The sequence below is a fragment of the Ischnura elegans genome, chromosome 6, assembly GCF_921293095.1.
Source record: "Ischnura elegans chromosome 6, ioIscEleg1.1, whole genome shotgun sequence".
NCBI lineage: Eukaryota > Metazoa > Arthropoda > Insecta > Odonata > Coenagrionidae > Ischnura > Ischnura elegans.
Window position 1 is genome coordinate 62,435,339 of NC_060251.1, and position 576,716 is coordinate 63,012,054.

The window sequence follows — 576,716 nt, forward strand, 5'->3', positions numbered from 1 at the left end:
TCACGGGGTGGCCACCTTACCAACACGAATCCCTCATGATGACTGGGAGAAAAATACCTATGGGAGCAAGATTGATGTTACATCGTTTAGTGTGTTTAATGTTTCCAATATTCGAATTTATCTCGTCTTCCTAGGTTTTCTGTCAGGTAGGAAAGGGGTTGTTCCCTGGGCCACCTCGCGCTTGAGGATTTTGTTTGTTGGTGTCCGAATGCTCCACCCGGGATTTGAACCTGGGACCCATCGATCAACATATCTGCTCGCCACAATTTGTTGAGTCTTCAGAATATATTGATAGTTGACTAGAAGCAAATATTGAAGATGAGTTTCGATCACACTTCACATTTTTAGACTTTTTAGTTCTCCAGTCAGTTTTTACAAATGCAATAAATCCAATGTAAAAGTACCATATTACTTGAGTTCTCAATGTTGCTCGGTGATTCGTAATTTTTCCTGTACTTTTCTATCCACATTATGAACTCTACCATCCTTTGTTTGCTATTTGATAGTACTGTTGAATATTGCTTTGATCATCGCTGTCCACATTTTTCTTTTTTTTCCTATTTTTTAATTATTTTCTTTACAATTCTCACATCTTTGTAATTGGCATCTTGCGGTTTTTGGACAGCAATATATAAATTAATAAACAAATTCGTAAATAAATAAACACATAAACAAATAAAAATACGTGAATGAATGATTCGTTGTAAATTAATAATTTCAAACGGAATTTGCAAGTGTCGGCAACTAACAATTTTAACAGTTTGCAATATACGATGTAGCATAAAAAAAACGGGGCAGTCGTGGGACTGGCCGACAGAAGTGAAAACTGAAATAATTATTATCCATTTAGTTTTTATATAGATTTAATATTGTTAAAGAGCTAATTTTTCCAGTAATACTAATTTTTCAACAAAAAATTGAAATTATTTTTTTCAGCAAACTGTTCATTATTAAATATATATTAAAAATACGATGTGTATGAATAGAAAGTAACATCATTTATATATTAAAATATAATATGCTTTTATTTCTTTTATTTAATATGCTTTAAACCTACAATTGTTCACTATGCACATATAAGAAACTGCCTTAAATTGTACTGAACTGTATTTTTATAGCGTGTACACTCTTCTGCACGTTCATGCACGAGCTCTTTATATTAAATGAACTTATACAATATACACTATAGATTTTTATTTTCAATTTTAATATTTTTAAAACAAAAAGACTTTAACAGTCTATATATTAACAAAGTTTATTTACTATACCTAGTCAGCCTGCGTAGTTGAAATATTCACTGTAAAATTTTTTAAATTGCATGAGATTGAGAAAAAAAACCTCCCCGGCGGGGAATCGAACCCCGGTCTCCCGCGTGACGGACAAAGAGACGAATTTTGAGACGGAAATGTATATCTCGCTGTAGCGATCGCGGTGTCGGGTCGGTGACGCTCACGCGAATTCTATGCTTTTTCCCCATCCCGCAAAAGTGCTTAACGCCGCTAAAGAAGTTTTCACTTCAAAAATACCTTCGCCTAGACATGTCTTTAAGGACCATAAGTCCTCAAGCTCCAGTGGCGCAATTGGTTAGCGCACGGCACTTATAAGACAGTGTCCGAGCTATGCCGGGGTTGTGAGTTCGAGCCTCACCTGGAGCACTTTTTAATTTTTTTGACGGCTGGAAGGAATTTCATGGGACTAAAACCTGGAAAAGTGGGTTGTAGAATTCTTTCTCATGGTCTTAACGCAATTAAAGGTAACGTGACGAAAATACATGAAGCTCAGGAGGCTGGAGCCGTGCTAAAATACGTTCGGTATTATTAGCGCTTATTGTAATGTAGAAATTCGTATTGGTTGAGCCTAGCAGGGGTGCAGCCAAGAATTTAGGTTAGGGGGGGTTTTAGGCGCAACTAATACTTTGGAGTGTGGGGTATGGCATACCTTCCAGGGTAAGAGTGAGTTGCGTGGGCCCTCCTCCAGAAAATTTTAAGATTAATGGTTCAAAATGACTAGTTTTACCTATTTATGAGAGATATTTGATTAATCATATGGTTTGGTAATTGGAGGAGGCGACCGACAGCTGAGGTCATTTGCGCCATGAGGGAAGGGTAGATAAGGAAGGGTGGAGGGAAACCTGGCGTCGGCATTAGCCTGTTCTTAACGAAAGGCGCCAAGGGGACCACGGCTTAACGTCCCATCCGACGGACGGAGTGTTGCGCTTGAAATGTCCTCCACACAACACTCAAGCAGGGATCGGGCAGTCTCTGAATGTTCTCTGCCGCTGCCGGGATTTGAACCCGGGCCCACCGGGTGGGAAGCCAACACTCTAGCAACCACACCAACCCGATCCCTATTAATCATATCACTATTCTATAAGTAATACCAATATATTAAGTATAATGGATTAAAATTAGAAATTTCTCTGAGCTCTGGGGGGGGGGGAGGGTTCATCCCCCTAAACCCCCCTCGCTGCGCCACTGGAACCTAGTACTGCCGATCTATAGAGGATATTTAATGTTTTTTAAGTTAAACATCCAGAACTCATTAAATTTGCTCCTTAAAAAGGAAGGATCAGATAAGAGAGGAATTTCGAACGGGTAGCGCTTGTGAAGTTTTGTTTTTATATGAAGAAACTATTGGCATACATGCATGACGGGCTAGAATAGTTCCTTGCCACTGTGGAAAAAAGAATTCTTCTCAATTGAATTGATGCTTAATTTATACCAATTACCTGATTCCTTTTTTGTCCCTAGATCTGATTATAATTTTGAACGCTCGAGAAAGCAGTTTGAAGTCTCGTGTGTAATTGCCTCTTTTTGTGCTACGTGAATGGCATAGCTGTACTTTTTCTACACGTTTCAGTTTACTGTGGGCGTTTCGCTATGGACTGGTCTTTTAAGAAAGCGACGAAAGAAACTGGCATTCATGTACTTGTATAATGATTCCGCCGCCGGCAAAAAAGGTGTGACAATTATAGTGAAAGCGCGTAAATCGTCGCACCTATTGGTTTCGCTTGTTTATGGTGGTTATGTCCACTAGAGTCTCATTGAAATGATTATGTTTTCAAAGTTTAATCCGTTGCTATTGATCAACATCTAATCGCGCTATCACTACCGAGCAAGCATCCCCTTATTCTCGAGTACTTTACATCACTGTTGATGTAAAATACTCGAGAATTAATGTAGACGGATAATACGAATAGATATACTATTCCTTGGAACTTTTGTTATTTATTTTCTAATTTTACTCTTGATTCTTGAAATGCAACATTAAATTCATCTTTCTATATTTCGTAACAAGCTGAGATTTTCTTGAATTTTATCTATTGAGTTGTATTACGACTTTTTTTTCGCAAAGTTTAAATAAACACAACCATGAAAAGTTTTGAAAAATTAAATATGCGTTGCAGTCTTCAAAACGTAAAACCGATTAGCACAAATATTCTCTTGAGTTACCCGTCCGTCGGAATTGAAATCCTGCTGTTGCACGCAAGGTCAAAATATATGGTGAGTCCTTGTTAGGAAAATAATTGTGATTTTCGTTAATTAATATTGCATCTGTTGAAAATTTGTATTAATTTTAGGAAAAATTGAGTTTCACTTTACAAATAAAAAAATAAACTTTCAGTGATATTTTCCCCCGTTGAGATGTGGTACAGTAATATAGGCTGAAATTTTACTGCGTCCCAACTAAAACATAAAACGCTGAAATATAAATTCCGCTAACTGGAAGTGAGTAATTCATTTTAACTGACGAAATCGATGGTGGTTTGTAGGAATTCTTCAAAAAATTATGTAATTATTCAAAGTATTTCCCAAGGAGTTTTGTGTGAGAAAATAAATTAACCAAGTAAATTGCTAATATTTTAGCACCACCAAGAGTTTATCCATTATCGTATTATTAGACGCCAGATCCAACATTTCATTTGAAATATTTTTTACAGCAAATGATAACATAAATGGGTAAGAAATCATGTCGTTGAAACCTACAAATTTTTTTCTAACCACTTATATTACGCTGTGAAGGGTGCATTTCAGTATGATTCAGATTCCTTCGGATAATTTGGAAGGGTACCGAAATGATGAGTCCTGCAGCTCGATTCTGTAAATGTCATACCTGTGCTTCGCGTGGTTCGAACCACAGTGGAGTTCTCACGCCTCTCACCGTGAAAGACGTTCAAGCGATCCTGTAAGCCTGTGTCGTGAGATGTTTGACGGATTGCGAACGATCACTTCAGTTTCTTATGTTGGTAGCTGTGCGGACGCGAGGAACGAATCAGAATCTCCGACACAAACTTACTTCAGCGGCCAACTGCAACTTCAGTTACCATAGTCAAACATATACAATGCCGTGGAATATTCACTCCCAAAGTAAATAATACTTCTTTACTCAATTTTGAGTGAGGTCTTTTCTTTTAAAAGTGCCTATTAATGATAAGTTACGGTTGCTTAATTAGTTAATAGCTATAAACTGTATATTACCTCTTTTATATGTTGTCAAGTGCTGCGTATCAAAGTCAGTTATCACTTAGCGGGCTCGTAATTGCACAATTAGCTCTAATTTCCTCATGATATGGAGCTAATGCTTACGCGGAATGAGAACAAGTGTTATTTTATTATTTAATAATGGTTCACTCTCGTATGTGTTTGAGCTGTTCTCATCATTTCAGTACATAATTTTAAATGCGCTGTGGTGCGTATACATATATGTCTGATTGTGCAAGCACATGCCACTATTCACGATTTATACTGATGAAAATGTTTCTGGCGCGAATACGAGTAGATTATTAACAGTTTCTGCTAGAGGACGAGATGTTTACATGTCTTAGTATTTCTATTATGTCAACAGAAAAACGAATCATGTTGGTCGTGTTACTGAACGGCAGCAATAATGCATGGAAGAGATGGGATAGATGATCAATGTTTATCTTAACGTACTAAAGTATGCCCCGGCAAGCCATCTAAACGTCTACGAATTAATCGTGGTGTGAACTCAGTGATCCATCGCCAATCTCGCGTCTCGAAGGGAATGTTGATATCGCGTATCTGCCGTCGAAGTATGTGCATCTATTGCCTCCGTCGACATTGATGCTCATGCAAAAGTAGCGGAGGTATGTAAAGAGCCTCCATTCTCGTTAATAAAAACAAATCGAAGGCTTGAACTTACGAAATAAATATTAAATAAATCTGTTAACATTCAATACCGCACAATACTTTTACCGTTGGTTCTACTCCAAATTATTATGAAAATTAAGTTGTCAGTATTTTAATTGTACATTCTAGAAGATGCACAAATATAAGATAATTGTCAAACCCTCAGCGCAAGGTTTAACTTCCCACCAACTTCAATCGCAATGAACGCCAATCAATTTAAATAGGACGCGAATGTAAATTTAACTTTATGCATTTCTTTTATTTGTTTTTAATACATATTACTTATGCGAAGTGACAATATGAAATAGCCACCATCGTAATTAATGAATAATGTGCTATTAATTATCAATCACAGCGTAAATTCATAATGAAAAATTAGAGCGCATTGCCGCGACGAAGCTACCACTGCTACCACGGGCCCTCTTGGGCGTGAATACTTTCACGGACGCGGCTGTGAGAGTGACGTCACTAAAAAGTTTCAGAATCGCTCCAGCGTCAAAGCCGTGAATACATTGACGAAATCCGCTTGTGACGGCCATATCACATTTACAGAATCGAGCTGCTGATTAATTCAAAATAAATTAAAATTTATACGCATTCGCGCCGCGGAAAAGAGGAATATAAAAATGAGGGCAGATTTCTCCGGCGTCCTCACTTCATACGCCTCAATCACTATCGGTTTTCAATTCCACCTTCATCCACATCGCTGCGAGGTAATAGTACCTATCCTCTCAGCTTAAGGGCTTGAAAAAAAAAGATTCACCCCTGCCGGTTCAAAAGCCTTCAATAATCATTCTCGCCATCGTCGCCCGAGATAGAAGCATTTCAATTGCCGGCTCTTTTCAATGGTTTTTACCACGTTCCCTCAAAAATTATCTCCGCCGTGTAATGCCTTACAAGTAATGACTGCCGATCTGGGGCCGTATTCTGTAACTCCAAACCGATCGGTGCGGCACCGATTCGTCGGGTGCGACGTCACACCGACTCCCGGTAAGAAGTCGTGCGATTCTGTACGAACCCGGTCGGTGCGGCACCGACGAGAGGACGGGAGATCGTCGGTAGCCGTACCGACAGCAAAGAGGTGTCGGTACGGCCACCGACTAGTGGGTTTCATGAATTCCCCGGTGCGCATTGTACGTTTTATTTTGTTTTTACCTCATCACCGAGTAAATAATGAGGTTTTCTCCAATGTTATCTTTTTCTGCCCCTTCGAATACGCCTCTATAATTCACTGTGTCATCATCTATATTAATTACCTTGACAGAAATATAAGATAATGGTTAATAAAAATGAGGTTTGCTAACATATAATGACTTTCTCTCATTTATGTTACCGCACTTTCACTCGCTTGTAATAGGCTTTATTTCTCTCTATCATCATTTTTTTGCTCCTTTGACATAAAAAAGATATTTTTGATTAAATATGAGTTTTGCCGCAATGTTATCACTTTATATCACTCTGAATAGGCGACTGTTATTTCACTCAATCATCAATTTGGCGTTTCTCTCGGCATAGAAATAAGATCTTTTTATTTAAGTATGAAGTTTGCCACAACGGTATCAGTTTCTTTCATTTGTAACGGGCAACTATATTTCATTTCATCGTCAGCCATTGATTCCCTTGACGATAAAAGAAGATATTTGTTAATAAGTATGAGGTTTACCGCAATATTATCATTTTCTCTCACTTGGAATGCGCAACTTATACATATGTATTTCACCCAATCACAATTTATTTACTTCCTCGTCATTACACTTCTTTTAATTGCACCCAGCTCCATATTTTTATAACAATTTCCTAACTTGTTCCTCTAATATTACATTTGCATTTGAATCCTACGTTCACGTTCCATGGTATGCTATTTTCGTCTGCTACGGTGCCAATGGCATAACCTTCCGTTGATAACATTTATACGGAACTTACTTAATGACAACTATATTACCAAATCGTGAATAAATAGCATTATACGGAACCAATATTTAAAAAAAGAAACTACGATCTCAAGGATAGTTTCAATAATTCATTCCAGCAACAACAATCTCCATCACATACAAACTTTATTGTGATGTTGTAATATTGTTTCCTTCGATTCTGTAGGTACAGCATTACTACCACACATTATATAAGCATTGTCAACAACTTATCCAATATCGTTTATCTTAATCTAGCAATAAGTCGTAATTTCCGCAAATAAAAAGATTGAGAATGACGACAACAAACTGTGCCAATGAGTCTTCACTTGTTTTTACCCTTCTTTCATTGGTGGAGACACGTCAAACTTCGGATATATTCGGATTTTCCCTGTTTGGGAAGGAAGGGGAACCGTACCGACTGGTTTGAAACCGACGACCTTACAGAATCGCTGAAAGTGTCGTCGTCGGTGCGGAATCCGTTGTCGGTACGGTTTGATGTCCAGTCGGTGGGCTTGAAAGGGAAACCGACCGGTGCGGCACCGACGAAATACAGAATACGGCCCCTGTACTGGTAGGAGAAGCGAGCATGGTATATAGTTCATTGGATCTTACGTATTACTATCAAGCTCCAGTGGCGCAATTGGTTAGCGCACGGTACTTATAAGACAGTGTCCGAGCTATGCCGGGGTTGTGAGTTCGAGCCTCACCTGGAGCATATTTTTATTATTTGAAGGAATGAAAGGAATTTAATAAAAGGAAGGAACAAAAGGAATTTAATGAGGCCAAACCCAATTGGGGCATTTCCTAGAGGGTTAAAGGGCATGGGCGGGGTCCCTCCTATTTTTAAGGATATTATATTTAGGTAATATAATGTATACAATTATTTTAATCGCATGTTCATTTGAACCTATATGATAGACTGTTTACACGATACATTAACACGTGCAAGTGAATGCCTGTTTGCATGAATGATTTTTGTGGACTGGAACGGAACATGTACGAATGCATGAACCACATTAGAACAGGTTCTATTTTCTGTGTATGCATTCGCGCAAGTTAGGTGGTTACACGGTGCATTTTTGTTTTAATTCACGCGTTCATGTATTTAGACATTAAGTCGTACCGTTTAATGTATCGTGTAACATGGCCTTTTATGGCTCGGTTTCCAAAGAATAAGAAAACCCCACTTCTCTGGACACGGTTTCGCCAAATTTGCATAAGCCTTTTTGTCTTTCTACCGGTTCGCCTATAGATAGATCATAGATAAAAATCCTTATCTCGTAGAATCACGTAATCAAAGTTATTTCCAAGCTATCGAATCTGCTGACTTCTTAGACAAGAATTTTGCGCTTAATTTCCCACCTAAAAAACAAAAACACTGAACCATTACAATATTTTTGTCGGGTTAAATTTATAGAATTGTATTCTGCACTAAGATCTTTAAGTATACTCGTTTATTTAAGAATATAATAAAAATAGCTTTAATTCTATTGCAAAAACTTTTGTTTGACGCACTATGTCTTCGCAAAAGTTACTGTGTCCATGCCACTCGATAAATAGTTTTCTTTGTCTGATATATAGTCAAATATATAGCTTTAATGGTATAGCATTGGAATCCATGGAATCATCTGTACCTTTTTCAACGTGAGTGTTGAATGAATTATTATTACTGTAATAATATTGTAATAAGTTGGCCATTAGCGTAGTGGTAGCATGAATATGCAATTAAAATAATTGAATGCATTATAATAATTTAATATAATACCCTTGAAACCTTACTTCTTTAACCGATTAATAAAAATACAACTTTTTCGGGAACGACTCAAATATTTTCGCAGGTAATTCGTTCCAGTTCCATATGGTACCATTCAAGAAGGAGAACTGATTTACATTTGTCGAATGTGATCAACACTTTATCTTGAACTGATGATTATTTTTTCCCACAAATCTTGGCTCTGTAATGTCCTTTTCAAATCCAGCCCATGCTTTTTCGTCAATCACTATTTTGTACCACCTACCTAGCCTGCTTCTTTTCCTTCACTACTGTAAATGGCGCTAGACTGCATGGAAAGAGCGTAATATACGCGAAATTAAACTAAACGTTGGTGATCTGATCGATACCAGGGGATATATTTTAATAGTATGCGTACATTTACGAAATTACTCCACTGAGTGATGGCTTCAATGTGATCTGACAGCGTGATGCCTACCAGCCCACTTTATGAACTTAAAGATTTTTATTTTATAAATGGACGCGAAAGGAAGGTGATGGGGAGGGTGGGGTTTGTCAGTAAGGAAGCAGGAACATTGATTTAAAATATTTATTTTATTACAAAAGGCAACTTAAACGTTACAATTAAAATATAACAGCAGTATAAATAGTAACATTTGCATGAAAATATCCCATGCATATATGTTTGTAACAAAACTCCCGCAGAATTTGACCATTCACTCGAGATTATTGGAGAACTTGGATTGAATTATTCTTTGATTCATGACGAATGTGCGGATTTTACATGGAAAAAATCGATGTTTTCACATCCTGATTCACGGCGTGAATTTTGTTATGTGAGCACAGGGAAACCACAAATTTTCTTAAGTATCTTATTTGCGTTTACAAATTTTGAGCCAGTATTTTCAACCCACGGAAGAAGTTACATGTGCAAATGTTGGATTATATTCCACTCCACTGGGTGCACGAACCTCTCTCTGTGCGCATGATAACTGTGATCCTTGAAGCTTAGAGTATGTTTTGAACTAATAGAAATTTTGTTTGCTTTGTAGCATGTGGTATTGGACAGCCCAATAAATAAAAAATTAAAGATCGTCTTCCGTTGTAAAAAACGGGACAACCTTGTGTTCTGAAGTGAAAAATTGTGAGTCCTGAAGAGAAAAAAGGTACTGATAAAGTGAGCCATTCGTAGAATTATTTTACTCGTGGGATTTGAGTTATAAGCTGGTGGAAGTATAAAAAAGCCATGTAATATTCTTTGTTAATTTTATATACCATTCATTATTAAATGCATGTATTATTTTTTCCGATTTGATCGACATGTTTTTCAGTCGTATGCAGTTTTCATTAATCGATGTCATTCATATGCATTCCTCTTCGCCTAAATTACTTCATATAGATTATCTTATGCCGTGGAATATTGCGGGGATGAGATAGAATTAGATAACAATGGTTGGCGCATGTTAAAACTTGGAAAATAAATACGAATCGATAGCATGCTACATACACAGATAATGTTAAGAAATAGATTAGAACAAATATTAGCATAAAATGTGGAACTACTTTTGAGAAAGTGACGCAAAGATGTTAGGTATATATCAGGCATAATGATGACATCCTTTAAAACTTCGGTAATATTCTTGAAAAATTTCCAAAATTTTTATGTCTGCAAAGAAGACTAAACTGTGTTCCGACATCCGTATGCCCGTAAACTTTCATCGGTGTGCCATCCATCCTACCTTTGAACCATGGGGATAAGGATCCCTCTCAGGAGATACTTTGTGTATTTTAGGTATAATTTTATCCCTACGTGGCAGATTGTTCTAATGTAAATCTCTTAAATAAAAATAATAGTATTCATATGTAGTATCTTGTCATTTGAATGCACTTAGATTTTATCTACACAGTTATCGCTCCCTGAGTTATTTTAGTTTGTGCATGCCATCAATTGAATCAATTGTTTCTTTATCTTTTCTCAATTGCCATTGAATTTACTTAAACTACCGGTGGGAGAGTAGATTTTCCTCCATTTGAGCAGTTTTTTCAGACGGTGCATACGCTTACACTTCACACTATTTAACATTTTGAGATGAAGAGATGTCAAACATTTAACAAAAGTCTAGAAGTAGTTAGCTCCTTTGATGGAATTGTGTTTTCGTTAGAAATTCTTCAATTAAAATGTTTGATATTATTAATTATTGGCCTTTTCATGTTATAACATCACTTTAAAAAATGATGTGGCCTAAAAGTATAATATCATATTACGATATATAACATTTTGAACCAATGGTAATTTTTCAGAGCCAATGCGTAAATAATTCGAAGAAAGGTGGTGGTTAATATGCTGAGTCTCATATCCTCAAGAAGGAAATTCTGTGACCTTCTTCTTTAATAGAGGGACACCTTCTTATTCATTTGTTGTTTTTAATTACAAGCCCTTGCCGTGTGGGGAGGGTCTGATGGTTCAAATACCCCTGGAATATACAGGAGATACGTTCTTAAGTGCTTATAGGCTCCCCATAAATAAACATCCTCTACTTTAACCCCGACACAATGGTTTCTAGCTTCTTATATTCCCTTAAACATGGTCATAATGACTCTTAAAAAATTGAAAATGTAAGCATTTTAATGATAAGGAAGTAAAAACTCATTTCATCGGTAGAATTTGACGTGATGACTCAGGGCACACATGTGCTATAGTGAATTGTGAAAGAAATTATAAATAGTTGAATCAGTTATGGCAAGTATTCATAAGAATATGACGTACGTTTTGCATTTGCCATCACAAATTGTGCTAATGACTAGACCTTATTCCTAATACCTAGACAGGAATACTAGTTGTAGCAGGATAGTCTAACTTTCCACGTGTAATTGTATATCTATCTATTATAATTGGTGTAAAATATCATATGTCGTAATATGATACCCCCTCCGAAATTTTTTCTGGTTGTAGCCTTGTCTATATTATTAGAAATGGATTCAGTTTTTCTTAAATTTAGCTATCTCAGCCAATAAGCTAATTTGTTTCCGCGGCAACTCTAGCCAGCACTGCTTCTCTCCACAGTTTTGTACGAATTATCCGTGCCGGATTGGCACTCTATGTTGCACCTGCACTGGAAAGCGACAATGACCTCGAGGATACATATACTAAAGGTATTCGTGTAGTTAATAGATTTCTCCACGTGACCTCTTTTTAATATCGTGCACTCGTCCGCACTTCTCATATCACGCAAATAGTGCCAAGTGCCTCGCTTTCTAGCGGTGAACGTATTTTGACCCGTCATATTTTTTGCCTGCTCTCTATCCGTCATTCTGCCATGTCATTCATTCTCCTTTGCACAGGTTCTCCGTCGTTTCTTCATCTAATTGTTCCAATCATTCTTCGCGGAAGTATTCAAATATTAATTCTCAATGTTTTTCCTTGAGATTTTCATGGAGTCTTCACATCCGTTTAAAAAAATCGCACGAATCATCATATTTTTTTTTTACTGACGACCCGTTTTAAAATATGTATCACTGTTTTTCTTGGTGAAAAGGTATGGGGCATTGATTGTGGGGCACTTCATGTCTTTGTGAGTCATTTTTTCCATCTTTATAGTCTTTTTTCCCACTGGCTCCAGCATATTGTTCCAAAGCAGTATGGAAGCTGAAATAGAATAGAAAATAAATTACTAATATTGTTTGCCATTAATTGATGAGCATGCGAATGTAAATTACGTGCAAGTTTTATTACTCTCTGGGTGATTATATTTAATGCAGACTAGAGTAATAGAAATAATTGCATGATACTTTATTTAAATTTTTATCAGCACTGACCGGTAGGTCAGCCTTAAACAAAAATACGCAAATTTTGATTTTTAATCTATCCAACTTGCATAATTTTTGCTGTACGAATAGGATTTAATCATTAATTTTCTATAATATATACCAAAAGTTATTACCAGTCGATTAAAAGGGATTATTGTACACTATTTGAGAAGACAAGCATTTACGCATTGCCTTAAATTTTTTTCAAAGCTCATTTGTTTTAATTGTTTACGAACATTTCATCTCGCACGTAGTCTGTAAGGTATAAATATTTAAACATATCCTTATATCATAAACTAAAGAGTGTAGGGTACACAGTCCCTTCTTTCAGAATTGGAGGAAGGTGAACCAACGGATACGTATGGGGGGCGCAGGGTGCGGGTCCCCCCTTCCGGAGCCGCCTTCATTGCCGAGCAATGCAGAACCACAATTGCACTTTTTCATATCATAAGATGGAATTGTCTTGCATACTAGTATAATCAGTTTAAATATAACTTTCTTAAAATTTGCATGTAACTCGATTATTTTTCATCACGATAAAAGTGTAGGTAGCTAAAGATATCTTTTGCGCCCCCCCTTGAGTATTTTCTGTATCTGCTACTGCAACGTACATAAGACCAATCTTTGTTTTGGATGTGACAAAATAGATGTGTAGCATATTCATGGACCACACTTTGTTGCATAAAGCCTGAATCACACATTCATTTTTTTAAATCCCTTCCGAGGGACAGCTCGAGCGATCGCTCCAATGATGGCAGAAAAAAAGTCATTTAACGCGTTCCTTTCCCGCGATGGTTCCAGGGATGAAAGTCTCGTCCCTTTTTCCATGCCTTGGTAGCAGTGGCGTAACTAGAAATATGCCTGGGGGGATGGAATGGCCTGTGGTTGGGCCGGGGGGGAGGGGTGGAGGGGAGGATTAACTGTAAATTTTTGCATTATGACATGCCTGGAAATACATTTGACATCATTTTGGCTCTCATAAAGATTTATATTTAAGCCAGTAACTGATACAGAAAAAAGTCAAGTGGGGAGGGGGCGCAAAAGATATTTAGAGCTACCTATACTTTTATCGTAATGAAAAATAATTAAGTTATATGCCAAATATAACATTGTTTTATTTAAACTGATTATACGCATGCACAAGAAAATGCTATCTTTTGATATAAAAATATTACAAAATAAATATAAAATTGCGGGCAGCCCCGCAAGGGGGGGGGGGCGTCCCCTTTCCCCCCACATGCATCCGCCACTGCTTTAAGCAGATGTAGGTATTAAATGTCAAAACTAGACAATATCTTTAAATATTTTGTAAAATTTCTCTGAGGTTTTGGAGGGGGGGATATATCGCCTCATCCCTACTATTATTACGCCACTACTTGGTAGGCCCCTTCTTCCATTGCCGGCACTGTCCTTTAGCCAATCAGAACGCAAGGCCGCTAACAGCGATTGCACGCCACGATTGGTTCTTAATTGAATGATATATACTATAGTTGTAAATGCGGAAAGTGGCGGAAGAAGGATGCGAGCGAATAAGCGATGGAGAAAGGGAAGGTTGGAATGACCGCCTGATACAGAAAATGATAGGTCGAGCGATCATTCATTTGGTCCCTGAAAACCTATCGCACAAGCTATCATTCAGAGAGACGGAAAAAAAGGATCGTGCGATTCAGGCTTGAGCAATTTGGAATGAACATAATAGGACGGACATCTAGAATAAAATAGGGAAAAATACACTTGTGGAGGTGAAAAAAAAATATATATATACCATAATTAGAAAAATAGCATTCAATGTTATTCAACGAGAGTTGATGTATTCGTGTTATGACGGTGTTCTCAGTCTCATCGACAAGGTCTGTGGCCTCATCCACGTGTGAGTTTGCAGCTGCGTGTTTGAAGGTCACAGCTTCAACTGTCACGTGACATTGAATTACGAGCTTATTTTATTTTCATTGGTTGAAAATTCCTGGCGACCTCACGTATCCGTTTCACTTTCATTTCCGAATTCATTCAGATGGCCGCTAGTGGGATCATTCATACACGGTGTGTCCACACCTTCCGCGGTCGTTTACACTCGCAACTCAAATAGGTAGCTGTATCTATATTCCCTCAAGTGTCAACCTGCTGACCGGAAAACCGAGGTGAGGTTCGTCGTTGGCTAATCATCGCAGCCGGTGTTGTACCGGCCAATTGGGAACGTGTTTGGAATTCGTTTGCCATGTACGTGATATTCGATTGATAGAGGATGTTTTGAGAATTCCAATATAGAAGTAAGGATTAGTAACAATTTATCAGGTGCGACGTATGGTACCTGTTTCTCTATGTAAACGAGGCTGGGACGTTGACAGCAAGTGAGAAATCAGTAGTGGAAGCATTCGAAGTGTGGTGCTTCCGTAGAATTATGAAGATAAAATGAATCGACCGAGTAAGTAATTAAAGAAAGCTAAGAAGACAGGAAGATAGGACCAGTCTTCTATAAATCTTAAGGAGACGACGGAACAACTTAGTAGGCCGCACCGTGATACATGATGGCCCAGTGGCGTAACTAGGAATCTACATCTACATCTACATAATACCCTGCGAGCCACCTCTAGGGTGTTTGGCAGGGGGGAATATGCCTTGGGAGGGGATGAAGGGGCCTGAGTTGGGGACTAGGGTGCCTCTTTTTTCCACTTTTCTTTAGGAGCGAATCGTAATACCCGGCAAAAGTTGCGTACCCGGGTGAGTATTACAGATATGATTTTTTTCAAAATCATTTAATATCTTCTGTTCGCCATTTTGTCCTGAAATTTCGAAATTTTTAACGAAAAATGTTAAAAATGTAAATAAGTTAAATTTGGTTTTAGCAAGCACTCATTTTTTCCAATTGAGTAGAACATTGGTCTTTCCTTGATATTTTAGACCAAATACGTCAGCTCTATTGCTTTTAATTATCGAGAAAAATGACCTTTTATCGTGGTCCCGAAAGCAGTTTTTTGGGGAATGGCAACTGGGGACCCCCCATCCCCTCAGACAAAGGTGGTTCCTGGTGAATTATTGAAAAATGGCACGCCTGGAAATAGTTTTTACATCATTTCGGCACTTAAAATTTAACTTTAAGCAGATGCTTTTATTATGTGTCAAAACTAGACAGCATTTTTAAATATTTCTTTTTGTTTCTCAGAGGCTTCGGGGGGGTGGGGGGGGCTGGGTCTATCCCCTCATCCCCCCATATTTACGCCACTGTGATGGCCTATGATGAAAACAATCGTAGAAGGACAGGTGGAAGGGAAGAAGGGCAAGGGACGGCCCCGAATAAATTACATAGGTCAGGTTATAAAAGATGTAAAAGAAATACATCACTGTGAAAAGACTAACGGATTGGAGAGCTGCGTCAAACCAATCTTACGATTGTTGACTTAAGATGATGAGAGGATTTTATCACGGTTTCAATCATGTAAGCTAAACTTATGCGTTCCAACCATAAAGAGTATTAAATTAATAACACTACTTTTACTATTACTATTACTTTTAAAAATAGCGTCTCCAGTCACAGGTCACAAGTGCTAATGACATGTGTTGCGGTACGAAATATATGCGTTTTGTGTACTTTTCAAAATATATTTCCCTCCGAGAGGATCCATATGTTCCGCATATATTCCATATGGACAAGTATTTTTTCATGCTTTGTTGATTGTTTTAAAATTACGCTTTCAACTTTAAATTTATCAAGGAATTTTGCGAAATTTAGACACTTGTTGATATTAGCCTCAAGCCTAAATGAGAAGCGGAGGACAACACAGTAGGAGCGCGTGACGTCATCAGCTTATCCGCAGAAGGATTAAGGTCATCAATTTTTCGCCGCAATAGCTCAAGATGAATGAGGCGGGCTGAAACTCGGAAAATACTGGTTTATTCATACTTCAAACCAAGGGTACTCTATTAAAGGAGGACCAAGAACATGGCGGTTAAGCGTTATATCTGCTTTCATTGAGCGTTCATTTTATTCGGCGGCGCCTCTAGGCATCGGTATCACGGTCAGTGTGACTTTCGCCATTAACCGTGGTGGCAGTGGTCTTTTTTAGTTAAAAATCTTCTCGCATGTGTTAAATTTGTGGTTTATGTGATGTATTGGTTCAGGTCGAATTATTGCCGTGTATTTCCTCGTGAAAAGTGGATATCGATGACTGCGTGCGCCGCGATTGGCGATTTTTGAAATCTGATTTTAATGCATGCGGAGCGACAGCAATTCTAGCGGCGAAATTGAGAATCCTCTAATGTAATATTCGTGCCTCAAAATCTACTATAGTCTAAAATAAAAAGAAATTGGCGATAGAACAAGGCATTTCAAGCGAAATTTATTGGGAAGAAAAATAAATGGAAAAATTCCTCCGAGGATGACCAGGAGAGTAGCACTTACTTGCGGCAAGTCAAGAGGGTATCGAAGTGGCTCGCAAAGCTGAGTGTGGATGCTTGTGAAAGGCCTTAGACCTTGACAACTTTAGTGGCTGTATGCCAATTATGGGACGCTGCGTCGCCTCTGTCTTTTTCTTACTTCCGTAAGAAACGCCTGGAATTCTGGAGGGAAGCTGCTGTTTTATTTTTGGCGCAAACTCTCCTCAAATTTTGTTTGATTTAAGGAAGCAAGGCCATCCCCGGTCATTATGCGTGAACCACCTTTTGAGATCTAACAAGCAAAAAGCTTCACCTATCGGAAAGGAATTTTTGTCAAGGCCAAGGACTTGATTTAGCCATCAAGAAACCGCAATTTACACTGTCCTGCCTGAACGTGAAGTCCACATTTCTGTTCACTCCCCTATAGTAAGGCAATTTGTCTTGTAGTAAGAGTATTTGGACGTTGAATGATAAATTTAAAGAGATGATTATCTGAGTGGAAGAGCACAATAGTTACTCTCAAAGTGATAAAGCTATTTATTAATGGTGTTTAAACGGCCTTCCTTAATTGAGGAAAGCTCAGAAAATAGCGCCATAGACGTTCATGCTGTCCCCCTTACTAATACCGATGCATCATTTCAAGTGATTGCTTAGCACTACAAGCAAGGGGGCTGCATAGAGGAGGCCCAATTCCATCCTACAGAAGACTGGTTTCTGTTGCCACTTTGGTTGCATTTTAATCGGATTTCAAAAATGTCGGCGACGCGGTGATGAGTGCAATGCGATCCACTTTTCTTCCCAATATATTGCATTATAATATTTGTCATGGCTAGGAATAGCATTGATATGTTATGAATTTGATAGATCACATCATCATGTATATATATATGTCGGTTAACACTCCTAATCGGAAAGTAATGGATTTGATAGATCACCCCATAATGAGTATAAATTTCATGAATACCCCTAATTATACTGTATTTCCCCATGAAACTGGGATGAATTTGTCAGTCAGTGACAAGAGTTACGACTTTTATAAAACCATTTTATCCTTTAAGGTCCAAGGGATATATCGATGGCTAAGTTCTAACAACACGTATCTCAAAAATAGAAATTATTCGGGAGAGCAAAAAAACGATTAATAGGTATTTTTGATTGTACATTGAAATTTAAAACCAAACATTTGCATGAATCAGTCAATGGTCGGAAGTGGATTTTATAGATTATAGATACATGCACACACCATTAGAGATGGTGGACACATTGCAAATGAAGACTACTGTGGGCGGCAAGATACTGTGAAAGAGGCCTTTGCATCGGCGTACCCAGAATCAAAAATGGGGGTTGGGGGGATAGCCGTGGTCATTCAAGTTGTAACTTTTTTTGCAGAGAAAAGGTTAATGAAACCAAAATTTTAAGGAAATTATGACAGCAATTTATCAGTTTTAATTATTATTTGCTTGAAAAAATAATTTTTATTTTAGTTCCATGCCTTATACTAGTATCATTTTTCTTCAAAAGCAAAATTTGTCCATAACTTTTGTTTTGAACTAAATTTATTTTCGCTTCAAGGGGGGGGGGCGTTGTCCCCCTTGCCCCTCGCTGGGTGGGCCCATGGGCTTCTGTGAAATCGTTTATTATCATTGCTTCTGCGTTTTCTGTTTTTTTTCTTTCTGTCGAAGGTGACCACAGATTTTGGCGCTATTAAGAGACCGTATGTCCTGGAATTCCAAGAAAAAACTGTTTCTATGTTTAGGCTGTGGTGATGTTGGAAAGGGAGGCCCAAATACGATGAGTATTGGGATTTCTGGATGGCAAGATTTCACCAGATTTCGGTGGTGAATCCTTGGGGAAAAGGAAAATTCCTCGCCTCTCCACAAAATTGCTTTTTTTTGCCGAGACTAATGGTGTAGCACTGTGAAACCTAACGTGATCTTTAGGTGACTCAACGGATTTCATTCTAGTAGTGTTCCCCTATTGGAAGACAAGCTGCATTTTTGGTGTGTAAAAGTTGTCACCTTGAGCGTCTTAAAACCGTGTTACTGAGAATTTGCTCTATATTCTCGGCTGTCTCCGAAAATCTCCACCAAAATTCGTCATAATCCGTCTTTGATTAGGAAAATTATTTCTTCCCTTACGCCTTCAGCGGAGAAAGTTTTTTATGATATTTCCGGGGGTGGCAATAGTGCCCCGAGAGTAGTATCTTCTGATTATATTCATGTTCATCATTCTCCTCATATCCTTCTCGAGTTATGCAATAAATTTTCAATTTAAGTTGTAACTTCATTGATTTCAATCATAGTGCAAAGGAAGAACAAGCGAAGAAAATATATTTTTTTGCCTATGTATTGGGAATTCAAAACAGGTCATGTATTTTTTAAGATCTGGTTAACAAATATGTACTCTTATATAAGTTAGCCTATTTCATTTCTCACGATGTAGGCTTTTAATTATTGTTTGCCATAAGTTTTTATAGCTGCAATATGATTTCAACTGTAGTTTTTAATCATGAAATGTCATTGGTATGCCGCCTTTAATTTTATTTCATGTTCTCTTCGCTCAAGGCTGTCATGCGCACTTACGTCAGCCTCAAACAATCAACTATTCCTTTTACAAGGAAGATAGTTCAAAAATGACTAAGAACCTGAGATTAAGAAAGTAAAATTATTCCGTAATTATAAGAGTCCGTACTCAGATCTCATATTACTTTGAAATAAATACTTAACCTGAAAAGTATTCGTGACGTCAGACTTAGCCAAAGATTTGTTCTGTTTTGAAGATATTTAGAGCAATTCCATGAGTAACCTGAAATATACCGTTAAAAGCGTAATACTAAAAGATCTCGATGACCTATAAAGATTACATCTATCAAGCACCTCCGCAAGAAATTATAGAAAGCATCTAAAGCGCTGCCCTAATACCACCAAAAAATATTGAGGTATCGAGTATATTCTGTATTCTGTAGCACCAATTATATTCTGGGAGATATATATCTTATTTTCCGCTGAGTCGGAAGTGCCGCCGCACCGCTGCGGCGACTCGTTTTCCGCGTCGGCCGCGCAGCGGCGTCCACATATAGTCGGTACTATATTAATCTAAAAGTTTTTTTTCTGAGCCCAGTAACGTGGTGTCCAAAGATATCTCTAATTTAGTTCATTTTTCCGAGAATAGAGACGTGGTTGATAAAAAAACGACCGAACTATGACCAACATCTATTTACGAGCTATTTTATTTTTTCTAAGTACCTGATGCTAGGCCTCTTTGGTTGAAGTGGAAACATTCCGGAGTCCAAGGCTTTTCTTTGTTTCCGTATTCGATGACATTGACTTTTTCTGGTTCGCCGATGGTTGTGGGTCCCAATGTAGAACGAAGGAAAGGCTGTAGTTCCACCGTGAAATCATCCCTTCCCGAATAAATTCGGCTGTTAACCTGTTGGTAGGAAAATAGACATTATCACATTCATGTCAATAAGCACAAAAATTTACTGCCTATAATACGCTATCTGGAGAGCGGTAGGGTGAAAAACGAATCTCTTGTCTCTTATATTATACCTTTAGAAAGTATTTTGATTGGCTTAGTGAATCCTGCGAGATTCGAATGGCATTCGAGTGACTAAATTTTTAAGGCTGCAATCTTACCCATCTGCCAGAGTCTCAGACGGCTCGTCAACGAGACTCCAATGTGGTTATAAGAAAAAATTCAAACAAGTGAGAACAGCTATTTTTGACGTTTGGAAAAAACACTTTCTCATAATGCCAGAGATATTGAGAGACCGAAATAATAGCAAAAAACTGAAATTTTCGTAGATTTTTTGTTATGAAGGCTATCTTACGAAATATTAACCGATATTAGCATGAATTCCTCATAGAAACAGCCTTTTTATCTCGATTTTTGCAATTCATATCACTCAAAGTTAAAAATCTGTAGTGATCCAAAGCTTAAAAAATTTATCACTTATTACTACGCGGTTGAACAAAACGAGTCTCACAGTTTTAAAAATTTCAAGCTTCCAAGTTTCATTCAAGAAAAAGATTCTCAGTTACCAATTCCTTCTCAGCTTCGTGGTACTCGCTGACCAACTTGCTCATGTTCACCAAACTTTGGGCGTAGTCATTTCCCCGATACAAGCAGGAGCAGGCGATTCTCCTCAGCATACTGCATAAAGGACCCATGCTTACTCTTGCGGTCAGGGTGGGATCTGTAAAACGAAGCAGAAATCCATTCACATTCACATTGACGGCAAAGTAGAATTTCCTTATGAAATTAAGGAGTTTTATGGAATCCTGTTGAACGCTCAGGGAATTCTGACGAAGACCCGATTTTCGCCGCCGTGCATCATCCTGGAGGAACCCAGGTCTTCTTAATTTGGATAATTTTCGAATGGAATTTCCGTGCCTTCTTTTCCTATTTGGGGTCAACCCTTGGACCCCCTCTGTTTTCTATTCATGCCAATGTAGATCTGATGTTATTGCCGATGATCTTTAGATCTACATTGACTGTTACCCTTCTGATGTGACTGAAGCCATTACTAAGGTGAATGATGATATTCGAAATATATATAAATAGTCCAGGAAATGAAGCATTTTGGCTTGCAATTTTTTCAAACTGAATCGATTTTCTTGAAATTTTCATAATAAGTAGGGAATATACCAAGAATCAAAATCTATATCATGCCGACGGGCGCTTTTACCCTGGGGATGGTTTCCACCCCATCTCGGGGGTGGAAATTTTTAATTATATTTTGACCACTGGAATCGATAGAAAAATAAATTCTAAGAATAAAATGTTCTTTTCATTTTTTGCGTAAAATTAATATTTTTCGAGTTATTCACGATTGAAAGTAACAGTTTTTTGACGAAAAAATCAACGATTTTAATCGCTTGTAGGCAAATAACATGAAAAGTATTAATTTTATTAGGAAATTGTGAATTACAAAACTGTAGCTTGTAAAAAATTAAATAAAAATCTTATTTTATATTTCCTTTATGACCAATTCGGACCGAGCTACAACTTGTTGATGGTTATCTATTGTTTGTCATACGCTAAATTTGAAAGATTCAATACCAAATAGCGGGAAAAATGTAATTTTCGAGGAAAAATTATGTAATCTGTTTAAAGTGTTTTTTAAAAACTTTCTAATCATGAGAAAAAATATTTTTATCATGAAATTTGAGCGAGTTATGATTAAAAATAAGATCAGTCCCTACTTTTTTGTACGATAAAATCAGTGAAAACAACTCCTTATTACCACAATAGACAAAATTGATCAATGCCCTTCTGTATTTCTCTTTATTTAAGTATTTTTAATTGATCCTAGAGGTTTTTTTAATTTACAACTCTTAATTTTGAAAAAAATTGGAGAAAAAAGTGAAAAGTCATTTTCTACAATTTTGTTAAAAATGCTCTTTTTTTCAAAATAACTCCAAAAAAACTGGAGATATGAAAAAAATGCAAGAGTAATAAATTCTAGCTTCTTTATTTTTAAATATTTTTGTGTGTTTTTATTTTCTATACAATAAATTTTTGGTGAGATATTGATAACTAAAACCTCTATTTCCAAGGGTGCTCCACCTTATTTAGACCCTTAAATCCCTCCCCTTTCAAAATTAATGACTCGAAAAAAATTTAATGCACATGACCTTGTAGTCAGTAAAAATCCTACAAAATACAATTTAAATGAACTTTCTATCATAAAAAATAAAGGAGCAATGTTTGAAATACCAATCAAATTTATTTTCGAAAAATTCGAAATCCACAATTCAGAGCATAATATTCCTCATAATCAGCATATACATTGCGTACTTTACGTTAGAAGCTAACGATACACTCAAATTTGCTACAAAATAAACACAAATACCCATAAGATGTATATATACATACACATATGTGAGTATGTGTGCTCTCGCTCACAGTGACCTGTGAGCATGCATGTGGTGGGAAGACTGGAAGCCATACAGTCTCCGTTTGATTGTGTTTCAAGTAATGTCTACATAAATGTACATTTATTTGTTTATGTTACCATGACGAAGTTTGTTCTGTTTATCCTGTTGTTATATCTTTTCTGTGCTGTGATTAAAATCATGAGAGAAAAAAGTGAATACATAATAAAAGGAGTAAGAAAGTGTATAAGAAGATACAATGTGATAAATAATTTTTATTTTTAGGGTAAATAATTTTTTTACATTAACCCCCAATAAGGGTTGATTATTATGGGTTGAAACACCTTAAAATCATTTTCCAAACAAAAAAATAATTATACAAATAATTTAAACTAAATTTTACCCGTATTTAGCTTTAAAAAATAATTTTTTAAGTTCCAGCTTTTAAGGGTAGTTTTCACCCCTAAAAAATAAAAGGCGCCCATCAGCATAATATAGATTTTGAAGTAGGGGGCATAATTAGTCTAATCCCAAATATTTATGCAAACCGATTCGGCTTGAAAAAAATTTTTAAAGGAGGTATGATTAGTATAAACACAAATTTTTATGCAAATCGATTCAGTTTGAAAATTCTTTTTTACATTAAACCCCAATAAGGGTTGATTATTATGGGTTGAAACACCATAAAATTATTTTCCAAACATAAACAAATAATTATACAAATAATTTAAACTAAATTTTACTCGTATTTAGCTTTAAAAAATAATTTTTTAAGTTTCAGCTTTTAGGGGTAGTTTTCACCCCTAAAAAATAAAAAGCGCCCTTCGGCATATTATAGATTTTGAAGTATATTAGAAATTTTGAAGCTGTGTGGTATATTCTGGGGGTATAATTAGTCTAATCCCAAATTTTGGTGCAAATCGATTCAGTTTGAAAAAATTGCAAGGTTTTTCACTTTTATGAGCTTCATTACCTGGAATAAAAGTGGTCACATGAAAACTGCCTGCAACTAAATCCAAGTAAGACCAAATGTATCATCATTGGTAGTAATAATTATGTTAATAGACTTGTACTTCATGCCATGCCAAAGATAAATGTAAAAGGTGTCCAAATTGATTATTCTGATAGTGTAACTAACTTAGGATTTACACTAAATAAAACCTTATCATGGAATGAACACATAAAATCTATTACGCATAGGGTCTTTAAGACTCCATATCAATTAAACAATTTAGACACCTTATCCCCGTCCCTCTGCGCCAAGAACTAGTTGACACTCTTGTTTTACCTCATATAGATTATTGCTGTGTGGTATATTCTGACCTTACAAATGAACTAAATCTAAAACTGCAGAGGATTCAGAACTCCTGTTTAAGGCATATTTTTGACATCACATATTATGAACATGAAACACCATATTTTGAAAAACTACGATGGTTAGAAATACAAAATAGGCGCTGACTTTATAAGGCAACATTGATGTACAAGTTAATAACGACAGAACTTCCTACGTATTTACACCGAAATGTACAATATAACGCAAGAAAATATAAACGTCCAACACGATGTAAAAAGTCTAAAAATGTAAGTCAATTAAAAAAGAAATACAATTAAATAAATATTAATACGCTATGAAATAAATAAATAGACGGCTATTGCCCAGAAAGAGAGTTTATCTGTTAAAAAGAGTACGTTAAGGACACGATGCTAGTCCATTCTCCGTAGTTATATACGGAATGCTCTCAACGAAAAAAAAAACCTTTCAGTGTACCTCTGGCAGTGCCCAGTAGGCCGGCCCTTATTTTTCAGTATTGCGAAAAGTTATGTTTTCCTGGTCTCAAAATGATCCAAATGAGGTCTGTATTCACGTGTTAAAATTTGGTTACTTTAAAATAACGGCAACCCGTGCCCCAATGGGCCTAAGTACTAAGGACCCTCAATTGAGTTTTTTGGGGTCAAAAAGTGCCATTCCTATGTAAAACACAAAAGTAAAGTTCTTATGGAACCAATTTTCTGTTTGTTTTGATCTATCTCTAAGCGTTTAGGAGATATCGTCCATCGTAATGTAATCCCCCCCAGGGCGCCTCCCCGCACCGCGGCACCGCTGAGGTATGTCCCGCACCACTTACTGGAGACTTCCCCTCAACCCCCTCCCCTCCCTCGGAAAAGACTTTGCTCCTGATGACAAGATTTACATGCTAGTGGTGCAGTATTGAATAGGTTGTTCCTCTGGTGTCATGATTAATGTTGTTATAGCCTATAATGTCAATTTTAACCCTTCAACGCCGTCCTATGTACTAGGTACCGACCCCTTAAACCTTGATTTATTGCCGCCTTACGGCCGCGAACCATTCCAGCAGGCTTTGTTCCAAAGTGCTCTGTTATGCACAAAATATTATAAGCATGTGATACAATTGTGTCTATGAATTATAAAGAAATGAAGGGAATGAGCAGGGCTTCCAGGGCTCCAATAGTAGATAGAAATATTCAAGGAAGACGAAACGAGATAGTCAGTTCACGGATGCAGATCACTGTAGAGAGATAGTTCTTGTGTATAGTGTGCAAGGGATAGAAGGTGCTAAGTTTTTTAGGATGTAAGGAGAAAAGCGGTGAAATAAATACTTTATCATGAACGTGATGTTCATTTTAAGAATAGGCCAGCAAGGAAAGAGTGTAATCAAGACTAAATACAGGCATTGAACTAGTAGGAAAAGAAAGTGAAGAAATACTCGGCTCAAATTTACCTACAGTGAGAGAAGTACTGTGTGTTTTCTCTATCACCTAATGGGTTCGAAATTTGTAAGACTTAGTGCGAGAAAAACCGTGAGAAATGCGTCTCATCCATGGTACAAAACTAGAATTCCTGTTATTACGGTAAATAAGGCGATTTAAAAGTTAGAAAAATGACGCAAAGAATGGATGAACGTGCAACGACATAAAGAGACCGCGAACTACAGTAGAGATGAAGAGAATCTTTCGTAAGAAAACTTGATGACTTGTTTGAAATTATAAGGAGCAGTACCATTGAATTTTTGACGCACGACGGGGAAAGTGCAGTTAATCTCTCGGATAAATGTACTTGGGCTGATGAAATAAGTTCTTACGCAAATAAAGAGAGGAGAACGAAATGCAGTTAGTGGTGGAATAGATTTCAATATATTCAAGAAGAAAGTAAAAGGTGTGGTTCTCCGCTCCTAACAGTGACAGAAGAATAAGAAATACAATGGAAATGTATTTTATTTTGGTTAATGTACCGAAATTCATGGATAGAGTGAAAATAAATTGATCTCTTGGATTGGAAGTATTGTTATTGCAATTAAATTCTTTCTAAGGTAAGCAAATTTCTTCAGAGGCTAGATCTTGCCAGTGTGAGCAAAGTCTTTGCCGAGGGAGGGGAGGGGGTTGAGGGGAAGTCTATAGTAAGTGGTGCGGGCCGTACCTCAGTGGTTCCGCGGTGCGGGGAGGCGCCCTGGGGGGGATTACATTACGACGGACGATATCTCCTAAACGCTTAGAGATAGATCAAAACAAACAGAAAATTGGCCCCAAAGATCTTTACTTTTACGTTTTACATAGGATTAGCACTTTTTGACCCCAAAAAACTCAATTGAGGGTCCTTAGTACTTAGGCCCCTTGGGGCACGGGTTGCCGTTATTTTAAAGTAACCAAATTTTAATACGTGAATGTAGACCTCATTTGGATCATTTTGAGACCAGGAAAACATAACTTTTCGCAATTCTGAAAAATAAGGGCCGGCCTAGTGCCCAGCGATTGCATAATAAGAGTCATTTGTAGCAATATTTATCAATTTTACTCTCTGGTGATTATTTTCTATCACTATTGTATCTGTTATCCAGCTATTAAAGTGAATGTGGCCGTATCGGATTCACACGCTTGCCTTGTCACCGTACTCTCCGCCGCCGCCGACCAGAACGACCGCACGCTCGAAAAAACGATGTACAATTCGGGGTTGCAAGTTTGTGCAGGATTTTACTTTTGATTCACAATGTAGAATATTCATAGAACGACGTGATACAAGTCACTTGGTGGAAGTCGGTGAAAGTATCTACTTTTTCTCACGATGAAACAAAATCTTAAAAAAACCCTCCAAATGGAAGAAAACTAAGTGTCAATTAAGATGGTACGACATTTTTGTCAATAATGCTATTCATGAAACCACTGACGAGAATAAAGTTGGCTATTTTCATAAAAAATCGAGGGTGGTTGTTTTTCGCTAAATTTGTTCAACGTTGACCTCAAATATATTGTTAAAGTGAAGACTCAGGAAAAAAAGTAATCTGGAAAATTATGCAAAATTTATTTGAGAATATGTATGCGAAGTTTCAGCTTCCTAGCTCAAAAAAATCGCATTTGAGGTTTTGGCCAGCTTTTTTTCGATTCTAGCCCACTGTGCGTAGTGCGACTAGTTCTCCCAATTCCTTGGAATTGATTTGGTACACACGCGTAGTTTTTTTTCCTTCCGAACGCCTCGGATTTGATTACGACAATTTGATGCTTCAGGTGCTCACCTATTAACGAGACGACGTTGACAAATATCCTGGGGACATCCCTGTACAAGTAATTCAGTGCCTTTTGTAGCTGTTCCTGGTGTGCTTTGGCTGAATGTTTCACGCTGTCGAGACAGTGCATGCTGCAAATGTCGTTATGGCCGATGAATATTGATAACACCTGAAATAAGGAAAAAGAAGTCTAGTTTTAAGAAAAATATCCAAAAGATTCTCTTGGGCTTGCAGTAGTACTTTTTTAGTTTATTTACGAGCTTAAAAACCTGATGCTACAGATTTATTGCTGGAAATGATATTCAGTAAACTTTATTCTAGGTGGACTTATCTTTGCATACCCAAATTACATAATTTAAAAAAATCGAGATTCACAGGTCCACTGATTCAAGTAGGTAATCCATGCTCAAGGGTCAAAATCTAAGTAACACTACCAAGTTGGACTATGATTTATTACGATAATGTGAAGCAGATTTGTTAGTGTTTTTGATTGGCCCCCATCTATTGGAAATGTTTTCACTCCTTGGAAGTTGGGGAACTTATTGGGAGCTGGTGTATAGCTCACAGGTCACCATTTATGATATATATAATACATGTAATTTTTCCCTCCTCCAAGTGAATGCATAAGGTATATAATGCTGTAGATACGTTAACAGTGGAATATACGCAACCTCCATTTCTTCCTATGAAAGTGTTTGCTGTTCTCATGAAACATTTTTCTTTACTGACTCAGTTATTTTTTATATCTGGTGTTCTAAAGCAAAAATTCTTCCCAGTTAACGTTTCGGAAAGTTTAATTTCATCTTCAAGGATGTGAATAGTACAATAGTACATTTTTACAATTGTGAAAACTACCGTTTGTTGTCGGCATCATTTATTTGGACTATTCACGACCCTGAAGATGGAAATTAAATAATTTGTTCACTATTACCTACGGGGCACGTGCCCCCACCCCCAGATGCTTCAAAAATGGATAAGATTTTTAATACGGTTGACATTACGTTCATTTTATTTTGTGTATTACGGAGGCTCAATCTTAGTCTCAATATTAATAAATTTCACACCAAAATAAAGATAATATTTTCTACAGTAATTGCTGTATTTTGTTTTTAATATCAAATATGAGAAGACCTATCACACCCTTGGGCCCCCTAGAAAAACATCTTAGATCCGCCCCTTCTGTGAGATTCAAACTTTTTTATGATACACTATTAAAGAGTTTTATGAAATCATTAAGGACTATATGTAATTAAGGAATGTGTAATGGGATGGTGGGTGGATTTGTAACTATTTTTAAACGAAGACAATAGAAAACTTTGTTATCCTAGGTATAAGTTATTTTTGGTCAATTTCGACTTGCTTACCCTACTTACCTGTGCCTGAGGATAACATAAAAAGCAGAAACCTATCGCAAATAAATTCGAAGTCGGGGTGCTAATTTTTCGCTTTCCTTTAGTTAAAAGTCTTATGGACTACGCCCAGAAAACTCTTAACGGAATTGAGCTGCCGCGAAATTCCATGAAGATTAAACAGAACTCACACCTAATCTCACTATTACTATTTCTCTCTCATCAATATTACCTTCCAATCGTTTTTAAAGTCGATTCGTGGGTCCTGTTTCATTTTCCTCACGAATAGTTTGACTTGGTTGAATGCGTCGTCGTCGATTGACGATGTGATGGCCACGTTGAGCTGCGCGTTGTACGACAGGAAGTCTCCTCTCCCGACTGCGTAGCCCACCAACTTCGGGTTGAACACCTTCAGGATGTTTGGCATTGTTGTGATGGTCCTCCAAGTCCCTAATCCACCTAATTGGAGAGACATGACAAACAATATAACATAAAGGTTGACAATTTGTTCGTAGATTACCGTTCATCAAAAAATCTTCTTCCAATATATTTCTTTATTGATGACAACTAATATCAATCAGAGCCTATATTTTGTTGCATTGTATTGTTTACACTCGATGTTGCAATTTTCTTGGCTGTAAGATTTTTTTTAAAAATTGATAGATGATATAAGGTGATAACGGTAGTGTTAATCAGGTAAATTGACGCGAAAAATATTGAAATACGGTCAGTTGAAAGGGCGTTATATGTCCCCTTTAGCTGTTGTTGCTAAAATAGTATTCTGCCGGTTACAGGTAGGTTCACATGGAGCAATCAGCACATTACTCCGGCCTAACACCACTAATAAATTGGACTTTCTTCTCCAATTCACCATTACGCTGCACCCTTTCTCTCTATCTACATTAATCTATTCTCATCCTCTCCCATTCTCGCAAAATCTGCCTTAAATATGAAGAAAGCCATAGGAGGCGAAATTTCCGTCAAAAATCAGCCAAGAATTTAATCATACCTGTGATATCGAGGTAAGGAAAGAATTAATCAGATGCTACATATGAAGCATGGTTCTTTATGGGAGCGAGTGTTGGACGTTGAAAGCAGCGGAGATCTCAAGAGTGGAAGCATTCGAAATGTGGTGCAACCGAAGAATGATGAAGATAAAATGGATCGACCGTGTAAGCAACGGGGAAGTGCTAAGAAGAGTGGGAGAAAAGAGAAGTCTTCTAAAAACCTTGAACAAAAGACGAGAGTACTTAATTGGCCACATTATGAGACATGATGGCCTGATGAAAACAATCGTAGGACAGGTGGAAAGGAAGAAGGGCAAGGGACGGCCCTGATTGAGTTACTTAGGACAGTTTATAGAAATTTTATAGGAGAATAAATGCGTATTGCTATGAAAAGGCTGGCGGATAGGAGAGCGGAATGGAGATCTGCGTCAAACCAATCTTAGGACTTGTGATGATGATTATGACTATGATATCGATGCTAGTTCAGAGGTTATGATGGGTATTGCAATTAAATTCGTGGAAAATTTACTATTAAGCAATTACCTCCGGTGAAGGACACTCCTCTGTCCTGTGTTAGTGAGATGAGGAACTCTCTAGCGGCAGTTGCCACGGTGATGGAGTCCCCAATGGCGCCCACTACATCCACGTCCCCGGGCCTCAGCCGATGCACGCTCGACGGTCGCTTCTCAGACCTCCACCTCAAAGGCCCTTTGCCCTGCTCGCACGGGAACGGAACCGACTCCGGGATCTTATCCTGGAAGTTCCGCCAGTAGTTGTCGATCGGGAACGTCAGCCTCTCCGCCTCCTGTTGTAAAGTCAAAAGAGAGAGATCATTAATCTACAGAATTCTATGGTGAATGGACATTTGAGTGTAACGAAATTATAAATTATTATATTTTAAAGCTTGACAGACTTGCTAGGTTTAGTGACTGTTATCTTATCTTTCGAATTTTAATGACATAAAGATCCCTTACTTGATCCGAAAACCATAGCAAATATAACCTCCCGTAATTATTTCTAATCGCTAATTCGTCTTTTCTCCTAATTTCATGGCCACTTAAGTGTGCTGTTTCGTAATTTTATGGCTTCTGAACAGGAAAATAAGTGAACGTCGTATTTGTACGACATCAATTAGAAGAGGCGTGTAGACTTTCACTTCATCTTTTGGAATAAATGTAACGTTTTTTAAGCTCACCTTTAAAACCGATGGAAGGTATGAGCCGTGTTTAAGAGTAAATTTCGCTAATTGATGTGGTGCCTGCCACATCGATACCTCATAGGCGCGTTTTGTGCGTTTTTTCGTGCTTTCAGCACAGTTACTTCGTTAAATTCGTGTGAGTATTTGTTAAAAAAATTTCAAGAACCTCGAAGAAATGTTGCATGGAAACATGTAAGTGGTTGTACCACAATAGGAACGTTGCCGGGGAGTCGTTAAAATCCTGTGACATTGCTATAATCCTGTGGCATTGCTCTGTTATTGCTTAGTAATTGCATTTTGCATGATGTCATTAAATCGTACTCTTGAAAAAAAAAACTGAATGGAAAAATTTCTGGCATTATAATGCCAGTTTGGTGGCCACTTAGCAATTTTATTATATTATGGGCACTTACCTCTGATTACATTTTAGAAAAGCATGATAATATGCCTTCACCCGGATTCGAACCATCATCTCACGAAAATGGCGATTAGTGCACCAATCAATCAAGCTCCCGCGACACCTTCCCCAGCGATAATTTGCAGAGGTAAATATGGACCGCATAAATTGTGCCATTGATCATCCAGCTCACCAAATAACGGATAATTGTACTAATTATTCTTCATTATTTGCTCATTTTTTTCTGGCACATCTTTATCAAATTCTTGCTTTCTTCCCACTTGTTAGTATGCCCTTTGCCGCAATCTTTTGCTACAAAACCACGTATCCACCACTTCAACGCATCACTACTTGCCCAATGCAGTCCCATGAAATTTTCGAGGTACTGACGTGAAAATTAGGTCTTTTTTATGGCTTGAAAAGTGTAAATTCGTTCAGACTAGGACCCCTTGTATACTTTCTGACTGTCTTCAGAAATTTATTTTTCGGAAAATATTTCTTGGTCTTAAATTATGAAACATTGTTGCCTGAAAAGTTCATAACGAAGTTAGACGTAAAAGAAATTGCTTTCAGTGAACTACACGGAGACGTGGGTTTATGAGGATAGATGTGAGAACATCTAAAGTCTTGCCATATTTTCTTTTAATTTTGCGAGCTGTTTTTTTAAGAAAAGTGGTAAGTATTTGCGAAAAATTCCCAAGATTTTGGGATTCGTCCGATGGTTAATTGCTAATGGTAATCCAGCCCGTTAATGATATGTGTTACCATTTACTATCAAGTTCAAGACGTGTAAAAAATGGATGTAATGCAGGGGTTTGCTCTCAAAATCAGTTGAAAACGGTTCTTTTCTGTAGGCAAGCTAAGTATGAAGAAAATATCATATTGTTCATTGAACGGGGGAGCCTGCTATACTCACATAGGCTAGTGACTGATAGGGATAACAGGTCCGCTCTTTTATCTGCCGAGATTGGTTACCAATGAACGGGCTTTCCGGTTGACCTTCGCTCTTAAGACTTCCTTCCAGCGGTGTCAATGGGCGAGAGTGCTCTGCCTCTTGTTATGGTGATGAAGTGAGGGTCCTTTACACAAAAATCCACTTGCTGGATCATCGAGGGGAATTCGGCCTTTACTTCATACCCACTACCTGAGGAGGTAGATTCGCGACTGCGCGATCCAATACGAATAATTTTCGCCTATGTTAAGTGCAAAAGAGTATCGCCATACTAGGCTATATCCGTCGAGGTTAAAAAGCAAAATTTGGGCGCACAAAATTTTGATTATATATTTCTTAATCATTCAATATTAAACCTACTATTTCCAGCTATTTTAGCCGAAAGTAGCATTACATATAACTACGTGGTCTGTCTTCAGTTGCGGTATTCATTCTCTAATAACTCGAGTAGCACGGTATCAAGCCATAACTTTATTTTTATCATGGTTTTTATGGTATAGCGAACTTGAACGTTTTTCATTGAAATAACATGCATATTATATACGTAATCGACATTTTTTATGCTTAAACAAGCACTTTTTCTTTTCTCGTGACGCATTTGTAGTTTAAAACTTAAAACCTCACTCATTCATCTTCAATTTGACATGATATGTAGTGTATACCTTATTAAAATTTTACCTTTCCATTAACTATGAAAATATCGCCAAGAAGAATCTACGAGGGTAAAATTTTCATGCATGACATTTAGTGTCTTAGAGTAAAATCTTGGGTGAAACCTTTTGACACACTCAAACGAAAACATCAAAATACAGGGAGACCCAGTGAAATGAAATGGCCACCCAACGCAGAATGTGTGTCATCCGTACTCCCGTAGATTTATTCAGCGCGAGCTCCACCCTCACCTACCTAAACTAACTTCGAGTTGAATCAATGAATGAATTAGGGTTTTAACTTCGAGTTTTCTTTTACTTATGCATGTTGCATACTGTCACATACCCACGGCAGCCTTAAATATCACATCGAAATGCAGGGAGGCCCAGGGAAAAGAACTGGCAACACTACAATGTATGTGTGAAATTTACAAGCCCGTGACTTTGTCTGGGGTGAGCTCTACCCTCACCTATCTAATCGGCCGGTATCCAAGGGAAATAGTTGAAGAATCAGCTCCAAGTTCCAGCTTACCAAGTTCGTGGCTTGAATTATAAGAATCAGCAAATAGCTCTTTCTCTTTGTTTTAAGTGGTAGATATTTTTCCTTTCTTATCGATTCTGCTAATCACAGAAACGATAAAATAAAAGAGATATTATTACGAACGAATAGGTATAGAAATTCGTTTTTCCCTCGGAAATTAATGGGCTTTCAAATGTGGTCGAACGCAGGAAGTCTAATCTCTCGCACGACGTACAGCAAAATATTAGCGTCGTTTTACTTCACAGATTAACGATTGATGCCCTAACACCTCCCGCCACACGCCTATTGAAGGGGATTGCGGGTTAGCATGTTCATTTTCAGCACTAGCAAGAAAGATAAAAATAGAGCCTTCGCCTGGAATCTTTCTCAGTACCATAACCCAACCACTTTATTTACCCTAATGCTAATTTTTTCCCTTCATACCGAGTAATAACTTTGCATCCACTCACTATTACTAACTCAATTCTTCAACCTTAAGATTGGTGAGAAAGAAGATCAACCCACCCAAGCCTATAGGTTTGCGAATATCACACACTGTTCCTCCCCTGAGGCCAACTGCAATTACTCCGTTATCCCATCCACGTACCCTTAGATATATTTGGCATTTTTCAGTCCCCGATATTCCGAAATTTAAGGTTGACAGTTTGATACTTCCCTTAATACTTCCTTTAATACTTCCTTTAATAATTCCTTTAATACTTCCTTTAATACCTTCCTTTAATACCTGACCACCTTAACCCATTATAACCCAGAACTGATTCTGGGAGAAATCAAATTTCAAGATTTTTCATTTCGAAAACTTGAAAATTTTACACTCAATGATAATTATCGTGGCAGCTAAGTATTTCATCATTAAAATTTACGCAACAAAATAATGGATATTTTAGATATTTCCTGAATAGAGCTGAAAGTTGAAACATTTTTGATGTTGCTTAGAAGCAACATTGGGTTATAAAGGGTTAATACTTAAACCTATTCAGAGTAATAACGAATATGAATACAATCTACTCGAAGATGTAGAGCGACTTTTGTACAATCTCATTTCAGTTGAATTGAAACGTTGCAAACACGATTAGTTCCATCGAAAATGTGGCCTGAATATGTCAAACACTCCATGAAACCGGTATTCGTTATTTTAAATTTTGAATAAATATCGCAAAATCATCCCCAATTTTTCAATCACAATGCTCAATGCTCATAAGTGCCCTAGAAAAGTTAACCCACGGATTACATCAATAACTCCCAATTATCACATAGTTTATCTGAGTTGGTCGAGGCGTCGTATTTGCGGTAGGTACACACTATACTATTAAGATTTTCTCACAGTCTATCAAGCAACAATGCGTTTATTATGAGCAAATTATCAGCCTTTAACGTATCTATTAATCCGTATGCTATGCTCTCAGTAGTGGAACGAAGGGGGACTGTGATGCCATAGCATCAGTCGCGGTGACTTATTAGTTTCCCTAAATAATGCCCTGAAAGGTAAAACATTTAGCCAAGGTTGTACGCCATTAGTGCCTTCCGGCGATGGCATTGCAATGCTTTGAGATTTCCTTGCTCCCCACAAGTGGATTGCCGTAGAGAAAGTTCCCACACACCTGGCCTTACGCTTCCTCCCTTCCCTTCGCTTAGGTAACCATTAAAGGATGATTGTCGTCACCACAGGAACTGCCTTAAATATTACAGTATGTTCCACTCCCTTCAAAAAATTGAAGGAGGACTTTTTGGCGTGCGGTAAAATTTGTCAGCTGTATTTGCTATATAAAAGGATGTATTTTCCAGGTACGAATTACCATCACATTATCATCACAATCCTTTTTGAAGCAAAATCTTTCGGTTTATAAAATTAAAAAAAATTGTTGGGCAACTCTAATCCATAATTCGTAATGCATAATGTATCTCATCTGGTTATAAGGTTGCCGACCTCGGTGGCGCCGGGTAATGCTCACGCCTGCCAACCTAAAGGTCGTGGGTTCGAGTCCCACCTGGAAGGATTGCCCACATTCGCCCACACACCACACACACCATCCAGTGTGTGGGCGTATGTGATTATCTTCTTCTTCTTCCTTCCAGGATTAGGCGAATAAGCCTGTTCCGGCTCCACATTACTATATTTTTCTTGGCCTTCCAACACTGCTCTTGCCAATTGGTTGATATTCCATTGCTTGTTTTGGAATTCTTTCATTTGGCATTCGAAGTATATGTTCCTTCCATCTGTGTTTATTTTTTGTAATTTATCATTAATTGCCTAGACACCCACTTCATCTCGTATTTGAGTATTTCTTAATTTATCCAATCTTGTGCAGCCTTTCACTGATCTTAAAGATTTCATTTCCGACGACTCTATCTGCCTTAATTCTTTCTTTTATGGTACCCAACATTCCGATCCGCAGAGTACAGTAGGGATTGCCATCACTTTCTAAAATTTTATTTGTGTTTCTATTCTCGTTCTATTTTTTAGAGCTCTCCTACTTAATTGTCCCATATATACACTGGAAATTTGGTTATTAAACAAGTAAATTGAAAGAAAGGAGTGTCCAGTCCTAAAATTCGTGGACGGCATTATTATTATTAAATATAGTGCTGTTAAAAGGTTATGTTCTCCGTTACGCTTTGAAAGATATCTGTTTTTTGACAAAGAAATCAAAGTCTATCAAGTAGCCTCCAAGTTTCTAATACGCTTTACAAGTACCTACGTTGAAAGTATGAGTTAAAGTGTCATTAGATTGAAAGTTCATCGGCCAGTGTGTTTATCATCATGATGCGTATTAAAATAAATCGCTATAAAGTAGCGAATGAAGGAAGGGAGGTAAAAAAGTATTTTCTAACAAATTCCACTTCTATTTCATTTTTATGTGCAAACCCTGTGGAAACCTGGTGAAATTTCTGTGCAATTGCCTGTAACATTTTTATTCATCATCTTCTTAGTTATATTTTATGACGTGTTGCAACAGTAGTCGGCCTTAGAGTTACATTATCTTTTAAAGACGCGATAAAAGCCTCGCTAGTGGTTTCGTCTTCAAAAAACTTTTTAAAATAACATTCGTTCCCTTCGGTGATGCATTTTCGAATATCTGTCATGACCGCGCGATTTTTGTGGCATTTCCATTTAAAGTTTTAACGTGATTAAGTGATAATGTTCCCTCAATTGCACCTTTAATCGTTTTCCACACTTATTTTGTCGATGCTTGCTAATTGTAGTTATTATTGAAGGCGGCAGGTGTAGAAAATTGCGGTCCAGACAGCGTCATGCGTCTCTTCGTGGCCTCTTCATGGCTAAATTCGTCGCGCCTGTTCCTATGCCATCCGTTGAATGAAACTTCACCCTGAGCACAAGTGCGTACATACAGAATTGGGATGGAAATGATGAAGGCATTGGAGATTGAAGGACTCTTCCTGAACTCAAGTGCTAGTTTTTCAGATAGGAATTTCTGATTATCCCCCATACCGCGGGAATCCATCACAGTCCCACTGTGGGCGAAAATCGTAGAAACAGCGGCGGCCCAGAGGTGGGCCAGGGTGGGCACCGGCCCACCCTATTTTTTTCGGCCCACCCAAATAAGACGGACAAATTTCGGAATCGAAGTCCAAAGCTAAAATTTATTTTATAAAATTGAAATAAATTGTACACAGCTGCAGGTACATGGAAAAACTCTATTAATTTGCTAAACAAATATGTATTGTCCATATTAACTCCGAGGCATAAAACAAATTCACTCGAAGTGGAGTTCGTGACGTGTTTATCCACGACAACTCGAGGTTAGGCCCACCTATGTGATATATGCTGGTGCCCATGGTACGTAGAAAGCCATCTCTGCATCATATATCTGTTAGTTGTTAACATGTATCCATGCATTTTCTAACTCCATTTTATTTTTATCTTCTGAATCCAGAAACAATGTATGTTTCAAACGGGACAATTAGAGACCTCTTTCGGTGGAGAGATGGATGTACCAACAAAATGGCGGATATTGTAAAACCCTAATTTTCTTATGCTAAAATATCATTCAACCATAATTGATATCATGATTTAAAAAAACAATATTAAATATTCTTGAAAGAACTTCAATTGAGTATTTAACAAACAGGTTTAATGCATAACGAAAGCCTTCTAAAAAAATTAGGGGACGACGTTATTAGTATGGCAGTTTTGTAAAGCGATGAGCATCCATGCCCCGAAAACACCACGTTGAAAAGTCAGAGCTTTTAATTTTGAATTCCATTAGCTTGATATCATCAGCGTTGCCCGATTACCTTGCTGTAGTTCAGAAAATGAATTTACTTGAATGAATTTTAAAATTAATTGAAAATGAACTCGCGATTATTCCTGCCAAAAAGTTAACGAAGGCCCCCTCCCCCAAGCGTAAAGAGTGTTTTTCGGTAGCGTTTCAATCCGAATTGGGATGGAACGATTTTGAAAGACAATTGCCGATTTATGAATCGGAGTATTATAAATATTGCAACCAATTACTTCCCCTCAAGCCACACCGGTAATTGTGTGACGGGGGAGGGGGGGGGGGGGGACACCGACCGTTGACAAAACGAAATAAAAAAAAGATAAAAGAATTTTGGGCGTATCACCTAGAATTTATTCTTCGGGGAAAAAAAAACGTATTCATTCATATTCCTCATTATTCAATTCCATCATATTAAACCCTATGTATAATATCTCTCTAAATGTATCATTTCTGTTTGTTTCTTACAACGCTAACTTTTTATTTTCTATTTCCAACTAATAGTTTTATTTGCAAGGTAGCGTCTTCGTGTCCTTAGCACTCTTCCAGTTTCTGGTCTGACCGCATCTCGCTGTACGTTGTGCCTGGACTGCGTCCGTCAAACGAGCGCGTGTCTGATTATGGCTATCAGTGGCGTAACTATGGGGGGGATATAAGGGGACAGATCCCCCCCCCCCAAAGCCTCAGAGAAATTTAAAAATTATTTAAAACTATTATATAGTTTGGTCATGTAATAACGACATCTGCTTGAAGTTAAATCTAAAGTGCCAAAATTATGTAAAATGTATTTCCAGGCATGTCATTTTTCCCGGATCCCGTTGCCTTGGGGGGGGGGGGGGGAGTGGTCGCCACCCCAGACCACCCCATCCCCCCCAGAGCCTATCCCTAAGTTACGCTACTAATGGCTATGATAAGTGCTGCATGCCTGGTGTGGAATCACCCCATATCACACACCTTGGAGATGGTTTGCACTGTACCTCGTAGATGTAGATCCATTGCTTCGGCAAAAAATCTCTCTTAATTCATCGTTTCTGTAATGAATTAAAATATTGCCCGATTGGCCGATTACCGTGTTGTAATTTTTAAAATGTCTGTACGCAATAACTCGCGGTTATTACTGACGAAAAGTTAGCCAAGACCCACCTCCCAATTCTTGCATAATGTGTTTTCTTCGGTAGTATTTCATCCTAAATCGGGATGAAACGATTTTGAAAGAAACAAGCCTTTTTATGACCCGAAGTCATCGGCCTCGATTTTTTGTCCTGCTCCGTATCTTTTTTTTTTAAGAAAAAAGTTTTTATTGGGATGGTTGATCGTCAGTGGTCCGAGGAAGGGTTCTATTGTTCTGGGATTCGGGAGCGGTCGTAACCGAAAAGGTTGGCGAATTCCTCCGCGGCGATTACGAGTGTTTGCCAACATTGCTTGTTGGGGTCTCGGAATCGACCATGCGGCCAGACCTTGGCACAGATTCAAACCCGGCTTAGCCGTCTTTGAGTGTAGGTACCTGCTCTTTGCGGTGCGTAAAATATTTGCGTAATGCGTGTTTTTTTTTATTCTGGTGGAATGAAGTTATTCAAGCTAGACCTAGGAATGGTGAAGTTATTTTATTTGAGGTTTTCATCGGTTTATATCACTATATATCCGCAACGTTTCTACGGACGATTCGTCCATCGGAATCACGGTCAATTCATTAGTTAGAGTTAATTACTGTAAGTTTCTCAACGTGAACTTATATTCCCGTTGGAAGACACTGGATAAAGCATAAATGAATAAAATAACACTTCGAATAAGATCGTTCGACACCTTATTAAAGATCAAAAGACAAGAATCACATTAGAAGGCATTGTTGCTGAGTACATAAAATTGTTTGGTCGCAAACCTACGAGGACAAAACATCAACGATAAAGAGTTGAACATAGAACACAACTGAAAAACATAAAATAACAACAATTGAAAACCTTTAAGATGTTTTCATAGACAGTCATTCAACGGTTATAAATTAACTCAAAATAATTATTTGACCCTGATGACGATGGAGGAGTTTTTTTATAGAAACGTTGCTGACAAAGTATAATTTACAAGGGTGGAAATATAGAGAATACATAGCCTAAATAATTCGCCGGGAAAGAATAACATTATATTTTAGACTTAGGTATGACAAAAGCCAGGAAGTTAGCGCGTCTGAATTTTTGAGAATATTAAGTTAGGGAAGTTAAAAATAATTTTCATATACACCCATTTCTCGAAATGAAATTTCCCAAAGTAAATTCCCTTCGCTAAAATTTTTTATCAAACTCTTTAGGCAGGTCTGCGGCTAATTTTGCTGGTCGAGCGTCAATAAAAATATTATGAAAATTCTAAAACTTCTTAGTTGTCATGAAGTATCCAGCAGAAAGATCACGATGATCGTTGAAAGATGTGTAGAAGCCAATCACATGGAAATAATGTATGGAAGCCTCAGAAGCCACATAAGAAAAATTAGAAAACCCGGTATCGGTATTTATAACTGCTTGACGATCGGTTACGGAGTGAGAAGTGCAGGGGTAAGTGTTTATGCACACTTTACTCCTAAAATGCCACCTTGTTGACGCCTTTGCAATATTTGGTGATTTCTTGGCGTTTTTATGGCCTCGTTTAGAATAGCTTAACTTGACTTAATTTGTTGTAACTTAATGTTATTAAACTTGAGAAGGGCGTCTTTTGGTTTGAAAGAAACTACAGGGGTGTAAGTCGACTGGGAGTAGCAGTCGTTAGTTGAGAAAAGCTATAGTTTATTTTAAAATTCGCCAGTATAAAAGAATGCTGTAAGCATATGAACTATTGAAACTTCTATTAAACCAATTTAATGGTCGATCTCGGTCTGAGCTATGATTGGCAAAATAGTTATAGATAGGTCTGGGTAAAGTTGAGAAATTTACGCCTTGAGAAGTTCTGTGAACAGTTCAGAGAGTTTTTTTTTCCATCGGGAAGAAATCGAAGAAAATTTGGGGAACACCAAAGTTGTTATTCAACACTCTCCCCCATCTTAACTGGACTTCTGTTGGAGACCTTTGAGGAGGTAAACTGTGGACCCATTGGCACCCTTCTCAAAGATAAAGGCAATGATGACGACTCGTTTTCCACCACCCATCACCTCAGCTCCAAACAATAATGCTTAGCCAGTAACCTTTTCACATTTCCGTAATGACGCGAAGGACCTTGTGCTGTATGTGGCCTCATTGAAAGACCATCACCCAATTGACAACAAAGGACGCCTTAAGATTAAACTTTTAAGCATTGCGTCAACTCAGTGCCCCTTCAGTGATTATCCGACGATTACACGGCCGTTTTAGTACATGTTCATTCGATGCGCTTACAGATCGAAAGATATTATTTTATACCCAAAGGCCTCATTTAACTATATTCCAGAAATATTATCTGTAATTAGCTCCAAAAATATTTAACTTAATAAAAAGGAAGAAAAAGGTTTTTTAAAAACACGTTAAAAAATGGCTGTTTGAATGTGAGGATATTTAAACTTTATTTCAAAATGTAGGTATATGAAATTGTTTCGCAACATGTATGTGTGAAGAAAACTTGTAAAATAAATCTACAAAATATTATGTAAATTTTGTTAGTACAATACCCCCACACAGATTTCGATCTTAGGGGTAACCTGCAGCTTCCCTGCTCATGGATTTTAATCTAATAATTATATATGTTTGGGAGCATTAAATTATTATTACTAGAATTATATTATATTATTTTTATATTTAGCCATCAAAGAAAATGATTTCCATTGCATTGCCAGCCTGGTGGAATTTGGTAATAAGCTAATATAGATTATCCTGAATAGAATATTCTTCCGAATCATATGTTTTCAAATAAACGTTCTTACTTTGTCGAAATTTCCTAAAATGGTGGTCAAATTAAAATAATCATTGCAAGAAAGAAATTTATAATACCAAATTGAACTAACGTATGATTACATTACTAGTATGTACATATCAATGGGGATAGATTATTTTAAGAGGATTTTATTAATCGATTCATTGATTATATGCACTCGAAAATATCTAATTAGGAAAGTGAGGATGTTATGAATAAGCGTTCATGCTTGTGTGATTATTTTGTACATACTAACCTGTCAGAATTTGATATATTTATATTAATTAAAGGAGAATCCTGCAATTAAAGTCTATCGAAGGATTTAAAAGAGGCATGAAAATAATCTTCTATTCATCGTCATCATGAAATTTTGACTGATGAAAAATATAGAATCTATAGGGGAAGTTAAGAGGAGGACAAAGGAATGGTTACTGGAAAAAAAATAATGAACAATGTTGCTAGAGATATGAAATAACTCTACTGATAAATGATAAAAGTCACCTGCTGACAAGCCACGACCATAGCTTAGCAGGACCATAATGTCATAAATTAATTAAATAGTGTGCATTTAATGTTAAACAGCCACATTATGAAAAATGTTGTAAGTCTGTGCAATTCATTTCAATTTAGCATACTTTCTCAAAGTCACTGATTTTCTATGTTACATAAATCAGTAAATAAATAAATAACTTACCTTATTATTAAATAAGAGAACATTTCAAAGTGTTGATCATCATCTTGAAATACCAACATATCACTGTTGGTACCTCACGAGCTGTAAATTATTTAGACTAGTTTTCTCGCTTTGGTGTGCAATTTAGGAAAAGTCCCCCAGGGAAGGACTATCGGGATTTCAAAAGGATGAAATTGAGCCCAATTGACGGGCAAATCGAGCATTTGATGACTTTCAACTGGGTTAGAATTGACGAGCCCCCCCTAGAAGCAAAAATCCCAAAATTCTTAAAGCAAAATCAGTACTGAATTGAAACGAAAGTATTCAACAAAATTCTATCGAAGAAACAAACGAAGAAAGTTAAGACAATGTGTGTAAAAATGAGGCCGCGTTAGCAACGAAACAATTGTTAAAAGTTTATGCTACAATCTTGACAATTTTCAGCCATATGAAGTAGGCCAATTCTAACATTTGCCTGTGACACGAATTCGAAAATATTGCCTTAGTATTTTCTCGGATGCACCATGGGCGTACCCAGCGAGGGCAGCTGCCCACCCCCCTGCAGCAAAAAATCGCGAAAGTCTTGAAGCAAAATCAGTACTGAATTGAAATGAAAGTAATCAACAAATTTTATTTAAACCCACGAAAAACGATATGCATCAGTATAAGATAAGTAACTAAAATAAAACTATTTTTTCAAGGAAATAATCTCATAAACTAATAGAACGCTGTTATAATTTTCTTAAAATGTTGGTTTCATTAACCTTTTCCATGCTAAAATGCCACAACTTGGCTTCCCACCCCCCTAAACCATGGCTTGCCCACCTTAGACCATAGCTTCCCCCCCCCCCCCAGTTATTATCCTGGGTACGCCCTTGCATGTGTTGTTTACCTATGTAAAGTGGACGTCATATATTGTTGAATCTTCTTCCACCATGAATACCTGTTTATAGTTGGTGGTGCACTTGGCCACTGATGTTAAGGTCCCGAGCTCACATCCCGGTTAAGCCTTCGGACAACCCAAACTAAAAAATTCTCGAAATGTGAAGTGAACAAGGAAATGAACTCGCTCTCTAAAACAAAGAAATAAACTCCCTTTTGACTCCCATGTATCTTTTTTTTCATACAGTTAGCCACCAGTGTCTTCGTTAATGCTAAGGTTACACAAAAGACTGAAGGTCGATCACAACTCATGATAAATTAAAGTCACTTATGCGGGGCGAAATCTAGATTACTCCGAGTTAGAGAGCGGCTCTCATCTGTCTCTAAATTAACCACTGCAAGGTTTTCGTGAAAGCGCTAACAGTCGCGCTTGCTCTTTTAATATCGCGTTTATAGGGTGGTTTCCTAATATTTTTTATTGTCTAAATCGAAAGATTATTACTCCTGGAGTACGCATTTCACGTCCTTAGATTTTCGAATGACGATATCTATTTTTCGCGATTAAACGAAAAGTGAAAATTTTCAAGCGCGCGAAAACGCGACGGCTAATGAGGAATGTTGGGAAAAGTCCGTGTGACGTATTTCTGGTTCCAGCTGTCACCGTGTGAGATGACTTTGGGGCGAGGCTTTGAGCGCTGATACGACGCAGGCTGGTACCCTGCTAGCAGATAGGGCTTGGCTTAAATAATTATTACCCGATCAAACGAAGGAAAATTTCCGGACTTAAGTAATTTTAATGGGTGATTATGTTTCCCTGAGCTATGTGCCTCATGCATACATTGGTAATCTCAGAAAATGTAAAACTCCTACCTACTCGTATAGAAACTAGGTCCCTTTGACGTCACGTGGAATGGCATCGCATGAGCGCCAATGTGGCCTTTTTCAAACGAGGTTAAAATTGACCATTGTCATCGTCTGAACTGGGATTTCTAAAACCAAATAATTTGTATATTATGAATACACTAATGGTGGGCAAGGAATCGCAATCAATGCATTTCGTTTTCTTTGATGATGGAAACTACCCTATTGGTGCTTTCGGGGAGAATTCGACGATCGAAATTTTCTTTTAGTCGGTTAACCGGAAGTAAAAATAGCATTATGTGTGCAAAAATTCAGCAGAGAAAATATTATTCGCCTTGACCGGTATGCATTGCGGGTGACTCCGTAAAGTTATCACCGTGGATTGTCCCGCTACACTTTTAATTAATAGTATTAGATACTTAAAGCGGCAATCGTTCATCTTAAAGAGCCGATATTTAAGCCCACCTCTCTAAATATTTTCCAGTTGTTGTTAAACTTAAATCAGATAGTTATTTGGAGGAAGCAACTACAGCTTAATTCATTGCCGGCTTCGGTGAGGGCGGGGTAAAGTCCTCGCCTGTCAAACAAGAGGTCGCGTGTTCGAGTCCCGCCTGGGTAAGTTTCCCTTACCCAGGGCATGGTTGTTCGTGCAGGTGCAATTGTTGAAATGTTCATCACACCCCGATGTAAAAAGCCAATGTGTGCTGTTTTCGGTGGAATGGAAATAAAGAAATAAAATAAATAAATATGAGCCATTGGGAAAGTTTGGGAAGGAAAACAGAAGCTCGGCGTCGAAGTTACCATTGCATACCCCTGAAGAATAATCCACTTAGGTAATAACACCTTGTTCGGTGGTGTCCACAAATATCAACAGGGAGGGATGACGTCTCGGTAGCCTAATTGGCCCAAGCACTCGACCGGAAATAGAGGATCCGGGTTCGAATCCTGGTCAAGGCGAATGATTTTTTTCGCATAATTTGTGCATTCCGGGTGACTCCCGTAAACGTTATCACCGTGGATAGTCCCGGTATACTTAATACTAATCCATTTACTATAGGGCGAGGTAGACCAAGGGAATGAATTAGCCCCCCTTAACGTGTATGGCTGATATCACACACCTGCTGCTTAGTGCGAAGCAGGCTTTATCCAACCAAACTCATTCAACCAAAACGATGGTTTGGATATGTATTAAGATGATTCAAGATAAGAGAAAATAATGAAGATTGATGTATGAGAAGATTGAGGCTAAGGAAGAGGTATTAGGAAAAATGAACGAAAAGCGGAGGAAAATGTTTATGCGAATACCGGACACCTGTATTGGCCATATACTATGCCGGGCCTCTTGGCCTTTTGAACCTTGATGGCCGGATGCGATAATTCTTGAAGGGATGTTCGAGGTGGAGAGATAATGAGAAAGACCGATATTGGAGTATTTTTAATTTTTTTCCTATATCACTGAAAACAGCACCATTTACATCGGGAGTTTTAATGTAACAATTAAACGTACTCCAACATCCATGTTATGGATAGGGGCAACCTACATAGGCGGGAATCGAACCCGCGACCTCTTGTCTGGCAGGCAAGAAATTTACCCCATCGCCATTGAGGCCGGTACAGACAAAGAAGGATTTGGGTTGCCGAAGATGTTCCGAAATGAAGAAGTTGTCGAGGGTAGAGATGGAGGAGAGCCGTCGCCAACCAAGCCTGAGGGGTTAAAAATGTCAGAAAGAGAACCAAACCGATATTTGGGTTGGATCGTAATGTGGGTGTTAACGAAAGGCGCTGGTGGAACCATGGCTTAACGTCTCATCCCACGGACGGAGTACTGAACTTACGATCCTGTCAGTGCACTCACTCAGGGATCAGGAAGTCGCTGAAAATTTCTCCTATCCCACTGGCCAACATTCTAGCCACCACACCAACCTGATCCTCCGTATGATCCTCAATGACCGATAAATATAAGTTTAGAGTAACTCAACTCATTACCTAGTTAGATAAAAACTTTTGGGCTATTTGCCGCGCTAATTTTTGGGTGGCCCCAACGTTTCCCCACCGATGCTGATAGTTTTTTCAAGGGAATCTCTCATGCGAATATTGAAGCATTTGGGTACGTTGCTCCTTCGGTCGTCTTTAGTAAACCAGTGAAATATTTTGGTGATGCATCAACTTGTTACTTGAGAAGGATCCGTAGCCATATAGCTAAATTGGGTGGTAACAAGGCACGAATAAAATTTTGTTCAATTTCTACGAGTGACTTTGATGGAAAGGATGATTCTTCAGGAAAAGTTTATTTTGGATGACGGAAAGTTAAAGTAATCTAAACAATCCCGTTTCCTGTTTACTTTTATGATACTTGCATGTAATTAACAGGCAGTAGGCGTTCATATGGAATTTCCGTTTCGCAGCCGTCTCTTTCCGTCATAGGGCGTATTTCGACCGGCTTCAGAAATAAACTAGTAAGAGTATTACGTCATTGCAAGCCTCAACAGCATATTTGTGATAATTAGGCAGCAAGAGGGAGATCGGGCTTTCTTAACAAGCCTCATATGATCAGAACGATAGGGTGTAGCCATATGGCTACGTTTGACGGAGGCGGGTTAACCTGCAGCAATGGGAACCGCAGGATGAATCTCATACTTTTTGCTGTCTATGAAGCATGGTTTGACTCACTGTTAGATGTCAGAAAAATAACTTGCATTTAAAATTTCGCATGAACTTACATTTTTTCTTTAAATCTCTAATTTTCGTTTACTTTTCCGGGGAATTTTGTCTAATCTTATTATACATGTTAAATCTTACTTATTAGTCATTAGAAATATTTATCATCGAATGACGCAGTAGTTTATATCGTGTTCCTCAATTATACGCGTTCAACTTGCGTTGAATAAATTTGAACTACCCGATTTTTTCACTTTTATTTCACGATACTGCAAAATAGAACGAGTATCTAAGTTTTCCGCATATCTTCATATTAAAAGGAAACCAAACAGCCTTCGGAATTGGGGTTGTCTTTGAACAAGTTTTTCACTTGCCTAATGCAAAACAAGAATAAGCAATTAGTTTAATTTGCATTGATTATCTCAGTCAGTGCTTGCAGCAGAACGCTTATGTAATGGTTTTACGCAAATCTTTTGAGCATTGTTGTCTGATGAACATTTTCCAATGATAGCTTTCTATTAATTGGCACATTATGCGTGCAACGAATTGGGGCTTCTCCCCAAAAGAGAATTATCAGTTGAGATGGGAATCTTAGAAATTTTCAGTTGTGATTCAGACAAGTAGTTCGGATGTGGTTTGATATAATTGTAAGACAACCTTGAAAGAGAATACGGCCTTGGTTTGATTGGTTTGGTATTACTCAAGATGTAAAACAAGAATATATAATATCACTGTTGACCGGCAAGTTTTTTCAGAGCAAACAAGTGAGAGATGTGAGGATTCCAAGGATTTCTAGCAGGGTGAAGGTGCTGATGGGCCTCGAAAGAGTATTCTACCGCGTTCCAGACTGAAAAGAGATTCATTTCAGTGGTTGCATCACTCCTGTTTGGCATTTATCGCTAGAATCTCGAAATTTTTGAGGTTCATAGAATAATTTATAGAATTTTATTGTGGAGATATATTTTATAGAAAGAGGGGGAACAACTTAGCGGGTTAAGAGAGGCAGCTTCTAGATGAGACACGACCGGAAGAATGCTTTAAATCTTGTCACCATTTGTCCGTATCTCAAATTCGAAAATTTCACTTCGTATTTATAAAATCTTTAAATCAAAGTTCATAGAAAAATTTTATAGAATTTTCCTATGGAATTACAGTTAATAGAACTAGAGGAAACGGAAGAGCGGTTAAGCAGATTCAGCTTCTAAATGAGACACGTAGGAGACAAAAGATTAGGATGAAGCGAGTCTTGAGGGGATGTTGAAAACAGTGTTAGAGGGTAGAATGTTGGGTGAATGAGGGAGAGTTGAATGTTTTTATATGCACATGTAGTTGAATTTTGGAAGGATAATATATTTTTATTTAAATATATGGGTCACAACTCGGAATTTCGAATACTTACTTGGCTAACAAAAGAAAAACCTTATCGGTAGCGGTATCTTGTTGGACAAATCGTCTGTGCTCAGATTATTCAACAGCGGGTTTCTATGGTTGGCTGTTTGCCAACGCAATCCCAGTGGCTCGCCGCTATCTCGAAGACTCTCTCGCCTGCGGCTTGGTCCTTGGGATTCAGTGACTGTTCAGTTGGTCGTCAACTCCCGTCCCCAAGGAACGCTATTGTTGCGTTAAGTGTGCCGCAAACTTTGAAAGGAGTGAAGGCGTGGCTCCTACGTGCTGGCGCCTTCCCTTGTTATTTTTTAAATATTTTTCAACGAGGGCATTTATCTGGGGAAGTTTTGCGTTTGGAGAAAAGGGGTGGTAGACACGTAAGCCTGAAAAAATTGCGAAGCGGCGAACGTCATCCTATGCTGGTACCTCGGTTTGACAAGGTACTGACCGCGGCAAGGTCGGACTTGAGAAAAAAAAATGAAAAACAGCTTTTTCCAAAAAAATATAAAATGCACTAAAAAGTAAAAAAATGACATATGATATACTTTAAATGCATAAACTTTATAAAGTTTTTCATGACTCAGAGATTAAAGCGTAGGGGCTAATTGCAGTTATTAGAAATGATTGTAGAACCTAGTCATCACCCACGCTGTGTTATCCGAGAGATAGAATTTTAAAAATATTTTTTATTATTATTGGATTCAATACTATTTCCGGAAAAGCGTGTTTATTAATTTCTTTTAAAATTCATGCTTATTTTCTAATTTTAGTGGCGAATACTGTATTCGATTAAACCAGAGCTGTTGAATTAATTTCTGCCAAAATATTTTAACAAAAGTCATCCATTGAGAAAATTTAAACTATTAATCGATATGGAAATGTAGTTAATTAATTAAAGCACAATTGAGAAAACATTCAAATTTCTGATTATTCGATATCGTATTTTCATCAGAAGGAAGCAAGTGTGCATAATTCCAAGCCGATCCGATGATGGGAAGTGGATTATGAAACACATACAAAATTCTATCGAAGAAACAAACGAAGAAAGTCAAGACAATGTGTGTAAAAATGAGGTCGCGTTAGCAACGCAATAATTGTTAAAAGTTTATGCTACCAACTTGAAAATTTTCAGCCATATGAAGTAGGCCAATTCCAACATTTGCCTGTGACACGAATTCGAAAATATCGCCTTAATATTTTCTCGGATGCACCATGGGCGTACCCAGCGAGGGAAAAGGGGGGGAGGGCAGCTGCCCACCCATCAGCAGCAAAAAATCGCAAAAGTCTTTAAGCAAAATCAGCACTGAATTGAAATGAAGGTATTCAACAAATTTTCTTTAAACCAACGAAAAATGATATGTATTAGTATAAGATATGTAACTAAAATTAAGCTATTTTTTCAAGGAAATAATCTTATAAACTAAAAAAGCGCTGTGATAATTTTCTTAAAACGTTGGTTTCATTCACCTTTTCCATGATAAAATGTCACAACTTGGCTTCCCCCCACTAGACCACGGCATGCCCTTCCCCTAGACCATTGCTTCCCCCCTAGTTATGATCTTGGGTACGCCCTTGGGATGCACATATTTTATACTTGTGATATAGGAAAACAGAACTTTTTTTCCAGCTCCCTTAAAACGATATAAGTAGAGAAATATTTTCTCTAACGGATTTCTAGAAGAATTTGCCGTAGAATAGAGAGAATACAACCGGTCGACTGGGTGTGTTGCGTCTCTCGACCGGTTTCAGTAATTCCATCTCAATCAGGTGTTCGCTATCTAGTTCGCAATCTAGCTCTTCATCGTTTTCAATGCTTCCCATGCATTTTTTTCGGCTTATAGCTTCCATCATGCTTCAAATCTTATACCGTCCAATTTCATTTTGATCGCAGAGGGTTCTGCGAGGAAATCCCCCTCTATCGGGAATCGAACCATGGATCTTTCATTTTTCAGGCCACTGCACAGACGACTACGCTATCCCGGTCTCCGCAGTGGCGTTGCAATGTGAAATACATTCCCCCGGACTGGGAATCTAACCTTGGACCTTTGATTTTCCAGGCCACTGCACAGAAAACTACGCTATTTAGGTCCACGCAGTGGCCCAGAAAGATCTATGGTTCGATTCCCGGTTCAGGGTATTTTTTTCTGGTGCCAATTCATGTATTAAATCGACGTTCACGCGGCAGACTCGAAATATTACGCGACATTCCATTGTTTTCTGTTTAGTGGTTTAAAGCGATCATTGATGATGGCTTTGATTCTTCATCTACATCTAGATCTTACCATGCAAACCACCTACGGAGGTGTTTGGCAGGGGGTTAACCATCTCCAGTATGCACTAGAGGAATGAAATTTACTTTCACTAATATGCACAACGCGTCATGTATGTACGCTATACATGACACATTATCTACTATATCCTACTTAAGAAGGCAATCTGCCAGTGAAACTAGAACGTGCAAAACACGCTGTTAGAAATACTAAGAAAATTTCTTCGATCTATCGAATAAGCCGACTCGCTAGTGACATCAATTTCGCTCGCACGCGACAGTCGCTCGAGTTGAGTGAGTCAGCCGAGTGCGTGCGAAAGAGGCGCGCCTCATGCGTGATCTCTCCCTCGGCCACGGCACGCCAGAAGTGGAGGAATGTGAGATTGTTCTCCATCACCGGCCTTTCTCCTTCGTTCAATGGGGACTTCCATTGGCTTCATTACGTGGGCCATTTTGAATCATCACGACCTCGGGCTGCGATATCAGCCGCTCATAAAATAGAAATTAGCACGTCATAAAAGCGTAATAACTTTGTCCGGAACTGCTCTACATGCTATCTCCTCATTACGGGCCGTCTAAATAGTCGTAAGCCAGTCATTATACCATTTTCAGGGTTAGGAATTCATCTCATACTCCATACCCACCTGTTAAAATGCTATTTATACTATCGAGTCCACATATTGCGCTTTATTTTTTAGATTTTAGTACGCTACGGTCTGTTAAAAATGCTAATATGATGCTTTTAGCATTTTATTTTGGCTCTACTCACTGGGTTATTCCTTTATTATCATAATTAGGAAAAGTTGACTTTATTTAGCAAAACTTTGCAAGAATCAAGTCCGATCCAAAAAGTTTGATGCAGTTCACGAGCAATTGATTAGTAACAGGGACAAAAACAAGAGCATAAATCAGAAAATCAAAGTATAGAAAATAGTTAACTTACAAAAGAAGTATCAAGTGCTATGGAAATATCTTACGAAAATATTGCTACACATCAAAGAATGTATTACTGCTTCCTTTTATGATATTGGTAAATTAAAAGTCACTGGGAAATTTCCATTAATACTTTAATTTTTCTGGCACGACCAGCTCCAATCATTTTGTATTACCGCTTTTTCATTGAAACCAGTCGTGAAAGGGAAATTGCCAGTAAGTTTTAGTCTACTGATATGTAAATTACGATCGGGTCAAGGCTGAAACAGCTCTCTACATTTTACGATGGTTAAAACTTAATTCCCTAAAAAGGCTAAATAGCTGAAGATGAGCAGTTTGTTTGGTATGATACCGATTCATTCTTGCCTAAATGAAATGAAAAGATATGACTTCATTTTCACCAGAAAATTTATAAGTTTCTCATTAAACGAAACTTACGCATAAATGTATTATCACCTGCGACTTAAAATTTGATCCTTCGGGTTGTTTGCCGGTAGTTTTTACTGTATTTTTGTCGTGTGATTCGTGTAAAGAACATCGGTGGAGTATTGAAAAATTCCCCCACTTGCATTGTTCTCTGCATTCGCTCCCGAGACGAGCTCTGGTACGGAAATTCATCGCACCAAATCATAGTCACATCAGCTGAAATTATCTTCATTGGTCATCTGAGACAGCTATAAAAAGGAAAATTAAAAAAATCAAAAGTATATAACGAAAAACGTGATGAATTTCCACTGCGAGACCTAATTTTAAGGGCTCTGAACTGAAAATAAACGCAATGTTGCTATTGCAGTTTGAGAGAAACTAGTTATGGAGATAAGCTTCCGATGGTGTGAGGCGGATAAAAAATCCCTCCCTTTGAAATATTTAGGGCACATTCCATTATGCACTTGAAGTATCGTAATGAAAGAAAACTAAACCTCGAATTATAGAAACGTTAGAAAGTCACTAGATCTTATTCTCTAGTGCTGGAAGCCATTTGTCAACAGATGGGACTCTCGGACCGGCGCATTCACCTTACTCCACGTAATTACTAGGGGCGGTCTGGCCTGGTCGGCTGGTCGGCAATCGCCGAGGGCCCCGAGCTTAGTGGGCCCCCACAACGCTCGCGTCTATCGTGAAGCCTATACGAAAAGTGTAATTGAAAAACACAGATTGAACCAAAGTTTTTTTGCAATAAAAAATTCTACGTTTTTCTTAGTTACTTTACACTGTGCGCATATTCAGTGTAAAAAGATTATATGAAAAAATAATAGAGAAAGCATTGCTAAAACCAACTGATTTGGGCGTTACTTGGTGGAACGATGAAATATTCATGGTGAAACAAAAACACAGTACTATTTCACAAAATTTATTGAAGCTGTCTACTAGTTTCGACGTTTACACCGTCATTATCAAGGCAAGAGTCAGACAAGTCTTGATAATGACGGTGTAAACGTCGAAACTAGTAGACAGCTCCAATAAATTTTGTGAAATAGTACTGTGTTTTTGTTTCACCATGAACATTGCTAAAACTATGGAATCTAATTGCGTTATCTATATCATATATCATCAAATGCTACAATGTTCAAAAATCTATACGATGAACACATTATATTCTCTCACTCGGTATTTCCTTCAGAAATTTTTGTCGTTGGCTTGGGAGGGTAGATTCCGCTTCGCATTAATTGTTAGTCGTTGCCGTGTGAGCATGACATTACCAAGGTGATAGAGTGGTTGATTCCGCAGTTAATTTCGGAATATCGTAGAAAGTCAAGAGTTTCCTTAGTTTTATTATAGAAGGTATTCAGCCAGTAAAGATATATTTATATAGGGCATTTTGCGAATCGTCTTGGCTTTCCCCATCCCCATATTGAACTTTTCTCTTCGATAACTAGTCGGGCCCATTCCCTTTCGTTTTATCTATAAAGGCTTTTTAATTGGTTTACCAATATTATTAGCGTATTCTACCCATTAAGGTAGGTTTCCACGGAGAACTTCGTTATTCCGTGATTCGTATTATTCTCCCGTCTCTTCATGGACTTCCCTCTTCAATTCACAATAAGGCTTACTCCCTTTCATCCTATCTAAAAATTCTATTCTCTTCCTTCCCCTCCCTCGTTTACCTAACATTCTACCCCCTAATGCCCTCTATCTAAGTATTCCATCCATCCCTACCTTCTGTCTCCTCCGTATCTCATCTAACGTAACATCCCTTTTCGTTTCTTTCTGAGTAATAGTGGGGACAATGCAGCCAGCAAAACGACCCTGTTGAGTTCTTCAACCCCTCGACGAGGAAAAATCTGCGTTGCTTCCTCATTGGCTCCATGGCCATTCCTCATGCCTATTCTTTCCCGTTACTGCATGCTGGTATCCTACTATGTGATCGGAGGAAGTTCGCATTCACCAGCCTTCCGGCGAAAATTTTACTGACGTAAAAAAGCACACTGACGTCATGAGTGTGACGTATTTTCTCCGCGTCTTTCCCACCATATTTCAAATTCGAATGCTAATCTTCATTGATGGCCATATTCCTAATCGCGATTCCGCTTTGGTTGCTATTTTCTCAGTCTTTTGGTGAACTCGTAAATTGACAAAAGGGAGATGCCGCGTGAAATAAAACTTATATTTTAGTAATTGACATATTAAGAAGAGTGAGAGAGCAAGGACGAAAGAAAGAATTTCGGCTGAAATTTGAGGAGGTAACATGATTTTTTAATGCTGTACGGAATTCTATTTCTGATTGAATTTTCAATAAAAAAAGTCGTCTTTGGATAACGCTGTAGGGAACATCTACGGTACATTTTCAAAAGCGTACTAACCGCCATACGTTCCCATGTAACTTGTCAACGTGACCAAATTGTCCTGTTTTTTCCTTTTTACATTTGTTTATTTGATCTCCTACTGCTCTGCGTCGTTTAAATGCTGTACACTTGGCCTTTCTAATCATTTCTACCACATTGTTTGTATTTATTACAATCTTTGAGAGCGACACGTGGATCATCATATTAGCGCCTTGCTACATTTCCAGGTCCGACAGAAACGATAAATTAAGAGAGATATCCCAGACGGATAGGTATGGGAATTCGTTCTTTCCCGGATGGTTAAGGACTTAAATAAATGCTAGGCTTAATTTCGTTGGAGTATTTTTATTTTATGTGAAAACGGCTGGCGTCCTTACATCCCCCCACCCAGCACATGTGAAGGCGGGTTGCGGGGTAGTGTGTAAAAGTAGATTATTTCTGGTACAGTATTCCCGATCCCTTCTTAAATAAATTGCGGAGATTACTTCAAGTATAGCACTTCGCCAGTTAGATGGTATGTAAAGCCCTGATCCTAATTGCGCCTTCCGTTAAGTGTAGGGTAATGCTGACGCCGGGTTTCTCTCCACCCTTCCTTCCCTACACTTCAACATTATGACGCTAATGACCCAAGCTGCGATCATCTCCTCCAAATACCAACCATACCATTTCAGTCTTCGAAACTGTTCGAGTATCATACTTGGTTTGCGAAATGAATGTATGCTAGTGCCGGGCGATTGCCAAAATCATGGCTAGCCGCGCAATAATTAATACTGTTCTATATGACCGGAATGAATATCTCACTTATGGAATGATTTTTATCATTTAATAAAAATTCCACACTAATTATTTTCAGGATACAAAAATATTTTCAATAGCTTAAAATAATTTGAAATATATAAATATACAATTTATTATTTATGGATGTTTTACAATGTGCCATTTATTATTTATGGGTGAAGTAATGTCCATATCAATTAACACCTACCATAACAGTACAGTTTTCTAAAAGATTCGAGTGCCATACGTGTTTTGCGAAATGAGTTTGCGCTGGTGCCGGTCGATTGCCGAAATCGTAAAGGCCCTGCTTGAGGAAATTCAGGGAATCGCGATCGTCAGCGGATCACCGTTAGGGAAGTTCGCGGCATGAATATAGGTGGCGATTAGTCGCTCGAAAGATCCGCGTCTACTTCCTCTGTCGTCATCTGCCTTCCTTTCACGTATGACAGATCCATCATCCTCGGTATCCGTAACATCCTTGAAGGTTAATACCCCTGTCAAATCCCTGTCGCTGGTTACATATCCTTTTTATTTACCTTGCCATAGAATGCACGAAGCCACCCCATCATGACTTGGTTGATCATAAATAAACACTCAATATAAAAAAACTTGTACACAGCCACTCGTTTCTTCGGGATCAGAAAAAGAAACATGCCATTCACTTTCAACTATTATCCACTTGCCTGATATACGCATGTACAAATAAGATGCATGAGCTCTTCCAATATTACAATAAATACGATGAAGTTGTGACGTTAGTACGGGTTGTGGTCCAGATCCAAGGCTAATCAATTAAGAGACCAATTTACCTCATGTTTGTAAATTACATGAGAGATAATAAAATCTATCATTTCTGTGATACATATCAAATCTGTCTAGTGAAACATGTTGTAATTGGCACTAGACATAGCAATGGCGTAGCAATCAGCGAACCTATGAACTGTACTTTGGTGAAATCTAGGATACCCAAACAAACAGACGCAATGATCCAAATGAGTTGATCTTGATCAATACATTTTTATGTGTGTTTATTAGTCATATGCAGTGGTGCCACGGTGCCGGAACGCGCCGGAATGCCGTTCCGGCACTGGCGAAAGATATGATAGTCAAATAACGCTTTTATCAATTTGGTTTCCTCAAAATTTCTAATTTATATTACATTCTTAATCAAAAGAAAAAATTTGAAATAAAATGTAAATAAAAACTTGTGATAAAAAAACACACAGAGTAATATTGCACATCTAAAAAAAAGTTAAGTAAAGTGCGTTCCGGCAATGCTAATGTTACCATGACGTCACTTAGAGTGCGTAGAATTTCTTCTTCTTTCCGTCTCAGCGTTTTAGTGTTCACGGTTTTTTGAAAAGTGCAATTTTAATTTTGCAAATAATTTGAATCTAGGCACCTCTTGATCTTGAGGACCTAGGCTGAAGCCTAATTAGTCTATCGGAGAATCCGGCCCGGCTACTCCATAATCCCTTGTCTTACGTCACACGAATTTTATTGCCTCTTGGGAGTACCCCGTAACCATTTGTTTCATCTCTCAATTCTTTCTTTTCCATGTGCCCGGATATATCCTTGTCTGAATTGTCTCGTACCCTTTTACTTTCTCCGTCCCAATCGCCGACGCTACGTGCTTAGAGGTCTTCTTCGCTCAACAGTAGTTAATTTTGTTATTGGCCTCAATTCTTCCACGTGACGCACGGCTTAATATCATTCACAATTAATTTTTCGGCTACTCTTGATTCATGCTCGCTTCCTGGATAACTCTACGCTGAATAATAACTCTCCCTTTTATTTTTATTGTTCTCGAATCATATTGTTGTATAGTCGAGGAAAGATACGCAAAAATAAAGAAATTTTTGCGTCCTGGACGGATCGGAATGCGGTTTTTTGCATTCGCTTGCAACAATTATTTGTAAAAAAGTTACCATATTTTCATTTGGGAGAAACCTTTAGTTGCATTGTTGCAGGCCAAAATGCACTCGGAAAATGCAATTTCTGAGACGCCCTTTGGAAAACGTAATAACTTTGTAGAAAAGAGTCAGAACTGGCCCGGAACGGGTACTCGGGGGTTTTTGAGGTCGCTGATCACGATTATCATGTTCAAATCGACACCCGGACCACCTGGGGCTCAGGAACACTTTCGAACGTCATCTCCGTGGAACTGTCCCAGAGTTCATGCGGGAAAGGAAAAACAAGCGGCATCCGGGGGTTTTTTGGGTCGCTGAATTCAAATATGGCATCGGCGAACCTCCCCCGGACACCTGGTGCACCAGAACCTGGACCTGGACGTCATCCCCAAGAACTTTCTTGACAATATCGACAAAAACAACCCGAAAATTATAATTCACTGATTGTGTGATTGATACAAATTAGTAGCCTAACTGGTGATAGGTGTGGATATTTGGCTTATTGGACGTAAAAGTAAAAAAAAATTCATCGGGAGGAAAAATCTGAAATCTTGAAAAAGTCGATAACTTTTCGAGATATATCGACTTGAATTAACATGGGAGCCTTATGGGACTAAAACTTTTAAGGTTTTTTTCGGTATTTATAAATGCGTCAGGAATATGAGATTCCCTCGACGAAAACTATATTTTTTGGTTGATTTGTTCATGTGGTTTTCATTGCGATAACATGATATTTAGTATTTTTTATGATTTTTTGAAAGTGCCCCATGCTTTTCTTATGGCACTACGTAAAGAATTTTTTTGACCAACTTGCTATCATTGCAGGACAAATTCCTTGAAACGCAAGATACTAGATTTTTTGGTTGATTTTTTGGCTATCTCGGAATTTTCATATGTCAAAACAATTCCGAGGAATAAACGATTTCGACTTTCCATTGTAGAGGTGGTCGAATTTTCAATCTTGGATTTCGGCGTTGAGACATGTGCCATACGAAAATTTGGAATCTTCTGGAAAAACCGTAGAGGGTACTTTGTACCCTCACGTTCTAACTGCTTTTCCCATAACCCTCTTGGTTAATTCATAATTAAATTCCGAAAAATATCCTGCACGCGAAAAAACATTGTCGCTATTTTTTTGTGGAGCATACATTCTTTGATATCTTAGCAACCATTTCAGCTAGATGAATGAAATTTTCAGGGTAATAGCATCATTAAAATGGTCAACTTTTGCAATGGTGTTAATTACGCTCGATCGATTCATGTGCGAGTTATATCGATACCAATCTCCTTGGATACGCTTTAATCGCTAATAACTTTTTTGTTAATCAAGTTTTGAACATGAAAGTCATACACAATACAACTGATAATGTCATTCAAAGAAAGTTCTTGGGGATGACGTCCAGGTCCAGGTTCTGGTGCACTAGGTGTCCGGGGGAGGTTCGCCGATGCCATATTTGAATTCAGCGACCCAAAAAACCCCCGGATGCCGCTTGTTTTTCCTTTCCCGCATGAACTCTGGGACAGTTCCACGGAGATGACGTTCGAAAGTGTTCCTGAGCCCCAGGTGGTCCGGGTGTCAATTTGAACATGATAATCGTGATCAGCGACCTCAAAAACCCCCGAGTACCCGTTCCGGGCCAGTTCTGACTCTTTTCTACAAAGTTATTACGTTTTCCAAAGGGCGTTTCAGAAATTGCATTTTCCGAGTGCATTTTGGCCTGCAACAATGCAACTAAAGGTTTCTCCCAAATGAAAATATGGTAACTTTTTTACAAATAATTGTTGCAAGCGAATGCAAAAAACCGCATTCCGATCCGTCCAGGACGCAAAAATTTCTTTATTATGGCCTTTTTTCGCGTATCTTTCCTCGACTAGTATTGTTTACCCTGCTAAACGGACATGCCTAAAATTATTTTTTAGCCTATGGCCTTGAGCTCGTTCTACAACTTTATTATGGTGTAAATCGTTCAATTACGTATTCTTCTACTTGAAAAATAAAATTCCGTGGTACATGGTAACAATATCTTATTGTTATAGCTAAATGGTCATTACTGTATAGGAAAAGTAATATTCTAAAATTTTGATGGGTCTGATTTGCTGACCAAGGCGATAGCGTATTTTTCGTCTTGTTTACTACGGCTAAATTTCTATTGCATTTAATACTCATAAATAAGGAAAAGTTATAGGAGTTCTATTTATAAGTAATTAATAAGCAAAATATATCAATTTCCCGTAATAATACAAACTTTTGGGATGCAGTTTTGGCCTCAGCTTTCGATTATTTCGCAGACTTCATTCACACTCTCGTTTGTATTTCCACCAAGAATACATTAGGTCAAAAGCTGAACTCACCCTGCTGCATAGGAAGGAACGATAACAAATTAAAAATTAATTTCAAGAAGCAGAAGATGGAGATTCTGAAATAATCACTCCAGCGTGGAATAATAAAGAAGTGCAATGACCTACATGATGGATTTTCTTTTAGATTTTCCCCGCAAATATTGAAATTTTTAAGAGCAAATAGTTACATTTAAAGTTTAAAAGTAATTCTTCCTTGATTCTCGGATGATATTATTGTGATTTATTAAGGAACGTAGGATATTGAACTATTCGTTTCAAATTTCATTTTTTAGTAGAATGGCGTTCGAATCAAAATGTATTGTTTATCCCATAGATGTACTTCACGTTCATTTACTTTGCTCTCTGGTGGGTAGGCTTTTGATTGGTTTATTTTAAATCTCATGCCACCACGAGGCGATAGCCTACTTGTTACAATATTTAATAAATAAATAAAGTAATTAAAACCATCAACAGGAGTGTTATACAATGAACACACTGTCCCTCAAAATATTCATACGAAGAACACGTTTCATCTGAACAAGAAAGACAAAAAGCAGGATGACGATTTACGGCTATTTCTGAAATTGCCGATAGTTTTATCTTTACTACATAATCAAATAGTGTTGTGTAAACATCACATCATCAACAAAAATTTCAAGCATTGCTGTTGATACACAAAAATTTAATCAGAAACCCCTAAATATCTGAAAAGTAATATAATATATAAAATTTCATGCCTCTATTGTAACACTTGCTATATAGGACAAATCCCACAATGTTAAAAAAAAGGATTTCGCAACACAAGTCATCAGTGAAAGATGGTAGAACACTGTCCATAGTATAAGCAATGGCCATGTTTTTGATTTTGACAACGCCGAAATTTTAGATCATGAGGTTAATTTGAGAAAAAGACTTTTCAAAGAAATGGTTCACATATCTAAATCAATTAACAGTTGTAATAAAAAACAGACATTGAAAGCCTTAGCAAAATTTATTTAATTAATCAAAATTAATGGTAACTAGGTGTGGTAATAGCTTAGTAACTTAATATCAATAAATATGTGCAAAGCTAAGGCATTTCAAATTTTTTTGTGTATTCTCATCTTAAAAAAAATTTTAAAATTATGGCGTGAATTCGTGTTACATTGTTTCTATATACGTAGAAAAGATAACATTACTGGCACTTTCAGAAACATCTAATTGCAAACTAAAGCTGATACGTGAAACATTGGAAAGTTTTCTGGATTAAATCCGCCTTCCCCGACACTTTCGATGTGCTATCGACTCGACAGACGCTTCTTCCTACGTGTTTGAGTTCTCGATCGGTTGGACAGATTGGAGCCGAGGGTAGGTACCCACAGTCCCGTCCAACAGTGAGTGCGATGTCTCGCGGTGACGTCAAGCAATTGGGTGACATTCTGCATTCCTGTCCTTTTAACCTGATTTATCGAAAGAAGGGCGGAGACCTCGATCCGGAAATTCTACGCTTACTTTGCGTGCTGAGATAGCGTTTTCCCGTCTCAAAGGGTAGGGGCGTGCATGATGAGGATGCAAAGCCCCCCTCCGAAATGAGGAAAAAAAATATCATTTTAGCTGTCTACCCCTATGAAAAAATTGTATAAACCTGTTTCAAATTTTTATACAATCTTATACATCGCCATGGCAATGTATAAAATTTTGAAACAGGTTTATACAATTTTTTCATAGGGGTACCAGCTACCACATAGAGTTATAGTAGTATTAATAACAATGATTTCTCTAATGCTAACATGTTCTTCCAATCACTTGCATTAAATGGTAGACGCGAGGCACATTTAAAACCTCCCATGCTTTGGTTACCCAGGCGGGACTTAAACACGCGACCTTCGGTCTGGTAGGAGGGGACTTTGCTACCACTGAGTAAAAGTAAATACGCATCCACGGGTACGATATTTTTTCCTTAATTTTTAAACTTTCATATTTACTTTAAATTAAAATTATAACAGGCTGGGGCATGATGAAATAATATGCAGACACCTAAGCAGTCTACCATTTTCGAAATTTGGTGATGAATACTCTCTGTTAGTCGAAATGCGCTAGTTTAACAAAATGGCGGTGTTGTAGCTATAAACAGGGGGAATATGTTGATTTAAAAATAAGTTAAATTTTTTAAGATGCTTATTTTATACCATAGTTTTTCTTTTCAATTTGTAATGATCCCATTTGGGAGAATATAATATTTTTATACATGCATACGAAATGTTAGGCTGAAGTTTTTATTTAATGTCGAGCAATTTTAGTGCAGCTTCAAACCTAGACTATGAGATGGTGTTTTCACGAAGATCTTTCATGCATTCGGGCTGAAGCATTCAAGTGGGAATACATCGAGTATTGAGTATCACTTTACTTATCTTAAAGCGCCAGGATACGAACCCTTTGGGTCTCTTGCGGGAAGAAGAAATCACATCGAGGTGTGCCGCATACATCCGATCTATGACATTGCGGTCGACAACGGCTGTCCATGATGAATTGACGGGTTGATTATAGTGTGCTTGGTACATCAGATAATTCAAGTTCATTATGTTGCATATTTTGAACATTGTTGACCTAGTTAAAGTAGATTAGGTATTATAGAATTTTATTCGTTATTATGTCCTGGTAACACTTTTTTTCACTCGGATATAACGATCTAGCGCCACGAAAAGATGAAAGCCAATACAATTGACGACGGAAAAGGTTGGAGACCTTTATAATGTATTGATTAACATATTGTTTCACATGTTGTTTGTCGAAATTATTTATTAATTTGAAATTCTAATAAATGAAGTACTGACAAAATGAAAATTCTTCTAAATAATAAACTTGGTATTAAAAAAATAAACTTGGTATATTTCACACTTATACATTATTCCTGACCAGGTTTTCGATAATTCTAAGTCACTGTCAAGATCTTACTGTTTCCATAACCTTCTCACATAATAGTCGCGAAATATGGTCAAGAATAAACTAGTAGTGTGGATAAGTTTTTGCAGTCCTATAAAATTAAGCCGCAAACGTTAAACTAATTTAGGAACCCTTTTCAAATCTTAAATGGTATAGGTAAAAAATTTCAGTAATTAGAGGTCTCGCATGATTTTTGATTGCATAATATAATTTGATTGGCTTCAATCTTCTTTGTGAAAATGGAATATCATGTAATAAAGCCTTTAAATTAAAAGAAATTTAAGGCACCACTTCACTGTTGCTAAAAGGGTTTATTTCCACAGGATTTATGAACTCTGACATAAACTCGATAGATATGTATACTTTTTACTCTTTATGTTGACTTACTTCCACTTTGCTGGTGTTCTTCTTGATCAATAGTATCACAGATGAAGAGATACAGATATATACTTACTCTATGGTAGTATGAAGCGACTGTATTCGAATCTTGTGTTCTTCCGCCGATGAACCTCGTGAAAGCCGGAATTTGTAGTGAAAATGCTACAAAAATCGTCAATTGACCCCCATTTATGACCTTTATGAGAAAACAACTAACTGTGCAAGCCATTTCCGGCGAGTTACTCGTGGGGAAATGAAAAGCTTCCGGTTAGAATTCAAGCATATGGGCCCAGGGAAGGAATTTTATTAATGGGCCAAGAACCTTGCGAGTCGAGGTCATACGATCTGTCCTATCGTCTTCGGAGAAAGGTCAAGGGTTGGCGTGGACATTGGGGAATGAGAGTGCGTCGGACTCTGACGCCAAATTCTTGTATCGTAGAGCTCGATGAAATCCTCAATCTACAAATCCTACACCATGGATATTGTCAGTTTCATACATACCTGTGAAATATTGCAATTTTATTTAGGCATTTTACCGATGTATTTAGGTTTGCATGGTGCTTCAAAAATCATTCTCGCAGCCCCCCATCCCTTCATGAATTTCTCTCTTCCATTCAAAATAAAGCCTACCCCCTTTTATTCCATCTTAAAATCCTGTTTTCTTCCTTCCTTTCCCTCATTACCCAATATTCTACCTCCTAACACTGTTTTCAACATTCCCCCGCTCAGTACTCGCTCCATCCATACCTTCTGTCTCCTTCGTATCTCATTTAAAAGCTGCTTCTCCTCACCCACCATATCCAGCACTTCGTCGCCCCACCTCCTCTCCGTCCACTTCACCTCCATTCTTCTCCGCACCCATATCTCGAACGCCTCCAGTCTACTCACTGTTAAGTGGGGAAATAATTTCACTGAGGAAAATTAATTTTCTTGGTTTTTGCTCGAACTTGATACTCCAAATGAATGTATATTCCTTGCACCAATTAAGCTGCCTTAAAAACCCTGTGAAGATGCAAGTGTTGCGGGCTTAAGAGGCCGAGTGCAACTGCAGTGAAACTGTCGTCCGAAAAAAGTTTTAGAGCCGAGTAGGGATACTCTGTGATTTTCTACATTAAAGATGCTCATGCCCCAGTGAGATTTGTGACACAAAGAGAGCTAAAAAATACATATAAAGTTGTATATTTTACCCTTAGCCGTTGGTACTGCAGATATTAACATATTGAGAAGCTTAACTCATATCCATTTAGGTCGGAGGAATGATAGAATTCTTCCACATCTGGACCGTAGTCACCGACGGTTGAAGAACTAATGAAATAATAATAACCAGAATTGAATGGACCAAACTTTAAAATTTTCAACAATTTATTTTCATTTTCATGCACGAGGGAGGGGCTTGGAAGCCTAGTCGGTAGAGAATTTGCCTGCTGATCGCAAGAGTCTGGGTTCAAACTCTGGGTGAAGTTTTCTGACACCCTCAAAAAATTCCACGAAATTCGAGGTGGCCCGAGGAAAGGAAGTGGCCTCTCAACCGTAAGTGTGTGAAATTCACAAGCCTTTAGCTTATTTTTTTGGTAAGCTATACTCTCACGTATCTAAAACAACCAACGCATCGGTTTGAATCACTGAATGAGTGAGTGAGTTCCTTAATTATACAGAGTGTTTCGGGAGGAATGTGTAATACTTTAGGAGTTGGTAAGGGGACAATTTTAAGCATTTTTTCCCATAAACGTGGGTTCGTAACTCCGTAGTTACTGAGCCAAGGCAACGCAAACATTTTACATTTTCCAGTGACCATGAAAGTGCTGGATAATGTAATGTGCAGTGATAGAAAATATCTGAAATTTGTGCTGATTATGCTAGAGATATGTTTTGTTCATTTTATACTACTAACAAAGAGAATGGTAGTTTATTTTTATAATGGACTGCACATAATAGTAGATGTTTCATTTATCAAAGGCGTATTTTTTTCGATAAAAGCTTCATTTTCAGAGATGACATAAACATTTTCGTAACTAAGGAAAATTTATTTTGTTTCAACAAGCATTATTTCTCTATCATTATTTCCACGGCTGATATGGAAAATTAATTGGTGTCATGGCCATTATGCAGAATTCCTCGGTTGGGGGAGAGTTGTAATTTTCCCCAGTTACCGAAGCGATTATCCACAACAATAAAAGCTTGGCACAGAAATGAAGATGAATGAATTCACCGTAACGTTCGGATTCATTCAATAAATGCGTGACACAGTATGGAAACGTGAGATTTGAGCGAGTATTGGCTCCCCTACCACCTCCTGGCGTATTGCATATTTTTCCTGAAACACCTTTTGTAAGATTAAGGTAGCACTTAGGTAAGATTTGTGATAAGGTACGAACTCTGGCGCTTTTTGAAGTATTAATAGCCACTATAAAATGAGCAGTATAAAAATTGCCGGTCGTCTTGAATGGATGGAGTCATAATTCTCCATGCTTTCAACTTCGCTTCCAGATCTCGAGCTTGAGAGAATTTCAACGGGAGTAAAAAAAGAGACGAGTTTTTTTTTTCGTTGTGACGCGAATCCACCGTCCAAAATTGAATTGAGCAAGTCATTGGCCTGAGGGGACAGAAAATTCAGTCTGCTGAAATCGACAAGGAAAACTATTTGAGATTTTTTTTTATTTTTAACTATTACGATATTTTTTCTCAATCTGACGTCAAATGGATGCGTCATATTATTCACTGCCAAGGTCGACCTACAGAAGAGGTGAATGAATTTTAACCGAAACCTTTGGTTGGAGTAGAAACTCAACCGTATCTCTCTGACTTCACCCGTCGAAATGATTGAGATATGTCATTCTCGGTAAGCAAAATTGGTTTTAAAACAGTTTATGATGCAGCAGTGCTTATATTTACATATTTCGCAGAATGATATTTTCATTTTGTTGACGCCTAATTTGGGTCAATGTTATGAATGGAATCATTTGAAAATTTCAAGCTTGTCTTTTGAATATTACGTGACACCCGATGGTAAACAATTTTGATGGCTTCCTGAACTAGGAATCATGAGGGTTTTTTGGTACCATTAACTTGTAGTTGCACCTATTTTCGTTATTGCGATACGGTTATCTGTTATGCATCGCATTTACAGCTTTTTAAAAACAAATCGGATTGATAAGATCACTCGCATTTATTTTAACTAGGGGATTTTGCATATTCAATTAAAATTTCCCGTTATTACACTCATTACTACTTCAGTTATCGATACCAGTGTAAAACTTCACTATTTTTGAATCGCGCACCCGACAGACTGTTTGGTTTGTCTTGTTACTCTTGATTCAATCATTATAAATCCTGAATTGACATCTTTAACGAGACTTACACTAAGTATGTAATCATTTTTTCATCTTCATTCATTTTGTGAGTGAATGCGCTAATTTTTATAATACGCAATGAAGTCGTAAAACGGGAATGCCTAAATAAAGGAGTCTGATCCAATACAGTTCGATAGGATAGAGAAAAATAGATGCATCATGGTATTAATACAATTAATGATGGAAAAATTCGCTTGTAATACTTTTACGCTTACAGTACGTCGTGTTGCTTTACCTTCCGATCCCTTATAAACAGTGGTGTCTTAGTGCCGGAACGCCGCCGACATAATAGCCAAATAGCACTTGTGTCAATTTTGTTGCTTCAAAATTTGTAATATAATCAAACATTCTAATATATACATCTAATCATTTCTAATGGATACATTCGCAAAGAGAAATATTTCACTTCTAATTAAAGTTAAGGAAAGTGCGTTTCGGCACTGCTAATTTTGCCATGACGTCACTGCTAATAAATCTGTTAGTGTATACGTTTATTTTTCTTTTCAGTTCTGTTTCTTGCTAAGTGTTTTGTTTCCAATACTGAAAGTTAACTAGTAATGCACTCAAATGATTACAAATGTAGCTATTTTTAGTTGAACACTGTACAGCCCCAAGTAATGTCCTAGTCTTATATGGTGCGTCGATGACTGTCCATTTTTCTACTCTACGAGTAAAAAATTCCATGGTACTTGTATTTTTTCAGTGCAATGCCGTAATTAAATTCCGTTAGCTGCACCTGAGTTAGCTTAATTTCGCGCTACAAAATGGCGAGCACTTCTTTTTTATGTAACGGAAAAGTGCTGATTCACTTAATCTCCTTGCCGAGAGTTTAACCCCCGCCATATGATTCCTGGGACAGAAAAATGCCGGTAGAGATTTTTTCAAATCCTTTTCTTAAAATTTTCATCGTCACTGTAAAAAATCACTCTCTCAGGGAGTTTGTATGGAAAATATAAAAGCTCAACGGACAGTTGTGAGTTTTCATCACTGTGGTGTTTTTAATAGCCTTATCGTATTATGTCGCCTAAAATTGTCATTGGTCATAAGCAACCCTGTGAAAAAGCCCTGAGGATGGTTTGAAATAAACCGACATGTAGGCAAATCACTTTTTGGCATTTGGCATAAACTCCAAGACTTAATATCATTATTGGTCATACAGAGAACTTTTTGATAAAAATTAAAATATATAGGATAGGAGTTGATCGAGAAAAACTATTTTATTATTTTATTAATGGCTAAATAAATACATATAGAGACTGTCAGTATTTCATACTTGATTTAAGTGATTGAAAACTGATGGGAAATTTACTAACTAATCAATCTCCTATCATTCTGCGTGAGTTGACCGGAAGGAACTGTATTAGGATAAGATTGGAAAGTGATATTGGTGGAGGTAGAGAGAAAGCTGAACACAGAAAAAAAGTTCAGTTGCTGAAATTTCACTGGAGGCAAATAATTTTCCCCTGTCACATTGACCTGGGTGTGAACTCAGATCTCTCGTTGCGTGCGTCGTTTACTTTCACCTCGAGTAAGAGTCGTCCTCCAACACCTCCGATTTTTTCGATCGATTTCGACCCTTAGGACAGATCGAGGGTAGGATTTTACTCGCAAGGAACTCTTTCTATTTCGCGCCCCTGCGATTGACCCCGTAAAGTTGTTGAAGGAAAGGTGAACTAATTTTCCCCCTGCGTGAAATTCTCACGCAGTCGTTTCGAGCGTCTGGGTTATGAGAGTTATGGTGGACTTTTGAGTAAATTAAAATAATTGCGCTCAAGATGGTTGCGCATTCACCATTGGCAAGGCACATCGTTTTTATCTAATAAGAAAAAAAGGCGTTTTAAAACGTGTTTATCTTATTAGACGCGTCGGTGAATGTTCATTTTTCTCTACTGTGAGTTAAAACTTCTGTGCTTCTGGAATTTTCTCTGTGCAATACCTTAATTAAATTCCGTTAACTTTTTTAATAAAAATTTCCATTAAAAATAAAAAGTAAGCTGTATTTCGCCTTTGCACAAAGTTTTTATTAACTCGTTTTCTTGTTTGCCGTCTTGTCCGGGTCTAAATTAGCAACTCAATTTGAAACCTTTTTCCGATTATCTATCAAGCTTAAATTTTCAGGATAACGCAGAATCAGATGACGATACAATATTGTGACACCTATATTATGGTAGGAACTTTATCTCGATTTTAATGTAGAATTCAAAATTAATTATGAGATTAGATCGAAAAATGGCCTCCAAAATCCAATCATTAGCGCTACTATCATTTAAAGGAAGAAGAATGATAGAAAATCATGCCAATAAATTCGTTAACATCAAAGTTTATAGACAAACAGTAGCAAGAAAAACATTTTTTCATAAAAAAATATTTTTACTTAGTAATAATCTTTCAGAAAAAATGGAATACGTAACAAGGACCCGACAATATTATTCTAGGAAACAGCTTTTTTTCTTAGTATCATAGAGAATATCCTGACTGATAATATTAGAGGAATATTAAACATTCTGTATCCAATGAAAGGCAAGTGTTTGAATAAGTGATTGAAAAAATTTAATTGACAGTATATTAATTGCTTATTCCATCGGTGAACTAAAAAAAGTTTCAGTAATATGGGAGCTTCCGTAATATACGGGATGGTAGGCATTCCGTAGACTAACCATAAACTTGATCATCATTGGAACCCCCAACTTCATATGTATTATTATGTCAAAATGGAAAATTAGGTGAGTGAATACTGATAAATAGATCACCCTAGACTCTGAGTGCCGTTCATTCAGGCAAACGCCTCACCTTAATAGGGTTGGCGAGTGGCAGGCCAACTAGAGTAGACACATGAAAGAGAGCCTGCGAGAGGTGGCTGCGTAGTTACTAAAATACGAGGCAAAAACAAAAACCCCAAACTTCAATTTCACTACCGGAAGGGTACAAACTGATCACATGTAGTATCTCATTCATATTTTAAATTAAAATCACGATACTAAATCCTTCGTGAGGGCTAAAGTCAATGGAATCAAAATTTCCAATCAAAATAAGCAACATGCAAACAAATTGCATTGGATTGAAAACCACGCGACTCTTTGTTTCGCGCTAAAGGGTTAATATCACTTGAAGGTAAATACAACTGGACAATTCGTGGGCTAAGGAAATAATGCTTGCTTTTCGTGTTTTGTAGACATTCTGATTATAGAATCTTTTTCGATAAATAGAATTAGCACCTACACCTTGCACTGTCATTACCTGCCGCATCGGAGCTTTCGCGGAAATCTGTTGCATATATAGCCTGTCCTTCCTCTCCAATTAGAAGTTTATCCCTTTGCGACCTTGCTGCTAAATTATATCCCAGCGGAATGTTCTTTTTTTCCATTTCCGCGCTGTGATGTATCACGTCGTCGGGTAACTTTGCAGAACGTCACCTCGCCGTGAATTAAATTTTGTGGGTTTACTTTTATTCCATTCATATTCTTACTACTCGCGGCAAACGCTCCATGTGAGATGTTGAAAGTGAGCATATCTATATACCGTGAGGAGTTTTTAAGTAGTCCACCTTCATAGTGTGGTTACGTTTTATATACATAAATCAGCGAACCCGAAAATTAGCTTCTAATAATCATGTTAAGATATCGGCTCTTAATGTATATTTAATTTAGTGACAGTACGAGTAATTATTCTTTCCAAGCTGAGTGTGGAGGTAACCATAAGTAATCGATATATGAATGGAATCAGCAATGAGAATGGCATAAGACTTAGAAATGACTTAAACCGCTAGGAAATCATGTAAAAATAGTGAATTACAAAAGGATATTAAGTTATTCTAATGGATTTATTCACGATTATTCCGTCAATTGTAACTTGCCATAATTTCTCGCATTATAGGGATCGCATTTTTCATTGATATTCAAAATTGAATTTACGTGTTCTTTTTTATGGTAGAATTTTGACCAGAATATTTTTTATCCGTGATAATTATCACAGTTGATTTTTATGTGTCATATGCTATCGTAAACATTTATACGGTCCGGCAGCATCTGGAGTTTGCTAGCGTAGCGAATGGGCCCTCATTTATGCAATGCTAAAAACTCATTTCATTGGGTAAGTCTGGCACTAATAGTATATTGGCTTCACGCACCGTGGCGCCAGCTGTGACATATACAGTAGATTCCGTTTAATGGGTCCACCGATTACTTGGGGCAGCCGCTTAATTGGGGCATAACTTGAAGAGCAGAACCCAATAGAGGAATATCCCAGAGTATTCTCTGCTTAATTGCGCCAGCATGCAGCTTTATTGGGCCATGAGTCGGCGACATAGACTCCATACTCGCAACAAAATTAAATTTTTTTGTTTTCAGAATACTATTTATTTATATTTTCCTCCTTTGATTTACTCTTATTTTTCACAAATGGTTCTATTCTTGCCATATTTTGAAAGTTCTTATTGTTATACTATACGCAAGAGGATAGGACTTTTCTTTAATAGGACTTAATAAAAGACATTCATTCAGCGTCGCCCGAGACTGTGAAAAATATTTTTAACAAAAATGTTATAATTCTTAAAAATGATAATAAATTAACAAAACTCGCTGATTTATTAATCAAATTAATAATTTAATAAACTTATGTTGCATTATAAACGTTCTTTAGTCTTCTTTCTACAATTTAAAAGTTTTTTATGCCCATATATAGGATAGTTCGCCTAATTGGGATAGCCGCTTAATTGGGGCAAAGTGCACAAGTCCCATAAGTCCCAATTAACCGGAATCTACTGTATTATCAAAGGATTCCCATTCCCTACGTGGTTGATTAGTAGTGCGCCGTTCTTCACGTGTAGCACCCTGCCCGTAGAACGCTACGCGGATTTTTCCCAAAATACAATATTTTTCTACTCCACTTTTATAGTTATAATGGATATTATAGGTGATGCACTTTGTTTCTTCATCCAAGCCATTGCATTATTTGGAAATTTTTATTGTTATTTTTAAATTTCCCTACGTTCTTTATTGCATGTGTAACATTTTTACAGCTTCATATTTGCACTCCTGACGACGATTATAAAACTATACCAACTGTTGGCTTGAGAATGAAAGGAAAATGCCATTGGTCAAAAATCAATAGTGTATCATTAAAAAAGAGGAAATTAGATTGTCAAAAAATCACTTACGTGGTTGTTCTACCCGAAGGTAAGTTTGGAAAGGTTAGGCTTAGAGCTTTGGCGTATGCAGAGGGTAATAAGTGATGAGAGACGGTGGCGTCTGTCAGGGCACTTCAGGAAATGAGTCATCCGATTTCGGTCCTTCACATTGCATCTCTCCATCTCTGCCGCGAGCGGAACACAGCATTAACTTCGGATCATGGATAAATCACAGCGAAGAGGATTGATCAATGTTAAGGCTAGATTAAATAGTTTTTATTAAGGATTTTATTTAGAATTTGTCTACCCCACCATCATCATAAGGCTATAATTCTAATATTGGTTTGACTTAGCCCTCCATTCCACTGTCGAAATGGTCTGTCCCTCACTGAAAATCGCGATCTAATTTTTAAAGAAGCAAATTTGATTATACCGGGACTATCCACGGTGATGACTTTACGGAGTCAGCCGCTAAGCACAAATTGTGCGAAAAATCCACTGAGAAAAAAATCCTTCAACGCCTTGACCGGAATAGTCCTCAAATTTACGTAATCACCCACAAATTCGTAAAAAAATGCGACATGATCTTCATGGAGTAGAATATTTTTTAGAATTTTATAGTAAATATGACGATAAGGTGGACGCATCCCTCATGTTACCTCAAATAATGATGTATAATGTAAGGACTGACCCTTAACAAATTTCTAGGATTTTAAGTGAGTGGGTGTCCGAAGGCCTCACCATGGGTCAGAGGATAAAAAATAATGTGATTTATGAGGATTAATGAATAAAATATTTGGCGATTTCCATTTAGACTCCAAATTGAGTACGAGCGTAAAACCAGTGTACTCGCTGATGACTGAGTACCATTGAAACGCGTCGTACTCAATTAAAAGTCTAAGTGGACATAGAAAAATCTTTTCTTTTATTGATCCTCGTAACATGTTCCTCAATATCTTGATACCGTTGAATCTAGTATGTCTTCAAGGAAGAAGTTCGCCATGAAAATACATTTGACATAGCCGGAATTCGAATCCGGATCTCCCAATGGACGGTCAGGCGTGTTAGCAAGTTACACCACTAAGCCATTTTCTTAGAGCGAATTCGGGATAGGTTTTACCGATCAAGGTGTTGACCTCACAAGTCCACACTGTGGCACGTGTATTGCTTTAACGTGTCTTACCTTAACGATCGACTCCACGTCCATCATCTTGGTAAATCGGTCCAGAAGGCTCCCTCCGGGTGCCCGCATGGCTTCTGCAGACCGGCACCCGGACGCGAGGAGAAGCAGAGCCGCCGCCATCCGCAGGAGACTCGCCACCGCCTTTGGCGGGCGAGGGACCCTCAACCGCCGGCCTCCGTCCATCGCCACCTCCCCGTCTCTCTCTCCGTTTCTGTCACTACCACAAACACTGCCACCTCCTTCGCGACTCCCTCGCCACCGGCAAGTGCCCAGTCGTCTAGAAAGCGGGAAAGGACTTCGGATTGCCTCGCGCTGCCCCCACTGCGCAAGTCTCCTTTGAGGTTCTTTCTGAAGAGACCGTCTTGTCTGCACGCGTCGTCTCGGTGAGGTCGGGGGCTCCTTCAAGCCGGGGTACGTCCCGATTCTCCTTAAATACATCTCTTCTCCCCCTCTTCCCCCACGAGACTTCAATGCTGGTCATTCACTGGCCACACGCGAATGGGATCCTCAGCTGCTTCCGCGTGGGGATGGGGTAATCGGAACGACTGCGTACCTGTGCATTCGTTTGGTATCCCGCCGATTGATTGGTCGATGGGTTAAAGGGATTGTCTTCGATGGTACCCTATATAAATGCTTGATGCGTGAAAGCAGGCCTACCTTGCATTGTCATTGGGAGAGGTGTATGGTTATTGCTCATGCCAGTAAGGGTTTAATTTCGGTTGTTAATAGAAAAAAATGTGGTAATCCTCCGTAAAGATACAATGAGAGTGTTTCTTTGAACCGTAATTCTGTATTAAATTCGTTCATTTTTTTAATTTTTAAGAATACATATTATAAACGATTTTAATTTCTTCTGGTGAATTATATTGATAAATTCTTCTCGGGTTTTCAACTTTGAGTTATTGAGTAACACGCCTCACGCAGTGAAATTGGACTTTCATTGAGTAACACGCCTTGAAAATGGAAGACAAGTCGTCTTCTGAAACGTTGGCCTATACGACTGAGTTAACCTGGTTGAATACCCGAGAAGAATTCATCAATACATATTATATTACATTGTAAATTTACTGATTTTATAAATTGAGTTTATTTCTTGCTCTTGACCTCAATTTTTAATCCTTTAAGGTCCAAGGGACATGTGTGTCCCAAATTTTTGAAACTCTCTCAGAATTAAATGAGAGGGTGTATGTTTGTAAGAATTGGTAGGTACTATTGAAGAATAGGCTATTGGCTTCTAGTTTTAACTTCTTTTAGTGATATCCTTTAGATATTGTTGTTTCCACATTGCTAAGAACTTTCACTTGAAATGCTGTTTACGAAGAGGAAATTTTAATAGTTTATAACAAATCAATGAAATGGTCAATAATAACAGGACTTTCGGTTCATCCTTTACGTGTACCTAACCTGTGGAGTTAGCACGAAAACTCCGCATTTGTGCTTTAATTTTCACAGAATTAGTGTTTTTATGTCATGGGGCACATATGTTCCTACATGTTCCTATATGTTCATTAGGCAGCGAGAATTGGTATTATTTCACGTCCCAGACTGTATTTTAGAAACCATACGATATATCGCTGTCATATAATTTTTTTGGAATGTACGAATTAATATTAGCCTAAAAACGTATTTTGTTAGGCCATCTAATGGCTGCATTCTTTATGGACCTTAAAGGGTTAATGTTGATTACTCTATTAGAGTGTTGGTCCTTAAGAGTTAAATACAAAATTTTTGGCCAACGGTATATTTTTATACCTTCTTCGGGGCAATGAATGAATATTATTACATTAATTCGATACATTAAGAAATGATATTCATTGACAAAAGGTACGTCAAAATTCTTGTCTCTTCTTTTTGATTAATTCAACATTGAATTCTTTTTCTGTTTTATTTGATTAATGTAAAAGCATTGCAATAACTCCTAATGCCTTTGTATTTCATTCATCCAAATTTTAATTATATTCATTCATAGCTTCGAAGAAGGTGTAAAAATACACAGAATTTTTCGCCAAAAATTTTGCAGTAAAATTTTAAAGACCTACACTTCAATAAACTAATTAATGTTTACTGATTTTATGCTAAAATTTTGTTAAACTGGGCAGTAAAAATAAGGGTATAAGTTTGAGGGCCAAGTTATTGAGAAGAAGACAGGGGGTTTGTATGGAACGAGTACTGGACAGCGAGGGAATGTTAAAATAAATTTTAGAGGGAACAATGTACGAAAATTTTATTTATGGAAAGAACGGATGGAAGTTCTCTTTATTGTGAATTGTAGAAATCCAATTGGGCATGGGAGACAGAGTGGGATAATTAGGAAAGTACTGTATCCATGTATTTGTATTATTAACAGGTAGATGATACATAAAGATATCACACTGTCTACTTGATTTTAATTTCACCAACTCTACTAACTAAGTACACGTTTTAGACTGGCTTGCAGTCATAGTCAGGTACTAACATATTTCAATTCCAGACGTTTAAATAAAGAATAAAGGAAAAATGTACCCCTAATTATATTTTAAGTATACCTCTCTACGGAATTGAGGCATGAACGATACAGCAGCAAAGAAAGCAAGGGTAGAGGTCTTCGAAATGTATTGCTGCAGAAGAATGATGAGGATCGAAATGGATCGACCGAAGTCTCAAGAAGAATAGGAAAGGAGAGAAGCCTCATGAAAACCTTGAGAAGCGGACAGAACAGCCTTACAGGTCATATAGAGACATTGCTAGCAAGCGTCACAAAGGTTCACTCCGCGATCCAACGATTTCCTTAAAGTTTGTGGCATTTAAGTCTTTCTGCATTTTGCGCAGTCACAATTTAAGGTCTCTATCAAGTGCAACAGAGATGGAGTATGATGCGTTCGACGCGAAATCTCTGCAGGCACATTTTAGACTTTTTCCCAGCGCTGAAGCTCGACATTGCGTAATGTTGCGGGCAAAAAACTCGCGAAAACGAACAAAAAACAGCCTGCCCACAAAAAATGGAGGCAAACAGTGGCAAGCCACAATTAATTCTCTCTCTTCACTGAAGTGGTTCTTCTTTGCAAAGCTCTAGCAACCAGCAACATGTGCAGCACCTTGACCGGCAACAACGCCACACGGTAGGCGACAAGGCAACGACCGGTAGCGCTGCAGAGTCAACCTGGCTGTTTAACAGGCAGGTTGGCACTACTATTCCAAGTCGAATTAATAATAATAATTATTGAAACAGGCAAGGTGAATATTTTCGTAGCCTCTAATTTAAATTTGAAGCATAAATATGTAACCGGTCCACACTTTTTTGTATGTGTTCACTTCCAGTGACCCAAGAAGATATTAGAATCGAAAATTCCATCCTCGGATCTTTTGCTTCCCCGGCTGCGTCATATGTCGTCGTCAAAAAATGCATTCTATCCCAACTTAATGGAAATTCTCGGAAATATGTATTCGTGACAAGCGGAGTACTCATGGGCCATTCTCCCACAGTCGTACAAAATTATGTCCATAGACTGTCATAAAAAAACCAAAATTGGTAAATCAACAAGCAGTCCCACAGAGATTTTCGAAGAGGTGTTTATTGTATTAACAACCTTTACTAAATAATTTATGATTAAATATGTGATTAAACAAGTTAAAACAAAATAAAAATTCCAAAATAATCTTTTAAGGTTGCTTTATTTTATAAAATTTATTATAAAATAACATAAAAACATTTGTTCAACCGAAAAAAGCAATGTCCGTGGACACACAGGAAAAAAGGGGAATTATTCATGGGATATGGTGGCAGACCTGAACAACCAGTGAGTAGAGAAAGATATTGTCAGCTTTATTGGGTTTTTTGAGTTTATATTTGCTTAGTGAATATAGTGAATATTTTAACGCTGGAAGAAAAAATTTGGTTCAGTTTTTTGAAAGAGTAAAGATCATCAGTCATGTCCGTGGACGAGTTAAAATTAGTAGAAGTAAAATATTTTACTAATTACAATTGAGATATCTTTTGCAGCTATAAAATTCAAGTTAAATGTTGTAAGGACAGTGCTCAAACTTATATTAAGTCCTAACTATAACTTAATTTAGAGGAAATCGTCATGTCCGTGGACACCATGTCCGTGGACGTCATGTCCGTGGACATCATGTTCGTGAAATCTGCAGTCCATGGACATGGCAAATGGTAACGGACATGATGATACCTACACTATCACTAGTTACAGAATGTCTAATGACAAATTAAAAAAGTTTTTCTCGAGAGTAAACACAATATTCCTCTTCTGCTATGTCCGTAGACAGCACATAAGTGAAAATAAAAAAAGTATAAATATTAATAACAATCTCTGCCACTTACGTCATTATTTTTATGATTGACAAACGGTAATTACACAATTTTGTTACTCATTAAACAAAAAATAATTTTTTTAAATTTTGCCTGTAGAAAATGCACATGTTTTGGGAGATTGACCGTCATAGAGCGTCACTCTTTGGAAACGAAATATTAAATAGTAACATAAAATACTAGACAGATAATAACTCGAAATTTCATTGAACATTTTTACGCAAAAAATACATTTTTAGGTGCGTTTCGGACGCCCTGGAGATATATGGCATATAATTGAATTTTGAACTAATAGGATTAGGCAGCATTTAGGTATTTTTATGTATTCACATTCCAACTGCCATGCGGAGGGCTTTTTTCTGTGACGGGTGTCGTCAGAGTCTCTCGCCTTGTGAATTTTATGGTCTGTGTACCTTTTTTAGAGCCCTGTCTGCGTCTGCATGCCATCAAATCAAAGTCGAAAGTCCTTGGCCGCGGAGAGTTTGAGAGTTATCATTCTTTCATGACGCTATCCCTCTCTTGTGGAGAAGAAACTCGACTGAAGGTGGAGGAAATGTATGTTCATGAAATTCTGAGGGACTACTGGGAGCTTAATTCTTGTGGGAGCTGAGCAGCCACGCTGATGATCTGGTGACTTCACCCGGAGTGCCCTTCCGCAGTTCGACATCTTTAATCCAATCATTTTACCAAAATTTACAAGGTTGAGATTTTTTTAAATCACCAATGATGTTGAAAACAGTGTTATAGGGTAGAATGTTAGGTTATTGAGGGAGAGGGAAAAGAGAATAGGATTTTTAGATAGAATGAAAGGGAGTAGGCTTTACAGTGAATTGAAGAGGGAAGTACATGAAGGAAGGGGAGGCTGCCAGAACGACTCTTAAGTACTCCATGGAAACCTACCATAATCGGTAGAATAATTTAATAATGATTCATCATCAGTGCTTCAAGAAGCTTGGTCCAAGTAACGACGTATACGTAAATTGTATAAAAATTTCCAAATATGCTCTTGTAATTGTGCCTCATAGACTGACGGCCACAAAAAATAGGCTTTACGTATTGCATCATAAAACGGCATTTTTATACAGGTTCTTGCGACAATACTTGTCTCATAATGGGGAATTATTAAATAATGAAAGAAAAAAGTTATTTTGACGAAAAAACAGATTCAATATTCATTAAAACCATAATGATCATGGTAAAAATAAAACGTAGGCTCGTAATCGGAGTAAAATTTGAATTGCTAGCTAATGAATACCACAATTCAACTCAAATAACGTTAGTTATATGGTATTGGCGGTATTCTCGGAATAAACAGCTGATTTAGGTATAAGAAAAACTTTTATAAATAAAATATGCTAAGGCAATTAGGTTTGATAAGCCCTGTCACGATCGTAATTCCTAAAAGCAACTGCGCATATCCCAGACTTAAGACTGAACCATATGGAAATCGGTAGGAATAGTGGCAACGACACATAGAAATAAGGATTCAGGATGTAATAAATTTTAACTGAAATAACCGCTACTGGCTAACGTCGATTTCTCAACGGGTTCCTGATGGCCCTAAATGCGTGACTCCGATTAAAAAAAACACCATTCTTACAAATGGTAGGGTAGAAAATAAAAAGTATGATACGTTGGTTACCTTAAAAGCCTTAAGCCCACAAACCACCGTCACAGTAAATTATGAATTTTAGCAATGAATGGCAACTAAAGGGCAGTTTGTGTAAATTAAAATGCATGAAATATATTACTTACGACGTTATGATGGCTTAATGAAAACTAAACAACGAGATAATTCAGAAACAACCCAAAAATGCCAATTATTTTTCAACGTGGCTTCCTAAGTTAATGGCCAGGTACCCTCGGAGCAGTACTTCAGAATTCAGTGTTTCAATTACCTGTATTCTCGATTATTCGGTCAAGGTTCCCGCAGCTGATCCTTGTTCGTGATTTTATCCCTGAAAACCTCGATTAGTGAAGATTTCTCTAGGTGAGAGTCCGTCTCCCGTTCTTGGCCTTCCTCCCGCACACCTGCGGTCGCTGGTGGCGGCTTCTGTGGCGGCCACCATTGGAGTTCAATTGCCTCACTTGCTCTTCCGTAAGGCGTTCGCACACACCGGGACGGCCTCGTAGCCCTGACCGAGAACTTCGCCGCTCTCAGCCGCTCTGCTGTCCAGCTCGACCTATCTACTACGGCTCAGGGCTACTGCGTTCTAGACATGCAGTAGTCACAGAGAATCTACCGGTTAAGCTAGGCCAGCATGGAACCATATTTTAATCATGCGACCTGATCCCCTTCTGATACTGAATATCCCACTTTTGGAGGACCAATCACTCCCGTTGGAACTCTCTTTCTTCGTGGAGTATCTCAATTTTAAAACGCTTACTATTAATTACAGGGAAGATTAATTAGACCTTTGTGAATATTTGCCTGTTATTAACTGGAATGTGAAAATCACTGTGATTTCTCAGGTGTAAAATTTGCCCCCGAATTTCACATTACTGAACAATAGTCCAAGCAATCAGGACTTAAAAAAAGATCTAGTTGTAGCATTGTGTTGTAGAGATGGTTTTTGACAATTACATGTGATTTTGGCTGCTGCACACGAATCCGAGGTTTTCCAACAATATTTACGACTAGGAAACGATTTTTAAAATCAAAATATCGATGTTTTTTCAATTTTTGGTCACGAATTTTTTTGGTTGAACTTACGGAAATATTGAGAATTGAATACTATCATGGAGTTGCCATTAAAGACTTTATTTTTTATTTGAGTTTCATAAAATGTTGGCAAAATGTTATCCTTTAAAGCATATTAATTTCAAGATGATAATGTAAGTTAAAAACGAATTATGAATTTATATAATACGAAATGCACCGATGGAGGGCGTTTGAAGCGTCCTTTCGATTCGACGGAGGGTCTATTACCCTTCGATCAATTATCATCCATCATCCCCGCTACATCATCTTCTTACTCGCCAATAGGGTTGTTTCCTATTATTTTTTTATTGCCTAAATCGAAAGATTATTACTCCTGGAGTACGTATTTCACGCATTTAGATTTTTAAATGACGATATCTATTTTTCGCGATTAAATGAAAAGTGAAAATTTTCAAGCGCGCGAAAACGCGACGGGTAAGTATGAATGCCGGGAAATATCTCCGTGTGACGTATTTCTCGCTCCCGCTGCCGCCCTGTGAGGTGACCTTGAGGGAGACTTGAGCGCTGATACGACGCAGGCTGCTAGCGGGTAGCTGAGTACCCTGCTAGCTGGTAGCGCTTGGCTATTGATTATTAATACCTTATCAAACGAAGAAAACTTTCCGACCTTAGCCAGTTTTAATAAGTGAGTATTTAGACATGTTTCCCTGAGCTCTGCGCCTCTTACATGCATGGTAATCTCAGACGATGTATAACTCTTATCTACTCGTATAGAAACTAGGTCCCTGCGACTTCACGTGGAGTGGCATCGCGTGGGCGCCAATCTGGCCGTTTTCTAATGAGGATAAAAATGGACCATTGCCATTCGTCTAAACCGGTATTTCTAAAACGAAATAATTTGTATATTATGAATACACTAATGGTGGGTAACGAATCGCAATCAATGCCTTTCGTTTTATTTGATGAAGGAAACTACCCTATTATTGTAACTGTAGACGGATGGATATTTTAACAGGGGCGATCGGTGGTGATTGGGGCCCTCGTTTGAAGCTCATAATGAGGCTCTCGTCTCCGGAGGGATTCGAGGACCTTCGCCCGGAAAATTATAGGACATTTTTCTATACCTGGAAATGGATTTTGACGCTATTCTGACTCTAAAAAACCAGGTAAAACTTAATTAAAAAATAGCAATTTCGTAAGAAAAACTACTATGAAAAGTGAGAATTTCATAGCTTATGCATATTAATAACGAATTATGGTTTTGCTATCCATTATTTAGTGAATTATTTCCTTGAAATTTCGCTGATATATTAAAAAAATCTAAAATAACCTTTTCGAATAAGCCTTTCGAAAAAGCAGCAGCTTCCCTTTTATTTTATGGCATTTTCATTTTATCTATTTTTATTTAACATTTTTACATTGAGTATGTTGTAAATAAAGCAAGTGATGAAAACGCAGAATTTATAATTGCAAAATACTTTGGTTGAAGTATTTTGAATCTTTTTTATAACAATTTTCATATGCGCTTAATAAAACGTTTCGTTAAACACATGATCTCAAACGCAAGGATTAATTATCTCCAGTTTCCATACTCCGCAAAATTTTAACCAGACATTATACAACCGGCCCTGAGTGTGCTGTAAATAAAGTCACAAATGAAAAAGTCGAATTTTATAGTTTGCAAAAAAACTTTGGTTCAAGTAAGCTGAGTCTTTTTTATTTCGGCTTTCATATACGCTTCACGATAGATGCGAGTGCTGTGGGGGCCCCTTAAGCTCGGGACCGTCGGCGATTGCCGACCAGCCGACCTGACCAGACTGCCCCTGGATGTTAGTACTGAGCATCAGCGGCGCAGCGATGGGATAAACCCCCTACCCCCCAGAGCTCAGAGAAATTTTTAAGTTTAATCCATTTTACTTAATTGGATTGATATTACTAACAGAATAGTGTTAGGATTAATCAAATATCCCTCAGAAGGCCGTAAAACTCGCCATTTTGAACCATTATTTTTAAAAATTTTCTCGAGGAGGGCTCCCCGCAACTCCTGCTTACCCTGACGGGTATGCAATACCCCCACACTCCTAAGTATTACTTGCGCCTAAAACCCCCCCTAGCCTTAATTCTTAGCTGTGTCCTTGCTGAGCATGATCAATACATTACACACAATTTATTCTCCATGGTACTGAGATAGCTCTATGCGGGCGGGGGACGGCAGACAGCTTAAATACCAAAACTTTCCTCATTTCGGGGTAAAGCAGGCTCTTTGGACTCACCCCTTCCAAACGCACTTGCTATTTAGTTATCATCATGTCAAAAACTGCTGAGGTTTGGCTCCCACAGGTCGCCAAGGCTATATTATCTTCGCTTTGACTAGTTGAATCTGATGGACAATGTTTGGTGATAAAGTAGTTCATATGGTCAACAGCGCCACATTGGCTCTAACTTTAGCGCCACTTTCCACTTCGCGGTGGATGTGCGTACGAAAGGGAGTCTCGTTTCTCTTGGCTCTGCGCGGGCTTTCTGAATTACATTTTCAGATGGACAAGCCTATCATCATCTTTTGCGAACCTTTTCTCTGGTTTAGAATGAATTATATTTCATTTAAGAGTTCACATCACTTTTCTTCCTCGTACACATAATAATAAAATAAATACCTGTGGTTACGTTTTGAACTACGGGAAATAATAAGATACTTTTTATTTAGTGGTATTTTCACCATTGATCATGTTTTTTGAGGTAATTGTCGCAGTTACGGTGATATACGGAAGGGATTTTGGGGTTATTTAGTTTTTGGTTGAATAAAAAGCTTGTTTAATGTCCGTAATAATTTTAGCTACGGTGGGCATATTTTCAGGAATAGAATTGAACATTGGAAATGAACATTTTCGATTTTACTATGATATACGAGTTCAGAGAGTAGCCATTGTAGACATAAATTATCTCGTACCTAACGTCCCTCCTAGACATGATAGGCGAGGAGAGGAAAGTTCTGGATGAGATGCGGAGGAAGCAGAGGGCTTGGACGGAGGAAGAACTAGGAGGATTTAAAAGTCTGTGTTCGAAGGAAGTATGATAGGTAATGAGGATGGGGAAGAAAGAGAATAGGATTTATGGAGTGAAAATGTAGGCATTTATGAGAATTCGCAAAACACTCCTTGTTAATACATTACTAAAAGCTAAACGTTACATTATTACGTAGCATAATGTCATTGGTCGGAGGATTAGGAATGTTAGCTATTGACGGATGGATGGTTAGAACTTAGCCATCGATATGTCCCTATGGACCATGAGGGAGCGAGAATTGATATTATTTCACAGACTATATCTCAGAAACCATTATAGACATCGCTGTCATATAAATTTTTTTTGGAATCTACGCATTAATTTTAGCTTAAAAACGTATTTTTATGCAATCTAATGGCTGCAATCTTTATGGACCTTAAAGGGTTAACGTTGATTAGTTTCCTTGAGAGTAAAATGCAAAATTTTTGGCCAACGTTTGGGTATTTTTTATGCCATCTTCAGGTCAATGAACGAATATTATCATAAATTTGATACATTAAGAAATGATATTCATTGAAAAAAAGTACGTCAAAATTCTTGTCTCTTCTTTTTAATTAATTTAAAGTTGAATACCTTTTTCTGTTTTATTTATTTTTTGTAAAAACATTTTAATAACCTTTAATGCCTTCATATCTCAAATTAATGTAATCATATTCATTCATAGCCCAGAAGAAGGTATAAAAATACACCGAATATTTGGCCCAAAATTTTGCACTAAATTTTAAATATATACACTTCAATTAACTTATAAACGTTTACTGATTTTATTCTAAGATGTTATTAAACGGGGATGGTAAGCAATGAGATAGTCCTAAGCAACTATGGAACTATTTAGCTAACTAACAATCTGCAGGAATGCAACTGTGGAAAAAAATTTTCACAGGTGTATGTGTTCATTTCTTATTTCGGCCTCCTGAATTCTAAAATGGTACTCAAAACATCGCATCACCCATAGTTTTTCTGAGAATCGTATATTTTGTAAATAATGATATGTAATCTGTGGCAAATTGTTACCTACATGGCAAATGAATTATTTTGAAGGAAAATATATGTTTAAAATAATACCATGTTGAATTACGCACCCATCAAACAGATGCATAGAGGGATTGAGGTACCAAACATGCTATAATACCTTGCAATCCGTAGTGTCGTAGTCATCATGACATATGGTGCATTTCCGCGAGCCCATTCCGCAGTAGTGGCCCATCATCTGTAAATACCGAATTTCCTGATATCATAGATCCATTTCCTTGATCTTGATCGAATCTTTGACCCTATTCCTCACTCACAGTACCTATCCATGTCTAGAGGTACACAGTCTAGTTGTGAATTTTAAAAAAATCATGTAACTTCCAACTCATTGGGTATCCCAGTATTACCAAATTCTTCAGAATTGTCTCAAATATACCGTCATTCCTACTAGGGGGGCAAAATTGATATTTCTGCCTCCTGGACCAATTTCAGCCTTTAGGTTCACTGATTTGGCTCCTAATGTTAATTACAAACCCGAATCTCCCATTCACAGATAAAACACGCTAAGATACACTGACTGCTCTCATAAAAGCATATACAATGCTATGAAATCATAAAATTACCATCCAATTGCTATCCACATCCGGAAGGAGCACCTTCACGCTGTCATTTTTCTTTTCGGTGTCCATTATCACCAACAGGTCTTGAGCCACACATGTCCTCATTATGCAGCAGAATCACCTCCCGGATACTTTTAGAAGAAACAATGAGCAGTCTCCAATTGCTGGGCACGTGCAAAATAATCATCTGACCATTCAAATCTTGTACACACTGCTGTGCACTAAAAGCTCTTTGGAGAGACTTATTATGTGAATGCCAAGCAGGCGCGCAGCCAGAAATTAAGGCTAGGGGGATTTTTAGGAGCAGCTAATACTACGGGGTATGGAATACGGGAGGTGCGGGTGCCTTCCCCCTGAACATTTTTAAGATAAATGGTTCAAAATGGTGAGTTTTAAGGCTTTCTGAGGGATATTTTATGAATCCTTAAACTATTCTATAATTAATATCTATCCAATAATGATAAATGGATTAAATGTTAAAATTCATCTGAGTTCTGGGGGGACTTTCTCCCCCAAAACCCCCCCCCCCCGGCTGCGCCACTGATGCCAAGCTACTTCTCCAGTCACTTGTAAAAGACTTACTGGGAGCAAAATCATGTCATTCAAATAGTCTTAATCTTCGAAAAGCTTTGCTTCATGCATTATATCTGTCTGTATGAACAGAAGAAGTCTCTAGCAGGTGCCTTCTTTAAGCTCAGTATCATCTGTCTCCTATATGGTATCTCTGTCACCATTATCATTCATATTTCATGTACGAGAGTATGACCGGGCTATGCGGAACAAGATGAATCACTCACTGATCGAATGTTGTCGGATACTCGATATTAGGTATTCTCGCTTTTCTTGTTGAAACCAGTTACCTTAGAAAGTCATAAGTGGCGTTCATAGGTATGTTTCTACTGCTTCCACCTGACCATAATGATGCCAAATGAATTTTCATTTCCTTGTACCTACCGTCTGTAATCTTCTGCATACACAAAACATATGACCTGTTGAAGATATTGTTTATTTATTTTTTCCCTTCAAATTTGACATGGTAATTTTTTCATGGAAGCAGTAGTGTTTTGGAAGAATTGTTGTTCACCAAGTGACCACCAAGAATATAACAAAACATTTAGGAATGTTTTAAGGGTATATTATGGTTTTAATAATATGCTATTTCATTTATTTAAATTGTGTGCGATTTTTGCCAAAACTGTGGAATGATACGATGTTTTGAGTATCATTTTCATATTCAAAAGATCGAAAATTGTTGAGAAAACCTACTTCTTCGATTTTTTTGAGAATTTGTAACTTGTTGCATCCATCGTCTAATCTAATGTGCTTCGAACAATAAGTAGAACAATCACTGTTGTCAGTTTTTTTTTCGATTAGTTCGGCAAAAGTACTTGGTGGTCGACAAAGTTTATATTTCCATTGTTTTGGCAATTCGAGAGGAATAATGTTTCGGATAAAAATGATGAGAGAATGAAGTTGAGTAAATAATTAATGAGAATAAATCAAGGCATAGAATAACTTTATTTATTGCACATGAACTTCAACGAAGTTTCCTAAAATGGACAGTATGTAATAAAGCTCACTCATGAGTTTTAGGATCTTGGTTCCATCCGGCTGACGGTATGAAACTGCACCAATCCAAGCACTCTTCAGGAAACCCTTCTCAGGAAAATTTGTTAACATTTGGTGAATACTCATCCCATTCGGAGAACGACATGGAGATGGAAATAAAAATCAATGATGCTGTGATTGACCAGCGTCACACGTGATCATAGGCTATTATAGTTTTACAGTGCTGGAGTCCAATTTTCCTCAGCCGTATTTCTTAAAAGTATTCATTTCTTGGAATATGATGCGTTGAATATGCCAAGGACAGATCCGTCATTTTTGGTTTGCTAGCGCATGAAAAACCCGTTTTCACTTTAATACTCTTTATAAAATCTCTCTCTCTACATTATTGGCAACAAAATACTGTGATTATTGTGCGAGGGTTGAGTTCTTATATTATCTCGATCGGACATCTTGCTTCCAATATTATTTTAATGAGATCATTGCTCCTACTTCGTAACTCTGAATAGGTCTAATGAATATTGTTTTTGAGGGCTGTAGATTTTTTCTGCACACTCTATGGTGATGAATTGATCCAGGGACGGATTCAGCATCAAATTTTAGGGGGAGGGTCACAACTTGGATCTGGGAAGCAATACCCTTTGGGAGAGGTTAGAGACACAGCTTATTTTCTCTTTGAGCCTGTTTTATACAGTAGGGAGTCCTACGCTCTACGATATATATCAGTCAAACTTCTCTCACGTTTGGGACTTGTAAGTTTTTATAACTTGTAAGCATTTCCATATACACTCGCTTTACTCCTTAATAATGATACAACAACTATTAAACAAATAAAAGTAAAACAAATGATAAAATTTGGGGGGGAGCATTACTCCCCACCCCAAATCCGCCTCTGAATTGATTTCGACTTTAGAACCTTTTGGAGGTGCAAATGGCCAACGACGATGAGAAGGTTTTATCTATCCATTAATCTATCGAAAAGGTTATTTAATGGGACCCATGGGCGTACCCAGCGAGGGGCAGGAGGGGGCAGCTGCCCCCCTAGAAGAAAAAATCGCAAATGTCTTTACGGAAAATAGTACCTTTTCAAGCAAATAATTTGAAAAGCTAATAAAGAGCTGTTACATTTTCCTTAAAATGTTGATTTCATTTACCTTTTCCATGCTTAAATCTTACCTACAACTTGAACAACCATGGCTTGCCCCCCCCCCTAGTTTTGATCCTGGGTACGCCCTTCATGGGGTCATATTGCGCAAGGCCTCTTTTCCTTCTTCTGTACTCATTCTTAATTATTCGTAATGCGCAGAGCTGTCATGAGGATCATAATTGTACAGAGAATACAGCGCAGGAAGTAGACGCCTCAGGAGTGATAGCTCTTTCAATTTCGTTGAGGGCAATGATCCGCTGTGTATCCAGGAGGGAATATGAAAATCACTCCTCTTCTCCAACAAATTAAATAGAAAAATTTAATTTTTTTGCTGGGAATAATAGTTAAAACTTAGGAGTAATTGGGTAAAATCGCCTGACAATACGAGGCTCTTTATCAGAAAAATATAATTCAGAATAACTTTAAAAATTCAAAATTTTCAATCCTAAAAAGATACTTTTAAGATATTTGTTAAAGTTCGGAAGAAAAATATCTTATAATTCCCTATTCCCTAGAATTCGATCTCAAATCTCTCGGGTTCGCGCGTTGACCTGTATTTGCGAGTCATTCCGTATAAACATACGTTGCTGCACACTCCGCGGTTGTAACATATAATAATATTCACTCAATACCTAATGCTAGACCTATATTGTATTGAATTTACGTAAGCAGAAAGTATATATCCCTCTATGTATGTGTTTATCCGTCACTGCTTATCACTAATTGTTAATTAGGCTTTGGCACTGAGAAAGCTCACAGTCTTAATATGTAGACAGAATGAAATATATTCGTCTCCCCCTGGAATAATCTTTGGAAATGGTACGGAGCAATAATTCCATCCTGATAACAGTCTATAGCATAAAAGCTCATCGTTTTGGTATCATTGATGGCCAGATTCTAAGTATCGCTTACTGTTTTCCTTTGTAAATAAATAGGGTGCTTTCTCTGTTGGACACACGAAGTCTTTGTATGACGTCTGTTGGAATCGCCTGGTTTTATTGCCCACTGGTTCAAGCATGTTCCTCCAAAGAAGAGTGCTCACTGAAACGAAAAAGAACATCATCTACTAAACTTGAACGTTAATTTACTATGGCCAAAGAACATATTTAAATCGAGTGACAAATTTATCCAAGGATCGTAACTTTTGTGTGCGTGGGTGTGTGGAAAATGAACTAAACACGACAATGGCAACTGTCCAATCCTGTGGAAATGTAACCAAGATGTTTGAAAGCTGAAAAACTTATTTCAAACTAAATTGGAGTGCCAAAATTATGCTATGCATAGAACTAAAAATATCATCATTACTCAGGACAAACAATTCCGTTAAGAGATTTATTATCAGTGACCAGTGTCACTAGCGCCATTACCAATGTAGAAATTTGCTATTTCCTTACGTAAGCGGAATTTCTATAAAACCGGCAATAAAAAGCTACGATGAAGAGAAAAATACCAATTAAAATGATGAAAAATTTATTCGTGTTGTACAGCTTAAGGAAATATTGGACTAGGATTGCTTTATTATACTCTTTGAATTTGCTCGGTATATTCCATCGATGTCAAACGAAACTTATCCTGAGAGTTCAATTATTAATTGCCTCATCGTTTATCTAATAATTATCGGTAAAGTAGAGATATTTACTTCCTCTGCTCATGTCCTTATCATTATTTCTATTTATGTGCGTAAAATATCACCTAATCCCAATTACTTCGACAGAGGTAAAATATCCTTTTTTGTTAAATGACCGATCCTCTGTGAAAAGTCGTTAACGAATGAATATGCATTTCTTGAGGTAGGAAGCACAAAAACTGGACATTGATTCTTACCTATAATACGGGCATATATAAATAATTAATTTTTGAAATAATATAATATAATATTATTTCAAAAATTTCAACCTCAATTCTGCATCCTTTTTGCTTTACTTCTTTTTCAATAGCCTGTTGCTCTTTGACGCAATTAATGAAATGAATTGCTCTTTCTTATTTTTTTCTTTGCTTTGAGCGCTGATACGACGCAGGATGCTAGCAGGTAGCAGAGTGCCCAGCTAGCTGGTAGCGCTTGGCTTAAATAAGGATTATTAATGCCTTATCAAACGAAGAAAACTTTCCGACCTTAGCTGTATAACTCCTATCTACTCGTATAGAAACTAGGTCCCTGTGACGTCACGTGGAGTGGCATCGCATGGGCGCCAATCTTGCCTTTTTCAAATGAGGATAAAAAAAGCATTCGTCTAAATTGGGAATTCTAAAACCAAATAATTTGTATATTATGAATACACTAATGGTGGGTAACGAATCGCAATCAATGCCTTTCGTTTTCTTTGATGGAGGAAACTACCCTATTGTTAGAAGAAATTCACAAAAACTTGATTGCCTCGGGATACGTGTGAGTCTCTGTACTGTGCTGACATCGAGTGGAAAATCAAATGCACTACTAAATATCTAATTGATCTCGTTTGTTTTCTATACCTAATTTCTATACCAAACTTAGTGAAGAAAAAAGAAATCACTTGTACCCCATGTCTTTTTACCCCCTCGTATGCTAAATGTATTCATGTCACTTCTTAAAAGTGGGCACCTCCCCGTAATGAAGAATTGTTACTAATAGTAATAACAATATTATAATAATAGTAATATAATATAATAATAATTATAATTATAATTATAATTATTATTATCATTATTAACAGAGAAAATAAATTACTAATACTTACTTATCGCCATGCCTCTTTGATTGAAATGCACGCAGTCTGGAGTATTCACTGGGTTCCTTGTCATCGCTTTGAACAAGTTTGTGCCGTCTTCAATTTCGCCCGAGTCCTTGAGATAATTTGTGAAGTGAAAAAATGGCTGCCACTCCACTGTAAAGTCCTCCCGTCCTGTGTACCGCTGATTTGATGCCTAAATGAAGAGAAATCGCTTAAATCAAGTAACTATTCGGGTAGTGTCGTAGCCCAGAGGATAGAGCGCTGGGATAGTGATTGGGTGATCGTAGGGTTTGCGATAACCCTCAATCCATTTATTATACACTTTTTAAAACTTGATTCGCCTTTTTGTCTTTCTCATCGATTGTAATTGATTTTCAACTCACTTCCCATTGTCGGATCGGCTTGGAATTTTGCACACTCATTTGTTGTTTATGACAATTCAATATTCAATACTCAGATATTTGAAATTCTTTTCCATAGTGCTCTAATTAATTAACTGAATTTCCATGTTGAAAAATAGTTTTAACTTTTCTCAATAGATGCCGTTAGTTATACTTTTTTGTCAAAAATTCCTTTACCAGCTCAGGTTCAATATATCAGTACTACACGATTCACAATTAAAATCAGAAAATAAAAATTAATAAAAATATTAAAAACACGCTTTCCAGCATGAAATACTCTAATAAGTAAAAGTAATAAGTTTTTTCACCACTCGGAAAATAAACCGCAGGTGCTGATTAGGTTTAAATATTAATGTTGCGTGTCAATAGGTATCACCAATCAGGCTGTTTACGCCAATTTCTAATAAACTAAGTCAGCGCCATTATTCTCCGAGTGACAGGAATCTTCACTTTTCAAAAATTTTCTCTATTTTAAATTGCATCTCCAATTTCTTACATTTTTCCTTTTTGTAAATTTAATATTGTTTTTGGAAAATACGTGTTTTGTTTCTTATTTGACTTATTATTTATATTCACTTTTCATAACACAGTAATACCATGAATATCAAATGATATATTCACACATTTAATTTTCATTCTGCTTATATTGCACCAGTTTTGTTTTTTGTGTAAATATGTTCGTATAAGTATGTTTTCACGGTACATTGACCCGTACCCGTATAAATGTACGGACGCGTGAATGAACGCGAAAATGCACCGTGCAACCACCAAACTTGAGCGAATGCATGAATGGAAAAAAGAACCTGCTCTAATTTGGTTCATGCATTCGTACATGTTCCGTTCCGGCCCACAAAAATAATTTACGCAAACAGAAATTTACTCGTACGTGTTAATGTATCGTGTAAACAGGCCTTATGACTGCTTACCAGTTCTTGTTCCTTTTGCTGATATTTCCTTACTAGTTGGGCCATTTCCATGAGACTCTTCTTCATGGTGACCTCTTGAAATAGGCAGGGACAGGCCACTCGATTGAAAAATCGACAAAAGTTATTTCGCGGCATCCTTACCGTCATCGTAGTATCTGAAATAAAGACAAGAGTCCTATGGGATTTTTCTTTAAATAAAGACACTCTTAGACAATGCGTTTTGGATTAATATTTTTTTCGGATTTGTGATTAATTATTTTGTGCAATGAGCTAGAATATTCTGTCTCATCGGCTGGGGTCCCACCCGATTTTATATGTGATTATCGACCGATTATTTATATTTTTGGGGATATCTGTTGGGTTTTTATACCTACCTCACAGAGCAACCTTAGAATGTCTATGCGATATCTTTTTTCTTTGAATTTTAAAATAAATTCAGTATATTTTCCGATACACTCTGAATGCCGTGAAATATTAAACAAATCCCTGCAGTTTATATGTGTAAAGTTTTTATTATAATGTTTTCTAACTTTTAGACCTGGTACCAATCAGGTTAAAAAAACTTGAAAATCAGTAAGAATCTATCGCAAACGATGAGGATCGCAGTGTGTACTGAAATCAGATCTACTAGGAAGTTCTAGGAAGAAGAAGAACAAGGAATCTAGAGGAAGTTCAAATGGTATTGAGTGCAATTTGCGTTTTTCGCTGCGACAGAAAAAAAGTATGGATATAAGATATCCTGCGTATGAAACTGTGTCTGATTGCCCTGGTATCAGCTTGATATCAGTGGAAAGAGTCTCCGCTAAACAGAAGGATTGTGAAAAGGGGAACACAAGTGATGACCTTCCTACGGCACAGAAGTTGGAAAGGCCGAAGATCTTCGTCAACGAATTCACGAATGGAGTAATAAGGAGGACAGTGCACAGTTTCAATTTGAGGAATATGTTTCCTACGTTTCCAAAGCCCACATGAGAAATGCTGATGGGAATTGATTGAAATATTTTTTTACCATCCGAGAAAATTTACGCTATTATGGCTTAGAATTTACGTCGTAGAAAAGCATTTTGATGAAAGCTCAGCCCAACCTGAAATTCAGTTTACCTGAAGGGTGCAACAACGATACTTAATCGTGCGAGTCGGTCAATTAAAGGAAGCTCGCCGTCTGCCTAGTGGGTGGCAACCACGCGCCTCTTTTCGCCTCCCCCTCCCACGACGGAGCTGTCGGTACGCGCATGGAAACATCTAGTTAAATAATAAGTGATATTGACGTTATCATTGATATTTTATATACCTTTTATACGTACTTGCATTACTAACATTCTACGAAAGACAACAGTACCAATCAATTTTCACTTGACCCACTGGTTTCGAAGTTAGCAGAGGTTTGCGTTGTTTCCAACAACTCCATTAATTTTAGTGATATAAACAATTTGTTTTCGGCAAACTGCTAATAATAGATGTGCCTTCTTTAAATAAAAAGTTATAAAAACGAAAATTACGGGAATTCCAAGCGCTCAAATTTGGGCAACTTGATTTTACGCGCAAAAAAAGGGTACTTTTTTGAGAAAAAATTAAGTACAGGAAATACTATTGAGCCGAAGATTTTTTTAAGTGCACGATACAACGTAGAAATAAATTCTATTTCGTATACTTTTTGTTGCATTGAAATTGATTGCTTCGTTTAGACGCTAGAGCTCCTCAAACTCGAGTATCTTGCTTTTTTTACAGACAGTAAATTACTCCAGGATATAATGCTATATGAAATTTACTGTACATTTGCTTCGGGATGTATCCCTATAAAAGCTATGCATCTTTGCGCAGGCCTCTTGCCGGGATCGATCAATGCTTATAGAATGTAGTTGGAGAAGGTCTTATCAGGATAGAGTGACTCAGAGAAGTATCTCATTTGTATGGAGGAGTAATTTTAATGTTTATTATTGAATTTCCCGTAGAAATATAAAAACGCATACCCACAGTAAAATGGTGCCTTTGCTGTTTGTAGTCAAATTTAAAATAGAAATATAAGCTTAACCTACCGTCTAAAATTTAAGAAGCTCTTAATTTATATTACCAAGAATTGATATCAAGTTCACAAACAGCCGTGGCACTTTGGTGTACAAGTAATCAAGAGCTTTCTGGAGTTGCATTTTGTGCTCTTCAGGCGTGTTCTGCTTCTTATAGAAACACTGGTAGGAGCACAAATCATTATGCCCGAGGGAGATGGACAAAATCTGAAAAAAGGACAGAGACACAAATTAATCAATTTTGTACTGTACAATTTTTTATATTTTTTTAATCTCCAAAAGTGTTATTTTATCGCCATTTTCAGATGTTTTTATGTATTTAGTGGCAAATGATAACATTCAAGGAAAACTTTTAAAGCTTGAACAAAACACACGGACTGCTGCCAGAATAGCTCGAGTGACTAAACCCTCTTGAAGTTATATAATGAGCTTAAGTCAGTAAGTGACTCATTCACATTCGGAAAACTAAGATGTGAGGAGTGGCATAACTATAGCTAACTAATAGATCCCCTACCAAAGCCTTAAACAAATAAAAAAATATTTTAAAACTTTTGTCTAGTTTTGACGTATAATAACAGCATTTGCTTAAAGTTCAATTTTTAGTGATAAAATGATGTAAAATGTATTTCCAGGCGTGTCAATTTTCAAAAATTTTGCTGGCCTCGGTGGCGGCGGGGTAACGTTCTCGCCTGCCAAACTAGAGGTCGCAGGTCCGAGTCCCGCCTGGGAAGGTTTCCCCGGTCCAGGGCATGGTCGTTTTTGTACGTTTACTTGTTACAATTGTTGAACACCCCGGTGTAAAATGGCCAATAAGAGCTGTATCCGGTGGTTTGAGAATAAAATTTTTTAAAATAAAAAAAATAAAAAATTTTCCCGGAACCCCCGTCGCCTGGGGTCCTCTGTCATGTCCCTTCATCCCCCCAAAGCATATTCCTAGTTATGCCACTGGTGGTGAGAAATATACGCGAAAATTGAGTTTTTCGGTTCATACAACCCTCGGAAAATAGGAAACAAGGGCGAGAATAACATTACGCAGCAACTTTTATGTATACCGATAAAAATGCTGTGCCAATCGACTACCAGTGAAAGTCTACCAGTCAGGAGACGAAACTGATGCCAATATGCGATCATTTCATCTATCATCATCGATTCTGTTGCCAATCAGACAATCTTTGCGTCGGGATAGACGGATGATGGACTCGGAGATTAACTGTATTATCTTTCACAAGCTTCGTTTGTCCCTGCTGAGATTTGCGCGGCCGTTTCCCATTCGAAAGGCGAGACCCCGCTGCCGTCCTGTTTACAGAATGTACTTGACCTGGTGTGAAGATTTCGCATCTCATTTATGCATCCCATGTAGTTTAGTGCCCGGGATAACTGCCTTTCACCCAGACGGTTCGATTCCCGGCATAAGAAGTTTCTTCTTGCCGGCCTCGGTGTCAGCGGGGTAAATTCCTCGCCTAACAAACAGAAGGTCGCGTGCTCGAGTCCTGCCTGAATAGGTTTCTTGTCAACCCCTCTCGATATAAAGGCCTAGTTATTCTGCTTTCGGGGAAATGATAATAGGTAAAATAATATTTTTTTTTAATCAGACCTATTCACGGTATTTACCTTCCAGTCGTGCGTGAAGTTGACGGCGGGATTACTTAGCATTTTGCGTACGAAGAGCTTGGCCTGGTCGATGGCGTCGTCGTCTAATGCGGCCGGGATGGCCACGTTGAGCTGCGCGTTGTATGAGAGGAAGTCACCGCGGCCCTTCGAGAAGCCCACCAGCCGCGGGTTGAACTCCTTCAGGATGTTCGGCAAAGTGACCACGTGCCTCCAGTCCGAAAGGCCACCTGCAGAAGGAGATTTTTAGAATGTAATATAATTTAAAGTCACTCAAATCAAGGGGAGGTTGAATCGAGGATAACCCTTTGCACCTATCCTGGATCCACCAATGATGGCTATAGAAAAAAATATCTAAGTTGATACAAGCAAGATACCCAGCGAGGGGCAGGAGGGGGCAGCTGCCCTCCCCTAGAAGCAAATACCGCAAATATCTTCAAGGAAAATAATATTTTTTCATGCAAATAATTTTAAAAACTAATAAAGAGCAGTTACAGCTTCCTTAAAATGTTGGTTTCATTCACCATTTCCATGCTAAACTTTTATCTATAACTTGAACAACCTTGCCTTGTTCCCCCCTGGTTTTGATCCTGGGTACACCCTTGGATACAAGTTTGTAATTTTCCTACTATTGTGAAATTTATATTACGCTTCCTGTTCAACCTGATACTTATTAATATTAATTAGTCAACATACATCAATTAGTGAATAAGGTATCTACTTGAAATGAAGAAATTGTCGACATTCTAGTCTTGTGGCCAATGTGTATTGATTCTTATGTCTCGACAACATATTTTTCAGAGAAATATCCACGACCGTGTCGGTTGCACCAAACGGGCTAAATGTCAAGGAGGCCTACGAAATCATTAATGAAATATCACGTGAGAGAGGGGGGATATTAGAGCAAGTCAACTTAAGATAGAGTAGATTATTCCCCTCATAAAGTCATTTCGATTTCGGAGATGTTAGCGCTTTCGTTACGCACGATGGCCTACCTATTTCGGGAGAACCCGAAGTAGGTACGTGTTGTTATTATTACGGAATTAAGATTATAATCAACGCATACAAGGTTATTATCCTGCTTGGTGGTTCTACTGACAAATAGGACTTTTTTCCTTGCGTGATCATCAATACCTCTCAACTAGTGGGCGTGTCTGCTAATCTACGGTTAGTTAAGAGACTCTTAGCCTTAATAAGCGCATTTGGTTAGTTCCATGGTGTTCCTGAGATTGCTTTGTTTAGAAAGGTCAAGGGCAGTAGCTACGTTGAGACATTTTATTGCATTTAATAAGACTGAAAAATATTATCTTCTGTAATGAAACTCGAAAAGTGGATGTCCATATTTTAAGCTAGTAGGTACAGAACAAATGTTTTCAGAGTAAAACGTAGAGGATATTTTCAGTTTTGGATATATTAGCGGTTCTCTCTGACTATTGAAGATCAATTTACATTGATAGCTTTAAATTATCTTAAAATTCATGATAATATCTCCATTTTATTTAATCTTTTGTTATACAGCTCTTTGCCAACTTTTTACCATTTCGAAATTATAATAAGAATAATTTTGTTTTGTCCAAATTTATCTGTAAAAAAACTTCACTGCGACCTAATTTTCAAAGAGGATCTTTATCATTAGGAACATTAGAAATAGCTTATCATTTTAGTTAGATAACAGTTTAAACATTTAGTTCGAATTCAGTCACTCAAATCTAGGGAAGGTGGAATCGAGAATGAAGAAGGTGAAGTTTAGACGTAATTCTTCTTCTTCATAATTAATAAAAATCGCATATAAATGCTAAATCGCAGTTAAATTTTTAAAAATAAATTTATATTTACTATATAAATAAAAAAATTATTTTTACTATTTCCTAACGATAAATAAATTCCACGAGGTCGCGATAATTTTGACACTGCTCTTCATTCCGTTCTTTTTTCAGCTGAGCTTTCCATAGTGACATTTTTCTTTCCTTTTACATCCTTCATAATCTGTCTATGTCTGAAATGTCTTATGTAACTCATGCGGTTTCGTCCCTAGCCCTTCTTTCCATCCAACTATCCTTCGACGACAGTTTTCATCAGGCTACCATGCCTCATAATGTTGCCAACAATGTTGTCGAACACTTATACCATCGTCTAAAAATTATCAGACCATATAAAGCTGACCATTGCCAGAATTTGCTGGTATCTAATATTTGATAATTTTACCTTTTCTTTGTTCTTCCACACGTAATTTTTAATATTTGAAATTCAAGGCAAAAATACTTTTAATACTTAAACAAACTAAAATAAATATCTGGTCTATTGAAAAATATTTTTTAAAGCACGCCCATCCGATTAATGAAGTGTCCACAGGATTGACTTGGATTAAAATTGGTATTGGAGAAGGCGAATGGTGGATTAGTTTACTTGCATGTTGAGGGAAGGGTAGAACATGAAAAGAGGAGATAAACCTGGAAAAGGCATTAACCTGCCTTTAACATGAAAGGCGTTAAGGGGGCCTCGGCCTACCGTCCAATTCGAGGGAATTAGTCAATTAGTCTAGTCAAGAATAGTCAAGGAATTCCAGGTTGATATCTTGATTGCCACCCCTATCTTATAATTAAGCAATGAGGGTATCTTTGCTATGTGGTGCAGAATTACCACCCGTGTAGGAGACCCCCCTGTCCTGCACGGGCATTCCGAGGGGACTGAATTCGCGGGCGCCGTTTCCGCAGATGAGAGAGTCCCCCATGGCGCCCACCACGTCGATGTCCCCGGGTCGAAGTCGGTGAACGCTGTCCGGACGATCAGCGGAGCGCCACGGCACGGACTCGACGCACGGGAATGGCTCCGAGTCGGGGATGGTCGCCTGCACGGTGTTCCAGTAACTGTCCGGAGGATACGTGATCGATTGTACTTCCTGCGGAGAGAGGTAAAGGTAAGGGATACTTTTATCGTTCAAACAACATATAATATAGGGTGTTTATAAATGAATATTGGGGTTTTAGCACTATAATATTTATTGCATTATACTTACAGTTATAAATTATGTGTCAAATGAAAGAGCAACTCAAACAATTTTGTTTTTTTAGCAAATATGACAAAGTTTTTGACGTATAATTTATAATGGCAAGTATAATGTAATAAATATTACAAAGCGTTAAAACTCCGATATTCATTTATAAACACCCGGTATAAGGTACTACAGAAGAATGATGCTATGAATGAAGGTGGTGCTACAGAAGAATGATGAAAATCAAATGGATCGACCGAGTTAGTAGCGAGGAAGTCCTAAGAAGAGTGGGAGAGAAGAGAAGCCTCATGAAAACCTTAACAAGAAGACGGAACAACCTTATAGGCCACATCTTGAGACATGATGGCCTGATGAAGACAATCGTCGAAGGACAAGTGGAAGGCAAGAATGGAAAAGGAAGACCCCGAACAAAATATCTGGAACAAGTAAAGAGAGATGTGAAAGAGAAGAAATACGTAGGTGTGAAAAGATTAGCTGATAGGAGAACTGAGTGGAGAGCTGCGTCAAACCAATCCTAGGTTTGTTGACCAGTGATGATGATAACGTACTAGCAGGCCAACCCGCGTTGCTCGCGAAGTATGGCACTCAGAGAAGTGGAAAACTTGGAACTTGGATTTCATGACCATATCGGATTTTTGTGTTCTCTTTGATCTTGTCAAGAGGTGTACCTACCCGGCAGGATGTCCAACCACAAAAGTTGTATGACGTGACGTAAGAAACAGTAATGAGGCAAAACGCAAAGGACGCAACGCAAACGTTGGACAAGACCAGAAGTAGCACTACGGGGTTTGGTAGTAAGAGATGCACCTACTTACTAACATTGGTTGCAATCCGTGCAGCAGTGTGGAAATGCATAGCAGACAGAAAAACAGACATTCTCTTTAATGTATAGATACAGATATATTGTGATATCATTTCCCTTGGGCTGCAACCTTGCCGTGGTGGAAAAGCTTGCACAATCAAATGACCCCTAGAACTGCACTGGCGGGATTAATTCTCCATTACTCCCAGTAAGGCCACTCATGTCAAATAGGTCGAAGGGTAAGAGCCAGAGGAAAGGTAGTCCACGTTTTGTATTGAGTTTTTACATGGGAGACCCGAGGAAAGTTCATGCAACAGTGTGGTTTCCTTCATCAAAGAAAACGAAAGGCATTGATTGCGATTCGTTACCCACCATTAGTGTATTCATAATATAAAAATTAATTAATAAATATTTTATAAATCCCAGTTTAGACGAACGTTAATGGCCAATTTTAACCTCATTTGAAAAAGGCCAGATTGGTGCCCATGCGATGCCACCCCCAGTGACGTCACAGGGACCTAGATTCTATACGAGTAGATAGGAGTTTTACATCGTCTGAGATTACCAATGCATGCATGGGGCACAGAACTCAGGGAAACATCTCTTAATAATCGCCTATTATAATTGCCTACGGTCGGAAAGTTTCCTTCGTCTTATAGGGCATTAAAAAATCCTTATTTAAGCCAAGCGCTACCTGCTTGCAGGATACTGTACGCTGCCCCTGTGCTCTGCAGCAAGCAGCCTGCATCGTAGCGGCTTTCATAGCCTTGCACTCAGGTGACCTCACAAAGCAGCAGCCAGACGTCACACTGGCTTTTCCCAGCATTCATACTTACCCGTCGCGTTTTCGCAAGCTTTAAATTTTTCACTTTTCATTAAATCGCGAAAAATAGATAATGTCATTTAAAAATCTAAAAGTGTGAAATACGTACTCCAGGAGTAATAATCTTTCGATTTGGGCAAAAAATAGGAAACCACCCAATTGATTCGCCGTGAAAGCAATTGATCTTTCTTTTATCACAACTGGCAGTTTTTGGATTAATTGGGTGCCCTTTATGTGGACAACTCCAATAATTACTATATACAAGTATGAGAATAGGGATAGCGAAAAAAAAGGAAATAGGATGATTGCGTCCTTTCAGCAGAAAATAAGTCGGAGAGATGGATAGCGTTGAGGAAACAGAATTCCTTACCAAGAATGGACAGAAAAGTCTATGCCTCTAAGTTGAGGCATACTAATCGGACATATCCTGTAGCCACAACATCTCATGAGGACAGTCATTGAGGAACCTATTTATCCTTTGAATTAACTGTGTGAGGAGGTCAATGGTAAATTCGACTCTACTTAGCTTGTCGTTGAAGGATGCCACCTCCGGAGAATACGATGGAATAAATGGGTGTGATCTCGGTAGCAATTTATCTTGGAGAGCTCATGGACTTGTGCGCATGGACTCTTGTTAAAAATAGCAAAATCTGTAGCCACGTGATGAATCAAATTGCCTTGGTTGAGACGAAATCATTTGTTTTCATGTAGGTCATTTCGATTGGAAAAATGTCAAATTTTTGGGCAGAGATGTCGTAGAACAACATATCAAATAAACAACCACGATATCGTAGGTATTGCCCACAAATTTAAACATAATTAGTTGGTAACTGATGATGATTGTGTAACAATCGGAACACGCGGAGTAAATTGTTAAAAAAAATTTTGGTCAATACGATATCTAAGTTGATCATTCGATTGGAAATATTATTTCTATTAAATTCATGATCGCGAAGAAGAAGAAACATCATATTTTTTTACAAAATCCATATATCTTTTCGTGCCAATCGTCGGCTACACCTGACGGAGATTTTCTTCCACAAAGGAACGATTGTCGGCTACAGCCGGCGAGGTTTCTCCTATGTAAATAAAAAAAACAAATGCCGAAAATAATGAGGAACCCTATCTCCGATGGAGGGGATGGGAAGTGGCTACGTGCCAAGCAATAAAACAAGGAATGCCGCTATCCCTCGCGATACAGCTTAACGAGGTATTTAATCCCGCTCTTTGGGACTTCTTTTCGATTCTTAAACTCATTTTTGACTCTAGCACAATAAATATGCGGTTATTATGAAAATATTATCTTCGCTGTTTCCATTTCCCTTTAAAATACAGGAGTTGGGATTTCAGTATTGGCTCTTACATATCCCCTAAGAGTACGATAAGAAATGGGATACCTCGAATCTTTGCCGCCAAATGCATGGTTGTTGCCACAATGAATTGAAATTTTGGTGTCTTTTTATAGACGAGTCACTCGGAACAATTATAACTACTCAATTATAATTATAATAAAAATGATAGTTGTCAGAGTATCCACTAGTAAATTTACCTTCTCCCGGATATATTTTTCTGAAATATTTTGAAAGACATTCATTTATTTTTTTCTCTTTAGTCAAAATATATCCCAAAGGGTGAAATTTAGGTTTTTATACTACCGTTTTAAGGTAATCATTTTCTTTAAGGCTGAATATAACGTAGTTTAATTCAGAGGATATATGAACTGCGATTATCAGTTTTCTTTAACATTTAAAACATTCTCAGGCGTTTTGCTTCACTTAATGATAATATAGTCGTCAATATTTGAGTGTTTTTCTGTGAATACCTAAGTGGTTTACATTTTCTCAAATGATGTTTTTCCATTTCGCATCCTAATCGTTATGCATAGGATTGATTTCTTTCTTGTGGTATGCAAATTAAGGTATGCCAATTTTCGTGTGGTAGAAATGGAATTTTTATTTTTTATCTCTATAAATTTGAATATAATAATTTGGTTAAATATAATTATTTTTTAGAGATCATAAGGGGCTAAAATTTGATATATACGGAATAAAAATAAGGTGACCTATTTGCGTTGGCTTTTCCCCACTTTTTTGAATGGCTTTGACCCACTTTTCAAAATTATTATCAAATGTATGGTTTCATGATGCGTAGTTTTCCGCGGCGTTGTCTAGATGATGCCTCCATGTTCCTGGGTTTCACCGCGTGGATTTTCTTTGTGACGACAGTTTCGACAGACGTGAGCGAAACTGTCGTCACAAAGAAAATCCACGCGGTGAAACCCAGGAACATGGAGACATCATGTATGGTTTCATGTAATTTTACTCAATTTCAAAGCTTGCGCCTGACCTTCGTGACTTTTGTTTCAAGTTTACTTTCCCGATGTGTGTTTGCTGAGGGAACTTATGGCAACTTCAAGCTGAAAAAAGGAGTTAGACAGATATATATGTTTGCAGAACTTGACTCATGCCATTGTTTCTGTCCTGCTTAGAACCTATTTTTGAGGCAAAATTTCGATCGTTTTGTTCTTCGTTTAGGTTTTTTAATAGCTTGTTGTGTTTTTGATGTTATGTTCTTTTCACGAGTTGAGAAAGGTCCCACTTTATTGAAATAGATAAAGTGTCAATTGTTTACTACGTAATACTCGGTTGGATATTGAGGTTTCTTAACGCTCAAGTCGAATTTTATTTTATAACAAATTTATTGAGTTGAATGTATAAACTAGAACATGCTGAATTCAAGCACGCTAAATGCTTTGTCCTGCTCAATGATTTGTCTTGAGGCAAATCGACGACATACTTCCACAGTGTCGTCAAGAGCATGAAATGCATGCATCGTTAAGAACAGTATTGTTCCTTTTGAGAATCGCCCTTGACACTTACAAAGAAAGTTTTTCCCTCACGCGAAATTATTAGTCTCGTCGCTGAACACGTCAGGTTTAGATGGAAGAGGCGTCATTGCTCAATCCACCAGCCTGACCTCGCCTCATCCAATAACTCCATGGAAATTCACGCGTAACATCAGACGGTCCCGAGTCTGCATTTGGTCTGGGGGAGAAAGTGGAGCCTTGATAGCAAGACCGACTTTTGCTGATGACGTGCTCCAGCTCCAAAATTCGAGTTTCTTCTCTAGGTCAAGGTGAGGAAGAATTTAACCGTGTCTCGTGAATCAGAAGCAGATTTTGAATGCAGAACGCTAGCGGAAAATTAATAACGTTCGCTGTTTTGGGAAGTTCCAGCCCACGGAGTAAACATGAACAGATCGCTCAAGGTGGCTGAGCCGTAACCAAAAACAGAATACTGAATTTATAAAAAAATTTAATTGACTTCTAAATACGCCAATTACTCATTATTATTTTCAGCTGTTGATGATGTTATTTCGAGTGTGCACTGTGCCCGCGTACTTATTCGGTTTGTTACCCAGTAATTCGTGGCCGTGGCCGGTAACTTTTTCTCAGCTATTAATGATAGTTTTTCCGTGGAGGTTATTATAAATGTTGATGGAGGGAAGGGGATTGAAATGGGAGGTGGTAAAGGAGTTGTAATTTTATTTTTGTATAACTTCAGAGTGGGATCCCACGTGTGGCTAATTTTATGTTATAGACCCTATTGAAGCTCTTGCTTCTAATTTTCCTAATTCCAACGCCTCGCGGATTACCCGGGGTTTGAAGTTTTCCACCTTGGCGATTGCTATCATTAAGTATAACTAACGACGAATTACAATAAAATACCTCCAATACAAGAAATTCAAAACATCTGTAAAAATATCCTGAGGAAACATTTGTTTTATGATGTAGGTAAATATATGAAGAGTCGCTTTTGAGGTTACATTGTTTGCTGCGCTCAATGTAGATACACTTATCCTAATACATATTTTTTGTGTATGTAATTGACATGACCAAGTTGTATATTTTGTATTTTTGTAATGTAATTGACTTGACTAAGTTTATGTATTGTATGTGCTTTTGACGACTCCATGCCAATGTATTTGCGCACGGAAAATAAACTTTATTATCATTATAATTACTATTTTCATTTTTTTGTCGCAAAAGTGGTCTCATTCGGTGTGGTTCCAATTTTTTCTAACCAGTATTAAAGAACATCTTGGATGCAAGAAGAGTTTTCCGGATTGCCACCGGGTCAGGAACTGAATTTCTGCCGACGTTTCGATGTCCGACTCAGTATTCGTTCTCAAGGCTGTAAAGACGATTCTTCGCAGTGACTTCACATAGCCCTGAGGTCGATGACCGAGTAGGACGTCGAAACGTCGGCAGTGGTGCAGTTCCTGACCCGGTGGCAGTCCCGAGAACTCTTCACGCAGTCTGTTTTCCGGGAAATCATCAAATATTTTTGCATCTTCGATGCAGTATTTGAAATATTTTGAAATTAATTGCTGGACCATTTTTCTTTGGTAATATTATCATCGCTGGATATTGAATGGTGCATAAAAACCGGTTGTCGTAAATACATTTTAGATTATGAAAAATCAAGAAAGGCATTTATGTCACTGTTTATGTTATTTATGTCATCTGTTTACTTTCATTTGTAAATTGTACTACTTACCGGCCGGGAGATATTTTTTTCTATTCAGGAAAGGAATATAGATGTAACACAGACTCCTGCACATTAATTATTAATTATTACCACCCTTATTCTCTAGTGATAATCATCATCTATACTTTAAGAGTATGCCAAACATCAGAAGTGGTTGTCATAAATAGTTTTTAAATCGCGAAAAAACGTTACAGAGTCCCAAGTTTTACGCCAAAGGTCGCCTAGAAAGTCACAATTTAACACTATCAAACATTTTATCAGAATAAATTTCACTTCGAATACATTGAACATAGTACGAGTATTTTTCTTCTTAGATGTCTTATAAAAATACCTTCTAAGCCATGAACTTGGAGTTAGGTGCTTCATTTTTTAATTATATTAAGACTTAATTTTTACAGCAGAAGCTGAAATAAGTTTTGACGCACTTAAAAAAACACTCGCGGCGTTAAAGTTAATTTTTACGGAAAATTAAGGAATATTTTTCAGCGATTCCCTAATAAATACAAAAAGATTGGGCCATGTGACAAAAATTCAGATGCTTTCACGTAGCCCTCTTAATAAATTTTTTTGCAATTAAAAAACCATTTTCGAACATGTTTCTACCGGATGGGTAATTCTGATGGACAGGAGTATGCTTGATTCGGGGGAATTCCGGAAAAGTACCTTGATAAGTTTACAAGTTGTTTCAGCCTAAAGTAGATCCTCCGCCCAAAGAATACATTATCGCCGGAATTACGGCCAGCAAAAATGTTGTAACATTGAACCGACGCGGCTGTAACCGGAAGATGAAGAAATTCAAATAATTTGACCCAAAGAAGTGGAAAATGTTGTACTTGGAATTCATGGCCACATGGTAGGATTTTTAGGCACGCCGAACAGCAAACAATGAATAAGACGATTTCCTTAAAACGCACACGGGAAAAAAACACACAAATGGTAATGACAAAACGACGCGAAAGACGCGTTGAACGCATCTGAAAGTAGCGCTACGGAGTTCAAGAGCACCCACGTACTAACTTTTGTTGCAATCCGTGCATTCGTAAGGAAATGAATAGCGGACAGACAAACAGACATCAATATAGATAACGGTTATTATATATTAGTCACTAAGTAACAGTGGCAAAGTTAGCGGTGCCGGAAAGCACTTTCCTTAACTTTCTTTAGAAGTAAATAAATACCCTGTGTTTTTCTTTATTACAAGTCAATATTTAGATTTTGATTCTAATTTTTTTGTTTTGGTGCGAATGTATAAATTAGAAATTTTGGGGCAGCAAAATTTATAAAAGTGCTATTTGACTATTATATCTTTTGGGTTAACCTGTGCTAGAACGGTGCACCGGCGTGCTCTGGCACCATGACACCTCGGCTAAGTAAGTAATATAGTAAGCGCCTCATGTAACATATAGAAAGTTCTACGCCATCGAATGTACTCCTCGTCACAGACTAAAGGGGTATTGTTTAGAATCAATAATTTGTTGGGCAGCGTGGGACCCTAGTGGGTAGAGCGATGGGCTAAGACCGAAAGGTATCGCTTCAAAATTTTAAAGTTTTAAAATTTTAAAGGTCTTGCTTTATCTGGTGATGCCATCGAACATCCCCAAGCAATTATCCTCGTGTTGCGAGGTAGCCCAAGGAATGGAACTGGACTCTTACCTCCAATATATATCAAATTCTCCCTTTGCGTTAGTTTGGTTTGAGCTCTCCCCTCACCCACTAAAACCAACCTTTAAAAACTGAGTTATTGTAGCTTGACTTCCTCATATGCTGGTCGCAACAAGTCATACCATAAAAGTATCTAATTATCTATTTTATTTGTTTGCTGTCTGCATATTCTTTCGTATACGCACACTTCTATTTCGATATTAGCTTTTGTTATTCGCTGGACTCTGATCGAAAGACTCACAACATATCGACCCTTTATCATATTCCAGATTAATCCATCATCCCATTGTATCGACCTTATTATTTCCTCTAATTTTACCAAGTTACGAAGAAGTTCTGACGCACAAAAAACTAAATATGGTACTTTTACGGTAATGTGTTCTGTGGTCATTGTGACCCGTAATGCTTAAGTGTTCCTCAATTCAGAGATATACGAATGTCTTAATTCGAACAGAGCTCTACTCCTTCCCATCTGAATAACCCATTCGGTTGAGGCATGGTCGTAAATGGTTTTTTGACTGCAAAAATATTTAATTAAGAGTACTACGACGACGCATCAAAATTTTATGTCACATGGCCCACTTTTTTTAATTATTAAAAAATTTATGGTTCCATGTAATTATTAAAAAATTGATATGGTTCCATATTTACTCAATTTCAAAGCTTGCGCCTGACCTTCGCGACTTTTGTTTCAAGTTTCCTTCCCCGATCTGTATTTGCTGAGGGAACCTATGGCAACGTCAAGCTAAAATAAGGAGATACACAGATATGCATGTTTGCAGAACTTGACTCATGCCATTGTTTGTCTCCTGCCGAGAACCTATTTTTGAGGCAAATTTTCGATCGTTTTGTTCTTTGTTTACGGTTTTTTAATAGCTTGTTCTGTATATTTTTATGCTATGCCATTTTCACGAGTTAAGAAAGGTCCCACTATATTGAATTAGATAAAGTGACAATCGTTTCGGCCTTGAAACATGACCTAAATCTACTTCCTACATTTTATGCTTGTTTACAATTTTATGTTATCGAGTGTTTTCACCGTGGTTTCCTCTCGGACCAATTGCATAGCCAGAAATATAAAAACACAATTATTTTCCTTCATAAAAGAAAATATTTATTGAAAAATCATGAATTTACAAAATATTTCTTCAACGGATGAAATTTTTTCTATTATGAAAAGTGTTAAAGTGTGAAAAATTAGTTTAAAACCCTCTACTTACAATTAGTACCCAGTTTTTTAAAAATTTCCCCCCCCCCCCAGGTTTTTGACCCCCCCAGAACGAAATTCCTCGCTACGTCTCTGACGATATCCACCGTGAAAAACCCTGACGGAATGATACTTTGTCAATATCAACCCCTAGTATTATATAGTATACCCCCTAGTATTATATAGTATAACCCCTAGTATTATATAGTAACCCCTAGTATAATCGACATTAAGAACGGAATGCAACGTAATGAGAGCCATCGTAAAATGTTTCTAATTATCCCTAATGGTGAGGAAGTAGTGGAGTAATTTCCTATTTCCATAAAGAACATCATATCTCAATAAATATTTCACATTAATAGCGGTTAAAATATGGAATTCCGTATTACCTTAAATCATAAAACTAAGCTCCTTTGTGAATGCTCCTGCTGTAATTATTGAGACAGATTTGCAACTATGTAGTTTGTGCATTCTCTATGAATTTTTCATTGAATTTCTAAAACGTTGACATTTTCAACCAAATTGTTCCTCTTTTTTTCTCTCGCCATTACGTGGGCTTGTTTTCTTCTCCATTCGAAGTGTTTGTATGGTCACCATTTTATTTTCGTATTTTTATTTACTTATTTTTTTATTTTATCACATAATTTAATATTATCGCCACTTTTGATTGTAATTCTGTTTACATTTATTTTAATTGCCACTTTAAACTATAATATTATGCTTATGATGCCTCAAAGACTAGACAGGCCCACGGTAAAAAAGTGAAGTTTTCCAACTGAAACTAGAGAATGAATTTCCGTGGAAACCTGTAGCATAAAATGGTGCTATTCTAAGATTGTCCGTGTCACTCTTGAAGATGCCTTTTCTCAATTTGCTTAACCAATTGAAGGCTAGCACGTAGCCTCGATATATAAGGGAATCGAGTTACTAGTAATTATTGTTATAATATCCCCATAAAATATTCCTGTAGTAGTTCAAAATTGGTGCCTGAATAAATTGAATGAAAAATACATTTTTTATGCTGGCCAATAGACAAGAGTTTATCCCGCATTCGTTCAATCTGAGATCTCAATTACACAATATACGAGCTTCTTGGTCGGGATATGATCCCCTGAGCTTTTAGGGTAAATTTAGGAGTAGTTTAGTTAGGGATAAGTTGGTTGCATTATTTTCTCTCCTCGTGACTTGAATTGGTATGGTATTTGGAGGAGGCGACCGACAGCTGTGGTCATTTGCGCCATGAGGGAAGGGTAGGTAAGGAAGGGTGGAGAGAAACCTGGCGTCGGCATTAGCCTGCTCTTTACGAAAGGCGCCAAGGGGACCGCGGCTTAACGTCCCATCCGACGGACGGAGTGTTGCGCATGAAATATCCTCTACACAACATTCAAGCAGGGATCGGGTAGTCTCTGAAAATTCTCTGCCGCTGCCGGGATTTGAACCCGGGCCCTCCGGGTGGGAAGCCAACACTCTAGCAACCACACCAACCCGATCCCCGTGACTTGAATTGTAATAATTATGCTTCAGTAGAGTTTGTATGATTTTAATCATGCTGGTTTTTTAAATCGTAAGCATTGTCAGCACCCATATACCCAGTGTTGTTTCACCTCTTCGGCTGCCGAATTATGGCCAAAAGTTTTTTGGAGGAAGACTTTCTCGGGTTTCCAGCCGGGTCCAAGGGTTTTTCTGCACCTGGAGGAAACCCGAGAACTCTTCCTCCAGTCTATTCGCCGGGAAAGTCTTAGATACTTCAAAAGTTTTTGTTTAGCATCAGTTGCGAAAAACATTTTTTGAAGCTTGATTACGATCCTACTTCGTTAATACGAAGATCATTCGATCCGTCGCATTGGAGTTCATTACCTCAACGGAAAACGTCCTTACAAGTCATATCGCAATGTTGCCTTTAAGTTACATCAAAAATGTATACATTCTCACCTCTATTAAGGAAAGATTTAAACTACGTAGTCTTTTGTGTCGTTAAGTTTAATGGCGAAACATGTAGCTGCCACAGTAATCATGGTTGGGTAGAAAATTTACGCATATAAAAAATGAGAAGTCTTGCAATTTAGTCTCTCGTTTTCAATTAGGATAGTAATTTATTTGCAGATTTAGTACTAAGTATATTACACGGAAAGGAAGGATGTGTGCAGCCATTATGAGATGAAGGAAAATAGAATTCCCATTGTCGCATTTTTCACCGTTTTCCAATAGGTCCGAATGTCCTTCATCTTAATATCAAAATAGAACATAATATTGCATGAATGATTATGAAGCCACGTCACGGTGTACAGGGACGAATGTCCTGTGTTTTTTTTAAACTATACGTTGACGGCTTACGAGGAAAAAACTCAAAATGTGCAAAAGTCTTTTCCGCCTCTTAGTTTAGCTCCCTTTATTTCTATAGATTCGCGTATTTTGAGTTTTATAAGGAGGTTATCCGAGAACTATTTCGAAGAACATTGAACTGAAGAAGCCTCCAACAACACTGGGGAAAGCATAGTTTCCTAAACATGGATATACCCGGAGAAAAACCCAAGAGAATGGTATCGTTAACCTTCACAAGGGTTTTAATGGCCTAGCACTCGATCAAGTTAGCTCATTTGCCCGTTTGCCCATGTATTTGACCGGAAGCACTCCGTACAGGAAAGTCTTTTTCCCTTATCGGAAACAAGGGCCACTGGTTTGTTCCCCTTTCTTGTCCTTTCTCTTTACTTCCTCGTGGAAGATATTCATGTTTCTAAAATTTCTTCGGAATAAGATATCCAAGTCCATTTTATTCCTTGAAAATTTATCTTATTTTGAGTACAATAATATGGTCCACTAGCTCACACCAACGCTACTCGATCCGACGAATTGGAGCTCATCACCTCATCGGATACCGTCCTTACAACTAATTAAAATATCCTTGTTCAACAAGGGCACCAGAGCACATCTATTTTCAGTGTATTATTCTAAAACATACAAGTGTAATAGCATCTTGCACTTAACTTTTTGAAATATTTATTCCTTTGGTGTTTAAGGATAGAATTGAATTGAATTGTCATTCGGGAGAGCGTTGTTCATCTCCTTGCCAGCAAGATTGGTATTGCTTTGGAATGTTAATATAGAAGGAAATTCTTTCAGTAAATGATCGCGTAAGCCATCGTATATTCCGGAAATATTGTATATTCACAAGTGGCGCCGACTCCATGGGGCCTCCCGAGCCCCCTCAAAAATTCGTTATAGGTGTGAGGATAAAATGTGTCAGGCTTGTCGATTTTCCCCGCAGTGTCCAGATATCGAGATTCGAGTTATTAGGGTTTTAATGTTGATCATATGACTCTTCTAAAATGCTTAAAAAAACTTAAAACTCACTACTTATAAAATTTCCCGGCGCGAGATCCCCGGTTTGTTCCCCCCAATATTTTTTGTAAGTCGGCATCCCTGATAGTCACCCGGAAATATATCAGGAGAATAATCTTTGAAAATCAACTGAAAAACCTGTCTCGGCGCTAGGTTAGTGGTAATCAGAGGCGGTCTGGCCAGGTCGCCTAGTTGGCATTCGCCGAGGGCCCCCACAATCCTCGTGCCTATGATGCAGCGTATATGAAATGTGTACCAAATAGACTCAGATTACTTGAACTAAAGTATTTCTAATTACACGTTTACATTAGTTGCTTTGCAATATATGCATAGAGTACTCAAAGACTGTATAAAATATAAATAAAATAAAGTTATCAGGATATAAAAGTGAACCAGATGGGAAGAAAAAGAAAGTTATTCCGAAAGGTTGTTTCAGAGGTTTTTCTAGATTTAAGTGAAGTTTCAAGGAGAAAATTCCCTAAAAAATAGATGATAGAACAATAATACATTATTATATTTTATTATCTGTGAAATTCTTACTTTCTACGGTATTTATATAACAAAAATTTCTATTTTCTTGTTTTCAAGAGTCAAAATAGCGTCGAAATCCATTTCCGGACAATTTCCTAACATTTTCCTGGGGAGGACCTCCGAATCTCCCTTCGAGGGAGGCCCCATCATGACATGCATGCATGTGGAGGGGAAAAATTTATTCAAGACTAAATTTCAGAGGCCAATTTCAATCGGAAAAAGCTCTAGAAAAAAATGAAATGCAAATGTCGCATTATAATCTGAGCAGGTGAGATCAGGTGGGTCACGTTAGGCCGTGGGGTGTTTACAGTGATCCGAAATGAACGACCTTCAAATTGATACGGTAAAAAATCAGCGTGATGGAGGGCCGAGATCACAATCAGCAGTATTTAATTTATTTCAGTGTCTCTCGGCATAAAATGAGAACGCGAAATATGATGGAGTAAAGGTCAATTCACCGATGCGGGATATAAACCCGTACAAGTTAATGTTTAAATGCATAAACGTGTGAATGAACACGAAAATGCATCGTTTAACCAAACAACTTGTGCGAACGCATGTACAGAAAGGAGGACCAGTTCTAATTTGGTTCATGCATTCGCACATGTTCCGTTCCGGTCCACAAAAATCATTCATGCACATAAACATTAACACGTACGTACGTGTTATATTCATGCACATAAACATTAACACGTACGTGTTAATACATCGGTTAAACAGCCCTTTAGATGTGATGCGAAAATATTGCCGAAATCGAGAAAAAAAGTATTGCCACCCAACGAAAAACCATTGGCAAATCCAAAAAAGTTGGCGGAAGTTAACAAGCGAGACAAGATGGCGAATGGCTTATTTTTACCATGCAGTTTCGCCATACTCCTTTGCTAACTCACCACTATGCTACACAGAAAAAACTCACTCGTTGAAGGTGTCGCTGCCGTTTTAGGGTCATAAGAGTTGATGGTTTTTATTTAGCCTGTTGTAATTTTCGTGACCCTATAAACAGTTCCTTAATGACTAAATATTCATGACTAATCTAGACAATAGGCTGCTCATTTCCACTGCCCATATTTATCTTACTCCCACATATTGTCATATGAATCTAAGGCATCATATGAATCACTGCATCCAATGAATGATACTGATCAGGACCTGGGGCAGGTTGACGGAGGCAAGATGACGAATACTTTATAGTCCCCAAGAGATTTTGTATTGCTGTATTTTCAGTGCATAGCGTATACTCTACAGTGCATGGCGTATACTCTCAGAAGGGTGAAATATAAGTTCTGTTCTGCACGTTGTGCTGTTGAACTCTTGTAGTAGGTACCGAAATTTTTCAGGGTAAATAGTGTAGATCCTTGCCAAAATTTAATGAATCTCAAAAATGGAAATTTAAAATCTGAGAAAATACTGAGGCATAATTTTAAAAGAGCAAACTCTGGTCGAGGTCCTCTAAGATATGATAAGTTTAAAATGGATAATGGTAAAAAAATTACCGTTGGAGCTTTCGTCACGGTTCCACTCTTTGTGTTTTGTCTTTTTTTATGGCAGGTATTAATTGTCAAAAATACAAGCTATCATGTGGTTTATTTCAAGCCTGCCGTGCGAACGGCGGTGTAATTCACATCAATTGCCACGAGAAATAATTCCTCTGGTTCGGGAGTCAATTAAACCTTTGGCTTTTCAGGCCGCTGAGCGGTTTGCTACCCTATCCAGGTCTTTCAATTGCCATGAAAATTTTACCGAGATTCAACGGTGCTGGATGTTAGGCCCTTGCGGTCAATTAAAAATGACAACGTAAACGCAGATCTTCAACCAAGAAGCCACTTCCGGAAAACCAAAGGTTCGTGATACAATTCCTGGTCCAGAGAAATTTTTTCTCATGGCAATGAATGTGATTAAGCTACCATTTTGAAATCTTCAGGATATATTGAGCAGTGGCGCAGCGAGGGGGAGATTTGGGGGTTCAAACCCCCCCAGAGCTCAGAGAATTTTTAAATTTTAATCCGTTTTACCTAATTTGTTACTTATAAAATAGTGAAAGGACTAATAAAACATCCCTCAGAGAGCTGCAGAACTCACAATTTTGAACGATTTATCTTAATATTTTCAAGGGAAGGGCCCCCACACCACCCGCTTACCATGTTGGGTAATCCAACCCCCCAGGCTCCCCACTATTAGTTGCGCCTAAAACCCCCCCTAGCTTTAATTCTTAGCTGCGCCCCTGATATTGAGTAGATCCTTTGTAATATTTACCAGCGTCTCAACCATAGAAATTTCACATCGGTCTAAATATTGGGATTAATGTTGAACAAGTAAAACATAGCGAAAACCAAAGGTCGAGCAGAAGCTCTTCGATTCACTTATATTGACTTTTACGTCGCGAACATTGGGTTGGTGGGGTTGATAGAATTCTGGTCATTCAACTGGTGTGTCAGGGTTCAAATCTAGCGGTGTTTGAGATATTTCAGAGACCTCCCGGACCCGAAATTTGACGCGGCGACATAGCCCAAAAAGTTTTTAAAAACTAATGTGACGAGTACCCGCGAGTAAGTTTTAACGGAGAAACATAAAAATGCATTGGTTAAGAACAACGCGTTTGGGTCAAAGGAACTCATCAGTGGAATGACCTAGGGCTTCTTTTAATCGAAATTCGGCCTCTTCGACTCTTAAGCGCCTTTCGCTAAAGGCCGTTTTACACGGGGCACGTAAGTACTTTCACAATCTGACGTGTGTACTTAAGCGCAGTCAAAATTTCGTCGTGTAAAGCGGTGCATTGCTAGAACGCATGCGTGAATGCGTGGACGTGAGATGGCAAAATAGCCCTTGTTCTAATTTCGTTCATGCATTCGCGCAATCCCACGCCATTTTAGAAATTAATGCAGTTTTAGCCTGCGCAATTCCTTGACCCGTGTAAAATGGCCTTAGGGCAGGCTAGTGCCGATAACCGGCTTCTCTCCACCCTTCCCGTACAGCGCAAATAACCTCTGCTATCGGTAGCCTACACCATAATATCATACCCCCTGTACCTCAGGAGCTCTCCCTAGTAAGTACCTCAAGCGTAATGGCGTTTAAATATGGAATTTCAGAATAATTTTCACAGCATGACCTATTTTTCTCCACATTGTCCTTTCCGACTGTCAGACCAAAAGTCTGAGCACTCCATGTTATGAATTCCAGCCTAGGGCCTCAAGATCAAGAGGGGCCTATATTCAAATCGTTAGCCAAATTCAAATTACACCATTCTAAAAACAGTGAACACTAATACACTGAACCGAAAACAGGGAGAAATTCTACGAATATCTATATGTATAAAAGAGGATTTTTGTTTGTTTGCCCGCAATGCATTTCCATACAGCTCCACGGATTGCGACCAAAGTTAGTACATAGGTGAATCTCATACTCTTAACCTCCGTAGTGCTACTTTTGGCCGAGTCCGATGCGTGCCGTTTTCTCTTTATCGTTTGATACGCTACGTCCTACAGCTTCTGCAGTTGGAGATCCTTTAAGGTATGCAAACCTCTTGGCACTATCGAAGAGAAAGGATAAAAATTCTAAGTACTACAGGAGCAAGTGACTTTGTACGCAGTCACGGGCACTGGTGCAAAGTTATATACACCAACGGGTGAAGTTCGCCATGAAAAAATATTTGACTTAGCCGGAATTCGAACCCGGATCTCCCGATTGCCGGTCACATGTGTTAGCCAGTTACACCACCAAGCCATCTTCTCAGAGCGAATCGATGAAAATCCCATATGATCATGTAATTTTCCCACTTCATCTTTACCGAGCAACGTCGGGTGGCCTGCTAGCGACTAGTAAACTCTGTCTCTCCACCATTCCCTTGCAGCGCAAATGACCTCAGCTATAAGTCGCGTCCTATAAAATATCGTACCACACCTTAACGTCTTCTCAAGAGTCCGATCTTGCCTACCTTCATTATTTGATCCATCCCGGCGACTTCTCCAATGACGCCAAACACTCCTCCATTGCGGGCGGCATATCCCGGGTGGACGCAAGTGAAGAATAGGGTGAAGAACAATGGAATCCTCGCTACTCTCCATCGGCGCAGCGTGGACGACCTGGCGTCAGGCATCGCGGTTGATATCTTCGGCGCGACCGCGCGAGCGGCTGGGCTTTTATGAAATCTCCCGAGGCAGCCGCTCCGTGTGCTCGGGTTATACGTTCGGTGGTGTGGGAATGAGAGGCGGTGGTGGGGGTTACTGTGTGCGGCTCTGGAAGGTTACTTACTTGGAAGGAAGATCTGGAATGGGGAATACCCATAAGCCCCACCCCAAACCTACCGGTCGCTTTCTGGGCGTACGTTTTTTTCCCGTATCTTTGTTTTTTTACGGCAGGTTAGTTGTTGGCCCGCGGGGTCACGTAGAAATGAGAAGGAATGCTGTGCCCATGAACTCAAACAAAATTGGATGTTGATCTCGGAACCATAGGCGGATTTAGGGGGGGGGGGCACGTGCCCTCTCCCAGAAGCTTAAAAAATAGACAAGATTTTTAATACGGTTATCATTGTTGATCTCGGAACCATAGGCGGATTTAGGGGGGGGGGCACGTGCCCTCTCCCAGAAGCTTAAAAAATAGACAAGATTTTTAATACGGTTATCATTACATTTGTTTTGTTTTGAGTATTACAGAGCCTAAATAATTTAATTTTATATTAATAACTTTCATCGTCATCCGTCCTACGTGAAAGACTTATTTCTTAGCCTGTAAAATTTTTAAGGGACGCCGTCGATCCTGAAGAAAGCATCTCAATCAGTTAATCCTGACTAAAAATGTTAGTGAAGCCGAATAGTTGCAAGCGGTGATCCCAAAACTTAGAATGTGCGTGCATTTGTGAATTTTTACTACCAATAATTCAATCAGATGTTCTCAGTAGAATTTTTGAGATTTATTTCTAGATACTAAGTACTCAATTTGTAGTTCGAGTGTTTTTAGGATGAATAATTGACATTTTTTGTACTATCTGTATTTTTTCAAAAGAGAACCATAGATTTTTCGATTAATCGATCTTTCAACATGAGTTTCCTCTAACTTATGATTTATTAGAACACTTTAATTAATGATAAGGGTACATTCCATTTCGATTAAAAATCGATTTGACCGGAATTTTCCCATCAGTAATTAGGTCGACTGGGAGCAAGCACTTAAGGCCGGATTACAGAAAAAAATTATAAATAAATTATCCACAACTAGCACTCGGTGTGAGATCTCATTAGCCATGCGTCAATGGCAGCGTTTATGGAAAACATTACCGCGAAACATGGTGTAATCAACGCGAAAATTAGGAATATTGCGGGGATTTGACCGTATTTGAATTGATGGAAAAATTAACGACAAAATTTTGGGGAACTCGCAGTTTCGTAATCATTTCTACACCCAAATACTACCCCGCAAGTCGCCTAAAAAGGCGTGTTAGGACACCATCCGTAAACAAATAAAAAGTAAATGCTCCTTCAAAGTTCAAGTTAAATACGATAGAAATACCTTTTAAGATAGCGGAATTTATGGTAAAAGCTTGGCCTTAAAGAGTCAAGTATACGACTTATCACATGATTATCCTCTTACTCTTCGTGCACAATAAATTCCAGAACCAGTAATCAACGTTACCTTGATCAGACCCCTTCACCTGTGCATCCATTTTATTTTTCGTTGCACAAGCACTGCCCTCGTTGAGAACATTGAAAGACGATTGCAGGTTTTTCTCGCTGCGTGCTTAATGCAAATTAGCGTTAAGCTTGAGATTAACAAAAAATATCTTAAACTAATCGCAATTTCATAATAAAGTGAGTGCGTAGTGGAAACATATTTCCTGATTCTTCGAATTTCCAACGATTGATCACAATCTATACCTGTATAGATAGATGTCAATTACATTTGGGCTTTTAGCAATGGGGCGAACAGCCGGCAATAATTATCAGAAATATGTGATGCAACAAACCCATAACATACCACGAGGAAGACCCTAATTGGAAGACCTTTCAGCATAAGTTTTTTTCCTGAACAAATAAAACGGAAATACTCCAACTAAGTTCAAAAGAACAAACTTCAAAGAGGAAACTTATGCTGAAAGGCCTCGAATAGGAAACTTATCGCCTACCTCATGACTCGTATGCTTACCTGATGAGTGCGTGAGCTTCCAAAATGTTATCACTAGGCATGGGATGCTTTGATTGAATTTCATGCGTTTGTTGATGTTCACGCCCTGCTCATCATTTAAAATAGCGGTCCAAAATAGTGTGTTCCAGGGACACCGACTTACAAAAAATATTGGGGGGGCCCAAATCGGGGATCTTGCCCCGGGAAATTTTATAAGTGGTGAATTTTAAGTTTTTTAAGCATTTAAAAAGAATCAAATGATCAGCATTGGAACCCTGATAACTCAAATCTCGATATCTGGACAATCCGGGGAAAATCGACAAGCCTGACAATTTTTTTCACGCACCCATGACGAATTTTTGAGGGGGCTCGGGCCCCCTCAGGCCCCATGGAGTCGGCACCACTGGAATGTGTTCCAACGTGTGGCGGGGGGTGTTAGCAGTCGCGCAGCGAGGGGTATGTTTTGGGGGATAAACCCCTCCCCCCGAGAGCTCGGAGAATTTTATTCATTTTAATCCATTTTACTTAATCGGATTGATATTATTAATAGAATACTGTACGGAATAATAAAATAACCCTAAAAAGCCGTAAAACTCACCATTTTGGACCATTTATCTTAAAGTTCCGCAATTTATTAATCTCGCACCTACCGCTTATCCTGGTGGGTATTCAATACCCCCACACACCCCGGTATTAGTTGCACCGTTGCACCTAAACCTCCCTCAGCCTTAATTCCTAGCTGCGCCCCTCGGTGTTAGGACACCAGCCGATTAGAAACGAAAAGGAGATGCTCTAACGAAATAGCGTCCAGGATTTATTAAAGTCCTTTATGGTGCGGGGGAAAAACCGTTTCACCATGCCTATACGTTCGGCAAAATATCCCTCTTAATTTATCGTTTCTGTCGGACCTTGAAATAATTTGAGGTTCCAATATGATGTTCTCCGTGTCGCTCTTAAATATATCTATTCTCATTGCCTTAAGTAATCTAAGCCTAGCGCGCAGCCTCCGACTCTGTAGCAGTTCCCAGTAAGTATAATTCGTTTAAAACCTGTACGCTCATTTGTTTAAGTGCGTCATCCGTATTAGGCTAAATATGGTGGAACAACAAAAGAATTGAAGTAAATAATACTCTTTGTGCTATCGCTCTATTTCAGGGCGAAAATGGGATAAATTTATTTTTTTGGGCAAATACAGCGATTTTTTTTTCAATTTTTATCGACGTTTCCCCACTCCTGTTGGAGGCCTCTTCAGAGTGTGGCGTTTATACAATTGCTGTGGTTACGGGGACGGCTCAGTGGGGATTTAAATTTGAAAATATGCGTATCAATGTTTCGCTGTGCATAGCACTCCCGTTCTCGGTTAATCAATTCTAACCCAGAGATGCTTCTGGGAGATACTAAATTGCAAGACTTCTCATTTTAAAAAAGTGAAAAATTTCTACTCAATCATAATTATTGCGGCTGCTACATGTTTCGGCATTAAGCTTTACAACTAAAAATAATAAGTAGTATAAATCTTTCTTCAATAGAGCTGAAAATGTATACATTTTTTATGTTACTTAGAAGCAACATGGGGCTGTAATGGGTTAAAATTATCTCGTTTTTTTTCGGATTTCAATTGCGTCTACCTCAACAAGAACTTAATGTTCAGCTACTCATGGAGACCCCTAAAGAACCGTTAATAAGGAAACCTTAGTTTAAAAAACCTTAAATATTAGTAAATAAATACCTTCTTTAACTGTTAATTTATAGAGGTCATAGACCTCAATCGCCATTTGCCCCTAACACGAACACCGATTTTGGACGGCCGGTAAAAAGCGGGCTAATATTTGATCGGTGGAGCGCTGCTTGCACATACGCCAGATTTTAAGCGGTCAAACGATCACTTTCTTGGTTTTCGTGATCAACTGACATTTTATCGTTACCGTGACGTAGTCGGCCAATGTGCAAGCTCCCATTCCCTCCACTGATTCACAATTGGAAAGTGGACGGCCGATTTTTTTACCGGCCGTCCAAAATGGGGGTGTGTAGTAGGAGCCAAATTAAACACTCGGAATTTACCCAAATAAGAAGTTTATTTTCGATCAATGCTCCACAAAAGCTTTGATCGTTTATTGAAAATTACATAGTTGAAAGGCGTTACACACATATAAATTAATACACAATACAGTAGAAACTCGTTTAACCGGATATAATCGGACCGTACATGACCCGTATAAAGAAAAAACCGGATAAACCGAATACAATAAGAATGTAAAAAAAACAATCATTACTGCACTGCTATAGAAAAACTTACCATTTATTTATCATGATATTGACTATAAGCACAACACATTGCAAAATAAACTGCATACTGCAGTGAAATGTATTCATTTATTGTTTACAAATAAATCGTCGTTATTTCTTTTGCTTTAATTTTGTGTGACTGTTCGATGAATTTTGCCCAAGAATTTTGATGCGGATAATTAAGAGTGCCGAATCATTGAGGTCCGGATAAACGAGGCTCTACTGTGCTTTGGTAAGACGAAGACGATTCTTGTCGAAACGCGTTTTGAATAACTAATTTTCACTTTTTAACTTACTTAACTGAACAAATATGCTTTATTTTTGGCGATAAGCCAAGAGAAAAACAGACGCTAGCTTCGGTCGCGAGTTATCGATTATCGATTTCAATTGCGATTGACGACGACCGACTTCGATCGCAATTGATCGACAAAATCGAATTGTCCGTAATAGTGATTCCATTCATTAATAGGGAGGTTTCCTATTATTTTTTATTGCCTAAATCGAAAGATTATTACTCCTGGAGTGCGCATTTTACGCTCTTATATTTTCGAATGACGATATCTATTTTTCGCGTTTAAACGAAAAGTGAAAAATTTCAAGAGCGCGAAAACGTGACGGCTAAGTAGAAATGATGGGAAAAGTCCGTGTGACGTATTTCTGGTTCCAGCTGCCGGCGTGTGAGGTGACCTTGGGGCGAGGCTTGAGCGCTGATACGAGGCAGGCTGCTAGCAGGTAGCTGAGTACCCCGCTAGCAGGTAGCACTTTGCTTATATAATGATTATTAATATCTTATCAAGCGAAGGAAAATTTCCCACCGTAGGCAGTTTTAATAGGTGATTATTAAGAGATGTTTCCCTGAGCTCTGTGCCTCATGCATACACTAGCAATCTCAGGAGATGTAAAAATCCTATCTACTCGTATAGAAACTAGGTCCCTGTGACGTCACGTGGAGTGGAATCGCATGGGCGCCAATCTGGATCTTTTTCAAATGAGGTTAAAATTGACCGTGACCATTCGTCTAAACTGGGATTTCTAAAACAAAATAATTTGTATATTATGAAAACACTAATGGCGGGTAAGGAATCGCAATCAATGCATTTCGTTTTCTTTGATGAAGGAAACTACCCTATTGATCTGACAAAAGATCTCAATCGCGCATTTCGGTCGGTATCGACCAACCCATCGCTGTTTTATTTATAACATAAGTATTTACTGATATTCCTTCAGGTACGCCAAGTAAAATTGTTGTGAACGAGGCTTTAGGCTCGCATTCTAATGGCACGAGGTTTGTCCTATCTCGTATCGTTCATGGCTGCGTTTTACCCACTCTCAAAGTGCGCCTCATCCCTTTCGTCCTTCCGAGGATTGTTTTAAGGTGTTCTCCGAAAGCTCTTATCTCTAACGACCGTGGTCACATCCTTCCATTTAAAGGAAAAAATAAGAGTTAAATAAAAGGAAGACGTTCTAATTTCCAAACCAAACGCGAGGACGCCCTCCTGCCATGTTGGAGGGGAGTCGTTGATCGCGAGTCGAGCGGGAGAGTGAAATTTGGAGGGAGGTTTTAGGTGTGGGACGTGATGACGGAACCGCCCATTGGCTAATGCATCGGCCCACGTGACGGCATAGCGCGGGAGAAAGATTATGCTTTACCGAATTTATTATTTCTCTCGAATCGGATTCATTCATGGTACAGGTTCGTCTACATATAAATCCACATACTACTGCGCAAGCCGACTCAACAGGTATGTGGCAGGGGGTGTTAGCACATCAGCCGCTAAAAAAAATAAGACGGAAATACTCCAACGAAATTACGCCTAGAGTAAATTTAAGTTCTTCTTTGTTCTGAGTAAAAACTAATGCCCATACTTATATCTATCGTTCTATCGTCTTTATCCCCTGAGGAAGCGGTCGACTACCTCTACAGTGTTATTGAAAGTGTCATTAAGGACTGTGTGCCCAAGGTAAAACGCAGGACCAGAAAATTTCCTTCCTGGTTCAAGCCCGAGACCTTGCGTATTCTTGGAAATAAGAACCGCGCATGGTACCTCTACAAATCCTGCCCAAACGAGTATACCCTTCGCTCATTCAAAGACCTGCGTCGCTACTCAAAGGTCCTCATTCAACATGACTATGCTGAGTTCACCCAGAATGTCACTTCATCCATTACCACCAACCCAAGAAAATTTTGGTCATTTGTAAATCGCCGCCGCAGTAAACCTAGAATCCCTGAAATAGTTTCTTACGGTAATGCTAATGCCGTTGGAGAAAACAGGACGACCCTCTTTCTCAAATTCTTCTCTGAATGCATGACGCCCCTCTCTTCCCCACCTCTCACCCATGATCACTTCCCTGCACCCATTTCCAGTAATTGCCTCTCTGAAATCCGAACCGACCCGCTTGAAGTTCTTAAATATTTACGCAAAATTCCCCTTCAACGCTCATCAGGCCCTGATGGCCTGAGTCCGATATTTGTTCACCATTGTGCTGAATCACTCTCCATTCCTTTAACTTTGCTTTTAAACCGATGCTTTTCCCTTGGCATTTTTCCACCACAATGGAAAACTGCTAATGTTATCCCCATTCATAAAACCGGGCCAAAAAATGTTGCATCAAACTATAGACCCATCTCCTTACTTCCAGTTCTCTCTTCTGTTTGTGAAAGAATAATCTTAAATCGACTATACTACTTCACCTCCCCTCATCTCTCTGATAATCAACATGGTTTTCTTCCGGGCCGCTCATGCATGACCAACCTATCCGTCTTTCAGCATAATGCCATTAACTCCATTAATAATAAATCACAGTTAGACACCATTTTCCTGGATTTTTCCAAAGCTTTTGACTCTATCAATCATAGCCTCCTCCTCCACAAATTAGGTGAACGATTTAATATTTCTGGTAATTTCAAAAGTCTCCTAACTAGCTTCCTCAACAATCGAACTCAAAGGGTTATTCTTTCTGGCTCATCTTCTCCTTGGTCTCCTCTGACATCTGGGATTCCTCAGGGGAGTGTCCTTGGTCCTTATCTGTTTAACTTGTATATTGATGATCTTGCCTCTTTGCTACCTTCTTCCCAAGCTCAAACTCTCCTTTATGCTGACGATTGTAAATTGTTCAAGGAAATTCAAAAACCATCTGATTGCCAAGACCTACAAGATGCCTTACGTCAGACATCGAATTGGTGTAATGTCTGGAATCTTGCATTAAACCCAGATAAATGTAGTGTGATGTCCATTTCCCTAAAGAAGATAACTCATCAATTTGACTACAGTATTTTTAATCACTCGCTGAAACGTGTATCAACATCTAAGGACCTAGGCATTATCACTGATGATAAATTAAATTTTTCTCCGCACATACAATCCATCAAGTCTAAAGCAATGTCCCTCTTAGGACTCCTGTTCCGTTTCACTGAAATTAAAGACCCCCAGGCACTTCGAACTTTTTTTTCATCTATCATTCTTCCAATTCTTACCTACTCTTGTCCCATTTGGTCTATCTCTTCACAAACCAACCTCTCATCCCTGGACTGTGTCTGCAATTTCTTAGCCAATATAGTAAAAAATAGAATACCGCATTTACGCAACATGTCCACTAATGCTATTCTCTCCTCCCTCTCCATCCCTAATCTCACTACCCATAGGCTCACAGCTGATTTAAAACTTATTTATAAGATTCTCAATTCCACCATCGACTGCCCAGCATTGCTCTCTTTTATCAATTTTAAAGTTCCACCCCGCCCTACCCGTTCTCATCCCCTAATCCACATGCCCATTCCTAGACTTTCACTCACTAAACGTTCGTTTTTCTACCGCATTACTTCTGTGTTGAACTCACTCCCTCCACACATCGACCCCTTTGCACTTCCATTGAAATCCTTCATAAGCCTTTCCCTATCCTATCTGTCACCGAAGTAGTCTGTCACTGCAGTTTCTTGTTGTCCTTTTGTTTTTGTAAATGAAATTATTGTTTTCTACATGTTATATTGCGTCTTCGTCCTCTAATTTATGCATTGTTACCTGGCCACTATAAAATGGCATATGCTGTATGTGGTTATATTTCTTTAAAAAAAAAAAATATATATACGTTTGGCGAAATAATAATAATATAAATTTATTCCATTTACATTCAAATATATTACATTAGAAAACACTTAAATAATTATGGAATATATAGGTACCCCTTATTCAATTGTTATCGGGCTACCATCTTACACTTTTTGCACAGGTCTGGTGCTAATACACATGAGAAGTAAATTTATTTCTTTGCATTCAGTTATTTGTTATCTTACCGATTGCATTCATTATTATAATGTGATATTTCAAATATTTACACAAGGATAACTATCATTCTTATATAAACGCATAATTACATACATAGAATATACAATATACCATTTATTGTAAACTTTTTATGCCACCTTTCTTAGTAGAAACTCAACTTCATTATACCTCATAACCCATTTTTTTTACAGCGGATGCAAATCCTCATCTTTTTTCCGAGTTTGCCACATTACTTGGCAACATACTAAATAATTTAGGCCCTAAGTATTTGTATGACTGTCGATAACTTTCAGTCGTCGGCCTAGGTATATCAAAGTTTCACCAAGATCTGATGTCATAAGTTTGTGGTCTGGCCTTTTCACCACTACGGTTATAGAAAACTCTAAGGACTTTATAAATGAATAGATGCCTTAGTGGATGGATATCTAATTTTTTGAAAAGAGGAAATGAGTGGCTTTTCCTATACGATCGTGTTATAACCCTGATAACCCTTTTTTGCGCCACTATCAATGGTTTAATGTTGATAAAATATGCTCCACCCCAGAAGGCTATACCGTATTGCAATCTTGAATTAACGAGAGCATGATATACCATTTTTAACACTGATTCAGGGCATATGTATCTGAGGAAGTAGAATTTTCTTACAATGGAAATCATTTCTGATTTTAATCTATTTATGTGAGACTTCCATTTACAATTTTGGTCGAAGTATATGCCTAAATATTTTATGTGACTAACCTGTTCGATCAAAATACATTTATTACAGGAAGTAACATTATCTTTTATACAATTTGCACATTGATAGTATACTTTATTTTAGTTTGAGATAGATCTACTCATGCTAAACATGATATATTTCGTTTTTTCACTTAACAACATACAATTAGCCGAAAACCACATATTGAGTGTTAAAAGATCACTTTGTATGTTTTCACATAGATCATCAACACTATTAACAGAATAACTTAGTGCAGTGTCATCTGCAAACGACGTTAATTGACCTTTAAACCTGTCAGCACATAAATTGTTTTCATATATTAAAAATAGTATTGGTCCCAACACAGAACCCAGTGGCACACAACAGGTGAGTCGGATATTTTCACTGTAGCAATTTTTGAGACGCACACATTGATCTCGATCACAAAGATAACTTTGAAACCAATCATATGCTGTTCCACGTATACCCGCTTCCCATAATCGATTCATTAGTATTTTATGATTAATGGAGTCGATGGCTTTGGTAATGTCTACATACAAACCAGCAACTCTACAGTTCTTATTCAGTCCGTCGTTCAGCTCTGAACAGAATTTTAATACTTAATACATCTTCTGTACTCCAACCACTCATAAATCCAAATTGGTTTTTATTGAAAAAATTATGCTGATTTAGAAATTTAAGAAGTCTGACTTTAACAACTTTTTCTATTATTTTAGCAAATACAGATAATAAGGATATTGGTCTGTAATTATTTACGTTCATTTTATCACCTTTTTTAAAAATTGGTATCACTAATGCAGTTTTTAATTGTTTAGGAAATATTCCAGTACACATACTTAGATTAACGATATGGACAAGGACCTCCGAAATATTTGCATTTACTGCTTTAGTAACTTGTGCAGAAATATTATCAACACCTTTAGATTTTTTAGACTTTAAATCCTTAATAATGCTGCTTATTTCTTTCGCACCAGTAAGAACAAAAAAACAGTGAGTCAATTGAATTGGAGGTTGGGAACATTTATTTGTATTTATTCGCATTACTTTCAAAATAATTGTTCTGGGTCAATGCTTGAATTACTTTACCATAATGTGAACTAAATTAGTTTACAATGTCCTGGCACTCAGTGACAACGATACCATTACTAGTTCTAATTTTTACGTAATTCTCATTTCCTTGCTTTCCTCCCGTGAGTGAATCTAAAATACGCCATTGCGCAGCTGTATTATTGACATTACTATCAAAAAGGTCACTGTAATATTTTTCTTTGTGCTTTTTAATATCATATTCTAATCTTTGTTTGTACGATTCATAGTACCTATTAGGCTTTTCATTTTCGGGGTGTTTCCTCATTTTTTTATACAGAAAATTTCGCTTAGAAATTCTCCCGCACAAAGCGTAAGTCATCCATGGCTTTTTCATCCCTCCCGATCTGTTACTGTCTGAGACATATTCAGCTTTTTCAATGCAGCATTTTAATTTATTAATAAATATTTCATAGGCTTCATTAACATTTTTTTTGTGAATAAACATCATTCCGGTCACATCTTTGCAAACTGTTATTTAGATAGTTAAAGTTTATCCGGCGATAGCTTCGATGAACTCTTTCGTATATGTTATTGGGTACATTAATATTTAGATTACATGATACAACAAGATGGTCAGTTAAACCCCAATCGTCCGCTCTTCCCTCATACTTATACTTATCTCTCTTTCTGCAAAAAATATGATCTATACATGTTTTACCCGTTTTGCTAATTCTAGTTGGAACTCGAACAAGCTGGTCCAGACCATGACTAGCCATAAGGGTTTGATATTCAAAGGAAATATCGTTGGATTGTAATATGCATAAATTTATATCACCAGTTACAATTAAATTCCTCTCTCGAGAGATGGTTAGTACATTCTCCAATTCTCTCAAAAAATGTTCAACAGGGTTCAAATTAAGTCTATATACACCAATAATGCTTATCGAAGAAGAATCATTTATCCCTACTGATATTTTAACCATATCAGCAGTTTTTAATTCACCCAAATCAATAGAAAAACACTCATAAGTATCTGCTACATATGCAATAACTCCTCCAGCTCTATAGTTGTTATTACACATATCAAAACTCCGATAGCCAGCTATTTGATACAAAGATACTTCAGTGTCATTAACCCATATTTCTGTCAAAACTATTACAGCGGGTATTATATCGAGATTAACTAGTTGAAATACAAATTTATCAAAATTCGCTCTTAGACTTCTTATATTTTGGTGCAAGACAAAGAACCTGCCACCATTAACTCCACGATAATTAAAAGTACTCAGCATTTTGTTAGTAAAGATAGGTTGAAGACTTACATAACTCACTCACAGAATGCTTACAGTTTCTCCAGGTCATCAGAGGATTTCAGAGTGATTACTTGATCATCCTCCTTCTTCCTCATGAGCATTGTCCCATGCCTTAGCCATAAATATTTGTACCCCTTTCCTTTCTTCGCAAGACGCGCGGCAGCGAAGAGTGTCCTCTGACCTGGACTCAGGCTCTCGTTTATGTACACGGGAGTATCGGACGCCAAGCCCAGGTACCGTGTGGAGAAGGTCCTTTTCACTCTCCTCTTATGAAGAATTTCTTCTTTTGTATGTCTACGGACGAATTTGACTATGATACCTCTCGTTCCGCTTTCGTGTCCCTTATTTCCCAATCGGTGGCATGTGTTCACCATATCGTCGGTTATTTTAACACCAAGGGCGTCCCCCACACTTTTCACGATTTCTAAGGTGTTTTCATTTGGTTGCTGGGGAATGCCGTGTATTTCAAGGTCATTAACGTGAGAGTATTGCTCTTGGTCGTCTAACCTCTTTTCTAATTCACTCACTCGAGATTTTAAGCCAACATTTTCTTGCCTAAGCAATTCTATCGTCGCTAAATATTCAGCAATCTGAGTTGAGTTTTCTTGAAGCACTTTAGTATTTTCATCTAATCTATTGCGCACAAACTCAATAGCCTTGTTCAAGTCCAATTCCATGCGTTTCCTGTCCTCTTTAGCTTCTTCTAGGTTAATAATATGAGAGATACTAGCAGTGTCCGTATCCGCCAGTGGAACTTCTGTCATGCTCTTACGTTTTTCCGCAGCACAGGTAGGACAACGCCAACTTTGCTCCTCAGCACTAATATACTCAATGTCCTCTTTGGACAAGTGAACACAACTTGCGTGACACTGGGTTTGGCATTTACTGCAGGTAATCCTTAGCTGGCGTTTAAGCACACTCGCATTACATACACTGCAATTAGCCATTTTAAACTGCGGTTTCAACTCAATATTAGTGACTGGAGCTTCTAAATTGAGTAGGAAGTTATCCTCGTAATTGAATGCACTTATACTCTGGACGCAACTGAACACATCACTGAGGCACCTGCCTGTCTCGAGCGAAGCACCAGCCCACGTCTGTCTCGCGTGGAAGCTCAACCATGACTGAGTATTTTCTTGTAAATAACTCTCTTAATTTATCGTTTCTGTCCGACTTGGACAGTGGAGTTTTAATACGTGGTTCTATACGTGCCACTTTAAAATATATTTATTCCGAATAAATTCAACTGATTCATGTGTGATAAAATGGAAGTTCTACATATTGAAATGAATGGCAGTTGCCTTTTTTCAAAATTATTATAATTCTTTGAATGTATAACGATTTCTGGGCTAATTCCTGTATGATTTTCAGGGGCACATTTTGAAATTTTCCTGAATTGGTGCCATTGAAATAAGGTGCGACTTTCGATAAATATTTCAGATTACTTGAGTCTCTTTTAAACTTAATTTTTATGGAGCGTATATATTTATTACCGAATGACTTAACCATAAATTAATATATCCTCAATCCAAATGTAATTAATAAAAAACTAAAGGTTATCAATTCTCAAAGAAAAATACTCAAAGTTAATTGATACTTAAAGTTCAATAAATGAAATCTCAGGCTTAAGTGTGAAAATTACTTGTAGCTCATTTCTCGAGCCAGCCTCCTTAAGATCCCTCCAAACAGCAATCAACTTCACCGATCAGGATATCTCCTAAATAAATTCCATGATTTGAAATCCAACGCTGCAACTAATGCATCAACTAGATCTCCGTCAAGATCCATCGTCAATGAAAACGGAAAATGTTATATTCCGAAATCCAATCCAATAAACCTTGGACCTCGGATTAATTATAAATCTCACATCTATTTCCTTTTCTTAAGCGCTACTTTGAGTTTCACATTCGGATGAATAACACAATGTTAGGACTCTTGATACAGCACCGACCGATTTCCACAACAAATTTCTTTTATTTTTTCCATCTGCGAAGTATGATGACTCACCGCTGTTCCGTGACTCCAGCAAAAAATACGAATTTAACACATTTTTCAGTCGCAAAAATCTCCAAATTTCATTTTTATTTATTATTTTTCTTGGAAACAGTTCATATCCTACTAATTATGTTTTATTTAGATGAAATTTTTATCGATAATAGAATTCTACATTAATTTGTATCATATTGCATTCAAATTTATGTTAAATAACATTGAATGTCTATAAAATCAGTCCATAAATTATAATTATTTGCATTTCCATCTCGGTATCCTGGAATAAGTCATAGTGAAATAAACGTAGGATGACTTTCACGTGAATTGGTGCGTTAGAAAATCTCCAGGCAGCCTAAGCTAAATTTCAGTGAATATATTAAATGTAACAGACGAATGGAGGCGAGGGCAAACGAGTAATTGGGCGAAGATCAATTTGATTTCAGAAAGGGGAAGTCAACTCGTGATGCACTAGCAATAATGAGGTCCCTCGTGGAGAGGAACCTAGAATACGACCAGGACGTATATGCGTGTTTCGTGGATTTTGAAAAAGCGTTTGATAGGGTGAACTGGGTAAAGTTAATGGATGTTCTCAAGAGAATAGGTGTAGATTGGAGGGATAGACGACTGATTCGTAATCTGTATATGGCCCAGACTGCGCAAGTGAGGGTAGCGTACGGAGAATCCGGGTGGGCAAGCATTGGCCGAGGTGTGAGGCAAGGCTGTCCTCTATCGCAGCTGCTCTTTAACGTGTACGCTGAAGAGATGGTAAGGGAAGCATAGGATGAGTTAGAAGCTGGAATAAAAGTGGGAGGAATGATGTTCAAATCAGTGAGATTCGCGGATGATCAGGCGCTGATTAGCCAGTCAGCAAGGGGGCTTCAGGCTCTAGTGGATGCGTTATACGAGCGTTGCGAGGAATATGGGATGAGGATTAATCACAAGAAAACTAAGGTAATGCGGTTTTGTAAAGCATCACGAGCGAGGAATGTGAGACTTAAGATAAAGGTGGGTGGTGAAAAACTTGAGCAGGTTGAGCAATTCAACTATTTAGGCATTACGTTAGAGGAAAATGGATGCAGTAGTAAGGACATCAGGAAGAGAATTGCATTAGCGAAGGAGGCGTTCATGAACAGGAAGGAGCTTCTAAGAGGATCGTTATGTAAGAGCTTAAAGAAAAGGTTAGTGAAGAGTTTGATCTGGAGTGAGTGATCTGGAGATCTCTACGGTACGGAAACGTGGACACTGAGGAAAGAAGACGAGAGAAGATTGGAGGCATTCGAGATGTGGGTATGGAGAAGAATGGAGAGGGTGAAATGGACGGAGAGGAAAAGGAACGACGAAGTGCTGGATATGGTTGGCGAGGAGAGGCAGCTTTTAGATAAGATACGGAGGAGACAGAAGGTATGGATGGAGTTAGTGCTTAGTGGTGAGGGGATGTTGAAAATGGTGCTAGAGGGTAGAATGTTAGGGAAACGAGGGAGGGGAAGGAGAAGAATAGGATTTTTAGATAGATTGAAAGATAGTAGGCCTTACTGTGAGTTAAAGAAGGCAGTGCTGGAAGGAAAGGGAGGCTCCCAGATCACTTCTTGCGTACTTCATGGAAACCTACCTTAATCGGTAGAATACTATAATAATAATAATATTAAATGTGACTCCAAATGCCATACGGATAGCCTGCTATTGTTCCTATAGAAACCTCAGACCTAAAATTTTGTGTCCCAAAATTTAAGCCGTTCCTATCTCTTAATCTAAGGTGTCATGGTCTTATGAAGGACCCACCCAACATAGTTAGGCCATTCAGATTTTTTGGTGTCAGATTCTCCTATCACCGTTTTATTCGTGCTGCGCGCAAGGAATGACACTGGGCAAGGGAGGGCATGGTTCCCGTCGCGGGCGGCGGAGGTGTGAAGATGAAATGATGCCGTATGGAACCAAAACCTTGGTACATGCTGTGATTTTAGGAAACTTCGCCTAAGTTTAATTTTTATTGATAAAGTTATTAAAAAACCATGCTTGAATCTCATTCATTAATTACTCAATCCCATTACCTCTTCATTTTTGTCCCAGAAATAATCTCTTCGTTCGCCAAAACAATGGAAATATATCGTTTGCCAAACTAATCGAAAAAAATTACCCCTAGATAATTTCCCTCTGCCAAACACGTCCGTAAATGGCCTGCAGGATAATATATACAGATGCAGATGATAGTTGTATATGATAGTAGATGTATCGATAGTTGAATCCTACCTTGCATTTGAACAACGCTTGCTATCATCAATTTCGGAAGTCGACGACCGAAAAGTCCAATTTGCTCCTGTTTTAATGAGCTCTTCTCCATTCTATTAAATAAAAATCCCAAATGTTGTGCCCTTTCTGGAATGATCCTACATAATTCGTCGGTCGGGGAAGTGACTGTGTTTCTAAGGTATTTCAAAATTTTAATTCTAATTCACCCTTTAATGTCTTCACACCTATTTTGTAAAGGACTTTGCCTCGCGATTTCAATGTAATGATGAGTTTGAGGTATTTTTCTTTGAAAAAGTTTTTAAATAAGTGTATACAACTATTATTTTCTCCATTTAATCTATACGGAGAGAAAAAGCAACGATGAAGTGCTGGACTTGGTAGATGAGGAAAGGCAGCTTCTAGATGAGATACGTAGGAGACATAAGTTATGGATGGAACGAGTAGTTAGCGGTGAGAGGATGTTGAAAACAGTGTTAGAGGGTAGAATGCTAGGTAAACGAGGGAGAGGAAGGATGAGGTTGGGATTTTCGTATATAATGAAAGGGAAAAGGCCTTATTGCGAATTGTAGTGGGAAGTACATTGAAGAAGGGGAGGCTGCCAGAATACTTCTTTAGTATTCCATGGAAAATACTTTAATAAATAGCCAATCTGTTCTCGCACTTAATAACAAGTTATCTCAAATTTATTCTTAATTGAAAAATTGTTAAAGAAAATAGAGAGATTTTAAGTGTCATGCTCAATTCCGGGTAATCGGGCTACATTAAACAACACGGCGCACAGTGGTTCAAAATCGGTCGAAAGTCATTTTTTCAAAATTTTGGAGGAATTTTTGAAAGTACTATTCGTATTCCACACTATATGATCTATAATATAGGTTAGTACTACGACTATTTCGTGGCTCATTGTAGTTTGTAGAGCTGGACAAACATGAGTCCTCCGGAATAAAAACGCCTGACGCGTAAAATCACTCATTTTTAGAGAAGTTCACCCTCATAAAAAAAAAAGGTTTCAGATAATTTATGATCATTAAAAAAATACAGAGCATAAATTGGTACCTTTGCGTAGAAATACTGGTGATTTGTTTTTAATTTCCATAGTTTTCTAGTCGGAAATGAAAATGTTTAAACTTAATGCTATTTTACTTGAATTTTATACAAAAATATATACTCCGCGGCATGTTTACAAAGAAAAGAAAAAAGAAAATAACATTTATTTCGTATTGCTGAGGATCATTACAAAGCTCAAAAAAGATACTTAAGATTTAGAGTGTTGCATCAAAGGAGTTAATGTGTGAAGCGGATCGCTAATTGCTAAGAGCAAAAAAACCTCCCATTATAGAGCTCAATGAAAAATTGCAAGGTTACCAAACACCCATTGACTTCCAATCAGGGTCTTCCTCGTGGTATGTTATGAGTTTTTTGCATCACATTTTGCTGCCAATTATTGCAGGCTGTATTGGTAAAAGCGCAAATGTATTTGATATCTCCCTATAGAGGTATAGATTGTGATCAATCGTTGGAAATTCGAAGAATCGATATTCCGAGAATTCCGATTCCAAGAAATTCCGATATCTTATAAGCGTATTTTTCTTATGTTTCTTCTCTAATATTCCGCCAACTTAAGCTAATGGCATGTTTCTCCTCTGTAAAAAAATTGGACGTCTCATAAATTGCCTCGAGAAAAATTTTATCGGGATCGGGACCCGGGATCTTTGACGTGAATTTTTAGTTAGTTGTAAATTAAGCTAATGCAAATGACTTTTTCTGATGCTAGGACACTTCGAGCATACGATTCACGCTCTCATGTCAGTTATGGTGTGTTGGTGGTGGTTTTTGGGCCTTCACGATTCGCATTATTTCCTTGCTTTAAATAGATATAAATAGATGGCAGCGAGGTAAGATCGCCTGCCAAAACAGAGGTCACAACTGGGCAGGTTGCTCCTACCATTGTAGAGCATGGTAGTTGGTACACGTACTGTTGTTACCTTGTTGAAAACCCCGATGTAAAAGATCAAATTTGAGCTGTTTTCGGTGCTATGGTAATAAATTAAAAATATATAAAGATAAAATAAATAGGCATTCGGAAATGTAATTTTCCCCCATATTATAGCATCATTATAGCTCTTGGGAAAATTTTCGGTCCTTCGTTTTAACCTCCAAAATTTTGTGATAATTTGAGAAACAAAACGATTTTTTCCCAAAATGATTCGAAATGTGTTGGGTATTTCGATAGTAATTTTTAAGTATATGTTTATGTATCATACATATATTTTCCTGAAATTAGCTGAGTAAACTATTTTGAAATAGCAAATGATATTCATTCTAACAAGTTAATTTCTTTCTAAATAGCTATTACATTTGCCTACGTTCCAGCACTGTTGTACGTTATAATAGTATTTTGTAGATATTGCATTCGAGACATGTATAAGTTCGTAAGTATTATGAAAATGGCTTAACGAGATAAATATACGTATATGAGTCTATAATACAGATCTCATTGATGATAATTTTATTTTCATGTTAATTATCAAAAGTGTCTATCGGAAGCTCTTTTATATAGTCGCTTTTTTTACTCATAAAGTTAATTGAAAAATAGCAACATGACCAACGCAACTAATTAGTTATTTTAGTGGCGACTTCTACTGGACTAAATTAAATGAATACAAGAGTTTATCGCTATATTTTTTTATGCAGAATGCGTTGAAAGCGTACTCCTCGTGTAACGAAAAACCTAAAAGTGAATAATCTTGAAAATTCCGAGCTTACCGAACTAAATACAAAGGAGCGGGAATTCACGTGCGTAAATAGTGTACGAAATTGATTTTAGTTGAACATTTATCGGGTTCCATTCCATCCTAGATAGATTCAGGGTAGGATTTGAAGGGGGGTGACCACTGACCAGGGTCATGATCCACCCCCTACATTTCATCAAATTTTTAAAATTTGTATTACTTTAATAGTTTTTGTATCATTGTAGAGAGTAAAGTGATAATGGGTAAAGTTTGGCTACAAGTCCCAAACGTGAAGTTTGAGTTGTATTTATCACAGAGAGTAGCACTCCCTACGGTAAAAAAAAACTAAATTATATTGTAGAATAAAATGTCTAAAATTGTTCTTAAGAAAAAAATGAAATTTTACGCTCCAAAATGCATTAAAAATGGGTATTTAATAAACTTTTTCACGGGAGAACGGGTTGGAAAAGTATTCTATACTACCCGGACCCAGGACATGACTCCCTCCAAATTTGATGCTGATCCCTCCCCTAGTTAGGTTCATAGTGATTTGGGTTAGATAAGTCCATACGTTTCAAATGCTGACTCTTATGTCACCTCTAGCTGATGACTAATGAAATTGACCGACGTACTGTCCTGTAAGACATTTAAGTCGAACAATTATTCCGTCGGTTGGCACTAATTAGTGGAGTCAACTGTAAAACTTCAGCATGGAACCAATTCCATCCAGTAATGGACTCGCAGGAAGCATTCATCAGCTCCATTCATACATTTTCCTCAAGTTATCGATTACGGAAGCGGTTGTTTGGAATAACAATAAGTTAAATAAAGAGTTGAATTAAAAAAAATACAAAAAACTCAATGATTTCAAACGATGGCTAACATATGTTCGGCAAAATGCGACTACTAATTATGATGAAGCTTTGATGACGCGCATAGTTAAAAGTTCCGAATAGCTGAATAGTTTCGAATGACTCCACCACTTTAATAAATCCCGCTCTAACGGTGCCTTTTCGCGACGAATTAAACATTTGAAATTTAAGCCATCATTTTTAAATTTTCAGGACACGGAGAATAGGCCATTCAAAATTTGCTTGTTTATGTTTTGTTTATTACCTCATATTTTCTCAAAGGTATAATTTTAATGTTTGGGATATATGCAGTTGTTGAATAATTTTGCCATATGTGCCCTGAAATTTTCAAAGTGATAAAGTACTTTTTAAACGAGTAATTTGTAGAGAATAAAGGCAAAAAATAATCGCTTTAACGTTGAGTTTGGGGAAAATTAGACTCATAACTTATATTTTCCTCCACTTTTTCAATACAATGTCACAATTTCATGAAGTTTCGACTCCAAAAATAAACATATATATACTAAAATCTGCAAATTTTGGTTCTTTATAGTTGAATTTTTCGTTGCCATTACTTACTTTATGAATTAAAAACTGCATAATTGTGGCGTGATGAGACACAAAAGATACACCTTGACTAAAAAAACACCTTAAAATATATCGACACAACTACTGGAACGGTTTCTGCGATTGCTTGCCAAAGTATTTCAGAATCTAATTATCATCTCCCTCATGGAGAACCTGTTTATGTGCTGTAATGAGCTTTTCCTCATTAACTTACTTGTATATTTGAATTTAAAACGTAGCAGTGACGTAATTAGGAATATGATTTGGGGGGGATGAGGAGGGTTAGTGGGGCTTTATGAAAATTTTTGAATAATAACATGCCTGAAAATATATTTAAAATCATTTTTGTTCTTAAAATTTAACTTTAATCAGATATTTATTATATATGAAATCCAGAGAAGATTTTTAAATATTTTTTTTTATTTCTCTAAGGCTTTGGGGGGGATACATCCCCTTATCCTCCCCCCCATAGTTACTCCACTGATATGCAGTATTGCATAGCGTTTTCATTAAAAAATAGAGGTCCAATCGCCGCTATTACTCCTCGAGCATTACGGTTAAGGAGACTCATGTTTACACCTTATCCCGAGATAATATGCCCCCTCAGTTGAGCAAATGACTGTTTAAACCGTTGTCATTCCATTCACGAGTGCATTTTTTGTCGTCCCTCACGGTTCATGATCGTTTGCTCCCGTAGAAAAAACTCCGCTGTCATTTCGTCGCTTGCTTTTTTTACTGCGCGCATGTCAACTGTTAATCGGTCGCTGCATCGCTCCAGCGGTTGACCCGAAAGGTTGCAACACAGGGAGAGGGTCAAGGTCTCCTCCACTCGAGACAGCGGATCAACACGCGTGCGCGGCCTTGTTATATTCTCCCGGCATCCCGCTCCGTATCTTGACTTAAGTGGGCGGTGGCCTTCGGAGACTTGAACGCCCGTTACAAGACGCGCAGCATCATAGATAGCCCACGGTGCAATATGGAAATGATGATGTGGGTGAACTCTACCATCAACAGAGTAACGTATACGCCCATACGCCTACCTTGGGCCTCTGGTCCCAGCATATCGTAGCAACTCAGACGACGCGCAGTTTTTTTTGGTGTAGGTTGCTAAGTTGTAGAGTGAATGTTATTTACGCGTAAATTTCAAAATATAACCTTCTCATATAACATCTAGTACCACGATCCTAGGCACTATTGCCATGGGAAATCTGGAACCCGGATAACGTAGTGATTTGCGCAGTAGCCCCAGGCCCGTGCTGGACCCCTTCTAAGGGCGGTGGACGGCCATAGCCAGAGGGCGCCAGCACTATGCTGGGGGAGGATTACCGGGTTGGGGGCATGGAATATAACAAATAAATTTTGAAATTTTAAACTTTTCCCTCTTGAAATCGAATTGAATCTTACCAGATTGAATCATATCAATGTTAATTATTGTTTTCTTTACTCAAGACGGTGTCAATTATGTTGTTAAATGAGACATCATTGAAATTAAGTTAACTTCTCAGTGTTGGTATTCCGACTGTAAATTTGTTAGTTTCGGAACAGGAAAAAAAGAGAACAGGAGAACAGCGCCAAATATTTCCATGCTGGAGGGCGCACCGGGATACGTCCCGGCGGCCCAGCACGGGCCTGGGTAGCCCGGAAAGCCAAAGGTCTGTGATTCGACTCCCGATCAAGGGGAATTTTTGCTCATTCCAATTCATGTATCACCTTCTCACTTTAGTGACGGCTTTCGGGCGTTCCTCCAAGTAGTTTGTCCGAAGCAGGGATGGCAAGTGAAACAAAACTAAAATGTTTCTTTCGACCTGAAGGGAAACGAAAATACGAGCCTGAGGTTTAATTTTGACCCGGGTCGAACCTTTACTCCCGGGAACGAAACAAAATTAATCGAAACCCTGCTACTCACAGTTAGGTTTTGATCCCAAAAGTTGAATGGAGGGAAAAAAGAGGAAATAGTTTAGACCCATTTCAGGACAGAATGTGGAAAGATCGTAAAATTGATAAATAGTGATAAAATTATGAAAATCTGATAACGAGCTAACCTCGCCATTACGCGATTTGGCATCATTCAGTTTGGAAAGTTCATGACGAACTATACTCGTTTCAGCGCAAGGAGATAATGTTTTTATATTGCTTTGGCACATTACTGACATGCATACTTACGGAATGTTTTGAATAAATGGGACAGCCGTTTAATTGGGGCAAAATGTTCCAGTGCCGAAGACCTTCGCCTCCAACGGAAGCGTTTCCCTCTTCATGCGATGCATCCTTTGTCCTCGTCCGCTTGATTTCCTTCCGTCCGACTTCAGCGACGTTCGAAAGGAACTAAATACTTCGCGCAGTTGGCTGAAATCGATAAAAGCAGGACAAAAACCTCAAAAATGTTTTTTTTAGTACGAAATTCAAAAATTTGCACAGCTGTGGTCATTAGATTAGTGCATTTTAATTTTTGTTGCCATTAAATTACTACAAAAGGTGTGGCAGTAGTTGTAACATGCTGAAGTTTTTGGGAACATGGTGGAATATTTTCGAAATTTTTGCAAATTTGAGGCCAAAAAATTTGTTTAAAAAAAGCCTATGAAAAACTTATGGCGTCAATACATGAACTAATTTATTGGCAACAACTGTGCAAAGTGTCGAACTCCGTTCTCAAAAAATTCAGTTTTGAATTTTTGTCCAGCTTGTCAGCCCACTGTGGGTCGGTTAGACTGCAGGCTGAAAAATAGCTGACTGAAGTTGTCAGTTTGTGTAATAGTGGTGCAATTATGGCGGTAAGTAAAAATTCAGGGCATGAATTAATTAAACCGTCCACATGATGGCTTCCACGTAGTCTGTAAGTTTTGGAGCATGGGGACAACATAGAGGAGGCCCAATTACATATACAAGAGAAGACTCATTTCTATTGCCACTTTGGTCGCAATTGAATCGGTTTTCAAAAATGTCCGCAGCGCGGTGATAAGCGCGATGCGATCCACTTTTTTCCAATACTTTGCGTTACAATCTTTGTAATTGCGAGGAATAGAATTGAATAGTTATGAATTTGATAAATCACGTCATCATGAATGTAAATTTCGGTTGACACCCCTAATTATACATTATTTCCCCGAATATTTCTGAAAGCCGATTAAAATGCCACCGAAGTGGCAATGGAAATCAACCTTCAATGGTTTGGAAATGGGCCTACTCTACGCATACCTATGGTACATGGAGGTCTGAAATGGACTAAATTTCCCTGTGGCTAGGCTCCGCGATTCGCATTTTGCTTGGTCTTCAGAAGGTCGTGTGTCCTCCTTCCAAAAAAACTTGGGCCCTCCTATCAGTCACAAAGATATTTGAGATGAACTCTAGTGGAAAATAGGGTAAATATAGTTTAACTTATTATTACTTGAGTAAAATATAAAAGTGGTAGACAAAGCTCGGGGACACAATCTCTCTATTTTCTGCCTCGTTTGATGAGTGGATTACCGACGAGCGAGGCAAAATAGAAGGATTTTTATGGATGTCGATAATGCCCTCTCCTTTTTCGAACCTTACCACTCCATTACAAGAAAAAGATTGCCGTGCACATCTTTCGTAAGTGTTATCCTTACGTGTTCATTATTCCATTCTCATTCATCTTGATTCACACTTCCCGTCTAGTTTTTTTTCCAGAATATCATTTACCCGCCCTCGCCATGCGATATCATTTTAAGTAACCTTGAGATATTTCTCAATATTTTTTCACCCCGTTCCTCCATCCCTTCGTCACAGTCACCTTTTAACAACGAAGCATTATCAGTTCCTTCATCTTTACTGTTATATTTCCCTACAGTATTCTTATCAATTTTAGCCCGAAATCTTTTATGTCCAGAATATCAGTAGGTTTTCGCAGGTTTTTCATGCCCCCTTCTTGTCTGGGCGTTTTTCCAACACGGACGAAAGTCAATATCCATTGGTCTTTCCCAAGTTTGCGCACGTCTTTTTACACTTGGTAAATGCAATTTGTTCACTTCGAATTTTGATTCTTAAAACCGTGCTTCTATGTCTCTTTCGTCACAATTGACTGCATTTAATTTCATGTGCAACTTGACAATGCGTTAACCTGCAAATATTAAATGTATGACGAGGGTTTCGATGGAAGATGGGACTTTCTAGTCTCGATCTCGCCCAATAAAGTCGAATTACTATTATTAATATTGCGCGCCTCCTCTTTTCTCTATTCTACTGAACCCATCCAATTTTAAGATTTAATTGCTTATGATTTTTCTTTCTCCCGTACTGTAGTGTACGCATTTGAGAGAGAAATAAAAATAGTATCAACAAAATGACGTTCATAATGAATCGGTTTGACGAATAAATTGATTTAAATTAGTGTACAAATATTTCATGACAATAATATTAATCAACTTATTTGTACAGCAAATTCCTTAAGAACGTAATAAATGGGGTTTGTAACTAATTCAGTCCTTAATTTCTAAAATTTTAAGCGCAGGAACGCAAACCAACACATTTAATCCACACAATTTACATATAAGTGTATTGGAAGCAAAGGGGTACAAGTAATTTCTTTTTTCTACACAAAGTTAGGCATAGAAATTAGATAAAGAAAACAAACTACTTAGATCAATTAAATGTTTAGAAGTGCATTTGATTCTCCACTCGATGATAGCACGGAACAGAGAGTCAAGAGACTCAATCGTATCCCTTATCAACCAATTTTTGTATATTTCTTCGAAGAATTAACTTCATCTTACTCTGTTTCGAAAGAAAATACCCCTCTTGCATAAGCTTCTCCCTAAAACTTCCGATTTTTTTTACATTTCGATATAAAATTTACATTGAGGAATCATGTTGTACCAAATATTAAAAAATTTGACACGACCCAATTTTCCCTGAGAGATACGGGAACCCCACCCAAGCGTAAATTAATCACTGACGTAATTTATGTAGTTATACGATAGATAGACTGACACAGCTCTTTCCCACACTTTCAAGGACTGGTTATTGTAACAGACCATAAGGTTTTATCACTACCTTGATTAATCACCACACTTCTGTGTATGAACGAATGGAAGACGTTAATAAACGTTAAGATACATTTCCTCTTTGTCGGTGCTCTCTCCTCAGAGAGGTCGTAAGAATCTGTCACCTAAATCACGCTTGATTACAAGATCACTTTATAGGGTGAAGAGATAAAAGGCATTAAAAAAAGAAATAATGTGGACATTATTTTCATTCGGAAATAGAAGTCTGATGTGACATCTCACATCGTAGCTATTTGCAATGCGGAAAACAGCTATGTTTCTAGTGTTTGCGTGGTGAATCAATATTTTAGAGATGCACGTTGATTTTTTCTTCAAATTATTACCCACATTTAATGGCGAGTGTCACTTTAGAGTTCCTAAGACAATACTCCATCAAGTGACCTCTAAATTCAGAGTGCCTTACCCTCAGGCGTAAGCAGGCGTAAGCCATATAAGTCGGAGCGATCCAATGCCATTACGTCAATGGTAAGCAGGACTGAACTTGTATTATCATAATTTAGTTCAAGGTACTTACTTTCACATACCCCTATGAGAATCCATCATTCAATAATAGATATTCAGATTTTTTCTCTCGGCATCGAAGAGCATTGGCGAAGGATGCGTTAATGAATAGGAAAGACCTGATGAGAGTATCGTTGAGTGAGGTCATAAAGGTTAGCATACAGTAGGATTTGGAGCGTGGTGCTCCGTGGCAAGGAAGCATCGATGCTGATGGATGAGGACGAGAAAAGACTAGAGGCCTACGAGATATGGTTTGGTACGAAGAGAATTGCCTACGCAAAGGATCACCTCGCGTGAGAAATGGAGGCACTACTATACTACTTGAATTTTCAATATTTTGTTTTCTTTAATGGAGCAAAGTAACTGTGTTTTTATATTTCGGGGGGGGGGGGGGGGGTCCGGAAATATCCCCTCGCTACGTTACTGCAAAGGAGAAATTCATTATTAGGACAAAGCTAATAAGAGTAAGAATAAGCTAACACATAACAATATCAAACAATGTCAAATAACACTTTTATCGATTTTTTTCTCTCAAAATTTCTAAGATATACATTCTTAACCAAAACAAAAAATAATAAAATGTAAATAATAACTTGTAATAAAAAAACACACAGAGTAATATTTCACTTCCAAAAAAAAGTTGTGGAAAGTGCGTTCCGGCACTACTAATTTTGCCATGACGTCACTGCAGAAGACTAATCTGGGTGAATAAAATAACTTCGGCCATTAGCTATCCAATAGAAGCTACGGATTTTTTTCAGGCGTTTCATCAAATTTACTTACGGATTTTGAGTGATAAATTTCAAGGTCCTTGATTAAGAAACACGCCAAAAGTACGCCGATACGCTATTGGTTGAGATATTTCGAGGTCTATTTGGTCGGTGCCCATAGAAGTATTGCATTCTATTACAGCTAAATTATAAATACATACTTGTCTTTGTTAATGATGTGACCGTCGAGTATGCTTTTCTCTCGCATCAGTTTAATAGGGTGGTTTCCTATTATTTTTTTATTGCCTAAATCGAAAGATTATTACTCCTGGAGAACGCATTTCACGCTTTTAGAATTTTAAATGACGATATCTATTTTTCGCGATAAAATTAAAAGTGAAAATTTTCAAGCGCGCGAAAACGCGACGGGTAAGTATGAATGCAGGGAAAACTCCCTGTGACGTCGTTCTGGTTCCCGCTGCCGCAAGTGGTGCGAGGCTATGAGCGCTGATACGACGTTGGATGCTAGCAGGTAGCAGAGTACCATGCTAGCTGGTAGCGCTTGGCTTAAATAAGGATTATTCAAACGAAGAAAACTTTCCGACCTTAGGCAGTTTTAATAGGTGATTAATAAGATATGTTTCCCTGAGCTCTGTGCCTCATGCATGCATTGGTAACCTCAGATGATGTAAAACTCCTATCTACTCGTACAGAAACTAGGTCCCTGTGTCGTCACGTGGAGTGGCATCGCATGGGCGCCACTCTGGCCTTTTTCAAATGCAGTTAAAATTGACCATTACCATTCGTCTAAACTGGATTAATAAAACCAAGTAATTTGTACATTATGAATACACTAATGGTGGGTAACGAATCACAATCAATGCCTTTCGTTTTTTTTTTGATGAAGGAAACTACCCTATTGCTTATTTAGAGCACATGAAACCCATCACATTAGTGCCGAAGCAAAATTTAACCATCTTACACTCCTTCCTCTGCACTCAAAGAGGGAAAATGAGCGAGAATTACCAAGTGTAAAGTACTCTTAGGACAAGTAACCCCAGTGGCGGATACAGATGGGGGGCGCGCGCCCCTCCCTTGCGGCCCCGCCCGTATTGCCAAACATTGCTGAATCACAATTATAACTTTTTTATATCGTTAGATGGGATTGTCTTGCATATGTGTGTAATAAATTTAACTTAAATTTTATTAAACTCTGCATGTGACTAGATTATTTTTATCAGAATAAAAGTAAAGGTAACTCAAGAAATCTTTTGCGACCCCCCTCTCCCTCGAGTTTTTTCTGTATCCACTACTGAGTAGCTCACAGACTCAATGATTCAAGGAAAATAGAGAATTGAAAGAAATGAGCAAGAAACATTCCCATTCCCCATGGCCGTGCTCTTTACTGGGCGAAGAAAGGAAGGCTGCCCAGATAACACATAACATGTAATACACCTGTAATACAGCTGTATTACATGCATTATACATGATGTATAGCTGATGTATACATCTGTAATACAGCTGTATTACACGTGTAAAAGTAGCTCAAAAGTCCTGCCATACAGCTGTAATACATGTGTATTACAGCTGTATTTTTCTGGGAAATACAGCTGTAATACACGTGTATTACAGCTGTATATGTACATATACAGCTAATATACATGTGTATTACAGCTGTATATCCTATGTATGGATACATCTAAATTATGTTTCTTGCTCAATAGTATTCATTAGCTGACCTCATTATCTTAAATATGCTGATTCCTCTAATATTAGCTGCTCTGGGAATTAATAAAGAATTTTCTCTTACTTATAAAGGCAGTCAATGGAAAAATTACTAATCTGACTAAACCTTACTTACGCTCTGTATTTCTAATTTCACTTGATCACACATCATCTTACCATAGCTACTCTAAGTAGCAGCTGTACTAGTTCAAATGCAGAGGCCCTCAATCTTCCTTGATAAAACGTGATGGCCATGGATGGGGAAAGATGGGGCTTTGGGACGTTAGTAAGCACCAAAATGGAGTGAATCACAACAAATTTAATCGAAAAACACAAAACACACACATGTGTGCAAGCTCGCTCATTCACCTAGCAGATTTTCCATGGAGACAGATTTCCGCGTAGGTCTCAAGCACGTACACACTGAGGTTGACGAAGTTTACACTTATGCCAGTGACCCTCTCACACAAATAAAATAGGCAAAAGCCAAAAAAATAAAAAAACGCTCGCCCTCCAGTCACGTTCCTTGCGGATTTGTTTCAAGGAACATATTTTCGCGAGGCAACCACGCACACCAACAAAATCGGTTAAAAAAAATCAAATTAAAAAAATGAAAACGGGAAAACCCTCACTCACGCTCTCCGCCGATATTCTCTAGGATACAAATTTTCTCGCGGGATTTTTTATTTTTCCATTTATAGTTTTTAATTTCATTGTTTTTTGCCTTTTTTTTATTTGCGTGAGAGAGTCATTGGCGTAAGCGAAAGCTTCGTTAACCCGAGTGGAAATTCGCTCCTTAGACCAAATCCGCGAAGGGCGAGCCTGTTTTTTTTTTTTAATTTTGTTTGATTTTCACCCACTTCATTAGTGTGAGTTGGTAAATGCCGTACGCAAAAGCTTCGTAAACCTGAGTTGCTGCGTGCTTGAGACCTGTGCGGAAATTTGCTCTCTAGGTCAATCTGCTGAGTGAGCTTGCACGTATGAATGTGCTCTTGTGTTTTTAGTTAAACTTTGTTGCATTATACCCCATTGACGTCCTTACTGACTTCCCAACGCCCAATCATAACCTTACTGTCCCTTCGATTGTGCCCCGTATGGCATTGGGAAATTCATTTTCTTTCTACTGTTTAACGGGCGTTGACCGTGAATTCATTTTTATGAGAATGGAGGAGGTTAAGTCAGATATCTAGAGAAGAGTATAACGTCATACAATGTAATAACATACCTTCTAAAATCATCACGAAACAGTCACTCCGCTCGATCACTTGTATTTCATATCACTTACGCAAATAAAGTTGGCGGGGGATTAATTGATCCCAAAGGAATTCGCTTGATGATGGCCAAAGAAACTTTTTTCAATACTGAGGCAAGAGTGCGATTGACTTTTTGTAAAGAAGAGCGAATGACAGTGGTTACAATTCGAAAACAAATTGACGTATCATTGAGGGAAATATTGCTGAATCAAATTTTAATTTCCTGTCCAGTGGACCGCAGAAGTTAATGCGCATTATCCGACGTTCAAACACTCAGAGCTACTGAATTTCCAGGAGGCAAGCCTCCGCCTATCGCATTTTGGTTGATTTTTCAGGAAGCCACGTGCTCTTCGCTCTCATCCCCCAAAATACCTCAGCCTCTCAGTCGCAAAGATATATGAAATGAACTCTATACATATAAAATCGTGGAATAATGCTATATCCATGATTAACACACAAATGGTAATTTCAATAGCCGCAAAAAAATAAAAACAATAGCCGCAGTCTGGTTGACCGCATGCACTATAATGAGTCATGAATCGCACTCCATTCTGAAAAAATTTCACTTAAAAGCGCGATTTGCAATTTTTTTACAACATTCTTGATTTTTACGTGTTATTTCATGAGAAAATTGTCTAAACATGATGGAATAACTTCAATTAGCTATGTAACACTTAGCGTGACACTTGAAAAAAAGTAAAATACAATTAATACATTTCTTGAAACAACAGCAGTGAGGGAGGAAACCCCAAAGATGGAGTCAGCATTCACACCCCCTGAAAGACTTCACTCTTACTTCATTCGGCTGTTTTTGAGGGTAGAAATGCATTGAGGAAGAAGTTCAAGTTTGATGTGGCACGTTAAATTGCATACCATACTAATGCATTAAGGAAAAAAATTACTAAAAGAGAGTATCCCACTTTAATTTTGAAACTATTTTAAAGCATCAACTGAGTGTGAACAAAGATAAATGCATGAAATTCTACTAAATCATATCTCTAGCATAAAATTTTGAAAGCTCATGCACACATCAGGTATACACATAAGCAGGGACAGTCAGGAGTTATTGGGGGCCCTCCTTACCAGGGGATTTGGGGATCCACCCCCAGAAAATTTTAGGAAATCGCATGCCCAGAAATATATTTTGACGCTATTCTGGCTCTTAAAAACTAGATAAAAGTTAATATAGAATAGCAGCAATTTCATTAGAAAAACTAGGGTGAAAAGTGAGAATTTCATAGGTTATAAAATTTAAAAATTAATTATGGTTCGATTATCTATTTAGAGCATTTTTCTTCCTTGAAATGCAATGAAATCTAAAAAAAACCTAAAATATCATTTTCAAATAATCCTTTCAAAAAGCATCAGGTCTTCTTCCTCTATCATCTGACATCTTTATTTTCTTACCTTATCTTTTCACTGAGTATGCTGTAAAGGAAGCAACTAGTACATAGTTTTCTTTTTCGTTTGCTAACTGCAACATTCTTCAATTGAATAATAAATATATATTAGTAAACATTAATGGGATAAATAAAATGGAGTTGGTATTGAAAATTAATGCATGGAGGCCGAACTTTCACATATAACACCCAAGTGTTTTTTTGGAAAGAAGATGTGTCTCGTGGAAGGAGTTGGGGTTTAGATGCTGAAAAGAAGGGGTAGGAAGCAGACTACGTATTATCCCTTCCCACATTGTCTATACCCCAACTCTTTCCTTCCCAATTAAAACTTTCCTAAGTAATAGAGTTCTATAAATTCAATCTCTTCTATTGCTGATGAGTAGGGACAAACAAAACTCGCAAATGCAATAGAACGAATTTTAATGCGAATTCTGGGGTTTTCCCGCAAATACGCAAATTTCGTGATATTCGCAATTTTCATAATTCTTTCTCATGACCATGCTCCTCCCACGAAAGTTTTTCCAAGGCTCATGTTAATGCCACATTTTTCTGATGTATTGAAGACTTGAATATGTTTCTTAACTGATTTTCAAAATTATGCGTTAAAAAAACAGGACTACACTATGGGAATCAACGATTGTGAATGAGTCTTCAGCGAGAAATAACTGCAGGATATTTTCACCAATAGTATAAAAATGTTATGCTGCTCTAATTCATTGCTTAAATTATCCCTAGTCGATAGCATGAAAAAGTCAGGGCAACAGGCAACAGGACCCACTTTTAGGGTGACATCTTTATTTTTTTAAGGCTTGGTTACACGGTACATTAACACGTACAAGTTAATGCATGTTTGCGTGAATGATTTTGGTGGACCGGAACAGAACATGTATGAATATAGGAACCGAATTAGAACAGGTTTCACTTTCTGAGCATGCATATGCAGAAGTTGGGTGTTTACACGGTGCATTTTGGTGTTCATTCTCGTGTTCATACATTTAGATATTAACCTGTACATGTTAATGTATCATGTAACCACGCCTTTATATACAGTAAAACTTCGATTTTACGCACTTTGATTTTACATCAAGTCTCGTTTTTACGCAGCAAAACTCAAGTCCGGCCGGAAAGCATAGGGAATTGCAATGGTGAAACTTCGATTTTACATCTTTTCTTGATTTTACGCAGTTTTTCGATTTTGCGCAGCATAACCCCAGCCCCAAAGAGGCCGCTAATCTTGATTTTACGCAGTTGTCTTTCGGCTTTTTTTGAAAATCCGAATGGAGCAATATGAAAGTTAGGTTATTATTTCGTCTCAATGAATTGCAAAAATGAATACAGGAACGGTTGAAATGACGTCGCGCTGTTGAGCGTGAAACTAAAAACATCGCGAATGTAATTACTGCTTCCCCGTGCGCCCTCTCGGTAATATTTCAGGCTCCTTTACGAACGCGAATGTCGCTCTTAGTTCAAATTCGCCGTAGAAGGATATCGAAACCTAAAACACACGGTAATCGCCGTGTATGCATAACTACTTTTGATTAAGACGAATGATCGCCGGAGATATTAACAACATCACCTTTCGTTTATTATTCGACTATTTGATCGACGCTGTCTATAACATATTTATGGTAACTACAGTAGATGGTCGTTAATTCGGAATTAGAACTACGGAATAGCTATCCCAAGGCCCTTATATAAGGGCCATGAGCTATCCCTAACGGAAGGTTTTCTAGAATTTTGCCAACGCTATGTTTTCCGTCGCCACAGCGAAATATAACGGCGAAATGAGTCGTTAAAAATCCTCCCGTGCCAAACTTTTGGCTTCCGAGGTGATCCAAAAAAGATTGTCGTACTTCTAATATGGACTTAAGTCGATGGTGATTCAACACGATGGTAAAAGCAGCATGCATTGTCTCATTCCGCGGGCTAACCTCACATCTGTGGGACGAATGGAGGCGAGGGAAAGTTGCTTGCGAGGCGTGCTTATCAGAACCAACTCAACCTGTATCTCATTGTCAGTGGGTTTAAATTAAACATGGTTGGAACTTGAATAGCTATTAGCTTAACTCCGTAAGATGGCAAGCGTTTTTTTTTAACGGAACGGGAGTTTATGCCCTCGGAGAATAACTCGCGTCGTCAATCGTCATGTAATCATTGAAGTCAAATTCAAGATGTGAGTGATAAGGCAGTCCCTTTAAACTCAAGAATGGCTTAGTACCATTAAATCGAAATACAAAAAGTGTCCGGTGTTGTTATCAGATATGGGGAAGCAAAATATTACGTGAAGATGAGTCACACGGCTCGTGAGTCAAAGGTCCCGGCGCTGAATTTGCGGAAGAATGCCGACAGAGAAGCTATTCCCGGTAGATTCAATCTACTAATGCCAAAATTTCATGGGAAAATACTTTTTTAATGCGTAAAAATTATAAAGTGGGAAAATTGTTCCGGACTATTAATCATTTTTTACTCATCACTGGCGGCATGACGGTAGTTGCGCAGTTATTTAAATAGCTCACTTAAAAAAAGTGATCTCAACACCGGAAAAATCTGAATATCCGAATATCCCGGGTCCTGTGTGCTCCGTATTATCTATGGTATGCTATTAGGAAGGAGGTAACCGACAGCTGGGGTCATTAGCGCCATGAAGTAGGGGTTTGGGGGATAGGTACCCTATGTTGGCATTAGCCACGTTGTAATGATAAGCTCAAAAGGGACCAGGACTTAACTTCCCATCTGATGGACAGAGTGGTGCACTTGAAGTGCCCTCCACATTACACTCAAGTAGGGATAGGGCCATCTCTGATAAGTTTCTGCTACTGCCAGGACTTGAACCCAGGCCCACAGGGTGTAAAGCCTTTGTGATATATTAGCAAAATTTTATGGTATGGAAATAGTTATGACTAAGCCTTCTAATAATAACATTAACTCATTTGAGCAAGTGTTATCCAGAAAACTATACTCCTCCTCAATACCAACTCTTGATTTTAGTATTTTTCACACTTTGATTTTACACAGTGCCCATATTTCAGTCCCTCCAACTGCGTAAAATCAAAGTTTTACTGTAATCTTTTTTCACTGAGTATGCTGTAAAGGAAGCAACCAATGAAAACATAGAATTTTAAAATTTCAAAAAAACTTTGGTTCAAGTAATCTGAGTCTCTTTTTATATTAAACCTTCATAACCAATTCACGATCGGTGGGTTGCGTTATGTGGGGGCCCTTGGCGATTGCCAGCCTAGCCAGACCTCACGTGCATGTGAGTCATAAATATAAATTTTCTATACAAGGCTTTTAAACATAAGTGCATAGGGCTTAAAAGCCATTTTCAACCAAAAAGTGTCGCAAAGTTTAATAAAATAATCGTAAGAACAAATAATATGTTTGGCATGCGTCCGCCATATTTCTTAAGTAAGGCTGGTACAGCTTCACAGCACATCTTCAGCTGTACCAGCAATACATCTTGTTTTGTTCATGAAGTTAGCCCTAAGTCAAAAAATGTGATGTCACTTCCAGGAACTGGGGAAATTTAAGTTGTCAATTAAGAAATTTAAATTATGCCTAGCATACCCCTAAGTGGATTGGAATTCTCAATAGTTCTATCTAATAATGAGCATTAAAATGTGTCTAACCAACATCATGTAGTGACCTACTGTACCGTGTTTGTACTTGACCTTGATAAGGAATTTCAAAATTGTTCCCCACAAAACGAAGGAAAAACTCTTATCCTGAGGATTCTATAAAAATACATGCACAGTATTTTATACTCAGAAATTTTGCTGGCAAAATGTCATTCGTGAACATATGCATATCCATTAACATAAACCATGGAATAGTGTGTTTGACTGGTAGGAAAATAAAACCTTGTTTGAAACCATTTAAATGAGTGTATGATCAATTTATTCATTTGTACTCACACTTTCACAGTGTACAATAATCTTCCAGAATAATGTTACCGATTTAATGAGACATGATTGAAGCTACATACATCAAAAGTTAATTCCAAGGCATGAAAAATGTCCATCATGAATATTTGAGGCTGTTGATCGTGGAAAAAATTACTTTTCTTTCCTCAAACCACAACAAAAAATGCAGTGTGATTTTTTTCCCCTATATGATTCAAAACCTGAAATGCCATCCTTGATCATCACCAAAAATAGTGCTTACATAAAAAAGAACCTCATTTCTCAGAGAACATACAAACATTGAAGACAAAAGAACTGAATTCATAAGTCTTCATGTTATCAAAAGTTCTGATGATTAATTAATGATGATTACACTGGAGCCAGGGTGTATGTGCCAAAGAGTATATGCCACTATTATTCAAGGAAATAACAGCAGACTAGCTAGCGGCATACCTTTACCAATTCACCCACAAGTGCACATAAAAGTGCGAAAAATCCACAGAAGAAAAATGTTTCGCCTTTACCCGGATTCAAATTGCTTTGGTAGCTTGAATAGAAGAATACTTGGTTCAAAACAGGGATGCCCAGATTCATATCTTGGTAAAGGCAAACGATAGTTCCTCAATGGAATTTTCCCGTATTAAAGTACATACTACTGTGAACAGAGTTGTATTCTTAATCAATATCTAATTACTTAGAACTGAATCCTCATCAAACAATTTGCACAAAGTAAACAATCTATAAGGACAGCTACATAAATGAGAGTTCCTCTCCATTAAAACTTGTATGATGAGACATTCATGATATTTGACACTAGAAAAAAATATAAAAATACCAGCTTGCACACTTCAGGAGTCTAGAAATGAGAACAATATTGCTTCATAATTATCCCATACTTCACACAATGCCGAGATATTCCTTACTAAGCCTAAATGAGATAATCATGGGAAAGGGTAAGGACACTTGGAAAAAGATAAAAAAGAAAGATATCACAAAGCATGCAAGAGCAATTACAAAAAATCAATCAAGATAGCAAGCCTGCATAAGCAGAGTTTCACCTCATGAGTTATTTCTAAGATGGTAGAAGTTTCCCATAAAAAAAGACAAGCAGATCTTTGACCAAACCAGCCAAAATGAGCCAAACACGTATGCTAAGGTATACAACTTCATCTCACTTATAAGTTAATTGCAATGATGAAACAATTACAATGTAGTTTCATACTAAAAAGTCAAGTTCCAAGATGCAACACAAATTATCAATTCTAACTTCTATTACATAATGACCATAATTTCTTAATTTGCAAGTAATCCTTGCAATCATTAGAGCTTCTTGATAGGCCTCACTAATAGGTAATAGCCTTGAGTAATCAATTTTTCATAGAGGTGCCCAACCTGTTTTAGCTTTCGGCTTCATTTCCCATTGAAATAAATCTCAGAGACCAGAAGGTAAATACTACCAATGCGTCAGTATGGATATGAGAATAGGATGAAATCGACCAACATCAGAGTTTTTTAACCCCACATTTAGCCCGTGGGCTGTAGGTTGAGCACATCAGTACTAAAGCATATTTTTTTTTTTAATGACACAGGCAACTAAAAACCATTTGATGCGCTCACAAATAGTAGAATAAATAACATATATTGATAAAATATACGCAACTGCATCAGTACCTTCAGCTTAAGAAGTACCCTTCCCTTTCTTCATACACATTACATGATGTATGCTCATATTTTTCAAAATTTGTACAACACTAAGAGCTAAGAATTAACTTAAATACAGACTATATACATACCCTCCTTGATTTCCTCCAGGGAACATCAAGGCTCATCAACACCCTATGAACTAAATCAGCTCTTGTGCAGGCTTCATCTTGCATATCTTTCACAAAGTAACTGAGGAGATTTAAGTTTTACTTGCAACAGCTTTTAGTTCACTCTCTTGCGATGAATTTTTCGTTTCACTGGTATCAACATTTGTTTCTTCATCACTAATTCGGACTGCATACGCCATCCCTTCACCAACCACAAAACAGAAACATCACTCAACTTCAACAAATATAATGAAATGGCTACTTGAAGGCGCTAATCACCAAAATGCTGATGCAGCTATAATACACAACGTTTGTACACAACTATTGCATGCCAATAATTCATAGCATGCACGGATTTTTGTATCCTACACAACTTATCAACAAGACCAACATTACATAGAATATCAACAATTTCAGTCACATTAACATGATTTTTCACATTCATCCCAAAATGCCCACCACAGTTTTAAACACAATTAAGTCTTGTTCTCCCAAAAATTTTATTTCAAAGTTTATCTGCTCTTTAAAGGGAAATTTTATCTGAAAGTAAGGACAACATTCACCTTGAGAAAAAAACAGAGATTGTCAACATGAAGTCACAATGCATATTCAACATTGAAGAAGTGATGTTTCAGCCTTACTCGGCATCCACATTCACAATTAGCTAACAAATTCACATTCAGGTTTAAATAAGCATGCACACTGAAAAAGAAAACACATCACTACCATACCTTGTAGTAAAAGATCCCAATCAACAGATGCTTGAAACACCTCTTGTTGGAGCCAAACTTCGTAGTGCTGCTTGAATTCCTCAGTGAGCTCAACAGGACGACCAAGGACACTTGTGATGCAGTTATCAACAGGCTCAAATTCTGGATCCTTTAGAGAAAGTTTAGGGATAAGAGATACTAACCCACTAAGATGTCATTGTTCCAATTGTGAATGATTCATTAAATTGGCCATATATTTCCACAAACAATATCTGTTACAATTCTTAAAATTATTATCATTATTAGTCAATGAAGAAGAAGAATGATCTCTCCTTCAGAAATACGAAAGTCTTACAGGGTGGCGAGTGCTTGAAGGTAATCCGAATTATTCCAATTGGTTTTCATTCCAAAATGCTGATTCTGATTGGTTAACAACGAGATTGGAATTTGTTGTGTTTGAAAATTTTCACTCTGATGACCACATGAGCCTTCTTTGTGAGTAGGTGGAATGAAAATTTTCAAACACAGGAGATTCTCAACTCATTGCAAGTGATTGGAATCAAAAGCTTTGAATGATCATTGACTGGAATAATTATTTGTATGACAACAATGATTTGAACATATTGATTTATTATATTACTGGTGACTTCAGGCTTTATTTTGTGAAACCTCTCCATATTGGAAATAAAGGAATAAAATTTTGTAAGGTTCACTATTACAGTAATAGTGAACCTTACAAAATTTTATTCCTTTATTTCCAATATTGATTTATTCATAAAAGTATACAAAGCAACTGAACATGGAAGAAAATGAAGTACAGAAATGTGGGAAAATATTCCCATTATGAAATACAACTTAAGTAGCTTTCAAAGCCACAAAACCCTTTGTTATATGTATGAGTTGTGTTAACCAACGACATTAAGATGCATTGCAAGTGCCATTCTTGTATCATATCTCGCTCCCAACTCCTTTGATATTGCAGAAGAGAACAAAACGATAATAATATGTAATTTAATATGCCATAAACGATAAAATAACATCACATTATTGTGATGAGCCTAATACTAACAAGAACAACTACAACACTCTTCAATTGAATAATAAATATATATTAGTAAACATTAATGGGATAAATATAATGGAGTTGGTATTGAACATCAATCCATGGAGGCCGAACTTTCACATATAACACCCAAGTGATTTTTTTGGAAAGAAGATGTGTCTTGTGGAAGGAGTTGGGATTTAGATGCTGAAAAGAAGGGGTAGGAAGCAGACTACGTATTATCCCTTCCCACATTGTCTACACCCCAACTCTTTTCTTCCCAATTAAAACTCCTGAGTATGAGAGTTCTATAAATTCAATCTCTTCTACTGCTAATGGGTAGGGACGTACAAAAGTCTCAAATGCAATAGAACGAATTTTAATGCGAATTCTGGGGTTTTCCCGCAAATATGCAAGTATCGTGATAATCCCGATTTTCTTAATTTTTTCTCCTGACTATGCTTCTCCCACGAAAGTTTTTCCGAGGCTCATGTTAATGCCACATTTTTCTGATAAATTGAAGATTTGGATATCTTTCTTAACTGACTTTCAAAACTAAGTGGTAAAATAACACGACTACAGCAAGAAATCACTGCGTGATATTTTCACCAATGGTATAAAAATTTTACGTGGCTCCAAATTCATTGCTTAAATTATCCCTATTCAATAGCATTACAAAGTCTGGGCAACAGGTGGACCCACTAAAAGTGTGGCACTCGATCAACATGAATCATTTTGTCATGTACATAACTCCTGTATGAAATATTTTATTTAATATGAAATTAAATGGTCGAGGTTCCACATACAAGGGATCGAAGATACACAAAACAAAACGAAGATGATGATAGTTGTATTAAAAGTCTTCTTCTTCTTCCTTCCAGGATTAGGCTACTAAGCCTGTTCCGGCTCCACATCACCATCTTTTCCTTGGTCTTCCTATACTTCTCTTGCCAAATGGTTGATATTCCATTGCTTGCTTTGGAATTCTTTCATTTGGCATTCGAAGTAAATGTTCTTTCCATCTATGTTTGTATTCTTTTAATTTGTAAGTGACTGCTTGGACACCCAGTTCATCTCTTATTTGAGTGTTTCTTATTTTATCCAATATTGTGCAACCTTTAACTGATCTTAAAAATTTCATTTCAGACGATTCTATCTGCCTTAATTCCTTCTTTTTTGTTACCCAACATTCTGATCCGTAGAGTACAGTAGGGACTGCCATCACTTTGTAAAATTTTATTTGTGTTTCTTTTCTTGTTTTGTTCTTTAGAGTTCTTCTGATAGTGCCACATATTCTCTGGAAAGTGTTCACCTTATTTATAATATCTTTTTCCTCGTCATATGTTATGTCGCATCCTAAGTACTGGAAGTGCGACACTTGCTCCAGGACTTGATCCTCAATAACAATTTTTGTTCTTATCGGGTTGCTTCCTAAAAATGCCATAGTCTTTGTTTTGTTTTTTGAAATTCTCAGGTTGTATAGCTTGCTCAACTCGTGTAGTCTGTGTACTGCCATCTGGAGTTTGTCCTCTTTATCTTGTATTATAACCTGATCGTCAGCAAACAGCATCGTATTTAAGTATTGAGATGGTCCTATTTCTATGCCTGGTGATACATTATTCTCTTTCCACATTCTTAGAACGTCATCTATGTATAGATTAAACAAGGTTGGGGATAGGCTGCAACCCTGTCTAACTCCTCGGTTAATGATAATGTCTTGGGTGATCTGTTTCCCTGTGTCAATTACAATTCTGGTGTCTCTGTATAGACTCTGGGAAGCTTTTATCAGATGTCTAGGAAACCCTCTTTTCTGCATAACTGACCATAACATTTCTCTATTTACATGATCGAATGCTTTTTCAAAATCTATGAATGCCAGATGCGTTTTCAGATTGAACTCTCTTCGTTTTTGAATTATTTGTTTTAAAGTAAAAACATCGTCGATGCAAGATCTTCCCTTCCTAAATCCAGCCTGTTCTTCTAATAAAATGGTATCAGAGATAGCTTGTAGTCTAGTATTTATTATTCTACTGTAAATTTTGTATGCAGTATTTAGTAGGCTTATACCTCTGTAATTCTCTGGATTATTTCTTTTTCCTTTTTTAAACAATGAAACAACCTTCGCCACATTCCAATCCTTTGGGATTTCAAGCTTTTTCCAACACATGTTGTATAGATGGAGGATTCTTATTTGTAGGGATGTACCTCCATATTTTATCAGCTCTGATTCAATTCCATCTATGCCAGCAGCTTTCCTATTTTTTGTCTTATTCAGAGCATACTCTAGTTCTTTCAAGTCAATAGGGTCTACTCCTATTGTTTCCTCTGGAGTGTTGATCATATCATCTAATGTTGGATCATACCATAATCTCCTATTATTAAAAGTCTTGTCTATTTTTTAAGCGTCTTGGGGGATGAGGGAGGGGCCCTTCCCTAGATCCGCCTATGAGGCTGATCATTCAGTATTGAATTCCTTTCTACGGGACTTCTCCGGAGAGCTTTTAAAATTGGGGAGAAATGCATATTCAGTAATGCAGTATTCGATATTCGAATGAGGTATTCGGAAAAAAATTAGGTATTCGTATTCGATATTTGAATTAGAGAAAAATGCTATTCAACCCATCTCTGAAAATAACCCATGATGATGAAATTCCACGTTGAGAGATTAAAGACAAAAAAAAAATGTTTAGCACAATGCAAAGGGATTACACATCCTTATCTTCAAGTTACCTTTGAATCAACATTGTATCTCCTGTTATTGAACCTGTCCACACACGCTCTTAAAGCACATTCTTCTGCTTGAAAGTCCCACGGGCGTGCATCCAAGTCTGCAGGAGGGAAAACAAATGAGTTAAGCAGCTCGCCAATACTTCTGCAACACACTAAAGGAAGTGAAACAAAAAGAAACTAACCATTTCCAAATGCCCAATCATCATTCAGTCTGTGGCGTACTTTCTGGTAGATAGCACTCATTGTTTTCATGTTGGATTTCCTCCATTGCCTACCCAGATATTTAGTCTGCATTTTAAGCAATTTCAATACGTAAAGCTGCATCATCGCATGCCTCACTTTTAAGGTCCTCTTCAGGATTGGAGCTGACTTGAATACAACAAGCATCTGTAAAGGAAATGATTATGGAATAAAATAATTACCAGAGTGAACAGCTATAGCCATGAATGACACCCAGCACAAAGCATTTCAACTAAAATGTAAATACAATGATTCCAGCACCACTTAAGTACATATACAGATGAGAATGAAATGGCATGCTATGTTTTCAAGTCCATGAAGTCCATCTAGGATGGAACGTTTTGAGGACCATGGGGCTATTACAATGTTAATATTATTGAGGTTATTATGATAGCATGATTAAGATTTAGGGATGCATGACAAGTAGAGGTTTTACTGTATGAATACCTACATACAGTGGAACCTCATTAAAGCGAGTACGGGCTATAGCGACACCCCCGCTATTACGAGAGATAGCCGATGCACCGTCAATTGACCCTATAATAAGCGTGTTAAAAAATTCGTTTTTACGAGACCCTTTCGGTGTTGGCTCTCGCCATAGCGAGGGTTTCACCGCCGGAAAAACTTACACCAAGACTCCTTAATCTCTGTAATTGCTAGCGATCTGTTAGAAATGAAATTAATGGAGTGCTCAGTCTCAAATTTACGTGGTAAACTGTCGTTCGATAAATATAATGATTGACGAAACAATGCTTTGCATGATTTTTATTCATTGCGGCGCTTATAAATTGTTTGGATAGTTAGTCGTTATTTGAGTAAGGAAATTTAGTGATGCAAAAAAACATCGCCTTTCGTCTGGATTTATGCTTACGTTTATCGGATAGATGTTTATCTGTCGCCCTGTTCCTGTGTATCTGTTCAAAACAGGTGTATAGGCTGTTATTTGCTCCACCTCCGGTAAAGCGACAATTCGCTATAGCGAGTGTTTATTAGTGCACCGTGGGGTGTCGTTATATCGAGGTTGCACTGTATTTAATTTAGCATGAAAAGCTTATTACACAAACAATTGAGTGTAATGAACTCTAACACTACATGAGAGAAGTATATAGTCACGCGCAAGTAACATAATGAGTCCAACCAATCAAAGCAAAAAAATTCATGCATAATTTCAACTTTGGTTTTCCAGGGAAATTTTATAAAATTTCAAGGTTAATCTACGTGATTACTGCAATGGATAAGAATAAAACACCCAAAATTAATTCAATACTTTTAAATAATATTATATTAATGTACCTATTTACAAGGACAAGCAATAGGTTAGTTAACACACATTGCATTTTAAATTTTAATTTATTCACTGCAAGCCAAGAAGCTGCTTCAGCCTCGTAAGTTGATATCTCCTGTAATTCGATTCTTCATGTTTTTAAATCTTACACGAGTCAAGAGCACTAGAAATTTTCATACTGTTGTCTTGTCTGACTTTCCACATTTCGTGTCGGTTTTAATATAATAGTTTAAATATTCTTCTTAGCTATTGCACTTAAAAATTATGACAAACACATTTAAGGGCAAAAAATGGGAATTGAACAGGCAAAATTTTATGCGAAGTGAATTTGAAATGAAAGATTTTGAAATTCCAGGTTGGAGCAAAAATTCATGAATAATCCATGCATAATTCCACGGACTAAAAATTCACAATTCCAGGTTTTCCAGGCCCCTGGACACCCTGATAGAGGTAACCCAGAGCTTCCCTTGGATGAAAAATGCGAAATGAAATTATTCGCAAAGATTGTTTTTCTGTTTTGGGAAGTAGTAAAAATATTTATTAATTTATACATCAAGAATGAAATTTGCCATGAAGAAATCATTTTGCTCAGCTGGTATCCCAGCAAAGCCAACATGATTTTTTTCTTAGCAAATTTCATATTTCAGTATGTACTAAATTATTGTAACCCACCATGATGCGAGAATGTTTCCACTTTGTTAACTTGTTCAAGATACGAAGTAAATTGATGCAAGAGAACATATTCCGCCAGCAGAAACGTTGATAATCACCAATTTCAAGACTATCAGTCGTCAACTCAGGTTGGTCGCCAATGATGCATGATGGGAAATCTAATATTGGTATTCTGTAAATGTCAATGAATAAATTGAAGTAGCAGTAAACACATACAGGAAAAAGTATGAATAAAAACAGATAATAAGAGACAAATTCTATCGTAGTCATTACAAAATATTTAAATGTAAATAAATTTTAAATATGAATACCAAAATTTCCTAAGACATGAACAAATTAAGAATAATGCCGAAAAATTATAGAAGATCATCTCAGGGGGAAATTTTGAATTTAATTCCTTCATAATGTAGAGTATTCCTGAAAAAATAGGCAAGAGTGAAAAAATTTAAAGGCACTTAAATCCAATGAACATTTTTTCCATACAATGGTCTTAGGGTATTCAATTTTAGGCAAAATACTCTATACCCATAATCAAATTATGACCAATATCTGAGACCATAATGGCTAATTTTTGGTAGAACTGAGCTGAATGATACATATCATTGACAAGCTGACCACAACCAAGCTACCATTGGATAAAGTATACAATTAAGAATACTTACACGTTCTTTGCACCAACATATGCTGTAATGTTCTGGTTGAAGAATTTTAGGACCAGTGGAATACAATTGGCGAACACCAAGTGCTGGGACATGAATTCAAACTGATACACATGATTCAATTTAAAATGCTTCAAAAGTAAAAGTAAAATTCCCGATACCGCTTTTACTATTATTTCCTTGTGCCGATTTACATCAATGCCCAGCTCCATACTCTGAAGGACAGTCATCCTGCAATGAAACATTTCCGTATTCACAAGAAAAAGGGATAAAAAAAAGACAATTTCACAAAATAAACCTGATATTATTTAGCATATCATTATAAGCCAAATTCACTAACGGCATTTCTTCTGGGAGAACATCAGCCATTATGTTGATGGAATCAGTTTTGGCCTTTGAAGTAGGAGCAGCAGCAAGTAAGATTTTGAGCAATGCAATCATATATTGAGGCAGGTTAGGGAGCATGGCCTGAAATGGATACATAGTTACCGTTACAGATATTGAAAACAAGAGATCCAATTCCACCCATCTGCAAAAATTAACAATGCAGCAACAAACCTGATAAAGAACCTCAACTGGTGTCAAAGGAACATCAACTTCTGGATTAGAAACTGGATTTCTGGCTAGCTCTTCTTCCCTTTGCACTTGGACTTCAGCTAGTGATGTATACATGTGCTGCAAATAAAATTAATAAGCAGTTTGAAATAAGATGTCAGGTTTCACAGATTCGTAGATTCACAACCTCAAAAACGCAATGGGTTCACTCCCTCTTTTAAAAAACAGATCAGTACCTATAACTTATACATCCAATATTTAAGTACTATACATGCGGTGATGACAGAGCTTTTAAATTTTCTAGAAGTCTTTAAATAAAAAAATTGCAGAGCTTTCATCACAAAAATTTTCAGCGATAATACAATCATTATAATTTTTTCCTCTAGGGTTTGCACATATAAAAGTCAGTTGATTACAGTGAAGACCATCATGTGAATAGATGGAGAATTCAAAAAAGAATAGGTTTCTAAGTTGGGCTACAATTTCCTGAGTGTCAAAATCTGTATCTCTTTCCATTCAAAGAAGGATAAAAATTATGCTAATGTAAGGATGAGTTACTGACAATACAGAGGAAACATAATTTCCATGGCTTTTGCAGCATGATTCATTGGTGTTGATGGCTTTCATGAGCAACTGCGTATTGCGCTTTGTCACGCGAGCTTTTGCTGCCATTGCAGGTCGCATTTCATTCATCGCCTGATGATGGAACCTGCAACGGCCGCGGAAGCTCACTTGACAAAGCTAAAAACACAGCTGCTTCAGAAAGTCGTTGACACCAAATAAATTTCCAGTTGATTTCATTACAACCAATGGAGTAGTTATCAAGACAAAACACTTCAAATTCTGGTACCACAGCTTTTTGTAAGGGATGATATGTACGACATTCCTGCATTAATAACAGAGCAAATAATGTTCACCAGATTAAAATTTCCATTTTACAACTATTGGGACTTGGTGCTTGATTTTACTATCAGGCATCGGTATGCACTTGATTGCTTGCAAATTATTTGATCTTTAGCAAAAACTATGCAGGGAGAGTCTGGTAGCCTAGTGGATAGAGATCAAGACTGCTGATTTAAGTGTCCCAGGATAAAATCCCAGTAGAACCCTTCTGAAAATCCAAAATAAAATCCTAGATGTGTGAGGTGACTGAGGGAAAGAAACAAGACCCCTTATAGAGAATGTGAGATAATCAATGCCAACAGCTTAAGGTAAGGAAAATAAGAAAATAAACATTTATTGTTGGATTTTTATGATGAGGAAACATTAATAGAAATCTTAAACACTAAATCAAATGAACTTCACAACAACAGTAGATCAGTGGCGGATACTAATGGGGCATGTGCCCCTTGCGGGACTGCCTGCATTGCCGAAAATTGCAGAGCCACAATGGTAACTTTTTTATACCATAATTTATCATTGTCTTGTATATGCGTACAATCAGTTGAAATAAAACTATCTTAAATTTTGCATGTAACTTAATTATTTTTCATTACCATAAAAGTACAGGTAGCTCAAGATATCTTTTGCACTCCCCCCCCTTAAGCCTGAATCACACAATCATTTTTTTTCGTCGCGAAAGTAATCACTATCGAGATCACTTTTCCCGTCGCGAAAAGCAATCGCTCTTGTGATCATTTTTCTGAATCACACGGTCACTCCCGCCGTCGCTTTTCGCATCATTTCCAATATCACAGCTCGTTGTCATAGTACCCACATCACGAAATTATATAGCGTGTTTGTTTATTTATGCCGTTCCCACATTTGTCAAACGTGGCGCTGCAATCACACCATACGGTCATGCGTTCCGATTGGCTGATATGGGGTTTTAGTGACGGTTTTAGCGACGGAAAAAGCGACCGGACGAGTGATGAAAAATAGCGATGGGAATCCACATCACGATCGCCAATGCGAAAAACAATTGCCGCCGACGATCATTTTGCGCAGTGCTCGCGATAGTGATCACTTTCGCGACAAAAAAAAATGATTGTGTGATTCAGGCTTTAGTGTTTTTTCTGTATCCGCTACTGAAGTAGACTAAAAACATTGGCAAAAGCCCTATAATTACTGCTCAGAGACAAAATACCATAACTAAAATACAGACATAATTCAAGCAAAGTTTGCAAGACCCAACAGAAATTTCCATATAGGCTGCATTATATCATTTGATGAGGAAAATGGTGACCTGTAAGGTTTGAAATACACAGAATTTTTAACTTAGAAAAGGGTTTCTATTATTGCTGTTGTGATGAATCTGAGTGTGACCAATGTTCATGTAGCAGATTTGAGACTATTCACAATGAAATCAACATTTTCTTGTCTGCTTACCTGTTTAAGGACTTTGACTCCTTCATGAATGGGTTGAGGAAGGCCTGCAAGCGAGTCACGATCACCAAGGAGAGGAAATCCAACAAATTTCTGCCTGGTGCTCTCTAGGAATTGATCAAGATCTTTTTGCCTGACTTTGGGAGCCCAAGGGAGACCTAAAGGGTAAAACACAAGACATAAACAATTTTTATTGATTGGATATCCTATATCACTATGTTCATGACAGCAGAGAATCTCAAATATATGAAGCTAGATGCAAATAACATTATAATGACATTAGATAAAGAAAAACTAATTTTGCCATGTGTTCCACAGGTACTTGTATAAACACGGCACCTCCCACCCAGTAGGTATCTATGGCAGAATGACGATGAAAAAGTCTTCGATTAAAATGTTGGCAGTGAAGAACTAAATTTCATCATTAATTACTTTTTCCTTTCCCCTTTCCGCACTATTATTTATTTCCGTTTAGGGCATGACTTATTTCTGTAGCTAAAAACTAAGAAAATCTTTACTCTCTATCAAAGTTACTTCATCATCAAAGTTACTACATCATTTTCAACACGGTGAAGAATGAAACCCAAAAACTAAATTAGGCCAACGTTTAGAGGTGCAACTTTTCAGAGTTCATGACAGCGAACCAACATTGCAAAATTGGAAATCTACACATCGTATAGAAAAGAATGAGCCCAAACATGACGTATTTATGGCATCATTTAAGTTTGTTTAGCATGTTTATCATAGTTTAATGAAACAAGTTTATAATGTCTGATTGAAGTTTATAATGTCTGATTGTCATGTTTGGACTTCATTAAAATATCAAGCAGATTGCCGATTTTCAAATCCCATAGAGATGAAATAATTAACTTAAAAAAGAAGGTGTTTTGCTTAGTTTAGCCCAATAGGTCACTCGTGCTTCCTGACCAAGCTACATTGATTTGGGTTTAGCAAGGCAGGTAGCCCAGCAGTATTTTAGGCTGATCACAGGGGAAGGGGATGCTAATCTGACAGCTATCATGGGAGCTTGAACAGACAAAAATATATGTCGAGAAATGAATAAACCCATGTCATAGCCAATAAAATGAATGGGGATAACTATGTTTTCCAATTGATTTCACCGATAACAGAAAATACTTCTTCAGCCTCTCTCCAGTAGGAAACTTGACCATGTTGCCGGGAGAGATGAGCCATGCCCTTCTCCACAGCTGAAAAATGTTCCAAGTAGGTAGGGTAAGTAAGAGCGGGATGGGGATTGCCTGTTTGAGGATGTGGGGTCAGGATAGTGAGAGGTGCAGAGTGCAGGAGGAAGAGGGATGGGTAAAGGTGGATAACTTGGAAAAGATACGCAAGGTCAAAGGTTATTTCTCGTCCCCGTTAAGTCCAGGGTATAAAATTTGTGAACCTTCTACAGTAGGTTGATAAGTTTACCAGACTGAAATAAATCCATTGTGATAGGAAAACTTATACTGAATGACCCCTCTCCCCCCCAAATTTAAACCAAAATTCACCAAAGTCTTCCATAAATTAATGGTCAAATATTAACAGTTATTTTATTTGTAAGGACTGACTGCTTTTAAAAAGTAAACTGATTTTAAATACCAAGATCAGCAGCAATGGACGATCTTTTTTATGTTTACATTTGACACCAAGTCTTAAAACATGTCACTACCTTTCATTCTAGAAATAACAGGTGTCAATGGCCGAGGACTTGGTGGCTGTGGAAGTTCACCAGCTTCTTCGAGTGCTCTTCGCTCCTCAATTTCCCTCATTTCATCATCCGATTGATCGTTTGGCTCCAAATCAACTCCCATTGGTTCATCTAGAGAACTCTGCTTCATCAGACTCTGAATGAAAATACAAATTTCAAAATTACTTCTCAAAGAAAATATGCAAATGCCAATTAAAATTAAGAAAATAAAATGTGTGTGTTTTTATCTGGCATTTATATAAATGACACTGGGGATGGTAGAAGCCGGGTAAAACACTAGAAGAATACCTTCAAAGGCAGACAAGTGATATACAACATTGGAGAGGAACTGTCCACCTACACTTCACTCATGAGAACAAATGGTCAAATCAAAGAATTCGCTGAATTATTTCTAATACTATTGCAATTACAAAATCAAAATTAATACAAACCCTTCGAAAAATTCTGTTGTTCCTCTTTTGATTCTGAGCTTCAAGAAGATCAGCTGCACTTGCAGGAGGCGAAGAAGCTCTCATTGTTCTAGCTACTTCCATTGTGTCTTCTTTCATTTGACTGAGTCCTGCTTTTTCCCTGTATGCACCTGAAATGAGAGTTTGGTCATCTTAATAAAAACAATCCGATAAAGAACTCTTTAGATCAGTAGGCTGGTCAACTGCTAAAACAACAAAGGCCAGGCATGTAGGCATGCGGGACAAAGGGGACATCAGCTCCGCCAAAATTTTTTCCCTTGAGGAGACTATCCGTGACACAGGAGGCGATGAGGAGATTACTAGCGTAGGGGCACATATCCTCTGACACATTTTTCAACAAAGTAACACTTCAGTACTTCAGACAATATCTAACAATGAATTCAACTTTCAGAATTATTTGCATGAAATGTAGCAGATTTAAGGAACTTTATGGTCTTCCCATGTTAGCGAATTGACGGAAAAAAAATCACTATAGGAAACCAGTATATAACCCAAGCATCCCTTGATGCATATTTCTAGCTTAATGCCTGACCAAAGCCATAGGATATCATATGAATGTGGTTGGTCACTCAGACACAAAGCTAAAATTTATCAACAGAATTTGGTGAATGAAAGTGAGAGATAAGTTGCAATGAAAAAGCTCTACCCCATCCAGCCATTGGATCGTAAATTTTAAAAATGAGAAAAATTCATGAGTTAGTGATGAAAATACAGTTTTGGTACATTAAATCTTACAGGGAGAATGTTTTATTGAGGGAAAGAATTGCTTACAACTGTATGAACAACAATGAACCACATACAGCACATGAGCAAGGGCGACCACTATACTATCCTGGTTTCTGAATTCTGATTGCAATAGCATCAAGGCTATTGGTACTAGGTAAGATGCTAGGAACATGGTACTAGAGCCTCGGTACAATTGCCATGGCTATTCAGGAGCCTGGATAGCGTGGTGGTCTGCTAAGTGGCCCGGAAAGGCAAAGGTCCATGGTTCGATTCCCAGTCAAGGGGAGTTTTTTATCATCGCAATTCACATAAATGAAAGATTATGGTTCTCTTAAATTTTCAATTTTTCACACAATAGATAATAAATTAAAATTGGTGAATGAGCCAATTCCATTGTTTTTAGTATACATTGAAGAAATCCATCATGAGTATTAAAATATGAATATCTTTTTCAGGCAACAGAATTTTTGAAACTCGATTTTCATTTGGAAAAATACTGTATTCAGCCCGTTAGAGGTATCTCGGTGCAACGTAATTGCACCACTCGATGCACGTACAAAATTACATTTAAAAGTTTATAGTGTAAACTGCCCCTGTTAAACAGCAATTTAGTATGAATGGAAATAGTATTTTTCCAAATCAATGAAACATAAAGGTGTCATCATACCTGATTATGATACCTTTCTGTTCACTCTAGTGGTAGCATTAAAATTTGGTAAACTGAAACTTAAAATAAGAGTAATGGCAGAAACGATTTAAGCTAACCTCATAAGTGTTTGAATAGGGTGAGCATGGAAACAAGATACACCTGGGCTAAAATTCATCCATGAAAGGTTCTTGTTCAACCGTGAATATTCAAACTTCATTCCCTTCATACCATTAAAAACCAATCATATGCACCGTAAAATGATAATGGGCAAAAGACCCATGAATTTGTCTTCCACAATCTCTCTCACAACTCACGATGGCTTTCACTGCTTTCAGGATTACAGCCATCATTGAAATTTTCATTGAAAATAACAGAGAAGTTCCTAGCTATTATCAGATTAAGGATAAGCAAGGATACCACACAAGGGTGGTATCCTGTATGGTGGTAATTTTTCAGGACTTCCACTAATCCTAAGACTTGTACTTGACACCCAACAATAGGGTGGTTTCCTATTATTTTTTTATTGCCTAAATCGAAAGATTATTACTCCTGGAGTACGTATTTCACGCTTTTAGATTTTTACATGACGATATCTATTTTTCGCCATTAAATGAAAAGTGAAAATTTTCAAGCGCGCGAAAACACGACGCGTAAGTATGAATGCTGGGGAATCTCTCCGTGTGGCGTATTTCTGGTTCCCGCTGCCACCCTGTGAGGTGACCTTGAGGCGAGTTGAGCGCTGATACGACGCAGGCTGCTAGCGGGTAGCTGAGTACCCTGCTGGCTGGTAGCGCTTGGCTTAAATAAGGATTATTAATACCTTATCAAATGAAGAAAACTTTCCGACCTTAGCCAGTTTTAATAAGTGATTATTAAGACATGTTTCCCTGAGCTCTGCGCCTCATGCATGCATTGGTAACCTCAGACGATGTATAACTCCTATCTTCTCGTATAGAAACTAGGTCCCTGTGATGTGTCACGTGGAGTGGCATCGCATGGGTGCCAATCTGGCCCTTTTCAAATGAGGATAAAAATGGACCATTGCCATTCGCCTAAACCGGTATTTCTAAAACGAAATAATTTGTATTTTATGAATACAGTAATGGTGGGTAATGAATCGCAATCAATGCCTTTCGTTTTATTTGATGAAGGAAACTACCCTATTGTAAGGATGCTAGCCAGTATGCATGCTGGCTCAGGGTTCACTCCCAATTTCCATTTTTAATTTCCCTGGCTCTTTCATGATTTCCAGTCCAGGATTTTATTAAAACAGCTTAGCGGCTTGAATGCAGTAACAATCAACATTGTCAATTACAACTTTCATATTTTCGCTATGAAACCAGAGTTTCCCAGATCACTTCCTAATTACCCTGACTTGTATGAACCAATTGGCTAGTAAGCTACCCTAGAAGGTATAATCGGAAAGGTCACGCAACTTGGGATTCATGCTTCACCCACTGGCAATTACTAACTCCTGTTTAACTATGTGGTATTCCATTTTAAGGTTTCTTAGATAGTTATCAGTGTACAAAAAGAAGTGGTATAAGTAATAAATATTCACCAAAGAAACCTTACAATACACATTTACAAATACATATCTACCTAAGTACATATGTCTGCTTCCCAAAGATGATATTGAATTCTATCAATACATAATACGTATTAAAAGTGGGTATTTTATAGAATTTCTCCCAAAAATTAGCAGAAATTAAATACAGTGAAACCTCTATTTTACACTTTTGAATGGACCACTTACATAATGTGCAAAATTGAGGAAATTGTAAAATAGAGTATCATTTATTATAGGTGGTATTGTTTGGGACCTGATAAAAAGTGTGCAAAATCAGGGAAAACGTAAAATGGGGGAATGTAAAATCGAGGTTTCACTGTAATGTGTGTTACCTATTATACAAAAAAAAAGTTAACGAACTTACTTTTAACATTCCGTAGCACATCCATTCCTCCCAAAGAGACAAGAATGACTTTCCAGAGCAGCAGCAGCACCTTTTTCATGGGAAAATGGGGGGCTGATCCACTGCAAAAACGAGTGACCATGCCCAAGAGCTTCACTGCTAACACCTCATCCCCATTTTGACAGCCTGTAATGACAAAAAACATGATATTTAAGCAAACAAAAAAAATTTAATGACGAAAAACATCAATTTAAATATCAATTTTTTAGTGAACAAAAAAACAAAACATCAATGTTTTCAGCAAAAATAATAAAAAATTACAGTAACACACGCAATCACCTAGTTCAGCTCTGAAATTTTCCTTGAGGGCTTTGATTTTTCCGGACTCATCCTCAGGCATAACTCTTATAACTTCGACGATGACATACAGAACACTTAGAATCACCCGCAAATCGGTGGAATCAGCCAAACTTACAGCCAATTTACGGAGGGCTGTGGTTGCAGCGGTGTTATTCCTGAAATGATCAAGCATATGCATTCAACATCAACCATCTAAATACATGCCTACCTAAGTACCTTATTTCTCTGACTATAGCCCCCCTTTATTTTGAGGCTTCAGTTTTGGGAAAAAAATTTACAAATGAATAGGAATTTAGTCCCCCTTTACTTTTACCCAGAGCATTTTTGAAAAAAAAAGGAGGGACTGTATTCAGATTAATAAGTTTTGTCTGCCTCCCAAAAATGATGCTGCATTTTATCTATGATACATAATATGAAAAGTAGGTATTTAATTGAATTTCTCCCAAATTTTCCCACAATATGTTGCCTCAATCATGCAAATGCACCATATATCCCCTGTGAGTTAGTGACCCCGTATCAATCTTTCTGTAAGTGAGATAATTATAATTGTAAAGTTAGCTTATAGCATCCATCCAATTGTGACATTAATGAAAAATAATTTGTTCACCATCAACTCACAGGTACAAGAGCACACATCAGCTTCAGAGCATGGAATCGAGATTTGAATGAAAAATCCAAGATCACTGATGGATATATAATTTGCTGGCTTGATAACAGCGTTCGTTTTCATGTTGTGTATTTTGATTAAAATGTTTATTCCCATTGCGTTTAATACACACAAATAAAGGAAAGCATAAGGACTTTAATAAAACCTATTTTTGAGCATGCACATAACTAACTATTTCCTCTTTCCATAACTTTGCTGAAGTTGAAGTTTCATTATTGACCCTGGCTTTTGATTAATGAACATCCATCATACACGTTCTCGCATATATTTCCTAAGGTTTTTTGTTAAATCAGTGGTGCTTAGCAGCCAAAAGCATTCGTGTACATTTTTAGAGTTAAAAAAATTTATATACACAAGTGTATTAAGAGAGTTCGGTAAGATGGTTTCACTGGTAACTATTGGCATTAGTAGTGCACCAAACAATTTTAATCTTTGCAACCTGTTTATTATGCCAAAAACTGTTGCATATTATGAGTTATCAACTTCTATTAAAGGACGCAAATGAAGAAATGAGAAGACCAGTTCCCACAGATTGAACTTGCACACTTCTAATTCTATTGTTTAGATCTCATTGTAATACTCCCTAACTTAATGCAGAGGGATGACACATAAAGGTTCATATTTGTAAGTGAAAACATGAAAATGATGTTCCAAAGTGAAATGCAAGCACAATATCTCATATCACACTTACTCAGTTTCGATATTTAGAAGCTCAACAAAGGATGAAAAAACTCCACACTTGTAAAGTAAAAGTACATTTTCATATGCCCACTGCTGTTGCTCCTCATCGCTCTGTACTTCAGCCCAGCAACCCTGAAGCGAAAAGAGACCTTAGGGTTAGCATTCAGCCGGCAATTAGTCATTATTGGAACACAATGTGGAAGAGGAACATGATTATAGCGACACGTTACTCAAGTACCAAAACTCAAATCACTTTTAGTAGCATACCCACATAGAGGGGCAAGCTGGAATCAAGTCTGCCACTTTGGCTAGATGCGTCCAGTCAAAATTCAGGATAGAATCCAGCGTGGCTGCTATGTGGGTAACTATTACACTTTTAGGCGCAGAAAAGTTGGATAACTGACCGCGTCAATAAATGAGCGAGTCACTTCGAGATCATGAATGAGCAATCACTGACTGCGCCGCACGTACTTACTCCAAGAACACAAATAAACCTTCTAATTCGTTCATATTTACCCTCTCTGAATAAGATATTAAGAGCCCTCAAAATAAAAATAGGACATAATACAAATCAAAACCCAAAGATAAAAGTACAGTTGACATAAATTTTTCATGAACCATTCAGCATTTCTATCTCGATTTATTACTCTTTGCACTTACCTGCGCCAAATATAGCAGGCATCTTGCAGCTTTCATTCTCATGCTTTTGTCTAAAAATTCCAGGTGATCCAATAGCTTCATGACAACAGACTTTCGGTCTGATTCACTCAATGACTGCCAACTCGGTTTGAGTTTGTAGTCTTGCATTAAATCTTCGAACGCCTATGAGAGAGACATGATTAGAAGGGCGTGACAACAATCACCACTGAGGCGATTGAGTTTATTATTTCGCATACCTTAACATTAAGTTGGAATTCAGGCTGTTCGGTGTAGCTGTATAATTCCGCTATCTCATTGGCATGACAGTCCGCGTCATCGTAAATGAAATCGAGGTCCTGGCTGTCAGCACCTCCCTACATCAAGAAAATCAAAGTAATGAATCTATCAGCAATATCAAACTCTCGCAACTTTGAATGGCATAAATTAATGACGAAGTCGTCTCATCACTAACAAAACTTCCAAGGAAGCCAATAATTTTCACATATAAAGAATAATGGTCATAATTGCTCAGGAGCAGATTCATAATGGCAACTCACATCTGAGTCCTGCATTTGTCCTAGAATATCTTTCAGCTTAGGAATACCACGCCTTCCGTTGCCATTAGCATCCATCACTAGCAAAGACTTTCATTGGAAAGGAATTCTTTTACCATTACAGGAAACATAGTAAGTTGACAACAAATAATTCTTTTACCAACACGCGTAAACTCTTCCGAAGCAAGTTTTTCGACTGTCTTCTATCTCTCGCAAACCTCCGAAACTTAAAAAAATAAGTGAAATTATACTGGTACCGATGGCAGCGCTTTTCACGGTGGTAATATGAAACATAATGTATTGCTTAATTGAGGAGGTGAGGTGTATTATTTGATCACTAGATGCCTCTGCCTTCGAAAACCCAACACTGAAATACTTTCTTATATATATAGTATTTGAAATTGTAACTTTCTGGCGCGAATTATAAATTACTGGAAAGAGTGAATCTATAATATATACAACCCGATGTGTGACAGATAGCTCACTGACTCATTCACGTATACAAATTCCCGACCACTTCCGGACGTGCTGGGAAGACGAAATTTTCACCGTTGGTGGAGAAAAAATATTCATCGGCGGGAAAAATCCGAAAACTCGAAAAAGTCGATCGGTTTTCGAGATATATCGATCCGAATTAACATTGGAGCCTTATGGGACTAAAACTTTTTCCTTTCATCGCCTACTTTTACACGTCACTGGAACGTGAAATTTCGCTGACGGAAACTAGATTTTTTGGCCGATTTTTTGATGTGAAACATTTTGCCATATTTTGATTAAAAGTATTTTTTATAATTTTTTTAAATTTCCAATGCTTTTCTTATGGGCCTATCTTTGGATTTTTTTAAAACCAATTTATAATCGTTGTAGGAATAAGTCCTTAACGTATGAGATACTAGATTTTTTGGTTGATTTTTTTGTGTCGTTTCCTTTGCAATATTTTGATTTAAAGTATTTTTTTTAACTTTTTCAAATTTTCAATGCTTTTCTTATGGGCCGAATTTCGGAATTTTTTTCACCAATTTGCAATAATCGTAGGACAAATTCACTTAAATGCAAGATACTAGATTTTTTATTCAATTTTTCGGCTATCTTCATGTATCCAAACGACGAAAGAATTTCGAGTTATTAACGATTATGTATTTCCATTGAAATTGCGACTCCTACAACGTTTGGTAACTTACAACACATCCGCCGTGAAGTTTGCATTCCCTCAACACACGATTTTAAATTTTTCCGAATTTTTTTTTACCACTTCCCGACGTGGTACGGACATCAAATTCAGGTGATTGACGTCTTTCTCGTGCCCCTACGCGCCGCTACCAGGAGAACGCAGAATATTTAATTTTAACGGGTGACACCGTCGAAAAAGCATGCTTACACTACAGCTACAGAGCCGAAATTTTTATCCAAGGTAAACGATGCCGCGTTATACAGAACAAGCACTTTAGGTCCCCCGAAAACCCCCTGTGACCCCCCCAAAAAAATAAAAATTACTTAATAAGTCGTATATTTCGTGTACCATTCATCCCAGTTGTATCGTTTTTATGGATTCCGAATGGGAATTTTGTCGGCTATATTTACGCGTCATGTTCAATAATCCTGCCCCAATTACACACCCGCAATAAAACTTCAAATTTTTAAATGTACATTTCTTAACAAAATAGTAGAGTAATAAAAGGGGTTCCAGGACATGGACACCTAAAAGCGATTTCTTTAAACCACTTCCACATAAGGTACGGCTACGAAATTCAGATTAGTTATGCCTTATTACAGCGCCTATGCACCGCTATGTGGAGAATACAGAATTGGTAATCTAAATGTGAGTAATACGAAAAAATTCATTGTTCCCCTACAGTTAGATCGCTGGAATTTTTACTGTAGGTAGACAAAGACGTTTTATGCAAGAAAACCCCTCGATATTTTACGTGGCTTCCAAGAAGACCAGGGAAAAAAGGTTTTTTTCTGTGAATAGCATGTTCTTCGGTGTTTTCGCATATTTTAGCAGTAATTCCCTTCTCCTATGACTCATCGCTAAGGAATTTATTTGGATGATTGCGACCGTTGTCAGTATATTCATAAAAAAACCCTGGAAACCCCCCGGACCCCCTTCAAAACATCGTCATAAGCTTAAATGCAACAATCACGGCTAGCATGCGTCTACATCCAGCCACATTATCCCACGGCAGCCTTTGTAAACGATAGGGGAAAGCTGGTAGTACGCATTGCTCTGTGAGGAGTGACAACCCTGGCGGCAAAGCTGACCCCGCCCCAGGAACGACGGAGACATTCCAAGGAGTCAGATGCGCGGAAAACCTCCGAGAACCCTCGAGCGGCAAATCCGCTCCAACACGTGGAGCAGCCGAATGCGTGTCTTACGAGGGGGGAGGGCGCTTTGGGCGGCGAAGCCGCACAAAGACAAGGAACGGCGAAGCCGTTCCGAGGAGTCGACGGTTCGGGTGGACACAGTAAACCTTGGGCGGCGAAGCCGCCCCATCACGCGGAAGGGCAATGCCGTTCCCAGGATTCGACGCCTCAAGGGGACACGGGTAAACCTTGGGCGGCGAAGGCGCCCCATCACCAGGAAGGTTTCGAGGGGAGGGCGCCGATAACCCTTGGGCAGCGAAGCCGCCCACAGACGAGGAACGGCGATGCCGTTCCGAGGAGTCGACGGCTCGGGGGGACACAGTAAACCTTGGGCGGCGAAGCCGCCCTATCACGTGGAAGGGCGACGCCGTTCCCAGGATTTGACGCCTCGGGGGAACAGGGGTAAACCCCGGGCGGCGAACCCGCCCCATTACGAGGAAGCTTACGAGGGAGGGCGCCGATAACCCCTGGGCGGCGAAGCCGCCCTCACGCGAGGAACAGCGCAGCCGTTCCGAGGAGGAGATGGCTCGGGGAAATAGGTAAACCTCGGGAGGCGAAGCCGCCCCACTACGAGGAGATAACCCTTTGGCGGTGAAACCGCCCACAGGCGAGGAACGGCGCAGCCGTTCCGAGAAGTCGATGGCGCGGGGGGACCCAGGTAAACCTTGGGCGGCGAAGCCGCCCCATCACGAGGAAGGGCGATGGCGTTCCCAGGAGCCGACGCCTCGGGGGGACTCGGGTAACACGTGTGCGGCGAAGCCGCCCTCCCACGATGAACGGCGAAGCCGTTCCGAGGAAAAAGCCGACCCCCGACGAGGAACGGCGAAGCCGTTCCGAGACGTCGGGGGTGGGACGGCGAAGCCGTCCGGTGGGGGCAGCCGGCGAAGCCGGATGCGGGTCGCCGATAACCCTCGGGCGGCCGCCCGCCCAAAGGCGAGGAACGGCGAAGCCGTTCCGAGGAGGCTACGGCTCGGGGGGACACAGGTAAATTTTGGGCGGCGAAGCCGACCACGGACGAGGATCGGCGAAGCCGTTCCGAGAAGTCGCTGGCTTGGGGGGACCCAGGTAAACCCTGGGCGGCGAAGCCGCCCCACCACGAAGAAGGGCGATGCCGTTCCCAGGAGTCGACACCTCGGGGGGACTCGGGAAACCCTTGGGCGGCGAAGCCGCCCTTGCACGATGAACGGCGAAGCCGTTCCGAGGAACTAGCGGGTCTCCGTCACAGGGCTACCTCGATATCTGGGCGGCGAAGCCGACCCCTGACGAGGAACGGCGAAGCCGTTCCGAGACGCCGCGGGTGGGACGGCGAAGCCGTCCGGTTGGGGCAGCCGGCGAAGCCGGATGCGGGGGGGTTTTAGGGGGCGTAGCCCCCTAACGACTCATCCCCCCGAAATTTATGTGAATGGATGGTGATCGCCAGGAGTACACACATTTAAACCCCCGGTATCCCCGTGAAATCCCCCCCAAATGTAAAATGTGTCATTTAGTCTCCTATTTGGGAACTTCTCGCAAACATTACGCCGCACTACCCGTCCCCTCTGAACTCTAGATCCGGAATATTTGGTGAGGGCGAGCCACCGTAAACCATACGGGAAAAAATACCAGAACACCCCCGATTACCTCCTGGAACATCGCCGAAAAAAAAATAAAACAAATTTAAACTCGCCTTTCCGAATAGTTTTCGACACAATTTAACCGGTGCCCCTACCACTTATTAAAACCCCCGATAACCCCGTGAAACCTCCCAAAAAATTTCTAATAAATAGCCTCTCCAGGGAAAAGAATCGTAAGACCACTCTTCCGGTCCCCTAGGACTTATCGGCACGGAATTTATGAGAACTTTTAGTGACCACTGGTTTAACACAAGTATAAAACCCCCGGTATTCCGTAGGAACCCCCCGAAAAAAAATGAAAAACTTGCCATTAAGTCTTCTTTTATGGGTACTTGTCGCCACTATTAATCCGCATTGCACTACCTTTTACAATCATCGCTACATGATCACTGTGGACTTTTGGTGACCGCATGCATAACACATTAAAATCCCCGAATCCCCCTGGGCACCCCTCTCGGTGGGGAAGACCATTTATAAGGACTAGGCGGAGCAGCCGCGGGGGGGGGCTCCTCAACCCGAAGGCGGCGAAGCCGCCCCACAACGAGGAACTGGCGTAGGCGAGGGGGAGCTTCAGCAACCCCCGGATGGCGTAGCCGCCCCGATGTTCAAGCGGCGCAACCGCTGTGGACTCCCCCCACCTCTGGGCGGCGAAGCCGCCCATTAAACGAATGACGGTGAAACAGTTCCGAAATGCCCTCGCCCTCTGGCACACTAAACCCCCAGGCGGCGAAGCCGCCCTTCAGCGAGGAACGGCGAAGCCGTTCCGGGGAATGAGTGGGGCACCTCCCTACCCCCTGGCCGGCGAAGCCGGCCCCTAGCCGTGTTGAGATTATTCGAACTTCAAAAGTCTTCGAACGACCACAAATGTAGACGGCGAAGCCGGAACCGGGGTTTTAAGGGGCGGAGCCCCTTAACGAGCGCGCGGAGCGTGCGAGTCTATAATATATACAACCCGATGTGTGACAGATAGCTCACTGACTCATTCACGTATACAAATTCCCGACCACTTCCGGACGTGCTGGGAAGACGAAATTTTCACCGTTGGTGGAGAAAAAATATTCATCGGCGGGAAAAATCCGAAAACTCGAAAAAGTCGATCGGTTTTCGAGATATATCGATCCGAATTAACATTGGAGCCTTATGGGACTAAAACTTTTTCCTTTCATCGCCTACTTTTACACGTCACTGGAACGTGAAATTTCGCTGACGGAAACTAGATTTTTTGGCCGATTTTTTGATGTGAAACATTTTGCCATATTTTGATTAAAAGTATTTTTTATAATTTTTTTAAATTTCCAATGCTTTTCTTATGGGCCTATCTTTGGATTTTTTTAAAACCAATTTATAATCGTTGTAGGAATAAGTCCTTAACGTATGAGATACTAGATTTTTTGGTTGATTTTTTTGTGTCGTTTCCTTTGCAATATTTTGATTTAAAGTATTTTTTTTAACTTTTTCAAATTTTCAATGCTTTTCTTATGGGCCGAATTTCGGAATTTTTTTCACCAATTTGCAATAATCGTAGGACAAATTCACTTAAATGCAAGATACTAGATTTTTTATTCAATTTTTCGGCTATCTTCATGTATCCAAACGACGAAAGAATTTCGAGTTATTAACGATTATGTATTTCCATTGAAATTGCGACTCCTACAACGTTTGGTAACTTACAACACATCCGCCGTGAAGTTTGCATTCCCTCAACACACGATTTTAAATTTTTCCGAATTTTTTTTTACCACTTCCCGACGTGGTACGGACATCAAATTCAGGTGATTGACGTCTTTCTCGTGCCCCTACGCGCCGCTACCAGGAGAACGCAGAATATTTAATTTTAACGGGTGACACCGTCGAAAAAGCATGCTTACACTACAGCTACAGAGCCGAAATTTTTATCCAAGGTAAACGATGCCGCGTTATACAGAACAAGCACTTTAGGTCCCCCGAAAACCCCCTGTGACCCCCCCAAAAAAATAAAAATTACTTAATAAGTCGTATATTTCGTGTACCATTCATCCCAGTTGTATCGTTTTTATGGATTCCGAATGGGAATTTTGTCGGCTATATTTACGCGTCATGTTCAATAATCCTGCCCCAATTACACACCCGCAATAAAACTTCAAATTTTTAAATGTACATTTCTTAACAAAATAGTAGAGTAATAAAAGGGGTTCCAGGACATGGACACCTAAAAGCGATTTCTTTAAACCACTTCCACATAAGGTACGGCTACGAAATTCAGATTAGTTATGCCTTATTACAGCGCCTATGCACCGCTATGTGGAGAATACAGAATTGGTAATCTAAATGTGAGTAATACGAAAAAATTCATTGTTCCCCTACAGTTAGATCGCTGGAATTTTTACTGTAGGTAGACAAAGACGTTTTATGCAAGAAAACCCCTCGATATTTTACGTGGCTTCCAAGAAGACCAGGGAAAAAAGGTTTTTTTCTGTGAATAGCATGTTCTTCGGTGTTTTCGCATATTTTAGCAGTAATTCCCTTCTCCTATGACTCATCGCTAAGGAATTTATTTGGATGATTGCGACCGTTGTCAGTATATTCATAAAAAAACCCTGGAAACCCCCCGGACCCCCTTCAAAACATCGTCATAAGCTTAAATGCAACAATCACGGCTAGCATGCGTCTACATCCAGCCACATTATCCCACGGCAGCCTTTGTAAACGATAGGGGAAAGCTGGTAGTACGCATTGCTCTGTGAGGAGTGACAACCCTGGCGGCAAAGCTGACCCCGCCCCAGGAACGACGGAGACATTCCAAGGAGTCAGATGCGCGGAAAACCTCCGAGAACCCTCGAGCGGCAAATCCGCTCCAACACGTGGAGCAGCCGAATGCGTGTCTTACGAGGGGGGAGGGCGCTTTGGGCGGCGAAGCCGCACAAAGACAAGGAACGGCGAAGCCGTTCCGAGGAGTCGACGGTTCGGGTGGACACAGTAAACCTTGGGCGGCGAAGCCGCCCCATCACGCGGAAGGGCAATGCCGTTCCCAGGATTCGACGCCTCAAGGGGACACGGGTAAACCTTGGGCGGCGAAGGCGCCCCATCACCAGGAAGGTTTCGAGGGGAGGGCGCCGATAACCCTTGGGCAGCGAAGCCGCCCACAGACGAGGAACGGCGATGCCGTTCCGAGGAGTCGACGGCTCGGGGGGACACAGTAAACCTTGGGCGGCGAAGCCGCCCTATCACGTGGAAGGGCGACGCCGTTCCCAGGATTTGACGCCTCGGGGGAACAGGGGTAAACCCCGGGCGGCGAACCCGCCCCATTACGAGGAAGCTTACGAGGGAGGGCGCCGATAACCCCTGGGCGGCGAAGCCGCCCTCACGCGAGGAACAGCGCAGCCGTTCCGAGGAGGAGATGGCTCGGGGAAATAGGTAAACCTCGGGAGGCGAAGCCGCCCCACTACGAGGAGATAACCCTTTGGCGGTGAAACCGCCCACAGGCGAGGAACGGCGCAGCCGTTCCGAGAAGTCGATGGCGCGGGGGGACCCAGGTAAACCTTGGGCGGCGAAGCCGCCCCATCACGAGGAAGGGCGATGGCGTTCCCAGGAGCCGACGCCTCGGGGGGACTCGGGTAACACGTGTGCGGCGAAGCCGCCCTCCCACGATGAACGGCGAAGCCGTTCCGAGGAAAAAGCCGACCCCCGACGAGGAACGGCGAAGCCGTTCCGAGACGTCGGGGGTGGGACGGCGAAGCCGTCCGGTGGGGGCAGCCGGCGAAGCCGGATGCGGGTCGCCGATAACCCTCGGGCGGCCGCCCGCCCAAAGGCGAGGAACGGCGAAGCCGTTCCGAGGAGGCTACGGCTCGGGGGGACACAGGTAAATTTTGGGCGGCGAAGCCGACCACGGACGAGGATCGGCGAAGCCGTTCCGAGAAGTCGCTGGCTTGGGGGGACCCAGGTAAACCCTGGGCGGCGAAGCCGCCCCACCACGAAGAAGGGCGATGCCGTTCCCAGGAGTCGACACCTCGGGGGGACTCGGGAAACCCTTGGGCGGCGAAGCCGCCCTTGCACGATGAACGGCGAAGCCGTTCCGAGGAACTAGCGGGTCTCCGTCACAGGGCTACCTCGATATCTGGGCGGCGAAGCCGACCCCTGACGAGGAACGGCGAAGCCGTTCCGAGACGCCGCGGGTGGGACGGCGAAGCCGTCCGGTTGGGGCAGCCGGCGAAGCCGGATGCGGGGGGGTTTTAGGGGGCGTAGCCCCCTAACGACTCATCCCCCCGAAATTTATGTGAATGGATGGTGATCGCCAGGAGTACACACATTTAAACCCCCGGTATCCCCGTGAAATCCCCCCCAAATGTAAAATGTGTCATTTAGTCTCCTATTTGGGAACTTCTCGCAAACATTACGCCGCACTACCCGTCCCCTCTGAACTCTAGATCCGGAATATTTGGTGAGGGCGAGCCACCGTAAACCATACGGGAAAAAATACCAGAACACCCCCGATTACCTCCTGGAACATCGCCGAAAAAAAAATAAAACAAATTTAAACTCGCCTTTCCGAATAGTTTTCGACACAATTTAACCGGTGCCCCTACCACTTATTAAAACCCCCGATAACCCCGTGAAACCTCCCAAAAAATTTCTAATAAATAGCCTCTCCAGGGAAAAGAATCGTAAGACCACTCTTCCGGTCCCCTAGGACTTATCGGCACGGAATTTATGAGAACTTTTAGTGACCACTGGTTTAACACAAGTATAAAACCCCCGGTATTCCGTAGGAACCCCCCGAAAAAAAATGAAAAACTTGCCATTAAGTCTTCTTTTATGGGTACTTGTCGCCACTATTAATCCGCATTGCACTACCTTTTACAATCATCGCTACATGATCACTGTGGACTTTTGGTGACCGCATGCATAACACATTAAAATCCCCGAATCCCCCTGGGCACCCCTCTCGGTGGGGAAGACCATTTATAAGGACTAGGCGGAGCAGCCGCGGGGGGGGGCTCCTCAACCCGAAGGCGGCGAAGCCGCCCCACAACGAGGAACTGGCGTAGGCGAGGGGGAGCTTCAGCAACCCCCGGATGGCGTAGCCGCCCCGATGTTCAAGCGGCGCAACCGCTGTGGACTCCCCCCACCTCTGGGCGGCGAAGCCGCCCATTAAACGAATGACGGTGAAACAGTTCCGAAATGCCCTCGCCCTCTGGCACACTAAACCCCCAGGCGGCGAAGCCGCCCTTCAGCGAGGAACGGCGAAGCCGTTCCGGGGAATGAGTGGGGCACCTCCCTACCCCCTGGCCGGCGAAGCCGGCCCCTAGCCGTGTTGAGATTATTCGAACTTCAAAAGTCTTCGAACGACCACAAATGTAGACGGCGAAGCCGGAACCGGGGTTTTAAGGGGCGGAGCCCCTTAACGAGCGCGCGGAGCGTGCGAGTTTCGTTTTATATAAGCGGATGAACAAATATAAATTGATGGAGTAATAGGTCTATCATAGATCCACAATTCTTAAATCGTCTGAATCGTTTATCTATTTTAGGCACAAAATCCGTGTAGTTCTCTTTCATGCTCTTAGGCAAATGTTATGTGTTTTCCCTTGCCTTCAACTCCGAGCACGTTTAAGAATATCATTGCCCTACCAATGAATTAGAAGAGTTTCAAATAAAATTATAGTATAATAAACCTCAAAATTTAAACATTAATAAGTAGCTTTTGTTGAATTATTTAAGCATACTTTTCCCATCATTCCAGCAATGAATCTAGCCATGAGGCACAGTGTGTCCCCCTTATCTTATTGTTAGTCATCCACGTAATGCTGAACACAATGAATATCCCCATCTTCAAAACTTCTGGCTTATCCTACGACACTGTCCTGCCTTTAGAGCATGGAATGAACCCTCAAGACCCTGAAAAAAGTCATAAACCCTCATAAATTCTGTTTTCGTATTTGAGTGAATGACTCCATAGTGATTTCAGATCTCACCGAATGGCTCTATAACCACTGCCTAAGCAAAGGCCTATGGAACAGGTTTCTTTCTACATACTACATGTTTCTCAAACTAGTAGTCATGTAGCCAGGGGAGGGGTATTAAGGCTTGAGCCCTCTGCACGCCCCCCAAAATTTCTCCCTCCATAACCACTGCCTGCAATACATTCCCCTTAAAAGATATCTAGCCTTCTCTCAGTGGAGGTAGCCAGGAATTTTGTTCAGGGGAGGGACAAAAACCAGGGGAGGGAAATTTTTTAAAAACAGTGTACTAAGTAGAGGGTTTTAAACTAATTTTAACACCTTTCATAATCGAAAAACTTCATTTGTCAAAGAAATATTTTGTGGAATCACGACTTTTCTATATATTTTTTTCTTTTATGAAGGAAAGTTATTGTGTTTTTGTTTTTCCTGGGGTCCCCCCGTAACCCCATAATAAATTTGCTCAAAATGAGATAATTTATTTACACGTTAAAGACTAATTTTTTTAAACTTACCCCTGTGGCCAGCAGAGCTTCTGATAAATGGGGCCATACAAAATTAAATACCAATTTAATTAAAATATTTTAATTTATTATTAAATTGTTTGTAAATTAAAATTAGGGGTCATGCAAAACTTGTGTGTGTGGCCATATCTACGTCCCCGTTTATCAGAATATAGCAGGTATATTTCCCAGCAAGATTGTTTTTTTTTGCAGACAAATTCAATTAATTTAATTACTCAATATTAAATTACTAATGAAAATACAAAGGAAATAGATTTTAATACTTCGTCTTCTGATGTAATCATTACCCACTTAGACAATGTAGTTACCATGTACCACCATGGATGGCATACACAGAGCGGAATGAAGAAAACAGGAGTTAGGTACCTCGTGACCCATCTATAGTAACAGATGGCGCATAAAACATGAGCAAACTAGTCACTCATCTGTACTACTGTTGTCAGCGGCATAGGCGGATCTAGGGGGGGGGAGGGGCACGGGGGCACGTGCCCCCCCCAGACCCTTAGAAAAGGTGCAAGATTTTTAATACGGTCCCATTATCATTGCATTCGATTTGTATTACGAGGTATATCCTTGTGCCCCCCCCAAGAACAAAATCCTGGATACGACCTTGCTTGAGCCCCCCCCCAGAAAGAAATCCTGGATCTGCCCCTGGTTATCAGAACCCTGGCATTCAAAATGTTTTGAAAATTCATTTGGATCTCTGAAGCCTTTGGAGACCAAGCCATAATAACTACGGCCATTTCAGTGAAGACCAATGAGGATTTTAAATTTCAGCATATTGTAAGCAAAATTTATAGCTATAATTTAATGAAATTTATGGCCATATGATTTGTGGGAATTGAAAATAAATTATCAGTATAGACAACCCGCATATCACCAAAGCCATCCTCGAAACTATTTTATGGCACCATGCCAGCTAGGTAATATACCTACTCAGGTTTCCTACTACCTCAGTTTATACTCAGGTAGTACTCAGGTATACCTACTATCTCAGTTTTGGATCCTCACCATTCTCTTTCTCCTACCCTTTCAATGTGCCCATAATGGGGCCACAATTCTAGCTCATAAAATTTCCTTCTAGAAGACATTTCATAGAAAAGGCATTGCTAGAAAAAAAAATTGGGGGCTTTGGGGAGCAATTTTAAGACCACATCTCTTCAGCATTTAAGGATGGGACATTTTGACCCCCTTGAGTCCACTGCTGGCAAAGATCTTGTTCCATATTACATAGAATTGCTGATTTAAACTACGCTTAGTAGAGCATTCTATTACTAAAATATGTAACTAATAACTTCAGGATTTACTTTGTGAAACCTCTCCATATTGGAAGTAAGGAAATAAAACTTTGTAAGGTTCATTGTTATTTAATTATGGGCACGACCCGGGTTTCATCGTCTGGTGACTGAACCTGCATGCATCATACATTTATACACAAAGTACACAAGTGACTGTGAGGACATCTATCGGAAAGGAAAAGGACTGGTTGAAAGAGCGGGGGTGAGGGTTAAACTAGGACTGAAATAGGGAGAGGGGGTGGGGGAAAGGGGCCGCCGTGATTTGGGACAAGAGTTTTTCCTTTGAGGATAGGTATCTGACCAGCCAGGGGAGGGCGGGGTTAAAGTGGGTGAGGAGACGAGAGCTAAAGAAGGTGGTGGTGTTGGGGAAGAAAGAGAGGATTAGCGGGGTTCATTTTCTAAATCACAATAGTCTATGGAAGGTCGTTGAGTCTGGCTGTGGAAGGTCCTGGTATGGGTTAATGATTTCCCCGAAGGACATGGGTCACTGGGGGAATTTTGGTAAAGGCACTGCTTAGTATTCGTTCTTGGAAAGTTTAATGGCACACAGGTGGATGGGCACTTAAAAATTTAAAGGTTGTCACTGTAGGAGTTCATTGATGGGGATGAAAAAGAGAGGGGAGTGGGAGGGGAGCACTTGCTCGTTGGCAAGGGGGGTGTTGTTCTTTAAATGTTGTATAATCTCCAACGTTTCCAGGGCATCGAGTCTCCTCCTGTTTCCTTCTGAGTGTAGGATATCCGGCTTAAAATCACTATTGTGTTTGCCATCTATTAAATGATTGGTGAAGTTGGATTGATCTTTCTTCTTTTTGAAGCAGTTGCCATGCTCACTCACTCTGATATTAACACTTTTCTCCGTTCTGCCGACGTATTTCATGCCACAATCGTCACACTTAAGGCAGTAAATTCCACTTCTTCTTTCTGGTGGGAAACGATTTTTGCAGTTGGGCAGCAATGTTTTGAGAGTTGAGGGGGTGTAATAGGCGATTCTGTATTTTTCTTTCGGGAAGCAAGAGGTAACGGAATGAGAAATTTTCCCTAGGAAGGGAATCCTGCACCAATTTTTTGGGGTGTTGATGGGGAGAGAAAGGACACCATTGATAAGGCCTGTTTCTTCCGCACTCTTCAGTCACTTGATGATGTAACCAAGTTACGAAACCCGGGTCGTGCCCATAATTAAATAACAGTGAACCTTACAAAGTTTTATTTCCTTACTTCCACTAAAATATGTGATGCTTTTGTACAGACATTTTCAGCATACAATGTTCAATGCTTCACTTAACACCTTCAGCCTTCAATTGACGTGGTCCCGTCCAAGCCGAAATACGGAGCATGTCAATTGACGTGCTCTGCCGGTCAGACATGGGGCCTTTCTCCACCTCCGTACACGACTAATATCCACTCCCGAGTCTTCCGCTCGTGTGCATGGCCTTCAGCAAGCTTCCCTCTTTCGACCCGTGTGCACCTTTGTAAATAGCAGTATTTGAACGGAAGTTATGGCGAGAAAACCTCTCTCTAGTTTTCTTTCTTATTTTATCGGCCGATTCTGACGATGTTCGTGAAAATTGGACCCACATTGAATGTGTTACCCTTGGATTCTCAAGGTGCCATTATATCCACTTTCACCTTAAAACGATACATATGGAGGGCACGCGCCCCTCCTTGCTGTGCCACCCGCATTGCTAAACCACAATTTTAGCTTTTATGATATGACATGGCCTTGAATATGATGCATACCTCTTTATCAGTTTAAGTAAAACTTTCTTCAACTTTGCATGTGACTTAATTATTTTTCATTACGACAAAAGTAAAGTTAGCTCGAGATGTCATTTGGCACCCCCCCTTTGAGTTTTTTCTTTATCCACTACTGATGCTAAGAGCAATGAAACAGAGATAGAGATGGATAGAGGGCGAAGTGCGGTAATGTCCTCCGCAAATCATGCAAGAAAAGATTTTTCTGAGACTCATGATTAACCCTTGGATTCTCAAGGTGCCATTATATCCACTTTCACCTTAAAACGATCCAGATGTTGATACATCGGCCCATGAAAAAATGATCGAAAAAGCTATTTTGAGTTAGTTTCACTTTTATTCTGAATTTTAAGGATCTTTATTGATTCCTGATGAAATGGTATTTCTTCTGCAGTATTTAGTGTTTCATAAAAACAAAAGAATTTGTTTACATAGATAATTTTTTATAGAATGCCTGATGCCTTCTTGAATCGGAGGTAAGTTTTCTGGGAGATAAAACTGAAATTGCCATGAGAGAGAATGGGCTGAACACATTATAAACATACTCTACTAAAAGTCTGTCAAATTTCATCCAGAACCACTATCTCCTATTGAAGAGGGAGGTGCTTAAGAGGAGGCGCCATACCAGGAGCCATAGAGAAGACTTTTGCTGTGGATAGACATAGATATATTTTTTTAATCTTGGGTTTTGTATTCTAAGGCTACTTTTCTACCTGTGAGTGCTGGGGAGAAGTTCAGTGGCATAGTCAGGAATTTCTTTCGGGGTGGGGGTTGAAGGGTAGGGGGTCCAAAACGAAGGTGGGAATTTTTTTAAAAACAGGTACTAGGCGGAGGGCTTAAAACTAATTTAAACACTTTCCATAATCGAAAAAATTTCATTTGTGAAAGAAATATTTTGTAAATTGGTAATTTTACAATATTTTGTTTTCTCTTATGAAGGGAAGATTCTCTTAAGTTTTCTCTTGTATTTTCATATTTTGGGGGGTTCTTGACCCCCCAGACCTCCTCCCTTGCTACGCCACTGGAGTACTTCCCTCAAAATATGTGACTAGATCATTTAGAGGGAAGGAATAGTTCATCAGCAATGAAGTAAAATGGCCAATTACAAGTGATAAAATAATTATTATAACATTAAAAACATTTTGAACATATTGCATACAGTTTTATAAGTTACTTGTTCTAATGTAAAAGAGATTCTTATAACTTATCGTCCGACCCAATATTCATGGTGGACATGATGTCACATGAATGTTGAAAGTACATCATATGATGAAGGGTCTTCTAAGCTAACATATATCACATGTGGAAAACATTCAATTCTTGTAAAATTATTGTTGAGACATGGTAAATTAGATTGAGTTATTCATGTTATCATTGATAATTTCAAAGATAGACAAAATTGCACGTTAAAATCTCAGCTACTACCTCACCTGCTTATATTTAAGCTTGAGATAAGCTTGACAGAATTAATTACTCCCAATGTGGGTAGGAATACTTGAATAAAATAGTGAGATTGAAACAAATAATGATACCCAATTTTTTAAAGTGACTTATAATACTCTATTTATTATGATCCAGCTATGACTTGTCACTCATTTTTAAAGTGCAAGAGGTGCTATTGCTCATTCTGAGTTATGCCCAGTATCTTTTCTCTTTTGTTGTTACTTCAATCAATTCAATTTCTAGAGGGATTTACATCCTTAAATACACCAGGAACATTTAATTTGATGCTAGGAAAACTAACTTTCAAAATTTTGAATCTGCAATGATTATAAAATGAAGTGGAAAACTACTCCACCATAATTGTGAAAATATACGTCCAGTCTCATTTAAAGCAGGAATGAGTAATGCCTGCATGGTATAAAATACTAATATTGTTAGCACTAAAAACTTAAGTAGTAGCTCAATCTTTTGATCATTTCAAATGTTTGTCTTTTTAGTTGCATTATCAAATTGAATTTGGGGTGGAATACATGTATGATATGCAATGATGTTTTGCAATCAACATACACCAAGAATGTTTGTATCATTTTCATGTCCACTTGCTGTTGTCCGTAGCATGAAAATTATAATTCAACACACTTAGGATACAATATCATCTTTCTTTCACACTTGGGGACTAAATTCACTGATTTACCCCCTGGGTGAGCGGTAGGCACCAGCAAATAGAATGCTCTGGGCAACTCTATCATAGATGAAGAAGGCAAATGGGTGGTTCGCTACAAAAACTGTTGGTTCAAGGGGGCGTGAAGAGCGGAAAGAGAAGATGGCAGTGGCTGCAGCAGCCTCAGTTCCCTTCTCATCAATGTCGACCCTTGCCCTGTGGATGGCTGCATCCAGAGCGATGGGCCTGCGGCCTGTGGGTTTGCTCATGTTCTTCTTGTTTAAGTCATCTTCTCCAACAAAGTCTGTGAAATCTGCCTCAGCATCAAAGATGGGTCCAAGACCCAAGTGGGTTAAGGTCTGAAAAGAGCAGAGAAAAAGGAATCAATAATGGATGATAACATTGTTCTTATGCACATATTTAAAAAAAAAAGAAAAAAAAAGATCCCAATCAGCTTAAGGTTGGAAGGCGATATTTGGTGGAACTTGTTGACAGGAAACATAATGAAGATGTGAAGATACACTTTTGTATGTTCCACAAGAGTTTTTAATACCAACCCAGGTTTCAGCAGTACACACTGTCATTATCAAGGTGAATATACATTTTTGTATATTCACCTTGATAATGACAGTGTGTACTGCCGAAACCTGGGTCGGTATTAAAAACTCTTGTGGAACATACAAAAGATCCCAACATTCAGACTGAAAGTTTAAAAAGATTCAGACTCCCACTGTAATTCAAGGAAATTTTTTTAAGGATAGAGCATGGATTAAAAAATTGATCAAATCCTATCGAACAATTCTTTTTCAATAAATTCAACAGATTCAGGCTTCAATTGGTGGAAGTTAAACATATGTATTTCAATAAAAGATCGTAACACTTTTCCACAAAATTTTTTTAATGCGTACAAGGCATTTCGGCTCTCTGAGCCATCATCTGGTACAAGAGCTTGATCTTTTATTTAAATTCTTTTTCAGTTGAATCATAGAATTTGAAATTTGCCTTGTCTTCAGAAAATTTCATTACACAGTGGCACTTCATCTTAAAATCCTTCCCTCATGGAGCTATAAGGGACATGAGGTGACCTCAGGATCATCCACCCTAAGGTAGGTATAGAGGACACTCCTACTTCAGGTTTTTCCACCACAATTGAAAAAAATTAACTTTCCAAAACTAAAATTAATCATAATTTTTGGTGACATTTTCTTTTGATACTGAAAGATTATTACAGCGCTGTGTTAAGCACAGCTACCACAACTTTGATTTTTCAATTTTCACTGGTGGTCATGGTCCATCTGGAGGGGCCTGCCCCCTGGTAAAATCCTCAGAAATATCCCATAATACTAAATTAGGAGACAAATGTTTCAATGGTGCATTTTGCCATCTTCCTTAGAGTTAACGTTGACCTTCTTGAAACTGGTAGTACCTATTAGGACTACTTCACCCTTTTTGCTATCAAACCTTTCCACCAGATTAAAATGCCCAATAGTAGCCCTTCACTGATGGATTTAATTTGAACACCTTTTAATTACCGAGCCCATAAAGGCCGTTTTACACGGTACACGGAATTGCACAGGTTAGAGCTGCATTAATTTCTAAAATGGCGTGGAATTGCGCGAATGCATGAACGAAATTAGAACAGGGGCTATTTTGCCGTCTCGCATCCACGCATTCTCGCATGTGTTCTAGCAATTCACCGCTTTACACGACGCAATTTTGATTGCGCCTTCGCACGTACGTCAGACTGCTCAATTCCGTGTACCGTGTAAAACGGCCTTAACAGTAGACCAGGCACCAAGTGGAGCTATGCATTTTCTCATGCCCATACGGGTATAAAGTACAGAGCTGTTTCATTTGATATGTTTAACATACAAAATTTCCACGAAGTGTGTATCGCATCCATCCCTTTATTTAAGAAGAATTCAAACTTGTAGCCTCTAGGTTAGCAAGCTAAGACTTTACCCCATTGCCACCAAGCCTGGCAATGAGACATGGATCTTCATATTTCAGGCCCTTCTTTACTTTTTCAATCAATGAGGACACCCTCACTAATTTTTGGCCGTTTTCCAATCCACGCAGTATGCACTCATTCCCTTTTTCCCTTTCTCCCTTGCACCGTGCTCCCTCTACTGGTGCCATGAAGTGTGAACGGAAATAATGCGAACTATTGATAGTAACGAAATGTGAAGCGCAGGGTGGTGTTAGGACATCTGGGTGGTGATTTAAGGATCAATTTCACCTTTATACTTATATTTTTGCAGGTGAAGAGCAAGAATTCACAATACCGATATAATATTACGTAAAAGAGCTCACGTAATAAACACCAAATTACTTAAAACTCCAGTTCAAGATTTCTGAATTTTCCATTGCCGCCATTTTCACGTCCACTTCCTACGAGGGGAAGGTAGCGAGGGAGCATCCGCGTTCCCTTGCTCACTTACCCTTCGTTCCCCTGCGCCCTCGCCGATTGGATCCACCCTTGCTGTCGTCACATCCGTAAGTTGATGATCCAAAAGTGCACGAAGGGTGAATAATTGCGAATTGGAAAACGGCCTTTGTATCAGCGTGCACTTATTACTCACCGGTTTAAGGTCAATGCTCTGCTCTATGGAGAACTTGGGGATAGCAACTTCTAGTGGTCTTGCAAGTGCTGATCCAGGAGCCAAAGCTTCTCGGAGAGCATCAACATTGAGTTGTGCAATTGTTCTCTCCAAACCATCAGGAAGAGCAAATGGAGGCAGAAGAATCACTAAGCTGGCAGTCTCTCCCATGTACGGAAGTTCAAGAACCTGACATCCAAGGCGCTCGGACACAACTGCAGAGAAACAAAAGTTAGAAATGAGTCAGCAGGAATAAAACTGCCTGTCAATTTTATTGCTCCAGAGATCAGTGAAAAGGGACTTTATTTTAATCATGTTCAAAAAGATATTTTTTTTAAGTAAATCATAAATGGGATGAGTACACTTAAAAAATACAAATGCAAATACAAATTCAAGGCGAATGATTTTTTCTCTGTGGATTTTTCGCACAATTGTGCATTGCGGGTGACTCCCGTAAAAAGTTATCACCGCGGCTAGTCCCGGTATACTTAAATTCGTCAAAGAGAGAACACCTATATGTGTTCAAAGTTAGGACTTTACTCTCCGGCTGTGGCGCCGTGCGCACGATTTGGACTGCTCGTCGCATAATATGCTCGGCAGTCCATACCACCTTGTCCGGTATAGTCCAGAAATTTCCACAGGGATGAATGACGCCTCGGTAGCTTAACTGGCTAAAGCACTCGGCCGGAAATCGAGGGATCCGGGTTCGAATCCCGGTCAAGGCGAATGATTTTTTCTCTGGATTTTTCGCACAATGCAAATACTGACTAATGTTGAAATAATTAAATTACGTCACCATGAAAGCACTAGATTCAGTGAAGGAATCAGATGGGGACATTCACGAGTTGTGTAAGATAAAAAGGAAAACCACAAATCCACTTCCATTGCTGGATATGTTAAGAATTAGTGATATCTATTATTTCTACATTCTACAATTCACGAGTTTGATAAAATGTCACTTTATGGGTACTCACGATGGTTGAAATTTCCCTTCTGGTGCATCATCTCCACAAGTGTTTGCTTGGATCTAGATTCATAGAAGACCTCCTTCACAGTGCGCTCTTCAGAGAACTGGGATGCCCACAGGCCCTTAAAGTATGCTGCATTTACCTTTTTTTGGATGAGGAGTGAAAAATAAAAGATTATGAGAATCCTGAGTCATTGCAAAATAAAAAATAAACTTAACTTGGAATGAGATCTTAGCAGGGGCGGATCCAGGTTTTTTTTCTGGGAGGGGCACAAGCAAGGCCGTATCCAGGATTTTGTTCTGGGTGGGGCACTAGGATACCTCGTAATACAAAACGAACGCAATGATAATGTATTAAAAATCTTGCATATTTTTGAGGGTCTGGGGGGGGCACGTGCCCCCGTGCCCCCCCCTGGATCCGCCTATGGATCTTAGAGCATGCAACAAATCCATTCTGAATCAAACGGCCTAAAAATGCTGAATGATAATTTTGATTCACAACATATAGAAAGGCTGACCATTCCTACATGTGAAATGGTAAGCATAATAGAAATATCAAATTGGTTTTCACACTCTAGAATTTGTGCAGGCAAATTTATAGTGATTGAAAATATTTATATTATTTATAAAAGAATATTTTTTCAAATTCATATTATCCTATAAATCCCCCATGATTAATTTTCTTGATTAATGACATGTTTACAATGATCCTTAACACTATATATCCATTCTGTGGCAAATTTCACAAGTATTTAACAGAGGAAAATCTTCTCAAAAGTTGGGGGCCATCATATATGACAAAACTGGTCTCATGGCACTGTTTTTCAAATGTTCCTGCCATCTTCCAAATTCTAAGATAACCACATTTGGTGGGACAAACTCAAGAACCACTGCACCTTTATCTCCCCCGTAGCTACTGCAGTGCTGTCCAAGTATTAATTATTGAAAAGCAGTATGGGGAGCATTACCTAAAATCTACATTTTAACTGGAAAAATTGGGGATCATCTTATATACCCAGTTTTCTCATACTCCAAAATACATGGCATTCATAACCAAAATTCCCAAGTTTGAGGACTTACCACGACAAGGTTGGTGTTGTGGGTGATTCCACCCTGAGGAATGAGATCCTTGATGTGGCCTTTGGTTTCCATCTCTACCCAAGAGTTGATTTCATTCCTGGCCGGTTCAGGTGCATTTTCAAAGTCCAGCTTCTTTATCTCTGCTTCCAAAAGTTTCTGCAGGCATGGACGGACCTCTTCTTTGTTGTCAAAATACAAGCGGTTGGAGACTGAGAGCTCGTATCCAAGCCCTTGGCTCTTTTTCTGTTCATCTGTAGCATTTTCTGTTGAGGAAACAGGTGGAAAACAAGGTGTAATGAATGTTTAGCTATCCCAATATCAGCAGCATTCCAGAGTGCACTTGGGTCAGGGTCTGAAAAATGCTGGAAAACCTGAAAAAAAAAATTATCCCGGACAAAAATACATTTAAGTACAAAGAATTCTTGAGTAGGACTTGTACTTAAAATCAGGAAATAAGCAGGTGAATCTGGTAATAAAAATAGCATATCATTTTCACACACAGCTATTATTTTATACACATCCTAATCAAGTACATACGCAAAAAAATTTTAGGGGAAAATGGGCTGGTAAAGTCGCTAACATTCGTTTTGCTTTGTTTATGGTCAATACTGAAAATGTTAAGAACACAGTGAGATTCAATGATACTGATAAGAAATCACTGCAGATTGAAATGAAAATAACCATTCCCTCAAATTGTTGCAGGTATTTACAGCTTTATTTCTTCTGCACAAAAATGCAATGTAACTGAGATATACGCAATACCTTTAGAAAATCAGGTCGCAATTTCTACATTTAAATGGTTCGATTTAGAAAAAATGTCTTTTATAAGGCAATGAAAGGAGAAACAAATCCATGAAACATAATTTTAATTACATGAATGGATGAATATATTCTTTGTTCAGTGCTGGATAGTGAAAATTCTGGTATGTGTGCAAAGAGGAAGCATACTTGTGTTATTTTCGATGGAGGATTAGGTGATAGAATGCACCAATTTCTTCATTTCCCCTGGCAGTTTGCCCATTTCAGGAAATAATTGAGTCTCTTAACGAATTGAATGCACAATGACCATTTTTATGGCCTCATAAAAATGACAGAAATTTCTATGATTCACAATCAATGTACATAATGTACATACTGAATTTCCAATGGTGTTTACCATCAAGAATTCTGTTGAAGTTACACTTCCTTGAGTACCAGGAACTTATATTCTTGCTTTCACAATTTTTATAATTACTTGAAATCCTTTAAAAATCATTCCAATACACAACCTATCTATACTAATACACATTTTTTAAGCTCTTTATGTAAACCATGTTCTTTATAGTTACTGGGATGGAAAATATTTACTCACCAGGTGGTGGTGTCATAGTGGAGTATGCCTTGACAGTTGTTCGGAACATTTTCTCCAAGTGGTACGCTTGCATAGCTGTAAGTTTGTCACCCTTCACATCTCCATCATCCATATGGAGTGCCTTACGCAAAGCATTGGCAGTAGTTGATCCTTCTGCTGCCCCAAAGTATGTCATGAGTAGAGCATAGTACGTGCTGCAATAGACAACGAGATGCAATTTATGAATAATACATAATCAGGCTTCCAAACAAATGTACGTTTGAATGGGCGAGGATAGAGATCTACCATCAGACTTAAGCGATGTGCATGTGACACTCATGCTAGTGAAAGGGGGCCAGTTTTTTTCCCTAGACAACTTCTCATTTATAGGATAATGTCAGGTGTTTAACCCACGATGTTAACCTGTAACTATTCATTTGGCTAACAAAAACTACTAAATGAGTCTGAATGCCCCCCATGAAAAGTGAAAGGGATTCGTAAACTTCCAAATGAAAATAAGACTATCGCAATAGATTCTTTTGTATTGGAAAGGCCCTCATAATAACTTCATTAAATTGTCTGGGGGATATATCTCTCATATCAAATGTGGGGAGACGCATCCCCCACAGGATCGACACTAGTGCATCTAGCCAGAACTTTGCTTCAGGGAGGGCTAGGGTGGTTTGTGGGTTGCGTATGCGGATAGTTTGTTGTCATCACAGTTGCATTTGCTTACCTGTATGGGGAGAAGAAGACGTTTTGTGCAGGCGCATCCCCATCACTCCTCTTGAACCACACCTTCTTGGCATATTGCGGGTAGGGTCCGGGTGGTGGTGGAGGGGCCATGGTGCTGCCACCTGGACCTAGCACTAGAGTCCGCAGCATGTCCAAGCTGAACTCCTGCTGCCCCTTGAGCAGGGCCTCCCGGGCACTGTCTCCCGCGCTTGAGTCAGAGTCGTTCTTGGTCAGGCACTGCCCGGAAGAAGGGGAGGCGAACATCCACACAGCCAGCAAGGCTGCCGTCCACAGCAACGTCTTCGTCATCTTTTAAGTGACTGTACTCCTATCGGTTAGTTTAAACCTGAGAAGAATGAGGAGATAGAAGTAGAATTAGTCTAGGAGCACACATCGAAGCAGATGCATCTGGCATGTGGGAGACCCATACAGGACAAGACTGATTGCAGAAAACATCAGGGTACAGCTAGGGCTGGGCAAAATACAGGCCGAGGAGTATTTTAAATTCAAAATACTGGCTCCAAATATATTTGAAATGCAAAATACAAAATATCTTTGACTTGAGTATTTGAAAAACAAATTACAAAATAGTATTTTAAATACCTATCTCTTAAAATAAAAATACATTTGTATGGAAACTAAGTGATCTTAAAAAAATAACAACTGCCTTGTCACGTGATGTATATTTGCAAACTTGAAGAAAACGATTATATCAAAAACGAAGTAATCTGTAAAGGATAATGTTACAGAGGTGTTATAAGAGCTCAGTGGTGTAGCCAGGGGAGGTCTGAACTCCCCCCCCTCCCCCCGAAATATAAAAACACAAATATTTTCTTTCATACAAGAAAACAAAATGTTGAAAAATCATGAATTTACAGAATATTTCTTTAACAAATGGAGTTTTTTTGATTATCAAAAGTGTTAAAATTAGTTTAAAACCCATTACTTAGTATCCCATTTTTTTTTATTTCCCCCTCGTTTTGGACCCCCCGAAAGAAATTCCTGGCTACGCCACTGTAAGTGCGACTTCAAAAGTTTTTTTACAAATATATTTTTTATTTTAGAATGGGAAAATAACAAAAATCGGTATTTTAAATACAAAATACAAATTACAAATGTATTTCAAATAAGTATTTTTAAATACTTTTATTTGAAATACTGCCCAACGGTGGGTGAAGCGCAGGGCAGCCATATCTGTGATGGGTTGCTACAGAGCTGTGGGAAAATTATCCTGGTGGGTATACCATACCCCCACGCACCCCGGTATTAGTTGCACCTAAACCCCCTCCCCCCAGCCTTAATTCCTAGCTGCGCCCCTGTCAGAGAGGACGTGTTCGCAGTTGACATGAAAAGTATACTTCATTCACCATATACTCGCATGTATTATGGTCGATTTACACGGTGAATTTTTATTCGAATGATCATGGTAATGATCTTGTGCATGACCATCATTCACCGTGTAAAATTAAAACAACGGAAATATCGTTAGAATCGAAATACATTATCGATAGTTGCACCAGTGGGCATCGTTTCTTCGCAGAAAATTCGCCGAAATCATTCACCGTGTAAAGCGGTCACGGCGAATGAATTTAATTCGAAGGATAATTCACCGTGTAAAACGGCCTTTATAGTAGAAGAGATCACGTGATGAAGATAAAAGAAATAGACTGAAGAATAGAGAGATATAATATGTCGTACTTTCCTGGGGCTATTGGGCATGGGCATACCCAGAATCAAAACTGGGGAGGAGGAGGTAAAACTAGCCGTGGTATTTCAAGTTGTAACTTTTTTTGCACAGAAAAGGTTAATTAAAAACAAAATTTTAAGGAAATTATAGCAGAAATTTATTAGTTTTTAATAATTATTTGATTGAAAAAATAGTGATTTTTATTTTAGTTCCATGTCTTATACTAATATCATTTTTCTTCAAAAGGAAAATTTGTTCATAACTTTTTTTTAACTAAATTTATTTTTGCTTCGAGGGGGGGCTGGTCCCCCCTCTACCCTCCCGCTGGGTACGCCCATGCCATCGAGGATTGTAACAGATGAAAAATTGAATGAGGTGAATAGCTAGCACATTTTATATGGCCGACCATCGAATGCGCGGAGGTGTTGGCAGAGGATTATCATCTGTGGATAGTAATCGGAAGAGAGAATACGGGGAGAGAAATCTTGGTTTCACACTTATGTATTCCAAAGGAATTAAGGGTACACATTCCCCCAAAACAAGTAATTCCGACCCCCCTTCTAATACTAAAAGTATCACCGCATGCTCTACAGGATACCCAGTTTATTATACTGCGCTGGGCGCAAAGGATTCAATTTTAATTGCTTCATCCCGGTACTTCTATGAATAATAACATCAAATAATAAATTCGTGAAATTTAAGTTTTAGTAAGGAGTCATCTCTTAATTTAAAGATTCCCGCAACAATCATTGTCGCATTTGTATGATACATTCCCCGTTTGCGGCCGTGGTTCTCTATCACATTAAGTCGAAAACACAGCTGTTTAATTTACTTACCTGACTGATTATTGTAGTCAGGATTTTATTCACAAAATGATGAGATGCTATGCAGCGGGATGGATATGTCTCTTTGGCTTATAATTCAGTGGTATGATATTGGGAAATGGGTCGAAGAGAATAAAAACTCTCGGTTAACTGCTTTCATTATCAACAGCTTTTTCTACCATTGTAAATAGCTTTTTTATCGAGCAAGGCCAATCACGCAAATAACAATATCTCCAATGATCGCAGGTGCATCCGATAACGATAATAGGGCAGTTTCCTTCATCAAGGAAAACGAAAGACATTGATTGCGATTCGTTACCCACCATTACTGTATTCATAAAATACAAATTATTTCGTTTTAGAAATACCGGTTTAGACGAATGGCAATGGTCCATTTTTATCCTCATTTGAAAAGGGCCAGATTGGCGCCCATGCGATGCCACTCCACGTGACGTCACAGGACCTAGTTTCTATACGAGAAGATAGGAGTTATACATCGTCTGAGGTTACCAATGCATGCATGAGGCGCAGAGCTCAGGGAAACATGTCTTAATAATCACTTATTAAAACTGGCTAAGGTCGGAAAGTTTTCTTCATTTGATAAGGTATTAATAATCCTTATTTAAGCCAAGCGCAACCAGCCAGCAGGGTACTCAGCTACCCGCTAGCAGCCTGCGTTGTATCAGCGCTCAACTCGCCTCAAGGTCACCTCACAAGGTGGCCGCGGGAACCAGAAATACGTCACACGGAGAGATTTCCCGGCATTCATACTTACGCGTCGCGTTTTCGTGCGCTTGAAAATTTTCACTTTTCATTTAATCGCGAAAAATAGATATCGTCATGTAAAAATCTAAAAGCGTGAAATACGTACTCCAGGAGTAATGATCTTTCGATTTAGGCAATAAAAAAATAATAGGAAACCACCCAATTGCCATAGGTCGTTGTATCGCCTTTTGCTCCACGAGTGAAAAAAAGCCACGGGCAGATATATCGCCTCAAGCGCAGACCGCATTTAAAATCATGATAAGGTGATCATTAAAATCATGATAAGGATCATTTTGCTTTATCCCTCATCCAATGAATTACAACGTTATAACCAACAAATAATTCCTTTTTAGTAAAATTAAAAAAAAACATTACAAATATCTAACATAGTAACTTAATATTGCGTTTTTTCATAAAGTGCTACATGTTCTTAAATTTAAACGAGCACTTTTTGCTATTACGACCAAATTTAGGCGGCACTAATAGTGAGAGGGTTAAAAACGCGCATACCGAAGGGGGACTCGAAGGCAGGCGAGACCTTAACCCCACCGAGGCCGGCAAAATAATGAATTAGTCCACCTCGATATGCGCCTCCCACACAAATTTCGCTACCATAAAAAAATCTCTCGCTAATCCCTTGTAATTCCAACGTTTGAGGAAGACTTGGGCGTGACTGCGTACAAAGTTGCTCATTTACAGGAGTGGCTTATTAAGCACCCTCTCCTATGGCACAGAGTGGACTTCTTCGGTTAACCCAGTCTAATATTTACTTTGGCAGGAGATGTATTAGTGGCATAACTAAGTAGTAGACCTGACTGGCGTTCGGGAGACCCGGGTTCGAATCCCGGCCAAGCCAAATAATTTCTAAATGGCGAATTTTATCGATCGTTTTATATAACATTGCACCCGCGAGCCTGACTGCGCACGAAGTCACTTGTTCTATGCAAAGCATTGGAAAAGACTTAATTTTATAATTGGCTATCTCAATGAAATCGGCATTATTAACCTTTGAGGCTTAACTTTGCCTTCTGAACGAGTGTTATCGGTGGCAAAGTAAATAATTTTTTTCCTTATCTTGACCTCGTTTAATACACGTTTAAACATTTCTTGGAGTGTAGGTCAACGTATGTTATGCAAAAAAGTTATAGCCAACGTTTCTGTTTATTTAAAACCATCATCAGGGCTTAACTTTGTACATATTTATAGATTGTACATATTTTTTGCATAACATACGTTGATCTACACTCCAAAAAATATTTTAACATAAAGTAAATGAAAAAAAACCTCGATAGTAATGCATAAATACCAGAGCGCTTGCCGTCCTTCAGGAGAAGAGTTAATCCTGTTGATATCTGGCCGTGGGGGGAGTTATTGGGGACACACCGTGTGACATCGAACAGCTCTCTCTCTCTTCCCCCCACCCCCTTCCGTCGATCCACTGAAATACTTTCACTCAAAAGTTGGCTCACTCGCGCGTGAATGGACCGGGGAATACCGAGCGCAACGAAATAGACAGACTGGGAAAATATCCTCCCCTCAAATATTCAATGAGAGTAGGCAAGGCCCAAGAAGAGGCCCAATTCCATCCCATAGAAGGCTGATTTCCGTTGCTACTTCGGTCGCATTTTGATCGGCTTTCAAAAATGCTTACGGCGCTGTGATGAGTGCTATGCGATCCACTTTTTTTTACAATATTTTGCAGTTAAGTGTTTGCAATTGTTAGGAATGGATTTAAAAGCTATGAATTTGGTAGATACCATCATCGTGTATATAAATTTCGGTTAACTCCCCTAATTACACCTTATTTTCTCGCGTAACTTGGGTCAACTTGTGCGTCAGCGACGCGAGTGGCGACTTCAGTAAACACATTTAATGCGCGGTGGGCGATAACACATTTAGAGGCCAACTTAAAGATCCTCTTGTGAGTGTAGGAGTAACGACAATGACGAAAAACTCGATTCAAGCATAACAAGCCTCATGGGCGGAGTTGAGAGTTTTACGTTGGGGCAATCCTACCGGGGGGGGTTTACAGAATACCACCTAGTCAGTAGCGAATACAGAATAAACTCAAGGGGGGGGGGTCGCAAAATATATCTTGATCTACCTTTAATTTTGTCGTAATAACAAATAATTATGTCACATGAAAAGTTTAATGGAAAATTTGTTTAAATTAGCATCTGAAGACAACATTTTAAGTACAATTTTAAGAATGAACACGAAAATGCACCCTGTAGCCACCCAACTTGTGCGAACGCATGAACGGAAAATAGAACCTGTTCTAATTTGGTACATGCAGTCGTACATGTTCCGGTCCACAAAAATCATCAACGCAAACAGACATTAACTCGCACATGTTAATGCATCGTGTAAACAGGCCTTAAGACTAAAATGTATTTAAACTTTTAATGTTTTTGTTTTCAATAAATTTTAATGCACGGGTTTCGTTCTTTTTTCGGAAAAATTGCCGATTTAGTTAGGGGGGCCAGGGTCCCAGCCTCCACCAAAACTCCACCCATGACCAGCTAATTGATCTTATTACTCACTTTCGCTCGCTAGTGAGGTTTTGCCCTCCATTACTCCCTCAGCCTGCAGCCTTTTCTGGTCACCCTGCCAGTTCTTTCAATTTTTGTCTGACGTTTGTTCTTTAAGAATCTTTTTTTTTCGCTGATATCTTACCTACTTATATTGAATCATAGGAATACCAAACAGTTTTTGGAGTCCAGACTTTCTGACTGTTATAATGTGTAGACTAATGACTACTTCAATGACTTTGGTGCCATTAGCTAGCGTCTTCGCTATGTCATTAGATAGCGTCTTCCTCAATTTTCTCATTACCATCGGTTTTTTATCCCAAATTCCCCCAAAAAGTAGAGGTATAGGGGCAGTCGGCAGCACTATAATATATATAGAAAATTTAGTGTTTCCACAACTTTTCCTGAGGTTTCAGACGATTTTAGAGAGGGTCGATTCTATGACTTTTTGTCTCGTTCATCTCGTCTCGTTTACCCCAAAATCTTGTATGAATCAATCAGTCAGTAGTCTGAAGCGAGTTTTATAATATCCTGATACGTAAATCTTATAATAGGTGCAAATATAAATGTTGAACTGAGAGCCGTCTTTAGAGCCAATTTTGGGCAATTTTGCTATTTCTATAATTTTAATACTGGGTTTCGCCTTCTAAGTATAGTTAGCCGAGAACTTGCCACCTAACTCTCTGTGTAGTCAAATAATAAAAAAAATATTGGATGTTGGACAGGGCTGAGTTTATCCGATCCCGAACTACATCATTAACTAAACAGCGGTTGAAACATAGGTCGGTAGCTAAAAAGTTTTTTTAGAAAGAATCTAACTAGGTTTGCTTATCCTGCTTTAACTTTTCACGGCTTCAAATGTTACGACAAAGTGAAAATTCTGGCCAGGTTAAGCTTGACGCAATGCCTTAGTTCGACAAAGTCCGCATGTGGTGACATTTCGCGAAAACGTTTTTGCATTGATGGCATTATTCTCGGCATCACAGGACAAAACGAATAATTTTATCTCTTCACTCACCTATCACGTAATATTTTTCATTCAATTCATTCACAGCAAAATGGAATTTTCTAAAGAACATTGTGCACAGCATACTTCCAGGTATACACCTGTCGTGCATTTCCTAGGTTGAAGTATTTTTCAAAGCGGCGCATGATTGGCAGAAAAACATTACCCCACGAGACCCTTTTCATTCGTAGCACTTGTGGAAAATCTCATACATCACTTCATCGTCGACGCATGGAAATATTCTTTTATATCCAATGAGATTCTAGAAAGGAAGGCTGAAGTATTTTCTCAGAAGTAGAAGACGTTATATTCGCACATCCCGGCAAATTCTCTCCGGCACAATGGGATTTGATTCTTCGTAACTCCCGAAGGCCTTGGGTCAAGATGCAGACCTTCAGCTGGTATTATTGATTCTACAGAATTGCTGATGAAACTTGATTCTCCATAGCGCTTTCATCAGTCACGATTCCTTGGAATGTTTGCGGTGACACCGAATAATCAACGAATCCTGATTTTGCGAATTCATAATTAAGTGGAAAATTTCGATTTTCATGACGATTCCATTTCATTCGATGCAGGCAATGGGAAAATGTCAAACGCACGCACAGAGAACATGTTGTGCAATAAAATTATCAATAACTCATCAGTAGATCTCTATTCGGTCCAAATGGATATCTTTCAGTATGCAGTATAACAATAAGTTGAGGAAATGACCATTTTACAGCACCTATAAAGATATCTTTCAATAGAATATGCACGTAGGTTTAAAAATGAGGATGGTCTAAAGTGAATCGCTTCGAATAGAAATTTTAAGGGAAAAAATTACTTATATAGTCTGAGGTTTCAGGCGAGATGGAGTGGAAACGTGACATAATGAAAATGAAAAAGCAGGAGCAATTTCCACAATTTTACATTTATTGATACGACCGGTTTCGCTTTTAATGTAAAGCGGTATAAAGTGTACCGTATCAATAAATGTAAAATTGTGGAAATTGCTCCTGCTTTTTCATTTTCATTAAAAAATTACTTATTCTGTTCGAAGACAAAATTAGTCATAGATAAAATTATGTCAGTGTATTTCAGCACTATATAATTGTAAAAAGCGGTAGCCCCTATTTTCAATAAAAAGCTAACCCAAACTGATATACAATGTCACTATATAATGAGTGAATTAGTTGAATTGCATTAGTTCAATCATCCTAGCGAGTGCAGCTATTCCTGTGATGACTGTCGTTAAGTCTGACTGAATCTCTTATCTATCTCTCACCCCACTCGGAAGTGAGTAATGACATTGGGAGGCTTCCTCTCTTGTGTGTATTACATTCTGGGATGATGGGGGATTTTTTTCGATTCGATTTCGTTAGAAGTACCCTGTGCATTACGCCGCATACCTTCTTTTAATCTTTAAGGATTTTGAATAGTGGAATGAGGTTCTACCCTTTATGATTTTAACTATCAAAATTTAACCTTGTTTAATCTCAGCTTTCATGGAATTCTGTAATCAGCTTCTAAATATTCCCATATCACCTTATCTAGATTGTATAATACCGAGCATCTGACATCTGCTGAAAATATATCATGTCTTGTGGAATTTTCAAGTACTTCCGCTTTACGTGTTCGCTCTGGTTGAGGTAGATCACCATGGTGTTTATCCTTGTCTCACCTTGAATTTCGACGTCAAAAAAAACCGGGAATTTCCCCAAGGGGAAAGCGACCTTGCTAATTTCTCAATGATGAGGCGTAAAAAATGACATTTCCCACACCAGGAAATGGGACATTTTCTAAGTCGCACCATATGTCGTGAGAGAGGAAATCTTAACCATTAAGAAAATGCATCCATTCCTTTATATCGGGTGTATTTGACCAATCTATGCGCCCAATAAATTCTTCAAAAATTCAATTATTACCTTAAAATTGTTTGTACACTTGAGTAATTTCTGTAAATAATTGCCAACATCGCTTTTGTTTAAAATGTCATATCTCATAAAATACAATTTGTAAAGCGGTCAAATTTAAGGTACAGGCAAATGTTTTTTAGGATCTATTTGATGTACAAATTCCAGAAGAAAAACGAATATCTTATGCCTATAGCGTCAGATTTGTGAGCGGGAGTCATGAGTCAGCTTGAAAGTCAAGGATCAACGTATGCATTGGCATACAATCTGAACGGACGAATTAATTAAAAATTCGTACCAGTTTTAGGTCCCATTTAGCACGCTATCCAAATGAAAATCATACCACTAGCAAATACTTCCGAATCTTCACGTATAAATACAAACCAAATTTCAGAAAGGACTACAAAAAAGTTTATTCAATTTTTGTAGAGAACCGACATACCATAGTTCTAGCGGCTGTATTTCAATGCTTCTGATATTGTATTATTTTCTTTTATTTAATCCCGTCAGTGAACAACAACCAAATTATTGGCTCTAAACGGTGAAACAGCGATAGCTAGCCGGAAAGGTAGGGGAAACAAAAAGCAAAACGGAAGGAACGTGATAAAAATATACATAGAGCGATAGAGCCATGACAACAAAAGAAAGGTGTGAAAATACGAGTTAATAATGCCATTGATTTTTAATAGTTTGGTTAATGTCCTCATCAAAACTAAAAATCCGTCATGAGCATGAATACGGTGGATGATTTGTTGCAGTCTCCAAACTTACAATTCCAAGTCAACAAAAGGATTGAATTCATGAGTAAGTGGGTGGATGTTAATTGAAATAAAATAACAGTTCATATGTTTGAATTATTTTGATGGACACATTTTAGAGTGTATTGAGCATTTTCAAGTAACTATTAGCAAAAATATTTTTGATATTCTCGCAGAGTAGTTCAATAGCCGCATAAACAGATAATGCCTCATTTTCAGCCCATTAAGACATAGCTAGACGGTGATTTAGCACGAACGAGTATGTGTACGAATGCAAGTCCCTTCCCATGCTTGGATTCGGATTCATTCACGCGAATGAAGTACATCAGAGTGTGATTACGCGGCGAGTGAGTACGCTCAAGGTCTCCCATATTTCTAGAGAGCATTTATTAAGCGGCTGTTTCGTTTCCACTCAACTTGATCCCGTAAGCGTGGAACCTCGACGATCAATATAAAAACGATTAAAATGCGCCCGTAGTAGCAACAGAAATCAGCCTTAGAAATCCTCTACGCAGTCCCTTTGCCCTAAACCATCTTCTGAGTCCGTATCTCTGCAGTGTACATGACTCCGCGCGACATGAGGCTCCTAGCTAGCCTTTTCTTCACATCCGCAAACTATGCTTCTCTATACTCTCACTTGTTCATCAATGCCTTAAGCAACCCCAACTATATATAACCCTATACCCATCACTCCAATAGTCCCCCCATCCCTCCACCTCACCTCGCATAATCCTAAGATATCTATCCTCACTTTATCCATTTCCCTTTTGATATTTTCTAACTTCCCCGCCCTCATCATAGTCCTTACATTCCACGTCCCTAAATTTATAGCCGACTTATTCTTCTCCATCTTCTTGGTCTTATTTTCTTCTCTCTTCATTGATGTTGCCGCTGATGATGATAAGTCTCTGCAATGATTTCGCATGTTGACGACCGCGAGGACCTTGCCGACCTCGCTGCCGTGCCCGACACCCGCCCTTTGCGGACGGGTCCCGGGCGATGAGATTCCGAGGCTCATTTGGTTGTACTCCATGTTTTCGGGGAAGAGATAGTTGGTAGGGTTTCCTACTTCAATTCCAACAGTGTTTTTCACGTGGCACCATCACGTGGACTACCTTTCGTCTGGCTCCTACCCTTCGACCTAGCTGGCAAGAATAAGAATGCCTGAAAATGAATTTTTATAAATTCCTCGAATATCAGTTGGTGCTCATCGTGATAATACTCATTAACTACTTAAAGACTTTATCGATTCTATCCTGTACGATTTTTGGCAAGATGCGGTGGATATTCTAAATGCTCAAAAAAATGAGATATTGAGAAAAATTTCCGCACTACATGTTTCGTAGTCACTTCAACATTCTCCGAAAAACGCGACGAGCGGAAAAACTTTTGTTGAAGTACCGTGTTCACTTTTTAAATCACTTGTTAACAATCATTGGAATTTAGGACTTAAATACGGTTTAAAAAATAGTTGGTCGGGTGCACTGTCGGTGAATCGTTCGAGTTTGAATCAAGAGAGAGAGCAGGACTGATAAAGATAAACTTTTCTTTTTTTAAGGACCGTTACAGGGAGTGAATAGATGATGCTTTTCATTAGCTCCTGACTGCGTTTCACGGTCTGCTTTCTCTCTCTCCAGTCGCATCCTGCCTGTCCTAATTCCGGGCGGTCCTTCATTATGCAGATGACCCGCTATCCACTCTCCCATCCCCCCCAACCCCTCTGCTTCTCGCCGGTGTCAAACTGACGGGATTGAAAAAACATTGTCACTCCCACCGTTTCAAATTTGAGTGCCTTCATTTCCTCTTCCGACGGTCTCCGAAAGTGAAATCCCCCTGAAGGTAGGTCGTGTATGCCCGTAGCTTGTGGTGCAGACAGCGGCGTTGCTGTATGATACTTTATATTCCGGTTGTTCGGGACTCCTTGGAACCGGTATAATTTGCCCCATTTTAGCTGCTAACCCGTTCAACTGAAGCTCTCCGTAACTATACGTGCATGGAAGTTGAAATGTAACGAAGAAGAGTATTCGTCTGAGATATTAAGTTTCACATTCCCGCCTTCTATCTTCATGGATTTCTTAAATTAAAAAATATAGATTAAATTGATATAAAATAGAATTAGATTCAAAATATGCATTTATCATTGATATTAATTTATTCTTATTACGATTCTCTGACATCCTTGTCCTACCGCTGCAATCCCATGTTTATTTTGAAGAATGACCGCAGGCTTTCCCTGCGTACATCGAAACGTCTACCGAGATGGAGTTGGAGGACCTGACCCGGTGGAATTCCCGAGAAAGCTTCCACGATTATGATTATTTTGATTGTGTTAGTAATTAAATTTTGGGACTGAAAAACGCTCTTTTTTGTTAACTATTATTTAGTTAAAACATAATCAGGTAAAAATATTTTAAACATATATTTTTCCTGAAATACTGAGAGTAGATTACCAAAACTATAATATTTTTATAAGACTTGAATATCTTTAAGTATACTTAGCAGATTCTTGACAATGATACAGCGTACCACAAACACTAAAATTGACCATAGCACATAAATAGATTGAGAAAATGGCATGAAGTTCGATGTCGAGAAAGGTCGCAGCGCAGTCGAGCGGTATTTTCATGGGAGCACGATTAGTAACAGGCTTGTGCTGGACCCCTTCTTAGGGCGGCGGACGGCCATGGCCAGAGGGCGCCAGCACTATGTAGGGGATGACTACCGGAAAGATCCAGAATGAATTATACTAATTTAAATTATTGTTTTGTTTACTTAACACGGTGTTAGTTATGCTGCTAAACGAGACATCATTGAAATCAAGTTAACTGTTAATGTTGGTATTCTGACTGTAAAATTTGTCAGCTCCGGAACAGGAGGGCACCAAAGATTTCCACGCTGGAGGGCGCACCGGGACACGTCTACATCTACATGATACCCCGCAAGCCGCCTTAAAGGCGTGTGACAGGGGGTGTTAGGACACGAGCCATTTACAAATAAAAAGGAAGTGCTGTAAGGAAATTACGATTGGCATTTATTGAAACCCTATATGGTTCGGGGGAAAAACGAATTCGCATATCTATCCGTTTGGCAAAACATCGCTCTTAATTTATCGCTTCTGTCGGACCTGGAAATATAGTGCGGCTCTAATATTATGTTCTCCGTGTCGCTCTGAAAGATATCCATTCTCAATTGTTCCAGCAATCTAAGCCTAGCTCGCAGCTTCCGAGTCTCCAGCTGCTCCCATCCTAATTCGCTCAAAATCTGGGTAACACTGCTTGTATGCCCGTAGCGGCCCGGAGTCCCGGCGGCCAAGCAAGGGCCTGATTAGTGATATGGTTTAATGTTGGCTGAGGCTATAGGCTACCGCGCAGCTAGCCAACCTGGTTTGCTCATCCGTGCTCTCACAGTTTCCTCTCCTCAGCATATTGAAATCTGGCACTCGTCAGCAGGACGCGTGGGGGTAAATTCGCTGAGCTACCCTCAGCCAAGAAACCGCAGCCGTGATAACTAGCCATTCTTGCGAGCGTCTCTTTTTTTCCGCGAAACTTGAACGGATGAGGTCATCGGTGTTATATTTTTTTCTCAAAGCGGATTCGTGATGTCGTGAACTTTCTCTCCATAGGATTTCCCCGCATTGCCTGCACGGCTCCCCGTGCTGAGTAAGATACCGGTATCTCGCCAACTCCGTCAAATCCGTGTGCTTTTGAATTTTCGCCGCTACCAGCATCCCTCTCTATCTGATAACGGTGGGAGTGACAGTTGATAGAAACAATACTCGTTCATCCCTAATTGGCATTAATTGATATCACCATGCGGCGGGTGGATTCGCTTTGAAATGTGGGAAGGTAATGAAAAGTGCTAAATATTCATCACCGTTTATCGCTCTCAGAAATATGCTGGCTCGTGGATGTTCGTTCTGAAAAGTCACTTCATTTCCGTGTGACTTGCTGCGAAAAAATAATGCGCGATTTCTTATTTTACCATCAAATCCGGTCGAGTCACAAATTGTCACGTTAAGCGACTTAAACAGAAATATGTACACAAAAACAAATATTACCAAAAAATTACATGACTGAATGGAATTTTTTAAATCGAAAAATGGTCAACGTTTTTGGACTTCAAAATTTGCGAAGGAAATATTTACCAAAGCAAATGGAGTCATCCTAAATGATGATTATTCTAGTACTTAGGATAGCTATATTACGTTCCATCTATCGTAAAAAGCTTAGAAACAAGATCTTGTAAGCTATATTAACGCTGCTGAGTTAAATAACGTATTGATTGCTAAAAAAAAGTACGACTTTCTCACTTACATGAAGGCAGCATATAAATGGCAAAAATATAATGAGAAACAGACCACAACATTGCAATTACTGGTTGAAACATACACTACTGCAGGCTGAGCATAACCGATAGATGATCGAGTTAGCTCATTTAGATCTCTCTTTGGGAAGTAATAAATTCGAGAACAGCAACAAGGATATTAAATTTAAATCTACTCAAGGGTGAACCGGAGTTTAAGCCCCTTGTCGCATTGGCGGCGGTTTCTAGACCTATTTAGGAAAAATAAAATATATAAATATAATAATATATATATTTAATATAAAATATCTATCCACGTAAGATCGCCCGGGCGGGTTGGGTAGGACGGGTTGCACTAAAAGGATCGGGAAATCGTTTTATCAATGGTTTCGATAATGTTTTTTCGCAATAAATAGTTCCAGAAACCGCCGCCAATGCGACAAGGGGCTTAAACTCCGGTCGCGCCCTACTCAACTGTTGGTGAAACCATAGGATTGTAGCTTACTAAGGAGGTAATTTTGGGACTCCCTCAAGGAAGAACGCGATGTATGCCGAGCAATTATCGACATGAGGGCGAGCAAGGTGATAAAATTAACACCATCTTCCTATTCGCGAAAATATACAGTACACACCCTCATTCTTAGCCTGGTCTCATTTCATGTCTAATAGCAACGATGAGTAACCCGACTCCGATATGCCAGTGAGAAGACGGGATATCGAGAATGAGTGATTTTTTTCTAGAAAATGGAGTGGTTGCAGCCTAACAAAAAGATTATGAGATACCTATCAGCGATGCTGATTCAGCGCCTTTTCAGCAAATTTATCTCTTTTTTCAAATGCGAATAATTTGTCCTTATTTCAGAGCATTAAAGAAGGAATAGCTCCTTGAGGTACACCAAAGACATGTACTTGAGGCATATGAAGAAGAACACGAGGAAGAAAAAAATGAGTGAATTGAAGATATTAGTTATGAAAATTTAAGAATTAGAGGGCTACAGTGACATAATTATCTTATTAAAAAAAAACGAATGAACTCTGATTAATGCTCACATACCTCTTAACAACCTCTTCACAAATGTCTCACATTTTTGGAAACAACTAGTGAAAACAAATGAAAAAAATGACAAAATATAACCGGTACCTCTTCATGTCTTCATAGGTCTAAAAATAAAAAAAATATGTGGATCCAAGGAAAAACCTGTCAATGAACACAATTAAGGCCTTAATGACAAATAAATAAGCGTAACTATGGTAAAAATTAGACAATGCGTCCCCTGTTTCCATTTTCGGCCTATTTTTTGGAAAAAATTGGCCATAAGTTGCTTTCCAATGAATAATTCTTTCACTAATATTTGTATTTCAAAGGGTCTTATGGCAGAGCTTGCCTCTGCATGAATGAAATGCAAATGGGAGTTAAATTGTAAATATTATGCAAAAAAATCTGATAAAATTTACACTATAATATGATTCATGGTGAAAATGAAACACCAAAACCTAGTCCTACAGCCTTCTGAGTGATTTGCAAATTAATGAGCTGAAGTTTGGTTAGGTAAATAAAAGTAATCCCAATGTTGGCCGATCCCGTTTGTAAAAGTGCAAATTTAAATTTAATTCCTAGGATAGGTACCTATACACCGTGCACCGTGTACTTTATTTTGGCATCATATTTCATTTTTAAAATTCAAAAAGCACTATTAAAAAATATAACGGATGGAAAGCGCATTCGCTCTGAAACCTCCACTTGAGGATCTGATCACTGCCAACCTTTTCGTAATCTCTGACAGCTGCATAGTGGTTGATAGCGTAACAAGAATCCTTAACGTGGAGGGAAGCACTTAATTTGTCCATCAATCCACTTCCTGGCGATAAGAATTGGCGGAAAAGCCATCATAACGAGTCATACAAGAATCCACGGGCACCCTGTTCCCTCAACATGCAGCCCACTCACTCATGATATTTTATCCACTGGTGCAGGAAGACAGGAGAGAATGATTTGATATTGGGAGCGGTTTATAAAGCGAGGCTAGAGTTTAGAAATACTACCCATGGGAACGATGTCCGATACATGTAGAGGAATGCAATTTTGAAAAATACGTTGATTTTATCTGTTTACACGAGAGTTTCCCGTAATTTACAGTGAACGTCGAACATTTCCAAAAATAATGTTGATGTTTAGGAATAATAAATCCTTAAGAAATTGTTACGATATTTAAACCCAATCAACCAATAAATCATTTATATATCATGTGTGCTTCACATTCAATTTCGAGACTAACTCATAACCAGACACTATAGACATGGAATATTAAAAAAAACCGACAAGAGAATACTATAGACATTTCAGAAATGTTGCTAGCGACGGGTTCCTGAAGATCTATGGACAGATAGGTTGTGAAACATGGCGGTGTAACTATTAATAGGAGAATAACTGGAACTGTGGAGCGAAATACCCCAGAAAAATAATTACGTGAGGAATATGATATAGAGAATTATCGAATAGTCCCGCTAGGAAGACCAAGAGATAAGCATTTTAGCTGAATAAATAAGGAAGAAAGGTAAAAACATAAGGAAACTAAATGAACTAGCTTGGGAAAGGAAACAGAGGTCTGCAGTAAAACCTATCTTAGCACTGCAAAAATATAAATGTATAAAAATTCAAGTGGAAATGTTTCTAGCTTCTCCGGATCATGTATTTCAAAATGCCAAAGGGAACGAAGAGGAAAGGTGAAGAACGTGGTTTTGTCTTACATATATTCGCCTCCTTGGAGAAACTTGTCTAAGGTTTTCAATAAACTATTAATCTATTCCCCATATCGGCGAAAGCAGCAATAAAATAGGAGCAAACAGCTCTTGAACAATTATCAATGTACGATCAGAAACCACCAGTCCCTGAAAAGGAGTACATTTCAATAATACGAGGTCGTTCGATAAGTCTTAAGAAAACGACAGAAAAACAAATTATTCTGGGTCAATTTTTAATTTTTTTCAACTTTGCCTCCTTTCAGGTCTATAATTTTTTATTGGCATTTTTCTAAGCATTTTAACCCATCCATGAAGTAGAATTTCGGGATCTCCTCAAAATAGGCATAATTTTGGGCTATGGCCTACTCCATTGACGTAAACCTTGTCCACAAAGCTATTTCTTTGAGTTAGGAAATATGAAAAAAGTCACTGGAGGTCAAATCTTATGAATACAGTGAATTTCGTAAAGATTAGAACTTAAATTCCGTAATTTCGGCCTATACAACTGCGTTAGTGTGCAACCGTGCATTGTCTTGTTGAAGGAGGAATTTTCTCTCTTTCAAATGAGGACACTTTTCTTGATTTCTGCCGACAAGCGGTCCAATAACGATGTATAATCTTCTGTTATCGTTTTTTTCTTTTTAAGTATGTAATCGATGTAGATTATTTCGCATGCTTGCCAAAATGTCGTTGTGATGACCTGACCGGCCGATTTCACCATCTTCGCCTGCTTTGGAACCTGTTCACCTTCAGAATTCTATTGTTTCGACTGTTTTTGTCACTGTAGTGTAGTGACGAATCCATATTTCACCTAAATTTATCTATTGACGGGGAAAATCCTCAGGAATGCTGCGGAAAAGCGCAAACACAGCGTCGGAGTTGACCACGTTTATTCTCCACGCTAGCATACGCGCCTGTCATATTGCCGAGATTTTTTCACACCGATTGTACATTTTGATATGCTTGTGAACTCAACTATATCGCGCACTTCGATGCATATCACATAAAACCATGGGGTATATAGGGAGTCCGGAACCATGTTCATCTTTTTGGATGTATGGCCAAGTTGTAATTTACCCAATTTTAAATAGTTGCAAACACAAGAGCTGATGTGACATGAACTTGATACAGTTCAGCTTTGATTTCTTATGGCTTTAAACCAATTATTAACAAGTGTTTGATCACCGCGCGAAACTCGCTATTATTCATTCGTATAAACAAATGAAAGTTGCTGCCTACAATCGGCAACAAAAATGAAACTATGGCATGGATACAGCTGAAACTCAAACAGCTGACTATTTAAGAGTACTGCTTACTGGGAAAAATAAACTTTTGATATTGAAGGAGCAATCTCTCGGAAATTCTAACGACTTATTGAATGAACCTCATAGTAATCAGTCTTTGCTGGGCGAGATTGGGACTTGAAAGCCCCATCTTCAATCTAACCTCTCTTCATACATTAAATATTAACAGAGGAATACATGTCAAGTTACTCTTGAAATAACATGAAGTAAAATTAGAACAAAGGAGACATAAGCATGCTTAAAAAAATGCTAAGTGAATAAAATTACATTTACCAAGTGTAAAAAGATGTTAACAAACGTGAGGAAACCTAATCATGTTGACTTTCGTTTACACACTGGTTGCTCAAATCGTGAAATTACCGTATCATACCGCGGTACTTTCCTCGAATGAAAATCACCGTAATAGACCGAACCCTATAGTCACGGTCGCGAGCGCTCTAGACTCCCATTGTCGACCGGGAGTGCCCCCCTCTAGTGATAACGGTGCATCCTTCAAGCCGTGCCCGCATTTCACGTCGCCGGAAAACATGACATGGGATGGCCCGCATCGCACACGAAACGACCGCATTTCGTCAAATTCGCTTGTCATCCACATCTCTTAGCTCGTGAACGGTTGACACTAAACGTACCAGCATGCAGACATTTCCCGCGGACGATCGCGAACCTCATAACCTACGCTAAATAACGTGACTCGAGAAGTCCCCATGGACACTGTTGTCAGCTGAAATGTTTGTTGGGTATTACGATCGTAAAAAATTCGACCGTTATTGGAATTTCATATATTTTTTTTTAAATTATTAACTTATCGCATTTTCCCTGCGTTAGAGGGTAGAATGTTGGGTAGACGATGGAGAGGAAGAAAGATAATAGGATTTTTAATGAAAAATAAAGGGAGTAGGCCTTACTGTGAACTGAAGAGGGAAGTCCATGAAAGAAGGAGATGTTGCCAGTGTACTTCTTAAGTACTCCATGGAAACCTAACTTAATCAGTAGAATAATTTTTAATTAATAAATATAATACTTATAATAACAAGTAGTAAATAAAAAATCACATTTTCCATCGTCTAAAAACTTTTTATAGTAGGAAGGCTTGTGGGATCCTGTTAACCCAGCAGCTGTAATTACAGCAATAATTCTCAATTTTACCCTGGAAATCCCACCCAATAAAATGATGGTAATGGCAACTTTTTGATTTAAATTAAAAGAGGATTTTCATAATTCGCTCAGCTTAGTTAGTTTAAATAAATAATAATTTGCCATTACTGATCAAGGTATCTGAATACATGCCCCAGCAATGAGGGAGCAATACAAAACGAGCAACATGATGCATTGATAATGCATACCACAAATGCGCTGAGGAAAGTAATGAATCGCCTGCCACCCAAAAAAAAAAAACAACCGTAATCCGCCCCTGTTCTTAAGGGTCTGGGAAAACAAGTCCAGTGGTCCGGTTCCAAAGTGATATTCTCTACCACACTTAAAAAACTTCCGGTTTCCATGTGCTCCAAAGTAAACTACGCTTAACACGATGTACAGCGATTCTCAATATTCAGGAGTAAGCGGACCTCTTCGCTAGAAATCAGATTACAGTGGAGGCAAATAAATGGTTAATTAATTCATAAAGTGCGATTTATTTTAACTTTAAGTTTTTCAACGAAGAGAGAAATTATTATCGGTATTAAATTATTATCGGGGAATATATATGCCGATATTTTAATTGTTCACGTCACGGAGAACTCATTTTTCTCATTTCTACATATGTTTTTGCTCATATTTCGTGGGTAGTGTTTTATTTTTCCTTAGCATTCCGTCTTGCCACATTACCTTAGGAGGCGCGCAGTTCGTGCAACGATGTAAATGATGGGGACAAAGGAAACTTCTCGTCATGAAGAAATTCACCGTTAGTTTATCTTTTCCACTCGGCTGTCTGAAGCGTAAAATTTTCAACGACCACGAAACATGAAAACTTTCATTGTAGAGTTACCTTAAAGGGAATACCTCTTTCCAATTTTTGCGAACATTAAAAGGGGAAAAAGTGGGTTGGCCGCGGAACGACATTTACACCCGTTTGAAATCGTTACAGGCTTGGCGAGGTGGAAGTATGATATATCCATGTTAAAACGTAAACAACAAATAGTCAGTTCAACAGGTGCAGGCGTTATGTGGTGGTAGTTCGACATATTTAAGTGAAAGATGGTAGCAATTTTCCACAAACAGTCAGTTCCACACTTTAATATGAAAGGGTGAGATGCCAAGAGGTACAAATGTTTTTTTTTCTGAACAGCGTTATGAACAGAAATAGATAGAAAAAGTACACAAAAACTTGGTGGCCTAGGGATACGAGTGAGCCCATGTTCTCTGCTGACATATCGCGGGGGGAAATCAAATGCGCAATCAAATATATAGTTGATATCATTTGTTTTCTGTACATAATCTCTTTTTAGAATTAAAAAATCACTTTTCTTCTGTGGATTCTCACCCTCTCATATATAACTCCATTGCTGACCATGGTTTCGACGCACTAGGTCATTTTAAAGGCAACATAGTGTATCGAAACTATCGACACCTCTACTGCAAAAACGCTCAACAGTCGCCCACCGAATCAAATTCGCTCATCTAGTATACCAACGATACGAATCCGCTCAGCTGGCAGAAGCCGGAGCATAAACGCTCACCTCCTATTCTCCAAGCTACGAAGGTAAGCGTTTATACTCCGGCTACTACAAGCTAGGCGGATACATATTGTTGGGATACTAGATGAGCGGATTTGATTCGATGGGCGACTCGGATTTATTCTTAATTAATTAATTTATTTCCAACTTCCCCGTAAACAGCACTTTAATGACTTTACCACGGAGGATTAAAAATATACAACACAAATACCCATGCTCTGGATAGGGACCACCTACCCTGGTGGGATTCGAACCAACGACCTACAATTTGGCAGGCGAGGACTTTACCCCACCGCCACCGAGGCCGGCAATATTTTATCATAGAAATCTACTCCCTTTTGCGGTGAAACTTCGTCATGAGGAATGAATCGGCGTTCCACCCTCACACCCACATGCGCTCTGTCTTGTAAAGGGGGCGTGGTCGTCCCCTGCTGCATATCGGGGTCACGCCAGTCACAGCGACGGGGTCGCGAAAGTGCCTTCGAGTCCGGAAATCCCCATTTGCATCCCTCATGCCGATCTTTTTCTCTCTTTTCCCTTTGTCGACCCTTTTCGGTTGCCACCCATGCCTGCTCGAATACCGTGACATACTGATGCCGGAACATCATTTACGATATAATCACCAGGCAACTGGATGGCTTGTTCCCATAATTTCACGTTAGTACACACATTCTCTTCCCCCCTGAATCCGCAAAAGAAAGAGTCCAACAGGAGGGCGAACAAAAGGAGTTGATTAGGATATTTAAGCTGAGCTACTAATTGGCAAAAAGGAAAAAGAAAATTCCGAAAATATACCACTTAAAGGCCAAGGCGACAAACCAGAAACTGTTCTCCTAATCGATGATTGCCTTAGACAGCCGGGAAACCGGTCACGGTTTTCGATTGCCACCATGTCTGCTCGAAAACCGTGACGTACTGGTACTGGAGCATTATTTACGATATAATCACATTGCAACTAGATTATTTTTTCCCATTATTGCCGCATTGAATTTGGCTGCTTTGCTTGGAGCTCCTCATACTCGGTTGTGTTCCTTTTATTACAGACATTAGCATATATGATAACCAAGTTATTTTGAATAACTTATACAGAACACTTCAAGGGTTATATTCTCAGAAGATATTTCTTTATCTAAGTGAGAGTACTTATGCGTTCACTACATTTCCGTTAAACAGCGCTAGAAGATCAAACTTTTGAGTTGTATTACCATTCTCTAAGGAGGTTTTCAAAAAACTGATGATATCCGCCGACCTTAATTTATCAAAAATGTGGAATGTCATCAATTTCCTCGCAGGAAACTCAATTTATATCATTTTTCCAATATCTACAGAGGTGCTTGGATTTGTTCATAGCAACGAGAAAAACAGCTGCTGTAGTTATCATGTGCTACCCAATCAATATGTTTTCCGTTGAAACTTCCTCCAACCGAAGTAATACCCATTGGATATTCAGGTTCTCCGTTATGCGTTAGGAACTGCATGAGGGTGGAGGTGCATACGGGAAAGAAAGGTGCGCTGAAAATTGATTTAGGCTAATTGCCACAACTATAAATGATAAAAATCAACCAAAAGCTTATTATACTGCCGCGGAAGTTTTGGAGTATAGTCAGTTTAAATATCCACCACTCACGACTAACTGCCTAAGAACCGATTTAAACCTGATGAAGCAGACACACTCGCGTTTACGAAACGTAAAGTTACCCGAAAAGCATTTACTACAGCCATAAGATAAGTATTTATAAGCTACATTCGATCGTTTTTCCAATAAGACCGAAGTCAATCATTCTTATCATAAAATTCCTTCATATAAATAGTTATTTATTCTGAAAGATTGAGTTAAAAAATCAGTTTAATGGGTGGGAAGATTACAGGCAGAGTCAGTGTCGCCTATAAAAGTTTTCGAATAATATACTTTGAGCTGCATTGCATAATGGCAATACTTCCATTGCGGATATACTGCGATAGTAGGTACATAGCTAAATAAGGCAATCACAATATCATATTCTAAACATACAGAATTTTATGTAAAAGAATGAAGAAGAGGACAAAAACCTTGGACTAGATCACAACAAATAAATGCAGGACATAGCACTTTCGGGCGTTCAGGCTCAAAGTATCATTTTATACGGGCAGAGGTGTTGGTCTGAATAGCTGACATTGAATTTTCATAGCTGACATTCTCCGAAAACATCGTTGATGATGCAGGCCATCGCATTTATAGATACGTATATCGGGATTGTCTCTTTCGTAATGACGACCAATACCAAGCCATTGAGGTAGTTCAAAATTTGTGCGACACTTCGACAGCTCGCGTTGGAACATTGACCAACGGTTAAGAGTGGCAATTAATTTATCAAAATACGACCCTCTTTACCAAATACAATGGATCATGTGTTGATAATTGGGTATTGGCAGCAGTGGAAAGGATAAGGATCCTTTAAAAATGAGATATTAATTTTCCTACTTACATACTGTTTCGGCTTTCCTATTTATGAATAAAAAAACAAGAGTACAACTGTATTCGTACTATTATACATGGGAAGGGAATTTCAACATTAATGCGTGTTTTTAAACAATAAATTATTCATTATCCAGAGAAAACCAAACCTCGTTAACAGCAATTTTCCCGTTCGTTGGCATTTGGTAATTTCCTAATACCTCAGCATTAACCTCGATAGATAATCGAGTTGGCTAACCATATAAATTAGATAGTAAGTATTTATTATATTGAAAATTAAATGCAGTATAATATGTGGCAACTGTTTATTTGCATGAATAAGTTTACAAGAGTATTGACTGATAAAAAATAGTGAAATGTGGAAGTTCAAGATATGATGACAAGGAAAAATTGACGTCAGATCCTGATTGAGGAGGAAAAAGTTACCTTACAACTGTTTCCAAGTAGGCTTCTGCGGAGAATATGATGATATTTAGTGATTTTTCCGGGTATTCGCCAAAGCAACAAAGAACATCAACCGTGAAGACGGCTACAATCTCGCCATCGCGTGGAAAAGGGTCTTCAAAGATCCTGACCAATCAGGGCACACCTCCACGAAAAAGGCGGCAAACGGGGTATATATAAGATTAACAACTTTCTGCATCGACACTTCAGTGGACCTGAGGAAGCCAATATTGTCCTACAATATGGATAAACGCGGAAGAATACCCGGAAAAATCACTAAATATCACCTTACAACTGATGTACACTGGATGTCGGCAATAAACACTTGGGAGGTTAGCGTTAAGAAATTCACAAAATTATCCGAATCCATGCGAATGAAGAATTTTCACCAAAGCAAGAACAAATAAATTCATATTAATACATCGCTAGAGATCCCATCATCTCGGCCAAATGCGATGTTTAGGCGAGCGCAATAATGAAACCATTCCATCAATGCTCCTCCCCTTTGCCATTCAGATACTCCCACAATTTAGATTATTGCGATCTTTTACCTTCCGTGTGGAACTAGTTATAAGCGATAGAACCCGGATTTCCTCCCAAATAACAACAGATTCGAAGTATTCGGAATTAATGTCTGTATCCGTTGAATCTGTTTCCGTCAAATCATGGCCACGGGCACTGAGCATGCGTGTTTTATTTCAAGGACTCCCGAATGAAAGATTGCCGTCCACGAATCAGTTCCGCCACCATAACTCCGAAACACTGCGTTATCCACGAAGCTGAGCATCATAAATAAAATTCTCCACGAAAGCCAAAGCAAGAACGTGAGGATGAGATATGATGCCAGAAAAATAAATTATCACATAAATAATTGTTTTATCATATACAAAGAGGTGAGTTCCAAAAAGTAACGTCAGTAATTATCAGAGCAAGTACATACACAATGTTCGAATGCATTGCCATGGCATTTATAAACCAGCTGGTTTCCCTAAAATGCTCATGAAAATATGAAGCTAGAAATATTAACAACAAAAATTAAATTTAAACAAGATGCCGAATATAGCCAGGTAGGTTCGAACACATCCTGATGAAGAGGACTTTAAATGGATATCAGTTTGATTATGATTCTTATACGAGAGCCGATTTTTTCAACCTCCAGATTGGACAGAAGAAGTGATTCATCAAAAAAATGTTCATTACTAAATGCTGAGCATCCTTTCGCCGTAGTCGCCTCGGCGATTGAGGAATTGGTTGTGCCTGTGGACTAGCTTTACAATACCTGCTTCATAGGATGTTGCCGCCAATGATTACCTACGAATTTTGCCTATGCCCCGAAGCTCATCGCCTCTTTGAAAACGCTTTCCTTCTGGTGACTTCTTCATTTCAGCGTAAAGATGGAAGTCACAGCACTACGTCGACATTGCACGGCGAGTGATGGAAAATTTCCCATTGAAATTGCTCAAGGTGCAGATGGGCTGCATCAGCGCTGAGATGTTGCTATGTTGTTGGTGGTTTTCGGGTATTGCTGTGTACAAAACATTTTAACTCGACGTTTCACTCCTCCTACTGGGAGCGTTATCAAGAGAATGGAAGGAATTTATTCTCGTCCCGAGATTATTTATGTTTTTTTTTTTTTTTTCCGCTACCTATTGTTGTGCCGGATTTGAATTTTAGCCGCTAGCCGCCGCGGTCATTATGTTGTGCTAGGAACCCTCTCCATATACGGCTGAGGTTATACCCATCCTCCCTATTAAAGTTATTAGGTCTTTTCGCTATCTCGATGGACTCACGTATAAGACGCGGATGGTATTCTTCCGTCTTCGCTAATACCCGTGTGTCATGGATCTGAAAACTTCCAGGAGTCAGCGTGCCTCTTCTTTTGTTTTAATTCGAAATTGACTTAATGTTTCACACACTATACACAGTTCATTTTTTAAAAATTATCTTTTATCGGCATTAAGGTAAAGACATGTAAATGCTGAAGCCATTCGGCGAGTTTTATGACTGTCGCTGCGCACACTTTGCGGGAGAATCGATTCAGGCAGTGTAAATGATGAGATTTCTACTAACCTTAAACTAGCAACTTACGGACATAAATGGCTTGAGGCTGTGGTACGGAGGACGCGCAGTTGCCCCACCTGCGCAGTACTCGCATGTCGCTTGTATGGTGTTTTTAATTAGCGATCGGAGGTTGGGAAAAACATCCCTCGTATATTCAAAATCAATTCAACACGAAATGGAAAAGTTATGATGGATTGTCCGAACTGGCCGCTAGGAACTTAGGTAGTAAAACCTCGGCTTTTTGGGCCATCAACAGTGACATAATTTCAAAACCTTTCAATACTGCCATTCTGTAAGGCGAGGTATATCAAAGCTCAAACTTAACGACCATGATAATTCCCAAGCTACGTAACATAGAAGGCCAACTGATTAAGACCACCACGTGTCAGTGTTGAAATTTAATACTTGCGTAGCTTTTAGTCATAAAATGAATTTTAATTGCATACATTCCAGGCGCTTAAAAAGTTCTGGCGTTCCCACTGCCATGATAAAAAAACGGTGAAGAACCAAAAATTTTTGGAACACATGATAAAATACTATGGTAGAAACCTTAGGTATTTACGAGCTAAATATTTCATCAGGTACTGTATTTCAATATTTTTTTAGGCCAATAACTTTTATTTATAAACGAGTGCGCCGACAGTACAGATGGTGGCGGCGCCTATGTTCAATTTTTGCGGAGTGCGCCGGCGCCAATGCCGATTGTCTCCACAGCGCGAATTGATCACTAAAGATAATAAAGTACCAGTAATTCTTAACTGCAAAAATAAGATGATGTAAATGCAGAGTATGCATACCAATTCATAGAATATTCTGGAAGATTCACGAAGATTCCAGCGTCGAAGCTTGGACCAGTTTTCGGTGAATAGTATAGCCTATGTCACTAGTTAGAAAGCAGCATAAAATATTCCACCTCCCAGGTAATTTAGAAAATAACTCCTGAAAATATTACGTCGATCAGAGAGTGGCGTGTATCGGAGCGGTGAGATGATGGCGATGACCAATTGAGCGAGGGGTACTCAAAAAAGGATTCATTCGCAACTCTAACCCATTCCTACTTCTTCCCGGAGGAGAAAATTCAGGCCCAATGCGTAAATTGCGATTGCCCATTAACGGTGCGACATCTCCTAACGGACTGTGAAAGATATCATGCAGCTCAAGTGAGTCATTATCTCGGATGAAATTAGCTGATTTGCAAGGAGACAACTCCTAACATATTATATAACACTCCACAAATTTTTACGATCAAATAACCTCAGAAACATGATTGGAATTATTTTTATTTTCCCAAATTATTTTCAGACTAGTCTTGTATTTAAAAGCATTACTGTATTTTTATCCGATACTTAAGTGGTGCAACAGTGCCTATAATCCAAATAATTCTTCATTCACCAATGCATCCGCATGACATCTTCATCACGAGCACAACTTTCTGCCTCGATGCGCACGTGTAAGTGTGTAGGCGCGAGGCGTTACTGCATTGTTTGCCGGACGTGAAGGAGGTGACGGCAAGGACGCATACTACTCGACCCTGAGCTCTTCGGAGACGAGCGACTTCGGAATGCTTCTCTTGCTGGGGAATTCCCGGCAGCAACAACACTCTGCTAACATCAGTCAGTCGTAACGATGATGGCCTCCGGACTTCTGTAAGTGATGCTTGACCGTTAACTCATCAATACCGGCCGGAGGAAAACCCCCCACCGTCGCGATCAGATTGTCTCAATTGTCAACAACAAGTAAGACATTCCTACTGGGCAAATACGAAGATGAAACAGCCTGCCTACAGAGCAAGTGACTACTGCGGCCTTACGTTGTTACTTTACGATCCGACAGCCGTTAAGTGTATACGGATATTTCTACCTATTCGTCAACGGGATAAATGATTCATTTGCTTTGACTCCCTAAGCTGTAAGAATTCTATCGGAGGTCAACTGAATTCTGCGTAGGATAATTTGTCAGTAAGAAATAGTACTGAACCATAATAATGGCTTTAAAATATTCGATTATCTATGCAGGCTCCGCGTACACGTATTTCCACTTCTTGGAAGTCTTATTATCGCCTAAATTATGCAATTTTATAATGTCCATATCATTTTGTTATCGCTGATATCACTAGCATGACAGTAAGCCATCACACTAAGTGTTCAACGCGGGTTATAATCTTAGCAATGGAAACACTTCGTGACTCCCAAAATTTGATTGTGTATGGCAAGAAGAGTCATCATTTCTAATATGAAGCCCTTCCATCACGTTCCAGCTTCTTGTTCCGACTGAAGTGGAATATAGGCATCTTAAAAGCTAGCAATATAGCGTCGCCCTAACGGGGGACACATGGCAATAGGGACAAAGAACTTCTTCTAAATACGAAATTCGATTCATCCCATAGTGTCGCCCGTTGTAACTTACGAAAATAAATTCGATAAAAACTAAATGATATAGTACCCAGGCCATCTTCAAATCGAAATGTACCCCAAATGCTAATTCTCTAGCTGATGACACACTGCTGGTATATTTGTGTATCTCAATTGCTGACGTCTCGTAAAACATTTCCAGGGTAAGTCGCAGAGTTGAAAATATCATATCATAAGCTCATAAGTGCTCTTGAATGGAATAATGAATATGAAAAAGAATTATTTACCGTGAAAACGGCTAAGAGTGCAGTTTTCCACCTGTTTTGAGTAATATCAACGCAATTGGACACTGTCCAATGTATAGTCATCCTCATCGCATCCTCCTTGCGTCGCGGCTAAGACCTTAAAAGCACGCAATAACCGCGCTATAAAGACACAATAATGACTCACAACTTGCACAACTAAGATGAATATTGGAATTTTCTTGAACTGTCTCCATATGCCGATAAAGACTAAATTATGTAGGTGCGTGACGAGGCTACTGAAAAATATGCACAAAAGACCTCAGACGTAAAGGAAAATCATACTTATGGATTCATCTACACCTACATGCAAAGAAGAGCTGCCAGGGATGTGAAAGGTCGTTACGATAGTCTTGTTAGTGTAACTGACCTCTTAGATAAACTCGGATGGGAATCTCTGTCGGACCGTAGATAGAAAAATAGACTAAACCTTTTAGATAAATTCAAGAGCAGTGTCTTTTCTGACGAAGTTAACCATATCTTACGGACGCCAACATACTACGGAAGGTCAGATCATATAAATAAAATAAGAGAGATAGATTGTAGAACAGACAGATTCCGAATGTCATTTTTTCCACGATCAATAAGAGATTATAACGGCAGCAATAGAACTCGTCAATGGATTGCATGACTTGTAGATTAGCATATTAACATATGAAAAAATAAATGCATGTTTCTTAATTCAATTATTATTTCTAACAGCATATAGTAGTATAGTTTGTTAGTATACGGGACGTTTTTTGGACGGTATGGCGTGCATGTGGGAGTCCAAATGCATGCTGGTGATTGATCACCCCTGCCAAACACCCTATAGGTGGCTCGCAGGGTATTATGTAGATGTACATAATACCCTGCGAGCCACCTCTAGGGTGTTTGGCAGGGGGTGATCAATCACCAGCATGCAATTGGACTCCAACATACACACCACACAGTTCAAAAGGGGTTAACCAAACAGTACATTCGGGTTAGTTACTGCCTTCCTCTTGGAGGAAACGTCATGTACAATAATTCTGAAGACAGAGAAGAGCATTATACGCAATTGCCGACATGACGTGAGCGATAAAATAGCGATCGCCAACAATTCTTGTTCTGCTAGAGGTATGGACCTTTATAGTCGGTCGCTTAGACATTGTTGCTATGGATATATATAAGTGAATACCCGTATATTATATGTGAATAAAAATATGGCTACGTAAAATCACTACACATATATTGCAGCAACTCACATCACCAGCTGAGCGTGGATTATATTTTTGCCACACAGGGAACTGGACACGCAAACAGATATCCCAGCTAAGTCCGACACACACTTGCGTTTAGTGGTGATGGATGCTTTAGCCAACAAAAATGCACAAAGACGGCCAAGAAATATCTGCGTGACCCACTGATGTTTTAGTCGCAAAATACATCTCCACAATATATAGGCCCATTCTATTTTATTTAAATTTGAGAGTTTCACCGGATATCCTACCGACATTGACGAAAGCAGCCATCCGACGTAAATTGGCTGTACCAGACGAAGCAAATTATCTGCTGACAAGCTACAAAAACTAAACCAATTGTTTCTATAAGTCAAAATCGAAGTACACAAATAATCAAGTTCTTTCGAGCAAAAGATAGAATCAGAGGCTGAAGCTGGATCTCTCGTTCAATGAAGAACCCGAATAACTTGAATGCATCGGAACCGCTACAAAATTGCAAAATATTTTAATCGTTGATAGCTTAGTGTAGCGTGAGGAAAATAAATATTACAGCATACTAATATCCAAATTTAATTTTAAATTCTGAATAAAAATAAAAGATACAGTTCCAATAGTAATAAAAGTATTAGATAATTATATTGACATCTGATTCCGAGTTGTCCTGAACATTTCAGCTTGATAGCTAATCGGAAAGTAAGCTAAAATTGAGTTGCGAGATTTGATACGGACACGACGACAAACAACAAAGCGAGTTAATAAAATAACTTTGTAAAATGGTTCTTCGTCCTGAAATTAACATCATTCCCCTTGAACAGTATAATCTCTCGTTGCCCAAATTAACCTAACCAAAAATAGGAATCTGATCGATAAAATTCACGCTGCTGCTCACGGAGTTGGGTCTATGTCCGCCCGACTAAAAGGGTTCGTATAGGCGTACCTTTTACGCATATCACCTATCGCAACTTTCAATTATCCTTCCCATTACGTCATCGTGCGACTGCCCCGTTACTCAGCTTGATGATGAGTATTTTGGGCTACTAAACGACTGAGGCGTGACTTGGAGGAAAAGGTGTAGGCTGATGAGATTGACGGGAGGACAAGGTCATCTTCGCGGTTAAGATTTACGCAACACTCGCGGTCGAGTGCGTGCTGAGAAAAGGCGATAAGAAGAGTTCAAGCCCTCACAGGTAAGAGGCAGATAGGGGAGACTATGAGGATACCTGCAGGCGGGAAACAACCTGAAGGCAAGCGTGTCCCAAGAGTCAAAAATTTGAATAAAGCCAAAGCGTATGAACGGACACACCCGCTGACATTTGCTCCTAATTCTTTACGACGGAGGTGTCACATTATTGCGATTTATTGACACGTCACGTGGTCTCCATTGTTGTCGAATGCTTATAACAGTCTCTCTGGTTCAAGGTCCCTTACATTTACATAGAATTCGAAGACCAGTCGTGAAATCGTCTAAAAATAAAAAGGGAGGAATATTATACAGCCCTCAATGAATGTTTCGTTGAATACTATGTCATGACATGGTAAAATAAATGTGTTAATCATGAGATGCAAGCCATTTAGTTTATCCTTGTCGCATACATTTACCTTGACGCTAAGGTGAGATAGTGTATTCAAGTGGAAAAGCATAAATTTAATGACTTTCCGTGCATAGACGAAAATGAACATACGGAAGACCTTTAAGACCTAATGGGGTGCTCTCATAAGATTAAAATACCTATTTTTTTTTAAATGTATCGATAATTAAGTCGGATTTATTAAGGTTTGCAAAATATGACTACATAATTCTCAATATTCTTGTTATTTCGGAGCTCCAAAGTTCGCGAAAATCACTTAATTCTTTCGCGCTACAAAAACGTCCTGTGACGTCAGAGTGCGAGTAAGCAGATTCGCTCCATTGTAATAACAAACAGCTACGACGATACTGATTCATTACATTAAGGGTTTGTCAAAAACAGTTGGGAATGGTTTTAAAGACTTTACGATGCACGTATTGCGAGATGGCTGAATCCGACTTCGTGAAGGCGCATTCTAGGAACATTTTGAAGGTTGATTAATTCATGGTCGCATATTCTTCTCCGGCAATGAAGATTTCGCGGAGTTGAGAAGCCGGGAAATTTAAAAGTAAGATAAATTAAATGAACTATTTCGTTCGATAATAATCTATAGCTCGTTTTGTATCTAATTTAATTCGACTTTCAAACGACTTTCAAAGTGGAATTATGCGAATAATACGCATGTTAGAGAAGAACTGCTTTCACTATAATTTTTAGCGTGGTGGATACTTTTTTATTGCATAATAACCCATTTTCAGTGGAATTCCCCATTCCTCTTGAGTAATGGCAGGGGCCCATACCATTTTTGTTTCCCCGTTTTAATGAAAGTTTTCACTTCTCTTCTGCTTCATGCTAATATCTTGGTTAGCTGTGCGCTTATCCTCCGTTGATTTGATTTTTTACTTTCCAAAGCTCTTTCTTTCTTTCCAAAACCATTTCTCGATTATGCGTGTTACAAAAGACTTCTGATCATCATCAAGTCTAGACTAGACATCTTCTACTTCAGGACAAAATTTGACGAGGAAAATAAAGCTTAGAAACGCGTGTAAATAAGACATTGATAAATTCAGGACAGTATCCGATTAAAACGTTTTACTTTATTCCTATGAATAAAAACGGAAACAACAACAGCGCTACGGACCGAGAGGGTCTTCTTCCATCAACGAAGGTTTCCTACATCGACAGGTCGCAGAATTATGTTTTTGTTAGATTCATCATTCATCATACAGCGTCTACTGATACGATTATTTAATCGTAATACTTTGAAATATTTTCAGCAGACTATTCTTCCATTCCAGTAGACGCGATTTTTCTTGATTTCAAAAAGGCATTTGATAAAGTACCCCACGGAAAGTTAATATTAAAACTGAAATCTTATGGTCTAGACGAAGATGTCATTTCCTGGATTAGAGAATTTTTGAGCGACCGCGTCCAAAGAGTAGTATTAGACGGTGCAGTCTCCAATGAGGTTAGAGTGACTTCTGGCGTTCCTCAGGGTAGTGTCATTGGCCCACTCCTATTCCTTCTTTATATAAACGACATTGGCGAAGTAGTGCAGAGTAAGTTGCGATTATTTGCAGACGACGCTGTAGTTTACAGAGAAATTCGTTCCAGCAAAGATATAGATGAACTAACGAATGACCTTGCTGCTATCCAAGCTTGGTGCGATGCTTGGCAGTTAGAATTACATTTGGAAAAATGCGTCGTAATGAATTTCTGGAAGAAGAATAACTCCCTACAGCGTAACTATGTCATTCGGGGCGCGCAGTTAAAGGCAGTTGAATCTGTGAAATATCTAGGGGTTAGACTCAATAATGATCTATCGTGGAATAAACATATTCGAGAAATAACCGGTCAAGCTAATCGTAAAATGGGTTTTGTCAAAAGAATATTAGGAAAGTGCGGCGACAAAGTGAGAGAAATTAGCTACTTTTCCCTCGTTAGACCACATTTGGAATACGCTGCCAGTGTTTGGGACCCTCATGAAAAAGGCTTAATTACAGAGTTAGAACGCGTGCAAAGAAGAGCTGCCAGGTATGTGAAAGGTCGTTACGATAGTCTTGTTAGTGTAACTGACCTCTTAGATAAACTCGGATGGGAATCTCTGTCGGACCGTAGATTGAAAAATAGACTAAACCTTTTAGATAAATTCAAGAGCAGTGTCTTTTCTGACGAAGTTAACCATATCTTGCGGACGCCAACGTACTACGGAAGATCAGATCATATAAATAAAATAAGAGAGATAGATTGCAGAACAGACAGATTCCGAATGTCATTTTTTCCACGATCAATAAGAGATTATAACGGCAGCAATAGAACGCGTAAATAGATTGCATGACTTGTAGTATAGCCTACTAACCTATGTAAAACTTACTGCATGTTTCTGAATTTCTATTCTATATTCTATTTCTAACAGCATATAGTAGTATAGTTTGTTATTATACGGGACGTTTCTTGGACGGTGTGGTGTGCATGTGGGAGTCCAAATGCATGCTGCATGCTGGTGATTGATCACCCCCTGCCAAACACCCTAGAGGTGGCTCGCAGGGTAATTTGTAGATGTAGATGTAGATGGTGATAAGGACACCCGATTTCGGAGATAATACTTCCACGGTGGAAGTTTAAAACCAAATAAGTTACATTTTCCGCAGCCAAAAAAAGCGTACTTTACTTTATAACAGCAATTCAAAACCATTACTCAAGATGGCGGAGAAAATTAAGTTCAAATTTTTGACATAAAATAAAATAAACTTTCTAATGAGGAATGCTTTGCCTTCTTCCAATTATTGTTAAGAAGATTTCAGAAGGTTTCAAACTCGATTCGGTTTAATTCTGAAACATACGTCGATGGAAAAATATTAGCAAGTTGTCATCTAGAGACGCGAAGTAGAAAAAAAACCTTTTGGTGAGTTTCTTGCCTTGAATGCCAAAGAGTTGGACTAGAATACTAAACCCGGAAAAACCTAAAAACTGACTCATGCTGATATGAACCACTATCCTTAAAGATAGGAGCATGAGCAGCTGCCGAAAAAAACAGCTGTGAAAAACCGGCCAATAATCCTCACCTCCAATTTGCTTAAAACTAGGAAGTCGCATTAAACATTTCAAGTTCCCTCGACCTCGGATTTATGTCCAACCGATAATTATACAGCGTCAGCCTAATTACCACACGGAAGAAATCGGGGTACTTGTATGCAGACTGGTGGACAGACTTATTAATTGCTAGGCGTATTCATTTATATTTTGGTTTTCTCATTATCACGAATATTACAATATTGTATCCTCAAGTACGTCTCTAATTGTGTTGCCAACACTGCGCATTTAAATGGTTTTACAAAAGTCGCCATTCGCGTCGCTGACGGACGAAGTGATCCGAGTTTCTCGGGTAAATGAGGTATAATTATGGGTTTCAACCGAACCTTATACACCCACTGATGCGATTAATCAAATTCATAAAAGTGCAATGGTATTTGTCGCAATTACAAACATTATTCTGAAAAATATTGAAAAAAAAGTGGATTGCAGTGCACTCATCATCGCGCTGCGTGCATTTTTGAAAACCGATTAAAATGCGACCGAAATGGCAGCTGAAATCAGCCTTCTATGGGATGGAATTGGGCCTCATCTATGCAGTCCCCATGGGCAGATACATCGTAAAAATTGCTAGGCGCATTGTCCCGATTCATTTATATTTTGGCTGCCTCACGATCATTAACATATGCATGCATGCATAGGGACAAATTGGTCCCAAAAATCATACAGGAACGTAAAACCATGAGGAAGTTGGTTGACCGACAGACATCACAACCCTAGTCATGGGTATCATACGAAAACATCTAAAATATTCTGGTCATCCATGTCCCCTGAAAAGACACCAAGCCATCCGATTCTGGGGCATTGACCACCATTGTCCAGGAGGCGATGATTATATATATGGCTATCTGTTACGTTTATGATCGGAGCGGTTCACGCACCCTATGAAAAATGATATACGGATTATTGCCATCCAACCTTTTCACGATAATAATTATAGAGTTACTCCGGGTACACATTTAGCAGGTACTCATGGTCATGACAACGACATATCAGGCCACTTGAACTACTTTTAATGCCCATTATTGACCACCGCTTTCGAGGAGTGCGTTGTAAGGGGATGATTGCATGTAAACTTATCTGCTATGTTTACGATCGAAGCGGTTCTCGAAACCTATTAAAAACGAGATTCGGATCACTGCCAACCTACCCGCGTTCTAGATAATGTTTATAGAGTTGCTCTAGTCAGATATTAAGCAAGTACCTTCATAATTGTAACGTATCGGGACGAGCCAGGACTCTTGAACTAATTTAAATGCCTTGGTTTCTCTTAAGTTGGAACTTCTGCCTCCCTTGAGAACTGGGATGAACTCAATATAAGAAATAAACGCGGAAAAATGTTTTAAAAATGCAAAAGATTGTTTGCCAGAGAAATTAAATCAGAACCTATATTAATTGCATTCATGAGTATTACATCCCATTCTATATCAATATTATTTGTACATTAGCACTTTTTTGTGCACAAGATTTACTTATTCGTATCCTTTGCACTCTCGTAACGGATTGTCCTATCGTGTTCTGGTGATGCGATGAAGATTTTAATGCCAGTCCAAATCGCACAATTACAGTAAAACTCAAACTGATTTTCAATGATATGTGAGAGAGAAACTGTACTACACTATAGGAATCGAAGATCGGGAATGAGTCGGAAGCTAGAAATCACTGCGTAATGTTTTCACCAACAGTATAAAACCTTTACACGGCTCAAATTCATCATTCACAAATAGCATCGAAAGGTCAGGGAAAATTGTGAGCCCACTAAAAGCGTGACACTCAATCAACAACATTCAGAAGAAAAGTTGAGATGTTTGCAGAAATCGGTCCACATCCGTGTATTATAACCCATCACTGCAAATCAGGAAGATTGTAATCTATGCATCGCAAAGTTTATATCTCGGATCATCTATCTAATCACATCTTGCATGAAGTCACTTGATTATTATAAACTTATTTTTGTGAAGGAATAACTCGTTGTGGATTGAGTATTTTTTTTTAGCCGTTGATGTTTTCCTCATTAAATCAGTATAGTAAAACGATATTTTCAGTTGGATGTGAACAAAGTATATGTAAGTGTATGTAGGTTGGATATGAAGTATTCCCATGCTATATCCGTTAGATGACACGCAGCGAGGTTAGGAAGAAGGTATAGGGAATCCAAAGAGGAGGCATTGGACAGAATAAGGTGGAGACGACTTTATTGTTTGGTCTGCTATTGAAAGACAAAAAACCAGCTGATGATGATGAATAAATAAACAAATTATTTTGTCGTTCAAAGGGCACCAAATTCAGGGCAAATTAATACCAACTTTGCCTATATAATAACTCCAACTTTCGCACGTCACTAAAAAATAGGGCAGGGTACCTCTACCAAGTCAAGCGGGGAAACGTCGAGTTTTAAAACCCGAAAAAGCAATTTGCACCTCTACCACCAGAAGTGCGAATTCCTATGAGTCCTAAAAAGATTAATTCGCGAGCAGACAGTGCCCAAGGGGTCAAAACCAACGCCCCACATCCTTCCCTGGAAACCGTGGGGAGCGGGAACTTTCCCACACATAATACTTTCAAAAGTTTTCTCTCCGGCCGGGGAATTGGGACAGGGGAGAAGATGACAGAGCTCATACGTGAGCATACAGAGAAAATCCCTTGTACGAGGTAGAATCAGCGTGAGGTTTCTACATCTACATAATACCCTGCGAGCCACCTCTAGGGTGTTTGGCAGGGGGTAAAGATACTGTATGCCTGATGTTCAAGATATTTTGAGGAGGCCTGACTATTATAGAGAAAGTAGCATATAAGATGGACAGGAGCAATAAACTCCGAGGGGACAACGAGGCTGCTGAAAGAAACTCAATTTCAACATAATGCGTATGGAAGTTTTCTATAATGAATAAATTCCGAGTAATGATAACTGAAGAATTTCGAAGTATTCGTAATCATTAAAAATAATTCGGCCTTTTGCTAATAAAATAATGATGCCTACTTTCTGCAATAGACGATAATGGACCAATACTTTTCTGAGATAACGTGATTCTTTCATTTAAGGGTTGTGCGGGAAAACTGGTGAAAAACACGTCTAGTTTTCTAAGAGACGTAAACTTTGGAAAAGTGGACATTGATATCTGCAGACACAGCAAACTTCGGAATTAAAAGATATCATAGAAAATACATTGGAGAACTTAATTTTTTAAATTGCTATGTGCTGGTGAAAATAATACAATTTCTCTATGTCAAAGCTGCGTTCATGGCCAGGAAGGAGCTTATGAGAGGATCGTTACGCAAAAGTTTAAAGAAACGGTTAGTGAAGAGTGTGTTCAGGAGTCTATCACTATACGGAGCGGAAACTTCGACACTTAGGAAGGAGGACAAGGAAAGACCGGAGGCGGGTGTTGAGAAGAATGGAGAAGGTGAAGTGGACGGAGAGGAGGAGGAACGACGAAGTGTTGGACATGGTGGGAGAGCAGAAGCGGATTTTAGGTGAGATACGGAAGAGACAGAAGGAATGGATGGAGGGAGTACTTAGCGGGGAGGGGATGTCGAAAACCGTGCTCAAGGGTAGAATTTTTGGTAAATGAGGGAGAGGAAGGAAGAGAATAGGATTTTTAGATAGAGCCATAGGAAGTAGGCCTTATTGTGAACTGAAGAAGGTAGTGCTTGAAGAAAGAGGAGGCTCCCGGAATGCTTCCAAGAACTCCATGGAAGCTTACCTTAATCGTAGAATACCTTAATAAATAAAAATAAATTTTTACAGTAGAAAAGATCAGAAGGATAATACGAGGGAAATATACTGCAGACCCGATGGATTTAAGATGCCGTAATTTCCGCGTACAACAAGGGACCATAATATCTGCGATATTTCCCCTAGTCAGTCTGCGGTAACGAGAGGAAAGATGGTCTAAAGAAACGAGACGAAAAATTGAACGGAATTTTAAAGGATTCGCCCAATATTAGCCAACACATGAGAATTCCAAAATTTATCCACAAAATGTTAGATTGTCACTTATTGCTCAAAAGCATTTGGCTTTAAATTGTACACCTCGTCTTACTCGTACGCCAAAAATATGTTTGTTCTCACGATTGCGCTTGCTTGTGCCTCGAATAAATGTATATGACCAGTCTAATATGGACTTAGTTTTCTTAAATAAATATTATGCGAAGCCTGCCATAATATAATTATTTTTATAACAACAACCAGTTTGCTAGCTGCCAAAACAAATTTTCATTTATTAGAAAATCAGAGCTGTAACTGGATAAAAAATAGGTTGTTCCAATATAAGTTATATTCCGTTAGACTTGAATTGATTGAATGTTATATTTGAAAAACGAATTTGCTAATTAAAAAAATGCTTTTAACCCTTCACATTATATATACTCTGATTGGTATTTTACCATCAAAGTATGGCTGAAGAAGCAAAAAATTGCTTTGTACGTGCGAAAAGTTAGAATAATGGTTATGTTTTGAATAGAGCTGTCGCAGAGTGGCGTCCTCAAAACAGAAGATGTGCGCGAGTTGTGGTTCTGTGAATTGTGACGGCATTCTCTGCCTCAGCTTATCCCTGGGAGTATCGTGAAATGCACAATGCATCCCCGTGCAGTGTTCCCCAGCACGTAACACGAATCCCGTTACCTTACGCTGTGAAGGCGGAAGAGGCCCAGCTTGAACAGCAATCCCACTACGAATCCAAGGATAACGAAACACGAGCCCTGTGATGGTATACTCTAACGTGCTGGGACAGATGATTTAAGACTAAAATTTTTTCCCAAAAATATTACGAAATTTGCCCTCTATACTGCGAATGTATTGAATAGTTAAATAGTCTTTAAAAATACTAGATTACCTAGCTGCAAATTATTTTATTTTGTGAAAAATGGCGACATTCAACCGGCCCTTACGACAATGTTTGTCTAATGCTCGCAAAAGCATGGACTGCATTTATTATATTAACACAAAAGGTTCGTCATTGTATTGGTAAAGTTATTAGTAAAAGCTTGAACGATTGCATACACAGAAATGCGTCTAAAGACAGAATTAGTTATTCAGGGAAAATGCTGCTAGAGAATTCTAAAAAAGCACCACAAGGACCAACGTATTATGCTGATTCACTGGAGAGAAGAAAAATGGTAAAAAAACGAACATGAAACAGAACGATAGACTTCAATGGAATTAAAAAGACGGATGAAATCCGGCATATATAAACTAAAAATAACGAACATTTTATCACGGAAATTACACTTATTTTTCCGGAATTTATCATAACACTTGGCATATTACCGGGATACCTGCTGCTCGTGTCATTCGTTACGCAAGTGTACATTTTCAGTATTTAAGTACAAAGAGTAAGAAAGTATAACTTTGAGATGTTTGTAAAAAAGGAAATCTAGATCCTTAACAACTACACCGTCTTGAAAAACGACCGGTGCAGTGGGTGTGATGAGTTTTCTTAATGCCAGTTGCCCACATCTGTATCCTCGCGTGACTCATTAAGCGCTAGCGATTACCCGTTTTATCCACCTTGGAATGTAACCGTAAAAAGATTCATATTTTCCTCAGTGACGATTTTGTTTTTTCTCCCCTTCGCCGAGTAATTTATTACAGCAATTACACGGATTCCAGGGAACCTTCACCTTCTTCGAATATCCCAGCAGACCTTGTAATTAGACTTCCTCAAGACAGGGAAATACGTCATACCAGAAGCTTCCGCCATGACCACGTGATTCAAACAAGTATACATACTCTTCGTACGTGTATTCTCAAAAATTTAGATTGGGCAAACCGACAACTTCCTATTTTGAAAGAATAAATGAGGGTTCAATCCAAATAAATCAACGAATGAAAATTAATAATTTCCCTCGCATGTTGGGGCATGACTGTGACTCTGTACTCACCGGCAAAACGATCCTGTTGTGATCGAAACTCTATTTTTAATACACCAACCTAAAACATGATACCTTCGGTGAGGTTTTATAAGTCGAATGTTTTACGTCTCCATAACGTGGCGCAATTTGAGTCACCCATTTTGAAAATGAAACTGCAATTCTAAATGCAAGACAGTTCATTTTCACGCATGTGTTGTAATGCCTTCTGACTCTTAAGGAATCGACCCATTCCGAAAAATTTAAGTGGATAATCAAAAGTGATTAACCAAAAGAAAGAAGTTGCACGTAAATGAAATTGGCATAAACAATTTCGTAATCAAGACGAACATGTCCCGATGTCAAAATCTACTGATTCTCAGATTTTTTCCAGAAATCACCGGCTTATTATTTTTATTTTCGAAAGCAATCGTTTACGTTCGTCTCGAAGTCGCATTTACTCGTTGAATTCAATTCCCCGTTAGCTAGATTTAATGTGTGCTTCTACAACTGAATACACTAGAGCATGCATGAATCAACCTGGATCCCCAATGAATCCGAAAAGGCATAGAGGTATTAAAATCTGAAAGATTTTTTTCGAACTTGCAACGAATTAATTTAGTTTAATCTGCATTGATTACCAGCATTTACAAAATGAATGCGTTGACAAAATTCTTTTTAAAGAGTCGAAACTTAAAAACCCCGACACGGATATTATTATTTTAAGCATCCACGTAAACATTGGCTTTATGTCTGTTAGATTCCCTATTTAGACGCTAAAAACCTGATGTGCGAAAGTTTGTAAATTGCATGAAACTTCTTCTTCCTCATAAGAGGAGAGTCAATATTTGATAAACTACGCATGGCCTGTGGATACAGGACTGTCTACCGTGAATAGTCTACCACTTAACTCTTCCAGAGCGAAAAACCTTTAATAGTTACGTTTTGAGCCTTTCAAATTAACCTGTTTATCTACACCGGATTTCGAAATCTCTCACTGAAATGATATCGATATTTAAAAAAAATATCTAAATTTTCATTCAGGCTTACCATGTGTTCACTTTATAATTTGTAGCTGGAACTTTATCGTATGTTTACTGTTTTTTACGAGGCTCGAGGGAATCAGTAATATAACAGCTTTCTATATCACCCTATACATAAAATACGTTATTTTACCGTGCGAAAAAATCTTCACAATCATTACGAATGACTGACTTTACCATAAGACCACTTTTTTTTATATTTCCCACCGGTTCCATATGATTGAACAACAACAGTCTGTATTTGCGTTTTATTCATAATATAGTCCTCACCTTTTACCGTTATATCCATTTAGGAACCAGCAATTAGTGTGAATTGCTCCCATTACATTAGAATCGTCTGTGACCAGAACCGTTTAGCTGCATACAATTTTAATGCAGGACCCGCAGACATAATAGCCAACGTGCATAAATAATGGGTTTTTATTTCAATAGCTTGCAATTGTACAGTTGTATATGGGATCGAATTTACTCCCGATGGTGCAATATGTTTGAAGTCGAGGAAAGATATTGTGGACATCGAATACATATGTGTTTATCTGCGGGCCAATGCGACTTTGATGAAGCTGTTGACAGAAAGAAGCTAATGTAATTAGCGAACTTACGATGAGCCAATTTGAATGGCAGAGGAATTCCCGATAAAATTCTTCCGTCATCGTTGTCGCAAAAATTATCACTATTTGAATGGTAGTTTTTAAATGGGTGACACTGCGACTTGAAATGGATACGTTTGTCTCTTGGGAGTTTTCTGGGTGGGTATGAGGAAATGCGAGATAATTTTTGTAGCCATACGTCACTCTTCTGAGCGTGGGTTACAGTGTACGCTAATAATGTGACACATTAGGGTCGTTGTTTTTTGGAAGCGGTGCATTGCTTTCCAAGATTGGTGTTAATTGAAGCCGGAAAATCTTTTTCCAGCGATCCTATGAGTGTGTGCCACCTCTAGACCATTTTTGCCCCAGGTTACAAATTGTTTTTAGGTCGAATCACCACCCATAACCTAAAGATCTGTTTAGTCATACGGATTTATCCAACTTTGCGACTTAATATGTATTTGTCACGAGGACCTTCCGCAAAAATTTAGTACTTTAAAAGGACTTATCCTTCCCTCCCAACAGTTTTGACTTCTTTTCACGATGATTACCCGCTCAAGACTGAGGAAAACTCCTGGTAATTACAGGGTATATAAAGCGTAATCTTTTCAAAATTTACTCTTCACTCAAATGTACAATTGTCACATCATAAACATACTATGCATTTTAGAATTTAGGTACAGGACAAAATTTGACGATGGTCCACAAAATACCCTACAAACGCTAAGATGATAGCGAAAGTTTCTAACACTTAATTTCTCATGGGAAATTCGGACCTAAATCCCTTTTTTTAATTTTTCTTAAGTTTTCAATTACCTAATATCATTTTATGTTATATGAAATGTTATGACAAGATTCATATAATTATTAGAAACAGGAAAATTTTAATCTCCTCGGTACATAGAACTTATTAATTAGTTATTAGCAATTTAAAAATGCAACAACGACAATCACGTCACTGGCGATTCGCTGGCTCTACACCTTAAGTAAAATCGTATCCGGCCGGCGAACCCCCGGCTATTTACCCGAATGGAACATTTTCTGACGAGAAAGTAAAATAGATATGCTATTTCGCACTCGTCCGGTCTCACCTTGCATATATAGCGAGCATATGGGATCCGGTCTAAGGCCTAATCCCTGAACATAATAAATTACAAAGGAAAGCTGCGCGATTTGTCAAAAACTTCTTCGGGCGTACAGAAAGCGCTTCACAGATGCTATACGGATTAGGCAGGGAGCGGCTAAAGACACGAAGGCTACGCTCTAGGCTTAGATTGTATGAACAATTGAGAATGGTTATCTTTAAGAGCGGCACGGAGAACATAATATAAGAACCCCACTACATTTCTTAGTCAGGCAGAAACGATAAATGAAGAGAGATATTCTGTCGAACGGATAGATATGGGGATTCGTTTTTCCTCCGAACGATAAAGGATTTTAATAAATGCTAGGTGCAATTTCAGTTGCATTTCCTTTTAATATGTAAACGTCTGTTGTCCTAACACCCTCATAACCCGTCTATTTAGGCGGCTTGCATGGCAGTACGTAGACGAATGGGTTAATATTTCGCGAAAAATGACAGGTACACCTCGGGTGAAACGTCGCGTCGTCTTTATTTTTCACATTGGTAAAAATCGTCTTAAAGGTTCCTCTTTTAATAATAATCAAATGACATTCGTAACTCAAGCAAGCATTGAACATGTATTTGTAGCTATGATAGGAGGAGAGATCGAGGAAAAGAGGCTCGTCTTCGGCAAGGAAAGAGCAGGGCGCGGTGGAAGGTCGCCAGGTCTCATCCCCGGACTTCCCTACTATACTTCCCCGTCCTCCCCCATTCGGGTTTTCCCGCTTCCCCTCATGACGCAAATTAGCCTTCGAAAGACGCCCGTAGATCTGGCTAATTCCCTCATGGGGGTCTGCAGGTGGCTGATACTGCTGCCCCTTTTCATTCCCAAATCCTCAGGACTGGCATGTTATAACTCTCCAACACCAACTCACTACCCAAACTTAATCGTGTAGAATATTCTGCTAGCGTATGGGACCCTTACTAAGTAGGTCTAATAGATGAAATCAATCGAGTACAGCGCAGGGCGGCCAAATTGATGAGTTGTTACGACAAAAAGTCCAGCGCTTCCAGTATGTTACACGAGTTAGGATGGGAATCTATACAAGAGCGTAGATTGAAGTATAGGCAAAATTTACTATAAATTCGTAGAAGATCAGACGACGTGAAAAATATCCTTCGTTTGCCGTCGTACTACGGTAGACGTGAATATGAAAAGAAAATAAAAAAATAGACAGCAAAACAGAGAGATTTAAAATGCCATTCTTCCCTCGTACTATTAAGGATAGCAACGCTGTCTCAATTGATAGGACTAATGGCGTCACTCGCTAGGATGACTAATTGCATGCATTTTCCCATAGTTCTAACCTTGCATGTATTTTCTCTAGGAATTACTAACCACTGCCAAGTTTTTTTATGAATATGAATGTATATTTTGCTAGTCTGCGTAACATCCGTGCGGTGTGCATGTGGCGGTCCTCTTGCATGCTGCATGTTGGTGATTGGTCACCCCCTGTATGTAGCATCTGATGAATAATCAGTTTAAATAAAAATATCTTAAAATTCGCATGTAACTTGATTATTTTTCATTTCAATAAAAGTATAGGTAGGTAAAATATCTTTTGCGCGCCCACCCTTTGAGTTTTTTCTGTATTTCGTTACTTCGTGTCACAAACCCTGCTGGTGGCTGTCATGATTCCTCGTAATTGTAGATATCTACATTTCTATTCAAGTTACTTCAGGTGTACCTCAAGGAAGTGTTATAGGTCCTCTTTCCTTCCTTTTTTTACATTAATGACATAACCACCACGGAAAGAACAAAATATGCCTCTTCGCAGATAATCCCATGTTTAACAAACGCCAACATACTGCGGTAGATCAGATCATATAATTGTAATAAGAGAGATGGACTGTATAACAGATAGAATAAGATACAAATAGGCTAGTTGACTTGTAATTTAACCTACCAACTAATATATTACTTAATGCATGTTTCCGAACTTACTTTCTTTATCTTATTTATTTATTTCCAACTTCCCTGTAAACAGCACTTTAAGGCCTTTAGAACGGAGGATACACAATGCATAACACAAACATTCATGCCCTGGATAAGGACTACCTACCCAGGTGGGATTCGAACCCACGACCTAGGGTTTGGCAGGCGAGGACTTTACCCCAGTATTTCTGACAGCATGTTTTAGTGTTCTGGCTTTCTTTGCAGATTGCTCTCATGAGAAGTAGGCAATTTTTTCCTTTACATGAATTTGTTATTATGCGTAACATTTTTATATCCGGGTGGTGTGCATGTGGGTATCTTCTTGTATGCTTGTGATTGATAACCCCCTGCCAAACTAACTATAGGTGGCTCGCAGGGTATTATGTGGATGACGTAGTTGTAAACAGATATACGCCCCTGGGTCGCGCCAAATATTAACCGCGGACTTCAGCAGCGTACCGTCGTTCGTTGAAGTCTCCGCTCTAAGGTCACTTCCCACTCTCTCCCATTCTTCTTCGTAGCCTGGGGGAGGATTTGAAAGTCACTCAACGAGAAAGTCAAGAGAGCTCTCGCCCGAGAGAGGAAGATGGTCTCTTCGACAAGTGTAAACTCTCCTCTCTTTCTGCCCGCTCATTTTCCCTTCAAGGTCGCAATCCTCGACTGCGCCCTCCTTTTCGTAAATTGCACCGAAGCCCTTAGGATGGCAGCTCACCCTTGAACTGCCTTTACAAAAGCGATACCTTCCTCATTTTACAGCATGTTCTTGAACATCGGATCCCTAAAACTTACTGCGCCAGCGGAAAGATTAAAATTTTCTGGCTTCTGGGAAAGCAACCAAGATTGGAGGACTCAACGATACTTGATGGGTAGGACTCCTTGAATTCCTTAGTCATTGTGTGCAGTCCATACATGAGGTATTAAGATCCGACGGCCTTCAAATGTCTTAAATAACCGCACGAATACCATAAAATCGCATTCAGACAGCGAGGAATATTAAGCCTTTCAGGTTTTTTTGGACTCGCGAAAATTAAGGAGCCCTTATGATGAGTCAGATTGACTGACTTCAACGATAAGGTTCGTAGTCACGTAATGTATTCTGATTTTTTATTCAATTAATTAATTGGGAAGAAGGAGATGTATCATTATTTTATGTAAAACAAATTACAGAAACTTAATTGAAACTGTTTGTGCTACACAATTGAATTTAAATACTAAAGAGGCAACTCCAACTCCCCTATCTATTGAAATATAAGGTAGTTGCACTTTTTCAACATGGAAAAGTAAAGAATGCAGCTACCTTATTTTTAAATATGTCGAACTTCCACTGTATCACGCCTGAATCAGTTGGATTTCCCCTGTGTATGTTTATTCAGACCTTAATACTAATAAATCAAATTTGTCTTCCGGTGGCTAACAATCAACTGTCTCTGATTTGTTGACTGTATTCTTATTTGAGTTTCAGATATTTACAAAGTCCGATGGAAATCCAATCAAATTGTTTCAAAAGGCTGTTCAATGATAAAAATGTGTGGGAAGGTACGTATAAAATATTACGAAAGGTTGCGGATTAAATTTTTGCATGGCTTCTGAAAGGTAAGCAAAAGTTCTCACAGGATGAAGTAAATACCAATACGCCTCGGGAAAAAATGTCGCCTTTTACCTTTACATTAAACAATCAATAATTCCCCGTGATACCATTATTTAGGTTATGGTAACATACGAGGTAGATATTTTGGCCGGTAGAAAGAAAGTCTGGAATGTACACTGAGTTTTCTCTTTCATTGATGTCATTCAGCTCACCGTAGACCGATATACCGAAAAAAAACTAACTTAAATCATAGATCATTCGAAAATTTCAGATTTACACAGCACAAGAACCAGCAAACTCCTCCATCAAACTTGCCAGAGTACTGCGAAAATATTGAACAGCGTAACACACCGAAGACTCTGCCCGTACAACAAACTGTCATTTAATGTTTGCATCTCATTAATTCCAAACAAATGGTGAAAGGTTTTAAAAAACATTTACTTAAGAATACAAATTGACTAATGGAATGCCTCTTGTAAATATTCAATGTATTAAATTTAATGTCCTCTGTTTAATGTAATCAAAGATTGAATGTATGCAACCCTTTGAAATGAATAGGTATTTATTATTATCGAAATGAAAACTCAGTGGGTAGATACAAATATATTTTTGTCGTAAGGGAATGAAAGATATAATTAATAGCATTTTGCTAAAACTCGTGTGTAGCTCTAAATGAACCGGCATTTGCAAACCCGGCAAGCCCATTTACCGCACGCGCCATCGGAACTTGCGCTACGAAAAATTTGCACGACAGTAGACCGAGCGGAATAAATAAACAAACAGTGCATCTCCTCGCGACGAGAAGTTTCTAGTGTCTCTGGCATTTACATAGCTGCTGGACGAGCCGCCCGTCTTCTAAGCCGTAAGCTAATGTGGCGCGACGGAATTTTAAGGAAAGTGAGACACTACCATCGGAATATGAGCAAAAAATTGCGTTGATATGTAACAAATGAGTACTTATCCGTGGACTGAATAAAACAAAAAATTGGAATTTATTTGTATTCTATACCAAAACACAACTCCTCCATTCATCAAGAGTGGCATAGTTATTGGGGTAACATGGATTACATCTTAAAAATATACCAAACATTAATTTTCTTCTACCTGAAGCAAGGAGAGGAATTTGAAGGAAAATTAAATACGACAATCAGAACTGGAGCACATTACTACGTAGACATGTAAGAAACGAAGAACAGCCTCTTAGACTTGAGTATAGGCATTAGCCCCCAAAGAATCACTATTTTTCTATTTAACGTGAATGGCATACAATTTGGGTACGATCAATTGAAACTTAAAAGCAAATAAAACATTAGGTTTTCGCCAAAAAAAATAGATTGAAGCCTTCTCGGAATAAAGCTATTATTGATAAGCGGAAATTTCCTCAAATAATATCTTCAAATCATTTGTACCGAGTGAAAACATCCTGAAACAAGAAACTCGGAGGAAAAAAAACTACTAACCGCTTTCCTGAATCACCGCGGTTATTTTAAGATAAGAAGGAAAAAAACAAGCACTGAAAGGGAGAAGGAACACACCTTTCACGTCCGCAGGATCATTCATATGCCTGACATATTTCAAAGCGCGTGAATCGCAGGAAAACAACTACCAAAACAGACATTCGTCTTTCTCATTAAGTAGCGACAGCAATGTAATTGCTTAATATTGGTGCTTCGTAATCCTAAGAACATACATCTATTCAAAAATTCTTTCTCCGACTATTAGTGCGCAGTAGGTAATTATAAAATTCACGCAGATCGAGGAGAATTGTTTGAATAAACCAACTGAGGTCTTGTTTCTCGAATTCTCAAGGCCTGTTTACACGGTAAATTTACCCGAACCATATTTAATAAGTTAATTTTACCATTTAACCAAATTAGAACAGATTCTATTTCCTGCTCATGCATTCGCACAAGTTGGGTGGTTACACACTGCATTTTCAAGCTCATTCGCGCGTTCAAATATTCAGACATTAACTCGTACGGGTTAATGTATCGTGTAAACAGGCCTACAGGAACATTGCGTGCGTAAAGCACGTTATGGCGCGTGTGTGGTGAGAGTTGAGGGATACCTTGGGCTAATGTAAACAAATAGAGGGTTGTCTGGTTTATTCCCCGACGAATAATGGCTATGAAGATTTCTTGGGCTTCACCCCGGGTGAGGTCATTGGATTCCTGAATCCCTGAGGATGATGGGCGATTTGCACACTGAAACGTTGAGAAAAGATATGGCGGACCTGACCCTGTGCAAGAATCGAGAAATATATTCACCACTAAACGCTAGGTCTTTTTGACTGATGCGTAATTTCGAAGTACATAAAAGATTCTAACTTGCAAGAAACCTGCTACTAAGATAAATAAGAAAATACAAATGTCACCCAATTCTAAGAACTGTAGCTCCGTACAAATGGACTTTCTATGCAGAGATCATAGTTACTTCACCAGCGTCGAGCTAACACTTGTGCTCATAATATTTTTAAGTGAACAGTAGACTCTTATGGGCGAGTGTAAGTAAGTTAAAATCATAAGTGTAGACTCTCGCCGGAAATCTGTCAACACCGTGGTCTATTAGCTACAATAATCGCGGTCAGGAACACGAAAAAATGGAGAAATTAATGAAAAGGTTAATACCGCACCAAAACTCACCAGCAAATGACTTTACAGCACTGCTCTCTCTCTCCACCACGAAATTCAACGTGAACTTTCTCCCGCGCTGTCCTCAGCTGCGAAATCGTCTTCATACAAGTCGGACACGAAAGCACAAGAATGAATCTTCTATGCAACACGGGAAAAGTCGTCTTCGTTCTAAGCGTTCAACTCTATGCCGCGGAGTCGACTGGTGATCGCGGCCGGCAGCGTCGGGTTCCTATTAGAGTGTACAACCGCGGGGGACACCCTCCCCTTACTCCGCCTCGCATGACGTCATCCACTGCGCTTTGCTGCTTTCACTCCCCACCCCACTCTCGCGCGTCACCTGCACGACCTCAAAAAGACCCCTCCCCTCCCTCGTACCCCTCCCTCCATCCTCCCCTTCCTCTATCTTTTCCGTCCCTCATCCCTCTTTTCTCTACGCCCGCATGCGTTGCATTTGTGGCATGACTCCGGTCAGTGCAAAAAGTCAAGGAACTGTGAAGGTCCTCGACTGAGATGGGTGAAGTACCTATGGTACATCTACGCTGCGTTCTTATAGTACGTGTAATATTTCGACGACTGCCAAGTTAACGGCGGTGAAATATAATCCAGAGATGTATTATATTCATATACATCTATTCCTACATTATACCGTGCGAGCCATTTCTAGGGTGTTTGGCAGGGGGTGATCAATCCTCAACATGCAAGAGGAGAATGTTAACCATTCATTTATTTGAAGGCTCCTCCTCTTTTTGTGCTCCTCACCGCGATTATTGTAGCTTGTAGGCCACAGATTAAACAGTTTCCCGAGATATACTGCATCTCTAGGATGTTTGACAGGAAGTGATCGATCGACCACATGCACACCGTACAGTCTAAAAAAATATAACTCATGTTATTAAACGTCACATTCATGCAAAGGCAAAACTTGCCTGCGGTTAGTAATTCCTATTGGCAAGGTTAGTACAATGGAAAAATAAAAAAATGCAATGAGTCGTCCTGACGAGTGACCCCATTCATTTTATTAATCTAGATACTTACTTTTATTATCCCTGATAGTACGAGGAAATAAAGGCAATTTAAAAATATATCCCCATCCCCATAAAGCCTTTACTCCTTACCGGGGAATTCGGTAGTCCTCTTCGGAAAATTTTAGGAAACTGCATGCACGAAAAAGATTTTTCTCGATTCTCTCTTTCATAAACAAGATAAAAGTTAATGAAAATTAGATTTTCGCATTAAAAAATACAGTGAAAAGTTATAATTTCAGGTGTAAAGCTTGTAAATTTTAAAAGGTAGTAAAATTCTCTCATATATCTAGAAAATGCTTTCCTTGACGCTGCACTGAAATTTAAAAAAAGGCTAAAAAATAACCTTACGATTAACCTCTTCACAAAATCAGCAGGTTCTCTAATACCTTCATTTATTTTCACATAATATTTTATCGCTATTCTGTAAAGAAAGCTACCAATGAAATCGCAAAATTTTATAATTGCAATAATCTTAGGTTCAAGTAATTACTTATAACGCGGGGAAAGCATTTTCATTGAAAACTTCAAAACTTGTTGTTTATTTATGTTGTACGTATATCCCCATACATTCAAGACCGAAGCCACCGCAGCAAACAGAGAAGTCTTTTTTCCGTGGATGGCACTGCTGCACAAGGAGTTCCTAAGGAACGGAGCCCCTTACCGAGTACTGAATACGTCAAATTGCCAGATATACCACCCAAATATTCGGAGTAGCATTAAGTTAGGAACGTTTTCAGGGAAAGATCTTGATCTTCGAACTGAAAAGCGGGAAGTATTCGATAAAAATACGTTAAATTTACGTTTACAAATACTATTATCTGTTGCTATGCACAAAAACAAACGTACTCTTCACTTTTATCACCCCGATGAGGCCAAAGGGATTTTCTGATGGTAAATATATATGTTTAATGATTGTGGTCATCACTTCGTGCAGCTCCCATTTGACCGCGGTTTCACGAGTGGGCTATTGCCACCGCTCCACCGCGCACCTTTCAAAAGCCTAACTTAGAATATACATATACAGAATATGGTACCTCATGAAGTAGGACTGACAGCTGATATGTATGGAGAACAGCGCAGGGCGGCCAGATTCCTGATGAGTCGTAACAGATAAATAGTTTAGTGTTACCAATATGTTTGGCGAGTTAGGATGGGGATATATTTTTTAATTGCCTTTATTTCCTCGTACTATCAGGGATAATAAAAGTATCTAGATTAATAAAATGTATGGCATCTCTCGTCAGGACTCATTGCATTTTTTTTATTTTACTATTTATTAGGTACTATTTTTCCAAATGTAAAACATCTTGGTTGAAACGCTCACTGTGTTCATCTATAACAGCGCTGAGTTTTGGTGGAAAAAGGCAAGGTGTGAGTCGAGAAATTATTTTAAAAAATCATATTGCAGCTCATTTTTTGGTACAATTAATTATATGAGCCACCAGATCATGATAATTTTCAGCCATGATATTTCCTAAAGAATGTCCAGATACATTTCTGAATGCGTTCCACGCGCTTTTTTCCGTTGACCTCAATTGCTGTTGAAATTCCGAATCCTTCAGCGCTTCCCTAATCTGTGGCCCGATACAAATTCCTTCTTTGATCTTTGCCTCACTTAATTGAAGGACTTTTTGTTTCAAATAAGAAAAATCAGCACTATATTTGTCCATTGCTTTGACAAAATTGAAAAAGTCCTCATTTCATATGCAGACGTGGAAAAAGAATATTTTTTGGATCGGCCCAAGGCTGATAAAGGACATTTTTGGATCCAGGAACGAGTTCTTTATGTTCCGGAAAATTTTTCTTTCAAGTAATAATTCTTTTCTGTCTCTTATATCCCACTCGCAGATGAAGCAACAACATTTCGCATAACCAAGCTGTAAGCATAGTCAAATTGCAATTACTTTTAAGTGGCCTCAAATTTTCCATTTATATTTTTCGTAGTGATTTTTTTCTTAAAGTAACTGCATATTCTCGTAAAATTCTTTCATTTCAGTTTAATGAGTTAACAGTATTAATGGGAGCTCATTGCCATTATGTAAGAGATTAGTCTTTAATATAACCTAGGAGGAGTAAATGAACAAACGTAATCATCTGTGTTGAATTCAAAATTAAGAGTATCCATAACGGAGAGAACATCATTGCAAAAATCAAATGGTTTTCTAGAGAAAAAATCAATTCCAATTTGCCATGGCGAGATCGAGACATTAAAAGTTTCGTATGTGGATCCAGAATTTCCAACCAATCTTTAGGACCAATCGTGGTCCTAATATTTCACCCTACTTTTTTGATAAAATTTTAACCGTGTACTTGATCATTTAAATTCTCTTGCGCTATAAAATGAGGTCCATCAGATGTACTCGCTCCAAAATTTGGGTCCTCCGAGTTTCCGAATCCTTCCTCATCACGTTCTCGATTACTTTCTGAATCTTCGCTAAGACTAACATTCTCCACTGGTTCCGGCTCTTGTACATTTTCAGAGTGAGGGAACATTAGTATCGCTGATTCAAAGTTGTCTGGATATTTTACTGTGTGTTTTGACTTCAGTGTAATCCGTTTCATTTTTTCAACAAAAATAACAGTCTGAAGAAGGATCCGCCAAATCATGGGAATGGCAAATTCCTTATGACGCTGTCCCTTAGTCCAACCAGTAAGAAGCCCTACACTGGTGCCTCACAACACATGGGGAGTCCATCCTTTATCTTGGACTCCCAACAGGCAGTCAAAAAAAGCTTATGTATGAAAAAGGGAGTAATTTTCCACCTTTGAGCCTTAAAAGTAATTTCAACGTAAACATAACAAAAGTCATCTGGATGGTTCACGCACTATCTCGGCTTGAATAAAGCTAAGCCACTTCTCAGCGATTACATTATAATAAGCTGTAATTTCCTGCGATCAATAGTTTCCTCAAACTTTTCTGAAACAACTCGGTTGAAACCAATTTGATTCCAATGTGCATCACTCTTTTATATTTTGAATTCATAAGTTAGAAGCAAGATTATTCCATGCAAGCTAAATTTTAATGCGCCATTGTGGGTACTTAAGCACTGCATTTTTAATCAAGAGAAACTCACGATTCCCCAAAAAATATAGGGGGTAGGATGTGCCGCGTAAGTTCAGTCCTACTGGACTACAGTCTACGCCAGAGAGAGGCTCACGGGCGCCGCGCCGATTACATTACAGCTACAGCTGCATCTACATAATAACCTGCGAGCCACGTCTAGGGTGTTTAACAGGGGAGCACGCATTAGGAACCGCCGACGACCAGAGACCGGAAGTCTTAGCCACTGAATGTTTGTCCAACCATACATGCGTCGGCAGTGGATTTGCGCAAATAAATAATTTTCACGGGCACAAAAAAGCGAGTCACAGCGGATGCAGTATCGCGCGATTGTCAACAAACACCCACGTCAATCTTAGCGATGATACGACGTTTTTTCTTAAAAGACCGTAAATACTGCAATGGGAGATAGATAAAAGTATGCATACAACTAAACTTCCTGTTGAAAATAAGATTTTTTCTTGAAAAAGATCTATTACGTCAATCAATAACTTGTATTGGAGTACGATTTCACCGTTGATTAAATAGAAGAAAATGTTTTCGCAGTATTGAGAATCGGATATCTTTTATTCGTCCGGTCTTTTTCGGAGTGATCCGAAATTATTATGCTCGTTCTAGAGGTTATTTTATAAATATTTATTGGCGCAAATCATCATGGGACACGTGACACATGGGTGATACTAACATCCGTGAGGAATGATGTCTTCCGATTTCCCCTCTTTGGTGGGTCCACGGTAGCTCACAATGCTATATAAGCAGAGGCCCACAGCATTTCCAAGTCACTTTTCCCAGGACTGCGGAATTGAGAAGACCAGATGCATATGATCCAGAATCATCCCATATGATGTATTCGGTAGTATTCAAACTCAATGAATACGCCAATGCTTGCAGTATCTTTCACCTGATAGACTCATAATAATGTTACTGTAAGTATATTTAAATACGAAATAATGAATAAACGGCCTAAATGTTTGCTTCACATTGCTGGCATCTGGAAATTTTCATATCAATACGTTACATTATACTTCATTGCGTTGGATTTATTAACACTTTGGGTGCCAAGGGCGTAATATTACGCCACGTAAAATTCTTCGATTTTTGTTACCTACGTAATTTTACGCCATCCGTCTCTTGAAAAATCGTAGCCTGCCATTTTTCAACTTAGTGGTGCTAACCTCTAAATAAACAAATGAAAAAAACGATAGAAAAAAGACTTTTCGATGAACGAGTTTTCTGGGCATCATGCCCTCATGGCGATAGACAACTCGTTCATCGAAACATCGGCCAAGATGGAGTTGGAGAACCTGACCCGGTGGAAATCCTGAGTAACCTTCCACAATTCTATACGCCAGTAAAGCCTGTGATCATTCTTCGCTTTTGCTTAATGTTAAATTATTAGAGTCAAAATGTATTTCCAGGAATGTCATTTTTCAAAAATTTTCTCAGCCCCCCTGTTACCCTGAAGGGGGGTCGTCACCCCAGGCAGGGGCGCAGCTAAGAATTAAGGCTAGGGGGGGTTTTAGGCGCAACTAATACTTATAGGAGTGGGGGTATTGCATACCCACCAGGGTAAGCAGGAATTGCAGGGGCCCTCCTCCAGAAAATTTTCGTGAATAATGGTTCAAAATGGCGAGTTTTACAGCTTTCTATGGGATATTTGATTAATCCTTACACTATTCTATAAGTAATACTGATCGAAAGAAGTAAAATGCTTTAAACTTAAAAATTTCTCTGAGCTCTGTTGGGGGGGGTTTATCCTTCCAAACCCCCCCTTGCTGTGCCACTGACCCCAGGCCATCCCATCCCCCAAAGTATACTCCTAGTTACACCACAGGTCTACACACATGCGGACGCACATAGATGTCAATGTTGTGGAGCAGGATATGAAACGATCCTGTGCTCATTATACAGAAATCGATTTTTCCATTGTTTGTCGCTCAGCTTGTCTAAAAAATCCTACTATGTGACCATGAGTTTCAAGTTCGAAAATTCCCACTTCTCTGGGTACAATCCTTCTGGAGACACGCTGGGTGACCTCCTGGTATATGATATTCCTATATATGATTGGATAATTTTGTATGCATATTATGAACCTCATTATAATATCACATTGAACCTTTCAGCCTTCCAAAGCCTTCTACTCCAACCAGACATTGACAAAATGTTATAATTAAAAGTATTTATTAAAGATCTGAAGTTTAATGGGTAGCATGCTAGTACATACATATTACGTACTCTAATCAGTGACATCGTCACTACCCATAACACGAACAATGCTTTCTAAAATCAAAGACTGTAAAGGAATTAAAATTCTCCAATTTCATTACTAACTTAAGCTTTTATACAAATAAATCATAAGAAAGGTTTACATTTCATGTATATTAAATAAATTATTGAAACATTTACAGACAACATCTGAAATACAGCACAATTATGCCTACATGAATATTTATATCCATTCTCCTTCCATGGCACATTCAGAATAAATATACACTATGAAAGATATCAGGTGAATTAATGGCATAAAAACAATTTGAAATTTTTTTTTGTAAAGTGAATAACTGCTGACCAGAAAGAAAGAGGGAATTTTGATCTCTAAGGCCAATCTTTTTTCACAATCATAAGAGTTTGTATTTTATATTGTTGCCGACCAAAATTAAATCAGATAACTTTACTCATAGTCATGACAGTGAAACCTTGTCAGTATATTCCAAAGACCATTACATTCATACATATCCATCAAAAATTCCTAATCTATGCCATCTTAAGATAACCATCTTACATTCCACAGTAAGAATGTATGGTGCATTAAAGTATTCACTTCCTTTATTTATTTTGGAACAAAGAGGAATCAACATAAACCCAAGATAATAAGGGCAATCATTTTCAATGCAAGGAAGGCTATGGGCATATTAGTGGATCCTTATGAGATTGGCAATCATTGTATTATTCCATCCATTTTTCATAAACCATACTTTATGGTGCACCCAATGAGAGTAAAATCTTTCTCTGTAACTTAATTCCTTGAGCTGCAAAAAGAGTTTACTTGATACATGCAAGGAAAAAATATTGATCAATTATTAAAGGCCCACATTAATTCAGATTTTGAAATTATTAAGCCAATCCTATCACTAGAAAATGTGTGAAGGAACATCAGTTTTTCCTAATAAAATCCCTCATTATCTATCCAAAACTCTTTGAGTGATAAACAAAAAAATCTTAATTAAGCCTATTAAATTAAATTATTGTTCTCTTGTAATCCAATAATATTGGATTAATGATGCATTAATATAACAATTAAATACACTGCTCACCATTGAGATTTCAAGACAATTTTTTTTCGATATACAAAAATTCTTATGTTTCACCCACAGAATGTTTGTTCATCATAATGATTACAGTCACAAGGTTTCACCTCTATTAAAATCTTCCGGCATACTATTCAATAAATTATCAATTTTAAAGAAAATATTTGAAAATAATCAAAGTTTTTTCCATAAATTCTTATATGACCCATGATATGAAAATAATGTCAACATTCTTCATTCCTCTAAAACTTTAAATAGGTATATATTTAGTCCTAACTATTACTCTGGGGTAGGAGTGAATCATAGGTACCCGCATACCCACCATTTGTCTGTTGCCAGTGCCTTACTATATGTACTCAAATACCCAGATACCCATAGGAATAGGAATAGAAAAATACCTTATGCCCTGAGACATATAGTTAAATGCCTCTGTGACTCTCATTAACCTTGATGAATACAAAATGTATCCTTGGGTACATACTGACATCCATGCATTCGAGTACCAAGACAAATGCATAGGTATGCCAATACCTGTCCAAATAATTGATCATTGGTATTCAAGTACATTTTGCACTCTCCCACTCCAGAGTACAGCAAAATGCATGACAAATTAAAAATATATATATGTCACCAGTGTCTCTATTTGCTGAATCTGCCCACTTAAGAATGTGTACATGAATGATGAAGCACAATTTTCCTAACTTTAAATTCACAAGTCCATGGTATATTTTGCTTTTTCTAAAGTAACATAGATATTTTGACACAAGTCAAGAGAAAATTAATAAGAGCCTGCAGCATTGAATTTATTGAAACTGGCAATTTTATTAATCTCATTGTCCTCAATGGTCACAACTTTCAGCAATGTGAATTATTAATCACTTTACTCATGTATCCAAAAATTACTTCTCAATCAATAATTTTAGTTTATTTGCTCATTTTTGAGGAAAACAATTGACTCAGGTCACAGGCTTTGTCACTCACCAATTTCACTAGTCGTAAAAGGGTGAATATGTTTGTGATAATGGAATACTTTGACTGACTTACTCATACAGACTTCCAATTTGTCAAGACAGTAACAGTAAATAGCTCCAGAGTTCCACCAAACTAGAGAGAAAACTTTGTGTTTCCGTGATGAGTAGACAATTCTTATTACCCCTTCATGAATCATATTATTTTATTCATTAGGGGCTTAAAATGTTTTCATGCACTGTAAAACATTTAAATGAAAGGGCATCAATTATATGTCATTTGATTAAATCATCATTGGATTTTCTACGCACCATTTCCATACCCAGTACCCCTAACACTCCCCTTCTCTCTTTCCTATTGTTCTTTCCCATACAAAGAACTAGTTTTTCAACGGAATGGGCACAATAGATCAATGTAATGATGGGCCAGGAATATACAGTGAAATTGCTATGCAAATAATCATGAATGGAAATGGATTATTTATGCCTTTTGATTTTCCATTTGGGATTCCCCCATTACAATTTGACCTGTCTGCTAACCTTAGAATTCGATGGTAGCAGTATCCAGAGGTAATTTTTCAGATTGCTGAGGCAAGCCAGCATCCATAACCATAATATCTGTGGTGAGAATCTGTCACTGGCCATTGAAAATTGAGCATAAAGCATAAAAAGTAACAAAACAGGGGTGAAAGATAGAGTATACACCCAGGAATGAAATAAATTTATGGAGATTCACGATTTTATTTCAAGCAGACTCAATGTCAGCACAATGGTGTGGACTTGGTGTTGGTGTCAGCAGCCTTCAGGTCTAATCAGGACAGAAAATCAAAGCTCTAGCGCATGCCATAATAAATTCTATCTCTAGGCATATTGCCTGTGTAATGACTTTGAATGTTTGCCATCCATACTTTTGTTGAGCCTACTTTTGGAATAATTTTCTTTGAATACCAGGTGGATTTGTAGTTTGATCCATCACATTGTGCCCTCTAAAAATGCCTAGCACAAATTTTCAAATGCATTCCAATGATTGCCATCAATGCACCTTTTCGGTTTGGCTCAATCAAAAGGAGATTATAATTCTCTCTCCCAATTCTAACAGCACAAGATAAATGCAATGAAGTACGAAACATAGAAGACAGAAGAAGTGGACACAATAATATCATTTTACGATTGAGCAATAGCTACCACATTATTTGCGGATTGCACAGAAAAATGCAATATGTACCTGGTTATGATAACCAGGAACTACATCAGGGAACTGACTATGTTAAAATTTCTGACAAAATGGATCCATTTCAATCAAAGTATTTTTGGACAAAATTATGTCTATTCCAGAAGAGAAAAAATAGGCCCAAAAAGGATGATTTACAAGTGCATTAGAAAAGACATAGAGGGAATGTGATGTAGCAACAGAATTACTCCAAACACAGATTCAAATATATGCATCCTTATTGCTAAACAAACATACACTGAATACAAAATCCTAATAGATGTCTTAAGTTATTCATAAATAAGAAATGAACAGTTCGGTCCACATTCCAACATAAATATACATAACTGTTATTCTTTGGAATCCATAGATTTCCAGGAGCACTTAGTAAGCCACACTAATGTTCTTACCTCAATGCTGCTAGAAGCCACTTCATAATATCAAAGCAGTAGGACCATTTTTAGAGAGACATAATTTCGGGCAGATACAACATCTAAAATTCCTCACACAATTGACTATGTTGATCTGTTGTGAAGTTTTATCACATATTGTCCTAAAAAATAAAGACTCCTGTTCATGCCTACAGACTAAAAGATGCTTGGGTCAGTCACGCATTTGATATGATATTTCACAGACATACAAAAAAAGCTTCAACTAAGTCCTTGACTGCACTCACCTTCTGCAAAATCAGAGGCCCAAAGAGGCAAGCACCTATGACATCACACATAAAAAGCATAGCTTGAAACATTTTGATAGATCTTGTAGCTAAACGCTCCTCAAATTCTTCTTCAACCAACCTCCTTCCACTAAAAATGCACTAATGAGGAATTGCACAAACAGTTTTTACTGCACACAAGCAATCGATGGGTAACACACCACCTACTTCATACAGCCTTCAAAATGCATTTCCAACATACCTGCTTGGTAAATGCAGAAGGAACTCTACCTTGCGATCACACTTTGAGGTGACCCTCTTGCCTATCTCTGAGGAATGCTTTGTGCATATCATAATAGGTGATTCAGAGCAATAAATAAATACATTTACCAGAGTCCTACAGCCTGAAAAGCATTAAAGCACTCCTCACTGGGGTCCATTCTCTAAGAGAGTACATATTCCTTTGAAGAGAGTCCGACACTTTCTACCCAAGAGACATGATTCTCAAATTGGGGAAATCGACTAGTGGAATAAAGAATACACAGAACACTTTCCTACTCGCATTCTTGCAGAATACACATACAATGCTATTTCCTTGTCACCGCATAGACGGTGACTGGTGAATATATCACTGCTTCCTCACCCAGCATCGGCAGACATCCACCGACAAAGGGAGATGAACTAAAACCCAAGCAGGTTGCTTCCGTACACAAACTTCTGAGGGATGTTGAAAGCTTTTATCCCCACATTTGTTTAAGTCAACATCTTCCAAGCACTATTGAGTAACCTACAGAAAAAATGCAAGATTGTAGCTTAGGGTTTGGTGAGAGTTTTTTCCTCCAGAAGTTTGTGATTCAGCCAGCAAGTGCATCAGGTGAGTTCCTGAATGATGCCTGCCTCCATGTGGCTGACTGAATATTCCTGTGTCTCCTTCTGCCTTTGAGTTTCGGACCATTGCCGTTCTTACTGTCGATACCTTCTTCTCCTCTGTCTCCCATGTCTCCACTGTTTCTTCTTCCATGCCTTACGGTTCCTCCAATGTCTGACAGAAAAGAAGAAAGGAGTACATTTATTAACTCAAGTGTACCTCTTTAAGGTAATGGCACAGGGGGCACGTATAGGCTTATAAAATAGACAAGAATTGTAATATGGTTATCATTATGTTTTCTGTACTTACGACCCTCAATCATTAAATTTCATATTAAAAACTTTCATATTGAAATGAAGATAATACAATTTCGTACAGTAACTGGTGTATGTTGTTTTTGATTGCAAATATGAGAAGACTGTTTGACTGTCAGACACTTCCAGAAAAAAAATCCTGGATCTGCCCTCGATCTTTGGCATCCACAAAATACTCTTCCTTCTCCAGGACTAAGCCTTATTAACACATTCACCGTCATGGTTTTTAAGTAGGTACATATTTAGTAGTAGACATTAGCATTTTTCTAGTTATGTATAGTTGATTATAGTCACATAGAGATATCATTATATTGAATTTAAAACACATTTAATTCTATTTTGAGGTAATATGGCCATAATGACCACTTCAGTTGGGGTCCATGACAAGACAATCTCTCCCCGTAACCCTTGGAGTAAGAAATACCCTGGGATACAGTCGCTTTCTAGCCGGTCACTATGACTGTCATGGCAAGGCAGGAAGTTTCATTGCTGGTCACTATGACCAGCAGGTCAATGCATTAAAAAAATGGCATGTATGCAAGCCAAAAACTCTGAATATGAGATAAGATAGGTAAAAGTTTAGACAGTGAGGATAATGACGTTGTGTGGATTACCCAAATAACAGTATCTCTAAGCAGACAAATTAGGCCATTTGACTTCCTATTTCCTTTGTATTGCCTGAACCAACTCAAGCAATCCAATTATCCTTTCCTAAAAGCAGACAACCCCAGCATAAAATGCCTCAATAGAATAATGAAAAACCATGCTCTCCCACTTCCTCCCCTTCCTAGAATCCATATTTCGATTGGTGTTCTTCCAATTGTGTTCTTGTTGGGATTTTGTCTTGCACCAGAGGATGACTCGATGAGTTGAAATACATTGTGTGTTGAATAAATTTGTGGAAAAGTGCACCGATATTTCAACTATGGATAACTTCCACTACATTAAGTGCGAATCTGTTGATATAACTTAAAAATATAGGTGAGAGTATGTATTTGAGAAAAATGAAGCATGATAAAGCAGATAAACCATTCCAAACACTCCACATACAGCAGTAAAGCCTTTAAATTCAGAAAAGAAGAGGTACTCCCTTTTCCAATAAATTCCCCTGATGTTGGAGGAGGTTGCTTTTTGAAATAAAAATCAAATCAATTTTGGCCGAGATGAAACTCTCTGGAGCTTCTAACAAGGTTACAGTTACATGGCTCCAAAGAGCAATTTGGCCATTGACTCAACTGTAATTCTCAAGTGAGTTATTTAGTGCATAGAGAAATTATCCCCTCACTTATACAGCTCAGGTTGGTGAAGGAAGTGTGACCGGATTGATTGATATTCCTGTTTCCTTTTGATGTGTTGGATAATTGGTGCTCAGGTACAGCTTAGATGCCACCCTTTGTCATGGTTCATCCAGCACAACTACTATTAGGTAACAGATTGCAGGAATATCAATGAATCAGGCAGCACCTCCTCAACCAAACTGAATTATGTAAGTCAGACCAAAGTTTGTCAAAGCAAACCATGATGAAATGCATTCCCTGTGGATGACAGCAGAATCAGCAGTTGCCATGAAGGCATGCTGATGCTGATTTCTAACACCTCACTTGAAAAATAGGCGTTGTACTAATCCACTATTATTTTATCACGAAACTGTTCTCAGCACTTCAGTGCCATTTTCAAGGTGACTCCCTTGAAGAAGGCCTTGAAGTGTTGAAACCAGTTGGGTAAATCCCACTTCTGACACCATGTTGTACATTTTGGTTTTTTTTTTTTCATCCAATGTCTTACAAGAATGATTGACACAGCACAAATGACTACCATTAGTACATTACCGAGTACACCTCAGTAAAGGAGGCAGCACAAGTACATACATAGTGACATCTATGAATAAAAAAATCAATGTGGGATAGTACATAGACAATTTTTTTCAGTGCAATGGACTTCTTTAAAGAGATGGCCAAAGTTCTTTACCTAACACAGCCACCTCTAACCTGATTGGAGGCCCAAGAGTTTCATCCAATTCTTACCAGAAAAACCTTTGATCATTCAATTTTGTCAAGTGTAACACAAACTTTACTCACTTGGGCAATTTCTTCCGTTTTGTGGCCGCCACCAGGTCTGCATGGCCAATTGCAATGGAAGAAGGATCAGAGGGGTCTGCAAGCGTAGGAATGGAAACTATGTTAGAGGAGTTTCCAAAAGCCCAATCCAAATAATTAGCAAATGAGTACAATGAAATAGAAAAAAGAGGCAATGCCAAAGCAGAGATATCAGCAAGATAAGATAATACAGATTTAAAAAAAATGCATTATCATATCTTGTACAGAGAATGCTATGTTAAAAACATGCAGGAAAGAATTGGAAGTGCATATTTGACACACTACAAAGTGTTGGGAAATGACCTCCATCCACTCTCAGCTTGCTTTACTTCTTACCAAACATCAGCAATTAATTTAATAGGTAATTGCACTTGGAAAAAACTTTTATTAAAATAGAAGTATGGCATGTAACATGTTTTTATATGATTAATATATTCTACTCCACATGCAAGCATGAATTTGATTGAAACCATTAACACAGGCAGCTATGTAAGAGTAGAATAAAGGTGAAGGGTAAGCCATACAATAAGCAATTAAACTTGTACAGCTTACCTGGTATTTAAATCTTAAGAAAAGGAGAGCACAAGTCATAACACTGATATCATTCCACTATTAAGATGACTATATTAATCAAATATTAGGAATTATAAGCATCAGAGGGAAAGAATGAAACTAACATGAAGGATTCTGTGACTGCTGACCATCATTGATTCTTGATAATCTTTCCGGTGTAACTGGATTTTCTGAAGCTCAACAATTACAGTAAACTCTTGATTTTACGAAGCAGGATTTTACGAAGTTTTCGATTATACGAAGTGATTTTGCGGTCCCGGTGAAAAGCCTATGCTAAATACATGGCGCTATTCGATTATACGAAGTTTCGATTATACGAAATTTTTTGAATTTACGAACCTCGGCTCGGTCCCTAGGAGCAAATGGCATTCGTTTATACGAACTACGGCGAAAAATTTGTCAACAAAACTAGTTACGCCGGCGTAAGTAGCTAAAAAATCAGCGCTTCCAACTGTGGTCCATCAAAAGTGCGAAATCGTAAATGATAATGCAACTTTGGAGAGAAATGGGTCGCCAAAAATCTCACTGTGGGAATTAAGGGGGAGTAGGAGTTCAGTTAAAATATCGCGGCTGACATTATGCCCCTATTTACGTGCCTGTTCGTAAACATAGAATCGACAATAATTCGTAGTTTAACATGTCAGGAAGGTCGCGCGGAGTATTTCGTACACCCCTAATTAACCCTTTGCACTGCTGTGAACGTACTTCGAAGACTACTTGACTACTTTTCGCCGAAGCACTTCGAAGGGTCCCTAATCCGGGACCCTTTCCTCGACGAGCTCACCCTCGCTGGCCCCTGAAACTGGGCTATTTTTTAATGCGTTACCTGACGCAACCCTGGGTTTCAAAGGGCAAAGGTGCCATGGGGGGAAAAAGAGTAAAGTGCGTGTTACTGTGGGGCTGTGCGTCAACCAAACGGGCACGGACAAAATAAGCCCGTTGTCATTGGGAAATTTGAAAGGCCACGGTGCTTAAAACATGTAAAATTGGAAGCCCTCCCCGTTTTTTACCATGCAAATAAAAACAGCAGGATGACCCGAGAAATTTTCCAGCAAACGGTTATACGTCTACAGAGAAAAATTGCTGGAGAGAACAGCAAAATTGTTTCAATAATGGATAATGCCACCGTTCATAAATACGTGGAAGATCTAAAATTGGCTAATGTTCGAGTCCTCTTTTTACCCCCGAACTCGACTAGCAAGTCCCAGCCCTTGGACCAAGGCATTATCCAGGATTTTAAAGTCCTATACCGGAAGAAGCTTGAGCGGTATTGCTTGCGATGGATCGGTATGTATACATTCATCTATTTTGCTCATGTGCGTTTGGATATCGATTTAGATATTTTTATTCATAATTATCATTCTTTCAAATCTATTTGCTACTTTTATAAATGGGAACAGAAATTAATAACATCCCGAAATGGACGTTGATACATGCAATCCGCGCCATAATATCTTTTCGTGTATATATTGGCCTTTGTGAATGAACAACTTAAATATCTTAAGTACTGGGCTCTATTTACCGCCAATTTATGTTTCAGGCTTCTCGTAATGAAGACGCACTTCCAAGTCTAACCATGAACTTTCTTCTCACGCGCTTCCCCGTTCTCCCATGCTGGGGTTCTGTCTTTCCAAAGCCGTCCCTTCCCTCCTGCCGCCTTTGGCTGATCTTGCTGACACCCACCTTACGCATCCCAAACCCCTCCTTCCCCAGCATTTCCCATTCACTCCATCCCTAAGGAGACTGAGCTTGTGTGCGTCGCAAAAAAATACGGCCCCCAAAAGTAGACTGAGGCAGAGCTGAAGGCCATTTCCCCACCCTTCTTTGTCCTGCCTCCTTCACCAGTCCTTGTGCTGACCACACTTCTTCCCTCAGGCAATCCCCATCCCACTCTTATTCACCCCACCCACTGGGAACGTTCCCCGATTGTGGAGAAGGGCATGGTTCATCTTTACCTGCAACGGGGGAAAGTTATTAACCGGAGAGAGGCGGAAGAAGTATCTTCCACTATCGGGAAAATGGTGCCGCGCTTATAATTGTCTCTCTTCTTCTCAGCTGACTTTTCAATTGAAATTAATTTCTTTGCTCTTTCCACACTATATTTATTTACGATTATGGCGCGACTATTTTTTAGTGCTAAAACTAAGAAAATCTTTTCTCTATGTCAATGATCCTTCGCCTAACTTTCAATACGGCGGAGAAAGGAACACGAAAACTAAATGAGGTGACGGTACAGGTTTTTGCGTGTCATTTTTTGGGAATTCACGCTAGCGAACCAATACTTAACCACGTTGAGAAATGATAAAACGTCTCTTGTAGGAAAACAATCAATGTGGATAATAACGTTTCTATCTATATTTCTCCGATACTGTAAGATGTTTCTCCTGTCGTTTTCCGGTTGGAACCTTGCTCCTGTCGGCATAAAAGGAGAGAAACATACTATATGAACAGGTCACCTCACACCCGGTATGAAGAATACAGTCCTGATGAAGAATTAAGTCTTTTATGGCAACGTCTGCGAAGATGATGGAACACAGTAGTCGGACGGAGAACTCTAACAGAATTTACTTCAAATATTCGCCAGAAGATAATCACATCCTACGTTATTTATGATCGTAATTGAATCTCAGTGAAAATAGAGCACATTCTGCTGAAAATACGAAGTAACTCGAAATATTAACTTACGAAGGTTATTTTGGAAACGGACTAAGACCCTTGTTTTTCTTTTTTTTCTCGTCACTGAGCGATAGAGGGCGACATAAATGGCGGTTAGGCCGGCTGCCGCTAAAATTCCGTGGGTGTCAGAAACAAATATCTATCTTTTGCATACTTAATAGTAGCTATTGGCTCCTAACCACAAATTTATTACTGTTAATTCTTATAATAAACATTGCAATTCATTATTTGATTACGTTTTCTAAACTGGTTGGGAATTTCTTTAGCGATCGTTGATGTTGAAGTATGAACAAGAAATGGGAATTTTATGGTGGTATAATTATTTAACGATTTTTCACATCATAAATCGATAGCAAAAAGCCTTTTCTATGAATTATACCGAGAATAACCACCGAAAACATTTAAATAAGACCACTAAAGACAAAAAACGACGGAAGAAACAAAAGCGAACATTTTTTCGTGACTTATGAAAAAGGTTTGAATTTACGAAACTCGATTTTACGAAGTGACAATTTTCCGGTCCCACTGACTTCGTAAAATCAAGAGTTTACTGTATAACTGGACAAACATTTCAATTCCACTGACTGCCACACAAACTCGAGTTCTTTATTTACCGTACTATTTTAGCCCCAATGCAGAGCAAAACATCAGGGATGAGGGGTGATCGCACCTTTCAGGACACTTCACGAATATTCGTCAAATTCAGGCAGGCCCTTTGAAAGTGATGAGCTAAGTCGACCCTATAGTTATAGGAACAGGTAGTGGTGTACCACATTATTTACGGCCCTGCCACCTGCCATAGACCTTAAAAGCAGGTGATAGCTCTTTCCTATGCTTTGAATTGGGTGGCCAGAATATTTTTGCTCATTCACAGGTGTCAATAGACGCAGTGTACAAGATTCTATCGCTAAATCTACCACACCCAGTAGATCACTAAATACAATGCTTACTAGGCTTTTCATGGATGTAGATGATTATAGATGGTGGCAGAAGAATAGCAGAACATGGGACTACTTAAGAGAAGACAGTGGATACCGCTGTGCTTGTGAGTATAAATATCGGCTTTTGATATTTTAGAAGTAAAAAGAAATAGTAAAGATAGAAAAAGAGGACAGTGTTTTTTCAAAAGGGATTTTAGCTCACCCGCATCAAAGTTGAATTTTTTCTTCTTGTAGTTGGTTGATCCGTTGTTTGTTGGCTGCGCAGACAATCCATTTTGAGCATTCCCTTCCCCTGGTTGTCCACCACAATCCCTTGGACCCTTACAGCTCTTCATGTGCTCAAGCTGAGCCTTTAAAGATGCTAGCTCTGCTGACGTCAAGGTCTGTATTCTGTTCCACTGTTCAAATGGATCTGTGAATAATAAGGGTCTCAAGAAAATAAGAAAAATTTTTGGAAAAACTATATTTTATTTTTACATGAAAACCCTGCGATCATACAGTTGAAGGCACCAAAATATGAGTACAAACACATTTTGAAAAAAAAACCAAATAACGTAGAACCACGAACCACATGAAGGCAGCAATATTTGTAGAGGGAAAATTGAAAATGACATGATGAACAAATACTTTGTGGCATACAGTAGGTAGAGGATTAAATATTTGAAGAGCTCATAAATTCATGGACTCTACATGGTACCTCTGTTATAAAAAATTCCACAGTGGATTTCACTACAGTATTATAGCAAACCTGTGATTCATAGTTACTGCTCTTCCAATGCAATAACTTACCAATTCGGAGGTTGTAGAAGGTCAACAGTCCAGTCACAAATTCACAAAATAGAAAGTTGTGGGTTGCATTGATAGTCCTCAGGCACCAGTATGTGTTGTTGTTAGCATTCATACAGAAACAAAATGGTCCATCTAAGAGATAAGATTGGAGACAAGCGTTTAGTTTATAACTTGATTAATAAATCACTTTCAAAGCATTTGGAACACAATTTTCATTTTCTTGGAGGGTGTGGAATATCTTCATTCAAATAATATCTTGACATCTGACCCTCTGAGTGCCTTACAGACTTGTCTAACCCAACGAAAAAAATTCCAGGCTATTTTCCATAAAAACATAGGCCTTAGGAAATTTTTTTAAGGCCATTAGTATTCTAATAAATTTCCTAACATATTACCTGGTGTAATATACATTCTCTTCATTACAAAGTTGCCTCTATTTGAGAAAGTAAGCAAAAAATATTGTAAAGGTAAAATTATTTTATTTTTAAAGTTTCTTTTTGGAGATTTTTCCCTGACCAAAACCTAATTTCTTTGACATTTCCATGACTTCTCTGACCATTATGAACCCTGTCAAATAGTAAAGTTAGTACTGCTTCAGAGCAGATACAAGATTTTTTCAAGGGGTGGGTGCAAGCTTAGAGTTTTTTATCAGATGGGATAGGTGGTTGAATTCAAAGTATCCAGCAATATAAGAATGACAAGGGGAGAAGAGACTGGAGGAGGAGGGAGTATACCCCAGTATCCCACACATCAAAATGCTAAATCCACCCCTATTACTGCCAACCATCAATGGGAGGGTTTACAGTGACTAGCAAAATAAATCAAAGTTTTCTATGAGCTCACATTTTAGAACAAATTCACTAACCTGTCCAATATGGAGCAGTTCGCCAGTGGTCATTGTCATGGCTGAAACAATTCATTCTTTCTGATAAGCATTCCTTATCTTCCATTTTGGCCTTTCGACGCAATTTACGCTCCTTGCGTCGAATCCTCTCCTCCTTTATCTTGCGCCTCCTCTGCCTCTCCAGATCTTCCTCAGTGGGGAAATAATGCCTGCAAAAAATGATGTTCAAAGAATATTAGCATAAAGATTGTTTTTGCAAAGCTAGCACTTATTATGCTAGGTTCAAAATATCTCTGTAGTATGAGGGGCATGGCTGGAGCATGTGAGAGAGGGTGCCCTTTGTGCTAGCCCAGATGCAGATGGTGGAATCCACTGATTGGCAGTGTCAGATAAAGAGGAAGGGCTGGCTGTGTAGTGATTCGGAAATGGAAGATTTCCATTTCCCAAAATATGTTTAAATGTGCTATTAAGTGATGTTTCAGAATAGCCAACTCTGTGAAGGTATGACTTGGGATATGTACCTTCACTTTCGAGAATGGCTAACCTTCCTTTTCCCCTTCCTCTTTGTCAAAAGCATCCTAGTTTCACCTTTCAGGTGATTTGGAGGCTATGCACTGAATACTGTATAATCCAAACATTTAAGGGGGTTCAACCTCACTGATTATGTCCCTCCACCCCACTTGCTACAGCCTTGTCAATTACTTTTGAAATTGACTTTTTGGAAAATTTTGAAACTGATTAGGATTGCAAAAATTTACTTTGATCCCCAAAACAGAAATTTATTCGAGCATATTCTAACCTGTCCACATCACAGAAGCAATTGTCATCATCGTTGTCACCACCAAAGGTCACATGAGTCTTCTCATGGTTTTTCCTTCGTCTGTTTTCTCTGTGAGGGCTGTGGTGATGCTCCTCATGAGCAAATGAGGTTTCAGGTACTTTGAGCACAGGACTGTCAGTCACCATCCCATCAATTTTAAACTTTCTGTTTGGAATCACAGTGCCTTCTCTTCTGTTAGGAACTGTAAACAGAGATCAACAGAATAAAATACATAATACAACTATCCATCTCAAATCATAACACCACTAATTCTTCCTCAAAAATAAGCCCAAGTTCTTTATTCTAACATCTAAAAAAATTCAACTCATGATATAAGGTAAACTGAATATGATGTGGCAAAGACCAAAATTTAGGGCGCATTTAACTGTTTACAGATTGACACAGTCAAAAGATTAAATTTCTGTCTCACAAGTCACAACGATTAGCTTCAATAAGTGTCATCAACACTTAATCTGATAATCTTCACTACCAGTAAATGACTCCAGCTGATAAGGAAAATTTAATGAGCTATTCTAAAGAATCACAAATATTACCAATTACTCTTAAAAATACAGATATTGAGCAAAATATTAAACTCAATAGATTTTTTAAAAATAAAGAGAAGAAAGGGTAAATAAATTAACATTTTAGGGCAAAGATCGGAACTAAGCCTAATTCCACCATACTGCTGATCTCTAATTCACTCCAATACATGCACCATATAATACCATGAAAATCCCAAAATTTACTCAGTCAAGGACTCATTATGAAATGATATCATGTACTTTAAACCATTGGAACTCAATTTTCAGTGGTGTCACTGAACTCTTTTCACCATAAAGAACATTGGCAAAGAAGGAGGAACATTGCCTCATGCAGCAAAAATTATCTCTGGATGTCACCACCCTCAAATTCTACAGTTGGTTCAAAGGTCTAATAGAACATACAACTAAACTGATGGGTGATGCATCACCATCCACAGCCATTGAGCACAAATACACAGACAGTAAACCGACCCTATGTGATCTTTGGATCAGGGAACCTCAAGTGCCAGCCTATCCTGTAGAAAAGGATTAGAAATATCCAGGGCTGTCCCGAGCCCCATCAAAAAGCATTGATCATATTGGTACTCCATGCATCTAATGCTCACCAGCAAGCGCAGGAACATGGAACCTTCTGGGCCACTGTCCCAGGGATTTTGACCTAATAATGTCATCAACCACTGATGTTAGGCATCACTCTATCAATCAACGAGAACCAGTTGGCTAGTAAAGTCAGCAAACAAACCACACTGTGGTGGAGTGTCAAGTGTGAAGCTCCACCACAAGGGTCTATCTCCTGGTTGAGGTTACTGCCCTAAGTCCATGGCACAGCCATCAGTGCAAAGAAGACCTCAGCGCAAGCAGAAAAAGCATCACCTATTCACAGACACCATAGAATTCGAAAAAAAGTTGAAATGTAGGCTTTTGCGGTGAAATTCATTTGTATCAGAGGCTTTTGGGAGCAGCTACTTATTGTGCTTTGTCATGCGAGCTTTTGCAGTTGTTGCAGGTGGAATCCTCAGGTAGTAAAAATTGGATGTTGGCTGTCATTAGTATGCTCATCAACCTTCCTCACTCCACTAGAGTGGTGGAGGAAGGGTGACGAATATATAAATGACAACTAAATCCAATTTTTATTCATTGCCTGATGATGTGACCTTCAATGGCTGTGAAAGGTCACGTGACAAAGCACAATACACAGCTGCGCCAGAAAGCCTCCCATACTAAATGAAAAAGAATTCTTCTGCCAATCGATCAATGACAAGACATACATGAGACTAAGTTTGAACACTACCACCTTGGAATATCTCCATAACTGTTTAAGTTGTCATCCACAGTAAATGTGGTCCACCCTATATACAATCGTATTGTATTTGAAGTCGTTTAGACATCATCCCCATTGACCCCATCACACACAAATATAATATCCTCACCTTCTGAAACTGACTGAACTTGACTAGGACTTGAAGTAGTAATCACAGGTTCCAAAGTTGATCTCTCCACTGAAATTGATGACCCAGCAGTCGGATTCAATGTGGACACAACCGGAGAAAGTTGTGTCGTTGACGCAGGCAACACAAATGGTGTGGTCACTCTGTTAACAGATCCATTGCTCTGACTTGGTAACTGGGGTTTTCCAGGGGCCCAGTTATCACTATCCCAATCGTAAGCCATGTCTATGTCATCACCTTTCAATATGACGTCCAATGGCTTCTTTTCTTTCAAATGTCGCCGGATTTCCTGAAAAGGGAGGGATAGAATTAGTACATCCAACTTCCTCATTTCCAAAGAAAAATATGTGCATATATTGAAGTTGAAGTAGGCAACAGAATCTTCGAAACCAATCCAAGCCTGGCTCAGGTTAGATTTACTCAGATTTTTCTTCTGCATATTTTCATCTCCACAGCTCTACCCGAGTCAGCCAAAAAATTGGTCTCGTAAATAGAAATATTAATTCATTTAAAATGTAAAGAAGAGGTCATGCAAGCCTAAGAATGCAACTGTTTTTCAATGTTTAATTAGAAGAGAATTAGACCATAATCTAAGGTTGAAATCATTGAAATGAAATATTTTAGCAGCTTATGAATTTCTGTCATAGATCCTACCATCTATCTCTTTGCATATTTCAATATTACAGGGTTAGGCAGTATTGAGCGAGAATTTTGTGCTTCCATAGTAAATATTGCCTTCATTGTTGCACATTATATCACAGGTTAAACAGATAGATACACAGCCCAAAAATAGGCATTATAAAGTAATGCATCATCGTAGTTATATATTGTTATATTTTGCACATGCATTTGTAAGATATAATCAAAATATGTAGTTCTAAATTTACATAAGAAATAATTATACTCTAAACTTAAAATCTAATCTATGAGTTATATATTCATTAGTGGGAGACGAAAAATTAATTTCATTTACCATAAGCTGACCAGACCAAATACAAACAATAAAGGACATATCTTGCAGGACTACGGGAATGGAAATATCCCATTTTAATTACAAAATATAAGTTTATTTGCAAGTCAAAGGTTTCAACATAAGAATATCATTATATAAATCAGTTTTTGGTAATGACGTTCATAAATCAGAATCAGTGGCGTAGCCAGGAATTTCGTTAAGGTGGTTGAGGGGGTCCAAAACCAGGGGGAACATTAAAAAACAGGGTACTAAGTAGAGGGTTTGAAACTAATTTTAACACTTTTCATAATCAAAATAACTTCATTCGTTGAAGAAATATTTTGTAAATTCACGATTTCTCAATATTTTTTTTCTTTTTTGAAGTAAAACAATTGTTTTTATATTTTGGGGGGTTCGTACCCCCCCTGGCTACATCACTGGTCAGAATCATGGCCAGTGCAAATAAAGAGAAACACAATAATTTTCAATGCGACGTGTCTTTTCTAATCTTATGATTCAACAACATAAAGGCCTAAAACATTAAACTCTGTCGAAAGACTCGCAACCTTATCAATTTCAACACTCAGTATAGCTAAATAAATTCAATATGAGTTTAAAAAAATACAAATTTGGTCCAAACTTTAAAGAGAACTCTATTGCATACCTTAAGACCATCCAGCCGCAACCTCAGAGTTCGGATCTGTTTCTCAACCCTGGCCTTGCTACGCCTCCAAGCAAGTGGATTTTGGTAAACATTATGGCTGCAGTTGACATCACCATATCGCGTCACAGAGCATGCTGGAGGTAAGATGGACCCATTGCTGTTTCTCGGTGGGTAAACATCCAAGAACACTCCATGACCTTTCTGCTGCTGAGATCCTTGATGCATGCCATTGTGATGATGCTGAGCGATCTGTTTGGATAGAGAGAGTTCATCTTAAAAAGAATGAACACAACCATGATACAATATAAAGATATCTAAGGAGCATCATAAGGAGCATATCTGTGAGAAATTTAATATTAAATGAAGGTAAAATGGCCTATTTTATTCCAGGATGAACTTTATTCCCAAAAATTAAAACAATCAGGGAATTCTTAAATCCTACAATAAAGGGTTCTAAGAATGGAGTTGGGAGTAAAGACTTTCAGGTCCTTTACCCCACAGTGTCAACCTGCTTCGTAATGTTGAGGTAAATCTCTTAGGCAAGCTAGGTTCAAGGCAGTTTGTCCTCTCCTCATGCAATTTAAGATTCAGCAATTAGTATGCAGAAGGCTTCTACAATTTAATACACTAAAAAAATACCTGAAGTCCATGGAGTTCCTGACGAATGTCTTCCATTAGTGAGTCAACTTGGCTGCTGATGTCACTATCTTCCTGATTTGCTGGATTTCTGTCCAATCCTGATTTCTTGTCATCTGAGGAGCAAGAATAGCAGAATAACTGTAAACATTTGGAATTCCATGCACCATCTTTGTTGAACGTCATGATTTAAAATAAACTCTCAATGAATAAACTCAACAGAATCATTTTAGATGAGGTAAAAAATCATTTCACAGAATAAGAAAGTCTTCATGCTGCCGATATACTTTATTCAATGTGATCAATATCAATACAGAATCACTATGTTTAGGTGACTGATGTATATTATAAGATTCAACTAGGTTGTAATCAGTTACAGTAAACATGAGGACAGCTTAATGATGTTTTAAAGTCAATAACTTTCATTTAACAAAAGCAGTCCTATGAAAATGACCGTGAAAAATTAATCAAACACTATAAAAACCACACAAGAATTGAAAGAGAAAAAAACTAGAGACAATTCTCTAGGCTTAGTACTGATGAGTAACTCACTTTACTCCCACTCCCCTATTGACCCTTGTAATGCTTTCATTTCTTGACGTGTGAGCATAAATTCAAACAGCTTTATTCAAGAGATAGTAGGAATTTCCTCTAGTTCCATAAAGACAAATTTCATGGACCTTCATTTTTCCCGAGATTTTGCTATCATAATAGAATTTTTTCAAATCTAAAAGTCACTAACTCTTGCTTTACTTTTTGGTATTCCATTATAAGTTTTCCTGGATATCAGACAATTACTTATACCACTTATTTAAATAAGTGGTATAAGTAATTGTCTGATATCCAGGAAAACTTTTTAAAATCTTTTTGAAAATAATATATTGTGGTTAAAAATCACATAAATGTCATTTAAACATGGTTTTAATCAAAATCCTTGAAACTTTTTCAGATAAATATATATAATAATAACTGCTATTGACAAATCATATGCTTGTATTTGTATGTAGTTTTAACCAACTATGGTGAACAACAAGGCTCCATATTAAGACCACTATTATACATCATTTTCAATGGCGATCTCCAATGTATGACTTACCCGATGATGTCTTTGTCCTTGGTCGCCCCCGGGAACCCTCTGCCCTGTCACTTCCATTTCCCCCACCCCCACGCTTCCCACTGCCTCGCCTTCTGTTACCTCTAGTGTCAGCAGTTGGGTCCATTGTAGTGGTCAAATCCATACCAGCTCTGCTACCACCTGCACAGGGGAAAACAATACAATTCATTATTATGGGTTAGTTTCTCTGATTTTGCTCAGTATGAACTGATTAACACAGAGTGGATCTCTTCATTCATTAAATTAAAGGTACCTTTTCAGGTAAAAAATTGAATGAGTATACCTATGCATTTCAGCACAAACAATGCACCAAAGATAAATGCTCAGCATCAATATTTAGCAATTTTTGAGCAAGTCAACATCAACACTTCTCCCTCATTCCCAAAGTCTTTCTTTCTGATTATGATCATGAGGAATGGAATTTTTCACTAAGATCCATACTTGAAATTCATTGAGTAATTCTGTATATGAAAGAAAAAGATAAGTTATCACGAAAAAATAAAATCTTTCTCAATAAGTCATTCCCTCATTTAGATTAAGTTTAGTATAGCAAAATATAAAAATGCTGCCAACTTTTCATTAGTTAGTGATGTCTTAAGAGTTCCAGTTCATTATGTTGTTAGGGAAAAAAATATCATTGGAGAGGAATCGCTATTAAGATAGTAAAAAAAATGAAGTGAGGCCAGTGTTAGGAAGAGCTAAGCCCAGTTCACGGGAAGTTACCCTTACCTCCTCCCTAGCCTCCTCTACTTCCATACTTAAACACCCAATATTGTGAATTAAAATCAATTCGTTTTTCGCCATAAATGAATTTTACCACGAGATCTACTTCTTCTATTGCTGAGTTTTCAAATCCAATACCTGCACTGTAGGCAACACTCCAAGCGTCAATGTTGTTCTGCCTAACCAAAAGGATAAAAAAGGAAATGACTCTCATTATTGGGGCCCTTACCATTAGAAGAGGGACATAACACCCAAGATGGTGACAGCAAGTTTGGAATATGGAATTAAATGAATTATTGCAGTCGTATTTTCTTTGTAGACCGCTGAAAGAACAGTGATGCCTGCGCAAGTAATAAGTATAAGGGCACACTTCATTTTTCAAAGTTTTGTGATCAGTCTGTCCTGGATAACAAATAGCCTATTTGTTATCCAGGACAGACTGATCACAAAACTTTGAAAAATGAAATTTGAAATAGGAGAGTACAATCTTTCCAAGCCAAAGATATGCGTGGAAAAAGGAATGGCTAACTTTAAAATAGCCTTTAACATTGCATTTTATACTCAAAATAAACCTCCAGCTATGAATAATAAAGATAACTTTTATTTTATAGCTAACAGCATATAAATTCCTACTGTTTGCCCATCACTGCATGATTTAATTCTAACTTGCCCTTTAATTCGTTCTAAATTAGCAAGCCCATATTAGCATGCCAGGCATAGAGTAGAGCTTTTCCTCTGAGGCCTTGCAGGCACACTCTAGAAGTATAAGTGTTAAAAAGTAAAGTACCATTTATTTTGTCATGTTAAAATTCATACAGATACAGTGCACTTGTAAGGGCTAATTCAAAATGAACAGTTAATTACAGAAATAATTCTAATCTGAGGTTCTGCAAGGCTATAATTTTTGAGCTCTCAAGCAATTTAATTAATTTTTTTCCCTACTAAAGACATAAATATGCTTAAATAAATAAAAGATGGTAGCACTTTTCCACAAGAATTTTTAATTAAGTGGAAAATTGCTATGATGTTTTATTTATTTAAATATGCCTAACTCCCACCTATTGATGCTGAATCTGTTGAACATAAATATGCATCTGGACATCTCTTGACCCGGGAGACAAAAGCCGTATATTTTTGTCGGAGATTTTCTTTTGCAGGTGAACGAATGCCGAATATATACGTTTCCTAGCTCTCCCCCTTTTATGATGGTTGCGGGAGTGCGATGTCTTTGTTTCGGGACCCAACACTGCGGGGCTTGGGCCATACCCTCGAAATCTGGGAGCAGGTACTTGGACTCCTCGTCTTATATTACCCCTCTTAGCGGTAAGGAGAACTGCGGTCATACAATTGTTTATCCACTCATTTCGCAAAATAAATATTTGTTCCTTTCTCAAAAAATATAAACTAAGAATTGAATTATTTGTCTTTTGAGCAGCATTTACAATTTTTAAACGAAATTCTATGACAAATGTCACCTTACATCTCTATTTCAGTATGGACATCAAAATGGAAATTTTTGCTGCATTAAATGCATTAATATTGACAGTAGAGCTTTGTTGAAAAAAGTTGAAAATTCTCAGAATAAAACGAGGAATTCAATTCAAAGTCTGCAATTAACGTTCAAGCAACAATTATCCCTAAAGCTAATTCACATAAACAAAGCATGATTGACCACAAACCAATGCCACTGGTAAGGTTGTAAACCCCTAATGGAGGGAGCCCAACTACCCTCGGAGTCCGAGATAATGTGGAGTCCCTGTTAGGAAGGGTTGAAAAAGGTTGGTGCTGAGAGTGTGTGATTATCCGTGATGCCCTTTTTCATGAATGTCCTGCAAAAATGCTGCATACATAGGGGATGGAAGAATCTCTCGGGGCTCAGTACGGCAGTCACCCTAAGGCGAGAAATTCACCGTCTTGAAAGGGTTAATAGATACCTCTGAAGTGGGACCGTGCGATGCCATCTTCGTCATCTTCTTCTTTCATTGGATACATCTCTGGAATTCTGAGAGCTTCCTTGTCTGAAGGAGAAAGTTGCACATCTTTGTCAATTGCATGTCTCTTATTTCTTCTATTACCACGATGATACCTTAACTTTACCCTCCGATTTTCCTAAGAAAAGAAAATTTAAGTTAATGAATGAACCAATAATGCTTCCATGTAACAAGAAAAATATTAACCTCTGATTAATATGGATGAAAAAGTAAAGGGATCATTATTCAGAGAAAATTTTCAACAAATGAATTACTAAAAGAATATATTTTCCTCCCAATTTATTGGAAATAAATGAGAGATGATACTCAGATAGTCATATTATCTAAAGAGGGATATAAACCAGGAATAGCAATAGGAACTGAGTACCTTTGATTTTTAAATTATCATTAAAATATAAGTATGGAACAGCAGAGAGAATATGAGAGAGAATTTCTGTAAAAGCTGCTCCTCAGCAAATTAACTGAGATAATTTGAATGGAGGTTAGGTTTGCACTAGCAAAAATGGCTCACAAGCAAACACAAATATATATTTACCCTTCCAACATGAGCCCTGAGGAAGGCACTCTGCTTCCTCCGCTCTGCAGGCCCGATGGAATCAAACTGAGAGAACGAGAGCGAAGATGGCTGGGAGTAGAAGGACTGATGGGGGGAAATGCGGTATGCACCACGCTCTGAGCAGCTGCACCTTCGCCGGCCCTTGTTCCTTCCCTTGGGATGGAAAGAGGGGACAATGGTTCCTCTCCCCTTGCATTTGTGCTTACGCCACCTGAGGAAGACAAAAATACACAATTAATTCAATTGGGCAGTCTTATCTACTAAGGTTTAAATCATACAACCAATGTAAAGGACCATATTTAGATGAAAAGAAGGCATAGGCTATTCTACTTATGAGGCCCTTTCACCTAACATTTTTAAGCTTTTACATCAAATGAGAAATAATAAAATGCATCATTGCAGTGAAGTACATCAATACGCATAGGCGGATTTAGGGGGGAGGGCATGGGGCCCAAGCCCCCCCAGGCTCTTAAAAAATAGACTAGATTTTTAATATAGTTATCATTAAATTTGTTTTGTTTTGTGTAATACAGAGCCTCAATCATTTAATTTCATGTTAATAACTTTCATATTAAAATAAAGAGAATATTTCACATAGTAATTGTTGTATGTTGTTTTTAATGTCAACTATGAGAAGACCATTTGTTTGTCAGATCCTTGTGCCCTCCCCCCCCCACCCCAGAAAAAACTGAGTCCACCCTTGTCAACAAGCTATGAAACATGTTGTGCTTGGTACAAACCTTTATAACAAAATTTGGTATGGATGATAAACTTAAAAAGTTGAGATTGTAGTAGAGTGAATGTAGGCCCATGTTGATCTTGAGGTGCTAGACTGAAGCCCACTTAGCCTATTAGATAATATGGCCCTGCCAATGTAGGAGAACTATAAAAAAGTGAACATTTTGCACCATGAGATGGACTCACCTGCCTCCTTCCGGCACGCACTCCCACTTCTGCCCAGGCTTGCATGGTGCACGGAATTCTGGTCGCTGGCACTCTGCAGCCAGCCTTTCCATCTTTCCACCCAACCCCGTGATACGATTGTCTTCCTCCATTGCAGCCTCCTCCTCCTCCTCTTCCTCTTTCTGTTGGTCCACGTTCACTTCGTCCTCCACGCTCTCCTCAACAGGCACTGAAACATCCACGTACATGTATAAATATAATTGAAATTTTCACAAGCTAAAACCCTGTGCATTGTGTGAACAATAATAACTATAGGTACTCGTACACACACATGGGCGTATCCAGCAAGGGGCAGGAGGAGGCAGGCAGCTGCCCTCCCAGGAGCAGAAGTAAATTTAGTTTAAAAGTAAAAATTTTTGAACAAATTTTCTTCAAAAGTCAAAAAAATCAAATAAAAGTGATACTAGTAACAACATGTAATAAAAATAGTAATATTTTTCCGAGAAAATAATTTTGAAAAAACTAATAAAGCACTGTTGTAATTTTCTTGATATTTTGGTTTCTTAACCTTTCAATGTTACAACTTGAACGACCATGGCTTGCCGCCCGCTCTAGTTTTGATCCTGGGTACGCCCTTAAACACTCAAGTATCAATATACAGTGAAACCTGCCTTTAGCGGAATCTGAGTTAAGCAGAAACCTGTCTTATGCCGAAAATATAATTGGGCCTGGCGGTTGTAATGGGATTTTATGTGTATTGGTGCCCTCTGTCAAAAACGGAAACTGTCAAACGGGGAACGGAATCGATTCCTAGGCACGTGTATCTTGGTTAAGCAGAATTGTAAAACACAATTCCAAGGATAATGTTTACTGTAAGGAAATAAAATCCTAAAATGAGCCTACCTAGAAAATAATCCTTAAAACAAAACCAGCCTAAGGTGTCGATCGTTCACAAGTTTAACCACAAAGCGATGCTGTTCTTTTATTATTTCATCATAATTTTGTCTACATGTAGAATTTGAGTCAAACCAACCTTTTAGGCGACCCATGTAACAGATGTGATATGACTTTCAAGGTCTTTTTTTGAATTGTCAGGCCTTGAGTTAAGTGGAATACTGTCTTATTCAGAAAAAAATGATGGGTTGGAGAGATTGCGCTAAAGAGAGGTTCCACTGTACTATAAAACCAACTTTCCACCATTGACTGACTGATCCATACAAATGTTCAGGCTGAACAAGATGAAATACGACAATAATTCATAAAATTAAACCCCTCTAAAATCGTCTGTAACCCTAGCAAAAACTGTCAAAAAATTTCTATTAGAGTGTTGCCAACTGCCTCTACTTTTTGGGGGCATTCAGGCATAAAAAATTGACGGTAATGAGGAATTTGAACATCATGGAGAAGCTTGTTAATGGCACCAAAGTCATTGTGACAGCCATTAGTCCACACCTCGTAACAGTATTAAAGGCTGGAAGCCAAGAGCTGTTTGGTATTCCTAAGACTTTATTTGATTAGGTTTAATTAATTAGATTTAATACTTTTTAAGGCTATTTTGACACAGTTACCACGAAGAGCAGCCATGCAACCATGAGTTCTACTGAGAAAGCTGTTTGATGAATAAATATTTTTAAGGAATACTTAAGATGACCATAGAAGCAACACATATCAATACCTTCAAGATCTTAAGCAGACATTTTTCTGGGCGGATATGGCTTAATAAATAACATTAAAAAAAGCAAGAAATCAGTATCACCTCTCGAGAATCCACCGCCGGTGTTAATGACATCTCCAATGGACAATGGCCCCACTGTCCCCTTGCCTCGGTTGTCCTCATCGTCATCGTCATCATCATCATCAGTGTCAGTTTCTCCACCATCATCTATGTCATCGTCATCATCATCATCATCGTCATCGTCCACCCGCTCCTTCTTGCGTACAACTCCGTCATCATCATCATCTTCCTCAGCCGACTCGGTCAGGTCAACTTCAGCCTTGGGGACAATGGGAACAATGGGAGCGGGGGTCACTTTGTTGCGACCAATGTGATTGCTCTCCCGCCGATGTTCAGCATCTGGGTTCTCTCTCCTGCCACTGCTGCAAGTTGGCAAAGGGAAAAAGAAACAAGTTACAGGGCGTGTGGTCACGACTTTACATCATGATACGAATGAACTATCTTCACTTTGACGCTTGATTAAAAAAGAACTGAAAGACCTAGTTTTTGACACTTCATTTAATGACTCATCTGAGACTATGAAATAACTGGGCCAACATATAGGTCATAGTATTTTGTAAATAAAGAGTGGAATAGATGTACCTTCAGTAAGGTGCCAGCAAAGGACAGTCATACTGGCACACTCTCTCTGAAGTCTCTGACTCACTCATAATAAGCTAAGAATAGGGTGGTTTCCTATTATTTTTTTATTGCCTAAATCAAAAGATTATTACTCCTGGAGTAGATATTTTACGCTTTTAGCTTTTTAAATGACGATATCTATTTTTTGCGATTAAATGAAAAGTGAAAATTTTCAAGAGCGCGAAAACTCGACAGCTAAGTATGAATGCTGGGAAAACTCCATGTGACGTCGTTCTGGTTCCCATTGCCGCAAGTGAGGTGACCTTGGGGTGAGGCTTTGAGCGCTGATACAACGCAGGATGCTAGCAGGTTGCAGAGTACCCTGCTAGCTGATAGTGCTTGGCTTAAATAAGGATTAGTAATACCTTATCAAACGAAGAAAACTTTCTAACCTTAGCCAGTTTTTATAGGTGATTATTAAGACATGTTTACCTAAGCTCTGTGCCTCATGCATGCATTGGTAATCTCAGACGATGTAAAAATCCTATCTACTCGTATAGAAACTAGGTCCCTGTGACGTCACGTGGAGTGGTATCATATGGGCGCCAATCTGGCCTTTTTCAAATGAGGATAAAATTTACCATTGCCATTCGTCTAAACCGGTTTTTCTAAAACCAAATAATTTGTATGTATATTATGAATACATTAATGGTGGGTAACAAATCGCAATCAATGCCTTTCGTTTTCTTTGATGAAGGATACTACCCTATTAAGCTAGGGGGGGTTTTAGGCACAAGCGATAGTTGAGGGTCAGGGGGTATGGAATACCCGCCAGGGTAAGCGGGGGGTGCAGGGGACCTAGCTAAGACAAAATTTAAGATAAATGGTTCAAAATGTTAAGTTTTATGTTTTTCCAAGGGATATTTTATTTATACTTATTCTATTCTATAAGTAATATTAATTCAATTAAGTAAAATGAATTAAACCTAAAAATATCTCTAAGCTCAAGGGGGGGAGGTTTATCCCACAAAACCCCCACCCCTCGCTGTGCCCCTGGTAATGCTCGATAGTAAATAAATCATCCTTATTATGCCCTTTCAACTTTAATGGTAATGAATATTTTGCTACGTTGTTCCTTCATTCTTTAATGATTGTACACAAAATTACTTCGGACATTGATATATCATTTTTTTAAATTACAGCATAAGTATTTACTTAGATATTAAAAAAAATATTCAAGATCTTACCTCTCAATAAGGAAGGTATCAGGCCATTTCCCCAACCTTTTGCGACCATGTTTTGGGCTGAAAAATTCATGATTATATAAATAAAAAAAAATAAAACATATTATTGAGCATATGTTATATCAGTGTATTTTCAAGAGTACAGAATAGGAATTATTAAGAAGTATCTTACATCTGCAATTAGGCTCCCTCAGAGTATTTACAATGCAACCCATCTGGAGCATGACATAGGCTGCATTATATAAATGCTTTAGCTGCATTGAAAAATTAATGCTTTGGCATATATCAAAGAAATATTTTTATGTTGTCCCACACTGTTTCACATATCATTGCATAAACCGAAAAAATATTATAAATTTATATTTTCCAAACCATATAATTTGACCAAATGGTAAAATATTACAAAATATTTGAAAATACTTCGAACAAACTCATTAACAAATTTAATGCTAACATTAAAAATAAATACATACTTTCTGTGTAAGAGCTCCAGAAAAGATCGCCCATCCATTCGAGCAGGCGGTTCTACTCCTGCTATGTCCAGGAAGGTAGGAGCAATGTCGATATTTAGCACCAAATCATCAATCCTGTAGGTGTAGAAAGAGGGAGAATACATATAACAATCAGCAAAACTGAACTTTGGCTCTTAAGGCTCCCATGTATGCACAATTCTGATTTGAGCTCTGATGAGCTAAACTCACGAGTGAGCGTAGGTCACCACAAGCTGGACATAAGCAAGACTGGTGAAGCATTCTGGGGTCATACTTTAAGAATGGCTTGTAGCCAGTTCGTGAGTGGAATTTCATGAGTGAATGATACTGAGCCTGGCTCTACAAGGCAGTAATTCTCAATTTATTGGCCATATAACATTTGTACACACCACATACTGAAGTGAAATGGATGACCATAGTTCACTTATCACCATGAAGTGATTTCTGTTATTTTTAGAAATGTTTATAGTGATAAATATAAGTTCACAAATTTGGTTCTGCCAAGTATGTAATCAGTAATTTTTTTCCTCTCTAGTAAACCATTTACATATTTTTTTAGATACTTTTTTATGTACATTTCATACATACATTTTTAATTACCACAAGTTACCCTTTGGAAATAAAAATAAGTGTGTTTTAGATAAAATTGGAGCATAATACATAATTTGCATTGAATGTTTATTCTTCTTCATTTAATGATCCAATTTCTGACCAATCACTAATGGAAATGGATGAATTTAAATGGAGAAATTTTTGCACCAGAATATAGGTGGAAAGGGTGTGGCCTGGAACAGGGCCGGTTCTAGACGTTTTTCTGCAGCAAGCGAACAACATTCCAGTCCCTCCCCCCTTAAAAATATCCTGAGAGCGGTAGTAGGGATTTCCTTGGGATACATTTTAAAATAGATACAAATACTTAAGGAATATGGGTTGAGACTTAAATATCAGAGTGCACCTGTAACTTCTTGCTCTTACATTTTGAATTTGATACTTTTAGAGCTGAAAAACCTATTCTACATAAAAATTCATAGACCTGTTACGAATGAGTCAGCAGGTGACAGAGCGACAGACGACTGGATGAGTCCAAGTAGATGATCGGAGGGGAATCCGACGGACGAGTCCCTTTGGGAATGACAATAACCTGTGTAGTGGGGGTATGGGTATCCACTTTACGACATATCCTTTCTTCTACAATAATTTTTGGAGTAAATCAACCCTCAACCTTTAACCTCCATGTTTGATCAGTACTGAACATAGGACTAAGTGCTTGGATGGCCCCTTTTGCTTGGTGCTCTACAAGGCTGCGTACTTTGCTTAAACCGGCCCCGGCCCTGACGCTTAAGTTCAATACATAAGATGCAGGTAATTCCACGACTCTTGCATGTCCTTGACTCTTAGTTTCATTCCAGCAGCTCTTTTCCTTCTCTTTTCTTTGGTGAGATAATTTCATCACCCTCTCATGTTTTATTGCCTCAACATTAAAAATTGTAGGATTGAGTAAATAGAAATTTATGGTGGGCTAAGTAAGGGAGAATATGAGAGGGATTGGGGGGTCTACCTTGGGAACTTATGCATGGATGAACCAAAGGCGGTTTGATGATTGTTTTTTGGGTTAATGCAGCATCCACTCATTTTTAGTGGACGACAGTTTTGGGCACATTCAAGCTCCCATCTCCGGTCAAAATGATCAGCCGAGCTTCTATTCTATTTCTTATATATAAGGCTAGTTAGGCATGCACTGATTTGCTCGGTTTGAATTCCATTGGTGGAAGAGCCATTTGAAAGATGAAACTTATGGATAGCCAACCTCCGTTCTTCTTGTGATCCACTATTCCTATTGCCTCCCTTATCAGCCGAGGGAAATCTTTATTTTATCTGGCGATGATCTTTGACTCTTGGAATAGCAAGACGTACTCATACTGATCACTATTTTAATGCCAAATCCCATCACCATCCTAGCCAAAATGCAGTCATAAAAACCCTATATCATAGGGCCTCAGATGCCAGTTTGCTTGTGAGAGAAAAACAACACCATTTAATCACCACGGAAGCCTCCATACCAATATAGAGGGTTGATTGAACAATGAATAATCTAATCACTGATTAATTTTAATTACAACCAGTATGCATAAAAGGAAAGGTAAAAGGTAATGTGTACCAAGTCAAAAGTTCAAGAAATGGACTCACACTGTTCCAGGTTCAATTCCAGGCCCCCGAATCAGAAAAGGAACTCTCACATCAAACTCAAACGGGAAAGACTTTCCCTTGACTAGACCAAACTGACCAAGGTGATAACCATGATCAGATGTGTAGACTATGTAGGTGTTATCCAACTCTCCCAGGGCCTTCAGCTCCAGGTATAACTGAAAAGTAATTGAGGCTTGAATAAATAACTCCAATCATTTCCTTCGACACAGATAATTCATAATGTAATAGGCATGAAAAAAGCAAATTTTTTCCTCCCAAAATTGCCTATCTTTCCTCAGACATACTTATGATATTTGTTCACTGCATCCATAAAAACAATAGCAATCCCTACCATCTCATTTCTCTTACTCCAAAAATTATAGCAGTGCATTGAATCCAAAAACTGCTCATGTCTTGAGTAGGTACTAAGATGAATACGGCATTTTCTAAGTTATCAATCCTCACCCACCAGCATCTAGAAAATTTGAAATAAATCTCAAATTCGTAGATTTATATTGATTCAAACAAATCTTATATTTGATTCCCCACCTTCACCTACAATACTAACGCACCATTTCCCAATACAAATTCCTTGGTTATATGGGTTTGAACCTTGACAATTAATCTAGACCAAATTTGGCTGATTTTGGGTGATATCAAAATACATACCCTATGAACAGCATCATCCACACTTTGCAAGGTTTGTAGACGTTTCGTCATCAGCATATCTGTGAACCGTTTGTGAATTGGTTGCATTTTTCCTGTGGCTTGAAGAATCCATTGTTTATCTGGATTGGGAGCATAGTCATAAGCAGGTGTACTGCAATAAATGTAGAATGATAGAACAGTTAATAAAAGGATATGTGTAAGAAGGATAATTACCTGATTTTTCTCTACAATTTGAAAAGAAAATATAATGATAGGCAGGTAAACTTTCAGCTGGGCTAAGAGGTTAAAAATATCCATCTATGAGCAGGTTAAGAATCCTATAAGCCGGCATTGATCAAAATATCCCAGCTGAGAAATGATGGGGTCAATATATGAAGCTTTCATACAATTATGGAACCTTACAGGTATATTCTTCAACCTTTTACTGCAGATAAGTCATATAATTTACTCTTGTGCAAAAAGAGTCATTACCCTCTCATCCAGAAACATTAATGTCATACGCAAACATTGATTGCATACTGGCAGGGGCATAAATTTATGTAGCATTTATCAGAGGCATTGAGAACAAAAGAGATAATAAAAAGATTAGAAACCTTCTTTGCAGATAGGAGTTGAATCCTCACACTCCCCTTAAATTCTATAAAATTGAAAGTCCGAAAAAATCATAAATACATTATTTTAAAGGCTGTACAGAAAAAATTCTCTGAAGTATCATAAATTATGCTAAGTTGTTTAATGCACTAGTTGTATCTTCAAATAGGAGTCAACATCTCTATAAAATAGAGTGAAAATATAAAATATATGAAATAAACAGCACAAAAAATTGTCACTAATTAAAAATTTAAAACATAACTCACTGGTGAGTCGTGACATTAAAGAAAAGGTGCGAGTATTGGGGAGCAGAGTCCTCTGGTCCATGGGGTGATGGGAAGCTGACCACAAGCATAACAGGTTTCCGACTGAAGTATCGCTTTGACTGCCTCAGGAAGGAGATGGAGTCGTTGGCAATGAGATCAGGGTAGTAATCCTGAATAAGGAATTGGAGAAAAATTTATGTTATGATTCAAAAGACTAAGAAGTGATGAGCCATAACCTATGGTATCAGAGCAATCTTGATTTGTTGTTGATTAGTTGATTAACCACACCATGTTCAAATTTTACGTGCCAAAAAATTCATAGCACAAAATTACCATCTGTCGTGTTTGTTACACCAAATGTTGGAGGATTGAAAACGCACGCAATACTCTACACAGATTTATTTAACACAATGCAACAATACAACCTCGGCCATACGGCCGTACACCATACACCGGATATCAAGGAACACACACAATGCCACCTTGGTCCCAACACTTAAATTACCAAAAACAGGTGACACACAAAAACCATACATCACACCATCAAATTAAGTTCAGCAAATTATACTAAAATCCCTTCCTACAATCCTTGAAAACATGGAATTCACTATACAATCAGAGATCAGAGTTACTTCAAGGATATTCAATAATATGCAGCTCAGGAATTGGTTTGCTCATAATGAACTGTGTCATAATAATAAAAATCAACTACAGACAATAAAATCTTTAAAGGCTATGATTTCAATCAATTTTTAGTTTAATGAGCTGACGGCAGTGAGCAGGAAAGAAGACCCATGTTAGGCATCATCTAAAATAATGACAATATTTTTCTAAGGACATACATATTATGATGGTTTTCAAATAACTGCAATTGGAAATATGAAAAAATGGATGCAGATTCCTGATAAGAAATGGTTGAAAATTGAAATGCATACTTTAAAGCATACCTTTTCATAATTAAATCCATGCTTGATTTTCTTGCCATTCAGGTTGACAGAGTAGTTGTAATAACGTGAGTTCATGATCAACCCTCCCCATTCTCGCCATCCTGGAGGAATGTGACTGCCATTGTATTTGTTCAGGTACTTTCCAAAATAGCCTGCATAACACAGAACAGAAATATTGAGAATTATTCACAAGATAACTAAATACATATTACAGCTGAAAATAAAGTATACCGGCAATAAAATAAGTCAAAAAATCTTTGAACCAAATAATATTAGTTTCTACAGCCACATTGATTATACATCACTGAATGTATTTTGTTTTATTATCACTCGTACATCAAGACATAGTGAGACTAATGTCACTAAATTATGTAGGCATGGATGAGGCTGTAAATTCCTTAATCCATGAAGAATTGGTTTTGAGGTACAGAGATAATTCAAAAGATACAAGTAAGATTATTGTCTTTGTTCAAAATCAATTTAAGATAATGAAGTAGATTTTAAAATTTTGATTTCGTTTTTCACTAAAAATGAATCAACTGATTTTCCACAACAAACTCAATCATTCAAACAGAGAATTGAAAGCATGTAAAAAATTACAATGCTCCAAATAATGAAGGCCGAAATAGAACATGCTTTGCCAATATGCACAATATCTGACAAAAAGAATACTTACGATGGGAATAAATATGGACAAAGATCAACACTAGCTTGAATACTTGTATTCTTCAGCAGAAAATAAAAAAATGTGATTATGCTGTTTAAACAATGAAAAATAGAAGCCTTATGCAATTTATGTATTGCCAAATCAGCCTTTTAATCACTCCACTAATTCACTGGTTAAAACTGGCTTTGGTTCTCTGACTTACGCTTCTATGGCATATTATATTAAATTTTTATAAGTTAATTGACAAACCTGTTCTATATCCAGCATTTGAGAGATAGGTGGCAAATGAATGAGGCTCATGATTGGCCTGCCAGGCAGCTGCAGAGCAATTGTCGTTGTTGGTGAAGACTCCATGGTTGTGTACATAGAGACCTGTGAGCAATGATGACCTTGATGGGCAGCACATAGGGGTGGTCACATATGCATGACGAAACTCAGCTCCTCCTTCCCTTAGGGCCCTCAGAGTTCTTGGCATGAAATTCATTGAGCCTGGAATTATAACATATCAAGAAGGATTAAAAATCTCAAAACTTAGTGCAAAACTTTATCAGCTGGAGATTCCTCGCATCCAGCAGGACTTCTTATAAACTGCAGCATTTCAACATAATGATTATTATGAGCATAATGAATGGACCTATACATATTTACTACACATAAATTCGGGTTTAATTTTCTCTCAAAGACAGCACTATGTATTTCATAAAGTTATCCTCTTGATCAAATCTAGGGTTGCCAACTACATATTTTGGGACACTATGAGAGAATAGGTATCGCACCAAATTTCCTGAGGAATCAAAGCTTATTTAAAATTTTTAACTTAGTTTAAATCATTCCATAAATTCCCCAATACATAAAAGAATTTAAGCACATATGAGAGATACAAATCAATGGATGGCATTAAAGGTACTTCTTCAACTCATACACTGAGAAAATAATCTTATGAACACTGGCGATTCTGGAAAATACATGAGAGTTGGCAATTCTAATCACTGGCATTGCATTTCATCAACAAATTAATTAAGTTGTCAATTATTTTAAAAAGTTGACAACCTTCATTACATAAATTGCTATGTTGAAGCTACTTGATAGACATCTGAACTAAGAACTAAAATTGAAGACTATGGAAGCCAATGGGCACAAGTGCAATTTTTATACTTTTGGAGATAAGGGCAGATAATGGTTGGTGGGACACACAATATTTTTGTGGTAAAGGGATACGAGTGAATCACCTATAAGTATACATATATAGATTCAGCGCTTCACTTATATCTATTTGCCACAGCAATATCGTGTACCCCATTGACCATTATCAGCACTCATCTCTGAAATTATGAAAATTTCACATATACCGTTAGTTCAAAGGGTCCTCAATTAATGTTTTCCTTTTCCTTTGTCCTTTCAATATCCGATGATCAATTTCCACGTTGATCCTCACCTAATTCAACGTCTTGGTCATCAGTCAGGATGAGGACAATGTTGGGTTTCCTCTCCTTGGGCATTGGAATGAAGGAAGATGCATGTGCTGGCTTGCGACTTCCTTGTTTGTTCCTCTTGTTCACCACTTGCTCCCTCCGTGGCACTGCAGAGAAAGAAGACCCCCTCGAAGGTGATGGATCCTGGTCAGCCATCTTGTCTCCTTCCTCGGCAAATGGTTGGGAAGGTGGAACCACTTCCGCTGTCTGGTAGCAAACGAAATGGAAGGTGTAATTATGCATGTAATTTTATTCCCACCAGCAAATGTGTAACAATCATCACTCAGAGAGTTTTGCCAGAGTAAGGTAAGTTTACATGGAGCAGTTTGCAAATTATAGCGGCCAAGTTTATAAAAAGAAATTTAGAATGTAATTATGTTCGGTGGAAAGTTTTTGAGATACTAAATTGTTAATAGATATTTGTGAAGTTAATTATACCATCATTTGATACAAGCGTCATAGGATTAAATTATTGTGGAAAAGTGCAACCACCTTTCATTTCAATATGTTGAACTTCCACCACATCACACCTGAAACGGTTGACCTAATTCAAAATAATGAGTTATTAATACAAAAAAATTACAAAAAACAACGCTTTGATGGTGACAAAAAAAGAATACATGTAATTTTTTCTTTAATCAATTTTTCAATGAACTTTGATATAAACAAATTTGTTGTTTTGACTCTATATAATTCTTGTTCCTTTAAATGATGGCAGCGCTGGCATCGCATTTAGGTGGTCATTTTTTTAAACTAATCTCCCTGTATAATTTTAAATTCTGAATAAAGATAAGGTTAAAATCATAATAAAAGTATTAGAATATTGCATTTTCATCGGGCTCCGAGTTATCTTGAAAATTTCAGCTTCATAGCTGATCGGAAAGTGGGTTAAGATTGAATTGCATGATTCGACCCAGACAAGATGGCAAGCAACAAAGCGAGTTTATAAAAATGTCATAAAAAATTAAATATAAGTATTGATTTTTGAAATAAATGACACTCTCAGACCGCCCCCCTAAATTTGATGCAGAATCCACCACTGAGTCCATACTCCTCAGTAATATTTCCCACCATCTACACCGCCAACACTCACCTCAGCTGGGGGAGAATCTCTGTGGTGCTGCCCCCTCCTGCCCCCCCTCCTCCCCTGCTGCCTCTGCTCCCCGAAGAGGCTCTCCCTGCCTCCCCACGGCACCGACTCCTCCTCCGGCTCCACCGTCACCGGGGGCCTCAATCCGCCGCCACCCGCCTCCGACCCCCAACCGTCGTACGGCGGACCCGGGGTGGCTGCCGCCGCCGCCGCCGAAGACCCCAGCGTCCTCCGCTGCTCCTCGAACTCGCCTCCGCCTCCTCCTCCCCTGTGGTGGCCGTGGTGGTGCCCGGCCCTCCGCCCACCCTCGCCCCAGCCTCCGGGGGTCTCGTCGTCGTCCGGGAGTCGACCCGAGGACACTGGGTCGAAGGTGCAGGTCAGGAGGCCGAAGGTGAGCAAGGAGAGGGCCAAAGTCGTGGAGATGCGTCGCAGGGAAGCGATGCTACTGCGGTGGGAAGTTGCGGTGGCCATCTTCACGTGTGGTAGAATCGATGGCTCGTGCTGAAAGGGATAATCATGTATATTTCTGTTAAGATTGAATCAGTGGTACGCAACACTTCTCCAACCATAAAGTCTCGTTAGTTTAGTTTTCTACTGATAAATAAATCGCTTCCATTCACAATAAATTCCACACATAACAAGACTGATAAAATATACACTTAACTGATTTCATTACGAAAGAACCCATGTAAGAGGATTAGGCAATCTGTCCTCAAAGTGAATAGCTGTTAGTTTAACACTTTGCGTACCAGAATTTGATTCATCAGGTCGAAGTAAATCATTAATTTGGAAGACGCGATTTCTGTCAAATTACTTTCGCGAGGCCTGTATGTGACTTGTAGTTTCCCTTCCAAGTGGACGGGAAGGCATTCCACGGATCTTTGGAGGGGAGTAGGGGGGGCTAATGGGACTCCCTCTCATTGGGTCGAAACACACACTAGCTAAAATCGAAATTTTTGGATTCAACTTTATTTTAAATTTTAGAAAAAAGTGTGTAGTCGATATACTTCGAGTGAGTAATCGACATGGAAAAATCGAAATTTTTAAGTCAAATTAATGGGTAATTAGTGAAATGTGTATATTTTATTGTATTGTATTGTAAAATTGTATTTTTAGTCAGAGGCTGGTGATAAAAATGGTACCGGGTATGGTTAAACCGTTTAAAATGGTACCTCATTTTTCATTTTAGGTGCAGTATTAACGGATCATGTACGGAATGACAGAGAAAGACCTTTCTGTAATAATATATATTTACCTACTTTAACGAACAACATTTTCTTACTACGTCACAAAATCGAGAATTAATTATTACCTGGCATTGTTCGGGAAGGATAGTACCCAGAGAAGTGGGAAACGTCGAATTGATCGTTGAAGTCCGTACGAGCGTTAACCAAAAATGTCGTGCTAACTCATCCCCCAGCAAAAAGGATTGCACCGGAAGGATTAATAGTTAAGTGCTTGAGATGTTTTCTCTTCGAGCGTGTAAAGAGGTGTGACTACTCGGCAGGATGTCCAACCACATATGTTGTACGACGTAACGTAACAAATGGTAATGAAAAAACGACATATAGGTCACGCCGGACGCAACCGAAAGCAGCACTACGGGGTTTGGCAGCATTAAATGTATCTTTACGCTAACTTAGGTCGTAATCCGTGCAGCCGTATGGAAACGCATAGCAGGCAAACAGACATCCTCTTTTATATATATAAACAAGCAGCTTACCAAAAAGGTATTTGTGTTTGCGAGGAGAGGTGCGAGGTCAGTCTGCAAGCTCTTCTAGCGCACAGAGCTAAGTGCATAGTGTCGGGCGTATCAACACGGTAGAATATAGAGGAAAAGCTTCGATTTATTCGAAATGAAATAAGCATTACTTTATGTTGCAAGTACGGCTCCGATGGGAGTTGAGGGCACTCCCAGTACAAACAAAATGGAAACAATAAGATATGACGGATATGACATCCTATTTTGTGATAAATAAATGTGATTTTATTGAAATATAAACATTATTCTCCTCAAAGCCCTCAATCTCAGTCAACGTATTTAATCTATCCCATCAAATACATAGAAGCCAAAAATTGAGTAAATGTGAGTAGTTTTTCCGATTTTGGTATCTCGCCAACCGTGCGAGTGGTCGTAAGTTAGAATCCCGTCAATTTCATATCGGAAGTTCTATCAAAGCTTTTAACGACAGTAATTATATCTTTTACCATAAAATTGCACTGTTTTAAGTGCTACGCGAATAATATACATAGAAAACATTAATGATGATGATTGAGCGCCCGAAAAGGAGGATAATGCAAGTGTAAACTCCGCCAGTGGGAACGGAGGCGAGATGCAAGGTCGTCTGCACCCCTCCATCTGCGCGCTACCATAGGTGCTGACATCAGAAATCTAGCCGGCGACAGAAGCGTATCATTTCATTCATTCCTAGAACAAGACTCGCCCGCGCAGCGGTGAGCTCATCACAATGACACTATTATAAACCACCACTTAGATTCAGAAGTTCAGAGAGGGTTCTAGACAAAGCATCATATGTGGTAAGTCTCAAAAGGACGAGGGTAGAAAATTATAGGTTTACACGTGACAAAATATTGATAGACATTTGCTTCAATATAGCTTGTTTATCATTACTGAAGTACCAACTCCTATATGAATCCCTGGATGGTGACAATTTAATTACGGCCAAGCAATTGAAATTCGTTAGGCTTTCCAGGAAATGGAACGAATTACCCACATCATCGTCTGGAGCGCAAAGTCAAATGCTAGAAAAATTTAATTTAAATTAATTTAATATTTTAAGGAAATCAAAATTAAATTAAAACTTAGAAAAGGAAGAAATCAGCCTTTAAATAATATTTAAGAGGTTGTATTTCGATTAACTTTACATTTCATCGTCAACAGAATATACCAACCCAATCTTAGCGTCATAAATTTAAAGGAATTGACTTATATGCATGCCTTTTGTGCTTGCAAGCACCGATAAATCTCGCGAGGACCAGCAATGATTCTCGTCGGTGGAAACGGTATCCTAATGTGCCGGCAACCTGCGAGTCCAACTTTCCCACGCTTACCGCGGCGCGGCGTGCATATGTATGTAACTGTGGAATTGAAAAAAAGTTTGCGATGACCTCAGCATGGGAAGCTGCATCGAAAGCAACTCCGAGAACAAAACAAGAGTCAGTCTCTGAGCTAATGTCATTCATGAATCAAACAATATGTGGCCCCGTGGGATAATTGTGTCCTCCAACTGAAGATGGAGAAAAAAATCATAATTTTACAACCATTAATGGAAATCAATAACGTCATTCAAAATAAAAATTAATGACATGAATTTTTCAAATGGAATTTATAACAGGATTGCTTTCTTATTGAACTCCTACCGTAATTACCAATAACGTGCATTGGTAATACCGATTCGGCTCGAATTCCGGCCATTTACAAAAATAACAAATATATTCACTTGGATTTCATCGATTTAATTAAGTTGAAATAAACTTTTTCAACTCCTCTTTGTTATTTCTTTTTGTCGATGCAGAATTTTGTTGAAAAATTACAACAAAATACCCCTTATAGTAACATCGAGAACACAATTTAATCGTAGTCGATAAAAATGAATTACAAGAAATGATATTCCCGATAACAAAATCAGTGACGTTGAATGAAAAAAGCTAGGGCAGCAAGGATAACAACGCCTACAAACAAGATGGCGAAATGTTTACATTTTTCGATTGAGAGCAAAGATGAAGAAATTCTACTTTAAAAAGAATACCCTACTCCTCGACCGGTCGTTTTTTTTTCATTTTTTCGCGATTAATTTCTCATTTAATGCTCACATGATCAAGTCGAAATTTCCAAAATACATAGAATAAACCTTATTCAACAACAAACCTTTCAAACAACCTTATTCAATTGAAATGTGTCCCAAAAGTAAGAATTTTACGTCTGCGAAAACACTGAGGTCAAATTGAATCCCCGCGTAAACGTGCCACCCCGATCATATCAACCAAACCGATAATGTTTCGCTGATTCCGGAATTTACGCATGGATAAGCGGAATTCGCTTACTCTCACCAAGCTCATAAATTCCCATTAATCAACTTCCACTCATTTTATGGCAGCCCGTTAAGTAAAGAATGATAGCGACTTCTCTGACCTCGGATAACAGCATTGAGAGTGAGACGTGATTGATGAAAACGAGGCCGTAGAGAATGAACGATAGCAATGCGAAAACTGATGTAAATTCGTCTGAATCGCAACATTAGCTGTAACCGAGACATAACTGCGCCGACATAAAAAACATGCGCAAACGTTGCTGGCTGAGATATTGCTTGTGATTCGTGATTTCTTTTTCAAATTATGGTTCTCAAACTTTAGGACCGTGGTAACCGACCGAAGTTTGGGTTAATATTTTTTTAATTTTCAAAGTCAGGTAAAATAATACGAGGGAACAACAATTTTTAATTATACCAAATGAATTAAGCTCCATCAGAGAGAAATTTGTTACTAGACTATTCTTTAACCGTAAATTATAATATACATAGGGCAAGAGATGCTGAAGTACATGATTAAAAATACTAAGGAAATAATAGACTTAAAATATATCAATACATGTTTTACAAATTTTACTTTCTGTCACACTCCATATGCTGTTGTTTGATGTTTTTATGATGTTATATTGCATTTTTTGAAATCTTACAAAAATGCTCGTTTTCATTCGTTTTTCATGAAATTTGATATTTGAATGAGCATTCGAATTTGCTATCTTTGTTTTCCTATCTACCACATTTATATCGAGCGTTCCGTGATTTTTTAAGTAGTAACTTTACAGTCTATGCATTAATATAAGCAGTGGAGTTTTACAGAGCCAATAAATTTTATTCATCTATTTATTTATATGCTGGAGAAATTTTCCCCGACTGCTGCGAAGAACTCAAGGGTGGAGGTTTTCGAAACGTAGTGCTTCAGAAGGAAGAAGAGGATCAAATGGATCAACCGAGTTATTATAAGAAGAGTCGGATAGAAGAGAAGCCTCATAAAAATCTCATGAGAAGACGGAACAACATTGAGGGCCACATCTTGAGATATGATGGCCTGATGAAGACGATCGTCGAGGGACAAGTGGATGGCAAGAACGGAAATGGAGGACCTCGAACAAATTATATGGAATATGTAGCGAAGTATGTGAAAGAGTCGAAGAGAGAAAGAGAGAAAGATAAATATGCAGGGGCGAAAAAATTAGCTGATAGGAGAAATGAGTGGAGAGCTGCGTCAAACCAATCTAAGAATTGTTGACCGGTGATGATTATGGTGAAAGTTAAAAGGAATCGACAAAAATTATCTTATTTTCGTATATGCGAGACAAAGATAGCGAGATGGAGTGTCAATGACTTCTGGCGGGGAAGTCGAGGTCTGAGACTCGTGAGCGATCCTCGCTCGAGCCGCACGTAATTTGTAACCAGCGTGACACCGAGCGGTAATGGCACATTCTTCACGGGCAGACCTCGTCCACTCATCGGCCAGCTAGGCGAGATCATTCGGATGTTCACTGCAAGTGCTGCAACGGTGCGGGCGATCTTCCATCTTTGCGACGAACCCACAGGCGGACGGAAAAAAAATATAGGAACGAATGGCATTGTTTAAAAAAAATCATGTTATCGATTCCTAAAGAGCAATAGATAATTTACTGCTTAACAGGAAGGCTGATTGCGTCAATCCCAAAGAATATAATGACGAATGTACGAAAGAAAGAGGCAGAAAGGAAGGAATTGCAATGATAAATTTCATGTGGGTAGAAAAACTCCACTCGTGAGAGACTTTGAGGTGTAAGGTCTTTCGCGTCCTGTATTCGCTGCCGTAAGCTCTGACAAATGAAGCCTTACTCTTTCTGTTGTTGAAGCATATAATTTTATTTCTAAAAATAAGTTTCACCTCTGCCGTAATGAATTCATCGTACTAGCATGCTGGAACATTTTGCATGCCGAACTCTAATTTCTTGAACTAGTATTCCGACTTCCGAGCAACATCTTAAGCGCGTTACACTTTCGTAATGTTTTTGTTTTTTCTACCAGCAGCACATTAAATTATATACTTTTTATATTTAAAGTGTGCACGAAAATATGATTCCTATTCCTCTCATCTTTTATAGAATTATAACTTTTCTAGTTAAAAAAATTCTATAACACTACAAGCACCCATGCAATTAGTGTTTACAAACCCATATATTTCCAGCATGGAGTAAAATTATATACCTAGTACATCATTAATTTATGAAAATTCGAGGGGAAGAATTGAAAATTTATTTTAAGCGAAAAAAAGAGCAGCGAAAACGTTTATAGAGTCACCCAAAAGAGCGCCGGGTGGGTAAAAGTTTAGTCTCAACATCAAAGTTTTTCTGAAAGGGGAGTCATGAGGAGCTTTTCCTGGACCATTAGCGTCACACGACGATTCAGTCTCGCTGCGCATGCACTACCCTAAAAAACTAGCTGTAAATCAAGTCACGAGTGTGCTCCTCAAGGGAAAATATAAGCAGTGTAACTTCAGCGGTCTGTAATGACGTTGGGACCAATTGCTCCAATGGTGCTGTGTACATGATGGAGCATATCTGCTTACACACATGGTAGAAGGTTTTTGATGGCTCTCGAAGAATGCGATGGTGTTTAGCTGCGTATCACGTATCGTCGCAGAAGGCGGTAGTGTTATTCAAATGGCGCCACAGATCTGAGTCTAATGCCAATGTAAATTCATCGGGTGTAAGCGAGCGTGGTTTCCAATATCAGCGCTTATTGTCCTTGTCAGGAATGCCAATCTCAGCACAAGTTTCCCCTTGTCTCGAGAAATTTTGCATCGTCCGTCTAATTTTCTCCATTAGTTTCTCACTCACGCACGAACTCGGTATGTCAAGTACTGCACTGCTTTGTAACATAACGCTTAAGAATACATCTCCACGATTAACATCCTTAATTATTAGAGATAATTATATTTTGATAGTTTCTACGTTCAACGTAATCTATATATTTTTCATACAACGACACTCATAAAAAACGAATGAATTTAATAGATGAAACTATAAGGTATCGAGCGCACATATTAGACGAGGTAAATGAGAATTAACTTTGCAAACTGAATTTTTAAAACTACTAATTCATGCAGACTACCAGGCATGATTAATCTCATCGATGAGAATTATTTCCGCAATCGTAATAAATGTTAATTACACTTAAGTATGCTTATGATAATATAATAAAAATAAGATTAAATTTCAATATATTATGTTGGCTTAATATGGGAATATATTCCGATTAGCTAGTCTAAAGGATTAGTAGATGTAGATGAAATTTATAATATATTTATCCATATCAATAATTGTTTTTTCTTTATTCCAAAGCCGTTCTGAAAATAATTGAAACCCTGGTGGCACTTCGAAGGCATGCTGATAAAAATTTCTGCGACAAAAAATGGCTGAAATTACCTCGAATTTTATGGTTTTACTCCTGGGCAGTTGTTAAGGCAAATAATTAAAGGTTTACAACGATTTAAAAATAAACAAACTGACCGAATGATTAGGCGTTTGTCCAGAGTTGTAGCTTTTCCGGCGCCTGCCTTAACGGAGTATGGCAATGAAGGCAGTAATTATAATTTTTTTATAGCTGCCGTTTCCCGCACTCTTTGCCTTCTAGAAATGGCAGGTAAGTGGATGAATTGGTAGAAATCGCCCTTGTGATTAGCAAACGCATGGCAGTACCTACTCCTCGCATTATTTTTTTTTCGAAACGGTACAACCGACTCTTCCGTGAGACAGCAGCTTCGTCGTCACAAAACTTTGCTCACCACGATATCTTATACGAGAGTAGGTAAATAATTATCCGTAGTATAGCAAGTAAATAATTATAATATATTTATTATACAACAATACTGCCTACGAATTTTATATAAAAAAAAAATATAATTCGTTTGCGGAATCGTGACTCATTTGCAGACGCTGTACCACTTCGTCAATAATTAATCGTCTGTCTAAGAGAATCATTTTACGTGAACCTTCAATGTTTTCTTCATTTGTGGCGTTAAACGGGTTGCCTTGCTGCGTAACTCTCGACAGTTTTGGAATTTTTCTATTCATTCGAAGGCACTCCGTTATGGCAAAACACTGTTCCCGTACTGCACCGAAAGTTTTCGATGAATTTCCCTTCCGATCACAAAAAAACGGATCACTGGACGTTGCTCTTCTTTGGTGCATATCGTAAGCGGAGCAGCCATGATTAACAGCACGACAGCGATAACGAAACTAACCGAGCAGCTAGAGACTTGCAAAGACATAACAACAAATAAACAAAGCATGCATCATCAAAGTAAAACGACAGTACTACCAAAATAAACAAAGATTTAACTAAATTGCGGAAGATAACTGACTTGCCCTCGTCTCTTTAATTGAAGCCTAACCTGAGGGTCAATTGGTAAATCATCGTTACAATATTTCCTGTTCTGGTCACAATTAAGCGAATGAAACATCTGAGATAAGTAGTAAGTTTTGTTTTTAGATTTTCTACCACTCACACACCATGGGAGGTTAAGAAAGTTGACTTCCCGACTCGAATGACGTATTTTTTGTTTGATACAGTAGGCAAATTGAAATTATTATTTGGTAATTATTCGGTTAAAAAAATTAATTCTCCCTGTTTCATTGCAATTAGTTATTTAAAATTGTAAAATCGCCTTTTTCCCCATACACTGCAAGGTGATCAGTCTGGTTTAAATAAAAATATTTTCAATGAGTCAAATACATATTTAAAAACGCAATTCATGAAAAAATCGTATAAAATATTGTTTATGAAGGAAAAAAACTCGGTTTGGCCTCGAACCAGCATCCTATCAGAATGTACTATGCTACACGCCAGGCCGATCGCCTATTGAAATTATAATCTACTTGAATTAAGATACGATATAGAATTTGGCTTCCTTTAATGCAAAAAAAAACATTCTAACTATTATGATCTCTTGCACGATAAGTATTTTCAGAATTTTAGTGAAAACTATAAGAGTGAATGTTCTTCCATACATACACTGGAATACAAAGTCTCAGATATGGCGGATGACTTATTAAAAGAAGGAATATAGAAAGTAGGCAGGAAGGGGGATGGAGGAAGAGTTTACGACCTGACCAAGAGGAGCGCGTTTGGATTCCGAAATAATTACGGTGACATCAGCACTTCGACATCATCCGCTGCCTTTCACCGCTCGGGCCACTCAACATTCCCTTTCATTCCTTACACTCCCGCGCGTGATTGCCCCGCTACTTCTCATTCCCTCGGGAAAGACGGAAGAATTAAAAAAAAAAAACAGGAGGAGAAACCGCCGCATCACGGTGAACTCCCGGGCGTGTCCTCTCAATACGAAAATATTGAGTGGAAGAGAGCAAAGTAAACATATGCAGGGATCGGAGGAGGAATGAAGGCATTCAGACACGGCCTGAGCACACAATTTACCCAACGCATATAAGGTTTTTCCGAGCGAGACGCATTTGGGAGGAAAAAAACGCGATCTACGTACACAGAATACCTTGCCCATTAAACAGAGCGTATGCACCATACAGGGTGAAGAAAAATTGCGTCACGAAATTTTAATCCTGGAGAGCTGATGCGTGTAGGAACCAAAATTACTAATGCCTCGTTCATATAACGATTGTTCCGGCAATCGTTGAAACTATCGTGCATTCACACAACGACGGTTAAAACCAGGGCTGCCATCTAGTGCTGACATCTAAAGTGAACGAGAGGTTGACGGTTAGCAAAGCTGTTGAGGTATGCAGGGTCAAGATATTACTGTGTTCAACGAGTATTTAACGAATAATTTTTCTTCCGCCCATATTCTTCCTTGGTTGGACAAATCCATTAAAGAAAGAGAGCGAAGGGAGCTTCAGGAACTATTCGTCTTTCTCCTGTCGCTTCCTCTTTCGGTCTCCCAACGCCTAACCATCGTAAAGTGGCAACGTTCGGAACTACGTGAACTATTGTCAGGACATGCATTCACACTGCTAGTTCTGTCAACTATCGTTAGGACGATCGCTTGGACAATCGTGATCTGAGCGAGGCATAATCGTCGAGAACCATCTTTAAAATACAGACACTTTGTCCCAGGCGCTCCAATTGGCCCCGAGTTTGCTCTGTTGCCGGTTGCCTTGGATACATCGCGATCTCCTGCAGGCAAAGCCAAGGAGGCAACATAGAGGATGTACAATTCCATTCCTTTGGAAGGCTGATTTCTGTTGCCACTTCGGTCGCTTTATAATCAGTTTTCAAGAATGGCCGCGGCGCGGTGATGAGAGCAATGCGATCCAATTTTTTCCAATAGTTTACAGTAAATGTTTGCAATTGCAAGGATTGGCATTGGAAAGTTATGAATTTGTTAGATCACATCATCATGTATATAAATTTCGTATAACATCCCTATTGATGCCTTATTTCCCCGTGAAATTCGGATCACTTCGTCCGTCAGCGATGCGAGTGGCGACTTTTGTAAACCCATTTAAATGGGCGGTGGGTGACAACATAGTTATAGACCTACTTAAGGATCCTATATTGGAATATTCGTGGACAAAGCATTCATAGCAAGCAAAGTCATGAGTTGTCCGGAGCCTCTGGCAACAGGGCAAACTCGCGGCCAATTGGAGAGCTTGATGACTTCGATGGCATTAACAAGCTTCTCCGCATTGTGTATCAACTAGATAACATCGAAATCGAAAATTAATTAAATTACATCGTTTATTGATAAATTAACACGAAAAATTGATGTTAAATGATACCGAAAAATTAAGGATCTTTGTAAGAAAAAACTAGTTTATAGGAAGCGAGCACTTGTCGTATGAGGAAAATAAAAGAACTCGATATTCAGAGTAACTGTACTGCAGGACGTAAACGTACCCTTGAATACGCCCAGGGGCGCCGACTTATAAAAAATATTGGGGGGCCCATATCGGGGGTCTTACCCCGGGAAGAGGTTAAATTCAAAGTGTGTCTCAGCACCGTAACACTATCATGATTCACACCACTTGTTTTCAGTTAACCTGCTTAGTACCTTAAAATTATTTGTTTTAACACATTATTGAATGTATTTTAAAAGGTATCTATCGTCAAACATGGGAAAATACCAATATATTTTTAGTGATTTCCCAAAGCATAATATAACTGAATTATTTTCTTGAATTATTGCGGGGGCTCCGCCCCCCTTAACGAATCTTTGAGGGGGCTCGGGCCCCCTCAGGCCCCATGGAGTCGGCGCCACTGAATACGCCCCAGCGGTAAAGTTTGGTAAAGTGAAAAGGAACGATAACACGAAAAAATGCAGTATTTACACCATTTTGCGGAGGTTGATCCCCTAGAGAAACGAGGCCATTTGCTCACTTGCGATTAGAAGAGTCCCACGCTGTGAGAGAATGATTGTCGTCTTGTTCCCGTTTCTCCCGCTTGAGGGCCCACTTCACCTTCAGGACCGCGTTTTAGCCTTCCGATTAACCCATCGCTACACCCCGCAGGGCGAGCAATTATTCGAGGTGCGGTCTGATGATGTCACTTGTTTCGTGTGGGGGCCGAGCAGGATTTGGGGCGGTGGAGTGGGGGTGAAATCAGCGTCCTTAGCAACGGAACGATCTGTGGGGGTCAACGCTATCCAATGCTCTGCATGAAATCGACGTCTCTTGTTGAAACAGCGTTCTCTCGACATTCAAAGAATCTGCAGATTTTGGAGACGTCTCACGGGCATTTTGAGTCAAAATTTCACAGAATTACCGTTATTGTCTCTATCTACCTACTGAAATTTGTGTGCATGTAACATCGTCATCATAAGTCAACAGTCCTAAGATTGGTTTGACGGAACTCTCCATCCTTCTCTCCTATTCGCTAGCCTTTTAATATTGAAGTATTTATTCTCTTTTACATCCTTTATCACCTTGCCCGTGTCACTCATTTTGGGCCGTCCTTTGCCCTTCTTCCTTTCCACCTGTCCTTCTACGAACGTTTCCACCGGTCCTTCATGCCTCATAATGTGACCAACAAAGTTCTCACCTATCTTAGCACGTCCTCATTACTTATACGGTTGATTCATTTTATCTTCGTCGTTCTTCGGTAGCACCACATTTCGAATGTTTCCACTCTTGACTTCTCTGCTGCTGTTAACGTACAAGACTCTCCTGAACTCTTACCTAGGATATCTTATACATTTTTGCAAAAATTATCCTGAAATATTCAGACAATTAATTCCAAAATTTTCTGGAAAAAATAGACTAAAAATCGTGGTATCTCTCATTCACCTAAGAAGAAGGTGACTTGTTGGTTTAAATGATAGTATACCAGACCACCAATCGAGAGATCCGGGTTCGAAGATCGGCTAAGATAAACTGTTATTTTCACGGATAATTTCATCCTTCGTGTAAAATTGAAGGCTGATTTCACATCCTTTATATCAACTTTGAATGACATGACGAAAAGCTTGCATTTTAGCCCAGGCTTTTTCTTATAATGTTTGATAATAAATTCCACACAAAATACTTGATAAAATTAAATGGTCGGAAATCAAAGGGTTAAGAGTTATTTTTGCAATACCAATTTTGAAGTATTCACCCCAACAATATAACCTTTGACTCCACGAAGAAAAGCATACTCCTCCGTACAGATATTCTTATCTGCTTTTCTGTATTATTACTCCCACTGAAAATACTGGATTTTTATAAAAATATTTACAATAAAAATCATTAATGCGCGACATTAACCAAAACGTCTTTAGAGGAAGCGAGCACGTATCGCACGAAGAAAATAAACGAACTTGATATACGTAGAGCAAACTTAAAGTAAACAGCAGAAAATCCTAAACCCTATGGTAGCCGCAAAGAAGGATGCCCAATGTCCATACCACAGAGTATATATCAATACAGGAAGTTCCAATATCCTCCACTCCCTCGATTCCATTTATATGAAAAAATAATGGCCAGCTATCATATGAAAATCAGCAAAAAAAGAAAACTTAGATATTAGTATGCATTAAAAGGGAGGAGACTAGGACCAACTTTATACAAGGAAAAACAGTACACTTTTGAAAATAGAATAAAGGGACAAACAGTACACTAGGAAAACAAAAACACGAATAGGTCAAAGAGCTTAGCAACCAAGGATATCGAAGAACCAGCGATGGACGAAGTAAAAAAGAAGTCGTCCGAAGAATTGCGCAGGCGAAGAGGGTATTCTACAAAAAGTATAATCTCCATACTGCTCAGGATACAAGCAAAGGAGCAAGGAAACAATTCATATGATGCCACATACGGAGGAGATTTCTTGATAGGAGCGAGACATGGACGTTGAAAGCAGCAGAAAGGACAAGAATGGAAACTTTCGAAATGTGGCGCAACCGAAGAATGATTAAGAAAAAGTGGATCCAACGAGAAAGTATTATGGAAGTGCCAAAAATAGTGGAGGAAAAGACAAGTGTTCTAAAAACCTTATGAAGAGAACGGGACACCTAAATTGTCCACGCTATGAGACATAATGGTCTGATGAAAACAATCGTACAAGGACAGGTGGAAGGGAATAAGGGCAAGGGACGACCTATGAGGGAGTTCTATAGGACAAGTTATAAAGGATGCGAAAGAGAAGAAATACGTCGCTACGAATAGGCTATCGGATAGAAGAGAGGAATGGAGAGCTGCATCAAACCAATCTTAAGATTGTTGACTAATGATGGTCACGATGTACAGAAATTCGTCCAAATCTATCCGGAATGTGATAAATACGGAAAAAAAGTTCTCTCGGCAAGCTTTATCACGGAGGATATGATTGAAGAATGGACGCCTTTCGACATTCGCCTAGTTCACTTGTAGTGTAGCCTACTAACCTATGTAAAACTTAATGCATGTTTCTGAATTTCTATTCTATATTCTATTTCTAACAGCATATAGTAGTATAGTTTGTTATTATACGGGACGTTTTTTGGACGGTGTGGTGTGCATGTGGGAGTCCAAATGCATGCTGCATGCTGGTGATTGATCACCCCCTGCCAAACACCCTGGAGGTGGCTCGCAGGGTATTATGTAGATATAGATAGATATTCGCGGTTCAAAAACCGAGTAAGTAACGAGAGGATCGGGTTGGTGTGGTGGCTAGAGTATTTGGCTTCCCACCCGGTGGGCCCGGGTTCAAATCCTAGCAGCGGCAGAGAATTTTCAGAGACTTCCCGATCCCTGCTTAAATGATGTGTGGAGGACATTTCAAGCGCAACACTTCGTCCGTCGGGTGGGACGTTAAGCCGTGGTCCCCTTGGCGCCTTACGTTAAGATCAGGCTAATAACGACGCCGGGCTTCTCTCCACCCTTCCTTACCTGACCTCCCCTCATGGCGCAAATGACCTCAGCTGTCGATCGCCTCCTCCAATTACCATACCATACGTAAGTAACGAGGAAGTGCTGAGAAGAGTGGAAGAAAAGAGAACTCTTCTAATATCCTTAAGGAGAAGACGAGACAACTTAGTTGGCCACATTATGAAACATGATGGCTTGATGAAGACAAGCTTAGAAGAAAAAGGAGACGGGAAGAAAAGCAAAGGGCCTTTCAAAGCCTTTAATGAGTTACGTCGGACAGGTTACTAAGGATAAAAAAGAGAGGAAATACATAAAGATGAAAGGCTAGCAGATAGGAGAGTGGAGTGTAGAGCAGCGTCAAACCAATCTCCGGGATGCTGGCTTAGGAGGATGATGAGAAAAGTATTCACTTCCGCACAGAATATAACGAATAAAACTAGAAGGCCAAAAACAAAAATTCTATAGAGCCTTTCATCTCTTGAAATTTTTTAAAATTTATCCAGCAGCAGTGTTTTAAGCGTTTAATGCATAAATATTCTAACAACATAGTCAAAGTACTTGCAAAGGGGTTAAGACATTAAAAAACTGATTTTTATGAAATGGTTTACGCAATCGAGTTTTCGACGAAAAAAGCTCGAGATATGGGCAAGGGATGGAGATAAGCAGTAGGAATGGTTTCCATATTTTTTTAATTCCATGAAAATCGACAACAATACAAAAAAGGTTGTGAACGAGCGCCTTATTTAATTGTTATTAAATAAGGGACTCGCTAGAATTTAATTTAATAACAATTCCTTAGGTCCTTGGAGCTGAAACTTTTAAGCTATTCATTTTAAAGCAAATCTCACACAGCGAAAATTATTTGTGGCCATTCAGACATATTTTCCAAAAAAATACCAGGAAAAAAATTGCTTAAAAATCTTAGAATCTACTGAGATTCGCCTTGGAAGAAGATGAATTATTGTTGAAACTGGAAGCATATCTGACCTCTACTCGGGAGATCAGGGTTCGATTCCTGGCTAAGACAAATGATTAATTGGAATTTCTCAAAATACTGGATTGAAACATTAGCAAAACTTACTTACTCATTCAACACATTAATTAAATCTTACTTTAAAATAAAATAAAATCTTATTTAAATTCATTAATTTTACTTACGATTGATTGTTAGTGATGATGATACTATTGATGGATGATAAAATGGGTTTGCAACTTGATATTAATTCTCTCAATTAAAATTTCATTCTGTTGATTTAATCTCGCTTGATCAAATATTTGAGCATCGGGCACCGTGCGTCGCGAAACGGCTGATTTGGCACTTCCGCCGCTGTCCACACTTCCGACATTATCTCTGGCGGCGGCGGCGGCATGGCTGCCGTTCAAAAGAGCGTGAAGAGTCAATAAACGTCACCAAGGTATTTCACTTCCGGGAGAACGGTTCGCATTTATCGAGCTCTCGTCTCTATTCCTTTTTTTCACATTCGCGTTAGCCGGAGGAGGGGTTGAAGAGGCTGCCAGGGAAGCCTTATCACTGACTACGAGGGCTTTCCCCTTGTCTACTCCTACTCGTATGCCCCCCACCGCACACATTTAAAGGGAAATGCCTTCAGCTATGTAAAGCTTGCGAAGTAATTTGTAAACAATTTTCATTCCACACAAAGCAGAAACCATGCAATTACGGTAAATGGGAGGAGTTAAGGGACTATTACGCATGCACCTCTCCAACAGAGCGGCGGACGTTGGCTTCCTTATGCATAGGGTACCACAAGGTAACGCTAAGTGCAGGGGTGGACTGGATACCGCAGGTGGTACCGTGATCAAAGTAGTGATGGAAAATTCGATTTCGATTAAATCGAAAATCGAGTTTTAATAGCCAAAGATCGAGGATATCAAGATCAAGCCATTATCATACCCAACGGCACCAGCGGTTACATGATCAAAACAGTGATGGAAAATTCGATTTCGATTAAAATCGAAAATCGAGTTTTAATAGCCAAAGATTGAGGATATCAAGATCAAGCCATCATCATACCCAACGGCACCAGCGGTTACATGATCAAAGCAGTGATGGAAAATTCGATTTCGATTAAAATCGAAAATCGAGTTTTAATAGCCAAAGATCGAGGATATCAAGATCAAGCCATCATCATACCCAACGGCACCAGCGGTTACATGATCAAAGCAGTGATGGAAAATTCGATATCGATAAAAATCGAAAAACGAGTATTAATAGTTAAAGATCGAAGAGATCAAGATCAACCCATCGTCATACCCAACAGAAGCAACATGATCAAAGCAGTGTTGGAAATTTAGATTTCGATCAAAATCGAAAATCGAGTATTGATAGTCAAATATCAAGAATATCGAGATCGATCTTCGAGTTTTGATCCTAACCCGATTTTTCAACTTCGATCTTCACCATTGCGCTTTATCTTTGCAGCGTTACAAATGGCCTCCGATAACGTCATCCGTCCAATGTGAAAGACTTTTCTTAAAGGACCGTAAAAGTGGAGCGGCACGCCCTCGATCATCATGAAAGCACTTCATTCAGTTGATTTTATTTAAAAATTTCAGTGAAGCCGAATTGGTCCTATTGGTGATCCCAAAACTTCAACGTGCATGCATTTGTAAATTTTTTAATACTCACTATTCAAGGATATATTCTATGTAGATTTTTTCTACCACTCAAATGTTTATTTACAGTGTTTTTCGAATGAATAATAAACATGTTTAGTACAAACTGTTTGTTTTTTTACAGTACAACAGTTTATGAGTGTCTGTACAAAGATATGCGATGGTCGAGAGTTGGACCTACTTGAAATGTGTGTTGCATATGAGTGAAATCATTCTTACATCATTCACATGTATTTTCATTTCCAACTTATTTGCAGAAGGTTACAATCAAACGTATAGGAATAGCGATCGAATTTCTTACCCAAAATTGTATGTGAAAAAGATCGTGTCAAAATAGAACAGTTTTTTTAAGCATCAAGGTAGCGCGGGTTATCATGAAAAAGAACTGCGATGGAAAAAGCCAGTTTGCTCGTGAGCTCGAGTTTACTTCACATAACATCAAACATAATTGCACCTGAAGAGCATATTTTCTACTTTTCACCGAACGATAGAGAAACTGACTCATGAGAGTTAGTTCTAAAATAAGCGTCGCAGCTGTTCACCTGAAATGGGTCAAATTCTACCCTCGCCACACGATGGATTATAACAGACGGAGGAATAATAAGTGGCTTTGGAAGTATATAGAGCATGCAGGTGGCGTTATTTTAAATCCACGGCCGGTCGGAGCTGACTAATGCCTAGAATGCATAATAGGGGTCTTGGCTCCACAGGTGCGCGCTTCATCTAAATTCGAAAGAGCAGACTGAGCGAATGGGAAGAAGTTTTACGCAAGAGAAACCGAATTTCCGTGAGACAGGACAAAGCACCGGGAAACAAATAGTGACATGGCCTTCGAAAGGGTTAAAATAAGGGTAAAGGTTGAATCAAGAATGGAAAAGAAGACTCGCTTCCACTGAGACCTCACACCAAGTACTTTGTACTTGTTTAAAATACTCGATACTTGGAAACAAACGATACTGTCGGCAATTAGACCCAACAGTTTCGTCACGTGATCTAGTGTTTTTCCATTTCAGTCTTGATCTCGTGGGCAGAAGCCTTCATAAAGAGCAATTTCCAAAGAAATTAGAAAAAAAAAGATGAATGAACATATGTATTTGTTTTCATATCACATTCTGTCATCAGAGTGGCAAGAACGTATCGTTCATTACTTCACACCTTGCTTCTTCACTGCACTTAGAAAAAGTATAGGCTTCAAATAATTATGTAACTGAATCCATCTATTGAAAGAGCATTCCAAAACGGTAGCTTGTCTAACTGACTAATAAGTAAATTAACTAACACCTTCTGTTTGCATACGCTAACGAGTCATTAACTAGGTATGAGCTAATCATAGCTAACCTAACCGATTTTCAACCAGCAATATTTGGAATGATTATGATCAGATGTGGGTACCTTTTTGATTTGTATGTGTTTGTGTGTATGTGTATGTAGACACATATGAAGGGAAGGAACCCCCTCCCCAAAAATTTTATCAAATACTTTTAATTTTTATTAGTGTAATAGTTTTTGTATCCTCAATTGTCTAAAATTATTCAATTTCATCCGTTTTTCAGAATAAAAATGAAATTTTAGGTTCCAAAATGCATAAAATATGGGCATTTAAAAAAGTTAATCGCGGAAAAACTCCCTCCCGGAGGATATTCCATTCTTTCCGGACCCAGGCCATAATCCCCAACCAAATTTGATGCTGAATCCACCCCTGGTTACGTGTAAATTCGAGACTCATCTTAAGTTACTCCGAAGTTTATCAATTCACGGAAAACGCGCGATAAATCTGTGAATAGAGGAATTATTTTACGAAATCAGAGTAGAGACACACGCCTCAGCGTTTTTTTTCCAGTGAATGAGTTGGGACTTCGTATCATCGATATGTCACTCCCACTCTCAAATACGGGCAAACACCTACGCAGACACTCATCCAGTCATGGAGCAAAGTCCTCTCACACTTGCGCTTTGATGACGTCAACCGTTGGAATTGAATGACGACATTAAAAGATAATACCTCGATAATAGTGTCTCGGAATCCGGGATTATGAATCTGAATCTAAGAACCAGGGGTAGTAAAATAGAATCTTCATTCAGGCACTAAACGTTTTGCCATCCACCGCGCATGTGAATAAGTTTAGAAAAGACGCCACCCGCGTCACTGACGGACAAAGTGATCCGAGTTTCACCGAAAAATAAGCCATAATTATAGTACCGTTGATATAATTTCACTTTCGTGGTGTGAGATGAATTAAATTCTTTTTAACTTTATAAAAACTTTTCGGCAATACTGGAAAGGACGGTCTATAGGTAATCTTGCTGATATTATCTCGGCGACCACGCCATAGAGGTAATGGGCGAGAGAGCGGCAGGAACGTCGTCGCAGTAAAGTTTCTTCTCACCTCACATAGAATTAATTTTTTAATGGACATAATTGTATACTAATGAATTCCGTAATATTGAGGGAATAAGAGTTTATGAAGGAAAAAATGTATTATGAATTATAAAGGTCATAATTAAGTCGTTGATTATCACATGCATTGCCAATAACAAATGTGTCATATACATTATACACTTGATTTTGAATTAAATACTGGAGCACTCGACTTTCGAATAAATTCAGTTAAAATAAATAATTCCCTAACCTGAATGTAAAAAAATTCACACGCCGATGACTTAGTCGTCGGTGAGCTCTACCCTCACCTACACAGATAAACCATGAGATTGAATCACTGAACGAATTACGGGAAACATCTGCAGTTCCAAGGAGAATGGACTGTTTATGGAGCAGCTAGATAGAAGCGGCCGTTTGAACATTTTCCATTTTAATTGAATAATAAAAGTTAAAGATATCGTACCGACCACCAATTTAATTTAACAGTTCAAAACCCGGGTTTCTATTGCTTTCCAATCATCATCAGGTACTGACAAATTCCTTTTTCAGACAGATACTTATATCTTCAAAAGGAGTGGGTGGAAGGATCAGTAGGAAGAAGATTGGGGGGGGGGGGGGGGGGAGAATTCTGATCCTTCCCCCCACTACTTTTGAAGATATACGTATCTGCCTGAAATTGGAATTTGTTGATACCTGACGACGATTGTAAAGCAATCGAAACACGTGTTGTGAAGTGTTAAATACAATAAGTGGGCAGTGCGATATCTTATTTCATCATTCGATACGTTGTTCCACGGAAAAAGTTGACTTCAGTCATCGTAGCTACCCTAATTTTCTGGACAGTTTATCCGATAGCCCATGAATTCGATCCGTCAAGTGTCACTCCCCACGTGAATATTTTCACACCTGCTTTCCTAGTCTAAAGCATCATGCTCTTCCGACTTTCCCGTTGAGAGTGTTTTCACGTCCTTGAGTATTGATGAGCCGTGGGGGCGAATGACATCGCATGGATGTGAGAGCATTATTGCCCACAGGTGGGTGGCTCCGTAGGTACACCACCCCATACGACCGTGTGTCGCGCCGTTTTCCTGTTTCCGCCTACGGCCCAGAATCTACTGCCATGTCTTTTGTGTATAGACAGCTTTAATGGCCACGGAACGGGAAAAGGAGGATCTACATATATATAAATATACTACCCCGCAGGCCGCCTTAATAGGCGTGTGGAGGGAGGTGTTGGAACACAAGCCGTTAACAAAAAATATCATCATCATCATAAGTCAACAATTCTATGATTGGTTTCACGTAGCTCTCTATTCCTCTCTCCTATCCGCCAGCCTTTTCATAGCGCTATACGTCGCTAGACGTATTTCTTCTCTTTCTAACCTATCCTATGTAAATCATTCGAGGCCTTCCCTTGCCCTCTTCCCTTCCACCTGTCCTTCTACAGTGGCTTTCATCAGGTCAGCATGTCTCATAATGTGGCCAACTAAGTTGTCCCGTCTTCTAGCTTAAGGTCTTCATAAAATTTCTCTTTTCTCCCACTCTTTTTAGTATTTCCTCAATAAACAAAAAATAGATCTTTTTTTAGTGTCTTGGAGTGTAGATCTTGAATAATTTAAAAGCAAATTTTTGCCAACGTTCCGGTATGTTTATATACCTTTATTACGGCTTTTTTTTGCAATGAATTGACTTTGTTCTATCAAGCAAAGACTGTACATACAAAAACCAAGCCAATTCATTGCACAAAAAAACCCTGATGAAGGTTTATAAATATACCAAAACGCTGGCAACAATTTGCATTCAAATTATTGAAGACGTTCTTACGTTGAAGGTATACTCTTCTGAGACAAGTAAAAGTTAAAAATAGAGGTCGAGAGAAAGAAAAATAAACAATTGAAAAAATGTACAAAAAATAACACGAGATGCGCGTATTGTGCTCCACCTATCATTTAATTAAAGTCGTTTATTGACTTTGATTCGCGAACCCACAGTATCGGAGGCGCAGAAAGAGTTAACGTGCCGAAAAAAAAGGGATGAAGGTACTAAGTTTTTATATACACTCATTTTCTTGACGTTATTATCTAAATCTACAAACTAACCCGCAAGCCGCCTCAATAGGCGTGTGGAGGGGGGTGTTAGGACAACAGCCGTAAAAACAAAAAATATAAAAAAAGCAGGAGATGTGCGAACTGATTTCCACCCAGCAGTTGTCAACCCTTCACTGAATTTTGTATTGTATGTGATCCACTACAGTCATTGCCGGTTATTTATTAATGGCACAATTCTTTCTATCTGACGCATTGTGTATCAGACATGATTTCATATTACTATGTGGTTCTCGAAGCAGTCTGTAGGTGCCAAAGATGATCATATTCTAATAATGTTGAAGGAAGTCAGCTCCCCGCATGAGAAACGAAATAGAAGATTTACCCGAGTGATATCTATGTATGTAATTAATAAAGGTACCCGCGCCAATGAGAGGTTTTGAATGAGTACGTAATATGAAAACTTTTTCTGAAAAATTTCCATATCTTTGATACACATCCATTTAATGTACTCGTAAAAGTTGTCTATAGCAATAATGTATCATATGTGATATATATATTGAAATATTTCCTTAAAAATTAAAAAAAATAGCAGAAAAGGTTATTAATATATAGTAATTGAAGAGTTTCTGTATATATTTTATAAAGGAAAACTTTTTTGGCAAATCGTTAGAAATTCAGGCAGTTAAGGGTTTAAGTCCTTTATTGTTCGGGGAAAAAAAACGAATTCCTATATCTATCCGTTCGGAAAAATGTCTATCTTAATTTATCGTATCTATCGTACTACTCTTAAGGAAAAGCCATTACTAAGGAAAAGCTAGTACTGGCCTCGGTACCATAACTGACAAAGGCATTTGGCCGGAAATCGGGGGATCCAGATTCGAATCCCGATCAAGGCGAGTGATTTTTTCTCTGTGGAATTTTCGCACAATTTTTCCATTCCGGGTGTATCCGTAAAGTTATGTCCGTCGCTAATCCCGGTATACTTAAATTACGCTATCTAGGTTAATGGAAATTGTACCGAGGATTTTAGTACTAAATGTTTGGTCCGTGGTTGGATTCTCCGTCGGGGAGAATTTTTTCTCACTGCAATTTATGTTAATGATAAAATTATTGTAATCTATAAAAACGACCCAAAAAAGATCAGCTCGACGTGATCAAATATGGATCGTTGAGGCAGTTGCGTAACTATGAGAGGATGAGAGATAGATCCCCCTCCAAAGCCACAGAGAGATAAAAAAAAATTTAGAACTATTGTCTAGTTTTGACATGTAAGAAGTGCATTTCCATAAAGTTCTATTTTCAGTGCCAAAGTGATGTAAAATGTATTCAGAGGCATGTAATTTTTTAAAAATTAACAGATTTTGCTTGAGGGGGGGTAGGGATCGCCACCCCAAGCCATCCTATCCCCCCAGGGCATATATATTCCTAGTTATAACTACGCCACTGTGTTGGGGAGGTCTAGAGAAGTGGTGTCATGGTACCGGGACGAGCCGAAACGCCGTTATGGCAATGGTTAACAAAAAACATGATAATCAAATAAAACTTATATCAATTTGGGTGCCTCATAAATTTTAATACATACATTCGTAACAAAACAAAAAAATGGAAATAAAACGCAAATAATAACTTGTAAAATAAAAAACACACAGTAATATTTCTTTCATAAAATAAGTTAAGGAAAGTGAGTTCCGGCACTGCCGATTTTGCCGTGGTACCGCTGGTCTAGAGGGATTTATAGATAATAGCGGAGTGGGAGAGATGAAGTGTAAACAGGAAGCGGTCTCGCATAGAACGACACGGCGAGCAGTTTTCCACCAGCCAGACTCACGGCAAACACTGAGCGCAAGCGATCCTCACTCGCGGAAATGCGGGAAAGTGCACTGTTTGCACTGCCAATTCCATGAATATGCTTATTGCCCGCTCGCCCAACGGCTCTCGTTTTTCTTCTCATTTTTTTTGCGGAGAACATGGGAGTGACGAAAGCTAACATCGAGATGGTCGCGATGAGGTACAGCTGCGAGGATGGAGAGGTCGCACTCGACGGCGTAATGTAGCATCACTCTTGATATTCAACCTGTAGGTTGGTCTATCTCAGCGAGGGTAGGGCTCGCCCCAAAACTATCAAGTGAATGTACCCTAGTATCTCCTAGAGATAGCGTTCGCAGTGTGGTAGAAAATAAAATTTTAAGAGATGGTTAATGATTTTTGCAGGTCTGCATCGGCGAGGGTAGAACTCAGCCCAAAATAACTAGGGAACGTACCCAAGTTTCTCCACGAGATAGCGTTCGCATTGTGGTAGAAAATAAAATTTTAAGAGATGGTTAATGATTTTTGCAGGTCTGCCACAGCGAGGGTAGAGCTCAGCCCAAAATAACAAAGAGAAGGTACCAAAGTGTCACAACCAGAACGCGTTCAAATTTCGCAGGTTGATATAAAATGAAATTTTAAGAGATTAACTAAATAATTAAGAATTAATGGGTTTGGCTCACGCGTCCAATCGACCTTAGTTTTCAAGATATAATCGATAGAAAAGACTATTACAACGCCTACGTTTACGTGACCATTTCTAGGTGAGATGCGGAGGATACATAAGGTGCAGATGGCACAAGCACTTAGCGAGGAGAGGATGTTGAAAACAGTGATAGAAAGTGGAATGTTGGGTAAACAAGGGAGAAGAAGGAAAAGTATAAGATTTTAGACAGAATGAAAGGGAGAAGGCCTTATTGTGAATTAAACAAGGAAGCCCTTGAGAGGAGGGGAGACTCAAAGAATACTTCATAAATACTCGATGCAAGCCTACCTTAATTGGCAAAATACTTTAATAATAACATGCCAATGGCGATACAACTACACCTCGGGAATGGCAATATGGCCCCTTCCGCAGTCGTCCTAGAGCCTGGCAACGGAAGAAGTCTCCATAAAGGTATCTGGGACAATAATGCCATTATATTGCGGTATTGCATCAATACTGTAGTAATTTCTATTGATAACACCCCAAAAGCAAGGCCTACTGGACGCTTGAGCGAACACACGTATCCCTTACCATTTAATTTTCTACCTAGTAGTCAATCGCAAGCTTCCCATGATTCCTTATGAAAATGTGTTGATAATGGGACCACTATTTTGTCCTTGCAACGAATATTTTAGCTATTAATAGCTATTATTGAAACTTTGGCTGTTTTCAAACGAAAATATTACGGAGGATATCACATAGAAGTATTTAATTTTAAGTCTATGGTATTATCCTGTCCTGGTTTTGATCTACGATATTTTAAAATGTATAACTTTTATATACTGTATCATAGCATGTAGTGTATCACTACTTTATATTATGCGTGAATCAAATTTCTAATTATGTATCTAGAAAACTTTTTGTCATTGAAAGGTACAACGTACGATTATTTTCTGTAAGTGATTCTACCAACAGGCAAACGGCTCTGGGGTCACTTAGCTCTTACCTAATTTTGCATATTTTAGTACTCCATGGAAACCTACCTTAATCGGTAGAATACTATAATAATATGATATTTTAAAATGCTGAAGGAGCAATAAAATTATTTCATTTTATTTACATAATCGAAGTTCTAATTCCATTGAACTGAAACTAAAATCGACTTTAAAAGGTCAATCACATTTAGAGCCACATAAATAAAACAAATTGGCGTTAACTATTTTCAACTTAACATTTTCAAGCTCGGCATTGATATCAACTATTTCCTTTAATTTCAACGAGTAATGATATAGGGGAGGGTTTACCACAACCCAAGTTCTCAGGACACAACGAACGTGACCAGCTATGGCGTGCCTAGTCGTTCAAATCGCGCCGGGGTGAGTTTATTGAGGAAATCTGTAGTCGGCTAATTTCCGTCTGCGGCGCTGCGGTCGGGGGATACCCCTACGCATATACCCTCCTCTCCCCATTGTGTGGCTAAGTAACGAGATTCCCTTTCCCCATTCACTACCCCACACCCCTTCGTTCTCCACTGGATGACACCAAAAAAGCCGCCCCCTTCCCCCATCCGAACCATTTAAAAGGCCCCTCATTGGCTCTGTTTTCCTGTTAAGTCCCCGCTTGTGTTCAATGTCCGGGCGAGCGGCCGGCCGGCTGGTTTAGAATCCCTCCTAGTGCAATGGGCGACTTGTCCCGTCGACTCCTCACTCCCTCTCACTACTCCTGGAAGAGGAGATTTACAACTCATGAGTTGGCGGTGCACGCCAAGCCGGTCTGCTGCGCTGAGGCATAGCGTAGTGGTGGAAGGCAACCGCGCAGGAAAGCACAGACTGCGTGGTTACATCCCAGTCAGAGAAATGCACGTAGAAATTCGTCTCATTTGCTAATCTACAGCTTAAATTCACTGCAATGAACTCAAGGGAAGACCAGATTGGTCAGCAGGTTCGTAAATAGTACGCCTCTTATCCTCGTGCACAAGGGCACGATTTTTTGTCCTTAGGGGGGCCTCAAAATCCCCTCAAAATCACCTTGCGGCGACTACCCGCTATGCGACCCAAAAATAACCAGAAACAGTTTTTTAAAAATTCAAAATTAATTTTTTTGCGTTGCAAACGCTAGTCACCTGCGAAGTACTCTCCATTTAAACTGATACATCGATTAAAACGTTTTTCCCACTGCGCGGAACACCTTTGTTACTCGTTGTTTCCCATGCCTTGGAGAACCACCTTCGATTCCATTTTTACCTCCGTAATGTGATAAAAACATACCTCTTTCATCACCAGTTTCATCCGGGGGGGAGAAAAGGAAATCACAAAGTGCGAGATTTAGTGGGTAGGGTGGGTGAGAAAGTAGTGTCATGCACATTTTTTACCGAATGCTCAAGTCGTGGCAAGCAGCAACACGTGCCGCATTTTGATCGGGAGTCAGCAAACGGGGGATGAATTTCGCCGCGATTCGTCTCCAGGGTTCCCACTCTAACTACATCATAAAATTCACGGTTTTTTCCAGATTTTCACGGTCTAAATGTCATCAAATTCACGGTTTGTAGATCAGGCACTTTAGGCAGAAATATTGATCACGCAGCAATCATCGGCCGCACATTATCTAAAAATGTAACAAACGCAAAAGATGCCTTGAATGCAAACGCAGCAATGGAAGTGCTATCTCTTATAACGTCACCAATAGCTAGCGAAATTCAGGTCCGGCTAAAGGACGTGGGTGGGAAAATGGAGAGATCATGGTGGCAGGGAAGCGAAGAAGTGCCTGATTTTTTGCCAGGGTTAATGTCTTCCAATCGCAGGCTTAAGGTCAATGTGCTGTCATGGCACACGGACCAATTAATAATTGCGCTTCGAGTACACGTTGTTGTTCAACACATTCATTCCACGCTGCTGACACTCATGAGCACGGGAATAAGTGTTTGTTTTCTTTGGGTTCCGGGACATGCGGGGATACGTGGAAACGAAAAAGCAGATTTGTTGGCCAAGGAAGTTCTTACTAACGAAGAGATTACATCAACGCTAGTTCCGTACGAAGACCTAAGAGTGTCACTAAAAAATGTTGTACTTGAACAGTGGAGGGAGTCGTGGAGGATTTTGAATGACAATAAATTGCGAAGCATCAAACATACAACGTCAGCTTGGCCTTCCTCTACCAGGATCAATCGAAGGGAGGAAGTAGTTATCACTCGTTTGAGGATAGGGCACTACCCTCTGACTCATGCCTTTCTTTTTACCGAAGAGAAGTAAGCTCCTCAATGTGATGAGTGTAGGTGCCCTTTAAGTATCCGACATATATTGACAGAGTGCGACGAATACCGTGACGCGCGGACACGGTTCAATCTAGATGGGGACCTAGAATCTTTTCTAGGAGACCACCCCACCAATTTAAGTAGTACAATTTTGTTTCTCAAGGAAATAGGTCTTTTTAATAAAATTTAAAAGTTCCCCTCTATTTTATGTAAACAAATTGCGTTGTAAAGATCCATTTATAATGCGTCTTGAATCAAACGATTGAGTAGTGGTGCAAAATGACCCTGCCGTCGACGCACCCTTTCGCTCAATTCTACTACTTCGAGTACACGTGTGCAGAAAAATGCATGGACAGTATCTACACGTGACTCGGCCTTGAAACATGGTCTGTCGTAAATATCTGTCTATCGTAGTTCTACAAACAAGTTTGAGAGATTTCTAAGGTTTTATGACGAAATTCACGGCTATTTCCAGGTTTTTTCACTGTAGACGAAATTCACGGCTTATTCACGGTTTTAAGGTTTTCACGATTGAGTGGTAACCAGGATCTCACTTGCTAATATACAGCTTAAATTCACTGCAATGAACTCAAAGAAAGACCAGATTGTTCAGCGAGTTAGTAAATGGTACGCCTCTTATCTTCGTGCACAAGGGCACGATTTTTTCCATATTTTCATCAATTCTGGACCTGAACTACTGAGGATCTGCTGAGTAGGCCATTTGCCCAGGGTTACTTATCCTCTTGGCACTGCAGTTTTTATTTATTTTAAGTTTTTAATTATTCCCATACAAACGTAAACAGCACATATTGGCCTTATACAAAGGTGCTTATTCAACAAGTAATCATTTTCATGTACACAAACAACCATGCCGTTAATAGGGGCAATCTGCTCAAGCGAGACTCGAACCCGCGACCTCTCGTTAGGCAGGCGAGGACTCTACCCCGCCACAGCGAGGTCAGCGATCATAGGCGGATTTCAGGGGGGCACGTGCCCCCCTGGTCTCTTAAAAAATAGACGAGATTTTCAATACCAATATTAATATATTCTATATTTTAATATACAATTTATTAATATTTACATATTTATTAATTTATATTAAAATTATGAATACGTTTCGTAGAATAATTGTTGCATGTAGTTTTTAATCCCAAATATAAGAAGACCGTTTGCCTGTCAGACCCCTTGCCCCTCTTCTCCCCCAGAAAAATATCCTGGATCCGTCCTTGTCAGCGATCGATATAGTTTTCGATATATTTAAAAGTTCATCATTTATGCCAATAAAGAATGAAATAAACATTCAGCACCATGCAAACGAAATATATAGTTGACTGATTGAAATATATTCGAGATGAGCCACAGATACAGTAAACCAAAGCTCGGACAGCCAGTGGACCACACGGTCCATTGGCAGAATGTCAAGGAGCGATTGAATCATTGAAGAAAAAAAAGGATCATCGTCACGCTAAGAGGTACCAATTGCTCACTTCCTGCTTGGCTAGGTAGTAATCAGATAATTTCCCCAAGCGAATTAACCCCGGGACTTTATTCAAGAGTTTACTCAAATATATAGGTATCTCCATCGAATCCGGAACTTTACAATCGTGTGATTTCCGTGTCATTTCCATTGTTTATCGCTAGAACATATGGAGCAGTTCAAGTGTTAGGGTAGCATATGAGAGGAATAGGAAACAAATAAGACTAAGCAAAGGATGTTTTTTTTAATGAGATGGACCCGATAATAATAATATAAAATAACATTTTTCTTCCATACACATGCACAATGTGTAACCAAATGCATTGCATATACATTATATTATTTCCATATTTGGAAGTACGGTAGCCTGTATGGAAATAAGCCAGTAATTAGGCTAACTTAAAAAATTCTTAAATAAGGAAACGAAAACATAAAACCAAAAATACTAATTACCTGCAGAAAAAAAACATTGAACGAATTTTGTGGGTTTCAAATTTCAAAACTGTCATGACTGTAAAATCAGTAATAACAATTTTAATAATAAAAATTACATCACTGCTTTCAGCGCCGCCACCAGTGATTTGAGTCTCGAATAACTTTTCAATAAAATCAAAAGTTATTATCCATTTTTATCAACCTTGAGCATTTACCCAAACATATGTTCGTAGAGTAAGGGTGTGAAGTTAAAGCTAGTAAAGACTCGGACCTGAAGAGCTGCATTTTATCATTTCATAAGTTAAAATAATCACGTTTCCCGATCTGGTTATAATATCATAATTAATTTTAAATTAGTATGCGGGATCTCAGTTCTAGCGGAAATAGAATAATGAGAAAATCAGTGTGGTCTGTCGCCCGGAAACGCGGCCGACCTAGATTCTGTCTCGTTAAACCAGCCATGATGATTTTGCGATGCTCACGTCACTATACTGCGCACATAGGCGCGGCTACAAATACGTGCGTTTATGAATGTTCTGCGAAATTCGAAAATGATTGCGGATACTGCAGGGCTATTCAGTAACTCTTTACGCGGTCGCGAAGACGAAAGATTCCGTTTACGTGGTTACGCCGCGTAAACATTCGAAGACGCGTAATTTGCTATTCAGTAGGCTTCACGAAAACATTTTCGTGCCTTCCCCTCCGCGGTAGTGGGGAAGTCGAAGATACCCGAAGTTTTCCTGCAATACGTCACTGCGAGCCAATCAGAGAAAATCGGCATGCAATTGTCCTCGACAAACAAAAATAGAGCGAGATTCAGCTGGTAAGTGCAATGCTATTATGAATTATAACGTTGATTAATGAAAAGTATGTTGTACACTTTTAAATACAAGTGAGAGCTCAACGTGTATATTAATGTTGAAGGTGAGTGCGTAGGAAATATGTATGCGATTAGCCACCTAAGATTACAGTGAGTAATTGGGATAAAAACTTGTTAATGAGAGGAATTTGGCGTTATTATGCATTTGCTTATCCTAGATTTGGTTATGCGTTTGCTTTGATGGACCCATTTTAATGATAATACAAGTATTTGAATTGAAGTAGTCAGTTTCTTCATATCGTTTATCGCAGAATTGGCCGGATAATTAGTTATAGGCAATGAAAATAGTAATGTAAACAGTCCTCATGAGTGTGGTAAAATGTTTTGAAAATTATTATCAACCGCAAGCGATGTCCTAAGAATAGTTTGCTTAATTATTGGAAGACTGTAGATAAGAAAGGATAACTTCACGGGTTAAGAGCTGGTAATAGGGTGCTAAGAAGACGGAAAATAAGGCGAAGAACTAAACCCCTCAAAATAGATAAAAATAAGAATCTATTTACAACGGACTGCCTATCATTAATTCGCAACCCTGACTTCAATGTTCACAATTTGTATCCTGGCATTAACATTTAAGAGTTATGGTACTGACGAAATGCACCTCAACATTTGTCGCTTACATATATAAGTACACCTAACTTTTTATAATAGAAGTGACATTAAGTTCATATTTTTATTGAATAAATTCAAATCTTCTTCATTTTGTAGTAGTTTCAATTTAAGAGATACCTTGGGAATTTTTAAATTATGTACAAAGTCAAGTGAAGGAGTTTCTACCTCATAATTTTTTATTCTTAAAAATCAATCAGGCTATAATATTATATAGGTAGCAAATTTGCAGAATCTAAAGTCATCAGCACACCTAAAAATATCATTTTCTTACTACCGTTCCTAAGAAAAAGGAAGCACAGCCTGAATGGGTAGCAATTGACATAAACTGAGCTATAGTGATGACTGTTCTACTTTTATCCTGAAGTACCTCACAATCAAGAAGGTTAAGAGACCCAAGCAGTGATAATTGTTAAGGGAAATTTCTACCTAGTGAAAGAAATTATATGTCTAATGCAAGTAACAGAAAAATGCATGAAAAAATAATGGATGAAACATAACCCATTCATAATATTTCTTTTCTCATTTTAAACCATTCTGATGAGGTTGGTGGCAACTACAGGGTATCCCTTCTACGAGGGATCCCATGTTTAATTTTAAGGTGGAAAACCGTAGTTTGACCACCAACAAAAGCAATGATAGTGTATCAATTGGTAATTTACCAATGCATTAGGTAACCTGTTAATAATCGCTTGTCTAATAGTTCTGGCCTTGTTTAATAAGACTCTTCCAGAATTAGGGACTCTGCAAGAGCTGGGATCTCCATAATAATAAGCCTCGTTCGGGAAGGGAAAACCAGCCCCTACACACATATTATGAAGTAAAACATAAGAATTAACTATCAATCCTGATTTTATTGGTGTACACTCCAGCACTCAATGTCTCAGCAATCATCTGAACCCAGAGTTAAGAACCCCCATGCACCTCTCAATAGACTTCATAATTTGCTTATGGGCTTCAGTTTAATAAGTTTCAGGGGTACTTGGCCTGCCACATAGTATTCCAGTCTGGGGCCAGTGGTGGTGTGGGTTACCTAAGCCACCTATCATTCATTACACTGTTTTTAATATATTCGGTGCTCAAGGATACAGATATGATATAAAAATTATTCTTTCTTTTCGATGCAAGGAGTTTACTTTTAAAAAATCAAGGTCATTACTACCAATATATTATTAATATCATATAATGTATGCTAAATTATGTACCAGATGATTATTTTTCCAAATTTATACCAACAACGAACACTGATATCCACTCTCCCAAGTACATTTCATTTCCCTATGCATGGCTGATTGATTCCATATATGTATCGACATAACTGATAATCTGGAAAAATTGATGCTTGCAAATTACTGTTAAATAAAATAGGAATGACTTAGAAATGATACTCTCTTACTTTATTTCCTTTGAGCTTACCTGTAATTATTTAGTAACTATAAAGAATAACGAAATGCAACCGTTGTTCTGGAGGTGGTATCAGTTACCATCACGTTTCAGATTGTTTAAGAGCTTGTTTCACTAGCATGTCATTAATATGCTTCTCAGTGGGTTTTCATAGCATATGGAATGAGAATAGTTACAAGAGACTTAAGCTGTGGATGTAGAATGGGTTTCATGAAATAGCGAATATGAATCATTAATTTACAGGGGGTGGGGAGCTGTAATTTGGTAAAAGTTTGTAATATGAATAGAAGAGTGGCATTATCACCAAATTCTTTTCAATGCTACGTTTCTGATCCCATACTAATGGAAATGGCCTAGGTAAAGTTGATGAACATCCAGAGCAACATCTCCATTAATCAGTTACTTACATCATGCCATATTATAATGCAGGAAATTTAACGAAAGGAACTGGATCCTTTATTGTGAATGCATAAATACCTATTAACTGTGTTAGGCCTATTTGTAGGAATACCTTGACTATCACCAATTAATTTGAGAAGGACTTGCATGTAAGGTAATGATGATTTAGAAACACTCAAGAGAATAATTTTCAGAGTCAAGGTCTAATCCATGATAAATTATTAAAATAAATTACAATGTTGGTTTGATTATTCTCCAACAGTATAAATTTGTTGGAAAATGTTATGTAAACAGTAATGGGCTCATCACAATTTATTCCAAAAATTCATGGGCATGTACATCAGCTGCAACTCATGCTTAATTTTATATTACTCTACTCTGCTCATTTTCTATTGATGGGAATTATATATCTTTGGTCAATATGGGAGGAGAATTCTATGCTTCTGTAACCTCCTCAACTTCTCTGCAGACAGAGGGATGGCCAAGTCCCAAATTATTGTCACTACCAGTTGCTGCCATGCCCATAAAATTGCAGTGCACAATATATCTAGATTTAGGTAGGTATTCCATGCACAATTTTCACTAACTCATATAGGGATAGTGTTTAATGTGGTTTAGTAATATACCTTCAAATGCATTCGTACTACGAGAGCTCTTTGAGCTGGAATCATGTGGGGACAAAATATTTATTAGCTTCCAAACTAAATCTTTATCCAATATTTTCCCTGAAATACTTGTTATGTTAATACAAAAGGGTCATATACATTCATTAGTTCCCTCACACAAGACTGTCTCTTTCATCTCTCTCCTCCTCCTAAGTATTTCTAGGGCTCTCACACCATTAATTTTCAATCAGATTCTATCGTTACATAAATTAACGTTACACATTCAAATGAAAATAGGTTAGCCTCACCTCACCTAATGAGAACATTAAAATTGTAATCACAGAAACAATAAATGGTCTCAAAATGTTACATTGAACAATATATATCTATAGCACATTAAGAAGTAATTGGCTGTCTTATTTCATAGATTTACAATGAGTCATTTCACATAAAAGCATAAATCCCTTAGCTAGAGTTCTGAGTGGTTAGAATGTGGGAGTCAATTCCTTTATACAATCATGATACTGCAGCAGGCACAAACAGGTATCTGGCTCTCAGACAATATCCTCTCACCACTATCCACAATCAATATAAATAAGATGATTGACTTGCCTCAATTCTTTAATAGGGACCATCACACTAATGGCCATTGAATAAATACTCTCGCTCTCTCTTCCATAATATTCATAATCATGCCATGGACTCATAGGCTTAATCGAAAGGAAACATCCTGTATGATAGATATCACAAAAACGACACTTGTCCCCAATGTATATACTAACCATTTTGGACAAAACAAATCTCTTATGCCAAGAAATACTTACAGTCATCTGTTGTTGCAAGACAGATGACACTGAAAACAGTAGTATACTCAATAATGACTACTTGGTAAAATAATTTAAGTTGTTCCCACTATGCTATGTACATAAATAACATGCCTACAAACGTCTATCTGTCATAAAAGCATCTACCTATCCACAGTTTAGACATGGTAACCTCCAGCCACAGCAGCTGCACATTTCATTTGCGAAAAGGACCTAATATAAACACACAAAATCGATTCACTTATCAGTTATATCCTTTCAGTGTTAATATCTTGTATTTGATTAGTTGAAATAATAGCCATCACAACGTAGAGAAAAAAATATACATCCACCATACGGCAATAATTGTGAATATTTATACATCGCCAGCCTGAGTAAAAATATTGATCAGCAGAGGAGCTGTCTTTCTGCTAGTTATGTCCCTCCAACTTGATCATCCAAAAATATCTTATACAACTGTATATACAGACTGTAGAGCGCAGTATTCATTCATGTTATTTTAGCATTGATGCTGAACATGAGCCCTTTCAAACCAGAAGAAACAAAATAATCTTATGATCATACTACGAGTTGTTTACCTTCTTAGTGGTTATTAAAAGTAGCATTTGTACTTTATCCTAAGTTCTAGAATCCCGCTACATACTCCTTTTGCATATACACTAGTATTCATAGAGTAAAACTGCATTCCGAAGTGGGAAAGCACTGACTAACGCCACAAAGATGACTAGCAGCAGCAAATTCATGAATGGAACACATACGTTTCCTTAACCAGCAAATATCTTCCTAACTTTGTAACCGTCCCGGGGAAAAGTAGAACAAATCATTTGAAATATCTACCCTCATACATAATCTACACTCATAGTGAAACAGACGACGGGAAAATGTCTTGTAAACACGGCTTAAAAACAAGATGCGACGACACATACGACGTACGACGTATTACTTAATACTTATAATAATTATTACGTAATACGACGTATTCACTTTGATAAACGGTTGAAAATAAATATAGTACTATTGAGATATGCAATTAAGCGGGCGATAACGATAAATATAAAACATTTCCTCAATGACAGATAACAACACCTTCAACTCCAATAGGTATGTATTCCGAAAAGAGAATATGAGAAGCATATACAAGACAAGAATAATTTAAAATACATGAAATTAACAGTTAAATATGCAAAAATATTACTTGCACGAAATGAAATTACGTCCACAACTACAATGAACACCGCTGTTTACATGGCAAAGCAAATACATGACATATATTAACATCATGTGGCCCCGTCGTATACCGCGGTCTGCTGTTTACGCGGCGGAAACAGAGTTTTCGTTGACAACTCTCGTCGCGTAAACTGAGGCACGAAACTTACGCGGCGGAATGTTCGAAATGGCTTACAGAATAGCAACAATGTGATTTTCGCGAACCCGTCACGAAATCTTTCGTCTTCGCGACCGCGTAAACAGTTACTGAATAGCCCTGCTGGTTCCTGGAAGACGCTAATGATCATGTGCGGAAAGCAAAGCCAGAGGTACCTACTAGTAACATCTTCCGGAGAATATACAACAAGAAATATTGTCTAGAATTAGGTAACTTTTTCACTTAAGCCCTTTCATGCATCCCTTTAGGGGGACAGCTCCAGCGATCACTCCGATGACGGCCGCAAAAAAGACCGTTTCTCGCGACCATTTTCCGCGATGGCTTCTGAGATGGCAATCCCATCCCTTTTTCCATCATTCGGCACGTCCCTTTTTCCGTCGCTGAAACTATCGTTGGCACCGTCCATCAGCCAGAACGCAAGGCCGCCAACAGCGATTGTAACGCCACGCTTGGCATTTAATACAATGACAGAACTATAAATACGGAAAGTGACGGAATAAGCGATGGAAAAAGGGACGGTGGGAATGACCGTGTGATTCAGAAAATGATGGGTCGAGCGATCATTTTTTTGGTCCCTGAAAACCTACCGCTGGAGATATCATTCAAAGGGATGGAAAAAAATTATCGTGCGATTCAGGCTTTAGACTCTTGAGCCCACCAACCATGAATATTACAAAACAGGAACCTTAAATCGGCCACATAACATGTTGTCGACCACCGCGCATTTAAATGGGTTTACAAAAGTCGCCACTCGCGTCGCTGACGGACAAATTGATCCGAGTTTCAGGGGGAAATGAGGTATTGATATATTAGGGGTTATTGATGTATGAGATATTAGGGGTATTGACTGAAATTTATATACATGATGACGTTATCAATCAAACTCGTTACTTTCACTTGCTATTCTTCGCAATTACAAACATTATACTGCAAAATACAGGAAATAAGTGGATCGCATTGAACCTATCACCGCGCGCTACGGACATTTTTGAAAACCGACTAAAATGCGACCGAAGTGGCAGCAGAAATCAACCTTCTGTGGGATGGAATTGGGCCTCTTCTATGTACGCCTCTTGCCACCAACAATCCAATTTTGAGTGAAGCTATCAAATCGGCACAGCTCATCTTCGAAAATTTATTTTATCAACAAATGACGGACGGAAAACGACGTTTCTCCACCGTGGATGGAAACTTTTGGTATCGTTGTAGCGGTAGCAAAGGTGGCGTTACTGGAAATGGCATATGATGGGATTCATTTATTTAATGCAGTCCAAAAACTACACAAGGCCAATTAAAAAGCACTTGCAATAACAAAGAAAAGAATTCCCAAATAGTAAGCAAAACGTGAACAAAAACGAAAAAAATAAATTCAACAGTATTATCAAATAACAAACAAATAATATAAGTATTCTCAATGTGCGTGGAGAGAGGAGTAGAGGGAAAATTAAGATGGAGATGGCACAAGATAAATGAGGGATGAAATAAAGGATCAAAATTTGAAAGAAATAATGGATAGTTATGCAAGAATGATGTGAACATTTTAGTTATAGTCCGATCTGGAGTGTTGCGCTCTAGAGTGCGGAAACTTGAAAAATGCGGAAAGAGGAAGAGAAAAGACAGGACGCGTTCGAGACGTGACCTCCTTGAGGAATGTAGAAATGAAATGAACAGAGAGGAAGAGTAATAAAGAAGTACTAGACATGGTGGGCGAGGAGAGGAAACTTAAGGCAGCACAATCGGGGAGGGGATTTAAAGAATCGTGTTGGAAAAAAATGGTAGGTTAGCGGACATCCCTTTATAGGGATAGCTCCAGCGATCACTCCAATGACGGCCGAAAAATGACCGTTTCTCGCGACCATTTTCCGCGATGGCTTCTGAGATGGCAATCCCATCCCTTTTTCCATCATTCGGCACGTCCCTTTTTCCGTCGCTGAAACTATCGTTGGCACCGTCCATCAGCCAGAACGCAAGGCCGCCAACAGCGATTGTAACGCCACGCTTGGCATTTAATACAATGACAGAATTATAAATACGGAAAGTGACGGAATAAGCGATGGAAAAAGGGATGGTTGGAATGATCGTGTGATTCAGAAAATGATGGGTCGAGGGATCACTCTTTTGGTCGCTGAAAACCTACCGCTGGAGATATCATTCTAAGGGGCGGAAAACATTATCGTGTGATTCATATAAAATTATATATTTATATATGTATTTATATATTCTGGGGTTGGAAGGCATTATGATTCACAGATAGAATAAGGGAATAGGTCTAACAGTGATTTGAAAAGGGATGCCCACTTTGTGAGGGGAGACAGACTGGGTGATTCGAAAATTGTTACATATATACCTACATCAAACGCTCGACTATCTTTGGTAATAATACAGACAGAAGCATTACGTGAGTTCATATGAAAGCATTTATTTACCCCTGCCAAACACCTCTGTAGGAGGCTTGCAGGGTAATACGTAGATGTAAAAGTGCTGAATGGTTAGTGTATTAAAGAGTTCCTACCAATTACGCTGAAATTAGCTGCCGTGCTACCACGGGAGTCTCAAAACCCAAAATTCATGAGGGGAGTCAAGATATTGTCTCGCGGGAGTAGACTTTCTGAGGGCATGGGGTCACGTTACCTGGAATATTTCCATTACACTCTTAGCCGTTTGTACATCATCATCATCTTGTGGTGTTCTGCCCGTCGTCAGGTCCCCAGGTGGCGTTCATTTTCGCGTTCGTACATTTAGACATTGACCCATACGTGTTAATGTACCGTGTAAACAGGCCTTAAGAGTATTAATATATATGTTTCAGTTAATGGTTCCAATGCTGTAGTACATGTACCAGCGAAATTCAGATCGCTCTATCATCAGCGACTTGAGCGGCACTTTGGTAAACCCATCAAATAGCGCTTTACCTGGCAGCACATCCATTGACCGAATAAGACGATCCTTTATCGTAATATTCGTGTTCTCATCCTTCCTTTGTGGAGGAAACCATCCATAGCGTCTCCATTTTAGTCAACCCCTTTGACTTTTACCGCAGAACGTACATTAGACACGAGCGTGGGAAAGGCTACGTAGGTAAGATAGGAAGAGCTTCTCAATTCGATTCGGATGACACGCTGTCTCTCGACCAAGGAATGCTGCTTGTGAGACACACGGACTTTACCGATGTTAAGACTTTTCGAGCCGCGGAGGAGGCCGTCTGAAGGTCGTCGACGAATACCAACCTCCTCCGCCCCACGGCTGGTGGTGCTGCTTCGCGATGCAATGGCCATTTGGGGGAGGAGTACAAAGATGGCCGCGCACGCTTTCGGAATATGGAGAAGAAGGGTCCCAGGTGCGGAGAGACTCGCTAAAAACCTCTACCCTCGGATGCGTTCGAAAAAATTCCTCGATTCCTAAATAGGCAAGGAAAAAATGGAAGGCGCCCCACCAAACAAGGGTCGGAAACATATGTTGCAGTTCAGTGGTCAGAGGGCGCTACCGCTCTCGAGAGAAGGTTCCCTTGTGAAGCAGCAGGAGGTACTAGGGAAAAATGACAAAGGGGCTAATTCTATCGACCTGCTGAAGGGTATTTTAGAGAGAGGAAATAGGAAAATAAACAGAAACCACGGGATTATTGGCGATTTCCCTTTGTGAAACTCTGGGTCATTCTTAATTTTAAAAATTATGGAGTTCTGTATTTCAAAAACCAAAACAAAGACTATGGCATTTTTAGGAAGCAACCCGATACGAACAAAAATTGTTATTGAGGATCAAGTCCTGGAGCAAGTGTCGCACTTCCAGTACTTAGGATGCGATATAACATATGACGAGGAAAAAGATATTATAAATAAGGTTAACACTTTTCAGAGAATATGTGGCACTATTAGAAGAACTCTAAAGAACAAAACAAGAAAAGAAACACAAATAAAATTTTACAAAGTGATGGCAGTCCCTACTGTACTCTACGGATCAGAATGTTGGGTACCAAAAAAGAAGGAATTAAGGCAGATAGAATCGTCTGAAATGAAATTTTTAAGATCAGTAAAAGGCTGCACAATATTGGATAAAATAAGAAACACTCAAATAAGAGATGAACTGGGTGTCCAAGCAGTCACTGGCAAACTTAAAGACTACAAACATAGGTGGAAGGAACATTTACTTCGAATGCCAAATGAAAGAATTCCAAAACAAGCAATGGAATATCAACCATTTGGCAAGAGAAGTATAGGAAGACCAAGGAAAAGATGGTAATGTGGAGCCGGAACAGGCTTAGTAGCCTAATCCTGGAAGGAAGAAGAAGAAGATGGAGTTCTGTAAGTTTATGTTCAACAGAAGTCATTATTAATTTACGGAAAGGTTTGGGACACACGATTATGGACTTAAACAAATACTAGGCAGAATTTCGATAAGGCCTGGTTACACGATACATTATCCCGTTCGAGTTAATGTGTAAATGTATGAACGCGTGAATGGACACGAAAATGCACCGTGTAACCAACCAACTTGTGCGAAAGCATGAACAGAAAATAGAATCTGTTCTAATTTGGCAGATGCATTCTTACGTGCTCCGTTCCGATCCACCACAATCATTCATGCATTCGCACAATTTACTCGTACGTGTTATGGTACCGTGTAACCAGACCTTATAGAGCATTTCCTTTTTCCAGCCTTTATATCAACTCACCAACCTGTCTGTTTGTTTGTCTGGTACAAATCTTGTAACTCAAATTTGACTCACTTCCTGTGAAGCAAAAACGCTGAAATTTTGCACACTTCTTCATTTCCGATGACAATACATGAAAATATAACTTTTTCTCTCCAACCCCCCTTTAACCACCCCCCAGTCAACCTATAGCCCCCCAAAACTTTTAGTCACTATAGTCACTTTTGGTTTTTCGGGGTCCCTGAGTTTTTTTGCTTTGTGTCATATATAAACGTTGCTCATCCCCTGTAATCTAAATATAAAGGCTGGTTTAAAAAAAAAATTTTTTTATAAGAGCTTATTCTATGTGAACGGCTGATGTCCTAACACCCTTAACCACACGCCTAATGAGGTGGCTTGCGGGGTGGTAAGTAGATGTAATTTTAAAAATTATGGAGTCCGGAAACTTTAAATTCAATAGAACGAATCTTTCTCTCTAATCTACTTGTTCAACCCAAATGTTGTTCTGTATATTGTTTTGTATGCTGTTCAGTATATGGGTTTGTTAGGATCAAACTCAGATACCCCGCAGCATTCCGTCATTTTCAAATATATTCTATTTCGTAATTTCCCACTCATGCAATCAGCATTATTCTCACCCATCCGTCGTATCCTAGAAACTAGTGAGAGGCATTTATTGGCGTATTGAAGGTCTTCGAAGATGCAAAAAGGCACGACCTACCAGTCTCAGAAACCTTGGGGTGGATTACTATGGTGAGAGCTCAATAAAGACACGCGGAAACGCAATAATTAAACGCTTATCGCATCATTATTTCTCCCACTAGTAGCCACAAGACCTTGCAGCAACAATTACGGCGCCGTGCACGGTCCTGAATACAGACTTTCCGTATTTCCCGCGGCTCCACGAGATTCTCAGAATCCGGAACATATTAAAATTTCAAGAGCATTATGTACCGTATAAAAAGCTTGATGAAAATTTTAAATTTTTAAAGTTCAGAAAATAGAAGACATGTTAAAGATTTAATGTGATTATTTTACATATTGATGAATGCCAGTTTTGTTTGAGAGCATACATTTTTATGCTTCAAATGCTCAATTGAGACCCAAGTCTTTGCTTTATTTGAACTATGTAAAACATGATTTTGCCAAAAATTCGCCATTACATAGGATGTGTGAGAAAGATAATATTGTAGTGAACTTGATCTGTTTCAAGAAAGAAACATTTTGTACATCTTCGATGTTAATGACTAAATCCGATGTAATTGAAACAATATAATGACTGGAAACGTTAATCCACGTGTATGTTTATATACTTTCTGTGAATTAAGTTTTCCCTATAATAATGCAGGTGGGAAAAACTTTAAAACCTATAAATGAAAATAAATAAACATTCCGCTACGCATTGTGTTTCACTAACGGTTATTTATTACCGAACCTGATGGAAAAAGAAAATTACCCGAGGTTTCTAATTTTTATCCGTTGCCTAATTTCATTTGATAGAGGATAAAAAATCGAGGCTATTACAAAACGAACCGTTATTAAATATTCGCAGTAAACTTAACCGGAATTGCCATCAAACTCGGAGCGAAATATTGGTAACTTCCACAGCAAGAAAGTCGAATAGGTACCACATTATTTGCACATCTTGTTTGATGGGAATGAATCTTCAAGGTTCTGATAGGTTCAATGAGTGCCGTTCGTAAGAGCTATATTCGATTAATTAGGGATACGGGCCCACAGCTTTAAGTTAATACATATATAGAAGTCGAGTTACTCGATAAAAGGGGATTTTTTGGGGCTCTTTACAGGAAATATTTTAAAAATTAGGGCCTCAGTCACATCCTCTCTTATTTACAAGTTTCCTCTCCCCATAAAATCAGAAGAACCAAGCGTGGCCGAATAAAAATTTTTCCTTATTGAAAGAAACATGCTATTTTTCACTATTTTCCACGACTTTTACTCCCGACCTAGTTTTCGATGTAACTACATCATATTCACGGTACAAAATAGTTCTATTCGAACTATTTTATAATTTGGAAATGATGTACGAAGTAACAAAGAAACCTAGCTCGGGAGTAAAAGTTTACAATCGTGGAAAATTGCTTGTGCTTCTTTCATTATTTCCTCGCCCACCATGTCCAGCACTTCGTCGTTCCTCTCCGTTTACTTCACCTACTCCCATCTCTTACGCAAACTCATATCGACACTCTCCAGTCTTCTCTCGTCCTATTTCCTCGGATCCTATGTTAAGGTACCGTAAAGCGATACACTCCAGGCTCCGGTAACCCATAATATTATTGATCGCGAAATTGCAAAGGTAAACATTTCCCAAGAATCTTAAACCAGGAACGCTTGCCAAGAGAACTGTAGCCAATCCAATCGATTCGCGCATCTCCTCCAAGGAACAAAACAACGATATAGCAAGAAGACTGTATGGAGGAGGCTCAATTCCATCCCATACTAGGCTGATTTCTGTTGTCGCTTCGGCCGCAATCGGGTTTCTATAATGTCCGCGGCGCGGTGATGAGTGCTAAGCGATCCACTTTTTTCCAATATTTTGCCGTGAAATGTTAGTAATTGTGAGGAATAGCATTGAAAAGTTATAAATTTTATAGATCACATCATTGTGTGTATAAATTTCGATTTACAACCATAATTATCAGTGGCGTAACTATGGGGGGATGAGGGGAATAGATCCCCCCCAAAGCCTCAGAGAAATAAAAATATATATAAAACTATTGTCTAGTTTTGACATTAATTATTTCATTTGCTTTAAGCTCAATTTTTAGTGCCAAAATGATGTAAAATGTATTTCCAGGCATGTCATTTTTCTTAAATTCTCTTTCTTGAGAAACTTTATACCTAGGCCGACGACTGAAATCGACAGTAATACAAATACTTAGGGCCTAAATTATTTAGTATGTTGCCAAGTAATGTGACAAACTCGGAAAAAATATGGGGATTTGCATCCGCTGTAAAAAAAAAATGGCTTATGAGGTATGTGGAAGTAGAGTTTCTACTAAGAAAGGTGGCATAAAAAGTTTACAATAAAAGGTGTATTGTATATTCTATGTATGTAATTATGCGTTTATATAAGAAAGATAGTTATCCTTGCCTAAATATTTGAAATATCATATTATAATAACGAATGCAATCGGTAAGATAACAAATAAACTGAATGCAAAGAAATAAATTTACTTCTCATGTGTGTTAGCACCAGACCTGTCCAAAAAGTGTAAGATGGTAGCCCCATAACTATACAATAAGGGGTACCTATCTATTCCATAATTATTTAAGTGTTTTCTAATGCAATATTTGAATGTAAATGGAATAAAGTTATATTATTATTATTATTATTAAATTTTACTAGATTTTACCTGAGGGGGGGTAGGGTTCGCCGCCCCAGGCCATCCTATCCCCCCGCAAGGCATTTTCCTAGTAACACCACTGATAATTATAACTTATTTCGCCGTGAAACTCGGATCAATTTATCCGTCAGCGACACGAGTGGCGACTTTTGTAAACCCATTCAAATGCGCGGTAGGTGACAACAAATTTAGAAGCCGTCTTGAGGATCCTCTTTTATAATATTCGTGGATACGAGTATGGAACTGATCTTCGTACGCTGCACTGCGTTCACGCCGCCACGGTTACTTCCGCATGGTGATGACACAAACACTTTTTTATCGCGGGTAACGTCAAACGGGATATTATCCACGTTCCGGGCGCTTTTCTCACGCGAGCTCATTAAAACGATAAAAACATATTTGGCTGCAATTACAGCCGCGTCGATTCCTCATGTCATTTCAACGACTGTAAGGATAATTTTACGGTAATTCACAGGAAACATTAGTAGTAATTGCACAAAGATTACACTGATGACGAAAGGGATAAGGAAAATAATAGACCGATGACATAAAGCAATCAAACATACGACCGTCAGCTGAACTTTTTAGGCTTGCATTAGCGGCCACCGATTTTGTGCATTAACACGAGGTAAATTATATAATACCACAATTTATAAAAGAAATTTCCAGGTCCAGGTGATATCGTACCGTGACGAAACCGGTAATGTGAAATCGACAAAGTAATTTTATTTAATATTAAGCAATTTCACCAAGTTACACCTGAAACTATAGATTAGTATATAATACCACGTTAGATTCATGCTGATCAAATGCAATAAAATACGGAAAATATGCCAAAATTGCATGGAAAGAAAATTTCGTATCAATAACAGCGGTGCACTCAGGAGATAATTCGGTTTGAATTAAAATAATTGCTCCTTGCGTCAGAATATGGTTTATATACGACTTTGTTTTTTCCTCAAATTTTTAAAAACCAATTTAAAGCTAACCCTTCACAAATTACGAAAGGCTACGTTCAACCAAAGATTTTTCTCTTAGCTCCAACGCCAATAAAACGAATACAATCTAATCAGTAAAAACGCATCGCAAGCCGTAAAATTGGAACGATGGAGCCTTCAAAAAAAACTAAGTACGTTTATTTGGCCTTACTTTACGTCAATGTATATCTAATATGTAAAAATGTTACAGACCTGTGACATAATTGCAATACATTCAATTATTAATTAACAAATAAGTTTCATTAGACTTGATTGTTTATACAATATCAACTCCAGATCAGAAGAACTCAACCATAGTTCCTTTTTTCCCGCCGCCATAGACTAAAAACTATCGTTTTCATGCTCCAATTACTTTTCTCAGCAGCAAAATTTATATATAATTCGAAAAACATCGAATCTACCACACTTGCCAACTTATATTTTTAAATTCAGTGTTTCATCATAATTAAAGTTAGAGTGCAGCAACTCAATTAGAATAAAACTCGAAGATTCAAGCGAAATGGAGTGGAATTTTTCCATACTGAAATAAATACATACAATATTCCACGATTATAAAATTTATTACGACTTAGGTGTCAATGTTACTACATCATCTTCAAAGTACACATCTTGTATGAATGCAATACACCCGTGGCGTAACTAGGAATAAGCTCTGGGGGGTCTGGATGGCGACTCCCCCAGGCAACGGGGGTTCGGGGGACTCCTTGGTCACCGATCGGTATTAAATGACTCGTCTCTCCGTCATGATATGAATAAATGATCTTTAACTTTAAGCGCAGATACAGTTATTATACGTCGAAACTAGACAACAGTTTTAAATATATATTTTTATTTCTCTGAGGCCTTGGGGGGATCTATCCCTTTGATTATCCCCCACAAATTATGCTATAAGGTACACTATATGTAACTTGAAGATGATGAAGTAACATTAAAATTTAGGCCGTAATATTTTTACTACCGTGAAAAAATGCAAATATTTATCTTAGTTTCTGTTTCCCGCTGACATCTGTACCAAAGTGATTCTACCATAATATCCATGCTATATTTCAGCATTTGACTAAAATTTGAAAAAAATTATTTTAGAAGACCTAAATTAATTAAGCTCGTTACCTTAGATGATGTTATACTAATTTTTTCGTGTAGGTTTAGAGGGTCCACCTTTAAAAAAAATGATTAGGCTCGCGTCGACAACTAAGGTAGCCTAATCACCACTTATGATGTAGCATGGTAGGATGAGATTTAAAATTAATGAATGAAAAGTCTACCTCCCAAGGAGCTAATATAAGGAACAGAATATATCCGGATTGGATATAAAACTATACATTAATTCGAATAAAATAAAACTATCAAACGTAATTTGAACCAATAACCCAATTTCCATTTATCCCGCTGACACCGGTCTCAACGTGATCCTAGCATAGTATCTATACTATTTTTTAGCACTGAACTAAAATTCGAAAAAAAATGTAGGACCTAAATTAATTAAGCTCGTTACTTGAGGTGACGTTAAACTCAGTTTTTTTTCTTCATTTTGGTTTCGAGGGTTCTCAGTTAAAAAAAATGAATAGGCTCCCGCCGACAACTAAGGTAGCCTAATCACCCCTAGAAAAAAAAAAGAGAGAAAAAAATTCACGAGGAGGCGGTAAAGAAAAAGGATACCCTTAATCACCGCTTACACGCACTAATCACATTCCGACGGCGTCTTGAGTGGTTTTGGGTCCGGTGCGAGTTACGAAACGTAAACAATGTTCCCATGACAACTCGTCCGTGGGACGGCCCTCATGGCATCCCGAAAACTCCTCCTCCCCCTCCCCCATCCACCCGGCACACTCCTTTTTCTTGTTTCTCGGTCAAGAGGAGACCTTTTGCTCAACCGCCAACCCCCCTCCTCCAATACGTCTCACAAAACATACACTTCCCAACAGAGAGTCGAATTTCAGCCGCTGTCGTGTGCCGCCAAATGAGACCGACATGACGTTCACAAGTAGGTACTCTTCGGCAAAACCCACCCTTCTTCGACAGGGTAAACTAGCCGACTCCCTCTTAAATCGAGGGTTGGCCGTGCCCCGTGTACACATACCACAAACTTTCCTCGTGCGCTGTCTAGACCAGGGGTTGGCAACCTTAGTTCGGGCCGCAAATTTCTTCAACACATACAAAAACCTTTCCTCCTAGCAACGACATCAACCAAGAAACGGGGAGCACTTACTCTTAAATATTTTATTTGCGGAGTAGTTCTTAAAAATTTCTCATGCAATATATTTTCTCCGAGGACGCAACAACATTCACATATCCCATTCAAAGAACCATTAGCACATAAGGTTAGGCACAGGAACAATATTCTTGAACATATAACACAACCTTTCCTACTACGCTGTCTAGACCATGGATTGGCAGCCTTACCATACCTTCGGTCCGCATTTTTGCGATTGGCTTGGCTATGACGGCTCATCCGTAGGTACTCGTTGAAATAAAAGGTGGTAGCAATTTACCACAAGTATTTGACGCATCGCTAGCACCAGATGATGGCTCAGTGAGCCGAAACGCGTCTTACGCATTAAATACTTGTGGGAAAGTGCAACTACCCTCATTTCAATGTGCCGAACTACCACTATATCACGCCTGAATTGGTTGACCTCATCAGTGATCCGGATATTTTACTTATCTCGGAAGATAAGAACGTCCGTTTTCCGCACATTATCCCAAACATGACTTTCCTGATCGACAGCGTCCAAAATTAGCAAATTGCTGCGATGCCAACGGCGATAGGTCGTCTCTTGGTTAATAAGTAGGTATAGAACTACATACATCTCGTCTGCAATAAAACCAATATCGTGTGAAGAATTCCTAGGATCGCCATCGGGTCAGGAACTGCATTTCTGCCAACTTTTCGATGTCTGAGTCGGCCGTCGAAACGTCGGCAGTAATTGAGTTCCTGACCCGATGGCGATCCCGAAAACTCTTCATGCTGTATTCGCCGGGAAATCATCAAATCTTTCTTCAAAACCGATATTTTCCTGAACTAATATCGGGTCACGACTGTTTTTATCCCTATTAAACCCTCTAAAGTTGTTGGGGTTTCAATTCTCGCCTATGCATCTAATATTGCGCCGCCCCCTTGAGCTCTCTTATAAATACCCAGAGTTCGTAAGAACAGGATAACGCCGATACTATGCCTGGTGTCCCTTCACGCCCTTCCTGAATGTCAGAAATGAACTTAGCTGTCGGTCGCCATTTAAAATGCTAACCTACATGGATAAGGTGAGGGAAACGAAATGATGAGAAGCTGAACACGGCGGCTTAAGATAAAGAGATGGTTGGGATAGATAAAAGAGGAGACAGAGGGAAGGACCGCGTCTTTAAGATAACGAAGGGATATAGTGACATCCATGACAGCGGTAGGAGGCTAGAGAAACGCACAAGGTGGATGAAGAGAGTAGGGTTTGTATATGGGATGGGGAAAGACACCAACAGTCACTTAATTAAAGAAAGGCAGTAAATACGAGCGTAGAGATTTGGACGACTGATTCGTCTATCAGACAATTCTCAATTGAATTCCGATCAGAAATTGGTAAATTTGGGATTTGGAACACGTATGGAACTGAAATTCCTGATATGCAACTTGTGCGCATTACAGAAAACTGGTGTTATGTTCAATATATTTACCATACTGTTTACTAAACGTTTCCATGGAAACAACGTAAGATCCCAAATTCATAATTGTTATGTTGCATAAAATTCCCATACCTCCACTGCAAAAACGCTCGACAATCGCCCACCGATCAAATCCGCTCATCTAGCACTAAAAGGGCCACTAGATGAGCGGATTTGATTCGGTAGGCGATGGTTGAGCAGTGGACGTATCGATTCGATACGAATCTATCTCAATCGAATTACTATCTCTAAGAACACGTTCAATATGCGAAGATTTTATGAAATTTGAATCCTTCCTGGAGACTGTATTGAATAGTAACCACAAGGAACGCTTAAACATGCTTAAACCGTTACAGTGAGGAACATATTTAATTAGTAATATCAGAAATAAACATTTTTTAAATCTCCATATTGCAAATTGATCCAAAATAGTTACAGTAGGTACTTATTTACGAGAGTTTGATTGAAATTATGAAAACGGCCAAACTTGATATCTGATTTTTAAGTTAGTGAAGATATGAGATCTGTTATTAAACTAAGACATTGCAATATTTCCACTGAGTTATATTATTACACAACGCGTTTCCTCGTTACAAACGACATTATCAAGTGTGTAACGACGAAACTCGTTGTGTAATAATAAAACTCAGTGGAAATATTGCAATGTCTTATTTTAATAATATTAAGAACTTCCACTATATCGTGCCCAACATCATACAAGACATATGCGATCTGCGCAGCGAGGGAAAGTAAGGAATGGCGAAATATTGAGATGTGTCTGGCTTTATTACGCTCCGAGGTATATCAATACTCTCTTCGTACGAACCAAAAATGAATTTAGCACGTTAAATAAAAAACTTTGTAATTTCATATTTGATTTTCGTGGCAACCAGTTCCGTCACTGTGCGACATTGTCAGGTTCAAATACAGGATACATGGAGGGTTCCGGTATTTTCACCAGAGGAATTCTTTCATCGTCGTAACTGATTGTTATGAAAATAATAAGTGAAATTAACAAAGTTTTTTTTATTTAACATGAAGCAATTTCACGAAGTCACGTCTCAAAATATTATTTTTTTTTAAATTGAGCTTGGCGAGAAAGTCATTCATTTAAATATTAGGTGAGCATGAAGTTAGCAGCTCAAGTTATCTCACAGAAGTCCTGATATACCATTAAGGATGGGTGTCTTCATGCCACCTTACCACACACTATTGCGGCATGTCATGATGTGCAACGTCGATTTATTGGTAATGGCAACTACACGTAATTTTATCTCTCGTAGACCACATTACTGCATTCGTAAGACCTTGGTACGATAAAATACACGAAGACGAGTTGAAATGCCCATAAGCAAGCGGATGAATCGGACATGGTCTCAAATTGCTTGCAGGAATAAATCGCCTTGGAGTTTGGCTAACAAGACATGACGTACGCTCACAGCCCCTTTTTTTCGCGCGCTGTTTCACTTCGGAACTTAAACAATTTAGCTGTATTATAATCGTGTACATAGTACCACATAAGAAGATTCACTATAATTAAGTGTTTAGATATTCAACATGGAGGAGCGTTGTATATAAAAACTCCCAGCGATTTAATATTGTTAAACAGTAAATATAGCGATATTAAAGCTGTTTACCACAAGAACTTCCTTCTCCCACATAATAATTACATAAAAATTTATAAATTTCTCGTGATAATCTACCCGCATGATATTTTTTTCGAAAACATTTTACTGATTTCTGTAAATTTTATTTTTTTTAATCCTTGTATATGCACACAGGTTCATACTTGTCCGTGTACACAAGAAATTTGCATTTTTTAGAATATGCACGTCATTTTAGCAAAACATTATTTGATGCTTATTGTGCCGTATTATCTCCCTTCAGTGCGTAGACAACAGAACACAGCGTTTCGGTGAAAAATCATCCCCTCCAAAACACCCTTGGTATTGCTCGCTGAGTTTTATGCAGATACAGAAGACATTTTCAGCCACGGCAGTTCTTTTGGCAATAAATTTCAGCGGAGGAAGGGACAAGCGAAAAAAACGGGTATCAATAGGCAGCATACTATAGCATAGTCGGTCGAAATACGATAGCTCGAGGGTTTAGAAGGACCAAATGGAACCAGTTCCTAAAATGGCGGGAAAAGTAACATCAATTGGGCAATCCAGTTAATTTGGACTCATCGACATCGATAAACCACGCCCCGATTAAGCAGTTCCCCTATTTATCCCAAGATTACCGCAGATAAGCATATATGGGAGTTTAAACGCCGGAATTATAATGCCCGGTTAACGCCAACCATAATATTATACAGCCTCCCACTTTAACTAGGGTTGGCTGAAGGTTCTGGTTCAACTTTTAGCTACCGCAAGGTAAAGTGGAAGGTTGTATCATCATATAGTTAGCGCTAACCAGACATAAAAAAAAAACGTCTCTAAACGTAACAAATAAACTATTTGAGACAAAAATGCAATTTTGAGCTGTTATCTATTGGTTAAATTATAAAAATGAATAAATACAAAAATTATAAACATTTTTCTAAAATTATGAGAGAAGATTAAAAATCATACTCATTTCTATCAGCTGCCACGCTTCCTTAATAACTTAATCAGCGGTTAAGGGACGATAAAAAGGGTAAGTGCTCATAATTGGTTCAATGTAGAGGGAAATAGTGAAGAATCGGTTTTCGGGTGTTTTAAAAGAATGCGTATATTCGCGTACGCATTGGACAAATACCGCCTGTACTTCCGCTTAAACGGCCATTTGCCCCTATACACAGCAGAATAATTAATCGAGGCATTACATCAGTGTTTTGGATATTTCTGCCAAATAAGCGTCTGTCTCCAATATCCGATGGTCCAAATAACAGGAATATATTTTAAGTTTTTTCATAAAACGTAATAACCCTGTTGGCTGTTTGCTGACGCGTCTGTACTTCACTAATATCGTGTTAAAAGAGTGCATATCTTTAAAACTAGGTGAACATTTTATCATCTACAGAGAGAATGAGGCGGGGTATTCGATGGAAATGGTATGACCTGGAAAGGGGGTGGGGGAATTATTATCTTTTCATGTTTTCGCAGATTGCTGCTATCAACACCTCGGCCTTTCGCAGCCATGTGCATATAATTCACGACCAACGGTTAGAAAAGTGTATCTATAAAACTAGGGGGATGAGGAAGCAGGGCCTCCCACGGATTTTTGCGGATGGTGCAAAAAAAAAGTTCCAGATGATGCAAAAGGATAAACTTAAGAATACGAAACAGATTTCTTGTGCCACAATTACATTGTGAAAAGTTCTAGGAATCTCGAAAACTAAGTAAGTCTTCCCAGCAAGAATTAAACTCTAGCTGGGGAAGAATGGTCCCGAATTTAGAGCTTTGGGTTACTGAACAACGCGTTCCGAGTTTAAACCCACGTTGAAGTCTTTGAAGACCCCAAAACAACAATCATTATAATGCACGGGAAAGGGACTACCCTTCCTACCCTGAATGTATGAAATTTAAACTCCTGCGGCTTAGTCAGGGTGAGCTCTACCCTAACTAATCTTAACCAACTAACGGGCTGAGTCACTTGGCGAGTGCTTTAAAGATGAAATCGCCTTTTTAGAATTATCGACATGGGAATATTAACAATAGAATAATTTGATTATAAAGATAAAGATGTCATCCTTAGCCATGCGTAAACTGATTTCTGTCTCAAGATCTTAGGGTGACTGTCTCAGAACTTTTGTCACACCGAGCGGCCTAGATGTCTTATTCTTTCGACAACAAATTTTCACGGATGGTAGAATATGTACAAAACGAAGCATAGTTACCACCACCGATGAATACTTAACACTGACCATTTAACAATGAATATTAAATAAAAGCATGGCACAACATTTAGTTCGATACAAAGATATAGAGGAAACGAAGCCACTTTTGTCACGTTTGAAATGTGGAAATATATCGGTAACAAAAGAATTAACTAATCTCCAAGAAGACCATGTTTTTTTAGTCGATATAGGTAAAAACGCGTGCATAAAGTGTTTTACAGAGAAAATGCGCTTCATTATCTAGGTGTTAAAATATCGATGTATTTTGGGTAGCTAAGGATTTTCAACGCGAGTTCACGTATTAATCCCAAGGGTAAACCAAGAATCTTCTTTTTACTACATTGAATACTCACGCTGAGAAAAATTGGTACGAAGACTAAGTATCAAAAAGCGAGGGAGATACTATTACCTTGTAGACGATTGAGACGGCCCGGAGAGAGATTCCCTCGCCCCTTAGTTAGTATCTAGTTACCACCTCCGATGATTAGCCGAGAACTCAAAAAAAAAAAAAAAATCAAAATAATACGCATGGCCGTAAGATTGGGAAACTTAATACTGGAAGATGGCAAAATAGTAGTAATTTAGTAGTTGGAGCATACTTTGAATAGACCTCTGGATACAGAAAAGTCGGAAATCATCCTTGACTTAACATTATTCGAAGAAGATTATGTAAAAGAAGGGTGCAATCAGAAAGAACAATAACTATTCAGCCGACTCCTTTGCTAAGCAATGAAATTTAATGAATGCCATACCTCCAATAAATACCATACACCGAACACATTAGATTATATTTTGTAAAATAAGCATTGTTGTAACAACACTAAAGATAAACCAGAGATATTGAGTAACTGAAGTAAATTTGTGTCAAATGTGAAGTAAATTGAACTATGAAAATATGTACGGAAGAAAAAATCCTTCTCTTAATCTTACCGTCGTTTAAAGTAGATTTGCGAAGAAATCTAATGTACAGACTGTTTTACAGTGCGAAATAGAACCGCTTAATTTTATGGGTATCAAGGCAATTCGATGTTTTTGGTTATCCCAGTCATTTCTAGGGGCCCCAGAGAAATTTATTGGGTTTTGACCGTGAGTTCATGAATTGATTTCACTGATCAGCCAAGTTCCTACGTACCTCCTTCCTACAAGTACTTCTCACGCAGGGAAAGATCGTAAGATAAACGGAGCAAGATCAAGCGGGCTGGTCGCTTTGGGATTGACACAGCCCAGGAAAAGACCGCCTTATGCATGAATCGAGTTACCACCAGCGATGAATAACTTTCAACTTAAAAAGTTTTTTTAAGAATACGCATTTTTGTAAGAAAATTTTAACAATTCGTTACAGATTGATTAGAAATTAATAGATATTGTTAAAATGAAGTTGTTTTGTGTCACGATTTAACTATGATGTGTAAACTTAAATGTCTCCGTACCCAGAGAAACCAAAAATCCTCAAAACTGCAATTACTTAAAGTGTATTTAGGAAAAAAAGAACGTGTATAGTGTGACTCACAAAGAAAAATAGAAAGCAATTACACCACCTAATTTTCTGTGCATTAAAGGAGAGATAACATTATTGCAATGAAAGCCCGTCGCAATATGTAATTCCGTCACGATCCAAGTAAGCTCGTTGACAATTTGTTACAAATAATAATGAACAATTTAATGTTTTGAAGTGCCTCGGGTATACGCAGCGGCCCATAAGAAACTGTTTGGGTTTTGATTACGACTCCACGGACTTTCCCACTGATCGGACAAGAACTTACTTACTCCTGCAATAAATTATCGCGCTGAGAAAGATCAGTAAAAAATAACGCAACGCAAATAACATCTAAGGACGACATAGTTTTTCGAGGACTGAAACGGCCAGGGAACTTCGCGTGTGTCGAGTTATTACCACCCTACGACGATGATGAAAACTTAAAAAATAGGTAGGTAGGTACTCGTTAAAATACGCATGGTTGTAAGAAATTAAAATTAATTCCCAGATATTGAGAGACAGAATTCATTTTGTGTCCGGATATAACCGTTAAAAGCTCTCGGTCAGTTACTAAGAAAACAAAAATCCTCCCAGACTTCAATATTTTAACGTACATTGCGGAAAAAAGATCGCGTAACAGAAAATAAAACATACAATAACACAAACTGATTTTCTGTGCGAAACATTATAACAATGAAAGCACGGTGCAGTAAAAATTCCGCCACTTCAAACACATATTATAAATAATTATATTTAATATTTTGTGGTCCTACAGTCATTCCTTGCGGCATTAACATTTTTGGGTTTGGATAATAATTTCACGCACTGCCCCACCAATCGGTCCAGTGCCCACGATAAATTTTCACGCAAGGAGAGATCGGTAAAAAATCCGGAGCATAAAAAAAAACTCTAACAAACATTTTTAGATTAAGAAAACGATTAGAAGCACTGTCCCACCGATCGCCCAAATACCTACTTATTTCAACTACGGATTGTCACGCAAAGAAAGATCGGTCGGAAATCCGGAGCATCAACTGGCGAGATAGTCTTCCGAGGATTGAGACGGCGCGGAACTGTGCGAGTTACCACCACCCGACGAATATCTAAAAACTTCCCCCCGCATTCCCGACAGCAGCAGCCGATGTCCCCAGGGCGAGCGAGCGAGCAAGAGCGCCTGAAAAGCGAGAGCGTCCCTCTCGGCCGCGTTGTAGTATTATGTTATATATATTTTTTTTGTGATGTGGCGCCTGACCCGGCGACGACGTCGGCGGCGGCGGGCCAGTCCCGGCCGACAATCGGGCTCCGCCGAATGGGAGAGATGCGGCGGCCGAAAAACTACAGCTTCGCAGACTCCGCTCTAGACATTCCATGGTCATCCCGTTCCCCTTCCCTTTTCGAAAAACCTTCCCTCCACATACGGAGGAAAATACACACTCAAGCACACATGGTGAAGCCACACACAGACAGAAGATAGCCGCCGCCGCACGTAACCACGCCTCCAATCTTTCTCACCTGTTTGAGGTCCCCCGTCTCCGGGCGCTTTTTCTCTCCCCAACACACACGAGTCACTGCAACGGCGCCCCCACACCAACTCGGCAAAGGATCCCGAGAAGAATAAAAAATGAAGATGGGAAGAAAGAGATTCCGGTCCAAAACGTCTATCCCCTTCCACACGGGTCACTTATCACGGATTATCAAGCGTCACGATCACTGTCTTCCGAAAAGCCGAATCGAAAAAGGGGTCTTCCTCTTTTTTTTTCTTCCGATCTCACGTGTCGTGCTTTTCGTTTTTCGGTCGCGGGAGAAAAAATGTTTGTGTGTGAACCCCAAAATGTTGTGGTGTACCTTTAGCCTCGTTATTGCGTGGGTTGGATCTATCGAGTGTTCTTGCAGGGCTTTGGATCTATCGAGGTCTTTTGCAAGTCTCTTTCATACGTTTCAACGATACGAGTACGCACGCGATGTCCTACAAAACGCGGTTTCGTCCGAATACCGATAGGGTACCCCAAGGTTATATCCTAGGTCCCCTATTTTCGTTCGTTTGCTGTGTCACCATACGTGGGACCTGGTCCACGCGTTTTCTTACAGCCACAGGTCAATAAAAGTAATAAAATGTTGTGTCATAGCAATAGAATCCCGAATTAAAACGCGTTTCAGACCGAAAACTGAGTTCTAGAGAGTTATACCTTAGGTCCTCTAATATTTTCTTAGTTTGCTATTCAATGTAGGATCCTGACATGAAAAATCCCCACACGATAACACTTATCACCGGTCTTGATCACGGAGGTCCCTCAAGGCGGTCCCCTTTTCAAATATGGTGACCTTTTTTTTCAAAGACCGATTGAATTCCGAACTTTCACTGGATTCCGAAACCTTGCCTTGTCCTCCTCCTCGTACAGGTTGCGTTGTTTTACGATCTGCGGCTGCACCCACGGGAGTCTGTCTCTCTCACAAGGGAGATTTCCTTCGCATTCCGACGCTCGCCCGATGATGTTCTCTTTTTACGCCAACATCTCGTGCGGCATATCGCGCTAAAAACTTTCACTGCACGCACACCGTATTCATGCACCTGCACAGCACTCTCGCCTAAGTCGGACTCTTTATCTAGGGATACGGCACGGGGTCGGACGCCTAGAATTCCAGGCGCGCATCACGTCCTTGCGTAGTAGCACCGCACTTGTTCCATTCCTCGCCGCTTACACGCGAGATTTCTATCTGGTTCGTGGACAGCGGCAGCGTGTACGTTGAGGGTAAAGGAACTCACTCAGCGTTGCAGGTGGGAGGGGTCCCGCATCATCTTGGGGCCGGTAGATTTGTCTCTCGTTTGTCAGGGTGATCTCGTCCAGCCTCGTGGCAAACACGAGTCGTTAGCACAGAACACCGCAACAACACGGTCACTCGAGGTCAAAGCGTTGTCGAGCTCGGCGCCATTAGGACAACAACACTCGGAGCGGGAGGGTCGAGAGAAGCACGCAGTCCGTCGGTGACCTCCCCTTCCCACCAGGTGGGCACACTGTTACTGCCCTTATGTCGTCCAACCCCCCCTCCGGGTAGTAAGCCGACCGTCGTCGACTCGTCTGCCAGCCTCTATCTCTCTCCTCTCCCGCCGGCAAGTCTGCCTTCCGCTCACCTCGGGATCCTACCACGGACTGGCTGCCGGAGAGCGCGGAGGAGACCGGGGGAAGACGAGAGGGGGTCGCCCCTCCATATCCCCCTCCTCACTTCGCATGGCAGACGAGCCGTAAGCGATGAGCTGGTCGAGGATGAACCGTTCAATATTCATGAATGGAACTGGGATGACCGATTCTTCGGAATCATTATTCGAATGGGTCGTTCCCCGGTGGGATACCCTTGTTCATAGGCGGATTTAGGGGTAGGGTACGGGGGCACGTGCCCCCCCCCCCAGACGCTTAAAAAATAGACAAGGTTTTTAATACGATTATCATTGCGTTCGTTTTGTTTTGTGAATTGCGGAGCCTCAATCATAAAATTTCATATTAATAACTTTCATAAATATTACGTACAATAATTGTTGTATGTTATTTTTAATCTCAAATATGGTGAGGGCGTTTGCTTGCCAGACCCTTGTGCCATAAAAAAATCCTGGATCCACCCTTGGTCTTGCTGATATTGGCAAACCTAACATTTGTAATATTGACCACGGTTGCAGTGTTATTGAGTTTTAGTTGTTGATGAGTTGGTAAATTGAGTTGGGTGGATACCAGTTGATAAGATTTAAGGAAGTGTGTAATGAAAGAAGAAGAATATTTATATAAAGAAAGAAGCTTTCCACGTAATTTGTTGCTTTCATCAAATCTAACTCCACATTATTGGTGGATTGTTAAAGGGTGAGTGGGAAAAGGAAGACGGAACATTGTTTCGAGGGAAAAAAAGTTTCTGCTATTAATTCTGTTGTAACTAGTCATCATGCTACGTTAAAACTCCTCCTGCCTTTACATGCCATGCATTTGGATACAGTGGTTTCAATTTTTCCTTTTTAAAATCGTTTTCTCGTAAAATAAGAAGCTGATATTTTTTTTTCGGATCACTGACGGAATGAGGTTCCCAATTATTTCAATCCATCATATTGTCTTTCACGCTCCCATTTCTCCTGAAATTCATATTTATGGTCGAAAAATCTCAGCTTTATATCTGTAATCAGTATAATTATATATCCTTGACAACCAGTGAAAATAATATCAAGTAGTGATTGTGCTTGGTCAACAATTGGTGAGTGAGATTGAGCATTCTTTAAATTTTACTGCACTTTTGCTACGAGCTTACAGGAAACATCACCCAGATGTTAAACGAATAATGTTTTTGACAGAAAAAATCCCACCCATTTTTCTGAAATCAACATTATTACATAACCATGGAAACTAGTGAAAACAATATCTGGTATAAAAATAACACGTAGAAAATAAGTAGAGATTGTTTTTTTAATCATGTCTAGTGAGTGAGAATGAAAATTTATGCCATAAGCATTCGTTTTGGGTTCAGGGCTGGACGTATGTGTGTTTAACTCTTCCTCTTTCCTAGGGCATTCTTCATATTTTATTGAGCTAAATAAGCATGTTCGGGTAAGACGTCTGTTAGGTTATAAATCGTGATAACGACGTAGATCTTTACAATATAAATCTCCTTTACTTATTGTTGGCATTCTGGTATAAACAGTGCCCATGCCATAATGACAGTTATTGCAAAAACTCATGGATATAAATTCGAAAATTTATTAAAATCCTACAAAATGTTTAAAAGGTTTGCTACTCAATTAGTACCCCCGAAAGAATATCTATATGCAGTATCATGGCACGGAGAAAATATGAAAAAATAGATTTTTGAGCACCGTAGCACATCGGAAGGCATATATATGTAGTTACGATAAAATGGATCATTTATCGACTCATCTGCAAATTAAAATCAACAATTGTCCAATTGCTAGGGTATATTTGAACATAAAAAATATAATGAACAATTTAGAATAACGGGATATAAAAACTTCTCTCCAACTCGAGCCTACGAAAAACAAGCCTTCTTTTGATACTATTAAATTCATATCATTTTCTTATTTTATTTTTACTACATTTATTTGCCAATAATTAGAATAACTCCGTATTACATTTGCCATTTTCGTCAATAGTTACGTAACACACGAAAAATACGGTATCGATATCAAAATTTCTTCCCACGTGGTAAGCCGTTGCCCAAGCAACCGCACTAACCCTAATCCGCGAAGCCTTTCCAGTTCAAACTCACTTTCGAGAGCGGCAAAAATGAGTCGCTCATGGCTAGAATGGAATCGTGAATGACCGAATCAAAGTCGCGAAAAGATCTGTTAGTAGCGAAGGATTTTATTCACTCTTTGTAGTGGAGTTGTATGTTAAAGTGTGAAAATTACTATTGTTTTTTTTCTTCTTATTTTATCATGAATATAACGTATTTTCTCCATAACAAACCTGAAAAGATTTCTAACGGAAAAAAGGAATCACATCCCGCTTTAAAAGGCACTGAGGAGGTAAAAAAACAGACGCTATTTATATAAGAAAAATGTATCTTCCTTTCATTTCGACAGGCTAAATACCCGTGAAAGAGTCATTTCTGCCCTTCTCCAAGCAATCAAAATTTTCCTCTGTACATGAATTTTATTTGGATGTCCTAACACTCCCTCCATAAAAGGATTAAATTTTATCAATTCTTTCTAAATCAAGGTTACATTTTCTGGGTAATGTTCACTTCAAAACTGCTAATTACGTATCACTTCCCCGATCAACGATATATATGTACAAGATCCGAGTATACTTTTAACCATGTAACGATTTTCTTTATTAATTCCTAAATAACTCCGACAAAGATGAATTAAGCTAATAAAATCTCTTTAACATAATGAAAACTACTTGTCTATTTCAAAACTTTAAGTGTGCAAATACAGAAGTACGTTTCATTATGTTAAATATCACTGAATTCCTCCGAATTGCTCCAGAAGCTGTATCTTTAATAACATCTCATACAGAAGTAAGCGAGTCATTTTTGGTAATAGGGTAGTTTCCTTCATCAAAGAAAACGAAAGGCATTGATTGCGATTCGTTACCCGCCATTAGTGTATTCATATAATACAAATTATTTCGTTTTAGTAGTACCGGTTTAGACGAATGGCAATGGTCCGTTTTTATCCTCATTTGAAAAGGGCCAGATTGGCGCCCATGCAATGCCACTCCACGTGACGTCACAGGGACCTAGTTTCTATACGAGAAGATAGCAGTTATACATCGTCTGAGGTTACCAATGCATGCATGAGGCGTAGAGCTCAGGGAAACATGTCTTAATAATCACTTATTAAAACTGGCTAAGGTCGGAAAGTTTTCTTCGTTTGATAAGGTATTAATAATCCTTATTTAAGCCTAGCGCTACCAGTCAGCAGGGTACTCAGCTACCCGCTAGCAGGCTGCATCGTATCAGCGCTCAGCTTCGCCTCAAGGTCACTTCACAGGGCGGCAGCGGGAACCAGAAATACGTCGCACGGAGAGATTTCCCGGCATTCATACTTGCGCGTCGCGTTTTCGCGCGCTTGAAAATTTTCACTTTTCCTTTAATCGCAAAAAATAGATTTCGTCATTTAAAAATCTAAAAGCGTGAAATTCGTACTCCAGGAGTAGTAATATTTCGATTCAGGCAATAAAAAAATAATAGGAAACCACCCTATTGGTGTCTTCTGAGCCTCTTCTCCCTACACTGAAATATACTTCTTCAAATGCGATGTTTTTTATTCTCCGGATAAACGGAAGTAATTTAGTAAGTTAGGTACCAAGTGAACCAGGAGAACACATACCAAATCAGCGCTAAAAATCGCCAAAAAGTAGAAATATACGAAAAGGAACGAATGGCCCGGAGTCGAGAAAATACTCGAGGGTCTTCATCTGGAGAGGAATGAAAAATCATTAAATTACCTCGGGAGCACTGTTAACCGGGATGGATGAAGCACAATAGACGTAATGCGTCTTGCAGCCCAAGCTTAAAAGGTATCAATGACAAATGTGACTGTTACTCCGCACCAAACATATCACATTGAAAACAAGAAATCAGTACGCGAAAGCATGGGTGCGCAGTGGAATGCTAGTGAACAGTAACATGGATCAGTGGAAAAACTGAATAGAAGAGAATATATACTTTGAGACCATGGGCATACCCAGCGAGGGGCAGGATAGGTCAGCTGCTCCCCCCCAGAAGCAAAAATCGTAAATGTCTTTGAGGAAAATAATATTTTTTCAAGCAAATAATTTTAAAAACTAATAAAGAGCTATTACAGTTTCCTTAAAATGTTGGTTTCCCTCCCCTTTTTCATGCTTAAATCTTACCAATAACTTGAAAAACGATGACTTACCCCCCCTCCCCCTAGTTTTGATCCTGGGTACGCCCTTATTTGAGACCTAGTGCTGGAGGCGGTTCCTGAAGAATAAATAGGCGGTAAGGGTGGGGAAACACAGGGTTTTTCCTCGTAACCTCGTGCCTTGTTCAATTTATATGTCCAATGTGCCTTGCCGTTTTTATATATATTATGTAACTTTATTTATTTCATTTCGTTCATTACTTTGGTTTTTTTGTTGTATTAATTTACGGTAAAATAGTCATAGGTAATAAAGGTCAATGTATGTGATGCAAAAAAGTTATAAAAAGTTTTGGCTAAAACTTTTTTGCATCACATACATTGACCTATACTCCGAGAACTATTTTACCATGAATTACACGAGGTCAAGATAAGAAGAAAAAATTATTAATTTATATTTTAAGGTATGTTTTTCTAGGTTTATGTTTTAGATTTTTTATCATTTGTTAAAAAGGACATTTCTATGCATTGTTGATTAAAAGAAGAATAATGCCAAATAGAGATTTCAAGGAAGATTACATTATTTGAGGTACCCCAACGTCGCATCCTCTCATTCCTTGACACCCATGCGATACAATTAAGTATTTTCCTCATCAATTAAGAAATAACCAAGCAAATGAACCTAATTTTGGATCCGTTAAAAAGCATATTTATCTCGTAATCGTTTATCATCTACTTAAATTATTTGTTTCCGGTGTGACTTCATGGAATCGACTTAATATAACGAAAAGTAAAAATATTGTAATTCAAAATGAATTTATTAAAATACGATATCTATGTAATTATTTCACGATACTTAATGTAGCTATTTACGGAACATAATAAATTTATTTTTTTTATAAAAAATATGAATTTATAAAGTCCGTACTTAAATAAATTCATGTGAAATAACAATGTTTTTTTAACTTATAAATTCATCTATTAAAACACAGTTACGAATGAATAAGAGGCTTTAATTTTAGCTAAGCGAACCGGTCTTCCGAAGCATTCATTCTTTTTCTGAAGACCGATCCTCAAACATTGAACCGTTCACTCATTTCATGTTCCTCTCCCGACCCTCGCGAATATTTCCTCGAACTGCAGACTTCGGAGAAGCGGTTGAAGAGGGACGGAGTTGAGCGGTGTGTCGCGTATTTTTTCCGTCACTTTTTTTTCTCCGCTAAAGAGCGGTCCGAGAGACAAGTAGTTTTCCTTGCGACTTCGTCGAACTGGCTGGCTTGGATGGATAAAAATGAGGTCGGGGAATCCGTAAAATGATATTTTTTTATATTCCGCGACGCAAGCGATTCGAAAAAGAAATGGTTTAAAAACGGAGGAGGAGGGGGGTGATGTGGGAACCCCAAGTAGCATGTGGGAGCCTTCTTCTACTACCCCTCATGTTGGAGGGCTGCGGAGTTCGACTTCCATACGTACCAGTCACTCGTCGGTGATGGATGATACCGCACTCGCTCCCAACTCGAGTCGGGGAAATGCTGGAGTGGAGACGAAGAATCCTCGCAGCAGCCTTATGACCTCTTATGATCGATGCATCAGGCTGAGGGGCTGCTAGCAGACTGCCATTTCCTCCACTCACGTGTTTCAACCCGAGGCTTCGAGTTCACCGAGGGGAAACCTGAGGTGAAGAACCAAAGACGGGAAACAATGAAAGTGTCAACTCTAAAATAAATAAATTTCACCACTAACTTACTCTAGCAGCATGTTTTGCATCTTCTAGCTTCATAAGCAGGTTGTCTTCATGAGAATTGCAAATTTCAGATTGAAAATCAAGCAAAGGCAACCATGATAAAAAGCCAACCAACCAACCATCGAATAAAATTCACTATCTCTTGCTTTACTTTGTGGTATTCCATTATAAGTTTCTTGGATATCAGACAATTACTAATACCACTTATTTTTTATCAGAGCGCGACCCGGGTTTCAATGAATTATCATCATCTTCAGGCGCAAATTATGATTTAACATAATTAATCATAATTTGCGCCTGAATATGATGATAATTCATTGAAAACCGGGTCGCGCTCTGATAAAAAATAAGTGGCATTAAAGTAATTGTCTGATATCGAGGAAACAACCATGGAATGCTTTTCGCTTATTTCATGGAAAAATGTTTTCTCATCATGGATGAAATGTATCCAAGTTGGAAAGTAAAAGAAGGGCACAGCGAATATGGGTAATTCAATATTAAATATAAACTACAAATGGTAATTTACACACTTTAATTCACAACTCTACTGCCGACCATGGTTTCAACATGTTATGTCATTTTCAAGGGCTGCTGGGCCTTGAAAATTACTTAATATGCTGAAACTATGACGGAAGTGAGGCACCGACAATGACAGCAGTGGAGAAAGCAAGGATAGAGGCCTTCGAAATGTGGTGCTACAGAAGAATGATGTGGATCAAATGGATCGACGGAGGTAGTAATGAGAAAGTTCTAAGAAGAGTGGGAGAGAAAAGAAGCCTCATGAAGATTTTAATAAGAAGACGGAACAACCTTACATGTCACATCTTGAGACACGATGACCTGATGAAGACCATCTTCGAGGGACAAGTGGATTGCAAGAACGGGAAAGGAAGACCTCGAACAAAATGTATAGAACAGGTAAAGAATGATGTGAACGAGAAGAAATACGTAGGTGTGAAAAGATTAGCTGATAGGAGAATAGAGTGGAGAGCTTCGTCAAACCAATCCTAGGATTGTTGACCTTTGATGATGATGATGATGATGATAAAACTGCCATCAAGTCAAGAACTGAAACAATTTTGTACAATGCAAAGACAAGTTTTGCCTTTGTATGAACGCGGAGTAATGTTGAATGAAAGGTGGTACGCGTAACATATTTATGACCGTGCGGCGTGCATGTAGGAATCCTCTTGCATGCTGATGATTGATCACCCCTTGCAAAAAACTCCAGAGGTGGCTCGCAGGGTATTATGTACGAAGGGTGCACCAAGTTGAACTGGAAGACAGTTCCATACTCGAGAGGTGGTTATTGTGGACGATTTATTCATATGCTGCTTGCGATGTTGTGGGATAAGTAAGGAGATCAATGGTATGTTTTTTGGTGGGTATGTTGTGTACTTCAGTTTTTCTTTAATTAATTATTGGGTAAAATCTCAGCAGGAGAACCTGAAATGCTCCAAGTGATAGTTCTTCAGTTTGGAATTCTTTTTCTATGAATTATGCTTTTTATTATACGCCATTAACATCAACATCTTATTCATAAAAATCAATGAAAGCCGTTTCACACCGGCACATAATTGCGCAGGTTAGAACTGTATTAGTTTCTCATTATGGCGTGCAATCACTCGAATGCACGAACTAAATTAGAATAGAGGCCAATTTGCCACATATACATTATGCCACCGCATGCGTTCTCGCAATTCACCGCTTTACAAGACGCAATTTTGACTGCGCCCTCGTACAAACCTCAGATTGTGCAATTTCGTGCCCCGTGTGAAACGGCCTTTAAATATTTGTTGAAGAGAACGGATACAATGTATCCCCTTCCACACTTGTTTATTGCACTCTTGTACCAGCTGGTTCGTGCGTCACTTAATTCTGATAATACCACCGATGGCGACATTACAGCTTTTTACTTCAAATTTGATTTCCTTTCTCGCCCTAATGACCTATAAGTTCAAGTGATAAACGCTATACCAGGAAACGCAGATAGCTACCATGAAATAGAATCCTGATACAGAAAATTCAATCCATTTTTAGTTTTTAAAGATTTGATTCATAATTAGATGCGTATACAACACCATTGTCGTCATGCACATGTAGTAGCCTCTCACATCCGTCCTGTCAACAAAATATTGCCACTAACAAGAAAAAAAAGTATCCTGATAAAAGGGTGGGGTACGAGGTTACACGTACCCCCTACAGACGCTTATAAATTAGACAAGATTTTTAATAAATCTCAGTTCTCGCTATGTCAATCCCAAATGAATTTTTCAATTCTTTTATTTTGCCATGGGTGGACCATAGGTGATTAGAGTTATTTTTATTCACTATCGTGCCGTACGTAATTTTCCATTCAATAGCGGCTAAATTTGTTATTAGTCGATCGAAGCAGTTTTTCGCATGGAATAAGGTAAAAAATATCCATGTTGGTGACCCCTCAATTTTCGTAGGGGTCTCCTTGAATTGGAATAGAATGTTGCCGTTCGTAATTTTCCATTCAATGATGGCAATATTTCTTATAAGTTGATCGAAGCTGTTACTTTAAAGGGAAATAAGATGAAACACATCCATAGGTAGATTTAGGGTGGGGGCACTGGGGTACATGCCCCCACCAGACGCTTAAAAAATAGACAAGATTTTTAACACGGTTATCATTACGTTCGTTTTGTATTGTGTATTACGGAGCCTAAATCATTTAATTTTATATTGATACATTTCATATAAAAATAAAGAGAATGTTTCGTACAGTAATTGCTGCAAGTTGTTTTTTATCTGAAACATGATCTGATGACGTCACCAACTCTCGCCGGGCGGCACACCGCGTCTCCTCTGCTCTTCGACGTCGTGGTTCGTTGTAATTAACAGTTCGTTATTGAAAGATTCTTCCCACAATAATCGGGTCACTCAAGACGAGAGCTAGTAGAGCAAGTAGAGCTGTGTCATCCATGAATATTCGAATTGATCGAATCATTGGGGTGAGTTGAATGATTTGGATCAGGATTCTCTGGTAAAACCGTTGAAAACGAACGAAAGAGCTCATCTAGTTCACGATGAACGATGAATCCATGAATCTGTGCAAAATCCAATTGCTACCATTATATTCAAACTTTGCGCCACAAAAAATAGCGTCCATGTTGGCTGAAGTGTTAACTCTTTTGTATATTTATGCGTTGTTCTGTTGATATCAGGATGTGAGAAATTCAATCCAAAGAATCAAATATCTAATCCAAATAATCAAATGTATTAACCAATGAATGGTGAATTTCTACTATTTCATTCATGAACCATATGAAGAATCGATTCACTTTCATGAACCAAATCATTTGAGTCGAATCCTCAAAATGAACCGAAACTTCCACCTTCGGAGTTAAGGAGCCAAAACTATAATATTATCCGGCAAAACTCATAAAAAAATGGCCGGCAACTTTCGATTATTTTCATTCATTGCTGTGAGAAAATAGCTGAATGAATAAGTCATTCATTCTCACATCTATTTCCCAAGCATCAATCGAATTACTTTTATAAGTTACGATTTCTGGTTTGGGAGAACAACCCCTTCATCTTCCTCATCACTGGTCAAAATTTCTAAGATTGGTTTAACGCAGCTCTCCGCTCAATCCTTCTATCAGCCTATCTTTTCATACCTACGTATTTCTTCTTTTTCACATCCATCTTTTCTTGTTCCATATATTTTGTTAGATGTTTTCCATTATCGCTCTTGGCATCCACTTGTCCGTCGAAGATTGTTTTCATCAGGCCATTATATTTCAAGATGTGGCCAGTGAGGTTGCTCCATCTTCTTATTAAGGTTTTCTGGAGGCTTCTCTTCTCTCCTACTATTCTTAGGACTTCGTCATTACCACCTCCTTCGATCCATTTGATCCTCATCACTTGTGTATATCCTCATTTATATATTTATTTCGAAGGGCTCTACCTTCTTTATCTACGCTGCAGTCATTGTCCAATGCCGACACCTTACTTCCCTAGAGAAGCATATTCCAAATATAAGTTGAAATGGAAGGTATTTGCCATTTTCCACAATTATTTAATACGTAGGACTCGTTTCTACTCACAGTGCCATCATCTGGTGTAAGACAGATACCTCCATCTAGTACCAGTCCATACCAACGTCTTGTACTAGATGATGGCTCTCTGAGCCGAAATGCATTGTACGCATTAAATAATTGTGGAAAAGTTCAACTACCTTTCAAATCAATATCTCGAACCTCTTCGTGGGTTGAGCTCATTCTAAATGCAATTTCTGATAAATTGTTTGCTTACATCTGTGTTTAACCCTTAGTTACACGCTAAGCGGGGATTTATGCGCATTTTTCGAAAATTCGAAATAGCGCGTTCACTGCGTATGGATTACTGGTGGCACACTTTGGAATTTTATTTCTGTACGTTTTCCTTGACCAAGAACATTATCGTAGAATCTGAGTTTTTCCCGGCGTATGCTCTGCAGGAATATTTCTCGGGTTTCCCACCGGGTGTCGTATCGGGTTGTAGTTCCCAACGTTTCCATGACTAAGTCCGTCATCGTCATCAGGGGTTAATGATACCCATCCATTAACCCCTGATGACGATGACGGACTTAGTCATGGAAACGTTGGGAACTACAACCCGATACGACACCCGGTGGGAAACCCGAGAAATATTCCTGCAAAGAACATTATCGTCTGCAATTCCTTAAGAAAAATTATTCAAAGTATTTATCAAGAAATTTGCATATTTATATGCTGTACTTTTGTTTATAAATGAAAGAGATCGATAAAGAAATTTAAAGTGTTTTTAATTATTGTAAGTTATCCAAATGCGCTAAAATAGCCTAAAATTTTAATTTATTTTTAGGAAAACCAAAAATATTAAAGTGCGGCAAAAAAGCCGCAAGCGTGGCGCTATCGTCGCGGGCGCGAGTAGATAAGGGTTAAATTTTCTGCTGTAAGTAGATCGAAACAACCCCAAAATAAAATAAAGTCTAGATGGCATCATTCTAGGCATGACGAGGAAAAAAAGTGACCGATCAGGTAGGAAATGAATGAGCCATAGATGTTTCCGCCAATAAGATGAGACAGGCTGGAACGATGTAGCCCATCTTTATTTCCGGGAATGCGATCAGTGCGAGTCCTTCATGGAATTTCCTTCAGAGTGAACCGTCGAAACGTCGGATGGAGAATCCCAAGAAATAAATCATAAAAAACCGGTGAATACTTCAGGGAGAAGCATTATATTAAATGCCCCCAAAACGAGGTCGCCGATGGCCTTGCATTAAAAGACTGCGGCATATAATTTGACCGGTATTCCACCGCCTAAATTATAGGTTTTATAATGATTCAGTACATTGGTATAACCGATTACTGGATCATATATAAAACTTTCGGACACAACTATTTCTTTGGCCGCCACTAAATCTACTGAAACTTATTCATGTCTACTATAAATTGGTACTCAAACTTACAAGGTATTTATTGCCTTCCCCTAACATGGTATGGTAGCTGGCGGGAGATATGCCTCTAGTTGCAATGAGAGCCGATTTGATTTGAAGGCATGTAAGCAACATTAAGGTGGTTAGTTTGTGTATCATATTGTATTACAAACGAGCTCACCTGGGCTCAAAACAACGTGAGCACCGTTCTTAGCAACTTACATGGGGCATGTGATGAACCAGACAATATAGGACGTACACTTTCAGTCACAACGAAATCCGAGATCCAACGTAAAATCGATTTCAGAGGACATGCGATAATTTTTTTTTGCCTCTCGAAATACAAAACTGCCTACTTTGCAACTGGTCAATGCCAAGAGAAGTTTAAGCTTTCTAAACTATAAAATTCACTAAGAAGAGTCACTCCATCGCTCATTTTGGGTTTTCGGCTTCATCCGATAGCAAAGTTAAGTCAAGGTATATTGACCAAGACTTTCAAATGTGTCTATAGTGACTGAAGAATTCAAGATAAACAAACACTCTTGCATTTCAAAAAGGTTCTACTATCATAAATGACACACACTGATGTTAACATAAAGAGAACCAAATGATATAACAGTTAGATGCTTGAAATTAGGGAATAAAAATCCTCCAATAATATAATACTTGGTAATGTGAGAAGACCTCAGGAAAGCCCTTTATCTTAGTTGAACCGCGTGAGGGAATAATTTTCAAACTTGTGCCTTGTTAATCTTTATGAGCTGACCGTAGAACCACTAATATAACCAGTGGCGCCGACTCCATGGGGCCTGAGGGGGCCCGAGCCCCCTCGAAAATTCGTTATGGGTGTGAGAAAAAAATGCGTCAGGCTTGTCGATTTTCCCCGGAGTGTCCAGATATCGAGATTAAAGTTATCAGGGTTCTTATGTTGATTATATGACTCTTCTAAAATGCTTAAAAAACTTTAAACTCAATACTGATAAAATTTCCCGGGGCAAGATCCCTGGTTTGGGCCCCCCAATATTTTTTATAAGTCGGCACCCCTGAATATGACCGTGTATCCAACTTATGTGATTTGACGTCAATTACAGCATGCATTAGCTATTAACTCAACAATTTAAAGTGGCGTGGTTACGTACCAATTTCATCATGATCATGCCGTCACGAATTTTATATCAGTTTCAGTTAATTTCTGCCAGTTGAGATCAATATGCCTAGTATAATTAGATCAACACAGTGGTAACTCCTTATCTTAACATTTCGATTTTCATATTCATTTCCCAGAAAACATAAATCGGACAGCCAATTTTTTCTTGAAGTCATTTGATGAAGTTTGTGCAATAGAGTTCTTTTCAGAATATTCATAAATTGAAATATATTTCGCTTTTCGATCCAACTTCCTTGGAGACGGATCACTTCCGTACATTGAGTTTTATTTGCAACAAATAACTTGTTTGAAATTTATGTTATCATCCTGGAATTTTCATGCCGTATAGGGCTGACATTTGTGATCGTCTGTTTCTCAAGTATAAATACCTACTTCACATCTCGGAAATATAATGAGGTTAAATATTCAAATTCGAAAAGGAGGTAAGTGCCGACAAGGGTCTGCTTTATGTTGGTTAAGGATGAACCCTACCCTCACTTCCCTAAACTATCTCTTACGTTGAACCGAGTGAGTGGGGTCATTTTCAAACTTTTGCTTACAAAGTTTGAAAATGCTTGTTAGTCAAGATTTGTGAGTTACCCGTAAAGTAATTATTATGTAACTAATGTGATTTGACCTCAATGACAGTATACATTTACTATCAGCTCAATGAGAAGGAGTTTTCAAGGTGTAAAGAGTTAAAATAGAAATCGTTTTTCAAAAACTTCACACCTGCGAAAATATTGATCTTAAATTTTCAAATTCGAAACGGATGTAAGTGCTGACAAGGGCGTACTATATATGCCCTGAAAATTTCACGGAGATAACACGATTAGTTTGAAACGAACAATTCGCCCTTAAAGGACCAGTCGAATGGAAGAGACCTTTAGCACCTTATCAAAGAGAAATGATGTTAATTTTTAGGCATGTCATGTTTTGGGTCACGACGCCTTCAGGTAACGCTAGGAAAGTGAAGCAGTAATAGATGGATGTTTTTCGTCAGGTGCTCTGCAAAATGCAGCGACAGCAAAACGCTCGGATTTCGATTCGCAAAACCATCGCGAATGAATCCCTCAATTCGACATGTAACACGCCTTCTCGGGAGTGAACCTGGAGTAAACAAATGCCCACTTGTTCGGGCGCTACTCTTGGAAAGCTCTCGCTGGAGCGCCCTGTGGGACGACTAAGCGAGGAGTTGAATTTCGGGGCCCCCTTTTAGCAAGTGTTACATGAACAAAATTCCCGGTTTTTCCACAGCGCCTACGTACGTCATTTGAAATAGTGAAGTCATCCATTCATCTTCCTACCCATTAAAACGACTTCCACTTCGCGTTGAAACGAAGTCTCCTACAACTCGTTAACCACCATGATGTTTTTGTAGATATATTTATTATGACGTCATCGGTGTTTTTTGCCTGAAGAGTATTACTGCGTCATTACTCGAAGAAATATTATCACAATGATAAAATAACACAAATGGTAATTTCCACACTTTTAATAGAAAACTAAACAATACAAAAGCTTTGTATTAAAAATGTGGAAATTAGCATTTGTGTTACTTTATCATGTATATATCGACCTTCCACAAAATAGAGACTGAAACGATTTTATATATTATTACAAATTATAAGGAATAAGAATAAATATATACATTTTACTCTTTTTTGAAGTACTGCGGAAGAGATGCTGGCGAAACTGTCGCCTACGAAGATGCACGCACGCGATGCATAACCCGTAAACCTCACTGCTGAATATTCACCACACCGCGAAAGCTTACACAAGGATACATGATGTTTTAGAAACTATTTTTGTGACGCTATTAATGCTTTTTATCAGTGCCATATTTTTGGTTCATCACACGTTGAAATATTATTGGAAATTATAATCAATAAATACAAACATTTGACTCTTTTTTTGAAGTACTGTAGTAGTAATGATCACTTTGGTCACGATATATGCCCAAACAATCAGCCCTGGTTCTGGTTCTCTCAAATTATTACATTCTTTATTCGTTTTTGACCAGTTTATACTAATTTACTCGTTTATTGTAAATAATGATGGCTGGGATGCACGCATGATATACTAAATAGCAGTTCAGTTGTTATGTACACAACAAGGATGAAGATTGCCATAATAAAATATTTCTCCGATATTAGCTTAGCAAGCACGTGTGCCATGTGCCACAGTGTGGACTTGTGATGTCAACACCTTGTTCGGTAAAATCAATCCCGAGGTTAACTTTAAGAGGATGACTTGGTGGTGTAAGTGGCTAACACGCCGAACCGACAATCGGAAAATCCGGGTTTGTATCACGGCTAAACCAAACAATTTATTTTTCACGGCGAACATCACCATTGGTGCATGTAAATTCGTACGAGTGCGTGTGGCTGCGTACAAAGTCACTTGTTTCATGGAGTGCTCAATAGTTTTGATTATTTAAAAAAAATATTACGCGGGATAGCTTCCTCGTTATTTCGCCACACATTCTCCAGCTGCCCGTTTGCATAGCGCTTTCCGCGCAAAAATCTATACTGCTCGTTCTCACTCAGGATTCAACATGATGTCACTGTAGTCCTCAATATGCCTCTCTGCGTCCTTCACCTAAGTTTTGCTCCTTCACCTAAGATTCCTTCCAGTGGAAAACTACTTAGCCGAAAAAGAGTCCAGGAAAGGCGGAGGAAGAAGCTAAAAAGCCTGAAATGAGCGACAAAGGCATCCACCGAAGTTCGCGACGGAAGGCAGAATGCTCCGAAGACTTGGGAACGGAGGAAAAGATTGGATTTCATGGTGTGTCTCGAAGACGGATGAAGAATTTAAAGAGGACAGAATGACTCGCGGAAAACGAACGCCCCAATCACTGGGAAAACCCGAGAGATATTTCCCTCGACTTAATCAAGTTGATATATAAATTAACAATTCACAGCCAATGTGGCGCCAACGTTTCACTACGAAGGATCTGGGTTTCATGTATATAAAAGAGGATGTCTGTTAATCTGTCCGTTTAGCATTTCCATGCGGCTGCATGGATTGCAACCAAAGTTGGTACGTTGGTCCATCTCATGTTCCTGATGCCTATAGTGCTAATACTGATCGTGTTTGACTCGTCCTTCGCATCGTTTTCTTATTACCGTTTGTTAAATCATGTCAAACTCCGTCTGAAATTGGATATCCAGCCGAGTAGGCACTCCTCTTGACAGGCTCAAAGGGAAAACATGACTCAAAGGATTCTACACTTAACTAGAAGGGTATAAGCGAATCCCGCGCGCAGTATACGGAAATCGTTTTTTGTTCACTATTTGCTATTACACATGCATACCATTATCATACCTTCTGTCTACCTTCACCTAAATGTTCTGCCATGTGACCATGAATTCCAGTTTCCATGTTTCCTACTTCTCCGGGTACTATCTTTCCCTAGCAAACCCGGGTGGTTTGCTAGTTATAGATAAAGTGAAACTTGGGCAGAGAGGCGTAGTAAGGACTAAAATGACAGTGAAGTGTATCATAACTGAGTGCGAGTAGTATAGATTTTTGTGCGGAAAAAAAGTGTATAAACGGACCGCTAGAGAATGTGATACGAAATACCGAGGTAGTATCCGGTTATTCCATATCCTTAAATATGCCATGGTGGTGTACCCCTTCAAGCGATTATAGATACGCAGTTGACTTTGCAGCAAATGAAAGATTTTGATACTTAGAATTCTTAATAGCAGTATAGTTGGTGAAGTCAAGCGGCCTTTTCCAGGAATGTTGTATCGACCACCAGATTCGACAATATTTTTCAATAGCGAATACGTGAATCCAATCCATAAAAAAAGCAATTTTTTAAATGGACGTTGATTAAAAAATGCAATTACTTTGTGCAATTCTAGGCTCAGAACATCTTAAAATCGTCAAGTGATATAATATGTATAATATGTATACAGTATATGAACTGTATATGAACTGTATAATATGTATACAGTTCAAAATTCCCGGTCTCCCCGTTATAATAGAGGTTATTCTTATTCTTCAGTATGACATGATGGCAGACCCCCTTCAAGCGATGATAGAGACGTTGATTCTCAGAATACTTAATAATTGCATAGTTGTGGAATCAAATTTTAACACAACGATTTTCAAGACAACGGATAGTCTTCAACTACTTATAATTGACTGAGGTACACCAATATCGATAATTTTGAATTATTTTTATAAGTTGTGGAATACGGTAAATATGTGATAGGACACGAGGGCCAAACACCATCAAGGAGAAACTTCGAGAAAAAAGTACTGAGGAGGAAAATTCGTATAAGGAACAAGAGCATGCAATCAATTCAGTAAATATTAAACGATACGCAAATAAGAGGTAATGTATCTAATATTAGAAAAAAAAACAACGGGTCAATCTAATTCACTGGTCAATAAGAATGAATAATGATTCATTTGAAACAGCATTTGAGAGCAGTAGTGAATGGCACTGATTTTTATTACACTGTTATAGTCTTGCATAAATACAGAGCAACCGGATTCTGCATTCACCAAAAAGAGGGAGCCCTCTTGAATACACGTGTTTGGCAATGTTGTTTTGAAGAGAATCAATAGGAAAATAAAATGGAGCCAAGATCAATGCGGCTCAATAAACTAACAATTGAAGAACGAGCGTCGTTAATGGTTGGGGAACTCCTTGACTACCTGTGATTACAATAATAATGACACCACGGAGAGGTGTAGCGAGAAGGGAATCATATTTTTACGACCAAATGATTGTGTTCGCATGAATGGATATAAAACTGTGTTCCACTCCGCAGACTGGAACCAATTCGGCGATCGATGAACTCAAATAAAAGTTGAAATAAAGAAGATTTGGATGTACACTTTGACTACCTGACATTGAAGTTATATTGCTCGTAATTAAGCTTTAATACGTGGTCCGATTGCCCTCAATAGAACAATGAAGCAAGTAAAGATGAATCAGATAAAATACCAATAAAAACACTATTAATACTCTCAAGGTTTATAAAACAAAGCCAATATCATGCCTCAGTTTTGTACTGAATCACATTTCAAGTAGCTATTCATATATTTTTCACGAGATGAGAGACAAATGTTAACTCATCGCTGAAATATACCCTATATCTCTCAAAAATTAATGAATAATAAAATATACAATTCTTCTAACTGAGGATGTTATCGAAGCACCATAGAATTTTCGCCCCAGTCGAATTTTTTTCGCGCACATATACAAAATCAAAGGGACAATTCATATAATTGTAACACTTTTCAACATACCCTCCCCACTAACAATAAGTACCTACTCGGTCCATTCATACCCTCTGTCTCCTCCGTATCTCATCTGAAAACTACCTCTCCTCACCCACCATGTCTAACACTTCTTCGTTCCTCTTCCTTTCGGTCCTCTTCACCTTCTCCATCTTCTCCACACCCACATCTCGAATGCCTCCAGTCTTCTCTCGTGCTCCTTCCTAAGTGTCCACGTTTCCGCTCTGTAAAGAACTACCCTCAAGATCAAACTCTTCACTAGCCTTTTCTATAAGACATATAAACTTAAAATACCAGAGATACCCAACATTTTCCCAAAATTACTGGGTAACCTTCTCCACAAGTTGGCTGGAAAGGAAAGATTTGAGGCATTTGAAATCGCAAGTCAGCGTGCGAGGTGCGAATGATAGCGAGCGCATTATCTCCGCTTGTCTCTCTCAAGAGGCGAGCCGGAATCAAAGCGGCAACAACGACCTTCGTCTCGCTCGATTACTCTCGATCGTCGAGTTACAGAATCAGACCCCACGCGCGCACAGGTGGATGCGACCTCATCATGAGCGTAGAGTTTCCCGGAGACCACCGTTCCACGCAAGCATCCTATCAAACAATTAGGAGTTCTTTGGGATACAAAAAATTGTAGTACCCAAACATGCAATAGTTTTACACTGCTTACTGTGGCTTTTATACAATATAGAGCTGTTAACTAAGACTTTCGCTGGCTATCCTGCCAACCAGTGGCGTAACTAGGAATGTGCACAGGAGGGGGATGTGAGGGCTTTGGGGGGATGAGAGGGCTTTGGGGGGGATGATCGGGATTTGAGGGGATGAGAAAGGCTAGTGGGGGATAGCCCCCCAGGAAACAGGGAGGTCAGGAAAATTTTTGAAAAATAACATGCCTGAATATGTATTTTACATTATTTTGGCATATAAAATTCAACTTTAAGCAGATGCAGTTATTATATATGAAATCCAGACAAGATTTTAAAATACTTTTTTGATTTCTCTGAGGCTTTGTGGGCCCACAGTTACGCCACTGCTGCCAACGTCTTCAGGTCGAAGGTGAAGACGCTGGCAGGATAGTCTAGGGAAACTGTTATCCACAAGCCACCTGGCGTGGAAGAAAACCCGAGAAAAATGCAGAGATCAAACTATGGCCGTGGAAAACTTTGTTCTAACATAAAGAGAACATTCACATACACCGCCAGCGATTGAAAAATCATTTTTTGAAACCAAAGTGGTTGCAGTTGAACCAAAAAGAGTTCTGCATCCACATAACGTAATCATGGACATTGGTAGATAATGATAATAATAATTTTCTGACTCACAAAATTGTTTGTTGCACGAACTGGTAAAAGCAAAGGAGAACGTAAACAAATGTTCGTAAAAATATTTAGACAATATATTATTTGGCAAGACGAGTGACGATTAAATTTTTTCTTGCACTGCCACAGCAGATTATACCATAAGACATTTTGGAATGATTAAGAGCATCATAAATGTTTTTATTATTACCGAAAGTGGGCATTTATTCCGTAAGAAGTAAAATTTGGACAACGGAAATCTAAGGGATTTGTATTCAGTAAGAAAATGTTTATTTGATTCGTAAATATTTACACGAATTATTCTTTTTTCAAGGCAAGTGCGCAGTTAATTGTGTTCGTGCAGTGTCCCACCAGATTATACCACGAGAGATTCTGGAATTAATAAGAGAATGATAAATGTTTTTTTTACCGAAAGTGGACATTTGTATAGTAATAAATAAAATTTGAATGAGGCACTGCAAAGGGATTTTCACAGAGTAAGTAAATGTTTATTCGATATGCAACCGAGGCACTAGGGAAGTTTCTCGCGGCCAAACTCTCCCGCCTTTCCAAGCGGGGGGCAAAACGGTCCTCCGATTCATTCCTTCCCCGCGCGGCCGTGAGCCGGTCCCGCGAGCGGAGCGGCAGGCAGGCATAAGAGCGGGACGAATGAAAGAAAGATTTCCTCTTCCTTCTTTTGAGCTACGTGAGCGAACCAAAAAAAAGTGAGGGTGTGCATTCCGAGGGGAGGAAGGATAGGGGGAGGCGGTGGTACAGGTAAGTGGGGGAGAGGGAGTCGGGGGAGAGGCAGTTTCCCATAGTTCCTCTCAAAGGAGGCGGCGGTGGTGGTGGCCTTAGGTGGGGGTGGCACTGGGACGCGTGGTGGGGTGAGGTTTGTGAGATGCCCTCACCCACTCTCCGACCGATCCAAAGCTCCATCCATCCCTCCGAGAATGGAAATTCCAAGCGAGGCGAGAGGTGGGGGACGGGGGGGTAGTAGAGAGAAGAAAGGCACATAAGAGGAGATGGCAGGGGAAGAAGGACGCCTACCCCTCCCTCCCTGTTGGGAAGACGAAGACCGTCTTCGTCCTGTTGAAGGGGGAACACCACCACGTCGAGAAACGTACAGGACAATTAATACTACAAAAATTAGCAACAGAAGGTTGACGAGGATCAAATGGAGCGACCGAGTTAGAAATGAGGAAGTCCTAAGAAGAGTATGGTAAGGTAATGGGTAAATATCAGCTGAAAATAAACACAAAGAAAACCAAGATGTAGTAATTTGTATGTATGTAGTAATAAGTATGTAGTAATTTTCAGAGACTGCCCGATCCCTGCTTGAGTGTTGTGTGGAGGGCATTTCAAGCGCAACACTCCGTCCGTCGGATGGGACGTTAAGCCGTGGTCCCCTTGGCGCCTTTCGTTAAGAGCAGGCTAATGCCGACGCCGGGTTTCTCTCCATCCTTCCTGCCAAACTCTTCCCTCATGGCGGAAATGACCTCAGCTGTCGGTCGCCTCCTCCAAATACCATACCATACCAAGTGTGTAGCAGAAGAGAAGAAGATAAGGCTACCATTACAATAGGGGAGCAAAAATGGTGGAGGTGGATGAATTCTGTTATTTGGAAAGCAGGATAACTAATGACGGGAGAAGCAAGAAAGAAATTATCAACAGAATAGCTCAGGCAAAGAGAGCATTCCACAACAAGACATATCTACTTACAGAGGACAAAGAAGTAAAGTAACAGTTTCTTAGCACTTAAGTTTGGAGTATGCTTCTATACGGAAAGGAAGCAAGGACAATGACAGCAGTGGAGGAATTAAGGGTGGGGGTTTCCGAAAAGTGGGGAAACAATAGAACGATGAGGATGAAGTGGATCTACTGAGTAAAGAAGAAGTCCTATGAAGAGGTTGGAGAGAAGAGAAGCTTCATGAAAACCTTAATAAGAAGACGGAACAACCTTATAGGCCACATCTTGAGATATGGTGGACTGATGAAGACAACCGTCGCGAGGAAAGTGGATGGCAAGAAAGGAAAAGGAAGGCCTCGAACAAAATATATGGAACAAGTAAAGAAGGTTGTGAAAGAGGAGTACGTAGGTGTGAAAAGATTAGCTGATTGGAGAATTGAGTGGATAACTGCGTCAAACCAATCTTAGGATTGCTGACCAGTGATGATGATGAGCGATAAATAAACCTTTATTAATAAATTAACTAAATTCCTTTCTCCCTCGCGTTGATGGACCGCGAGGGCCTAACACCTAGTGCCATGAGCCTCGGTATAATTGCCATGGGAATTAAAGAACCTGGGTAGCGTAGTGGTCTGCGCATTGGCCCGGAAAGCCAAAAGGTCCGTGGTTCGATTCCCGGTCCAGGGGAATTTTTTCTCATGGCAATTCTTGTATACTCTTCTTGGTATTTCAATGAAATAGATCCTCGTTTATCCGCACCTCTATTATCCGATCCGCCGGTTTATACGGTTTAAAAATCTGAGCCCATTTTCCACGAAAGTACCGTGTATGATTACACTTCTCAATGCAAAAATAAACAACGATCTTTGTTGCGATTTTTACAATTACAGTTAAATTTAAATATTTACTTCATAAAATAAAAATACCCTGTTCTATTCCACTCTTTATTTTAAAATAATACGACCCGGGTTTCTGCATATCATGCTATCATCAGGATATGCAGAAACCTGCCTGATGATGGCATGATATGCTGAAACTCGGATCGTATTCTTTTAAAATAAAGTGTGGAATAGAATAAAGTATTTTTATTTTATGATGAAGCAGTTCCACAAAGTAACGCCGGAGACCGTGTCTTAGATTAAATATGTACGTTCAGAAAATGCCTGAAAATTCTATTTTATAACAAATCCGCGTTTTTATAATTGTGCTGTACTTGTTTGATGAAAAACTGGGGCGAGAGAATGTAAAGTTTAAACCGGCCGGTGCTTGAATACTCACCGTCGCGTCGGTCGGGCGACTGCATCGATATCATGATAAATGGTGAGCTTTTCTATTACAATACAGCACTTGTTTTTAAAGTTGATATTCCTATTTTTTCGGCTTATCCAGTCATCTCTGGTCCCAGGTAATCCTGATAAACGAGGTTCTAGATATCAATGGGTAAAAGACGGGGTTCGCAGAAAAAATTGCGCTGAACCTGGCCAAATTACTGTGGGGTTAGGTCGCTTTTGTATTGATGAAAAAATTAACGTACGTATTAGGGGCGTTTAGTGTCATAGTCAATTTCTTCTCGGGGCATCTCGGGATGAAAAGTAACATGCAGGTAATGTGGAGAGGAGTAGTTAACTCCAAAAGGACAGCGAGGCTATTGAGAAAAAACTCAATTTAATTACAGTGTGTGTGGAAGTTTGCTAAATAAATTAATAAATGCCGAGTTTATCAGTATAGATTTTCGAAGTATCTGCAATCATTTGAAGTATTTCAGCTTTTTGATAGTACAATAATGATGCCTACTTCCTGCAATAGACGATAATGGACCAATATTTGCTTGAATAACGTGATTCCTTGGTTTCCAAATCGTGTGGGAAAACTGGGGAAACACGTTTCGTTTTCTAACAGAAGTAACCTTTGGAAAAGTCGAGATTGATTTTAGCAGATACAACGAACTTCGGCACTAAAAGATATTATAGAATATTTATCGGAGAACTTAATTTTTTAAAGTTGTGACGCGCGGGTGAAAATAAAACAATTCCTTTATGTCAAAGCTGCGTACATGGACAGGAAGCTTATAAGAAGGAGCTTATAAGAGGAGAATTTAAAGAAAAGGTTAGTGAAGAGTTTGATCATGCGTGTAGTGCTTTACGGTGCGGAAACGTGGGCTTGGGAAGGAGGACAAGGAAAATAGGAGGTGTTCGAGATGTGGGTCCGGAGAAGAATGGAGAAGATGAAGTGAACTGAGAGGAAAGAGAAACGATGAAGTGCTGGATATGGTGGGTGGGGAGAGGCAACTCCTAGACGTGATAGGGGAGAGACAGAGGGTATGGATGCAGGGAGTACTTAGTGGGGAGGGGATGTTGAAAAGTGTTAGGGGGTAGAATGTTCGGTAAACGAGGGAGAGGAAAGAAGAGAATAGTTTTTTTTAGATGGAATGAAAAGGAGTAGGCCTCATTGTGAATTGAAGAGGAAAGTACATGAAGGGAGGGGAGGTTCCCAGAACGCTTCTTCAGTACTCCAAGAAACCTAACTTAATCGGTATAATACTTCAATAATGATGCCAACGCTGAAACGAAAAATGTCTCGAAATGGATATGAAAAATATATAATTTCCTTAAGGCCGTTTCACACGGGGCACGTCATTGCGCAACCTGACGTACTTACGGAAGCGCAATCAAAAGTTCTTCGTGTAAAGCGGTGAATTGCTATGTGAATTAACATGTGAGAATGCGTGGATGCGAGGTCGCGAAATAGCCCCTGCTCTAATTCCGAGCTCGCATTATCGTAATTTCAACTAATGCTTTCAGTGATAACCTGCGCAATGACGTTTCCCGTGTAAAACGGCCTTTAGAAAACAAATAAAAATTAATGGCGCAACACGTCCAACAATAAGTTACGAAATGGAAAATCATGGCGGTCTGCGAAGCGAAGTTTTCCGCCGCGGTGGTGAGCCCCCTTAAGCTCTCCTCCTTATTCTTCTCTGCCCCTCCTTCAGGGCCCACACCACACACACAGACCCACAGTCCAAGACTCCTACCTACTACTTCTTCACGCCCCCCCCTGGGATATTACCAACCGCCCTCCCGTCCACCCACCCAACACTCAACCCATAAAAACCTCCTCTTTGGGTCTCTCGGGGGAGTGGGCACATACTCTCTGGGAAGGTAAAGGGAAGTGCGACGAGGGCGCACTGGATGAGGTAAAGGAGAAGGATGGAAGTATGGAGGAGAGTATTTGACCGCGTTGGTACGTGTACCTACAGATCAGGGATGTTCCAGCTCACGTTGAACATTTTTCCTGCACGCAAGGCTCGGACGCGTTAAAAACATATAATTATTGTATGTACCACTGTATTACGTATGTAATCGTTTCAGGCTTGACGTGGTGGAAATGCGATATATCCAAGAAAAAAATAAATAACAAATGGTAATTTCCAAAATTTAATACAAAACTCCTCTGCCGACCATGGTAACGATACCCTACATCATTTTCAAGACACAGTGTGTTAAATGCACGAACGGTAGTAGAGCTCTATATTATAAAGAGTGGAATTTAGCATTTGCTATTTATATTTTATCAAGGATATACAAATATAATCTCTATTGCCTACGGCTCAACTTTGTGGAAGTTCAATTTAAATTGGCAGAAAAGTACAATTTTTTTCTTTTCATTTGCTCATATACCAATGTATTAAACCAATGTAAAAATACATCATTTGCGTATTTATTCATAATTCAAAAGTTAACAGTTGATTTTTATTTGCGGGTTTTCGTTATGTGCACTACCACAGTGGCCCACTAGACCATTTTTGTTAGACACCCCTAAAATGGATTTTTAATAGAGAAACCAAGTAGTCACCATTGATGTAATATGCTGTTTTTTCCCGACCAACAATGGTAGTGAAGATTTCTCGGGTCTCACGTCGGGTAAGGTCCTATCCGTTATTTATCATCTTCCCTATCCGATTCTTATCATACCTTTTCATCAGCACGTCAGGTGTTTCCTCCAAGACGTCCGTTGTCATTCCATTACTTTTTATGCCCCTCCTGGCTTTACATTTACCTCCAATTCATCTTTTCCATATTTTTGCCTTGCCACCCCTAAAAACTCTCTACCCTCTTTCTCCGTCGTGGCCTATGCCTCAGGCTCATACAGAACACCTAGCAAAAGGTTTTCCTGTGATCGATTTGTATTGCACAATTCACAAGCAATCCTCGGAATTTTCCTAATACTAGCATGTATTCTATTTCTTATCTCTTCTATGCATTTACTATTCTAGCTATTTTCACCTCAAAGGCACTTAAAATTTTAAACTTTTTCGATCATATTTCCTTCTAGTCATTTACTGACCTCTTCATCATCTCGTCTCTATGTTTAAAAACCACAGTCAGGAAAAAATAGCCTCTTTGACTTGAGACCAACACGAAAAATTACCTCGAACTTCGGTCAACTAAGGAAAAACGGCCGGCCCAAGGGTCGCGTGTGACCTTCGGTGGGATTATTTATAGCTCACGGCCACAATACTATGCACTAAAATAAAAATTAAACGTTTAATAAAAAAAGATCAATTGATAGTTGTTGTATTCATGCTGATATTTGTACTGCTTCAGATTGACACCAGTTTCACTGTACAGCGCCATTGTCAGGTAGATCATAAAATTGTTTTCTATTTTGTAGTCTTAGTTAAGATAGAAAAACAAAACCATATAAACGGTCTTTATTCGTACCTAATATTACTCGTTAAACACTTATTATTCTGCGAACATCTGAAAATTTTCGGGGAACATGAAGCAGACCATGGCATGGTTAACAATTGCCTTTATCTCGCATTAGAAAATTTCTTTTTGTTAGTTTCAAAGAAATCGAAATTTTTCTCCTTGAAACACAGTCAATATTTAAAAAATATTTACCTACTCCATGCGCTCTGAAAATTTCAATATGAAAAAAACGGGTTTTATGAGTAATATGTTACGACAAGTGACATAATACGAACATAGATTAATAACAAAAATTTGCACTCGAAGTAAAAATAAAATAAAGAGAAGAAAATACATTATAATAATTATGGAAACATGTTTACTAGTCAACGCGCGGTGTTTTCATTGCCCAACGTATATTCCTGAATTCCCCGATAAAAATTTCTTGCAATGAAAACCTACCTTCCGCCTTTCTGAAAGAGCACGCGGAGTGAAAAGGATTGTATTTGAAGTGAGCGCTCGGTAAGGCGAAGAAGAAGGAAGAAAATATTCACGGAAATATGTGACCATGGTGGAAAAGGTATCGACGATTGATAGTGTTTTCTCTGTTTCCTGTATCCTGCTGGAATTTCAAGGAGAAAAAAAAATCAGCCGCTTTGACGCGAGCCCAACCAAGATGGCACGCCGAATGATCTCGAACTTGGATCATCCAATGGCTTGTATTTCAAATTAGGGGCTCGCGGATCCTATAGAGCCCACGAAGCGATTTTTCTTATCCCCTAACCAGGCTACGCCATAAAATAAATTTCATGTTTGAATAAAATCAATTAAGTATCAATTCAAATAAATTCATTAGCTTAAGTGTCATATGTAGCGTACATGACGCGTAGTGTATATTCATGGTGGTTCACCCCCTTCCAAACACCTCTGTAGGTGGCTTGCAGGCAGTGGAAGATCCAGAACAGGGACAAGGGGGGCTAAATGGGGGTTAACCTACCAGCAGTAGTGGGGGTCCGAAAAAATTACAATTCGATCTAGTGTAAATTGGATTCCCAACGGGGGATCCAATGGGGGGGTTTCTATTGCCCCCTCAGCCCCCCCCCCCAATAGATCCGCCACTGCTTGCAGGGTAATAAGTAGTTGTGGATAACTGAAAATAATTGACTACTAAAATTGACTAAAAAGTAAACTATTTTCTCTCTCAGTGCTTCAAATCAAATGCTGGTTTAGATAAGTAAGTGCTGAGCTCCAGGGGTGCAGCTAGGAATTAAGGCTAGGGGGGGTTTTAGGCGCAATTAATACTGGGGGTTATAGGGTATGGTACACCCGCTAGGGTAAGCGAGAGGTGCGGGGGCCCTTCCCCAGAAACAAATAAGACAAATGGTTCAAAATGGTGAGTTTTACGGCTTTCTGAGGGATATTATTATAATCCTTACACTAGTCTAAAGGCAAAATTAATCCAATTAAGTAAAATAGATCATACTTATAAATTTCTCTGAGCTCTGGGGGGGGGGGGTTATCCCCCAAAACCCCATCGCTGCGCCACTGCTGAGCTCACCCTAGACTAACCCATAAATACGGAAATCCATGCATACAATGTATACAGGGTATGGGTTCCAGTTCATTACCTTGGGCCATTTTTTGTATCCATTTATCGAGTTGCAATTTTGGTTCGTAGCCTTTCCAAGAGCTTCACTCGAGAATGATTTTCCGAGCGCTTCACTATCGATCAGAAATTGAGAGCTGAATCCAGTGGACCAACACGCTTCCCATACTAAATAACCAAGTATGTAACTTATATTGCATCGGTTTCTGCAAACTCTAAAATACATTCTTCACCTGAAAACCTTTCAAGTAGATTTTCTGTGGACTACAAACATACATTCGTAGGAAAAAGGAGTGTGGCCAACAGGGACATGCTGAAATCGTAAATACGATAGCGCGAATAGGCGTTTTCCTCTTAATTGCGATATTCACCAATTCATTCGCGATTTTCATCATTTTTTTCTTCTGATCATGCTTCTCCCACGACATTTTTTCGAGGAGCATGCTTAGGCCACATTGCTACATAAAATTGAGGATTTCGATAGGTTTCTTAGCTAATATGGTAGTTTCCTTCATCAAAGAAAACGAAAGGCATTGATTGCGATTCGTTACCCACCATTAGTGTATTCATAATACACAAATTATTTGGTTTTTGAAATACCGGTTTAGACGAATAGCAAGGGTCAAATTTTATCCTCATTTGAAAAAAGGCCAGATTGGCGCCCATGCGATTCCAATCCACGTGACGTCACAGGGACCTAGTTTCTACACGAGAGGATAGGAGTTATACATCGTCTGAGGTTACCAATGCATGCATGAGGCACAGAGCTCAGGGAAACATGTCTTAATAATCACCTATTAAAACTGGCTAAGTTCGGAAAGTTTTCTTCGTTTGAAAAGGTATTAATAAACCTTTTTTAAGCCAAGCGCTACCATCCAGCAAGGTACTCAGCTATCCGCTAGCATCCTGCGACGTATCAGCGCTAAGCCTCGCCTCAAGGTCATCTCACCGGGCGGGAGGGGGAACCAGAAATACGACGTACGGAGATATTTCCCGGCATTCATACTTAAGCGTCGCGTTTTCGCGCGCTTGAAAATTTTCACTTTTCATTTAATCGCGAAAAATAGATGCTGTCATTTAAAAATCTATAAGCGTGAAATACGTACTCCAGGAGTAATAATCTTTCGATTAAAGCAATAAAAAAATAATAGGAAACCACCCTATTTTCAATGATATTTGGTTGAATAACAATGCTAGCACTATTGGAATCTGCGATCGAATCATCAGGAAACATAATGAAAATACACTTTTGTATGTTCCACAAGAGTTTTTAATACCGACCCAGGTTTCGGCAGTACACACTGTCATTATCAAGGTGAATATACAAAAATTTTGCGAGCTTATATATACCTTAGGGAGAGGTGGGTTAAGACAGGGAGGACGTGGTGATGGTGGGAGGGGGGGGGGTATCCCACCATCACCACGTCCTCCCTGTCTTAACCCACCTCTCCCTAAGGTATATATAAGCTCGCAAAATTTTTGTATATTCACCTTGATAATGACAGTGTGTACTGCCGAAACCTGGGTCGGTATTAAAAACTCTTGTGGAACATACATAAGTGTATTTTCATTATGTTTCCTGTGAACAAGTTCCACCAAATATCGCCTTCCAACCTTAAGCTGATCGAATCATCAGTGATAAATCACTGCGTAATGTTTTCACCAATAGTATAAAAATTTTTACGCAGCTCTAATTCATAGTTTAAATTATCCCTTGTCAATGGTATCCAAAAGACAAGGCAAATGGTGGATCCACTAAAAGCATGGCACGCTATCAACATTAATTATTTAGTCGTTAAAATAACCCCAATGTTAGGGTTAAATAACACCACTTTTATCACCACATTTCTAAAAAATAAAGCCACTTTTGGCTATAAAATAACCCCACTTTTTGCATGCCCCATTGGTAATGTATGAGGTGGATTAGAAGTACAGAATTATAGAAGAGAGTACTTGGCCACGATGGGAAGGTTTTCAAAGTTTGGTAATGCTGACGTGGAGTTTCTATACATCAGGAATGGAATTCTACGAGGAAAATTTCAATCCGATTTGACTTGAGGCCAATCAACATCCACAAATGATCTCAAACTTCGATTAAGGAAGGTTGACATGTGAAAGTGGTGGGCCGTATACGGCCTTCGATGGGATATTTTGTGGCTCACGGCCACGATGATATAGAATTAAAAGAAAGCGAGACAGTCTAAACGCAATCAATAGCGAAGAACTGAATTTATTGGACTACATTAATTGTTTCGAGTATTTCACCTACATTCCTGCATTCTCACACAAAATATTCCCATAAACACCTACCTCTCGGCCGGAAATATATCTTTTAACTCATGAATAAGTGGAGCGGAAAGAGCAAGCATATCTTTACACTCATAGGTAAAGGGAAAGAACGTAGGTAGTTAATAAGTTTAAGTGGAAGGGAAGAGGCACGTAAGGAAATATGTACCTCAGTAGCACTAACATTAGTGCTACCTCGGAGTTCCCAAATATCCGTGACCCAAAATGCCTCGCTCAAAAGCTAGCATTTCTACAGTTTTTGAGTTTTCGTGGCATCGGAATTTCATTGACATTAGTTTCGTTCGTATGCGAAGCAATTTATTAAGATCGAATACCAGGTTAGGATTCTGACAGACATATGTTTATCTACTGTTAGCTGATGGAGGCTTCCGTGGATTAGTACAGTAGACGCAGCTACGTTTCCGGGTTGTCATCCGCGTCGATTCCTCGTGGTGACGACAGTTTCGCCGGCGTTGCAGGCTTCAAAACCAGAATCCTGCAACACAGGCTTCAAACCAGAAGTGAACCGCCGTTCAATCCTGAAGACGCATGCCGGCGAAACTGTCGTCATTAAGATGTATCGAGGTGGAGTACAACCCGGACCCCTAGCTACGACTGCTTACCGACTACTTAAGATTCGAGCTGACTCTTTCGCGAAAAAAACAAGTTTCTGACACCTAGCGTCCAAAGTTCGAAACAATCGGAAGTGAAATTTTTACGTACAAATATATTTTGCCGCCTTTTTTATGCGCGGTGCTCCAGTGTCTTGTAGCTAAGGATCTTTCAAGTTAGGATTCTAAGAGACGTATGCCTACTTATTACTTACCCTAATGTCGATCAGAATTACTCGCGACACTAACACGAAGATTTTGACACCTAGCGTCCAAAGTTTGAAATTATCGTTAAGTCTAATCTTTGCGTACAAATACATTTTGGCGCCTTTTTTATGCGCGGCATTCCGACGTCATGTAGGATCTTTTCATGAGGGTTCTCCGAGTCAACCTAAATCTAGCAAAAGTATTGGGAAACACTTTGAATGGACCCTTAAAAGAGCCAAAGCTTCACTTCATTCCGACGCACTTCATTCCCGATTTTATGTCGCCGATTTCAATTATCGATGCCCCTCTTTCATTTCCCATGCGCAGTCGAAACGGCCTTTGTATATTTTTTTTACCACCCATTCACTCCGAACATCCCAACACCCTGGGAATTCTCACTCGCACCCCTAAAATTCCTCCTCCCACGCCACCTAAGGAACAGGGGGATGCTCCAGGGGCCTCTCCCCCCCCTCAGGAAACCCTCATTTCTTTTCTCTCCCTCTCCGGACATCCCAAGAAAGGAAAGGAAGGCATTCAGGTCTGACCGCAGCCGAGAGACTCTCCGTCCCTGAGGAGGGAGATGGTCCCACGCCCAAAGAAGGCCACGACACAAGATGGACACACAGGGTGGAATGCAGCCTGGAAATGTGTGCCATCCCAAATCGACACACAATGGTCGAATGCCGAGTTGAAGGTCGATAGCGGCGCTGTCGGGGGTAGATTACGAGAAAACAGAGGGCTTTACGCGGCTTACATACGACTGTAACGTTTAATATTTAATTATTGATCTTGACGTTGTTAGGCAGTTGTTGACAGGAGGGAGTATTTATTATTATAGTATTCTAACGATAAAGATAGGTTTTCATGGAGTGTATGAAGGGCATTCTCGGTGCCACCCCTTCCTTCAAGCGCTCCCCTTTTTAATTCACTATTAAACCTACTCCCTTCCATTCTATTTAAAAATCCTATTCTCTTCTTTCCTCTCCTTCTTTTACCAAACATTCTACCCTCTAACGCCGTTTTCAACATCCCCTCCCCGCTCCTTACTAACAATAAGTACTCCTTTTCCCCATACCTTCGGTCTCCTCCATATCTCATCTAAAAGCTACCTCTCCTCACCCACCATGTCCAGCACTTCGTCCTTCCTCCTCCTCTCCATCCACTTCACCTTCTCCATTCTTCACCACACCCACATCTCGAAAGTCTTCTCTCCTCCTCCTTCCTAAGTGTCCAAGTTTCCGCACCGAAAAGAGCTAACCTCCAGATCAAACTCTTCACTAACCTTTTCTTTCAAATCTTACATAGCGATCCTCTCAGGAGCTTCTTCCTGTTCATGAAAGCCTCCTTAGCTGATCCAATTTTCGTCCTTATGTCCTTACTTCTGTAGCCGTTTTCCTCTAATGTGCCTCCTAAATAGTTGAATTGATCTACCTGCTCAATTTTTACCCACCTGCTTTTATCTCGGGTCTCACATTCTTCTAATAATGTAATTTATTTTTGTGAGCACCAGGCCCATGAGAAAATAACAGTACATCACTTTTTAGGATTTCAGAATCGATACATGCATAAAAGGAAAGAAAAAGGAGTACAAATTCAAACAAATGTACCGTGTGCGGACCGCCGATAGTATGGAGACAATGCATTGCAACAATATTATCAACAAAAGAGAAAGATCACACTGTGATGTAACAGAAAATATTTCACATAATACGCAATGCGGAAAAAATGCTCGCACTGTGACTTAATGGAAGCAGAAATCAATTAGTATTAAATTAAATTGTATAACAAGAATAAAATGCATAAAAATAATACAAATTCAAGTAAATGCACATGCATTGATTGACATGGATTGTTGAGGAGAGAAAGAAAAGGTAAAGTTACACAAAGAGGTGAGGCAAAAAGAAACTATCTTTAAGAAAATAGAGAGGATCTGGAGCTAAAGAAACTTCTAACGTTACACGAGTATGATTAGAATAATTTCAACAATCTTTACAGAAATTTCTATAAATTCTAGCAGTTTCTGTCATTAACTTCACTGATAAATCTTTGTCTACTATCCCCGTCCAAATATCCATTCCCCACCCATACTTGTCGATATATTGTAAAGTATACAAGTTCTACAGTAGTAGGTGGGTTTATATAAAACACTTTGAAATCACCTCAACCTGTCTCCCCACCTAAAGAGAACGTCCCTCTTATATAATCTATATATATAAAAGAAAGTCGAAAATCGTGTTAGTTAGAACACTTATAACTCGAGAACGGCTGCACCGATTTCAATGAGATTTGGTTCTTTGGATTCGTCTCAGGCGGGGTTAACATATAGGCCATTAAAAAAAGGATAATTTCACAAAAAAATTCATCTCTTTCCTATGGACATGCTTTTAGGAGTTATAGTAACACAACAATTGATTAGTCGGTCAAAACTACAAATTAAATAATTTGTTTTGTTTTTACCACTTTAATAACTGAATTTAGTAACAATATAACATTTTAATTACTAAATATATTCAAAATATTAATTAAATTGAAATTACATTTTTTAAATTTAATTCGAGCTGATTGTAAGCCCAGCCGTGGCCCAGCTCGAGTTGACACTTCACTACCGTGTTTGTAAACAAATCTCCAAGCAATTGTTGACAAACGGTAATGTCCGTGTTCCTGTCGAGGAATCGAGTAGTTTTAACTCATTGAGTTGCAGCGGAAGGTGAGCTCATCAACAAAGAGTTCCAGAATATGATTGATCACCAAAAGAATCAAAGATGGTTGATTTAGCGAGCAAGAACGAAGATGTGAATGACTAAAACTAGGTAAATTCAAATAGTTCGTACTCTGCATGGATTCGAATCTTTTAACTTTGTAATAAACGAAGACGAAGTCGCCAACTATCTATCTGAATATTTTAAGTCCTTTGGACGCACCTGGCTTACCACGGCACGATTAAAAGCTAAAGGTAGGCTCTGTGTTCATGATCTTTCGAAGCCTAAACCAACCGTAACTATCCAACGGAACGTGTTTGATCATTAAAAAAATTGGTGATGAATGTGATTCACGCAACTTTACTCAAAGGAAAATTCAAAGGTTAGGAAGTCCTCATTCCGTAGATTCCATGATCTCAACTCATATGCCCTTTTGAGCTTAAATGTATTAAATTTACAATTGGTGTTGCATTCGTGATAACGATTAAAAAATCGCATGGTCATTCTTTCAGTTTTTGTGTTGTTTGTGCTCATGTGCTAATGAAAACCCATGAAATTCTCATGGTCAATTTAGCGTGCTATGTTCACGAGTCGATAAACCATCCTCTGTATTTCTTCCTTCGCTTCAAGTGCGTAGCTAGGATAGGGGGTTTTGGGCGCAGCTAATACCACGGGTCTGTAGGGTATAGAAAACTCGCTAAGGTAAGCGGGAAGTGTGGGGGCACTTCCCCCAGACATTTTTTAAGATAAATGGTTCAAAATAGTGGGTTTTGTGGCTGTGTGAATAGTTAAATATGTTTGGTTTGTTAGTCATCCGTCCCCCTAATACTAATAACAAAATCTTTCATAAAAAAATTCTCTAAGCTCTTGGGGGGGGGGTTTATCCCCCAAAACCTCCCCTCGCTGCGTCACTGCTTTGCTTCGCTATATTTATTTAGCTTCATCCGCTTCATCTTGCGCCTGATAACAAAACAAAAACTGTTGTTTCTCAGAAGGTGCTTGACGCAAGACATTAAACCCGAATGTGTAGGGCTCACCGTGGTGCGTTTACGCATGCAGTACGTTTACGCAGTGCATTTTTTCCAAACAGAGATACTAAAACTGGCGCGCCTTAAGTCATTTAATGCGAATGCTGCTTCATAGGGGCTTTTCTTGCACGATTTTGAGCATCAGTCAAGCGTCGGTCTGGGGTCGTGTCAACCTGCCCCCTGAATGGGCCAAGTGTATGCAACAGACTTGGACCTAAAAACATTTCTTTACAGCTAATAACGCAAATAGCCAACAACTGAATGCGTATAATTTTTATTTCATGAACTGCTTTATTAAACCACAATGCCCAAAATTTCTTAAGCTAAAACGTAAGAAAATTTGTTGAAAAAAATCCGCGTAAACGTGCTCCGATCCACCCTATGTAGATTCAATAAAGAAAATGTCTTTCTGACAAGCAATTTTGGTACCCATTTACGTAGTTTTATTGAATTTGTATCCTTATTTTATTATAATTAATTAAACATGATTAAAAACGATACAGCCGCTCTTGATTTATAAATGGTGTAAGTAAACTGTAAGTTCATTGATTGTTAGGCGGTACGAAGTTCGCCGGGTCAGCTAGTGTTAACATAAAGGCGAAAGATGTAGTGAAAATAATGATAAACGAAGATATCGTATTTTCCACAATTTATTAACCGAGTACTACACGCGTTTCAATTGTTATACAATCTTCCTCAGGTACTAATAGAAACCAACACAAAATGTAAATTCCACCAGATATATATGTATAAATCTGTTGCAATTTGAATCTGAGTTTTTGTTAGTTGCTATTAGTACCTGAGGATGATTGTATAACAATTGAAACACGTATAGTACTTACTCGGTTAATAAATTGTGGACGATACGATATCTTCGTTTATCATTATTATTAGTTATGTTCCACGACATCTCTTCTAAGAAAGTATAGGTACTTTAGATCAAGTGAAGTATCTGGGAGTCACAATAACTTCGAACTTATCGTGGGGAACACATAAGAAGTATTTGCGTCAGATTCCTGAAGAAGTTGGGATTCGTCAAGCATATTGTAGAATTATTTTCAGACGAGAAATTAAAAGAGAGGTGCTACTTCGTACTCGCCCGGCCAGACCTTGAATATGCAGCGAGCATATGGTATCCGGTGCAGAAGGACTTAATCCGCTAACTGAAAAAAATACAAGAGAAAGCTACCCGATTCGTCAAAAACTGCTACGGGGGTACAGAAAGGCTGAGAACCGCTAGAGAATCGGAGACTGGGCGCTATGCTTAGATTGCTTGAGCAATTGACAATAGATATCTTAAAGAGCGACACGGGAAATATCACATTAGAACCTCACTATGTCCGATAGGAGCGATATATTAAGAGAGATATTTTGCTGGACGGATGGGCATAGAGATTAGTTTTCCTCCTGAATTATAATGGACTTTGGTAAATGCAAGGTCGAACTCTGGGAGTAAAATCTCTCATAGCGCCCGAAAATATGTTTAGTGATGTAACACCTCCCGTGACACGCCTATTAAGTCGGCTGGCAAGATAGTATGTAGATGCAAAATAATAATGGTAGATGGAAAAATATAACGTTTAATTAATCCCATTTTTAAGTCATCAGAAAAATTACCATTAAATATTAGTACCGAGTGAAATCACAAATTTCCACCGATTACGACGCAAAATTCATTTATGACGAATTCTGCCTGAAGGCACACTATATACTGAATTTGCAGCCTACAAAATGAAAACTTACACAAATTATACAAAATATTATCATGAAAGTTGGACAATTTTATATCAAACGTAACTGGGGAAACTTTTCACGGAATATTCGTAGAATAAACAATGTAAAGGGAACATATTTAAGTAAAAAACATGATATGCGCGTAAAAGGAAACAAATGAAGGTGAGCTAAAACTTACCTTATACGTCTCGATCGGGCATATGGGTCCATCAGTCGCTTATCGAGGAATCTGGATCCCCCATCAGAGAACTCCAACTCCGGAGCTGAAACGAAAACAGAAAGAATGTCTCAGAAGGAATTGATCAAAAATTCTTACGGTCGGGAGATCCACTCTCCCTCAGCGCAGATGTCTTGACTCACATAATATTTACTCTATGCCGTTTACATAGCAGTCAAACACAGAGATTATGACACATAGATAAGGGTTTGGTTACGTGATGGATTTTGAGACTATCTTTTATCTAGCACTCGGACAGATGTTTGTTTATACTAGGCATAGTCCCAGGTTTCCAAGTGAAAGAAGAAAGTGACATCGCTATGAAAACAGTGACGAAGTAGACGAAATTGAAAATGAAATTTATTGGTAGGTACTACTATGCTGGCGCCAATAGGAATTATATCATCCATTCGAAGAATTCTTTTCCTTAAAACAATTAATTGTGAAATTTGGACAATTTTACATAAGTAACAATAATAAAACCTGCATAATACAAGCAATATTTTATATCTCTTCGAAAGATGTAAAATATTTTCATCACCATCATCACTGGTCAACAAAGACTGGTCTGTCGCAGTTCACCACTCAATTATCCTGTCAGCTAATCTTTATTTCGTCGATTATTTTTTCAGTTTATCTTTCTTTCATTATTCTAAAATCGATGCACATGCTCAAGAATTTATACTTACACAATGAACTCAGGATTGCATGGTACTTTCCTAATCGAGACTTTAATCACCGATGAGAGCACTGAAGGCACCGACCACGAATATTACAAAAGCGAATCCTCATGCCTCCTTAAACTCCAAACTCGAGAGTTAAGGACCCAAAACTCCATTATAATTAGGCAAAACTCATGGAAATTGATTGGTAACTCTCACATTTTTAAACATTTAATTTCATGAAAAAAATAGCTCAATGAAAAAGTTTTTCTTTCTCACGTACATTTTGCAAGCGTCAACCGAATTAATTTTACAAATTGCGATTCCTGGGTTGGGTGAACAACCCCATCATCGTCATCATCACTGGTCAACAATCCTAAGATTTGTGTAACGCAGCTCTCCACTCAATCCTCCTATCAGCTTATCTTTTCACAACTACGTATCTCTTCTCTTTCACATCCTTCTTTACCTGTTCCATATATTTCGTTCGAGGTCATCCTTTTCAATTCTTGCCATCCACTTGCTCCTCGACGATTGTCTTCTTCAGGCCATCACGTCTCAAGATGTGGCCTATTAGGTTGTTTCCTCTTCTTATGAATGTTTTCGTGAGGCTTCTATTCTCTCCTACTTTTCTTAGAACTTTCTCAATACTTACTCGGTCGATCCATTTGATCCTCATCATTCTTCTGTAGCACCACATTTCGAATGCCTCTACTTGATTTCTCCGCGGAAGTCATTGGTCATGACCTCAGAGTAAGGATGGGGGAGAGTGCGCTTTGGCTACTGCGCATGTAGTCAAGATCCCGCATATACAGCATATACATCCCACACTTCCCACAATTCTTCCCACAAGGGATTCCCGCACTACTTCCCACGATCACGTGGTAACCATGTTGACTACAAGAATCTGCTACTGCGCAGCCTGAAAGCGCCCTCTACCCCAATCCTTACTCTAAGGTCATGGCTCACTTCCGTAGATATAGCATACTCGCACAACATATGCGTTTTTTTTGCTAAATATCGTAAATAGTTTTGGTTTCGTCTGACGTCAACCATCCAGGGTTAAAATTTCGGGACATAATTTTTCTCCACCTTGGATAGAGAGAAAGAAAGTACAAAATGCGAAAGGAGGAAATCGTACAGAGGATAACATAGGAGAAGAGACTCCATTGAAAATCACCGTTTCCAGTCTAAAGTACTAAAATCATCACTTTACTTTAAGAGGTAAATCATTACCTTATGGAGACGCCTCATGCAAGATTCGTTCAGGGAGATGTAGTGCAAGGCGGAAAAGAAATAAGCATATGGAATAAATTTTACAAAACCAATAAAGGTAGACATTAGACAGTTCAGTAGCTTCCAAAAGTTTGAAATAAATACTTGCAATTTTCCACGCTAGACAATTTATTACGACATTGCTCTCAATGTTACTTGAAGATGATGCAGTCATATGGAAACATAAGTCGTTATAATTTTATAATCGTGGGGAAATCCAAGTACGTATTTCAATATGTAAAAAAATCCACTCCATTACGATTGTATCTTCGGATTTTATAAATTCCATTATTGATCAGGAGCACGATGAAATAAACGTAGTTCATTAAGAAACCCAACCAGTCACTCATAACTTAGGAGACGATCTCTCGAGTTCTACATCGAGATAGGTTCAACATGTCTCCTTCCAACGATTAGGTTAGTGACCTGTCCATCGTCATCAGGGATTCATGAATCTAATTTGTAAATAATGGTTAATACAAGTTATTATGAAATAACTTATTGTTTTCCGGGTCACTTGGATTCTTAAATCTCTGAAAATGATTGACGAGCCGTTCGTCGAAACGTTTGACGGAAACCTTGAGAGCCTAACCGACTGTGCATAAAGGTTTATCGGGATTTCCACCGAGTAATTTGATCCATTTCCTCCGACGTTTCTAAGAGCGACTGGTTCTTCATCCTCAGGGGATCTTCTGAATGACTTTTTCAATTCCACTAAACTCCCCCAATTTCAAAAGATCCCCTGACGTTAAAGAGCCAGTCGCTCTTCGAAACATCGGAGGATATGGAGGTAACTACCCTGCGAAAAACTCGAGAAACCTTTGTGCTTTTAATGCACCGGGAAGATATAAGATCTTACCCGATGTGACACCCGAAAGATCGTCATACATGCAACGAGTGGCTCGGTGGATTTCCTGATGAACTTCGTTTATTTCTTCGCACTCCCGATAAATGATGGAATTTACTTCACTGGATCTTCCCTTATTTTGTTCGCCGGGAAAGCACTGCATATTAATCGCTCCGTGACTTTTCACCAACATCTTAACCCACCATTACTCAAGGTGATTTATGCGCTCCACCCACGCAAGACAATTTATTACATTTTCGCCAACTAAAAAGGAGACAACCCTGCTATTATACTGTTTGGGAATCAAATTAGCTCCGTCATTGAGGAAAATAATCATTAATTACGCATATAACATCAATATTTCATGCCAAACAGATCTGTATAACATATACACAACCAATCCAACTGAGGTGTCTTCAGGAAATCAACGGTTTACTAAGACATAACGTTCGATTTTTTTTCCGGTGGGAAGATCTCCACGGGGTACCGTCGGCGGTCCAGGTAAAGGGGGTCCATCCATATATCTTGGTTTCAGAATTTCACATGACGCCCAGTTCAATACTGGATGAGCCCCACCCAGAGCCGTTGGGAGTTGCACGCCTCGGAGGCCGGTGATTTGTGGCACGGAGGAAAAAGTACGGCACGCTTTCCATTACGACAAATGTGATTATTTGTGGCGATAGAATCAATTCTCTGCTGAAAAACCAGTAAATCACAATTTATTCTCAACGTTAGCTGAACGGTCGAAAGCCATTCCAGGTGTTTCTTATTAAATTATACAGGTAGTTAGAAAGTTCTTAGTACTTCGCTGAGTGGAACTGGGGTGAAACGAAAGGCCGAATTATTTAAGGCTGCAAATACAGATGTATACATGATTTATTTGAACGGGGAAGTAGCTCGTTTAGGACAATAAAATCCAAGTTAATATCACCTAAAGCTCCCAAGTTACAGTGAAAAAATATATAGATTATATTATTACAATGCAATGAATTGTTGAGGCCTTAACCATATAGAATTCCATTTTAAGTTAGGAAAATACAGAACTTTACTTTCTACAATTTAATATTTAATCGTCGATTAGTTTCAATACACTGTTTCATTCATAGTCTAGTAACTATATTGTATAGGCAATAGTCTTCAAAACGATAAAGTGTATTGAAACTAGTCGATGATTAAAGGTGAAGCTGCTGAAAGCAAAGTCTTAATTTTCCTAACTTAAATTATTACAAATACAGCATTTACAAAATTATCAGGTTAATGTGAAAAATATTTAGCAAAAAATATAAAGGGGGAAAAAGTATCAGCCCGTTAAAATTTTATTGCTGAAAATTTTCAAGTTGTAAAGAGACCGCACTTCCTGTACGTGTTTCACCACGGTATTTGGAATGACTGATACATTTCTACACGTTCTTTCACGTTTTTTTCATTATGTACTTTCTCGATTAATATGTAAGTCATATTCTCGTAATCAACACAATTTAGACAGGAGACATTTCTGAAATTTCCTGATCATTATCTTTTATGTTAGTCTGACTAACATAAAAGATAATGCTAACAACGTCTCAAAATCATTTTAAACAGTTTTATCATTGAAAATGGCCGTATTTGCATATTTTTTGGCCTTGACAGAAGGACCATAATGACTTCTTTTGGTGAGATACCAATCCTTAGCATATCTCCGTTAGGATTTTAAGACTGGTTGGTTAGGGAAGAAGAATCCTAGGATTGGTTTGACGCAGCTCGCCACTCACTTCTCCTATCAGCTAATATTTTCGTATCTACGTATTTCTCATCTTTCACGTTTTTCTTTACCTGCTCCATATATTTTGTTCGAGGTCTCCCTTTTCCATGCTTGCCATCCACTTTTCCCTCAAAGATTGTCCTCATCATGCCATTATGTCCTACGGAATGGCTTATAAGGTTGCTCCGTCTTCTTAACAAGGTTTTCATGAGGCTTTTCTTCTCTTCTACCCCTATTAGGACTTCCTCATTACTAACTCGGTCGATGCGTTTGATCCTCATAACTTTTTCTGTAGCAACTCATTACGAACGCCTCTATCCTTGCTTTCTCCTCGGTAGTCATTGTCCATTCCTCACTTCCGTAGAAAAGGATACTCGTACTACGTATGCATTTTTACCTAAAAATCATTCGTAATTTTGGTTCCTTCTGGCAACAACTATCCAGGGGTAAAATTTCGAGACATAATTTTTCTCCACCCTGTATAGAGAGGTAGAAAGCATACAATGCGGAAGGAGGAAATCGTGCAGAGGATAACAGGGGGGAAGAGACTCCATTGAGAGTCACCGTTTCCTGTCTTAAGTACTAAAATCATCAGGTTACTTAAAAAAGTAAATCATTAACTTATAGAGAGGCCTCATGCAAGATTCGTTTCAGGGAGTTGGATTGCAAGGCGGTGAACCATTGTCTTTTAGTGTGAGACCCTTACATATGGGCCAGTTCATTTCTATCGGCCCCACTGCTTGACTTACAATGCCTTCAGGAGAAATTCCAGCATGCCATTACCGACGCCTCCGAGTTCACGAAAGCCCGGTGAAAAAACCGAGGAGGAAGAATATATTCCCATTACTCCACGGAGCCGATAGTATAGTGAATCACTCACGCTCCACTTGAAAAATAGCGGCCTTGTTTTTTTTCGACTCGGAAAGAAAAGGGGTAGTGCATATAAACGTCGTTATCTGGCGCATAAATAAAGGCCCAGCATGTGCCTGCCGGCTTCCCCTTGCGACTGCACGAGTGCATTCCAAGAAGGAAGGCCTCTCTCTCTCTCGGCTGTGTACCCAAATGCGCGCCGGTTTCCTAGGCCGCCGTTTCGTGTGGTTGCGCTTATGAATACTTTATATGCGCACGTATTGTGCGGAAGTCAGGCAGCTGGCGTATCTTCCGGTGAACATACTCCGGTATAGGGGGCTGAGGGAAGGGATAAAAAAGAACAAGTAACTGGGGAAGTAAGACGATTTCCACAGTCCACGCCACGGATATTACAAAAGAGGATCGTCAAGTCGGCCTCTAAATGTGTTGTTTTCCACCGCGCATTTTAATGGGTTTACAAAAGTCGCCACTCGCGTCGCTGACGGACAAAATGATCCGAGTTTCACGGGGAGTTTCAATAAATTTACCCAAAATTATTGCACCCTAAAATGTTTAACGTCCCACAAAAACAACATTGGTGCCAGAGAGGAATTTTTCGCACAGCAATTTAGTATGGCCCTGCTGGTAGCGTTCCTTGACTGAAATAGCGGAGAATTCAGACCAGAAATGAGTTGAAAAAAAGTTACGGCTGCTGAAAGTAGTATTTGTCTTCGAACTTGATCCACTGATAACGCGGCGCCAGCGAAGAAGGACCCGACTGATCTTAAGAATTCCGAGCCAAAGGACCAACTCCCCTTCCCCTTACTTGCCACGACGGCGCCACAGAATAATGCTGCTGGACGCCAGATAATCAATCACCGAGTGACCTGTGATATATTGAATAGATTAATCATAATTGAGAGACGGAGCGGAGGGAAGACAAATGATTAAGTGATCCCAATCGACTGCCGCGCCATCCACTATATCCCAAATCAAAACAGCCACAAAACAGTAGAGCGTCGAAAATCCAGACTAATTGGGATCTCAGGATAATAAATATATACAACAGCGCTGACGTTGGGTGCTTAGTAACCAAAATCCGAGGTCATCACTGAAACTTGAAATTCGGTAGATATAGCTACGGGAAACTAAGGATCCTTACTCTGAGACGGGAAATGGAAAAAAGTTGACAAACGAATTACTAATACGAGGGAAAGTCAATTATTATCCGCAATTTATTAATATATTTTTTATTTTGGTGGTACCGTCTTTTTACGCTAATGACGCCTGATTTGATTATTGGTTGTTATGCCTTTGCAAGTTTCAAACTACTAGGTTAGTTTTGTTATCGATGCCGTGCTGTCAATCCTGGCTGTTCCGCTTCCTATTTGCACCAAAGAAGAGCAACGTGCAGTGATTCGATTTTTGTGATCGGACGGCGTATCAGCTCTCGAAATTCATCGAAGACTTTCGGTACAGCTCCTACATAAAATACAGCCTGCATATTAAGCGTGCTCTTATATTTAAATCCTTGTTTACTAGTTACTTCATTATTATTTGTGTATCATACTGCTATATTACTTGATTTTATCATGTACTTTGTGCTTTTTGATGAGCCAATTATTGTAAATTGTGTTGTGTTCGGCTCCAACGATATACCCAGAGCATAAATAAATATATATTCTATTCTATTCTACAGCACGGGAACAGTGTGTTGTCACAACGGAGTGTCCATGAATGGATTGAAAAGAATTAAGCACCATGAAGGACCCTGGTGACCCATTTAACGCCACAAATTAAGAAAACATTGAGCGATCACGTGAAATGGAGAGATGAGTAATTATTGACAAAGTGGTACAGCGTCTACAAATTAATCTCGATTTTGCCGGCGAATTTTATAAAAAATACAGTAATGTAGTATTACTGTATTTTATATAAAATTATACTGAGCATCTGCCCAGAAAGCAGAATGTCCGTGGTTCGATTCCCGGTTCAGATGAAAATTTTCCATGTGTTTTCGGCCTTCATTCCATCTCCACGCCACACTGTGTCATCGTCCTGTATTTATGTTTCTGTCTCTTTGTTTCAATTTCTATCTGTTATTATGATTGTAATGTAGTATTATATATCTAAGATTCATAACCACATTGCGGATAATAATTGACTTACCCTCGTAAATAGATTTCATTGGAATACTAATAGCAACCCTTCTCCACGAGCATTAACTTTAATGGGAATTTAACGTAGAATCAAAATAAAAAAACATCGAATCATCCGTAGTCAGTCTATCGTAGCCATCACATGATCTTGGATTTTGCCATTACAATCTTGGTCTCAAGCACGGCACTCGATATCCCCTCATGTATATGTTAACTCCGAGACTGGGACCGTAATTGAAAAACTAAAACCAATACAAAACAAATAACTGTTAACATATAATGAAAACTTGTTCCAATATAATCCAATCGTAAAACGACCAAAGCTATAGTGCATGCATAAAAATAATTATCTGAAATTTTATCCTTTTTCCCTTCGATTATAAAGTTGCCAAAATTTTAATAATCAAAATTAACTACGATGTGACGATTCAGATACTACTAGTTATACGATGCGGATACTGACAACAGAGCGACTTGATATCGAGTTGACAAAGGGATGAAAATGTTCCCGCGGCTGTCAATGGTAAAAAAATCTAAACTTCATTATTCACGGAAAAACCGCTGACTACCGAGCTTACTTTCACGATGACACCCGAAAATGCACTTTGAAGTGGGAAAATTCCACAAAGGAAAAAGCCAATTGACTTGACCGAGATTTGAACCCTGGTCTACCAAATTTAATTGCTATTGAAATAGTTTGAAAACAAAGTTAGAGGGTAGACTGTTAGGTAAACGTGGGGGAGGAAGAAAGAGAATAGAGTTTTTACATAGATTGAAAGGGATTAGACCTTATTATGAATTGAAGAGGGAAGTGTATAAAGAGAGGGTAGGCCACCAGAACGCTTCTTAAGTACCTACTCCTAGCAAACCTACCTTAATCGGTAGAATAATTTAATAATGAATACCTTGATATGACAGAGACTTAGTGCATAGTAGGGAAGATCTTAGGTTTCTAGAATCTTAGGAATTTGGGAAATTTGGGTTTCTAAGTAAGGGGAAATGACTTGTAGAATTTTGCACTAATAAATTCTTCAACAGATATGAATTTATTGTAATGACACCCTTAAAGAGCGAGTTACTCAGGGTTTTATGGAGAAAATAACTAGCAAGTTTACGTTTTATGAATGAAACGATATCAAGCGAAAAGTCCGCGAAAAGAAACCACTGTTAGTGAGTCACCAACTTCGTTAATCACTCTCGAGTACTGCATATCACTGATAGAATTAGGATTTGGTAGTGTTAGGTATCGTATGGTTAGTGTTAGTTAGGATTTGGTAGTGTTAGGTATCTTTTGATGACGTCCGCCCCTACCGCGACGATCAACGTCGAATCGAAGCCAAACGTTATCTTTACTGCTTTTGATCCAATGACGGGATGTATGAGTGTGTTTTTGCTCAAGTGTAAGCCTGAGTGACACACTGGTGATAAGCAGTCTACTTGAATCACTTGATTAAACTGCCAGAAGTACATCTTTTTCGTAACTTCAGTCTATTTATGGATTTCTTGCTCACTCCCCGATATCTATTTCCATTTTTGGAAAAAAATAAAGAATCTCAGATCCGCTAACTATTCTCTAACCCCATGAAAACCTTTACCAATGCATTGTTTCGAGAATTTCCTTTCAAATTAGTTGTATTTTCATCACATACTCTTTTTATTCCTATTAAAAATTTTATGATAGAGGATTTGGTAGACACGGCAACTCATAAATTTATTATCTGCTTTATGATGCTGAATATCACGCCGTTATAAGGCAGAAAACTTATTTAATGATATCTGAGCGTAATTAATGTTTGTTTTTTGTTGTTTTTATTAATTGTTGTACTTTATAATTTATACCATCGTTTACAAATCCAATTTAAAAGGCCTTCCCAACTCCTTTTGAGTTTAATTTAAATAAATAAATGAAACTTAGGCTCAAAATAACCAGGATACTTCCTGGTGTAGTATGCGGCCAGCCTTGGCTCTGTAGACAATGCTAATTGCACCTCCAGGGAATGAGTTTTCCTATTAGAGTCATGAGGTGATAATTTTTCGAGCCATGCTTCAGTTTGAAAATATTTGAGCAAGGAATGCACCCAAACTTTCAGCCACTTTGCGCAATGACATTTTTTAACATGAAATCCAAAAAGAAAGGGCTGTTTCTTGGTACATATTTTTAAAGTAATTTGCGAAAATTCAATTAAAAACGTTGATTTTTTACGTTGGAAAACTTTTAGTTTAAGTCGCGAACGATACAAAATACATTAATTTTACCAAAAAAATGCATAGAAAATTTTTTCTTCAAATAAAATAAAATGTATGGAAAGTTTATCCATCGATTATTATGGTAAAAATGTGATAAAAATTTTCCACCCCAAAATGGGGAGCTAACCACCACCAGGGTAAAAGTGCCCGTCAGAACAATATAGATTTTGATCCTTGGTCTATTCCCTAGACTACAAAGAATTTAAAATAAATCGATTGTTAATAAAGTATTCTACCGATTAAGGTAGGTTTCCATGGAGTAGGTACCTACATCAGAAGCATCCTGGCAGTCTCCGCTCCCTCCATGTACCTTTCTCTTCAGTTCACTATAGGACCTACTCCCTTTCATTCCTTCTATAAATCCTATTATCTTTCCTCCTCTCCCTCGTTTACCTAACATTCTACCCTCTAACACCGTTTTCAACATTCTCTCATCGCTATGTACTCGCTCCATCCAAACCTTCTTTCTCTTACGTATCTAATCCAAAAGCTGCATCTCCTCACTCACTATGTCCACCACTTCTTCTTTCCTCCTACTCTCCGTTTACTTCACATCCTCCATCCTTCTCCGCACCCACATCTCGAATGCCCCCAATCTTCTCTCTTCCTCTTTCCTTAGTGTCCACGTTTCCGCACCGTAGAGAGCTACACTCCAGATCAAACTCTTCAGTAACCTTTTCTTTAAAGTCTTACATAACGATCCTCTCAGAAACTCATACATATTCATGAACGTCTCCTCTGCCAATGCAATTCTCTTCATGATGTCCTTACTGCTACATCCTTATCCCTCTAATGTACTGCCCAAACAGTTGAATTTCTCTAACTGCTTAATTTTTTCCCCATCTACTTTACCTTGAGTGTCACATTCCTAGCTCGCGATGCTTTTCAAAACCGCAGTACTTTGGACTTCTTGCGATTAATACGATTAATACTCATCCACTACTCTTCGCATAGCTTGTCGAACGCAGCCACTAGAGCCTGAAGCATGTTTAACATTAACCCATTATTCCCCAGACTGTATGTAAGGCTTTTAACTTCGGTTGTTTCGCATTTTACGATTTATTTTGGCCTAACTAAGATGAATTTTTGGAAAAAAAATTTTCATCACATCATTTGATTTTCAAAATACGCAACGCTGGGAATACTCCGGTAAATAATTACAAAAAAGTAATTTTTAATAATTAGGTTACATCTTTTATTTTTTATCTCGATTTGTACACTCGACATCTTCGCCGGGAGTCATCAGTATTCCTTTGGAAGATTTGCCCCATTCTGCCTTCACAGATATGCTGGGGTATGTCGTTTTTCCTAGGGTGTCTCGCATGTGCACATCGATTTTTATGCCAAACGCCATCAGCCATAAAAATACAATTATATGAATGAAAATGTTGGTGGAAATGACAAAATTAGAACTAGAGATAGTTAAAAAAGTCTGTGAATCGAAGAAAATATTATTCTGAGGTAGAGACTTGTTCCGAGAATTAGAATTCAATAATGTTGCGTTAACGCAACGCTGGGTATTAATGGGTTAAAGAGGGCTGATTAGGAAGTATCTGAAGTGATTTAAAGAGCATATGTTGTGGTATCAACGCCATAAGTGAAGTGGAAAAGCAAACCTAAGGTTAAAAATAAATATGACTGCAATAAAGTGATTAACCCGGGATTTACTACCGTGGAAGATAGAGTCACGTCATCTTCATTAGTTTTATTGTGTTCGAATATCGACTTCACTTGAGTGATTCTTGTTGATGATAACATTCAGTACACTTTGCTATCGATCAAGGAAATCGATTTTTTGACCTTCTGTGCGATTACGGGTGACTGATGAAATCATGCCGTAAGCTATTTCGAGAGTATTTCCTAAAATATTGTCTTAAAGGACTAAATAACCAAAGTTTTCCAGTTTTATTTCAATATTACCGTTATTCCGTTGCCATGATTTTTCAATATTTGCTCTAGCTTTCGTTTACGAGAGAGCTACCGCAACTTTAATCTTTATGGTGGCAAGTCACCCGGTGTTGCTCGGGAAGGATAGTACACTGAAATGCAAGATTCTTACGATTCTTACATTTTCTCATCAAGCGTGTCAAGTGGTGTGCCTACTCGGCAGGATGTCCCAGCGCAGAAGTTGAATGGCGTGTCGCAAACAAACGGCAGTGAAAAAACGGCGCAAAAGATGCGTCGCACGCACCGAAAGTAGAACTACGGGGTTTGTTAGTATGAGACACACATATTTACTATCTTTGGTTGCAATCCGTCCAGCCGTATGGAAACGCATAGCGGATAGACAAACAGACATCCTCTTTTATATTCATAGATTTTATCCTATCAGAGGGTTTTTTAAATGTAAAATCACAAAAGCTAGAAGGAAAATTGCGCAAAAGCAATTCCATTTAGTCGTACAAATCTTCAAACGTGCACCGATCGAAAAAAAATGAAAAAATGGGACTAATGTTACACCCTTTCTGGAATTACTTTCTTCCCTTCCACTACTTACGAGTACAAGGCTCTACAAAACATTGATTACTCCCCAAAATCTTACCAGTCTGACAATTTTTCCCGCAACTATACTCTCAAGCGTGGAAGTGAGCATTACTTACATAGTTAAACAAAAGAAATAAAGAATTATAATTGGGATCAAAGTTGATTAAAAGCATGTAAACTATATTAAAAACTAATATGAATTAATTTTTCACTCCGCCAGCAGAAAAAAGTCGTTGAAATTATTATAAAAATCACTCATCCTCATCATTAGTCAACAATCCTAGGATTGGTTTGACGCAGCTCACCAATTCTCTCTCCTATCCGCTAACCTTTTCATAGCTACATGCTTCTTCTCTTTTACATTCTTTATAACCTGTCCTATGAGATTCATTTGGGGCCCTCCCTTGCCCTTTTTCCTTCCGTTTGTCCTTCAACGATTGTCTTTATTAGGCCATCGTGCCTCATTAACAGTCATAATAATATCTGCCATAATTAAAATCATTAACTGTCGATATACTATTACTACCATAATTTATATGGAAACGTAATAAATATTCAGTATCTCTTCCAATGTCATAGCTATATCCAATAGAGTTTTTAACCAAACCACAAATAAATACAAGGGAATAACCAGCAAAATTCTCTCGAGTTTGCGGGAAGATGATCATAAATCACTGCCAACCGCCACGGTCCTCAAGCCATTGGAACTCTATTTCACCCTTCAATAATCAGTGAGCAGCACAGAGCTTATCAATGACACAACCAGAATCATCAGAAGTACTGACATGATCTAATAGTGACGACAATGCCTTCCTGTCGACATTCAGCCGAGAAGAAAATCGACAGCGGACATTAAATCCAGAGGTAAAGATTTTTCGCGAGTTCTTAATCTTGATATCCATTAATTTACAACAAATACTGATATTTCTCTTACTCACTTAAAATAAACAGTCTTAGATAAACATATAAGTGAAGTATGTCACTACTCTCGCGTCATCGTCTTAAGATTTTCCACTCCACACGCACCATATCGAACGTGAAATGATAATGTCAGAGATTACCTGCGCTTGATGTAAAGAAAAAAATGCACTGTGACTAAGCATTTGCGACGTAAGCTTTGATTTTTTATTAATTTCGATCTTTCATTTAAAATTTATTCAATATCACGTAAATTAAGGTTTTGTACCATCTTCGTCTTTATTTCCTATAAGTCGCATCTACACTTTGAAATTTTAAAATATTCGTAAAGAAACATTGATTTTCTGAAGGGTGTCAACATTATTTGAGGTTGGATAGGAAAACGATTAAAAAAAAAACTCTTTTCATTCCTCTCCTTGTTCTTTATTTGGTTTTTTCATCAGTATTCAGCAGTAGTTCAGCCAAATCAGCAGTCTCAGAAAAATATTCATCATTTGCAACATTTGACTCCTTTCCACTAAGTGGTATTTTTTTTATTTCTCCACCAAAACGGCACAAAGACTTTCTCATTGGCAGACCTCAATAACTAAATAACAACATTAAAGGTAATAATTATTAAAGTATTCTACCGATTAAGGTAGATTTTCATGGAGTACTAAAGAAGCATTCTGGGAGCCTCACTTCCCTTCAAGATCTTCTCTCTTCATTTAACTATACCTATGACCTATTCCTTTTCATTCTCCTTAAAAATCTTACTCCATCCTTTCTCTCCCTCGGTTACCCAACATTCTACCCTCTAACACCGCTCTCAACATCCCATCCCCGCTAATGTGTGCGATTAAATAAATAAATCAATTTCGCTAGTAAAATGATTTTATCCTCTCCCGATCCAAATATCCTTTCCCCACCCATACTTGCCCATATCCCGTAAAGTATGCAAGAAAAACAGATAGCAGGATGCTTTCCACAGGTCTAGGTAGTGTATGATCTTAGGTTTTCCCGGCGTATCAGTTGCAGAAAAGTTTCTCGGGTTTTCCACCGGTTGATGTCGTCCATGTCTCCCGACGTTTCGATCCGCGACTTGCTGATCATCCTCAGGGGATCTTCCGAATGCATTCGGAGACATGGACGACATCAACCGGTGGAAAACCCGAGAAACTTTTCTGCAACAGGTCTAGGTAGATTTACATGGATTATTTTGAAATTACCCCCACCTGCCTGCCCTCCCAAATTGAACGTACTTCCCAGGTGCACTATGAGGCCTACATCCCTTTCATTCTCGCAAAAAAATCCTATTTTCTTCCTTCCTTTCCCTTGTTTACTTAACATTCTCCTCTCTAGCACTGTTTTCAACATCTCCTCCCCGCTGAGTAGTCCCTTAATCCATACCTTCTGTCTCTTCCCGTCGCTGAAAGACTAAGTGATACGAGTTTTACGGGGAAATACGGTATAATTTGGGATATTAAACGAAATGTATACGTATGATGATGTGACCTATCTAATTAATTACTTTTCAGTGCTATTCCTCATAATGAAAAACATTGTACTGCAAAAGTTTGGAAGAAAGTGGTTCGTATTACACCCATCACAGCGTCGCGGACATTTTTAAAAACCGATTAAAATGCGACTGAAGTTGCAACAGAAATAACCCTGCTATGGGATGGAATTGGTATTCCTCTATGCAGTCCCCTTACCTACAGACTTTAAAGTAATAGGGCCATACCTACAGAATTTAAAGTAATAGTTGGCTAGGAGAAAGGTCTTAAGGCCGCTATACACGGTGAATGATCGTGCGAATGATCATGCTAGATGATCATACGAATGAAATTATTCGCCTTGTATAACGGAAAAATTCGCGAATGAACCGTCATGCGCATGATCATTCTATGAAAATTAGAACATGTTCTATTTTGCTCGCATGATCCTGTGAATAATCACGTGATCATTCAGCATGATCTTAGCATGTTTTTATTTCATAGTTCTAACCTTGCATGTTTTTGCTCTAGGAATTACTAACCATTAGCAAGTTTTTTTAATGAATATAAATGTATATTTTGCAAGCATGCGTAATATTTCTATGACGGTGCGGTGTACATGTGGCGGTCCTCTTGCATGCTGCATGTTGGCGATTGGTCACCCCTGCCAAACACCCTAGAGGTGGCTCGCAGGGTATTATGAAGATGTATATGTAAATCATTTCCATGATCATTCACCGTGTATAGCGGCCTTTAGGCTTGATATTCCTTGGCTATGCACACCCGTGCCGTCTCTCGCTTCAACTCAATTTTCACCGCCAATCAATCCGAAACCATCGTAAAACGGAGTATGCAAGCCGTTCAAATGCTCACTGACCAACCTCACTCAACAATCGGTACGCCTTTACTGTCAGGGCCATGGTGTAGAAATGGGAGAGACAGAAAAACACTTCTGGGCTTGTGACGAGGTGCGGGTGGGATTTTGTAACCACCCAGTGCTCCAAAAAGAGTAAAAACGGTGAGGAATTCGGTTGAGGAGTGGAAAGAAGAATAGAATGAGGTGCCACAATGGACCACATGCACGGGAGACCTTTCAAGTGTGAGCGACGGAGCAGAAAGCGCGGCGACACAACACGCCGTCAAGGGAGAAAAATAAAAGAAGGAACGGAAAGCGTCCGCGGCGGTGTCCACTAATCCAGCTTTTATGACTCCGCAAGAATGGGATGGGCAACTACGCACGCTTCATTCTTTCCAAACTCTCTAGCTTTTTTGGCCACACACACCTACTCCCGGCCGGGCCATAAACGTTCGCACAGTCAAAAAAGATCCTCCACTCGTCATTGAGAAAGCTAACAGAGTGTAGATGGGGTGGGAGAGAAAGTGTCAAAGCGGTTAGAGGAGTTAGTTTCTAAAGGGACGACAAATAAACGAACGACCGAAACTGACCAGCCCCGAAAAACATTTTTAGGGCATGGGTGCATACTGCGAGTCCCTTTCCTTACATCTTCCCTTTCCACTTGAGGCAGGCTAGAAGTCGGGGGGACGGGGGGGAGTTTTAGGGGCTTCATCCCAACCCCGAAATTCTACCCTTGTGGAGACTACCCGCTATACATTCCTTGAGGAGACCATAACTGACGGCGTCATAATGATGTACCACTGTACTTCACAAATTTATATCCGGACTTTAATGCATGCTATGATTTTGAATAATATGTCATTTTAAAGACAATTTTATCCTTAATTCTGATTTATTTTTTTGCTTTATAAAGAAATTCAAAATGTAGAACACGCCAGTGAAATAAATGACTCCGCACACCGTAAATTTGCCGTTTTGTCAACTTCATCAACTTTGTAACTCAACCTAGAGAAAACTATAACGTCTACAGCATTCATTTTCCACAATAAGTCGCAAAAGTTAACGTAGATGAATATAATGGCTCTTGCGTATTTTTAGAACGCTTATTTTTGTTAATTAACGAAAATGATTGGCAAAAAATAAATTTTAAAAGTACTGCGGGACATGATTTTGACGCCGACAGTAGCCCAAAGCTCGGCGTGAAAAAATATTTGACAAAGCCGTTTATCGAACTCGAATCTCAGTTGCACTACCAAGCCTCAGAGCGAACTTCAGCGAGGTCCGGGATCGAATCCTGGCTCTGCCAAATATTATTTCATGGCGAACTGATTGAAATTCCCCTGCCAAACACCCTAGAGGTGGCTCGCAGGGTATTATGTAGAAGTAGATTCTCGATATTCATCTAGTACACTCATCAGTACTGCTTTGGATCAAGTGTAAGGCGATATTAATTTACATAAATATGAATGCATAAAATATATTACCGAGGATTATTCTCCTCTCTGATATTACTTACAAAGTCCTGACAGCATAATACCAACAAAATAACAAGAGAAATCATAAAATACCCAACAATGCCAATTATTAATTGTCAACGTAGTTTCCGAATGTAATTCCTCACGGATATATCACTTTTTGATCGCTACGCCACCCTATGATGTAGTGTGCCGTCTCAAAGTTTGGAAGTCCAAAGACCAAAGGGGGCGTATGAGTTGTGGGTGGGTTTCTTCGGGTTTGGAAAGAGAGAAGGAAGGAGAGAGGGGTTGGGGAAGTTCGGAGCCTCGCTGACTATTGAGTTCTTCTTCGCCTTCCCGTTTTCCTTTGTCTTCCTCCCTCTCTCTCTCTCTTTCTCTCTCTTGTCCTTTACATGGGTATACTTTCGGGGCTCCCTTAAAGGAGTGAATGGACGGGACGGAAGGAGAACTTATTTGGGAAAACAGTAGAAGGGAGGACCGCGGGTGAAGGACCTTGGGGAAACAAGTCGAGACTTGTGGGTGTCAACTGCCAATTCCAGATTTCGCACAGACTGCGTGGCCCAAGAGTAGGATTTTGCTGGGTAAGTGAATTATTTTTATTCACTGGAGAAGAATGGAGAAAGCCGTTTCTTTTTAACGTGCACCTAAGACGAGGAGATGGAAAGAGAGGCTTGAGATTTGTTGGAGGCTGGAGTAAAAGTGTTAAAGTAAAATGATGTTAAAATCACCGAGGTTCGCGGATGATCAGGCGTTGATTAGCCAGTCAGCGAGAGGGTTGCAGACCATAGCAGATGCGTTACAGAAGTTCTGAAAGGACTAAAGGATAAGGATACTAGTGCTGGAATCGTCTACCAAATTTTCTTCCACCGATTGTGATAGAGTTTGAAAATTTAAAAGACCAGCATTTTCCAATTTTTGATCCATCATCTACTTCTCAAATCATTTGCAGCGAAAAATCAACGGTATTACCCTTTCGCAGCTGACATGATACCATGCGAGCCAATACTGAGGTGTTTTGCTCTAGGAAAGTATTTCTTCTCAACATGCATTATGCTACATGTTGAAATGAAAATCTACCACAAAGCTAATTTTTTGGATTTTTTTCATCTATAACTGTAGGCATAACTGTCATTTTGCCCCCATATTCTTTTATGTAAATAATCCTTATCACAATCGCTTAGAACACCCGGAAAAGTCATCGCAGAACATTGGATAGAATGCAAAAATTTGGCTCCGTTCGTCGACACCAAATTGCTGTGCCGGTCCAATGCTTGTGATCGACTTGTTAAAGTATCAATTGAAATTAGACTGGCCAAAAACACTGTCAATAGAGATTTCGGTTATATATTGAGCAACACATGGAAACCTGAGCTCAAAACCACCCATAAGACGTGGCGAAATCAACACCAGGACGACAGCCAATCGGAGCCCTTCGTTGACGGAAGCCACTCAGGAGTCACCTGACTTCCGGAGTGGCTGCATTGCAGGTCAAAAATTCTCACTTGATACTCATAGTCCTGAGGATGATAACCGAGTCGGAAATCGAAACGTCGGCAGTAATGAAGTTCCTGACCCTGTGGCGATCCCGACAACTCTTCACGGAGCCGCAAATTTTCGTCGCCTTGACGACTAAAATTTGATGGGTCTCCGCTCTTTTTATTTGAACTGAAATGAAAACATTTCTCGTTTTTTTTTTAACGATCACTACGTGATTTACGGCACGCATTAGTATGCTCGTATCTTCACCAAGCTAACTGCCGTGCAAACAGGAAGCTCGTCAAAAAGCCAGTCACGTACGGGTGACTCAAGTAAACATGAGGACCCGCATGGTGTAACGGGGTACGAATAGTGTTCGGCCCGCAGTCCGTAAGGCGAAGTGATTTCTTAACCTGTTTAGATAAAATGACTGGATTGGCATTAATGCGAGAATTTAAGGTGCGTGGTGTATCATAAAAGATTTTATATTCCCAATGGACTTATTAATAATAGTAAAAATAATAATAAAAGATAAGAAATGCAGAACTTGTTACGTAGCTGTTATTGCCGCACCACTTTCGCATAAAATCGAATAGACAAAAATAAGTACCGAGAATTGGGAATAGAAATAAAAAGAATATGGGATATGGAACGGGTTTTTATAGCTCCCATTGTCATATCTGCTGTCGGTATCATCCCAAAACATATCGATGGCTAAGTCCTAACAAAACGTATCTCAAATTCGGCTGGTTTGAGACAGGTATCTTAAACAAAGTGTAATAACATTAAAAAAATAAAATACAAGCAAAGAACAAGTCTTTATTTGCAAATGAATGCTTCTTTTTCAGTTGTACGAACTTTTGGTTTTTAATTTTTGAGTTCATTAGAAAAAAATAATCGTTTTTTTGGTCTCCTGAAAAGTTGCTATTTTTAAGATACGTTGTTGTTGCTGTTAGAACGTAGCCATCGATATACAAAATAGTTACAAAATACTCAATCTTCATTCAATTACATTCATCAAATTGCTAAAGCATGTAATAATGTCAACCTGCAATACAAAGAGAAAATTTCTCAACGCTATAGAAGATTATAGAGTTATCTTGGTGAGAACCCATGCTCTTCACACTCACATCAGTTAAAACAACTCAGTGAAAACTGAAGAAAATCTAAAGAAAAATAAGATGATGATGATAGTAATAGTAATAGTAATATTTATTCCACTTATTCGTGAATTGCAAGATACAAATATACAACAAATAAATCAGTGAAGCAAAATATAGGTACCCCCCTTAGCCTAACCTGAATTAGGGTTACCATCATTTCTTACAGAACCGGTGCTGCTGGACATTAAAACATTAAAAAATTATGAATGTAAAAAAACATAAAAGGGAAAAAAATTTGATAATGAAATATATGTGTGCTGTACAAGATCGGATTAGAGAAAATAAAATTCAAGAATAATAAAAATAACAATAATGCTTCCTTTTTTTAGTGTCATGGCAAATAGAGGAGTTTACGAACAGGAAGGAGCCAATGAGATGATCATTATGTGAGAGTTTCTAGAAAAAGTTAGTGAAAAGTCTGATCTAGAGCGTAGCGCTTTACGGTGCGGAAACGTGGACACTAAGGAAGAAGGACGAGAGAAGACTGGAGGCGTTCGAGAAGTGGGTGTGGAGAAGAATGGAGAAGGTGAAGCGGACGGAGAGGAGGAGGAACGACGAAGTGCTGGACATGGTGGATGATCAAAGGCATCTTTTAGATGAGATACGGAGGAGACAGAAGGTATTGATGGAGGGACTACTTAGCGGGGAAAGGATGTTGAGAACGGCGTTAGAGGGTAGAATTTTAGGTAAAGGAGGGTGAGGAAGGAAGAGAATGGGACTTTTAGATAGAATGAAAAGGGGTACGTCTTGTTGTGAATTGGAGAGGGAAGTTCATAAGGGGGGGCTGCCAGAATGCTTCTTACGTGCTCCATGAAAACCAACCTCAATCTGTAAAAAAATTAATAATAATAAAGTATAAAAAGGGGAGCGAATTTGCCAAGTCTGTTGATTGCTCGTTTGCTGATCGAAAAGTACCAGTCCCAATTCCCGGATGAAACCTTCGGGCACCCAAAACCAAAATCCTCGAAAGATACAAGGTGTCCCAGGGATAAGGAGTGACCCTCTGACCCTGAATGTGTGATATTCACTCGCCCACGGCTCCTTCTTGGAGAGCCCTATCCCTACCAATCCAAACCAACCTTCAAGTTACATCACTGGATGAGAGATTTTTCCCAGATCTTCATATGGTCACGGCGAAGTTAATATTCAGAGACTAGAATTTGGCGAGGGAACACCGACGGCACCTAATGATAAGGACCCTGAATTTTTGGTACTGAAATATCATTATCTATATGTAAATAATGCCTTGCGAGCCACCTCTAGTGTGTTTAGCTAGGGTGATCGAACACCAGCATGCAGCATGCAAGAGGAATACCCACATGCACACCACACGGGCATAAAAATGTTACGCATACTAACAAACTATACTTCGAGATTCATGTAAAGGCAAAGTTTTACACTCATGAAGGCAATCTGCCGATACTAGCTACCTAGATCACACAAAATATACTGTTAGAAATACTAAGAAAATTCAGAAAAATTTATTGAGGTACACATAAGTTATTGGGCTTTAATACAAGAAAACTAACTTGTTTGGAAGTTCCGACGCTACCGTTTTAGTCTCTTATTGATCATGGGAAAAACGGCAGTATGAATCTAAACATGTCTACGTTTTTTATTGTGTCTATGAAAATATGAAGTCAATTACCATGGGGACCGAATTTATTATTGCTCTGACCTATGCCTTTATGTATTTTTTAAAAATACGGCCGACTACAATCAGATCTACCGCTCCGAGTTCAACCCCGCACCGCCAAGATTTGACCCACTAATCTTACTTTCGCTTCTACAGATTTCTCCACTGCCATTTAAGGTTCATTTGGATCATTCAAAATTTCAATTTACTCGCGGAAAAATCATTATTTGTTATTACTTAATCGAGGAGTCCAATCTTGAGCCAAGTTGATTCTCAGACTGCACCATGCAAATCTAACGCATCCGATGGAATGCAACGATAATTCATTGCAATTTAGAAAAAACACATATCGAAGGTATAGAAATGATAATATTTGCTTCCCAATCAATTTCTATGAATCTATTCAGACCCATGTGTCTCCAAGCTGTTTTATTTAAGTTGCAAGCACCTTTTATAATCAGGTTGTATGGAAAAAATGACATTACCGTGAAATTTGAAAGAAATATTTATTAATAAATCGAATCATCCACTGCAAAAACGCTCCACAATTGCCTAACGAATCAAATCCGCTCATCTAGTAGCCCTTGTAGTACTAGATGAGCAGATTTCATTCGGTGGGCGATTATTGAGCCTTTGTGCAGTGGAGGTATCGAAATATTTTACCACAAGGCACACACCTTTGGATTTTACCACAGTGTTTTTATGCAATACCATAATAAAAACAAATCATTCCCACCAAGAATACTTTATTATCATTCAATATTTTCAATTGAATTAATCTTTATAAACATTATTTATTAGTTTTAAACAAACTAATACATAGATTAATGAAAACAGATGACGACGCAAACTCATCTTGCTTGCCGTTGTGTCATCCATCATGTTTTACGAATGCAAAACAAAACAAATGTGGCATGTAGTGGCAGAATCGTGTACTACAAGGTACAAAGAAGTGCAGCGGCGGGTTTAAACAACAATAATAAGGCAGTTTCCTTTATCAAAGAAAGCGAAAGGCATTGATTGCGATTCGTAACCCACCATTAGTGTATTCATAATATACACATTATTTGGTTTTAGAAATTCCAGTTTAGACGAATGTTAATAGTCAATTTTAAACTCATTTGAAAAAGGCCAGATTGGCGCCCATGCGATGCCACTACGTATGACGTCACAGGAACCCAGACGCTATACGAGTAGATAGGAGTTTTACATCGTTTGAGATTACCAATTCATGCATTAGGCACATAACTCAGGGAAACATCTATTAATAATCACCTATTAAAATTGCCTATGGTGAGAAAGTTTCCTCCGTTTGATAGGGTATTAATAATCCTTATTTAAGCCAAGCGCTGCCTGCTAGCAGGGTACTCTGCTACCTGCTAGCAGCCTGCATCGTAGCGGCACACATAGCATCGCTCCATAATGGCCTCACACAGCTGCAGAATTACGTCACACGGGTTTTTCCCAGCATTCATACTTAGCCGTCGCGTTTTCGCGCGCTTGAAAATTTTCACTTTTCATTTTATCACGATAGAAATAGATATCGTCAGATAAATATCTTAAAAGCGTGAGGTTCGTTCTCCAGGAGTAATAATCTTTCGATTTAGGCAATAAAATATAATAGGTAACCACCCTATTCAAACTTGAAGGATTATAATGATAAAAAACGTGGAAGTGTACACACCTTAGGCCTGAAGATGTTAACCCTCAGGTTTGTTGTCGGGCCAAACCAGAGCCATTTGCATGCCAAGACGACCATGAAAATGTCCGTGGCCTGAAAACAGTTTTTCCACTGCTGGTACCCATCCCCTTTCCAGAGGTGAATGTTGAATTTGATATCGGCCCTGACTCATGCCTCACTGGAGGAACCCCTTTCGGGACACAACTACACATTTTGCGTGACCCAATATTCCTCGCCGGTCGAGTAACACGGCCGTTCGCAGAGCGCGCGCCCGTCCTCCCGTGTCAAGGGTTCGAGGCCCACCCGGGGCAATGGTGTCGAGTATCGCACGGCCTGGTGAATCACCATGGCTCCCTCTCCCGATGGATACCTGAGCAGCGAGAAGAACCCGCCCGTCGGGTTCCATCGGGAGGTTTGGAGTTTGCTGCCGAAGAAGAAAAAAAAAAACACGAAGAAAATAGGAGAAGATTCTTGACGCCACCTTCTCCGAAAAAAAGCTGTTTTTTCATGCACCACCCGAGGAGGTAGAGGAAGGGTCCATCAGACCGTGGGTGAAAATATCGACTTAATCTTTTAAGCCAATTCCAAAACACCCTTTTTTGTGATGGCGTCGAAAAAAAAGGTTTTTGGCCTGGCACAATACGGTCGATTCCAAGAAATACGCTTCGGTATGGACAGGCTTAAAAATACATTTGTCTCCAATAGAGAATATCACGAATATGACATTACAAGATTCTCAAGTCAGCCGCTACAATTATTGCCGCTCCACCGCATGAAAATCAGATTACAAAGATCGCCACTCGCGGCGCTACCACTCATCAATAACCACTTTTTACGAGGAAATACGCGATAGTAATATGCAACTGTGTCAATAATTCATATCAATTACGCATTTAACGCATGCAATACGACTGTCAACAAAAAATACCACTTCCACAACGGTTAATGGCGAAAGTCACCCTGAACGAGATACCACTACCGAATGAAATGAGCGCGAAAAGGCAAAAGATATAACGCTTGACCGCTATGTTCCTGGGCCTCCTTTAATGGAGTCCCCTCGGTTTGCTACAATACGGTGGATTTTAAATTTCGACATATACGCTTCAGTATGGACAGGTTTAAAAATTCATTTGCCTCCACTCAGTGTAGCCAGGAATTTTGTTCGGGGGGGTTTTTGAACAACAGGGTAATAAGTAGAGGGTTTACAGTAATTTTAACACTTTTCATAGTCGAAAAAACTTCATTTGGTAAAAAAAATATTTTGTAAATTAATGATTCTTCAATATTTTGTTTTCTTTTATGAAGGAAAATAATTGTTTTTATATTTCGGGGGAGGTCCAGACCCCCCGGGCCCTCCCCCTGGCTACGCCACTGCGCTCCACAATAGAAGATTATCAAAACCACGAATATTACAAAAGAGAATTCTCCGATGTGAAGCCTATGCATGTGTTTCACTCATTGCGTACTCTATGGGTTTACAAAAGGCACCTCTTTCACCGTCTAAAGTCACAGCGATCGGAATTTCACGGCTCAATGAGCTGTAACAAGGATTGTTAACAGAAATTCTTATTTATGTTGACTCGATCTATATCATTCAAATCCATTCAATTTTATTTCATCTACATCGACATGATACCCTGCGAGCCATCTCTTGGGTGTTTGGCCGGGAGTGATCATCACAATGTAACATAACATAAACAAGCCACCATATTGTTTTTATATAATTTAAAACTGACAATGGTAGTGAGGGACGGGGGGGATTGTTGTGAAGGAAAACGGGGAGTTGTGTATAGAGAGTTGAAGGAGGCAGACGTGTTTAAAGGAAGAATCAGGATTGGGACTAAGAAAGGTGGCGGTGTAGCAGAGAAAGGAAGAGAAAGCACAGAAGGGGAGGCGCCTACGAGAGGAGAAGAGAGCGGGAGGAGAGGAATATAGCGGAACTCAGGATCCACGCTGATGCAGTCCATGGCGGTGGTTCAGAAGAGTGGTGATGGTAGATATAAATGGAATTGTGATATCATGGTGGCTTTTGATGTTGGTTTTATGCTCTAAGTTTCAAAATATAGAGTTTGTTTCGAATTGTATTGGAATTATTTGTTTATAAAGAAAGCGAAGATTTTAAAAAGTTACAACAATGACGAAGCCACAGGGAGGGAGGGGGTTGCCGGGTTACAACCCCTCCACGAGCCTTTAAATATAAATTTTTAAATACTTTATTTTAATAAATACAACACAAAATAACTGTTTTTGAGCCCTAAATATCACGTTTTCAACATCAAAAATCCCAAAATTTTTCGAGCCCTGAGGTAATTTCCATACACCCCGGAAGGGCCCCGTAAAATCTGGTAAATGCAGAAAATGCTATTTCTAAATTACGCTACTGGTCAATCACCAGCATGCAGGGTGCAAGAGGATTCCTACGTGCACACCACACGGTCATAAAAATGTTACGCATGTCATTGCTCACTATTGCAAATATTATTTAGTATATATTTATAAAGAAATGTATATATCCCGCCTCATGGCGGCGCTGCGAACATTTTTGAAAACCGATTAAAATTCGCTGTAGGTGGCAACATAAATCAAGCTTCAACGGGACGGACTAGGGCCGCCTCCATGGTGTCTCCTACTAGATCAAAGCCTACCAACAGGAGACCACAGGAGGGCCGCAGTCCCTCATATAGAGGCTTTTTTTATGTTGTCATTTCTCTCCCTTACTAATCGGTGTTATATAATGTTCTCATCGCGGCGATAACCGCAGAGTGATCTATTTATTTCCAAAATTTACAATAGAACAGATGAAAATGTTATGAATAGAATTAAAAAGTAATGAATCCACTGAAAAGTAAAATTATCAGGAATATATATTTTACAATATCACCCCAAGAAATTCGGATCGCTCAGCAATAAACGCCGCTAGAGGCGACTTTTGTTAAGACTTATTAATGCGCGGTGGTAGGTAGCACATATAGTACTTGACCAGAAAATTCTGAGCAATATTCGCGATTAAAGTCAACACCAATTTTTTATCTACTAGTATAAGGGGAATTCCTTATGTCACATTCCTGTAACGTCTCATTTCCTTAACTACGTTCCTGATATCCCTTCAAAATTCAAAGTCAAATTTCAAATACAACTCTGGCAAAAAAAAACATAAAATTTAATCAATATATAGTTTCACATAAAATAAATTTAAAACATGTGTTTTCAATTCATTATGTATACAGCTAAATATATCTGATATGGTTTGCACTTTATATTCGCTGTTTTATGTTCTCTTACGGCAGTATTTTGACATATTACAACGCTAGATCTCCATGCATTACATACTTATCCAATGTAACCAAAGCTACGAAGCTATCCACAGCTAGGATGCAAAGAAGAGGTGCCAGGTGCGTGAAAAGTCGTTACGATAGTCTTGTTAGTGTAACTGACCTCTTATCTATATAACATGAAGCCCCTTAACGACCGGGTGAACGAGACGAGATACGGCAAAAAGTCTAATGAAGACCCCCTCTAAAATTGTCTGAAACCCCAGGAAAAATTATGAAAACACTAAATTTACAATTATTTATCAGTCTATTCATATAAAATTGAGTGTATGGGGATTAGTTCAAAAAATGGCCACCAAATTCCAATGGCGGCGCGGCAGTCATACAAACGGACAATCATAGCAACATATTTGTTTATGCAAACAAGAGGAGCTAAATAAGGAAAGAAGATAAGGGAATTAAAACGAAAGGATGATAAATATAAGGTAGGAAATTAAGAAAGTAATAGTTGAAGTGTCTATTTCTTTGCGTCTTCTTTCCGCAAGAACAAACGTCTGTTTAAATCAAAGCGCATTCAAATCAAAAACGGAGAAATGTAAGGTAAGAAATTAGTTGTTGTTTTTGGTATATTACTTCGAGAGTGTGGTGGTTATTAATTTCAAAGTTAACAAGTGCTCTAAAAGCCATATTAAAAATATGATTCGTGCTGTTGACTATAGTTCGTATCTTGTTGGCGATACACGATTGTGGTAGAAAGACTTTTAAACAAGTCTTACACAATATAGGTAGGTGAAAATGATTTTATTTTCATTTTTTGTGATGGTGATAACTTTTTATTTTTGTTTACGTTCTTTTTTCCGTTAATGTCGTTTTTAATGTTCAATGTTATCCGTGAGCTGCAGGAGTGAATAGGCAGTGAATAATACAATATGGAAGATAAGTTCAAATAAAGGTATTTCTTATTCAATTATTTGTCTTGCGAAAATCACGTTTCCTTGAGTGACTAAGTTATTCAACTGTGAAAATTATCGAAGTCTTGACATTCACAATGTCTTGTACACCAAAGGCTGTGATCCGTTACTCACCAGATTTATTGCGCATTGCGTGGGATACTGAGGCTGAGATATTTGTGTATCCCGATTCATTAAAACTTTAAATAGAGGTATTTCTGAAGTGAAATCATTCGCGATCACGATAAATAATATTTCGATAAAATTCGTCATACTAGCCCCAATTCATGCTAAGGCGCATTTGTTCTAAATATTGATATTCAGTCCCTACGTAATTCGTTTACGAAGGGGAACAGCTGTTACATCTTATTCGTATATCATGAATTTGGTTGAGTTTTGTGGAAAATAATTAATAAACGTGTTTTTCATTGTAATACGTAAAGTCGTTATGTTATGATATTACGTATGCATTGGGTTTTACAGTGGGACGTGGTCTCAACGTTTTTTGTATTTGAATTGAATAAGTTAGAGAAACTCGTAGAAATTTATTTTACTTTTTTATAGCCCCTCAGAAAAACGTTTCTCTTTATAAATATTTACATTCACATTGTAGCCTACGTACCATGCGCTCGTTTTACGTGAAAGTGGAAATATCGCTTATACCTAAGCTAGCCAGCTTAAAAGTAAACGATCCTTAAGAAACAAGTAGCAAACTAAAAGTGTAAGACCTCCCACAGTGAGCATAACAGGCCGGAGGCCTTTTTCGGGGGGGCCTAGGGGGGGCAGAGCCCCCCCAGCGAGCATAGCGAGTTGTTAGATAAACTCGAATGGGAATCTCTGTCATACCGTAGATTGAAAAATAGACTAAACCTTTCAGATAAATTCAAGAGCAGTGTCTTTTCTAACGAGGTCAGCCATATCTTATGAACGCCAAAATACTGCGGAAGATCAGATCAAAAATAAAATAAGAGAGATAGACTGTAGAGCAGAGAGATTCAGAATGTCTTTTTTCCACGAACAGTGAGAGATTATAACGGCAGCGTTAGAACTCACAAATAGATTTGATGACTTGCAGTGTAGCCTACTCACTTATTTACCGCTTAATGCATGTTTCTGAATGTTATTATTATTTCTAACAGCATGTGGTAGTATAATTTATTAGTATGCGTGACGTTTTTTTGGGCTGTGTGGTGTGCATGTGAGATTACAATTGCATGCTGCATGCTGGTGATTGATCACCCCCCAGCCAAACACTCTAGAGATGGCTCGCAGGGTATTTTGGAGATGTAGATGTAGGAGTACTGGGCATATATTTCGGAAATATTGAGAAAAATCTTAACTAAGCAACAAAACTATCACACGAAAGGCCTTTAATTACATTGCAGTGAATTCCCGTATAATCGTTTACATTCTACTCGAGTAAATAAACTGCTCATGTTTCCCAACAAATATTTGCCCGGATCATCGAAAATATAAAAATACTTCCCACGTAAATAAAGTAAACAGTTGACGGTGGACGGAGCACTCGATCTACGCACCACGTATAGTGGGGAGCAGCATCATCCGAGATGCCTAACCCTGCAGATTGGCTTTGAGATCAATAAGATTGTCCGGCGACCAATGATGACGGGAAGGTGATCGAACCGCGGAGCGAGGGCTGAGAAGAGACCTGGGGGAAACGCAGCACATATGGGAACCCGCGCAAACGCCGCCCCCTCCTTTATTTATTTAAGGAAATAGCCCTCGTAGGGCTGCCAACCTGAATGAAACTGAGCACGGAAACGCGAATGCAATTAGAATAGCCCAATGAGGGAGTCTTAAGAAGAGTAGGATAGAAGAGAAGCCTCATGAAAACCTTAATAAGAAGACGAAACAAAATGATAGGCCATATCTTGAGAGATGATCTACATCTACATAGTACCCTGGGAGCCACCTCTAGGGTGTTTTGCAGGGGGTGATCAATCACCAGCATGCAGCATGTATTTGGACTCCCACATGCACACCACACCGTCCAAAAACGTCCCGTATCCTAACAAACTATACTACTATATGCTGTTAGAAATAATAATTGAATTAAGAAACATGCATTAATTTTTACATAGGTTAGTAGGCTACACTACAAGTCATGCAATCTATTTACGAGTTCTATTGCTGCCGTTATAATCTCTTATTGATCGTGGAAAAAATGACATTCGGAATCTGTCTGTTTTGCAATCTATCTCTCTTATTTTATTTATATGATCTGATCTTCCGTAGTATGTTGGCGTCCGTAAGATATGGTTAACTTCGTCAGAAAAGACACTGCTCTTGAATTTATCTAAAAGGTTTAGTCTATTTTTCAATTTACGGTCCGACAGAGATTCCATCCGAGTTTATCTAAGAGGTCAGTTACACTAACAAGACTATCGTAACGACCTTTCACATAAATGGTGGTGTAATGAAGGCGATCGTCAAAGGACAAGTACAAGAGCATGGACGGAAAATGAAAGCCGTTGAATGAAATATATGGAACGGGTAAAGGAGGATGTGAAAGAGAATAAATATACAGGAGTGAAAAGATTAGCTAATAGAAGAATTGAGTGCTGCGTCAAACCAATCTTAGGATTGTTGACCAGTGATGGTGATGATAAGGCATTTTAGCACTTAGCTCAGGAAAGAGTAACATTAAGCTAAAAATGAACACCAATTTTAGCATTTGATGCGATTGATTGTACTTCAAAAGCCTCAGACCATTCCCCCGGGGGAATCATCTTTTCTTTCGTCACTCGAAGTTTTAAACACGAGCGCACGACTTTAAAAAGATGTTACGTGATTATTCCACCTCGGATCTCACTTGATATGTGTTACAGTCATTGATTGGGTAAATATATGGCGTAAATTTGCTGGATAATGTCCATTTTTCTCTTTATCTTGACTTTTGTGAGTAATTAAGCACAAAAAGATGAGCAATGTGGCCACATAAGGAGTAAAATGTAATCTTCCTGACTTATTTTTTATACTACAAAAAACAGTCCATAATTTAGGCATCTATCAACAGTTCAACCTATTCAGGCGTGATATGGTGGAAGTTTGACGTATTGAAATAAAAGTTAGTTGCACTTTTCCACGATTATCTAATGCGTACGACGTCTTTCGGATCACAAACCATCATCTGGTCTTGCACCAGATGGAGTAGAGTTGAATAAATTTTTTCCTGCGGGTGAATAAATTTAAAATTATAGCCAATTACGTTTCTAGTCATATCAAGTTAAACTATTGCCACAACTGTTCATTTATATACCATGCCACCTTTTATGTCTCTAAGAAGAGCGAGAACAACACAAAAAACGACATTTTTGCGCGCTAAAAAGAAGTTTGAAGAGACGTACGTAATCAAGTATTTCGAAATGAAATTGCCAACTTGTTAGTAACACGCAAGGTGGTACATGACACCATAATCATGAAAGAAGTGTTAACCAATTGTTAAAGATGTGTTTTCATGGAAGACAGCTCCAAAATAAACTTTATATCAGGTGAAAATCTACACGGTGTGACATAAGTAGTATGAGTTGATATTGAGACCAGCATTCTTATTGAAGGCAGTATAATTGCATATTTGAACCTTTTCATACTTGGCTATTTTTTCTCTTTTACATTATAACCTGTTCTAGTCTAACAATAAGTAACTAATTTTTGGTCTACCTCTGATTTTCTTCCCATTCTTGGGTGTTTCCACGATTGTACTTTCAACGCAAAAATAACCCAAAGAAGCGATATTTAAATCTTTGGTAAATATATCTGATTCAGCTCTCCCTTTCATCTGAGGGCACCTGAATACAAGCTTTCGTTTTGATATTTATAGTGAACTTCAGACTAGTCTGTCGACAAATTGTCAATAAATGAAGGACTCCTGTGTCCACAGCTAGGTCCGGAAAGGTCCTGACTACGTGCACAGTAAAGTGTAGCCAGCAACGAGGTTTCCAGTGCTCTCCGCACGGAAAGGTGGCGGCAGCACATGCGTTATAATCGGTTATATAGCGAGGTGTAATCTTCGCCGCGGCCATCATCATCATCCAAAGCCGTAATGCACGGCCGGTCGTCACGTGCGTGCGGCACAAGGGTCGGACGTGGTGTGGTTATGGGAAAAGTGGTGCGGGAACGGGCTGGTAGTTTGCGGTCGGCCGGCCCTGGAGGAAGGGTAAAAGGACCAGCGCGTAGTCGCCCCTGGGTAGGCAGAGGTTCGGGAAGTCGGGCCGACCTTGAATCATGATTATAGACATTGAGGTGTTGGATGAGACGAGAGTTTAGGCTCCGGTCGGACAATACTGGGCCGAAGATTGTGATCCCTGGCTTCGAAAATTCGTCGATACGATTCTGTTGATGCACAAGCGCGATGACAGATAATGGCTGTACTGTAAATGTACGTAATACCCTGCCGGCCACGTCCAGGGTGATTGGCAGGGGGTGACCAATCACAAACATGCAGCATGCAAGAGGACCGACACATGCACACCGCACGGTCATGGAAATATTACGCAATATTAGCAAACTATTGCATTACATATTCATGTAAATACAAAACTTGTCAATAATTAGTAATTCCTATGGCAAATCCATGTAGGGTTAGAACGATGGGAGAAAAAAAACATCCAATGAGTCGTCCTCCCGAGTGACGCCATTAATTCTATAAATTGAGACAACGTTGCTATCCATAAACTTTAAAAGATCGAAATAACTTATCAACTGATTTTCATTATTTAATTTTTTGCATATCCTATTTATTTTGCAATTAATTAAGATATATTATGAAAGAAAACGCGAACAAAAATTTTTAAACGCGTTTTCAAGCATGTTCCCAAAGGGGAACACACCACAAAATTTTGCCAATGCTTGAAAAATAAATATGCACTAGGCCAAAAAACTAAGTTTAACAATGTTGGTATTTTGAATAAATGAGCTTTTGTTACTTGAGAGCGAGTGTAGGTAAAATATCGAATAAACCTCATATTCATTACAGAGGTGATGAAAATAACCAATTTTGAAAATGTATAATTAACGACCAATATATGCACAAGACGTACGATTCACTTAAAAAACACTTTCATACTTTATTTCCATAACGAAAGCTATAAACGTTATCACAGGTACGAAATAATTGCCGACCTCGGTGGCGGTGGGGTAAAGTCCTCGCCTGCCAAACCGTAAGTCGTGGGTTCGAATCCCGCCTGTGTAGGTGATCCCTATCCAGGGCATGGACGTTTGTGTTGGACTTTATTAATATTGGAAACCCTTCTACCCTCTAACACCGTTTTCAGCATCCCATCCCTACTAAGAGCACTAGAAATAAGGTGTTTTTAGAGGGAAAGATAGCTCGTTTAAGAAACGGGGTTAGTAATTCTTAAATAACAGTGATTTTATGGAAAAAAATTAAGAAATACAATGAGTCAACATAGCGAGTGACGCCATTAATTCTAGTTATAGAGACGCCAATGCTATCTTAGCCCTTCCTAAGCCAGAGCTGCTTCTGGGATAAATTAAATTTTAAGGCTTTTAATTTTAAACACGTGAAAATTTTTACTCAATCAGAATTATTGAAGCAGCTACATATTTCGCTATGAAACTTGATTGCACAAAAGAACACGTAGTATAAATATTTCCCGAATAGAGATGAAAGTGTACACATTTTTGATGTTACTTGGAAGCAACATTGGGTTATAATGGGAAAATATATAAATATTCACAGATTATTTTACGAATAGTACGAGGAGAGAATAGCATTTTATGTCATATAAAATATCTATCAGGAAATTTCTCGCATCATCATCACTGGTCAACAATCCTAGGATTGGTTTGACGCAGTTCTCCACTCAGTAGTAATTATTTCTCGCATACTATAGTGAAAAGTCGTGGGGAACCTCTCAGTATGTCTCAGAAAAATCGAAAATCCTAGCACTACCATATATGGTGGAGGAAGTGAACGGCAGTGGGTGCCAAAGATGGAGAGGGAAGAGTAGGTACTGAAAGGGAACAGGGACTGTTGTCATGCACCCCGTTATTCCTCCGGGAGGGGGGAGACAGGAAAGCAGGTGTCAGAGGGGGTGAGGGGAAGGGAGATAAACACCCACGCACCGTTAACAATGACAACTTTAGTGGGTGGGCGGCAAAAGGCCCCGCCCCTTTTTAGGGTTCCGGGCTGAAATGGAAGGGTGGGTTTTCAAAAAAGAAAAACCTCCCTCCAATACTTCCCGAGGCGAATTACCTATTCCGAAAAATGTGCAGGCGGGCTGGGTTTGGGACGAGGGTAAGGGAATTCCGCAGAACTCACTTTCGAGGGTCGAAGGTACCTCCTCACTCACGTGCATCTCATTCCGCCGATTCCCGAAGCCTACGCGGAATACACCGTTGCCGAAAGCTGAGTGTGGAAAAAGGAATTCCTCATATCTATGCTAGACCTCGGGAGCCTGCACGGCTGCCTACTATCTAGGCCCAAAGGTTTGTCTGCGGTGGGTTAGTGCGCCTCGAAAAAAATTCGTTGAGTTTTGGGAAATTCTCACCATTCCAAGAATTCTTCAGCTACTCCCTTCTCATCCCTATCATTTTCATGCATAAATAAAATCTCCTTACATAATTACACATTACCACGAGTATGTCAGATTAATTTTCCTTGAGAAAACAATTGTCGGAGAGCGTAGTGCCCCTGTAATTCGAGTACTTGGCTTTTAATCCGAGGTTTTCCAAATCTTGGGTGAAGCCTTCGGACTCGCCAAAACCCAATTTGTTTATTTATTGAACTAATTAAGCCCAAAAACAGCACAAGGCCAATTGAAAGAGACTCATAATAACATAGAAAATAATCAACTAATAGGAATCACAACTTAACTGAATAAAATAATATTCAACATTATTATCAAATAACAAACAAAGAATGGTAGAATTCATAGGATAGTGCTGAAGGATTAGTAGGGGGAGTATTACGATGGAGACGATATGAGAGAAGAGATGGATAAAAAAAGGATGAAAATTAGGGGAGATTAGAATAGAGAATAGGAGTTAATGGATAAATATAGTCTGAATAGAAAAGAACGTTTAGAGACAGAAAGGCGAGGGATGAAACAATAAAATCGGTCACTCGTCGTGCGCGAAGGAAAATGAGGCGGGAAGAGAAAAAGAATGCCAGATGATCTGTATTTGCCCTGAATAATATTTATGAAGTGTCTCCTGCCATTGCGGGCACGGCTTATAGAGTTCAATACCAAGCGAAAGTTACAATATAATTAAAAACTCTCATGAATAGTGAGGAAACCCCAAGTGCGCTAGAGTGTAGTTATTTCACGCAATTTTTTTAAAGTCCGACAGAGGCAGCCATTGCCCCAGTACTGGATAAAACAGTCGGAAATATTGCTACCGAATCCATTTATCACATCTTTTTAGTTCACGACGAAATTCATTTACCCCGACTACGCTATAGCTATTTGTTTTATAACTTTTTCAGCATATATCGCGACTGCCTTTATTCATTCAAGCTCTTATAATAATAATTACAATAAATCTCTCGTTGAAGAGCGGGTCAGTTTACATTTAAGAATTTACGTATAATAAGTACGAGTAAGTTAATACTTAAGTAATTGAGAACAGTAAAACTCGCATATAACGATCTCGCATGTAACGAAATCACCCATATATCGAGGTGAGTTCCCGGTCCCCTGGGCTTTCTTATGATCGCCAATGTTAATTTTTACATTGGCTATCAACAAGTTAACATTAACATTAGTTTATACTTCATTATATATGAAATAGCATTAAAAAATCAATTCATGACGCGTGAGAACCATTTGCATATATTCTGTGGGACAATAGTTGTTACGGATCTACCTGTATTGCTTAAATAAAGACTATTTACGGAATATTATTCGGAAATTCTGTGATGCATTGAGCAAAATTCGTTCATATGGATAAAAAGAAATCCCACTTATAACAAAATAGAATAATGGATCCCTGAAATTCGTTATTAGCGAGTTTTTCAGTAATTAATCAATAGCATATATGTACATTAAAGTTTTTTTTGTGGAATTTGAGTATTTTTTCAATTCTTAGGGTAACTGATGTGCTCCATTTCGGCTCAAGACTTCAAGATTCCCCAAACCAAATTTTTGGCTACGTTTCTGGAGCCGGGATGGTGCCAACCTTGACAGTTGCTCTTCGAAGATGAAGAGCCTAGGTACGAGAGAGATCTTTGGAGGTTGCCGGTCCATATATTACCTGCCGCGTGTGGACAAGAGCAAGTCTGCCCCCGTCGTGGTGCCTTCCCTTGACTAAACGCACTGCCGAATTCCTCGGGTGGTCAGACAACACTAATGACAGTCCTTGCCACATATTTGCGATTTGTCAAGCAAGGTGATTTACGAGAGGGGTCATTAATGTCATAGAAAGAGGGAGGTGAGCGGGTTTGTGAGGCGTTTAAGGTTATTAATCTGTTTTAAGTTCCACTTAAAGTTCTACTGAAATTCGATACCGAGTCTCTAAATGTGACTAAGCGAAGAAAGGTATTCTCTCATGATAACCAATAGCCTCTGTTTATTTTATCTTTGCGGGTGAGCTGGTGTGGCTAAAGCAAGGGGGAGTGAGGGGAGGGAAAGTTTCTCCACACGTGACTTTTCCTTAGCCAATCAGCAGACAGTAGGCATGGCCTAGCGCTTTGAAAATTTTGTCACTCTGAGACTTCCGTCGTGTTAGCATCGTGATTCTGCACGTGGAACAGTGTTGCAATCCCTCATGCGTTCTCCTTGTTATGCCTTTAACCAGTGCCGCATTTAACGCGGTAGCTGACATGGGATTGCCATCCCTCGAGCCATCGCGGAAAATGATCGCGTAAAACGGCCATATTCTTCCGTCATCATTGGAGCGATCGCTAGAGCTGTCCCTCGAAAGGGATGGGAAAAAAACCCACGTGTGATTGAGGCTTTAGCTTGGGATGTAAGACGGTTTACGTTTATTTTGCTTCTTCCATCCCAGTTAATAGTGCTCCCGTGGTAGTTTAATGGTCCGTCATTTCTCTCCAAATGATGACACTGGCGTTTTATCGAAACCATTCATTTCTTTTTACTTTATTTATACTTGTTGGGAATATTTAGTACTGATAATGAAAGAAAACTCTTTCGCCTTTTAAGAAGTGTACCACCAGAATATACCAATTATCAGAAATGACAAGCTTATTCATGTATGAGATTTTGTTAACTTAAGTTATCTATTTCGGCGTTATTAAGAAACTATCAAAAAGAATCATTACATGACTGAAATTAAACTCGGATACTGGACAAAAATTACATTAATCGCGATGAGTGATTGGTATGGTGGAAGTGAGCATTACCCGGACAATAAAACCTGAATTTACAATGTGGCGCGAAATGGAAATTCAATTGAAGGCATGGGATTTCCATCCCTTGAACCATCGTGGATAATGATCGCGTGAGACAGTCAATTTTTCCGCCATCATTTAAGCGATCGCTGGAGCTGTCCCTCGAAAGAGATAGAGAAAATGATTGTGTGAATCAGGCTTAACCTTAAGCTACGGAATTTCCGTGAATAAAATCCATTTTGGGGTCATCCACGTTTACGAGGAGTGACGATTTCATAACAGAAAACACACAACCAAACACAGACGCGGAGAATTCGTAAAGACGCGGTAATATATTAACATACCGCTATATTTTTTTAAAATGCTTTCCTTCATCACTTACATGGGAGTGCCTCATTAATATTCATGGCCATTAAAAGAAGCACGTAAGGGCAACATTTAATGCTATGTCGGCCCGCGCCGAAAAGGAGAAAACTAGTGTTGTTTAATGTTCCAGTCAGCGGTAGTTGCCAAGGTGGCATCCTAGCCGTAAAAAAGTTAATTTTGACACACTATAATTTACCGAGAAAAAGACAATCCGGGAATTGTCCGACACTTTACGGGTTCCGGAGGCTCGTGCATCAAGACTCACTTCCTCAAGACGTACGGGGCGCGAAGGGAAAACCGCTAGTTTTATTATTCAGGATGGTATTACAATCAACCATAAAAGATTCCGGCTAAGAAATGTGAGCCCGTCTCTTCGCATTTGTATTCAATATTTAATGAGGTGCTTCCCCCGGAGAAAAAAGAGACGAACGTGCTCAGATTCATGAAGAGCAGCGGAGGGTGTAATCGGTGTATAAATTCCGTTTACGCGAGACATCGTGGAAATATCCTTGCGTCAAGTGACAAATTGCGACGAGGAATGCACAAATTAGGTCCGAAAAAACTGCCCGTTCCACTTTTTTCAGACACCTTGTACTAACAAGATGTGTAAGTGAAGATTGCATGCATAAGCGAGTAAAATTTGAACCTACCGCGTACACAACACAAAAGTGGCGAGAAGTGAGAGGTGTCGCAAGTTCGGAAAAACTTCATTTTTTTCCATTGTTCTCACCGTACAAGAATTTTTCTGTAAAAATTAAATGCAGATCATAGAGCTACATCAATTTCAATCATCACACCTGTAAAACAAATAAGAAAAATGTATACACACGAAAGATGACGTCAGCCACGAAAAAATATTTGACTTATACGGGACATGAACTCGGTTCTCACCGATCAGACGGTAGCACATTACATCACCAATTCATCTTCTCATTCATTTCTTAAGTAAGTTTTTACCGAACAAGTTGTTGACGTCAAAATTCCACGGTATTCCTGCATACTAAGCCACGGTTAGAGAAATAAATCCTACTTTGTCGCTATTTGGCGACGACGAATTTCAAAGCACTGCATGAAATAAGTGACTTTGTACGTAATGAATGTTTGCTTAGAGAACTTGATCATAAAAATACGGTTATTTTTTTGTTACATGTTAGCTGCAAAACATGAAGTCATCAGTCATTCCAAAATTGTATCACTCACGAACATATTTTACGATCCCAAGATATTCCTGCATTAGTCGTATAAGCTATTGGGTAATATCGCATGGTAAAAATTAAAATGATTATCATAAGAAAATAGAGAAAAGTCATCGATCCCACTGAGAAGATATTTGGCAGTGCTTAGAAACATTGATATGTAAACACGGTTCTTGTTTTTAATAAAATATAACCTGCAAATATGAAGTAATTTTCCGTAGGTACAACATTGTATCACGCATGGATTTATTAAACTATTCTAAGATATTCCTGGATTAATCGTGTATGCTATATCGCATAATAAAAATTAAAATAAATTATCATAAGAAAATAAAGAAAAATCATTAATACTACTTAGAACATATTAGGCAGTGCTTACAATTAGAAAAATTGATAGCAAAATACGGTTCGTTTTAAGAATAAAATGTTAGCAGCAAAGTATGAAATAATTCACCATGCAAAATTGCATGCATGGTTAATTACTTCATATTTGTCACGTCACGCATGGATACATTAAACGATCCTGAGATATTCCTGGATAAATCGTATACGCTACTAGATAATGTCGCATTGCTGGTCTGCTCCGCTTTGGAGATGTCCACGTTGATTTTCCTGCAGCACCGGAGAGCACGACACCATTTCCTCCATATCTCATCTCCACTCGCTAACAGTGGGAACCTATCGAAAACATGGCACGCTTTCCCTTGAACCTGTACCGGCTTTCCGGCTCATCTGTTCCCAAACTCCAACACCACCGAGTCTTTCAGTTCAAACCGAGTCCCTCCCACTTGCATTGGTGTAGTGCCAAAATTAGCTGTGCCGCATCTCCCAGGATCTACATATAACCCTGCAGGCCTAAATGGTGCTTCGAAGGTTACATGTTTTCCTCGAAACTCTTCTCTACACTTCATTTTAATGCAAGAATAAAGAATAAAGAAATATTTATTGTTCTTGGACCTTTATGGTCCACTAAGAACATACAAGGGCTTACATTCATATTAGAGCTCAGTGCACAGAAGAATAAGATACATGCAAAAAAAAATAGAAAATAAATTGTAACAGAATATAGTGGCATATTGGTACAATTACATTTTTTCTTGTAATAGCATTTTAGTGAACATTAGATTTTTAAAAGACATCAGTGATTTTGCGGTTTTGATTGGTTCAGGAATACCATTCCATAGCCTTGACCCAACAACTGAAAATGAATTATCAAATGCAGTGGTTCGATGTTGAGGAACAATTAAAAAATCAGCTGATAATCTAGTTACAACATTGCGATATTTCTCTTTACTCTGAAAAAATTGCATAATGTATTCTGGCTGTTTGCAATTAAAAAGTTTGTATAAAAAAGAGGCAACTCAATCTTCAAGAGAATAACTCAATCAAACACAATATTGCCAATGTGGCTTCAAGGATGCATCGCTCCTTGCACCAACTAGAGCTACGGGCAAAAAGAATAACCATAAAAAATCTAAAATTCTAAGTTTAAGTTTTGTGATACAAATGTGTTTCACTAAGAAGGATTTTGCAGAATTAAAGTCGAAATCGATATAGGGGAGCCTGGGGCAGAACTGGGAAAGCGATTTTTAAGTGCGAAAAAAGCGGCTATATATATAAGTAGTCCATTTTTTGTGGCTTAACTTCTAATCAACACCAATCTGGACTAGATATAACCTATAATAGGCACCTTTTTTCGCGCTTAAAAAATCGCTTACCTCGTTCAGCCCCGGGTTCCCCTACTATTAAAAATAAAAAAAATCATTCGAAAAGAAAAAAAACGTCATCGATTCTTCACATCGAATGGAAAAATTTAGATCAAATATTTTGCAGAAATTTCAAGCGGAATACTTTTTGCCTGAAGCTCAATATATTTTGAGAGAGCCTAATTATTGTTGTTGAAACGATCACAAGGATAGGATTAGGGAAACTGCAGAAACGATAGATTTGAGCTGTAGTTTTTTCAGCGAACAAAAAGGGACCATAACACATGCGATGATTAAGATCAAGGATAGCATGACTCGGACTGGGTATAATAGGCTCTGCATGTAAAGTTAATATCTTACTAAAATTTTCAATATTACTAAACAAAAAGTAAAAGTCTTAGTAGTAGCTATCTGCATGCATTCACTGGAATGTTATACCTCATGCATGAATCATTTACTACGCTAAATTTTCGTTTTCTACAAATGAATAGTAGTTTTATTTAGTATATACAGCAATTTTTAAAAATAATTTTGGCCGTAAACTAGGGCGGTTGCCCGTCGGACGGTCAAAAGCCATTGTATTCTAATGTTCAATCCTGAAATAGCCAATTTTGTAACTTATATGTATGAAACAAGTTTAGATATAAAAATGTGCAATATTTTCACGACCAAAGAGTCCAAATATACCATCAAAATCAAATGAAACGAATGGTGGTGGTACGTCGGGCTGTCGTAAGTCATCGTATTCAAATACGTCATACAGAAATAGTCAATTTTTGAAACTTTTTTTTTACATGAAACAAGATATTTTTACTTGTAAACCTTTTAATTTTTTTCCATGAAACAGGATTAGATATCATGCACAATTTTCACGACAAAATAATCCAAATATCCCATGAAAATCATTGGAGACGAAACGTGATATCATCTATAAGTGGTATCTCATGGTTCGCCGCGCCGACGCTGCTCACCTCCAATCCCATATCCTAACAATATGAGAGGTGGTCGCGTAGGAGGGTTGCCATGATGGAGGAGTGGGTGGTTGGTAGGCAGGAAGGTTTTCGGGTATTCTGGCAAAGGGGAGGGAGTGGCAACATATAATTGGCAAAATCATCGATTTTCGATAAGGGCGCCCCTCCCATGCCTCGACTTTCAATAGGAAGGGTGGAGGTGGGGGGGGGGGGGAGAGAAGGTGGATGTCTCCCCCTACCACCTTCCTATCCCCCACCCTACTTCCCCCACCCCTCTTTGAACACTACGCACGCCCTACTCTATGATTCCCACCCCATTGCCGACCTTTGTTGTTCCCTTTACAAGCCCACTGATGCATTCTGTTCCCGACGACAACCTGATAGCCGCGAACAACACGAGTCCAAGCAAAGTCAACCTCGCCGAAATGTTGCTCACTAAAGGGACAAGCGTGGGGGAATGAATTGATGATAGATGTAGTTCCTGGATTTAATGAAAAATAGAGATTGAAAATTTTCCATAAAATCTACGAGTATGTAGATAAAAGAGGATGGATGTTTGTCTGTCCCTTATGGGTTTCCGTACGGCTGCACGGATTACGAACAAAGTTAGTACCATGGGGACTGTATAGAGGAGGCCCAATTCCATCCCATAGAAGGTTGATTTCTGTTGCCACTTCGGTCGAATTTTAATCGGTTTTCAAAAATGTCCGCGGCGCGGTGATGAGTGCAATGCGATCCACTTTTATGCAATATTTTGCGCTATAATGTTCGTCGTTTTGAGGAATAGAACTGATAAGTAATACATTTCATACATCACATCAACATGTGTATAAATTTCGGTCAATAACCCTTATTTCCCCGTGAAAATCGGATCAATTTGTCCGACAGCGACGCGAGTGGCGACTTTCGCAAACCCATTCAAATGCGCGGTGGGCGGCAACACTTTTAGAGGACGACTTGAGGATCCTCTTTTGTAATATTCGTGGTTAGTACACAGGTGCATCTCATGCTCCCGTACTGCAACATTCGGTTGCGTCTGACGCGTCCTTTTGCACCGTCTCCTCATTACCGAACCCTGCAAGTGCGCTCAGCGCCACCTCGCACCCATTCCATACCCTTTGCTTAAACTCCTATCTTCTTGTACCATCCCCATTCACTCTGCCATGTTTGTGTATCTTTGTGCTCGCTGTGTGCGAGGTGAAGGCCGATTTGGTGACTTCGAGTTCCAATACTGCATTCCCTTGCAACTTCACCGTTCACAGGTTAATGGCCCACGAATAACCTTGCTGTCCTTTTAACCGAGCATTCCGTCAAATCGTTTTTCCTCTTACGTTCTATCATATTTTCCCATTGAGAGGTCAACATGACCATGAATTCCTAGTTCTAAGTTTCCCCCTCTCTGGATACTATCCTTCCCGAGCAACGCCGGGTGGCCGGCTGGTTATTACTAAGGTAACTAGGTAATAAGGTAAGATTATTCACTTCTTTTCGCATCAATGGATTGGATCATTGGATTCCAGAATCCCTGACGACAATGGCCGAGTCCAAAAATTGCCAGTAGAATAGCGCAAGTGAAGAGGGCTTTCTACAAAAAGAAGAATATTCTTACAGCTGAGAGTACAAGCATAGAAGTAAGGAAACAATTCATCTCATGCTACATATGGAGTATGTTTCTCTATGGAAGCGAGGCTTGGACGTTGACAGCAACAGAGAGGTCAAGAGTGTAAGAAATCGAAATGTGGTGCTACCGAAAAATTATGAAGATAAAATGGATCGACCGAGTAATTAAGTAATGGTGCAAAAAAGAGTGGAAGAAAAGAGGAGTATTTTAAATATCTTGAGGAGAAGACGGGAAAACTTAGTTGGCCACATTGAGAGACATGATGGTCTGATGAAAACAATCGTAGAAGGACAGGTGGAAGGGAAGAAGGGCAAGGGACGTCCCCGAATGAGTTACGTAGGAGAGGTTATAAAGGATGTAAAAGAGAAGAAATACGTCGCTATGAAAAGGGTAGCGGATAAGAGAGAGGAATGGAGAGCTTCGTCAAACCAATTTTAGGATTGATGGGTAAAGATGATGATTATGATAAGAGAACTTCAAATTGGCAGTCTTGCTATAAGCATACCATTTTATTTAAAATAAAATAATTCCCTAAATTCTCGTAAGCTTAGTGTTTCCCAAGGTAACTGCTTTGAAAGAGGAAAAATGATGCATAAACGTGCGAATGCGTCAAATTCAGGCCAAACCAAAATGGACCAAAAACAATCAAGCACTTACGTAAAATTATCGGGTGGTTATGGCGTTCATTTCCATCATTGGTTTCAGTGGAATGACTAGGAATTTTAGGGGTGGTGGGATGGCTTGGGGAGGCGACCCCCATCCTCCTCAGCAAAAAACGATTTTTTTTGCTGAGGGGGGTGGGGAGTTCGGGAAAAATTTTGAAAAATGACATGTCTGGCTATATATTTTACATCATTTTGGCACTAAAAATTCAACTTTAAGCAGATGCAGTTATTAAGTTTCAAAACTAGACAATAATTTTAAATAATTTTTTTATTTCTCTGACGCTTTGGGGGGGATCTGTCCCCTCTTCCCCCTCCATAGTTACGCCACTGATTGGTTTCTTGGGATCTGACGAAAAAAAGCAACACCCACGATCGCGACCGATTCGGAAATGCAAACCGGGGTGAACGAACTGCCAAGCAAGTAATGGAGGAAACACCTTCAAAAGAAACGACCCGATGATTAATATCTCTTTCCTCATTCGTCTGCTTCGAGGTCACGGCTCATGAGGTCGTAAGGCCATCAGTATTTATGAGACAGTCAGACAACCACTTCTATAAAGTGGTTGGAATGATGAAAATTATATATATCACATCAATTAAAAAAATGAGACGAAAGTTTGTTTTAGGTTGGTGACTTTCAGTGATAAATTTAAACACGGGCGCAAAGTTTACGGATTTTATGGAATTCAGAGAAAATAAAATTTGCGTTCAACAATACTTTTGGCGTTTTCACAATCTCTTCTCATTATGTACGATGGGATAACTAACATATCCATAGTCGAGTCTCCAAAGCAACACAAAGTTAATATAACCTCCGCAAAGTTTATTAAATGCGTTTTCGCCTCGATATTCAACCGCCTAGTTAACAGTGCTCGCTGCGCTTTTATACTAATGAACCAATTTTATTAACGACGGATAATCTGAAGTCTTCATATAAGAAGTGCAATACCCGATCTTGCTACAGTAAATAGCCTAGCCTGTACGCAAGCTAGATCACCAGAAAGAAAACGTACTATAAAGACGCTTATTCTTCGAAATTAGAACATGTACGCTAAGTAAGACCTCTCTCCTTCTGTGTTTTCTGCGTCACACTTTCAACAGGAAGTATTTCAATGAAATACTAGCTTTATTGCGGTACCAATGAAATGGCATTTCTTCAAACCTCCTTAATTTAAAATATTAAATATCAACTTCCACATATTTTGAAAACACTTCGGAAAGTTTGGATTTATTTTAACGGGAAAGAATAGTTTCAAAGCAGATTTCAACGATAAAAACCAACCGGATAGAAGCAAATACTGATCCGTTTGCTTTAGTTTCAAAACAACTAATACCTTTGAGTCAAACTTTTGAAAAAAAAAAAACATTCAACCCGAATTTTTCGCACGCGCTGTCCCTCATTTCCGGCAACAATAAGACAATTAAATAAATGAAAAGCTAATTTTTTTCTTCTTATCTTGACCTCAATGATTAATGGTAAAATAATTCTAGGAGTATAGGTCAAATGATATGATGCAAAAAAAGTTGTTACCCAACGTTTCAGTTTATTTAAAACTATCATCAGGGCTATGAATGATAAGATGATAACGATATAAAGTAAAAACATAATAAACAATTAATTAATTTTAATAATATTAATTAATTTAAATGTTGAAAATTATTACAAGGTGTTGTGCAATATTGATGATTTTAATTTGTTATTTCTTTTGTATTTGTATTGTCAAAAATTATTATTACCACATGTTTTCTCATTTTTTCTTTTCTCCTTTGAATTCATGGTTTATTTTGTGTTTGCATTGTTGTAATTTATAACTCTTAACTATTTTTCTTTATTCCAATATTGTATACAGCTCAAAATATATATTTTACTGTATAAATTGTATTTCATCCTATTAGATATAAAAAAAGTGTTCGTAAATTTGCACCAGCCGCTCTTATAAGCTAACATTCGTGTGGTGGTAATTACAAATCAGTTTAATCTACAGGGCATCTATGTTTCATTGTACTGTTTCCATTGTGTGTAATTATATGATTTGTATACTTGAGGATATATTTCAACATCTTTTTACAACTTTTAACAAAAAAATAAATACTTAACCAACACATTAGTTGAGTTTCGCAATGAAAAAGTGTAGGAGAGATAAAAAATTGAAAATCATAACGAAGTTTGAGTGATAAAATTAATTCAGTTGAAGATAGCAATATCGTCCTCACAAAATCATTTTCAAAATCGAACGAGATAGCGCTCATAGCGTCGATTGGAAAATCAAACGCACTTCTAATCCCATATGCATATTGAAAAAAATTATTTCAAATCGGTATGGATTTTCGCGTTGACATACTTTCGAAGTCACAAATCACCATCTCCTTTTCAGTACAAGCGATCGGGGATTTTTTGAAAACGTCATTCCAATCTCTTTTACTATGACGGTGGAGACTTTACATTTAATGGCAGTTATAGACGTGCCTTCCTCTGACCAAAATTCGGGCTTATAGTCATGAATTTCATGGGGGGCTGGGAAAATATTCTCACAAAACAATATTTCTTCCTTCAAAATTAAAAAGAGAAAACATTCTTCTATTTTCTGCGACTATCTCGTACATTAAAAACTAAATATCTCGAAAGTCGTCTACGTGGATGTAGGATATCGTGAGTATGAGAAGAATAAAAATATGAAAGAGTCCGAAACCTAAAAATGAAGCCTTCAAACATACACACACATTCCTCGCACCAAAATTATTCTGTTCCCTCCTGGTTGAGATATTGTGTCAAGACTCTACAGCTTTGTTACTCGCTAAATGTAAACAACGGCTCCAATCCCGAGAGTGTAAAAATGTTGAAAATTAATAAAAGGTGTTGTGCAATCTTGATTATTTTTAATATGTTATTTATTTTGTATTTGTATAGTTAAAAATTATAATTATTCCTACATATTTTCTCATTTTTTCTTTTCTCCTTAGAATCCATGGATCATTTTGTGTTTGCACTGTCGTAATTTAAAATACTTACTATTTCTCTTTATTCCGATATTATATACAGCTCAAAATATATATTTTCATATAGAAATTGTATTTCCTGCTATTATATATAAAAAATTTTCGAAAATTTGCACCAGCTGCTGTTATAAGCCAACATTCGTGTGGTGGTAACTCCAATTCAGTTTAATCTACAGGGTATCTATGTTTCATTGAACTGTTTACATGAATTGCGTGCAATTAATTAATTTGTGCTTTGTACACTTGTATAAGATGAAATAAATATTATTTCACAAATTATGCTCTTATCAAAATCTTAAGTAAGTAATCTCACACACTTAAAAATTGTCGGTACATATCTTAAGTAAAATATGTATTGACAGATATAGAATGATAGATGTTGAATTTGTAGTGTAGTGGTTCCATATAAAAGCCAACTCTTACAAAATGCTATATTTTTCCACCAGTAAATATGTATTTCCATTGGTGACTTCTGAATGACATACTTAGTTCCACATACTCGTCGTCAAATATGTACTCCACGTGTACATCCTTCAAAGACAATCTCAATAACCAAGTGAAAAAAAAATTAACTGGTCGATTACGTATTAGTTCTAACGTGAAAATGTCATCTTACTGTTTCCGAAACATGCCCAAGCAAGCAATCTGCTCACGAAAATTACACGTCGAGATTGCTAACCCTGATCTCTCAGAATTAAACGACCGTAGGGCTCCTCCATCAAGGCAGAAGCGATTTGATCCCAAGGACGATATCCTCCTATGTTCCTCAGTCTCCTTAATCGCTTGGCACATCATTCCATGATGACATGGCACATCAAACGACTTCCCATATCTGTAATATAATATCGATTGAAAACGCGTATCCTGGAGCAGCTTCTTATCAGCAGCGGAGTAGGCTATTGATATAGAGAATATTAAGAGGTCGGCTAAAGGAAAGAAGAAAATAAAGCCTTCAGCCTTTTATATTGAGAATATATATAGGCCACATTGATCGCATAGCGATTGATTGAAACCCGAAGCCCGCAAGCGATTTTGCAGTATCTACTGTAGCGTCTTATGATCTCTGGTATCAATTCTTATTTGATCTGCTTCATTACTATTTTCTTATGAGTAATTCCGATGCACTTTAAAAAAATCAAATTTCGAAATCGAACAAATTTATATTTGAAAAACTAGCTGGTAAGTTGATTACTTTAGTTCAAAAACGTTGAATTTATACCACTAACGCGCTACTAAGGAAGTCGTTCTTGTCTCTTACAATTAATTCAATAATGTAATCGGTATGAGAAACGTTGAATTAATAGCTCTTATGCATCACTGTCTTATTAAAATTGACTATTTCCCATTATAATTTTTTTAATAAAAAAATCATTTTGCCCTAAATTTGAGTTTCAAACGTTTGATTATTAGGGCTTTATCAATTGGGATCTGTCAAGGAGGCTATGGAAAATATATTATTTTAAGGAGATCGAAAATAGAGTTTAAAAAAATAAAATAAACAACAACCGGATGAAGAGTTAAATAGTTCCAAAATGCCAATTTTATTTATTCCTTGATTGGTACAAAAGTCCCAAACATTTTATGCGGAATAAAAATAATTACGGTTTTTTCTCTGGTTTCATCATACTCTAATATGTGTACTTGTTAACAAATAATTGGCATTTACAAAAATTGGACCACCTTAATACTTAGCCCATATATTCTATCCTATTTCGGCGCCATCGAAGCAATGGGAACTATTGCCAAATAGGTGAATGTTTTATTTTTGTCTGAATTATCTCGCTGAATAGAAGTGGTAATTAAGTTTAGCACAAGGCAGTGATGTGAGTCGCTCTTCTTTAACGCGACCAATATTAATAGGATACTTAGCTGGCCATAAAGGAGGACAAGGAATAAGGGGGACAGCTCTTGAAAAAACGTGACGCTTCCCGAACAACAACTTTCAAGATCGATTGGACCCCAATTAAAGAGACTTTGAATGGGGTACGCTCTTAGATTTAAGGGATGGGAAAAGACCCTTCCTTTTGGACACTACATTTTGAGACCATAGTAATAGTAATTTCTGTTTTTCTGTGGTGATGAGTTCCTCTAAGATGAAGATAACAAATGTGAAGATGATGACGGAAACGATAAAATAGCAATTTATTTTCTCTTCAATTGACACAGCTTTGGTGGCTACTTGCGACCTTGCGAAGTTAAAAAAGAAAATTCCTTGCAGCAATAGGGTGGTTTACTATTATTTTTTATTGCCTAAATCGAAAGGTTATTAATCCTGGAGTACGCATTTCACGCTTTTAGATTTTTAAAAGACGATATCTATTTTTCGCGATTAAATGAAAAGTGAAAAATTTCAAGCGCGCGAAAACGCAACGGCTAAATATGAATGCCGGGAAAACTCCGTGTGACGTCGTTCTGGTTCCCGCTGCCGCAAGTGAGGTGACCTTGGGGCGAGGCTTTGAGCGCTGATACGACGCAGGATGCTAGCAGGTAGCAGAGTACCCTGCTAGCTGGTAGCGCTTGGCTTAAATAAGGATTATTAATACCCAATCAAACGAAGGAACTTTCCGACCTTAGGCAGTTTTAATAGGTGATTATTAAGACATGTTTCCCTGAGCTCTGTGCCTCATGCATGCATTGGTAACCTCAGACGATGTAAAACTCCTATCTTCTCGTATAGAAACTAGGTCCCTGTGTGGTCACGTGGAGTGGCATCGCATGGGCGCCAATCTGGCCTTTTTCAAATGAGGATAAAATTGACCATTGCCATTCGTCTAAACCGGTATTTCTAAAACCAAATAATTTGTATATTACGAATACACTAATGGTGGGTAACGAATCGCAATCAATGCCTTTTATTTTCTTTGATGAAGGAAACTACCCTTTTTGCGGAACATTCGTCGCGAGAGATCCTTTCCTCATGGATTACTGATCAATATGAATACTCACCAGCAATTATTCGTGGTGTACCAGTATGCACTGTGCAAGGGCGCAGCTAGGAATTAATGCTAAGGGGGGTTTAGGCGTAACTAATTCTGGGGTGTCTGAGGGTGTGGAATACCCGCCAGGGTAAGCGGAAGGTGCGGACGCCCTTTGCTAGAAAAAGTTTCATATAAATGGTGAGTTTTACGGCCTTCTGAAGGATATTTTATTAATATTTACACTATTCTATACGTAATATTAATCCAATTCAGTGAAATGGATTGAACTTAAAAATATATCTGAGCTACGGGGGGTTTTGTCCCCCAAAACCCCCCCTCGTTGCCCCACTGGTACTGTGTGGCTGGTCCTTCCTGGCTATACTTGCATAATGCTACCTTAAAATGCAGGGAATAATTAAAAATCATTATAAAAAGTGATGATTTCTCTAGTAAACTACTAACTAACTATTTTTAACACAAATCCCCTTGATAATGTCACTCAAGTGTTGAAACCGGTTATTGAATTAAAATTTTGTGGAATGCTATAAGGGAATAATAAAATTAAACAAAGTTATGGCAAATACATAGCTTTTAATGCTTTCTCCACTCAGTCAATGGCAGTTTCAACTATCCTAACCAGAACTTGCTCAGAGTAACTAAGCGAGTCTTTGACTTTAATAAAAAAAATTCAGAAAACAGGAAAATACGAATGATAATAAAGGTTGGGAAAAATAAATATCTGGAACCGGTTTTTCGATCGGCTTTAAAATCATCCACGGGGAGAAAATAGATATTAATATGCCGGGGGTTAGTCTAAAACTACTTAAGAAGCAATTTGCAACACAAAGTTAATAAAGAATTTTAATGCTTGGTCAAGACCTCGCCCTCGCGGCGGGGAGAAGTCCTCGCCTACCTTACCGAAGGTCGCAGGTTCGAGTCCCGCCTGGATAGGTTGTCCCTCCCAGGACATGGATGTGTGTGATCATTTGTTTTTGATTATTAAAACTCAAGATACAAAGGCCGCATTGTGCTGTTTTCGGGGGTAATTGAGATAAATTAATTAATAAGACATTTCTCCATGAGTACTAGAAAACGGAAGTCATACAGTTTTGTAAAGCATCGCGAGCGAGGAATGTGAGACGTCTTGAGTACTCAAGATAAAATTCGTTGGGGGAAAACTTGTGCAGGTAGAGCAATTCAACTATTTTGGCAGCATTTTAGAGGAAAACGGATGCAGTAGTAAAGACATTAGGAAGAGAATTGCATTGGCAAAGGTGGAAGTCATGAACAGGACGGAGCTTATGAGGGGGTCGTTATGTAGGAGTTCAAAGAAAAGTATAACCGAAAACTTCAGGCTTTACTTTGTAAAACCTCTCCATATTTGAAATAAATCCAAAGAAAAGGTTAGTGAAGCATTCGATCTGGAGTGTAGCTCTTTATGGTGCGGAAACATGGACACTAAGGAAGGAGGACGAGAGAAGATTGGAGGCATTCGAGATGTGAAGGTGAAGCGGACGGAGAGGAGGAATAACGGCGAAGTGCTGGACATGGTGGGTGAGGAGAGACAACTTTTAGATGAGATACGGAGGAGACAGAAGGTTTGAATGGAGCGAGTACTTAGCAGGGGGGGGGGGATGTTGAAAACACTGTTAGAAGGTAGAATGTTAGGTAAATGAGGGGGAGGAAGGCAAAGAAAATAATAATAGTAACGTAACATCGAAAAGACAATAGCCTGAAAGATAAATAAGTACCAAGAATTGGCAACAGAAATAAAAAGAATATGGAATATGGAACAGGTTTTAATAGCTCCAATTGTCATCCCTACTACCGGTATCATCCCAAAACATATACAAAATAGTTACAAACCTTCATCAAAATACATTCATCAAATTGCAAAAGGCTGTAATAATTTCAACCTGCTATATCACAAGAAAGTTTCTCAACGCAATAGAACAGTAAAGAGTAACCTTGGTGAAAACCAATTGTATATACAATAAAACAAATCCGTAAAAACTGAAGAAATTTTAAGGAAAAAGATAATAATGATAATAATAATAAATCCATGGAGGCTGATGACACAAGTAACTCGGGTCAAGAAGGTTAGTAGAATTCCCGCTGTCCACAGGAAAAGTGCAAATAATAAAAAAAGAGACGGACAACAGAATGGAGATTTTAAAAATTCATTTTAATTGGGCCCCTCCATTGGCCATGGATTACTTTCGGTGAACGGGATTTCTATTTTAATCTTCTCAATTAAGCTTTAATCAATTTAATTTCTGCGGGATTCGTTTTAATCTGCGAAATAAATGTATAATATCTCTTCCGCTAGAAACCAAAATCTGTGCGCTTAAATGAAATTTAGCAGTTCAGTTATTCACATTAAGTCTTTATTAAAAACATTCTGTGAACACGCAGCCATATGCCACAATCTAACTTATTACTCGGGGGAAAAACCGATAGAAATCCCTAACTATTCGAAGTAAAATCTAAAACATCTTTACCGCGTAATTTTTTTCAAATTTTATGATATACATTCGTGCAATATGTCGAAGTAATTTCAGTTTATCAATAGGCTATTTTTGAGACCAGAATATATGCTTCAAAGGTTATTTATTATATAGAGCGTAATAAAATTTTTAATACCATTAGTGTAAGATCAGTAACGTATATAAATTATATCTTCCGAGGGGACGGCCTTATTAACGTGAGATTAGGTTGGGTAATTATAAATAAGGACACTTCTTATGATGTCATTTTGAATTAATGTGAAGTAAAATACAAGACAATAAAATAGTCTTGTCTGACTCCGAGCAATAATTCCTATTGTGGGAGGAGTAAGGGAGGCTGGGTCGTTTACCCCATTAACATCCCTGACTAAAATTGAAGAATAAAATACGTGGTTAAGACCTAAATTCTACACTTCGTATCCCCAGGTTTTAGAAATGTATTCTGGTCGGCTATTCGATGAGAAGAAGCTCCTTATATAGACCAGTGCCCCAGGTGATGACCTCATATGCGGCTGTGTTATTTGTCGATAAAAGGTGAGGCTTCAAATTTCTTTACCTCAGGGAGGAAATTCTTGATTCTCTCAGCTATTACACCTGAGGGGTTGACCCTGGACTAGAAACCTGAGTGTGGGAGAATATAAGGAGAGAAGACAACAAAGACGGATCGCTCCACTTTGTTAGCAAAGACGGAGAGACGGAGGGGATATCTTTAAGGCGGCCTCGCGACTGCGCGGTTAAAAACGAAGAATTTCCCATATAGTGACGGAAAAAGTCGGTCGATATCGATTTTTCTCGCAATCGATTTATAATCGAAATGAAAATCTCGAATTTTCAACAAAAATCGAAATTTTACCCGAAAGATCAATTAATCGAAAAATCGACGGTTGTTTATCCTAGGAGTTGAAGGAATTAAAAAATTGGCTTTTTCCATATGACGATTTTATTATTTCCAACCATATTTCCGTTACAGGGTAACATTATCATGGTGAAGCTATAACGAAATCATGGTCGGGCATAATGAATCACCATGTGGAAAAAGCCAAGTTTTTATTCCATCAACTACTACGATAAAGGATTTCCCCCTAGTTATGCCCACTGTTCTTAATTATTAATTATACGACACTTCTTTTTAGAGAAAATTTCATCTCGTACCAAAGCACGTTAATTTTTCATTCGAAAAGCTCACAATATATACATTTGAGCATTAGAAAAATAAGCCCCAAAAATCTACCCTGAATATACATATAATCTAATTATTAATAGTAAACAATTATAAATGCACGTACTTAAACGTTTGGGGATAACCACTTGGAATAACTCGCCTCTTCTAAAATAAGATTCTTTCTTGATCATCGAAGGCGTGCCTTACCAATTTCACCGGCCTCACAGAAAGTCTTTCACTCGGGACGGATAAAGTTGTCATAGGCCGGTGGAGACACTGAAAATCATTTGTATCAGTATAAAAATATTTGTATATTAAAAAATGCAGCAATCCTGGGAATTAACCCTGAATAAATTTGTACTGGTTAAATCCAAACTAATATGAATATAACTTAGTACCAAGTCCGTATCACTTGTCTCTTGCGTATGCCATTGATATGCTCAGAAGCGAACCTTTTTTTATACAGACGGCGAATCTTTTTCGGATAATAAACTTGATTTTCTCCAAAATTTATAGTATTAGACGCTAAAGAAATATTTTTAGAAATTGACGTATAAATAGGAACAAATTTATTAGTCAAAACGGCGAGCTCTTATATGTATTTATCCTCGTTCAATAGAATTCGTGGATTATTGTTTCGTAAATGAATTATAAAACCACAGATATTCACAAGCAGCAAGTAATTTAGCACTGTTTGGCATATAATCAGAAAATTTATTGATAAAGAACCAATAAAATTGTTGAAGATACCTCATGAACACCTTGTTATTGGAGTACGAGCAATTATGTTCATTAAAATGTGTAAATAAGACTATGTAGAAATTCTTATCGGCCTTGTCTCAAGTAATACGCAAGTGAGGAATATACACCTTAATTTTCAAAGAGGAGTATTTACAAATAATATAAGTATTGCATAAACACATAAATATAAACAAAAAACCCTAAAAAGCGAGCAAAATGGAGTTAAGAGATTCACGGCGCCGCATAAAACCAGTTCCGCTCCAATTCAATTAATTAAACCTTAATTGAAAGACTCGCAAAACGGATTCCGTGCGCAGAAAGTAATCCGCGATCAATAAGCTGGTCCTTCGCGTGCTCCGAGAACAACCCCATTGTTTCCTCCGTGTTGAACGGCCACACCAACACACACGCGGATCCCGACACTGCTTGAATGAATGCACCGGCATGCCCTGCATAACAAATGACGAACGCAGTGATTCAGTCGAAATTCAACGAACAGTCCGAGTCGGAGTGTGTGGAGCCCAGGGTATATACATGATTCAGGGAGTTGGATATTCCATCAGCAGTCGGTTTTAGACGACTGAGCGGGCCAATAACCGCCGGGAGCGAAAGATAAATACTACGCCGTGCGAAGGTCGTTATTCAATTGTTCCCCGGCACATGCCCTCGTATAAAGGGAGGGCGGGTGACTCTACAGTGTCCGTGCACAGGGCATGCATTGAATTGACCCCATTGTCTCCCGGCAAGTGGCCCCAAACAACATGAGAAATTCACGCTGAATCAGTCGCCGGGGGGTTCTGGAAAGTATTGAAAATGTAATTACTGCGACCTGGTGTACGAGCGATTGGATTAAGTGATCGAATTGGTTTGAGCACGTTTTTGCGTTTTATTCTCAGTTTGCATAAATAAAAACTACTTTCTCTTCCTGGGGAAAACGAAGTTTTCATGCAGTTTTTTTTGGCACATACCACGAACCATATTGAATGAGGTTTGCTCGAAAAGTATTCATTTCTAGAGAATTAGCTTGAGAAAATTAACATGAAAAACAGAGTCAGGCGATACTTTGCGTATATATCCATGGCAGACGCTCAGCTAGGAATCAAGGCTAGGGGGGTTTAGGAGCTACTACTCCTGGGGGGTATGGAATATGGGAGGTGCGAGTGCCCTCCCCCAGAAATTGTTTTAGATAAATGGTTCAAAATTGTGAGTTTTACGGCTTTCTGAGGGATATTTTATTAATCCTTATACTATTCCATAAGTAGTACTCATCCAATCAAGTGAAATGGATTAAATTACAAATTTCTCTGAGTTCTGCGTCACTGATCCATTATAAATTAATATAAACATCAAATGATAATTTCCACACTTTCATGTACAACTCCACTATGACCATGGTTTCGACATTCTAAGTGATTTTCACGGTGGTAAAGCCATGTTTTGTATTGGGGTTTTACATTAAATTGTGGAAATTACCATTTTTTTTATATATTTCATCATGGATATATTGAATTTCCACCATGTTAAGTCCAAAACGATTTATTTGCGAAATTTAGTAACAATAAACACGGCAATAATTAACTCTGTACACATCCACAGATTCTTTTTTCATCTTGATCGTTGTAAATAGGTCCACTAGAGATGAATATCACGTGCATAAAGTTAATCACGACCACCCTTATAAGTAATACAAGATTTGACAGAGAAATGTTCACTTTCCATTTTTTGTGCTACTTATCCCTGAAAAAAAATAAGCCTGGATATTTTCGACTTCTACATCTTGCCTTCGGCTGCTGAGCATGAGGGAGTAGGTACTTTAGGTGACACGACAAATTGTGGCAGTACTCTTAGTCGACGTCTGGAGATTATCCAGCCCCTAGCAGGACTCTTAACACCGAAAAAAACTTATAACGCATATTTGCCACTGAGCCCCTTTATTGTTACCTACATGAGAATGGAAATGTACGCTATCGAATATAATTTGGAAGAAATACTTTTCTTAACTGAATACGTAAATATAATAATCGCAGATTTTTGACGTTATGCCTTAAGGGAAGTCGATTTGCTATGATCAAATCGCTAACTTAGGAACATAATCGTATCTCCTGTATAGTAAAGGGAACAGTTGGAGTTGGACAAACTTCGAGGCTACTTTAAGAATAATTTTCGGTTTCAAAGCTCGCATCGACGGGTACAAATATGGCCTCCTATAAAATGTCGAATTCTCCATTACCTCTCGTAACATCAGTTGTTGAAGTCTTGAAACTGTGGAAAATTTTATAATTATTAATGATACAAATAAAATATACATATGTTTGATATCCGCACTGCATTCTTACTCGAGAAGTGCATAACAAAAATGAAAAAGGACATTTCCATGTTAAATGTTTTACAATTACCCTCCCAAGCAAACAAGCCAAAGGAAAAAGAAAAGAGGAATATCCTATTCAAATTCAATCCGACCCGTATGAAAAATACGGTGTCACCTTCGAGGATGGGTTCAAGGCTGAATGCAGAATTTTTTCTGGGGGGCACAAAGGAATGAAGGGCAAACGGTCTTCTAACGTTTGATATTAAAAACCACATGCAACAATTACTGCGCGAAATATTTTCTTTACTTGAACATGAAAGTTATTAATATGAAATTAAATGATGGAGGTTACGTAATATACCAAACAAAACGACCGTAATGATAACTGCATTAAAATTCTTTTCTATTTTTCTAACCGTATGTGAGGGGAACACGTACCCCTGTGCCCCCCCCCTAAATCCGCCTATGGATGTGTTTTATCTCATTTCCTTTTAAAAAACAGTTTTGATCAACTAATAACAAATGAATATTGAACAGCAACGTTCTATTCAAATTCAAGGAGACCCCTACAAAAAAATTAAGGGATCACCATCGTGGATATTTTTTACCTTATTCCCTACGAAAAACCGTTTCTATCGACTAATATAACAAATATTGCCATTATGGAACGGAAAATTAAATACAGCACGATAGTGAATCAAAATAACTCTACTCATATAAGGTCAACACATGGTAAAATAAAAGAATTGAAAAAAATTCATGTGGAATTGGCATAGCGAGAACTGACATTCATCAAATGCACATTTCCACCAATATAATGCGTGATCAAATAATCACGGACGAGGCTGAAAAATCTGGGTGAGGTTAGATAATTTGCATGCATTTGCTCTTCGGCGGACAAAAACTTCCGACGAACACGAATTTAGCCCCACTAGAACCAATGTGCACACACCCGGCATATACAGAATGTGTGTGGTTATAACATCCAAAACAATGCATTCATATTCATTTGAATAGCACTCAAATAAATATTAATTCTGTGAACGACATGAATTTAAAGTTGAAAATAACCAAAGCTAAATAAAAAAAACTATCTATGCAAATGAGCCCTAAAATGCAATGTAAATTAATGCTTATTCGAGAGCGAGAAACCAAATGGAACGTCATTTCCACAGAAATGACGCATTGTGATTTCGTATTTGGCAGCCGCTCATTTGCGAGCCAGCGCGGGTAAGTGGCCAATTAGCTAGCATCCGCCATTAAAATAAAAACGAACCTTTTTCTCTTCCCCATTACAAGTTTACAAAAAGCGTTAGCGTTTTTACATGCAAGACAAAAAGAGAAAATACATATAATTAAACGTAAAATACTTAACGATTCCATAGTTATGTGGAATTATTAAGTTTTTTCTTACATTTCATTATATCAAGTCGATTCCATGAAGTCACGCCCTAGACAGCGAATGATAGGAAATAAGACCTTTTACACGTTTCTCTTGCAGAAATCGTACTTCTTTCTTTCCAAAGGCATACCGAACAAATGAGTTTTGATGAATAATAATCAATCTAAACGGGAAATGCTATGCACAGATATTGTGCAGTATTCAATTAGAAATTATAATTGCAGAGTCTAGTTAGTGTTTTTCACTTGTTTTTGTCTGCGAGCGACCAGGCCCCCTCATGCTCGACACCGAGGAGTTAGTTGTGCTCTGATGTCTCATCGATACACTCATCTCCAAGTGGACAACTTACGTATATATGATAGTTAAAATGTCACGAGTATATAAAAGAGAAGAAGTTACAACAGAAGTTATACACTTTCGAGGGTTTGTATAAAGTGAAAAAATATTTGCTTAAAAACAGAAAAAGAGACAAAATCTTTCACGTCCTTTGGGACACAGATCTATAATCTGACAATGGAGAATTATTTTTCATAAGTAGTCGTCCTGTGTTTGGAGGTGATGAGGAAATCAGGAGCCATTCTAGTCGAAACGTTGGACTTATTATTTCTGACAGAAATAAATTGCTTCAGGTAACTAGGTTGCACATTTTTGAAATGACATTAGCGGAATGTACCAAGCGAATGTTTTCTTGGTTTTTGCCTTCAAACATCTAAAGCCCATGTGACAATTTCCAATTTGTTGACCAATAAATCGGCGCGCAATATTGTTTAAAATATTGGGCGTTACGTACCGTATGACACGTATCAATATTTTCACCAATATTGCCCGAAATGGTTTTCTAATGTCCCACTAGAGAACGCCATTGTATTTCGATGACTTTACGTTGCATAACTTTCGCGAAGCACTCGTGTGATTTGTACGCTTCAATTAGCAGTGAAAAACTTTCTTTCGTCCAAATTTTAGAAACTTAAAGCGAATTTTCGGAACAGAACAAATGTTTTACAGCCAAACCGGATGTTTTGCGAAGATCTTCATGTTTTGGCCAGTAGGAGTCAACAAAACTGACTTCTGATTGGAGATGGCCGCGGGAAAATAGAACTTGTTCTATTCCAAATTGGGCGAGAAATTGTGTCCAATATTGTGGAAAGGATATTGGACTAGAAATTGGTGAGTCAGTTGGACCAAAATCCAATATCCAATGGATTGGCCAATAAATTGGGAAGTGTCATACGGGCTTGAGACGTTTAGGTTTACATTTAGAATTTGGCGAATTACCCCAAGCCTGTCTCCCTTCCCAAATTGTTCTTCCCTCATCGATGCACAAAAGGGCCAAATTCCATTCATTCTATCTATAAATTCTTTTCTCTTTCCCGCTCGCTTAACATTCTCACCTCAAACACGTTTTTCAGGATTCCCTCCCCGCTCAGTAATCGCTCCATCCATACCTTTTGTCTCCTCTGCCTCTCACTTAGATATTTCCTCTCCGCTCCCCCCGAGACTAGCAAGGAGATTTCATATGCATGAAAAATTAAAAGGCGGTATCGGAGGATTGATACGCCCATATGATCCAATATCGCGTACACCTGGGCGATATTTCGAAGAGAAGCGATAAATTTTAATCAAAAGCCGAGTCTTGGGGTTGTTAAAAAATACGTGGCAGAATAACTCTCGAAAAATTGAACGACGTGAATTCAAAAAGATGAAATTATATCGAGAGTAAAAAAAAATCGAGGGCTTCAGTTAGGAAAAGGTGCAAGGGAAATGTATTAGTCGAGATCGCGACTTCAAGTGAAGTTCCGAAAAAAAAGATGCGTCGCTCGGGGAAAATTTCAAAGAGGTCAAACAGAAATACCAAGCGAATCGAGAAGTAAGTTTTAATCAGGAATGGCAATAGAAACTAAACCAAAGTAGAAACCAGTAAAATTTCAATAGTTTCGTTCCCGGAAGCGAAATGCAGAAACGAAACGAAATGGATTTAAATCCGGGAAACTAAACTAAGGATCGAAACGAAATCGGAGTCAAAACTACTTCGGGTCGAAACTAAAGTAAAACTCTGGGACGAAAAGAAACGCAGATAATGTTTCGCACCGGAGGAGGGACCACGTGCTTCACCTTCGAACAGTTTAGTTTCCACCCACACACCGAGTATGAAGTGAGGTAGAATGAAGTAGAGGTTCGGCCTAACGCCATTAGGTGCATGGGGCACTCATATTTTTACCACTAACAGGAGAACGATGAACGCAAACTGGCCATTCGATTTTTGAGCTCAATGTTTTAACTTCTCTACACGTACGTCAAAAGCGATGGGTCGTAACTATTCCCTCTTATCCCCCTCCACTCAACTATTGGGATCAAAACTTAACTATGAGCAGCGGAGTTTCGATTAATTTATTTTTATTCCCTGGAGTAAAGTTTCGTCCCGGGTCGAAACTAAAGTCCTTGGTGATTTTAATTTCGTGCAGGAACGAAACTTAACCTCGTATTTTAGTTTCCCTCCGGGTCGAAACGAGACATTTTCGTTTCGTTTCACTTACCATCTCTGGTTAAAATGCTTTCCTGGCGAATGTAGTCAAAAGAGGCAATTCCGGTTTCCTGCCGGGTTATCTCACTCAATTCAGCCGAAATTTCGGAACCCGAGTCGCGTTCTATCATCAGGGCTGATGGGGAGTGATGAAACAGACCAGCACTTATTTCCCGGACAATCATTTGACACCTGACACCAGCTAAAGAGTATAAACGCCCCAGATGCAAGCGATGAGTGCTGAAGATCACATGAAAAAATAAGTTGAGAAACTAGGTATAGCGGGAAATAGGAGATGAGAAACTGCTGAGTACCATTAGCCAGAGAGGGGTATTTTGATTATTCCATCATAGGATAACCTACCGTTTCCAAATTATATCAATCTAGAACATAGTTATTCCGGTTTCTCTTGTGGCAGCTCGCGTCGCCCGAATTCGCGAGCTTCTTTCCTTCCTTCCCTATCCTTACCCTGATAGCCGGAGGCGTCGTCGGGCTCATAATCGCCACTGTGCCTCCTTTTTTTCTTCGCTTCTTCTCCCCCTCGTAGTGCAGCGCGTAAAAGTCACGGACTTATGAGCCCGGCTTCACGGTATCCCTAACGATCTCGATGCAATTGGCAAGAGAAGGGACCATAAATTATCCAGAGCAATGATGTAAAGGTTTCTGGATCGACTGCACAGAGGATGTAGAAATCCAGGGCCTAGGTTGGCGACCAAAGGCAAGGAATCACAAAGCCATCACACAAAGGAAAAAGGCACCAAACGCATATATCTCCGCACATAGCTGAACATAGCATGTTGAAATGAGAAACTTAACGATCTTTAAAGACATCACACAAAGATAAAAGGTACCAAACGAAGTTTTCTTCTGCATATATCCAGAAAGCAGAGGTGTTTGGCAGGGGGGAATCTCCACCAACATCTTGCGTGTCGGCAAAATCTTAACATCAAATGTCGGCAAAATCTAAATAAGTATACATTATAAATAAATAAAAATTCATGCTGAAATCATAAACTTAGCACAGAATATTTTATTGAAACCGCACAACGTTAAACATCATTCCCTACCAAACACCCTAGAGGTGACTCGCAGGGTATTATGTAGATCACATTGCGGTATAGGTACTTCTTTATGGTAATAGATATACTTATTCATTGGCAGTGTTTCATTCACTGACAGCATAAAAGTACCCTTTTCAACATGAATACGAATAATTTCCACTAAATAAGTCCTATACTTTCGGCTTGAGGCTTTCGCAGTGGTGGGCTGCAGCAGTGGCGGCTCGTGGGTCAAATGCCAGGGGGGGCGCACTCCACAGGGGGGTCATAAATTTTTAATATTTCGTGTATTTTATCAAGTTTTTACGGAAATCTAGGAATTAAATTTTGTGATGCCATATGTTCCGTTTTTTCAACAAAAATACCTAATTTTCCTAATACAGCTTGATTAATAAATAATAAATGCAGTATACTCTCGGTCATCCGGATCGGCTTAGTCCGGACTCTCGACTATACCGATCAATGATCTTGAAGAATAAAAATATATTTGCTGCGATATTTTGTAAATACAAACGAAAATACGTAACTTTAGGTTTTAGCGCCTACATTCTTCGTGCGGATATGCCCGCAGTACACTTCTGTTGTTCGTTTTGCAATCATAATGCGTTATTTGTCAAATCTATACAACATTTGCTATGATTTAGGTATCAATGACACTTGTAACACCTGAGGAGGGAGGGGATTGTCACTGACTTCCACTAGGCAACAAACGCTACTAGAATGCGCGCGCTTTGCTATTGCAGATGTAAACTTTGATGGCGGTGTTCGCGTTGCTTTTTGAATGCAGTATGATTTAAAATCAATAATTAAACTTTTCTCACACATTTTTAACAAAATGCGAAATACTCACATGCCTTTAGTTATATTGCAGAAGTCCATCCTTCTTTCCTTTTGTCCAGCAAAGTGATCAATTACACGTTCGTTGAAATCAGCGCCGGACAATAATTTCTTTCCTATTGAACACATGGCAAGGGCACTAGTCTATAAATAAACAAGGGACGACACAAAATAGGCCGACGAAAAATACGACCAAAAAGAACAAGGTGCCTGGACACAGAATTGGGGCAATTTTTCCCTATATTTCCCTAAAAAAACGAGCACTGTTGATTAATTCAAAATTGTCTTCTTGAATGTACACACAGCACGAAGAAACTTCTTAATCGGCAATTACGCACAGTTAACTCCTCGAAAATGATGTCTGAACTCATTTCACTCCGTTCTTTCCGTGAGTCTTGCCGTTACTATAAGGACGACTCAAGGGAGATAGAAGTCGTGGTCCACTAATGCTGATTCAGCTGAGGAACGAATTTAAGGTCAGCAAAGGCATTCAAGCAAACAAAGGACGCCACGGACCATCTCCTTGAGTCTAATATTCATATGTGGTAAACACACGAGACGCCAACGGGTCGCTTTTGGAATAACAGTTTCTTCGAAATCATTGCCATGATATAATAGAATATAAATTATAGATCGTAAAAGAAGACGACTCTGAGCCACAGATAGGAGCTGTAAGGATCTCCGCACGGATATGAACTCTTCAAAGCCACTTAAATCAGACACAAGTGGACATTTTCCGTCAGACAGCTACCGCTCTGCCGCTGAGGAATTAGGTGAACATGAAGTAATACAACAAGGACGGCTAGAAATATGATGGACCTACACACAAAAGGTGCATTGTACGCGGCACTTCTTGACATTCATTGAATGACTCTATTTAAAGTCACGTTTTACGGTTTAAATCATGTTTAATCCTTCACCCTATCACGCACGCACCTATTTCTTAAATTATAAATCAGTAGGAGATGTTAACTGATTTTTCCTAATACCGCAGGTCTTTTGATAAATTTATCTGAAAAATAAGTACCGCATTTATAATCATCGGGAAGATATTAATACATTGTTAAGGGCTAAATATTATAATATTAGTTTCCCCAAGGTTCTTGAAATTCGTAATCATAACAGAACTGTGGCAAATACCTACTCGAGAATAGTTTTCCTTCCTCAATACGGCCTTTAACTGGTTGGATTTTATGTGTACCGGAATTCAAACACCAAAAAACGCAAGCATAATGGGATAATTTATTTACTGTAGCAATACCCACCAGTAATTAAAAATTAAAATCGTATAACTACACCCAGTACAGTGACCATTCTGATTCCGTAGGTCCCTTTTCTGTGGCGGCACCAAGTAGACGCCAGATTATACGCCCGCCCGCCTGCGCAGTGATGTCAACTCACTCGTCGCTCTGCGCAATCTCGGACGACGTCCCAAGACTTCCGTAAGGCACAATGTTAGACGCGTCATAGCACCAGCAGCCCCCACCACTACCACTCTCCATATAACTGAATGGGGATGGATTGGGACGTTCTGGCCAGCGCCCCACGACTACAAATACGAACTTCTCGCGCTATTTCTTTTCGTGTTTTTCCAACACTTTCGATGTATGGAACTGAAAAAACACTTTGATTAATCAGATGTATAATTATAAATCAATGGATATTTATTTTTTTTACTTTTTCAAATATTTGGGAGGGGCGGCGTCCGAGAGTCCTTATGGGCAAACCGCCACTGGGCTGCAGTTCTCTCCATTGTTTTCGGGTTAGATGCGTAGAAGTTTTCAGATGAAGTTTCATGGCTTACGTTAGCCACATATCTAGATCAGATCTGAGTGCCGATAGATGGAAATGGACTCCCATATATACCGTCCTCAAGGTGGCATCCCAGGATGGTATGTATAGAGACCAGATCTGAAGATGTGGCAAGCATAGGCCACTAAACGTCATCTGAAATCAACTTCGACGCAGCTAACCCGAAAAGCAAACGAGAGAATTGCAAGACCTGTAGTCTCCAACTCTTCAATTACACTTACACTGAGAGAACAGGTTTAGATGCTACACTCTAAGCCCTTTTGGGCGGGGAGGTTTGAATGCGCTATCAAGAATGATACGACGTCAGAACTAATTATTTGGATGTGAGAACCAAAGCCAAAGAGTGTCACACCAAACAAATCTAGTCAACGTCCTTTGGATGGGAGAACCAGACTTATGGTTGGTGCATTCTGCTGGTTTGGGTGCGAGATCTAAACCTATTGATACGCGCTCTGGTGGCAATCTCAGGAAGCTCTATAGAGTATACTCCTACTCCCATGGCCATTTATACCCTGAATGGTATTTAATCTCGCCAACTGTTTGCCTCCAATTCTCCCTATCTTCGGAACCCTCTTCGCTGACTCCCATTTTCCCCATATAAATCAACACCTCATCCTTCAATCTCTTTTTCGGTCTTCCTGGAGGTCAACTTCCAACAGGATTTTTCGTCCAGACTTGTTGTACTAGGGCCTTTTACTCTCTTCGCATTATGTGCCCTGCCCATCGCAATCTGAGGCTCTAAGCTTCAGCTAATACGTCTAGCGAGTTGAGCAGGTCCCTGATTTCCCTGTTTTGTTTTATTCTCCAGGCTCCATTTTCTCTTGTGGGTCCAAAAACTTTCCAACTTTGCAATTCTTCAATTATACCTTCCAAAATACCTCCTTAGCGAGTATTTTTAACAGGCTGTTAATGATTTTCAGGGCGAAAACCAGAGAAGGGATTCTCTACGCCAGGTGCGCATCGGAAGAGAGAGAGTCTGGCTAAAAAAATCTCCGAGACGAGGCGTTGCGGTGACTAAATTACGTGCAATTACTTCGGCTGATTGCTAGCGGAGGATGAAAGTGGGTAGGGGCGGGGGGGGGGGAGAGAAATGGGGAGGAGAGGGGGAGGGATAATCCCCACCCACTTCCGATGTCCGACCTAACGAATTTATGCCACATGTACGCACGTAATGGAAGTAAAAGCATCCCAAGGACGCCGGGTCCACGCTCCCAATATACTATAATTGCCCCTCGTGAAGACGTCCCGACGCGGTCTAACAATCCTCCGAAAGCATCGTCGTTCACAACTCTTTTAAGGATGTTCCACCGTGACTACGCTGGTCTAAACAAACAATTAACGAGATATCATAGGGATTTAATGAACGAGAGAGATGACAATTTTTTCACAAATTTATTTAATAATGCACGACGCGTTTCGACCGTTAGCTCATCCTAGAGTAGAATGTGCTCACTCATTCTAAAGTGCTGAGTTCTACTATGCAATAGGCATATTCTGGCATATACAGGGAGTCCCATTTATCTTGACTACCCGAAATAACTTTTTGTCCAGATGCAAATTCAAAAATGTGTCAAGCAAATGTTCATTAGCCGTCAGGGGAACATTAATAAGCATGATTGCCTTCCTTGTAGCTTTGTTATTTACAAAGAAATGACCACCGGTATGTCTTTTTTAAATGGCACCCTAGACGTGGACGCGGTTGTGGTCCCGGGCTCAAAGTGACTTTGTGTTATGTTTTGACTTACTTGTCATTTGTTTACTGCTAACTCCAGTGAGTGGACGAGTTTCTTATGTTTTCATAACGTTCTGTTTATGTTAATGGTCCACTGTGCTACATTTTTGAATAAGTCTTTAGGAGAGGAAATGAATTGCCGAATAAAAAATATAGGATGCCATTTAAAAAAGACATACCGCTGTTCATATCTTTTTATATAACAAAGCTACAAGGAAGGCAATCATGCTGATTAATGTCCCCGTGACGGATAATGAACATTACCTTGACACATTTTTGAATTTGCATCTGAACAAAAAGTTATTTCGGGTGGACAAGATAAATGGAGCACCCTGTATATAGGTAACGTACTCTGCAATTGTTGTCTAACGAACAAAAATTGACTTCCGAAAATCAAGAACTAAGGAAAAATAAGGATAAATAAGGAGTATACATCGTATTACTGTGTATTATGGGATATTCACGGTGTTATTTTTGGCAGATTCAGCTTCGGCGCTTGGTAGACTAATTTTCATATTACATAATTTGGTCGTCATTTTCCCGATTTTGATTCTCGGTACAATAGAGGTTTCCAATAAGCATTTGACATATGCAGAAAATATCAGTGACTGATGAAATTCCCAAATGTAGTAAATCATACATTAAAATATTGTGTTAATATGCATCACTTGAGAATATTTTGTGGGAACACTTTTAAACTAGAAAAAAAACGTCACTCAACTGTCTTCATTTGGAACAACTTTATGCACACTTCGGCGACCTTCAAACCCGAGGTTCCGAAAACTGGCCCAACTAAAAATATTTTGATTGGTCCACTTTTCTTCTAATATGCCAAGATTCCACAACATTTTTTTTCTCTCTGGAGCAGAGTAAATTATGCGCATCTTCAATTTTATTACTCTGCGATTCGAATCGCGATGGTTTTAATTTTCCTTCACTCTAATTTGTTATAGTGCCGTCTGGAGAAGGAATTTCCTTTTCTGTCAAGTTATATTGGACTTTAAATGGTTCCATTCACTTAATCACGGACAAATTTCGAACCTGAAAAAAGTTGCCTCCTTCGAGGGGAAAAATAATTTGGCTTAAATTTCCTCGCCTAAAAGGTAGTGTTTGATCAATTCGCCGCTAAAAGTGGGACAATCCGATGGAGATGACGTCGATGGCAAGGATCTTTAGATAAAAAAATAACTAAAACAAAAAATGAAAACTACTAAGTAAATGCTTGTAAATATATTTTACCAAAATCTTGATATATTTATCATTATGCATTGATAATAATTCTTCGTGGCCATTAAATTTAACGAAAAATTAAAAATTGAAATCAGCTATGTGAAAACATATGCTATCATCTTAGTCAGAGAATCAGGCTCACCAGATAATCCATCAGATTCACATTTGGGAACATGTGTAAATCCTTATATAAATCCTAATATAAATATCCTTGCATAAAGGGTATTGTTTGATAAATTCACTGCTATAATTTGTGAGACAATCTGACGGGGATGACGTCGCAGACAAGTATCTTCAGATACAAAATTGATTAAAACATAGAATGGAAGCGGCAAAGCAAATTCTTATAAATAGATTGTATCAAAATCCTAATATTTATCCTTCTTCGTGACTAGTAAATTAAACGGAAATAATACTTACGATGGGAAAAGACTACGTGAAAACATATGCAATGGTAGTGCAATGAGGTACAGGGATAAAATAGGGACAGGTAAATGACAAACGAAGCGAAGGTCCAACTGGTAGAGAAAAATCCAAGGTAAGGAGGAGTTTAAAAAAATACAATTCGAGCGAACGAAATTAAGGAAACCACCAACAAAAGCAAGATGACAACTTAATATGTCGTTTCCATTTCCTACCACCAGATGGAAGTGAAAAGGGAAATCCTTGCAGCTTTCGTCTGTTTCCTATAATTCTTTCCAGCTTTCCTGCGTTTAAATTAGTTAATATAACGCGCCCGAGGTTTAAGTAGGGAGGAAAAACAAACGAAAGCAATGCGCATTTAAAAATGTGAGAAAACTTGTCAGAAACAATGTACCAGGTTTGGAGGATCTTGTTCACGTTAATGTACAAGACTTTGTACAGGAAACCATTCACACAAATTTACAGAAACTTGTAAATTCTAATGTACCGTTTACCCCGGCCTCTATAAATAATTCTTCTTAGGTCATTCTCATGTCCCATCGTAGCCATTCTCTCTACGATATTTTACCAACACGGTTAAAATTCTAGACGAGGGACACTTATCTGATTCGCCATTATATCGACAAAGTAGAAGGAGCGAGGAATGAATGGGGATAAGAACAATAGACGAGTTAGAATGAAAATGTTTGCGCACGCGCTGAAAGGTTTCCCGATTGTTGCGACGTTTAAATCCAGAAGACTTCCCCTTCCACAAGCCACTCCCGAAACGATGGTGAAGAGATCGCTATGGTTTCGGGCTCCCAATAAACAAGCTCTTATCGGCAAGAAATCTTTGGCCATCGATCCTCCCACTGCTTCGGGATTATTTTCGGATCCGATCGGGAGGGAGGAGCCGAGAGAAATAAAAAGAGAGAACCAAAGAGGTTATTTATTTCCCATTTGGTAGGTAACTTTAAGCCCAGGCTGAAGGGCACTAATAATAGTACAATACTTACATATATTTGGGATTACGATCCATGTATACCAACTATATATACACTGCCTCAACAAGTTACTCCTCTACGGGTCTATTCTATACCTTTAACTCCTTCTAATCATAGGTTATTGTTCAGTATGGTTTAATTCAACTTGTATTAAAAAAGAAAAAAAGAAAAAGTAATACTTAATACAAATTGTTGAAATTTTCTCTGCAAATGCTCATACAGTTGAAGAAAACATTATCAAAAAATAAAGAAAGTTACCATAATGGTAACACAAAAAATAGAATAATTCGATTAAACGAAAAAAATAATAAAAAAATTGTCAATTTTACAATGTTTTGGATTCTTATTGTATTCAATAGAATTGCTCTCTGCACTTCGTAATACATTTTAAATTTAAGTTTCTATCTCTCTCTCTCAAACAACATTTTACACCAACAAATGTACACATGCGCAATTTTTTTAATGAAGTATTGTAAACTGACTGGTTGCGGTGAGCCTAGGCTCACTGGTACATCAAGAAAATTCGTGCCTTCGGCGATGTCATTCAGTGAGATCAGTTATAGCGGGCAAGCGTGCGAGTTAAGCGATCCGCCCAAGACCCAGGGGGCAACCGACGGCTGGATCTTCCGAGGTCACCATGCCAACGGTCGTTGCATCGAACCTCAGAGAAACAAATGAAGGAGCGGGGCGGGCAACGGGCTTATATTGGCTCACGGTCATCACTCACTTCGCTATTTTCTGTCATCCCTCCCCTCTTTTATTGAATTTACTCGCTAAAAATAGCAGGAAAAGAGACGCGTGCTTGGATCCGTGGCTATGCACGACTTACCGCCATTAAAACAGCCTATCATGCAAGAGGTTCGAGGATATAAATACTAATCGTTCTGACCGACGATCAATCATGTGGACGTATTAGATAATGGCAAGTATTTTTGCTTGGGAAATAGAGCTGTGTTAAATTTGGAATATTATTCCTTCGGTTTCCATGTGGTGGAATAGACTTATATTGTTAAAATAGAACCATGAAAGCAATCAATCAGATAAGGTAGGTTTACTTGGAACATTTACGAATGGCCCCGACTGATTCGTGACCCCACATTGAACTCTCTTCGATGTGGTCGTTTAATCAGACCCGCAGTAGAAATTTATTGAAAGGATTCGGTTAATGGAAGGAAAATATGTAAAAGATAAGTTACGACGAAAAAATAATCGCCCAAAATTAACAGTTCTCTCGATAATTTTTAGACAAAAAAACTCGAAAGCTGCCGCCCTTCTTCCACGAGTTGGTGACGTCATTAGTCATGGTCAATAACTCGCTTAAAGATATTGTTAAAATGCAGCGATGAAAGTTATCTACTAAATAAGGTCGGGAAATGGAAATACAAAAGAGTTAAGACGAAAAAATGATCGTTAGAGGTTCTCAATTAGTAGGTCTCTCAAGAATTTCAGAATAAAAAACATATTCGAAAGCTGCCGCCCTCTTTTCATAAGTTTTTGACGTCATTACAGTTTTGGTTCATAAATTCGTTAAGAGATATTGCTAAAAATAAACCCATGAAAGAAACCAACCAGATAAGGTAGGTTTACATGGAGCATTTTGAATCGCCCCGACTGACCCTAGATCCCACACTGAAGTTATCTCTTCAATGCAGTCGTTTACTCAGACCAACAGTCGTAATTCATTATAAGAATTCGGTCAATGGAAGGACAAGGTGTAGAAGATAAATTACGAAAAAAAATAATAACCCCAAATAACCAGTTCTCTCGGTAATTTTTAGACAAAAAAACTCGAAAGTTGCGCCCTCCTTCCATGAGTCGGTGACGTCATTAGTTCTGGTTCATTAACGCGCTTAGAGATATTGTTAAAATACAACGATGAAAGTTATCTACCCAATACGGTGGGTTTACTTGGAACATTTTCTAATCGCCTGGACTGACCCTAGCCCCCATATTTTAACTTGTCTCTTAAATGTGGTCGTTTACTCACCTCTGCGGTCGTAGTTCATTAAAATAATTAGGTAAACGGAAGAAGAAGATACGCTTCGATAAAAAAGTGAGCGCACTTCAATTAGTAGTCCTATCTATAATCTCAGACGAAGAAAACTCGTAAGTAACCGCACCCTTTTCATGAGTTGGTTACAGTTCTGGTGCATTGACTCGATTAGAGAGAAATTTTCACAGAGGGAAGTTATCGCTCACAAGAAGGTAAATAACAGTAAACTAACAATACATTTAACAATAGTATATAAGATTAAGACGAGAGCATTGCTCTCATTCTCTAGATAAGGCTCCCAGTAAGAGGAGAGAAACGTTGAGCGAAAATTTTTTTCCCGAAAAGAAATTACACAATAGTAAACCACTTGAGGTCCATGCGTAAGGCCGAGGAGTAGCTGAGAAGCGGTGAACCGCTCGTCGTGAGCTCATGACGTCATCAAATTGTTCCGTGAAAGATATTATAATTTCGTCATCAATCACACCGTGAAAGGTATAATTTGATGACGAAACTAGTGGTCATTAAATTGTTTTATTAAAGTGGAATATTGAAAACCATTGTGTTACCCAGGATTGAAGAGTTCCACTACATCGACCTTGGTTCTTTAAGTAATTATCATAAAATGTATATAAAGATGGATAAGTTCTAACGACACGTATCTCAAAAATAGCAGATTTTCAGGAGAGCAAAAAAATTAATATTTGTTACTTGCACACTGAAATTAAAAACCAAAAGTTCATAAAATTGAAAATTAAGCATTCATTTGGAAACAAAAAGTTGTTTTTTGCTTGTATTTTATTCTTTTAATGATATTACGCTTCGTTTAAGATACCTGTCTCAAACCGGCCGAATTTGAGATAAGTGTTGTTAGAACTTAGCCATCGATATGTATGTTACAGAGGTACAATTTCAAAAGAATCCCTTTCGAATAAGATTGGGAAGAAAAAGCTTTTTCACTTACCGTTCTGAGTACTGGATGCAGGAGCGACTGACCAGAGGCCGTCAGCGTATGACCTCCCATGAACCTGCAACAGGAAAAGAGATTAGCGATACTACAGCGTGAGTGAGGCTGAGGAAGTGAGCCGACATGCACTGATTGAAAGGGGTCAACTTAATAGAGCCGTCAACATCATACGTCCAGCTCTACGCAGTGTGGTGAGTCAAATAAAGTGAGAATCGACTTCAACATCCTAGACCAAGCCACTGGACTTGCTCGCCAAATTTGTTGATAGCATATACTCCGACAGATATTGAAAAGATAAAAGTTTTCCTCGTGCAAATGAGGACACAAAAATCCGAGGGATTTAAGTGCAGGTAATGGTTAGTAGGGTACACGATATTGTTGTGGCAAAGGGATACAAGTGAGCCCCTTATAATTATATATTATATGAATTCATAGTCATGAATATTTGCACTGGCGTCGTATGTATGAAAAAAGGAGTATAAGGGCCGTATTGGCTTACTTTACTTGGGCTCAGCGTGCCCTGAAACGCATGTTCTTGTCTCTTTCCAGCTATCCTGTGAGTGTGTATCTTTACTGTCATTCTTGTGTCCTTGTCCATTTCTTCTGCTGGTGAGTGATGAGCTGTGGGGTTCGAGTCCCAGTCGGGCTGCATTTTACCCTCTAATTTTAATGATATATGCCGACTTATAAGGGACTCACTTGTATCCCTTTTCCACCAAAGTATTGTGTACCACCCTATATGGGGGCTTGGTTGATGAGGAGGTTGGGCGTTGAGCTACAGACCAAAGCCAAAGGTTGAAAGCCAAAGGCCTTAGAATACCCACAAAACAAGAAAGTGCAAGGGGGCCAATGGGAAAGAACTGGCCCCTTACCCGATTATATAAATTCACATTAATGTGGCTTGGTCCAGGGTGAGCTCTAACCTCACGTACCCAAACAAGCCTTCCGGGGTGTATCACTCATCACTTGTTAACAATCCGAGGATTAGTTTGACGCAGCTCTCCAATCAATTCTTCTATCAGCTAATATTTTTACACCTACGTATTTATTCTCCTCCACATCCTTCTTTACCGGTTCCAACTAAGTGGCTAAAGGTTATTCCGAATAGCGAGAATCAAATATTCTAAGTTCATTTTGGCAACGACGGAAAAATGCATAACGGCTAGAGAAAATATCCTGTAACAATATTATAACATTTTTGATAGGTTATGTTTTGTTTAAAAGCTTGTGGCTGTCATGGAATTGAAATTGAAAAAGAAAGAAACGAAGATACTTAGGCGCATTGCAGAAGAATAATTTATAAATTCTGTCCATAATTCAAAGAGGATGATACAGTCAAGAAATTACAGAAATTATACGGTCAAGATAGTCAATATTCATGCCTTATCTATAGAAAATTACTTCAAGATGAAAAAATTAGAGTATTTCGATGACTTTTCGATTCCAAAGCTTCCTGCAGCCGTAATTTCCAACAACGTCTACCTTCAGCCTTTCTCTTCATAGAAATGTTAGAGTTGTATCTCCGTGCCAAACATCCAAGAGGTGGTTCGCAGGGTATTATGTAGATCCCATTTCCATTGCAAATACTTCTATGATCAAGTTCTAGGTCATCCTCTGTCTTTTGCCAAGAATTTTTCTTTCTATAATATCCTTTATGAAGTTATTCTGAAACTGATTTAGGTGAATTGTAGAGGAATAATTCATGCATCTATGTATTTATTTAATCATACAAAACAGTCAATATGGCCTGTAAATTGAATAAAAATTTATAATATGCAGCTTTAACAAATATTAACCACAAAAAAAACTTAAGAAAAGAATAAAACATAATGATTCGGGAGGAGATGGCATTTCGAAGCTGCCTTTTATATGATCCGAAGGGCGTGGAGAGACCCAGGGAAGGTTAGGTAGACGAAATAGTGTTGAACAAGGTAGGAAGTCTGTAAAAATATGATCTCTGAGAGAGAAAAAGATGGAATTTAGGTTAAGATTAGAATTTAGGATGGGATTTAGGTGTAGTAGGTGGTTATAACGAAAGGCGCGGGTGGGAATGTGAACTGGAAAGAATGGGAGTAATTCATAGGATCTGTACTTACCATTTAAGGCATTGTAAATCAAAGAAAGATCATAAATATTCCTACTGGTGCATAGTGAGGCCATTGATAGAGAAGACTCTATTTCAGAGCGAGAAGAATTATGGAACGCGGTGTCGGACAACTTAAACGAATAAATTTATAAGGCTAAATCAAAATTATGTCATACAATGATGAAGATATAGCGTACGAAGCTAGCGAAGTTTCATAAGTGGCAATTAGGACACTACTTAAGAATGTTGTCATGAAGTTTCAAAATCGGCAAATACGACTGAATGAGTCTATTATGTACACGGAGCCACGGATTCAAGATTTGAGACACTAGTTTCAATGTGAACACTTTTCCATTATTTCAAGCGCAAATCATACTAAAAATGTAAATGCAATATTAAAACCGTATGCAACAATAGGCGATGGTAATTGGGTTGAAAGATTCCTTTTTTAGTTTCTCGTGATTTCTGCAACTACTTAAAAGATAATTATGCACACTTCCGCCGGAGAAAATTGTTTATTAGTTTTGTCACTGGGGGAGGGAAATTACTTGATGATATCATTGTCACCCGTTAGAACTCAAACACTTACCTCACACATGGCTAATTTTTCACAATGGATATGGCATACCAACTTGGTCGGAGAAAATACGATAGGCAACGGCTAGAGAATAGTTGCTTTCCATTCATTAACACAAGTCGACTCAGTAGCGGATACAGAAAACACTCAAGGGGACGCAGAAGATATTTTGAGCGATACCTATATTATTTTCGTAATGAAAAGTAATCAAGTTACAAGCGAAGTTTTAGAAAGTTTTATTCAAACTGATTATATACATATACAATAAATTTCCATCTTATGATATAAATTACTCTTCTATGAGTCTATCCTATGTCTTTCTTTCTTCTAGATTTAATGTATTGGTTATTATTCAAATAAACTTGTGTCAAATGATACGTTACTGGACTGCAAACAAAAAGAAAATATATATTAACTAATAACTATTTAATCAAAAGAGACAAAACAAAAAAAAAGATATTAAGTTTAAAAAAGAAAAGAACTTAAAAAAATAATAATAAAATGTTTAAAAATATTAAAAAAAGATAAATAAAACAAAGTCCAAAAAAAAGAGAAAATAATAACAATAATAAATAAATGTGCACTTTATCTATGCATAAAAATTCTTTTACTTTTAATTAATCCAACTGTTTAGTATGTAAGCTTCTGTTAACGCAAACACTCACGAACTCAAACAACACAAACAAATGCGCAAAAAATTATTCTATTGTAATCTGGCTGGTTGTGGTGAACATGGTTTACCGGTACGGCTTTGAACGCGCCTAGCGGCGCGTAAGATAATGATTTTCCATAAAAAAAGTTACAGTTGTGGTTCTGCAATGTTCGGCAGTGAAGGCAGCCCCGCAAAGGGGGGCCGCGCGCACCCGCCGCCCGCCACTGCTGAGTCTAAGAGTTACAACCAGTTTCCTTGCGTCGGCACTAGTCGACGCGTGAGTCGCATGAATGGAAAGCACCCACTATCGTCAAGTCTAAATAACCTGAGTGCTCAGAGGAGCGAGCAGATGGGAAATTTTAAATGAATGGATCATAAAAAAGTTAAAACGGCGAGTGCATTAAAAGAACATAGGTAACGAACATGGAGAGAGAATGGCGAAGTTTCAGAGGTGGCAAATAGGACATAACCTGAAAATGTAATTGTGAAGTTTTTAAATAGGCAATACGGCTTAACTAGTTCATTTAAGTACATGAAATCAAGAATTGGGATAATAGTTTCGATATGAACACTTATCCATCAATTCGAACGCACTTGGTGGGAGCATAGAGGATAGACGGCTGCTAGAGATTATAGTGAAGTTAGTGAAGTTAGCAGTGAAGTTTCTTAATTGGCGACACGGCTGAATTAGTTCATTTACGTACATGGAATCAAGAATTGGAACACAAGTTTCGATTTGAACACTTTTCCATCAATTCAAACGCTCTTGGTGGGAGGAAAGAAGATAAGACGACTGCTTGAGATTATAGTCAAGTCTAAATAACCTGAGTACCTCAAGGCGCGAACGGATGGGAAATTTTAAATTAACGAATCATCACAAAGTTAAAAACAGCGAGTGCATAAAAAAGACATAGGTAATGAACATGGAGGTAGAATGGTGAAGTTTCAGAGGTGGCAAATAGGACATTACTTAAGAATGTAATAGTGGAGTTTTTAAATTGGCAATACGGCTGAACTAGTTCATTTAAGTACACGGAATCAAGCATTGGGATGATAGTTTCGATCTGAACACTTATCCATCAATTCAAACGCACTTGGTGGGAGGAAAGAAGATAAGACGACTGCTAGAGATTATAGTCAAGTCTAAATAACCAAAGTACCTCGAGGCGCGAACAGATGGGAAATTTTAAATTTACGGATCATCAAATAGTTAAAAACGGCGAGTGCATTAGAAAGACATGGGTAATGAACATGGAGAGGTAATGACGCCAGGGAGCGTCCCACATATCCAGTTTGCATACCTTACCCCCTCTACTTCTCAAGTTTTACGAGCAAAACCATTAACGTGGCTCGGGCATATCTGACGACAATGCGGCCTTGAAGGAGCAAAGCAGCTCCATGGTTACCACTTCCAAGAGGCTCATTCAGGCCTGTAACGATAATGGCCACACCAGAAGGGTTCCGCACCGTAAATTCTCCCTTTTTCATTAAATCTCGTCGTAACTGAGGTGCTCTTTCGATTTGAGCTTCGCGGTGGCTTCGATAATCCAGGCGATATTATAGGCGTGCATGGCAACGGATCGCGAAAAACAGCAGGAGGAAAGAGGTATGAGAGGATGTAGCGGAAGCAGATAAACAAGCTCTCTCTTCCTCAGTTACGTAAATGACTTCGAGAGTCAATGGAGGAGGAGGAAATTGAGATAGGTTGATACTGCGACCAAAAGACCACCTACGACGACCATTGCTGATGACGTTGGAACGAACTCATAAGGAAATAGCAATGTTGCTTCAATGCCATTCAATTAATTTATTACGAGCGTGATGCGCCCACTCTCAGCGGGCTTCCCCCGCTCTTTTCAATGCAGGTCCACAGAGGGATAGGCGTGTTTCTAATTTTAAAATGTAGAAAAAAATGCAGGGTCTTATGTAAAAATTTAATTGGAATGTTCATGTACAAATTGAGGTCAGAGGACCTCTTTAAACACAACATTGGAAGTAATTACACTATCCTCTGTTAATACTTGTTTAGCGTTTTCCTTAATATTTACAAAAATAATTTTAAAAGATCTTACCCTAGAGAATGCTACACAAAGTTGGCCATGAGAGAATACAGGGTCAGGCAGGAATAAGCCAGCTCTTTGCAAAGTCTGACCCTGAGCCTTGTTAATAGTCATCGCATAGGAAACCTTAATGGGAAATTGTCTGCGAGTCAAATTAAAAGGCATGGTGGGATCCGACGGCGATAACTGTATTCTTGGGATGAGGAAAATCTTGCCGGAATCGATTTTTTTAATCGATTATTTTTTTTATTTTTAAAAACCAATTTTAGGAAACAATAGCAATATTTAGGAAGTAAGATATGCCGTCGCATGCTCTCTGATAAATTCTGTGCATTTTGGTACCTCATTTGTAGAGTTTGGTTGCGTATAAGCTGAGAAAAAGGTATCTATACAAATCAGATAATACTATATCATTATACACTACAATAAATACTATACCATTATATCTAAATAATATAGAGGATCGTGGGCCTTTTTGGCCCAAGATAGATTTTACAAGTGCACAAGAATTCAGGAAAAAGCATTTCATAAAGGTACAAAGAAAAAAAACGTCAGAAAGGCTCAGTAAATTAATTTTTTTTTTAATAAAAGAAAAAAACAAAATATAAACCTATACAAGCGTATACTTAAAATAGCATTCCGAATGCGGACACCCGGGAATCCAGCCGCGCATTTCTAGACATTTGAAAATGTTCAGACAAAATGAGTTCAGAATGAAATAGACAAAGGAAAATGTTCAGGTCTAACATAATAACTAGAAAATTGTACCAAGAATACAAAATATATTCTCTCCTCATCGAATCAGTAATCATTCACGTCAGCATGGCTAGTTAAACTGAGATCAAAGTTTGGAGCATAGGTCCTGCAGAATTTTGAATACAAATTCTTGCATACGTTTCGGCATTTTTATACACCTTCATCAGGTACATATTTCTTTTGCAATGATTGGTTTTGCTGATTAGAAGTTACTTGTGTGAATTAACACATCCAATTCATAGCAACAAAAATTGATTAAGGTGTACAAATACATGACATTGGAATAAACTCATAAGGCAATAGAAATTTTGATTCAGTGTCTTAGACTATAGGGTCTTCAAGAATTTTGAATACAAATTCTTGCCAACGTTTCGGTATACATATACAACGTCATCAGGTCTTTTCTTCCAATGATTGGGTTTATTGATTGGAAGAGACTGTGAATACACAAATTTAGTTCATAACAAAAAAAACCTGATGAATTTGCATTTAAAATTCTTCAAGACCAATAGTCCAAGACACCGAATCAAAATGAAGCATTGAGTTGAAAGAAAATACTCAATTTATGGAAATTGCAAGGCCATAGAATGAAAAAAATAGTGTATTGCGAAGAGACTGACTAGAGACGAATGTATTTATCTTCTAACTTATGCGTAAACAAACATATCAAATTACACACTGCACATTTTAGGCAGTAAGCCAACAATCAGATTGCACCAATGAAGTCGCACTATTAATATTTTTATTTTATTTATTGATACCAATCACCCCAAAATGCCTCGACATCGGAGGATACAACAACAGCTAACAACAGACGATCACACCTAAAGCCTGAATCACACAATCATTTTTTTTCGTCGCGAAAGTGATCACTATAACCGTCGCTAAAACCGTCACTAAAACCCCATATCAGCCAATCGGAACGCATGCCCGTATGGAGCGATTGCAGCGCAACGTTTGACAATTGTGGGAACGACATAAATAAACAAACACGCTATATATTTTCGTGATGCGTGTCCTATGACAACGAGCTGTGATATAGGAAATGATGCGAAAAGCGACGGCGGGAGTGACCGTGTGATTCAGAAAAATGATCACTAGAGCGATCGCTTTTCGCGACGGGAAAAGTGATCGCGATAGTGATTACTGTGATTGAAAAAAATGATCGTGTGATTCAGGCTTAAGGATACCATTCATGGCATTGTTGTCGTTGAGTGAGATTATCGGGGTGGCGATTGGTCCGACATTCGTCCGAGATATCTTTCCCATCGGCGAAAAAAAGCTTTCGATCCCGGGATACATCCAAACGCAGGCGAAAATTCTGCCCACATGTTCGCAACACCTGTCCCTGACATACACCAAGCAGGCCGAGAGGCTATTACTTTTCGCGACGCTTTCGTTTTGAAAACGAGCGAACGAAGAGACGAGAATAATGGCGAGAGAGAGAGAGAGAGAGAGAGAGCAAAAAGAAAATAGTTTTTCCGGGAAATTGAGGAAACTCCTGAAGAGGGAAGAATTTTCCGAATTCCCTTTCGTCATTCCTGCCGTGGCAGCGGGGACGGGAATTGAAAGGTGGAAGGGGAGAATGGAAGTGGAGCTGGTGAGTTCACAGATCGCCAAACACTCTGAAAGGTCTTTTAACGAGGATTAAATGGCGGCCGCCTCTCCAACGCAGGGAGTCTCAATCCAATTGTCAAATGGTGTTAAGGAGCTTAAAATGAGAACGACGCTTTTGGTCCACGCAGAGAACCCTACACCTCTTCTTCATCCTATAACCTCTACTCCCCCCCTAACCTAACCATAGCAGTACCTCCAAAAGCTCATCCCGTTCCAGTTAGAGTTCGCTTCATTTATAGAGTTTAGCTTGAAACGCGAGATCATTTTTTCCATCCCAAAGAATGATACCTCAAGCGATCAATTTTCAGGTACCAAAAGAGTGATAGCCCGACCCTTCATTTTCTGAATCACACGATCATTCCCTTCGTCCCTTTTTCCATCGCTTACTGCGTCACTTACTGTATTCATGACTGTAATTCAATTAAAAGCTAATAGTGGCGATACAATCGCTGTTAGTGGCCGTGAGTTTTGATTCGCTGAGGGAGAAAGGGACTTCAAAGTGATTGAAAAAGGGATGGCATTTCCGTCCCTCAAGTCACGGCGGAAAATGATCGTGTGAAATGGTCATTTTTGCCGCCATCGTAGGAGCGATCGATGGAGCTGTCCCTTAGAAGGGATGGAAAATAATACAAAATGAAAATTATTTTTTACAAAAAACAAAGTATTTATAACGAACAAAAAAGAATATAAATAATTTCCCATGAGCTTCCAGGAGCCTCCATATTATTATCTTCATAGACAACGAAAAACTTAGGGAGCATATTCCACAACGACACTCAATTTGTAAACAAATTTGTAATTGTATCTTTCTCCTTCCTTTAAATGCTCGCAGCGCTGCCATCGGATTTTGGTTTAACCTCCATCTATAATATTAAACTCTGAATAATAATCGAGATAAAAAGAAATACTTCAAAATTTTAGCATTACATTTTCATCTGGTTCTGAGTTGCGTGAAGAGTTCTTGGGATCGCCACCAGGTCAGGAACTGCATCACTGCCGACGTATCCATGTCCAACTCGGCCATCGTCCTCAGAGCTATGATGGTCGAGTGAGAAACTTTCCCTGCTTATATGCAGTCACTCTGGCGATCAGATGACTGGTGATTTAAGTTACTGACCCGGTGGCGATCCCGAGAACTTTTCACGCAGTCAATTCCTCGGGATACCACTAAATTCTGGTCCTAAGTTATCCGAAAAATTTCGGTGTATAGTTAATCCGAAAGTGGGTTGAAACTTAGTTGTAAGGTTTGACCCGGAAAGATGGCAAACGACAAAGCGAGTTCATAAAAAGTTATGAACTGATCTTGTGATTAGGCTATACTTACCCATAGCAGTCCCTCTACGATCATCTCAGCAGTTCACAATCGATTCCCAGCCATATAGCACGCATCAGAGTGGGCGTGGCCAAAAATCTCCACGGCGCGCATCAACAAGGCTCATGGCAACAGCGACCTCTCTCACCCTGTCTTCTTCCTCCCTTTCCATTCATTTAACAACCACCACTATGAGGTTTCACGCCCCCGAAAAACACGACCGGAAATAAGTGAATGCCGAAAGGCGCATGGGGAAGGGGGAGGGGAAGGAGGAGTTGGAAGATGGCTTTGAAGGAGAAGTATCCCACCCCTATTCAGGGAACTCCCATCCTGTTTCTCACCCGCACACTTCAAGGGTTCCCCGATGTTGAAGAAGCCGAAGGAAGGGAAGAAAAAGAACTCCTCTTGGAATGCGCATCGGTTTTGGAGGTAGGTTTCCGACAGCGCATTCAAGACTAAATAATTTTCTCTAATGTTGTTTTACAACAATTAGGGGCGTCTACTAATTACCTGAGATGATTTTGGCGATTTTTAGACCCCCCTCTTAAAATGTTTGTCGCAATTAAAATTAATGAAAAAGTTGACGCCGTATGATCACAATGATGACAACAAAATATATAGCCATCACGAAGCCCCGAACCTTGGTCCCCTGGGTGGTAGCCTTACACGCTACCACTACCCCGATAGCTAAACAGTGCGATATTATGGACCTATAGGCGGCTTGTAAAAAGTACTGCATGAAAATTAATTAATTACAGCCAAACTAAGGCCCATTCAACGGAACCACTACTAGCTCAGGGATGTGTTCACCATTCCGAAGGCCATAAAAAATCGTGAAATTTGGCTTGACCCCCCTCCCTCTACTCCCATGTGAGATTGTTCAAAACGCGTATTTTCAGTGTAAATACGTTGTGGTCTATGCTTTAATGCGTTGGATTTATTAAGGCACACAATTTTTATGATTATCTTTATTAAATATTAGTCAATGCAACCCAGTTTTCTCGCAAATTTTACACCATTTATTGCGGAAAATAATTACATGATACTTGCCAGGACCCCCTTCTCCTCCACGTGAGAATGGGTGAAGAATCGGCTTGATCCCTTCCCCCCCCTCCCCACCCTTCCCCCCCCACCCTTCCCCCAACGCCTGGCGTAATTAATGGATGCCCTATCATAGACGACATCAGCAGAGTTTAAACAAGCCAAATTAGGGTACGCAGCATATGGCGAATTAAATTATTTTATAACTATCGTTTCATCATGTAAGAGTTTGAAGAAAAAAGATTGTGAACAGCCTGACCTGGAGTTTAGCGCCTTAAGGTGCGGAAACTTAGGAATTGAGTACGAGAGAAAACTGGAGGCGTTTGAAAATGTGGCCATGGAAAAAGGTGGAGAAGGTGAAGTGGACGGAGAGGAAGAGGAATGACGAAGTTCTTGACATGGTGGGTGAGGAGAGGCAGCTTTTAGATGAGATATGGAGGAGAAAGAAGGTATGGATGGAGGGAGGGAGATGTTGCAGGTGGGGATGTTGAAAACGGTGTTAGAGGGTAGAATGTTAGGTAAACGCAGGGTTTCCCTTGAAATGCCCTCCGCATAACATTCAAGCAGGGATCGGTCAGTCTCTGAAAATTCTCTGCCACCGCCGGGATTTGAACCCGAGCCCACGGGGTGGGAAGCCAGCTCTTCAGCCACCACACCAACCCAATCCCCGCATTATTTCGCTTTTTTCTCTAAATGACACATAAAAGTTGGAGAAAATTGTGTTACAAAATTTTAACCCTGGATAGCTGATACCAGGAGGAAGCAAAATTATCAATGATGTTTAGGTCGTAACCGCTAGATTTTTAAACGACAGAAACTTTGAGCCAAACGCTCCGATTGGCCGCGAATTTGCCCTGTTGCTTTGGATACATCGCGATATCCGGAAAGGTTAGCAATCGAAGTCACGAGTTAACCAGAGAATCAGGCAACAAGAAAAACTTTTTATTTATGCATCCAGGGTTATTATTTAGTGACACTATTTTTCCCCACCCACTGCAGCAATAATCAATATTTTCCTGTTCTCAAATCTGTGTAAAAATGCCAATTTAAAAATTTAATTTCCGAAAACTATATATACCACGAAATGCCTAATTTTTATGCCTGTCAGTCGGTTTAGTGCAGTTTGATGAATATCTTTTGAAATTTTCACGAAAGTAACAAATACTTTGATTCTCGCACAGACCTCCTTCAATGAGCGTGACTACCTTTCGCGTGACTCGGGGTAATCCCCTCGAAAATAGTTCACCCTTAAAACAGCCAGAGGGCACTGGAGGAGTGGGGTGGGGGGGGGGCGGCAGCCCCTTTAGCGAACTCAATGGAAGCGACGCGAAAGCCTTCGAGGCATAATATAACTCGTCTTCCGCCGACCGGTAAGGAACTCGCGCTAAAAATATAAGCGAAGGGTCGGAAACCCAAAAGAGGAATCCATATTCTCTGCTCCAGTGAGTCGGAGACCTTGACTGAGCTACCAGCGATGATTTAAGGGACTCAGACGACCCTATTCGGGAAGCACTCATATTTCCGTGATTGGCAAGGTCGTATTGCCAACTTCAAGGCCAAGATTGTGTGCTGATACGCCAATTCCCATTTATTAAAACAGAGTTAGGGTCGGCTCGCACTAGCGCGACCACGACCACGACCTGCGGCACACGACCAGTTTTAGCATTGCAACAAATGGAGCGACGCGCACTAGGCGAAGTGCGACTCGTTGGTCGGACCCGAGTCGTCCGACCAAAATTTTTGAATTCGGTCGTCCCCGACTCAGCGGTCGTTGCAGCCAGAAATTGCACACATTGGCGCGCAATGCGCACTGACTCCGACTTCACTCCGACCCGACCATGCCGACTGAGCAAGTGGACGGTGAATGTGTTTTGCTATCGTGGGTGTGGTCGTGCTCTGGTCGGAAGGTGTGTGACAGAGATCTGTCGTGGTCGTGGCTGTGGTCGTTGTCGCGCTAGTGCGCGCCTGCCCAGGTAGAATGAAAGGGAGTAGGTCTTATTGTGAATTGAAGAGGGAAGTCCATGAAGGAAGGAGAGGCTGCCAGAATTCTTATTGGGTACTCCATGGAAATCTACCTTAGTCGGTATAATACTTTAATAATAATATACCGGTGCGGAAACGTGGCCACTTAGAAAGGAGGACGAGAGAAGACAGGAGACGTTCGAGGGGATGGTTTGGAGAAGAAAAGAGAAGGTGAAGTAGATGGAAAGGAGGAGGAACGACGAAGTGCTGTACATGGTTGGTGAGGAGAGGCAGCTTTTAGATTAGATACGAAGGAGGCAGAAGGTATGGATGGAGCGAGTATTTAGCGGGGATGGTATGTTGAAAAACAGTAGAGGGTAGAATGCTGGGTAAACGAGGGAGAGAAGGGTAAAGAATAGAATTTTTAGATAGGATTAAAGGGAGTTGGCTTAATTATGAATTGAAGAGTGAATTTCATGAAGGAAGAAGAGCCTGCTAGATTTCTTCTTCTGTACTCTATGGAAACATACCTTAATCGGTTGAATACATTAATATGTGGGTGCGGAAAGATGTACACTTAGTAAGGAGGACGAGAGAAGACTGGAGGCGTTCGAAATGTGGGTGAGGTGAATAATGGAGAAAGTGAAGTGGAAGCAGAGAAGGATGAACGACGAAGTGCTGTACATGGTTGGTGAGGAGAGGCAGCTTCTAGATGAGATACAAAGAAGACTGAAGGTATAAATGGAGGGAGTATTTAGTGGGAGTACATAGTTGAAAACGGTGTTAGAGGATAGAATGTTAGGTAAACGGAGGAGAAGAACGAAGAGTTAAATGATTTTTAGATAGAAGGAAAGGGCGTGGGCCTCTTTATGATTTGAAGAGGGAAGAACATGAAGGGAGGGGTGTCTGCCAGAATAATTCTTTGAAAACTACTTCAATCGGTTGAATAATTTAATAGAATGCGATAGGATTTGGGCAATAAAGAGACCGTATTATTCAATCTCTCCATCTGGAACCTACTTCTTGAGCAATTTGCCGCGAAAAATTAACTTATCCCTCGCAAGTTGATGACGTCACGAACTCATGTCTAATACGAACTGGTACCGAAAAAAATTATCTTTAATTTCATTTCAAGTCACCTGAAAAAATAAATCCGTAAGCGTTTTATTTGTTTCCGCTAAGTGCAGAATTTCTATTTATGCCTTCCTCATCAATTTTACTGGCCTTAGAGAAAATTCTTTCAAAAGGGACGCATGACCTTATTATATGCCAGTAAAAACGCTGCTGGGATCAAATGACATGTTATAGATAGGAGTTGAAATCTCGGTTTGGATCGAAATTCGATGATCATGCCTCGATATCGATATCTACAATCATAGGCTATTAAAACTCGATTCTTGATTTTAATCGAAATCGATTTTTCCATCACTAAGCGGATAGGAGAGCGAATTGATGATTTGCCTCAAACAAATGTTGGTTTTATTGACCAATGATGACGATGAGTTTTTTATAGAGCAGAGTTGCTTTGACTACTCTTCATGTCAGTTTCTGGACTTAAAATTACTCATAAATAATATTGCGTATTCGTTATCTTTACAGATACCACCTACGGAAAAATAATATCCTAAATATTATAGTCGCTTTCATTAAATCAGAAATGAGATTTTGACTCGCGCGTGTTCTACGTGGACGAAAATCTTTTCATGAAAAAAACCTCTTCGCGACGAAAGCGTTTGCAGAGCCACCCGCGGACAGCTTTGCAAGCATGAAGCTTATGAGTGGGTAGAAACGTCAAATGAAATTTATCACATTTCGTAACACACACTCTTACCACTTGACTGAAGCGAAAAATGACTCTCAAAACACAAAAGTGTTTGCACGCGGCGTGACTTCCGCGATAAGCCGCGTTCGCAATTACGCTGGATGATGAGAAAGGCTCACAGATGGGAAAAGGGTTGGTTGGAAAATGGCTTTCCCCGTCACCATTAAGATGCGGCGACGAAGTTCAGAATTAAGGAAATGCATCATTTACCTTTTACATCATCGGTGTTTCTAAGGATGTGAAGGAAGAAGTGGCTGGATGGTGCAGAGTTGTGTTACTTTTTGAATGGTTTTTTAATATAGGCTGTAGGGTTTTCAGAGTTGTGTTATGTAATTTTCTACTGCTATAAATTCATGCATATATTCTAAGCAGATTTTTTGGGATTTTTCCCGCAGCTCGTGAGTTGAGTGTTTTTCGAATGAATAACGAACATGTATTTGTACAAAGTGTATTTTATCCAAAACTTAAATCAACAAACCATCCATCCAATGTGAAAGACTTTTCTTTTTGGTGGTAGGAAATCATAAATCCTGAAATTTCTTTACTGCTTTACATGTATATTTTGACAAAATGAATGGTGGAGGCTGATTAATAGTAAAAATCCATTGTAAGGTATGAAGTCATGATGCCTTGCACTTTTTCACATCTTAATTTCATTAATACTATTTTACTGACTCTGTATCTTGCGATTCTTTTTTTGGCCTCACTTGTATAAAACATAACACTCACACAACGATACTTTTCTTTCCTGAAATTGTAGTATATCCTTAAAATGTACACCTAAACGATAAGATTTCATTGCCTAAATTTCGACTTGGCCATGCCCTTTCTTCCGTAAGTCAAGCTCCTACAACGGAAATTGAAATGCAAAACACATCTCTGTCACATCTCATTGTATACGATTTAAGGTACTGCATTTAATATACTTCTGACAAATGCATGTTTTTCAAGAACATGTCCATGTGCGAATGTGAGAGTGTATACACTAAAAGAATGGTATATTAAAAATGCATATCGCTAAGTAGCAGAAATAGATGTTGTTCTGAAGGAACATTCTCATTCTTGTTTTTTTATGATTTTTTAAACTCCTATCTCGCTTGTAAGACACGGTCTCCGGTGTTACTTTGTGAGATTGTTTCATGTTAAAAATAATAAAATATGATATGCAGATACCCGGGTCGTACCATTTGAAATAGTGTTGAATATAACAAAGTATTTTTATTATTTTTACCATCGTATCTCGCACCTTATTTGCCAAGAGGGAGAAGAGCGATGGCGTTGAGACGCTATTCAAACTCAGTACATAACATCAATACAATCGATCGAAAGTCCAAGCTTTACGATTCAGCTCATTGAAGCGCCCGAGACGGAGTTCTGGGAGAGACGAAATTCTGAAGCTGCTTTTTTTCCTGAAATCGCCGGACAAGCGAGGCCAACAAGAGAAACGAAAGATACAGAGACGCAGACCGTCAGTTGTCATCATCTCAAAGGCGAAACAAATGCGATGCAACGGAGTAGTAAGGTATTCTCTCCACGAGAGAATTGCAGCCGAGAAGCGACGGTTTCGCGTCGCCGTCTCCTTCGTCTTCTCTGCCTTTCACTTAGCTGCGTCGGTGCACTCTACATCAGTAAAACAAATGAAATATGAATTGTAAGATGAAATAATCCAAAAGCCGTCACGTATTGTACTTGTACGTTTTACAACAATCCGAGTATTACTGTATTGGTTTGCGGGGATGGTCTAAAGACAGCAGGGACCAAAATCAGCTTCTCAACCGACAATCGTTGACAATCACTGTCAACAACTGACACTGCCAACAACTGTCCCTATCAAACGTTTGACAGCGATCAATTAATGATTTCAAGTAAGCTACACGGATATTTATATGTTTCCCTTATAAGGTAGAATGTTAGGTAAGCGAGGGAGAGGAAGGAAGAGAATAGGACTTACAGATAGAATGAAAGGGAGTAGGCCATACAGTGCATCGAAGAGGGAAGTGCTTGAAGACATAAGAGGCTCCTAAAATGCTTTTTACTCCATGGAAACCTACCTTAATCGGTAGAATACTTTGATAATAATAATTAAGTTGTGTAGTGTATCGCTAAGTCTCAGGGGTTTTATGAAGTGAGTTGCGATTTTTTTGCTTTTGTTCTGGAAAATTCTATCCTGAGGGAAGTCCATGAAGGGAGAGGAGACTGCCAGAATACTTCTTAATTACTCCATGAAAACCCAAATTGATCGATAGAATACTATAATATATTAATAAGAAATGTATTCCCCTCACCCAAAAGGCACCATATTCATTACACCCGCCTGCGGAGTTCTACGGCCCTATGGAACGCGCAAGTCTTTCCACCTCTTATTTAGTTTTTAGCCTACGAGAAAAGCATACAGATTGGAAGACCAACTAATTATAGAAACACGGACGACTCATTAACGACAGCAAATGGTACCAAGAATATTTGAAACCAAAAGATTGGTTGTGTCGCCATTTGATGGTACTTTCATATTTTGGAAAACGTTTTTTCTGTTAATAATTTAGACAGCCAAACTTATGGTACCTATGTTCCTGATTTATATTCTTTCCAGGAATTAATAGTTTCATGGACTATTTCCGTCAAAATGTGATTGAAAGTTGGAGCAGAGGAAATATTTTGTACTTGAATATCTTCAACATATTATGAGAGGACCCCTTATTGGCTAAAACTAATGATCTTTTAAATATAAAAATATAAGCATAATCTAAAATTGTTGTGCTGCTGGTGTGAGGGTCCTGGGTTCAAATCCCTGGTGAATCCTTCCCACACCCCAAATAAAACCCTCGAATTGCGAAGGGGCCCGGGGAGAGGAACTGGCCCCATACCCTGAATGGCAATATTCACGAAAAGAAAGGCAAGTTTAGTAATTTCATGCAAGAAAATCATGCAGAGGTATGTCGAAAGATACTCACAGGCCTGTGGCTTAGTTTGGGGTGAGCTCTACCCTCACCTAACCGTACTAACCATCGGGATGGACTACTAAGTGAGTGATCGAAAAATACTGAAGACTTCGAAAATAAATGTCCACCCGTGTTGAAACAATCACATCGAGGAAGTCGCGAGAAAAATTTGGTCATCCAATATTTCACGGAAATGTTTTTGGAAAATCTGCTAATTAAGTACACCATGGGAGAAAAAAATTTATATAAACTCGGAAAAAATTAATGAAGGCCGAAAAACAGGCCTTTCTTTTCGAGCAACTACCGATTTTCGGCGAAAGAAATAGTGATTTCAGACTAATCTGCGCAAATTAAAGTTTCCGTTTCCACTCTCCGACTATTGTAATTAACCACCAAAATAACAAGACCCACGCTTCGTCTGATTAGCAACTTACTAATTCGCTTGTCTTTTTTTTCTTTAAACAAAAACATACGGGTTGAGCCACGCGCAAGGGCGATACACTTTTGAAAATCAGCGAACAGCTAGAATAATAAACAAAGGGGTTGAAAGCTAAAATTTTTGTTGCGTTCTGCTTCGCGCAATCTCGGACTATTGAAAATTAATCACCGAAATAACAAGACGCACGCTTTGTCTGTTGAGCAGCTTTCTCATTTCGCTTGTCTTTCTTTTGCTGTTTAAAGAAACAACCGAGGTTAGCCACGCGCGAGGGTGTTACACTTTTAAAATCAGCAAACAGCTAAAATAATAAACAGAGAGGCTAAAAGTTAAAATGTCACGCTTCGTCTGATCAGCAACTTACTCATTCGCTTGTCTTTTTTTTCTTTTTCTTTAAACAAAACCATTCGAGCTGAGTAACGCGCGAGGGTGATACACTTCTAAAATCAGCAAACAGCTAGAATAATAAACAAAGAGGTTAAAAGTTAAAATGTTTTTTGCAACCCGATACGCGCATTTGATTCGTGTGGAGGAAGGTAAAAACTCCCTCGACTGGCGACATTGTAGATTTTCTGGAAAGATTTAACGCTGTTGGGATGAAAAAAATACGTATCTCGTCCAAAATAAAATCAAAAAGAGAAAGAGTACGCGCCTTTAAAAAAAAATATAAGCAATATTACTCGGAACGCCTGGATATATATTCGCGTGTGCACAACAGGTTTCTCTCTCTCTCTCGTCGCGATATTCAATTCGCAGCCACAGAATCCAACTCCATCAACCGAGCACCAATTCACCAAAGTGGTGCGAATGATTCGGGGGACAAAGATGACTTTTTTAATCTGCTCCTCCGCATACTTTCCTCTCGGGTGAGGCGTAGGAGAAAAAAAATTCAAAAAAGCATCCTCCTCCTCTTCCATTCTAAAATTCCACACGCAGGCCTTCTATTCCGGAGAATGTCAACCTAACGTTGCGGAAACATAGGAGAGAGGAGAGAGAGGAGAAAATGTACCAAAAATTAAAACTAAAAAATCCGAAAGAATGAATGTATATACATATTATATACGTCTAAGTTCTGTAAAAAGAGCTCTTTTTCCCCTAAAAAAAATATGAAAATGGAGAGAACAAAGAAGCATCGGCGGGCGAAATGGATCCCGCGAGATGAGAAGCTCGGGAGGCCCAGGCTTAATTTCGGGGGGTGGTAGGGGGTAGGGAAAGAGGGGAGGGTGAGAAGGTAGGGGAGGGGAGTGGTAGAGTCGCTTATTTGTCCTCGCATCGTCCGACGCGAATATCCAAGTAGGAGAGGGTGTACTTAATTGATTAAGGAGGGTGGTCCAAATTACGTAATAAAAAAATACGGAATTCTCCGAAATATGTTCTTCGAAATTTACTTCGACTGACGGCCGTGAAAAATACGCTTCCCCTAAATTTTATGGAAATTAAATTTGCAAATCAGGAATTTTATTGCCTCCTATACAATTGTAAGCATACGAAAAATGATGATTAATAGTGGAATATTCGTATTTTTGTGAAAAAAATGAAATATTTAATCTCTATTCGTATTCGTCGAATTATTTAATGTTCTTTAAACTATAAAAATTATGGTGAAAATAAAAATAGGTATGCCTACATTCATTCCGGTTACGAAATATTGTAACTAGAATTTGTTTATATATTATAGAATTTATATATTATAGAAATATTGTAACTAGTTTGCTAAGCTATACTTTCATTATTGCTGGAGGTCATAATAAATACGCTTTCCGTACACTTTCGGGAAATTGCATTTGCAAATCAGGTTTTCCATGTAGGTTCGAATGCACTTTTAATCCTACGAAAAATTATGATTAATGGCACAATATTCGCGTCGTCTGGGAAAAAAATAAAATAATGTTCGTTACTCCAATAGCGATGAAAATAAAAGTTAGAATCGTATCCGGAATAAGTTTTGATTTACTAACAAATCAATGGTGTGAATAACACAAATCACGTTCATCATCATTATCATCAGAGACATTAATCGGAAGAATGGTTTGACGCAACTCTCCACTCAATTATCCGAACAGATAATATTTTAACAGTTCCATTATTATTCTGCTGGACGTCCTTTATCACCTGCCCTAAGTATCTTATTCGAGTCCTTCCTCTAACGTTCTTCCCTTTCACCTACCCTTCAACGATAATTTCAAATCACGTTTTTTTCAACAAAATTGAACTACGCTCGGTTTTAATAGCTGGAAAAGTGTGAACTATTAAATATTAGAATTGAATTGCCCGCGAATGAAATATTTTAAGGTTTAACGTGGTGGAAATGAGATATGTATCCATGAAAAAATGTAAAATATCAATACATAGTAATTTCTTCACTTTAATAAACAACTCCACTCTACTACACTCCGCTACACTACACTCCACTACACTACACTCCACTAAACTACATCACTACACTACTCCACAACACTCCACTACTACACTACTCTACTACACTCCACCTCTAACACTACACTCCACTAAACTACACCTCTACACTACTCCAAAACACTCCAATACTACACTAATCTACTTCGCTACTCTACTACACTCCACCAATAACACTACACTACACTCCACTACTATACTACACTACAATACTATACTACACTACACTCCACTACTACACTACAATACACTACTATACTAAACTACTCCACTACACTACTCCACTACACTATTCTACCACACTCCACTACACTCAATACCATTTTCAAGAAATTTCTTCCTTAAAAATGACATAGTGCGTCGAAGCCATGGTCGATAGTGGAGTTATATATATTAGAAAGTGGAAATTACCATTTGTAGTTTTTATTTAACCGCTGAATTACCCATATTTGCTGTGACCTTATGTTACTTTCCAACCTGGATACATGTCACCTATGATGAGGAAACATTTTTCCATGCAATAAACGAAAAGCATTCGTTTTGAATCGCTTAGTCGCGAGCCTACCGCTTAAAAAACAGCTCCGATAATGTTCTTCGAAAACTCCCTCCATCCGTGTTCAACTCTGCGCATAATTCAAACCCGAGGAATACATCTACAGTCCTTGCTAAAAGTGGAGTACACGATTACTGAAGCATGCACGTATCCATAGGCGGAATTTGGGGGGGTACGGGGGCACGTGCCCCCTCCCCCAGACGCTAAAAAAAATAAACAAGACTTTTGATACGGTTTTCATCACGTTCATTTGGTTTTGTGTATTACTGAGCCTCAATCATTTAACTTAATAACTTTCATGTTAAAATGAAGTGAATATTTCGTGCAGTTATTACTGTATCTTTTTTTTAATCTCAAATATGAGACGACCGTTTGCCTGTCAGACCCTTGTCCTGAGTACTCATTCGGGGTCCCTCATACCCCCAGAAAAAAAACTGGATCCGCCCTTGCACGTAGGCAGGGGAGACTCATCCTCACGAAATTTTTGAACTTACGGTGACAACCAGTACATCTGCTGAGGATGCCACCGACCCCGGGGCATCTACCTATCCTCTGACACTCCAATTTTTTAGCCGCGGAGAAGCCAAGAGTGGAAGCATTCGTAATACGGTGCTACCGAAGAATGATAAAGATAAATGGATCGACCGAGTAAGTAATGAGGAAGTGCTAAGAGAGTGAGAAAGAAAAGTCTTCAAAAAGCCTTAAGGAGAAGACGGGACAACCTAGCTGGTCTCATTACGGGAAATGGTGGCCTAATGCAGACTATCGTAAAGGGACAGGTGGAAGGGAGGAAGGGTAAAGGACGGCCCCAATTGAGTTACATAGGACAGATTATAAAGGATGTAAAAGTGAATAAATATGTCGCTTTAAAAGGGCTATTGAATATGAGAGAGGAATGCCCAGCTGAGTCAAACCATTCTTAGGATTGTTGACTAATGACGACGGACTAAGTATAAATAGAAAAATGATATAATGCCTAAATTTAAGGTGTGACCAGAAATTAGCGTGTATTGAGTCAATAATGCAAAACAGATAGTAGTTCTTGCGTTCACGTTGGATTGAAGTTTTGAAGTTTGGCTGATGACATAAGTCTGTGAGTACTGTGTATCTCTATTCGTCGATATGAAGAGGGTAAGACTATGAAATAGTTATATACACGGGACAAGAAAGTTAAATGGCACCAAATTTGAGACTTTTTGAGATTCTCGGGCGCGTTAATTCAAATATAAACGTCTATAACTCTTAGGGCACTACACTTGCAACATTTTGGCACACACATTTGAAGCGTGAATTGATAAGGAGAGAGAAAATTCAATGAGTGACATAAACCTTATATACCTCTTCCCATTTTTGATTAAACTAAATGAGACAAATGTATTTATGGTATGTGATACAATTGTCCGCACCTTTCCACTAATATGCCATCCGAGCCAGTAAAATGTTTTATCCGCTTCAATTTTTCTCTGGTATTTCGTTTTAAATTAAGTATATTTTTGTCACCTTTTAATAAGATGACGGGGATTGATTTACTACATTAAGTTCCATCGCTTCGAAAATGGCCATCTTATTAAATAGTTATAGCTACGAAGAAGTGGAAAATTACAATTTATTCTCTGGAAGATAATTGAACAGTCCCACTGCATTGACCTAAATAGCATTAAAAATTTACAGCGCACACATAAACTTAACTATGTTCTGTCTGGAGTGTTGGTCACATAAAATGATAAATATTCACTTCGAAATTACTCCCCACATTTCAGTGAATTAATTCGATATTATTTTATGTAAAACTCATTAAATCTCTGAATGAACTGTAATTTTTTTCAAACCGTTTCAGGGTACATAATTTACTCAGATTCAATGAGTTTTACACTTAAAAAAGTTGAACAAGGTCTGACGAGGTTGAATTAATCCACTGCAATGTTGGCGTAATTATGAAGAAAAATTTTAATATTTAAACTGACCAACACTCCAAAGAGAACGTGTATAAGTTTAAAAAAGTGGTTGATAATAAACCGTGTGTTTCACAATGAATAGCGGATTTTAACGCTTTATTATAATTATTACACTTGACAAACAGCTATAAATGATGCATACAATGAAAGAGCTACTCAAATAGTAATGTTTCTTGGCAACAATGCATATGTGTATCTTTTGCGCTGTCATCCGTTAGACAGTATTCTAGAGATACCCACTTTTCAACGTCTAGCATGAACGTATCGTATTGTCGTGTGCCGTCTGACAAATGGTGCTCAGATTGAATACTTTTAGGCTTTTCTGTTAAACTGCTTGAGTTGCTCCAGTGGCGTAGCCAGGAATTTCGTTCGGAAGGGGGGTGGGCAAAACCGGGCACTATGTAATGGGTTTTAAACTAATTTTAACACTTTTAATAACCGAAAAAACTTAATTTGTTAAAGTAACATTTTGTAAATTCCTGATTTTTCAATATTTTGTTTTCTTATATGAAGGTCAATAATTGTGTTTTTATATTTCGGGGGGGGGGGGGGGTCCGGACCCCCCCGAACCCTCCCTGGCTACGCCACGGAGTTGCTCCTTCATTTGATGCATGATTTATTGCTGTAGGTTTAATATAATAACTATTAGAAAGGGTTTAAACCTTGCTATTCAATTTGATTCACCCGGTATATTTTTCCCGATTTTTCTTCAATTTCTCGCGTTATTTTAGGGATTTTTTACTTGAAAATGATGCATTATTTATTTGCGCGTGTACCTGCCGTCTCACCCGTAAAATTAGAATATTTAGAAAATGTATAAAAATAAAAAGTGGAATAGAGTTAATCCTGGAACTTCATGGTAAGATGGAATGAATAGAAATCACTGCGAAATGAATTTCATTTCTTGCTCACCGGGAGTTATCTAAACTTCCGTGTACACGCTACTCATAAAATCTCAAATTCTTCAATATTTCATTTCAACTGTCTCATCTTAGATATAGATTACATGTAAGCTCATTGATGAGTTCCTTGCAAATAATATTGTTTTCTGATTTAAGCCTGAACATTAGAAAGCGTTAAAACCTCGGTATTCACTTTGAAATGCCCGGCATTATACACGCCAGCATTAATGCTTTCCTAATCATCTTCATTTTAGCAATTCGTTCGTTTTTTAAATGACTGAGGTTCAAAATTGTGCAGCAGTAAACAATTCAAAAAATTATAAAAAATATTCGTAAAATACCATCATCTCCTATTATTTATACTCTAATTCATATAGACTTGTAGTAGAGGCCAGGGAAATGAAATAAAAAATGTTTGTAGACATTTCGATATTTTCTAATATCTCCATCAGATCTATGAATAATGGTTAAAATAAATTCATAAATGAAGGCATGAGAAATTTTACTATATTTTTTACAATAGAATTTTTTATGTACAATAGAATTCTTTTTATATTTTTATTTTTCATAAAATAAAAATATAAAAAGAATTCTATTGTACATAAAGGGAAAAAACATTGATGAACACAAACATGAACATTATTTTTCTATCGCAAAATACCATTGATAATCATTCATGCCTTCATGTATTAATTTATTGTAACCTTTATTCATAGCCACCTTATTAATAGGTGAAGATATATGAGAAAATATGGAAACGTCGGCAAAAATTTTTGCATTTCATTTACCTTACCTATACTCCAAGACTATATTAATTACTATATGATTTGAGGTCGAGAAACCGATTTATATTATTTATACTTCTAAATTTTCGAAGCCAGGGAGCACTACTGAGGAAAGCAGTAATTTCTCGTCCTCTAAAATGAAAATTCGGAAATCAAGTTGACTCGCCCAGATAGGTTTAGTCTCCGCGAATGAAACAATACCTCGAGCTTCAACAAGTCGAAACGCATTTAGCGGCCCAAACTGACGTTCAAGAGTTTAGGAGAGAGAGAAAGAGAGAGGCCAGACAATTTTTCCAGAGCGGTGGACCGTGTCGAGCGTTTCGGCTGCTATACATACGAGCTGGCCATCCGGCCCGTTGAACAGCTGAGTAAGCTTCGCTACCTTAAAATCCATTAGCAAAATTAACTTAACTCGCTTACCTCTTCAGCGAAAAGCACTCCCCCCCCCCCTCCGAGATCTAATGGGAAAACTTCAGCTTCTCTCTCTCTCTCTGAAAACATTTCTAAACACTACGAATGGATATAACAACGCACTTGAATAAAATAAGATTTCCCCGTTTGCGTTTCGAGCAGCGCTGAAGTGATCTCGCTAAAGGTTGGCCCAGCCGAAACTATGAGATTCAAAGGCGAATATTCACTGCGCAGCTTTTTTCTAGACACCAAAAGATGCCAAAAACATTCCTTTCAAAGATAACATCGCTGAAAATGTAGTTATATTTCCATCAGACGTTATATTTCGATGCTGAAAGAAAAATTTAAGACGCAGAGCATGAAGATCAGTGAACGAATGTATTTATTTTTTTTAATCCACACAATTTAGCTTCATATTCATTTTGCTTATTTGAACTTCACTAACTGCAGTATTATTTGGCAACGTGACTCAAAAAGTAGAGTGGAAATGTATAAAAAAATACTTTACCTTTTCTCTTATATTATGGCCACCTAAAGTTAGTTTTTAACAAAAAGAAGTTTACGATGGTCTAAATAGAGGCAAGATACTTGGAAACATTTCATGGCATTTTTATGTATAAGACAGACTAAGACTTCAATTTGTAGATGCTTCATCCAAAGGCATAAACTATAAAGAGTTTCACATTTTTTTTGTTAAAAATATGACCGATTTCGACCACTAATTGTCATTGTTTATTGAATTCAAAAATTGCAAGCTCATTCATATAAAATATCAGAGAGGGATTATATAGGTGATGGTGAACGCATGGTTGAATGGAAATATGAAACATGTTGATAGTCCCGAGTTCCCTCTCAGCCTTTTTCACCTCTATCGCAGTATTATCTCATGCCTCCTCTGATGCGTTTTAAATAAACTCGTCAAGTTTAAAATGCCCGTGTACCCTACAGCAAGACACCAAGGTTAAGACAGCGGTTGAGTTTTCAATGAATAGTGCGTGAAATGATTTATATTTCAAGTCGTTCGATACATTTGTCATGTCTACTCCACGAAGTATCATCTAAATCTATTCAGTTATCGTAAATTCCACTTTGCCATTGCTATTCTTGGAAGACGTTTATGAGCTCTCAGAGCTGCAACTAGGATAACATAGACACGGGATTTACCCGTAACAAAGCCTACACAAACATCGCCACGACGGAAAATGATGTGAAAGCAAATTCTCAAAGCAGTAAAGTCTTGACAGCCTGACGAACATTGGTGGAAAAACTCAATTAAAAAAACTAATGGACATTATCTCGCAAATAATAAGGGCTCATACCAACCAGAAAGGGTATATGAAGTCAAAATGAAAGCGTCTTATATCGATTCCTTAACAAGCTAAGAGTGTAATTCCATATTTTGATGGCACACGTACGGGTAAAAAAATAACAGACTCAAGTTCTTCTGCGTAATGGTTACATTAAAAAAACCTTAATGTTTTTCAAAGTCTTCAAAAGGATCAGCGGAAATTATAGTCGCCGTAATCCAGTGATAAATCCAGAGACAATTCACTATAATAAAGTGTGGCTATACATTTAGGTATCATTTAAGCGAACGTTCATTTGTATTACTTCATAAAACGGTAACGGAAATGCGTAATATAACTGGAACACAAGAATATAAATAAAATAAAGGCAATTGAATTGAAAGGTACGAGGTGGCGTATAAGAGATACCTAAATTTAAGTACCACTAAACTTCAAGAGAACCTCATGTAATAACTCGATGCATAATTCTTACCCAAAGGCTTTTGAGTGATCGTCCATCATGAAAAGGAGTTATGATGTCCCTTTGAAAATGAGACCTCTATACCTACTAATAAAAATTAGGATATAGGCGGAATAAGGCCATAGGCGGATTTAGGGGACACGTGCCAACCCCAGACGCTTAAAAAATAAACAAGATTTTTAATACGGTTAACATTACGTCAATTTTACTTTGTGTATTACGGAGCCTCAATCATTTTATTTAATATTAATGACTTTCATATCAAAATAAAGAGAATATTTTCTGAAGTAATTGTTGTATATTATTTTTAATCTAAAATATGAGAAGACCTGCAGACTCCTTCCCAGAAAAAATCCTGGATTCGCCCCTGCTGAAGGCTAATGCCTTACGTCTCATCTTTATTTAATCGTATAATTCCTTTAGTTCCACTTTTAAAACCTGGAAATTGATAGTGAATTCATGATCGCAATCTGTCTTTCACGAATGTAATGATTAACCTCTTAGCCGCCACTACTATGGTCATATGACTAATAATTGAGTGACTCTTTTGACAAAATAAATCATCACAAATGGCATAATGTCCTTACCAAAATTTTAAAGTAACAGATCAACAGAAAAATGGTTTTCTCAGCCACTTACTCCCACAAGACATGATGTTAATTCTTTCATAATCGATTATTATGTTTACAGGTACTTATTAATTTAAAATTAAAATAAAATTCCTTGTTTCAATGCTTAATGAATTTATATTCCCTTCATCATTACGTGAATAAATCTTTGTAATGAGTTGTCAGCGCTGTTAACGTCAAAGGAACTTTGAAATGGTTAGAACTCCAAATCTGATACAGAAATATGCACGATCATAGTAATTTTAGGTAGACGAATTATATTTTTTACTTTCTGTCACATGATGAAATTAAAAAATGCTAAAGTTCATGGCGTAGTAAAAAAATGAGATCCGGTGCGTATTCACTGGCTTTAAAAAATTTGGATTGATTACAAGAATGAATTTTTAGGTCGGCCTAAGGTCATCTACCAAAGGTTTGTGTGCTTGTACTTTTAGATACATATCCGACTCTTTACTTTTCATACCCGACTCAGGTTATAACCAGTCTCCCAATAAAAATTATTTGGCTTTTTCGCTATCACGATGGCTCTAAGGCGTGGATGGTAATCTTCCGTCTTCGCCTACATGCGTGAATGGTTAACATTATTTTATGCCCAGAAAAAAAAGAAAAATAGTTATTTGAAAAATGATTTCAACGCAACATTTCGCGAAAGGAACTTGCAAGATAAAATCTGAGGATTGTTGACTAATGATGATAACGACGGTTAATATGCTGTATTACGTGACATTATCCGCAAAATCCATCGAGTTAAGGTGCAAGAATTCTTTAAAGATTATTTCTCTGGCTTCTCCTGATCCAATCACTTTAAAGTTCCTTCACAGAACAACCTGAGACAATGACAATCCTAACCACCGACCCATACCAAGTCTATCCGGCCGCCTAGATCACCAATGCATTGCATTCTCTAGCGAAGTTTAGATTAACCCTTTCCTCAACATTTTTCTTCAGGACTACCACCAAGTCTTTAACTGCTTCCACCCAGTCTTTCTCGTCTGATCTTTAATTGCCAAGTCGTAAAAGAGATTGTTTTTTTCCGTGCTGTCGGAATTAAAACGCTCGTGCTCAGGTTCAGAATGAAAAACTTCCTTTCACAGTTGGTTCCTAAACAAACTTGCCCAAATACTCATTTATACTCGGGCACCGCGTCACCCGCACCTCGGTAATGGATGTTATTTACGGCGTGACTTCTATTTTTCGGAGCTCTTTTGACCTCGCAACGAATTCGGGCCCAAGTAAGTTGACCTCAATTCACCTTTGAAAAGTTGATGTGGCGAAAAGCACGTCATGGCATGGATCAAACACAGGATATACCTAAATTATGCGCTCGCGGTAGTTAAAACTTCTCATGTACCCATTCACTCGAGGAATAGAAAACACCAACAGAGTTTTGCAATCTAATTTAAAATTAAATTCAATAAAATTATCATAAACTCATTTTATCAAATTCTACCAAGGAATTGTGTACCAACGATTTTGTGGAAACTTATGATGGAAGGTTGTAATTTAAGACAAATCAAAGAAAAGTTTTTGCTAAAATTACTGATGTGAAATATTAAAGTTGGAAGGTTATTTCATGAATCATATTGGGATATTTGATGAGCTTTTACGCTATCTTACAAATAAAAGGAAGCACTATTTAAAAGGGTACGATTTAAAGTTTGAGATGGTGAGCTAAAGTTATTTTCCAGGATAGGAATTTTCTTATCTCTAAACACTTAAATACTCCACGGGTTTGTAATTACATCCATAATTGCCCTGCTATGAATTGACTAAATGTTGGTAATGAAAATTATATTAAGTTCAACAATGACCAAAGCTATTGCTCAAGACTTTTACATGAACATGGCTGCAATGATAGGTTTAATCAGAAGGAACCATGGTTTCATATTACTTCAGTTTACTATTTTTGAAAGTAAAATTTCTTGGTTAAATAAAAAAGTCATCTTAAACGCAAGTTATGAAGCGATTTTGAAAATTTTCAAAATTGAATTCACAGGAAATTAATCTTTTTTACGCACAATATGGTGACATGAAGTTATACTTTTATATAAGAAATTTTTAAGTTCAGATATTTATTAGTTCAGATATAAGCCCGTACTAAACAATATTTGATAGAGCAAAAGGCTCAGTAGATATGCCACATGCCTTGAAACAGAAGACAAATATCATCACGAGTACAGCCGCATAAGAAAATACCACGTCATTGTCGTTAGCAAAGAAATAATATTTCCATTTAAATGATTCAGGCCGTAAACTCTGCCTGGGATTCGCTGTTCACATTCATTGTTTTGAGGTGACAGAATTAAATACAGGCACCAAAGAAATTCGCCTTGATAAGGGTTAACACATCATATCTCATCAATATTGTTGAAATGACACATTGCAATATTTCCACTTATAGATTTATTTTACACTACGCGTTTCGTCGTTACAACGACATTTTCAAGTGTAACGAGTTGTAACGACGAAACGCGTAGTGTAAAATAAATCTATAAGTGGAAATATTGCAATGTGTCATTTCAACAATATTACGAACTTCCACCACATCGTGCCTAACATCATACAAGATATCTCATCAAGTTTTTCATGAAAATCTTATCATAAAATGATGAAATGAAAATAACTTTATTTTATTCCACCAATTTATTTAAAGGTAGATGTTATTATTATTAGTTTCGAAGCAGTGGCGTCATCATCAGATGCACTCAGATACATCAGACACACATAAGGTATCTGATGATGACTCCGCTGAATCGAAAATAGTAATACTTACCTTTAAATAAATTATAGGTATAAAATAAAGTTTTTTCATTTTATCATTAAAATATACTTCCACAAAGTCGAGCATGAGACGATAGAGATAAATTATTTTATCATTTTTAAAATATAATGAGAAGAATTTAATAAATTAAAGATACAACACCTCACCAATCGCAATGCCGACGTATTTCATTCCTCAACGGCTCAGCGCTTTACTTTCATTTTTATAAATGCAAATTCTTGCTAAGAGGGGAAGTAATCAAACGGCGCAGAATACGAAAGATATGACGCATGGAGTTCTGACCCGGCGAAAGGAAGAAGGTGGAAGGTAAAAGTGGCTAAAGGAAATTGGATCGTAAAATAATATCTGTATCATATATCTCATATCCGCGGTAGCAGAGCGGCAAAATAGAATCTTAAATCAATTTGGCCAACCAGAATTCCGTCTCTGATCTTGATTTATCCATATATCTGCATTATAATGTAAGAGTCATGGAACGGATGTGGTATCGTGATTACAATGATAAATATGTAAAATAAGAATCGAAGGAATGATAATTATTGTTCCTAGAAATGTAGATCTATAACAATGCCATTTGAGATTTTCCTCAGTACAATATGGATATTAGCAAAAAGAGCATATAAAATTATTTTCGAGGTATTGGATATAGCTTAAATTGTTGTTCAATTTTATACCGATTCATTACAAACGATAACTTTTCAATTCACTAGAAACTTTTTTTTCATTTTCAATATAATTAAGACATTTTCAAACGATTTTTCCTTTTTTTCCGAAAACACTTTCCACAGAACAAGAAATCGCCGATTTGATGCATAACAGTTTTATGGCAATAAAATTCTGATCGATTGAAGTAATAAACAACAGCGTATATTGCGGAAGAAGCGAAATTGATGTTGATGGAAAAGACTTTTGCGAGAATGATAAATACATACGAGGAATGGTAAAATCAACACAATATACGTTCTCGTTGGCCATAACTTTTCCTTCAAATTCAGCGCTTTATCATATTTTACTCTCAGTGGAGGCATGCTAAAAAGATTTATGTAACGCAAAAATGATGAACAAAATATGAATTTTTCTGTGAAAGTCGTGATGATGAGGTAAAACGCATGATGAGGTAGGCGTATAATTAATGGCGTAAACTTAATTACCATAATTATTTGAAGGTTCATTTAATCAAATTTATACTATTGAAGGCGAAAATTTACCGTTATTTATTACCAATCTCTTATACCAAAGCCTGATTCCCATAAATTATTCACTTTATTTGCGTGCCTTCTGGTTTCACCTGTCTTTTGGAAAACCAAATGCCGGTTCAACGTCCCATCGCTTTTATTTTTACTAAGAAACTCACCTATAAATTGTTGGCTATCAAATTTTCTGTGCATTCTTCCGGGACGGAAGTTTTTCATGGTGATGGTATGAGTAATAACGTAATTGCGATTAATCACTATTCCTTACCCGCTATAAGCAAATTATAGTGTTTGGTGTGATACACGTATGTAGCTGCCGTTGTTGGCTAATGAAGTCCAAATTAGAATTGATTTCACAGAAACAGTCCTATAGAAAAATATATTTTATAACAAATTATATGTAATGCATATTCCCACAGTCTCGAAAAAACTTATGTTCCCTGATTCTTTTTTGGAAAATTCATATCAGAACCTCAAAAGTTTTTTCAACAGAACTTGTGAAACAAATTGAAGAGAAAAAGATTTCCTACGCCCCAAAAAATAATGAGGCTTTTATATAAAAATGGTCCTGGAACACATTGGAAAGAAAAAAAAAATATTCAAAGATATATTGTAGCAGCAAAATTGAATCTGAATCGCCACCAATTTTCTATAGCACATATGAAATTTAATATTGCCTCTGAAACGGACTTCATCCTGAATAAATTGTTTTTTTTTCTTTGTGGATGAAGTTAAGGAAAAAGACGATTGGGTAGAGCATGGCTTTTCAGAAGTCATTCAAATATGGGACGGGCTACGAAATATGATACTTGAGTATTTTTCTCTTCCTTAGTCTGGGGATAATAAAAGGGTCCCTTTTACTTAAAGCGAGCCCATCCTCCGTGGCTCCTTTCACAACTCCCTGGTACAGGCATTCAACGCGTTACCTGATACGGGAAGAACCAACTCATTTAAATGGTCGAAAATAAAAAAAAAATTCCAACTTCCCTTTCTAATCCTTTGTAACAATACACTGTTGAATCTTTAGGAGACTGTTGAAATAACCTTCTCCTCATTATACTTATTTCGAGAAAAAAATGAAGACAGAAATTAATCTGAAAATTTTAGCAAAATACCGCCCTCTGCCATACCCTATCGGTCATTTCGAGGTTTCGATGTTCTTTTTTTTTAATTCAAGTCGTTGGTCCCTCGCTATCTGGCGTGGTTATCAGAGTGGGAGGACACAGTAAAAAAAGCATTTGCCGAAATGGAAGCCGGCCTATAAAGGAGATTTATGTCGGCTCATTTGTACCCGAACGACAGCGGATGGCTTTTAAATAATCTTCAACGCCTTCTTTTTTTATTCTATCTTTTCTCCTTTAATTACTCCGGCGAGAGGAAAGGAGAAGTGGGTGGGGGATAGTGATGCGTCGTTATCGTCGTCGTCATGACAACTCCGACCGCGGCATGCTTCGCTTTTGTTTTATTTTCTTTTCGTTATTATTTATCTCGCTCTTTCTGGGGCTAACAAACAAGCATCAAACACGACCTTTTTCTTGGCCCACTGCCTCCAATCCACACACAATCAATCCTCTTCCCTCCCCCCCCTCTCTGTCTCCACTCAAAACAAATGAATTGCCTTAATTCAGTTGAGAGCGAAGTCTCTTATTTCAGCGCCCTCCCAAATGTGTTCTCCGATCGTAAAATGGTGCCAGAAGGAGTTATCTCGGCCACTAGTCCATCGCGGTAGTCCGTGAAGAACCATCCCTAATGTGATCGACACTCTATCAATGTATCACATCAGGTGCGGATAGGATCGTATATATAAATAACTTACTGTTCAAATAAGACGTAGTGCCGGAAATTGCCGATGAATACAGGTGGTCGTTTTGGCAGGCTTCACCGTATTTTATGACACAATGCTCACATTTTGTGTTAGAAATTCCACCTAATCCATTGCCGTCCAGAAAACTTGAAACGTGGGATTGTAAGACATTTAGGTACCTACGTTGTCTCTATTGTCGTCTTCTAGTAACCCAGTGAAATATTTTGGTGATGCATCAACGTTTTTCTTCAGAATGACCCGTAGCCATATCGCCACATTGGGTGGTGACAAGGGAATCTAATATTGTTCATTCTCTACGAGTGGCCTTGATAGAAAGAATGAATCTTCAGGAGAAGCATATTTTTGGATGAAGGGAAGTTAAAATAATCCATATAATACCATTTCGTGTAATATTTCGAATCCTGCCGCATGAACGGCGGTGAAATATACAAGAATTACCATGAGAAAAAATTCCCCTGGACCGGGAATCGAACCACGGACCTTAGGCTTTCCCTTTCCTTTGGCTAGCGGAAAGCCAAAAATCCGTGGTTCGATCCCCATCCAAGGATTTTTTTCATGGCAATTCTTGTACAATACCATTTCCTTTTACTTTTATGACATATACATTGAATTTACAGACAGGTGGCGTCCATATTGAATTTCCGTTTCACACCCGTCGCTTTTATTCAGTGGACTTATTTCGACCGGCTTCAAAAATATACATATAAGTGAATGCAAGCTTCAGCACAATTTTATTGTGACAATTCGATAGCAAAAAGAAGTGAGAATTGTTTTCAGGAGCTTCTTATGCTCAGAATGGTATGGTGTAGCCATCTACATGTACATAATACATGTACATAATACCATAATCTCCTCCCTGATAATACACTGCGAGCCACCTCTAGGGTGTTTGGCAGGGTAATTTAAGTATATTGGGACTAGCCACGGTGACATCTTTACGAAGTCACTGCAATGCACAAATTTTGCGAAAAATCCACAGAGAAAAAAAATCATTCGCCTTGACCGGGATTCGAACCCGGATCTCCCCATTGTGGAAATTATTTTTCACATTTGCACTACGAGGAAAGACGCCTCGGTAGCTTAATTGGCTGAAGCACTGGATCGGATACTGGGAGAATCGGGTTCGAACCATGGTCAAGGAAAATTATTATTCTCTGTCGAATTTTCGCGTCGACCGGGATTCGAATCCGGATCCCCCGTTTTCCGGTCGGGTGCTTTAGCCCGTTAAGCTACTGAGGCGTCATTCTCCCCTGTGGAAATTTGGGGATTATGGCGGACAAGGTAGTGTGGACTGTTGAGCATATTGATGGCTAAGTTCTAACAACACGTATCTCAAAAATACAAACTTTTCAGGAGAGGAAAAAAACGATTATTTCTTTAATTATATATAATTTTAATTGAAATTATTATTTTAGTATTCTACCGAGTAAGGTAGGTTTCCATGGAGTATTCAAGAAGTGATCTGGAACCCTCCCTTTCCTTCCAGCACTGCCTTCTTTAATTCACTATAAGGCCTACTCTCTTTCAATCTATCTAAAAATCCTATTCTTTTCCTTCCCCTCCCTCGTTTCCCTAACATTCTACCCTCTAACACCATTTTCAACATCCCCTCCCCGCTAAGTACTCGCTCCATCCATACCTTCTATCTCCTCCGTATCTCATCTAAAAGCTGCCTCCCCTCGCCAACCATATCCAGCACTTCGTCGTTCCTTTTTCTCTCCGTCCATTTCACCCTCTCCACTCTTCTCCATTTAAAAACCAAAAATACATAAAACAGAAAAAGAAGCATACATTTGCAAACAATGAGTTGTTTTTTGCTTGAATTTTATTTTTATGAACAGTATTAGCAGCATTAACTCAGATTTTGAGATACGTGTTATTAGGATCTAGCCATAGATATGATGCCACAAGCAGTCCAAGTCGTGCGCACAGCGCCACAGCCGGAGAGGAAACGGTATACTCAAGGTATATATCAATAAAGAGCGACCGCCTCTAGGTGGTCAAAGTTCGCACAATGTTTGGCATGGGTGATCAATCACCAGCATGCTAGAATATTCCCACACGGACATTAAAATTTTACGCATCCAAACAAATTATACTTCCATATTCATGCAAAGGCGAAAAATGCCAACAACTCATGAAGGCAATCTGTCAATAAAGCTAGAACGCATAGAGCATGCTGTTAGAAATACTAAGAAAATTCATAACGCCATATTGTTACAGTGAACGGAAACAGGTTGAATCCAAATTTCATGGCTTTAAGATTTAATGAACGAGCATATCAATCCTCTGAATATAATACGGGAACAAAGCGACCTTACTACGGGCTAATGCCTTGCTTTCTTCCGGGTCGCTCTTAGAAAAACGAGTCCAGGGTAAGAGGCTGGGAAAGCTACCGAGAAAATTTATCCCTTTCCCAAACAACCATGGCAAGATTGAGAGGACCATTTGTAGAAAATGCCAAGCATTCTTCCGAGAAGAACCATCGAGAATGCTGGGAAAACGTAGTTAGCTAATTGGTCGCAAAGGAAAATGTTTTCCGACAAATGGATACGATTGTGAAGATGTTAGAAGAGGGAAGAAAGCAGAAGAAATTGGAAGTAAACCTAAACATCTTCTGTCTAGAAGCTTAGAGAACACAAAAATATCACTAGGATACGGTAAATAGTTCAAATTTCTAACAAGATGAGGTGGAACGCTCAAATTGACGAAATACATTTGAATCCGTCCTGGGCTCCCGTATAATAAGTTGACATGGTTACATCGAAACCTGAGCCGGATGAAAATATTTTTGAAGGAAAATTGTACCTAATTAGTTCAACCTAAATTAGGATATACCTGTGAGTTCCTTTTAAGTGGACTATCAATTTTTAAGAGGAATGATGAGGATAAAATGGATGGACCGAGTTAATAATGAGGAAGTCCTGAGAAGAGTAGGAGAGAAGAGAGACTTAAGGAAAACCTAATAGGAAGACGGAACAACCTTGTAGGCCATATAATGAGACATGATGGCCTGACGAAGACATTTTCGAGGGGCAAGGGCAAGAATGGCAAAGGAAGAACTCGAATGGAATTCATAGAACAGGTAAAGAATTATGTGAAAGTAAAAAAATACGTAGGTATGAAAATATTAGCTGATAGGAGAATGGAGTGGAGAGCTGCGTCAAACAAAATTCTTACGTCAGCAGAAAAATATTCTGAATTGAGCTTCAAGATTGAATTTTTCAAATTAACTGAGTTTATTTCAAGCGCCATCCTGATACTATTAACCCATAATGGCGATCACTCACATTATTTTCTTGGGAGTAGGATGAGCTACCCAGGCGGTATACGAACCCGACCCCTTTGCCAGTCGAGGATGTTAATCACAACGCCACTAAAGCTGGCTGAAGAATACCATACCGATGAAATGCAGTGGCAATGTTTTTACTACTAAATTTATAGTGTAAATTCCTGTTTGTCAATAGGACACTTACTCAGCCGATAGGTGCCGACCTGCAACGACGGTATTTATTTATGTTTGTGGGTGAAAGAAATGTAGCACACTGTGATTACTTGAGTTTAAAGACGGACCTCTGGATAACATCAACGGACTCGAAGAAAACAAGAAAAGGCAATAGTGAGCGAAAATTTGTGGCAGGCTTTTTCACTGGTTGTAGACGTAATTGGACTGTCGCTCTAGAAAACAGATGTAAAAAAATGTTCCATCGATATAATTGAAAATCGTCACTCCTCCAGGAATTTTCAGTAACATTTCCCTATAGTGTAATGTATCAGAGAGATTGTGATTTACAGTATTACAATTGATTTACTTGTGTTCGTCAGATCACTGTTACCAGAGCATAACCCCTTAAAAAAAGATTTATTGCTTGGTAATGTAATACATATAAATCATAAAGCGATTTTTCAGCTATTCATACTATTTCAAAACAAGTAAAAATTTAGTCCTTCAGCGTGTTTATGCATCTGCTGTCTCTTCTTAGTTTTGGAGTCGTGGAAGAGCTAGATGACATTCATTTCATCATCAAGTTATATCAACACAACATTACCTTATGTCAGGTAAAATATCTAACTAAGGTATTCATCCTTTTTTCTTTTGAGTGGTGCTACAACTAGGAGAATAAATAAAACACCATGAAAATGATTTCCACTGCCCAGTGCTGAAAATGTTTCTTAGAACGCATATTTCTTGTACAAGAAGATTTAACAGTTAGTCATTTTTTAACTTCCTACTATCATTTCATGATATTAAAAATATGAAAATATATATAAATAAAAAGACTGTTATTTTATGTCAACATATTATTTTGTTTTGACATTTCACTGCGATCATTCCATTAAATTGAAGCTCAAAGGAATAATTTTTTAACATAGAGGAGGTAAATTTATGCAGAAAAAATTAATCGCAAAATAAAAAAGAGCATTATCCAAACCTTAGGATACCATGTGGTTATTTTATCTTACTCGATTCTCTGAGAGTCAATATCGAATCGATAACGCGTATTGATTTGAAAGTTGGAATATCAAGAACATTTTGTGGACATAAAGCGATTTTTTCATTTTTCGCATGAAAATAAAAACAGTATAAATTCATTCATATGTATCTCAAACAATTTTGTTGCTATGATTGTTACTTTCCGTGATTATGCGCCACCAAATGCATGTTTTCCCTGACAGAGATTTTCTGAGAAACGAATTCGAATTGACTTAGACTAGAGTTATATCAAAAAGCAAGCAATCACTTATATTGCATTTTTTCATTTCGTTTTAGAATTTTTTCTATTTTAATTAAAAACCAGCTGTTTTCGAGTAAATTATATAACTAAGTTCTCAAGAACCAGGTATTACTCAATCGAGTCATTTTGGATGCCTAGAATCATAATTTTTTTGTTATAAGGGCATGTATTGGGATTCTCGCATGCTTCCGTCATATACATTGGCATTTATATTTACATTATATATTGGCATTTAGTTTTTATCAATAAAAATCAGCCGTTCTCCAGAAAAAAATTGAAGTACCGATTCAATATCCGCCTCGACACGGTAAGCGAACCCAATGCTATGCGGAAATAGGTATTCCATCAAGTTGGACAACCTGATTTAATTTTAAACGGCTCAAATAAAAAGCGCGAGACCATTCGCGTGACGTACTTCCTCCCCGGAAAAAGGCTTCAAAAAGTGTGCGAGCGGGCTTCGTTGACAGCGATGGAAGCGCGCGTCATAAATAGATTTCGCCCGACGTGATCTATGGACTGTCCCGAAAAAAATGATGCCCACATTTTTCATCCAACACGGTCGCATTTACTTCCATTAGCCCGACATTCTCCGAGTATTCGAGGGCGATGCGCACGGATAAGTGCTTTCCTTAAATACCCTATTCGTATCGCCGTAAACACCTTTACGAGTGCACAATTCTGGGTGCCCACTCCGTGAATTAAAAAAAATCTCTCATTACTCTCCCTAACGGAGAGTGCATACATTCTGTCACTTCAATAGCGCTGGCAGGTTTAAGTGCATGCCTAAGATAACTTACGCAATTCAAGAAAAGCGTAGCGGCGAATCGAATTAATTTTTTCTGGAGTGCGTAGTTATATTAAAAGAATTACCATTACACATTAATTATTATCAAATATAAATTATTTTTCATCTCATTAAATTATTAACAAATGTTAATATTAAATTGAATCGAGCTATTATAGCGATAAATAGTCGTAAATTGAAGAATGATCATAGGCTTTCCCGGCGTATAGAATCGTAGAAGGTTACCCGGGAACTTTAATTATTGTATTAAACTTAGTTTAATAAATTCATACATCTTGTTTTTCTTTTCAAATAACAGACAACTATATTTCATTTTTTTTAAATTAAGATAAAAAAATAATCAATTACACATCATTAATGCAGAGTTTGGGCCTTAAGCAATGAAAAACCTATCCTATACTGGCGTTTTGGACTTTTATCCCCCCCATCATCGGAACCATAATAGTAACATCATGGAAAATAATAGTATAAAACTTTATTAGGTTCCCTTGTATACTTAACCCTCTCATGCCTGGTGTCCTCATATGAGGACGCCAAATCTCTCTTGCTACAATGTAACTGTATTGGTTTCCTAAGCTACTAGCAGCTTTTTCATGAGGTAACGACCCATCAGAGAATGGTGACAATGGTAATTTTAGAATTCGTATTCAAACTAATTTTAATCGGGAATTACCAATTTTTTGTAAAGTTATTATAAATGTTTGCAGTGATTTTTATGTTATTTTCCTTGCCTTTTTGCAAGGTTGATGTTAAAAATATTGAACGTGACAACATCTGTAAATTAACAAAAGGTCGTTACAAACACCTGAAAAATGTTTCTATGAATGTTAAGTAAACAATTTATGATATAATAATGCTAAAAGTAGAGTTGAATATATTTTTTCTACATAAAAGATCCAATTCATAAGTTAAGCGGATTAAATCACAATGACCTGTTTCAAGCATAATGCCCTCATATGAGGACGTCAAAATTTTGCCATTAAATGGCAAAAATGTTTTTTTATAACAATATTACTTCAATATTAGAGTCAATCACACGTAGAAACTTGGTTTTTAAAATTATTTCGTTTGAATTTAGTAACTCATGCATGAGAGGGTTAAATAGGCAAGACCCGGGTTTCATGACATAGGTTACCTGAAGTTGTAACTATGTAATGAAAACCTGGTCGTGCCTATTTAAGTATGCAAGTGAACCTAACAAAGTTTTATACTATTTTTTCTATAAGGGAAATATGTCAAATAGTTAAGCTTGAATTAATAATAATAGTAATAAGGTTAATTGTTCTTGGAAATTGTCCATTTAGAGCATTTTGGTTATACCATACAATAGAGCTCATAATACACTAATTAAAAGAATTAATAATGGAAAAATATAGTGATGGGCGGATAGATTACAATAAAAATAATATGACAATATGAAACAGAAGAAGTAAAAAAAGAGGCTATTCACTTTCAAGGGTTTATAGTTATCGATAAAATCTTTTGCATGGAAACAGAAAAATAGACAGAATCTTTTATATCCTTTGGAACACTTCTATAATCGTGCTCCGCAAATAGAGAGAGATTTTTGATACGTGGTCGTTCTGCGTTGTGTTGTGATGAGAAAATCAGGAGCCTTTCTAGTCAAAATTTTTCATTTATCATCTATCAGTTATACAGTAGATTCCGGTTAATTGGGACATATTGGGACTTGTGCACTTTGCCCCAATTAAGCGGCTGCCCAAATTAGGCGAACTATCCTATATATGGGCATAAACAAACGTTAAAATGATAGAAAGAAGACTAAAGAATGTTTATAATGCAACATAAGTTTATCAAACTATTATTTTGATTAATAAATCAGTGAGTTTAGTTAATTTATTATCATTTTTAAGACATGACAATTTAGTGAAAAATATTTTTCACAGACTCGGGCGACGCTGAGTGAATGTCTTCTACTAAGTCCTATTAAAGAAAAGTCCTATCCTCAAGCGGATAGTATAAAAACAAGAGCTTTCAAAATGGGGCAAGAATAGGAACATTTGTGAAAAATAAGAGTAAATCAAAGGAGGAAAATATAAAAAAATAGTAATCTGAAAACAAAAAAAATTAATTTCGTCGCGAGCATAGAGTCTATGTCACCGACTCATGGCCCAATAAAGCGACATTCTGTCCCAATTAAGCGGAGAATACCCTGGGATATTCCTCTATTGTGTTCTGTTCTTCAAGATCTGCCCCGATTAAGCGGCTGCCCCAAGTAACCGGTGGACCCATTAAACGGAATCGACTGTATTAAGGGTAAAACTCTCATTATGTTGGCGGAGGAAGATTTTTCATGAATTATGACCTGAATTCGATAAAATGGATGAGTTATGCATCTCATGAGAACGAGAATAATAATACTGTCGAAAGAATTCGTCACGAAACACGCAACTATTTCTCCCACCAACGCAAAAACAAGTGGGAATGATAAATTACTTCGAGAGTCCACTGAATGTTTTTTCAAGAATCGAAATGATAGTTCAACGCAGTGGTTACTTGAGCACAAGGGCAGTAAATAATCGAGACTTATGAACCTCTTGAGACAACATGCACCGAAGATACGATGCGCTTTTATTATCTTAGGGGAGAGAGAGTCGGTTCTTCTTTAACCTTTCTTCATCCCAATGGCATACGCTCAACAGTGTACATAAATCAGAGACGCTTGTCAACGGATCGCGAAAGCAGCTTAATGGGTGATAAAAAAAGATTACTCTTTCACAGGAATAGACCTCATCAATATGCATTCAGATGTTCCGAAAGAAAAAAATCACATTTTTATGTGAATACCAAGACAATGTTGTGAAAATGCCATTTAATCGATCAAGGAAAGAGCCACAAACAAAATTTAGGATCTAAACTGGAAACATTCCTCATGTGTTATGATCTTGAAGGAAAAAAACGCATTTTTATGCGACTTCCGACATGCGACAATCGAAATTTACATTCGTGATGATGTTATTTATCAAATTCATAGCACGCCAATGCTATTCCTCGCAATTACAATCACAATACTAAGAAAAAAAAAAAAAATGGATCGCATTGGACTCATCATCGCGCCGCGGAGATTTTTGAAAGCCGATTAAAATGCGACCGAAGTGGCAACAGAAACTTCTGTGATGCAATTGGGCCTCCTATATGCAGTCTCCTTAACTCTGAGCTAAGGGGACGCAGCGAGCGCAAGAACAAAATACCTCCGAGGAAAACTGCAACGAGTTCGCCCGGGAATTTTCAGGAAAAAAATATTACCCGCGTCAAGAAGTCAGCCAAATTTATTTCCGAGTCAGACGTCGTCCTGAGATCGTGGGGTATCTAGAGCTTTTTCACACACCACGTGGTCTAAAAATGGGCCGTCCGTGTCTTTATCTCGCGGTCGCTTCATCACTCCTCCGGATCTTGCTCCGCACGGCACAAGATTTTAATCGCCCGCACGCAGGCGATGCGGCCATTTTTAAGTCTTTCGGAGAGAGTGCAACCTCGTTGAGCTCGTGGGCGTCTCACGATTTTTTTAAGTGGACGAGACACCCACTGACACGATCGAGAGAGAAAATATAAGTAGACACTACGCAAGTAAACCACGGCCCCCTGAAAAAAGGGCTGAATCGCAACAAAATAGACTTGACCAAAATCTCTACATGTATTTTTTTGCTGACAATTACTTTTTTTATTTATAATTAATTTTGATACATCTCCATTATCCCCGAAAATTAAAATAGCACAATAGGGTAGTTTCCTTCATCAAAGAAAACGAAAAGCATTGATTGCAATTCGTTACCCACCATTAGTGTATTCATAATATACAAATTATTAGGTTTTAGAAATCCCAGTTTAGAATAATGGCAATGGTCAATAGTCAATGCATTTGAAAAAGGCCAGATTGGCGCCCATAAGATGCCACTCCACGTTACGTCACAGGGACCTAGTATCTATACGAGTAGATAGGAGTTTTACATCGTCTGAGATTACCAATGCATGCATGAGGTACAGACTTCAGGGAAACATCTCTTAATAATCACCTATTAAAACTGCCTAATGTCGGAAAGTTTCCTTCGTTTGATAAGGTATTAATAATCATTTTTTAAGCCAAGCGCTACCTGCTAGCATGGTAATCTGCTACCTGCTAGCAGTAAGCATCGCCGCGGCGCACAATATCCTCGCCCCAAGGTCACCTCAGATGTTGGAAGCGGGAACCAGACTGACGTCACACGGAGTTTTCCCAGGAATTCATACTTAGGAAAATTTCACTTTTCATTTAGTTGGAAAAAATCTATATCGTCATTTAAAAATCTAAAAGCGTGAAATGCGTACTCCAGGAGTAATAATATTTCGATTTAGGCAATACAAAAATAATAGGAAACCACCCTATTAAGCCTTTTAATCGGGGCTTTCAACAACTAACAATTGACGATCACACACATACATAACATACCCATGTCCTGGATAGGGCTAACTTACGCAGACATGACTCGAACCCGCGACCTTCGGTTCGGACTTTTACAGCTTAAGTTAACGATACACGTGGAGCATACTTTTTTCTGTAAATATCCGAAGATCCTAGCGTGACGGAGAGGAATTTGTCCGTACTGAAACAATAAGCTGCAGTTTTACCACAAAAGAAAAATTAATACGATCCCGGTTTCACTGTGACATCATGGTTCGTGACGCTAAAGTTGATGAATGTTCTAATGCTTTCTTTACGTGTCAGGTGAATGAGATGCTCTTGGGTTTTCCGCCGGGTCAGTTTCTTGATTTTATATCCCCGATATTACAGGCAAAGTTAACTTTAATGGTACCCTTAATGCACCCTATCCCTTTGAATGTACCCTTCAATATACCCTTAATTATTATTACTTAAAATGAGCACTTAAAAGCCGAGGTGATGTCGTGACCATTGCAAGGGCGTACTCAGGACCAAGACTAAGGGGCCAGACGTAGTCGTCCAAGTTATAGTACAGAAAAGTTAAAAGAAAGTAAAATTTCAAGAAAATTATAACAGCGCTTTATTAGTTTTTGAAATTGTTCGCTCAAAAATCAAATATTTTTATTTTAATTACAATCTTTACACTAATATCACCTTTCTTGTTCTTAAAGAAAATTTGTTCAAAAACTTTGCTTTGAACTACATTTACGTTTGCTTCTAGGGGAGAGCAGCGGCCCCATCCTGCCCCCCACTGGGTATGCCCATGCACCACTGGCAACTTGGGAAAAATGTGGACCCACCTGTTATGCTAGTACTTGGTTGAATGTGCAACAGCTCAAAAAATAAAAAAGCCAAATTATGCGGGCTGAAGCGACCTCCCAACCCAACTGCGGCCTTAGCCCTCGCAGTGATTCCTGGTAATGTCCCGCCGACCCCGTGGGCTGTCCGGACGGGAATGTCGGCCAGGCGTGAAGATGTGTAGGATTCTGGTATTCCACGTAGGAGTTGAGCTTGTCGGGTGACTTGCATGCACTCCAGGCAATGGGCAGATATGCTGAATACTGGTTTTGTTGGCTGAGATCCTCGAGGGAATATTTTAGAAAGGGAGAATGCTAAACCATGTCTATTTTTACACTGAGTTAACTTCCCACTCCTGAGACCGATGCATTGGATATTAAGTACAGGCCAAAGCGTCTCTGCGCTAAAGAAACAAGATGATAATTCTGTTCTGTTTTGTCTGTGCCATAGTGATGGTATTTATTCTTTTAAAACGAGGCGAAAATAGATATCTGAGTAAATAATATCACACATTCGAAACAGCTAGTTTCTTGTACCATTTGCTTCAACTTAAAGATAAAAGTTTTCATCGTATTGTACTTATTTGATTTCGGCATTCTCAGGCCATAAAAATCGATGATTCAATGCTTCGCTGCAATATTTTCCAGATCTTCGCAATACAGCTATCTATCTCTTTCCATGGTATCACTTTAATTATTTCAAACATCTTAATTTATTAAAAGGTGGCATTATTGGCAACAGCGTTTCATCATCATTACTCAATAATCCTAAGATTGGTTTGACGTCTTCATTTCTCTCTCCTATCCGCTAGCCTTTTCATAGCGACGTATTTCTTCTCACATCCTTAATAACCTGTTCTATGTAACTCATCCGGGGCCGTCCCTTGCCCTTTTTCCCTTCCACCTGTCCTTATACGTTTGTTTTCATCAGGCCATCATGTTCATAATGTGGCCAACTAAGTTGCCCCATCTTCTGCTTAAGGTTTTTAGAAGACTTCTCTTTTCTTCCACTCTTCTTAGCACTTCTTCGTTACTTACACGGTCGATACATTTTATCTTCATCATTCTTCGGTAGCACCACATCTCGAATGCTTCCACTCTTGACTTCTCTGCTGCTGTTTAGGTCCAAGCCTCGCTTCCAAGGAGAAACATACTCCGTATGTAGCATGTGATGAATTATTTCCTTACTTACATGCTTGTATTCTCAGCTGTAAGAAGATTCTTCTTTTTGTAGAAAGCCCTCTTCGCCTGCGCTATTGTACTGACAATTTTTTTCGCAACAACGTTTATGTTAGTAAAATTACATTTGACAATTTGCCAAAAAATAGCCGTAAAAGGTGTCAAAATTAAACCATTAGAGATTGTTAGGGATCTGGGAATATATTGCATAAATTGAACCCTATCATGGATAGAACCATAGAAACCATATCACCCAAGAAATTTCGCGCCTAAGTAACATATCCCGATTCTCCTTTGTCAGATATAAGTAGACGGTCCTGTATTCCATATTTTGATTACCGTAGTAATTCAGCATGACTGACTGACGCATGCATTTGACATTTAATATTACGAGCTCGTGACACATACACATACATAGAAAAACTTGGGTGGTTAAAATATAAAACAGTTGCTTACTTAATGAGATAACTTTAATACACAAGTTATATACCACTAAACTCTCCACTCATTTGTATTAAAACTTAACTTACAACCCAAGGAAAAATATACGCCTGACGTGCTGCATTGAAAAACTCTATGTACCCCTAAATCAATCTGCCTATGAAAATTATTTTTATGCCCACTATATCGTTACATGGAACTTACCTCAACATATTAAAAAATGTAAACATTTTCATAGATTTCAAAATATTATAATCTTCCCTTCCATTTTCATCGATGAATACCCTACTTTGAGTAACACGTGGTTCAGATATGTTTATTGTGTTGTTTTTTGGTCATTACAAATTGTAATCAGCAATTTATTGACTTTAGATATGAATTATTTATCATACAATCATTTATTTCCTAAGGGAAAAAATCGTTCACGTGTAACAAAATTGTATTCGATTATACTCTGAATAGGAATTGGGCTCACTACCAACTGAAAGTGAGTACCGTAAAAATCTTTTTAATTGACCATTCCACATTTTTATGCTCACCACCCATTACTATTTAAAATTTGATAAAAAATCCTCCGCTTATACTGACTCGTTAAAAAGTTTTGGAATCCATCCGACCCGAAAACACGAACTATGGATTGGAAGGTGCAGCCGACAAATGCAGCTCGAAATAGGGTAGTTTCCTTCATCAAAGAAAACGAAAGGCATTGATTGCGATTAGTTACCCACCATTAGTGTATTCATAATATACAAATTATTTTGTTTTAGAAATCCCAGTTTAGACGAATGGCAATGGTCAATTTTAACCTCATTTGAAAAAGGCAAGATTGGCGCCCATGCGATGCCACTCCACGTGACGTCGCAGGGACCTAGATTCTATGCGAGTAGATAAGAGTTTTACATCGACTGAGATTACCAATGCATGTATGAGGCACAGAGCTCAGGGAAACATCTCTTAATAATCACCTTTTAAAACTGCCTATGGCCGGAAAGTTTCCATCGTTTGATAAGGTATTAATAATAATCCTTATTTAAGCCAAGCGCTACTTGCCAGCAGCCTGCAACGCAGCGGCGCACATACACTCGCCCCAAGTTCACATCACACAGCGACTGCGGGAACCAGAATGGGTTTTCCCAGCACTCATACTTAGCCGTCGCGTTTTCGCGCGCTTGAAATTTTCACTTTTCATTTAATCGCGAAAAATAGGTATCGTCATGTAAAAATCTGAAAGCGTGAAATGCGTCCTCCAGGAGTAATAATCTTTCGATTTAGGCAATAAAAAAACTATAGGAAACAACCCTATTCCCTTGCGACACCTTTAAATGCCACCAGTATCACCAAAAATATCTAAATCAAATTGAATTCTAGCCTTGATCTCATGTCAGAGAAAATATTCAACTGATCTCGCTCGATGATTTAGTGGTAACCAAAAGCCGAAGCCAACATTGAAACTCCAACCACCTCAACTCCGACCCAAAACGTGGAAGTGTCCTCTTTTTCACCCAGTTGCTGTTAAAACACCTTCCCTGCAGCTGAGGGTCCCGCTATGTGGCACAGACTAAAAATGCAAGTAGCACGAGTTCCATTCAGAAATAGAAACGCCAACGCATTGTAAAACAGGTTTATGTGAAGCCGATTTCCGCAGTATTTGAAGTTCCGAGTTAACCGTTGCAGTTTAAGCAAAAAATGTTATTAATAAGTTAATAGAAAATTAGATTCTCCTTGAAGCATTAAGATCTGTAATAAATATTTACGCGCTAATTTTTCCTTCTATGTCCTTGTTGGGGATTTTGAAGATTCTACACATACTACATATTTGAAATATAAAGTGTACACAAAATGCGCATTTGAAATATAAAGTGTACACAAAATGCGCAAGAGACCTAAAGCCGATCTCGGTGGCGGTGGGCATAGATGGTCGTGTACCTTTCATTGTTGAATGTCATGAAACCCTGTTATAAAGGCCAAATAATGCTGTTTTCGGTGGTGTGGTAATAAACAAAATATAAAATAAAATTCAGCAGTAAAGCTATTTGCTGCTTTTTTAAAAGAGAACTTACAATGAATTCAAAATTTTAAAAATCTCAAACTAGTATTTTTCGTCCCCTTGTCCTCACATCTCACCAATTTCCGCCCTGTACCTCCAAGGAAGGGAATATAGAATTATAGACCGTTTAGGATCTGGACCAATTATTTTGGACACGGCTGGATCCGGGTCCTTTGCCCTTTGAGCCTTAAAACCTAATGGAATCTCCCTATAAAACCACTGACGATGTTTTTTTAAGCACTGCAGAGTAAGAGGCCGCTTGAAAAACGCCACCGTGCTTCGGCGCCACTTAATTGCTAATAGAAAAGAGTCGAGAAAGACAGTTTTTCGTATGAATGCGTCTCAATGAGGCGTGTACGCTGAGATTTGTCCGGATTTTGTTTTTTTTTATTTAAAACCTTTAAGGTCTCTCAAACTTGGTTTCATTAAAAAAATACGTTGGTGACGTAAATTTTTTCGTCCCAAATTTATGGTACATTTGAGCGCAGACTTTCTCATTTATATCGCCAGACTGCCCTTGACTGACGTCATGCGCTCAGAAGTTGCCGATCAAGTAGCTTTATCAACTTAGGAAGTCCTTGCTAAGGCAACGGAATGAGCTGATTATACCTTGGGTTGGACCACGATGTGACTACCCGTCTCCAATACAAATTCAAATGCAGCCATCCTATAACAAAGCTGTCTAAGAATTCCTTACGTGAAAGAATGAATGCATAGTCTATTTATTGCCTTGGGGATATTCCCCTTAAGAGCAAAAATAATGTACACTATTTGAGCAACACAAGCAGAAAAATCAATAATTTGGATCAATAACAGCGAAAAATTAAAGTAAATTAATATAATTTTCTCACTTAAAATGCTGAAAGCAAACTATTTTGGAAATCAGAAAACAAAATTCATCTGCATGCATTTCTGTTTCAAAGTTAACAATAGAAGGACTAAAATTCTATTATTCAATATGCAAATGCCACTTTCACTGGCAATTGCTAAATTATGCAAAATAATAACAACATTCAGTGGTCAGAAAGTAACATTTTATAATATTTCATTTTAAAAATAGCTTCAGAAGAATAATTTATCATCTTTTTGTGTAGGTTGTTCCAGAAATGGCACTCAGTGCCCAAGAAGGAATCTTGTAAGTTCGTTGTGCAATGATTTGAAAAGTAAAGATACCAAGGATCACATCGAATACGCAAATACATGGTGGAAGTTTTCACGGAAAAAATGTCAAATAAATATTTAGAGGATTTTTCAATCGAAAAGATGGGAAAAAAATGTCATTAGTAAATAAAAGCTTGCCTTAGCCCGTTTATTTGGTATCGCATACGATATGGTAACGTTAATAAGGCGAGGTGACCGGCAAGTATTCTCTAACGCGGCCAGGAGTAGGTGGAAATGAGTAATGATAAAGGAGGCATGGGATTCGGTAGAGTCAAAGTGGGATTTATGGTTAAATGAGAGAGTTTTGTGGATGATCACCCATTGATTAGGGAGCGGGTGAAAGGATTTCACTCATCAGTTGATGCGTTAGATAAAAGATCCAAACTATATGACATGAGGAGTAATCGCAAGAAGACCAAATTTATGCCGTTTTTGTAAAAAAAAAACACTTCTAGTTAAGAATGTGAGATATTATATAAGAGTAGCTTGGCACAATATTGAGCCGGTGAAAAAGTTCAAATATTAGGGGGAAGTATAATCGAAGGAAAATTGGCACAGCGTACAAGCAATCTAGGAGGTTGTAGCGCCAGTAAAGAAGGAATTCATGAATAGGGAGAAGACAGATGAGCGGAGAGTTAAGTAAAAGTGAAGGTTAAGATAATTTGAAGATGAGTCTGATAAAAAAAAACTTAGTGTTTGATAAGGTGGAAACATGGACGCGGTCGGAGGAAGAGAGTAGGTAAAATAACAATTAATCTCAAAATGGGTAATCGTATTGTTGATCCTCACCTCAAGCTCGCGTTTAATTTATGCAGAAAGATTAATCGTTTCAGACAATTATAGTTGCAGATTTTCGTCCAAGCTTAATTATTTAATTTCCTTAAAAATTCAGAGCATTGAATAAAATGTCGAAAAGGCTAGATACTCAAGAAAAATCGTTTCCATGATAATTGAAAGGTGCATTCAAAAAATGCTTGGGTTGCCATAGCTCAGTAAATAAGGAGTTGAGATCGCCTGTAATTGGACAAAACATGCTTAAAATAATATTATTATTATTATAAGCATGGAGGTGGAAGGAAGACTTTTGAAAGAAACCATCATGGGCCAACTAAAGATATAACATGAATGGCATGAGAAGGACGAAGAAACCACGAAAGAAAGAAATAAACGACGTTCCCGCATCGGACACGGCTTCGGAGGGCACGAAGGTCGTGCGTGAATGTGGAGTGGGTACGTGCCTCCTTAGAACGCGTGCGATCTTCAGAAATCACACGCGTGACTTTTAGAAGCGGGAAACGGGACCCCACTCCTCTGTCCCCGTCTTGTTTTTTCGGGGTCGTCCGACTCGGCGACGCCACTCCCGGCGAGGGACACCACGGTCTCATCCGTGGAACGACGATAGGAATGGCCAATTCACCCGAGACGACTCGCCCAGGGGCGAAAATAATAATAATAAACTCGCATTAAAAAGGAAGTGAGCGAAAAAAAAACTCTCTGGAAGAATTGAGAGAGAACCTTTAAAGCAGCATTGTGCGCCGAAACCACTCCCGATGAGAATTTAGTGCTTGTCATGACCATATATCTATACAAGCGACGGAAAAATGTCGGTAAAAATCGATTTTTAAATAGGAATGAAAAGCTAGGCATTCCGATTTTAAATCGAAATATGAACCCAAATATCGATTAATCGAAAAAATGGACGGATCTTTTTTTTTAAGTTTGTCGAAATTTTTTTCATTTAGAACCGCTCAAAATACGGAGAAGAAAAAAATACACGGAATAAATCCATGAATTGCCGCACCGATGTAAACCTAAATACCTCAAAGGGCAGATTAACACATTATATTAATATTATTATTAAAGTATTCTACCGATTACGGTAGGTTTCCATGGAGTTCATGGAAGCACTCCGGCAGCCTCTCTTTCCTTCATGTACTTCACTCTTCACTGCACAATAAGGCATTCTCCACTTCATTCTATCTAAAAATCCTATTTTCTTCCTTCCTCTTCCTCGTTTACCTAATATTCTACCATCCAATGCAATTTTCAGCATCCTCTCACCGCTAAGTACTCCCTCCATCCATACTTTTTGTCTCTTTCGAATCTCATCTAAAAGCTGCCTCGCCTCACTCACCATTTTTGTCTCATCTTCAACGTCTTCATCTCCTGCTCTTCTTTGTTGTTCCTCCTCTCCAACCACTTCAACCTATTTCTTCTCCTTTACACCCACATCTCGAAAGCCTCCAGTATTATCTCGTCCTACTTCATAAAAATACAGGTTTGCGTACCGCAAAGGGCATAACTCCAGATCAGACTCTTTACTTTTACAGAAACTTTTTCTTTTGACTCTTATATGACGCGCCTATAGTAATTTCCTTCCTGTTCATGAACGTCGCCTTTTATAATGCAATTCTCTTCCTAATGCCCTTACTACTGTACCCATTTTCCTCTAATGTGCTGCCTAAATAGTTGAATTTCTCTACCTGCTCAAGTTTTTCCCAAACTACTTTTATCTTGAGTCTCACATTCCTATCTCGCGATTCGTTATAAAACCTTGGTCTTTCGTGATAAATCCTCATCCCTTACCGCATGCAACGTTTGCCTAACGCATCCACTAGAGCCAACAGCGCCCTCATGAACTGGCTACTCCATGCCTGATAATCCGCGAACCTCACCGATATCAACAACATTCCTCCCACTTTTACTCCAGGTTCCAACTCATCCGACGCTTCTCGAAGCATCTACTCAGCGTACACGTTAAAAAGCAGCGATAATTGAGGACAGTTTTGCTTCATTCCTCAGCCAATGTTTGCCCACCCAGATTCTCCGTCAGCTACCTTCACCTTCGCAGTCTGGGCCATATACAGATTACGAATTAGTCGCCTATCTCTACAATATACACCTATTTTATTGAGAATATCCATTAACTTGACCCAAATTCACTCTATCAAACGCTTTTTTTAAATCCACTAAAGAGGCATACAGGTCCCGATCATATTATAGGCTCCTCTTATAGCAGGACCTCATTATTGCTATTGCATCACAAGTTGACTCCCCCTTTTCTGAAACCGAACTGATGTACGCCCAAATACTAGTTTGCCCTCACCTCCGTTCTTCTGTTCAATATCCTCAGACTTCAGATCACACTCTTCTAAATGACCTTTTCTAAAAGCTCTTATTACATTAATAATTATTATTACTTGAAGAGAGCAATAGAATTCAAATTGATAGACGACTATGAGGCAAATGTTTAGTCTTCCAGGGATGGAGGTCAGTGTAATTCGGCTCTTCCCATTCCGCCCGAAACCAGCTGAGATAACATTTTCGCTTAGCCATCGTTCCGCACGAATGAATCCGAAACCCCGACCGCTTCTTTTGGCTAAAAATGCATGAGATGGCACCCGACTATCTTATCTTCTCCAGAAGCTACGCCGATTACTTCAGGAACGGGCCGAGAGAGATTTTGTGTTTGTATCGCCGACCTCCCCTCTCCAATCTTGTTTTGACGCCGGCTAGACGCCATTTACGTGCCGCCCGACATATCATCCCAAAAACGCAAGCGGGCGACAGAAATGACCGAATCGCCACGGTTGGAGGCCAGCAACTTCAAAAGTTATGCAGAAAAAAAACTACTTAGAAAAATAAGAAGGAATGAACCCAAGGGGAAACGTTCGCGGCAAAGCGAAGAAAAAAAAGACGAAGCGAGACGAGTGGTTACAATTTACCAAAGTGTATTCCACAAAGTCGACTTTAGATACAGAATACGAGTTTCACATCGATTACCTCGATCGACTGTCGTGAAAACTCTACCTAAAATAAATTAAGAATAAAATTCACCAACTCATTTTTCACTGTGTGGTATTCCATGATAAGGTTTCTTAGATAGCTTTAACTTATAACAATACTCTTTTACATAAAGCGACCAGACTTCCGATGGGTAATCATCATCATCATCACTGGTCAACAATCCTAGGATTGGTTCGACGCAGCTCTCCACTCAGTTCTCCTATCAGCTAATCTTTTCACTCCTACGTATTTCTTCTCTTTCACATCTCTCTTTACTAGTTCCATATATTTTGTTCGAGGTCTTCCTTTTCCATTCTTGCCTTCCACCTGTCCTTCGACGATTGTCTTCATCAGGCCATCATGCCTCAAGATGTGGCCTATAAGGTTGTTCCGTCATGAAAACCTTAATAAGAAGACAAAACAACCAATCATCATCACCAGGCGTTAATTATTATCATTATTAAAATATTCTACGCATTAAGGTAAGTTTCCATGGAGTACTAAAGAAGTGATCTGGGATCCTCCCTTTCCTTCCAGTAATGCCTTCTTCAATACACTGTAAGGCCTGCTCCATTTAAATATACCTAAAAATTCTATCCTCTTCCTTCCTCTCCCTTGTTTACTTAACATTCTACCCTTAAACACCGTTTTTAACATCCCCTCCCCGCTAAGTACTCCCTCCATCCGTACCTTCTGTCTCCTACGTATCTCATCTAAATGCTGCCTCTCCTCACCCACCATGCCCAGCAAGCACTTCGTCGTTCCTCCTCCTCTCCGTCCATTTCACCTTCTCCATTATTCTCCATACCCACATCTCGAATGCCTCCAATCTTCTCTCGTCTTCTTTCTTCAGTGTCCACGTTTCCGCGTCGTAGAGAGCAACACTCCAGACCAAAGTCTTCACCAACCTTTCCTTTAAACTCTTGCATAACGATCCTCTCAGAAGCTCCTTCCTGTTCATGACCGCCTCCATTGCTATTGCAATTCGCTTCCTGATGTCCTTACTACTGTATCCGTTTTCCTCTGATGAGCTGCCTAAATAGTTTAATTGCTCTACCTGCTCAAGTCTATCCCCACCTACTTTTATCTTGAGTCTCACATTCCTCGCTCGCGATGCTTTACAAAAACGCATAACCTTGGTCTTCTTGCATTAATTATTGCGTGCGAAAAATCCACAGGGAAAAAATCATTCGCCTTGATCGGGATTCGAACAGAGCCCCCCCGATTTCCGGTCGAGTGTTTTGCCAGTTAATCTACCGAGGCCCTATTCTTCCCGGTGACTATTTGTGTATTAAGGGATTCGGTTTCGAATCCCGGTCAAGGCGAATGATTTTTCCTCTATGAATTTTTCGCACAATTTGTGCATTGCGGATGACTACCATAAAGTTATCACCGTGGCTAGTCCTGGTATACTTACTTAAAACCTGTAAATTATTACGCATTTAACTAATTATTGGAACCTAGTTATCTAACGGAGGTAGGGATAAATTTCGAAACGGACGCCAGGGCAAAGGAAAAGAATCGATTAAGATATTCGTTTATCATAGTGTTGTCCTGATTTTCAATAACTTTTAAAATTTTCAACTGCTCTCTAGAAATCTAATTCGCGGAGGTCATTGATTAGTTTTAAAATATTCATTTTAAAATCACTCTCATGGCAGTTACACGTTAAGTATTTAGCAAAATTACTTTTTTCATCTTTGTTATTTCTGTAAGCACTTGAATGCTCTATCTTTCCGACTTCTAATCGTCTTCCTGTCTACCTCATGTAGTCACCATTGCAATCCCTGCATTTGAACGAGTACACTCCACATTTGTCTAATTGATCTATCGAATCCTTAGGCTTTACAATTAGTCTTATCAGCGTGGCATTAGGTTTAAAAGCCACGCGGAATTTGTCTCCAGGTAAATGATAGCTAATTTTCAGAGAAACTGCATCGAGGTACATCAATGAGCACCACTGCTTCTTTTTATTTTATAAAAATTTACGCCTTATGATGGTGATAACTCATTGACACCCGAGTCGCTTTATTTAAAAAAGCAGTGGTATAAGTAAAAGTTAACCATCAAAGAAACATTAAATTAAGAAAAATAATTTAAACTGCCGTTCATTCATACCTTGGTTCTACGCAACCAACATGGTACTTAAAGCGTCCGTCGTAAATATTATTAATCCTCCTTCATTCATTTTTAGGCAAACCTAAGATTGAGGTACTGAAGTCCCCAATTCTTTCTTTCCCTGGCAAGAATTTTTATTTCCCTAGTGTTCTTTTTTTCATGTGTCCTCCTTTAACTGCCGCTCGTATCCTTTGGTCTTCCTTCGAATAATTTCCATTCCATTTCTCCCCTCCATTGAATTTCTCACGAAATTACTGTGCGTTATATCCAGTCCTCTACACTGGGTCCTTTTCTGGCGCATGGTGACCCACAGTCCTCTTTTTTCTTCTATTCTTCGGTACACTTAGCTTCTTACCCTATCCGTCCTTTTGATCATCAGCAAAGATACCGTGTATTCAGACAGTTGATCATCGTATAAACTACATGTTATCTAATCTATTTCATTAACGAGTATGGGTCTAATCTTCTTTGAATTGCAAATATAAAATTAAATATTGTAAAATGTTTTCAATTATATATAAAAACAGGGTGTTTCAGGGGTTTCTTCAATACTTCAGGATGTGGTAGGAGAGAAAATTTTAACCATTTTTTGTCCATAAATATGGAGTAGCAACTCCTTAGTTACTGAGCTATGGCAACGCAAACATTTATTTGGATGCGCCTTGCATTTATCATGTAAACGGTTTTTCTTGGGCATTTTTAGCATTTTCGACATTTTACTTAATACTCTGGATTTTTAAGGACATTAAATAATTGAGGCTGGACGAAAAATGCTATTATATTTGTCTAAAACAATAAATCTCAAAATCAGTGATATTGCGCACTCGAATAGTTGATCCTCGCTCAAAGCTCTCGTTTAGTTAATCCCAAAAATTGATTGTTTCAGACAATTATAATAGCAAATTTTCGTCTAGCCTTTATTATTTCAGGGTCTCTGCTCTTTGAGTTATAAATATAAAATTCGATATCGTGATATGCTTTCATTTATGCACATTTATATCTGAAGGGTGTAAATATTTGAATTGTAGGATAGTAGCATAATTTAATTGGTCATGTACCATGTAAATTTATTAAGTTAACAATAATAGTGCAAGGATATACCAGCAAATAAGCATTGCAAAACGATAAGTATAATGAGTATAAAATAACATTTCCACCTTTAGGAGTAAAATTTACTATCCAGTTGCTTATCAACATTTCTGACTGTATATATTAAGGGAGAACTTACCAACTAACATCATTATAGGGATTCAATTTTAGACATTTTTATAACTCTGCTTTTTTCGTTAATTTGATGATTGAAAACAATTTTTCAATAATTCTGTTTATTTCGTTAATTTTAAAATTGAAATATGCTTGCGGATAAAATCCTTTCCGCCTAATTGAACCGTTGCATGCAAATACACGCTTAAAAATGGCACACATCACTTTTTATATTTGTAAGATTTCTTTTTTGACAACATTCACCGAATCCAATGCCATATCGCACAGCCAATTCAAGGTGGGGGAAAAAAGAGGTGGAATTCGGAACATCTCATTGGGGTCCGAGCAGGAAAAATAAAACACTATCCTCACCTCTCGAACCCAATTCAATCTCCCAACCCACCTCCCACACCACTCAAAAAAAAAAACAACTAACCTCTCCCAAAAAAATTCCAACACAGCGCGAAGGAAAAGCCAATCAAAACCTTTTACTTTTTTCTTCTTCGCGTGGCCTTTTCCCTCACACACTCAAAAAAAAACCCTTTCCACCAACCTATTTCTTCCCCACACTCCTTATTTACCCTTCCTCCCCCACATGCTCCACCCCGAAAACCTTCGCAACCTCAAACCCCTCCCGAAATAAAATGCTACGTGCTTGGTACGGGAACACGAAAACGCAATCCGCGGGGCGACAGGGCTTCGTTATAAATTCACACCGCGGAGACGCACACTGGGGACCAACCGAATCGTAAAAATGAGTAAAAAAAAAGAAGGAATGGCCAACACGGAGGACGGAAAAAATCAATTTTTTTCCCGGGCCACGCTTTCGGCCGAGTCCAAGGGAATTGGTGCGGTGCGGTAGGCCTTTCGCATGAATGGAAACGCAAGTATACACCAAGGATGAGATTCACCATGGGAAAATGTATGGCTCAGCCGGGATTCGAACCCAGAAGAATAGTTGAAACAGAGAGATTTAAAATGTCATTCCTCCCTCGTACCATTAAGGATAGCAAAGTTGTCTCAATTAATAGGATTTCTGGCGTCACTCGCTAGGATGACTCATTGCTTGTTTTTTCCGTAGTTCTAACCTTCCATGTATTTACTTTAGGAATTACTAACCATTGGCAAGATTTTTTTTATAAAATGCATGTATATTTTGGCTGTATGCGTAATATTTCTATGGACGTGCGGTGTGCATGCGGTGGTCCTCTTGCATGCTGCATGTTGGTGATTGGTCACCCCCCGCCAAACACCCTGGAGGTGGCTCGCAGGGTATTATGTAGATATAGATGTATTTGGTTTAGCCGGGATTCGAACCCGTGTCTCCCGATGAGTGGGCGGGTCCCGCATCAAATTTGGGGAGAGGCCATGACCTGGAGTATGGAATACTCCCCGGGGTGTTTTTATGGTAGGGTGTGCTACGCTCTACGTTAGATACAACTCGAAATTCTCTCACGTTTGGTACTTACAGCTATACGTTTGCATATGCTCTCCCTTTACTCCTTTATAAGGACGCAAAAAAACTATTAACGTAATACAAATTTAAAAATTTTGATAAAATTTGGGAGGGGTTTACGAAGATGTAACGATGACCTGCAGGTGTAACTACGTTACGAAACCCGCGTCGTGCCAACTTAAATATACAAGAGTCTTACAAAGTTTTTTATTCTTTTATTTCCAATCTCAGGATTGTTCACCAGTATTGATGAGCAGTGAAAAGTTATGGATGTTATAAATTCAAGGTAGAACTCAGTAAGCGTTTTTTCTTTTCTTTAATTTTATAATCGTTATATAAGATCGTATTCAAACAACACCCGCCACACGCCTGTTGAGGAGTCTCCAACTACATCATACCCCGCAAGCCGCCTAAAAGGCGTGTGGCAGGGGGTGTTAGGACACCAGCCGTTTACAAATGAAAAGAAAGTGCTATAAGGAAATTACGACTAGCATTTATTGAAATCCCTTATGGTTCGGGGGAAAAGCGAATTCCCATATCTATCCGTTCGGCAAAACATCGCTCTTAATTTATCGATTCTGTCGGACCTGGCAATATAGTGCGGCTCTAATATTATGTTCTCCGTGTCGCCCTAAAAGATGTCAATCCTCAATAGTTCAAGCAATCTAAGTTTCGCGGTTTTTCACGAACCGCCTTCCTTTGTATTTTGTTCAATTCTAGGATTAAGTCTTTCTGCACCGGATTGTATTCTGCGGGGTAGTGCGTGGATGTAGATATTTATTTCCACACCGTAACCAGAACGAAAAAATTGCAGCAGTGGTGAAACGGTTTAAAATAATTTCAGCATTGAAAGGGAGTTGAAGTCGTAAAAAAACAAAAACGCTCGTTAATAAACCTCGAAGGAGGTGGCGGGTTAGTTAATGGCCTGCTCGGCGATCTACTCGACCAAAACGATATTAAACGGTCCACTCAATGGAAACGATAGCTGCGAGGAAGGGATAAACGATCCCCACCGAATATCCTAATGGAAAAGAAAAGGAATGCGTGACCGGTTTTACAAATGACCGCCACACGCATGCCGTACCCGCGTGACACTCGTATCTCGACTGTAGCAGACCATTTTTTTGAATGCCAGCGGTCGAATCGAGGGAAGAAAAGTGATTTTCCCCGGCTCCATTTAATTAAAGGACAAGATGGATTAGTGATTGTTATCGTAGCGTTATGCATTTGATTGATTATCCTAACGGTTGCTATAGGACGACTGAGGAAAAAAACATCCAGGATGCAATCATTCCTTATTTACACACGCAATGCCGAGACAAATACAATTAATTTATTCCTAAAAAAATATTCAAGAGTCACTGCGAGGCAATAGGTGGAGAAAAAAAACTTTCACAGTAATAAATGTTATTTATAAAGACCTGTTATTATAAATCAATGCCAAATCGTAAGCAAACAAATTATAGTGAAAAGCCAAAAATGTATCATCCCCGTGTTTTGGTACCCCAATATTTTTAAATCACGTAATATTATCACATGTGAGGATTTTAAAGATGCCTAGACAACATTAGCAATCATTTTGAGACATGGATTCAGAAAAGCATCTTAAAATATACAATTTTACGATATATGATATCTCGGCAGAGCTCTCACTTGAATCACATGGTAAGTTACCAAATTTTGCAAATCTAAAATCCTCGAATAATTTCGACCTTTGGAAGCAGACAGTACACACCACCTCTACTTTAGTTTAGGGAGGAAGAAAAGGAAATTTGACAACAAATTAAACAAAATGTTTATCAGGTCCTGGCAGCAGAACGTTGAACCTTAGATTTCTAACGCCTCCAAATAGGGGACAGTTTTTATAACGGACGCGGACAGCAGAAAATAAATATTTTTACCCGATAAATTTCCAATAACGGACAAACTAATTGCTATCCTCTGATAATTTCCCTTCCTCTAAGCAACAAACACAATTAATGATAGCCCATTGTTCACAGAAAATTATCCTGAAAAAAAAAGCATTGGGAGAAGATCAAATTGGGAGAAACACCATACTGATCTACTGATTATGATTCTATTCCCATACCATCGAAAACAGCTCATATGTGCAACTCAACAGGCCTTTCACTCAGAGGTTTTCCTTAACCCGTAGCCAGTGACGTGCAATTCTTGTTATATTACCAGTGACGTCAGGTCTTGGAGACCGAAATAAAACAAAAATTCATAAAACGTTGCGAAGTAATTTTTAATGCTTAGTTTAATGTTTCCTTGACTCCTCAACTACAACAAAACTTATATTTAATACAATGCATTCCCAATACGAATCAACTTTTTCGGTAAAAATTGTTATTTGAAACAGAATCAAATAACTGATATCAAAAACACTTGAGTTATTATTACCGTACTTTTTTAATTAAGTACTCAATTATCCACGTTATGCAATTGAAATGCTTCCTTACAAATTATTTATTATTATTATTCTTGAAAAATCACTAGGAATTGTTTTTAACATCTGGGCATTTCCATGAAAATGTCAACTTTTTCTCGCAAATTAAAATTTAGACTGGAAATATTTTATCTTTATAAATCAACAGCTAATTGATTGAATTTCAAGAAATCAATGCTTGAAATATTATCCACGGCCTTGCTAAAAGTTTTCAAACTATACTTCGACTCACAGAGTTTGGAAGATGTTTATAATCATTACACTTAGGAGGTTGACCTGGCAGTAATTCCGTCACATGTTAATTTTAGGCATAGTTGGAAGGTATTTATATAATTAATGTTGTTTCTGTACATGAAAATCGCCTTCATAAATGTTTTTTGATCTTGCACTCTTAAAAGTTTGACAATTTTGTGTATTTAACAATTCAATCGAAATATCCTATTGCATAATTTTCTCTAAAGGCAATTCCGTCACAAATGGAATTGCCCATCTTTTTTAATTGTTGCCACCAGCATTACGTTTATTGGTTTTTCCGATATAGTGACATGAGGTCTCACAGACCGCTACTAAAATTCAGTTGCAAATTTTCAGACATAAATAGAAAGAACGTTAAATTTTTAAGAGGGCTATGTCCTTATTATACAAAATTATGACGCCCACGAGGATTATAGACATTTTTAAATAGCATTTTGGAAAATATTCATAATTTTAGAAACGCAGACCGTACGTCACCGGTTAAATGTTAAATTAATAATTTCACGTACACTAACATCCATGCCCTGGATAAGGACGATCCACCCAGGCGGGACTTGAACCTCCGATCGCTTGTTAGACAGGTGAAGATTTAAACCCGCCGCCACCGATGCCTGCCGATAAACCATTTAAAACAAAAAAAAAATAATTCAAAGAGAAATACATTCAAGAGAGTTACTCAAATACGGCCTTACTTTCGGTGCACGTTGCTAGGCTTTGGAAGGGCTTTCGACAAATTAAATCTTACGTACTGACACAGAAATACCATTACCTACAATAGGAGTGATAGAATGACCATTCTATTAGTCAACTCATGGTGCTTATTGCTGATGAAATCCACCTGCTAAGTAAAATTACTGAAATGCATTTCGCCAAAGGAAAAAAAAACTAGCGGGCAGGGAAAAATTCGCTGGGCGAGACAGAATTTCCTCATTTAATAAAAGTGGGAGCTATTTTTGGTGACATGACCGGGCAGTTCCGCGACTGTGTTTATTTACATCGTTACCAACAGTGCCGCTCGGACTGGGGCACTCCATGTTAAATGCAAATGATTTCACAAGACTACCAGGCAATGGCTCTAAGAGCAATGAACTGAGCTCGGGGGAAAAAAGGCCATTACCAGCAATGCTTCAAAATGGGACGCATGGTCGCGGAGTTACGTTTATTTTTGACGTTAATATTTCTTTAGGCGCGTTTGGTAGCTAATTTTAAATTTTAAAACACATAGGCAGGAAATTTTCATACGAAAAATCAATAAGTGCATGAAAAGATAAAAAAATTGTGTAGTTACGTTAATTTATTTTTGACGTTAATATTTCCTTAAGCGTGTTAAGTAGCTAAATTAAAATTATTAAATATATAGGTCGGAAAACGTCAAATGAAACATAAATGAAAGCATGAAAAGATTTGTAGCGCACATATAAAATAAACAGATAGTGTTTTGATGGTACTGTTAACTAAATATGTGTATATCTGAATTAACAACATTAAGTGACCATATTTTTACTCTTTCCATTAAAGATGCTAAACAATTTGAACCTATTAAACTATCGAAAAATCTAGTAAATAACATTGGCTCTACATAGATGAATGAGCGATTGAACAGGCCCAAATATGGCTTGGGCAAAGTATACACTTTTGTAGACCTTAAGTTATTATGTAAAATTACCATCAAATTAAGAAATTACCTAGAATTGCATGGATTTTAAGGGTAACTAGTTACTGTTAGCAATTACTTTCCGTCAATAAGGTTAAAGAATTTGTACTGGGAAATAAGCAGAAAAAAATTGATTTAGTCAAAATTTCGCCTATTCCTATTAATAACAAAATATAAATATTCATTTACAGCAACGTATGACATGGTGGAAGTTTTTTGACTATAAATTTTAACTTTAAGGCACAAATAATCAGTTTTACAATATCTGGTTAGCCGCAACCGTAAGTTGATATGGCCTTCAACTTTACCTGGCGGTGACTGAAAATTCTACTGGCTTGACGTCTGATCTTAGACAGAAGTTAACCAGAATTTTTGGCTATCTCTGGGTTAAGTTGAAGGCTGTATAATTTTATGGTCAGCGTTATTGAGGTATTGTAAAACCGACCCTTAATGTAAGGTATAGACGATATTTTAATGCTCTGTAAAAAAACTGAATCCACTAGTATCACGAATATTACAAAAGACGATCCTCAAGTCGGCCTCAAAAATGTGTTGTCAATCACCGCGCATATAAATGGGTTTATAAAAGTCGTCACTCTCGTCGCTGATGGACAACTTGATCCGACTTTCACAGGGAAATAAGGTATAATTATGGGTGTTAGCCGAGAAATGTATACATGATGATTTGATCTATCAAATTCATAACTTTACAATGCTATTCGTCGCAATTACAAAATATTGGAAAAAAGTTAACCGCACTGCACTCTTCGCCGCGCCGCGGACATTTTTGAAAACATATTAAAATGCGACCGAAGTGGCAACAGAAATCAGCCTTCTAAGGGATGAAATTGGGCCTCCTCTATGTAATACCCGTGACTAGTATTTTCAAAAGCGATCCGCAGTGGATGATACCCATCTGCCGCAATCCCTCTGTACTTGAGGCATCGGAGTGAGCAACACAGGCATTTTAATTTCCGGGTCCCAGCGGGCAGCGGATACAAACCCTGGGGAAGCCCCGAAAAACATTACGTCAAACTGCAAGCGTTCCGATGCGCGCATTTGAGGTCGGAAAAAAGGATGTTGAAATGGCATTTCCGACGGACGTCTCGCCAGATGAAATATAAAAAAAATTGCGAGAAAAAAATCTTTTCCGAATAAAGAGTTTTGGCTTCCGGTCTTGCTCGCGCTCTCTCGAGAAAACCTGAAAAACTCTGCCGCCGACACCTACGGAGGGTGGAGGGGAAACGAATAAAAATGCCTTCACGAAAACTTGAGCGTCTGCGTGCGAAAGTATTGAGGTAACTGCCGGAATACCATGACCCAATACAGGATCGCTTTCGGCATCCGAGATAGAAAAAGAAAATGACGAGTTTTGGAAAACAGCCGAGTTCCTTAAGCATTTTATTGCGTTTCTCTCATCTACAACATTTTATTTGCCGTTTTATTTCCCCTAAATAAAATTTAAGTAGCAAAACTTGTGAGGAGAGTAAGCATTTTATTCTATTCGTATTCTTCACCACTACAAAGCATACACCAAACACGTAAATTGGAAATACATTTAAATTCATTACAATTACATACATTTACATTTCATTTATGTTCTACGTATAAATATAACTTTTAAGAAATTAATAAAAATAAATCTATATTTTTCTACATTTTGTTCCTTAAATGTTGAGAAAGAAGCTACTGCTTCTAAAGCTCCGAATCATAATTTTCACCGTGTGAGTTCTTTTTATGTGTCCGTGTTTTAGTGACAGTGACTCGATTTGAACCATTAATATTACGAGCTACATGAATTATTTTCCCAAATCATTGTTTATAAATATAAATTTATATACCAAAAGTTATTCCAATATATATTATGTTCGAACAACATTGGATGCGTGGATTCATATTTTCCGAATGATAATATCAAAAGAAATACACTTCAACATTATCACTACATTAAAAATCCTGATATGATATTATCTTCATCTTAGGGAAATAATCTCCGTGTAAGAGCAGGGTTTTTCGATAAGTCTTGTTTTGAAGATTCCTTAGTATGTTGCATATCTTTCCGATGCAAGAAATAATAAATGATGGCCATTTAAATTTTAATCGCTAGATGCAAGTTGTTGCTAAATGGAATACACTCTGAAAACTTTGTTTTTCTCAGTCACATATCCATATATTTACTTTTACGAGACGAGTTCAAACTCCAGATAACATAGAGAGGAGATCATAGGGTTGAGAAACGAATGGTTGGCGGCATGGTATCGTGCGACTGCTTCATGATATTTAATTGCACTATTTATCAGAAATAATAAATGGGCAATGTGCACGATTGCGAAACTGATTCTGCATTAAATTCAATTTTTCTGAAAGTACCTATGCATTCAACTTTTTTGTGTAAAAACGCATAATTTTCTACCGATGGGTAAAAAAATTACCATAAAAGGTTAAATTTGTATTTTGTATGATAGATTTTACCTACCTTATACCGAGTGAACTAAATAATTTAAAAGAAAGACATTATGTCAATCGTTTCAAGCCACAGAGGAACAAATAATGATCAAGATTGTGAAAAACTAGGTAGTTCCATTAATTTTACAGCTTTGCTTTGGATGGGCGTCACATTCGGCTCTGATTTGTTTCTGCATTATCTAAACAAAAATCCTTTAACTCACACTCATCCTTGAACAAGTATGTGCTAATGTGTTCTCGCGCTACGCCATAACTTTTCGAAATAGGCGTCGCGGTACAGGAAACTTCATGGAGAGAGATTCGCTTCAACAGCGGCGTGAATATGCGATTACAAACGCGCGATTACACCGCAGCGTGGCAGACGATATCGTTGTCGAAATCAAGTCTGAAACATTCATCGATAACTTTCCGCGGATAACAAACAAAAGCGAAGTTGCGGACAAAACACTCGCGTCCATGCAATAACTCAAATAGTGTCACTCATGGACGAACGTGTGGCCATCGAGAGATAGAGCTTTTTTGAAAAAAAACGAGTATTTCTATGAGGTAAATCCATTTATTTCACTTTGACATCGATCAATGCCACCAAGGGCCGGTTTAAGCGGTAAGCAAAGTACACGGCCGTTTATGGCGCCTGCGCGCTGGTTTTTGAAGCCCTAAATATATTACGTTCAATTTATAGGAGTAAGCACGTCGTAAGTTCACGCTGATATTTAAGTCTCGACCCTTATTCCTAAAGTATTTGGATTTCTTTTAAAATACATCCAAGGATAATCCCTCTTACCTCTCAGGTTATTTTTTAAGGAGAGCTCGGAATGTTGTTCGCTAACACTAGAAAAATGTCTAGAACCGGCCATGATGGTGCCACAACAAAAACACTTGTCAAAGAATGCATCTACTTTCCAATATTTACTCAAGTGATTTCTTTCGATCGATGCATAAAATCATGCTACCGTCAGCAAAAAACATTCCCCTTTCACTGAATCTGAGTAGTGAGTTCTGTCGCACGGCCATCTGCGCCATTGCTATGGATACTTGCTTCACAAAAATAAACAATGCATCCGTGAACTGCGCTTCCGGCTCGGGCTATTCCTCTTTCTCACGCTACAGACTTCGCCGAGGGAAATTGACAACGAGAAACACAGATTTCCATGTTTTCCACTAAAATGCAGATTCAATCAATAACTTTTAACTTAAAAATGGTTATCTAGTGGACGAGTTTATAACGACTACAAGGGCAAATTTACATAAATTTCCGCAAGTAAATCATCAAATCCGACATTCTCAATATTGACGAGTATGAAACGATTTCCTTGTACAATTATTCTCTATTATCAAAACTTTTGGTCCAGTGTGCTGTAAAAATATCGTAATTTTTTCTTTTAATTAGATAATCATAACTGTTCACTTTGCAGTAGTAACTGTTGTAATCCATTTTTCCATTTCACATGTGACTATTCCAAGCAGTTTTTGGCGTAAATTTAATTACAATCAATTTTAATTATTGTTACGAGTGCCTCACAAAAAGGTTGGCGCTCCTGTGTGTTTCACCAGTTGGTCACCAGCGCCTGTGGCGCATATGGGATTACGGCAGAAGTCAGTCACCAACGAGGGCATTACGTTGTTGTACGTTACAGTAGTATGTACGCTCTGTTAATTTAATAAAGATAAGTCCATGGGAAATTTTATATTAGTTTCAAAAGTGATTGGATTAAATCACAAAAATTATCATCAATAAAATATATTTACCACCATATTCTAATGTTTATATTAGTATAAAATCCGAAGATTCAAACGTGATAAAGTGTAATTTTTCTGTATTGATATAATAAATACTTGCAATTTACCACGATCATAAAATTTACTACGACCTAGGTTTCAATATTACTACATCATCTTCAAAGACCTTGAAGATGATGTGGTAACAACGAAGCTTAGAAGAAGGGGAGACATACGACATATTTTCCTCTTTTCGACAGGACAAGCATCGCACAAAAGGAAATCTCTACGTTGTACTCTCTCTCTTGAAACAAATCTGCGCTCCCATATCATATTCTGAACTTAATTTTTTTCTCAAAATATTACACGTTCTTTTGCGCGTAAAACCAAGTTTCCCAACTTTGACCGCTTGGTATTCTCGCAGTTTTCGTTTCAGTAACATACAATTTTCATGAAAGAAAGCCAGGTCTAGTATTAGCAGTTTGCCGAAAACAAATTGTTCGTACCACTCAAAATCGATGCAATTATTGTAAATAACGTAAATATCTGCTAACTTCGAAACCAATGGGTCAATTGAAAATTGATAGGTCTTGGGTAGGATTGAGTAGGCCACCACGCTCTCCAATTTTAGATGTCGATAGTGAATATTAACCACCGAAAAATCGTACATTGCATAATGGACAGCATAGAATTTTCACCCCATTATAAGCAAACTAAAATGGAGATGGAAGTACAAAACTTTCCATTAACACTTTCACCGGAGACATTAATGAGGGTGGACCTTAGCACGAGATGCGAGAGCCAGCCTTTGGAATTAGCATTGGGGCGGTTCGACGTATTTTCCTCTTTCCGACAGAACAAGCATCGCACACAAAGCCAATCTGTACGTACTCTCTCCCTCTTTCCTCGCGGGGTCCATGCTAATCTGGACGCATGTCGATCTTTTTTTGTTTATTTCCCATCGCAACGGAGAGAGAGATAGGCGGGATTGAAAGGTACGTGTTCCGTCGGCCCAACAAACACTCACTCGCAAACATCATGATCTCGAAAAATCGATGAAAAAATAAATTCAAGTGGATACGGGAAAACTACTTTATTTTTCTTAAAATGAAATTCTTGCCAAAATAATCATATTATAATGACCGAAGTAAAGCCTAAAATATCATGACCTGACTAATGATGTAACTCATATTAGGAAAAATTGAATATTACGAATGAGAAGAAATTTTAAAAAAATTGAAAACTCTAGTGTAAAGGTTGTGAGGTTTTACTGAGGTGCAAAGTGTAAAGGTTGAATAATTGAAAAATAAAAAAAGACTCATAAAGAAATAATATTTGAGACTTAACGATTAGTTTGTAAAAGTAACATCTACTATGGCCAAAGATCATAGAAATAAAAATAGGAATGCCCAAACAGGTACTTCACGCAGGAAAAAATCAACATGGCCTAAGATAGAATGAGTGACTAAAAACAATGAAAATTAAAATTTCAGAAACTAAACTAAAGAAAACTAGCTAATGAAAAAAGAAGTGGCCACATACAGAAAAAAGGGAATTAAAATTTGAAACTGACTAAAAATGATTACTATTGCGACTACAAATCATTAATATCAAAACAGAAAGTATCACAGCACGTTCATAAAAACTAGGATAGGAAAATTCAAAACAAACGTAACAAAAATTAAAAAATACAAAATATACCGTTAACAAATAATCTTCAAGTTAAGTAAAGTAAAACTAAAATCCTACTCATCTAAATGAAAGAGAATAATTCGAAATATAGTATTTTAGAAAATGAAAAGGAGACTTCGTTGATTTCCACATATTTATTTCGTCCGTACGACATGTTTCGAACCATAGAGGTCATTATCAAGTACAAAAATTTCGAATGTTAAGCAAACATATAAACTCTTTGAAGGGGTTGGGGGAAGAGTGGAAGGAGTGGGCGTCAGGGGGGGGGTGGGTAAGGTTCTGGTTGGAAACCCCAAGTGGGGGTTGTATTGAGAATTGAGAAAACAACCGTTGGAGGACGGCGCTGGTGAGACGGAGGGAGGGGGAGAAGAGTATATATGTTTGCTTAACATTCGAAATTTTTGTACTTGATAGTGACCTATATGGTTCGAAACATGTCGTACGGACGAAATAAATCTGTGGAAATCAACGAAGTCTCCTTTTCATTTTCGAGTATTAATTTTCACACAGTTGAGCCTAATACAACTGAACGAATATAGTATTTTTTTTTGCTGATATTCCCCGCGCGTATAAATAGACGCGATCGGAGAGCCGTGTTCTGCCGATATCACCCACTCACAAAGCGAAGTTGCATGCTTTTAATCCGACCAACCGATGATTCCCAATACTCTACCTCCCCACGCTGTCGATGCGGACGGTGACGCAAAACTGTTGTAAGAGACGAGGCGTTTGTTTACGCGCAGCGCCATGTGGAGGCGTTGGGAGTCGTCAACGCGTAACATACACAGTACCTCCCTACTCTCTTTTTCTCTCTCTCTTTAAACAGACGATTACTACGCCCTCGCGATAACACACTTTGGCGATCGCGGCGAATCTCGACACCGGTACGTGACTTCCCTTGCGTTTTCAAGAACGGTCATTTGTTCCGCGTCCGATTCTCACGGGGGTGGAAAAAACAAGGGAGGATGTTGGACGATACGAAAGGGTCGCTATTTCTGCCCTTGTCCGGGGTGTCCATTTCGGAGCTTAACGACAGTGAGGAATCGAGCGCTATAATCAAGCCCACTGTTGCCACGTCACGCACTACACGGGCCCTCACTCAGCTATAGTGCACGCGAAGTCGTTTTGCAACTACGCATGACAAGCAAAAGGATACGTTTACTTGTAGATGTTTATTTATTCATCATTTCATATAAATTTTATCGGATGATTTGTTTTTTCCCATGTTATTATAGATTAAAAATCATATTTCTTAATTAAGATAGTAATTGTGGCAACTTTGCACCTTGAAATGGGTGGTCCTCGAAGAAAAAAATGACTGAGTAAAAATATGAAAAATCAAAAGATTAGCCACAAAACTAAAGAAAAAGATGTGACCACAAATATAGAGTCATTTTTCCGTCGAAGTTCTCACGTAACAGTGGGCAACGTTGCCACAATTACTGACATAAGTAAAAATATGATCTTTAATCAATGCTAATCTTTATACTGTTCTTTGTTTCCGTGCATAGGCTACTCAATTCACAATATTTAATTACTCACTCTTCAGAATTTCAAGTAATTTTCACAGTTGTATAAATGAAAAGCCAAACTTTAATTTGGATTTCAGTTTGGCCTGACAGATATTTTTCCTCATCATGTCGCGTGCGGTGTTGAAATAACTCGCACCCCACTGCTGCGGCAGCTTTTAAACCTGAACACTTTGACATCCACTCTTCTCTTTAAACAGCCATTGTTTCCTATTTTTAATAATTTCACTGGAATTTTTTATACTCACTCAGGTATGATAATAGTAATATTTTTTATGTGATGCGACTACGAAAAAGTTGCAACTTCGAAAAAATGACTTGATTTTAAACAAAAATATATACGCAGATATTTTAAAAATGTACAACTTATGAAAAAATATATAACGTGAGCGGTTTTTTTTCAACCTCCGATGGGTCATGAACAGAAGACGAAGTGATTGATAAAAATTATTTCATCGCTAAATAATGAGTAAACTTGTGGTGTCCTTTCGACATATTGACCTCGGCGATTGAGGAATTAGTCGTGCCTGTGGACAAGCTTCACTATACCTTCTTCATAGGATGTTGCCGCCAATGACTTCCTAGGAATTTTGCCTTTGTCCTGAAGCCCATCGTCCGTATGAAAACTCTTCCCTCCTAGCCACATCTTTATTGCAGCGTAAAGATGGAAGTCATACGGCACTAGGTTGGCATTGCACGGTGGATGATCGAACATGCCCCATTGAAATTGCTCAAGGAGCTATTGGGATGAACCAGCGCTGAGATGACGGGCGTTGCCATGGATGAGAACACTTGCAGCAGTCAGTATGCCTCTTCTTTTGTTTTTGATGGGAATGGGCGTAATAAGTTCAACAGATTCAGGCTTCAATTGGTGGAAGGTAGACATATTTAAATAAATACAAGATCGTAGCACCTTTTCACAAGAATTTTCAATGCGTACAACGCGTTTCGTATCACTGAGCCATCATCTGGTACAAGACACTTCAAAACATTTGAAAATCCCTTTTATACCGTTGAAAAAGGAGGGGGGGAGGGTACCCCCCTCCCAATCCCCACACCTCTCCTTTCTCAAGGGTATAAAAGGGATTTTCAAATGTTTTGAAGTGTCTTGTACCAGATGATGGCTCAGTGAGCCAAAACGCGTTGTACGCATTGAAAATTCTTGTGGAAAAGTGCTACGATCTTTTATTTATTTAAATGGGCGTAATGTTTCACACTGTTTCAAGGCCGTTTTACTCGGTACACGGAATTGCGCAATCTGACGTACGTGCGAAGGCGCAATCAAAATTGCGTCGTGTAAAGCGGTGAATTGCTAGAACACATGCGAGAATGCGTGGATGCGAGACGGAAAAATAGCCCCTGTTCTAATTCCGTTCATGCATTCGCGCAATTCCACGCCATTTTAGAAATAAATGCAGCTTCAACCTGCGCAATTCCGTGCCCCGTGTAAAACGGCCTTCATACTCTAGCCACAGCGCATCAAAAAATTCTCTTTTATTCACACAACATTAAAGTATTAAAATATTTATGATTTTTTGTCACATTAGTTGTCAATTTTATTTAGTTTCAAAGTTTAATTTCTTTTTTTTCTATATGTGGTCACTTCTTTTTTCTTCAGATAGTTTTCCTTATTTTATTTACTGAAATATTCATTTTCCGTGTTTTTAGTCACTCATTTTATCTTACGTCATGTTGATTTTTCTTGCGTGAAGTACCTTTGAAGTACCTGTTTGGGCGTTTCTATTTCTACGATCTTTGGCCATAGCAGATGTTACTTTAATCCTCATTTTTATAAAGATATATCAATGCTGAGGTCATTCGGCGAGTTTCCTGGCTGTCGCTCCGGTGTGCACACTTGGCGGAAGAATCAATTGAGGCAGTGTAATTAATGAGATTGCCACTAACCTAAAACTAACAACTTACGGACAGAAATTACTTGAGCGTGTGGAGCGGAGAACGAGCAGTTACCCTATCCGCGCAGTACCCACCTATCACTTCCATAGTGTTTTTGATGAGAGATCGCAGGTTGAGTAAAAACCGCCCTTGAATTAATGATAATTGCCCGTGACATATGGAACAACATAAAAATTAAATTGTCAAAATATTACGAGTCAACAGTAAAATCGATAATTCTCGTTATCCATCCTTGTCGCATGGCTCAGGAAAAAATATTCTCACTATCCGTAAGCAAAGTTGAAATAACGCCGCTTTTTAAGCAACGCAATTAAGTACTATGGTACCTGACGAGTAATGAGTTGCAACTGAAACGACGCGTCGGTTATGACGGACTCGCCTAGGCATCTAAACCAATCTACGGGTTGAAGCACTGATGTGAGTGCGCATTCAACTTTTCTTATTAATTTTAAAAATTATTTCCAACAATAATGACATTCAAGCTAATAAGCTGAAGTCCAAAAAGCTGTTTTAGCTGTCTCACAACGCTCCACGACGGCCATTCTGTATTCTGATCTGCTTTTATATTCTAAGGCGTCAAAAAAGGCAAATTTTTCTTTGAAAATTGGAATTCTGATGTACGATATAAAATTCCAGGGCGTTGTGAGGTGTAGGCACGGCTCTACCGTAGTCGTGAAATTCGAAATTCCAGAAAAATTCCAAAAATTTACAAGTCCAGTCTCTTTCAGGTTATGAATTGAATGATAAGAACGGACTCACAAGTACAGCTATGTATTCTTCACGCATAAGTCGTAACCAGCATTCTGATAATTATCAGCCCCATTCGGTCACCCTGTCCTGATATAAAACAACACAATCTTTCAAGGCTGCGTGATGCTGTTGCGTGCAGTGAAAACTATGGATCATTCGTGATGTCGTTCCCCCTTCACGTGACTCCATTCAAATACCTTACACCTTGGTTCCATAGTAGATTGAATCGAAACCGTCCCGACCATTCTTTCCTCAAAGAATGGAAAAAAAATCCACTGATACACATAAATAAGTAAGCGTGGAAGGAATTTCAACGAAGACATACCGCTGACCACAAATTTTGATACAAAAAAAGGTACTGTACTGCTATGTATGCATTAATTGCCAAATTATTGCACTTTAATTACAGCAATACAGATTATAATCAGTCAACAAAATAACAGCGGAATAGCCAGCAACTTACTTTAAGCCTCAAAAATAATTTTTTCCGTCCTTCCAGAGATAGATTTTCTGGAACCAAAGGGGTCATCCATTAATTACGTGAGGCGTTTACGAGGGGCAAGGGGTCAAACCGATTCTCGCCCAATCTCACGTGGGGATGAAGGGGGCAAGTATCACGTAATTTTTTTCCGCAAGAATCAGCGTTAAGTTGCGAGTAAACTGGGTTGAATTTACGTATCTTAAATAAAAATAATTTAGAAATTAAAAAAAAAAAACTAAATCTGTTAAGGTTGCAATTTAATGCAACTGTTGTTGCTTTGTTTCTGAGTCATTTGACTAAATAAAAATGAAAAACCTCAATACTTGAATCGGTGGGAAGTTCTTTTTGATCTTAGAATCCATAAAATCTACAAATTCCAACGCAAGGCAGCTTAATTAACGCATTTAAACTAAAAAAATACGCATTTTGATCAATCTCACGTGAGATTCGAGGGAGTTTATAGGGAGAAAATCTCACTATATCTCACCAAGGGGGGTCCAAAATCGCCTAAATCACCTCACTTAGTTAATGGACCCCTCTAAAAGAGTGATCGCTCGATCCATCATATTCTGAATAACACAGTCATTGCCAATGTCCCTTTTCCCATCGCTTATTCCGACACTTTCCGCAATTACAACCGTTTAAAGACCAAACTAACTTACCAACTGATTTTTATTATTTTTCGCACGTCCTATTTAATTTACAACTAATTAAGAGATATTATACAAGAAAACCCGAGCAAAATTTTTTTAACGCATTTTCAAGCCTGTTCCCAAATGTGAACATGACACCAAATTCTGTTATTTCTTGAAAAATAAATGCACAATTGTAATATATATTTATCTTTTGAATGAAATAGCATTTGTTACTGGAGAGAGAGTGTGGAGAAAAATATGGAAAAAACCGCACACTCACGACATAGTTGATGAAAATAATCAATTTTGAAAGTGTACAATTAACGACCAATATATACACAAGTCATTCAATTCACTTTTTAAAAAACTTCCATGCTTTATGTACATAAAAAAAAGCTATAAAAGTAATCACAGTGATACGAAATATAATTTTCATGAATTTTTCCATCATATTCTGAATCACACAGTCATTTCCACTGTCCCTTTTCCAATTGCTTATTCCGACACGTGCCGAAATTACAACCGTTTAAAGACCAAACTAACTTACCAACTGATTTTTATTATTTTTCGCACATCCTGTTTAATTCACAACTAGATATTATACAAGATATTACATATATTATACATTATTATACAAGATATTATACAAGAAAACCCGAGCAAAATTTTTTTAACGCATTTTCAAGCCTGTTTCCTAATGTGAACACGACAACAAATTCTGTTATTTCTTGAAAAATAAATGCACAATTGTAATATAAATTGATCTTTTGAATGAAATAGCATTTGTTACTGGAGAGAGAGTGTGGAGAAAAATATCGAAAAAACTGCACACTCACGACATAGTTGATGAAAATAATCAATTTTGAAAGTGTACAATTAACGACCAATGTATACACAAATCATGCAATTCACTTTTAAAAAATACGTCCATGCTTTATGTACATAAAAAACTATAAAAGTAATCACAGAGATACGAAATATAATTTTCATGAATTTTTATAAATCTGTTCTCAAATGGAAACATTGGACCGTAATTGGCTAAAAAACAAGCGAGGCGTTACAATCGCTATTATCGGCCGCGCTTTCTGATTGGCTTAAGGACAGTGCCAGCGATGGGAAAAGGGACTTGCCGAGGGATGAAAAAGGGATGAGATTTCCATCCTTCGAGCCATTGCGTAAAATAATCGCATGAAATGGACGAGGACACGCCCCCCCCCCCCCCCCAGACGCTTAAAAATTTGACAAGATTTTTCATACGGTCATCATAACGTTTGTTTTAATTTGTTTATTACGGAGCCTCAATCATTTAATTTCAAATTTATAAATTTCATATTAAAATAGAGAGAATATTTGGTACAGTATTTGTTTTATGTTTTTTTTTTTAATTTCAAATATGAGAATACCGTTTGCCTGTCAGACATTTGTGTTTGTGTCTCCCCTCCCCCAGAAAAATCCTGGGTCCGCCCTCGACTCAAAGTAAGGTCTACTCCCTTTTGTTCCATCTAAAAACCCTTTTCTCTTCCTTACTACCCCTCGTTTACCCAACATTCTACCCTTTAATACCGTTTCCAACATCCCCTCTCTTCTAAGCACTCGCTCCAACCATACCTTATATATTCTCCGTATCACATCTATAAGCTACCTCTCTTCAACCAAAATATCCATTACTTCGCCATTCCTACACGTCCACTTCACCTTCTCTATTCTTCTCCAAGGCCACATCTCAATCGAAAATTGCACATAGGAAAAATCATTTCCTCTAACCAGTATTCGAACCTGGATCTCCCGACTTTACGCAAAGTGTTCTATTTGTTGCACTGCTAAGCTATTTGATTCCGCTTCGGGCGTGTTCAGGAGATCCGACAAACAAATAATTATTCATCAGTGAAATATTCACACTTAAATAGCTCTGTAAATGAATGCGAATACTATGACTTGAACCGCGTACAAGAAAGAGAAAAGATTAAAATTGAAGAGCATGTGGGTGAATATATGATAGAGGATTTGTATGTCCGCTATTCTTTTCCATGAGGCTGCACGGATTGCAACCAAAGTTAGTACCTAGATACATCTCATGCTTCCAAATCCCGCAGTGCTACTTCTGGTTGTGTCGAACGAGTCCTTTGCATAGTTTTCTTACTAGAGTTTCTTACGTCACGTTGGGAATCCTGCCGGGTAGGCACACCTCTTGAAACGCTCAATGGGAAAAAATTACTGACATATTATAGAGAAAAGTAATATACATTTTGGTTCACTAGTGGTCCCTAAAAACAAATACATATTGAATAAATGCCAGCATTGTATTTCTAGCTACGTGCCTGACTTTTTAGTATCCATCTTTTTAACCAGGGATGGCAAGTGAAACGGAACGAAAATGTTTCGTTTCGACCCAGAGGGAAAAGAAAATACGAGGCCTATCTTTAGTTCATTTCACTTTTCAAGGTTTGATATAATTGGGGCACTCTTCTGAAAGTTTTAAATACTATAGCCAATTTTAATTTTTCATTCACAATTTTTTTTCGAAGTTCCAGAGATATTCACGCGGCGCTACAAATATTCAGAAGAGCTTACGCCGGAGGAGATATACACAAGAACGATCATATGCTTCTGCGCAGGGGACCAAGATTGGCGAAAACAAGATCACGTGACGAACCATGAGTTTGATTAGCTGATTACGACAACGGAATCTTATTTTCATGTCGTTTATTTCCATCAGAGATCATGCAGCCATCTTGCGAGCCCTTATATTTCCCCCTTACATATTTCCTCCAAGAAAGTTATTCGATGCGGTGTAGAACAGGAGCCTCTGCAATGTCTTGCGCCAATGCGCCCGCCACCTGCATTTTTTTACATACATAAGTTATGACAATAGATGTCCTGAGTCAAATGCCGCATTCGATCCAAACTGAAATATCGGCGCATTCAACGAACATCGATCCGTGGGGCAGCCAACCTAGGAAAAACGAACCGGGTCAAAAGATTCACGAAAATAGGTAAAGATTCTGGAGACTTTCCAATAAACTTTTGTAGATGGGGAACTTTACCGACAAAAAACGCAAAAAATCAATTCTTTCTCCTCAGGAGTATTAAATTCCATCATCCTACTTAAGAGCGTATCTTGGCGAAGATTCCAGAAAAGATGTGAGCTAAGATGCTTTGTTTGTCTTGAAGGAGTTTCCAACGCTTCCGGGTTTGGAGAAACATCCTTGTACACACACTATACACAGGGATTAATTTTTTTTCTAGTCACTCCAGTGAATCGAGTGATTTTTACTGAGAGGAAGAACGCTGCCAGGTCTGGGACTACGACCTCAGCGCAGAGGGATTACACAAAAGGATGTCTGGCGGCGAACTTTCAAATGTAGAAATCAAGGCGCAATTGAATGATTCTATTCATCCCTAGCGAATGGCGAATAACAATTATTGAGGAGACTAAAGGGTATGAGAATTTTTCGCAAAGCGCAAAATGCGATTTTAAGCGTAAAAAAGGCAAGAAATGGAAAAAAAGTTTAGGCGGAATAGTTTAAACTCCTAGTTAAAACTTAGTTTCCGATGATGGAATAAAGCTGGAGTTAACCAATAATGGCCGATAATAACAGTTGAGCAGAGTGAAGGGTATTCCGTAAACCTTGAAAAACGATAGCACGCGTAAAAAATGTAAAGGCAAGAAATGCAAATAAAAACGAAATTAAGTGGCATAGTTTGAACTACTAGTTCAAAGCTTTGTTTCCGATGATGGAACATGGGTGGACTTCACCAATAAATCAATAGCGGTTTTTAAATTATAAAATTAGCGGCGAAAAACCTTTTTCAAATATGCCATAATAACTACAAATTAAATATTAATTAATTTCATATGTACTTCATCTATATAATGTACTACTTCATTCATTCACACGGCGCCTTAAGCACAAACATGCAAATAAACTCACAGGTGAGGAAAGAAAGGGATAGAACATGTAATGGAAAAAGGACGAGGACAACGGTGGTGTAGTAGATGGAAAAAATCCAGAAATCAGAGGGTAAAAATGCGGCCTGACTGGAGCTCGAACCCAGAACCTCCTTGCCGGCCAGATGCTCTATCAGTTGCGCTACCAGGACGCTTAGATTTACCATTATTTCGGCGGGAGTTTATATAAAAGAGGATATGTGTTTGTCTTTCAGACGGCTGCACGGATTGCAACCAAAGTTCGTGCATCGGTGCATTCCATGCTCACGAACCCCGTAATGCGACTATCAGTCGCGTCATTTTCTCATTACCGTTTCTTACGTTACGTCATACAACTTCTGTGGTTGGACATCGCTCCGGGTAGGCACACCTCTTGAGACGCTCAAAGAGAAACCATAAAAATCCTATATGATCATGGAATCCAAGTTCCTAGTTTCCCACTTCTCTGGGTACTATCTTTCCCGCGCAACTCCGGGTAGCCTGCTAGTTTATATTAAAAATGTATCTTTGTACTCCAGGAGTCTTGCAATTTATATTATTTCCTAGTTGTTTTTCGGATAGTCTAGGAATGTAGGAATTAATAAATTAAGATCACACCACACGATGAATAATCATGCAAATGAAAATCATACGCAAGATCGCTTGAAACGTATGCTGTACGCGATGAATGAATTCGAAGAATTTTCGGCGCAGAAATGTTGAGCAGTATCGGTATTGATATAGTATATTCTATTGATATATCGGTATATAGTATAGTCTATCGATATTGATATAGTATATCGATTCTACCGATATTTCCGATCACAGACAGTTGCTTAGAAAGTCGATCCCCCCGTTATACTGACGTACTTAAGGGAATAATAACGCCAATCAAATTTCATTCGGGAAAAAAGTTTCGCAATTATCCGATGTTTGCGTTGTTTACTAACATTATTCAGTTTTTCATGTTCTTTATGAATGAATCGTTTAATTTAATAAATCGACCGTTTGAGCAATGAGGAAGTCTTAAAAAGAATAGGAGAAAAGAGAAGCCTTATTAAAACCTTAAGAAGAAGGTTGAACTACCCTATCGATCATATCCAGATAAGATATGGCTTGATATAGACATTCATCGCGAGTCCGAATCAAATCCGCCCATTAATACGAATCCGCTCAGCTGGTAGTAGCCGGAGCACAAACGCTCCTATCCGAAGCTTGGAGAATTGAAGCCTTTGTGCAATGGAGATATCGATAAGATGGAAAAGGAAGGATTCGAATAAAATAAATGGAGTGGGTAAAGAAGAATGTGAAAGAAAAGAAAGACGTAGGTGTTAAAAGATTTGATGAAAGAAAAATTGAGTAGGGAGCTGCGTCAGACCAAGTTTAGGATTGTTAACCATTAGCGATGATGTAACAAAAAACTATAGAAAATTAATAGAGAAAGCACTGAGCATTTTCGAATTCAAGATAGTTCTAAGCGTTATCAAAGAACTAATGTGTATATCCTCAATTTCAAGCTGACAACGAAATAATACGAAAAATGATCGGTCGAACGGTATTGATACATCCTATTGGGATTTTTTTAAATGGGAAAATTACAATTAGGATCCAGGGGGTGGGGTCACGTGGAATCATTTTTATTTTGCACTCTTAATGTCTAATTTTCAACGCGCGGAATAACGTGGCTTACTTACTATGCGCCTCTTCGACTCAAAACTGCCTGATAACGTACGGTCTGTAAAGTGGAAGGGTGGTCGGCGGAGGAGATTGACCGAGACGCACGAAGTTCCTCTCGAGGAAAAAAAAAGAAATGGGAAGATTTTTTTTCTTTCCTCACTTTTTTCCAACCCCCACTTCGATAATATTGATTGGCAAGAAAGTAGCTCTGGGGTTGGTTGGCGGGCAACTCCATATCCTACCCAACAGGGATGTGGAAGGAACCCCGCCCCAGCCTTCCTCTCAATATCTTCCTTTCCCACTCCAAGGCTTGAAAAGGGGTTCCACCACCTAATTAGGACGACGTTGGCGGAGGATTGAGTCGAGAGAGGGGTTGAAATGATGGCGAAAAATGTGATGAATCCCTTGGGCGTGTTCGTGATCTGGAATGAAACCTATAGAACCCTTTTTTTTTAACATTATTCTTCCTGATTTTCCCGAATTGCTTGGGAAGTAGTCTGGAAGATTAATTTCTTTTAAATCTGTCTTAAGCTGTGGTGGAGTGGACGAGAATTTGAAAACCACACCAATTTCATGGTTACGTGGCTATGAGCGAGGATATTTTAAAATGTGGCTACGATTTAATGAGAAGTATTTCGCCAAGGCCTTTATACGCGTAGAATGATCGGGAAAATCAGCATCATTCACCGTGTAAAACGGAAAATCCGCAGAATATTTCGTCTCTCGCATGCTCATGTGAATGAAATAAGAGCAATCTTCTAATTTTGCTGGAATGATAGCATGAAACGAGCGCGCGTCGTCCATCTTGTGAACTGCCACCACCTTGGAATTTTCCTGCCTCGTAATTCAATTTTAATGTACATTGGCGCCAATTGTTGCGCATATATTCATTACTTGCTTTGATAGAACGCAAATTCTAACATAGCAACACTCGAGGGGGTTTATTCGATAATTACCTAGGAGATTTTAAATCATGAAACCATCGTTTGAATACGAGATTGCATCGGTATTTTATAAAATTTGCAATTACCAAACTATAAAATATGATTGGAACGCAAAGTTTTGAGGGCTAGAGTTCCATATGATGACAAAATATGTATTCATTCAGTGAGCATAATTCAACCAAAACGAGCACTTCTACCATTTTGGCCCGTCAATGTTGCCACAATATTTCCCAACTTTAAGACAAGAGGAGTACCCTTGAATCTAGCCCATGAACGTCACAATGCATTTTCTTCTGACGCATCGATTTAGGTACTTTAAAAACCTTTAACTGCAATTTCGCGTATAATCCAATGCGATACCTTGAGAGCATTTTTAACCTTGCGGACTTATTATCGCTGGCAGAATTTATGACGTAGCGATCATTGAGATAGCACACGCAATATATAATAAAAATATTTTTTATAAAAAGCAAGGTTTTTGTCGCTATCATAAAATAATACAGTAAATTCTCTATGAGCCTGACAGTCTTTAAATAAATTGCTTCATATACAACGAAAAAGAAGTTGGGCACATCTTCCCCAATAACTCAATTTATATTTAACATTAAAAAATGATATTGACTGTTGTTCGCGGTATTTCTTAACTTCAGGATGTTATAATGTAAACAAAATTTGTTGTTATGACTCTCAATCAATCTTATTCCTTAGAGTGATCACAGCGTCATCATCCGATTTTGGTGGTCACTTTTTGAACTAATATCCATATTTAATTTTTAATTCAGAATAAAAAGGAATACACAGTTTCAATCACAATAAAAGTATTAGAATACCTCAATTTCATCTGCTTCTGAATTATGCTGAAGATTTCAGCTTGATAGCTAATCGGAAAGTGGGTTAAAATTGTAATGCAAGATTTGACCTGGAAAAAATGACAAGCAACAAAGCGAGTTTATAAAAACGTTACAAAAAGGATACAGCGGCTATCTTCATAAACGCCGCTATACACGGTGAATGATCATGCGAATAATCATTCTGAATGATCATGCGAATTAAAACATTAGCCGTTAATGACGGAAGAATTCGCGAATGAACCGTCATGCGAATGATCATTTAGTGATAATTATAACATGTTCTATTTTGCTCGCATGATCCCGTGAATGAAGGCATGATCATTTGCATGATCATTCACCGTGTATAGCGGCCTTCAGAAATAGACCAGGACCCTCCCATTTTCCCCCTTCCCGGGAACTTTCTTCTCTTGTACAGGAATGACCCTTGTTCGACCGCTTTGCGGAGACTTGTGCGCCGCCTCGGCCGGCGGCATCCCACACATGATAGTAACTCCTTGTCGGCCGGCCTCCATTCTCGCAAGGCTTTCGCTCCAAGCTTGTTGTCAGAATTTTTTATTTCCGCTTTTTATTTTTAACGCTTCCGCCTCGATGCTGCCGAACTAAAGGCAGCTATTGTATGAGATACGCATGAGAAAAGGATTTTTAGATGGAAAAAGGCCAGCTTTATATCTCCTATGTATCATTTGGAAATTTCCTCAATTCTTTGTTCGTAGACATCATAAAATGTTAGAACAACTTACTGCTGGACAGGGTGGGTGAAGTGAGGCAGCTTTTAGATGAGATACGGAGGAGACATTAGGTATGGATGAAGCGAGTACCTAGCGGGGAAGGGATGATGAAAACAGGATGTGTTTCAGGGTAAAAGTTCGGTAAACGAGGGAGAGGCAGGAAGAGAATGAGATTTTTAGATATAATGCAAGGGAGTACGCCTTAACGGTTTGGTATTTGGACGAGGCGACCAACAGCTGAGGTCATTTGCGTCATGAGGGAAGGATGTGGAAGGAAGGGTGGAGAGATACCCGGCGTCGGCGATAGCCTGCTCTTAACGAAAGGCGCCAAGGGGACCACGGCTTAACGTACCATCCGACGGACGGAGTGTTGCGCTTGAAATATCCTCCGCACAACACTCAAGCAGGGATCGGGCAGTCTCTGAAAATTATCTGCCACTGTCGGGATTTGAACCCGAGCCCGCCGGGTAGGAAGCCAACACTCTAGCCACCACACTAACCCGATCCCCGGTACGACTTATCGTGAATTGAAGAGGGAAGTCAATGTAGGAAGGGAAGACTACTAGAATTCTTCTTAAATACTCCATGCAAATCAAGCTTAATTGGTAGAATGCTTAGATAATAACAATAAATAAAAAGAATATGGATTTTGTAACAATAGCAAAACATTGCAAAAATTGCGTCCCAAAAAATGCAATATAATTTTAAAACACTCAACTTTCATCCATATACATTCATCAAACTGCAAAAGGCTGTAGTAATATCATCATTCCACATCACAAGAAAATTTCTCAAGGCAATAGAACAACAAAGAGTTACCTTGGTGAGAAAATAAATAGATAAAAAACTCTAAAAACTGAAGACAATTTTATGAAAAAGACAGCAAAAATATTAATATTTTTCGACCTGAGTTCTCTTTACTCACAGTTTGAGTTTAAATAGAAACATGGCGGAAAAGCACATAAAAAATGACTACGACAATGCGCGTTCAATGATTTTCATGGTAATTTAAAGTCGGCTAAACCCGAAATAGCTCCCGTTAATTGATCAAGGTTTCGCGATATTTTTTCAATGAACGCCACTGACCTAAGGGGGTCTGGAATCTTACTTTAAGTGCTACCAGGAGTTATTTGCCAACTCTCATCAGTGAGTTAATCGTTAGGTTGTTTTTTAAAGGACTAGGGTAGAGCTCACCCTGGACACATGTTTTATCCTACTCCGCAGGGTGTCAAAATTTCAACTAATAAAACAATCCAATTCGGAAATTAGGCTAGAATTGTAGGCTAAATCCCTAAAAACTTTCGAGAGAAAAGATAGGAAAACATCAGACGCCTCATGTACTCAACAAATATTCGTCACACAGAAATAAAATTTTCTGTTGACATCTCGAATATTCTGAATTGTCGGTTTTTAAAACATCGCCGGCCTCGGTGGCGGCGGGGTAGATTCCTCGACTGCCAAACCGAAGGTAGCGGGTTCGAGTCCCGTTTGGGTAAGTTACCCTTACCGAGGGAATGGGCGTATGTGAATGTCCTTCATTGTTAATTGTTAATTCCCCATTGTAAAGGCCGTAAATGTGCTGGATATGGGGTAATGGAAATATATAAATAAACAAATATAAAAAAGTAGAAATATAATGAAAACAATTGCGAAGACGAAACTCGATCAAGACAGCTTTGCGTAGGAATGGAACACCGTGGCCAATGAAACACGGAAAGAAAGAAATATATGGCGTAGAGAAGGGATAATATTTCACCTATAAATGTTTGTGTGTTTTTTGCTTAAACTATTGGTTATATGAAGGCAGACGGATGGTGATTCGGGGCATCGTCCGATGAACTATAAACAGTAGCGTAGCGAGGGGTGGGTCCGGAACCCCCCTTGAAATATAAAAACACATAATTTTGCTTCATCGTAAAAGAAAGCAAAATATTTCAAAATCATGGATTACAAAAGATTTATATGAAAAATAAAGTTTTTTTCGATTACGAAAAATATGAAATAAGACCAAACACCCTCTACTTAGTACCTTGTTTTTCAAACATTTTCCCCCAGACCCCCCTGGACTCTCCCCCCGAATGAAATTCCTGGATACGCTACTGACTACTAAGCTTGATGGAATTCTGCGACGTGGATTTCGGAAATTCCCTATGCTACCCACATGCGTTTGAATTCACACACTCAGGGCTGGGGGCGATTTCCTATCCTTGGATCATCTCGCATTTATTCAGAGGAGTGTCCAAGTGCTTCATCCCGGATTTTAAGCCGCGATCCTTTGCAGCAAAGCTCTCTACACAATGGGCTAACACGGCCTAAATTTGCCTGAAAATTTTTAATTAAACTGAAAAATTGCCACTCATACCTAAATGAAATGAGGAAATTATTGTACTGTCCGCTGGTTTATTAATACTAATAAACAACGCCTTTCGATTCTTGCCGCCATTATCAGGTCAAATGGAAATAACATGCTGTTCTATTTGACCTGGTGATGACGCTAAGCGTCGAAACGAGTTGTCATTGTCAATAAACCAGAGGACAGTACAATAAGTTTCTCATTTTATTTAGCATGCTGTTCCACCATATCTCGCCAAACATAGTTGAACTCTCATAACTACGATAGTAGAATGCATTAATAAAGAGGATGAATGCGATTTTTTTATCAAGACGAATGAAGTGTCTTTTAGCATCTAGTTTTCTTTTAAACTAATTGCTACCGAACGTTTATCGTTAAAAAAATCCGCATTTGACTACTCTGGTGGTTAAATTGCGTTTTCATCCGTTTACCTAACGTAAGGTCGAATAGCATAACTTGAATTTCACTTCTGTCATGTAGAATGACTCACTATGATTTAAAATCATCAAATCATTAAAATCAATCACCTCGACCCAATAGGCTAACACGCCCTAAATTTGCCTGATAATTTTAAATAAACTGAAAATTTTCCACTCATAACTAATAATATTCGAATACATTGACACACAAGATGAATGCGATTTTATACCAAGAAGAATGAAGTGTCTTCTAACATCTTTTTTTTGCAAACTAATAGCAACCGAACGTTTATCGTTAAAAAAACCGCATAAGACTACTCCGGTGGTTAAATCGCATTTTTGTCCTTTTACCTAACGGCAGGTCGAAGTCCAGACCTTGAATTCCATTTCTGTCGTTTTCAGAACGACTAAGAATTATTAAAACCATCAAAAATCTATTATGGTAGGCCAGTATGAGGGGAAAAAATAATTCTTTTGGGAAAACATATTTTTAGAACGACTCACAATGCTTAAAACCAAAAAAAAAAAACAATTAAAATCAATCATCTCTACCCAATTCACTAAAAAGCACCCGTTTAAGTTAATTTATTGCTACTTTTACTTTAAAAACCGACCTTAATGTTTTTCGGTTGCTAGAGTTGCATTACATTTCCTCGTTCACGTATCTCCCGAGTGTCACTCGCCTTGCTTTCTAGGAGGAAATGTTTTCGTCAACAGCTCAGATGTAGGGAGAACACGTGGTCGCAGATATTGGGCACGTGTAGCTGCCATATTGCCGCGGATGGTTGCAAGATGGAGTGACTCGGCTGAAAAATCGGTACTTTCCCAAAGGTCCTGAAACTTTCCGAGCTCTCTTTTCCAATTCCCTACGGGATAACCTTAAACTTTTCACCCAGAAGGTATACATATCTTAATCCATACGCATAAATAACTCAAACGGTATATGATTCACTGCAAGCTGCCACTCATGGTTGTTTGCCAGGGAGCAAGTTTTCTTCAAAATGAAAAGCACTAAAGACAAGATCCAAAATAATATTTAGTTAGTATAACGGTTAAATCCAACAGCAGTGAAAACTCACTGCTCAATTGAACGGGGCGAACTCAAACTAACGCAACTTCAATTATCTGAATCAAAACAGTAGTCCCTTTTAATATGTAGAATTAGTTAATAATCTGCCATGAAAGTAAACCTGAAATTTCTACAATAGTATCTCAATCACATCACCGCGCACCCTATTTGCTTTGGTTTGCTATGTTGTAACACTTTTGGGCAAGAGCTAAGTACATCCAGAATAATATTAATACATTTTGTTTTTTTTAGGTAACTAAAAGCTACCAAACGTTCATTGTTAAAAAAAATTTAAGGCTTCTCTGGTTGTTAAATTGCGTTTTCGTTCTACTACCTAACCACAGATCGAAGTCCAACACTCGAATTTCATTTCAAAGCGGCTCAAAATGATTAAAATCATTTTTTTAAATCTCTTATAGCTGGTCGAAATGAGGATATAAACATTCGCGGAACAGGTATCCTCAGGTGCAGGATTTCGGTGCTATTCAGGGCCTCGTCAATATATTTCTACCTTGAGAATGAGGTTTCCGCGGTATCCGTTGTCTCCAAGTGTCTTGCGTAGGAGTAGTTTCTCTTTCTCCACGGTGGAGGCGTTCGATATGCGGATGCAATACTCACACCCTGTAATAAGAAATACCTTAGCATGACGCTGTCCAGCACTGATATGGTAAACAGCTTTTACTAGTGGCATAACTAGGAATATTCTTTAGGGGGGCTTTGAAGGGGCGACCCCCCTTAAAAATGACATGCCTGGATATACATTTTACATCATTTCGTCTCTTAAAATTTAAATTTTAGATGATGCTGTTATTATACACCAAAACTAGACAATAGTTTTAAATAATTTTACTTTTTCTCTCTGGGGCTTTGAGGGGGATCTATCCCCTTCACCCTCCCCTTGTTACTCCACTGGCTTTAGTTCCGGCGAATACATACAATACATTCAGAAACCTGTTTCAGAAAATTTAATGAAACCTTCGGTATCTTAAAAATGGAAACGACTACCATTATTATATTCATTCATTATTTTATTTTTCTAATAAATCACTAAAACTTTATACTTTAAAGAGAAGCAAAATTTTTAAAAATAAGAACAAGAAACACTATCAATCGCCAATTTCTTGTCTTATCTTATCAATCAAGTCAGATAGATCAACGAAGTCAGAAAAACATTAGTGTAAAGTACAAGAAAAAATTAATACGACGCTACAATAAATAACAATAACCGGCTTCGAATCCGAGTTAAGCCAAATGATTTTTCATAGTGAATTTCATCCTTGATGGAAATAGCACAAAGATTAAAGAAACGTTTTCACAATCAGAAATATTTTTATTTTAATTACTTACTTTTTGGATGAGGTAAGAGCTAATATATGATAAGTACTTAAATTATACGTAAAATTAAACTTAAGACAATAATTGTGATTCCGTCCAATAATTTAGATCCCAAATACTGAGATTCCATTCCCTTCGTTTTCAGAACGACTCACCACGCCGGAAAAAATGTTGTGGAAGAACGAAATACTCTGGGCGAAATAGTTTTGAGCGCAAAAAGAAAACTCACTTTAATTCACGAAAATTTCTACGGAAAAAATATTAGTATGCACATGCGCGTTTCGTTCGCCGAGAAATAGAGAGAGAGAGAGAGGGTGGGAGAAGGAAGAGATCCCATGAATTTTTCATGAGCGAAATTTCCCAAAAAATTTACGGTCGGACACCGACTTAAGCGGTTCTTACTCCTGCGCCATTTTTGCCGCCGAAATAATCCCTATACCTCTTCACTCTCTCTCTCCCACCGATGGTTTGAACCAGGAGATGGAATAAATCCCCCGTCATATTTTACCGCCTTCTGATCGATTTATGGAAATGAAAGGGGCGCCACACTGACGCCTAGCTCTCTTCTTCTGTCTTTCTCTCTCGTAACCGAAAGCATCGCGTGCCCATCGCTATGGGTTTTCGAGTTGAATGGGGCAAGGGAGGAGTGTCTCTTTTTTCCCGTTTCGAATGGGGTTTTTAGTGAGAGGGCAATGCGGCGTAGTCACACTCCTATAAAACAGGACATCCCTCTCCCGCAACTGAAGACTGTGATGGACGGCCCCGGATCAAGCGTCCAGATTAGGCCCTTCCCAGAGTCCTGACCGGATTTTTAGATTGACCTCAAACGAACTGTCCCCACTACCATCCCCGAAAAACGTGGGCACGAACGTGGCCCCGGGAACCGCCGCATTGCTGGATATAGTTAAGTGGAGAGATGACTCTAATTTATTAAGACGAACGAAATTTCATAACTCAAATTCCATCGGTATTTTTATTCTTCGGAATTGTTTCATTGGCAAGCAAAAATTACGCACGCGAATTTAGATGACTTTTTTTCTTTTGAATAAATCATTATCTATGAAAATTAGGAAAAACATCTTAATTATGCTGTTTCATTATGAAAAACGAACCCAGTATTTTCCACAGAAATGGCCTGACGCCCATTAACAGTGGTGTAACTAGGAATATGGTTTAGGGGGGAAGGAGGGTCCTATTTGTCGACCCCCTAGTCTGCGAAAATTTATGAAAAATGACATGCCTGGAAATACATTTTACATCATTTTGGCACTTAACATTGAACTTTCAGTAGATCCATTTATTATATGCCAAAACTAGACAATAGTTTTAAATATATATTTTTTTCCCTGAGGCTATGGGGGGATCTATCCCCTCTTCCCCTACAGTTGCCCGCTGCCCATTAACATGGAAACGAACGTGATCAGGTGAACTTCCTTACAGCTGGATGCATCAAGTGGAGAAATGGAAGGATTACGCTTATTTAATAAGATATAGCTTCATTTAAAACAAAAAGTAATGGATACTGTCTTTCCCTCTCCATGACAAGATAAAAACGCAAGCATTAGCGGTAATTGCTCCTTTTAATCCGCTCATCTTCTTGGAGAATAAAGATAAAATAACTAAAAACAGTAATTGTCCATAAATTTCGCAAATTCCTCGATTTTGAGTGAAATTTGGGTTGCTCTGGTATTCACAACCATCATCATCTTTCAATTAAAAGCCAAGCCCTGAGTTACAATGCGACCGCGCGTTTTGATTGGCGGAAGGACGGTTCGGTTTCAGCGACGGAAAAGGGACGTGCCGCCTGATGAAATAAGGGACGGATTTACATCCCTGAAGCCATCGCGGAAAATGATCGTGTGAAACGGTCATTTTTTTCCCTCTATCATTGGAGCGATGGCCAGAGGTGTCCCTCGGAAGGTATAAAAAAATTATCTTGTGATTCATGAATTCGAATACTTTGCCTGCCAGAGATGATGTATCCAAGGCATCCGAAAACAGGGCAAACACGCTACTAATCTGAGCGCTTTGCTATAATTTTCCGTAGTTTAATTGCGCATTCGACCAAAACGTTATTGGCAATTTTGGTTACTAAAGGCATCAGCTATCCTGGGTTAAAGTTTCATTGCGCAATTTTTCTACACCCAGTATATACGATGAGGTATCTCTGCGGTATGAATGACGTGAAGAGAGGTCAAACACAGTACCTGAGGAAAGATTTCGTGCTTTCCCGGCGAATGGACTTGGTAAAGAGTTCTCGGCATCGCCACCGGGTCAGGAACTCCATATCTGCCAACGTTTCGATGTCCGACTCGGTCATCGTCCTCAGGGCTGTCACAGCCCTGAGTCACAGCCCTGAGGACGATGACCGAGTCGGACATCGAAACGTTGGCAGATATGGAGTTCCTGACCCGGTGGCGATCCCGAGAACTCTTTACCACAGTACCTGAGGTCTGTAAACGAGCAAGGGAAACCCACGTACGGATATGGTAGATATTCTTATCACCGTGAGGGGATTACTAATCAACCCTATAAAGGCTATGTATATGAGAGATGGTATACACGAGTTATCCGCTAGAAAATGTTCCTCGATAACACACACGACGAGGTTACCTTAACGGCTTCGTGGTGAATAGTTAGCCATCTAAAGGTCACTAATCCGCGGTATCCAGCGCAGACCATCAACTGTTCTCACATACATGGCTATAACTTATAGCTTAACCTTCCAGAGTTCATCCACATTCCCCACAGCATAATTATTAATGACACGTAATTTAGTTGACTTAATCGTGAAATTCATAACCTACGGCAAGCGGTGCCGGAAATGACAGAATAACGTTACTTAACTCACTAAACACATAGATGACTCTCACAAGACATTCCATTAAAAAGAGTTCCATAGTACCCTTCAACAGAATTCGATATCAAAAACAATGATGAGCTGGTAAAAATAATTTATATTAAAATACGTAAAAATGAGTGACAAATAGAAACGTAGAAAATCTAGTCACAAATAATCACGAGATCATAAATTGGAAATACATAATTACAACAATCCGCCTGGAAAAATTTAACTTGAATGACTTACAAGGCAAAAAGATAAGGATTGAAAAATGAGATACAAGTATTACTTGGCATAAGATACTTTTTTAATACTATTTCTGAAACTTTGGCTTTTATTATGACAGGTTATGCATACTTCGGTCGATGAGGTAGTGAAGCATTTACCCAGGAAAATTATATTTCACCGAACACAGTTAATAATCATCTCATAGTAGAACCGAAATTTGACTTGTCGATAGCTGTAAGTAACACAGCTACAATGAACTCGGGAAACATAAGATACAGGTAGGCCACAAAGGACTGACGTAAAAAAGTTCTCATATCTCTACAGGGGCGCCGACTTATAAAAATTATTGGGGGGGCCCATGTCGGAGGTCTTTCCCCGGGAAGAGGTTAAATCCAAAGTGTGTCGCAGCACCGAAACACTACCATGATTCACTCTACTTGATTCAGTTAACCTGCTTAACCTTATAATTATTTGTTTCAACACACATTGTTGAATTTATTTAAAAGGTAACTATCGTCAAACATGGGAAATAAAAATTAGCAATATATTTTTGTGATTTCACAAAGTATAATATAACTTAATTATTTTCTTGAACTATTGAGGGGGCTCCGCCCCCCCAAACGAATCTTTGAGGGGGCTCGGGCCCCCTCAAGCCCCATGGAGTCGGCGCCACTGTATCTCTACAGGACGATTAATAATTGGAATACATTCCCTACAGAACTGTTTCGGCCTTATCCTAGCAACATAAAAGATTTTCAAGAAGAGGTGCAAAATATTTATCTTGGAAACTAATTTCGATGTTTATTTAAAATTTTCTATTTCACTGGTCTAGTTTTATAATGGCGACATATTTTCTTTATTCCGTTTTCATTACATATTAACTGTTACCACCTGGCTGGTAGCCAACTTTTTACTTGTATAATATAATAATAATATTATAGGTATTGGATTTTTAGTTGCTATGAGTGAATTCCACATAAGATGAAAATGCTAAACAATAACATTATGAGAGCACATTAACAAATATCGTAAGTAAAGTGGAATAGTGGATACCAGAATTTCGAGAATACGAGCATAAAATGTTATTTTTGGCGGTCAAATTAACAGATTTTAGGCAGAAAATATTATTTATTATTATTATTATTCTTTATTCCCGCTGGAATATTCTGTTCTGGAAGCACGATTCCGGAAATTTCCAATGAGACTTCATTTGAAAATGATCATTCCTCCTGCGTTGATGAATGTTGACATTCCCACATTCAATCTCTCGATGTACGATAATTTTACTTCTATACTTCTACTTAAGCTGATGAGCCGTCTATTTCGACCAGCATTTGTTCAGAGTCAACGAAGCGGAGAACTACACACAAAAGGGTCTCCCGATTTTCGGAGATTGCTCTCCCAGGTAAACGAATGGAAAAAGCCAATATTTGCAGGTCGACAACGGTACGTTCAGACGAGAGATTTTTTTTATTTCCGAATCAGAGACATCTATGGAGACGATGGAACAAACTCGCCATCTTTTTTTTTGTCGGATATTTGAAGAGATACACTTCAATTACAAAAAAAACATTTATTTTTTCCCTTACAGCCGAATGCTTGATGAAGATCTGAATTAAGAATCAGAAGAAAGGAGACCGTTTAGTATGAAAATTATTTCCAGCTCATTCACCAGCCGATGTATACCGAAAACCATTACAGAGAAATGTGTGCTGATAAATGTAAAAAGAATTGAACAAATCAGTAAGAGGAAGAGGAGTAGGATAACTTGATTAGAGCAAAGATCCTTCGGTAAATGTTAGGCATGGAATCACAATCAGCCCGTCATTTCAAGCTTTGGCCTCTTTGTTGATTCCAAAGCAATAACAGCGTCTATTATTAAAGGAAATCTACCGTTTTAGACAGGTGTACATGAATGCAAATCGACATGCAGGGTGTTTCAGGAGTCTGCAATACTTCAGAAGGAGGGGGGATAATTTTAATATTTTTTTGTCCATAAACATGGGGTCACTACTCCTTAGTTACTCGATACTATGGTAACGCATACATTTTTTTGGATGCACATTTCAGTTGCCATGCAAACGATATCATGGGTATCAGCTTTTTTGACATTTTATGTGGTACTCTGGATTTTTAATCCACGAATATTACAATATATAGGATTCTCAAGTCCGCCGCTAGAATTGTTGCCGCTGCGCGTGCATTCATATCAGGTTTGAAAATCGCCACTCGCGGCGCTGCCAGTCATATATATCCACTTTTCACGAGGAAATACACGGCAGTAATAGTTAACGGAGCCAAAAAAACATATAAATCACATATTAAAAGTAAGCCACATGATTGTCAACTAAAAAAGACCGATCCCTCTACATTTAATGACGAAACTCACACTGAACGGGATACCGATGCCTAGTGGCGCCGCCGAATAAAATGCGAGCGAAACGGCTACACATATAAGCCATAATCTTGGCTTATATGTGTTGCCGTTTAATCAATAATCAATAATCTTGGGCCTCCTTTAGTGGAGTCTTCATGATATAATCCATGGAATAAGTAATACACAAAGTGAATGGGCGCTATTCGTAAAAAAATAGAAAGAGAGTAACAGAGCTTTTGCATAGATAACAGAGGCTACACACCGGGCTTAGATTATTTGACCATCTGAGAACTAACAACAATCAGAATTACACAGACTACATTACTTGAGATCGTTTTATACACACTTCTCGGTCCGACAGAAACAAAAAGTAGGAGAAATACTTTGCCGAATGGATTGGCAGTTCTTATTTTTCCCACTGTCAATAAAAGATTTTAATAAACATGCAGCCATTCTCAAATCAAAACTTACATCTTGATGTCTTTTTCATGTCTGCGGCTAATACCCTAATTCCTCCAGCCTCAGAACTATTGAGGCGGCTTGAGGGATAATATGTACACGTACAATAAGTAGATTTATTCATATCCTACCTCTACAAGGCCGCTTTTTACGTAATGTATTAAGTCACAAGGTCACGCATGGTGTGTCGAAGACGGGTGTCATATTACGCTCATTTCAAATATCCTTCTTAGGATTACAGCACTGTACGAGAAAGTGACTTTAAACATCTCCGGCCGTATTCATAGATTTCCGCTAAAACACGCTAGTAGGGCGACTAACTTAGTCGGCTACTAAGACCTTTTAGTCGCCTACTAAGATATGGTATTCATGGATTGTATTACGTGAGCTACTAAGAGCTACTAACTTAGTATGCTACTAGCCAGCTCGGCAGCCGATACTCGGTAGCGATTTGGGTTCAACCCGCTAGGCTACGCTTGACAACACTGCATCTGACTCCTCCGCGGCGCGCAAAATTCGTAACACTATCAAACAAAAGAAATTGATTCAGCAAAATGCATTGAAATTTTTACTTCATAATGGATAGATAGATGAATGAAAAGAAATAATTCGATGTGATATCGCATCTCAGACATATTTTTTGATTGCTGTACACAAAAATTATGCAATGCCTTTGGGAAAGGGTAGATTTATGAGTAATACCGAAGCATTAGTATGGTTGAGATGCAGTTATTGCTTTACAAACGGCCGTATATTTATTGATCATATACATTGCGTATTGTTTGCACTTCCGATATTTGTTTCCATTAGTGTATGCGTGATTAGTATGGAAAAACATAACTAGCAACGTCAGTATTATACATATCTTTATTCGGAAAGCAGAAATACACCTCAATGTCGGAGTAGAAACGAAAACTTTTGCAATGCAGAAATGAAACGTAAAGAAAATAACGTTGAGATAAATGTGTGAATGATACACATTTATTACGTTACAAACACCTACGTGCGAGCAATTAGTAACATATGTTTGCAACTCCTAAAATGTTAGTCAAGGAAACAACAATCTGTTTCGCTACATTTAAATATTTCAAATATTGACAGCGTGCGGAAATATACGGCATATAGTTTACTAGAGGTGGTTAATTTAAAAAACAAAGCATAATTAACGTAACTTGTTTTACTTATTTATTGCTGATCATATCACAAATAGCACTACAGCGCACACAACATTTCACTTCACATTTCACGAGCTGTCTTTATGACACTTATAATCCGTACATTCTGAATCAACTGGTTCAATGAAAATCTTGACTCACACTTAATTTAAAACACTATAACGTAACTCTAGTAAACAATGATAATCAGTTTTCCAATCATTCTGCACGTACCAAAAGAATTTGCACTCGTTGACGTTCGAAAGAATTCTTCACATCTCACTTCCCACTCATCACTAATGATTTAGAATCGGTTGATGCTATTTCACATTACCATTACGTAGACAATGAAATAAATAGGCTGAAACAAATTTTTAAACCAGAAATTGTAACATCAACAAACTTCCAATCTCACTCTCCACTATCACTCGTACCGTAACCAAAACAATAACAACAGCGCAACGAAATACGCGGAATGTAAACACTGCCGAAAGCTCACGATAAAGTTACTAGAATAAGTAATATAATCAAACACAAATTAAAAGCGCACAAACGAATGAAAATTTATAATCGTTTGCTGTATCCCTAAAGAACAACTGCTTCAAATATGAAACATATCCCCTTCGCAACAGCTAGTAGATACCTTTGATCGAAATGGTTAAACCAGTATGAAAGAAATAAATAATTTTGTCGTAGCTCATACACTCACAAATCACTTCACTTGTCGCTTCACTCCTTACTTCATCGTCTATATGCAATCAATTCACTTAGGGGCGCATTGAATGTACAAATTGTGTTCACTTACACTAGAGGCACAAGTTCACTGCAAGTCCTCGCAGCTACGAAAAACTTTCAATTCCTGTCAACAATTACACTACATACGTTGCCTGCCTTACTTGAAGAATGGATTCTCGTATTCCATTTTGGCACAAATGCATAAAAACTCTATAACAGTATACAAATAAAACCGGAGTTCGATCATCCACAACGGTCCGCCATATTTAGTAGCTCCCTTAGACAAGGCCGGAGGGCGACTAAGAACCGGCTACTAAGATAGTAGCATACTAAGCTTAGTAGCCCTTACTAACGATCTATGAATACCATTTTGCTAGTATGCTACTACTTAGAACGCTACTTGGGCGTTAGTAGCTCACTAAGGAAACTATGAATACGGCCGCTCATGTTTTCCGAATATTTAACTTAAAGGGAAACAAAATACGACGTACAGTGATAATTTTCATAATTACTGAATTCATTTAATATCTAGGGTTAGAATAGAGCCATCACATCCACAGTGAAAGAACGGTAAAAAAGATCAATTTGGGCACCGACTTTTAAAATTAGGTGCTATATTAGCGCCGTGTAATAATATCCTTAGACAGCACTGACCCCAATATAAGGCGAAATTTCTTCCTCAATTTTAAATGCGCCAAGAAAAAGATTCGAGAATCAAATTTATAGGGCATAAATTTTTTACGGTCGAGGTTTTATACTTGGACGAAATTTCAGAGATTCGCATAAAAATGATTAGCATTGAATGAATGAATATTGAAAGGCATTAAAAAAATCCCACCCTATATTAAAGTGATATCTTCACGCAACTGATACATACACTTTGAAAAATCTAATAAATTCCGATATTGACGAGTCAGGTTAATACATTGATTACGATAATGAAATAGATTCTAAGAAGAGGATGGATCTGGGAATTCATTTCAAAAAATACATTTTAATACAGAGGAATTATGAATAAGTTAACAAAAATTACGTTTTTGTCGTTTTTAGGCATGCTTTCAAAGGGACACTGACCCCTAAAAGAAAATTATTGCGTAAAAGCCGAAAATGTTGGTAACTTATTTACTACTGACTCTTTCTCTAACTCGATAGCAAGTCTTATCGACGTTGCTGCGTCGTTAGCTTATCGAAAATCTTCACTAACGACAATTGGTTTTCTCTACGCTCGCTTAACGATATTTTCTCGATAGCACTAACGAAAAATGCCGATAGCTTATCCGGGGACTCGGGAGCCCGTCTTAAGCTTATCGACGCCCGCTATAATGTTTTTAGGTATCGGTTGCTCAGTGCGTGGCAAAGTTATAATTCTGCTACCACAAAGCGATAAAGGTATTTTTACTTGAAAAATTATAGATACACTTTTGCAAAGGAGATGGAAAGCATTAAAACGTTTTGCAGCAATCAATGATTATAAAAAGTGGCAACAGAGACATTAGTTTTTGCGGGGGAGTGAACATGTTGTTTGAAGTAGATTTAAAAAAGTTATTTACCTTGTGAAAATAATATTTACACATTCCAATCATAGTGCTCCGATTATTTTCAGTCGGTAGTTTATTTAGGCTCGATTGATGGGTCTTAACTTTTTAGGTAGGGATCTAACCACATCTTGAGGAGAGAGCAAATGTAATTAAGCATCCAGTGCAGAGAAGACGACTTAGGAATGTTCACAATACTAATTTTCGCCGGATTTTTATTTCAAAACAACCTTTTGAATAACCCCCAATGTGGCCGTAACACTGACGGATTTTTTGACGCCTTTTTTTGGCTGGCTCAAGCCACCGTTCACGAAAATAATTACGGTTTCCCTTATTTACTCAGAACTCATTAGTCGTCACTTTTAACTTTTGCAATGCTATTAAACTAAGTCCCAACGAAAAATATGCCTGTGTTTTGATGGGTACATGCATACACTTATTTTAGTATCATTTTCAGCTGCTGATTGCAGTGATTTCCTATGCCTAATTGTGGCTACCAACGATAAACCTATGCTACGCTTTGATTTGTGTGAATTTAATCAGTGATTCGATGCCTCAACATGGTGGACGACTATGAAAATATTTATATTATTTCCTTAAATGCACATTTTTTCTATGTTTACTATAATGTGCTTATCTTCGCTTTGCGTATAATATAATTATAAGTAATAACAGCACCAACAACATTAACACTTCCGTAATCTTTACTCAAGAAATTGACACTAAAAAGCGTTAAGTATGTGACACGAGTTCACAATCACAACACTCACGATGATTCCTTCCATACATCCGCGGTTATCAACAAATTGATTTCAAGCATCTCAAAATATGATGAAAGCGTCAATAAGTTTTTCTAATTGAATAACTACCACTGTGGAAGTTGTGGACTTAAAGCGGAAATAAGGCAAACGATGTAAACAAGCCGTGGCTGAAGATGCACTCCGAAATTTACGTTGTTACAATACTAATAAAAATAATTTTGTTACTACTATAATCACGAGAGTGAAATTATTATAGGCGTAGGTGAACGAGTAAGTAGCAGAGAAAGTCCTCTTCAAGATAATTATACTTGAGCATTACGATACATAGTGCACCAAAAGTAGCCGATATTCTTCTATCGACGACTGTTGAATCCTTGAATATACATGCTTATTTACACTAGTTTCCCCCTTATTTTATTTTTTTCTTCATGGAAATATATTACGACACATCATAAAAGCAGTAAATGAATCCACTACTAAAATAATACTCATCAGTTTTCTCCATCATTTATTATTCTTTTCCAAATCGACCGGTGCGTTCTTTAGCAGCTTCTTGTTTATTTATCGTGACTATTTATCGTTTATTAGCTACCGTAGTTAGGCACTGCTTCTTGATGCTACCGAACGAATAAATCTAGGCATTGTGATTGGTTGAAAATTCTAGCCTCACTCGCAGGCGCCGACGGTGTATTGTTTGCTATCGACGAGCTGTGGTCTTGTTTTGCAACGACGAGCTGTCGTTAAGGTGAGATACAGAAACACACTTTCGATAAGAGGGTGTCGTTGCAAGAGAGGACTTTCGTTAACAACCCGTTAACAACAAAACGTTAACGAGTTAGAGAAAGGCCCTACAGCAGGGCTATTCAGTAACTGTTTACGCGGTCGCGAAGACGAAAGATTTCGTGGCGGGATCGCGAAAATCACATTGTTGCTATTCACTAAGCCATTTCGAACATTCCGCCGCGTAAGTTTCGTGCTTCAGTTTACGCGACGAGAGTTGTCAACGAAAACTCAGTTTCCGCCGCGTAAACAGCAGACCGCAGTAGACGACGGGCCACTTACTGTTAATATTTGACATACATTTGCTTTGCCATGTAAACAGCGGTGTTCATTGTAGTTGTGGACGTAACTTCATTTCGTGCAAGTAATATCTTTGCATATTTATCTGTTAATTTCATGAATTTTAAATTATTCTTGTCTTGTATATGCTTCTTATATTCTCTTTTCGGAATATATACCCATTGGAGTTGGAGGTGTTGTTATCTGTCATTGAGGAAATGTTTTATATTTTTCATATTTATCGTTATCGCCCGCTTAATTGTATACCTCTATAGTAATCTATTTATTTTCAACCTTTTATAAAAGTGAATACTTAGTTGAAAATGTGTAGTCGCATCTTGTTTTTAAGCCGTGTTTAAGACATTTTCCCGTCATCCCGTCATAGATATTTTAAATACTATGTTCTACTTTTCCCCCGGACGTCGTGGCAGTGGTGCCTCCTACACAGGGGGTATCTTCCGCACTGGCTGGCAGCTAAAATCAAGAACTCTCGCAGCCGAAGGGTTAAACGAAAGTGTGGAATATCCGAACGCATGCTTCCAGTTGTATCAAAAAAATTTCCACGGAATTAGTAAAAAAAACTCTATATTTGTGTTACTATATGCTACACAGTATATTCATAAGGTAAAAAGATAATTACAGCATTCATCATCATCAACAATAGTCATCAATCCTAAGAGGTTAGGCGCCGCTCTCCACCCAATGCTCTTATCAGCTAACTCATTCTTCTGCTTTAAATCCTTCATCTGTTGATATATGTCTCTCATCTGTGTTCTACCTCTGCCGTTCCTCCCTTACTCTAACTTTACGATTTTCATTAGACCATCGTGTTTCCGATTTAATTGACCTATCTTCAACGCAAGGATTTGAAAAAAACTTCTCTCCTCACCTACTCTTCTTAAAACAACCGCATTTTTCACTAGATCGATCCATTAGGTCTTCATCATTCCACTGTAACACCACATTTCGAAAGCTTCCAAACTTATTTTGTCCGCTGCTATCATCGTCCATGTCTCGCTATCATAAAGAATCGAAAAAATTTCGAGGGAATCAGTAAAAAACTCAATATTTGTGTTGTTATATGCTACACTGTATATGCATAAGATAAAAAGATAAAAGCAGCATTCATCATCATCAAAAATAGTCATCAATCCTTAGAGGTTGGTAGCCGCTCTCCACCTAATTCTCCTATCAGTCTTCTTCTGCTTTAAATCCTAAATCTGTTGATATATGACTCACATCCGCGTTCTACCTCTGCCGCCTTCCCTTCCACTAACCTTTACGATAATTTTTATTAGACCATCGTGTGTCCGATTTAATTGATCTGTCTTTAATCCAAGGTTTTCATTAGACTTCTATCCTACTCTCCTTAGAACTTCCGCATTGCTTAATAGATGTATCCATTAGGTCTTCATCACTCTACTGTAACGCCACATTTCGAAGCATTCCAACCTTAATCTCTCCCCTGCTTTCATCGTCTATGTCTCATTGCTACCATAAAGAATCAAGCTCCAAATTTAAGTCTTCGCAAATTACTTCCAAAATTCAAGGCTTATGTTTTCATACAAATATGAAGGAAAAAATAGCTGGTATGACTTTTCTAACGTTTCGCTTTCCACCTAGATAGTGTGTCCTCTTTAAGGTACGCGACAGTTTTCGTGGCAAGAAAGAATCATGCATTCCTCGACACTGTAAGACAAATATGGCATTCTCGTCCCGCCTTTCATCCTGCATCCCGTCTTCCTCGAGTTGAGATGAAAACGAGAGGAACACTAGTCGACCGCAGTAACTCATCCAATTCCGCGAACACGTCTTTCTCCTCGATGTTCTCTAGCACGAGACACCGCGCCATCTGCGACATCTCCTGGGACTTGCAGACAAAAGCTCGGAGCTTAACAAGAAGACAGGCAGGGAAAGCAAAGCGATGTACGTACAGAGTTGACTGTAAGGAAATCTCTTAACGCCTCGAGAGGAAGATAATTACAACTACTACTCTTTAGAGAGACGAGATTGAGACATGTCCTTCCTCCATACCGTCTGAAGGACCGTCAGAAATACAAACACGCTTATGTCATTTTTATGAAAAATTCGAATTATACTCTTCAAGTAATGTCTTCTTCACTATATTTATAAGGTCATTCATGTACATAGAATTATTCTCCGGTAAATATAGAAGAGAAAAATAGTTTCAAAATTTTTTTTTTAAAACATGACTTGTCACTCATCACGATATTGAGAATGTATATTAAGCCTCCGTAATAATTGAGAATATATATTTGCATGGAGCACGTAAAACTTGTGTAAATAAAAAGGAAAAGCTAAGGAGACCTACGTCAAACCAATCATAGGATTTTTATTATCATGACGTAAAAATTGGTTTAATTAGTATTTAGGTATCGCTTTTAATTTTCTATGAGGAATTAACATAATGTTGTCATCATATCATAAAACAACTAATTGAGTATTCAAGCTATCTTATATTCTGAGCACTACTGGTCAAAAACTATATAAGGAAGCACTTTCATTTTACATTCCGTGGGTAATCTTAACTCAGATAATAGCCTAAAACATGACCAAAAGCATCAGAATTTTTAATACTGTATTTAGTTGTGCTTTATTATCCGGGATTACACCACTTCCTGGGATATATCCAGCGCAACAGACATAAAGCGTAGAATGGCTCGCCCTAATAAAAAAAGTAGAATAGGTTTCACGCCATGGATACCGCTTCTCTGGAAACTACGTAAAAATATTCGTGCGTATGGCGGTGTTCTACTTATCATAGACAAGATCCAATGGAAAATATCACCAGAAAAGACTTCGAGATCTGGTGCTGGTGGCAATCACCTAATCTTTTAAAAGCTACGTAATTCTTCTGATATCATCTGTGGCCTACCCAAGCCGCTCTTTCCTTCCATCTGAATCCTGCAGCAATTTTTATCACACCATCCGGGCTCATGATGTGACTGATTACATCGTTCCATCCTTTACCAAATATTTTCGCAGGACACCTCTTAATTATTGCTATTCTTAGAACTTCCACATTACTCATACCATCCTTCATTTATATATTTTGTTTATTTATAATTGTTTGATCATGTAAACGGGCCTTTTTAAGGTCGATTGATCGATGTTACATTGATATGCATTCTCTACCTCTATTTGAAACTTATTTTGCTCATTTTTGATCGTTTGATCATGTAAACGGGGCTTTGTACGATCGATTGATCGTGGTTACACGGATATGCATTCTGTACCTCTATTGGAAACTTATTTTGTACATTTTTGATTGTTTGATCATTTAAATGGGCCTTTATATGATCGATCGATCGAAGTTACATTGATGTGCATTCTCTACCTCTATTGGAAACTTATTTTGTTCATTTTTGATTGTTTGATCAAGTAAACGGGGCTTTGTACGATCGATTGATCGTGGTTACACGGATATGCATTCTGCATCGCTATCGGAAACTTAGATTGTTCATTAATAATGGTCTTATCTCTAATTTTAACGGGCCTTTTTAAGATCAATTGATCGTAGTTACATTGATATCCATTCTTTATCGCTATTGGAAGCTCTTTTTCGTGGCTGTTTCGTGTCGGGCGACGACCTATTTCCCTACTCGTGATACGAAGGAACGGTTGACCGCGTGGCGTGCGACTGGACGACCGCAATCGCCTTAATGCCTTCCGCGTCGCCTCCTCAGCCAAGAGAGACTCCACTCTAATTCGTCTCATTCCTCGTCTCCAATTTCGCCCCTCTCTCCCCCATTCACCCCTCTTCTCCATTCACGCAATTCACCAGGCCCACAACCCTTCGCCCACCAACCCTCGCAGACGATGGGAGACCAAGGCCTCCGAAGGGAGAGAAAGGGATAGAATATGCTAAAAAAAATGAAGATTAAATCCACGAATACTTAAAAAAAAAGAGGATCCTGAAGTAGGCCTCTAAATGTGGTGTCACCTACCGCACGATTAAATGAGTTTACATAAGTCGCCACTCGTGTCGCTGACGGACAAATTGTTCCGAGTTTCACGGGGAAATAAGGTATAATTATGGGTATTAACCTTCAAATATATAACATGATGATGTGATCCATTAAATTCATAACTTCTCAATGCTGAATTCCTTGCAATTACAAACATTATAATGCAAATATTTGAAAAAATTGGACCGCTTTGCGCTCATCACCGCGGACATTTTTGAAAACATCACCACGCCGCCGACATTTTTCATTTCATTCTCTTTAGCTTGAATTTGACCACTCAAAAAAATGAAGATTAAATCGACGAATACTACAAAAGAGGATCCTGAAGAAGGCCTCTAAATGTGTTGTCACCCACCGCGCGATAAAATGAGTTTACATAAGTCGCCACTATTGTCGCAGACCTACAAATTGTTCCGAGTTTCACGGGGAAATAAGGTATAATTATGGGTATTAACCTTCAAATATATAACATGATGATGTGATCCATTAAATTCATAACTTCTCAATGCTGAATTCCTTGCAATTACAAACATCATTATGCAAAATATTTGAAAAAATTGGACCGCTTTGCGCTCATCACCGCGGACATTTTTGAAAGACGATTACAATGCAACCAAAGTGGCATCATATATCAGCCTGCTGTGGGATGGAATTGGGCCTCCTATATGCAGACCCCTTGCTCAAGTCCTTCCCCTTTCTTGTGATAGTGCTTTCTCATTAGAGACGCCGAGGCAGTCCTTGGTGAAAAAGTCCTTCTCAGTAGTATTATAGTCAAAAAGAATTTTTAGGATTTCATTTCGGTTTTCTTTTCAATTTAGCTTGAATTATTTTAATAAAATATTTGAATTACATAAAGCAATCGCCACGGCACTGGTCGTCAAAAATTAGGAAGGCAAGAGATTTTGACAGCCCACTTCGGATTTTTTATTAAATCGTATTTCCGAAACCTTCGGTACAGAAGATATATGCTCCTTTTTCATTTATTTTAAGGAAGCATTTAACATAATAGAAATTACTGCCTCGTATAAATGAATAAAATAATTGGAAAATATATAGCTCAGAAATAACTTTGATCATAACAATTTAAATATGAAATATTTTATGCTTCCTTCGAGTAATAATTTCCCATTTATTAGTTTCCCCGACTAAAATTAAATATAATAAAATACCTTAATAATAATGTAAAATTTCTTCTTCTTTCCAATGCTACATGTCTCAACTGAATGTAACCATTATCATTAATTTAAATATGGAAAAGAAAAAAATCTGCAGTAATGAACATGTATTTCTTATAGAAATTATTCAGGGGCTAAGGGCCCTGTTAACATCCTATTATCAGACCTACGGAATATTAACACAATTTTTTTAGGAATCGGTCCAGCCGTTTCGGAAGAGTTTCGATACAAGAAACTGTGACACGAGAATTTTGATAAATTAGAAGATTTCAATGTCACATTCACGCTAGTCGCCCCAGGTGAATACATCATGAGTTATCATATTATCTCAGCGAAACCTTTCGTCGACAACTTATATTATTTATGGCGTGTTATCATGAGTTTTTTTCCTGATATTGTCTTCCTCTTGTTTGTTTCTGCATGCTCTCATTGTTTAGTAAGGGTAACCTTCAATTGAGCAAAAATTGTTTTAATTTTCTCTCACGAAGAAATCCAGATCATTAATAAAATTATTCATTCATTCCACTCTTACAAATACACATGGTATTAGGGTTCGTATGAAATGAATGCGAACTGACGGATCATTTTACTCTCTAACCCATTCCGTGGGAGATAAATGGAAGATTCTGCACTAAAGTACGTAGAAATGAATGCGGCTGGCGTTCCTTTAAGTTTATCTTGGCCTAGCGGGCGAAAAGAATCCCGGAAGACATGGGAAGAAAAGCTATTCCGCAGCGCGAAATCACGCGGAAAAATAATAATTCACGGCACGAGAAAGACGAGGCGACGGAAAGGATTAATAAAGCTTCGGTTGGAAGGCCTAGCGCTAATTACGCAGGTAATAACAGCGGCTTATGGAGGCAATAATAAGGATTACTCGCAAATGAAGAGATTAGAGGATAATGGAACACCATTTCATCTCAAGGTTTTTTTTCAAGAGAATGAGCAATTCGCAGGACAGTCGTGTTCCACTTCCGCAATAACGTACAGTTTTTCTCCACAAAGATGAGTCGGCAGTGCAATCTATTCTCTTCTATATACTACTTCAGGAATATCTAGCCGATTAAAGAGAGAAAGATTACATTAAGAGGAAGCATACCTACTGTCCAATCGCTCTATTTTGTGATAGATTAGTCGCTTGAAACTTAACGCTATCATTTTGACATTTTTAGGATGCATAAAGCAAACCGTAATCAAAAATTTGACTCTGTCTCGAATTTGATATTTCTGCATTATATATTACATGTAAGTTTTTATTGCTTGAGAGGAACATGTTGAAAAGGGTCTACTCTCCTTGCCCTCAAAATTTCAAGGTAATACCTTGAGTTTCACTCAATGAAAATCTAGCCGATTGAAGAGAGAAATATTACGTTAAGAGGAAGCATACCTCCTGTTCGATCGGTCTCTTTTGACAATGGATTAGTCACATAATACTTATGCCATCGTCATCTAGAAATTTTTAAAGGATGCAGAGTGTTTCAGTTGGAATCAGCAATACTTCAATAAGTGGTATGAGATACAATTTTAGGCCTTTTTTGTCCATAAACATGGGGTCGCAACTCCATAGTTACTGATCTATGGCAGCGCAAACATTTCTTTTTAAAAATGCATTTCGCAGTTACCATGAAAACGGTTTTTCTAGGGTATCCAGTCTTTTCGGCATTTTATTCAACACTCTGGATTTATATGGACATAAAATAATTGAGGCTGGACGAAAATGTGCGATTATAATTGTCTGAAACAATTAATATTTGAGCTTAATTAAAACGAGAGCTTTGAGCGAGTGTCAACTATACGATTGCGCAATCTCACGAATTTTGAGATTGTTTCGGACAATTATAATAGCACATTTTTATACAATTTTAATAAATTCATGTCCTTAAATATTCAGAGCGTTTAATAAAATGTCGAAAAGACTGGGTACCCAAAAAACCGTTTACATGGCAACTGCAAAGCGCACAAAAAAGAAATGTTTGCGTTGCCATAGCTCAGTAACGAAGGAGCTGCGACCCAATGTTTACGGAAAACAAATTCTTAAAATTGTCTCCCCTATCACCTCCTGAAGTATTGGAGATTCCTCCTGAAACACCCCGCATAAAGAATACCGTGCATAGTAAAAATTTAACGGTATCTCAAATTTATTATTTTCACTTTTTCCTCATTTTCTCAGATTTTAGTTTTAATTACTTGAGAGGCAAATGTTGAAGAGGGTCTACTCTGCTTGCCCTCAAAATTATAAGATGACACCATGAGTTTTTCGCTGGAAATCCGCCACCAAAAAAGACCGGTTGAGAAGTAAGTAGGCGCCCTTGTTAGTACGCAACAGCGCGATTCAAAGCAAATACTTTTATTATACGTATTAGGTCTTTCTGCTACGGATCCCGCATGCTCGCTACATATTCAAGGTGTGGTCGTGTGAAACAGCACCTCTCTTTTACTTTCTCGTCCGTAAATCTTCCCACAATAATCTCGACGAATTCTAGCTTCTTCAGGGCTCTGTCATAAATATGGATCATTCAATAATTACGTTCCTAATTTGTCACTTTCTCAAGCTATTTGAGCCACCCGCGTCGCCATTTTTGGGTAACTAACATTTTTGGGTGACTCTCCAGAAGTATTCGATCCTACTTTTTATTTATCCCAAGCCGCAATCAATATCTCAACAACATCCAGATAACATCGTTGGCGTTAACATATGGCATCCATGCAATATCCATGTTAATCCAACAAACGTTGCATGAATATCTTCAATTATTCCATATCTGATAAAGCATTTAAAATAAAATATAAATGTCCATTTACTCTCCCGAGGAGAACACAAGTAACTCTTTTATTTCAAATTTATGTTCAAATTATTATGGTTCCTTCTTGACTGTGCCATTTCGTTATTTTTTTTAAGTAAAAATGGCATGTGTTTATGTGTTGTATCAAGTCCGGCTTGGTTTATAACTCCATTTGCTTTTTTTTACGAAACTGTATACATTTGTTATGCTATGAAATGGAAATACAGTAGACATAGGCATATAGGTATTTCAAAAAATGAAAAGTTTGTTTTTGTATAGCTATCGATGAGCCTGCAAACTGCATGATTATTATTTTCGTTTTCATTCATTTTTTTCCCCCAGCCATAAATATTTTTATTTCTATCTAAAAAAAACTAGGAAGTAGTTAAAAATTGAATGACATGATACGGAGGACAATTTTATCAGCGGAGTAACGTAAGGTCCATGCTGTGTAAGCAAGGATAGAAAAAGGCTTCTTTTAAATGCGTGTTTTTCCGCACAATTGCCAGCGACTTAATGTCTCTATCTTTCCCAACCTTTAAACCAAGTAGCGCGTCCAAGTGATTTAGAAGGGGAGAGCAGTATTTCACGTCACCTTGGGAAATAAATGCTTCCGTTGAGATACCTATATATATGTGCTGAGCGTTACACTGCGTGCAGAAGCGGCCAACAGTACCCAATTAATTTATTTTAATAGTTCTTTAATCTTCGCACAAAATAGAATTCGCAAATACGAACTATCCATCACACTAATCTTCCTTCCCTCATCTAGATTTATAATAACATAACTAAGCAAGCACTAATTAGTTATTATCACCAATAAAATATTTTACGCCTTAAAAACCTACATCGAATTGATACCCAAAGAACAAAATTAATGGTGTTAGGAAGCCGAACAATTTCCACGGAAACGAACCTTGCAATTCACACTTTTTTATGGATAACATATTCTGTAAAAAATCATATTTTTGCTAATTCTGGGACCACTCACCTAAAATAAACATATTCATAGAACGGTTAGACACATAAAGTCCTGCTGGAGATAAACTACAATCCACATATTGGTCACAAGTATAAGTTCAAGAAATTCAGCTAGAACAGTATCCCCACGACCAAATCTAGAATTCTCGATACAGTCCCAGGAATTATTGCACAAAACTTGAACTTTCTCAAGATTATTTAGTATGTCACCAAGGGTAAATTTATTTCCTACACGACAAAGTGTCGTAAAATGGACCACGCTAGGAAATATTTGGGGTAGTTTCGATTTCTTCTCCTCTTCTCGAAAATCTGAGTGCAATAAAATTCGGAGATAAAATAATTTAGCGCAAATCCAATCTGAGCACATTTGGTAAGGAAGACTCTAAACCTTTCCCAGGAAAGCAATCAATAAACGCTAATACACGAACGAAATTAGAACGGGTCATTTTGCCATCTCAAGTCCATCCATCATCGCATGCGTTCTAGCGATTCAGCGCTTCACACGACGCAATTTTGACTGCGCCTTCGTGCACACGTCAAACTGTGCAACTACGTGCCCCGTGTGAAACTGCATCAAAGCGCTGCTGCATCATCGCGAATGCACATTAAATCGCAACTATGCCTCGTGTTGCACACGAAGGTCGGCCTCACAATTTTCCTCTCTTTCGCTGGGAGAGCACATGTGGTCATTCACTAAAGTAAATCGTATGTGAATCACCTCCATTGATGCGCCCGCTTGATTCGTTGGAAAATCCGTGGACGCTATAGGTCCATGGCTACGAATAACGTCTTCCCTCAGCCATTTTTCTGGCACTGCCGAGCAGCGGCGCAGCGTGGAGGGGGGGGGGGGTTTAGGGGGATAAAAACCCCCCCAGGGCTCAGAGAAATTTTGAAGTTTAATCCATTTTACTTAATGGATTAGTATTACTAATAGAATAGTGTTAGGATTAATCAAATATCTCTCAAAAACCGGTGAATCTAGTTATTTTGAGCCATTAACCTTAAAATTTTCTGGAGGATGGCCCCCGCAAATGCCACTTACCCTGGCGGGTATGCAATGCCCCCACACCCCAAAGTATTAGTTGCGCCTAAAACCCCCCTAGGCATAATTCTTAGTTGCGCCCCTGCTGCCGAGCATGTTCGTGCACTTATAATTGTCAGCGGGTTGAAAAACCCCTTTTTTTAAAGCCAATATGTGATGTTTTTGGTGGTATGGTAAATTAAATGAATTTCCACCATAAAGCGTTGCTGTCCTAACGCTAATTCATGTCATATCGCACTTATGTTTCATATGGCTCACGAAGTTCGAACTTACAATTTTCCTTCTTTTACTGGGGCTTGTTAGGTCTTCCTCTTAAGCGTGAATATTACAAAAGAGGATCCTCAAGTTGGCCTCAAAAAGTGTTGTCACACACCGCGCTTTGCATGGTTTACAAAAGTCGCCTCTCGCGTCGCTGACGGACAAATTGATCCGACTTTCACGGGGAAATATGGTATAATTGGGGGATATTTATCGAAATTTATACACATATGATGGGATCTATCAAATTCATTACTTTCCAATGCTATTCCTCGCAATTACCAACATCATTCTGTAAAATATTTGATAAAAGTGGATCGCGTTGCACTCATCACCGCGCCGCTGTCGCATGCACTGCCATAAACAGCCTCCCACCCGAAAACAACAGTGTCATTCTACGATTTGGAAGACATATTTTTGGAGACATTCACAATTCCTGGGCAAGTAAAAGGAAGTACCATTATCGGAAGTGCATGCAAGGTTGCCATTGTCAAACCGCTAGTTTAGACCTAGTCCTTAACTACCGTTAAATGGTATTGAATGGCTAAAATTGAGTTTAAAGCGAATTTATACTTAAAAAATATTATTGGTTAATAATTTTCACTAATAAATTGACAAAATATGGAGATAGTTTGGATTTGGCCTTCCTCTACGCAGTCCCCTTGCATGGTATGGTATTTGAAGGAGGCGAACGACAGCTAAGGTCATTTGCGCCATGAGGGAAGAGTATGGATAACGGATGAAGAGAAACCCACCGTCAACATTAGCTTGCTATTAACGAAAGGCATCCAGGCTTAACCCTTTGAATACCAACCGATTTTCTAGGTACTAGTCTAAAAGTACCGAGGCATTTTTGTTGATTTTGCAGTAGGTTAGGAAAAAATAGGTCCCAAAAACAACTAAAGCTATATAATGAAAAACTTTAGGAAATCATTATCTCTCTATGTGTTTTCACCATTTTAATGTATTATTTGACGAATTTTTGGTAATATGAGTTGATTTTAATACTTGAAAGAAAATATATAATGTTAAATTGAAATGAATAATGACTGTTGAATGATTAGTGAACTATCACCACCTAAATGTGACATTGCAGAAGTAACGCCATCGCGCTTCTGGCACTTTTCGCGAGAGAAAGGAGGGGCGCAATTGCGCTCCCTAACATCCTAAGGGTTTACGTCCCATCCGACGGACGGAGTGTTGCGCTTGCATTGTCCTCCACACAACATCCAATCAGGGATCGGGCAGTCTCTGAATATTCTGTTCCACCACCGGGATTTGAACCCGAGCCCACGGGGTAGGAAGCCAACACTCTAGCCAACATACAAACGCGATCTCCACTCCCCTCGCTCTTTCGTAAAAATTTGGTGAGACTCTATTGACGCGGCCGCTTCATTCGTTTGAGAATCCTTGGTCCACTCGCTAGGAATAACGCCCTCCCTCAGCCATTTTTCTGGCACTGCCGTGCATTTTCGGCGGAAGTGTTCGGCGACCACCCCTCCACCCTCCGTACATCCGCCACGTGTATACTCCTGTTGGCCATTAATCACGACGGACCCAAGGCCTTTCCCCCCTTTCTAAGGGTCTTTCTACTACAGATACCCTCCACCCTGCCTGTCCTTTAGTCCGCCTTCTCCACGAGTTCCCTCAGAAGAGTTGTCGTCTCGGTTGTCATCGATTCCGTCTCAGCTGTTTCTGGAAACTTCCGCGGGATAATAAACTCTCAGGACGATGTGTATCTTTAATAGGTGGCGCCCCCGTGATAGCGGCGTTGCAAAGCGGAAGGCGTGACGCCACCGTTTCCCAGGTCGTATATCTTTCCGTGAGACCTTTTAATGATTCGCACCGAAGAGCTATGATGGGGAGAGCGATTTTCGGTCCCAGCATTCGTCCTCCAGCATTGGTGTGAGTGATTACGAGAAAAATTGTTTTCCGCTCATAGTACATGCAGGTCATCGTTTCAAAAATAGTAAATGCAAATTGGTGCAAAACTGCAGAATATTATTTTCGATTTTTTTATTCATCTAACGGTTTGAAATGTATTTTCTGCACTTGAAACCAAATCAGCCAAGTCGCCCCACCTCTCTTAAACCTTTAAGTATAGCGTACAAGCACGCCATTTTAAGAAATTAAATCAGTTCCTACCTTCGCAATTAAGGGCTTCTTGTAAAACGGCCTTTTAAGTGGAAATCCAGTTCTGGTAAACTAACTAAATTTACCACCAATAACAGCACAAATACTTTTGAATTTGCTGGTGTAAATAAATAAATACAAACGTACAGAGAATAAAATAAATAACAAAAATTTAGATCAAACGTAAGGAATGGACTTAAATACGAGGCGTAAATGGATTGACCGTGTGAGTAACCAGGAAGTGCTAAGAAGAGTGGGAGAAAAGAGAAGCCTCCTAAAAACCTTATGCAGAAGAAGGGACAACTTAGTTGGCCACATTTTGAGGCACGATGGTCTGATGAAGACAATCGTTGAAGGACAAGTGGAAGGGAAAAAGGGCAAGGGACGGCCCCGAATGAGTTATATAGGACAGGTTATAAAGGATGTAAAAGAGAATAAATATGTAGCTATGAAGAGATTAGCGGATAGGAGAGAGAAATGGAGAGCTGCGTCAAACCAATCTTAGGATAGTTGACTAATGATGATGATCCAGAAGCAATTATCGTATAGAAATGAAAGGTAGTTGTGCTTTCCCACAATTATTTAATGTACAGTACAATCCGGTACAGTACCAGATGATGGCCCTGTGATTCGGAGCGCGTCGTGTGAAGGTATATAAATTATAGTGAAAAGGGTAACTACCCTTCATTTCAATATGTTGAACTTCCACTATATAACGTCTGAATCAGTTAATTTTATTAGCAATTACCGTTTTTAAAAACATACTGCAAACAATTTCTAAAGAAAATTTCTTTCAGTGTATGAAAGGATATATGTTAAACTGCTTATCTACATAGTTTCCAAGTTAGTTGAGATTTTTTCATCCTAGTCCGCCTAGACCTTCCTCATTGAACGACACCGCCAAAGATGACAGCTATCGTTGTTGGAAGAGTTTCACGTCGTCATCATTTTGAAAACGTTTACCTTTTATCTCATTCTTCAGCTACAGGAAAAAGTGGTAGAGATTGTTAAAATCTCAAGAAAATTGTCAGAAAGCTTTATCATCGTGAAATCTCTCTTCTCACGATTTTTTTCAAAGGCTCTCTTAACTCATAATTTGAAGCAGAGGGCTGAACACTGCGAGATTCATAGTGAGTAACTAACGCCAAATTTAAATTCCGAGAACCTTTAAATTTTGAGAGTAAAAACGTTTATCAATGTTAAAGGCTGTATAATAAGCTGTGGTACATTTCCTTCAAGTCAATAAGTTCATGGGAGAGCATAACAAGTATCGTTGTAGGCAGTAACGAAACATACCTGCCATACCCTTCCAATGGTCAAAGTAAAATAAAAAAACTCACGTTGGAATTCTTGAATGGTCCTCTTCCGTCACCCAAAAGGTTTAGTCCGACTGCTCCGAAAGCATTTTTCCTGTAAAGGTTTCCACCTAAAAGAAGAAAGAGAAGAGAGGTAAGTAGATATTGCGTTTTAGCTAGGGCTACCACGGACACTTGAAAAAATGAAATACACAAACATTTCAATAAAGGATATTAGACAAAATCATGAAAACTATGGGAATTAACAATGTGAAGCCTATAGAGGATCTTATGTTTCGTATTTGTTCATTTTCCTTGGAATACACCATACCAACAAACAATGAAATCATTCTTAAGCTCATGCAATCATAGCAAAGCATTGGTCGTCGATATGATAATTATTTATGTGGTACTGAATTGATCTCTTTATCCATTTGTACTTCAAAATGGAAACATTATACCAAGCAACCGCAGAAAAAACTTCATTTTATCAATTACAGAGCTTTTTTTAATGAATGCGCCACTGATATTTCGTAAAATATCCAAAAGTCATTTGAAAAATGTATCAACTGAACTCGAAGGAATTTAAGATTTCAAAATGCTGACTTCAGCGAAGAAATACTATGAAATGTTTTTATTTCTGAAAAGAAATGAAGAATTTAATTTAGAATCATCGCCCAGGCACTAGTCAAATGCTGAGATTTTGTGGATCATCTGGGACTTTACGGACGTCTGGTAACCACATTTTTAGGTGACCATTATGTCCATTTAGGTGACCAAGTCAAGCAATGACGCACTAGTCCAAGGTCTCCTGGTTCTCAGTTCGCTTTTGGTGAACATGACTCGCGTTTTAATAGGACAAAACAAATCATTCGACTTTAATCCTTCCTACTGATCTACTTCCCCATTTGGTAAAGAGCTACTTCGCTTCTCACTCAAAATGCAATCTGTCTGTCGTCGAAAAAAATGTCTTCCATAAGACAAACAACCTTATTACTTTATAAATATTTTTTTATAATAGCCTTTCATCGAGCCAACGATTAAGTACCGATCCTATGTGTTCTATGTTTTTTTTCTAACTGCATTATCCACAGCTACGGACAGCAAATATAGCATGCATAAAAAAATAGTTTCCCCGTTGAATGACTGCAATCAAGGGCGGATCCAGGATTTTTTTCTTGGGGTGGGGGGAAGGCACAAGGGTCTGACAGGAAAACGATCTTCTCATACTTGAGATTAAAAACAAGATACAGCAATTGCTGCATGTAAGATTCTCTTTTTATATGAAAGTTATAACGGGACACGTTCTTGACAATCTGACGAGTGTACAAAGGCGCAGTAAAATTTGCGTCTTGTAAACCGGTGAATTGCTAGAACTCATGTGAGAATGCGTGGACATGAAATGGAAAAATAGCCCCTTTGTTAATTTCGTTCGAGCATTCGCGCAATTCAACGCCATGAAAAATCTACATCTACAAAATACCCTGCGAGCCACCTCTAGGGTGTTTGGCAGGGAGTGATCAATCTACAGCATGCAGCATGCAATAGGATTCCCACATGCACACCACACGGTCCGAAAAACGTCACGTAGATGATAAAAAAATTATACTACCATATGCTATTAGAGTAATAATAAAATTCAGAAACATTAATTAAGATTTGCATAAGTTCGAAGGCTACAATACAAGTCATATAATCTATTTGTGAGTTCTAACGTTGCTGTTATAATCTCTTATTGATCGTGGAAAAAAGACTTTCTTAATCTGTCTGTTCTACTGCCCTATCTCTCTAATTTTATTTATATGATCTGATCTTCCGTAGTATGTTGGCGTCCGTAAGATATGGCTAACTTCATTAGAAAAGACACTGCTCTTGAATTTGTCTAAAGGGTTTAGTCTATTTTTTTCAATCTACGGTCTGATAGAGATTCTGACAGAAGATAGAAATCAATGCAGTTCTAACTTGCGCAATTCCCTGCCCCATGTAAAACGGCCTAAAACGTTGCCGATCCCTGCCCTAGACGCATGCATTATTATGGGCTGCCAGAGACACTTTCCGCATTTATGATTGACACTCAATTTCATTCCAATTGTGATGTTATAATTTTCGTCGCTTTAAGCGGCCGAGCGTTGGATAGTACCATCTAGACGATCGTTGAAGAAGATTAGGCAAGCGAATCAATAAGGGTTCAGCTGCAAGAACTGACGGTAGAAAATATTTTAAGGGCAAAAATTGTGAACCGGCATCTTCGACCTGATGATATTGGCAGTAGTGCCAGTGGAACTCTTTATCTTATACACAGCAACCGACGCGGTTGGAACTGAAAATGAAGAATTTTATCGCACATCACGGAAATCTCCAATCTTACCTTATGAAAATCTTAGGAAGTCATTTAATATTGGGTTCATAACGCCTTTAAAAAAATAACACTCAATTTGAATAAATTTAAAAAATCCATTTATTTTTTCAATATATAAACGTTACCGACCCCTGCCCTAGACGCATGCATTATTACGGGCTCCCAGAGATAAGCGGTCATTGTTCCAACCACCTCAACGTCAGACACCTCTATTCAGAGTCGAAAATCATTCGCCGAACACCGCCAAACCAGATCAGTGTCCCCCACGAGAGATCCTGGACGCTCCAACCCCAGTGAGATTTTCGTCAGTTGAAAGACGACTCCCGCCCTGGGTTTTGGCTGCGGTCCAGCGGCCACTGTTATTTCTCACGGCCCAGTAAGGAACCAATGCGGTCTGGCGGCTACCGTCCAGCAGACCGCCCGGTATGTTAACCAGCGCTCCCCCTCCCACCATCCCGTATCCGTGTGTCGGCGCCTCGATGATAAAAAAAAAATGACGAGCGGAAACCGAATTGGCGGCGCCGAGTTGGCAACGCCGACTACGATGGAAGGAAGCGCATGTTTATATTTGATTGGAGCAGATTGAGGTCGTCGTATCCACCACTTCACATTGGACCCTACTCTGTTACTGCTATCCTTCTCCTCTCACCCTTAATTCCCGTCCCATCAACCCCCTTGAGAGGTTGTCGAGGCAGCCGTAGGTGTCGTTTGCCTCCTCCTGCCCACCGCACTTCGGCGGCCCTCCCATCCCTCTCGCAACCCCCATTGCGAATGACAGGACAGTTTATCGAACGTGCGAAACAGAAGCGAAAGTGAGCTTTAAAGTGTTTGGTACACGTAGTTGGGATACCTAAAATACAAACCGATGAAAGTTTATTTTTATTGAGGATAATCGACAAAACTTGTTCCTGACATCACACGTGACGTCACAGGGACCTAGTTTCTGCACGAATAGATGGGAGTTTTACATCGTCTGAGATTACCAATGCATACATGAGGCACAGAGCTCAGGGAAACATGTCTTAATAATCACGTATTAAAATTGCCTAAGGTCGGAAAGTTTCCTTCGTTTGATAGGGCATTAATAATCTTTATTAAGCCAAGCTATCTGCTAGCAGGATACTCTGCTACCTGCTAGCAGCCTGCATCGTATCAGCGCTCAAAGCCTCGCCTCAAGGTCACCTCACACGGCGACAGCGAGAACCAGGTACACGTAGTTGGGATACCAAAAATACAAACCAATGAAAGTTAATTGTTATCGATGATAATCGACAAAACTTGTCACTGACATCCGTGAATATTGCAAAACAGTGCAACTTGGTTATTACGACCTCGACCGAAACGTTAACACGGATATAAAATGATTGATTCCTAAGCCCCGACAAACTTAAAGTGTAAGCATTGATAAAACCTCGGATTTGTCATCATTTAGATTCCGAAATCTCGTTTATAACGTCAACAAAATCCGGCTCCAAGCAACCAAGAACTGTCCAAGAGAAAATTACAAATTTCTTTCTGCAGTAGGACTTCATTTAAACGTGCTTGTAAGTTCTGAATTTTTATTAAATTACAGCATTGTGATTTTACTTAAACATAATACTGAGAAGTGTATTCTTATTGAGGGCCATCGAAAAAAATTAAGTGATATTCGTGGTTATTGCAATATTTATATTCCTATTATTTGTGCTTTACCGATTATTACTAAAGGTATTTATCAGCCAGCGTCGGTAGCGGCGGGGTAAAGTCCTTGCCTGCCACTCAAGAGGTTGCAGGTTCGAGTCCCGCCTTGATAGGTTGCTCCTCTCTAGAGCATGGATGTTGGAGTAGGCTTAGTTGTTAAGTTAAAAGGCCCGATTAAGGACAATCTATAAACCTGCGTAACAGAAGAGAGAAAGTGATAGAGTGCAGTTTAAAGTGTTTTGCACTCATGGTTCGGATGGCTACCGAAAAAGTAGCCGATAAAAGTTTATTGTTATTGAGGGCAACGCAAAAAATAAGTGATATTCGTTAAAATTGCATAATTGATATTCCTATAATTTTTGCTTTACCGATTATTATTGAAGGCAGCACTATTTGGCTTCAGGGTTGTTACGCCGCCACCGAGGCCGACAAATAATGCAAACGCCTTTAATAATATTTAAACTTTTCCTGGGTTTCCGCGCGGGTAAGATATTTGAAGAGCGCCGAGGCGACTTTTCGGATTCCGACTCGTCACACATTCTCAAGGCTCCCCAAAAGAAAAGTTTAAATATTCTGTTCGCCGGGAAAGCGTAAAATTATACATAAAAAGCCTTTAATAATGTTGATGGATGCTTCCGCGGAGTGGTTCAGTAGGCACAGCTTGGCTTCCGGGTTGTCCCCCGCGTCGATTCATCTCCGTACGACAGTTATAGCGGCTTTGCAGCACGCGTCTTCAGGTTTGAAGTGATCTTGAAGAAGTTCACTTCAAATTTTAAGACGCCTGCTGCAACGCCGACGAAACTGTAGTACGAAGATGAATCGACTCGGATGACAACCCGGAAGCAAAGCTGTACCTACCGAACCACTCCGCGAAAGAATCCATCATCCATCCATCCACCATATGTTCCCTTGCTAACCATAGCATAAAAATAGCCACACTTTCGATTTTGACAACACCGAAATTTTAGAATATGAAATCTATTTGAAAAAAAGATTATTCAAAGAAATGGTTCATATATCTAAAACCAATAACGGCTGTAATGAAAGATCAGACATTGAGGATCTTAGTAAAATTAATTTCTATTTAATTAATCGAAATTGGTGGTAACTAAGTTAGAGTAATAACTTAGCTCCAATCAATAAACAGCCCTGTGCAAAAATAAGGCATATCAAAATTCTTGTGTCTTCCCTTTTTTTATTACATTATTGAAAAAAGCATTGCTTGTAACCTTTTGTTTATGTATCAATATTGTACTATCATTTTTCCATTTAAAGGCCTGAGGATGGTTTACAAATAAACCGAAACGTCGGCAAAACACTTTTGCTAAATTTGAACACTTTGCATCATTTGGCCTAAACTCGAGGAGATTTTGATCATTAAAATTTTCAAAAATAGGCCTTTCCATGCACTGTTTTTTTTGTTTCATTTCACTGCAGAAAATTTTACTGCGTCTTTTAGTCAAGATTGGTGTCCAAATTCGAACTCAGCTAACAATCTCCGAAACGTAACGAATAAAACTAAATAAGGATTTCATAAATAGCGGTCAATGCAAGACAAAAACGGCTTGAATGTAAAAGGCGAAGCTCTTAAAAAGTATCTATTGAGATAATATATCATTTTCAAGTAATATACTACATAAAAGGAGAGAGGGATGGAGAACTGCGTCAAACCAATCTTAGGATTGTTGACTAATGCTGATGATACTCGATAAAGCAGGTTCACGCGGAAAATTTTGTGATAAATAATGCAAAACATTGCGAAATTCACCCCTTTTTAATGTCACATACTTATCACATATATAATCAATACCTCCTCAGGGCTTACGTTGATCACGTGATTAATGATGAATCCACCAAACTTAAGGCGCACTGACATTTTGAATTATAAACTACACTATATGAGAACACATGAAGCACATTTATAGAGACCTCATTACAATTATTTATCCCGTTTCTGCTCTCTGCTAATGACTAGCGGCCTTACAAGTCCCATGCCTCTAAGGTATCCGCATAAAGCCGTCGATCGCATTCCTACCTTCTCTACATTCTAGTAATTAATCCATGGATATCCTCAGTGGTTCTCCTCGGCTGAAATGCACTCAATCTCACTCCCGACCTGATTACTCTACATCGCGGGACGCATCCAATTAACTTTCATCTTATTCCAATCAACATCTTCATCCGAAAGGTTGAATTAATTCCGCGAACTGTATTGAGTGTACTTTTGATTAGTCAGTCATATCCATCGATTACATTCCGCATAGTCCTACGGCATCTCGGCTTTACCTTCGTAGTGAAGAATATCATATTATTTCACCTCTCCTGAACGTGTATTATGTGAGCGAGTTATCTTTCAGAGAAAACGAGGGCAGGGCAGAAAAAAAAGGAGGGCGCATGAGGACCATTTCTGTATGGATGCATACAGAAAATTTTCTCGGTGTAAGCGTATTCATTCCCATCAGTACGTTTTGTAGAGAAGTGAATGAGGTCCGAATTAGTAACTTAATTGAGTAGGACTAAATGACACGGGAATTGTTTCCTTAATGTACTACTTAACGATCAGTTCCCAAACACCTCCTCTGAATATAGTATAATAATGTACTACACAAGGAATACACGATTAAAAAAATCATTTCACGAATTAATTAAAAACATTAGTTTCCATGCAGGCTTCCGTGGAGATTTTACCTGTAAGAATTGATTCTTTCTGCTGAAGTTCATGAAGCAATCAATTGCAAATTTAAATTAAAAGAAATAAGCAAAAGGGTTGTCAAGGGTTAAAAGTTGTTCATTATTAGTTACAGGATAAGATAAATCAGTCAAAGAGACAACAACGACTTGTATAATTTGAGATTAATAAGATAATTATTTATGTTAATTATGTGGCTAATAGTTATTTATGTAGCAAAAGAAGAAATGGTTCCAATTCTTTCGCGTTTTCTTCCACGTTAATCCGTTATTCTGAACAATATTTCGCCTACTTTCCAGTTGGTTCCAACCAAATTCTGCATCGGCACTTCAGAGGACGTGATACGTTTTAAATAATTTTTCCGGACCCCTCATGCCTGGGGGAGAGGGGATCGGCCCCCTAGTCTCCTCCATACCCCCCAAGGCATATTGCTACCTACGCCACTGAAAATTCATACCATCGACCCGCTATAAAATCAGCTGAACCCCTAGTAAAATTGTCGAAAACCTTAGTGGTCAATTGGTTACAGCGTTGGAAACTGCCTCTACTTTTTGGGGACGTTCGGGGGTCAAATAGTCGATGTTAATGAGGAATTTGAACATCGTGGAGACGCTTGTTAATGTTACCAAAGTCGTTGAGGCAGCCATTACTCCACACATTGTAATATTCAGAAAGTCTGGAAGCCAAGAACTGTTTGGTATTCCAAGGATTCAATTTAAGCAGTTTATATATCACTGAAAAACGATCCTTATGGAAAAGGGTGCAGACAAAAATTGTTAGAACTGGTAGAGCAAGCGGAAACGAGTTTCTTTTGTCAATGAACAACTATGTTGACCTAAAGGTACTGGAATCTCATCTTAAAAGCTCCCTACGGTTAAATATCGCTATTTAAAAAAAGACAATGTCGTAACCAGTGGTGTCATGGCCAAATTAGCAGTGCCGGAACGCACTTTCCTTAACTTTTTTTACAAGTGAAATATTACTCTGTTTGTTTTTTTATTACAAATTACGTCTGCAAATTTAAAATGCATATGCCATTGTTTAATCAATACTTTAGCTCTGGATTTTATTTCTTTGGTTCCGAATGTATACATAAGAAATTTTGAGTCAACGTAATTGATAATTGTATTATTTGACTATTATTCTTTTCTTAACCAGAGCCGGCACCATGGCACCACTGGTCGTAACCTTATCGTATCTCTCTTGTAATTTACTTTAAGAGCACGTAAAATACTGTCGATCAGTAAAAGAAATGGGGGTATGGCCGGGAAAATGATTACGGAAAAAACAGCTTAAGCCTTCATTCACTCACAACGTGCTTGGAGCAACACACACCACATAAACATGATCTTAAATGGAAGTTGTCGGGTCAATTAGGTCAGCTCGGTTTGCGGTCATAAGTCCATCTTCTCACCACTTTCAAGATCATCATGACTCTCGTCATTCAGCAGATACCCTCGCAATTGGTGCACTCCAAGTCTCAAAGTGTTGCCCCAGAAAACCAACACGAAAAAACGTTTTAACCTTGTACGCCTGTCACACCTTTAATAGCAATTGCTGTCGATATAGGGTCTGGTAGAAGATCTAAAGCTTTCTTGGCGTATGCCAAAGACAAGGCAATACAGGCTCTCCACCGTGTCATTTGCACGATTTCTGATAACGTTCCGATGTAAAGGTGGCAATATGTCGGTCAGAATCGATCTTTTATCGAAATGAAATGGTCGCCTTTTCTAAAAAAAATCGAAATTTGAACTAAGGTTTACAGGCCCTTCACCGAGCTATTTGCACCATTTCTGATAACGATTCAGTACTGGAAAAATGTCGGTCATATCGATTTTTTGAGCAATCGATTTATAATCTAAAATGAAAAGTCCGAATTTTCAACAAAAGTAGATATTTGAACTAACAGATCGTAAAATCGAAAAAATCGACTGCTCTTATAAAAAAAATACAATTCGTACAAAAAATGTGTTTTATTCGTTCGAAAAATTCTAAAATTAGCATTGTAGCAGTTGCAAAAATCATTGTAGCAGCAGACAAAAAACTCAAAAAATCTACTCCGAATACATGATTGAATAATTACGTTGTAATAAAAATTTGCAAATGCTCATACATAACACAAAAATTTTGGGATCACAGCTTGGAACCATTCGGCTTCATCAATATTTTTCATAAAGAGCAACTGATTGAGATGCATTTTTTGTAAGTGAGGTCGTGCCTTTCCAATTTGACCGGCCTTTGAAAAAAGTCTCTAACTCGGAACGGATGATGTCACCATGATGGTGAAGATGCTGAGATCAAACGAAACAGTCAAGAACGAAGTTGAAAAATCGAGTTTGCATCGACACTCAAAGACCATATCAAGGGCGTGCCCAGGATCAAAACTGCGGGAGTTTAAGCATGGAAAAGATGAATGAAATCAACATTTTAAGGAAACTGCAACAGCTCTTTATTAGTTTTTAAAATTATTTGCCAGAAAAAAATAATATTTTCCATAAAGACATTTGCGATTTTTGCGTCTTGGGCGAGGCAGCTGTCCCCTCCTGCCCCTCGCTGGGTACGCTCATGGATCATATCTCAATTTCATCGATCTTTGACCCAAAAAAATCGATATTTGATTCAAATCTAAATAGCCTTTTCCACCACTATTCCGATGGTCTAGTCAGCCATCAATCCATTAAGCCATAATAATAATTAATAATTATGAATGCTGTAACAGAAATTGGAGAATAGTTATGTACTGTGGACTTAGTATCCCTGATAACCTTCTCCCCTTCATTGTGACTAAAAATTAGAGCAAACATTTTTACTTGTTATTTACAGACCTTCCGATAAGAGTAAAAATATTCTGCAGCTAGAATCCAGCAAACAGTGGTCGATAAATGGTCTGACTTCAGAGAGGGCCACGTGGTATCGCGAAACTCGGTCTTGGCCAATTATAGCCTTTGCCTATCCAATCTTGAGCGTGCGTTATCGACGTAAAAGTGGCACTTTGTTGCCATCAACAAAGAAAGAGCGAAACGTGTCCCGCTTTTTTATCGCAATCACTCCGGCTGCAGACCCGCTACAGAGGAGTCTTTGAAGACAAAGGACAGTCTGGTCATCTGCAAGTTATCTTAACGCTCATCTCGCAGGCGATCCGCACTGACCACATGGCCCCCAGTTGGTAGGGTGGTACAAATTGAATTCACTCTCGTTACCTCTCACCCTCTTTGTCCATTATTGCGCTCGAAGGCTCCTTCAGATCGCAGCTGTGCCAAATGAGAGGGGTTGGGCTTGTCGACGCACAGAACTTTTGGGTCACCCACGAGGTGGTCCCTGCGACAAAGGTGCCTCAGCGGACACTTTGGACAGGGACAACCGGCGAAAACCAGAGCAGACAGTACGGCGCACAGGATCGTCAATGGGTGAGTCATTAAAGGTACAGAAGGAAAGATGGAGAATGTAGATATATAAGAAAAGGTTTTCTGACGCGAGGGCTGAGTGGAGAGCCGCATCACACAAACCCTACGATTAATGACGAATACGATATCGAAGTATGATGAAGATAAAATGGATCGACCGAGTAAGTAGCTGAGGAAATGACAAGACGAGTGGGAGATAAGAGAAGTCTCCCAATCTTCATGAGAATTTATTGCACTTTTTGTGCATTTAGTATTCTTTTTGCTTTATCTTTCTTTATTTTATTTTTTCTCTCAGATGGCTTCTCTCTAATATTACAACAAATGCTCGTAATACAAAACGAACGTAATGATAACGGGACCGTATTAAAAATCTTGCATATTTTTTAAGGTCTGGGGGGGAGGGGGGGCACGTACCCCCCATCCCCCTAGATCCGCCTATGGTAATTATAGTGGCATCAACGTAAGTCAGTTGATACACTCGGGCTATCTTTCATTTACGCCTAAGAGTCGCCAAAAAAATTAAACAAAAGAGAACATAAAGGAATAATATCTGATTGCAATTTTTAACCCCAGTGCAATGCAAACGTCAACAATGATTTATTATAAAAGGTATTTACAGTGGTCAACTTGACTATTTTCAACACTGCTTCCAACCTTTCCACAATGTTGACGACGCTTTTGACTAAATATTTACAATCTGAGCGGTAAATCTTAATTAAATTTATTTATTTATAAATAAAAGATATGTAATACGTGTGTAAAAGCTAACAAAACCAAATCTATATGCATAATTTAGGCGGATTCTGTGTAGCGTTTTCGTTTTGCACTGCTGGTACCAGAGATTCCCAGCCGCCTTGCCAGTTTCAGGCAGTTTTTCGCAAATATCTTTCTTATTTCATCAATGACTTATACTTATCCGAACATATTTAGATTTTTTACAAAATCTTGCTTCTAATGAGTGCCTTCTCAACAACTTCTTGTTACAAACAGCCTCGCTAGCTCGAAAAACCTGTATTTATCCATAAGAGTCCATTTTAAATTATCTTAATTTCACCGTCAAATATCTCAAAAACGGCACATGGGAATCCCTTTTTCTTTGGATCATTTGAAGAGTGACTCTCAAATAATATGTGTCAAAAGTTTCATCCAATAGGGTGGTTTCCTATTATTTTTTTTGCCTAAATCGAAAGATTATTACTCCTGAAGTACGCATTTCACGATTTTAGATTTTTAAATGACGATATCTATTTTTCGCGATTAATTGAAAAGTGAAAATTTTTAAGCGCGCGAAAACGCGACGGCTAAGTATGAATGATGGGAAAAGCCCGTGTGACATCATGCTGGTTCCCGCTTTCGCCGAGTGAGGTGACCTTGGGGCAAGGATATTGTGCGCCTTGCGATGCTGGCTACTAGCAGGCAGTAGAGTACCCTGCTAACAGGTAGCGCTTGGCTTAAATAAGGGTTATTATTTATGCCTTATCAAACGAAGGAAACTTTCCGACATCAGGCAGTTTTAATAGGTGATTATTAAGAGATGTTTCCCTGAGCTCTGTGCCTCATGTATGCATTGGTAATCTCAGACGACGTAAAACTCCTATCTACTCGCATAGAAACTAGGTCCCTGTGACGTCACGTGGAGTAGCACCACACGGGTGCCAATCTGGCCTTTTTCAAAGGAGGTTAAAATTGACCATAAATTGACATTCGTCTAAACTGGGATTTCTAAAACTAAATAATTTGTATGTTATGAATACACTAATGGTGGGTAACGAATCGCGATCAATGCCTTTCGTTTTCTATGATGCAGGAAACTACCCTATCCTTGTTACGTTGTTGGAAAGAAGGCTTCCGCGGAGTGGTGTCGTTGATTGGCTGCTTTCAGGTTCTCTCCCGCGTCTGTTCATCTCAGGTGACGACATGTTTCGCAAACGTTGCAGTTTGCTTCCTCACGTCCGAAGTGTAGGATGCAGTTGGTGATTTACTTATACTATAGCTTTCCTTCAGCCGGGGGCCGCATCGTTTTGGTGCGCTTTCTTGTTTTTGCTGAAAACTCGTTTCCAACAGCTTGGCAGTGTGTAGCCATCCTCTCTATTGAAATTATTTGGATTTTCCTTGGGTTAAAATTGTTGTTACTTTTACTGAGGCGATCTAACTACAGTAGATTCCGTTTAATGGGTCCACCGGTTGCTTGGGGCAGCCGCTTAATTGGGGCAGATCTTGAAGAACAGAACCCAATAGAGGAATATCCCAGAGTATTCTCCGCTTAATTGGGACAGCACGCCACTTTATTGGGCCATGAGTTGGCGACATAGACTCTGTATTCGCGACTAAATTAAAATTTTTTGTTTTCTGAAACTATTTTTTTTTTCCTCCTTTGGTTTACTCTTATTTTTCACAAAGGTATGTTCCTATTCTTGCCCTATTTTGAAATCCCTTGTTTTTATACTACCCAGAAGCGGATAGGACTTTTCTTTAAATGGACTTAGAAAAAAGACATTCATTCGGCGTCGCCCGAGGCTGTGAAAAATATTTTTAACTAAATTGTTATAATTTTTAAAAATTGCAGTAAATTAAATAAACTCGCTGATTTATTAATCAAATTATTATTTTAATAAACTTATATTGCATTATAAACATTCTATAGTCTTCTTTCTATCATTTCAACGTTTTTTTATGCCCATACACAGGATAGTTCGCCTGATTGGGACAGCCGCTTAGTTGGGGCAAGGTGCACAAGTCCCGATATGTCCCAATTAACCGGAATCTACTGTACTTAACAACGACTTTTCGCGAGTGGAGGTGCGTGGTCGACCGCAGAGGAGGTCGACCCCCGCGCCTCAGCGTCCCATTGGCCGCCGTCCCGGGACAGACATCCTTAAATGGAGGCGCGGGGGGGATCGAGGCACTGCACTGCGAATTTTATGTGTCGCCCGTCAGCGCGGCAGCGGGGACCTTAATGGGGACTCGACACGAAGCCCCCGACGTCCAATGCCTCTTCCTCCGAGAGAACGAACATCCTCCCGCCAGAACAACCCCGGAAAAAAACTAGATGTGGAGCGCGAAACATTTTATCTTTTCGTAATTTTTCGCGAAAGCATTTCGTCCAGTGTCCTAAGTTGGCTGGCAGATAGCCGGAGTGAGTATTGCCGCGAGTGAAATTCCGTGGCTAAATAACGTTTTTGAGAAAGATGAAATGGGACATGCTTTTAGCGGCCCGCGAGAATGTTTGCTCGACTCACGCGAAGAAGCCATCTCTTACACACCCCTTCCTGCTTAAGGAATTTTCGCACTGACGCGGGGCTCAAGTATATTCATTGCTTTAATGGATGAATGAATTCCCTCAGGAAATGCTTCAGTTCATTTTTGATGAAAGAATATATTAGCCGCATTCGCGTACGTATTAATAAATTGTCACAATATAAGTATACGAGCTCGCACCTCACTCACTGTGGTTTATGGCGGAGAAAAACCCATTTCCGGCATCCCACAAGTTTATAGTTTTAGCTAGTTAAAATATTAAAATTTTTATTGTTTTCGTAAAAAATGATATGGCATTTGGAGGAGGTAACAGACAGCAGAGGTCATTCGCGCCATGAGGGAAAAGCAGGGATGATAGGATGAAGAGAAACCCGGTATCGGCTTGAGCCTGCTCTTAACGAAAGGCGCCAACGGGACCCCGGCTTTACGTCTCATCCGACGGACGGTGTGTTGCCCTTGAATTGTCCTCCACAAAACATAATAATAATATAATATAACATATTAATATATATTTTTATTCCACATTACGGTACATGGAATTTTAATAGCTTAGCTTTTACAAGGTGGAATTTAGGCACCCCTGTGGTAAGGACCAGTGTTGGGGTTGCCACCTCTTAAATTAACGAATTGACACCTGGCTGGTGCGGCCAAAACAAAAGAACATGCCATAACTTTTAAGTCAAAGTACGCTTTTCTTTAACGTGTGTTCCTTTGAGAATATTGTGAAGGATTAAAACATAAAAATACACATCCAAGCAGGGATTGAGCAGTCTCTGAAAATTCTCTGCCACCGCCGGGATTAGAATCCGAGCCCACGGGGTGGGAAGCCAACACTCTAGCCACCACACCAACCCGATTCCCTCAAGAAATGATACAGTTCATTCTTCATTAAAGCATGCATCATCTGAATGCATTAGTGGATAGTTGCAATGATAATGAACTTCATTCATGGTAATTTATGGAGGAGAGAAATCATATCCGTCTAACCGAGGGTGAATAGTTTAACTAGTTAATATTTGATAATGTTTATTATCGTCGTATTTCATTATACTCACGCGAAAAATACAGCTCTTACTTACTCCCATGTAGGAGGTTTACACGCTGACATGGGTCAAACGTTTAAGTATTGCTTAAATGGCGAGAAAATTTCTCGCAGGAAATGGGTTAGTTATTAGTTAATCGCGAAAAATAGATATCGACATTAAAAAATCTAAAAGCGTGAAATACGTACTCCAGGAGTAATAATCTTTCGATTAAGGCAATAAAAAAATAATAGGAAACCACCCTATTATTGAACCCATATTTTTCAAGGGTAAATATCACACCAACAATGATGAAGAAAACAAATGGTAATTCTCGCACTTTTTAATTCAACAATCGACAACCAACTATGGTTTCAACTCATTGTGTCATTTTCGACGAGTTGATACCATAGTCGGTTGTTTAGTGTTGAATTAAAAAGTATGGAAATTACCATTTGTGTTCTTCATCATGGATATGGCGAACTTCCACAAAATCAAGCCTGAAACGATTTTATACGTTTAAACCTACAAATTATTGACGCAAATTCATTTTGAAGAGCTACAATACCCAACGAACCATTTGTTTAATGCCATAGTTGACTTTCTTAATTATTGATTTGCGATCTTGGTCAGTAGAAAATGATGGTAGAAGAGAAAGGTATAGAGGATTATGGAAGGATTAACGGTTTGAATGACAAGAGAGTGGAATGGATCAAAGCTGTAGAAAAGGGCGTACCCAGGATCATAACTAGGGGGGGCAAGCCATGGTCTAGCGGGGGACAAGCCATGTTGTGACATTAGTTTATGAGATTATTTCATAGTTTTATTTTAGTTACATATCTTATGCCAATACACACAGGGGTGCCGACTTACAAAAAATATTGGGGGAGCCCAAACCGGGGATCTTGCCCCGGGAAATTTTATGAGTGGTGAGTTTACAGTTTTTTAAGCATTTTAGAAGAGTCATATGATCAACATTAGAACCCTGATAACTCGAATCTCGATATCTGGACACTCCGGGGAAAATCGAAAAGCATGACACATTTTTTCCTCACACCCATAACGAATTTTTGGGGGGGCTCGGGCCCCCTCAAGTCCCATGGAGTCGGCGCCACTGAATACATATCATTTTTCGTGAGTTTAAAGAAAATTTGTTGAATACTTTCGTTTCAATTCAGTATTGATTTTTCTTAAAGACTTTTGCGATTTTTGCATCTAGAGGGGGGGCAGCTGCCCCCCCCCCCCCCCCCAGCCCCTCGTCAGGTACGCCCATGGTTGTAGATAGAAATCGCTAGACTAAACGCGAGCTGGTCTGTGTGATAGAGCCAGCTTCACTTCAATACAGAGCACTCTAATAGCAATGATTACTCGCTCGTTGCGCAGTGATATATTGATTCTTTGAAAGCCGTGGGATAAAATCTTTCGATCCCGTGGAGAACAAAGCCAAATAATTCCTTAACCTAGATATATCGCACGTTAAAATTGTCATCAAGGAGTTTAAAAAAATAAAAGGCTGGGCGGAGAGTGTTACTTACGAGAAACGACATATGTGCTACGAATGAAGGACGAAGCGTTGACAGCAGAGACAAATATGGCAATGATCCTCTTAGTGCACCGACGGAATTATGGTCAGCTGACGACCCAAGGTGAAATGAAGCACGGATTGCGCACAGAAAAACATTGATACTAATGGCTCGCAGTGCTGTGGGAAAATACAACTGGAAGAAAATCGAGCATGTACGGGGATGAATAGGACTGGTTGAGATAGATGAGAATAAAGTTGGCAGCGGAAATCTACCGCAGTAAATATGGCCCTCGTGGCAAAAGAGCATAATAGGGTGACTATGATAAGTTGAAGGCAGTATATTCGAGTTAGTACGCTATGATTACTTTTCCGGGTTAGCCCTCGAACGTTAGTGTATCCATCATTGCAGAGCTGGAGAAATCTTGACGACGAGTTTTTGCGAATGCAAGCGAAACGCGGTGTATTTTGCGATGGCGTGCGTTAAAGTACAATCAGTGAAGTATACACATGTTCCTATTATTTCTCCATTAGTGTACTTTATTTGGTATCTGAACGCATCACAAAAATCACCCACCGCTAAAACAAATGGCGTGCTATGCAGTGCCTCTGTGCAAAAACGATCGCCACGAATATTACGAAAGAGGATCCTCAAGTCGGCCTCCAAATGTATTGTAACACACCGCACATTTAAATGGATTTACAAAAGTCGCCACTCGCGTCGCTGACGAACAAAGTGATCCGAGTTTCCCGGGGAAAAATGGTACAATTAAGTGGTGTCAATCGAAATTTATATACATTTTGAGTGTGATCTATCAAATTCATAACTTCTCAATGCTATTCCTCGCTATTACAAACACTATACTCCTAAATATCAGAAAAATGTGGATGACATTGCACTCATCACCGTGCCGCGAGCATATCTGAAAACCCCATTAAAATGCGACCGAAGTGGCGACATAAATCACCCTTCTTTGGAATGGAATACGGCCTCCTTCATGTAATCCCCTTGGCGATTACCTAGCAGTTTTACTTTTGGCCAACTGGCTGAGGTTTTATGAATTTAAATTATTGCCTAGATCTACTGCTCTACTGTCACCCATCCTAATCAACCATTCGGGTCGATTAAGAGCCGATTAAAATGCCACCGAAGTGGCAACGGAAATCAGCCTTCTATGGCATGGAATTGGGTCTTATCCATTGTGTCCCCTTGGTGATCGCAGTGACTGTTGCGGGCGATGCAGAGAGATTTCCAAAGTAGTTGGTGAGGATGGTCGGTGAGGCAAAAATAATAGTGTCCGCTGAATGAGGAAACCGCACTGAATCCAGGCAATAGCTGAAAAGTTTACGGAAAGGATCCCTAATAAAATGAACCATTCATTAATTTTCTACTTAAAACTAACATGATTATCTGCCTATAGTTTCAAATTTATATTTTCATGTAAAAATGCCATTGCCAAGGATGTGAATGAAGCAATACTGGCTGCAGGTTACGGAGGGAAGGCTGTGTTTTTATTTAAATTCGAGTTCTAGGAATTCGGCGGAATGATCGGAGTCAAGAATCTATCCACCCTCCGACGCTCTTTAGATCGAGGATATGGAAATTACCAAAAGAAGTATTTTTTCCAAATAAAGGTCCGGGATTGGTCTGTTACGGATTGGCTCTGGACCTCATAAAATGTGGCCACTGACCAATGAGGGAGGTGGCCACAGATACCTGATGGAATTTACTGCTTAGTTTATGAGGGAAACTAGATCAGTTCCAGGAAAAAGTGGGCGCTTATGTAGGTTTTCGATTTGGATAGATGGACGATTAGGCAGATTTCACGATACTAATTCAATCAAGACCAGATACAATTCCATCTTCTGCATGTTAAATTTATTGGAAATAATATATTTGTTCGAAAAAAACAATACTTAAACTCACCACTACTACTCATACAATTCCATAGTCGGCATTGGCTGATGCGCGAATTGGAAGGGGAAGAATGCAAGATGACGTTAACTCGGATTTTTACTCGCTTTTTCGTTACTTGCTTGGTCTGTTAGTCCGCTACATCTACGGAATCTTGTGAATGATTTTTAGCCCACTTTCCATTGTCGGACGGGCTTAAAATATTGCACACTGGCTAGCTTCTTATGACAATATAATAAATAACTTAATTTAAAAATTGATAAATCTATACCTCAACTGCACAAACGCTCAGCAATCGCCCACCGAATCAAATCCTCTCATCTAGAAGCGCAACGATACGAATCCGCTCAGCTGGCAGTAGCTGAGAGCATAAACGCTCGCCTCCAATTCTCCAAGCTTCGTAGGTGAGCGTTTATGCTCCGGTTACTACAAGCTGAGCGGATTCGTATTGTTGGGCTACTAGATGAGCGGATTAGATCAGCTGGGCGATTGTTGAGCGTTTTTGCAGTAGAGGTATCGAAATGGTTTTAAATAGTCTCAGTAAATGGCGTCAGTTATAAACTTTTTGTCAGAAAATCCTTTTCCCTACCGTACACGTATATATATGTGTGGACGTTTCCTGACCCGGGAGACCACGGGCGTATATATACGTGTGAGATTTTCCCGGTCAAGAAAACGAAACCCGTATATATACGTTTTCGAGCTCTCCCCCTTTCAGGACGGTCGTGGGTTTAGGTCGCCTTTGTCTCGGGACCCAACGCTTAGGAGTTTAGGATTAACCCTCCGAATCCGGGAGCAGGTACCCGGACCCTTCGTCTTTTATAACCTCTCTCAGCGGTAAGGGACAGCGGTCATGCAATTGTTTATAGAGTCAATTTTCGAAATAAATATTTGTTCATTTCTCAAGAAATATAAACTAAGAATTGAATTGTTTGTCTTTTGAGCAGCGTTTACAATTTTAAAACGAAATTCTACGACAAATATTAACTTATATCTCGAGTTATGTATAAACATCAACATGGAGATTGTTGCTGCGTTAAATGCTTTGATAATGGCCTTAGAACTTCGTTTAAAATTTGACAATGCTCAGATAAAAATGAGGAATTATATTCAATGTCTGTAATTTACGTGCAAGCAACAATTATCCATTTGCTAAATACATATAAGCAATACATAAGTTGACCGCGAACCAATGCCGCAGGTATGGTCGTAAACCCGGAAAGGAGGGAGCACAACTACTCTTGGAGTCCGAGATAATACGGAGTCCCACCGTGGAGGGGTCGAAAAAGGTTCAGCGAGACCCTTCTTAACGAATGCCCTCCAAAAATGCTCCGTACCACGAGAAAGAAGAGTCTCTTGGGGAGCGGTACAGCAGTCAAGCTAAGACGAAAACTCCGCGGTCTCGAAAGGGTTAATAGCTCTTCTTTAATAGAGTAAAAATGTTAAAAACACCCTTTATAAAAAAACATTAAAAATAGCTTTACATCACTTGGAGAATGAAGGGTGGGTGCTAAATACTTAGATTCAGATACATATTAATACTGCGTGCCAATCATTGCTCACTGATCACGCTCGTATACAATCATTTCTATTAAACCTAATCAGGCCACTCGCTTTAATCTTTGAGTGATGAAAAACTTAGTTTTTACATCTTACAGCGTTTTTTAATCGTTTCTTATTTTCTTCACTAAGACCACGCCCGTAAGCACAGAAGCCGAAAATCATTCTATCCCTTCCTGACTATGAAGGTTTTCCGAACACTGTGCCGTTCCCATTATCTGTTGAAGCAACATACACCACGCCCGATTACTGCCGAGCAAAAATATGTCAGCGATGAAAAAAACAGGCCCCTCCTTTTGTGTAACTGTCGATCCGACCACATGGTAGGAGACGCCTACGAGGCGTAGACTGCCCACGGGACCTCGCCTGGATTTCGCGGCATTTGGCTCTCGTTCCCGCCGGGAGAGGGCGACCCCATTCGCCCACGGGACTCTCTCCCAGGCCCACCCGACAATCGCCATGCACTTGATCCAAAGCAGGACAGATGAGTGAACTAGACGAATATCGAGAATCCAGACTAGAGAGACGTCATCTATCGGAAGTAGAGCTCCTACGACAGCAACAAATTACCTTAGGATATCACGCTGAGAAACAGTGACGTCACGGCAAAATTTGCAGTGTCAGAAAGCATTTTCCTTAACTTTACTCTAGAAGTGATACGTTACTCCGTGTGTTTTACTTATTGCAAGTTATTGCTAACATTTTATTACAAACATTTTTTGTTTTGGATACGAATGTGTATACTAAAAATTTTGAGGCAGCAAAATTGATAAAAGTGTTATTTGACTAAAATGTCTTACGTTAACCAGTGCCGGAACCGCCGCCATGACACCACTGTTGAGAAATCATTGGTATTTTTGGGTATTTACTGATTTCTCTTGTTATTTTGTTGGTATTAACCTGTCAGGAATTCCTATGTAATATATTTTATGCATACATATCTATGCATTCATATTTCTTTCAATAAATATCGCTAAACACTTGATTCAAAGCAGGACGAATAAGTGAACTAGACGAATATCGAGATTCCAAACAAAAGAGGCGCCAATTATCGGCCATATTCGTCATTACAGCTTAGGAGATAGCAACAAATTACCTTAGCACTAATATTAAACATGGTTGGTAAAAATTAACGAATAACAATAATAATCTAAATGAACAAACCTCAATTGCTCATTACCATCATCTGTAGTCTTAATTAATGAACGCCTAAAATAAAGTTTTGGCTGTATAAATGTATGCTTATCTCTGTAATTCAAGAATATCATTCTTAAGAAGATATTCGAGTATACAGACAAGTGGATGCCAACTATAGGCCGAATTCGCAAATAAAGCTCCGAGGATGCCACGTTGAGATTTCATTGGTATTTTAGGTATTTTCTGATTTCTCTTGTTAATTTGTTGGTATTAAGCTATCATAACGCCGTAAGTAATATAATTAGTGAATTCGTATCTATGATAATGCCTTTTAGTGGCCATTCATTGTTATAATTCATCATATACTGCATATAATAGTGGTGCAGCAGGTTTTTGGGCATTTAAGGTAGCCAACGTATGAGACTTTTCTTTTCTACCCTACTAAGAATAGTGCTTTTTATCGGTGTCACGCGTTTATGGCCATTAGAAACCCTTTGTGTAACCGCCGTGAGCTAGTAGCGGACTTTTCAATTACAATTTATTGCTTCCTGAATCTTTATTACTATGAATCGCTGCCCCTAGGTATCGGAATACCTTCTCAAAACCAATAAATTTCTTTCTTCTCATTTATTACTTATTTTCTCTCTGTGGCTCGACGATTAATCCTATTAAACCAGTGTCCAGAAATGGATTTCACATCGTCCTGAGGGCCATAGTGCTCCACGTCACTTAACCACCACGTCAATAAAATTAAAACAAAAAGCATATAATTTAGAACTGTAATAATCTCTAATGGTTAAAAATTTAAATCAATCAATGCGATTTTTGACATTGTGTATTTTTGACGTGTGTGTCGATATTTGGTTTTATTTTTGCAGTTGCAAATTCTATCTCTTCTAACCAGGTGTCGTTGGCTTCCTTGAATTGTCGTTCGACGGCGCTGTACAAAATTTTCTTTTGCCTCTATGGGTCGCAATAAATTAGCCGGCGGTCCGCATGCGGCCCGGGGGCCGGGGGTTGATGACCCTTGTATTAGAACAATGTTTTTACCGACTACTTCGCCAGCTTACCCAGGTCAAAAGCTGAAATTTGGAGAGATCTGAAGATAAAAGGCAGGAATATTGGCGAAAAATTCGTCCTTGTTTATTTCTTACAGCATATGGTAGTATAATTTGGTAATATGCGTGATTTTTTTTGGACCGTGTGGAGTACATGTGGGAATCCAATTACATGCTGGATGCTGGTGATTGATCACCCCCTGCCAAACACCCTGGAGGTGGCTCAAAGGGTATTTTGTAGATGTAGATGTCCCTGGCGAACAGGTTACGTTATGAATGCCAGAAAAGCATGAGTTTGCCCTGAACGTTTCAATCAAAAAAGCACTCGAACCTCCAATTAGACTGCTGAATTTTCGAAACTTCTTTGCCTTGTTTACTAACAAGTAAGAAATAGGCAGGGAACAGCTAACAAAAGGAATTGGCGGGGAATGGAATAAAGGCGGCTAGACGAAACTCAGAGCTGAAAAAAGAACTGTTACTATGGCAGGGAAGTTTTATGGCCATTTAAAACATGCGGATGGGAGAAAAAGCATTGAATAAACAGTC

The 576,716-nt window shown here is 38.6% G+C and overlaps 5 protein-coding genes and 2 non-coding genes across 10 annotated transcripts; 2 read left to right on the top strand and 5 right to left on the bottom strand.

Annotated features, from left to right (window-relative positions):
• Window positions 1-1,565: 1,565 nt before the first annotated feature.
• Window positions 1,566-1,655, top strand: Trnai-uau. The gene is given in 2 exon segments: window positions 1,566-1,603; window positions 1,620-1,655. It is a non-coding gene; the product is annotated as a tRNA-Ile (tRNA).
• Window positions 1,656-7,688: 6,033 nt separating this feature from the next.
• On the top strand, window positions 7,689-7,778 carry Trnai-uau. Its single transcript is given in 2 exon segments — window positions 7,689-7,726; window positions 7,743-7,778. It is a non-coding gene; the product is annotated as a tRNA-Ile (tRNA).
• A 1,629-nt stretch (window positions 7,779-9,407) lies between these two features.
• Window positions 9,408-72,262, bottom strand: LOC124160266 (phospholipase B1, membrane-associated-like). The gene is made up of 7 exons (XM_046536081.1): window positions 72,002-72,262; window positions 30,272-30,533; window positions 28,954-29,180; window positions 27,382-27,541; window positions 21,017-21,171; window positions 20,219-20,402; window positions 9,408-12,441 (listed from the first exon to the last, which is right to left on the bottom strand). The coding sequence occupies exons 1-7, from the start codon at window positions 72,182-72,184 to the stop codon at window positions 12,281-12,283; spliced, it is 1,332 nt and encodes a 443-aa protein (XP_046392037.1). The 5' UTR covers window positions 72,185-72,262; the 3' UTR covers window positions 9,408-12,280.
• A 14,207-nt stretch (window positions 72,263-86,469) lies between these two features.
• Window positions 86,470-114,128, bottom strand: LOC124160226 (phospholipase B1, membrane-associated-like). Its single transcript, XM_046536034.1, has 7 exons — window positions 113,863-114,128; window positions 96,645-96,903; window positions 94,008-94,234; window positions 92,444-92,603; window positions 90,373-90,527; window positions 89,052-89,238; window positions 86,470-87,378 (listed from the first exon to the last, which is right to left on the bottom strand). The coding sequence occupies exons 1-7, from the start codon at window positions 114,022-114,024 to the stop codon at window positions 87,218-87,220; spliced, it is 1,311 nt and encodes a 436-aa protein (XP_046391990.1). The 5' UTR covers window positions 114,025-114,128; the 3' UTR covers window positions 86,470-87,217.
• Window positions 114,129-148,556: 34,428 nt separating this feature from the next.
• Window positions 148,557-169,187, bottom strand: LOC124160862 (striatin-interacting protein 1). Of its 2 annotated transcripts, none has more exons than XM_046536966.1 (17): window positions 168,981-169,187; window positions 168,681-168,797; window positions 168,445-168,606; window positions 167,795-167,916; window positions 166,416-166,591; window positions 166,098-166,262; window positions 162,750-162,898; window positions 162,280-162,454; window positions 160,611-160,765; window positions 158,286-158,402; window positions 158,068-158,195; window positions 157,731-157,958; window positions 157,069-157,240; window positions 155,054-155,258; window positions 154,872-154,969; window positions 151,121-151,268; window positions 148,557-150,591 (listed from the first exon to the last, which is right to left on the bottom strand). In XM_046536966.1, exons 1-17 carry the CDS (start codon window positions 169,053-169,055, stop codon window positions 150,482-150,484), a joined length of 2,502 nt encoding a protein of 833 aa, XP_046392922.1. In that variant the 5' UTR covers window positions 169,056-169,187; the 3' UTR covers window positions 148,557-150,481. The 2 variants fall into 2 exon arrangements, with proteins under 2 accessions (XP_046392922.1, XP_046392923.1); XM_046536967.1 differs by having other exon boundaries at window positions 150,534-150,929.
• A 14,376-nt stretch (window positions 169,188-183,563) lies between these two features.
• On the bottom strand, window positions 183,564-240,230 carry LOC124160863 (serine protease inhibitor 88Ea-like). Its single transcript, XM_046536968.1, has 7 exons — window positions 240,012-240,230; window positions 191,279-191,623; window positions 190,564-190,757; window positions 189,213-189,475; window positions 188,140-188,275; window positions 187,148-187,380; window positions 183,564-184,924 (listed from the first exon to the last, which is right to left on the bottom strand). Exons 2-7 carry the CDS (start codon window positions 191,584-191,586, stop codon window positions 184,595-184,597), a joined length of 1,464 nt encoding a protein of 487 aa, XP_046392924.1. The 5' UTR covers window positions 191,587-191,623; window positions 240,012-240,230; the 3' UTR covers window positions 183,564-184,594.
• A 6,162-nt stretch (window positions 240,231-246,392) lies between these two features.
• LOC124160864 (extracellular sulfatase SULF-1 homolog) lies at window positions 246,393-444,329 on the bottom strand. Of its 3 annotated transcripts, XM_046536971.1 has the most exons (26): window positions 444,266-444,329; window positions 373,617-373,701; window positions 343,478-343,676; window positions 281,606-282,103; window positions 280,476-280,719; window positions 279,290-279,529; window positions 278,374-278,525; window positions 277,427-277,596; window positions 276,570-276,720; window positions 275,901-276,076; window positions 273,696-273,809; window positions 273,226-273,282; window positions 271,439-271,779; window positions 269,704-269,911; window positions 268,759-268,990; window positions 268,167-268,341; window positions 265,492-265,650; window positions 264,399-264,511; window positions 263,760-264,008; window positions 262,126-262,432; window positions 260,130-260,352; window positions 259,352-259,539; window positions 258,487-258,618; window positions 257,900-258,109; window positions 253,490-253,565; window positions 246,393-251,271 (listed from the first exon to the last, which is right to left on the bottom strand). In XM_046536971.1, exons 4-26 carry the CDS (start codon window positions 282,071-282,073, stop codon window positions 251,193-251,195), a joined length of 4,464 nt encoding a protein of 1,487 aa, XP_046392927.1. In that variant the 5' UTR covers window positions 282,074-282,103; window positions 343,478-343,676; window positions 373,617-373,701; window positions 444,266-444,329; the 3' UTR covers window positions 246,393-251,192. The 3 variants fall into 3 exon arrangements, with proteins under 3 accessions (XP_046392927.1, XP_046392925.1, XP_046392926.1); XM_046536969.1 differs by lacking the exon at window positions 253,490-253,565; XM_046536970.1 differs by lacking the exons at window positions 253,490-253,565; window positions 343,478-343,676; window positions 373,617-373,701; window positions 444,266-444,329 and adding an exon at window positions 336,196-337,817.
• Between the last annotated feature and the right edge of the window lie 132,387 nt (window positions 444,330-576,716).

What these genes read in the sequence shown, in the direction of transcription:
- LOC124160266 (XM_046536081.1), bottom strand. Translation starts at nt 72,184, where the DNA reads ATGGACGGAGGCCGGCGGTTGAGGGTCCCTCGCCCGCCAAAGGCGGTG. An exon ending in ACGTGGAGTCGATCGTTAAG is followed by an intron (nt 30,534 to 72,001) that starts GTAAGACACGTT and finishes ACTTTACAACAG; the next exon opens with GAGGCGGAGAGGCTGACGTT. An exon ending in AGGAGTGTCCTTCACCGGAG is followed by an intron (nt 29,181 to 30,271) that starts GTAATTGCTTAA and finishes CTCTCCAATTAG; the next exon opens with GTGGATTAGGGACTTGGAGG.
- LOC124160226 (XM_046536034.1), bottom strand. Translation starts at nt 114,024, where the DNA reads ATGCCTGACGCCAGGTCGTCCACGCTGCGCCGATGGAGAGTAGCGAGG. An exon ending in GGGGGTCTCCTACACGGGTG is followed by an intron (nt 94,235 to 96,644) that starts GTAATTCTGCAC and finishes CTCCTTCTGCAG; the next exon opens with GTGGCCTTTCGGACTGGAGG. An exon ending in ACTTCACGCACGACTGGAAG is followed by an intron (nt 92,604 to 94,007) that starts GTAAATACCGTG and finishes TCCTTTTTTCAG; the next exon opens with ATTTTGTCCATCTCCCTCGG.
- LOC124160862 (XM_046536966.1), bottom strand. Translation starts at nt 169,055, where the DNA reads ATGGATGCTAATGGCAACGGAAGGCGTGGTATTCCTAAGCTGAAAGAT. An exon ending in TGTGCTACGGAATGTTAAAA is followed by an intron (nt 162,899 to 166,097) that starts GTAAGTTCGTTA and finishes CTCTCATTTCAG; the next exon opens with GTGCATACAGGGAAAAAGCA. An exon ending in CAGTTGAGGTTCTTTATCAG is followed by an intron (nt 158,196 to 158,285) that starts GTTTGTTGCTGC and finishes TATCCATTTCAG; the next exon opens with GCCATGCTCCCTAACCTGCC.
- LOC124160863 (XM_046536968.1), bottom strand. Translation starts at nt 191,586, where the DNA reads ATGACGAAGACGTTGCTGTGGACGGCAGCCTTGCTGGCTGTGTGGATG. An exon ending in ACAACACCAACCTTGTCGTG is followed by an intron (nt 188,276 to 189,212) that starts GTAAGTCCTCAA and finishes ATCCAAAAAAAG; the next exon opens with GTAAATGCAGCATACTTTAA. An exon ending in GAAGGGAAATTTCAACCATC is followed by an intron (nt 187,381 to 188,139) that starts GTGAGTACCCAT and finishes GTTTCTCTGCAG; the next exon opens with TTGTGTCCGAGCGCCTTGGA.
- LOC124160864 (XM_046536969.1), bottom strand. Translation starts at nt 282,073, where the DNA reads ATGGCCACCGCAACTTCCCACCGCAGTAGCATCGCTTCCCTGCGACGC. An exon ending in TTTAATGTCACGACTCACCA is followed by an intron (nt 276,721 to 277,426) that starts GTGAGTTATGTT and finishes CATTTATTGCAG; the next exon opens with TACACCTGCTTATGACTATG. An exon ending in TGCGTGCCGGAAGGAGGCAG is followed by an intron (nt 268,991 to 269,703) that starts GTGAGTCCATCT and finishes TGTCTTCCTCAG; the next exon opens with GTGGCGTAAGCACAAATGCA.